The sequence below is a fragment of the Rhinolophus ferrumequinum genome, chromosome 2, assembly GCF_004115265.2.
Source record: "Rhinolophus ferrumequinum isolate MPI-CBG mRhiFer1 chromosome 2, mRhiFer1_v1.p, whole genome shotgun sequence".
NCBI lineage: Eukaryota > Metazoa > Chordata > Mammalia > Chiroptera > Rhinolophidae > Rhinolophus > Rhinolophus ferrumequinum.
The window spans coordinates 69,594,859-70,130,227 of record NC_046285.1 but is presented as its reverse complement, the minus strand read 5'-3'; the positions used below and the strand labels follow the sequence as shown (position 1 = coordinate 70,130,227).

Here is a 535,369-nt window from a genome sequence, read left to right as displayed (position 1 = left end):
GCTTATTGATCAAGGCCTTAAAATGCCTGGTACATATAATTTTGCACCAATATATAATTTTAGATTAATATAGTAATCTAAATTTAATCTGATCCAAAGAAGAGAAGTAATCATAAATTGGGGACGGAAAACAAGATTATTAGGAGAAAGTTGGTTTCCTGTTTAAAGTTAAAGGAAAACATTTATACTGTGTTTCTCTGAAAATAAGACCGGGTTTTTATATTAAGGTTTGCTCCAAAAGATGCATTAGGGCTTATGTTCAGGGGATGTCATCCTGAAAAATCATGCTAGGGTTTATTTTCTGATTAAGTCTTATTTTCAGGGAAACATGGTATGAAGGGTACACTTCAATGGTGTTTCAAGCATCCAGGTTTGAGATCACCGTTATATATATATTTTTGTAGTTACTATTATAGTTAATCATATTACTGTAAAGAAATAGGGATGCATAATTTGTGGGTGAATGCATGTATATAAAGTTTAGAAATAATCCCAGAGATATAAACCAAACTGACTGCTGGATTGGTTAAGATAACTTGCTTTCAAGAATTATCTGTAAAATAATCCAAAGCTTTGCTCTGCTGCTAAGTGATTAGGACTATTAGGACTATGAAGAAAATAGGACAGGGTGGTGTGACTCCCCGTGGCTGGTGGCTGCTTTAAATTGAGTGATGAAGCAGACTTCTTTGAGAAGATGCCATTTGAACTGAGACCCAAATGACTAAGGAGATAGCCATGCAGGAATCTAGAGGTTAAAGGGATAAGTGTAGAGGCCCTGAGGTGCTCAGGAGGTCAAAGAACAGAAAGGGTGCTAGTCAGGTAGGAGTAGAGTGCAGGCAGTCAGACAGGTGGCATGAGTGTGGGTCGGCAGATCCTTTAGGAGAGTGTAGGCCACGATAAGCACTTTGGACATCCTGGTGCAATGGGAAGCAACTGGAGCCTTAACAGCCGGTAGTACATAAGAGGATCTGATCTGTATTTAAAAAGAAGCACTCCAGCTGCTGTATAGAGAACAGGAGGCCAGTCAGGAGGCTTCTGCCCTAATTCAGATGAGAGATGATGGTGGCCTGGAATGGCAGTATAACAGAAATGGAGAGGATACAACAGATTTAGGATCTATTTTAGAGACAGGGAGGATAGGACATACTCATAGTAGTTTGTAAAGGGTGATAAAAGAGAAGAGTCAATAAAATGCTTTGCTTCTAAGGAAATAAGGTATAAGTTGAGTCAAGCAATTAACATTTCTATTTACATAGAGTTAATTTAGTTTTTGTTAAAATCTCCTAATTACATGACATAGCAATATCACTGCTTAACAAAATCTTTATTTTATTACTTGAAAGAATTTGCCCAAAAGGTCATATACTACGTCATATAAATTAGGCTTCTTCATCCAAAGACAAGCAGAAATTTAGTTCAACAAACCCTTACTGAGTCATGCTATCTGCAAGGCACTGTAGAAGCCACTATCATGATGAAAATGGTCCTTTCCTCACAAAAAAGTGTCCACACTAGTCAGAGAGAAAGTCAGATAAACAGATTATTCCACATATGTACAAAATTCAGAGACATAGTGCAGAGGAAGTCATTAGTTCTGTTCTGGAAGAGTGGGGAGTAAGAAGACCCACAGGAAAGGTGATGGCTGAGCAGACTCTTCAGGTTGAAGAAGTGTGTGCGGGTGGACAAGAGGTAAGACCATCCCAATCAGAGAGAAGAATATACACAAAGTCCTGAAATGTGGTGTGAGCACAAAACCACGGCAGTTTGATACTTCGGGAGCATCAAATGCAGGGAGGTGGAGAGTGCTGAGAGTTTAACCTGAAGAGTTAAGCAGAGGTCACGTGATACAGGGCCATGTATGTTGTGCCAAGAAGTTTGAACATTATCCCATAGGCAATGGGGAGGCACTGAAAGGTGTGCATTAAATCTAGTGGTAATGTAGGTGGTATGTTGGTGGGGGGAGAGCAGGGGAAGCTGTTGGGAGACTGTTGGTTCTAAGGTGTCCAAGAAAGAGATGCTATCAGTTTGGGCATGTATCGAGTGCTGATAATGGGGTTGAAGATACTTAAGAGATAGAATTAAAAGGTCTTAGGGAGGGAAAGGGGGTAGTCAAAATGAATTCCTAGGTTTCTTGTTGAAGCAACTGGGATCAAGAATGGTGGAAGAGTAAAAGGTATGAGGGAAAATGACAAATTCAGTCTGGGGTATTTAGATTTGAAGTGTCTCTATTAACATCCAAGTAGAGATACTGAGTAGGCTTCTAGGCATACAAGTCAGGAGTTCACAGGAGAGGTCCAAGCTGGAGATGTGAATGTGGGACTATGCATCCTTAACTGAAGCCATGATGGTGGATGAGAGAGAAGCTGAAAGTGTGGGGAGTTGGGGGAAGAGAAGCAGGCCTGAGTGCTTTGGCATTTACTGGTTAGGAGAAGGAGGGGCACACGTTGACCAGAGGCTGAGAAGAAGTAGCCAGAAAGGGTACTGACTAGTGACGGATAAGAGAAAATGAAAGAAATGATTTAGAGGTTAAAAATTAGTCAAGAATCCTAACTGGATTCTTGAAAGGGGAGAAAGGGCATGGAATCAATAATGACTTCTAAGTTTCTGGTTTGGGTAATGTCATCAACTGACATAGAAATATTGGATGTAAAGCAGGTTTAGGGGTAAAATGGTGAGTATAGTCCTGTGATGTACCCAGAATTATACTCAGCAGCATTCTTAGCGATGTGATCTAAATGCAGTGGCGAACTTTTGGTTAAAGTCTAAATCACTACATGATATGTTGAAGAACATTAGTTTGGGAATTACTGTATCTATAATGTGTGTGCTTAATTTGCATAATGCCCTCTACTGATTATGGTTTGAAGCTCATTCTTGATCTTGCTATTGTACACGCATTATACCCACTTAAGACAGGAAAGCTTGGCTGGTGTTCAATGAAGGAAAGGAATTTTTTCTTTTCCTTTCAACCATCATATTATATCATCATCCAAAAGATCTGCGAATTCATGAAAAAGTCGAGTGTGGACCAGGCTATGGCAGCTCCAGGGAAACGACAGTGATGCTTCCTGACTGGAAGCATCGTGTTGCCTCCTCTTCCCATCGTGAACACACAGCTCAGGGAACACGCCAATGCCTCTTTCATGTGTGTCTTTTCACTTAATTTGTACAGTTCTGTGAGGTTGGTGGAATGAGAATTATTTTCTACACAATTTTGTAGAAGAGAAAACTAAGGCCCAAATTAGTTAAGTGATTTGCTTCACATCACAGAGTAAGCAGCATCAGGACTTGAGCCCACTGTTCTAATGACAAATCCTGTTTTCTTAAGAACATCATCATCCCCTAAATCTCTTCTTGAAGAGATGATGAGGAAGGAGGGAGAAAATTAGTTATCTAAATTATAAAAAAAGTCATTGTAATTTTATTTGTATTTTCCTTATCAAAGAGCATATTTTTTTCTTTAAGTTTACTGTTGTTAGGATAGAATGAGTAACTTCTCTATTCTTTTACAAGTCAAAAATAATATTTTTAAGAGCCCTAGTCCTTTTAGATTTGCAGCCTTTCAAACCAGAAACATAGTTATAACATTTAATGGTGGAATTTTTAGACATCATGCATTGTGTGTAAGAAAGGGATGAGGGTAGAGAAATATTCTGGTTGCACAGAAATCACAGCAACCCCAACTAAAATTAAAGTCAGAATTTTTATTGGAAATGTCTCTCTTGGAAATGCTAAGGTTATATATGATAACAACCTTAGGAGATAATATACGGTAATGTATTTTGTTTTTTAGAGTGCAGTTTCTCTCCCTGTATAAAAAACATGAAACAATTTTCTAGTGAGGTGAATTATTACATGTATATTACCGTCATTCTGAAGTGTGGCTCTTGCTTGATCTCATTCATATACTCTTTCTTTCACTTATTTAAACAATATTTACTGAGCTTATATTACTATGCTAGATTCTGGGGTATAAAGGCAAAACAAAAAAAGAACTTACAGTATGGTGTGGGACATATAATCTAGTGATAAAAAGTACTATTCCTTCAGTAACATTCATAATATATATAAGGTTAATTCTCCCATGTGTATATTTCAATTTTTAGACAGAAGATTGTCTAAAAGAATATTTATTTACTAAAACAAAGTGTGCCAAGTACAGATGCATATTATACATGTGTTCATTTAGATGCTGGCAACAAAAGGGATTTTGTAAACACTTAAAAATATTCCATTGTTATTCACCACAGTTTTTATTAGCATGATGCTTTTTAAAAATTCTTTGAGGATTAGAAATACCTGACTTTGGAAAAATATTAAATTTAGCCCATGCTCTAAATATGTTAAAAAGTCTTAGTTACATATAGAAGGTATGACTGTAAAGCAATAATATTGATTTCACAAGCTACCTTTGGGTATTCAACAATAATAAATAAAATCCTCAAATAGTTCAAAGCCTAGGGCATTAAAAACACTAACTTGTAATTCAGTTAAACCCAACAGAAATGTATTGAATGCATACCATATTGCATGCATTATCCTGGGGGCCACCAGAGGGGGATGGCAAGCAGGGGCTGTGAGTTTCCTGCTTTTAAAGAAAAGACAGACTTGTACAGCTCCGAATAATACACTATGGGAAGCAAAACACAAGAATAATACACGTGAGATGTGCCACTGTGCAGTGTGCTTTGAGTCCAGTACAACAGGAGCACAGAAGTGGGGAGCGATTAGTTCATCCAGTTAGAGGTTAAGTGGAAGAGGGCTCACAGAAGAGCTGATATTTCCTTTGAAGCAGAACGGATTTAACCAGGCACAGCAGTGGGGAAGAACAAAATTTGCCACCACAAAAAGCACAGTGCTATCAGGTTGCTTAAAAAATTCTTTTCTACAATGGTATGCCTCCTGGTAGATTAATACCTAATTACTCAAAATAAGATTATGTTTTTAAACACCTCTAGAGATTTGACAAGTTGCTTTGAGGTTTAATCATTCTAACAGAAAAACTCTTCTCTCTCTTGAGACTCACCAAATTTCTGTTGATACAGTTTAATCTTGTTAGTACAAATGTTCAATTTTGTATGGTCTCAGATACTAAACACATAATGACCATTCTCTTTCTAAACGCAACCCTCCGTACACTTGAGGAAGGTAACCTGGGAGCTGCAAAGCTATCACTGGTCCACAGTGTGCATATGTGTCTTCCTTAGTGCATAATACCCCACCCCAGTTGGACCCTGGAGCTCCAATGACCAACTCAGGGCAAATATAAATAACTATATTTAATAAATGCAAATACTATATAAATATAGATAGATATATTTAGAGAAATCACAGATTCAGGAAAAAAACAAGGGGAAAGGAGGGGAATAGGAAAAAAAATAGGAGATAAAAAGAGAGTTTTGGAGGGAAAGAATAAAAAGGAAAAATTTAAGCTGTTTAACTCCCCAGAAATATTCTGTTTATTTCATATTATTTAACAGGTGAATCATCTGACTCTTCATATGGTTTACAGTGAATATGGTTGTGCGCATGTGAATAGAACATTATTTCAAAGAAAACTTGCATGAGTACCATAGTGCGCATTTGGTATATCTGTGTCCTCCTGAAATATTTTTTAAAAGATTTTATTAAAATATAGCTAACATACAATATCATATTAGTTTCAGGTATACACCATAGTTATTCGACATTTATATGCCTAAAGAAGTGATGACCATGATAAGTCCAGCAGCCATCTGACACCGTACCACGCTATCACAATATTATTGACTGTATTCCCTATGCTGAACATTACATCCGCATAACTCATTTGTTTGACACCTGGAAATTTAGACCTCTTATTCCCCTTCACATTTCCCCACCCTTTTTAATTTTTCAATTGCAGTAGGCATTCAATATTTTATTAGTTTCAGGTGTACAGAATAGCAGTTAGACATTTACATAATTTAAGAAGTGATCTCCCTGACTAGTACGCACCTGGCACCATAAGTAGTTATTACAATATTATTGACTATATTCCCTATGCATTACTTTACACCCCCATGACTAACTGGTAACAACCAATTTGTACTTCTTAATCCCTTACCCTTTTTACCCACATCCCAACACTCTCCCATCTGGGAACCATCAAAATGTTCTCTGTATCTATGAATTTGTTTGTTTATTTTGTTCTTTAGATTCCACATATAAACAAAATCACATTGCATCTGTCTTTCTTTGTCTGACATACTCCACTCAGCACAATACCCTCCAGGTCCATCCATGCTGCTGCAGATGGCAAGAACCCATTCCTTTCCTGGCTGAGCAATATTCCATTGTATACATGTACCACCTCCTCTTTATCCATTCATCCATCGATGGACACCCAGGCTGCCTTCATATCTTGGACATTGTAAACAACGCTGCAATGAACATACAGATGCACACATACCCCCAAAGTAGCGTTTTAGGTTTCTTTGGATAAATACCCAGAAGTGATATTACTGAGTCCTTCTTTGTTTCTTGCTATAGCCTTTGTTTTAAAGTCTATTTTGTCTGGTATAAGTATTGATATCCCAGCTTTTAAAAAAATCATTTCCACTTTTATAAAATGTCTTTTCCATCCCTTTGTTTTCAGTCTGCATGTGTCTTTCAATCTGAAGTGAGTCTCTTGTAGGCAGCATATATAAGGGTCTTGTTTTCTTATCCATTCAGCCACCGTATCTTTTGATTTAATTCATTCACATTGAAAGTAATTGTTGATAGATATGTAGTTATTACCATTTTATTATTCATATTTTTGATTTTTTTTCTTTCATCTTAAAGAAGTCCCTCTAAGATTTCTTATAATTCTGGCTTGGTGTTGGTGAACTCTAGCTTTTTCTTATTTGGGGAGCTCTTTATCTGTCCTTCAATTCTAAACGATAGCTTTGCTGGGTGGAGTACTCTTGGTTGTATAGGTCCTTGCTTTTCATCACTTTGAATATTTCATGCCAATGCCTCTGGCCTGCACGGTTTCTGTTGAGAAATCAGCTTACAGTCTTGTGTCCTCCTCAAATCTTTTGAACACTCTTTCTACGTGTTGGTAATTTCCCACTTTGTGAATCCCAGGTCTGTAAGCTGGAAACTACAAATGTCACCTTCTCAGTCTCTCATGCATCTCAGACACATTGCATATTCCCTAGATTCTGTCATTAGCAGCATTCATGGAAGCCTTTGACTCAAAAAAGCATCATGAGGGAGAAAGCATTGTGCAGTCTGGTTGAGAGTCCTGGAGCACTTCCTGTATCAGAGGTGAAGGTTCGTGTCCCAGAGGCACTGTGGGTGGTCTCTGGTGGCTTTGGGTATTGCTCCAAGCCACATTAACTTTTGAGAATGGCCCTTTTCTGTTAAAAATAGCTAGAGTTGTTTCCATTGTTTGTAACTGAAAGCCCTGATCGAACCATTTAGAGAATTAATTCACAGTTATGATGGTTTTTAATATTTTGCAAACCCATCTCATTAATATTTGTGAATTCCTGAAGACAGAGGCTAGCCAGTGGTGGTGGCACATACATTGGATACACAGGAATTACAATTTAGTTGCATTTGTTCTTCCTCTCTCTTTCTTTCTATCGACAGGTCCATACCACTGCATTTCCAGAATTAAATGAATAAATGCACAAAATAAAAATACATACTGAATCTGATATATATTTTTGCCCACATTTTCCAAGAAGACAGAATAAACACTATGCTGAGACATCTCTAGAACATACAGAATTGCAGAATAGAGTTGTGAAAGGCAGCTAGGGCAACTAGTTCTAGTTCAGTTATGGACCAACCATATGATCTTGGACCTCTTTGACCCAGTTTCCTTCTCTGTAAATAGGCTTGTGCTAATAGTAATAGTTATTGTGTATTGAGCACATGCTTTGCCAGTCACTGCTGAAAGACAGATAAGTAATATTACTACTTCAGCTTAAGAGAGGAGATTTGAGAGGTTAAGTAACTTGCCCAAAGTCACCCAGTTAGGCAATGGCAGAGCTGGACTACAGTTTCAGATGTTACCAAAGCTTTACTCCTCAAACTTCATTAGGTGATCTCTTGTATTTCTTTCAGCTATAACCCTCTAAATAAATGTGTATTCTTTTGTAAATCTAGGTAAGAACTTCAGATGTAAGCTCTCACAAGCTACACTGCATTTAGATTTTTCAGCAGCCTAAGGTAGTGCTAAGTTTCGTGGTTAACTTAATATCCTGTTAATTCTTGTTGAAACTGACCCAGAAAGAGAAAGAGCCATGAGGCTTGGCTGCCAGCGGAAGAATCCACGATTAATGATGACTGTGTGTTTAGAATGGCACAATGAGAAGGTGGAGACCTCTGGGGTGGGTTCTGCACCAGCAGCAAGGGACTAGTAAGCACAGTGGTGTCAGTAGCAGCTTTGGGGTAGAATTGAAATCCTTGATCATTATAGAAGAGCAAGAATAGGCCTGGAAACTGCAGGGGTCCCAGCATCATCCACATCTGTGTCGTCTTCATCATCACTGTCGTCAGGAACACCTATTGAGGGTTTCTATGTATCAGGTAGTGTTCTAAGCATTTTATACACATTATTTCATCTTTCTTTGTTAATAGATTTCCACTTTTAATACAGATAAATATATGTATTTATAAAAGTGGTCTCATGCAATAGACAGTTTTATCACCAGCTTTTATAACTTCATGTATTATGAATACCTTCCCTTGTCTTTGAAAACAGAGTTTCTCAAATGGTGGTGAAGCACCAGGGTGTTTTTCAATCATTTCAGATCAATATTTTTTGAAGCTACTCTGAGTATGCACTTTGAAGTCACAGCAATGTTAAATTGCTATTAAAGTTTCTAAATGCTTACTTGCAATTTCTATATTTATCTCACAGTAAATCAATAACAATTTATAGACTGGTCCTGATCTACAAATCACGCTTTGAGTGCACTGTTTTAAAACACCTAAAATTACTGCATAGTATGAAGAAAAATAAATTTGATAACCAATCCTTTGGGGATATCAGACGACACTGTTCAAGGGCAGTCGCTCCATTTAGTGGCTTTACTAATTTTATTGCCTTGAAAAACAAGGCAAGCTCTGCTGTAAATAAACCATACTTTGCTATAGAATCAACTCCCTCTAGCCTGTTGTGGATTATAGAAACTTGCACTTCTACCTAGCTTTACATTATTCCCCTCCCTCTAATCAATCACTAGCAAGTCTCCGGTTTTGTTTACCCTGTCTCTCATATTTGCCTTCCTTTTTATCGCCACTATCTTTGTTCAGGACTATAGAATCATGATTCGTGGACTATGACAAAGGCCATTTTTAATCTCCTTGTCACCAGTGTCTGCTTCCTTTTCCTGCTTGTTTTCCTCATTTAGAAAATGAAGCAGCAGAGAATGATTTTAAGGTGTTCTCTAGCTCTAATATTCCATGATTTATTCCGCTGATGTTTTTATTGATTCTAACTCTGCTCTGCCCAAAATTCCTTTTTCTAAGTTTCATCTTAGAACCTTTACCACAAAAAATAAGTATGAGAAGGAAGTACAGGCTGGAGATCAGCAGCTAAAATTTGAAAGGTACAACCAGGCCCAATGTGCTGACAATCCAGAATCTGTATCCTTGGCCACTTTGCATTGATAATTTTTTTTTATTTGTTACTATAACCCTCAAGGTAATTAATATTTCTGTACCCTAGGAAGGCAATCCCTAAGAGGAATGAGAAATAATAATGAGAATAGTGTGGGAATAATGAAGCATAAATTTAAATCCATAGCATTAATACTTTTTTAACTTCTTGACGTGTAAAAGTAGTAATAAGTTCTGTAATCAATACTAGTGTTTTCTAGTTTGATAAATGTGTATATAATATTTAATAAAATCTGATATATCAGACTTATGATTTTTAAATGAATAATTATGAAACTTTGACATGTTTAAATGTTTCATTAAGTAAATAATCAATGTTTAAATTTAATTTGTTGCTATTTAGTATCTCATTATAACTCAAGTTTAAACAGTGTTATAAAATAGCATTATGCAAAGTACATATAGGAGTAAGAGTTCCTTTTTCTATAAAAAGCTTCATCACATGGAAGATCCTATCAGCACTCCCTCTTTTGCCCTCAAGGAAGTTAGCCATTTTGTGTTTTAGAAGCACTGGAGGGAAAAAGGAGACAGAGAAGATAGAGATCAGTTCTTTGAGATGAGGATGGACTCTGGTCTGACTTGGAGTGCATTTTTCCTGAAACAGGGTGAAGGCAGATCTGAGAGGGATGGAGATCTCATCCACACCCGCACAGCACTCTGAGAGAAGGGAGAGAGAGGGGCAGCGGCTAAGTAGGGGTATTTTGGGGATGTGTGGGGACTGATCTGGGACACTATCATGACTGGGGAAATAAAAAATATTCTTGTTTGAGTGTGGTGGCATGAAAAGAGTAGAGGTTGCTGGCTGCAAATAATTCATCCAGGCATCTATAATTAATATATCAGAGGTAATCAGAATGGACCAAAGACCAGAATCCTTTCTCCCAAATTTTCTGGAATATTTCAGATGACTCAGGTTGTTTATGATCCTAGAGAGAGGGTGGAGGCTGCCTGCACTATCCTTACTCTCCTATATAATCAGCTAAACAAGATGGGTTAAATTTCCTACCAATCTGTTGAGTAGCAAGCTTAGGTAGATATATCTAATTTAAAACGCTAAAAAAAAAAATAATGGTTTTTGGACCAAGTATTGTGGAGCAGATTCACATCCTTTGCAAATGTAGTGAAGTCAAGTGTACCTCGACTCCACCTGAGCTATTCAGGACCACGGGAAAGGGAGACCAGAGTAGAATCCCTGGTTCCTGGCAGAATATGCCCACAATTGAGAGGCAATACAGAGAGAGGACCATCAGGTAAAGCAGGTGGAAGCGGAGCCCAGTAATGTGGAGTAAGCCAAAGACAATGAACTAGGATCTAGCCCTGCATTTCTGTGGCCTACGAAACAATGCCATGCTTAAATCCCCTTTCCTGGTTCAAGAAGAGGAACTGTGCCACAATAATACAAACATTTGTGTGTCTTGAGGAATTTTAAAGTACACTTAAAAAATAAAGTCAAAACAATCAAGTCAGAGCTTGCTCATCAAGGTAGCACAAAGTCTGTTTTCCTAAAAAATTCTTTTTGTGAAGATCTTGTTACACATATATTTGATTTTTCTCTAGCGACCTAAGATAGTAAATATAGTCATTAAAGTTCTATCAAGATCCTGGAATAGACTAATAGACTGGAGTTATTCTTGTTGTTTTCAGATTTGCACTGTTAGTTGTAAAGTTTGTGCGTAGATGATTTAATTTCTAATTTTAAAATTTTAAATAAAAATATGGTTGTAGTTTCTACCTTAAGGTATTCCAAGACTTTTCAGGAAATGAGTCTTTTAACTTATGTTTGTTATTTTAATAGCATGCAAATATATTTGTTCTTTTTGCTTAGGGGAGAGTTGGTAAAACTTGACCATTCACAGGAAAGTTCTTGGATGTAGGCTATTGGTAATTAACAGGAAGTCAAAGATTTGACAGGGAAAATCACACACTTAGGGATGTTTTGTTTTCCCAAGTTTTAAATTATAAAAGCAATTCTTGTTCACAGTTTAAAAAATCAAACGATATATAAGTACTATCTAGAGGTATCTGCTATATGACAACATATTCTGGCTTTTAATTTCACATTGGTGTTCTCAAGAGCAGTGAATATATATATATATATATATATATATATATATATATATATATATATAATCTATCTCAATTCCTAGATCAGTCACATTCATGCCAAATAGAAAAGAACACAAACAAGAAAAGGATTTTAATTAGGAAAATAAAACAATGTTATTTGAAAATATTGATAAATAAACATCTCAACCCTATGATATTATCCATAATAGCTCCATTTAATCTTCAAAAATGGAAGCATGCAAAACGTTAATGAAAAATCAAAGGAGACTATGCTTAATGAAGGAGAAAATAGCCTAATATTTTAATAGCCTCTATAAAGTAAGTTCAACTATGTGTGAAAGAGAAGGTAAAAATAATGAGAGATAAGGCACTAGATTTTTTTTTCACATCTGTGACTATATCAAGCATCACAACTTTCATGTTAATGCGCATTAGGAAAACATTTTTCTATTTTATACATATTAGCACAAAAACCTCTTTATTATGGGTAGTTAGGATACTACGTGGCTGTACAAAAAGGAAAGCACGGGGAATGGGGAGAGTTTGAGACTGTCTAGCTAGAGCTCATCGAACTCTGAGCAAAGACAACATCAATTTGTTTCATAGTTTTATCCCCCGTGCCCACCATAGTTCTTGGTGTATAATAAGTATTTAATAAGTATTTGCCAAAGAAATAATAATAGTAATGACTGGCGTAATAGTAATGACTGTTTCCTATATGTCACTATCCTAAGCACTAACATTATTTCATACAATCTTCACAAAAACTCACAGAATCCTGCATAGGGTAACCATGACAGTAGTTCATAGGGTAAAGAACCTTCGGAATCATTCAATGGCCTGAATTTTAGCTTTCCTCTGATTCACCTTTGGTGTTCAAAATGGGGAATTTCTTTGCCTGTCTGTGCCTGTCTGGTCCCGATCATCTCACACCCTGTTTACCTCGTCCCCTGTGCTTGCTAGAATTTCAGTACTTCAGTCATCATGTGTTTAAAACTTCTCTTGGGTCCCTGTGCCTTGTGCTCATATCCCATGAATTGTGAATTCCTGCATTAACCGTCCCTCCTGTCCCAGGATTTAATAAAGGTGTTGAATTCATGGTCAAACAGAGAAATACTTGGCAAGGGTCTCGAAAGTCTGGTTTTCATATTTTGGAATGTTTATTTAAAAGATATCTCTTTAAAGATTATCACTACATTACCATTTTCACACACAAATATAAATATAATAATTCTATAATATTATGAAATATCCAGTCTGCATTCACATTTCTTTGATATTCTCATACTTTAAAATAAATTTTTATTGAATCTTTTCCCTGACATTTTATTATGAAAATTTTTCATACAGCAAAGTCAAAATAATTTTGTGATAAACATCTATTTACAGACCACTTAGATTATACCATTAATATTTTATTATTTCTGGTTTTATATATATTCCTTTATCCATCAGTTCATCTAATTTTTACACATTTTAAAGTAAATGACAGATGTCTGTACAATTTCCCTTAAATGCTTCAATGTGCGTCTCATTAACTAGAACACAATATTTGTTTACTTTTTCTTTTGACGTAACTTTCCAAATAATAAATTCACAAATCTTAACTGTATATTCACTGAGTTCTGACAAATGCACATATCTGTGTAACTCAAACCGCTATCAAGATAATTGTCACTGCCGTCATATCTTCCCATTTATTCCTTATTTCTATCCCCCAAGAGACAACCACTGTTCTGATTGTTTTCCCTTATAGATTAGATTTGACTGTTCTAGAAGTTACAGAAATAGCTTTACTCTTTTTGTGTGAGACTTTTCCCCCCATTCAGCATGTTTTTGAGAGTCATCCACATTGTCATGGAAATCAGTGATTCATTTCTTTTACTTACTGAGTAATATTCTGTTATAGGAATATACCACAGTTGTTTATTCTCTGATTGATGGACATCAGGACTGTTTCCAGCTTTTGGGTATTATGCATAAAGCTGCTATGAACATTCTTATATGTATTGATTTTGTCGTCATATGTATTGATTTCTCTTGGGTAACTATTAATGTTATAGGGTAGGTGTATACTTAGTTTTATAAGAAATGGCCAGATCATTGTTTCTAAAGCAGTTATGGTTTTTTATATCCACTAACAATGAGGGTTCTGATTTTATCACATCTTCATCAACATTTAGTATTACCAGTCTTTTTAATCTTAGCCATTCTAGTGAGTGTATGTGGTGTTATCTCATGTTGGTGTCAATTTGCCTATCTCTGATGACTAATGATATTGAGCATTTTTTATAGTGCATATTGGCCATTAGTTTGTATTCCCTTTTGAAGTGTCTGTCCAAATCTTTTATTGGCTTGCTTGGCTTTTTGTTACTGAGTTGTAGAAAAGCGCACACACACACACACACACCCACACACACACACACATCCCGATACCAGTCCTTTGCCCATTATGTTAATATGTTTTGTAAATATTTTTTCATAGTCTGTAAATTGCCTATTCATTTTCTTAATGGTTACTTTGTTTTTTATTATGATGAAGTCTAAATTATCAGTTTTTTTTCTTTTATGGTTATTGCTTCCTGTTATTTGTCTAAGAAACCTTTGTCCATATCAAACTCATGGAGATATTTTCCTATTTTTCTTCTAAAAGCTTTATGGTTTTAGCTTTTATCTTCAGGTAATATGATCCACCTCAAATTACTTTTTATGTATAGTGTGAGACAAGGGTTGAGATTCATGTTTTTCCATGTGGATATATAGTTCTTCCCATACCATTTGCTGAAAAGACTGTCTTTTCTTTCATTGCTTTGCTTTGGTGCCTTTGTAGAAAGTCAGAAAGCTGTGTAAGCGGGGATCTATTTTTGGACTCTATTTTGTTTCATTGATCACTTTGTTGATCCTTATGCTAACACCACACTGTCTTGATTATTATAGTTTTATATTAAGTCTTGAAGTCAGATAGTGGAAGTCCTTTAACTTTATTTGATAACAAAATTACTTTAGATATTTTAGGTCCCTTGCTTTTCAACAAATTTTAGAATCATCTTCTCAATTTCTACAAAAAGTCTGTTGGGATCCTGATTGGGATTGTGTTGATTCTACTTATCAATTTGTGGATAATTGACATATTAACAGTATTGAGTCTTACAGACCCTGAACATGGTCTATCTCACCAATTTTTAAGGTCTCCTTTGATTTCTCTCAGTAATGTTTTCTAATTTTCAGTGTAGAGGTTTAGCATGTCTTTTATTAAATTAATTCCTAAGTATTTTATGTGTTCTGATGCAAATGAAATTGGTTTTCTGATTTCATTTTCTAATTAATGACTGATATACAGAGGGTGCCAAAAAATGTATACACATTTTAAGAAAGGAAAACTGTATTAAAATTGTAATACTCAATATATACTGACAACAGAAGATGAACACAAGTCACATTTGACTTCTGCAATTACAAGAGGTGCTCAAAGTGGTTACCATCAGTGTCCAGACACTTCTGATTACAGTGAACTATAGTTTGAGCAACGTTGACCAAATTATCCACTTGTATACATTTTTTTGGCACCCTCCATATTTAAAAATATAATTGATATATGTATGTTAATTTTATATTCATCAACCTTACTAAATTCAATGTTTAGTTCTAAGTGTAGTTTTGCAGATTCCTTATAATTTCCTATGAAAAAGTTATATCACCTGCAAATCAAGGCAGTCTTTCTTTTTCTTTCTTTCTTTTTTCTTCCTTCCTTCCTTCCTTCCTTCCTTCCTTCCTTCCTTCCTGCTTGCCTGCGTTTCTTTCTTTCTTTCTTTCTTTCTTTCTTTCTTTCTTTCTTTCTTTCTTTCTTTCTTTCTTTCTTTCTTTCTTTCTTTCTAGGACTATTTGTTTTTTATGCTTTATTACAATGAATAGGATCTGAAGTACAGTGTTGAACAGAGTGCTGAGAACAAGCTTTTTGATTTGTTCATTAAATATTTCATTATTCAGTGGGATTATCCAGCATATTTTTAATAGAAGATATTTATCAGCTTGAGAAAGTTAGCTTCTATTCCTAGTTTGCTGAGAATTTTTATCATGAGTGGTATTTACTTTTATTATGTTTTAACGCATCTATTTAAATGATCACATGATCTTTTTTCTTTATTCTGTTAATACAATGTGTTACATTGAATATTATTTTGAAATGTTACTATTATAACATATAAATGTTTATAATACTTTATGATATTTATGTCTTATCAAGGAATTGATATTATAAAATTGTAAACATTTTTTTCTTTATCTCTGGTAATACTCTTTGTCTTGAAGTCAATTTTATATGACTTTAATATGCCATTTCAGCTTCTTATGTTTATTGTTTGCATGTTGCGGTAGGCAGTTTCTGAAATGGCTCCCAATCATTCTCATCCTTCTTGTGTTCATGCCCTTGTGTAATACCCTCCCCTTGGCTGTGGACTGGACCTAGTGAGTTGCTCCTAATGAATTTCACAAGGCAAAGGTGATAAGGGGGTCACTTCTGATACTAGGTCACAAAGACTGTGACTTGTACTTTTCTGGCACTCTCTTGCTTAATTTGATGAAGCTAGTTGCAATGTCATGTACTGTCCTACAGAGAGGATTATGACATAGTACTGAGGACAGTGAGAAATAGAGGACATCAGTCAAGCAATCAGCAGGGCTCTGAATCCTGCCCACAACCACCAAGTGTGCTTGAAAGCAGACCCTATGCATTTGAATTCTGAGATGACTGTTCCCCTGCCCAACACCTTGATTGTACCTTTGAGAAATTCTGGGTCAGTACCTTGATTGAGTGTTTTGAAAGATGCTTAACTGGAGGATCTAGCTAAGCTCTGCCCCAGATTCCTGACTCATAGAAACTATAAGATACTAAATTGTGTTTTACATTATCAAGTTTTGGGGGGTTACTTGTTACTCAGCAGTGAATAACAAATACACATGGTATATTTTTTTCTATCAATTATCTTCCAACCTACCTGAGTGTTCTTAATTCAAAATGTGTTTTATATAGTCTACGGTTGGGTCCTGCTCTTTTTATCCATTCTGACAATCTCATCCTTTTAAGTGGAGTGTTTAGTCCATTTATATTTAATCTAATTATTGATCTGGTTGTATTTAAATCTATCATTTTATTATTTGTTTTTAGGATTGTCTGTCAGTTTTTTCTTATTTCCTTTCCCCTTTCCTTCCTTCTGGTTTAAATATTTCTGGAATTTTAGTTTGCCTCTTTGCATTTTTCATTATATGTCTTTGAATGATTAATTTAGTGTTTTCTCTAGGGATTACAGTAAATACTCAACTTTTCATATTCTACTTCACAAACATGTGCTATGGTCTGAATATTTGACCCCTCCCTCCAAATTCATACATTGAAATCTGAATGCCCAATGTGATAGTATTGGGAAGTGGGGCCTTTGGGAGGTGCTTAGGTCATGAGGGTAAAGCCCTCATGAATGGGATTACTGTTCTTATAAAAGAGACCTCATAGATATCCCTCACCCCTTCTACTATATGAGTGAGAAGTTGGCAGTCTGCAACCTAGAACAGGGCCGGACTTCCCCAGAACACAAATATGCTGTTACCCCAATCTTGAACTTCCAGTCTACAGAACTGTGAGCAATAAATTACTATTACTGCTGTTTGTATGCCACTCAGTCTATGGTATTTTTGTTATAATAGTCCAAACAGATTAAGGTGTATAAACTTTGCAACCATGTGGGTTCTCTTATCATCCCCTGCTGTTTTTATGCTGTAATTGGCATATGTATTACCTCTTTTTACATTATAAACTCCATAGAAAGGCTATAATATTTGTTTTAAGTAACTACATATGTTTTAAAGAAATCAATAGGAAAATTATCTTTTATATTTACCCAGTTATTTACCATTTCTAATGTTCTTCATTCCTTCGTGAGGATTAAAATTTCCATCTTGAATCATTTCACATCATCTTGAAACATTTTCTTTAGCATTTATTATAGTGCAAGTATGCTAGAAATTAATTCTCAGTTTTCTTTTATCTGAAAATGTGTTTATTTTGCCTTCATCCGGAAAGATATTTTCACTGGACACAGAATTTGGGGTTAATTGCTTTTTATTTCAGCGCTTGAAAGTTGTTGTACCACTGTTTTCTGGTCTCCATAGTTTCTAATGTTAAGTCAGTATATTCACAAATTGTTATTCTCCTATTTGTAATGTGTCCTTTTCCATGAAGATTTTCCTTTTATCTTTGTTTTCCAGCAATTTGACTATGACATGCAAGACCTTCATATTTATCCTAATTCAGATTTGTTGAGCTTCTGGAAGTGAAAATGTTTTTTTCCAGCAAAAGCTATATGTTTTGCCAAATTTGAGAAATTTTTGGCTATAGTTAGTTTTAGGTGTACAACATAATGATTAGAATTTCCATTTTGTTCTTTTTTAAAAGTTATGTTTACTGAGGTATAGATACATATAGTAATATTTGTGAGTTTAGATAAAGGTATACATTTGTGTAACTACTACCACAATTAACATATGAGTTCTACCATCATCCCAAAAAGTTCTCTTGTGCCATTTTATAGTAAAGCCCTTCTGCTTGCCCTCAGCCTCTTTCAACCACTGATCTGTTTTTTTTGCCTCTATATTTGTTTTCAAAATGCCACATAAATAGATTCATACAATACATAGCCTTTTGTTTTTCTGTTTCCTTTCACTTAACATAATGCTTCTAGGAGTCATCCATTTTGCTGCATGTAAGTTGCTGAGTATTCCATGTTTTGGATTTACCAATATTTGTTTACCCATTCACTAATGATACACATGTGGGTTCTTTCCAGTTCTAGCAATTATGAATAAAATTTCCTTAAAGCGTCTCATAGATAGCAATGGAATTGATAGATCTTAAGGCAATGGTATGTTTAACTTTGTAAGAAACATCCACACGAGCAATGTAGGAGAGGTCCTGTTGCTCCACATCCTCACCAGAACTTGGAATTATTTTTATTTTAAATTCTAGCCATTCTGATAGTTGTGTTAGTGGTCAGTGGTTTTTAAATTCTGTGTTCTAGAAGAACTTAAATTTTTTCAGTCTCTAAAAAGACAAATCAGGACTTCTCTTCCCTTATTTCAGTTCAGTTTGGTTTCTATCTGTTTTATGTATTGCAGTTCACTGTGATATTTCATTTGAAGAACTATTCAGAAAGCTTGAAAACAATGGATAAAAATATAGACTAAATTTTTATTTTAATATGTAGTGAATATGTAGAGAATTTTAAAAGCTTTCCTTACTTCTTTTCATTTTCATTGCTTCCTTTTTATTTTGTTTGATTATGATTATTATTATTATTTTAAAGATTTTTATTAGGGAAGGGGGAACCGTATTTCCAAGACTTTATTGGGGAACAGTGTGTTTTTCCCAGGACCCATCAGCTCCAAGTCAAGTTGTTGTCCTTTAGTCTTAGTTGTGGAGGGCGCAGTTCAGCTCCAAGTTCAGTTACCATTTTCAATCTAGTTGATGGGGGGCGCAGCCCACCATCCCATGCGGGAGTCGAACCAGCAGCTGTGTTGTTAAGAGCACATGCTCTAACCAACTAAGTCATCCAGCCGCCCTGCTTATTCTCTTTTGAAAAAAATTTGAGTACCTGCTACATGGCAGGTACTGACCTGGTCACTGGAAATATACCAGGGAACAAAACAGACAGAACTCCCTACCTTCATGGAGCTCACATTCTAATGTGGAGAGACAGACAATAAACAGTAACATAACAAACAACTGTATAATATGTTTGCAGGTGATAATGGCTATGAAGTAAAAAGAGCAAGGCAAAAGGGACCAGTAATGTTTGAGGAGAGTCTGCAATTTTGGGTGAGGTAGCACCCAAGCTGATTGGTGCATTTGAGCAAGAATTGAAAAAGCGGGAGCGAGTCGTGAACATATGATGAAAGAACATAAAGCCGACGAAACAGCCTGAGTTAGGAGCGTCGTATGTTGAGAAGCAGCAAAGAGGCCAGTGTGGCTAGAGGTAAGTAAAGGTGTGAAGGGGAGAACAGCAGGTGATGATGTCTGTGAGGACTGTGTGGGGCCAAGAAGGCTTCTATGAGAATAGTGGCTTTAGTATGGAAGAAATGGGAAGCCAATAAAAGGTTTTGAGTAGAGTGACATGACTTACATTTTAACAGGAATATCCCGGTTGCTTTATTGAGAATAGGTGATAAAGTTTTAAGGGTAAAATTGGGGAGGTGAGTCAGGAGGCTATCACAATAATTCAGGTGAGAGATGTGATGGGAGCTAGAAAATGGTAATGGATAAGAACTGATCTGATTCAGGATATATTTTGAAGGTAGAGCCAACAAGATTTGGATTTGTAAAAGCGACACACCTTGGCATTCTTGGTTGCAAACAATAGAAACCAATTCTAACTATCTTTAAGGAAAACTTATTTGTTTTGCAAATTCACAGAATCAGTTTCGGGATCAGCCTTGGGAAATGGGCAGGAACTAGAGAACTCCAGAGGCATTGGCAGTGGAAACACCAGCAAAAATTGTTGGACCCCAAAAAGCCTGGTCTTCACACTGCTGTTGCGTTTGGAAAGCATATGATCCTCAACCCTTTCCATATCTTTAATATGCACTAAAATTCAAAAACCTACTGAGATTCTTTGGTGGATCAACTTCCCCACTTCATCTCCAAACTGACTGACACTCTGGACCATTTTTCCTGACTTCCTTCTAACACGTTCCTCTTCCAGTTTATTCCCTCTTTTTTATTTGTATTTTCTTTCTTTCCTTCCCTCCCATCCCTCTCCATAGCCATCTTTTTTGTTGTTGTTGTTGTTTAAATCTGTACTCCTTCAGGGCAGCAGAAAACAGAGTGTTGGGAAACTTAGTTTTGGGTTATGCAGGTCTAGTAGGTTTGAAGTGTGTTTAAGGAGGTGGTGATATGATGAGTTTCGATTTGTATAATGTCACTCTGAATGCTGGCCTGAGAATGGATTCCAAGTTTATATGGATTCTTGGAGATCAATTACAATTCATGCTATTCATGCAACGACTTTTGAGAACGTACTATGTACCAGGTGGTAGGGATACATTGGTGAACAACACCAACAAGGCTCTTGTGGAACTGAAAGCATCTTACTGTTTTCAGACGTAAAAAATATATAAGCCTTATGAATATATTGGTACTTTTAAAAGTATAATGTAAAACATAAATATTAATATGTTTAATAAAAAGACAGAATAGATTAGGGGAAATAACAGTTTTAATCTTGGTTTTGCCACTAACTAGTTACCTGACCTTGGTAAAGGAATACAACCTCTCTGTTGTTAGCCTTAGTAAAATTCCTCTTTAAATTAAAGAATGAGACTAATCAGCTGAGATGTTTTTTTTCCCACATCTAAATTTTACTAATCAAATTACATAATTTGAAAAAATGGCCTCATCATATTTGGAAACCTCTTGTTCCATCAAGAAAAGCTAATTTTATGTCTAAGTGAAACTTTAAGTGCTAAATCTGCATAGTATTGCAAATGTATAGCAAGTGATTCATATGAATACTGATTCATATGAATAAAGCAACCATTCATATCATAATTACAGGCTATTGAGGTGTATAAAATAGCTTCTTCTAGCTCAGTGATTTAGCTTCTAAAGCTTGTTTTTCAGGCAGAAATGACAGGTTAGAAGATGCTGTATTATATCCAACTTGGAAATATGACATTTTAATTGGAAAATGTTAATAATTCCAACAGGACAGAATTCCATGGCTATTCATTAAAAATTTTGAAATAAACATCTTAAGTTATAAGCTCTTCGAGGGACTGAATCCTTGTAATTGTATACCTAATGTGGCATTATGTAACATATAACTATGTACTTCATAAATACCTTGAGTGTGTAAGGTGGTGAAAGAGGAGAAAACCAATTATGTGAGATCTAGGTAACATTACAGTGTTAATTTTTAGTTACAGCAAAACATTTATTTTTATGATGAAACATTTAAATTATAAATGATATAGGTTGATAACATTTCACATGTAGAAATAAAATGACTATGTAACATATTTTATCAAACTTTAGGTAAAAAAACAAAGTCCATCACAACAAATTTAATAATTTTTCAGATATACTAATTCTTATTAGGTTAGAACAAGCTAGAAAATTGTGAGATATCTTGTTCACTCTGATTTGAAGTGTGCACACTTGTGAATGAGGGTGGGTGTGGGGTGGAGAAATATAGTCCATAACCCAAAACTAAGTTTCCCAACTCTCCATTTTGTGCTGCCCTGAAGGAGTACAGTTAGAAAGAAAAAAAAAGATGGATATGGAAGGGGATGGGAGGGAAGGAAAGAAAGAAAATACAAACAAAAAAGAGGGAATAAACTGGAAGAGGAACAAGTGTTAGAAGAAGTCAGAAAAAATGGTCCAGAGTGTCAGTCAATTTGGAGATGAAGGTGTGCAAGTTGATCCACCAAAGAATCTCAGTAGTTCTGTCTTCTACATTTCATTTTCCCCACCTGAACTTATTTTATTCCTTGAGGAAGATATGTCATACACTTTAATATAGTAAGTACTTAAATTCAGTTCAATTCCTTTAGCACTTTTTTTTTTCATTTTTTATTGGGGAATGTTGGGGAACAGTGTGTTTCTCCAGGGCTCATCAGCTCCAAGTTGTTGTCCTTCAATCTAGTTGTGGAGGGTGCAGCTCAGCTCCAAGTCCAGTCACTGTTTTCAATCACAACCTTGTTGTTGAGACATCTGGCCACCCTTCCTTTAGCAACTGAGACATCTGGCCACCCCTCCTTTAGCACTTTTTAAGTGAAACAGGTTCATTCACCATCTTAGGGGCTGTGGGTGAGACACAGTAATTTTTTCAATGGTATATTCTTTCAAGGAACTTCTCATTTTGATCTAGCTAGCTAGCTCTCTTATACAGTTTTGTCCACTAGACATGTGAATTCAATAACTATTTCCAGTGCAGGGACCATTTAACATAAGGAATCTTGGCTAGGACCTGCCTGGAGAGGGGACAGAAACCTGGCCAATGACAACAGCAAGAGGGCCATATCTTCTAGGCAAGACAAGATGGCTTTAGCACAGCCAGCTTTTCCTTAAAAGAGAGGGAGATCAGAGTTGGTGTAGAAGGACTGTCCTCCTCCTGGTACGAAAAGAATGCAGTGGAGGTCTTCCGTGCATCAAACATTTTGGTATGGGTGGAATATGTGGCTGGAGTAAGTGGGGCAAAGGCACAGAAACATAGGTGCCAGAGCTCCTGTGTGAGAAATGGGGTGAAAAAGCAGTGTAGAGAACCATCAGTCTCATGGGGCAATTACAGGGCCTCAGCTGAGATGATAGTATAGAACATCAGCAGCACCGTACAGTAGTATTAAAAGTACTAGGAATGTTAACAGCTAACATCTATTGAATGTTTATGATAAGCCAGAATATGTTTTTCTTTTTTTTAATTTTTATTGGGGAAGATTGGGGAACAGTGTGTTTTTCCAGGACCCATCAGCTCCAAGTCAAGTTGTTGTTTTCAATCTAGTTGTGGAGGGCGCAGCTCACTGGCCCATGAGGAACGGAACCCGTGACATTGGTGTTACGAGCGCTGTGCTCTAACCACCTGAGCCAACTGGCCGCCCCCAGGATATGTTTTACTAAATACATTAACTCTAAAATCCTGACAACAATCCTATGAGGTAAGTACATACTATCATGTTCTTTTATAAAAGGACAAACTGAGGCATGAGAGGTTCAGTAACTTGCTTGAAGTTACATGGCTAGGAAATGTTACAAGATTGTATTGCCTGTTTATTTGCCAATCAAACTGCAATATATCCCTTTAAAGGAATCAAGTATAGCTTTTGTTAGGCTAGCGTATCATTTGTGCGGTACAATATAGTCAGTCCTTAGATTGGAGTGCAAAGCCTAAAGGGAGCAGCGCACAGAGGAAACAGGCTGTTCTCCTCACTAGCTTCACGTATTTTCAGTGATGAGAATTTTTGGAATGCTGGGCACACCCTAGTTTCAGTATGCAAGCACATTCCACAGTGAAATTTCAATTACTGCTTTTCTTTTCTTTTGCCCTAACAGTTATCACAGCATTACAATGAAGGGCAGGCAGACGGCAAATATTTAATTATAAACAGGGAAATCAATAATTACCAGACTGCTTCACCCATTGTGTGCACTGCATTACAAACTTTTCAGGCGTTGTAAGGTGGCCAGTAAAAATTAGGAAAAAATTGTAAATCCCCAAGACCTGTTTGAGTGTTTGGAAGTGTTCCATTTTAAAGTACAAGTTTTCCTCCTCTTATTGGGATTTAAGGTTCTGGCAAGGATTCCCCTTTCTTCCTTCTTTTAAATCAGTGATTAGGTGGGAAGTATGCAAAACCCACCTGGGAGAGGCGCAGTTTACTTAAGAGATTGTGCTATACAGGGTATTATGTTTAGAGAATGAAGAGAATAAGACTGTTTTCATAATAGCAACAGTTATTACAGGAAAAACGATAAATTCTTGGCTAGACTTTAGAGGAAAGTAAAAAAATCTCGCGGTGAGGGGCGGGGGAGGACCAAGAAGCAATTTACTTTGGCTGCAGGGGATTCTAGAATCTCCTGACTTATTTTTACATTTGTTCACATGCAAGATTTTTTATATATATACATTATATATATAATATATATATATATAATATATATATTTAAAAGTTCGAGAAATACTAAGAATTTGTTTTACTCATTCATGAAGTTCCCTAGACTATAGTGCTTTACATACATTAGCATTTCAATAATTGGGCTGCTGATTTAAAGTCCATCTGGAGAGCCCCCGCGTTATCCTGTCCTTGGCCCTGCTACGCCAACACCTTTAACCCTGTTCCTAAAGCAGAAAGCATACAGGCAGAAAAATCTTACAGTTTACAGCAACCAGTGGGGGGAAATTCACCTAAGGAGGCACAGATTACGTTGAAAGGATTTGGTGGCGCTTAAAAAAAAACAGCTGGGGGGAGGACAAGCCACTCAAACCTTCCCTAGGAAAAGGGATGTTTACGGAGTAAACAAAGCGGTAGCCACTGACACCAACTACTGCTAGAAGTGAAACGGAGGAGCCACCACCGCCACCTGCAGGTTACATCCGGGCGCTTCTCTACAAACTCCTGACGTTCCGACGTCCGAGCCGTTGGGTTTATTTGAAACACACGCACAACCAATCGGTTGGCGCCTGCGGGCGGAGAGCAGCGACCAATCACCGCCCCCTGGAGACTCCAGCCTATGAGAAGGAGGTTGACATCACGCGCCAATCGGCATGGCTTTTAGAGAGACAGGCTCCCTTTTTGAATTGGCTGTGGCTGCCCCCGGCGAGGAATGGTGGTACCAGTGAGAGAAATCGGCGTTTGAAGAAGTGGCAGTTCCAGGGCATTTTTTGAGAGTGGTGAGGACTCCGTGAGTGTGGATTCGGGAGGTGGGAGTGGGCCGGCGTCCCGGGAGCGGTGGGTTCCTTTGCTCATGTCCGACAGCCCCGCCCCGGTGACCGCGAATTCCGGGGCTCCCCGTCCCCGGCTTTCCGGCTCTGGGAACTCCCCCACCGCACTCCCAACGACGGGGCGGTGTCGCCAAGTGGGAGCCCGCAGACCACCAGGTTGCTGCGCATCTTCACTGCTCACCTGCTTTGGTATTTTTTTCCCGAAGAGTCTCTGGGGGAAGGGACGGAGATGGGCAGGGGGCCGCGGCGAGCCGCACTGCCCTCTGCGGCTCTGAGGGCCGGCAGCTGCACCCTTTGTGGGCTTATCTCAGAGTGTTCAGTGGTTTCACTCCAGGATTCATCGTGGCGTCTTCTCAGTTTTTACACAAAACGCCTGGCGATTCCGCCCCTCCGCCCCCGCTTCATCCTCTTCCGTACAGATATGGATGGCTTAGTGGTTCAAAGCGCAGCCTCTGGAACCAGCCGGGATTTGAATCCCGGTTTTACCACTAACCGTGTGACTTGGGGGAAGTTACTTAAGATCTGCGTCCTAGGTTTCTTTCTCGGATGGAGATAATAATAGTACCTACCTCTTAGGATTGTTGCAGACATTAAATACAAGCAAAAGGTTTAGGATGATGCCTGTCGCATATTAAGGGTTAAATAAATGTTAGTTTTAATCACAATATTATATAATGTTAAAAATGTTATTGTCAGTAACACCACCAGCATATCCAGTATTGCATTTAGCTCCTCCACCCTGAAAGATGATTCCCTAAAAATACAAGTAAAAGGAAACCAAAAGTGAAGATTAGTTTAAATGACAAATTTTATCTTTGTGATGAAAAGAGGCATGTGTTATAGTTAGTATATTTAGTCAGACGCTCCTTGCGTATATTATTGGCTGAGAATCCGCTGTATAGGTTTATGAACACTGATCCTATTGTGTTCATTTTAAAAGCTTACGGAATCCATGAATACAAAAGAATGATTAGTGTATTTCAGTTTGTATCCAGACTGTTACTATCATGTCATCAATATATTATGGACCACTTTTTTCCTTTAAATTTAAATTGTTTTGGCAATAAATTGATCATATACAATATCACCAGAGACAATTTTAATTTTTAATCACGTATTTTGATGCTCTTTAAGAAGAGGCATAGGTGAAAAATGTAAACTTACGGTGTTTTTGACCAAAATCTCCCTCCATTCCTTAAGCAGGTTAGTTTATCTCTCGACTTTTTTAAAACATCTTTTAAGGGGACTTGGAATGAAAGCCTATTTTAGAGCCTTTTCTTTTTCACTGGAAGCAATTAAGTGTTAGAGACTTAAGAAACAAAAATATAAGGATTGCATAGAATTTATCATGGATTCTAAATACTCTTATTAACTATTGGAGCTTTCCTTTGGACAACCATAGAATAATTGACATGGATGTTTGGTAAGAACATAAGATAAGTCCATATTGTGAATATTGTATGAGAAATAATAAGTGTCACACATTTAGGACATCATCTCTTTAGTTTTCATCACCACTGGGTTTGAGTTCTATTGTCTTTTTCACTGCTGTGGAAACTGAAGCTTAACCTATTAAGTGCAGACAGAGACAGGAAGCTGAGTTGCCGGACTTTGAAGTATGCACCTAACAATTGTGCTTAGGTCTGTTGTTACTACTAGTGTGCAAATCTTCACACTACTTAGTGTCCCCGTCCAGAAATGATGCTAATGATACTTTACTGTTTCTCCACAGCATACAGTTTACTTAAACTTACTTTGCTAAGAATCTGGTAGAAGATATTTATATATTTTATTAATCTGAAAAAGTAGGAAAGAGTAAATTAGGTCAGACATGTACCTCTAGATAATAGTCTGGAAATTTACAACAAGATAATAAAGACCCCAAATTAAATTGATGAAAATCTGTTCAACTTTTTCTTTTTCCCCTGCTTGCCAAACTTTTCAACTCTTAAACCCTGGAAATCTGCAAAACCCCAACATATTGGCACTAACTCGTGCATAATTGTCTTGTTAGAGGTGAGACATTTGTAAAGTAATATGAAAATAGAGATAAGGGAGCAGTCCAATTATATTAGGTTGGTGCAAAAGTAATTGCGGATTTTGCTGTTTTGAACCTTTTAAACTGCAATTACTTTTGCACCAACCTAATACATGAGCGGTTTGGAGAAATCCACAGAGGGTGAGTCAAGAGTGGTGGTTTGGTGGTTGAAAGACGCGATAGGTGGAGAATTAAATGCAGGTAGTTGTGGAGTAAATTGTGATTGATCTGTGTTTGAAAATGCTAAGAAATATACTGGGGCTGGAGCATACAGCACATGTGGACTGGGGGAATTATAGGACATGAGGTTGAATAACCTGTTCCGCTAGGCTAGGACCAAACTGCATATTGGATGGTGAATTTTGACTCGCTCATGTAGGGAAGAGTGCTTCTGGAAGTTCTTAGCAGGGAAGTGATATGGTCACGTTTGTTTTTAGGAGCATACCCCTGAACACCATAGGGAAAGTGACCTCTGAAGAAACTTTGGTGATCAAGTTGTTGAAGCTGTTCTATTTGACCAGGTGGCCACTGTGGCATTAGAGAAGAGCCAGATCCCACAGATATTTGAGGTGGGATTGATAGGAATTTGGAGGAGGTCGAATAGGATTGATAGGAATTTGGAGGAGGTAGTAGAGGAAAGAGTAAGGATGGAAAGAGTAAGGAATCCAGTTTTTGACTGATTATTTGGGGGATGATAGTGGTACATAAATGAATATAGAAGAGAAATAGATTGGTTGAGGGCAAAGGTATAGAGAAGGAGGGACATGGAATAATATTTATGAGTACCTTTTCAGTGTTCATTATGTCCAGTAATGTTACAAATTTTGATAAATTGTTATTTTTACTGTATTCCTATGAGTCAGGTATTAGTGTCTTTATTTTATAGAAAACAGGCTCAGAGAAGTTGACCGCCGTTCTTTGGTTCAGTATTAAGAAAAATAGGTAATGATGTTTTTTATAAATTATAGTATAAAAGTAGAGCCTCTAATACTTGGTTTTGCCCAATGTTCATGTTAATTTCATGTATTTTTCATTCAAATTTTGTTTTTCAGACAGTTTAGATAAACAATGGCTGACAATAGTGGAATAACATCCACTACTGGAGGACAAGCTTGGCAGACTCTTCTATTTTTGATTCTAAAGTTATGGAAACATCTAAGGAAAACTTATGTGTTGGACCTACTTCATTTGTTGAAGGTAAATCTGCTTAAAACGCGAAATAACTATTTTGATCCTAAACTTACTGACTAGCGACTTTCTTATGATTTGACTGTAATACTGTTAAGCTGGAGTACAGGTATTCAGTAAATATTTATTGACAGAAACTCTTTACACTATGTCGATTTTTGATTATTGCTTGGATTAACGATTTCCATCTTTGAAGGGGAAGGCATTTTATTGGATATTGCTTTTTCTGTATGTGAGGGTAATCTAGCTGCAACATTGTTAGCTAGACTATTCAGTTATGATTGGTTAGAGAAGAGATACTTCTTTTCTCTTACCCCACTACATACTGGTCTTTACTAAAGTTGCATGCACTGTTGAAGAGGATGACGCTGCCGCTGCCGAGTAATGAATGCTTTCTTTAGTTAAGGGAGTGCTGATATTTCTATACTCTGTTACAATGTGTTTTCTCTTCCTCTAAAATATGTGGCTACATTTAAAAAATAAACTAGGATTTAAGTAATTTTACAGAATGTTATGATTTTACAGGTGGAAAACATACCAGATTATAGCCAAAAAAGGGTTTAGGAACTACTGATTTTGATGTTAATTCCTGATAAACATATTTAAACCTTTTTAATTTTAATAGAAGAAATGCCTCAGATTGAAACAAGAGTGATATTGGTACAAGAAGCTGGAAACAAGAAGAACTTATAAAAGCCTTAAAGGTATTAAGTTTTAGTTTTTTTAAAAGGCTATTTTCTTCCATCAGTGTGTAAATAATTTTATAGTTTTCTTAATCTCATACTTAAGTCTCTTTTCTACAGACTATTAAAATAATGGATGTCCCTGTTATAAAGATAAAAGAAAGTTGTCCTGGAAAATCGGATGAAAAGTTAATAAAAAGTGTTGTTAATATGGTAGGTCAAGCATTTCATTGCATGTGGCATGCTGCACTTCTCTTGATTGTGTTCTTATTCCACCTATGGTGACTGGACCGAAATTAGGCACAAGGTGTATTTTGGGTATAGATGAATCGAAGCTAGAGAATTTGAAGCTAGATGAATAGAAACAATTTTGTATTTATTTTAAAATTTGGGTATTTCTGAAACCCCAAATTATAGCATATATTGCAAATAATGAAATCCTTTAAAGTAATTTGGCTATGGTAAATTTAAATGACATATGTATTTCCAAAAATCTGATTTTTTCTTAAAACTCATTTTCTTCTTTTTTCTCATTAACTTTATATTTATTCTAAATTCTTGCTTTATTTCCAAAACTATAAATCATAATAATTGACAATCATCAGGGAATTTGCCTCAGCACATGAAATGTATCTAATTCTCTATACCAGCTGTCATAGTTCGTGAGGGCTGCCATAACAAAATCCCATAGTCAGTGCTAAAACAACAGAACGTTTTTCTCACAGTTCCTGGGGCTAGAAGTCCAAGATCAAGGTATCGGAAGATGGGATTTCCTTTGAGGTCTTTCTCCTTGGCTTGCAGGTGGCTGCTGCTTTCTTGCTGTGCCTTCACATGACCTTTCTTAAGGGCATACATATCCCTGGTATCTCTTTTGTGTGTCTAAATTTTCTCTTATATAAGGATAGGTGTCATTGGATTAGAGCCCAACCATGTGACTTTAACCTTAATTACCTCCTGAAAGGCTCTATCTCCAAATACAGTCACGTTCTAAGCTAGAGGGGATTAGGGCTTCAACATAAATTTGGGGGGTACATAATTCAGCCTATCACATTAACCTAGCAAATAAAACCCAAATAATTTATTGACCCATTCAGAATTTTCTTTTTCTTTTTCCTGTTTATGTGGACCACCCTTTTACTTTATTTTTTTCAATTACAGTTGATAGTATTATTTGATGTTAGTTTCCGGTGTGTTATACATTTATATAACTTACAAAGTGATCACCCCATTAGTCTAGTACCCACCTGGCACTATAAGTAGGTATTACAATATTATTGACTATATTCCCTATGCTGTTCTGCTTTGTACCTGCCAGTTTGTACTTCTTAATTCGTTTACCCTTTTCACCCAGCCCTCCAACTCCCCTCCCCTCTGGCAGCCATCAGTTTGTTCTCTGTATCTGTGAATTGGTTTCTGTTGTGCTTGTTTTTTTCTGTTCTTTAGAGTCCACATAAAAGTGAGATCGTACGGTATTTGTCTTTCTCTGTCTGACTTATTTCACTTAACATAATACCGTCTAGGTCCATCCATGTTGTTTAGAGTTTTCTTTTAAATGGTTCTCTTTTTTTTGCACAGGAGTTATATAGATACTTAAACATCTTCATTCTTTTTCATAGATATACAGCGTAAAGTGGTAAATAATAACTTGCCTTTTTATATCCTATGTGTGCCATGCTGCAACTGCCTACATATTTCACATCTTTCTCTTATTTCCCTTATGTATGCTGAAATAATTAAGTTTATCTACAGCCTTTTTGTAGATATTAAGTACTGCATAGTATTTTTTCTATTTTCATGAAGACAATTTTTGTAAGAACTATGTGGTATCATTTTCTTGGTCAGAATAAAAAGCTCTAATAGTGGGTATCTTTCATATTCATCCTACTATTAAAATGTGTGTACTTATATTCATTTTTATTTTATATATATACTAGATTTATAAGGACTACTGAATCAGAAATGTGTGCCTTTCTAATATTAATCCTCAAAATTTAAGATCCTAATGTAGCTGGAGATATTTATACATAAAAATACAAATAAGCAAGTCAAGAAATATGGCTGTTCACTATATTAAGTATAATGCTCATTATTGTATGATTTAAAACTAAAGTTTTCTATAAATATAAAAATGTTGATGTTGAATTGATTTTTAGGTCTTATTGAGATAGTTACATGAATTAATTTTTTAATATGTAAATTTTATTTCTACTAACTACATGAAAAAAACAAGGAAATTAAAGTGCCCTTTGTGAAGATGGAATCACTGGAAGAATTTGAAAGTTTAGATACTCCAGAATTTGAAAATGTATTCATAGTCATGGACTTCCAGGATCCTATCTTGAATGAGTTATACAAGACTGATTGTAGAGTCATTGGACCACCAGTTGTATTAAGCTGTGCACAAAAAAGAGAGGTAAGAATATACATTTCTTAGGACTTTTCAAGGTTAAATTTTTATTAATGAATGTTGTAAATATTCATACGCAGAAAAATCCCATTAATTGTTGAGAGTATGAAATGTTTAGAATAGGAATAGTAGTGCCCATGCTAATATAGTCCTATATTCTTTCTGCTATTTTTCAGTATTTTATTTTCTGTTAGTTTTCAGTATTGAAAAATCTAAGACTTTTGAAAGTTAAATAATAAAAACTGTGTGTGTGTGTGTGTGTGTGTGTGTGTGTGTGTGTGTGTTGAGAGAGAACGAGAGAGAATGTCTTAATACCTATAGTGTCTTGGGAAGAAATAATTTGCTTAAATTTGGGTTCCATAAATGCATATACCTACAGAAACTTCTATTTTCCTCCACACAGAACAGATTTCACATTTCCATTTTAATCAGTTACTGCATCATTTAAAATTAGGGAAATTCAGCTTTTTGTACTTAAATAGCATTTCAATTTAAGAATTGTAGTAGTTCCTATTCTTTGGTTTTATTGTTATGTTTTGCTATTTAGCTTGCCTTATTAACTTAAACTTGCTTAGGTCATTGTGCTGCTTTTGTTATAGATACTAGTAATAAGCACATGATAATCCTTAATTTTGTTTTGATTTAGAAATGTTGCTTTTAAAAATCAAATAAAAATTTTAAAGACCAAAATTATGAAAGAACCTTCTTGCATAATAGTGGTAATTAAATAGCTGTATTTTTAAAAATCATTCTTTCTTTCTGATATATATGTGTATATATATGGAACCATTGTTTAGATTATTTACTGATTACCTCCATTTTCTTAGCTCAAAAATTGGTTCAAATATGTATTATATGCCTTGTATTATAAAATTTCCAACTTACTCTAAATTTAATTGGAAGCATTTACAATAGTGTATGGAGTCTAAAATGTTTCCTATAGATAGATAATGCTTGATATGTATCAAAGTACATTTGAAACTAAAGGTTTGAATAGAAATATTTATGTTTAACTTGGCAGTCACAAAGCATGTTTAGATTATATGTGTCAAATATAATTTGGGAATCATGGGAAATTTTTTTATTGTGAAACTTGCAATCTGTTTTGATATTTTTTTTGTTGCATATTTAAAAATGCAAGTAAATCTTTGGATTGAGAAAGTTGATTGGCAAGAGGAGAAATATATTTAGTTTGAGAAAGATGTATTCTATTCTCTACTATAAAGAAAGCTCACAGATTTTAATTGTTGTATTCTTCAGCCTTTGCCGTTTTCATGTCGTCCACTCTATTGTACAAGCATGATGAATCTAGTACTGTGCTTTACTGGATTCAGGAAGAAAGAAGAACTAGTAAGTATTTTAAAACTTCTATTCAAATGATATTTTTTCCAGCAAAATAAATTTAAATTGGCATTCTTTTTTGGTAGTTGTTATCATGGTCTTACTTTTAAAATTTTGAAGGAGAAATTACTGTGACTCTACCAGGTTTAAAGTTTGTGAAGAAACATTCTGAAGAGCCTTGTAAGAAATATTTTGTTTAGATTGCTGGCATGTGAATTTATAGAAAAACTTAATTGTCTGATCTGTTAAAACTGTCTTTTCATTAAGTATCATATCAGTTACATATTTGAAGTTTTTGTTTACACATTGCAATTTTTTGTTATACAAATACAGTTTTATTAAGTATTCTCATTGTCCTAGAGAATCTATAGAAACTTATTTCTTTGATTCATAAAATTTCCTATGTTGGAGCTAATGGAGTATTACTCTAATTTTGTGGAAGAATCTTGATGTGATGTAACCTGGTGTTTAAAAATACTAATATGTTTAGGCTGTGTGAAAGCCAGTTTAATTAACTTAATTTTATGTGGTCATCTTTACTAGCTTATCACTGTATAATTTTGCATGTACCAATAAAGTAAATGAATCTTTAATTTTTTGACATAAAATTTATATCTTGATAGGAATTCCCTGTATGTACCTATAAATAGAGAGTATTAAATAAATGCTAAATGAATTTTAAATTTTGTTTAAATTCATCATAAAGTCAGTGTTGCTTAATTTCTCTTTTGAGGTCAGATTGGTGACATTGGTCCATCACATGGGTGGAGTTATTCGAAAAGACTTTAATTCAAAAGTAACACATTTGGTGGCAAATTGTACCAAGGAGAAAAATTCAGGGTATGTAAACTTGGGTATTTTTGTGTATTTCAATATAGTAGCACTTGGGAATGGATTTATAATAACACTCCTCTGTTTCACAATTTATTGAAGATCACAAATTTAATTTTTGTACATGTAGTAAACATTTTAAATCATAGGAGTGTGGTCTCATGTTTTAAGGAGGCAATGGAACGTAAGTTAGGTCTTACATGATGAGGAGGATTGGTAGTAGATAAGGAGGTATTAGGTAATGATGAGGAGGTTGGTAGTAGATAACATTTCAGGCAGATGAATAATATTAGCAAAGGTTACTATGAACATTGGTCAGTGAGGATCCGGAAATGATGATAGCAGATATTTAACTCCCGTCTAAGTAGTAGTTCTTATAAAACTGTTCTAAGATTTAACGGGTGAAATTATAAAAGAGCAGGATACTGTACTTTTATTAAGATTAAAATCTTAGTTTAAGATTGTACTTAAATATATATCTTAGAAAGAGTTTATCATTTTGTTCCCACTCTGCATCAGTGTGTTTATGTAGCAAATGGTAATTTGCATGTAATATTGAATTCCTGGAGGTATACTTTCTAATTCATATTGAAGTTTTTAATTAATCAGATGGTTTCTTCTGTAGTGCTGTCTTGGGGGTCAGTTCTTCCAAGGCAGTAAACATAAAGAAAGGAGAAATAGAAATATGATAAAGATGAACTTAACTTCTGAAATATATTTATTTAAAGTAGAATAAGGAAAGGGTTTGGACATCATGGAATGTGTTTTAAAGTTATTTTAACCTAAGTTCTGTGAATGAAAAGACAGATTTATTTTTTATTTTTTGGTAATTTTTCTTTATATTTTGTTATAAAGCAGATGAACAAAGATGTAAAACTGTGCCAAGAAGTATGTATATAATTGCTTAGAACTTCCACAAATGTAGTTATTAAAATAAAGTTAATCGTTGTTAATATTTATATTTATAGATTGCTGTGAGCCTGGGTACTCCAATTATGAAGCCAGAATGGATTTATAAAGCTTGGGAAAGGCGAAATGAACTGTAAGTGTTTAGAAATTCAGTAGTTCATTATGTGAGTTAAACATATTATGTTATAAAGATAAACTCATGTGCCCCAAACCCTAAATTCATAGATAGTATAGAAAAAATGAGTTCAGTCTTTGGGTAGCTTAGGAAATAAAGTCGAGGAAGAGCAAAGTTATAAAAAAAATGATCAAAGATTGAAAATGGAAAGATATCTGTGGTATCTTTGGATTTTACCTTGTGAAATAATTTTGATGATAATAAACCTTCTGAAATTATTAGGTAATAGCTTAATGCATCTGGATGTTTGGATTGTATTATATTTTGTTTCATTTTATGTTTGGTTGCATTTTAAGTGGTGATTGCAATTCATAATCTTTTTAAGCTTTCCAACTTCATAATTCCTTGCTATCGTGTTTCTTCATTACTTAAGGTGTCATGAAACTATAGAACCCCTGGAATATATATACAATTTCATGTACAGAGCAGGGATTGAATCTGTAAACATTACTAACTGATAAAATTTTGTTAGAAGTTACTTCAGGATGACTGAGGGCACATCAGTTTTATTTTTTAACTGAAGTTTTGGTGAGCATTTCAGGGCCAGATGTAAAATATTTTCAATAAGTGGATTATGCTAAAAACTTGAGAATTCCTTTAGATTTATAAATTATACCTAATTTATTGAATTTTCATTAAACTGGTTTTAGAAAAATGCCTTTTGTTTTTAGGGATTTCTGTGCATCAGTTGATGACTTTAGAAATGAATTTAAAGTTCCTCCTTTTCAAGATTGCATTTTAAGTTTCCTGGGATTTTCAGATGAAGAGAAACCAATATGGAAGAAATGACTGAAATGCAAGGTAGAATTTAGCGTAATTTATAAGTTACATGTATTTAATTCTGCATTTCTGCCCTGTCACTTCCTGGTGAATATGCCTCTTTAAAAATTTTGGTTTGGAGATAAGTAGTTTGCCTTATTCATGCTTGTCTTGTATACATTCCTCTTTAGGAGGTAACTATTTACCTGTTGGAGATGAAAGATGCACTCACCTTATAGTTGAAGAGAACACAGTAAAAGAACTTCCATTTGAACCTTCAAAGAAACTTTATGTTGTCAAGCAAGAGGCAAGTAATTCTAGAATAAGATTGATTTTCTAAAAATACTACTAATAGCTTTTCTGGCAACGTGAATTCTTAATTAGAATGTTCTTTCTCTCACATAGTGGTTCTGGGGAAGCATTCAAATGGATGCCCGAGCTGGAGAAACTATGTATTTGTATGAAAAGGTATGCCTTTTTTTTGTACCTTAGTCATTTGTTCTGTGAATCTGGTTATATAAAGGTGACACTTTTCTATTAAAAAGAAGTATGGTACAGTTAGCATATAGATCATCTTTTTTTACATCATGTTTTGGAGTTTGAGAATAATTAAACAACTGGATACTGAGCAGTCTATTATAGATTTAGGTGAAACAATTCAGCATAATGGATATTATTTTAATCTCATACGTCATTCTGTGCTAATATTTGGTGATATCGTTACGAACAATAACATCCCTGTCTTAGAAGCTTAGAACCTTAAACGAAGGATAAAGATGCAGACAGTTACAGTGCAGCATGATATATGTTGTCATTGAGTAATATGTTCTGACTAACCTCACTCTAAGAGATTTAGGCCGGATTGAAAAGAGCACATGAATGTTGAGCCAGTTTACTAGGCTAATCTGGTAAGGACGTTCAACTTAGACAGCAGGTGGAAGAGGGTTTAAAAGCTTGAAATGACATTAAAATAGCAGGTCGTTTAGTATGGCTTTAGAAAAGTGTGGGAAAGAAAGAAGGCCAACAGATAAAGCTTACTAGGTGGGCAGAATCAAGAAGTTTGGATTTTATACTATAAGAATTGAGAGCCACTGAATATTAAGGGGAGAGATGTCATTACAAAAATGACTATCTATAGAATGTAGGCAAGGAAAATCGAGCCTTTGTGCTGGATCTTGGTGAAGAGTGGTATTATTTACCCAAATGTGGCATAAAGCTATAAATGCAGGCTTTAAGGGAAGATTTACTTCAGTTTGGGATTTAATCATTTGGAATGGAATATTGAAGGTGAGGTACGGATTTATTGTGTTTCTATAAAAATCCAAGCAGGTACTGTATTCTCTTCAGACTCTTCTGGTTCTTAATGTAAAGGTTAAAAAATATGCTTTAGATTTTGAGAGAGAGCTCTTAAAATCAAGTGTTATTTACAAATACTGGAGAACACTACATCTAGCACTGTGTTAAACGGTAGGGATACAGTGAACAAAATGTGAATGGTTCCTACCCTTCTGTAGTTTATGGCCTAATGGGGGAATAGACAGTAAACACGCTTACAGGCGAATATGTAATGGTGATGGTGCCATGAAGAAAAAGAATGAGGTGCTAAGGGTTAGACAATTACAGTGGTCTCTCGACTATTATGTTTTATGAAGCTTCTGAACTACCTGGCAGAATATATAGTTGTAAAATTGTTGTGCAAAATCCAGAGTTTGTCAGACTCATAAACATTTTTCTTTTGTTCCTGTCTCACCATGGAAGGAAAACTGAGCTTTTGTGCTTTTGATTGTAGGCTAATACACCTGAGCTCAAGAAATCAGTGTCACTGCTTTCTCTGAGTACTCCAAACAGCAATCGCAAAAGACGTCGTTTAAAAGAGACACTTGCTCAGCTTTCAAGAGAGACAGACTTGTCACCTTTTCCTCCCCGTAAGCGCCCATCAGCTGAACATTCCCTTTCTATAGGGTCTCTCCTAGATATCTCCAACACACCAGAGTCTAGCGTTAACTATGGAGGTAATTCACATTTTTACAAATTGATCTTTAAAATTTAGTGGAATGGAATGATTATTAGAGTATATAGATAAATCTGTACTGTAGTGAATATGAAAGGCTGTACTTTTACTTTTGTTCTAGCTGAGGAGTAAAGGCACATGCAAATGCTTCCATTTAATAATTGCTTTCTATATGCTAAGTGCTTTTGATATTTTGTATATTTATAAGATAGATTTTATTTCTCTTATTTTACAGATGACTAGACTGAGGTTAAAGAAGTAACTTGTTTAGGGTCACACAGCTAGTTAGAAGGTGATGGAGCTCTTCAAAGAGGAAATTCTTAGCACTAGCTAAACAAAATCACAGATGTCACATGAATTGTGGAGAAAATAGGTACAATGAAGTCAGAGGAGAGTGAGTTCACTTTGTTCTCAACTGATACAGGAAGACTTCTACAATGAACTCTTACTCTGTTGATCATCAATTTTCCCCTCTATTTTTTTGTTTTTTAGTCTGCACTCAAATATGTTGTGTTTTCTAGATTTAAGAAATAATCAAAACCTTCCCTTGACCTCGTAACACTCCGCTTGTTATCCCATTTTTCTCTTCCCTTTCTCATGAGTATTCTTCAAAGAATTACCTTGATTCATCGTCTCGTTTCCTTTTCATTGTCTTTTCAACCCATTCCAATTGAACTTCAGTCCTACTACATGAAATTGTTCTCGCTGGGGAGAGTGACAGTTTTGATGCAGTCAACAGCATTCAACATGTGAACAGCTGTTTCTCTTAGCTTTTGTACACTACTCATTTCTCATTCTCCTTTGCCTCACTTCTCTCTCGAACTCTAAATGCCGAATGTTATTTCTGAATTGTTTCTTCTTTGTTTTCGTCTCCATAAATTATGTCATTTAATTCTGTGGCTTTAACATTTATATGCTGATGACTCCAAAATTTGTCATCTTCGCCATCTAACTGACTACTTGATGCCCCCTTGGCCATATCTTAACATAATCAAATTAGAACTCTTGATTCACTCTACCACTCTCAACACTATTCCTTTGCCATTTTTCCTTTATCAGCTTTTTTTTTTAATTTATTTTTTTGTACAAAGCCTCTCTTAGAAAATTGCAGGGGTCTTCTAAATGGTCTCTCTCTATCCATTTTTGCTTTTCTACACATAGCACTTATAGGTATCTCTAAAACTATATGTTAGATCATGCCACTCCGCTGCTTAAAGTCATTCAGGCTTCGTATTACCATAGCTTTCAAGTTCCTTTGTAATCCTTCCTCACCTACTCTAACCTCGTGTGGTATCATGCTTTCCAATAATACTCTGTGAGCTTCAGTCACACTATCTTTATTATTCTTTGAATATTTCTACTACATCCCAAGCTCAGGAACATTATACTTGCTCTCGGCTCTGTCGGCTTTAAAGAAATCCTCTTGGGTTCTCTGTACAGCTAAGTCCCTGTTCTACCATTCCTTCCCACTAACCGATTACTTAATTATTGTCTTCAGTGATAGTTACCACTGTTAGAAATTATATTTTTTATTTACTTCTTTATTCGTGTCACCAAACATGTAACCTTTAAAAGAACCTTTTTAGTCTTATTCTTTGCTTTATTCCCAGTGCTTAGTACAGAGTAAGCATTCACTGTATATTCATGGAAGGAGTTGAAAGTCATTTTTTTGGTAGGCCCAGAAAACTGAGGTGGATTTGAGAATATAAGAGGAGCAAGAATACAGTATACAAATTGAGTTTTTAGGGAATAGTGAATAGGTCAGGTTTCTTGGAGTATGGAGGAGTCATATTTAATTAGAAAGGTTGATTGGGGCCTAATATTAGAGGACTTTGAAATCAGACTGGCATGTCTGAACTTTATATTGTTATCAACAAAGAACTTTAGAAACTCTTGAGCAGCAGAGTCATTTAGTAAGTAATTTGTAGTGGATTATTCTGAAGAATGATTAGAAGGAAAGTAGTTTATAGATAGCCAGGCCATGAAGTAATCTACAGTGGCTTGGGCCGTGAGATGATCAGGCCCTGAACTAGGGTTAGTGATGATTAGAAAGAAAAGTAAGAAGCACTGGGGAAATATTGATAGAATGGAGTGATAGGTGGGGAATAAGAAGAGATGATCTCAAAGTATTAGCGGGAGAAATGTTACATTGGCAAAAATAGGGAGTTTATATTTTGGAGTAAGATAGTGCAGTTTTAGAGAAAATCCAGGTTAAATTGAGGTAATACTGTCCAGTAGGCATTTGGAAAAGTTGAACCAGGTGCTTGCACAGGAGATTATGATTAGATACATAGATCTGAGAATTTACTGGTTTTGTAATTATGGATGCAATGGGAATTGGATGGGAAGAGCTGATCAGAAAGGACTGAAGCTTGAGTATGTAATTTACAGGACAGAAGGGGAAGATGAACCATGAAAAAAAGCCCAGACATGTCAACTATACTAATATATTAGATACGCTTTATAATAGAATCTGTAGTTTGTGGATTACTGTCTAGACACAATAATTAAATTAGGTCAGTATATGTCAGTTTCCCCCATCCCCAAAGTACTTTTGATGGAGAGGCTCCTCAGTCTGGTGAGAATAGCCTGAAATAACATGGCAAGTGGGAAGTTCTTTGACGTCTTTTATCTTTAAAAAGCTTTCAAAACTCCATAGTACACATGATTGTTTTAAAAAGGCTTAAAATTATTTTTCATTGAGTAAAATTGATATACTGGGACTCTATGTTGTCTCTTTTTATGTGATTCTATTACATGTTATGCATTCCTTTTCCTATTGAAAAATTTGCTATTAGGAGATTCTGTATACAGTGTTGAAATATTCTAACCATATTGATTGTAAAAAATTTCATTTCTTAGAATTTTCCTTGAAATACACATAAAATATCCTAACGCATCCTCCCTGCACTTTGGGTTGGACTAGATTTTTTATATTATGTTAAGATACTTAGAACTAATAAAGAATTTGCAGTTGATACTGGGTTTTTTTGAGGGAAGTTTTCCTCATATATATGAAAAGCTTTCCATTGTTGTAATTGTGTAATCATAACCTTTTCCATCTTTTTAACTGAAATATTTCTATATGTTGCTTTCCATTTTATTATTTAAGCTTTTTATTTTGAAATAATTTCAGATTGCAAAGAAACTGCAAAAATAGTACAAAGATTCCTGTACACTCTACTCAGATTTCCCAAATGGAAATATTCTGCCGTGTTTGCTTTAACATTCATTCATTCATATTCTCTCTTTTTCTACACACATGTATTTTTCATATTTGCAGTGTTTTGAGAGTAAGTTGCAGATACAATGTACCTTTACCTCTAAATACATAAATTTGTGTTTCCCAAAATATAGGGACATCCCTTGTATAGCTACAGTATAAGTATTGTAATTAGGAAATTAACATTAATACTGTAATCTACTCTACAGACCTTCAGATTTGACCAATTGTTCCTCAAATGTCCTAATGTCCTTTTAGCAAAAGAAAAAGTTCTTTTTTCTCTGTTTTAGGATCCAAACCAGGATCACAAGTTAAATTGTTTCACTCTAGTCTCTTCTAATCTGGAACAGTTCCTCAATCTTTGTTTCCAATGACTTTGACATTTTTAAAGAGTACAGGCCATTTATTTAGTCAAATGTCTGTCAATTTGGAGTCATGGATATTATTGACAATTATTTTTTTTTCTGGCCTCATCTTAGAGGAAATTTTACTTTAATAAAAGTCCATATGGTGGTATATTTATAAGAGTAGGTATATTTCCTTTTTTTTTCTGTTAAATCAGTGCAGTATTTGGTACTTATATCTGGCCTCCATTTTAAATCATTCCTCCTTTTTACCTTTTAGAAACACCAAAGTCTTGTACTAAGTCTTCTAAAAATTCCACTCCGGTTCCTTCAAAGCAGTCAGCCAGGTGGCAAGTTGCAAAAGAGCTCTATCAGACTGAAAGTAATTATGTAAATATATTGGCCACAATCATTCAGGTAAGAGTGGTTGCAAAATGATTTCTGTTCCACTATTTCAGAGTAAAAAATCTAAAAGGTGTTATTTCTTACAAGAAAATTACATAAGCATAGAATTTGAGCACAGATATTAAACATGAAAATGTGTGACAAAAACTGTTGTTAGGAAAATGCCATAACTGTAACAGGAACTTTTATTCATGCAGAAATAGTAACATTTTTTAGAGTGACTTTAAAGAGAGAAGGATCCTCAATAGATGATCATAGATGGGACTGAGTTTAATTCAGAGCATTGCAGGTTCCTTGTCAAGATACTGCATTTGTATCTATATTTGGAAGTGATAGATACCTTTTTCTGGAAGTGTGTGTTCTAGAGTCATTGCTTTATCTAGAACTGTACATGTGTGAAAAAAGCAATAGCAATGAAGTATAACAATATGGATGTCAGTAATTTTTTTGGATCTATCTAATTTCTACTGGCTTTTATAAAATAATTTTTAAAAATTTTAAATTACATTAATATACAATATTATTATTAGTTTCAGGTGTACAACATAGTGATTAGACATTCATATAACTTACAAAGTGGTCACCCCAATTAATCTAGTATCCATCTGACACCATACATAACTATTGCAATATTATTGACTGTATTCCTTAACGTTATATTTTACATCTCCATAACTATTCTGTAACTACCAATTTGTACTTCTTAATTTTTTTCCCCTTTTTCACCCACACTCATAACCCACTTCCCATTTGGCAACCATCAAAATGTCCTCTGTATCAATGAGTTTGTTTCTGTTTTGTTTGTTCATTTTTTAGATTCTTTAGATTCCACATATAAATGAGATCATATGGCATTTGTCTGTTTCTGTCTCAACTTATTCCACTCAGCACAATACACTCTGGGTCCATCCATGTTGTTGCAGATGGCAAGATTTCATTTTTTTTTATTTTTTATGGCTGAGTAATATTCCATTATATATATGTGCCATCTCTTCTTTATCCATTCATCCATTGATGGATACCCAGGTTGCCTCCATATTGTAAGTAATGCTGTAATGAACATAGGGATGCGCATGTCCCTGTGAAGTAGTGTTTTGAGTTTCTTAGGATAAATACCTAGAAGTGGGATATCTGGGTCCCTATTTGTCTCTTGTTAAGCCTTTGTTTTAATGTCTATTTTGTCTGGTGTAAGTATTGCTACTCCAGTTTTTTGTTTTGTTTTCATTTTCGTGAAATATCTTTTTACAGCCCTTTACTTTCAGCCTGTGTGTCTTTCACTCTGAAGTGAGTCTCTTATTGCAGCATATGTATGGGTCTTGTTTTCTTATGCGTTCAGCCACCCTATGTCTTGATTGGAACATTTAATTCATTTACATTTAAAGTAATTGTTGATAGATGTGTAGTTATTGCCATTTTATTATTCATATTTTTTATCTTTTTCTTTTGTTGTTCTTAAAGAAGTCCCTTTAACATTTCTTTATACTGGTTTGGTGGTTATGAACTTCTTTAGCTTTTTCTTGTCTGGGAAACTTTTCTGTCCTTAGATTCTAAATGATATCCTTGTTGGGTAGAGTACTCTTGGTTGTAGGTCATGGCTTTTCATCACTTTGAATATTTTGTGCCAATCCCTTCTGGCCTGCAAAATTTCTGTTGAGAAGTCAGCTGACAGTCTTATGGGAGCTCCTTTGTAAGTAACCAACTGCTTTTCTCTTGCTGCTTTTAAGATTCTCTCTTTGTCTTTAACCTGTGGCACTTTAATTATAATGTGTCTTGTTGAGGGCCTCTTTGGTTTCATCTATTTGGAACTCTGCTTCCTGAGATTGTGTGTCTATTTCTTTTGCCAAGTTAGGGAAATTTTCCGTCATCATTTCTTCAAATAGGTTTCAATTCCTTGCCCTGTCTCTTCTCCTTCTGGTACCCCAATGATGGGAATGTTGGTACGCTTGTTGTTATTCCAGAGGCCCTTTAAACTGTTCTCATTTTTTTGGATTCTTTTTTTCTTCTTGCTGTTCTAATTGGGTGTTTTCTGCTACTTTATCTTCCAATTCACGGATTTGATCCTCTGTTTTATCTAATCAGTTGATTCCCTCTATTATTTATTTCAGTTATTGTGTTCTTTTTTTCTGACGGGGTTTTTTTCTTTTTTATGTTTTCTATCTCCATTTTTATGTTTCCTATCTCTTTTGAAGTTGTCACTAAGATTGAGCATTCTAATAACCAGTGTTTTGAATTCTGCATCTGGTAGATTGGTTTTATCCATTTTGTTTAGTTCTTTCTGGAGTTGTGTTCTGTTCATTCATTTGGGACACGTTTTTCTCCCCATTTGGGGTGCCTCCTTGTGTGTGTTTCTGTGTATTAGGTAGAGCTGCTTTGTCTCCTGGTCTTAATAGTTTGGCCTTATGTAGTAGGTGTCCTGTGGGGACCAGTGGCTCCCTGGTCACATGAGCTGGGTGCTCCAGGTATGACCCTTGTGTGGGTTGTGTGTGCCCTCCTGTTGTAGTTGAGCCTTGGTTGCTGTTTTCTAGTCAGTGGGAGGGATTGATCCTCAGCTGATTGGTTGTGAGGACTGGTTATCACTAGAGTGGAGGAACTGTTGTGCAGGGCTCACCCTATGGAGCAAGATTTGCTTTAGCAGGGCTCTGATGCCTCCCTAGTTTGCCCTACGGGTGTGTCTTATGTGGAGGTGGTTGACTGGTGTCCTGGTGTGGTCTGGAGTGGTGCTCAGCTGTGTTGGTTCTGGGGCCTTTTGGGAGGGGCTGTGTTAATAGACCAAGGTCAGCTGCTGCCTGTGCCCTCCTCAGGGCCACTTGGAATGAGCTACAAAGTACCATGTAAATGGTTGCCAGTTGTGCTGATGTTGGAAGTGCCTGGGAGAGGCTAAGCTGTGATCTGAGGCCGGCTGCCACAAGAGCTGTGTGTGGGGCTGCGTAGTAAGAAGTATGGATTATGCTGAGGCTAGATGCTGCTTGTTTGGCCAGATGTTTAGTATTTAAACTCACATAAGGTTTTATTTATGTTTTGGGGGGGGACCTTTGAGAGATTTTAGGGAAGTCTGCAGTACGAGCCAAGACAGGCTGTTTGTATGGAAAAGCTGCTAAAAGCAGCTTGGGTGGGTCCGAAGGTTGGATGGGGCAGGGTCTCAGGGAATCACCAGGGTGGGGCAAACAGTGTTAGCCAGGTTGATGAAGATTAAGATACAGAGCCTGAGTCTGCTTACTGGGAGGGGCAGGGCTCAACCTATATTTCAGTAATGTTTTTAAAAAATTCTTTCGTGTGTCAAGTTTTCTTAAAGTGTGCAGTGGTTAGTTATAAATAAATGTTAACTTATTGCTTACCAATATTAAAATGTACTATGAAGTTATTTCTGAAGAAAAAGAATTCTAATGAATCCTTGTAGGATGAGACTGAAGAAGATATTAAGGAATAAACTGAAATTCAAGGTTCTGAAAGACATAATAGGACATTATTTTGGAATATTTAGAAAGAAGGAATAAATTTGTTTAGGTAATGAAGGAGATAGTTTGTTAGGAAAATAAAGTTAATACCACCAAACTTGTCTTTGAATAGAAAAATGATAGTGAGTTTCTGATTTAGGTTTGATTTTTAACTGACTTGTATTTGAATTCTTCATATAACTCATTAGGTACCAATAAAATAGCTTTCAGTTGCTTGTGTATTTCCTACCCATTGGTAAAATGCATGGGCAAGAAGTGGAATGACTTCTGTGTTGGTAGTCATGGAGAGGTTATTCTTCACAGTTAATTTGTTTAGCAGTAGTCAAGATTTTATGAGACCCTCAGCTGTATTAAACTTTACTTGTTTTAAGTCAGCTTTTCACTTATTCCTCAAGGGAAATCATTCTGGATGAGTTTCTTGTTGAAATTTTTATAGTCAGCTGAATGTAGTTGAGTAGCAAAATATCCCTTTGGCATATACTGTTCATGTACTTTGGTAGTATTTATTACCTAGAAATGTAAATCCTTTCAGGCCATGGTAAATGCACTGGAGTTTCAGAGTCCTAATTTGCATATGAATTAAATTCACCAGAACTCCTTTTGAAAAGCCCTTGGAATTATTAAACTGTTGAGAAAATTTTATACCACTATGTTTAATATATAAACTCACTTAAGGTTTTATTTAAAGGATTGTGGCCTAACTTCATGATAGCGTTTTCTTGACGTTTTATTTTAGGACTGATTTGTTTTTGAAATTTGATTTGGGATAACTTAATTTAACCCCCAAATTAAATGAATATCTAGAATATATTATAACATGGGAGAGTATAAAATATTATTATACTATATATGTACATATAATAATATGTAATATAATGTATAATATTCCAGAATATTATAAATTAATATCGTGGCAGGAGTTCAAAGAGGATTTTTGCTTTAAAGGAGCTTAGACTGGAAGAGGAGATAAAATACACACACCAAATTTTAATAACCTATTGGAAGGTTAGAAGCATTATGAGCGAGGTTTACTTAAGGTATTTGGAGATTTGTGAGGTGAGTTTTACTCCTTTCCTGCTTAGGGAAGGTGCTGGGCTGGAATTTTCAATGGGTTGAACGTTGGAAAAAGCATCATAAAGAAGAAAAAATTGAAGTGAATGTTAAAGTATGAGTCTCATTAGTACATGCAAAGAATATGGGTGTGAAGTGTATTTGAGATTTTGCAAACCACACAGATGATTGTAAATGTATATTATTCATGGTAATCTGAGTAGTCTAGGGGAATTAGAGTTTAGGGTGGCTTCAGGGGACTATGCTAGGGAACGAGGTATGGGTACGGTGAGAGCTCATACTGCCTATTCAAGACCCGAGGAGACTGTGTCATCTGTAAGCTATAAAAGAAATTTTGATGGGAAGGGGAAGATGACATCATCTGCCTTGCATTTTAGAAAGATAACTTGGTTCACTTTGAAGGAAATATTAAAGAGGGGAATTTGTGGAGGCAAGGAGCATGATTTAGAGGTTATTGAAATGACTGCTGAACTGTTTCGGTTAGAGATTATGAGGACCTGAATTTATGATAGTATCAGTGACAATGAAAAGATGATTGATTTAAGAAATATTGGAAAGGTAGAATCAATACTTATTGGCCCTAATTTTGTATTGGGGAATAAAGCAAACACAGATCTATTTTAGGATGGTTTAAAATATCTTAATACTATTGAGAGATTTTTAATGAACCTTGATGTATTTTGGTTGTCTGAATATTTTTGTTTAGGATTTTTAATTAAATGTTGATTAGATAAAGGAATATTTATGAATGATTACAAATATCTTTGAAACTTATACTGTGTTTCTTGCCTTCCCTCAGAGATAATCATTATCTGGGATTTTGTGCTTATCATTCCCCTTATAGATCTATCACATATGTGTAGGAAAACAAACTGTATACATATAGCCATATTTGTATGTTTTTAGTGACTCACTTTTTTCATTTGAGAGAAATGTTCGTAAGACACATCTGTGTTGTTGCTTGTAGCTGTAATTCATTGTCCTGTGAATAAATCAGTTTATTTAACTTGTTTTTAATGGACACTGGAGTTATGTTAAGTTTTAGTGTTTTGTTTTTGTTTGTTTTTTTACTATTATTAATAGTGCTGCTGTGGATACTCTTATTCATGTCTCCTCATGAACAGGTTCTGGGTAAAAACCTGGAATTTCTGTCATAGGTTATATACATTTTTAACTTGAGTGAAAGTTGATAGCAGTTTGGAAACTAGGTTTTGTGTTAGTCTTTTGTACCCACTGAGGCTTTTGAGGTGAAGCTTAATGTTCATCAGTTCAGGCAATTGTCCTTGGGACAAAAGTTGGTTTTAGTACTCAACTCCCTACTTTTACTTAGATTTTGGCCTTTGAAGGTATTTCACTTTCTTGTCAGCTTATAGGTGTATTTAGGAAGAGGTTTTTCTTACTTCAGTGTTTTCAGTTGTTTTTCAGCAGGTAGGGTTCACTATACCTGGAGAAATGGAAGCCCTGAATGTGTGTGTGTGTGTGTGTGTGTGTGTGTGTGTGTATTTGGAGAATAAATGGTTGTAGAACTGTAGTTCTTAAAAATACTATTTGTGATCATAATGTAGTTTCATACTATTTATAATGTACTTTCTTTTTATACATTTTTTTAACTTCCATTTATCCTCTCTTGACCTTTGTTTTATTATTGTCATTTATTTTACTTTTACATATGTTAAGAACCCAACAATACGTTATTATTTTTACTTTGAATAGTAAATTGACATTTAAAAATTTTACTTTTTAAATTATCATACAGTAAAATTGACTTTTTATTTGTTCAGTTCTATGAATTTTAGCATGTGAAAATTTTTATAGCCATCACCCAAATCAGGATACAGAACATTTTCATTCCCCCCAAAAATTCCTGGTGCTATTCCTTTATTATAAGTAACACCGTTTCCTCACTTCATCTCCTGGTTACCATTGATCTATAATTTTCTTTTTTTGAAAATGTCATATAAATGGAATTATGCAGTATATAGCCTACTGAGGCTGGCTTCTTTTAGACTTTGAGTTCTTCTAACTTGTGTGTATCAGTAGTTTGATCCTTTTCATTGCTGAGTGGTGTACCATTGTATGGATGTACCACAGTTTGTTTGTCTGTGATTCATTGAGGGACATTTGGGTTGTTTGCAGTCTTGGGCAATTATGAATAGAGCTATCAACATTTATGTACAAGTTTTATATGAACATAAATTTTCATTTCTCTTGGATAAATATTCAAGAGTGGGATTGTAGGATCATATGGTAAGTAATGTTTTACTTTATAAGAAACTGTCAAGCTTTTCTCAGAGAGGCTATACAGTTTTGCATTTCCACCAGCAATAGGCAAGAGTTCCATTTGCTCACATTCATACTGTTGCTTGATAATTATCAGTTTTTTTTTTTATTTTAGCCATTTGAAGAGGTCTGTAGTGATATCTCACTGTGGCCTTCATTTTCATTTCCATAATGACTAATGATGTATTCTTGTTCTTATTTGACATATATATATCTTTTTTGTTAAAATAACTGTTCAGGATTTTGCCCCTTTTCAATTAGCTTGTTTCCTTCCTGAATTTTTTTGTATATTTTGGGTACTAATCCTTTGTCAGATATGTGATTTGCAAATATTTTTTTCCCTAGTCTATAGCATGTCTTCTCATTCTAAGTCTTTTGCTGATAAAACAGTTTTTAATTTTGATGAAGTCCAATTTATCAGTATTTTTCTTTTATTGGTCATAGTTTTGATTTCATATTTTAAAAATCTTTGCTGAAGCCTAAGTCACAGATTTTCTCTCATGTTTTCTTTTAATCATTTCATAGTTGTAGGTTTATAATTAGGTCTAGGATCCATTTTGAGTTTTCTGTAAGGTTATATTTATTTTCTATAAGGTTATATCTAGGTTCTATAAGATTATAAGGTTATATGTAGGCTGAGGTTTATTTTTTTGCCTATGGTAAATGGTGTTCTCGTACCATTTCTTGAACAACTAGCCTTCCTCAACTGAACTGCTTTTGCACCTTTGTTGAAATTACTTGGCCGTATATGTGTGGGTTTGTTTCTGTACTGTATTTTCTTCTATTGATTTTGTATTTTTCTCCTTTCACCAATACCACACAGTCTTGAATGTTGCAGCTTTATACTGAGAACTTCCTTTGTCTTTCCATATACATATTTATAATCAGGTTTTCTTTATCTACAAAAAGCCCTGAAGTTTTTATCGGTATTGGGTTAAATCTATAGGATGATTTGTGGGAGAATCGACATATCTTACTGTATTGAGTCTTTTAATCCATGACCATGTCTTCATTTATTTAGATCTTTGATTTCCTTCATTGGCATCCTTAGTTTTCAGCATCATGTTCATGTTTTATTACAGTAAGTCGTCACTTAATGTCTTCCATAGATTCTGTGACTTTAAGCGAAACGATGTATAATGAGACCAGTTTTACCATAGGCTATTTGATATAAATAACAGTTAAGTTCGTAGGGTATTTCATCAGGGTTATAAGGAAACAATGTTGAATGAAACAGTGTTATTCAAGGACCCATTATATATTTATACTTAAATATTGTCATTTTATACTGTACATGATACTTTTTAAATTTTGATTTCCATTTGTACCTTACTGGTACATAGAAATATTGATGTGTCTGTGTGTATGTATGTTGTGTGTGCACATGTATGTGCACACGTTGTATCCTGTGACCTTGCTATGCTCACTTATTAGTTCTAGGACCTTTTTATTTTTTATTTTTTCAGATTGATACAGGCAACAACATGGATACAAACAGGTCTTCTAGCTTCAAATCTTGTCTCTTTCCCCTAAATCAAGGTTCTGTGCTACCATTTCAAAACATTTAGTACTTATAGTAAGTTTATATCTGGAAATAACTGATTGCTTATTGCTTTTTTTCCTTAGTAACTAGAATACTTATTGCTTTCTTCCTTAATAACTTGTATAAAAATAAAAGTTATTCTTGTATCGCACTAACATATATTTTAGTAATTTTGTAGAACTGTGAAAATGTTATGAGCAAAAGGTCTCAAATTTAGGGAGAAGTATTTTTAAAAACTTTTTTTTATCAACATCTCATCTTTCCTTTATCATTGTCTATGTTAGCTTTTTTTTTCTTTTCTCAAAATCTACTTATTTTTTTATTTTATTTTATTTTTTTTTGCCTTTTAGTTGTTTCAAGTACCATTGGAAGAGGAAGGACAACGTGGTGGGCCTATCCTTGCACCAGAGGAGATTAAGACTATTTTTGGTAGTATCCCAGATATCTTTGATGTTCACACTAAGATAAAGGTAAATTTGTATATGTTTGGTTCATAGTAATTCTTTCTCTTTCTTTTTTTTTTAAACTTTTATTTATGTTAAGTGGGTTTTTCCAGGACCCATCAGCTCCAAATCAGTTAATTGTTTCAATCTAGTTGTGGAGGTCGCAGCTCACACTGGCCCATGCGGGGATCGAACCGGCAACTTTGGTGTTACTAGCATCCCACTCTAACCAACTGAGTTAACTGGCATACTAATTCTTTTCGATTGTGTATGTTTATTATGATTTTTCAAGGTTAAACTTCTTATTTATTCCTTCAAATGATTTGTTCTTTGTTCCAGTGCCTTATTAATGTTTGTTGTTTGCCTATCTTTTGATTTCAATTCATCCTGAATATAAGGAATTAAGGCCTTACTAAGTCTTTTCTATAGAGACATATGGTTGCTAGTATTATTTTTCTGCTGTTCCTTTTGGGTTGTATGTTTTTGTTTTGTTTCGGTTTGTTTCAAAAACTGAAGCTGGAAGGGACTTAGAAATCATTTTATTCAATTCTTTATTTATAATCAGATAAATGCTAAAATTAAATAAGACAGTGCTAGTCTCTTTTTAATGATTTTTTTTAAATGGTCTATGATTTCCAGGTATCAACCTCACATAGTAAAGTAATTTCTCATAGTAAATTAGTTTAGTAAAGTAATTAAACTACTCCTAAAAGTAGTTTAGTTTTATTTCCTCTTATTTTTCCTACATGGTGCTTGAGCAAAACTGATCAGTTTTCTCCTCAAAACAACCCATGTTAATGTTTATTCCATATTTCAGTACAGAGATTAATCTGAATTATGAAAAGTTTCAAACAAATACATTAAATTACTTTTGACTTTAATGCACATTAGAAACAAAAATATAAAAATCTATAAGTTAATAAAAATGCAGTTTATCAAATGCTTTTATTTTGTATTTTATCAAAATCCTTGATTATATTTCGGTTATTTCTTTATCTGACGTGAATTCTGAAGGAATTTTCCTTTTTAAATTTTGTTTTATTCTTTTAGGAATCTTTATTTTTCTAAACAACTTAGAAAACTAGAGTCTCAGGCTGGTTTATACTTATATATTAGTTAGGGTTCTGAATATTTAAAGTGGAAAGTATTCTTGGAATGTTACTTGTTGCATAAGAAATTCTGAGAGACCTAACAGTAGAATGAGAAGGCAAGTAGGTTCTCTCCCCCTCACCCTTTTTGTGCCTCCCCTTCCCCCGCACTCCGGTTCAAACCAGTGTTTCTTAGTCCAGTTGTGTAGGACACAGCTCCCTGGCCCATGCTGGTATTTTGCACCTTGCACTCAGGAGCTCACGGCAGCTCTCGTCGGCTGCCGGCCACTCCTGGCAGCACATGGTAGCTCATGGCAGCTCATGGCAGCCCAGCTCCAGGGAGAGCCATTGTTCACAGTCTTAGCTGTAGAGAGCACAGCTCACTGGTGCATGTGGGAATCAAACCGGCGACTCTCGACATTAGGAGCATGGCCACTCCAACCACCCGAGCCACTGGGCTGGCCCGGCAAGTAGGTTTTCATCTTGGTGTTCTACCACTAATTTGTAGATCAGTTTGAATTTATGTCAGTCATTTAGCCATTCTAGGAGTGCAAAGTCTCCTTTTAATATAAAAAGTTACACTTTTTATGTGTATAGGATCACAAATTCCGAAAACCATGTTAGCTGATTTATTGGAGCTTTGAAGATGATTATCACTCTTCTGTTTCTGATGTGTAACATAATTCTTTACGCGTCTTCTGAAAAGTTGGATTACCAATATTTAAACTCTTAGTTGTTTTTAGCTGGTTTCAAGTTTAAAAATTATACTAACTCCTCATTTCTAATGGTGAGGCACTGTGGTATATGGATTAAGTGGAATGACATGGGCTCTGAAGTCAGACAAACCTGAGTTTGAATACTGGTTCACAACTGTGATTCGAGGGAGATTACTTAATCTCTCTAAGCCTTATTAGTTCCTTTATTACTTAGTTCCTGAGCTAAGAGTTAAGGCAGAAATCTGTATTTAATTAACAAACATTAAGAATTAAAGGTTAACCAGAAACAGAGTAGACTATTTTTTAGAGTGCCTAGAAATTATTTTGTTTCCTGGTAGCAATGTTCTTATATAAGTATATGCAGCCATCCTGTAGTTTTTTACTTTAAAAACATACCACTAGATTATATTGTCAGAGCTATGAGTTTTTTTTCTCTTTTGCACCACAGGTTTCCAAATATTTCTCCTCTGTCATATTAAATACATAGGAAAATATAGTTAACAACTTATTGAATACTACCATCTGTTAGGGATTCTTCTAAGTGCTATACAAGTAGTGACTAATTTAATCCTTTATGAGACAGGAATCATTACCCTCCTAATTTTTCATAATAGGAAATTGAGGCACTAATAGGTTAAGTAGCTTACCCAAGGGCAGAGAACTAAGAAACCCTAGAGCCAGTATTTAACACTAGCTAGTTAGTGCCAGAATCCACTGTATTATGTTGACCCAAAGTTAGTCTTATTTATAATCTTTTTCTCCTTTTGCTGCTTTCAAGTATAATTTCAAATAGTTAAATCTTAGTTCTTGACTTGTGGGCTATGAAAGTATTCTTGCTTTCAGTTAACTTTTATGCTCTCAGAAGTAATTTTTTTCTCCGTTTGAACTTCTCTGAATCTGCTAGTGTAGGAGAGTGGTTCTTAAATTATTTGGTCTTAGGATCCTTTTCTATCCTTAGAAATTATTGAGGAACTTTCATGTGGGTTTAACTGTATTTGAAATTAAAAGAAAATTTAAAAATATTTTTTAAGATGCATCAGTTTTTAAACAGCTTCATTGAGGTACATTTCACATGTCTTTAAATTCACATGAAACATTTGAAACAAATGTATGATTCAGTGATTTTAATAACTTTGCCAAGTGATGCAACCGTCACCATAAACCCATATTGGAACATTTTTATCTCCTCCCATAAGATCCTTCGTGCCTGTTTATAGCTAATCCCCATTCCTATCCCCAGCTCCAGGCAACCGCTAATCTACTTTGTATCTATGAATTTTCATATAAATGCAAATATATAGTATGTGATGTCTTAAGTCATGCCTCTTTCACTTAACGTGTTTTTTAATTTCATCTATGATGTAACATGCTAGTAGTATGTTCCTTTGTATGGCCAAATAATAGTCCATTATATGGCTATGCCACATTTCTTTATCCTGTCACCAACTGATGGAAATTTAGATTGTTTCCAGCTTTTGACTGTTATGAATAATGTTGCTATGAACATTGTGTGCAAATTTTGTGTGGGCATGCTTTCATTTTTCCTCCGTAGATATTTAGGAGTGGAATTGCTGGGTCATATTTAAAATTTTTCTTCTTGCCAGGCTTTTACATCATGTTACATTCTCACTGGTAATGTGTGATGTTCAAATGTCTCCACATTCTCACCAATACGTATCTTTTTATTTAAATAGCCATTCTAGGATGTGAAGTGTATCTCATTGTGGTTTTTATGTGCTTTTCTCTAATGACTAATGATGTTGAGCTTTTTTTTCATGTGCTTCTTAGTCATTTGTATACTATCATTAGTGTAATGTGTGCTTAGATCTGTTGTCCAGTTTTTGATTGGATTGTTTGTTGTCTTATGTAGGGTTCTCTATAAATTGCAGGTACAAGTCCTTTATCAGCCATGCGTTTTGCAGATATTCTCTCCCAGTCTGTTGTTGCTTGTCTTTTTATTTTTTAATGGTACCTGTAAAGTCCAAACGTTTTTAATTTTGATGAAGTCCAGTTTATTTATTTTTCTTTTATGTACTGTCCTTTTACGATCACATCTAAGAAATTTTTGCCTAATCCAAAGTGTTTCCTTTAGTTGTATTGTTTTAGCTTTTACAATTAGGTCTACAGTCCATGTTGAGTTAATTTTTGGGTGAGGTGAGGGTTTAAGTTTTTATCTTTTTGTATGTGGATATCCAATTTTAAAACTATATGTTAATGCTTTAAAGTAATAATAACTCATTATATCGTAGCATAAATAACATATTCTCTATAAAAAATAACTAATTTCCAAAAAAGAAATAGTGAGAAGCGTTTTACTTTTTTACTGTCCAGCTTAATAGAAGACTATTTCTCATATTTACTTCTTAATTCAGTCTGTTGCAGTATCACAAATTATGTAATCTCTAGAAAACTGGAATACTTGCAAGGGAATTAGAGTGAAAAAGTCAAATAATGCCTTAGTATTGTAATGAAAATAGTTTTAATCTTGTGGATCCCACTAAAAGGTGTGCTGGGTGGTTTGCAGATGACACTTTGAGAACCTCTGGTATAAAAGAGCTAATGTATTAATTTCTACTTTTTAATGTCACTTTTAGAATTTTATTTAATGCATATCATTTCTTGGCATTTCATTTTCTCATCTGATTTGCGTTTTATTATAAAGTTTTTAAATGTCTTCTAAATTTTTACAAATATGTAATATTTTAGTATGACTATTGAGGAGATTTATAGACCAGGGCTTAGCAAACTATGGTCAATAAACTAAATCCAGCCAGGTTTGGATTTTAGTAAAGCTTTGCTTGTTTTGGTGTAGGTTTTATTGAAACACAGCCACACTCAATTGTTTATATGGTGTCTATGACTGCTTCCACTCTACAAGGGCAGAATTGAATATTGTGACAGAAACCATATGGCCTTCAAGCCTTAATATTTACCATCTAGCCCTTTAAGTCAAGTTTGTTGACCCCTATTGTAGACTGCAGTTTCTAATGGCTGATGTTAAATGATATGCTTCAGCAACAGGATTGAAAGTAGTTTCTATAATAAACAATGCCAATCAGCTTTGTAGTTAATAAGATGTTGAACTATCACATCATGTTGGGAAGTTAGGCTTAGTCTTATTGACTTGACACTATATATTTTCTTAATTATTTTTCAAAGGATATTTTTCTCATGTTAAAAATTAGTTAATTCCTTGTTGAGAAAGAATGTGATACTGTTTTGCACATCAAATTAAGACACTTTGTGAAGTACTTTCACAAAATCATCTTGAAAATATTAAATGATGTTTAAGGGGTTGTCAAGTTGAGTCTTAAATGTTGTAATTTGCACTCTTTCAGGATGATCTTGAAGACCTTATTGTTAATTGGGATGACAGCAAAAGCATTGGCGACATCTTTCTTAAATATGTAAGTATTTTATTTCTTTGTAAAGTTTTTAGATTAAAGTATCTCTTCAAGGAACTGACGGAATGAAAGTCACCTGTTTTAAAAACTTTTCAAACTTTGACGGTGTTGTTTGTAAAATATACGATTTAACACTTTCTCAATAGCTCAAGGTCATCATTAGAAACACTAATTGTCATTCTGTGCTATAATTGTTTTACTATATATCAAGTTATTTGACTTTCATAAATGGCCATAGATTAATCATTTTTTAACAAATGTTCTATAAGTTTTTATTTCTCTTTCCTTAGTTGGTATCACTTTTTGCTGTCATTGTGTCTGTTCTGCATAAAAGCTCCTAATGAACTGCTTCTCTTTAGGATAAAAACCACGTAATTTAAGTTTTTCTAATAAAATCTTCTTTTCATTTTGAATGAGGTGCTGTGAATAGGATTTACGAATTTCTGTCTCTTTGAATATGATTTATACGTTTCAGTGCCTTGGGTTCTGGCACATTTATTTTGTATTCTGAGGCCATCTATTAATAATTTCCATCCTTACTATATAGTTTCATAGATGTTTTTTCTGGTTGGTTGAGAATTCCAGATATGCAAATTAATGTCACATATCTTTTTGATACCTGTTAGTCTCCATAATTAGTCAAGACATTTTTCTTTCTCTTGTTTCCATTTTTGGGTAATATAATTGATATTTTAATGATGGTTTGGATCCTTTAATAAATAATAGCATATTCTTAGGTTCTGCATAGATCAACTCTAATTGCTATATTCTGAACTTATTGACTTTTTCAAAAATTATATAAATTTTAGGTGTACATTATAACTAAGCAACTGTAAACAATACAAAGTGATGACCCCCCACAAAAGACTAGTTAATTATCTATCACCATGCAATTGACCCCTTGACCCTTTTCAGCAACCCCCTAAGCCCTTCTACTCTGGCAACCACCAATCTTTTCTCAGTATCTATAAATATTTTTGTGTTTTTTGTTTGTTTGTTTTATTTTTGGATTCCACATATGAGTAAAATCATACAGTTATTTGTCTTTCTCTTTCTGACTTATTTCACTTAGCATTATGCCCTCAAGCTTCATCCATGTTGTTGCAAATGATCATATTTCATTTTTTATGGCAGAATAACATTCCATTACACACACGCACACACACACACACACACACACACACACACACACACACATCTTCCTTATGCATTCATCCATTGATGGACACTTAGGTTGTTTCTGTATCTCAGCTATTGTAAACAATGTTGCAATGAACATAGGGGTACATATATCTTTTTGAGTTAGTGTTTTCATATTCTTCAGCTACATACCCAGGAGTGATGGTAGTTCTATTCTTAATTTTTTGAGGAATCTCCATATTGTTTTCTATAGTTGCCACACCACTTTACAATCCCACCAACAGTGTTCAATGGTTTCCTTTTCTCCACATCCTTGCCAACACTTGTTACTTCTTGTCTTTTTGTTAATAGTCATTCTAACAGGCGTGAGGTAATTTCTCATTGTGGCTTTGGTTTGCACTTCCCTAATAATTAATAATGTTGAACATCTTTTCATATGCCTGTTGGCCATCTGTATGTCCTCTGCCCTTTTTTTTTAAATCCGGTTATTTTTTTGTTGTTGAATTGTATGACTTCTGTATATATTTTGGATATTGACCCCTTATAGGATGTATGATTTGCAAATATCTTTTCCCATTTAGTAGGTTGCCTTTTCATTTTGATGGTGATTTCCTTCACTGTGCAGATGCCTTTTTAGTTTGATGTAGTCCCATTTGTTTATTTTTGTTTTTGTTTTCCCTTGCTTTTGGAGTCAGATCCACAAAAACATCGCTAAGACCTACGTAAAGGAGCTTAACCTCCTATGTTTTCTTCTAGGAATTTTATGGTTGTAGGTCTTACCTTCAAGTCTTTAATCCATTTTGAGTTAATTTTTATGTATTGTGTAAGTTTTGTTCTTTAGCATTTGGCTGTCCAGTTTTCCCAACACCATTTATTGAAGAGACTCTCTCCATTGCATGTCTTGTTTCCTTTGTCGTAAATTAAATTTGTAGAAGTTTTTAATCTTGTCATGTTTATATCAATTCAATAAGCTTTAATATACTTTTGTTTCTTTCAGGGTCTTTATTTGCTTTTCAAGTTTTAGACTGTGTGTACCATTTGAGGCATTTTGTTTAACAATTAACTCACTCATTAGTGAGAAGTTTATAAAATAAATTTCTGTATTTAACTTGAGAAGAAACTTATTTTAAACTTTTGCATTCAATATGTCAGATTGTGACTACTGATTATTCTCCTTTAAGTTTCATTGTCTAAGGGTGACATGCAGTACAAATTAATGTTTTTCATTTTTTTTTTCTTTCTTGTTCCTAGTCAAAAGATTTGGTAAAAACCTACCCTCCCTTTGTAAACTTCTTTGAAATGAGCAAGGAAACAATTATTAAATGTGAAAAACAGAAACCAAGATTTCATGCTTTTCTGAAGGTAATGTACATTCTTTCAGATAAAAATCTGAGAATAATTTCTGAAGGAGTTCATTAAAATTAGACTTTTAGAAAAAAATGTATCCATGTAAGAGCACATTAGTTTTTCCTATAACTTTAGCTGTACGGGAGAGTGGTAGTGATGTTTAACTTCAGAAGCTCTGACATATTAGGTAGCAGGGTCCAGGAGGCAGCTAAGTGAATGAGAAGGTTGTATGTGATTTTTGTTTTTTCCTTAAGTTATATGTGTTTCAGTTCTCAAACACCTGATAATTTTCCAGGGGTATTTTGTTTTGCCTTTAATGATTATTTTCCCTTACAAGTGCCTTACTTTGTTTGTCCAATGTTATCAGCATAATTAATACTTTAAAACCTTTTCTTGTGAATTAGATAGGCTTAAGAGCGACTTAAGATGAATTATATAGTAGTCTGTAAACGAACTCAACTTCTGTTTAAGATGTTAACCCTTGGCTGGCCAGGAGTTCATTTCAGGTCCTGGGAGATTATTCAGCCTCATTAATCTGCCAGAGAACAATTGCCAGCCATCTCACCTCTCCTATTCTTATCAGGGCACTAATGATAAGGTGTAATCTAATAAGGGTATCTAATGTTTGCAGAAAACCTTATTTTTAAATTGTTGAATAAATTAATTCCTTTCAGATAAACCAGGCTAAACCAGAATGTGGACGGCAAAGCCTTGTTGAACTTCTCATCAGACCAGTCCAGAGGTTACCCAGTGTTGCGTTACTTTTGAATGGTACTTCTCTGATCTGTTTTTAGACTAAAACATCCATGGATGTTTTTATGGAATTGTTTTGTTCTAAAAAACTTGAAATTCTTTTTCTTTTCATAGTTTTTTTAGATTTCAGCATTAAAGCTTATATCTTTGGCATAAAAAATATCTTCGTGAATAATCTTATTTATTGGTGCTATGAAAATTCACTCTGGCCTAAAATATTGTATTTGTTCTGATATCAATTATATTCACTAGTATTGTACTTTTTATCTCCCTACTGAAAGTCTTTTTGCATTTGATGGTGTGTCATTAATTCAAAATCGATTTATATCCATGTAAACGTAACATTCACCCACAAAATCAAAAGACAAGATATTCATCTATCTCAAGTTATTTGGTTCTTTTCTGAATCTTAGGTTATGTATACTTGGTCTTATGCTTACTTTTTTTCTTTTTCTTAGTGCAGAAAACTCTTGAATTGTGCATTCATTTATTTTAGAACTTAAACTACAGATGTCAGCGGAAGGGAGTTTTACAGCTGAGAGTTAATTTTTATGAATAAATTTTGCCTTCAGTAAAAGACAAGCATATGAATATGCCTTTACATTTAGCTGCTAAAGTAGTGAATATTTTTAGGATAGTGTCAGTTTTTATATAAAAATTTAGTGTGAAAATTATATTACAAACAGGAAACAATCTGTAATACAGCATTTTGGTCCCCAAACCTTAACTATAGTAGTAGGTATAGCTGACGAGGAGGCTAATTTTGTGACTGTTTAATCTATTTTTTTCTTTAAAATATTTTGGTTAACATGTGAATTACAGTACTAACCAAAAGATTGACAATTTTTGTTCTCTTTAAGTTTATCTAATGTAGTTTAGAATTACTAGTTTATAAAATGATTTCCCCCGGTCTTCAAAAGCTATCTTATTTTATAGATTATAAGGAGAATATATGAACAAGGAAACTTTTAACTTTATAAAGCATTGTATTTTTTTGCTTTCTTCATTATTGTTTCATTAGTACTTGTAGAAATCCATCAAATATTGTCATGACTAAAATGAACTTGATTTCTGAGCCTTTATTCTATCATTTCACTTAAAAGATTAGGTGGGTGTAGTAGTACTACGGAACCATTAGGCGAAAGATGGCTTAGGGAACATTATGAACAACCTGGGTAAGAAGAGTCAAAGTGTAAGCATCCCATGAACCTAAGCAGGATTCTTCTTTTAAGGACACCGAATGCTCTCTGTGATGGAGTCATGGGCGCCGGTATGAAGTATAACATATATAATGATTTCTCAACTAATTGAGGACCATGTGTTTTCATTCGGCACTATGGAGAGAGTTTAAGAAATCTAGAAGTCCCCAAGCTTTACTAGAAGGGAATTGAGATAGAAATGTAAGAAAATTTGTGTTATGTATTCTGAAAGTTTAGGCAATAGTAAGAAGAGAGCTCTTAAGGGAACATTGCATGAATGTTTCTTTTAAAGTAAAGGTTAGATAGTGTCTTTAAAAATTATCAGCGTATATCTATTCAGATAGCATTTTTAAGTCTTAGATGGGAAAACCACTGAATTTTTGTTAATCATGGAAAAAACATTATATTATTACAGATCTTAAGAAGCATACGGCTGAAGAAAATCCTGACAAAAGCACTCTAGAAAAAGCTATTGGGTCACTAAAGGAAGTAATGACGTAAGTGCATTATTTCAATTTCTTATTGTTTCTTAGACTTAGAATGAAATTGATAGAACAATTAGAATCAAATGGAGAGAAAAATATCAACAAATGTAAAATATCTAAATTATTTTCCTAATAGTGGAGTTACACATTAAAATGATGAGAGAGAAGTATTAAGAATACATTGATTAATACATTTATTTCTTAAGGTATTAAACTATTTGCACAGAGAGTAAAAATGGTTTACAAATTTGAAAATGTTATAAATTAAATAGACATTTTCTTTATATATCTCTAGTCATAGCTTGTTTTTGTCTTTATGTTCATTACTTTAATGTAACTTGGGAATTTGACCATGATGAAATAAAAAGAAAAGGTTTATAGTACTTTTTTCACTTTTACTTTTGACTTTTTATGTCTTACTTTTTATTTTAAGGAATTAAATTGTTGAGATTGGTTGGGGATGTATTAAAAGTATAAACTCAATGAAATTGACTTGGGGAGCTTGATTGTTAAACTTGGAGACAAAGTTCTGATCAGAAATGATCAAGGTTGTATGTGATTTTTTTTCTAAGTTATACATGTTTTAGTTCTCAAACACCTGAATTATTTTGAGATTAGTCCTATTGTTGCTTATCAATAATTCATTTCCATTTATTGTTTTCCATTTTATGGTTATACCACAGTTTATCCATTTATGTGTTGGTAGGCATTTTGATTGTTTCCAGTTTCTGGCTATTGCAAATAAAACTGCTATAAACGTTTGTGAATAAATTTTTGTATGGACACATACTTTCATTTTTCTTAATAAATACCTAGGAGTAGGAATGGCTAGGTCATGTAACTTTTTAAAAAATTGCCCAGCTATTTCCAAAGTGGTTATATAATTTTGCATTCCCACCAACAGTGTATGTTGAGTACCAGTGGCTCCAGGTCCTTGCCAACTCAGTATGGTTAGTCATTTTAATTTGTGAAATTCTAATAGATGTGTAGTGATATAACTCATTGTAGTTTTGACTTGCATTTTCCCTAATGACAAATGATGTTTATCATTTTTTCAGGTGCTTATGTGCCATCATCCATCTTTTCTTTGGTGTTGTGTATGTTTGAATCTTTGTCTACCTTTTTTTTTTTTAATTTGGGTTTTCTTGTTTTGAGTTGAGAGTTCTTTATGTATTCTAGTTAAAAGGCTTGTGTCAGATTTGTGAGTATTTTCTCGTAGTTTGTGGCTTTTTTTTTTTAAACAGTTTCTTTCAAAATAGGGATTCTAGATTTTTATGAAATCCAATTTACCAGTTTTTTATGGATGGTACTTTTGTAATTTTATCTAAGAAATCTTGATCTTGATCTAACCCAGGTTCACAAAGATAATCTTTTTTCTTTAAGAAGCTTTGTACTTTTAATCATCAGGTAAAAATCATTTAGGTCTAATACTCATTTTGAGTTAGTTTTTGTATAAGGCAAGGTATGGATCAATGTTCTTATTGTTGAAAAGACCAACTTTTCTCCAGTGAATTGCTTTTGCACCCTTGTTGAAAATCAGCTAAACGCAAATGTGAAGGTTTTTTTCTGGATTCTCACTTCTGTATCATGGATCTGTATGTCAATGACTGCGTTAGTACCACGGTCTAGATTACTGTACTTTGTATATTAACTTTTAAAATTGGGAAGTGTGAGTCTTCCGACTTTGTTCTTCCTTTTCAAGATTGTTTTGACTATTTTGGGTCTCTTGAATTTACATTTTGCTTTTAGAATCAGCTTGTCAATTTCTGGTGGTGGGAAAGAACATTGAGGAATTACTTAGGGATTTTGTTGAATCTGTATTTCAATTTGGGGAATATTGTTATCTTAACAATAATAACTTTTTTGATTCATGAACATTTATTTCCATATATGTAGTACTTCTTTAATTTCTCTCAACTATGTTTTGTAGTTTTCGTAATGTAAATTTTATTCTTCTTTTGTTAAACTGTTTCCGAAAGTGGAAGTTCTTTCTTTATTTCATTTTTTGGATCATTCACTGCTAGTGTATAGAAAGACAATAGAATTTTATATGTTGACGTTGTCTTGTTCCCTGCAACCTAGATGAACCTGTTTTAGTTCATATAATTTTTTTAGAGGATGCCTGCCTCAGCATTTTCTGTAAACAAAATTATGTTATCTGCAAGTAAAGATAGTTTTACTTCTTTTCCAATTTGGATGTCTTTTATTTCATTTTCTTGCCTAATTGCCTTGCTAGAAGCTTTAGTACAATGTTGAAAGTGGTCAGAGCTAACATCTTGTCCTTGTCTTGTATTAATTTTAGGTGAAAAGTATTCAGTCTTTCACTACTAAGTACGATGATAGCTGTGGGATTTTTGTAGATTCCCTTTAAGTTAAGGTAGTCCTCATTTATTCCTAGTTTGTTGAGTGTTTTTATCATGAAAGTGTGTTGGATTTTGTCAGATGCTTTTTCTGTGTTTTGAGGTGGTCATGTGGTTTTTGTCCTTTATTTTATTGGGATGGTGTGTTATGTTAATTGATTTTTTGATGTTGACTTTGTATTTCTGGGATAAAATCTCACTTGGGCATGGTGTATAAATCTTCTTATATGTTGCTAGACTTCTTTTGCTATTATTTTGTTGAGGATTTTGGTGTCCATTCATAAAGGATATTGGTTTATAGTTTTCTTGTAACGTCTTTGTCTGGCTTTGGTATCATGCTAATACTGGTTTTATAGAAGAACTTGGTGTTTCCTCTTTTTGTATATTTTTGCAAGAATTTATGAAGAATTGGAAGTCATTTTGGGCTGGGCTTTTTATTGTAAGAAGTTTTATAATTACTAATTGAAATTATAAATCTATTCAGATTTGTTGTTATAAATCTATTCAGATTTTCTATTCTCGAGTCATTTTTCTGTAGTGTCTTTCTAGAAATTTATTCATTATATCTTCACTATCTAATTTGTTGGCATATAGTTAGTTGTTCATAGTATTTTCTTATAATCCTTTTTATTTCTGTAAGGTCAGTAGTGATGTCCCATATTTTATTCCTGATTTTAGTAATTTGAATCTTTTCCCTTTTTTTCTTGGTCATTCTAGCTAAAGTTTTGTCAATTTTATGGATCTTTCAAAGAACCAACTTTTAGTTCTGTCAATTTTACTCTTTTTATATTCTCTATTTCATTAATTTCCACTTTAACATTTACAATTTCACTTTTTCTGCTTGCTTTAGATTTATTTTGCTCTCTTTCCCCCCATTTTATTAAAGTGGGCAGTTAGGTTATTGATTTGAGACCTTTTTATTATTATTATTATTATACCCACTTATAGCTATAAATTTCCCTTTAAGCATTGCTTTAGTTGTATCCATAAATTTTGGTACTCTGTGTTATTGTTTTTATTTATCTCAAAGTATTTTCTAATTTCCCTTGTGATTTCTTCTTGACCATTGATCATTTAGGAGTGTATTGTTTAATTCCCACATGTTTGTTAATTTCCAAATTTCCTTTTGTTGTTAATTTCTAATTTCATTTCATTGTTGTCAGAGAATATACTTTCAGACATTTCAAACCTTTTGAGGCTTATTTATGGCCTAATCTGGGGACTGTTCCATATACAGTTGAAAAGAATGTCTATTTTGCTATTGTTGGGTGGCGTCCTTCCATCACTTTACTTTCAGCTTATTTATGTCTTTGAAATATGTCTCTTATAGACAGTATAAATTGGGCCAGCTTGCCTTGTTTGTTTCCTGTCTCACAGGTATAGACTTTCAGTGTCTTGAGAAGCCTTGCTTCTTTATATTTTGATAGATTTTTAGTTGTTTCAGGCTGAAGGATAGATTCTTTTCTACTTATTTCATCTTGTCTGGAAGCTGTAGTCTTAGTTTTTGTTTAAATGAAATGAAACTTCATTTCATACTTAAAACTGTTAACCTGAAGATTGTATAGGTTTAATGTATTTTAGAAGAGTATAGTAAAAAAATACATATAGTAAGGAGTATAGTAAAACATACTTTTCTTAAGGGTCTGGAATTTTTTTTAATGTAGTGGAATACTTTTAGGGAATATTTTAACTGACTTGATTCAGTTATCAGAAGATAGAGACTCACTGGAAGGACTTTTTTCTGACATGTAATGTATTAATATTTGTATGTAGTTTTCATATTCTGTTGGTTTACAAGTTTTAAAATAACCTCAATTAATTTTTCAGGCATATTAATGAGGATAAGAGAAAAACTGAAGCGCAAAAGCAAATTTTTGATGTTGTTTATGAAGTAGATGGATGCCCAGTAAGTATTTGTTTTTGATGATTGCTGGTTTATTCTCTTTCTTGTTATTTAGATTCTACGGTTAACAGAATCTTGGTACAACTTTCCTTTAAATTATATATAGTTTTTAAAAAGTGACTTGCTCCCAAGTGATCTCTTCTATTAATATTTTCAATCTATACAGGCTAATCTTTTATCTTCTCACCGAAGCTTAATCCAAAGAGTTGAAACAATTTCTCTAGGTGAGCACCCCTGTGACAGAGGAGAACAAGTAACTCTCTTTCTCTTCAATGACTGCCTAGAGGTAAAGTTGTACTTAATATAATAACATTGATGGTTTGTGTGTTAAATATTTACAACCAAGCTATGACTGAAGTATTACATATAAATTTAAAGTAAAGTGAACTTAAATAATCACACTTTTTTGATGAGACTAATTGTTGGTTTAATACTATTAATAGAATGCTTTTAGAAAAAGGCCTAATATTAAGAAGTATGATACATTTCCATGACTTCAAATTTAAGTCAGAATTAAAATTTAGTTTATTTCTATGCAAATAAATGCTTAGGTCAAGAATTTTAGGAACTTCTTGTTTCTATTTATATTTGTAAAAGATTCACAAAATAATTATGAGTTAATTTTGAAATTTAAGTAGATTTTTCTAGCAAAGAAGAAGTTAGTATTTTGTTGAAGAGAGGGATAACTTGATTATTTAATAGTATTTATTATGAGCCCCTTAAGTCAGCAGATTTTAGAGTGATTCAGTATATTAGGTGGCGTGCAGTGATTCTAGTTTTAAATTTCTCATCTAACTTAAATTTTTGTCCCCCATATTACCCCTACAGGCAAGTTGAACTATGTTTCTGTGCTTTTTCAACTCTTTTTCGTTCATTCTGTTAATAGTATATTTTTAAACAACTAAACAGCCTAATGGGGATATAAATGAATGTATTTTCTTTAATCTCAGAAGATAAAACTGTTCATTTTGATAAAATGGATATTAACCAGAAGACTAATTTGACATTTCTGTTATTGGGTAACTTTCTGTTGCTTTCAGTAAAGTTATTTGATGGATTTTTTTTTTTTTTAAGCCTATACCTCTTTTTCCCTTTCTACTTCACTTCTTTTCTAATACTGCCCTCTTGTATCATGTGTATTATTATAAAATACAAGGGGATTTTAGAGAGTAAGTCATGCATAGTCACCAAAAATTCAGTTGTGTTAAATGCAGAGTTTTGTTGTGAGGTTAGTGAAAAATGCTATTTTCATTTATTCAGTAATGTCACAAACACAAAAATAAAGACTGAAAATACTGTACACAATTGATCATACCCTGAAATGAGAAAATTATAAAAAAAATCATGAGACAGGTAATTCTGAACTTCTTGTCTATCCCATAATTAGAACTGTAGGCTGCTCTGCTTTTGAGAACAGGGGCTGGGTAGAGTCCACTGTCAATCACATTTTACCTCAATTTACATTCTCATTGGGTTTTACTGTTCATAGTTGCTCAGTACTTGTATTTATTAGCTTCTGTTAAAGCATTTTAGGTTTTTCCTGTTGAATTCCTAGGTCACCTGGCCCCATTCAATAGGTTAAGTTTTCTGTACTTCCCTGCTAATCCATTCTGGTTTTTATCCCCTTAATCCTGAGAGAGTTGTGGCTAACTTTAAATTTTTTATGTTACACCTCTTCATATTCTGTGAAGTCTTCTGTAACTGGCTCATTGACTCACCTTCCACTTTAATTCCGGCCATTGGTCATCCATGTAGCTTCCAAGTCCATTGTGTGATAACCTGGCCTCTCATTTCTTTTAACAATGATTTTTCGTTCTACACTCTTAGCCTCCCTGTCTCAGAATCATAGTAACTGAAACAGCTCTATTTCTAACATTAAATTTGGACTTCAATATTTACAATCCCTAACTCTTATTCCTTAGCTTGTTTGTTTTAGAAAGAAAACAAACCTCTTAGCATATTCGGAATGAGGAGTATGGTAAAAGTTAGAAACATTTAAAGTGGATAAAATCTATATTGGTTTCTCTTAAATATGACAGGTGATGTGTTACTGAAGTTAAACTAATATAGTATTTTAAGAATATATTTCCCTTTTTACATTTTGTCTGTTTGGAATTTTTTTACCTTGTTGTATTAATAGTAGCATTTGTATTGTTAATACTTGTCAGTTTTTTCTTTTTAAAAATGAGCCTTAAAATTATTTATTTTGCTTAACCAAATTAATTTAAAAATATATTCAAATATTGCAGTGGAAATAATTATTTAAAGAGTCTATCACTTATTTTCACTACATTAATGCAAATAAACTTTTAATATTTGATATGTAACAGATCTGTGTCATATTTCTGCCTCAGTGTGAATATGGCACTGACTGCCTTTTGATTTTTTTCTAATTAGCCAACACAAGATAATATACTTTTTAGCCATACTTTGTCATATATATGATGGTGACCAATCTCAATTCATTGAATAACTTAATCTAACTCATTTTGTGTGAATGTCTTTCAGTTGATGATTATAACCTCAAAAGATATTCTTTCAAAAAGGCAAAATAACATAGTAGATTTTCATGGAAATGAAAACAATAAATTTAGAAAGCTTATAAAATTTGAAGAACTCAAGTACATCATGAATCACATAATGTACTTGATTTTGCTCCTGGCGATTTGAGTGTTACTTTACCTATCTCTTCCTTTTGCATGAATCCCCAGCTTAGATAAAGTTATGTCTTAACACAGCACCTTGAGTTTAAAATTTGTATCATTTGTTTAATGTGTTGTTTAATTTTCCTCTTTCTCAGTAGTATGAAAATATGAGAGGCAGAACCATTTCTGTGTTATTCACTCTTTTATTCTCAGAATCTGAGATAATTGTGAATTCTGCTCTTAAACTGATATCAATTATCTTTTGAACCCAAGACAGAGATTCCAGAACAACAACTATTCCCTCTTCCTGAACTCAAGAAGATTCCTCGGGTTTTTGATCCTATTACTTCTGACAATGCTTCTAAGTTCTTTCACACCTCTGGGATCTTTTGCAAAGATCTGGTGCCTTGGCTTGTGTTCCTGACTGTTCAGCTCTTCTCACATAAACATGAACATTTCTGCTGCACAATTACATGTATGCATTTGCCATGTAGTAACTGCTGATCACATATTCTGGAATAGGAGACTAATAGATGAGCTGCATACAGATTTATGTGATTAGTGCCATTTTATTTTTAACTGTTCGGTCTTTGTTTTTATTCATGTGACTTATAATGACGTTTTTTCCCCCCCTATAATCAGATAGCAAGAAAACGACATAAAGTTATTGGCACTTTTAGGAGTCCTCCTGGCCATACTCGACCTCCAGCTTCCCTTAAGCATATTCATCTCATGCCTCTCTCTCAAATTAAGAAGGTGCTGGATATAAGAGAGACAGAAGGTATGCTCATTGGGTAAACTTGGTTAAATAAAAACAGTTTATATTCATTGTAGGTTTGAATCACTCCCTTATATTTTACTTTTAACTGGTAAATTATCTTTAAATATAGTTCTTATACTTCTGTCCCACCTATCTCTAGGAACTGGCTTGATTTTTTTTCAAATGGAAGTGCTCTCTCAGTCTGTGGAATATCTTCATCCCTTAAATGGTGACATGTCTAAATCATGCCCTAACCTAGCCTATTCCCACACCAAAACTTTTTATTTCTTCAGAATCCAAAAGAAATCACCAGTCTATTACCTGTGCTCCACATCTTATACCTTCTGTGTTGCCAATGACTGTATTATTAAGGATACATTTAAGATATAGCCAGGAATAGACGTGCATGAATAAATGCACCCAAAGTAACTATAGTAGACTTGACATGGAGTTAAATGTGTATTAAGGAGAACTTTTACTCTCAACTTTGGTAGTTTTAGGGAGGGTTGTCTGAAGGCCTGAAATTGCCAAAAGTTTGTACCTACCCAACACAGTATCATCTATTTAACTGGCACCTAGTGATGTGTCTCCATGGCTGTATTTTGCATGTTGGGCATATATTTTTACAGTGTAGTCTGGTTTCATTACTGATCCCATCCTCTAATGATGGAAGATGGAAGGCTTTGAGTTAATAGAAACAATTAAAGAAAACATGAGCATAAACTTATATTGATATCTTTACTCGGTTGTCAAAGTCTGTATTTATTAAGGGTTATGCAGTGCATTTATTTTAAATCATTTTCATATTTTTGGATTATAATAATGGAAGATTTCATTGTTTAAAATAGGTTCTGTTTTAACATATTGGTCACAAAACACTTTGTAATAATTTTCATGCTTGGACATTTTGTTTCTTTGAACTTGATTTAAGTAGGTTGAGTTCTAATGCCATTTTATTTTAAAACTCAAATTCTAGAATTTTAAGAAATATAAACTAATTTTTTTTAAAAAACTCCATCATAGAAAATAATAAATTTCATGGAAAATGCTGTTTACTTAATGTCAAATTATTGTTGGTTCCTATATGGTGCTTATTATTATAAGTCTTTCTAATGTTTCAGTGTAATAACTGTGATGCTCTTTTGTCCAATTAAAAATAGAAGGGACGGGAATGGTAGAAAAGAGATAATTTCATTGGAATTTTGTTGGTCTGAGGGAATTAAACTTGCATAAATCTATTATTTTCCAAGGAGTAACACTTAATGTTTATGATTCTGGAACTAGATTGCCATAATGCTTTTGCCTTGCTTGTGAGGCCACCAACAGAGCAGGCAAATGTGCTGCTCAGTTTCCAGATGACATCAGAGGAACTTCCAAAAGAAAACTGGCTAAAGATGCTATGTCGACATGTAGCCAACACCATTTGTAAAGCGGATGCTGTAAGTTCTCAATCCACAATTGTAATGAAAAGTTAAACTCCATGGTAATGCATGTAGGCTGAACCTATGCATTTCTAATAACTTGTTAATTATGAATATAGGAGAATTTTCGTTTTTTGTGTATTGAGGAAAGCTGATTGAAAAGTACTTTTGGAAAAGAATTTTTAAAACTATAGACACATGAAACATTTTTTTGAGTTTCTAGTTTATACATAGGCCCCTCAAAGCCTATAGCTCCTATGGCTCTGATTTAGTGGGACTTTTGGGACTTCTTATAATGTACCCTGTGATTTTCATTATGCTGTTTGACGTGGCTGTTTGTAAAATAGAGGGTATTGTGTTCTGTGGTTCTTTCATCTAACTGAAAGCAATAGGTGAGTTATAGCAAGTTGTTTTTCCTATCAGGCAAGCAGCCAATTCAGTTTTCTCGGTCCAACCTCTTAAAATCAAATACTATTATGAATGTATAATTATCTTTATCATATACAGATTAAAATGAAGATATGTGAGAATATCAAATTATCAAAGTTAAATGATTCACCAGAAATTAAGGAGCCTGTAATAACTCTTGAATGAAATATAGGTCCCTTAAAAGCTAATTTGATTTCTTCATCATATATGGGGGAGATGTGTGATAGACCCCTTCATCTTTGCCTAAGTGACGTAGAGGAGAATGTATTTCAATGCAGTACTACTGTAACTGAGATTCCTATGACAGTGGAATGTTTATTTTATACTTAAGTTTTCTCTTGAAAGACATTGAGGTATAATTATTGTGGTTTATAAAGTAGATAATACTTGATTAAAACTCCCTATCTAAGTGTTTAGGACAATTAACAGACTTTTTGATTTGTTTTTTAAAATTTCTGTGAGCCCAAAATATGGTGTTATATAAATAAAGGATTGTTCCACGGAAAGGGTCATAGTCATAAAGGTGATAGTCATAAAATAGAATGCTGGCTAGAAAAATGATGGAGACAGTTTTGTTATAAAGCTTACAAAACTGCTCATTATAAGGAAGAATTTTTTTTCATAGTTCTAGGTATCCATGTATAAAATAGCGATTGCCTATTTTAGAAATTGGTCCTACATTTATCATGACATCAGACTAGTTGGCTTATGCAGTCCTTTCCACACATTTATAACCATAATACTAAAGCATAAACAGTTAATGGAAAAATTTCCTTAAAATACAATGTATTGAATTACTTAGCCACAAAGTGGCTAATAATCCTAGAACTCAAATATAAATAACTAATGAAAAAATTTCATTAGCCACAAGATGGCAGCAAACATTTAACTATGTCCTGATTTACACTTAAACCACAAAATTCTTTCAAGTGTGAAATGTTGTTACTAAGAAATATGTTTGTAAATTCACATATTTAGTGACTCCTGTTGAGTTCTTTCCTGAATTTAAAATATTGCACACAGTAAATTTTTTAAAAAGCCCAGAGTCAGTATCTTATCATTTGAGAACATTTGCCATGTTGAAGAGGTCTTTCTAAATACATATATATACACAAAAGGTAAAAAGATATAAAAATCTCTGATTCTTTGATTCAGTAGTTTTTGTCCTCCTGTTGTATATAATTTTTGGTGCCCTAAATAATTGGAGCTTAAATAATTAAGCATAAATTAAGTATAACTATTTTATTCTACACAGTTTCATTTGTCATGCCCATTTGTGTATGACTTAAGAATTAAAATTTTCAGTCTGAAAGAAAACTTAATCTGATACTATTTTATATGTGAAACTAAGGCCAAGAGCATAAAGCTAACATTTTGAACCCAGGTATCTTTATTCTTGGTTAAACCTTCTTGATAGTTTTTCTCCCCATGGACATTATGTCCCATATTCTCTTATTTCAGAATTTAAAGATTAAAGTTTTAATCAGTTGAAAAATTTTCTCCCAGAATGCTTAAGTATGTACTTTTGGTCTCTTGCCAACATTTAACCTGTAATTGTGTGGTCTATACTCTTAAGGCTCGTAAATCACCTGAGGTCAGATGGTAGCTTTGCTGAAGCTACAGATTTCTGAAGTCTAACATCAAAAGTATAATTTTATTAATAATTGAATTTCAGCAATGTTATCATTCCCCATCCCCCATTTTGAATAGTTTAGAAGTAACTTAATAATTAAATGTTCTATGCTGCACTTCAGTATTTTTACCACCAAGTCTTTATATGTTTTTAAAAATCAAACTAATTCTACATCTTGATGAAATCATCACTGGCTACTTAATTCTTAGTTTTTAAACTTACAACTAGAATTTCTAACTACATGAAGAGTAGACCAAAGATAGAACATATACAAGAAGAATTTGTGTTCCTGAGCCAATAATATTTATAATGGAGTCAATATGATTTCTGTTTAAAATTATAATTATTATGCTGGCTGTTGGCCGTAGGTGATTAAGTTGTTAATATAAATGTCTGTTATTGTTACCACTTTAATTTGGCCATATCAGAAGATCTGTTACAAACATGGTTACAGAGTTTGACAAAATCACTGAGGCACAGGCTCAGGGAGGGGACACAATGATGTTAGATATTTTTTCTTTCATATCTGTGAGTTTGAGGCCTAGTGGGAGAGAACTTAGGGAAAGAGGTCTCAGAATTCACATGTAGTTGAGCTTATTGGCTTAAGATGTCGGGAGTGCTAGAAAATTTCCTGTGAATTAACACCCAGCAATAGGCCTCTAAAACTGTAGCTGAGGTACAGTTTCTCTTGAAATGAATATTATGTATCACAGTGGGAGAAATTGATTACTACTTTATAATCTTAAACTCAGCAGATCTGTCTTTAGAACTAGTCTTAGGTATACATTTGGGGCTGATTGAAGAACTCTTTCCCAAGCTTCTTTAATGCTTGAGATATGTGGACTAAGGCATAAAATGTTTTTAGAATTATGTTAGTATTATTAAAATGAGTTAATTATTTACAAAATTCATTTTTATTTTAGAAATTTAGAGGAATAGATTAGAAAGCAGTAAGATTTTTCAGGGGAGAATGGGAACTATTGAGAAAAAAGAATAATAGAAAAAAGCCTAGGAGTCCTGAAGATAAGTTTCCCCTACTTGGCATTTTTGTCTGTGATTTGCTTGAATTTACCTTCCTCTATGCAGAGAGCTAAAGGAAGTTCATTTCTTTACATCTTAGCAACAGCTATATTTTCCGTTCAGTCATTCTGAACTCAGAGCCTTTTAGAAATGTAAAATATCTTATATCTATTTCCCCCACACCAAATCAGAAGCAATTTATTTGTTCGTAGAGAGAAAACATGAAGCCATCTGCTTCCTTTTTAGTTCATAGGTGGTTAATAGTTAAGACAGCAATAAGAAAGACAGAGAATCTGTTTCCTTTATTAGCAATTGCTTTAAATTTCAGGGGCCTTTATTATAAAAAGAGCATTTTACCAAAATTAAACATACTTGGTATTTTGCTTCTCTAAATATACATTATTATGTCTTGCATCTAAATATTTTATTTAAGGAGTAAATTTACCGATATTTAGTTTTATATTCGTGCCGTGATCTTTATTCTCTAATTTAGATTGAAAAATATTTGCACATAAGAAAAAAATAGATAAAAGTATACTGCAGTAAAATATTTGCACCTGTCCCACTAATCTTTTCAGCAGTGCAACTTTTAGTACTTTTATGGTTATCTTTCCAGAAATACAAGCATAGGCGTGAGCTTTTCTTGTTAGATTTATTCCTCAGTAATTTTCTCTTTATATTATTATTATAAATGACACACTTTAGCTGTTTAAGTTATTTTGTGTGTCCCTGAATTTTTGATGTATATCTATATTAATTTCATAATGGATCGTTTTTATTAAAGTAATTCTCTTACTGTTTTCAATTGTTTCCCACCTAATTCTATTGGATTTTTCAGCTTTCAGTTTTTAAAAAATGTCATAAGATGACCAATTCAGAGTGAGCATTGGGAGTTTAGTTAAATAGCCAAATAAAATATAAATATCTACATATCAATAGTTTTCTTTGTCTGCAGTAACCAAGTAAAAATTGCTATAAATGAAGACTCCCATTTCCAATAAAATTTGGTACAAATTTAATTTTAGTATAAATCTAGGAATAGCCTTATAAGGAACAAATGAAACCTGTTTTAAGAAAACGACAATACTGTCCAGAGAGACCTGTGATGTTCCTGAATGAGAATGCTAACTGGCCATAAAGATGTCAATTCATTGAAGTCCTTATAAAATCCTATAGGGATTTTCTGGAATTCGACCGAATGATTCCAAAGATGATTTTTTTTTTTTTAAATTAACATTTATTGGGGTGACTGGTTAGTAAAACTACATAGGTTTCAAGTGTACAATTCTGTAATACGTCCTCTATGTATCACATTGTGTATTTACCATCCAGAGTCAGTTCTCCTTCAATCGCTATATATTTGACCCCCTTTACAAAGACGATTTTTAAAGAAAAAGCAATAATAAGAAAATTTTATTACAGTAGCTTTGTAGTGAATTTTGAAACCAAGAAGTTTGAGACTGCCAACTTTGTTCTTTTTCAAGATTATTTTTGCTATTTAGGATCTCTTGACAATCCATATGAATTTTGGAATGAATTTTTCTTTTTCTGAGAAAAAAAAAAAACATTGGAAATTTGGTAGGGATTTCATTGAATATGTAGATTGCTTTGGGTCGTATTAACTTCTTAACAATATTAAATCTTCCAGTTCATAAACACAGGATGTATTATTTCCATTCATTTGTGTATCCTTTAATTTTAGCAACATAACATTTTGTAGTTTATAGTGTGTAAGTCTTTCATCCCCTTGGTTAAGTTTATTCCTAAGTATCATTTTATCATTTTTCATGCTATTATAATAGTTTCTTTCCTAACAACAAGAAAGTGGAAACACTTTAAGTGTTCAAAAATAGTAGAATGATAAAATTAATTCCAGTATAATCAGAAGACATTTTTATAAGCTGTTCATTAAGAGTAATTTCTTTGAGTATTTAATGACATGAAAAAATGCCCATAGCATACCACTAATTGAAAAACATAACATACAGAATTGAATAGCATGACTCCAATTTTGTTAAAATAAAATAGTTTTTGCATGTAAGAAAGTATTTGTTAGGAATATACCAAAATGTAAATAGCAAATAGTAGAGTTTGTGGGTGATTTTATCTAAAAATTTTCTCCTAAATTTCTTACAATGGTATGATTTAAAAAAAATTATATTATTTTTAAAAGATACTGATGGCTATAAATATTGTTACCTGATTAGAATTAGATAAACAACTATTGTCATTTAGTAAATGGATCAAGTGGAAAAGAAGGTCTGGAACAAATGCATCAAAAATCTTGAGTAACTTCATTTATATATACTCCCCTGTGTATACAAGTGCATAAAGGCTTGATTTTTAGCAACACTTGTGTTTTTTTTTCTTCAGTGTATTTTAAAAATAATAAAAATGTTTATGTTTTCAACAGGAAAATCTTATTTACATTGCTGATCCAGAATCCTTTGAAGTAAATACAAAAGATATGGACAGTACATTGAGTAGAGCATCTAGAGCAATAAAAAAGACTTCAAAAAAGGTGAGTCTTAGTGAAGTTATTATTTCACATATCTCCAAAAAGTATTTTTCAGGGTATATAAAAATAATACTGCCATAAACACCAGTGTAAAAATAGTTTATAAAACAACTTTGGTGATTCAAATGAACTTCATTCACTTTTTTAATAAAGAAATTGAGGTTCAAATGGCTATGGATTAAAGATGTCATAACTAAATTTTAGTGGAATTAGGCAAAACCCAGGGTTTTATATCAATTAGTCTATGGTAACATTGGTTTCATTATATGTCGTTTCACTTAAAAGTCACAGAACCTATTGACGTTAAGTGAGGACTTATTGTACTACATTTTCTCACTGCTTTATCCAAAGCAATTCCAATTTTGCCATACGCTATTTGTACAAAAACTTTTGATGTGTATTTGGCTTTGTTTATGAATAATTGTTTTTATCAGTTGTGTTAAGTTTATGTAGATTCACTTAATTGTAACTCTTTTTCAATCTAGGTTACAAGAGCATTTTCTTTCTCCAAAACTCCAAAAAGAGCTCTACGAAGGGCTCTTATGACATCCCAAAGTTCAGGGGAGGGAAGAAGTCCTTCCAGCAATGACAAGCATGTAATGAGTCGTCTGTCTAGCACATCATCATTAGCAGTAAGTGACTTTGATTTAATGGGCTAAATGACTTACTCATATCTATGGAGTTGGTATGGAATTTAACTTTTAAAGATGGAAAATCTTAATACCACCATTTAAAAAAACAGATCTCTAAACTTGCAACATTTTTTATTGGGTAAATTACCTTTTTGTAAAGGTACTGAGAAAACCTCACTTCATGAACTAGAGATAGACGTGCTTAATATGTATTTGATATGAAATTTTATTGGGATTGAGTTATATTCTAAAATCTGTAAGAAAAGAAACACGTTTCAATCTGGCCTATTACTTTATTAACATAAATAGTGACGGTTCATTTATATAGATGGTTTTCAGTAATATAACAGAAACTGAGTTTTATTCCTTTTACTATTTCTATGATAAGTAAAATATAATATCTGAGGCTGAACTGTAAAGGATGATGTGGGTTCTACATTTATATGTATATTTTTAAATGTTTTCTGAACAATTCATATTACCAGTGGTGTCAGAATATTAGACATTTAATATTAAGGACATTTCTAACGTTTATTACTGTCACTAAGTATATGAGTGCTGTATCTGTTCTTTGTAAAATTATTCTTAACCTAAGCTAAGGCTAAGAAAAACAAGTGACTGTCATTTAGTTGTTTGTCCGTCATCAAGTTTCTTATTCTCTTATCCCCAGTTGGCACATGAGAGAAAAGAGATGAATAGTACTTGCCCTATACTGTTATTGTAAGGACTAAATACACACAGAAACACACACACACACACACACACTCTATATTGTGATTATATAGTGCGAGGCAGTTTGAGTAGTGGTTAAGAGCATGAACTCTGAAATTCACATGTTCAAATCCTGGCTCTCCTGCTTACTAGCTGTATGAGTTTGGGCAAGTTATTAAAGATGTCTGTTTCACCATCCGTAAAATGAATCCGAGGTAATAGTTGCAAGGGTTAAATATGTTAATTCATACAATGCGCTTTGAACAGTCCCCTAGCATGTAGTGAGTGCTTTAGTGTTTTATAAGTGGTTACCTTTTAGTATATAAAATTTAGGCAAATATGGCACATCATGCTCAATAACTGTTTTTTTTTAAGCTAGTTAAGTCTTTAGTTAATACACCAAAGAGTTACAGCTAAATCTATGAGTGTGTTTATACAGATACTTGATTAAGGTTAACCTTCCAATGACAGAGAAGTTTTATTTAGCTGAAAATAGAAATATATGCAAAGAAATTTGGTCAATGAAAAAATGTATTCAAACTGACAAAATACAGTAAACATTTCTTTAGTAAAATCAGATTATAAGCTTTCTGAAGGCCAAAATACTATCCCTTGTTTATTTTCTGCATCTGTAGTAACTATTATAAACATTATTGGTTTTCAAATGAAGGTACTTGTATTTTATAGAAATAGTTTAGAAAATTAATTTGTTATTTATGGTTTTGTCACTTTTATGTAAACAATATAAATAAGAAGTACCTAAAATATCTTTCAGACATTCATGTCCTCTTCTCCATTGCTTATTTCTGTTCTAACAGATTGTCCATTCTGTTTCCACAAGCAATATAATTGGATTTACTAAGCATGTTTATGTTCAGCGTTCAAACTCTACTGGTGGGCGCTCTCAAAACACCTGGTTTCGATCTATACGTCATTCTAGTTTTTCAGAGATACTAGAAGGAAATACTTATTTTTCAAATTTCAAAAAAAGTTCTATCCAAGTCATCTTTGACATTTGTGAAGAATTAGGAGATAATGCCAACCAGTAATGGAAACCAGCCTCGTGAAGTTTAATGTGAGCTTATTAGCTATTTGAAATTTGTATTTATGAAAAAAGAAAGTATTCTTTCTCCACAGAATTACTTTTTAGGTGGGTGGGGACTTTTGAAGTCACAATTTCATAAATGCTTTGAATTTATAACAATTCAGGATTAATAGAGTTTCTTTGCGTATTGGCACATAAAAATATTTTTGCAACGTAATGTTGAAGTCCAGGAAGAAATCAATACTGTTAGACATTTTCTTATTTATGAAAGTGGTAATTTTAAAGAATATTAATTGTCATGCAAAGTGGATTCATATTTCAAATCTGATTCTTAATTTTAGATTTATGGCATTTTAATAAAATTTATGCTTTTAATATAGCAAATCAAAAATTTCATTTGAGGAAATGTAAGCTTTTTTTAATATCTATTTAAATCATCCTTTGGTTATTGCTTGAGTAATAATAGTTTACCAACACGACTCTTTAAACACTATGTATTGCTACCTTGTAGATGAGAACTTATAGCCAGCTACCTTTTGGCTTTAAGTTTAGTTACACATAGCAATTCATGCATGTTAAAATAAAACAGTAGCTTTTTTTATAATTCATTTTGATTTATACTCATTCTTGGGCTTTTGATATTGTTGTGCATTGCTTCTTTGTTTTTGATAAAAATTCTGATAATATTTAACTTTGATCTCTGAAACGATAAGTTTAGACAGTTTAGTAATTTAGTAATCTCTATTATCAGATGTACTGCTGTTTTGCTCAATTTTGATATGGAGGAAAATTATACACACACACAAATACACACATACATACATACATTAGGTTGTATACCTAGTACAAAATCTTCTTAAGAGTGTATAGCTTTTAATTTTAGAATATTATTCCCGTGAAGTATATTCTCCTCTTAATTCTGCCTTATGATTAAGTTAAGAAGAAACCACTAGGGTTTGTCTTTTTACCTCAAAATTTGTTTACTATTTTATAACTTTTTAATAACCTGAAACACTGAATCATTAATATCTCACAGAAGTACCACTACGAACAGTGAACCCATATGTATTCCAATGAGTTGATATATAGTTAACTAGTCTATTAATTTGTTTTGTTTTCAGAATGATGAAATAGTTTTGTGTTTTCCTACCCTTAATTTTAAGTTATTTATTTAAAGAGTTTAGGATTTTCACATGTCTTTTAATTACTTGTTATGGTAATTTGCAAACCATAAAACTGATATGTATGATGCTAAACTATATGTTACAGTTGTTTAAAAGAAAAATTTTAAATATAAAATATTTGTCTTGTCTTTACAGGGTATTCCATCTCCCTCCCTTGTCAGCCTTCCTTCCTTCTTCGAAAGGAGAAGCCATACCTTAAGTAGATCTACAACTCATTTGATATGAAACTTGAAAAAAAAAAAAGTCTTATTTTATAGAAACTTAAGAACACTTCATAGTCAAATACGAAACTGACTTTTAAATGGTACTTGTCCTTAGCACTTGGTGAAAGCTGGAAAGAAGATAGGTAACACTAAACTATTTGATTTTTTTTCTTGAAAGAGTAAACTTAACCTCTAAAATTTTTCAAGTTAATTCATGTAAAAAATTGTATTGATTTTGATGTAATTTTTCTCTTTGCTTGAATCCTTCATTTGAAGACCATAACTTAAATTATTCATGATATTGGTAGCTTTGCAACATGATACAGTAAATAAATTTTATTGGTGGATGCCAAATACTGCTGTAAATTTTTTTGTATAGTGTCCATGAATGAATTTTGGAAATACATATTTGTGTATCTCAATTTGTGCAGAAATTAAGTGATATCACAATACTTAACTATATAAAAATCTGCATAGATTTCTGATTAAAGAGTGGGGTCTTGTTTCACATGTGCTGTTTGAAGTAGTTACTTAACTGCTGCTTTTGCAGTTTATTTTATTCTCAAGTGTTTTCAAGATCTCGCGTGTGGATTTAAAAAGATTTGCCCTTATTAAAAAGAGTAACAGTTAAGGAGATTGTTTCAGAATTGAGATAAGGACAGACAGATTAAAAAATAATGTATATTTTGCACAAACATGATATTGGTTTATACTTATAGCTGCTTCAGAGACATATACTTATGGTAATTTTTGCCACTAACACATCTTAATTTAGTTTGATAGTGTGTGGAATTTTATTTTGAAGGATAACCATGGGGAAATTATGGTAAAGATTGTCCCTTTATGAAATAACTCTAAAGTTGGCATCAGTTTTGCTAATCTGCTGTAAAATACATAGATATGTGTATGGTCAACTTTTTATTGTGGTACCATAATTAAATGTAAAATTGAAATACATTTATTTGCTGTTGTAAAATATTTTCCAATCCCTGGTGTTATCTTTCACGGTAGTTTTTTAAAATTTTTTTTATAGTCAGTAATGCAAAATAATCAAATTCCTATGGATATATGCATTTTTATTTCCTACCTGTTTAGGGAGTATTGCAAAAGTTTCATTGTGATTTAACAATTTTCCGTTATCTGCTTTAATAGTTTAACTGACTATATAGATTTTTTCTATACCATGTATTATCTCTTTTAAATAGTAAATGACTCTTTACTGCTACATTTTAAAAGCAGTTGTATTAGTAAGAACTTTGTAAATAAATACTTAAAACCTGAGTATATTTTGTTTCATGTTTTAAACAATTCTTTTAGACAAATTTTTATAGGCCAGTATGAATGCCTGCATTAGTCTCTGCTTTGTTGTGTATTTGCTTGCATATTTATTTGCTTATTCCTTCCTTTTGATATTTTTGAGCATTATGTATACTGGGCTTATGTATAGGATAGGATTTTAATCTGGAATCTACTTTGCAGAGTGGGGGTAGTGGATCCTATGGTAGTTATAAAATTTTGTTTATGTGCAGGTATGTGTTTTTTTATTTTTATTTCAGGTGTACAAAGCAATGCAAAGTAGACATTTCATCCCGCACAAAGTGATAACCCTCCGCCCCCAATCTGTTCCCTCTCTGACATCGTATGTAGCTATTACAATTCCATTGACTCTATTCCCTATATTGTACTCCATGTCCTGTGACTATATAAATATTAAATTATAGTTGACACACAATATTATTCAGCTTCAGCTTCAGGTGTACAGTGCAGTGGTCAGGCATCTACACCGTCCATGAAGTGGTTGGTCTCCCTAATAAGACATGTGCCCATCTGACACCCTGCAAAATCTTTACAACATTATTGATCATTTTCCCCAAACTGTCTTTCATATCCCCATGACAATCTTGTGGTTACCCATGTATGCTGTCTAATCCCCCTTCCCATTCGCCCTCATTCCACCCTCCTTTCTAGCAACCCTCAGTTTTTCCGCTATATCTCTGAGACTGTTTCTGTGTACTTTGCTCATCTATTCAGTTCTTTAAATTCCACATATAAGTGAAATCATATGGTATTTGTTTGACTAATTTATTTCATGTAGCATAATGTTCTCTAGGTCCATCCATATCATTGCAAATGGTAAGATTTCATTCTTTGTTTTTTCTGGCAGAAAGTACACCGCTTTTATCATTTTATTGGGAATGGAGCGATGATTCTTTCAAAGTGTGGGGCTTCTAGGGAGAGGAAATAACATGAGATAAGGCATGAAATTGGAAACATATTGGATCTACACAGATAAATTATTAGATTAAATTCTGGTACAAAAATTAATATAGAAATATTAATTTATTTTTTGACTGGCCATAAACAGGTCGAAAATACTTTTCTTAAAAGATACCTGTTTAAAAAAAAAAAGATACTTGTTACAACAGCATAAAAGCCATTGAAGTACTTCAAAATAACTGTAACAAGAGATGTACAAGATCTTACAGAGAGGACTATAGAACTTTATTAACAATAATTATGGACCTTAATGGAGATACTGTATCGTAGTCATGGATTGGGTACTTCAATATTGAAAAATGTCCGTATTGCCCAAATTGAACTATACTAGTAGATTCAAACAAAGCCAATCAAAATACTGACAAGGCGTGTGTGTGTGTGTGTGTGATATATATGACAAAATGTTCCCAAAATTTATATGGAAATACAAAGGGTTAAGAATAACCAATCAGTTGAAGAAGTGAGAAGACTTTCTCTGTCAGAAACAATGTTACTTACAAAGCTGTAGTAATCAAGACAGCCAGGTGTTAGAAGTCTCTTGAGGTGTTAGAAGTCTTGGTATGGCGAACACAAACTAATGGATCACAATTGAAAACCCACAAACAGATAAAAATGCACTTAAAACAGTGGGAAAAAGACAGTGTATTTACTAAGTGACTCTGAGAAAAATGGGTGTCTTTATTAAAAAAAAGAAGAGAAAGAAATGTAATGTCTTCTTCATACTCTACAAAAATGAGTTTCAAGGGGATTATAGACCTAAATCTGAAAGGTAAAACTAGATTTTACTAGATAATAAATGATAATATAATCTTGATCTGTCATATTGGAAGAGATTGCTTAAACATATTACCACGTTTAAGATAATTATAGTGAAAAAGACCGACAAATCTACATTAAAATTAAGAACTTCTAGTCATGAAAAGACATTAGTGAGAGAGTGGAAGTCAGAAGAACACATGTTTGCAATATATGTAACTGACAAAGGTCTCATATCTAGAATACATAAAGTACTAAAAAAGTGAGAAAAATCAAAACAAGTAAAAATCAATTTTATTTCTATACACCAGCAAAAAATTAAAAGCTACAGTGAAAACAATAGAGCAGTTACAATAGCAACAAAAAATAGAACATGTTAGAATTCCAATAGAAGATTTAGAAGACTTTTATGGAGAAAATTAAAACTTTATTAGAAGGCATTAAAGAAAATGTAAAAATCCAGAGTATTCTTACATAGGAAATTCCCTAAATTGCTTGTCAATCCTAAATGAGAAATTTTAATTTATTAAACTAGCTCATTCTAAAATGGGCTTACAGAACAAGTAATTCTGGATAACCTCAGTTCCCTCTGGGTGAATGAGGGGTGAATGAAGGGAGAGAGGTGGTCAGGAAATGTACAGCACAAAAGGTGCATCTGAGGTACTGAGAATTTTTAATTTTTTAAACAAGATGAGGTATACACAGGTATTTTGTTATTTTTATACTATTTACATTTTTAAGATGTATTTTATTTTTTAAAATAAAAATTTTTAAAGAAAAGTATTCTCTATAAAATACTAATAAAAGGAAATCACCTAAACATGATAAAAACTTTATCACAACTGACAGCAAATGTCATGGTACATAGTGAAATACACCATTGCATTAAATTAGGAAAAGGTAGATTTACCTTCCATCACCACAACTATTTGTTGGATTTTTAAAGTCTTAGCTAAGTCAATAATATAATTAAATAATTGATACACATTTTTAGAATAATAAGCAACATTTTAATTTGCAAATAATGTGGGTGCAGAGTACAAAGATCTAAACATCTTGTAAAATTAGTATTTGGCTGGTTACATGATACATATACAAAAATCAAAAGCTTTTCTCCAAATTGGCAATATCCAGTTAGCATTTGAAGCAACAAATTAAAAATTGCCCTTAGAATTTTGACAAAGTTTATAAAATCTCTTGGAATAAATTTAGTAAGAAAGGTACAGGCCCTGTGTAAATTCAAACCCTTATTAAAGGGCATGAATCAATTTTGAATGACTAGAGACTTATTTGTCCTAGATGACAATACCTACTATTTAAAATAATTCTTCCTCAATATCTAAGTTCACTGCATTTCCATTCAGTACCTATTTATTACCATTTTTTGAGATATAATTGACATTTCAGGTGTACAACATAATGATTCGATATTTGAATATATTGACGAATAATCACCACAATAAGATAACATCTATCACCTCATTTTTTGTGAGATGAGAACTTTTAAAATCTATTCTCTTGGCAAGTAACTGTTTTCTTGGTGTTTTTGTAGTTTCTCTCTGTTCTTCTCTTGTTCTTTGTTCTCTTACGTTGATGACTTTAGTGATTTGTTTGGGTTCCTTTTTCTTTTTTCTTTTTTGTGTCTGTTACAGGCTTTTGGTTTATATTTCCGATGAGTTTTCATATATAACAAGGTATGTTATATAACAGTCTATTTTAAGTTGATGGTTGCTTGAGTTTGAAAACATTCTAAAAGCACTGCATTTTTTACTCACAACCCCACGTTTATGTTTTTGACATTTTGCATCTTTTGTGTGTATATGTATCTTTTAGTTACTGTAGTTACACATGCTGTTACTACTTTTGTCTTTTAACCTTCATACTAGCTTTGTAATTGGTTCACCAAGTACATTTATTAAATGTTAGCCTTTATCAGTGAAATTTTTTCATTCTTATATTTTTTTTATTTTTAGTTTTAGCCTTTTCCATTTAAAGAAGTACCTTTAACATTTTTTGTAATGTTGGTTTAATGGTGGTGAATTCCTTTCACTTATGTTTGTCTCAGAAATTCTTTCCTTTAATTCTGAAGGATAACCTTGCTGCGTTGAGTATTCTTGGTTGTAGGGTTCCCCCCGCTTTCATCACTTTAAATATATTGTGCCATTCCCTGCAAAGTTTCTGCTGAAAAATAAGCTGATTGTTCCTTGTACATAACTACCTGCTTTCCTTTTGCTGCTTTTAAGGTTCTCTGTTTAACTTTTGGCATTTTAATTATGATGTGTCTTCATGTGGACCCCTTTTGGTTCATGTTGCTTGGGACTCTGTGCTTTCTGGATTTGGATGTCTTTCCTTCACCAGGTTAGGGAAGTTTTTAGCCACCATTTCGTCAAATAGGTTTTCTGTCCCTTTCTCTTCTCCTGGGTCCTTTATGATGCAAATGTTGGTGCACTTGATGTTGTCCCGAGAGGTCCCTTTAACTATCTTCAGTTTTAAAATTATTTTTTTCTTTTTGCTGTGCCGTAGTGTGTTCCAGCTCACTGACTTGTTCTTCTGCATCATCTAATCTGCTGTTGATTCCCTCTAGAGTATTTTTCATTTCAGTTATTCTTCATTTCTGATTGGTTCCTTTTTATAGTTTCTGTCTCTTTGTTGAAGTTCTGAGTTCATCTGTTCTCCTGAGTTCACTGAGCATCTTTATAACCGTTGTTTTGAATTCTATCTGGTAGATTGCTTGTCTCCATTTCATTTAGTCCTTTTTGAGGGTTTTTGTCCTACTCGTTTATTTGGAACATATTTCTTTGTCTCCTCATTTTGGCTGTTTCTCTGTGTTTGTTTCTGTACATTAAGTGAAAGAGCAGCCTGTCCCGATCTTGGAGTGGCTTTGTGTAGGAGCGTCCCCTTTGTAGACTGTGCTGGGTGTCTTTGGCAGGCCAGCAGGAGCTGGAGCTGGAGCAGGCACGGGCCACAGAGAGACCCAAGAACAAGCCATACTGGGGCCACCGTGGCAGGCTGATTGGGAGCTGGAGCTAGAGTGAGTGCAGGCCATGGGAAGTCCCAGGGGCAGGCCTCACCACGGCTGCCTTGGTGGGCCAGCTGGGGTTGTATTTGGAGCCCGCTCAGGTTGTGAGGAGTTTTAGGGTGAAGCCTAGCTGGAGCCACCTTAGCAGGCTGGCTGGAGGTATAGTTGGTGCAGGTTTTGGCCGTAGTGAGTTCTTGGGGCAAGCCCAGCTGACACCTGAAGGTGTAGCTTGAGTGGACAAGGCCTGCGGGGAGTCCTGGTGGAAAGCTACACCCGGGCTGCCCTGGCAGGCCAGTTGGAGCTGTGGTTGGAGGGGGCTTAGGCTGTAGGGAGTCCCAGGGACAAGCCAAGTCAGGGGAGGAGCTGTAGCTAAATAGGTGCAAGCAGTGGTGAGTGCCGAGTCCCGGGGACAGACTGTTCCCTGGCTTGGAGCTGTACTAGAGAGGGCACAGGCTGTGGTGGTGAGTCCTGGGAGAATGGGCTGCACCAGGACATGGAGTGTGGCTGCAGCGAACGTGGGCGTGGGTTGTCCTGGGGGCAAACGAGCTGGTATGGGCCCGGGGCCTAGGGCGCACTGGGCCAGCCTTGGCCGGCTGGCTAGGCAGCCTGCACTATGCTCTTGCCCTGCAGTCATGGTGGGGGGGGGGGGGCAAAAGTGCTCTCTGGTGCCTCCGACACTGGAGAGTGTCCCTGCATTTCCCCTCCCGTCTGACATGCTCTGGGTTTAGGAAATGGATTTCTTTCCCATTGGGTCTAAGTGCCCTTTAAAGCACTGTTATTTTGCTGTGCCCCAAGGCGGGCAAGTCTGCTCGTGGGCCCTTCGGTGATCCCTCCCTACTGCAGGCTGGTGCACTGAGTGTGTGTGTGTGTGTGTGTGTGTGTGGTTCCCGTGATACTGTGTCTCTGTCTCTCCTACCTATTTCTATGTGTCTCTCTTGTTTCTTACCCAGCAGCTCCTCAGGGTGCCCTCAGTTCTTCAGGGGAAATTGCTCTGTCTGTAGGTGTAGATTCTATGTGTTTGTGGGAGGAGATGAGTTCAGGGTCTTCCTGTACCTTCACGTTGGACTACAAGACCATCTTCTTCGTTTTTTGTATTAATATTGTATAGTCTTCAAAGTACACGTCATTCACCTCCTTGGTTAAATTTATTTCTAGGTACTTTATTCTTTTTGATGCATTATTCTCTTCTTTTAAAGACTCTTTCCTCTGGACTCTGTGTCACTACTTTTTTCCTCTAACCTGTTAAGCTTCTCAGTGTATTTCTTTGAATGTATAAAATGGAGACTCTTTGTCCACCCCTCACATTTAGATCTTTCTCAAATGTCCATCTTTGCTCCTCGCTTACAGGATATTATTTTATGTATGTATGTGTATCTAAATCCATATCCATGTCTATGTTTATAACTATAAAACTGACTCTATCTATAAAGCATCCCTTGAATAATTTAAAACCCTTCACACTTTGTATATTCAAATCTGGTGTCTTCTCTTTTGTTCACCCCTCCAATACTGTTGCTCTTTTCTCTCTACAGCTTTTCATGAATGCACCACCATCCACCCTCCCACCTGAGCCAACACCCGGGAATCATCCTCGCCTAGGCTTGTCTCTCTTCCTCATTCCTCATATCCAGGCTGCTGATCCTACATCCTTAAGATTTTTTTTTTTTAATTTATTGGGGTGACATTTGTTAGTAAAATTACATAGATTTCAGGTGTACAATTCTGTGTTACATCATCTATAAATCCCTTTGTGTGTTCACCACCCAGAGTCAGTTCTCCTTCCATCACCATATATTTGATCCCCCTTACCTTCATCTCCCACCCCCGACCCCCCTTACCCTCTGGTAACCACTAAACTATTGTCTGTGTCTATGAGTTTTTGTTTCTCATTTGTCTTGTTCTTTTGTTCTTTTTGGTTTATATACCACATATCAGGGAAATCATATGGTTCTCTGCTTTTTCTGTCTGACTTATTTCGCTTAGCATTATACTCTCAAGATCCATTCATGTGGTCACAAATGTTCCTATATCATCTTTTCTTACCACCAAATAGTATTCCATTGTGTATATATACCACAACTTCTTTATCCATTCATTTATCGAAGGACATTTTGGTTGTTTCCATGTCTTGGCCACCGTAAACAAAGCTGCAATGAACATTGGAGCACACGTGTCTATGTATAAATGTTTTCAGATTTTTTTGGTAGATACCCAGGAGAGGGATTGCTGGGTCATATGGTAATTCTATTCGTAATTTTTTGAGGAACCTCCACACTGCCTTCCATAAGGGCTGCACCAGTCTGCATTCCCACCAACAGTGTATGAGGGTTCCTTGTTCTCCATAGCCTCTCCAACACTTGTTACTATTTGTCTTGTTGACGATAGCCATTCTGACTGGGGTGAGCTCATATTTCATTGTGGTTTTTATTTGCAAAGATTTTATGAATGAATCCATTTCCTCATCTCCATTCCCGTTGCCACGCTTTATTTCAGGCATGCATGACTTTCTCCTGGATTTATGTGGTAATCTTTAGTCTTAGTCTGGGTTCCACAAAAGCCGAATCTGAAACAAAAGCTTATGTTCAGGTTTATTTGGGTAGTTTATCCTGGGCAGGAGGAATGGCAAAATAGAGAAGGGAAAACCAATATGGTTTATCAAGTTGGCCACCACCATGAAGCACTGCTGCTTGGTCTTGTGGGAAATTTCTATCTCTTGTGTGAAAGGGGAAGCACAGCTTCCATCTCCGGCTGTTCCAGTGCGGTGCTGTGGACACTAAATCCTCAGCAATTCCAGGCTGCACTTGCATGAATGCCCAGCAATTCTGACACCCCAAAGCCTCAGAAAACCCTGGTGCAGGAAGAGCGAGGTAGGTGTACATACTTCCGTGGGGCTGAGAGAAGAGATGGGGCTGAGAGAGTTGGAAGTGGCCCATACGAAGTGTCTGATTTACCTTCTCACTGATATTCCGGGCCTCCCTCTGCAACCCATTCTTTAAAGCAAGAGTAATCTTCATCGAATAAAACGACTATGCTATTTTCCTGCTTAAAATGCTTCGGTGTCTCTTCTAGAGACTTCCAGAAAAATATATGCTCCTTAGTATGTCATAAAGGCCCCTTTTTGATCTGGCCCCTTCCTACCTCCCTAGAGCCATCACTTACCACTTCCCCATATAAGCCCTTTTCAGGACATGCCCCACTCTATTCTAGCTTCTTGCCTGTGCTGTACTCTCTTCCTAGAATGCCCTTCCTCTCCTCTCCTTTTTTTGTTTGACTACTCTTGCCTTCAAGAAACCTTACTTGACGCTCCACTCTTCTTAGGCTGGGTTAGCATCCTTGGTTTACCTTTGTCACAGAATCTATTATATTTCGTTACTTTCGTTGTTTTTCTCTTTTGGTTTAATTTATCTGTTAAACTAGATTGTCAGTCCCTTGCACAGTACTTGACAGGTAATAGCTGCTGAAAAACTGTTGGAATTGTTCCAGTATCTATGAGAGAGCTATAAATCGGGGGAAGTGAAACAACGATATCACTGAAATGAAGTATAACCACATTCCATGTATGTCTAAATACCTTTGGGGTTTTAGTTCGTCTCTGAAGGTGTTACTCTAACATGTCCCTGTTAGATATGCCTTAGAAAGAGTATAGATTTCAGGCATTGCATGAAGGAGTGTTAGGTAAAGAGATGAAAAATGTGGCAGCTCTGACATGCTAGAATGGTCCAAAGAGCAGTCTTGTTGTTACTGATGGAAACAACACTTTGCAGATCATGTGCCTGTATAAGTGTGAAAACTGACAATAATCCGTGTAGCAATCTCTTAAAGTGTTCAGTCCTCCAGCTATGCAGCACCTACATGCTGGAGCTAGAAAAACAGCCACATGAGCCTGGATGAAATTGGGCTCTGGGCCAGGATAATTTTAGTAGCGTTTGAAATTATGACATAAGGCACTAATATTGTATCTCCCTAGGACGTGAGTCTCACTGCCAAGAGGTGTGGCATTGCTACAACCCTGGGAAGGGTGGCAAAGACTTGGGAAAATATTGTTGGCTGAGAGATTACTTTTCACTTCCAAATAAATCTTCCAGGCTGAAATCATTTGCAAAAGAATAGATTCAGTTTGATATGTTTGGCTTTTGTGGTTTCAGCTTTCATAGAATTAATTTGTGCCAAACTTATTATAACTTTATTTTTTAAATGAGTAACGGTAAAATTCTTTACTTGATTCAAAAATAATAAATGCTTATAACTATTTTTGATTTTAGTGTTTCTAATGGTTACCTCCCTACCTTTAAATAATATAAAAAACTGTTTCTTCAACTGTCAACTTTAGGTATTATTATTTGCTGAACTTCGGATAAGGTGAAAAGTAGTCTTAAGCTATACTTTCCTCCTCCAATTTAAAACATTTTTTATTATTTTGTTTTCCCAAGTGAGATAGCATTGCGTACCACTCCCACTGATTTTAAACATTTATTGAGTGCTTACTATTATGCCAGGAACCGTTTTAAACACTTCATATATATTAACTCATTTATCCTAACATCGGACCTAGGAAATAGGGATTATTATCCCCATTTTTCAGGCATAGAAACGGGGGCACAGCACCATTGCATAATTTGCACAAGGTTACCAGTTAATAAGTGGGAGAGCTGGGATGGCACTATTGTCTGTGTTATTAATTATGATGGTCTACTCTTTCCCCATGGAGGAGTCTATCAGAACAGCTCGCTTCTCTCCACTTCACCTTTCCACGTTCACCACGTATCTACTGTCCCCTGTGTACCAACAACTCGTTTCCTTTCACTCCCCACACACATCCCGTTCACTTTTTAGGGCAAGAGTATCATTCATCCTTCTTTTCAGTCTTTGGCTCTTCTCCCTTTGAGGAAGCCCTCTTTTCTGTTTGCCCCTCAGGTCTCAGAAGTGAAAAGGCTGCCCTTCCACGTCCTGGGTTTTTGGGGTGTGAAAGGTGGGGATACTCTTGTGCACACGGTCTGGGACTCCTGAGAGGGCCTCGTGCAGTTCTGAGGGGATGGTGATGTGGGTGATGCCTGAAACGGCACTGGAAAAAAATCTCAGGTTGTCAAAATTGATAACATTTACATTCTGTTATGTAACATTTTTAAGTTTTCCAGCTTTGGTTTACAGGTTAATTCAAAGGTTCAACACTAATACACAGTATTTACATTATTATGATTAAGTGGATCCTGTCCAGTATATAGACAGGTAACATGTTAGGATTATAGATAGGTTCAATGTTTTAATGTTTGGTACCAGTCAGAGCCAAATGATCCTCATAGCCAGTTCAAATAGGTTTCCATTTCTTCTCAGCAAGCCCTCCTTCAGTTGTTCAAAGTCATGCCACATTTTAGTTTACATGGTTTTTGGGACATGACTTTCTTGGAAGTTTCTTTCTCCTTGTGTTCCTTATTACTTTCTTCCCCTCATCTGTCCTCAGGACCACAGCCTCCCTACACCGCCTCCCAGAGTGTGGAGCAGAGGAATTTTAATCTCTCTTCAGCCCCCTGTCTTCCGGGCTTCCTCCTTACTTCTGACCCTGAATTTAGAGTCTCTGCCATCATGGTTAACAGTCGCTTTTTTGCTGCATTTTCCCTTCTATGACTTTTAGGTCTCTTCTCCCTCAGTTGGTTTTATCCTTCAACAGGCTTTCGTCCTCTTTCCGTCTTTTAGAAATGTGGTCACAAACTCTCTTCTGTGGAGTTTTTCCTTCCGTGCGTTTCTGTTACATTATTTCTTCACTCTGTTGGAGTCTTTGTTGGGTAATTATTGGGTAATCATTTGTGCTTAAGTTGCATTTTGAACTAGAAATCCACACACACACACACACACACACACACACACACAAATAGCATTATCAGGTAGAAATAGCATTTGTTTCTTTAATAGTAAATGCCTTAGATATAGATGAATATTTACTTAGAGATACCTAAAAATGAAAGAAAATGATTTCAGAATATTACTCTCCACCTTCCACCTACCCCAGGCTAGTAACACAGAGAACACTCTGTTATCGGCGGATCCATCATTAATTAGACTCCTTCTCGGGTTAAGCACACTTACAGTGGAATAATCATTGATGCTCATGTTGATGTCCTAAGGCAATGCAAAACCCCGCAGTACCGTCATAATTATTGGAACAAAGTTCAATTATGTTCACGATTAATTTTAGTGCAAATTATTTTGAGCTAGGTCTAGAGACATTTGTGATACGTACATTTATTGCCCTGCCATCTTACAGAAAGGATTTGAGGTGATTTGCATAAAAACATACTCCCCAAAAAGATCAAAGAAAACAATGGCAAAAAGAATAGAAATGGAAAGATGAAGTGAGGGCTGAGGTTGGTACTCAGCGCACGTGCCTGCAGTGTCTGGGGCCTTTGTTGGAAGTGCACCGCACGTTTTATCCTGATTGTTCTAACAGCCAAAACCAGCTCCACCGCCAGTAGGACCAGCTCCTTGATTCACAGCACCTGTAAAATGAAAACCGTTTGCTGTGGAGGAGAGCTATTGCTGGCACGAAGGCTGGGGCAAATTGCTTCCTGTGGGCTTTGGTAAAGAAGGTATGTTTAGACTATAATGTCCTACATAACTTCTTTATAGTAACTAGAGCAGCATGATGCATATGGGAGTTATAATAATATGAACAAACAGAACTCTATAAGGCACAATTATAGCAACGTTGTGTTCTTTCTCCCATTCCCAAACAACAGTAAATATCCATTTAATGCCTGTTGATTTTCCCCACTCCTTTTGTAAAATTTAGGACAGGTCCCTTGAGTTTTTTTTGTATCATTCACAGAAAACAAATTGTTTCCATTCACTTTTAGTCACTGGAATAGTCTCCTTTTAGTCTTTATTATGTTCAGTCCATCAAAATAATAAACACTGTGAACATCATTTGACGTTGAATTTTCCTTCTCCCACAGGTTGGGTTGGAAGTCTTTAGTGATAAAGAGGACATGGTCTTGCATCTTGGTTCTTTCTAGATCTTAAAATTGTATTTCTCTCCTTTCTTCCTTCTTTACTTCTTACACCCTCTCTTCCTATTCCCATAACTAAGTTATCCCAGATTCCTCTGATTTGGGGAAAAGAGGAGAAGACCATGTCAGGAAGCTTCTTACTTGACTGGCAGTGCTGCGCCCATGCTGTGGGTGCAAGTGTAGCTAGTGGCCCCTGCAGCCTGGGCTCTTGTACATCGGGATAGATCCTTCAGGGTTTGTCACTGTGCCCTCGGCGTTCCAGGAAACACATATCAAGCTCCGTAAATGTTCTCCTTAAAGCCCCTTTCTCTAAGCTTGACATGAAAGGGAAGCATCCTTTTTCCTCCCGAGGGAGGAGGAAGGGAAAATGTCATAGGACTGCGAGTTTTCTTTCTCTGCCTCTTCTATAAAACCTTTTTACACCTTTGACAGGGTGTTGAGTTAAAGGTTGAAAGACCAGTTTTCCAACAAACACCTCTTCCACAAGTCTCCTTTGACACCTATTGTCTGGCTCTCAGCTTCTTGGTGGCCTCTGCTGAAACGGATTCAAAAAAAGAGTTCCATTTTAATATCTTGTTACATTTTAAATAAAGTTCTGCAGTAGTAAGTGGATGGGAAATATTGTTAAAATGACTTTCTGCTGTGAGGACCAAAAGAATGTGGTTCGGGTGTGAAGTATTCTGCCAGTCCAGATGGCATTTTATTCTATTGGTTTATCTTTTCCTCCCATTTAAACTATAAGGTTGAGACATACTCATTTTGATAGGTTAGAAGCATTGCTGAGCAAAAAGGAAAATTGTTAAAATTGTCCTTTTTCAGGGATAGTTACTATTAACCTTGGTTTATGTCCATTTATATCCATTTATATTATAATGGATAATCCTCGCCATCTGAATCTCACTATCTAAATCTTTGTTTAAATGACTTATAAATTTTTTCCCCAACACTCACTATCTGAAAGGAAAACTTATTATAACAAATCCACATTGTTACAGAGATTTGTGCACAACTCCAGAGGAGGAAATACAGAACATGCTGTAGTACCCTTTCAGCTCTTCTTTTGATGATACTGAATCTTGTGCTTGCACGGCTTAAACATGTTGTGCATTATCTCATCAGATTCCCTATATTATTGTACGAAAATATCTGCGAAGAATGCTGAAAAGCCTGCGAAGATGGTAGATGAGCCCATAAACCGCAAAACACTACCGACAAAGGTGATTGAACTGCAAAGCAAATTTTTAACATTGATGAAATTGGGCTATATTGGAAAAAAATGCTATCCTATATGTTCATTTCAGGAAAGGAGACAAAAATGCCAGAACATCAATCATACAAAATAGGCTAACACTGCTTTAAAGTGAACGTGATGTTACGCTAACACCTCTGCTGGTGTATTACTCCAAAAACCCCAATGCCTTTTAAGGACTACTGAAGAGTGAATTTCCTGTTAATGATATTCAACTCATAAAGACTAGGTGACCAAGGCAGTGTTCAGTGATTTCAGGAGGAGCTAGCTGTCTCTATTCATCAGAATATGCGAGAATGGAAAAATTGCCACCAAGGCTTTTTTGATAATAGACAATTCTCCCAGATGTCCTTCTATTGTTGACAATTATGGCATTAATACCACAGTGGTCCTTTTGGCTCCCAGCAGTATGTCGTTATTGTAGCCTCTGAACCTAAGAGTCACTGCAGTCTTTAAGGCATACTGTTTACGGATGGTGATGGAGGATGTGGCACTTATATGCTGATATATGGTCTGATGATACCAGCAACACTGCTTCCATTAAGGATTTATGGAAGAGTTTTGACATTCAGGAGGTCTTCCAATTCATCACCTGGGTTTGGCATGTATCATAACAAACAATGAATGGAGTATGGGAGAAACTGGTCCCACAATTATTGCTGACTTCCAAGGTTTTGAGGAAGTGATTAACGCAAAGCCAAAATCCTAAATCTTGTGAAGAAGGCTAGATTTAGTGAAGTGGATGGCACAAAGAATTTATGACCAAGAAACTTGTTCAACTTGATGTTCAGGTCAAAGGAAGAGAAAGAAGAGGAGCCATAAATATCTGTCACCGGATCTTTAGAAAATGGAATTGTGCAGATAAAACGATTGTTTTTTGCAATTTTTATTTTATTTTGGGGGTCTAGGGTTGTCTACCATTTCAGATAATGGTTCATAGCTATCCACTTCTAGAGACTCAAGCGCCAAAAAAAGATGGCTCTCCTCAAGTTCCTTAGACTTCAACACAGGTGACTGCAGGTGTTTGCTGTTTCACATGCTCTCGGCTCGGTCCTTCTCACGCACTGCTGAGTGACATCAGTGTCCACCTAACTGCAGCTGCCATCTTTTTCTTCCTAAACTGCTCCTTGTTTGGTAAGTAACCATTTAAAAAAAAAATTTCCATGTTGGCTTTCTTAAATAACTGTTATTTGTATTCATTACATAACTTTATAAAATATATAGTATTTTAAAATTTGTACAATTGTATATGCTTGTTACAGTGCATACGGAAAAATAATTTCTACTGTATTGTTGCATATTATATGAAGATACATCCACTACAAAGCCCATTAAATATTAAATAATTATGTAGTTGGTGTTGTATCTAGTATATTTAGGCAGAAATCCTTGAGCATATTGTGATATACGTAGATGTTTAAGAGTACTTGAATTTTGGAAAATTGGTTGGTGTTTTTGGATGAGCTTGAAGCAGATGATAATTTTTTCTCATTTAGTGTAATGGGATACTGTTGCCCATTCTCCCACTACTTCCAAATTTGATATCCAACATATCAAACCTGGAAAGAATTAGATTCAAATAATCAACAATGCCTGTATGTAAAGTTATTTATGTTTTACAAAAAATGAGGTACTATCTTGTTGATTTGAATGTGCTCTTTCACAATACATTGTGACCATATCTCTATGTAAATAAATAATATTTTTGATACTTATAAGAATATGTTATTTGCCCTATTTGTGTAAGTGGATAAGCCCAGAATATCAGCAACACCCCCAGCTCCCTCCTGGGGGTTTCCTACCCATGATCCTCTGTTAAGGGAGCAGAACCATATCATTTCTTATAAATAGGGAGCTCTTTCTTACCGCCTGATTCCACCATTTTGGTCACAAATGATTGGAGCAGAGGAAGGCACTTACCTCAGAGTTTGCAAATGCAAAAGCCAATAGAGGCCAGCAGGTAAGCGGGCACATGCCTGAGACAACAGGGAGCTCATCGGAGGCTGCAAAGAACTGGACAGAACATGTCCTGTCTTAAAGAGGAGGTAAGTATTCAGGTTTTGCCAACTATTGCCATCCAAAAATAAAGCCTAAGGATTGTCCAGATCTTTGGGTTTTTAAGAAAAGCTAAAAGTTTCTGTTTTTAAATGAAGTTCCCTAATCTCCCCACTATATGGGCCAAAAAAACCCCCCAAAAAACAACAAAAAAACCCCCCAAAAAACTCAGGTCAAACAAATCATGTTTACAGGCTAGATTTAGTCCACATGTGGTTTGTTTGCAAACTCTGACCTTTCTAAGAACAGTCCATGAATGGACATGCCAATGACCTAGAACCTAAGAGATGGCCTGCCACAACAGCTTGCTAAGTCAGAGATGATGGCAATTAGCACAACCAATAGTATTCTTTTGAGAATTGAACATATACAAGGATTTAGTCAGTGACAGTGGAACTGAAGGTACGAGATCCTCTTGGAAAAGGTTGGCAGGCGGAAAATAAAGCAGCGAATGCCAAGAATAAGAGAAAATTATGATTATCAGAAGCTGCGTAATACAGAGTTGAGGCTGAGGTAGCTGGTTAGTAGGAATCGTAGAAGCAGTTAGGCAGTAGCCGAGTCCTGATAGTCAGGATTAGCAATTCAGAGTGATGAGAGAAGGACAAATACTCTGGTTTCATAGGCTGCTGGCTCCTGCATGACTCTTTAGTTCTTTAATCCCCTTCCAGTGTTCGGGAAGTCTTAATGAATTACTCGGGCTTGTGCTTCCTCTGTGAACATTTTTGGGTTCCACTGAAGCAGTACTACAGGGATAACATTCCCAACTTCCTTTGCCATTAGTTGTTCCAATATGTTTTCATTTACTTAAGGCAAATTGAATGAGTCTTTCTTTATAACCAAAAAAATCCTAACAGCACGACTACCATAATTTATTTAATAAATTCCTCATTGTTGAACATAAGATTATTTCCAATTTTCAATTTACAGTAGTCTGTGATTTTACTTTCTGCAGTGTCCGTTATCTGTGGTTAACTGCAGTCCAAAAATGTTAAATGGGGGAATTCCAGAAATAAATAACTCATTAAGTGTTAAGATGCGCACCATTTTGAGTAATGCCCAGCTCTGTCCCACTCAGGCTGTGAACCATCCCTTTGCCCAGTCTATCCATGCTGTGTGTGATACCCGTCCATTAGTCACTACCAGCTGCCTAGGTTATCAGATTGACTGTTGTGTATTGCGATGCTTGTGTTCAAGTAACCCTTATACCTAGCAATGGCTCCATAGCGCAACAGCAGTGATGCTGCCAATTTGGATATGCCAACGAGAAGCCATATAGCACTTCCTTTAAGCAAAAAGGTATGTAGGTATAGGAAAAACATAGTATACATAGGGCTTGGTACGATCCATGGTTTCTTTCAGCATCCATTGGTGGTCTTGGAATGTATCCCCCGCAAATAAGGAGGAACTACTGTACATACAATTTTTCCATGAAAACCTTTGTACATTCGTTATAGTGTGTGTGATATTCCTTAGGATAAATTCCTAGAAGAGAAATTTTTCAAAGACTATGTAGGCATTCTAAGAATTTTGATGTATATTGCCAAATTGCCATCTAAGAAGACTTTACAGATTTACACTCCCCCCAGCAATCTCTGAGAGTGCCAGTTCCTCTTCCTTTTGCAGTACTAAACATTTTTTAAATTTTTACTAATATTTTTTGGAAAACACTGACTTATTAGAGTTTTCTTTAGTTTATTAATAGTAATAGCTAATATTAATTTAGAACTATGTGTCATAAATTGTGCCACGAACTCTAAAAGCTTTATCTCGTTTAATCCTAGTAACAACCTCATGAGGAAGCATATTGGTCTTCACACATTAGAGAAATGGAAACTGAGTTGAGAGACGTTTAATATGATCAAAGAATAAGTAGTGTGATTTGTACCCAGGTTTATCTAATGCAGATTGTGAGGTTAGTTCATGAATTAATTTGTTTTTTTAGGTCACATATGCGGCAAGTATTTTCTTCCCCAGTTTTTAATTTAATTTTATTTATACTTGTTTTGACTGATGCCCAGAACTTAAAATATTTTATATATATTAAATTCTATCCATTTTTATTTATGGATTGCGTTTCTATTGTCATGCTTTAGAAAGCCTTCCACGTCTCAATATTAAAAAAAGAATCTTTTACATTTTCTCTTAGATATAGATTTTACCATATCCAGGAAATGGATACCCTTGGGATTACACTTACTTTTCTATCCTAATTTTTACTCTTGAGAATTTTATCATATTTTTCTGTATTCTTCAAAAGCTTGATTTTTAAATATTTGCATAGTATTTTATTATGGCCATACCATTAATTATCTTCCTTTTACCTCACTGGCAGGTATTTAGTTTATCTTTAAATTTTCAAAACTATTTTGAGAAACATCCTTTATGTAACTTTTTGGTTGCATTTTGAGTGTTTTTTTCAAGACAGATTCTTAGAATTATTGAACCAGAGTGTCTGGACATCCTTGTGTTTTTAAGATTTTTTTTTAAATAATAGATTTCATTTTTTACAGCAGGTTTAGGTTCACAGCAAAATTGAGCAAAAATTCCAGTTGCTGTAAACCACCTGCCACTACACAAGCACAGCCTCTCCTACTATCAACATCCCGCTCCAGACTGGCACGTTTGTTATAAACAGTGAACCTACATTGATGCATCACATCGCCCAACGTCCATACTTTATATTAGAGTTCACTCTTTGTGTTGTACGTTCTGTAAGATTTGACAAATGTGTAATGACATGTATCCACCATTACAGAATAATACAGAATAGTTTCACTGCCCTCAAAATCCTCTGTGTTCCACCTATTCATTCCTTCTTCTCCTCTAATCCTTGGCAACCACTGATATTTCTTAGTGTCCATAGTTTTGCCTTTTCCAGAATGTCATATAGTTGAAATTATACAGTATGTATCCTTCCTCTTTACCTTTTGACTCACATTGCCACAGTGCTTTCCAGGAAGTTTGTACCAACATGTACCCCACCAGCAGCAGTGTGTAAGACTTTTCACATCTTATCTTTGTAAGCATTGGTTTAACTTTCTGAAGTTACAACTTTGAGAAGAGAAAAAATTTAATTTGCATTTCTTTAATTTCTAGTTAGGTGAAATGTTTGTGTGTGTGTGTGTGTGTGTGTGTGTGTGTGTGTGTGTATGTGTGTTTCTTTTTTAGTAAATCACCTAGGCTATTGATAATTATTGAGGGGCAAAGAAATTGAACTTTCAATCTTTTAACAGGTACTTAGCGTCGTTCTGTGCTCCTAGTGAAATGTGGAGACCTGTGCTTTCATATCACTGAGCAGGTCACCACCTCTGGTTGTAGGGGTTATGCCTTAACTGGTCTCGAGAGGAGAGTGGGGACTGAAGTATGCAGCCTGTACTTATCCAGCCACATGCTCTGGCATGAGGCCACATCAGGCTGGAGGAAGGGAACCTCTTTTTAGTTTTTTTAGTTATTTCTAATAATTTGCACAAAGGCATGGGTTGTTTGTTCTAATGAGGGTTGGATTTATTTATGGTGAGAATGCAGCTAACCATGCCTCACCCACCTCCCACAGCGGACTCAACTGAGGAAGGGAGGGGCCTTTTCCAAATTTCTTTGGGGGCCTCACCACCCTATCTTCAGGGATTCACATAGGCTGCCCACTTAGCTGTCAGTTGTGCAGCAGAGAACCACACCACTCTTACTGATATCAGTGTGTTGCATTCCACAGGAGTGCTGGGGCACAATAAAAGTTGAGAACTAATGCCATATTGGATGACAGTAATAATTTTGAACATTGTTCTTTTGTTAGGTATTTAGAAAACACCTGCAATAGTCCTTCCCCAGCTATACCGGCTAATGAAGCAATCATGGAGCATCCTTTAGAGAGGTCTCACAAGCTGCAAACTTCCCAGGATGCCTTTTACAGGTAACAATACTACTTATCCCTTTTCTTCACATGACAGTGGAGTTTGCTCCCATCTGGTCCAGAAGCCCAGTATTTCCAAAACAATGAATACAGATTCATATTCATTTTGTGAATTATATAATTTAAGATAATGGAATAAACCAGATTAAGTTGAAACATGTCATTGCTGGCAAATGTTCCACATATTAGGAAAAAACATGCATTTATGACTACATTAGGATAAAAACCCCATGTATTTAAGACCTGAATTCAATGATCAGCTCTGCTACCTACTGTAGGCTGTGATATTCTAGCTGAGTTTCTTTTGTAATTTTATCTGTATCTGCATTTTATTTGTAAAATGAGGATAATGTTACTTCTTTTGGTGGTCAGGAATAATTAAAATTATGCGTGCAAAGACAGTATCCCAAAATGTTAATTCTACTCCCTCATATGTGTAATAAACATATCAATATCTTCAGATAGTGACCAACATGTAAACCCTCATTGGATGGTATCACTACCATGATCCACTAGAAAAAAATATCAGGCGCCCCAGATCAGCAATATGTACTTGCATGGTGTATTTTCAGTTGTATTACAATTCTCACTCAAGTCATAAAATTCGTACACAAAGTGCTCGTTTCTCTTAAAGTGCTGGGGCTTTCTGCCTGTGATAATTTGCCCTACCAGCCACATGTAATTATGTTTTTCTAAGCGGTAAAGAACTTTGCAAATCTTTCCTCCTCACCAACTGCCTCGAGCAAAAAGGCATGGGCTAGGCCTGGACTCATGTTGTAAATAGGGAAATTCAGTGATTCGGCTCTAACTGAAGTAGATCTCCGAAGTCCTTATAACCTGGGCCTGCTGATAGGACTTTCAGCCAGAAGAGACTCTGAGAGGTTTGTGTAGCATGTGAAAACTTTGGCCAACACGATAGTACAGTGCCTTAAAGTTCTTTGCACGTTAAACCACAAGTGAACGCTTATGATGCTCATTGGGTAGAGTTCACCTCTTATTCTCAGTATCAGTTTTAGGGATTCAAACAACAAAATATACACGATTACTCCACACATTTCCCAGGACAGCATTTTTTTTTTTTTTAATTTCACAGATTACTAAACTATTGATTCACTCTGAGCCTCCATAATCCCTCCCAGGTCTTAAAGCACCCTTACACCCCATGTTTACCCACTTTTCTTTCCCCCAGGGAGTAGTGGATGATTAATGAGGTAAGGAATGTGAGAACTACCTGGAGGAAAGACATTTTGTAAACATGAAGGGAAGCCTAGCTGACTGACTCAGATTCCAACAGCTCAGAGCTATGGAGAAATCTTTTGGTATGAATCCTACTTACTTAGTCTACCTGTCTCCTGTACACCTTAAAGCTGGATTCTGGAGAGTTTCCTAACTGTGAAACTGATCCTACTTAGAACAAAATTCATCCTCCAGTTTGTAATTAGCACACAGTGGTTTTGAAATGAAATGCTTGCTCTCTCAAGGTTTTTGCAGGGTGGGAGGCAAAGTGTCCTCAGGACTAGCGTGGCGTGGGATTGCCTGGCTACTGTAGGCAAGGGCTGCTTTGCTTGGCTTCTCATGGGCTTTCAGAATAAAGGTACTAGCCCAGAACCATGCCCTCTAAAACAAATTGATATTTTCATTATCTGAAGCTTTTCTAGGAGAATTGAAGTGAATTGGTAAAATTTTAAAAAGCCGAAAGCGAAAGATAAAAACGCACAGCTGGAAAATTGAATGACTACTGTACCCAGATGTTTGCCAAGGATCTAAAGTATGTCAGGGATGTCAAGATGTTACTGTAGATGTGGCTGGAAGCTCCTCAATATGCCTCTGGCTCTGTGGGTTGAAATGGAAAACAATTTCAGAAGAAGAAATAAAGAAATGATTTCCCAACTCAACTTCTGTGTTCAGTGAAAGCCACAGCATTTCGTTAGATTTGAAAATCAGTCAAGAGACATACTACAGTTAATATACATTTAACATTGGTATGTATTCTTGATGAGTTGGCTTTTTTTTTATCATTACAAAATGTACCTCCTCTGTATGAATTTTAGGCTTGGCTCCTCCTCCTCCTCTTTCCTCTTTCCTTTTCTTTTCTTCTTTTTAACTATTATAGATTAACATTTTCTTTTTTTACCCTTTTTAAAAAAAATTAGTTTCAGGTGTACAAAGCTATGTAATAGTTAGACATTTACACCCCTCACAAAGTGATAATCCCCCCAATCTACTACCCCTCTGACATCACATATAACTGTTACAATACCATTGACTATATTCCCTATGCTGTACTTTACATTCCGTGACCATATATATGTATAAACACACACACACATATATATGATATATATGTAGTTATAGTTGATATTCAATATTATTCGACTTCAGCTTTAGGTGTATAGTGCAGTGGTGAAGCACCTACACAGTCTATGAAGTGATCCCCCTGGTAAGTCCAGTGCCCATCTGGCACCCTACATAATCTTTACGACATTATTATTATATTCCCCAAACTGTATTTCATATCCTGGTGACTATATTGTTACTACTAATTTGCACTTTCTAATCCCTTCACTTTCTCCCTTATCCCCACCCTCCTCCCATCCAGCAACCTTCAGTTTTTTCTGTTTATCTCTGAGTCTATTTCTGTTTTGTTTGTTTATTCTGTTCTTTAGATTCCACATATAAGTGAGATCATACGGTATTTGTCTTTTGGAGTCTGACTTATTTCACGTAGCATAATGTTCTCTCGGTCTATCCATGTTGTTGCAAATGGTAAGATTTCATTCTTTTTTATGGCTGAGTAATACTCCATTGTATAAATGTACCACAGTTTCTTTATGCAATCGTCTATCGATGGCCATTTTGGTTATTTCCATATCTCGGCTATTGTAATAGAGCTGCAGTAAACATAGGGATGCATATATATTTTTTAATTAGTGTTTTGGATTTCTTTAGATAAATACCTATGAGTGGAATTGCTGGGTCATAAGGTAGTTCCATTTCCAGTTTTTTGAACTATCTCCATACTCATTTCCATAGTGGCTGCACCAATCTGTAATCCCACCAATAGTGCACGAGGGATCTCTTTTCTCTAGATCCTCACCAGCACTTGTCGTTTCTTGATTTATTGATGATAGCCATTCTGACTGGAGTGAGGTGGTGTCTCATTGTGATTTTTATTTGCGTTTCTCTAATGATTAGTGACATTGAGCATCTTTTCATATGTCTGTTGGCCATCCGTATGTCCTCTTTAGAGAAATGTCTCTTCATGTCCTCTGCCCGTTTTTTAATTGGGTTGTTTGTTTTATTGGTATTGAGTTGTATGAGTTTTTTATAAATTTTGGATATTAAACGTTGATCAGGTATATCATTGGCAAATATCTTCTTGCATTTAGTAGAATATCTTTTTGTTTTATTGATGGTTTCCTTTGCTGTGAAAAAGTTTTTTAGTTTGATGTAGTCCTACATGTTTATTTTTTCTTTTGCTCCCCTTGCCCAAGGGGATATATCAGTAAAAATATTACTAAAGGTAATGTCTGCAAATTTACTTCCTCTGTTTTCTTCTATGAGTTTTTTATTCTTGTATGTGGAATAAGAAGATGGTCCAGTTTAATTTTTTTGCATGTCTGTCCAGTTTTCCCATTATCATTTATTAAATAGACTATCTTTACCCCATTTTAAATTCTTGCTTCTGTTGTCATAGATTAAATGACCATATAGGCATGGATTTATTTCTGGGCTCTCTATTCTGTTCCATTGATCTATGTGTCTGTTTTAATAGGTTTAGCTTCTTTAGCTTAGTTTTGTCTGTCAGTGCTCTTCTATTTGCTTTTTGTAATAAATAATTATTTTTGACACTTTCTCATATGTTGATAGCTCTCATGATCTCTTCATTGTTATAACGTTAGAAATTAGTTTATTATCTGACATCTCTGATCATTGGGGCAAAGCTAGAGTTTTTAATAAATGATGCTGGACAACTGGGTAGCCATTTGGAAGAAGATAAAACTAGATCCATATCTCACACTATACACAAGAGTAAACTCCAAAGGGTTAGGGACCTAAATGTAAAAAATGAAAACATACAAGTGTGTGTAGAAAACATGGGTAAATTCTTCTTTAATCATATTAAGGGTGTAGGGAAAGGCTCTCTAGCCATGAATCAAAATCTGAGGTCAATAAAAGTAAAGATTGAGAAATGTAACTACTAAAAAAAAAATCTTACACACACACACATACACCCTAACCATAAGCAAAATCAAAGGACAATTGCCAAACTAGGAGAACATTTCTGTAATATATACCACAGACAAGAACATCTAAATAGACCTGTAGAAAATGAGAGACAAAGGACCAAGAACTATTAGAAAATGGGAGAAAAACCAGGAACAGATATAAAAATATAGAGGGTGCCAAAAAAATGTATTCAGATTTTAAGAAAGGAAAATTATTAAAATTATAATACTCAATATATACCAGTAACAAAAGATGAATACAAGTCATGTTTGACTTCTGCAATTACAAGAGGTGCTCAAAGTGGTTACCATCAGCGACCAGACACTTCTGATTATGGCAAACTACTGCCTGAGCAATGTTGAAAAAGTGCCCAATTGTATACATTGTTTAGACATCCCCCAGTATGAATAGCCCTCAAACATATGAAAAAAGTTCAGATTCACTTATAATTAGAGAAATGCACATTGAAACAATCCTGAGGTATAATTTCTCACTATTACACTAGCAAAAATCAAAAGGTATCTCAACAGGTTTTGTTAATGAGGTTGTTAGGACACAGACACTCCCTCTTAATTGCTGGTGAGAATGTGTACCAATACAACTCTTCTGGAGGGCAAGTTGGTAATACCTAACAAAACTCCACATGCATATGTTTTTTTGACTGTGAAATCTCACCTCTAGGAATCTACCCTGAAGATATACTTCCATTATACAAAAATATACATGTGAAGCTTATTTATTATAGCATTGTTTGTACTTGCAAAATAGTGGAAAACTAAATTCTAATACATAGGGCAATCTATTGGGGTGGTGTGCTAAATTATAGCACACCTACACAGTGGAGTGCTATAATATTGTAAAAAAGAATGAGGAAGATCTCTATGAACTAATATGGAGTGATTTCCAGAACATACTTACTACTAAATGGAAAGGAAATGTACAAAATTGTATCTATAGCATGCTACTCTTTGTGTGAGAAAGAAGGAGATATAAGGATATAAAAAATATGTATGTATTTACACATTTGTGCAAAAGAAATACAGGAAAGATAACTGAAAAACTAGAGATTAGTTACCTACAGAGGTTGGTAGAAAAGGTGTGGGAAGAAATAAATGGGGATAGGTTAATATGGACGAAGAGGGAATACACTCTTCTGAGTATATATATATATATATATTTATTTTTTTACAAAGTATTGACTCTTAGAATTATAGCAGTGTTTCACTGCTATATGTATGTATATATCTTCTCTCTAACAAATAATTAAAATCTACCGGGGAGTGGAGGGAATTAAAAGTGGAATATAATCGGTTACAAATGAACCAAACTATGTTACAAATGAGTGACATAACTGTACTGAAGTGAATCAATTAAAAAAAAACTGAAACAGCTCTGGAAAATCATATTTTGACTACATACTGTGAGGCTAAAGATAAAAAGAACTGTATGCAAATACTGTTATCTAGTTAGTAAACGTGTATCTCATGGAGTATAGATTAACAATTGTATAACCATTTTATATGTATACAAACAAATGAATATATTATAGACCATGGGAGCTGGGTCTTACTGTTGGAGAAAGAAATTACAGATCAATAGAGAAGGCTACAGTGACCCTCATGATGTTGGATTGGAATCATAGGTATCAATATAAATCCATGGTTTGTAATGTATATATATACACAGATAGATAGATGTAGAAGTGTAGATGTGTGTATGTGTGGGGTAATATTCATATGCATTTTTCTGCTTTGTCAATTGAGAGGGCCTAGGTGTAATGATACTCCAGTAGCACACCTTGTGGCAAAATTATCAATGCTATTCTCCAATAAAAGAAACTAAAGCTCATAAGGACACAGGAGTTAACCTAAAGAAGCTCCAAATGGCCAAATATGGAACGATTTGAACAATAGATTATATAATGATAATATTGGATTATAACAATAGAATAAAATAAATATCCTTGAGTCAACACTGATATAAATAATCAAATAAATAAATGAGAAGAGGCAGCTCTCCCCTACAGAAACACTCCAATTAAAATATGTAGGAGGACTTTTTGTTCTGGCAGTGTGGAGTTTCCTCAAAAAGTTAAGAATAGAATTACCATATGACTCAGCAATCCCTCTCTACCCCTAAAATCTGAAAACATTTATCCATAAAGATATATGTGCTCCAATGCTCATTGCAGCTTTATTTATGATCGCCAAGACATGGAAACAACAAAAGTGTCCTTCGATAGATGATTGGATAAAGAAGATGTGGTATATATATATATATATATATATATACAATGGAATATTACTCTGCCATAAGAAAAGATGAAATAGTGCTGTTTGCGACAAAGTGGATGGATCTTGAGATTATTGTGCTAAGTGAAATAAGCCAGACAGAAAAAGTCGAGAACCATATGATTTCACTGATACGTGGGATATAAAACTAAAAGCAACAAAGGAACAAGACAAACAAATGAAGAAAAAAAACTCATAGACAGTGACAATAGTTTAGTGGTTACCAGAGGGTTAGTGGGAAGGGGAGTGGTAGATGAGGGTAAAGGGGGTCAAATATACGGTGATGGAAGGAGAACTGACTCTGGGTGGTGAGCACACAATGTGATATATATAGATGATGTAACACAGAATTGTACGTTTGAAACCTATGTAACTTTACTAACCATTGTCACCCCAAGAAATTTTATTTAAAAAAAATTGTAGAAGGAGTGAAAGGAATTCAAAATTATTACTTGGCAAACTCAGTAGTAAGATCTACTGAGAATGATAGATGCTAAAATCATTGGGCAAAAATTTGAGGAGAAATAGGATATTAACCCAGTCTCAAATCATCTCCATTAATTACAAAGGGAATAGTAGTAACTTTAGCGAGGAAACACTTTGCAGACACCACTTTAGCCAAAGGTCAAAGTTAACAGCACCAGTAATAAGGCATGACCCTATAATACGCCCTGAGAAGGACAAAACTTTACTTCATGTAGTATTCTTGCCCCAAAGGCTTACAGTCAATCTAATCATGGGAAAACTTAAGAAAAAACCAAATGGAGCACTATTTTATAAAATAACTGACCAGCAGTCTGTCAAGAGTATGGAAGACAAAAATATAAGGAGGAAATGCCACAGACTATGTGGAGAAGACAGGACGCAATGTGGGATCACCATTACCATGTTTCCCTGAAAATAAGACCTAGCCGGACAATCAGCTCTAATGCGTCTTTTGGAACAAAAATTAATGTAAGACCTGGTCTTATTTTACTATAATATAAGACCAGGTCTAGTGTAATATAATATAATATAATATAATATAATATAATATAATATAATACCAGGTCTTATATTAATTTTTACTCCAAAAGACGCATTAGAGCTGCTTGTCTGGCTAGGTCTTATTTTTGGGGAAACATGGTAGATCCTGGAACAGAAAAGGACGTTAGGGGGAAAACTTGTGGAGTTTGCATAAGGTCTCTAATTTTGTTATTAATGTTGTTACAGTGTTAATGTCCTGGTTTTGATAATTAAACTATGGGTATGTAAGTTACGAATATTAGAAGAATCTGAGGGAAGGGTGTACATAAACTCTGAACTATTTTTCAGCTTTTTTTTTGCAAATCTAAAATTATTTTAAGATAAAAAGTTAAAACAATTTCTTTATTAACATTTTTACTTAGTCTCAGAGAGTGTATAAAGATATCTATTTAGTTTGCCATTTTGAAGTGAAAGAATGTACACTTTTTTATTAAATTTTTTTTGTCATAAAAATCACTATCATAAAATTCACCATCTCGGCCATTTGTAAGTGTGTAAGTCGGTAGTGTTAAGAGTGTTTGTTTCCATTGTTGTGAAACGGATCTCCCGAACATTTTCATCTGGCAGAACTGATACTCTATACTCATTAAACAACAAGTCCTATTGCCCCTCTCCTGCCAGCCCCTGGAAATCACCATTCTGCTTTCTGTTGCTATAATTTTGACTACTCTGGATACCTCATGTAAGCGTAATCATACAGTGTGACTGGCTTATTTCACTCAGCATAATGTCCTTAAGTTTTATTCATGTTGTAGTATATGACAAGACTTCCTTCCTTTTTAAGGTTGAATAATATTCCATTGTATGTATAGACCACATTTTGCTTATCCGTTGATCTGCGGAGGGACACTTGGGTTGCTTCTACCTCTTAGCTATTGTGAATAGTGCTGTAAAGAAGATTGGTGTGCAAATAGCTCTTTGAGACCCTGCTTCCAATTCTGTTGGATATATACCCAGAAGTAAGATTGCTGAACCATATAGGATGCATTTACTTTTATTTATACTTTTTATTGTGAAATGTATCTGTTATATACACAAAGAGTGCATAATACCTTACACACACACACACACACACACACAAACTCACACAAAGTTTAATGCAGATACAGTTTAAAGGATAATAAGACATTCACTTTTTACCATTAAAGCTTAAATAGCACCAACACCTCAGAAGTCCTTGATCCCTTCCTTAATTTTTTTCCCCATACTCTCCTACCAAATGTAACTGCTGCTCTAAATATTGTGTGAATCATTTTCCTTTTTTCTTTTTGGTTTCACCACATGTGATTTTTTCCCCTTAAATAAACATATATTGTTTAATCTATCAAACAGTGAATTAATAAGCATATGAGTGCTACAACCAGCAATCAAGGTATTTAGAGCGGAGACATCGCAAGGCTCAGTCTGCTAACAAGCTCACTCATGTGACTGTTGGTAGAACTCAGGTACTGTTGTCTGCTGACACCAGTTCTAAAACATATATTTAAAAAAAAAGTGTGGGGGGCTGGCCGGTTCGCTCAGTTGGTGACACCGGTTCTTTGTCATGTGAGCCTCTCTGTAGGGCAGCGAACAACATGGTAGCTGATGTCCCTGAGAGTGAGTGAGGGAGAGAGGAGGAGAGAGAAAGCAAGGAGGAAGTCACTATTTATTTTTGCAACCTGATCTTGGAAGTACTTATTACTACTTGGAAGTAATTATAAGTAGTAATAAATACGTATAAGTACTTATTACTACTGTATTATATTTGGTAGAAGCAAGTCCACGTCCAGCCCACACTTAAGGGCAGGGAACGTGGAAGTCACTGGGGATTGTCACAGAGGCCACAGACAATTAACAGCACCAGGGAGGGCAAGAGGAAGGGCAGAGTCGGAAGCTGGAAGGAGAACCAGTGCTACTTGGGACATCTTGTGTATCAAGTGTTGCTGAAATTATTTAGGTGGAGATGTCTGTCTGGAAGTTAGATGTTGAGCCTGAGGCTCAGGTACCAGCTTAGAACCAGAGGTAGAGATTTAGGTATCGTCAGACTGCGAGTGACAGTTAAAAACCATAGGTTAGAAGTAAATAACACTCAGAGAAAATGTGCAGGTTCCATTGGAAAGCGCCTGTATTTAAGACACATGCTGATAAAGGGAAGCTCACAACAGAGATATAAATGGAATGACCAGAGAAGCAGAAGGAGAATCTAGAGTGAGATATCACAGAATCCAAGGATGAGAGTGTTTGAAGAAGAGAGGAACAGTCTTAGGGGCAGCACCACAGGGCAGTCTGTTAAAACAAATATCGGGAAGTATTCACTGAATTGGACATTGAGGTCCCTGGTGTCTTTGGCAGGGCTAGTTTTGGTGGTCTGGTGCTAAATGAATGCAGAGGCTTTGGCTGGACTGAATATGAGATGAAGACGTGGAGAAACTGAATGAATTTAGACTCCATTCTTGAGAAGCCTAGAAGGAAGTTATATACCACCTCCGTGTAAGTGTTCTGGTACACTCATGTGGCTATCTAAGAGATAGCCAGCCACCATTCAATAAAAAGGCTGAATTTTAAAGCATTTCCTGTTAACTTCCTACAAATAAAAGATAATTCTGTATTTCTTGAACATGTACTAGTTCCTATGTTCTTTAAAAATGGTGAAATATTTCCATAATTGCTGACCATAGGAAATGCATTTCCTATCATTAATCTCATAAATATTCAGCTATTGTACCGTTTCCCAAACAGCCAGGGATTTATTCATTATATTGACTTGCAATCTCACCCTTCCTCTCTGCTCCTTTGTAAAGAGAAAGATAATATTTCGGAGGTTTTTGCAACGCCTCAGCCTTGAGGGAATGTAAATATAAGCATAATTGATTTTCTGAACTTGCTTTTCCCCCCCTACGTTCCAGTGCTTTATGCATTATAGGTGGAATGACTGACAAATCAGTCCTGATTGCTAATTAGAAAGCAGACTATATTAAAAGCATAGCACTTATATCCAGTTTGCTCTCAGTGCAAACCCTGGAAAGGTGACGCTTCTCAATGCTCTAGGGCTGTCTAATTACCTGCTCTTTTGCTTTGACTTAACCATTCGGGAATTACACTAGCTCTGTCTGGCAGGTCAGGGGTGGTTGCTAATTAAATGGTGGGATTCACTTCGCCTCACCTTGACTCATCTTTTCTTCCCCTCTCCCCTCCCAAGTGACACTTTTCCTTAAAAAGCATTTCTTCCGTTCAAGTCTTGGCTGGATAATGAAGGCCGGTGCTCTTAACCCTGTATGAAGCCCAAATTCTCAAGGTAATTTTACTTCAAGGATTGGTGAAATAGGAATTCCGTCCTCTCCTCTTTCTAGCTCTGGTATAAAGAAGTCTTTTTGTGTCCGTGCCCTTAATGGCAGGGCTTAGACCCCTGGGATTCCTATTCTTTCCGTGCATCACCTCAGCAATCAGCGAGTGGCCCTGAGAGGAGAGGCCATCTTTGCCTTTGTGTTTGAAATGAGAGTTCGCTCCTCACACCAGGAAATCTGTGGGCAGCTGCAGGCTGAAAAGTAAGGATTGATTTCCTTTCACCCTCCCACTAATCTGAATGTCACCTCGGAAGTGCCCAGGATTTAATTGATCTGTATCAACTTCACGGCAACCATAGCCCCCTATTGAATGATTAAGAATATTAAGGAGGTTGGAGGCATTAGCAACACGGAGAGGTAGGGCTCTGCTTCTCCTCCTGGGACCTCGTCATTAAGCATTTGCATAGAGCTTGATTCTTACAAGTGCTTTAAACTGGTTTCTCTTTGTTCACTGTTTTTAACTGGAAGCATCATAGGGGACGGAACCATATAAAATTGTCAATATTTGCGTGTTTTCAGTTTTAAAGGTGGCGTTTTCATATAGTTCAGTTTAATATTAGCCATTGTCAGAGATGTGAAAGGTTGAAACCCAGATAGATAGATAGATAGATAGATAGATAGATAGATAGATAGATAGATAAAATAAATTCTGAATTCCCACCCAGAATCTTTGTTCTTATAACTAACTAACGGATTAGTAAAGTCACCCATTTACTCATTAACAAAACGTTTGTTGCACATCCATTCTTGTACTGAGCATTGAGGCAAGGATGCCAAGGGCTGGGTAAGTACTGGCACTGCTTAATTACCCAGTAGGCAAATTAGACATGCATGTAAGCCTCTGCAAAATAGGGCAATATATTGTCTGTAATTTAGTTTAAAATCATTCAGCAGAGAAAGTGTAATACATATGTGTGCGTTTAGCTAGTTTAACTTACCTCCAGGGGCAACTTTCTAATATTTGAAGTACCTTAATCAGAAATACACACTCCAGGGGAGGTTAGTTAGCATTTGAAAGACTTTAATCAGGTAGCTACTGTAAATGTTTAACTCCCAGCCATCTCAATTAGCACTAGAGGGTTTATTAACTAGCCTGAGGGATGCTAGCAATAATTTTAAATTAGTGAAATAAGTAGTATTCAGGATAAGTACACGAAAGAAATAGTATTCAAGATATGTATATTGGCTAGGAATATGGCACAGGCACCACCGTCCTTGCATGAATAAAGTATGAGACTCTCGGGTGCTCTTGACCCAGGGCTCTGATTCCCATTAGAAGGTTGGCTGCATTCCTGTTGCAAGGGTATATGGGTGCATTGCCTTGAGTGAACCTTTTGTGAAAGGTGCCTGTTGCAGTGCTTCTAAGGAGAGAGAAAGGGGAAATTCATGGAACTTATAATACTGAATATATAAATGCACATGATGGGTTTGTTTTCAGAAAAAAACATTCCACCAGCAGTGTAGAGGATGTGTGGCGGTGTTCAGGGACTGTAGGGAAAGTGAAGAGAGTGAAATCAGTCAGGAGGCTCTAAAAGTTGTGTAATGATGAAGGCCTGAACTAAGGTTGTGGCAGTGTGAATGGATGGAGTACAAAGGATAGACTTTAAAGATTTGCAAGAGAAAGATAAATGAATTTAATGAATAATTGGATGTGGATAGAGGGCATATGGGTAAGAGGGAGACATAAAGACTACCTCCAGGGTGTCTGATTTGCGTGGCACCATTTATTAAAATACAGAACCAAAGGTAAGAGAGAGATTGGGGCCAGCTGAGAATAACCTACTTTTGAATAAGGTAAATATGAAATGCCTGTAGGACATTCACGTGGACTAGTCCAATAGGTGGATATGTGCAAGAGCGCACACACACACACACACACACAGACACACACACACACACATTGTTTGGGGCTCAGGAGGGAGACCTGGGCTAGAGATAGATATATATATATATATTTTTTTTAGGGGAACAGGACTTTATTGGGGAACAGTATGTACTTCCAGGACTTTTTTCCAAGTCAAGTTGTTGTTCTTTCATTCTTAGTTGTGGAGGGTGCCGTTCAGCTTCAAGTTGTCCTTTCAGTCTTAGTTGTGGAGGGTGCAGCTCAACTCCAGGGCCAGTTGCCGTTACTAGTTGCAGGGGGCACAGCCCACCATCCCTTGTGGGAGTCGAACCGGCAACCTTGTGGTTGAGAGGATGAGCTCCACCCAACTGAGCCATCCGGGAGGCAGCTCAGCTCAAGGTGCCATGTTCAATCTTAGTTCAAGGGGGCGGAGCCCACCATCCCTTGAGGGACTCGAGGAATTGAACTGGCAACCTTGTGGTTGAGAGTCCACTGGCCCATGTGGGAATCAAACCGGCAGCCTTCGGAGTTAGGAGCATGGAGCTCTAACCGCCTGAGCCACCGGGCCGGCCCTAGAGACAGATATTTAATGCATCCAACAAACATCTATTCATCATTTTCTATGCTCCAGGCCAAGACTGGTGTGATACTTGCCCTCATTATGATGATAAGGTTTGGTAGACACAGCGTAATGGATGCATTTGAAGTCTTAAGCATGCAGTCACCTGGGGAGAGTGTAGTCAATCGTATGGAAGGAGGATCCCCGAATGATTAACATTTAAGACGCAGAAGGAAAGATGTGAAGATATTTTGCGAATGAAAATGGGAAGGAGGATTGGCCAAATAGGAGGAAAATGAGAAGACAATGATACAAACACGTCAAAGGATATACAAGTTTCAAGGAGGAAATGGCAAATGGTATCAAATATTGCAGAGATCCAATAAATAAGAAGTGAAAACATCCATTTCACATGGCTCTTTGGAGGTGCATGAATGAGACCATTTTCCTGTAGTCGAGGGAATAATAGGCTGAAGGTTGCGTCCTGAAGAGAGAATGAGAAGTGATAGAGTGAAAATAAGTCTTTAAAAAGCTTGGTCATATAGGGATAGTAGGAATTATTGAGGAGGGGGTTTTTGAGAGAGAGTTTGCCAGAGCTCTGCCTCTTGTTCTATGTGATATAGGGGCTGAACTCTGTAAAAGCAACTGGCACAGAAATGAAGTAGGGTACAGTGATCCAAACAGTGAGCTGCCAAAAGAGTAAAGGAGACAAAATTACTTATTAATTTCAAATGTGGTTCATTATATAAAGAAAACAAACACCCGGGTAGCTACATATTTTGGGAGGCAACCTGAGAAGTGTTGGCTTCTCGAACACAAACTTGTCACATGGACATCAAGCAGACAGAAAATGTCCCATGAGCACTCTTGCTGAAGTGAGGGGGGAGAGGACCATGATCAGGGGCCTTTCATGTCTGCTGGAAGTCTGACAGGCCACTTTATATGGGACCTGGTTCCAGGAACGATGTTCCATTATAAGTGAGTCAGCATTTCTGGGCCTGTCACAGTTTTACTGGAAATAAGTATCACCTTATCTTTCTGAGCAATTACTTTTAAGAAATATGATGGGAAAAAAATGTCAAAGCTCTGACCTCTCCAATTTACTCTTCATTTTTTCAGATTCTCTGTAGAGTTGTTCATAGTTAAGAATTGTTTTCATGAGGAAGCACATGTGGACTCTATTGGCAATTAAAAGCAGCCAAATCTAGCCCCAGGACCAAAGGTGAGATACTACCTAGAAGTCTGGAACCTAAAACATGGCTTTGAGGTCAGATGGGCTTGGGCTTGAGTCCCAACTCTGTCGTTCATTAGCTGTGACCCAGGGCAGTTACTTAGCCTCTCTGAGACTCAGTTTCCTCAGCTGTATAATCTGGGATAATAAAACAACTTTACAGGAAACCTGTAAAATAATACACATGAAGTGTTTTGGAAGCAGTAGTCTATTCAATAGCATGTACAGAGGGTGCCAAAAAAATGTATACATATTTTTAAGAAAGGAAAACTGTATTAAAATTGTAATACTCAATATATACCAATAATGAAAGATGACTGCAAGTCACGTCTGACTTCTGCAATTACAAGAGGTGCTCACAGTGGTTACCATCAGCGTACAGACACTTCTGGTAACGGCGAACTACTGCTTGAGCAACATGGACCAAAGTATCCACTTATACATTTTTTTTTGGCACCCCGGTGCCAAAGCATATTTATATATATATATATATATATATGCTTGTATATATATTTGTATGTATCTATATATATACACTTGTACATATATATTTTTTGTATATGAATCTACTTGACATGATTGGTTAAATTTGGTCAACATTTGTTCAGTATCTATATATGATAAGCAAAGTACTCTGCCCACATACACTGCAAAAAGGTAAGGAATAGCCACTATAAAAGATGGTTCATGAATCTTTTTTTTCTATTTACACCAATAGGTCAAGAAAGAATGGAGTGAAATTGATGCAGGAGGGATTTAGATTAAAGTGCAATAGAATACTATTTCAAACCCCAGTGAAATGCCATTATGCCATTATAAAAGAGTCAATAAGAAACCTTTGGTGTAGATTTTTAAGAAAAGGGCTAGTAATTGTTACTTTGAGACGATTCAAGTGCTAGAAAATGATGATGTCATTTCCATGATTTTGTGCTATCTTTATCATTTTATACTTTCAGGGAGGTCTGGGCCACGTCTACATTTTGAGATACCCAGTGTATTTATAAATGGAGAAATGCTAAAATAGGGTTAATAGGTTGAATATAAAAATATATATGTATATATGCATATGTATATATGCATGTATCTATCCACCTATCTATGATCAATTAATTTTTGTGAAAAACAAGATACTCACAAGATTTATAAAAACTTATTTCAAAGTTCATGATAGGTGCTAGGAAGAACATCTTTTTTCTGTTTTGGCAGTGTGTCCTTGGGAAGATATCACAGCCTACGTTTGCCTGGACCACATTGGCCTGCACGCATGCATTGAGGTCTGGGCATGTGGCCTCTTGCCATAAATTCTTGGCGATGGACTCTGACCAGTACCTCTGAAAGCTCAGTTCCTGGCATAACATAGATGCTCAAGAAAAGTTGGTGAATTAGTTGGTGAATTGTTTTGCACTGATTATCAGGTAGGAAGCTTGCAGAAGAGCTTTAAAACTGTTGTGCTACTAGATTAGTAATAGCTTGAGATTCCATTCATTTACAAACGGACACAGCACATTACTTTTGCTGGACTTCTGCACTCCTTTTATTGGCGACTTCCCTTTAATAAGAGAGTGCTTGCTCGGTACAGTACAAGACGGGAAGTGGGAGACGGTGAGGGATGCGGGTAAGGGCGCTTCATCAGCCTCAGTTTGCTGGGGTGGTCTGTTCAGAGCACTGAAGGATTTGGGATTTTTGCACAGCACAAATGACAGTCTCAACCTTGTAGTTCGCCAATAGGAGAAGTCAGTTCTGGCAGCAGCAGCATTCTGGGCATTCCTAATTTCACTAGAAATTAAGAGAAACCCATCTATTTGTAAATGCAAGGCTTCTATCTAACCTCCAATTCCTGTTCTTAATAATTCAAAGGTGTGCTAACTGCAGTTGCCGTCTTTAGACTTCATGTGTCTAGGACAGACTGGCCAGCTGAACTTCTGCAAGATGCTTGTCATCGTTGCTAGACTCCCTTCTCATCTCAGTGTGGTTCACTTCTGACAGAGAGGAACCAGGGCAGAGCATTTAAATCCTCCTTAAATTGATGCAGCTTAGCAGGCTCAATTTTGAAGCCCTCTGAGTCCTGGGGACCTGTTTTTTCCTTTCTAGATGGGCTAATACTTCTGTTCATTCCCCCAAGTAGGTAATTAATTCTGGCTGGTGTGCTGGAGAGAAAGAGAAAGCAGGTTGCTTGAGTTTTGAGCCTTTGAAAGACTCCAGTCCCTTTTACCCATGGGATCTTTCAGTATTCCTGGGCACCAGAGGTAGGAATAGCACTAGTAGTGGTAACCATAGCAATACTACCATGACTACTAATAAACCCATTATAATTTCGGATTTAGAAGTTACCCCTCTGTAAAAAAAAATCTGTGGATTTTAAAAAGTATGGTTAACCTACACATCAGCCTCCCTAAAAGTGAAAGAAGAAAGCAGACTCATTTCACTGAGGGAATTCAATGTAGTGAACCTTTGTTGAATGTTCAGTACATGTTTGATCCTATATTAGGCATTTTGGCTGGAAGAATATAAAGATGATTGTAGATTATGGTCTTTCTTCTTAAGCCCCAAATCTAAAAATGGAGGCAAACTTGCACCCAAGTAATGGAGTCTGGCTGGTCTCAGTGCCAAAGCCCCGTGCCTTATTGTCTTGCTGCTCCTTCTGTTCCTTCCTTTTCTCTTTCCCACCATACTTTCCTTCAACCACCATTTACTGGACGCCCATTTTGTCAGGATAAAGGCCAGGTGCTGAGGTGTTGGTTGTAACATGGGGAATGTCCTGGATGAAACTGTGCCCCATACCCAGAGGGCAGGGAGAGACCACTCCAGATTGGGAGGTGGCAGGTTTAACAAGCAAGGGAAATTATGTACCAGGTTTGTCTTGGGTGGCTGAAAAACACACAGACCTCTGGACCCACCTGTCAGAATCTTATTAAGTTACACAGAAGCATTAACTGCCTTCAGTCATGTATTCAGTCCAGAGGGCCTCAGCAACAGGCTTATTTCGCTTAGCAAGACATTCTCCAGGTTTATCCACGTTGTGCAAATGACAGGATTTCCTTCTTTTCTATGGCTGAATAATATTCCATTGTATATATATATGTCACTTTTTCTATATCCATTTATTTATGACTACTTAGGTTGTTTCCACATCTTGCTATGTGAATTATGTTGTATTGAACATGGGAGGGCAGACATCTTTTTAAGATACTGCTTTCACTTTGTTGGATAAATTCCCAGTAGTGGGATTGCTGGATCCTATGGTAGTTCTATTTTTAAGTTTTTGGGAAACTGTTTTACATAGTGACTCTACCAGTTTTTTTAAAAGACTTTTTTTAATTAAAAAATATAGCGAGCATGCAATATTATACCAGTTTTAGGTGTACATCGTAGTTGTTCAATATTTATATACCCATAGAAGTGATCACCATAAGTTCAGCAACCATCTGACACCGTACTATGCTACCAAATATTATTGATTATATTCCCCATGCTGTACGTTACATCCCCATGACTTATTTGTTTTATACCTGGAAATTTGAACCTCTTATTGCCCTTCACTTTTTCCACTCTTTTAATATTTCAATTACGGTAAACATTCAATTACTTTGTGTTAACTTCAGGTGTATAGCATAGTGGTTAGACATTTACATAATTTAACAAGTGATCCCCCTGACTAGTCTAGCACCCACCTGGCACTATACATAGTTATTACCATATTATTGACTATATTTTGTTTGCTTTACTTTACAGCCCCGTGACTATTTTGTAACTTCCAGTTTGTACTTCTTAATCGCTTCATTTTTTTCACCTTGTCCCCCAAACCCCTTCCCATCTATCACCCTGATAAATCTGACATCATATATAGTTATTAACATATTATTGATTATGTTCCTTCTGCTATACCCTATATCCCCATGACTACTTTGTAAAAACTAATTTGTACTTCTTAATCCCTTCCTGGTTTTCATCCACCTCTTCAACTTCCCTCCCATCCGGTAACCATCAAAATGTTCTTTGTATCTATGAGTGTGTTTCTGTTTTGTTGGTTTATTTTGTTATTTAGATTCTACATATAAGTGAAATCACATTGCATCTGTCGTTCTCTCTCTGGCATACTCAACTCAGCACAATACCCTCCAGGTCCATCCATGCCAGCACAGATGGCAAGAACCCATTCCCTTCCATGGCCGAGCAATATTCCATTGTATACATGTACCACCTCCTCTTTATCCATTCTTCCATCGATGGACACCCAGGCTGCCTCCACATCTTGGCCATTGTAAATAATGCTGCAATGAACATATGGATGCACATGTCCCCTCAAAGTAGCCTTTTGAGTTTCTTCAGATAAATACCCAGAAGTGGGATTACTGGGTCCTTCTTTGTCTCTTGTTATAGCCTTTGTTTTAAAGTCTATTTAGTCTGGTATAAGTATTGCTTCCTCTGCTTTTTTTCTTTTTTTCCATTTCCATTTTCATGTAATATCTTACTCCATCTCTTTACTTTCAGTCTGTGTGTGTCTTTTGATATGAAGTAAGTCTCTTCTAGGCAGCATACGTAAGGGTTTTGTTTTCTTATCCATTTAGCCACCCTATGTTTTTGATCGAAACATTTAATCCATTTAAATTGAAAGTAATTGTTGATAGATATGCAATTATTGCCATTTTATTATTCATATTTTGATTTTTTTCTTTCGTCTTAAAGAAGTCCATCTAAGATTTCTTGTAATACTGGTTTGGTGATGATGAACTCCTTTAGCTTTTCCTTGTTCGGGAAGTTCTTTATCTGTCCTTTGATTCTAAATGATAGCCTTGCTGGGTAGTGTAGTCTTGGTTGTAGATCCTTGCTTTTCATCGTTTTGAATATTTTCTGCCAATCCTTTCTGGCTTGCAAAGTTTCTGTTGAGAAATCAGCTGATAATCTTATGGGAGCTCCCTTATAAATTACCAGGTGACTTTCTCTTGCAGCTTTAGGATTCTCTCTTTGACTTTAACCTTTGGCATTTTAATTATAATGTGTCTTTGTATGGGCCTGTTTGAGTTCATCTTGTTTGCAACTCTCTGCACTTCATGGGCTTGTATGTCTATTTCCTTCATCAGGTTAGGAAAGTTTTCAGTCATTATTTCTTCAAATAGGTTCTCAATCCCTTGCTTTCTCTCTTCTCCTTCTGGTACCCATAAGATGCAAATGTTGCTATGCTTGATGTTGTCCCAGAGATCTCTTAAACTATACTAATTTTTTTGGATTCTTTTTTCCTTTTGCTGTTTTGATTGGGTGTTTTTTGCTACCTTGTCTTCCAAATTGTTGGTTTGATCCTCTGCTTCATCTAGTCTGCTGGTGATTCCTTCTAGTGCATTCTTCATTTTAGTTATTGCATTCACTTCTGAGGTGGTTCTTTTTATGGTTTCTATGTCTTTTCTTTATGCTTGCTATCTTTTATTTTTGAAGTTCTCACTAAGTTCCTTGAGCATCCTATAACTATTGCTTTGAACTCAATCTGGTAGGTTGCTTGCCTTCATTTCATTTAGTTCTTTTTTCTGGAGTTTTCTCCTGTTCTTTCATTTGGGACATATTTCTTTGTTTCCTCATTTTGACTGCCTCTCTATTTCTTCCTTTGTGTTAGTTAGATCTGCTACATTTCTTGCTGGGTGGCCTTATGTAATAGATGCCTTATGGGTCCCAGGCAGTCTCCCTGGTCACCTGCTCTGGGTGCTCTAGGAGTGCACCTTGTGTGGTTGTGTGTGCCCTTCTGTTGTATTTGAGCCTTGATTGCTATTGATGTGTCAGTGGTTGGGTCTGACCCTCAGGCTGATTGGATGTAGGATTTGGCCATGTCCACAGGTTGTAGGCTGCTGTGCTGGGGGCTTACCACATGGAGCAGGATTTGCCCCAGCAGGCTCTGGTGCCTGTTGAGACCTCCCTTTGGGTATGCCACTTGAGGGGCTAAATGGGCAGTGCTCTGCAGTGGTCTGAAGCCAACCTCCAAGTATGTTGGTTCTGGGGTCTCTTGGGAGAGGCTCTGGTGCAGGCCCAGGTGACCCACTGCCTATGACCAGCTGGGGACTCCCTGGTAGGAGCTACAAAGTCATCCACTGTTGGTCACTGCCTGATTGGAGCTGGAGGTGTGTGGGTGAGGCCATGTTGCAAACTGAGGATGGCTGCCACCAGTACCAGACCGGAGGTAGCTCTGAAAAAAGCCAGGACACACCAAAGCCTGCTGCTGCCTGCTGCTGGTTGCCAGCTCTGGAAATGTTCAGCCACCAATAAAGCCTCCTGTGGTAGGGAGTTGGGTGTGGCAGGTTCTCAGTGACTCAGCAGGGTGGAGCTCACCAGGCCGATCAAATTCAGATTTGACCATAAATGTAGGGGGCGGGCGCAACACAGAAAAGATGGCACCCATCTGCCTGCTGCATGGGAGCAGAACTGCACACAGGAAAAATGCCAACTGCTGTCCAGGCTGCCCCCCAAGGCCACACACTTCAGTCTGCCCCCTGTATATCTCTGATGCCCTCCTCCCTCCACTGGAGCCCAGGGTGAGTCACCTGTGAGCAAGTGAATCTGTGTGCGGGCCCTTTAAGAGGATGGCTGGGTTTTCCACTGCCTTATGTCCCACCCAGACTGTCAGAATCCCCACTGTTTTTCACTGCCAGATGTTGTGGGGCTCCTCTTCCTGGAACCAATACTGCTGGCTGGGGAGCCTGGTGTGAGGCTGAGGTCTCTTGCTCCTTCTTGGCCTATATATACCCCTCCCAATTTTCATCCACCACATAGAGGTTTGGGGCCAGCTGGTTTCACATCTCCTTCTTCCCTCCTACCAGTCTCCATGTGGCTTCTTCTTTATATCCTTAGTTATAAAACTGTTCAGCTAGACTTCAGATGATTCTCCAGGTTGATTGTTCTATGCTTTAGTTGTAATTTTAATCTGTTCATGGAAGGATGTTTATCTCCTCCACCATCTTGTATTGTTCTACATGACTGTACCAATTTACATTCCCATCAGCAGTTCACAAGGGCTCCCTTTCCTTCATACCCTTCTCAACACTTGGTATTTCTTTTTGTCTTTTATCTGCTATTGTCTTTTTGATCATAGTTATTCTGTAAGTATGAGGTGATAGCTCATTGTGGTTTTGATATACATTTCCTGATGATTAATGATATTGACTTCTACTCATCTAGCCATTGGCCATTTGTATGTCTTCTTTGGACAAATTTCTGTTTGGGTCTTTTGCATATTTAAATGAAATAATATTAAATTGTATATATATTGCCTATCTTCTTTACCCATTCACTCATAAATGGACATTTAGGTTGCTTCTATATCTTGGCTATTGTGAATAATGCTGAAATGAGTATGGGAATGCAGATACCGCTTCAAGATCCTGATTTCATTTCCTAAGAATATATACCCAGAAGGGGTATTGCTGGATCATAAGGTAGTTCTATTTTTAATTTTTTGTGGAACCACCAGACTGTTTTCCACAATGGCTGTACCAATTTGAATAGTGCACAAGAGTTTCCTTTTTTCCACATGCTCAACAGCTCTTTTTGTAATATATCTTTCTAATAAAAGCCATTCTAAAAGGTGTGAGGTTATATCTCATAATGGTTTTGATTTTCATTTCTCTGATGATCAGTGAAGTTGAGCACATTTCCATATATCTATTGGACATTTGTATGTCTTCTTTTGAAAAATGTTTATTCAGGTACTTTGTCAATTTTTTTACTTTGTTTTATTTTATTTTTTTGCTATTGCATTGTATGAGTTCCTTATATGTTTTTTGATATTAACCCCTTATCAGATATATGATTTGCAAATATTTTATTCTATTCTGTAGTCACCTTTTCACTCTGTTGGTTATTCCCTTTGTTGTGCAGAAGACTTTTAGTTTATGTAATCCCATTTATCTATTATTGCTTCTGTTGCTTGTGCTTTTGGTGTCATTCCAAAAAATCATTGCCCAGATCAATGTCAAGAAGATTTTCCCCTATGTTTTTTCTAGGAGTTTTATGCTTTTCTGTCTTACATTTAAGTCTTTAATCCATTGTAAGTTGATTTTTGTATGTAGTGTAAGAAAAGGGTCTAATTTTTTTTTGCATGTGGATGTCCAGTTTTCCCCATACCAATTATTGAAGAGACTATCTTTTCCCCATTTCTTGTTCTTGCCACCCTTATTGACTGTAGATGTGTAGGTTTCTCTCTGAGCTCTCTATTCTTTTCTGTTGGTTGACATGTCTGTTCTTCTGCCAGAACTATACTCTGTTGATTACTGTAGATTTGCAATATATTTTAAAATCAGGAAGTGTGATGCCTCCAGCTTTCTTCTTGCTTAAGATCGCTTTGGCTATTTGGGGTCTTTTGTGGTTCCACAGAAATTTTAATTTTAAAAATAAATTCTTTAAAGATTACCATTGATCTTTTTAATAAGGATTACATTGAATCTGTAGATCACCTTGTGTATTATGACATTTTAACAATATTAATTCTTACAATCCAGGAACATGGGATGTCTTTCCACTTATCTGTGTCGTCTTTAATTCCTTCATCAATGTTTTATCAAGTTTGAATTCTTTAACCTAGATTTTAAGATCCTCTATGGTTTGGTCTTTGACGACCTTTCCAGCTTTATTTTTCTACTGTTCTCTAATTGGCTATCTGTGCTCTGACTGAACTGAACTGCCCAAAATACATTTTTTCAACCCAGTGCCTTTTCTTATGCTATAGGGAAGCCTCTATGACAATACCTTTCTTTACCCTCATCCCCTTTTTATTTATCTAAATCCTTTTATTCTTCATGTTCTACCAACCTGCCTCCGTAAAATCCAATTTATCCCAAGAAATAATTCATCTCCCTTTCTTTTGAAAATTGAGTGCTCCTAATTTTTTCTCAAGCTGATGTGACATTTTTCTTTTCATGTCTTCTCCCGTAATGGGCCATAGACATGTCAAAGACAGGGACCATCTACTGACTATCTTTGTATTCTTGACAATGTCTTGCGCATAGCAAAAACTCAAGAAATATTTGGTCGATAAATACATACCCTCAGAATTTGAAATTGGGGATTTTGGATATGATTGACCATTATCTTAAGTTCTTAATCATTTTGGTTTACCTCCTAAAACTGATTTTTATCTTATTTTTTCCATCAGTTTCTTTCACCCAAGCTCTTTAGAGCTATCTCTGACCATTTCTTCTTATCACCTGGATATCTAGTCATATCTTGTTAATTTTTCATTTAATGAGGTCTGTCTTTGTCTAGATTCTACTTGTCTGAGGTTTCCCAGCAGTTTGCTCAATAACCTTGGTTATAGGCTTCCCATCTCTAGTCACCCTTCCTATCACCTCACAAAGCCAAACTCACTTGTCTAACAAGTAATAGTAATAATAACTAATATTTACTGAGCACTTGTGGAATACGAGGCATTACGTTTCCATACTGTGTTTCGTCTTATCTTCCCAACAAACCTACAGATAGTGTTAAGGACTGAATATTTGTGTCCCCTCAAAATTCGTATGTTGAAGCCCCCTGCCCCTATTTAGAGAGAGGGCCTTCACAGAGGTATGAAGGTTAAATGAAATCTTCAGGGTGGGGCCTTGATTTGTTAGGATTAGTGTCCTTATTAAAAGAGGCGTTAGAGAGCTTGCTTGCTCTGTCTCCATGCATATACACTGAGGAAGGGCCACATGAGGACACAACGAGAAGTTGGCAATTTGCAAGCCAGAAAGAGAGTCCTTCCCAGAAACTGACATGCTGACCACTTGATCTTGGACTTCAAGCCTCCAGAACTATGAGGAAACTGTTGTTTAAGCTGCCCAGTCTAATATGGGTAGGTCACAATATTAGGATGTGAGGGTAATAAGGCTCAGAGCTAAATGACTTGCTCAAAGTCTCACAGCTGATGGATTGTAAAAGTAGGATTTTAATACATGTCTCCCCAATTCCAGACCCCTGTCTTTAACCACTGCATTATATTTCCCATGTTTTCATATTTTGCTCCCAAATGTGTGCTGGAAAACTGGATTTCTGGGGGAGGGAGGGAGTGTAAAGAAGCTTGATTTATAGTCCTTGGCAATTTCTGTAGTGTTAATACTCCCACATTTTAAGCTACCAATGGTTTAGCAACTGTTAATAGTTTTGTATATTTAATAATTGGCTCTTACAAGCCCATGCAAGCTGCCTCCAGCACACCATTGGTTGCTCCCTTCTTTAAGACTCTCTTGAGGGAAGAAAAAAAAGGACACTAACAAGAGTAGAAGCTCATGAAGGCAGGAACAACGTTTATATTTTTAATTAGTGCTGTAGATTTTCCATAAGTATTCATTAAATATTTACTAGTAACTCAAGAGATTTCATGTTTGTTATAGTTCAGTTAACTGGTGGATTGAGGGGTAGATATTACTATTCTCATTTTAAAGATTAGAAAAATAAGGTTTAGTAGTGTAAGTAACTTGACATCATTCCATTCCTATCTTGAAGCAAGGATTTTGCCTTTCCTGTGGTTTCAACAAAAGAAGTTTTAAGTAAGAACTCAATGAATACTTGATGCATGACTGCTTGCATCATCCTGAAAATTCTTACTCTCAAATCTATGAAACGCACGATGCCTATTAAAATGGTTATATCTTGTTTTATATAGGTGTGTGTGTGTGTGTGTGTGTGTGTACATGTGCTCATGTATGTACCTAGAACAATATATTATAACAGTAGTTTTCTTAAATCCACCTGGAAATATTAAATGTAGAAACAGAACATGAGACGTTTTTCTTGGCTTGAGTCTGAGAGTTAAGAATACTCTTCAGTGCCCAAAAGATGAGCCAAATCCAGGGACTGATCTCCTTTTGAGGAGAAAAATAAAAGACAATGTTAATTGGAACAACATTTAGTGCTACTCTGTGGATTTGCCTGGCATCGTTGTCATACTCAACCTGAGACAGACTTCTGTGCCAGATATGGGGGATCTGGAGAGAAGACATTCAAGTCTGATTAATTTATAGACCTGCATTTAAGTGTGTATCTCCTGGATCCAAAACCAGCGCTGAAAGGGGAAGTGCTGGGCCTCAAAAAGTAGCTCCGTGACAAACAGCTCAGATCAAAGGGCTGTATGCTATGTGAGTGGGAAGTCTGATGCAGGAGATAACTACTACATGTGTATTATACTTGAAATACCATTGGGCTTTCTTGAATTCATTTAATAAATGGAAATTTATTAAAGGCCTAAGGATAAAGTGGGGGAAGACATCCTAATGTCTCAAATTGAGCCATACTGTCTTCTTAATATCTTTGTGTGAAGTAGAAAAAGCTATCCCTGCCTTGAGACACTTTACTGACATTCATTTGGAAATTTTCATAACGAATGAACATAACTATGATAAACAATAAGAATATCACCCCCTAGAGTAGTGCAATGCAGTCATACATTGCGGTCCTGCAGGGATTATCCAAAGTGTGTAAACATATGATAGTTTGGAAGACAAAGGAATAATCAGGCAGCATACAAATTTAGTCAAATTAAAAAAGGATTCTTATCCAGAATCCATAATAAGATGTAACATTCATATAATCTCCATCATATTCTGAGTGGCGTGAAGAAGTTAAAATCTAATTAACCTCTAATGCACTAATCTGAAGATTATTATATCAATTTTAAATGAATCAAAGTGAATCAGAGAGGGCAAATGCCTGGCCCAAGGCTGTTGAGTGAGTGGCACAGGTAAAATTTAAATGTAACTTTCTCCAGTTCTCTTTGGAAGGGCTTGTTTTTTTTTTTTTTCTCTTGTTTTTCACTAGCCATCCAGATGAGACTTAAAGCAAAACTTTTAAGATACAAATGAAAATTTGCAAAACTGTATCTGAAAATAGGTTTGAAGGTTTAGATAAATTCATAGTTGACAGACCCATAATGGTAACCAAGGAAGATATGGATGCCTGAGAAGCATCCCTAATTATTGCACATAGTAGAAACACCAAGGATGGCTTTTAAGGGGGCCACTGACAGTTAGAAAACTTAGTTGGGGGTGCGGTGTCTGTTTCCTCTCACCACGGGTCACCCAAAAGTTGTGTTTTTCCCCCCCCAAAAGTTCTCATTAGTGGTCTCCTTCTGTCCTTCCCCCCGCCTCCCTCTTTGTTTCATTCCTTCTTTTTGTTATTGATTTTAAAATCTCATGTAGATACAGTCTATCCCTGCAAAACAAAACAAAACAAAACAAAACAACAACACCAAAAAACAGAACTGGGGCTGTATTTCCAATGCCTCAGACCCACAGAATGATCAGTGGAAAGCTCTCTTCCTGTCTATTTCTTAGAACATCTATGGCGATCCTTGCTTCTACAGTTGGGATATCCTTATTTGGTTGTAGAAGTAGAAAGGCCAGGCCTACTGCAACCCCAGTTTCAATTTCAGCTTCCAAATTTTCTTCATCGATTGACTGCTTTATTAACTGAGTCATTCATTCACCAGAAGTAGCACATAGTTTTGTGTGTATTTGCCTAGGGTCTATAAAGACAAATAAATCACAATTCCCAGTCTAAAAGAGTTATATACTGACAATGATGGTGACAGCCTAATAAAAACAACAACAACAACAGCATATATTGAGGACTTACTACATGTCAGGCACTGAGCTAATTACATTACACACAGATATTAGTCCTACTCAGAATGATTCTGTGAGATAGTTATTATCTCCTTTTTGTAGCTCCAGAAACTGAAGCCTGGAGAGAGGAGGTGACTTTCTCATTACAAAGCTAGTAAGTGAGATAACAATAAACACGGAAGAAAGTAAGCAGGACTGAAAGAGAAGAATATACTCTGAATTGGAAATTCACAGCAAGAGAGATGAGCTCAGGCAACCAAATGATGTCCGAACTAGATCTTGAAGGATGGGTAGGTTGAAGTGAACATTCCAGGTGGAGATAATTTGTTGCAGGTATTTGTTGCCTTTGGCTGCCCAGCCTCCAGTGATTGTTCTTTTGGTACTAACACTCAGATTTACTTTTGGAGAATTCTCTTCTCCCATTAGATAAAGTTCACAAAGTTGTCTGTCTAGGTGCTCTGATTTTCTCTAACCAAAGCTAAGTCAATTGAATACTCTCTGGAATTGGAATCTGAGTAGGCTGTCAAAACAAAGCAAAACAAAACCAAAACCTCAGAAAAATCTCGGGCTCATTTATTTCCTTTGGCTGTGCATGAAAGAGATTGTCCAAAAGTTCCTGCTACTGAGCAACCCCCCTGCTCTGAACAGCTCTGATTTCTGTCCTCTCTGAGCCTTGCTCCTTAGAGTTTCTGAACTTCCAGCATATCCCCTTGTTCCTAAGGTAGCCAAAGTCTGTTTTCTGTGGCTTGCAACAAAGAACTCAAAGTGGCAAGAATAAAGGCACGTGTAGGGGACCCTGCAGAGTTCCAAACCATCTAGACTGTCAGCAGTGCCGAACGCACGAAAGAGGGTAGTGAGCGATACATCTGAAAAGGTAGTTTGGAGCCAGGTTGTGTGAAGTCGAATGCCGGGTTCAGGATGTTCAATTTCACTTGGTAAAAAATGAAGAACTATTGAAGCATTTAAGCTGGGGCAATATTATATCTTTCCTTCAATATTAATTTGGCAGCAGTGTGGTTATACAAATTGGAGAATGTGAAATTTGGAGACAAGGTGTCCAATTAGGAAGCTCTTGGTCAATGGCCCGGGTAGGGGGTCATGAATGTTCGGACTTACGGTGGACAGGTAGCAGTGAAAAGTGAAAAGGTGTGCATGGAAAGAGCTTCTTGTTTTTCTGGACAGAAGCCAAGGCTAGAGAGTGCTGATCGGTAACAGAGCCAGTGGGAGCCCATCCCAGAGGCATGGAGAGCTGATGAATTCTGCTGCATTGCCCCTTGAGCACCCCAGAGAAGGAGGCTGGGCTCGTAAAGGGGAACGCAGAAACTCAGTCTGGAGAGCAAGTCAGTTGAATTCGAACCAAATTAATATCTCGAGTTGTTGATGCTGAAGCTTCTACCACTCCCTTGACAAATAATTTTTGGTTGAAGCAGCAGGCAAGAGAAGTTCCCATTTGCAAGATTTGGTATTTCTGTGGTTTCTTCTCCTGAAAAAATTAAAATACAAGCCCCATTTTTTTTCTTAGTGGTTCATAAAATGTTGCAAAAGGGAAAACATTATTGAGCAATAAAAGGTGTGTTTATGTGTATTCATAAGAAGTGGGCTAGAGGCCAATTCCCATAAATGTGTTCACTTGTACCTTGGATACCGAACAATTATAAGAACGCTTGAGGCTCCTATTTCATTCAGAGGATAGAATAGATGCAGCTTTTGCAGCCCTTCCAGGTTAATCAACTTGATCGACTGAATTGGGGAGCCTGCACCTTTAAGTATTGATAGTAAGCAAAATTGTGATACTAGTAAAGATGGTCTTTGGAGCCCATTCCCTCTATTTTCCTCCCTGGCTTGGCAAATGCTTCTGTCTAAATGCATCCCCTTGTGTATCCAGCCAGTATCATTTGCTCTGACCCTATCCCAATTGGCAACATCCACTGTTTATCAGGTTTGGGGACACCACTTTCAAGTGACATTTTGTTGTCCAGGCACTATAGCAAGTGTTTTCCAGTGTGCAAACTAGATCCTTCATATCCACAGATATAAGATTTCCTTACAGAAAGGAGGGATGGTGCCCTTTTCAACAGGCTGTGATATTACTTTTCCTATTCTCTAGGCCCAGTGGGGAATAAGGAGGGACATTTTTGGGGCAGTAGGTTGGGGAACCTTATCCTTCCCATGAAATCGCACTACAGAGACAACTGCTCATTTCATGTAGGAGCAAGGCTAGCTCTGACTTCCACAGTAGTTCTTGCCTGAAGCATACAAGGGTCTGGCGGGGGCCAAAGACTTGGGCTTATAGTTTCTTGGTTCCCATCTCTTAGAAACTTGCTTGTCACACAGGATTGAAGGCCATCTTGCAGGCAGAAACCATCAGGAAAAGAAAGACTTCAATATTAAACTTCCCTTCATTTGCATGTCTTGGATGTTGAGTCTATTAGTTTCTTATTATGAGTACTTCTGTAACAAACCTCCATAAATTTGGTGGCTTAGGACAACACAAATGTATTTTCTTAGAGTTCTGGAAATCAGAACTGAGCTAAATAAAAGCAAGGAATCACCAGGACCATATCCTGTTCTGGAGGCTCTAGGGAGATTTTTTTTTTCTTTTCCTTTTCCAGGTTCTAGAGGCTGCCCACCTTGCTTGGTCTATGGCCCCCTTCCATCTTCAGAACCGACAATGGCTACTAGTCTTTCTCACATAGCTCACTGATACTAACTCTTTTTCTGCTTCCTGCTCCCACTTTTGAGGACCTTTGTGATTACATTGGGTCGGCTCAGATAATCTAGGAAAATCTCCCACTTTTTAAGGTCTGCTGATTAGCGGCCTTAATTCCATCTGCAACCTTAATTCCCCCTTGCCATGTAACATAATGTGTTCATGGATCCTGGGTATTCGGACTTGGACATCTTTGGGGGTATTATTATTCTGCCTGTCGCAGTGAGGAAGGATTGAAAAATCTGCCTCCTTCTTGTCTGTGTTCCGGTTACTCTTAAAAATTTTAAAACTTTAAAAAATGTATTCCAACTCGTTCACAGGCTTCAGAAGTAGCACACCAAATTTTTCTTCTTTTCAAATGGCTTCAGGGTATAAGGCCCTGTGCTAGGAGCTATTAGAGGTACAAAGCAGAGCATGTGAGAGTATATTACCTATAAGGAATTTTTACACACTCTTTGAGTGGATGAGACAGACACACACCGACAGCGCAGCAGAGCGGGACTTGATAAATGTCACGGCCGGGTTCAACCAATTGGTGCCACGGGAGTTCAGAAGACGGAGCATCACTCTGAATCCCATTGACCAAACGTTTCCCCTCCCGACCTACAGTCACTCCTACCAGTGGAGCATTTCAATAGGCTTCACAGGAGCAAATTTTCTCCATTATTTTTTATTACATCAGGTATCCTCCAGCACAGGGGAGAGGGGCAGAGGAGAGAAAGACCAAATGCCGATTATTGAGTCAGCTGGCCCTAGACAGCTATAACTTACATGATCCTCCCTTTAACCCACACAACGCTGGAGAGATTTCTTCTCTTCCTTCTAAAGCAGCCAGTTCCTTCAGACTGATAATAAGAGTCGGCAGAAATCTGAGAGCAAGAGTGCAGCTCTTTGGCCCAGTAGCCTTGGTAAACAAGGAAAGAGAATCATTTTCTAAAGGGACAGGCGGGAAAGGCAGATTTACTAGAAACCTGTAAGCATTTTCAAATATGACCGCTGGAAAGAAGTAAACAGCAACTATAAATAATTTCTACCACAAATGTTTTGGGGTCTTTTCAGCTGCCTTCATCCTTGAGCCTTCATCTTCTGGGACTTGACATGGTTGGTGAGGAGATATTTGAAGAGGGGATTGAGTGAATATAAGTGTCTTTGCGGATAGCTCGTATAACTACTTTAAAATGCAGCCTTTGGGACTTGCTCCTGTCCCTTCTTTATTTGTATAATAGAACAGTATACCTACTAATACCAGAAACGTGCTGAAATGACTGCTGTGCTTTACTGGTGTGGTGGTGGGAGCAAGTACACACCTTGGTCCCAAACCTGCCGTCCTCAGCCAGTTTGCTACAGCGGCGTCTTCTCCAACAGAACAGGATACAGGAATGCTTCTCTCTTCCTGAGGCAGCAGCTCCTTCCTTAATCCGCCCGAAAGTACATCCTCTGGAAATGAAAGTGTGACGCATGCAGACATTTCAACCTCAGCAAATACACCTGGCCTTAGTTCAACATTAAAAACATTTCACAGTGTGTCATTTTAATATGTGAAAATGAAATGATCTCTGAAGAGGCATTCTTTTTCATCCAGAGTGCTTCAGTTTGAGAATTTTTCATTCCTGGTAAATAAACCTGCCAACGGATGAAAAAGCATTCTTGGAGACCTGACCTCCAGCCCTGCTGAGGGGAGTCAGTAAGAATAAAGCAAGCGGAAGAGGTAATCTCCTAGGTGGCTCCCTACCCACAGTGACCACCAGCCTCCTAAAGAAGAGCCAAGGCTGAAGGGCTGTCCCCTGATTAATGCCTGTGGTCCAGGGGGAAAGCCTGCTTTTAGGTTGGTTGGGAAATGCAGAGTCAGTAGCAGGTCAGGTTATTGTCCCCGTGGCTGCCTTTCAATCTTCTGTGACGTCTTCCTGTGATAGTGCCCTGGTGACACTTGAAGCCAAGAATCTCTTTCCTTGAGTATTCAGAGTGGCAGTAAGCTGTATCAAGGAGGTCAGGTGTGTTACCTAAACCATAACCATACAGGTGATGATTTCCTTTTTACGACTAGCAGAGCTGGCCATGAAAGGGCTGTCAAAGACAAACGATTTTTGTCATCGGAAAGCAGGCCTATAATCATAGACCTTTACAGAGGGATGAACTTTAAAGGCTACCATTCTCCCGGTTAAGGGACATATTCTTTCTGCATCCTGGATAGATCCAGCCTCTATTTGAATATTCCCTATGACGAGAATCTCACAACCGCATTAGGAGCAGACCAGGGGTCAGCGAACTTTTTCTGTAAAGGGCCAGATAGTGAGTATTTTAGGCTTTGCAGGCCTTAGGGTTTTGTTGCAACTACTCAACTCTGCCTTTGTGTGTGAAAGCTGCTACGGATAATCTGTAAACAAATGTGAGTGGATGTATTACAAGAAATCTTTATTTACAAAAATATGTGGTGGGCTGAATTTGGCCCACAGGCATAATTTGCCTACAGCAGATAGACCATTCTTTTAGGGGATGGCCCTAGTTGTTAGAAAGTTCTACCTTGAGCCAAAATCTGCTTACCTTTAAATTGGTCACAGCCCTTTGTGTCCTTTATCATGCAATACTTTGCTTAAAAAATATTTGATTGATTAGCCACCACTCTGCCTTTTGTATCTAAATTATTCATAGCATACATTCTCCAACCTAAAGCACTTTGTTCTGAAGACAATGTAATTAATTGATTGTTTCATTCGTTCATCCATTTATCAATCATTTACTGAACACTTGCGTAGATGCTGGGGATGTACAATTTTTAAAAAATCTTTGCCCACCAGGAGTTGGTCTTGTGGGAGAAGATAATAAGTAAATGGAAGAAAAAAACTATGGTGGCGATATTCACTGGGGCCTATAGGAGCACATCGGAGCGGCATCCACCTAGAGGGGTGGACCGTGGGGAGGATGGAGAGGCTTTCTTACGGAGGTTGCACTTTAGCTGAGTTTTAGGGAGTTGGTCAGATAGCAGCTAATATTGAAATCTGGGAATTACATGTGCAAAGGTATGCAACTGAGAGAGACTGCAGCTTTGTGTTTCAAGAACCACAGGTAGTTTATTATGACAGGAGTGCAGTGTACTTGAGTGTGAGTTTTAGGGTGGAGGTGAAGGTAGAGGTGTGGCTGGAGATGTTGGCAAGGGACCAACTGTTCCTTCTATCTTAAAGTCAAAGAGAGTCAACCAACATAAGTGTAATTCTGCTACGGTGGCTGAAAATATTTTAGCACAGCATTTTCTGAATTGATACACAAAGTTCTGTTTTAAGAGCAAGACATCCTGACCTTAAGCCCGCAGCCTTTGGTTTAAAAATGCTATAAGTTTGAATAACTATGACAGTAACTTGTATTCATATCCAGCATACACATTTGCAGCATACTTTGTTGGAGTCTTAGTTTGGTTCTGGGATGTTGATAATTGATTTTCTATAGTCTGCATCTACAAACAAGGGGCAGGGATTTGCCTGGAACTTATCATAAGACTCTAAGCTAGGTGTTGGATGCTTGCAGGTTCTGTGGTTCCAAGCCATGCCAACTGTGACTGGGTATATGCAACACAGACACTCAAGGTTTCCTAACACATTCTCTGACATCCCTGGAAGCTCCTTGTCACAGATTGTACTTTTGACTTTGCTTTAGGTCTTCACACATATTCCTTTTTTTTTCAGGTATGTTTTCCCTTCCACTTTACAATTGTCCAACTAAGCTTTCACTAGGCCTGCAGTGCTCTGAATAATTCCACAGCGCTTTTCTCTTCCTTGCTCATTTCCTCACTTGTCTCTGAGCTCCCAAGGCTCCCTGTGCACACACTGTCAACATATTCAATCTATTGCCTCATTATTGTTTTATTTGTTTCTCTATGACTAGATTCTGAAAGCAGAGACCAAGTCTAATTTTATTTTGTGTCCCCACATGAAGCACATAACTTGACACACAATAATAGTTGTTGAGTCAATGGTTTCTAAGTGAATAAATGAATGAATGAATGAATGAACGAATGAAGTAAGGGTATTTACTATACATGATAAGCCAGAGTCTTGATTAACTTTGGGTAATCCGTCTGGGGATTACTGTCAATACAGAGTGGTGCAGGGAAGGGAGGCTCACAGTCAGTTCCTTTGGTATGGAGCTATACTGTCCAAACCCATAGCCACTAGACACCCATGGCTATTGGGCACTTGCAATGTGGCTAGTTCAAATTGAGACGTGCTTCAGTGGAAAAGACATACGATGTCAAGGACTTAGTATGGAAAGAGAGTAAGATGTCTGGTTAACACTTTTAAAATATTGTTTACATTTTGCAATTATAATATTTTGGACAGGATTAAGTTAAATGAAATGCATTCTTAAAATGAATTTCACCTGTATTTTTTTTTTAGGTTTTTAATGTGGCTATAAGATAAGTTTGAAATTGTATGTGAGATTCACTTTTGTGACTTGTGTTATGTTTTTATTGGACAGCATTGGTATAGAGAGCAGATCCTCCTCAGAGAAATGGTTGGTGCACCCTTCCATCTCAACAGTTTCCAAGATGGTTTTGCATTGAGATGCCAGGTCCTATTATCCAGATCATGTGTTTTCATTTTGTCTTTAGAAAATATAGTCCCTGTACTGCTTCATTGCTGGGGCAGTAACCAGCTCTTTGAGAAGTCATCTGTTCTACAGTCATCTGGTACAAGCCTATTGGAGACGTCCAATTAGACCTGAGAAGGCAGTATCATGCTCAGCCAGTCCCTGCAATGCAACTGCACAGCAGAGGACATTGTAGCCTGACATTTTGACTGACCTCCTTGAAAGCTTTTCATGCTCTGCATAAACATTTGATCTTAACTGCAGGTAGGCCTTAGTCAGCTGGCATATCTCAACAAGGCTGGTTTAATTATTTTCAAAGACTTGTGAGATCAAGGGAGATAGTAATGTGAAACAGCACAGTACCCAAGTTAGTTGCTGTCTTTTTTTTTTTTTACACTTTATTTATTTATTTTGACATTCAATATTATTTTATATTAATTTCAGGTGTACGGCATACTGGTTAGACATTTGTATAATTTCAGAAATGATCCCCCTGACTAGTCTAGTATCCACCTAGCACTGTACATGGTTATTACCATATCATTCACTATATTTCTTATGCTTAACTTTACATCCCTGTGACTATTTTGTAACTACCAATTTGTACTTCTTAATCCCCTTACCTTTCTCATTCACCCTCAAACCCTCTCCCATCTGGCAACCATTAAATGTTCTCTGTATGTGTGAGTTTGTTTCTGTTTTATTTGTTCATTTTGTTCTTTACTCCACATACTGTATAAGTGAAACCACATTGCATCTGTCTTTCTGTCTCACATACTCCACTCAGCACATTACCCTCCAGGTCCATCCATGCCACTGTAAATGGCAAGAACCCATTCCCTTCCATGGCCGAGCAATATTCCATTGTATACATGTACCACCTCCTCTTTATCCATTCTTCCACCGACAGACACCCAGACTGCCTCCACATCTTGGCCATTGTAAATAATGCTGCAATGAACATATGGATGCACATGTCCCCTCAAAGTAGCACTTTGAGTTTCTTCAGATAAATACCCAGAAGTGGGATTACTGGGTCCTTCTTTGTCTCTTGTTATAGACTTTGTTTTAAAGTCTATTTAGTCTGGTATAAGTATTCCTTCCTCTGCTTTTTTTCTTTTTTTCCATTTCCATTTTCATGTAATATCTTACTTCATCTCTTTACTTTCAGTCTGTGTGTGTCTTTTGATATGAAGTGAGTCTCTTCTAGGCAGCATATTTAAGGGTTTTGTTTTCTTATCCATTTAGCTACCCTATGTTTTTGATCGAAACATTTAATCCATTTACATTGAAAGTAATTGTTGATAGATGTGTAATTATTGCCATTTTTATTATTCATATTTTGATTTTTTTCTTTCGTCTTAAAGAAGTCCATCTAAGATTCCTTGTAATACTGGTTTGGTGGTGATGACCTCCTTTAGCTATTTTTCTTTTTTGTCTTGGAAGCTTTCTACCTGTCCTTCAATTTTAAATGATAGCCTTGCTAGGTAGAGTAATCTTAGTTGTAGATCCTGACTTTTTATCACTTTGAATATTTCCTGCCAATCCTTCTGGCCTGCAAAGTATCTGTTGAGACATCAGCTGACAGTATTATGGGAGCTCCCTTGTAGGTAACTAACTGCTTTTCTCTTGCTGCTTTTAAGAGTCTTGATTTGTCTTTAACCTGTGGCATTTTAATTATGGTATGTCTGGGTGTGGACCTGTTTGGGTTCATCTTGTTTGGGATTCTCTGCACTTCCTGGGCTTGTATATCTGTTTCTCCTGCCAGATAAGGGAAGTTTTCCTTCATTATTTCTTCAAATAGGTTTCAATTCCTTGCTTTCTCTCTTCACCTTCTGGTGCCCATATAATGTGAATATTGGTATGCTTGATGTTGTCCCAGAGGCCCTTTAAACTATCCTCAGTTTTTTGGATTCTTTTTTCTTTTTGCTGTTCTGATTAGGTGTTTTCTGCTATCTTATCTTCTAAATCATTCATTCAATCCTCTGCTTCATCTAATCTACTGTTGATTCCCTCTAATGTATTCTTCATTTCAGTTATTGTAGTTTTCATTTCTGAGTGATTCTTATTCTATTTTATATTTTCTATCTCCACTTTTGTATTTCCTATCTCTTTGTTAAAGTTCTCCCTGAGATCATCGGACATCCTAATAAGTACTGTTTGGAACTCTGTGTCTCGTAGATTGCTTGTCTCCATTTTGTTTTGTTCTTTTCTGGAGCTTTGTTCTGTTCTTTTATTTGGAACATGTTTCTTTGTCTCTCCATTTTGGCTGCTTCCCTGTGTTTTTTTCTATGTATTAGGTAGGGCTGCTGTGCCTCCAGTCTTCTTAGAGTGCCTTATGTAGTAGGTGTCCTGTGGAATCCAGTTGTGCCGTCTCCTTGGTCACCAGAGATGGGTGCTTCAGGTTTGTCCCTTGTATGGGTTGTGTGTGCCTTCCTGTTGTATTTGAATCTGGTTGCTGTTTGCACATCAATGGGAGGAATTGACTCTCAGGCTGATTGGTTGGGTATTGGCTGTGACTACAGTGGAGGGGCTGTGGTGCAGGGGCTTACTCTACAGAGCAGAGTTCACTTCAGTGGGGCCCTGGTGCCTGCCCAGTCTGCCCTTTGGGTGTGTTATAGCCAGGTGATGCTCCTACTTGGTCTGAAGCTGGCCATCAGGTGTGCCAGCCCTGGGGCCTCTTGGGAGGGGACCCACTGCAGGCCAAATTGAGCCATAGCCTGTGTTCTGCCTGGGTCCCCCTGGAATGAGCCACTAAGCAATCTGCAGATGGCAGCTGCCGGCACTGGGCTTAAAGGTGCCTCAAGAGGCCAATCTACGAACTGACGCCAGCTGTCACTAGTGTGGGCTTAGGGCTGCTTAGCCAGAGGTACGGGACACTCCGAAACAGATGCTTCTTGTTTGGGTTTAATGAAACTTTGAGAGATATTTTGAAAGTTCGCAGCATCAGCTAAGATAGGTTATTTGTATGGAAAAGCCACTGGAAGCAGCTTAGGTGTGCCCAAAAGTTGGGTGGGGCGGGGCATCAGGGGAATCACCAGGAAAGGGCAGACAAAAGATGATAGCCAGTTTGATGGAGACTCAGAAATGGCAGCCACCTGTGTCTGCACGTAGGGAGGGGGAGGGCTCAACAAAGAAACAATGGCTTCCACCAGGTCCTGTGTTCAGAAGAAAGTTGCCCCTCCAGGCTTCATCCTGAAACCAGATAATTCAGTTCCTCCTGTATGTTCCTGACACCTTTTGAGCGGCTGCCCCAGTGCTGGAGCTCAGAATGAGTGAGTACAGACATGTCAGTGAGTAAGTCTGTGTATAGTCTCTTTAAGAGGAATGCCTGGGACCCCAGCTGCCTTCTGTCTCATTCAGCCACAATCTCCCCTGGTTTTCACAGTCAGAAGTTATGGAGACTTCTTTCTCCGGCACTGGAACCTTGGACTGGGCAGCCTGATATGGGGCTGGGACCCCTTGCTCCTCCTGGGGGGACCTCTGCAACCAAGATATCCTTGCCGATTTTCAGTGGTCACTCACAAGTGTGGGACCAGCCCGTTCCGTGTCTCTGCCCCTCCTATCAGTCCCGAGGTGGCTTCTTCTATATGTCTGTAGGTGTGAGTCTTCAGTTCTTCTAGACTTCAGGTGATTCTCAATGATGGCTGTTCTGTGGTTTAGTTGTAATTGATGTGGTCCTGAAAGGAGGTTAGCACAGCATTTACCTACTTTGCTCTCTTGACCAGAAATCCTAGTTGCTGTCTTTGTGGTTGTTAGTAGCAAAATCTTATCTTTGTTCATAAAAGTAGAGAGAGAAACAGAAGCAAAGTTTAACATTATTTGTATTGTTTGCATGTGTTATGTGATTTAAGGAAGGGGGAGGGAAGGCAACAGAAAGTGGATTTCCTTTACTTAATTACATTTTGCTTAGGCCAGAACTAAAATTGCATTCCCTCGACGTATCTTCTCCATGTTTTTGCTCTTTCTCCTAGCAATGATGTCCTTTGAGCTGTCTCCATTTGGAAATGTCATACTTATCCCTCAAAATCCAACTCAAATAACATCTCTGTTAAACCTGCCAGTTTGCGTCTCCTGACATGGAATTTTATTTGTACCCAAATTCTACCACTTAACAAACAAATGGTGCAGATAATTTATCTGTTACTGTTTCTCTGCCCACTAGGCCACATGTTTTTAATGTTTTTCCTTATCATTTTTGTATAGTCCATGTCTGTTGCCCTCTTACTCTGCCTAGTGCATAGTAGATGTAGAGTAAATGTTTGTGGAAGAAATGAATGGATGAACAAATGAGTTAATCTGTTGTCTGAGAAGACTAGTGATTGGTAAAAAAAAGTGGGTGACCAGACTTCTTTTTTAAAAATACTGCTTGCCAAATTTACATGCAAATGAAGACAGAGTGTACATATTTACATTTTTATAATGACCACAGTTAGAATAACAAACAACAAGAGGCTGTTTATATATCCAACTGGAATTCCTGAGGCTGCCATATCCATCATAAAACACTGTGTGGAAATGCTTTAATGAGCTCTTAGATTTGCTACACATGGTGGTATAATTTACCTCAAGCTTTGCAGTCTCCAAGGGGAAATTCCCCATAGGTCCCAAATGTCACCTGTGTATAAAGCCACCCAAGGGCAGTTGGAGCGTAGCTGATGGGGACAGGGGTGTAATACTATAAAGTCAGTTCAGCTATGGGCGTGCTACCAGTTTCTTATGCTTGATATTTTCTGTGTTATACAAGGCTAGGCAATCTAGCTGGAACAAGAGGGAAAACAATAATCAATACAGAGAAGAAAAAGTTATTTTTTCCTTTTTAATTTAGAAATTCCTGGATTTTTATGTCATCCTTGCATTTACCCAAATGTAGAATTTGAATAACACGTGAAAAATGTAACTTAATTCATGTCTTTTTTAGTTTTCTAATTTTTCTTGCATTGGTGCAGCTAGAGTTTTCCAGATGGTTATACATAGCACAGTAATACAGGTAGGCACACACTGCTATGATCCTGCTTTAAGCCATAATAGTTACTAGGCAGGTTAGAGCCCAGAGGCACTGGGCCTAAGACTTTTGCATTTGTTTCCTTGAATATGAGCTTTGACATCTTCACACTGTATTTTCTGAATGGTATATTTCTAGAAAAATAGAGAACTTGGGTTGTTATAGAGGTTCTTATCAACTTTATAGAAGTTCTTTTAATACAAAGGAAAACAGATTGAGCTTAAAAAAGTCCCTATGAAGGAATAAAGGATACTCTGTTGTTGTAGATTGTTGTAGGGAAGGGAGGGCAGAAATTTCCCCAAGGTTTATTGACGTATAAACTGCATATGACATGAGAGCATTAGAAGAAGAATGTCACTTTAAAACAATTCAGGAAGAGCCTTGCTTTGTGCCATTTCTCATGATTATAGGTTGGGAACTTGGAACAAGATACCAGAATTTAATACCTGAGCTAGTTTATGAAAAGCACTAAGCAGCAGTAGGCTTTGTGCTTTAACCTTTTTAATATTCTGGAAGCTAATTGTCCAGACCATCTCCCTTTCCCAAGTTAATGAAGTGACTAACAGGCCACAATAGAAAACGACTGCTCAAATTATGACAAACAAGGAAGCAAAACAAAACAAAAAACCAAAACAAAAGAGAGAGAGAGAGAAAGAGAAAATGAAAAGAAAAACCAAATGGAAAGGTCTGAAGTTACATAAGCTTTTATTGTCTTCCATTCTGTTGTCTTCTTGTGATGGATTGCAAAAAGAATCAGAAAAGGCACAACATGAATCTGCTCTCAGGACAATGATTGTAATCAAAATAGGAAATGTTACAAATGTAAGCCATTCTCCTTGCAGTTTAGAGATTATAAATCCCTTATTCATCTGTTATGATCCAGGGCCTACTTGTGATTTTTATAGTTCTTTATACGCTCAGAATTTTAAAACTGTGATGTAAAGGGGCTACAGCTGTTCTCTTTCCGATTTGGGTGTTTAATCCCTGCTCGGAGCGTTGCTCTCTGGCCTCCTCTCCCTCTGCCCATCTGTAGCCTAAGCCCAGTGCCAAAGCCTTGCACATGAGACATTCAGCCCGCCACAGTCTCTTTCCCTCCAAGTGATTGAAACACGGCACCTACTCCTCCAAGATTCTCTGGGAAAATTCAGGAGCACTTGCCAAGGGTTTTGCTCTTTGTCAGAGAATCGAACCATTCTCGTAATCAGTATGCAATTTAAAATGGTAGTGGGAGATGCAGTAGGTTTGGACCCAGAAGACCTGGATTTTCATCTACCATGTGCCTCTTTCTAGGAGTATGACCTTCTTTCTCTAAGTCTTCATTTTCTCCCAGAAAATAATTGCACCACCTACTTACTTCAACACAGGGTTGTTTTGAAGATCAAAGGAGCTAATGCTTTGGGAACTAGGACCAGATTTTCCAATGTAAAGTGCTGTCAGTATTGATAGCTGGCAGTGAGGTGACAAATCCAAAAGGGAGGTAATAATAATAGTGATTTGTGGCCTTGTAGATTTCTTAAGTACATTGAATGCATTGAGCTGGATTTTTCCCGTTTATAAAAGACTCTTAACAGTGAATGGAGTTCCTTGGGAAAGCCAGTTCTTCTAGTAAACCTGAGAGACAGTGGGTATAAGAAAACTTAGCTGTGTCGCAGGGAACAATGAGGTGATGCACTCTCCAAGGTGCTCAGCTTATACCCTGGAAGAACCTTGTTCTCACATGTTTTTCTTTTTCTTTCCTTCAAATTGACATTCCTCAAAGATGATCAAGACAAATATTCACACACCCCAACTATTTACAAATACAATGTATGAAGTTTTATGCTTATTATTGCAGTGCTTCTAAATTTGAAATGCTTTCTGTTTGTCACCATAGTCTTATTTTTAAAGTGACATCACAGCTCGATTATTGATACAAATTTACCAAATGCATTGTGAATGAAAAAGAGGCTATGTAATAAACCTGACAAGCTCAGGGGGTGCCACGTGGCAGCCTTCACAAGTTCAATGACCAAAAGAAACCACACAAGATGTGCTGATCACAGACTCCTAACTGGGCAGGCCATGGTGGGATAGTTATGTCCTAGGCATACAGCTTCCTTAGCAAAGGCCAATCTTTACCTGAAGTGAGCCCTGTCTACCGTTCTTATTCATTTAGGATAACGTTGACATGTCAGAGTAATTGTTTTTCTAGACTCCTCAAAGGCACAACCACAGGCACCAGGAAGCAAGACCACCAGAACATGAGACCACAGAACCCCTCATTGCTATCCTGTTCCCCCATACCTTTTCTATATGCTGTAAATGTTAGTTATTAACTACCCTATACTCACCAATGTAAAAGAGGTATGTGTTTCTCCATATTGCTTTTTATTCAATCCTAGAAATTTCCGTTTTTCTTTCTCCAGCTCCCTTAACCTACCACCAATGGATTTTGTGTAACCTTCTTTAAAATTTCTCCTTTGATTCTAAATTGATAAAGAGAACTGCAAAACTTCCATCTCCAGAGCATTCTCTCAGTCCGTTGAGATCTTGCTTCTGTACATGTCCTCAAAAATTTGGCTCAGATAAACTCTTACCGAACTTTCCTATACGTTTGAACATTCTTTTGTCAACAGCATCCTTTTCCTATTCTTTGAGAAGCCTGCTTTCGTCTGGAGTGCCCATCCTTTGAACTTTACTATATTTTTGCCTACTGTGACACTTTCTCCTGGCCTATACCTTGTTGGCAAGTAGTTCATGTTTTCACCTATGCTGTGATGTCACAACCCTTGTGTTCTAGTCCCACATTGCTCCTCCATTGGCAGCTGTGTCTTCCTGAGTAACCCAGGTGGTCTTTCTACACATGGAGAACTTCTCAATTCCCATGGTCACTGCTGACCAAGAGCCTAACACTCTTACCTACGGGCATCTTTGAGTTGGACGTCCTGATACGTCCACATTTAGGGAGCACATTTTATTCTGTGACTGTTTTGGTTTTGCATTTTCTAATTTCATTCACTTCTGTATTTCTTTCATTTCTAATTTCTATGGAGGCAAACATATTTTAAGCGTTCCTTTTACCAGGTGGTCTTGTGATTTTAAAGAATCTTCACATATTAAAATTATGTTTTTATGTAATATAATTTTCATAGAAGTGCTCATTTTATTGGGGGGGGAATGACGGATAAAAATTCAATTCTTAGGAGCCTCTTATACTCTTTTTATTGCTTTTTGATATGGCTTAATTTGTTAATAAAGGAGGATAAGTTGCAACTGTGGCATGTTTTATCTCCTATCATTATTCAACAAAGGAGAACATTTTTTCCATCAAAATTTTAGAGCAAATTTCTAGTTTTCCTTTTCTGAAAAATACATTTAGAAAACAGGAATGACCTTCGACTCAATTCAAAATTGAAAATTTACAGCTGCTCTTTCCATTCATTTACTCCCATAACAGTCCCAGGGAGGTTAGATCTATTACTATTATTTCTATTTTGCAGATGGGGTGAGTGACACTCAGAGAAACAATGTGGGTTGTTTTTGATCACAGCACAGCCACTTCATCTCTAGGAAGTAGGCTAAAAACCAATTGTGATAAATTCTAAACTCAATTGAGAAACATTCCCTTTCTCTTTTCTTCTCTTACCATACCTGTTTTTCTTTTCTTCTGTGAATATTTTTGGAGAATTTGCTCTATCCTAGACACTTTAAAGGAAGATTGGGGATAAAAAAAGAAAAAGTCCCTTTTCTCTTAAAGTCCGCAATGAATGTAAAGGAGCAAAACGATGTGTATACAATACATTCGTTTTTTTTTTTTTTTAAATAGACGTTGTATTTATTTGTACTTAAACTTATAAACCAACCAGCCAAATTAGTACTATTATCATGATACAGCAAAGTACAAAAACATCTTTTACAAATACTTAAGTAATTAACAAATTAGGGGTTGTAGTAAAACAGCAAAAGGGGCAGAGGAAATCAATGAAGCACATTATAGCTCGTTAGCCTCTCACCTGAGTTGAGGTTTTTAAGCAAGCCTCCCAACCCCAGAATATGTGAATAATCCTTCATCACACATCTTTATACTTTTACTTTCTATTCTTGAGACAAGATTCTAGGTCCTAAAGATATCCAAAATATTATTATATCTAGTTATCTATAGCCAGAGACATTTTTTGTCATCATTTTGTCTATAGCAGTAAGGCTATAGGAACCTCTTTGATTAGACTCCAGTCATACCCCACACTCCCACCCCTCCAAATTGACACAATAGGCATAATGAGAAAGAAGCAGGCTATCAAGGCAGAGATACATAGAAAAATCCTAGAAGTGATACAGGCACTGCCCAAATTGATTGCATAATATACTCATCGTCACACATCGTCAGGCTGTATATTCATGGAGTAATTTGGGAATAAATTCATGATTTGCTGTGTACTACAATACTTAGGGGTTTGCTGTATTACATCATAGCTTTCCCCAGCAGTTTCCAAGGTGGCCTCCAAATCACTGACAGGTCGATTTTGCTGGAACTGGATCTGGGGTGGCAGGGCTTCCTCCCCATAACCGTAGAACTGCTTGTTCCAGGTCTGATTGTTCCAAGACTGGTTATTCCAGGATTGAGGGCACCAACTCTGACTGTTCCAGGAATGGTAGCTCCAAGATTGGCTGTTTCAGGAATGGTTGTTCCAAGTTGGGTTATTGTAGACCTGGTTGCTCCACATTGAAAAGTTTTCAGAAGCATTCCCCAGGCATCCCTGGTAACAGGAAGAGAGGCCCGGGTACTCTGCAGTTGCTGAGCCCTTCCGAGTCATATAGTTGCTGTTCTTTGACGAGTTGTATTTCTGCCACCTCTTACATTTCATTCTTTGGTTCTGGAACCAGGTCTTAATCTGTTTGTAGCTAAGGTTCAGAATGTTGGAAAGTTCTTGCATCTGCTGGAGGTTGAGATATTTCTGTCTCTGAAATCTCTCATTGAGTACACAGAGCTGGGTCTGTGAGAAGACGGTTCTGATCTTCTGTTTCTTGACCTGGACCTTCTCTTCCTCCTTCACTGTGTTTTCTACAGAAGTGGGTAGTATTATGCTGGGACTGGTGGAAGAATCAGGGCTGTTCTGAATAAGCAGATCCATGGAGGAAGGAAGAGGAGAGACTGCATTTTCCGTGTGGAGTGTCTCAGCAGATGACATTTGCAAGGATGCATAATTTTCTTCAGGCCCATAAATCTCAGGCTCTGGTGAAGGTTCCCTAGAATTGGATGCTTCGGGGCAAGGTGGGCTTTGGGGACAAGCCAGATGCACACTCACATTGCGGAGTTGAAGGAAAGAGAAAAAAAGCTAGCTAGGTTGTAAGAAATGCCCAGGCTTAAGTATCTAGGTGGAAAAGCTTAAAGAAATAACGAAGGTCACCAGATGTGGAAGTATCAAAAAGATGGAATGAAGTGAGTCACCTTTGCAATAAGAGGGCCCAGCCAGCCCTACGTAGGCACAATGCATTCTTAGATGATACGATAGGACTGGAGTTATGCTAATGGTATGAGCAAAGTGGTCTACGAATGGTGAGAAAGTGGTAAAATCTGCTTGAGATTGTAGAAGGGAGAAGTGAATGAGTGAAGGTTTTAAAGAATAAGTGACATTTTGAGCTGAGCCTTTGAAGGCCAACGAGAGAAGAAGGGAAAGGGTGTAGGAAGGTAGGCAGTTGTCACGGTGCAGTGTCATGCTCAGTACCACTGAAATACAGGGTGGTCTGGGATAGGACTACTCAAGAGATGGGCAGGAAGTTCGGCAGGATTGGGTATCAGTCTCAAAGCACCCCAAGTGGTCTAACCTACTCTGAGGGAATGGGTGGCTAATGATTTGAAAAGCAACGCTGCTACCAATACGTGTGATTCTGGAAGACTGCACTGGTCACCACGTGACGGAGGCCGTAGGGGTCGGAGAAGCTGGGAGAATGAGGCCCATCAGGAATAATTACAACTCATGGAAGACGATATATGAAGCCTGAGCTGCGGCAGTGACCCTGGGAATCAAGAAAGTGGGCAGGACAAATTTGAGATTTTCAGATAGAACAGAAAAAAAGAAGAAAAAAAGACACCTAGTTGTAAAGGGAGAAGGCAAGTTTCTGTTTTACCAAGATCTAGAATTCTGGCAAAGCACACATATACTTAGTTTAAAATTGTGATTATTTGAAACACAGCTCATTAAATACCTCAAATAATTGGCTTCTCTGTGCTACACATTTATGAGGAATGCCAATGACAAGAAAACAAGCTGAGGGCAATTTTATTTTCAAGGAAGCCATTCCTACTTTTTGTTCTGGGATCACATCCTCTCAGTTCAGTTTCTTACATCTTCAGTGTCACATTCCTGCGCCCTCTTACCTCTGAACATCCGCCTCTGGTTGTCCTGCATTCACACACACGCACACACACAGAGGCAGCAGCAGCCCCTCCTTCCTTCCTGTCACTCTAGGGGTGCACAATTACCCCACTAGCTATAGCACTGCCTTAGGTGTCCATCTCCTCACCAGCTATGGTGTTCACTCTTTCAGTTTTCACTCTTTTATCCCTCAGAGGGAGGGCACTAAGATTGAAAGAGTCTCTGGTATGTGTCACACCCTGTCTAGACAATTAAAATACATGATCAACTTAAGACTCTCAACACCCATAGGAGGACTGTTACCCTCGTTTCACAGATTAGGAGACTGAGACCCAGATGACATAATGAAAAATCCAGTGCTTTTTATATTTCACATTACTGTCCCAGTGTGTTTTTTATCTCCCGGCACATAGTTGGATGTTCCAGTAGACGTTTAATTCACAATATTAAGAGGTGGGTCTTCTCATCAACAGTGGATAGGGAGTCCCTTGTCCCTGGGGTATATGAATAATATTGTGTTTCTGCTTTATTCTGGGTTAAGAGCAGTACTGTGAGTTAGTGCAGGAATTTTGCTTTACTGTCACTTATGTTTTTATAAGATAATGTGACTCAAGGGACTTACAGTGGTTACAAATGTAACCAAGATGTCCTTGACTTCTCCTGGGGTAAGTATACATGTGTCACATTTACAGTAAGATCACAAATTTCAGTGTGCTTTGAGTGTCTCCCTTCCTGTGAGTAGGACGTTTAGTCTTTTCCTTGGACCCTTCTTTCCATGTATTCCCAAGAGACCCTGTTGTGCAAAATGGGTGGGTCCCATTGTAGTCACCATCTGTCATGAGTCAAAGCAAATCCTACAGTTCTATGGGGTAGAAAGGCTTTATTAGGGAAACTTACAGCAAGGTTCAACAAAGTATGGGGTACATGACTTCTACGAAAGGTGGGCTGGGTATAGGACACTGCGCTGGATTCATTGGGGGTGTATATTCCATGAGCAGGACCTACCTCCTTGTTGTTTGCTCATCCTAGAGGCGAGCATGAGAGCAAACTCATCAAGGGGGAACACCAATGAACCAGGGCTCTCACGGTCAGTTGTCTGGGAAAGCAAACTGCTTTGCCTTTGGGGATCTTGGAGGAGCTCATAGTAACTCACAGCTAGGGTAGGAAGGCCAAGTTCCCATCAGTGCTTCCTGCCAGGAGGAGGGGAGAGCTCCCAGTGCCTGCTGACATGTTTCCCAGGCCAGTGCTGGTCAGTAGAAATATAATGTGAACCACATATATAATTTTGAGTGTTTTAGTAGCTACCGTAAAAAAAAAAAAAAAGAAAGAAAGAAAGAAACAGGTTAAGTGAGTTTTTAATAATATGTTTTCTTGGAATCACTATATGAATCACTATATCCAAAATATCATTTCAATGTCTAATCAATATAAAAATCGTTGTTGAAAGATTTCACAATCTTTTTTTAAATAATAACTCTGGAATCAGGTGTATATTTTACATTTACAGAAATCTCTCAATTTGGGCGCAAAATTTTCTTTGGAAATACTTGGTCTGTGCTTAAATTTCGTAAAATTTATAGTTGAAAAGTGGATTTACATGCCCAGGTTGTTCCAAGAATACTTCAAAGTTTTCCAATAACTGAATTGAGTATGAGATTTTAAATTTAACTTTAAAAAGTTAAATTAAAAAAATTGAAGTTTAAATTAGTTCTTGGGTTACCCGAGGCACATTTCAGCAGCTAGATAGTCCTTCGTGACTAGCAGCTACTGAATTGGACAGAGTGAGCTCCTCAGGTCATTTCTGGGCAATCACAGGTATGTGTAAAGCTGATGTTACCTGGGACCCACAAGGTCTTAAAAACAGTAACACAAGGATAAAACAAAGAGAGGCAGAATACCATGCTTCAACTCTGGGTTTGAACTCTGGCTTTGCTACTCTCTAGCTACTTTACCTTCTGGTCCTCAGATTACTCATCTGTAAAAGGAGATATAATATTTTCCTTCTTAGCTTTGTAGTGAGGACTAAATAGGGTAATGTCTGGTTTATAGTGAGTTGTCAATAAAGGTAAGGTGTTATTGTTTCAGAGTTTAAAAATCATTTCATATTTCATTATCTTATTTCCTCCTTACTGAGAGACCTCATTAGGTAGGGAAAAAATTATCCAGTTTTACAAAAGAGGTAGAACTTGAACTCAGCCCTTCAAACTCTAAGTGCATTTTGCTTTCCACGTGACGATTCCATCATCATGAGCTAACTCGAATTCAGTGGTACCTTTGAGAGGGACTGTTCTTAGGGTTTTACATTTAATAGCTGTGCTACACCAATTTTCCCCTCCTGGTTTTAAGGAAGCAGGGCCTGACATAGCAATTCATAACTGTAAACCTGTTGTACAAGACTCAGAGAAAAGGCTGACTTGCGGTCAGTACTAGGGGTTCGGTCTTCCCGTTTCTCACTGAATATTTGCCTTTTCCTAAACATTTATTTAAAAAGAAAGTTAAAGTCTGGATTATTAATGCATATTAGTTCTGCACATTGCCCTGGATCGATAGAAGATGACAACAAAAGAGCATACCCAATATTTAGTTTTCAAGTTTCCATACATTTATTAAAGAATGTACATGGAAAGTGATTTTGAACTCCAATGATCTCATACAGACTGAGTGTTTCAGGCTTCTTCTCATTAAGGCACACACAGAATATGCTTACATTGATAACTTTTGGGATATTCTTTGGGTCTGTTTTCTGATTTTTCCTCCCTTTGATGGCTTGTCAAAAATAGGTGCCAGCCCCCAGGTGTCATTCCATTCCATGCTGATAATCTGCTACTTGTCAAGATTGCACAATAGTCCTTTGTATCCATGTCCTGGGAGCCCTGGGAACTGCTGAGTGGATCAGGCAACTTGTGAAATATCTGATTGAACTTGGACTGCCATCACGCTCTCTCAATGAATCAAGCCACTGTAAATCAAAGCTTTGCTCTGTTGGTGGTCCCTCAACTTTCAATACATTTTGATTTAAAGGACTTTGGTCTGTGATCGTATTTTATAAGATGATATCCTGTGAGTACAGGGAAAGTATGAAACAAAACAATCAGAGGGGAAAGCTATGAGGCACAAAAAAAGCAAGGGCGATAGGAAGAACCCATATGTGGTATCAAGTTGCTATTTGTAAAGGCAAGTAAAACACCATAACTGGTGCTCTGTGTAGCAGTCACTTGCGTAACAAAAGGGATGTTTGGTGGAGGTAGTCATAAAAAGTTTTATGCCACAAATAATTCTGTACATAAAATGCTGATACTAGCCTTTGTCTATGCAACAACAATTATCTGTGATGCGAATATCAGAATATATATGTATACACTCACACACACGTGTTTGTGTGTGTGTGTGTGTGTGTATTCTTGTAAATAGGCAAAGAAAAACTGATGTAAATTGGTCTTTCTCTACAGAGTGATACTAAATAATAAGAATGTTTTAAAGGATGTTTATTCTTATTATCAAGGAACATATACTTATTGCATAATATTAAGGAAAAGATAATAAAATCTCCCATAACTGCCTCCACTAAAGATAACCATTTTTAATATCTTATTGTATTTCCTTCCATTCTTTTATATGCATATATTTTATAACCTAGTTATAATTGTACTGTATATAGTTTTATATCTTACTTTTTTCTTTCAATATCATAAAAATTTTATGTTATTAGGTTAAACATTGGTTAGACTGTCGTAAATCATTTAGTCTATTATGTAAGTTAGGAAAGTTTGGTTGAGTTCATTTTATTTTTCTGTTTGAAATAACCCTGTGATCAATACCTTTTAACTTTTATCTTTTCACACATATTTGGTTATTCCTGCAGCGTAGTTTACTAAAAGTGGCACATTATTGGGGCAAAAGATATAAACATCGTTAGGGCTCATGAAACGTACTGACAAACTGCTTTCTAGACAGGTTTTTGATTTTTAAAGTTTTCTGTTCCATCAGAAGCATATAGAAGCTCCTGGCAAGACAGATTTTTTTTAAAAAAAAAACAAACATACTGGCATGTAGATACCAGTGTACACGTGTTTCTCTTCAGAGGAGTCACCTTGGAAAGCTGTACTTACTTCAATGCAGTTGCCTTTATGTGTGCTGTTACTTCACAGATACACATGGTGTTGGACACAGAATAGCATCATTCAGTTGACCATTGACTTTATTCACCAATTTGAGTTCTGAGTAATTTTTGGCTATTTACGAAAATTGCATCATCTCTTCTTAAAGTATAAAGATGCCACCTTTGGAGATGCACGGAAGTATGAATTACCAGCTCTGAGGTAGTATCTTGCCTTTGCTACTTGCTTTTTCTTCTTCAAGGACCTAGCCCCTGCTGACTGCTGCTGTGACTATCAAAGAAATGCCATAGAAAGGCCAGCAGTGAAAAAAGAGGACAGGGACAGTGTGGTTGGTGTGTGCCAGTCAAAGCCTCTTCCCCAGCAGTTTCTAAGTAACTGTGGTCACTTGGTTAATTTGATGCAGAGGACAAATTGAGACCAGCAATTGGGGGATTAGTATAGTATTCATGATAAGGTAATTTAATTAAATGAAACAATTTGGTTTTTCTCTGAAATGTGTTACATGGATTTTACTTGGGGAGAGAGAAAGAGAAGGAGAGAGAGAAAAAGTGCTACAAGGGGCAGAGAGAAAGCAATGAGGCAAAATGTTAATAACCAGGGGATTCGATGTGAAGGGTATATCCGTTATATTGTAGTATCCTTTCCACTTTTCCATAGATTTGAAAAGTTTGAAACTGAAAAACTGAGAAAAACAAACATCTGTAAGGGAGGAAAAATAATTTTCCTTATTCCCTTATAGGTTGTTGGCTGAGATATCCCTGAAATAAAAAAATCAGATTAATAGGAGAAAACCAAATTTAATTATTGAATTTTGCTATGTATAATGCACACTTTTTTGCCCAAATTTGTGAGGAAAAAAATAAGGATGCTCATTCTACAGGGACAGTACTAATTCCATATCTATATAAGTGTTTTAAATTCTTTTATTTGTACTTATGAATTAAAAGTGTAACTCTAGAAATCAATAATGATATCCGCATGCAAAATAATACCCTGGAAAAATATGATAATCGGTTTTGTTGAACTTTCGATGAACTTGCAACGATGAAGAGTTCTTGGCCTTCTACGATGCATAAATATCATAAATTTGTTGCCAGTATATAAAATTTCTTGTACCTTGTATCTGTTCTTGTGTTTTGTAATTATTTGTTACATAAAATTTCTTGTACCATAATATCTTAAAAATAAATGATAAAATTCCTTTATAATACAAAAAACAAGTACCTAAATGCAAACAAATAAAATTTTGAATTAAAAAATTAAAACAAAAGATTTTTTCCCTGAAAGTTTGGTCCAAAAACATAGGTGTGCATTTTACATGAGAGTGCATTATATATGGCAAAATACAGTATGTATGTGCTTATGAGAGCCCCACAAATATGTGAGACCGAAAAATGTGACCATACTTGGAAGCTTTTTTACCTTTTAGACAAAGAAACAATAAGTCTGCATAGAATTGACAAGGCAGAGGGGTTTGGGCGCGGAGTAGTAGATGGTGAAGAGTTAAGAAGGTTTGTTTATACAGCTTTCTCAGCCCTAAATTCTCTGTCTCTGGTGATAAAAATGTCTTCTATCCTCCTGGTACAGGGAGGGTATCTTTCACATGGGAAATTTATTTCCTGCTCTCAGAGGGATGAAGGAAGATCTGAGTGTCCTTCTTGCACTGGCTGTTTCTCAAGTAACTTTAATTCAAAATAATCAATATGCCAACATGGCATATTTTAGGGTGACATATTCTGAACCCCTACACATACAAACTCACACCACCAAAATGCCCTGAAGAATGATCAAGGAATTGTTGAGAATGATCAAGTGCCTGGCATTAGGTCAGACATTGGTCAGCACGCATATGATTTTCGTGTGGTCGTGGGTGGCCTCCTTTGGGATTCCTCCTTTGGGGGTGGGACTTCCGAACTGGAACTGTTTCTTACGGAAGAATCCCCAGTGGCAGTTCCTCAAGATACATTTTATGGACAGCATTTATCACTTTAATGTAGACAAGTTGGGAAGAATCTGTTTGTATATTTTGAAAGATGCACTAGAGATCAACAGAGCTCTGCTCCCCATCCAGATGCATCAGCAAATGATCAAAGAATGCAGAAGTAGTGGAAGACAAAGGAAGCTGAAGTCATAGAAGCACTTACGGCATGGACTAGCTATATAATTAATAATATTTAAATTGGTCTGATTATAAAATGTGTATCTTTTCAGCCAATATGTCTTTCTTTTGTTTCAATTAATGTCTTCAAAATATTACAGGATAAAATTCCACGTATCTTCAAGAAAATGGCTGAAAAAGAGCACATATCCTATTATCACTGAACTTTAATTTTTTTTTTTTTGGTGCCTAAATCTTTGCAGAAATGATCATATTAGGAGATAATCATTTGGGTCAAAACCTAACAGTGGATACATCATCAGTCTCTGTGTCAGGTTAATTTCGAGGTGACAGAAAAATATTTTCCAATACAGTAAAGAAGCAGTTCTCAAATTTTAATGTGCATAGAACTCATCCAGTGATCTTATTAAAATGCAGATTTTGATTCAGTAGATCTGGGGAGGAGCTTAAAATCTTGCATTTCTCACAGATTTCCAGGTGATGCTTATATTGTTCATCCATGGACCATATTTCAAATAGCAAGCAGAGGAAAGAATGAGTCTTGGAGTCATGTAAGGTCTTACCCCTCTTTCTCCAATTGTAATAATGGAGAAAATGTATACACGATGAAATTGTGAAGCTGAAGCAAGATAATCACTCTGAAATTATTTTTGTAAACTTTGCTTTCTCTAGTATTGATTTATTTTATTTTATTATTATTATTTTTTATTACTAATACCATATTGCTTTACATGTCCTTCTTGGAAGACAACTTAAAAAACAAGGGATGGGAGGCCAGGTGCAGTAAATTGTGTTGCATTATTGCTCTTCCAGGCTCTTGATGGCAGTGTGGAAACCATGAGCAAAATTAATTCCTGTGGCCATTGCTATTGCATCTATTAAGAATTCTAAAGATTTGATACCTTGTTGAAGGGCTATGAATGTCGATTTTTTTTTTCTGAAAAAAGTTTTCAGATTTTGGATCTGAATTAAAAACTTTTGAAAGTTTTGGATTCCTATTTTACATCATCCTTCCTAAAACCAACTAAAACAGTTCTCTTTTCCCTACTGAAGCCCCAGCCAAAATAACCAATGGATACTTCGTATTGGATTTGGGGGAAATGATCAAAGAGTGAAGCCATAATCTAAAAATTGCAATTATATTATTTTCAAACATAACATTTAGGTACGCTGGAATGAGAGAAGCCTAATTTTCAAAGAAAAAACGTAAGGCAATTGAACAGCTATTGAATATCAACAGGGTTTCAGAAAAGAGCTGCGTAAGCAAACAAGCAGTGCTAAGATTCCAATACAATTAAAAAAACCCCAAACTGTTACAGAACGTAGAAATCTGTTTGGAAAATAAAATTTGAACGCTAAAATTAAAATTCAAAGCTGATAAGCTTCATTTCCTAGAGATATTATGAAGCTTTTTTTTTTTTTAATAATGGGAAATTCCTGGACAATGGTCAGAAGTGATAACAGCATCAGTGGTCAGATGGCTAGATTGAAGAGCCCATAGAATGAAATTGTGAGAACAGAACTGAGAGGTGGGGCTGGTGTGAGGTTAGAAGCAAAACGGAGTTTTTTAAACTCTACAGTCTTTAACCGACTCCAATTGTATTAATAACTAACCTGAGGGAAGTTGATGGCAATGATGGTGTTCTCTGGGTGGAGCTGGATAGAAAAGAGGGGACTATTTGATTAAAAGAGGGGAGAAGTAAATTGTCCCCAGGGAAACCAAGATCCTATTTTATTTCAGGATTTAAAAATATTTATATCTTGAATAATTATGACTATACAAACCTAACATACATTTAAAGCTAAATTATTAACTGATTCCTTTACAATCTCGTTGCATAACGAATCATTTAGCACTAGGTATTTTATTTCTCTTTCCCTTTTCATGTTGTTTATTATCAGTGTACTCTGAGAGCCTATTAATTTTTCCACCACTTTTAAAAATTATGTTTTCCTGTCTGTTTTACTGTGTATCTGACTTCCTCCTCCATACCCTGTCTTCAAACCCCCTTGTTGGTGTCAGCTGAGGTCGTGAGTAATGGCTATTGACTCACTATCTTGTCAAATATGTGCATTGTGTTGAATCATTGAAGGGGAGGGAATATAAAAGATCCAGAGGAAAGAATCAAGATTTTAAAGAGATAACTGATAGCATCAGCCATAACAAATATAACCATCTTTATAAGGATTGAGAAAGTCTATTATCAGTTGTATGATTTTTAAAATTTGCATTTATATTGTTTGTCTATATCTGTATGTAGTATGTGGATAATTCTTAATAACTGCACATGGATATGCAACTATACTATAAGCATACTTGGGTAGTCCTGGCATTCCTTAGTCAATATTGAAAGAATAAGGCAGGTGAAAGAAGCAGCAATGGTTATTTTATAAACTATTTAAGTAAGATGAATTTGAACAAGAGTCGAGTCAAATTTGCTGAGAATGTTTATTGCTGCCAGTTGAGATTCATGAATTATAGATCGTCTTTGCTAAAGATGAGCCAAGGGGAGTGCCACCTCATTCCCTTGGTGATAGTCCTTAGTTACGGAGCTGCCACTGTTAGGCTGGCAGGATGTCATTGCCCCTTTCTCAGGAATGTCTTGTGGTAGCGCCTGCTCCCCAGTGACTAGCTTTGCTGCACAGTTTGAAGCCGCTTCCTTTTTGTTTTTTGCCTTCGAGCAGTTCTCAGTTTTTTAGTTTTTAAGAAACCATCCTCTAATTGGTATAGAAAGTCTTCAATTCGTCCAACCTAGAAGAAATAAACATATATAAGATTTGTTGGTTTTTCTTGGGTTTTGTGTCCTTAGGAAAACGGTGAAGTATTTAAAATTAAATGGCATATAGAGGTCCATGTTGGCACAGAACTGGCAGAGATGGAAACAATTGCACATAAAGGCCTCCTTCTGTTTCCATTTTGAGTTTCCCTGTTTTAGAAACGAAGCAGGCATGAGGGAGTTTTCTTTACCACTCAGTCCTACCTGCTTGGTGTGGGAATCACTTGCTGTCTTTAATGGTCAGTAAATCCAGGGATTTCAAAAAGAAATGAATGGTGAAATATTAATCTATTATCAAAAAGAATGAAAACAAACAAATCTACCTCCTTCAAGCCAGAGATTCTAGCACTTGTATGGCCCTGGACAACTTGGAAGAAAAATGAATATTCCACGTTGTCTTAGCAAGAAACATTTCCCTATTAAGTCAAAAGCAAATTTTGAAAAACCACATTTTCTTAAAAAATGCCACACCTCAGGGAATAAGGTAAAATACTGACACACAAATCAATAATTCTTAAAAATAAAGTATTAGTCTTTCTCTGAGAAAACTTCTAATTATTCATGAATGTTGGTTGAATGTATTATACAATTTGTCAGAAAGAATTATAGAATAAAACAGTTTACATATATGCTGAGTTGGGCCCTCATGAAAATCTGTAGATATAACAATTCATACTTAACTCGGATATAGTTAAATTTCTCCAAAAGCACATTGTTGTTTATGATGTCTGATCATTGCAGCAATCATCAAAATACTTTGACAGAATATTTTTAGGTCTTGTCATGAAGTCAATGCATCATTTTATGTATTCCATATATTTATATTATCCAACTCACACCAAAATCATAAGTAAAAAATTAACAGAGCACAATCAAAACAAACATAATAGATGGCACTTTACCATTGCTTCAACTGTTGAAGTGATGGCTCACTCATGTTATCTGCACTGAAAATGTATTATTTAAATCAAAGCTCTTTACAATTAGAATGTTTGCAATTAGCCCAAACACAATTTGAAATTACAATCCTAATGCACCAAAAATGCTTCTTTCAGTGATTCAAAAAAATAATTATTTTGAAATATTCATTAGGTGGCTGCTGTCTTTTTTTAAAATTGTGTTTATTAATAGTAGTGTTGACTAACTGGGTTGCCGTTTATTACAAACACTACGGACAAAGGAGAAACACAAAACGTGTTGTTGGAATCGAGAGGACTGATGAATTAAGCTGGGAGGTCTTGAGTACAAATGACATGCATGTCTCACCTGGCCTGTGTTTACTTCCTACCTGGCCTGCCTGCATGCTGAATTTTCAATTCATTCTGCTAATGGTACTGGATCGATGTTTTAAAAATTGTAATCCTGATCACGTTTTTCCCTTACTTAAAATACTTAAGCAGCTTCCCAAGCCTTTACCATGGCCTATACAGCTCTGGGTGATCTGGTTCACTTGTCTCTAATTCTGTTTTTATCACTCCATCTGCCTCAGCTGTGTGATACATCTTTCAGATATGTAAGCACAGCGTGCAGTGTTCTCTGCACCCTTGATCTTCCTAATGCTATGCCTTCTGATGGAATACTCCCATTGGAACCCTGACACATCCTCTGGATTTCAGGTTTGACATGTGTGCCTCAGGAAAGCCCTTGATAGCCCAGATCAGATTTGGTCTCTCAGTAACATATTCTCAAAGCAGCCCATGCATCTCTTTGCATATTGTAATTTTTACTTAATTGTTTATAATGATTTGTATCATATCTGTCTTCCCTTCTGGGCTTTAAGCTCCTAAGGCAGGAACTAGGTCCGTGTTGTCCACTATTCCCGCACCTAGGATATGGTAGACCCGCATAATTCTCCTCTCTGATAATAGAGCTGAAGACACTCAGAAACCAATGTGTTTTTCTGTACTCAGAGTAATGCCTGGTGTGGAGCATAGCAAAAGCTTCCTTTTCTTTTACAAATTAAATAATTACTTCTTTCATATGCCACCATTCTATTAGCATTGTTTAGCTTTGTCACTCTTGAGGCAAGGTAATAACAAGGTGTGGTCTCCATGCTTGAAACAGCCAAAAGTAGAAAGGGTTCTGGATAAGGAGCCAGAAATGTTGAATTCAGCTCTTGGCCCAGCTTATAACCCTGGTCTGTTACCCCAGAGAAGTAACTTGGACTTTCTGAGCTTCAACTTTCACCACCCTTTGGTGAGGAAAGGGTTGGCCTGGATAGTTTCCAAGGATACACCAAGCCAAAAAATTCCATGACTTGTACTCACATCAGATCAGTTAGCCAGTCTTAAGATGAGCCCTCACATCTTTTCAAATCATCAAATCAGAGGTTATTCTCTTAGAGTATACCATTAAGTGAATGACCCACTATGCAGTAAAGTAAGTCAATTTTAGCTTCTGTACTTACTGAAGCGTAGGAGAGCTGCAACATGTTTTTAGTAAAGCTCATTCTTTATTTTCTTTTTTTTTTTTAAGTCAAGGAAAGAAAAATGCTGGTTGAAGAGAAAATGGATTCATATAACTAAGATGAACAGATTGCAAATGATATAAATTTTTGTAAAGCCCTTAGGGAAATAAACACAAAGAAATATGTAAGCATGTAAGGAAGGAAATGAGTTAGTTTTTTGGAGCAGAGGCCTTATTAGACTTCCTTTTTGGTACAGAATCTAGTTGCTTCACTGTATCAGATAGTCTACTCGGTCATTCTGGGTCTACTTTTCCCATTTGGAAAATGGGCAGATACCATTTTCTTGTGTATGTATATGCCAATGCTAACTTGGCATTAGAGAGATATGGACAGCTGACCAAAAGATCTTGCAGAAAACTTTGGGGTGTCAGATAATCAAGGGGAACTGAAGGTCTGAGAAGGAGGGCAGATTTTCACCTACCATATGGCTATCAGTCATAATCCACATCAAAGAGTAAGGAAATTGTTATCAACTAGTTTCTCAGGACATTTCAATTCTTAATACACAAAAGTCTGTCAGTCATGATTTACTATAGATTCAAAAAGTCCAGAATAAAGATGACTATGAAACCATAAAAGAGAAGATAGCCTGAGGATATAGGAGATCTCCAAACTGAAATTCTAACAGTACAAAAACAAATAATATAAATTAGGAAGAAATGTGGAGGTAACTAAATAGACCAATATATATTACAGGAAAAGTTCTAGTCAGCCCCGATTTCAAAGGAAGTACATTCATCATTTCATGCAAATATTTATTGAACATCTATGTATTTGTTGCTGTACTAAGGTGGCAAGCAAAAATATCAAGATGTTTGTTTATGAAGAAGTCATATTTGTGTAGGAGAGGCAGTTAATGACAAAGTATTATAGTAAAGCATGCTGTTTATATAAGAATTATGTACAAAGAGTTCTGTTAACAAAAATGTCAGACCAGTGAATTCTATCCGAAGGAATATGGAGGTGCACCGGAGGTGATAGGAACTGGGTTTTTACCAGGGCAAGAGACACGTTCCAGACAGAGAAAGTGGCATCCATTAAAGCAAGGTTGTGAGAAATCCTGGGCTCCTTGATAGGGATGAGTTGCTGATAGCATAGACATTACCTCGAGGGCACCGAAACATAGAGACACAGACAGCAGGAAATACAGATTGGGGTCAGCTCATAAAAAGCTGAAAAATATTTAGGTATGTGGCTAGAAAAATCTGACGTCATTATGTGGCGTGGAGTGCAGTAAGGGAGACTAGAAGCAGGTGGATCCATTAGGGGACCAGTGCAATAGGACATGAAAATTACGATGAGGGTCTGAACGAAGGATTTAAGAGACATTAAAGGAAGTAAGAGCTATCGACTTGATGAAACATTCTGTGTTGGGATAGGAAAGCAGGCAGAATTAGGAATGACTGTGAAGTTTCTAACTTGAAATAATGATCATATCATAACAAGTAAGGAGTACAGGTAGTTTTAGGGAAAAAGAATGATTTTAATTAGTGACAAATACAAGAGATGGACAAAAGGCCATAATCAGATATGTATTTAAAAAAATGTACTTGTAATAATAGCCTAGCACTAGGCTAAAAGTCAGAACGATGCAAAACTCCAAATTGAAAAGAAAAAAACAACCCACTGTTTTATAGTCTACCATGTGAGAAGCATTCTAGAAGTTAAAAGTTACTAAGAAAAATAAACAAACAAAAAAAGGATGCTTTTCGTTATTCAGAAGAAAAATGTGGTCATGGCAGAGATATGGCCTGCTGTTGAAGTCACATGTGTCTGGGTTGGAATCACAGCTCCAGCATTTTCTTGGTGAATGACTTTGGGCAAACTTATTTAACTTCTTGAAATCGAAGTTTCCTCATCTATCAATTGCTTCACTGGGTCCTAATAAGATTACATTAAACAATTTATGTGACGTAGTTACATAGGTGTGAATTGCTAATTATTTAGCAATAGTGTTAATACTTGAATCTGGAAGCGTACACCCCATAAATAGGTAAAATATAAATAAATGGAAAAAATACATAGAAAAGTGAAATAAACTAGAAAGCTGAACAATTTCATCTAACGGTCACTGTGTTTTTGGCTTCTCCTGTGTATGGGATGCTGCCTACTAACTGTGCTAAGTAGGTATTTGACACACATTCAAGCCTTGTGATTAGGTCTCAAAATTCCACTATATAAAAGGCAGAATTAGAAGGGAGCAGAGAAGGGAAGGGAGAAAGGTGAGTTTCTGCTAGTATAGACCGTGTTTCCCCGAAAATAAGACGGGGTCTTATATTAAGTTTCGCTCCAAAAGACACATTAGGGCTTATGTTCAGGGGATGTCCTCCTGAAAAATCATGCTAGGGCTTGTTTTCCGGTTAGGTGTTATTTTGGGGAAAACACAGTACTAGCTACAAGTTCAATATAAATCAACAGTATTATTACGCAAAGCTGATCTGAGTACAGTCTACAATGTTTAAAATACGTCTCTCTCAAAAGAAGCAATGGTTTTCTCTCCTCTGCTGAGTTCTAGATATGTTCAGGGTCTCAACTCCAAACAGTATTAAGAAAAGTTGAAGGATCCAGAGGTGTTTAATATGGAGAAGAGAAAACATAGCAGGAATCTGTGGTACCCTTAGATATATCAAGACTCTTATGTGGAAGAGGTGATGGATTTGTTTGTTAGCATACACACTGGAAAGAGAGGGCTATCTAGAATTAGAGGATGAGTTTGAGTCTCAGTTATTCTGCTAGTCATGGCACTTAACTTCTGAATTTCAATTTTCTCATCTCTAGTATAAATAAAAATTAATAATAATAAACATGATCTACTTTACAGGGGTTTTGTGAGGATTTAATGGCTTGATGTTTGTGAAAGGCTCTTCATAAATGACTGATAGCAGTACATTTTGTAGTGCCTGGTGGTTTCATACTAGGTTCTCAATAAAACTTTGTTGAATCAATGCATAAGTGAATGATTAGTCAAATGAGTAAAAAAGAAGGTAATATATTGATATTAGGTATAACTTTTGCACAACTATATAAAAGTGGAAGGGACTTCAGGATGACGTATGGCGACCCCCCCACCAGAGATTGGAAATCACACATTAGATGATGTCTTTGGTGGGAGCGGAATATTTGTGAGTCGTGTGACCTGTGGGCTGGATTAAATAAACTTTAAAAATCCATTCCAACTTTAAAGTAGTAATTTTCTGATGTTTAGTTTGGCCTGCATTCATTCGACAGAAATGTGCTCCATGGAAGGAGGATGCACTGCTCTTTGCCTTGTACCTCATGGAGAAGAAGCACTATGGAAATGAGAGGATCAAACACTTCTGTTGTTGTAATTTTGTATGTAATGAAAGATACTGAACTGGTTAATATAACCACCCATAGATATTAGGATTCTTGGGCCTCTGCTCTATCCCACTTATAAAATGATCATACCTGTAAAACTTACAGATGTATAAGAATTTTATTTTGCATCTAAGGGGCCCTTACAATAGATTAGCTTAACATTCAGAAGGTCGTTCACAGCACACTTTGTTTCTTTCTCTTCCTATAACTGCGTTAGATTGTTTACTGGTACTAAAATACTTTTCAGTTAATGATTTAATTTTTTTTCAGCATATCAAAACTTAGGATTTTCTACTGGATTCCAAGATAAAAATGCAATGATTTTACAGATTAAAATAATATTTTTCCAAACACTTCATAGTCACTTTTGGTATAGACGTGCTAAAGGGTACTAGAATATTTTCTCTGATAATCTTTTACTGTAAAATGGGTTTCTGTCTTATATACCCAACATATTCTTATATGTAGGTGGAAAGTATGGGGTTAGGTGAGAGCTTTTGTGTGAAGGAGGATTTCTATTGACTCTCCACAACTTTGTGGTGCTGACTGTAGCTTCATTTGTACATAGATCGAACCTACTTTCATTTGGTAATTGCAGGCCTGTGAGCCAGGGGTGAAAGCAACATGACCCCCTTTCATTTATTGTGTGAAGACTGGCCAAGGGCACTGCTGAGCAAGAAACTGAATTTCAGGGCAATAGAGAGTTAGGAAGCTATCTATTCGTTAGGACAAACTAACAAAAGAAATAGCAAGAAACTCAACATGAGCAAAGCTGGTGAGAGGTGATAACAGAAAGGGACAACACAGTAGTGGCCTAATAGAGCTTTGGAAGGGGCATCGTTCAGATGTGGCAAGTGGGAAGGAGAACCACTGTGAAGATGTGGTGGCCTTCTTCCTTTTCAAGTTATTTAAAATCAGACATTACTGTGATGAGTTGAATTGGGTCTCTCCCAAATTCAGATGTCGAAATCTTAACTCCCAGTATTTCAAAATGGGGTCTTTACAGAGGTCACCAAGTTAAAGTGAGGTCCTGAGGGTGGGCCCTTATCCAAAATGGCGGTGTCCGTATGAGAAGGGGGGATCTGGACGCACGAGGAGAATGCCATATGGAGATGGAACCAGGGATCAGGGTGATGCGCCTACAAACCAGGTACAATAAAGATGGTCAGCAAACCACCAGAAGCTATGGGAGAGGCAAGCAGCTGATTCTTCCTCACGGCCCTCATAATGACACTTTGATCTCAGATTTCCAGCCTCCAGAACAATAAATTTCTGTTGAAGCCACTCAGTTTGTGGTATGTTGTTACAGCAGCTCAAGCAAACTAATATCACTACTAAGCTATAAAATAAAAGGAAGTTCAATGAAGTTCTAATTTTCCCCTCAAACATGACTTGGCTACTTCCTAGAATTCCCTTTGCCCACTGCCTGATGCTCGCTACTTGGGTGGTGTGTCCTGCACAGGCTAAGCCTATACCTTGGGAACCAGGGTGGTTTCTTTCCAATAATGGCAGCGAGAAGAAGCTGATTTAAAACACAAAAGTATGGGTAGATTACACTGAGAAGAAAGGCGCTGGGCTTGAATTGGGACTTCCTATTAGATTTCATCTGGTTTGGATCAAGGAGAGAGGATTAGGTATGTTTATAAGGCGTTTGCACATGTTCACGCCTTAGGAATTGGGTGCTCAAAGGATTTTTTTTTTTTTAGGAAAGCTTTTAATGGCGTCTTTGAAGAAGAAAAACGGTAGATGAAATAAGAATTGGATTCTCTAGGAATAAATATCAGGTTTATGTGACTGTAGTGGTGGTTACAGAATGAGAAGGTGGTTCCTCTGATTAGCAGTGGGGACCAAAATCCTCTTGGCAAAACAGACATTTCACTCCACCACAGTGGATTTGATACCATTCATTTCTTTGCTCTGTTCCAGTTTAGTTTCCAGACCAAATGCTTTTAAATATTTATCATCCAAAATGGTTTGAATTTTAATTCTAATTAGAATTACAATTGTTTTCAAACAGGCTTGAAATTAATTTCTAAAGTAAGCTTACTTTCTGAAACAAAATTGTTTCTGCTATTCATAATACCGTGTTTCCCCGAAAATAAGACCTCGTCGGACATTCAGCTCTAATGTGTCTTTTGGAGCAAAAACTAACATAAGACCCGGTCTTGTTTTACTGTAAATAAGACCAGGTCTTTATAATATGATATGATATGATATGACATGATATGATATAATATAAAACCGGGTCTTATATTAGTTTTTGCTCCAAAAGACTCATTAGAGTTGATTGTCTGGTAGGTCTTATTTTCGGGGAAACAGTATATAGTAGTTTTCTTTAGATTTTGGCCAGCATTCAAACATAAGAGCTCCATATTTCTCCTTTTACATTTAGTGAATTTGGCATGTTATTCAGTATTTTAGTTATGAAAGAACAATGTAAACTCTGAGGCACCTACCCAGAGATGTTACAAAGTGTGCAAAAAAACTTCCTGCTAAACTGTATTTCTCTTCACTGAAAATGCCCATAATGATACCACTTTTTATTATCTTTAGTATAAAGAACATTACAAAACCTAGCTATCACTCTGTCTAGGAAACCAGGTATCATGGCTGTTTAAAAATTTATTTTTCAAGGCATAAATTATTTGAAGGTTTGAATATATATTTTTTTAACTTTTTGAGATTATTATAGGTTCTCATGCATCAGTAAGTAGTACAGGAAGAATCTGTGTACTCTTTATGCAGTTTGCCCAAGGGTAACAATTTGCAAAACTGTGGTAGAACACCACAGCTAGGATATTGACATAGAGATACTCAAGATACAGAACACTGCCATTACCAGGAAGATCTCTGGTGTTGTCCTTTTATGGCTACACCCATTTTCCTCCAGGCCCCACCCCCTTTGACTCCTGGCAACCAATAATCTGTCGTCCATTTCTGTATTTGTCATTTTCAGGTTATATAAATGAAATCATGTCGTATATAACTCCATGTTTCTCTGGAGATTTGGTCAGGTTGTTGCATGTATCAACAGTTTGTTGCTTAGCAGTATTCCATGGTATGGAGGTACCATAGTTTATTGACCTTTGAATGATATCTAGATTACTTCCAATTTTTGGCTATATGAATTAAGTTGCTATAAACATTTGTGTATAAGACTTCATTTCTCTGGGATAAATGCCCAGGAGTGCAAATGTTATGTCATATGGTAGGTGCATTTTTTTTAGAAACTATCGTATTGTTTTCTACAGTGGCTGTGCCATTTTCCATTCCTACCATCAATGTATGAGTGATCCAATTTCTCTGCATCTTCACCGACATTTAGTGTTGCCACTATTTTGTATGCTAGACATTTTGATACGTGTATAGTGTCTTACCTCATTGTGATTTTAATTTGTATGATTTCTATTTCTTTAAATTCTGAGGTGTGTTTTATGGCCTATTTTTGTGAATGGGCAATAATAATAGCAACAATGCATTTGATTTTATATATATGCTTATCTATAAGTAAAACGAATGACAGCAATGATAGAAGGGGCTAGAAAAAGGAATTAAGATTATTTTATTATATAAGGTAGTCACCCTACCTGTGTAGTGGTATAGTGTTATGTGAAAGTGGACTGGAATCACTTGTAAGTGTATATTGCAAACTTTGGGGCAACCACTACAAAAATTAAAAAAAAAAAAAAAGAAAAAGTGTAATTGATAATACTAAGAAAGGAGAGAAAATGCAATCATATAAAATGCTTAGTTAAAACTACAAAGGGCAGAAAAAGAGTTGAAGACTGTCTTTGTTAACGTGTTAAGTAGAGCACAGGGTGCTTGAAGTTTATTACTCAGCTCCTGGAGGAAGTACACGGCCTGCCTTTAGGGGCCACATAGGAGGTCAAGGCAGGGTATGAGCTGAGAGACAGACAGAACACGGGGCACGTGTCTTTATTAGGGTCCATGGGTATTGTTCAGATTAGGTCATTTCTATTGTCCTATCTTTATTTCACTGATTCTTTCCTTTGAGCCCTTCATTTTGTTGTTGAGCCCCTCCAATGAATTTTTTATTTTAGTTATTGTATTTTTAAGCTTTAAAATTTTGATTTGTTTCTTCTTATAACGTCTATTCTTTACTGAGACTTTCTATTTCTTTGCTGAGACTCTACTTTTTCATTTGTTTTAAAGTGTTTGTAAATTGTAGTTCTTCGTGAAAATATTTGTATGACGGCTGCTTGAAAATCTTTGGCAGACAATTCTAGTATCACTCACATCTCTCTGTTAGCTTGTATTGATTATCTTTCTTCGTTCAGTTTGATATCTTCCTGATTCTCGGTATAATGAGTGATCTTTGATTGAAATCTGGACATGTGGGGTCTGTATGTTATGAGACCCTGGGTCTGCCTCATCACTGCTCCCTGTGGCCTCCACTGCCATGGAACTGAGAAGGGAGGCTTCTGATTGTCCATGAGTGGTGAAAATCCTGTCTACGAGGTCTCCTCTGACGCCACCCAGTAAGGGCAAAGAGCAAAGGGGGCCTTACTACCCAGTGGGGTTGAAAGTCCAGGTTCCTTATTTGGTCTTCTCTGACACCACCCTGGTAGAGTGGGAAGGTTGGGACACCTTGTTATAGCCTTCTGAGGGTAGAAGTATAATTCCTCACTTAACCTTTGCTGACATGGGTGGGGGTTGGACCTCCATTTTTTTTTGTGGTGTATGGCTGGGGTAGAATGATTATTGTCTAAGAGTTTTCTGTCTTGTTAGGCTGCCCCTTTCCTTGTCCTTTTGCTAGAGAGAGCTGGCTTTTGGTGTGTGCGTGTGTGGGGGGGCTTTTATTTTCTGCACATAAAAGTATTTCTCAGTTACCAGCTTATTCAGCAACAAGTATGAGATGTACAAGACCAAGAAAAGTCCAGTGAACTCACCACTATGTCATTCCTATGCAATGTCCCAAGGTTGTCTGTCTTTTTCATTCTCTGAAAGGTAGAATGAAAAAGGCAGACAACCTTGGGACATGTTTGTTTTACAAATAATGTCCAGGGTTTTTAGTTGTACTTAATGGGAGGAACAGAAAAATACCTATGTTTGTTTTACATATAATGTCCAGGGTTTTTAGTTGTACCTAATGGGAGGAATAGGAAAAGCAAATCTACTCTATATTCCTGGAAGTGGAAATACTCTATTAATGGCTTTTAAAAAATGATTTTTGAACCCTGTACCTCAGGAAGATGTACTTTCATTTCTAGAATTACCTTTCCCAACTGCTTCTAAATATCTTCAACAATATAATGAAGTGAATCATTGTGAAACTGAAGGGGTCTTCTCTCCAACTAAGAGGTCTTGGTACCTTAAAAGTCTCTCAAATTCCTTTTAATTCAATAAGAGAGGGGCCTAACTGTATGTCAAGGGTAGGATCTCTCTAACATAGGTCCATATTCATCTTTTCACCAGCCATCTCAGGCTCCTCCCCACCGTCTTTTCTTCAGCAGAAAGCCATTTTTGCAGTATGCGTAAATTTTATACACACAGAATTGATGATAAGAGATGATGATAAGAGATATGGGTGTGTTTGTGCTTGTGACATTTGTATGTGTTTTAGATTACAGTCTTGTCCCCTCTTCTACATGCACCATTTTAAGACAATCATATTCAGAAGGACAAATGACCCATACCTTCCTTTAGGGCTGCATGTAAAGGCACTTTCATTTTTGCCCCTCTCCAAAAGATGAAAGGTACAATGAGTACATTCTAAATGACTGAATGAGCTACAAGTCAGTTGCTCTGAACTCTGTATTAATCCCAATTTCAATATAGAATGGAAGATGTCCTATGGTTCATTTAGCTACCAAGTGGCATAAGCTGTTATTCTGTTATTCTCCAGAATTATAAAGGATTGCAAAACTTAATATAAAATACGTGCAATAAAATTCTGGGCCACCAAGCAAAGAAGACACATTTTGGTAATTTAAAGAGAGTAATTTTTAGAATGAACTGCAAACTTACTCTTCAGTTCAAAACACAATTGAGATATATGCTCTCCTTCCTCGCCCCAGAATATTTTACTGAACTTCTGAAAGATGCATTTTGAAAAGCTTTTACAAAGATAAAAACACTATTAGGTTTTGAGTAACATGAGTATTTCCAATTTCTGTCACCTTTCTCTGTTAGCTTATTAGTGAGACAGGCAGGAAGAGATCACAGGAAGTGAAGGAGGTTAATGTGATGTCCAGTCCCAGCCTCCAGGGCTCTTTGCTGTAAGGGTAAAGTTTGGAGGGATTATGGCAATATGTGCTTCTGAAATTGTGTTTTCATTGAGGTCCTGGTGCATTTCAGAATGCTAACTCAGATAACTCACCAGAGAGTGACACTAGTATGACAGTAAGTGTACTATAAGAATGACTAGACTTCCACGCTATGTTCTTGAAGTTCTGATGTTGCAGGAAGAGGAAAAATGGTGAGCTATCAAAGCCAACCTAACCATGACATGTCTACAGAATGAGGGATGGTGAGAGAGGAGAGAGTAAGAGCAGGATGATCCAGGGGATAGTGTGTGCCAAGGTTTGGGTTTGGTTAGGGAGCTGCTGCAAAGCAGGCTGGGTAAGTCCTCAGCTGGACTGTAAGCTGTGATCTGGAGAAAGACAGAGGATGCCTATGTTATCAGCTTCTGATGCTTCTATCCCACTCACTGCCAAAAAGTAGACTTAAGGATTGTCTCATTGGTAGTTTTACAGAGTCTGAGCTTGGGTCAGGCTATGCTTTCTGTGCCATTGATTTTTAGTAGCTGCATTTGGTTTAAGCTAAGCATTCTACCTAAGGTTAAGAACAGAGCCTTGGACCCAACCAATTTGATTCAAAACCAAACCTTGTTACTACAAACTTGGGCTTGTTTCCTTTGTTCATTCTACAAAGTTCTTTTCCCTCTTCTTTCTTCCCCCTCCCCCTTCTTCCGCCTACCCCCCACCCCCACTCTGGTTCAAGTCGTTGTTTCTCAGTCTAGTTGTGTAGGGCACAGCTCCCTGGCCCATGCTGGTATTATGAGCCTTGCGCTCCTCCTGGCTGAGGCAGTTGGTCGATGGCAGCACAGCAGTCCACGCAGCCCACGGCAGCTCACGCGAACCTCCGGCTGATCACGGGCCAGCCCTCCTCTTCTTTCAAAGGAGAGATAATTGCGTCTGCCTCACAGCTGTGTTGCAGTCATTACAATGGTAACTTGTTGAAGTGCTTAGCATATACTAAAAGAGCAATAGTAATCATTGATAACATTTATCATCATGACATTATTAACTTAACTATTTAACTGAGATAAATTTTTTTAACATTATTTTTAATTTTTATTTATTTATTTATTTATTTATTTATTTATTTATTTATTTATTTATATTTCTTATTAATTTTATTGGGGCAACATTGGTGAATAAAATGATATAGGTTTCAAGTGTCCAATTCTATAATACATCATCTATATATGGCTTTGTGAGTTCACCACCCAAAGTCAAATCTCCTTCGTCACTATGTATTTGACCCCCTTTACCATCCTCTACCTCCTTTACCCTCTGGTAACTACTAACCTGTTGTCTGTGTCTATGAGTTTTTGCTTATTTGTTTGTCTGGTTCATTTATTGTTTACAGTTTTGTATCCCGCATATGAGCGAAGTCATTATTTACCGGAGATAAACTTTTTTATAGCTTGTTTCAATTGTGATAGCTATTCAAAAGCAAGCTTCAAAAAGGCTAACGTAGTTTGGTAATTTGTTGAGTAGCAGAATATTTTATTAGGTACAATGGCAATTACCTTTGTCTGCCCCTTGATAAACTCCTGGTTAAAAATGGCAAAACGTTTGGATACATGCTCCCTAGATGAAGGTCCCGCTAGGATTTGACTCCTGCCCAGAAATGCTTCTGCTACAGAAATTTCTGACCATATCATCAAAGTGTCAGAGGACATACTTCCAGCCAACAAAGTGTATAAAAGAGGTATTTCCAGTTTTGGAGGAAAGGCTTAGTATAGGTGGGAAGTGAGTGATTAGCTAATGTAGTTGTTGAAAATGTTTAACAAATTAGCCACAGAGTTTTTCCTTTAAGTCAGAGGAGAAAGATACTGTTTGGTTTAAGTGATAATTGAAATGTGCCATTTAATTTGGAGTATCTCACAGGGGAGATGGCCAGAACCAAGGCTTTTGTGTTTCTGCACTTTCCAGGCTAGCCTCAGCTTTGCTGTGGGTGATATTTGAGGATGAGATCTTCCCCTCATGTCCGACTGCCCCAGGACTCAGGCTCTGACCACAACAGGAGGTTTGCCAGGGCTTTGGTGGAGACCCCTCTACCACAGTTGCTGGCCTGGACACCTACGGGCACAGACTCATGTATCCCAGGAACTGCAGTGATTTATTCCGTGCACCTGGCCTTTTGGTCCCCTTGAGCCTTGCCTCCCTCCTTATCCTCAGAGCCTCTCCCCCGCACCCCCACCCCCAGCGTGGTCAGCATTAAGAGCACGTAGGTTGCTCCCCGTGATTTGCGTTGTGCCGTGCACAGAACTGCTTAGCAGTGCTTGGAGCACACACTGTAAAGGAATTTGGGGATATATGAATAGGGAAGCCAATAGCTAGAAGCTGAGACTATTCAAAATCAAATTGCAACAATACATCTGCAGTGACTCCTTAAAGAACAAGACACACAGGAAAAGCCTGATTGCTGGAAAAACTGCTTTGCAAATGAGTGGTACGGCTGCTGAATCTTTGGAAAGACAGCAGTACTTTCAGAGAGATGCAACCGCATGCCCTAACCACATATTAGTCAGCCCAAATGACTGGTGGATGAGTGATACCATAGTGCTGCATATGCAGTCTCTCGCAGGCGTTTCTGGAAGGATTCAGGAGTTTCTGGAAAGCTGATATGGAAAGTAAATAAAATGTTTCAATTTGCTCTTCTCTTTCCCTCTTCAACCAACTGCCCCTGACCCATCTCCTGAATTTTTCTCCCTTGCTTGCTTTGCCTACATCAACAGCATTGAAGAGAGCAGAGCTGCTAAGTGACACACAATTCTATACCATTTTCATCCTAAAAGACCAAATTAGTATGTCAATGAATGTCATGCCTGTATGATGACAAGTATGATTTATAAGTTAAGATTTCGAGATAAAAGAAATATAAAAAGGTAAATAATTTTGAATAAGTCCATATGAGTGGTTTAAAGACATCCACCTATACTCTATTAGTCAGATTCATTGAAGATTATGATGTACTGTTATGTTATAATATTTGTTGAAATTTAAAAGTAGCATTACTTCTCATGAAAATTCACAGGACCACGATTATATGCCAGAGTATTTTTCTCATTACTTTTAAAATAACAAAGTGTCATTTCTCTGATTTAGTCTCAAATCAGTGATCCAGGGGCATATCAGAATAAGACATTACTTTATATTGTACCATATAAAATTTTGATCTTCTCAGTGCAAAATTTCAACTTTGTAAATGAAGAACAAGTAACTTTTCTTCTAAGTTGCAGACAGAATGTTGCTTAACTGTTTCTCTCAACTGATTCTCTGATGAGAAGAGACAGGAATGTGCCAACTTAACAGTTGGTGCATTTTTTTAAGAACTTTTTTCTAAAGACTCCTTTTTCTATTTATCTTCAGGTCTAGTTTATAAAGCTTCAATGGGCCTTAGGATTCAATGCTAAGAAACACAAGATCATAGATTCTGAAGGTGGTAAGGATATAAACACATTATGTTTCGTACGAGGGTGTGACTTGCCTAAGGTCCCATGAGTGGGAGCTGAATTAAACATTATTTTTTATTTTTATTAAAAAAATTTGCAGATTTGCAGATTTTGGTGCTGTATTTTTTGCAATTATCAGTGGAAAACTAAAGAGCAACAGAGGAGGATCCTACATAGGTAGATTACATCGGTAGATAAACAAAAAATTCCTTAGTGACTTCTTTGGCTCAGAGTAAAAGAACTTTATTTTGACAAACTGGGCCAGTTTATGGCCAAATTCCATTTTGATAGGAGGTCACTTTAATTCCCCATTTGGCCTCACACCTATATCTCAGCTATCCATACAACAGTGCGGTCAACCAGGCTTTTTCAGGCAGTATAAAGTGTGGGCTTCTATCAAGAAAGAGTTTAGGCTCTGGGTCCAGATCTAGTCCTGGCTCTGGCACTTGCTGGCTGTGTGACTTTAGGCAAAATGCTAAACTTCTCTGTTTAATAAATTATACCTTTTGCCTCATGTGAGAATTAGTGAGTTGATGTATGTAAAGTGAATAGGAGAGTGTTGGCACATATTAAGAGCTCAGTAAACACTGACACTTACTCTTTCAGTTTGGGAGTCTGGTTTTCAAAAGACCCATTCATTGAGAGTTGGGGGGTGGGGTGAACTTTGAATCTTCTAGTTCAATATCTTTATTTTATAGATGAGACAACTGAGGCCCAGAGAAAGGAAGTAGCTTCTGAGTCAATTGTGACAGACCCAGGTCTCTAAATTGCTAGTGTAAGGTGCTTTTTTACTGTACTAGCTTTCCTTTAAATAAGCCTTTATTCTTCTTCTGGATAGAAGACGGTATCTGACCAGCTTCTCATATTGACTGCCATTACCTGGGTGCAGGCTCAAGCCATCCAACCTTGGGTTTAACCCACCTTGGATTTAAACCACCATAATTACTCTCCTATCATGCAATAACCTACTAACTAGTCTCCCTGATTCTACCTTTGCCCCCTTCAATCTATTCTCCATTCAGAAGCTTAGATTGTTTTCTTTTCTTGTTTGACAAAGCATTACGTTCTCTGCTCTCTCACTTCACTTCCTGTTACTTGCGTTCATTCTACTCCAGTCACCCTGCCCCCCTGCAGTTCCTTGTACGTGCCAGATACGCTCCAATCCTCGGGTTTTGCATTTGTTATTTCCTTGGAATAATTTTCACCAGATATTTGCATGGTTTGCATTTCTTTCAGGATTTTCTTCAAATGTCACCTCCATGAATCCTGCCCTGACTATTCTGTTGCAGTTGAAATCATCTGGCACGTTCCATTTTCTTTTCCTGTGTTCTCCACCCATGGCATTTATTACTTACAACATATTCCATATTTCTTTAGGTAGTTTATTTCCTACTTTTCCCTAGTAGAATGTAAACACCACTAGGGTCCTGCTCTTAACAGTGTCTGATGTAGAGGAGGTGCCGAGTAAATGTTTGATGAATGCATGTATGAGTTGCGTGTTAACAGGACCTGTGGGTTATTCAAAAGGGTGTGATTTCCCAGGCATTTTTGTTATAGACTAAAACTAAGCAAAGTGTGATCATCTTAATTAAAGAGTCCTGTGGCATGGGACTTGCTAACATAAGAAAATTTACCTTTTTTTGACTAACCTACTTAATTTTGTATATGTACAGCAAAATCAACATACATATGCCTTTTTTGAGTTAATTACTGGAAAGAAAATAATACTCTGTAATGTCAAACCAAAACAAAAGCTAACTTCCTAAAAGTCTATAAAGAATGTATTTTCTTCTTTTTTTTTTTTAGCATTTAAGAATGTATTTTAGTTCTAGTGAATTAGGAAAAAACAGTTGCCTCATACTTTCTCTTTCTGGATTCTTAGAGGAATCTCAAAGAAAACAAAATATAGACAGGAGGTCAGCACTCATGAATCAGATTTCATCTTGATAGGCTTTTTATAGACCTATAACAAAGTGGAGCCCTGAAAATTGTGTTAGGTAATGGGGATTCTGACAGTCTCTATAACTATGTGGAACTAGGAGGTACTGCTATAATTCTGCTGCTTCCGACGGAAATTTCAAGTGTTTTCATTAGGTACAACAGCTGTTTCTATTACAGATAACAGATCTCAGAGGTGGTGATACTGATATCAACTTCTAGTAGGCTGAGAACACAGTGTAGCTTGTACAATTAGTTTTTTTTTAGATTATTTTTTTCTGCACACGCAAATTAACTCTGTAGCAATAAAAGAAAATTACTTACTTGCTACGGAATTATCTGAAAGTGATAGGATCATTCTTTGTAGAGTCACATTAACCAAATTAAAAGCCCTTGGGAAAAATTTGGCACCCTGTTCCTTCCCATTCACATCTTCCTAAAGACCTCTCAGGAGCTTCTATTTAGAAAGCTAGGATCATTACCAGGGCTTTTAATTTGGAAAGATTGGCTGCTCACCAGTGAGGCTTTCTAGACACCCAATGGTTGGGTAGAGTGGCTTTGCAGTGTTCCAATCTCAGTGGCCTTGAGATGATTATCCTCTTGACTCCTGCTTGCTTGCTAGTAAGTTTTCCAGGCCAGGCAGAGTCACAGCTCTGCTGCTGAAGCTTGTCTCCAAGACGGACACTATCATTTCATTTTGTCCCTGAATGCATGTCTACTCCACGGAGAAGTGAAATCTATTCCTCCCACCCTATGAATCTTGGTTGCCCTGTGACTACTTTGACCAGTAGATCTGGTGGAAGTTGCTCTGCCAATTCTGGGACTAGCCAATAAAAGGACTGATGGTTTCCACTTTCTCTCTCTTGAAATACTTCCTTTTGGAACCCAGCCTAAGTCATATGGAGAGACCACATTAACGCACTCTAGTCAACTGTCTCAGATGACTAGTGTCACCTGTCAGCCATCCTGGAGCCCAATGTCCCTAGCCCCATGCACAGAAGCCTTCTGATTGAAAGGCGTGAGAGACACCGAGCAAGAACCACCTAACTGAGTATGGTCAGTCCACAGAACTGTGAGAGATAGTATTGAATTGTTGTTTTAAATCACTGTATATTTGGGGGTGATTTGTAACACAGCAATAAGTAACTAAAATAGGGGCAAAGTGGGAAGCCACAGGCTAAGTGCTCCTAAGATTGTGAGCATCAACAACGTAGCCTGTAGGGATGTGGTATTGCTGGTTGTTCATAAGATGTAGACAGATTTAGATAAATGACCATCTGTCTTCCACTTTTTTGGCTGGTCATTGGAATTTCACAATTGGACTGTTGTTCTATTATCACTTAGATTTATAAATACAAATATTACTATACAAATGTTATTTGTATACTATAAAAACAAAAATATTATTACATTACTGTACAAATACAAATATTTCTGGGAAGGGTAATGCTCTAAATCAAGGTACAACAAGCTTTTTCTGCATAGAGACAGATAGTAAATATTTTAGGCTTTGTGAGCTATACGGTCTTTGTGGAGACTACTCAACTTGGCCAACGTGACATAGATGATATATATAAATAAATGGCATGGATGTGTGACATAAAGTTTTTTTTTAATTAAAGTTTATTGGGGTGACCATTGTTAGTAAAGTTGCATAGATTTCAGGTGTACAATTCTGTATTACATCATCTATAAATCACATTATGTGTTCATCACCATCACCCAGAGTCAGTTCTCCTTCCATCACCATATATTTGATCCCCTTTACCCTCATCTTCCACCCTCCATCCCCCTTACCCTCTGGTAACCACTAAGCTATTGCCTGTGTCTATGAGTTTTTGTTTCTCATTTGTTTGTCTTGTTCTTTTGTTGTTTTTCGTTTATACACCACATATCAGTGAAATCATATGGTTCTCTGCTTTTTCTGTCTGACTTATTTTGCTTAGCATTACAATCTCAAAATCCATCCATGTTGTCACAAATGTTCCTATTTCATTTTTTCCTACTACCGAATAGTATTCCATTGTGTATATATACCACAACTTCTTTATCCATTCATCTATCGAAGGACATTTTGGTTGTTTTCATGTCTTGGCCACCGTAAACAAAGCTGCAATGAACATTGGAGCACATATGTCTTTATGTATAAATGTTTTCAGATTTTTTGGGTATATACCCAGGAGAGGATTGCTAGGTCATATGGTAATTCTATTTGTAATTTTTTGAGGAACCTCCACACTGCCTTCCATAATGGCTGCACCAGTCTGCATTCCCACCAACAGTGTATGAGGGGTCCTTGTTCTCCACAGCCTCTCCAACACTTGTTACTATTTGTCTTGTTGATGATAGCCATTCTGACTGGGGTCAGGTGATAACTCATTGTGGCTTTTATTTGCATTTCTCTGATGATTAGTGATGTTGAGCATTTTTTCATATGTCTATTTGCCATTTGTATATTCTCTTTGGAGGAATGTCTCTTCAGGTCCTCTGCCCATTTTTCAAGTGGGTTGTTTGTTTTTTTGTTATTGAGTTGTATGAGTTCCTTGTATATTTTTGATATTAGCCCCTTATCGGAGGCACTGTTTGCAAACATCTTCTCCCATTCAGTTGGTTGCTTCTTTATTTTGTTGATGGTTTCTTTTGCTGTGCAGAAGCTTTTAAGTTTGATATAGTCCCATTTATTTATTTTAGCTTTGACTTCCCTTTCCTTTGGAGCCAAATTCATAAAATGCTCTTTGAACCCAAGATCCATAAGTTTAGTAGTTATGTTTTCTTCTATGCAGTTTATTGTGTCAGGTCTTATGCTTAAGTCTTTGACCCATTTTGAATTAATTTTGGTACATGGCGACAGATAGCAGTCCAGTTTCATTCTTTTGCACATGGCTTTCCAATTCTGCCAGCACCATTTATTGAAGAGGCTGTCTTTTCTCCATTGTGTGTTTTTTGCTTCTTTGTCAAAAATTATCTGTCCATATTTATGTGGTTTTATTTCTGGGTTGTCAATTCTATTCCATTGGTCTATGTGTCTGATAAACTTTATTTACCAAAATAGATGGTTTGTCAATTTTGACCAGAGGGCTGGAATTTGCTGACCTTGTTCTAAACAATTATTTCTATATCCAACATAAATATTTGATTATACTGCTCGCATCAGCATTGTGTTTGGTTACCTCTAGCTCCTAACTCTCTTGCCATTCCTCTGCGTCTCCTTTGTAGGGTTCTCTTCCTAAGATGGAAATGTGCTCCTGTAGGCTCTCTTTTTTCCTTATTCTACGCTCTTTGTCAGCCATGTGACCCACTCAAACGATTTTAGTTAATACTAATTTGGCAGTGACTGAGAAGTCTTTATTGTTCAGTATTTTATCCAGAACCCTTGAATATCTTGCCAACACTGTACATTCAATGTACTTTTGTGCCAGTTGTTAGCTTAAAGTCTCTCCACTCCAAACTCACCCTTTATAATTAGTTCTTTGATGCTGGGGCTGGAAATCTGCAAAACCTATTCCTACTTTACCAGCTCTTAGTCTCTGTCAATAGGGCAACAGAGGGACACTTCAATGCCAAAGGACCAAGGAGGGACTTGCTGCTTCCTGTTTACTTGCTGCTGACTTCCTGTCTACTTGGGGTTCCCGGGAGCATGTCTTCAGCAAAGCTTTTTCTCTCCAGAAACATGTTCTTTTCTGTAATAGCAGTTGAATCTAGTTTTTCCAAAAGTTGCAGAATTACCTCTATTACCACTCCCTCCCCTCTTCATCCCCTACTTCAGCACTAGTGGGTTAGTGCCTTCTCCTCAGAAGTCGGGGGTCTCAGACCTTCAGGACCCCTCCTCCAAGTGCAGAGATACTAGCACCACCAGCTAAGCAGAACCTCCTAGTGGGAGGTCTGAGTGTTGGCCCAGCTGGGTCCCTTTTCCAAGTTTCGGTTTTAGTAATTCCAACCTCTTCTCTTTGACTTCCCAGCCCTAATGGATGGTGGATCCTTCCTTTAATTAGTTCCTTTGTGATCAATTATTGTTCTCCTTTGCTTTTTCAGTTACCTACTTAACAATTTCATACCTAGTTAACCATTCTTTATATTAAATTCCCTTTCAAATATCTGGCATGGTTTCTGCCTCACGACTGGATTCTGAGGGAGTTTATACTCTCCACCAAAAGTGGCTCTTCCAGCAGTGTTTCCTTCCTTAGTAAATGGCACTAGCAAACCTCTCCCTATCCCCTGCCCAACGGCTCAAGCCAAATATCTGGGCATCGTTCTTAATTCTTTCTATTCACTACACTCCCATATGCAAACAGTGAACTACAAGGCCTGCTGACTTGGCTTCCCGAATGTTTCTTATATCTATCTGCTTCTCTCCGTCTCTATGTGCGCGACGGTAGATCAAGCCACCACTTCGAACTGACTGTAGCCCCTCATTCTGTTCTCCCAGTACGGCTCTAGAAGTGTCTCAAGCACATTTTTCAGTGAAATATTTTCTGAAACATTTCGAATTCTTAACATAACTTAAAAGTCCTTCTGTGATTTGACTTCTCCTGCCTCTGCGGTTCATTTTGAAATATGTTCCTGCGCCTTTGTCAGTTTTTCAGTGTGCCATGCTTTCTTTGCATTCTTGGTAGAAACTGTTCCCTTTGTTTATAAATCTCCCTTTTCACCTGGATAACGACTACATATCCTTTAAATGTGGTATAAATATTTCTTTCTCAGAGATGGCTTTCCTGACCTCCCAGACCAAATTATACTCCCGTATTTGCTTCCAGAGATCACTGAACATCCACTCTTTCACTATAGTATTTAGTAAATGTATAACTAACTGTTTAATAACTGCTTTATTTCCTACATGGTAAGGCCCTTCTAGGCAGGCGCTGTGTTTGTCTCGCCCAGCACAATATCCTTAACACCTAGTGTTCTTTCTGGCATAGTAAATATTCAACAAATATTTGCTGAGTTCAGCTGATGTCTGTTTTATACATTTATCATAGGGCCTCTGAATTGATTACAGAAGACACACGTTTCCTCAGATGTACCAGAATCCCTCATGGCTGGCTGACTGTTACCTCTTAAACTGAAGGCTTCTTTGATTTGCTTCTCTCAGATCTCCTGACACCAGTTGTCCCTTTGTGGGTTCTTACAATGTTTGGAGGAGACTGAATGGGGAGTGGATCGATCAGAATTTATTACTTTTAGCTGGACTGGAGGCTCAATATTACTCATTTCTATGTTGTCAGAGGGCTGTGTAGTATCACAGAAATCTCCTCACACAAGTCTCCTGCATACCTGGGGCCAGGTACATCTTGGTGCTTGTTTTATTTAAGTTCTGGTAGCCAATGAAGGGACGTTTCTCTACCTCTAACACCAGTATCTTACTCCTCCCCACAAAACATCGATGTGCTAGTTTCTCTGTAGTTCCCTGAGATGTAGCCATTTTTTTCTCAAGTGACAGGAAATGGGAGAAAGGGTTGGGGAATGGACTAAAACACTGATGGAAGGGATTTTTGAAAAAATCTATAATAACCTATAATGAAGAAGCAGATGATGAAAACAGAATATGAAAAAGAGCAAATAGGAAGACCCATGAAAGCATATGACCGCAATCTGTTGGAAAAGAAGCAGACCTGAGGGAATAGGTTAAAAAAATCCATATTTGATTTGGATTCCAGAGAGAGAATTACACTTATTCTACAAAAAGAAAACAAATAATAAAACAACCCAAAGGACTTTCTTTTCTTTTTGTCTTCTAAACAGATTTCACCAAAGATGGACATTTTTTTAAGAATAAGATATCCTTTCCCTTCAGCTGAAAGTTTTACCTTTTGGATTGTATTCCACACACGTTCTTTATCGTTTCTTCTTCCTTCAAGGGTGTCCATAGCATCTGCCATTAGTGACTGCAGCTGTGGCACCAAGATAAAAATTATCAGTGTGGATTTCACACAGAAATAACTTCTCTAAATACACAGATTAAAACCTAATTAAAAAATCATTTGTACGCTGATGATTTTATTACTCATCTTTCCGACAATGAACATTGCTACCTCATCTTTGCTTCAGTCATTACCGAGTATTATTGCAGATATAAAATACTGAAACAATGAAGAGATTCTTCTTGAAAATTTGTAGAAAACATATAGGTTTTAATGCAGTAAATGTTGATGTTTTGTAAAAACAGATTTGGGTTGTAAAGAATGAAGGCGGTAGTTAATTCCCTCAGGAAATGGCAGGCAGTACACGAACACGTTTTTTCTCCTAAGGCTAATGTATCATAATTTTAGGCATCATGCAAAAGCTCACCAGAGGACAATTCTAACATAGTGCTGTTTTATTGGCTCTTAAAGGATCTAGTTCATTTAAGCTCTTTTACTGTTCTTTTCTTCTCTAAAACTTCAAAACAACCAAGTTTTCTTTTTAGGTTCCATTCAAAGGCAAATTTAAAACATTCTACCCTTTGCCATTTTCCAATTTAAAGCAGTCTTATACACAAGCTGCATATGTGGCTGCAAAGTAATGAAGCTGTATCAAGCCATGTGACAGTCGAAACTAAAAAAGAAAGTTCTGTACAAAAGAACAAATGCCAGTTCAGCTCACTGTGGCATCAAATAGTATGAACTCTTAGATAATCTTTCTGTACTTTAGATACTGCAGAGCTTAAGCAGAAGGACAGAGAGTTGTCCCTCATAACTCTTCTATTGACCAGTCACTGTTTATAAAGCACCATAAAAGGTATTACCAGAATTTGTTGTCTAGATTAACCCATGCTTGGAAGTTGAAAAGTGACATCTATTACTTATGGTGATGAAATCTTTCAGGGTGCATGACTTAAAAATATTTGACCTGTACATACATATACATCCATATACATTAAATTTATTTTTTGTAGTGTGCATATAACATGAAAATATCCTATTAAATCCTATTTTCCAAGGTTTGAGATGGTGGAATATTGCACTAACATGTTAGTCAGGATGTCAATAATGCTAGTTTGGCACTCTTTGTGTATATTTTGAAATATAAGTATTTCCAGAAAAAAGAAAGCCGCAGATGTGTGGTTAAGATCTCAGTGCAGATAACGCCCCTGTATTTTTCATTTAAATCTTGCATGTGTTTTTCAGGAAGACAGGATCAACATTGTGCCAGCTTCTTAATGTAACATTTTCTTTTCTTCCTCTTATCTCCAAGGAGCATTAATCATCTAAAATTGGCTGTAACATGCACTTTGAAAGTTCCATACTGACTGCAGTCCCGAACGCCTTATGAATGGTAGGATAAACACTTAGCCTTTTAGAAAAACGTTCTGCTGCACAACCGTAAAGGTTTTGAAAGTATTGCTGCCAATTTTGACTTAGTAATTCCTTGATTCATAGACTTTTTCCTTCCCCATAGTTTTTATCTTTAGTAAGCATAGTTTTATTATTTGGCTAGTCAGACGATTTTACATGCTTACTGTGAATATCAGTATTTATTTAATACCCTGTTACAGTTCAGATGAACATTATAAATGTTGGCAGTCCATTTCTTGATGAATTTGTTATAACTTTGAAAATTCAGAGAGGGAGGGTTCCTTAGTCAACTGAAAATTACAGGCGATCGGTTTGGGCTGTTCTCATCCTTGCTATGTGCACTCAGTTCAGATCGATAATTAGTTTTATCTACTCAAAGTAAAGAGCCCTTCCCAACAACCCGTTAGGATAGCCGTATAGAATACGTGTTGCCTTTCCTCAAATGGCCAGCACACTGTTTAATAATTGTTTTTCAGACAAGGTGCTGTGGTTTCTAGTACTAATTATGGTTATTATATACAAATCTGTTTGAAGATTGTTTGAGACATTCCTTCAACTAGTTTTTGACTGCCTCTGTGTTTCCTCAGTTAACTGGTTAATTCAGTTTAAAAACACAACCGTTTAACTAACTATATTTTCTCCTCAAATAAAATAACTGTTTTATCTAAAAGTACTAATGTGTGTGTGTATTGGCACTGCCAACTTACATGTGACACTAGAAATGGCTTTGTAGGCTTGGTTTTCTATACAGTAATTACTTTTTTGCCTCTCAATTTTCCATAGAAAAGAATCATGTATTAACATATCTTGGAGTTTAAGAAACAATTTATTGAAATTTAACTTTACTCAAAACAAAAAGCCTAACACGCAATATGAATAATCAGCCCTTTCTTTCGTTTTTACACATCACACAGTTCTTGATATAAAAAATGGAAGCTAGTCAGTGTGAGCGAATAAAAAAAGACACTTTTCTACATTTTCCAGTTTCTTCATTAGAACGCTTCATGAGGGTTGGGGAGTTCACCCTCAGACTACATTTATTATGACAAATTTCTTTCAGATCATATCACTTTGCTGTTGGCTCAGGGCCTATGAAAGCCTTAAACAAAGAAAAACAAATGCTCACCAATTCCGCCTCCTGTTGACTGATGTCCTGTAGATAGGGAATGGTTGCTAGCTCTGCCATTACTTGATTGATCACCTGGGACTGCTCCTTTACTCTCTGCAGCTGGCTGAGGAGGCTGGCGTATTGCAACTTCTCCATCACACCCGAGCACGCATGGAAATTCCCCTAGCCTCCCAGTAAAAGTAAATGTTTTAGAACAAAACCACAGAAATAGACCTTTCTCTGGGGATTAAAGCAAGGGTTTGTTATGTTTACATCCTTTGAAGCAATGGTATCTAGTACAAACACGTTTCCTTCTATCATTTTAGAGAATAATCTGTACCTTTCCTTCAAATAGATGAATATATGTAAGAGGGAATACTTTGCAGGACTATTGACAAGGATTTGCAGGTGGCCCTGCATAAAGAAGTTGGACTGAGGGTAAAGAGGGGACTGAAATTGAACCTGTGCCCCACTCTCCCAGTGGGGATCCCACAGAGCTATGTCTATTCAGAGTGGGGAGACTTTATCTATGTCACCAAGGCATCATAAGAGCTAAGAGTTGCCCACTATCTTGTTTATATAAAAGAATATTTGTAAATGCAAGTTGAATCCTGTAAAATGTTATGCACACTGAATTCTGTTTACCCCAATGACTTACATCGAACCTTAGCTCTGCTTTTATCTTTAGTTCTCATTGATGGCCTTGGACACTGGCTCCTCTCCTTGTGGGATTATAGCACTTTATTCTGACTCCTAGGACTATCCCAGCAACGGACATGATCTATCTTGAAATAGACCATTGTCTATATTTTTAAGGGCCTCCAGCCCCCACGAATCCACTAGTATTTTGGGCTTTCTTAAAATGGGGCCTACTTATGATAAGGTGGCTCACTTATGTGTTTGCTACTGCCAGCCATGAAAGATGAAACATTACCTTCCCTAAAAAGTTTAATATAATTTATAATGCTTGATAGGAGAAGCAAAATTTATAATAAAATTCTTACATTTACATTTAGAAAAAAGTATTTCTGACAAAGGGGAATCTCTCAGGGTTAAAAGAAAAGCCTGACTTTCTACTGTTTGGAGGGTGATGAGAAATTGGAAGTCATATGAGAATTTAGTTTGGCAATTTCATGCCACATCCTGGTGCTCAGAAGAGGAAGGCTGGCTGCCCAGTGTCCCTCTATGGCATGGTTCCTCCTGGACCATCTGCACCGGAATCACTAGGCTTTTGTGTTAACTACGCAGAGTCCTGGGCCTTACTCAGTGAATTGCAATCTTTCTTTGTTTCTTTCTTTCTAATTAAATTTATTGTGGTGACATTGGTTAGTAAAATTATATAGGTTTTACGTGTACATTTTATATAAAACATCATCTATATATTGCACTGTATGTTCACCATCCAGAGTCAGGTCTCCTTCCATCACCATATATCTGACCCCCTTTACTGTCTTCTACCACCCCCCACCCTCCTTTACCCTTTGGTAACCACTAAACTGTCCTATGTGGGATAATCTCTTGATATGTGTTTCTAGAAGTATGGATTCTAGCTAGGTACCCTCAAATATTCAAATATCATAAACAAGTTGAAGAACCACCTTAAAGCTTAGTAGCTAAGCAAGGACCATTTTCATTTGTCCATACTTATAAAACAGATTCCCTCCCCCCCAGAAACTGGAGAAAGCAGACATTATTTTTCTTTCTTAAAATAGATTCTCTTCTTAAGAGAAAAATCATTAGAAACTAGCATTACTAAAGAGCATCTGAATTTCAGCTTGAATTTAGAAAGCAGTCCTTTCTGAAATGTCATACTCATAGTTTGATTGACACCAACCTCTAGAAGTTGGCACTTTTCTAGAATCTTGGTAATAGAGGAAGGTCGAGCACCGTGGCATCGTGTTTGGTCCTATACCTATCTATGCCATTCGAGTTATGTCCTTCTAGCCCTGCTGATTTGTTCTCTGAAATTAATAATTTATCTGAAAATCTATAAACTTACAGGAGCGATGATTGCAAACTGGATTTGGAGTCCTTTTTCTAAATTGACGAAATAGCTAGCCTACCCATTTAGTTTAAACATGTAGCTAAACAATGGGATTCTGTCAAATAGAGGAAAGCAAGTTGCAGGAAAAACAGTTTTCTTTCTGAAGAAAAATTGCTTTCTTTGTCTTTTAAAAAAAATAAACAATGGGGCTGCTTGTAGGATAGTGGTGTAGTGACTCAACTCCAAAGAGCAGAAACAACTGAAGCCTGCTCGGGAACATAATGTATCAGTGTAATTTTCCAAAACATTAGGAAAATAAAACGAGTGGAAGGCAATGGTGCTTTGTTAGCTTGATTGTTGGAGGCATAACAAAACAGGGAGTACTCCATACAAATCAAATACTAGAAGAAAAGAATATAGTTGACTGCTCATAGTCACCCATCCTCCCCCAGCCACCAGCCGAATGCAGTACCGGTTATCAGGAAACTACAGATTAATATTTTACATATACAAGACAAGGGGCTTTGAGAGACAAAGTGAAAAAGAAATAAAAATTAATATCTAATGCCAGCAGGAATGTTCTGATGCTGTTGCTTTAAGAAAATAAAGGAAATTAAAAAAAAAACGAAGGAATTACCTTAAACGTCTAATGCTAGCTAGCAAAGGCTAACTCTAACGGGAAGTAGCCCTCCCAATGAGATTTCACGAGTGATCAAAGGACTCCTTAGCTGCTGGAGAGAGTGTAATAAAGTGGCGATGATTGAAGCTAAAACCTCACACAGGTACAATGAAGGTTAGGTAAATAGCAAGTTCAAATGAAGGCGTCAGTTAGAATTGCTAGATTTCATAGCAGGTATGGATAAATGTTTGTCAAGTAAGTGGCACTGCCTGATAGCACTGAAAAGCACAGCCCAGGTGTTTGGAATATATTTCCATTTAATATAACATATAGAAACATTTCACTGCAAAAAAGGGGGTAGGAAACACATATTATTGTTTATTTCAAATGTGCATGTGTAAACATTTTTTTATGCTTTGCTTGGAAGAAATTAAAAGTAAAATTAATGAGGTATTAAAATTATGGTTAGTTGGGTCATTTTTTGGCAAGTCAGCCTGTGAAGGAGGCTTCATGCATGGCAAGAGATTTTATTATTTTAACTCTTTAACATTTAACCTAGGAAGCACGGTGCATACGGTTTGAAACTGACAGCAGCCAATAAAGTTAATGAATGGAAAAGCACAGTGGTATCCGGTGGCATGTGCAATAATTAGGACAAAGATCTAGAGAAGGAAAAGTACCATTAATGCAGAGTTATGGGTTGAATGGGGCTGAGGTTCAGTGGGATTAAAAGCCACCACATAGGGAGGTGGTAGAATATTTTAGATTACAACTCTTAAAAAGCCAGAATCATTCTTGTTTGGCCATGCGTTGTTGTGTGCCTAGCAAAGGAATCTATAAAGATAAGGAGACCTGGGGTCAGAGTATCAGGAGAATCATTGCTTTACATGTAGAAACCTCCTTCGTACCAGAATGCCCAACTGTGTCTACCACACCTCATGGCAAGAAGTGAAAATTCATGTTCCCAGGGAAGACCTACTGTGTGCAGTAGATCTACGCCATGAGACGGTACCTCAAATTCTGCTTCTGTGAGGCAAAGCACAAAGGTGCCTAACTTTTGTGACACTGAACATATCAGTGATCTAAGGAAAAAAATGGGAAATCCACAGGACTCTTGCCCCATCTTCATTTTAGGAGAATATGTAATTTCAAAGCGCACAATTTATATAAAGAAAAAGAAAGGTCTGTAAAATAGTCCTCTTGTCAAAGCAAACTAAAACCAATACAAATAATGAAAGCTTCTACAGTTTGTAATACTTTACAAAGCGCTTCAACATGGATTATGTACTTGTGGTCTCACAACAACTCTGCAAGGTGGGCCTAGCAGATACCAGCCTATTTTGTAAATGAGAAGAAACAGCTCCGAGGTTAAGTGACTTGCCCTCGGAATACACAGCCAGAGCACAAACTCGGACCAAAGGCTTCATGTACAGGTGCCACAAAATAGGGTAGCAGCTAATAAGGGCAAGGCAATGCCTAAGCATTCAAGTGGATGGCATTTGATGTCTGACGAGAAAAAACATACCTCAAGGGATCAAAAAACACCACTGAGGGCTGCTTGGGTTACAGTTAATGGTACCACGTAGGAATAATTTCTACTCAGCAACTCATTACTTGCTTCATTAAGCTAGGTTACCTTTGCAGACAATTTTATTCGGTCCTGCTTTATGAAGCTATGGTTGGACATATCATAAGAATCTTAGAGGCCAATAGTTGGACGTAGTTGTGGTCCCTGGGAACTTTCAGGATCACTCACTTCTATTCCATTAAAACTCTTTGAGAGGATCTTTCAAAAACTGTTATTTTCCACAGAGGCAAACATAGGAAAGTTGAAATTCCTTGCAGTTAGCAAAGTGGTACTGACTCATTCTATAGAAGATTGAGTTATTAATTAGATGCTAAGAATCTTAATTACTGTAGGGTTTTTAAATCTCCTTTATAGACACATAAAGATACATGCATATACAAATTTCAAGTGGTCAGAATGCCTTGTGAAAGGTGAGAAGAAAATGAGGTAAGAACATTCTAAAAGTACATGATACCTAGATAGTCACAACCTGCATTCACTATACACTGTGAGATCTGAGTTGGCAACAGATGATGTGCTCATTTCCCTGACAAGTGACAAGGTCTGGCAGGTATTGACCCCAAAAGCCAGGGCACAGACAGATCACCTCCACAACGTCCAGCACACTGGCTCCACAGGCTAAGCCTGTGTGGACGAGGTGAAATAATGCTACATGGTGATGCTTCTTGTTAGCAAAGATTTCACTGTTTGCAAGGGCCTGATGCTGATGGTGATGTGTGTGTATCTCTAATGATGGTGGGGAGGTGGGTAAGGGTGTGTGTGTGTGTATCTGTGTGTCTGGAGGAGGTTGTGATAGAGGGTGAACTGAAGAACAGTCCCCAAAATTTGTAGTGGAGTCAGAGATAAACTGAATGTTTGTGTCTACCCCAAATTCATATGCTGAAACCCTAACCCCAAGTGTGATGATATTTGGAGACGGGGTTTTTCGAAGGTAATTAGATGAGGTCATGGGGTGGGGCCCTTACGATGGGATTAGTGCCCTTATAAGAAGAGACATCTCTGCTAGGTGAGGACACAGCAAAAAAGGTGGCCAATTGCAAACCAGATAGAGGGCCTTCGTCAGAACCCGACCATGCTGGCTCCCTGATGTTGGACTTCTAGCCTCTAGAACTGTGAGAAAATACATGTCTGTTGTTGAAGCTACCTAGTCTGTGGTATTTTGTTAGGACAGCCCGAGACGATTAAGACAGAGATGGATTTCTTATTAACAGAAATATAGAAGAGATAATTGGGTGTCACACAGTTGTGGGGAGGGGAGAGATACGCAGTAGGAAAATCAGAAAAAATGTACTTTTGTATTTGTAATGCATAGAATTGCAAATCATGCAAACCGATTAAGGGTTTTACAGCTTTTCTAAAATCCTGAATAATGTTATTGAGCAGATAAACTGCTGAACAGATGTTAAGTCGCTATTTGTGATGACCCCCTTGGTTCCACTTGTAAGGTAAGAACATCAAATCACTGATGTAATACAAAATCCACAAAAAGAAAATTCTTTACAATTTCCTGTTTATAGACCTCTTGTAAAATACAGTAGCCCTCGCTTATCCTCAGAAGATATGTCCCAGACCCCCAGTGGATGCCTGAAACGACACATATAGAACCGAACCCTATATATACTTTTTTTTCTTATGATAAAGTTTAATTTATAAATTAGGCACAGTAAGAGATTAACAGTAATAACTAACAATAAAATAGCACAGTTATAACAATATAACAATATACTATAATAAAAATCGTGAATGTGGGCTCTCTCTCTCAAAATATACTGTGAGGACTGTACTCACTCTTCTTGGAATAATGAGATAAGATACAATGCCTACATGATGAGAGGAACTGAGTTACTCAGAGTGGTGTGCAATTTAAAACTTACGAATTGCTTATTTCTGGAATGTCAATTTGGTATTTTTGGATCATGGTTGACCTCAGGAAACTGAAACCATGGAAAGAGAAACTGGAAAAGGGGGCTACTGTATTGAAAAAGAGGAATCTGCAGCCTTTATAGCTTGTGAATGAGAAGATCCCTTTATGTACTTTCAGTACAATGGCTTGAATTTTGTTAAAATAGCAAATTCAGTTCTTATTTTGGGCTTTTTAAGACTGAAAAGCCAAAAGCCATTTTTTCCTGGATCAGAAAAAAGGATTAGATCATTTATATTAAACGTATACAAAGAGTAAATGCCAATGTTTAGAGTAGTATTGAGTTTATCAGTGTGGTGTGGCAGCACTAACTTGAAAAGCTCTGAATTCTCGTGTAGGTAACGGGATGGTTTGAAACAATGGCCCAATACATGAAATAGGGAAAACATTGTATTTGCTAAAAATTTGCTATTGATTTGAAATGAGAAATTCACTGCAACCTTGAAGTAGATATCAGGAAGGCACAGAGAAAAGGCTCTTTTAAGAAATACTAGCCTTATAAATGCAGGAAATTGCAAAGCATACCATTGTAATATGTTTTAAAATAAAATCATTAGCTAAATTTTGGTTGGTTTTTTGCAAAGGAGGTTTACTATGAAAGTTTCTAAAATCCTCCAATACTTGCAATATTTGCACCATAAACATGCCATACTTCTAGAATTGTCTAATATTTATACATTGGACAAATATTAAAAAAAATTCATATACCTACATTCAACTGGGTGCTTCTAATAAAATCCAATATTGGCAAGATTCTCTTCCCCGTTGTCTCCATTTGTCTCACTGCATCTTCTCCGGTCAGCAGACCGAAGGGAGTTTTATGTTCTAAAAATTGTAACAATAAACTTTTGTACTGTATTTTCCAGACTTCCATTTCAAAATGCATTCTTTGGCAAGCTATAAACAGATAGCTCCAATGTTAATAGATATAAAATCTTTAGTACAGAAACCAGTCCCATCCCTGGACCACGTGTATAACAATGAAAGATCTATGAGGAGAAAGGCAGAGGAGACATTGCCCTTTAGAGACTATCATTTATTCATTTTGTTGTGTTTTGTGATTGAGAGATCTAAGAGACAGCCTATAACAATTCACCTCTTTCTGCAGAGTATGTTTTCCCTGAGTTGTGAAAAAAATGTTGTCATAAATGTGTCTGATTCTTGTCTTGTTCCTCCCAGACATTATTCAAGTGTGTAGATCGCATTGACTTTGAATGTAGCTCAAAGTTGAGATAAGCCTCAGAGGATACAGTGCCAAACAAAACACAAATCCTTAATTATGTGGGTAGGGCTGAAGGAATAAATTCAACCTGGTCATGAATTCAGCCCAGAAGTTTCAGACTTCAACTCCCTGTGAATATTTTCTTGCAAGTTTCAACTAGAATAACAGAACACCATTTAATTAAAGTACCCTTTAGGAGCTCTAAACTCTTGGTTAATTATATAAGAAAAGAGTGGAACTGATAGTAATACAATAGCAGATAATCTAAGTGATTTAAGGTTGTCACTGTCTATATTTTCCATTTCATAAAATAGTTTTATGGCACAATTATCTTCTCCATTTGCTAATTAGTGATGATAAAAGCTTGTATTCTTTAAGTGACCTATGAATAGACATTAGTAATAGTATGCTTGGGGTGAGATGGTTGGCATGAGGAAGGTGGATACTCTAGGATTGTGTTTGGTTTTGCAGGAAGCTTTCCTGGAACCAGAATTCCAGGTATTGTTAACTAACCCACAGAAAAGACTGGAAGGAGTTAATTACAACCCAACAAACATTTTGGGGGCCCAGGCCTTACTATATGCTAAGCCTTGTGATGAATAAGACTTAATGAATAACGTACAACTCCTGCCTTATAAAAGTATTGAAAGATAGTAACTCCCGGTGATTCACCTGTAAATGTTGGCAGCTTCCTACTTGATACTTTTTCTAAAAATTTCCCATCTTCTTTGTTTTTGAACCCAAGAGTCAAGAGATATTGTTGGGGAGGAAAAGATGACCAGTCAGCTGTCTGAGGCAACACGTGGAATCCTTGAAGATCTGAAATACAACATAAAAAGACTAAAGACTGTTATATTATTGTTTTCCAAGTATTTTTTTTTTTTTTAGATTTCAGGAATTGTACTTGGAAAAAAATGATAAGTACAAACATCAAAGATACAAAGTAAAAGTATGTGCATCAAAGGTCAGGTAGCTGATATATCAAAATCATATTTCATTATTTATATTTTTCTTAAAATATGAACATACACAAGGCATAGTAATAAAATATGGCTAAATTGCATTTCCCTATATTCAAAATAATAGAAAATTCGGGACCAGCTTGCAGCCTTAATATTTTTATCTGTGACTGTTTTCAAGAAAATCTGATTTTTCTGTTCATAGTTTAAGACTTAAGGAAATAAAGTTACATGAAAGGAAAGAAAAAAATTACCAAGTGAGAATTAAAATATAAGGCTAATGAATTCATTTAGTTTACTATCCTGCCTAGTTGTAAAAGGAAATTTGAAACGATAAATGTACTGACTTGTAATCAGACTAAGAGGTGATTTGAGTGTCATGAAAAGGGTTCTTTAAAAAACTCCGCTTTTAATGACCGTAAGCGGTAATGTTTGCTGAGTATTTATTTCCTATGTTGTTCTAAGTATTTTGTGTGCATTGTCTTTTTAAATCTTAAAACTTTACAAAATTGGTGATGTTGTCCCTCTGTATAAATATGAAGTTGAGGTACACAGATGGGAAATAACTTGCCTGAGAATACAGCCTACAAGTGGACAAAGTAGGAGTCACACCTGGGCAGTCTGACTCCAGAGGCCAGAGGCCTAACCGTGGCATGCGGCTTTCAACGGCTCTTGCCTATGGATTGCGTTTGGGGTAGGGAAGAATGTCAGCCTTAGGATCTTGAAATGCAGATTCATTTATTTCCATTCTGAATAATAAGGCTTTGGTTTATTGTAAAAGACTTCTCAAATGAAGGATGATGAACAGAGAGTTTAACGAGCCCTCCCTACTTGACACTGCCAGAAAGGAGAAAAGATGAAATTTCAAAGATCCTTGAATTATGATTTAGTTAAAGACCCATCTTTTTTTTTTTTTTTAAGACCCATCTTTAAGGTTGAATCAGAACTCAGCTGGTCCAGAGGGTAATGGGGGTGGGGGGTGGGAGATGAGGGTAAGGGGGATCAAATATATGGTGATGGAAGGAGAACTGACTCTGGGTGGTGAACACACAATGGGATTTATAGATGATGTGTTACAGAATTGTACACCTGAAATCTATGTAACTTTACTAACAATTGTCACCCCAATAAATTAAAAAAAAAAAGAATTCAACTGGTATAGCCTTCATGTTTATCTGTAATATTTCTTAAAAACAAAAAAAGTTGACAGAGTAAACCATGAGTGTTTTTATTGACCTTCCCCGTCCACCCTTCTTTAGCTGTAGAACCCTTTGTTCAAACTAAAATTTACTGAGTAGCCCAATTTAAAGCTGATAAAAGTAGAACTGTTCCCTGGTTATGGTCAGCTCTTTAATCTGGTTTTGCTCCTTAGCTTAGAAGGTCCCACGATCTTCTCGCCATGCTGGTGATGGTGTCTGGGGTTGTCCTATGGGGAGGTCCTTGGCTCCCTGGGGAACGCTGCATGACCAGAAGTCCCCTGAATGGGTGTAGGTAGGTTTTACAGCTGTTCTAACTCTCCCCTTTCCCCCCACCGATATATCTAACATATTGACATAGAAGTCTGGATCTCAGATGCCCTGAAGCTTCCTGTCAGCACTAAAGAATATTCCAGCTCAGAGAGGACACCTCCAAGACTTTTAGGCCTACATTGAAGTATTCTTGGAGGCTTGGAGTCCTGAAGCTCAAAATAGATAGGATGTACTATGCATGGACTGGTGTTTGTAGTGGACTGCAGGAAGCATCTTGAGATTTGGCATTTTCTGGTACAGCTCTATTGCCAGAAACAGCCAGATGTTTGAGGGCTCTATTTTATAAATAACAAAGACTTTGAGAGGTTGACATCTTCTTGCTCTTAAGTATTTGATGTATAAAGAGAAGACCAATACTAAGAGTGGTAGTGATTAAATTGATGAGTGAAACTAATATTAGCACAATAGCTACTTTATTATAAAATATGCTTGCAAAAAATAGAAGTATTTTCTGTTCCATTTAATCTTATATGTTTCATCCTATGAATGTGCATTATTAATTCATTATTAATTTCTAGTCAAAGTATCAAAATGTGAGAGGTCCCTACATACATTCTGTTAAATTGAGGGAAAAAAATTTAAAGTATCATTCATATTCCATTTGTATGCAGTGTAAATTGCAGTTGTGTGAACATTTAGCTGAGCAGGTGGTCTATGACCCAAAATGACGAAACACTTACCAGATGTCGAATCTCATGTAACATTAATTTGAGTGCTAATTGTTCTCAATTTTATGCTCATAAACCTCTACCTACGTCCGAAAAGCCCTGTGCCTCTGATGGATAGGAAAGTTAACCAGATTATATTGTCCTTTGGTAGAAAAGTTGAATTGATTAAAAATGTCTTCTTTGCTTCTGTCATATCAGAAGAAAACTAGGGACAAACAAATCTTTGAATGCACTTCTTTACAATTTGTCACATTAGGAGATGAAATTTAGAGGACTATGACCAATTTATTATTTAAAAAAAATTAGTTTGTGGGCCGGCCCTGTGGCTCAGGAGGTTAGAGCTCCATGCTCCTAACTCCAAAGGCTGCCGGTTTGATTCCCACATGGGCCAGTGGGCTCTCAACCACAAGGTTGCCAGTTCTATTCCTCGACTCCCGCAAGGGATGGTGGGCTGCGCCCCCTGCAACTAGAAAACGGCAACTGGACCTGGAGCTGAGCTGCGCCCTCCACAACTAAGACTGAAAGGACAACAACTTGACTTGAAAAAAGGCCTGGAAGTACACACTGTTCCCCAATAAAGTCCTGTTCCCCTTCCCCAATAAAATCTTTTTTTTTTTTTAAATTTATTGGGGTGAAAATTGTTAATAAAATTACATAGATTTCAGGTGTACAATTCTGTATTACATCATCTATAAATCCCATTGTGTGTTCACCACCTGGAGTCAGTTCTCCTTGCATCACCATATATTTGATCCCCCTTACCCTCATCTCCCACCCCCCAACCCCCTTACCCTCTGGTAACCAATAAAATCTTTAAAAAAAAAAAAAAAGTAGCATTCTAAAAAAAAAAACAAAAAAACAATCAGTTTGCACAGATGATGCAATTCCAAATTTTTACCATCAGGGAAGTGGATGCTTTAAAAAAGAATATCAAAGATAGATTGTGAAGATGAAATTTCTTACAGAAACATAACATTTCATTTCCCCTGTCTCAAATGAAAGATGTCTAAGTTTCAGCCAAAGAGGATAAAGTTTGTCCTTTATCAAGAACCTTTTATTGTACCACTGAAGTCTGGGATTGACCAGTTTTCAAGTTCCCAAGTTATTCATGGCCTTTGACCTTCTGTCCTTTTGCCTTCCTTCTCCTTAAAGTCACCTCCTTAAAGTTCGGTGACAGTCATTGTCTTTCTCTTTGTCTGTCTCTCTGTCTCTCTTTCTCTCTCTGCCTCCTGTCTCTGTCTCTCTGACTGACTGTCTCCGTCTTCCCCTCTTTCCTACACACATACGTACATACCAGCTCCTCTTTCTCCCTTCTCCTCCTGCCTTCTCATTCAGTGTTCCTCCAAACTGTCTCTGGCTTACTGGTATGTTCTTCACACATACAAATACACTCTTGGGGAATTTCTCCATTCTGTGGCCTTAGCTATTACTTCTAACCAAAAGATTGGGGATTAAAGCTATAGTCTCATCTGAATATTATCACCAAATTCCATCACTGTATTTACAAATGCCAACTGGGGACATTCTAATTTGCAAAATTTACCTCAGATACAGCCAATATATTCCTCAAAAAAGATTTTCATAGTCATTACAACTCTCCTCTTCCCTGCTTTTCACAATATGTTATAAGGTAGCTATTATTCCCCCTCTTATTGTGGCTTAAAGTTTAGAAGCCACTGTTGATTTTTCTTTCCTCTTATTTCTTGACATTTAGTGAGTCTCAAAAGCTAATTAAACCTGCCCATTGTAATACATCTCACATTAACCCCTTTCTTTGCATAATCAGTGCTACTACCCTGGTCAAATTTGTGATCACATAAAATTTGGATTATAGAAAAAGTTTCCCAACCAGCCTCAATGCCATCTGTATCATTTCATGCCAATATATCTCTGAACCATCACCTAATGAGTATTTCTGTAAGATTGCCTTTGTCATTGTCACATCTGCCCTCAGGAACTTCAGTGACTTCTGTCCTGGTAGTCTAGGCTCTCAACTATGTACATCTTTTGTACAATTGATACTTAATTCCGATGTTTTCTCTCGTATCAACCTTATCCTCAGCTCTGCTGATTCCACTAAGTTGTACCAGCCTTTGCTTATGCTGCTTCTGAACTTTCTTTTGTGCTTTCCACCCAGAAACACCTACATATTCTCCCTATTTTTCCTTTATTCAATTGATCACTATCACCCTAGATGTACCTAATTTAAGTCCCACCTTATCCATGAAGGGTTTCCTGAATATTTCATGACCCCCTTCAAACTCTATACTAGTCACTCCAGAGTGAATTTCCTAATGCTTCATGGGGGTCTATCTCATCTCCCCAATACACTTAACCCTCTTGAAGTTCACATCTTCCAGTTATATTCACTCCCTAAGCTCAACCGTTTTAAAAGGTCCAAATTAAAATAGAACTTCTGTGAATCAAAATTAATGAAATGTTCAAAGTTTTGAGATATAATTTATTTCTGTCACTAAATTTAGAAAAGAGTAGCACACAGTCTTTGCTCTTCATTTTGCCTGAAACTTAAATGATTTCTGTTCAATTTATGAAGGGTGAGTGAGGTAAAATAATCTGTAACAGTTGACTCAGTGGAGCAGATGCGCAAATGAGCAGAGCAGCTTTGCCTGGATAGAAATATTAGTTTCATATTCAGGTTGTACCTTTGCTGCCACGTGTTCTCTGGGAAACATGGACTCTTAGTCACAAAGAAAATTGGATTAATAGAGAGTTTGGCTTAGTGCAACTGTGGCAGCACCAGAAAAGTATTTGCAAAAATATGAAATATTGATTGTGGATCAGCAGACTCATCTGCATATATGAGGGATAGCTTTATTTGTTATGAAGTTGAATATCCTTAAGATAAAATTTGAGCTCCCTAGAAGTAAATTACAAAACATAGATGGCATCATCGTCAGTACCTTCAGTTGGACACCTCATCATAACCATATCCGGCAGATTGTGAATGAACTTTTCAAAGCAATTTTTTTAAAAGAAAAATCATAGAGATTTTAAAACTCTTGTAGAAATATGCAAATTTGATAGTGTTCTATCATCACATTTCTCTAAGTTTCACTTTCTTTTCATTTTTTGGTGTCTATGTCATTTCTCTGCCCTTTGTCCATAACAAAATGTTCTGACATTTTGGGTTAGAGCAAATCTCATTTCTAAAGGTCCCAATTGCTCAGTGTGAGATGGGACCATGTCAGTTTTATATGACTTCTTTTTACTGATCAGTTTCAGAGTTAAGTTTTACAGTGCCTTCATAATGCCAACACTTTGTCATTACTTCTTTCCCCGTTATTTTCTGAGTATTATCTTGTATTCCTTTTAATGCCAATACTTCTATCTTGGAAGTTATCCACCAATTCATGTCAGCAAGAAAAGAGCAAAAGGCAGCAACTTTGCAGCTAAGTTATTATTATTGCTCTCCATAAATAATAAAACAGTTTCTACTTTTAAAAACATAGATAGCATATTTTGATTTTTGCATTTGATGTGTGAGAAAGTTACATGTATAATGAGAATCTTTGTATAGTAAGTTATATTTTCCCTTTGACCTTCATTATAATTTCAGAGTTATAGATACAAGTGGAAAAAATTGGTTTTCATTTATAAGATTCCTAATTTTCACTTTGGGCTGCTGGTTCTCCAAAACCAATCTGTGTATTTCCTGTCATAATACATATACAAACTTTGAAAAACAAATAATTCTCTCAGGACTTTTATGCATAGTGCTTGTTCATTTCACTCTAAATTCTTAGTGATTCCAAAGTTTTATGTATAACCTGCTGTATTATATTAATTATCGGGCATTTCCTTAATTCCATGTCCACCAAAGTAGATTTGCGATCATACAAACATTGAAGATACTTCTATTTCCTTTAATATTTATTAGGCTCACAATCAGTGAAATAATACAATGTTACTATAATTCTCATAAATGACTGTATTTATGCATTGGGTTGGAATGGACATTGGTGGGTTGGCTGTCTACATGCCTTTTCTTCTCCCCGCCGCTTTTTTCTCCTTAGAAAATTCTCTCAATCCATACCTGCTCTAAAAGTGAGACCTAATTGAATTCAGCCAATCAGACAGTGGCATTACCTCAACCTCAGTTTTGGTTCATCGTAAGCATACAGTGCAATTTGGGTGAATGAGGAAGTGTGAGTCCCAGTAATTGCATGGAAGAGGCACTTACTGTTCCTTAGGACAGTGTGATTTAAGATCTGTAATGACATTTGAGCCTTTTGCTTTTACCAAGAGCTAGCACTTGAGGGCATGGTACAGGTAGGTAGTAGAACACCAGGTAAATGAGAATAAAGCTGACTGCAGACAATAGAGCAGTGAGTGAGCTGTTGGATCAAGCTGTATTTAAAGTCAGTCCTGCCTGTGGATCTTTAAGTTATATAAATCAGTGTATTTCATGCCTCCTACTCCCCCTTTAAAACTTAAAATAATAAAGTTAGTTTGACCTGTGATTCCTACTACCTGAAACAAAAGATTTCTGATATAGGGATTTAGCTAGTAGTTCAGTATATCTGCAAATACTATAGAATCCTTAGAATATTGTAGCTGAGATATAAGATAGTTATTAACCTTTCAAGTTGACTATCTGGGAAAAATATTTTCCTCATTTAAGAAACATAACAGTTTAAGGATTAGGAATTACTAATTTTTACAACTAGTACAAAGATTGAATACATCTTGGTGATGCCATTATTATGATATTATTGTATAATTACTGATAACTAGAGTCAAATATGAGATAATAATAAAAATAATAAATGTTTAGAATAATTTTTCTTAATCTTTATCATAATTATTATTTTTCCATTTTTGGTTACATTCTGCATCTCATCGAAAGTGACTCTTGGGTAGTTAACTAAGAATGCATAACAGAAGTCTTATATAATCTGAAAGCCTTTATTATCCTGACTATCTGAACTAGTAATCTACTTATTTGTTTGTTTATATCCCACACTAGAAAAGTGTAATGACTTGCCTTACATAAATACTTATAACATAAGAAAAAGTGTAAAAGAATATTCGGGTAAAACAGACCAAAAGGAGATGTAAGAAACAGGTGATGAAGTTTTAAGTGAGATTAATATGGAAAATGTATTTTATAAGGCTATCTTATTCACAATGTTCCTAAGATTAAAATAATAATAGTAATGCCATCCTAGAGATGCACAGCAATTTCTTTTCCTGAGACCAGAGATTTTCTTTTGTTGCTTTCTGTTGAAATTCGCATCCTACAAATTTTTGTTTACTAAATACAATTATTGAAGACGATTAAAAAAAAAGAATTACCATGATTATCATGTACAAAAACTGTTATTACTCATGACTTATCATGATTCATGAGCAAATGATCTTATGGTAATAACTCAATAATTTCCTGTAGTGGACATATACAATTTGAAAGTCAGCAGGCTTTGATTTAGGATTTGATAACATGGTCTTTACATATGGAAATCTAAAAGAAGAGGTTTTCTTGATTATTAGGTGTTAGATATTACTCTTCAGTATTCACTATTCACTATTCGTAGTCAGTTTGGTTGTGATAAAACTACTTTTAATTTGTTTTATTCCTATTAAACTCAGAAACAAAATGATTGCCTTTGACCACTATTATTTTATGTTAAATTATTTAAGCAGTCTTTTTTTTTTTTTAAATTGGGAACATTGGGGAACAGTGTGTTCTTCCAGGACTCATCAGCTCCAAGTCAAGTCGTTTTTTTTTTTTTTTTTTTTTTTTTTTTTTCCAATCTAGTTGTGGAGGGCACGGCTTAGCTCCACGTCAAGTCGTTGTTTTCAATCTAGTTGGAGAGTCATTGTTTTCAATCTAATTGTGGAGGGCACAGCTCTCTGGTTAATGTGGGAATCAATCTGGTGACCTGGGTACTGTGAGCACTGTGCCCTAACCAACTGAGCCAACTGGCTGCCCTGACTACTATTATTAAGACTATTATTACCCTCTATAACTTTGGAATTTCAGGCCAAAGTAATAAGACCTGAAATAGTAATGAGAGATATAAATATTGGAAGTGAGAGACCAAATTAGCATTACATAAGAATAGATGATTATTTACATAGAAAATCCAAGAGGGTAAACTGAAAATCAATTAGTATAGACAAGTGTTCAGTAAAGTATCAAAAAGGAAATACACAAAACTCAAAGTAAACAGATGTAAGATTTAAAAAGTCAGTTAAAATATGTAGGTATAGTGAAATATACAATATAATGAAAATATTGGTTTAATTCATAATAGCAACAAAAATGATAAAATATTTGAAATAATCTTGATAAGACATATAACTTAAATGAAAAATTAATTATCTAATTTACCTGACAAATATTTGTAGGCCTTTTATACTGGAGTCTGCATAAATGTGTTATGATAAAATAGTAGGATAATGAATGCCATCATGTTGTTTACCATTTGGTGCATGCAGTATACAGTCAATAACAACATAGTATGGTACATTCTTAAATAAAGGTGAGACTGGGGAGCCAGTAAATGATAGAGATACAAAAAAAATCCAACCATTGATAAAGGAAATTAAAATAAATTTGTCTGTCTTATCTGGGCCTAGAGTAGGATTTTTTCCTCTAGGAATTTTAGCTCTAGACATGTGGGATAAGATTTGAATTTACTACCTGGGTAGTCCAGAAAATCTCAACTCTAAAAATAAAGGCTCTCTGATTGATAATAGTACTTTCTGGTATTTGGAGAAAGCAATAGAAAATCTTCTCTGGAAGAATGCAAAGTCAACCCAGACTGTACAGAATTCTCAAAGATAAAAACCACACTGAATAATGGCTTGAACCCAAGAGGAAAAAATACACAGACATGTAATTTACCATAAGTGAGAAATCGTATAGTATCATAGAAAGATGTTTGGCCTTTGTCCCCAGTTCCTGGCACAGAGCTCCTATAACTATGGACTTTTCCTGAGTGATAAAGAATGATAGACGTGTCTTTTGTTTTAATGAGGAGACTATTGACAGGACCTTAGCTTTTTATAGGATGGGGGCTGGTCAAAAGAAAGATCAAGCCTTGATTAGAAGCTTGGAACTTTCAGCCCCATTCCTGGCTCCTGGAAACAAGTGGTTTGGGAAAGGAAAGGATGAAAGGGTTAGGGTTGAAGATCTTTGATCTTGGGTGGCCACTCATGCTATAAAATTGCAGCTGTGCTATGATCAGTTATTAAAAGTGAGAGTTACCAATAGTAGAGATGAATCCAACTTTTGGGAAGTTGGTTCACTGGATGCCTAAAAAAAAAAAAAACCATTAAGAAAAAAGTGATATATGCAATCCCTTGATTATTGTTATCCTTTACAGCTAAAATAATATCATAAGAGAGTGATGGTTGGACCTTGAAGCTGGGTCAAGTTCAGATTTTGGTTGGTCTGAGCTTTGACCACTGGCCCCAAAGACTCCTCCAAAGGGAAAAGTTAGGTGGGAACAACACACAGTTGCTCTAAGATTTCTGATCACCAAATGGAGGTAGGCAAAACTATGAAACTATTAAAACCAGAGGATATAGTGTTGTTTAAAAAAACAGGCAAACAAACAAACAATCAACAAAGAGAGACAACAGGCCCCAAATAAAGTCACCTATGCTAAGCCCACATCACCGAACCAATAATTACTACCTAATCTAATTGCCATTTCAACCTTTCCCAGGAATGTAAACTTTAACCAGTCAATCTGGAATTACCTGGTCAGCACTAGTGAGGTAATCTCCCGATATATCCCTTCCATTCTCCTGCTGCCCCAGGAGGTGACCTTGTCTGGAACAATGCACTCTTTGTTAATAACTTCCTTGTCTCACTTCCTTTCTTCCTACACAAGCCTTTCACTTTATACTATTCTTTGGACCATTTTTCTGTTTGCTAGATGGGATACTGCCTGATTCATGCTTTGCTGAATAAAGCCAATAAGATCTTTAATTTGTTTTACTTTGTAGATCAATATCATTAGCCTCCTGGAGAACCTTTACTAAAATGGATTGTGAGAGTGACCAATTCAGGAACAGTTGTTTTTAAAGGCTGCAGAGTGGAAAAGCATGTTTGGGTTGATGCAGGACCCATAGTTCACTATGAAACAATCACAGATGGTGATGCATGATCTAGACACACAGCCAGTTCTTACTAAGGAAAGAGCTGACTGGTAAGGTCTGTTTACCCTGAGAAGGAGAACTTTTTAACTCCCATGTGAATGAGTGGTATGCTTTGTATGTAAGCAATGTATGACTGGCTTTATGATAATTGAAATATTCACCTACCAAATATGTCCATTACCTAGGTCATGGTCAATGCTGGGGTTAAGGGGCATTCCATGTAACCTTACGCCTGCAAATAGAACAGCAGTTCGAAAAGCCTTACAAATTTATTGTCTCAGCTTCCCATCCTGGGTCATACACATGCTAACAACAACAGTATAATAATAAGAGAATGGGAAGAGAGAAGAGTCAAGGGACTCATCCCAGAAGGGTAAAAGTTTTTTGATGGTTATTAAGAAATGGGATGAGTAAAAAAAACCGTGAGAAGAATGAAACAAAAGGGGAAAAGGGCAGAGGGTCAAGGGACTCTGGTCAAAAGGGTGAAATTTTTAGATGTTTATTAAGAAATGGGAGAAATAAAACAGCACAGAGAGACAAAGAGACAGAAAATGTAATAAATAGTTACAGTAATATGGAGGATAGAATGAGTAGAAGTAACAAATGTTCAGTTACAATTCTTAAATGAAAAAAATAGTAAGCATTAAGGGACTGGAGTATTTAAAAAAATGGATGACAGTCATTCGGAATTTATGAAAGACATGATTCCTTAGATTATGAAGCACAATGATTTCCAAGTAGATTAAGAAATAAAAATACATCTAACATATTTTAATTAAACTGTAGAACATCAAATAAAGACATAATTTTAAAAGCACCAGAAATAAAAGAAGATTATCCACAAAGGAATGAGATCTGACTTCTCAACAGCAATGACACTAGTCAGAAGACAGTAAAATAATACCATTAAAGTGCTAATTTTTCAGTTTAGAATTTTATACCCAGATGAACTGTTATCCAAGAACCAGAGTGAATTAGAAATATTTTAGACAATCAGAAACCAAGAGTTTACTACCAACAGACCCTCACTATGGGAACTTCTAAAGGATGTGCTTTACAAAGAAGGAAATAAAATCCAGAAAAACTGAAATGTAAGAAAAAAATTGGTAGATATGTATAGACGATAACTACAGAAAAAATGTTAACTATGTAAAAACAATTATGACTATAATAACTAATTTGAGAAGTGAAGGAAAAAAACCAAGTTGGAATAAAATATGGGATCTATGTGTTAGGCGTATAAGTTTAGTTAAAGTATTCTAAGGCCTGTATCTTGTTCAGTAAAAATAATTATTAAATTTTAATTCTGTTAAGATATCTACGCATATTCGAGTGTCAAAGATAATCCTTAAAAAGAATGGAAACATAATTTGTAATTTAGAAACCTGTAGAGAGGAAAAATGAAGGAAAAAAGCCTTGAAGAATATATAAGAAGGCAAATTGGGGAGAAGGGAAGCCCATGGAATAAAAACTCGTAACATGGTAGAAATAGACTACATCAATAAAGATCTATTTAGCACTCACTTTGTGCCAGGTACTATTTAAGACAATGGGATATATCAGTGAGCAAAACAGACAAAGATTTCTGTGTTTCAGAAACTTATACTGCAGCTGAAAATCTCAAGCAAATCAAAAATTGTTGAAAGACAGAGATTGACTAAATAAATAAATAAATGTTCAGTTGTGTATCAATTTTAAGAGGATATTTACATATAAAGACATAAAATGCTGAAAATAAAAGGATGTGAAAATAAATACCAGAAAAGTACTAGTCAGAATAAAACTAGTGTTTTTATATTAATATCAGATGAGATATATTTTGATACACAAAACATTAAGTCTAAAGCGTGTGAGTGCATAATAACATACAATTCATAAGGAAGTTTAACAATATTAAAAGTGTATGCATGGGTGCCCAGTAAGTATTTGCTAAAGGACAGCAGGAAGGAAGCAGCCTGGTAGGAAGGGACGGCAGCATGAGAGGGCTCTAAGTGCAATGACGGGGCCAAGCATGGAAAGAGGATGGTTTCCTGGAGGAGTGGGATGAGAATGGGTTCAGATTGTGTGGAGTTGAATAGCCTGGTCCCAGTCCCAGCAGCATCACTTATTAGCTGTGTGACCCTAGGCAAGTGACTCACCTTCTCTGTGCCTCATGTTCCTTCTCTCTAAATGACAGTAATAAAAGAACCTACCTCCTAAGCCTATGGGGATTAACTGGGTTAATTTGTAGATGTAAAGTCCCTAGGAGAGTGCCTAGCACATGGCATTCGCCACAAATGTCAGCAAGTATTACCCTGGATAGATGTTTGTAGCCATTCTCAACACCTGTCTTTAGTTAGTCACCATCTTTGATCAGTTCTACATTTAAGTATTTCTTAAAGATGGCTTTTCCATCTGGAGGGCCACAGCCTTGGTTTAGAGACTCCTAATCTCTCATTAATTCATTCAATTGCTTCTTTTAGTACAGTTTTCCTGAAGTCCATCCTGCTTCATATGAACAGTTAATTTTGTAAAATGCAGATCTTGCCCTGCCACTCTCCTGAAATCCCTTTAGTGGTGCCCTGTTAGCCTTGAGGAACTTGTCATTAATCTCCAGTACTAAGTCATGTGAGGTTCTCCAGAATTTAACCCCTGCTTTTCTTTCCTACCTCATCTCCCAACAGATAGTCGGTGAACACATGATTGAACTCTTGCTCCAGCCTTCCAGAGGGGGCAGGCAGCCCTCACTCTGCAGGGCAGCGCAGGACGCACGGCAACAGTGGGAGCTGACCTCTTAGTGACCATTGGGAAAAAGGACAGTAGTCCCAGGACCTTTAAAAAGTTTTGTTAAAACGTGAAAACCTCTCTTCCTGTCATGATAAGTGTGTAGGAAAATAAAACACTGAAACTAATACTGATTTAGTATGCTGTAATGGAAGACATTAGCAACATTGAGAATTCCAAACTTGTCAAGAGCACTATAAGAAAGTTTCTCCCTTCTTCATCTTGTTGTGTAACATAATATGGAACATTGTTTCTATACCTTTGTGAATTTTCATACTCCTTTCTAAGTTTGGATCGGCTTCCAACATTATATCCTCTGTGCTTTCAATGTTATGAACTATCTCCTGGAATTCCTTTGTTGTGAAGCTTTTGCCGGCATCAGTTCTTCATTCTTTCGCTCCTTTATGTTGATAGATGAGTGGACTTCCTCAAAGTCCCTGTGTCTGCACATCTGAAGCCTTTCAAGCCGCGATAGTGTTGACATCCCCTTGGTCAGCGGTTTCTTCTATAAACCCCATTTATGCTTGATTCAACTTTTACTGCCAGTTTTACCAGTTTTCTTTTTTGCACGCTCATCTTTGTTTTGGCCAATACCCTCTTGGGATTACCCATTTTTGTAAGATGTGAAGTGGGTTTATCACTGGAAGACAAGGCGGTAACACAGCGACACACCTTGCTGTCTGTATGTAAACTAACAGAATGACAGTGGCCAATCACCAACAGGCGGTGAAAGAAGTTATGCGATTGGTCATGGATCTTGATACACATCTATTACTGATGTAGTGATTTGTGGACTGAAGAGGTAGTGGTGAAGTTTATCTTTTATGTAATTATTCCTGGTTATATACCACAATAACTTACATTTGAACCCTATTAGTGGGGGAATGGTGTTATATAACTAAAATGTGGTAACTGAAATGTACAAGGTGTGATCACAAAATATGTTGACTCCTGCTGCCAAGTGCCATCCAACGGAAAGGCAGCGATCTTCAATATGGTAAGCGGTGCATGGAAACTTAGTAACAGTGTGTGACAAGTTTCAACTTGTTCAGTGCAGTCAGGTATGAGCTACGGTTGAGAGAAGGTGTGTTTTAAAGTGTGCCGTAAATCATCCTCCATCATGACAACGCTCCATGTCACACATCAATTTCTGTCAAATAAAAACATTACGATGTGTCCTCAGCCACCTTATTCACCGGATCTGGCATCGGGTGACTTCTGGCTCTTCCCTAAAGTCAAAATGACCATGAAAGGTAAATATTTTGAATTGATTCAGGACATTGAGGCAGCCACCGTAGAGCAAATAAAGACACTCATGAAAGAGGATTTCCAGAACTGCTTCAGAAAGTGGCAAGAATGATGGAATAAGTGTGTTGAAAGTGAGGGGGCGTATTTTGAGGGTGACTAAAGGCAATGTGACTTTTACTGTAATAAATTATTTTTATTTAAAAAAATATAAAAAAGTGCACTTTAAGCCAAAGCATAAATAGTAACAATTGGCAAAATTACAAAGATAAACTGAGAAATCCATCAACATTGTGGATTATTTAAATGTTTTTTTCTATATTTTGATACATTGAACATATAAAAAATTAGTAGCATATCCACAAGATGTGGGTAATTTTCAGGCTTGAACTAATGGACACATAAAAATACTGCATTTGATAATGAAAACAATACGTTCTTCTCAAGAACAAATGGAGTATTAACCATATATTAGGCCATAAACTAAGCTTTAATAATTTCAGGAATTATTATAATTTAGATTATGTTTTTGAATACAATGCAATTAGGTTAAAAATCAATAACAAAGATAGTTAAACATTTCCTTACACCTACCATGTTTCCCCCAAAAGAAGACCTAGCTGGACAATCAGCTCTAATACGTCTTTTGGAAAAAAAATAATATAAGACCAGGTCTTATTTTACTATAAGACCGGGTATAGTATAGTATAGTGTAGTATAATATAATATAGTATAATGTAATATAATATAATATTGGGTCTTATATTAATTTTTGCTCCAAAAGACACATTAGAGCTGATTGTCCGGCTAGGTCTTATTTTCGGGGAAACAGGGTAGGTACTAAGTATGGCATATCTAAGTAAGCCATGGCTCAAAGTTTTCATATTAGAGCTTAGAAAATATTTTAAGATGAAATACAGTAAATTGTTTTTCAAAATTTGTAGGATGCAACCAAAATTATTCTTGGAGAGAAATTTTTCGTCTTTACTAAAAAAGGGGGAAATGCTGAAAATCAATAAGGTCACAGTCTAATAAAAGAAATTAGGTGATAACAGAATAAGTACCCAAAGTATGAACCAAAGGAACGAAGTAAATGTAAGAGCAGAAAGTAATGAAATAAGAAAAAAATAAATATACCATAGAGAGGGTCAGCAATGCTAAACATCTAGCAAAATCTAAATAAATGGGGACTTCCTTAACCTGATAAAGAATATTTTTCAAAAACCTACAGTAAACAGTATATTTAAAGATTAAATTTTAAAATCTTTTGTTTTAAAATAAAGAATAACATGTGAATACCTGCTATCACTTTCTCTGTTCAATATTGTGTTGTGCTCCGAGCCAGAAAGATAGAACAAGAAAAAGAAAGAATGAATATCTTTATGTACTCAAGTATGGATGCATTCTTAAACAAGACAAAGCCAAAAGTTATTGAAATTTTACTAAAATGTAAACTTTAGTTCATCAAAATACACCATAGAAAATACAGGCCTCTTTTTGGGGTAAGATATAAAATTCTCCAATAAATCAATAATGAAATTATTCAGAAAACCAAATGAGCAAAGGATATGAACATACAACTTACATGAATATATAAATAGTAAAACTATCATTTTTATAAATTTGAAAAATTTGAGAACAATTTTGTGTATCCTTTAAGGAAATGTAACCATAGGTCAACAAATGACATGATAAGATATTCGACTTGATTAATAATCTGGGATATATGTATTTAAAAAAATGTGTGGTACTGTTTTCCACTCACTGACTGGCAAAATTTTCAAAAGTCTGACAGTACTAGACTGATGATGATTTATATCTGTAGACACACTTAACAGTGGTATTTAGATGGCTGAAACAACAATATACTTTAATAAGCAAGTTGGCAGTGTCTAACAAGTTAAAGATGCTTATGCTGTATGACACAGAAATTAATTCTACTCCTTAGTATGTACTTCAGAAAATCTCTTTCACACATGTACAAAAGGACCAAAAATGTTCATACCACTTTTGTTTGTAATAACAAAATATTGGAAACAACTTAAATGACAAAAATATTTAAATTGCATACATAAATTTTGATAAATCATACCAACACTGAAGATAAATGAATTAGAGCATATTGTATAAACCTGGATGAATGTTATAACATTGAATAAAAGAAACTTGCAAGAATATGAAAATAGTAAAAATAGCAATTATATGAATTTCAAAACACCTTGAGGACAATTTTATACATCTTTTAAGGATACATATGTATATCCATATATGTATATAGAAAACCACAAAAATATGTATAAGCATGATAAACATTGGAAATTAAAAAACGGTTCCACATACAGTAGCATCAAGAAGAATAAAATACTTAGTAATAAACTTAACCAAGCAGGTGAGAGACTTGTACACTGAAATTTACAAAATGTTGCTAAAAGAAATTAAAGGAAAAATAAATAGATAGAAGACACCCTGTGTTCATGGATTAGAAGACTTAATATTGTTAAGATGTCAATAATACCTAAAGCAATTTGAAAATTCAGTGCAATCCCTATCAAAATCCCAACAGAGTTTTTTGCAGAAAGAGAAAAATCCATCTTAAAATTCATATGGAATATTAATGAACCTTGAAGAGCCAAAACAATCTTGAAAAACAAAAAAGTTGGAAGTCTCACAGTTCTTGATTTCAAAACTTACCACAAAGCTACAATAATCAAAACTGGAATGCAGTAGCGTAAAGACAGACAGACATATAGACTAATGGGATAGAATAAAAAGCCCAGAAATCAACCCTTACATGAGCAAATGAGTTTTGACAAGGGTGTCAAGATCATTTAATGGAGAAAGGACAGTCTTTACAGCACATGATTCTGGGAAAACTGGATATCCACATGTAAATGAATGGAGTTGGATATTTACCCTACACCATGTATAAAAATTAACTCAAAATTAACCAAAGATCTGAGTCTAAGAGCTAAAACTATTAAAAGTTTAGAAGAATACACAGAGACAAAGCTTCATAAGATTGGAATTGGCAATTATTTCTTGAATATGACACCAAAAGCACAGATAACCAAAGAAAAAAGTAGATAAAACAGACATCATCAAAATTTAAAATTTGTACATCAAGAGACACTATCAACAGAGTGAGAAGGCAACCTATAGAATGGGAGAAAATATTTGCAAGTCGCTATCTGATAAAGGTTAATGTCCAGAATACATAAAGAACATTTCCAACCCAACAACAACAAATTAAACAATTAAAAGGATTTGAATAGACATTTCTACCAAGAAGATATGCAAATGGCCAATAAGCACATAAAAAGATGCTCAACATCACTAATCACTGAGGAAATGCAAATCAAAAGCCCAATGAGATATTACTTCTTATCCATTAGAATGGCTATTGAAAACATAAAGTAAAACAGAAAACAACAAATATAGGATATATATATATCCTATATTTGTTTATATATATATATATATATATATATACTGTATAATTCAGTAATTTTGCTCCCAGATATATTGCAATAGGAAATATATGTAAGAATGTTTATAATAGCAGTTTTCTGTAATAGCCACTAACGGGAAAGAACTCAAATGTTCATCGCCAGCAGAATATGTAGTCCAGAATATAAGTTCTGGACTATTTATATAATGGAATATTATATAGCAGTAAAAATGAACCAAGTAATGCATTTTGCAACATGGATAAATTTCATAAACAAAATATTGAGCAAAAAAAAAGCCAGACACAAAAGAATATCTACTCTATGATTTCATATTTATAATGTTTCAAAGCAGGCAAATTAAAGTTTAGAGTTTAGAAATGCATAGTTAGCTGCTAACACTATAAAGAAAAGTAAATAAGTCATTATTCTAAGAATCAGGACAGTAGTTACCTTAGTGGAGAGTAAGAAGTGGTTTGGGGTTGGAAAGGGGCCAACTGAGGATCTGGAGAACTGGCAATGTTTTATTTTTTTGACTTGATGTTTCTTCTGTAATAATTAGTTAAGCTGTGTATTTGTTTTATGAATTTGTATATATGCATAGTGTTTCATGGTTAAAATGTTTTTAAGAATAAATAAAAGAAAAATACAAATAGCTTACATGGGTTCTATTTTAGGTGTGAAATGCAGTGATTATCTGTGGAACATTACTGCCTATAAAGCGTAAGTTAACTGTGAGCCAAGTATTATAACAGAAATAAATAGGATTCAAATGCCGACTATGTAAAACTAAATTTAAAAATGGATAACACTACAAAATAGAAATTTCTAATTCTGTGCAAAATCACCATGTAGAATTTAAAATTGAGAAAGTAGAGATCTTTTTTCATATGATTGGAAGTTCAGTTTTTAGGGATTTTATTCTCAGCTGCATGATTTATTAGATGGCAGTGCCCAGTGATTAGCTTTAATATTGCAGAGTGGCTAGGTTAGAGAACATAATAAGTGTTTTGAAAAAAGCAAAGTCTTAATGTATTTGCCTCACTCCTCCCTTAACCTGCTAAAATGAGCTCTGTTTATTTTGAAATATTTATGGAGCCTTTTTATGCAGATTGCGGTAACTGGTGATGGATAAGAACCTGAGAAACTGGTAAAGCTACCAAGATTGACACTGGAAAGTGACTATTCAATCAATGAAGGATAAATTTGGGGAGTGTATCTGGAAAGCTTAGAGTGGCAAAGGAGACTTAGAGGGAAGCTGCCATGTAAGTGTGTGTGTGTGTGTGTGTGTGTGTGTGTGTGTGTGTGTGTGCGCGTGTTTGCTGAGTGTTATGGATACAATACCTATAATACTTGCTTCCTGTCATGTATTCCATTCCAACTGTTCCTTTTCCCAACCCACTGGTTTTCCTTGAGAGGCTGCAGTAAAAAATTTATATTACTTCAACTTACTTTTGGATTATTGTCTGGTATTTATAAAAATGCAGCCCTGTCTGTCTTCAGTCGGATCTCATAAGAAAACGTACTAGGCAGGATACATGATAGTTCGAGGGAGATCTAGGAGAAATGCCATCATAGAAGGTGAGAGACGCTAGAGGATGGAGACCAGAGGCAAACAGTGCTGTAACCTGCTATCGCAGAGGACAATTACATGCTCGCTGAGAAGCGTTTACTTTCATCAAATAGAACAGTGCCAGAACACCACACTTCCCACTGGGAAGACCAGCATTTTAATATTTTAAGGCTAGAGACTTTAGCTCTGTATATGAGGGATTTCTTTACTTTGGGAATGAGTCTCTGTTTCTAACAAGAATTCTGTGGTGCAAATATGAGATGATTTATTGTCTTTATAACCAATCTGGCTGTAACACTTTCATAATAATGTTGGGGATGTAGTTTCTTTAATTCTATAGCCTCTTCCATTTGAGAAAGCGAGTTACAAGAGGAAAATAGTCTGATCTTGAAAACTCTTGATCATGATAAAACTGTGATATTTTAAAGAAGAAGAATAAAATGAGAAATTTTAATTTCATGTTTTAGAGAGCATAAGAATGTATTATCCTTACAGGTGAATGATGACTAAATAAAAGCAAGGTTATAAATTTCAGTGAAAAGCAATTTTTAAAGGTCTATTTTAAAACAATATATTATTCCTCCGAACACACATATTTACTCTTGGGAGTTAAATTGCATTGGAAAGACAAAATATGACTCTATCCACCTAAGTGTTAAAGTAATTGATATCTGATCCAGAAAACTTTTCTATTAAACATTACTAACCACAAATCCATTACTGAATATTTATTTATTTAGCAAATAAATCTTGATATTTTCATCAAGAGGAGACAGGATATGCTTATTGTATTACTTTATTATTATTAAAATACAACCATGCAAGAATAAGTACTATACAGAATTGCATTATTTCATTGGAATATATGAATAAAAATCTCAAGCCAAATCTTTATAAATGAAAACATAATAATTCTGGGGCTGGTGAATTATTATTTGTTTTATATACCCTGACTACTCTGCATGAATCAAACTAGATTTTTCCTTAAATAAGAAAAATGGATAGTTACATCGCTAAAAAATTCAGTAATTTTTTTTCTCCATGAAACACAATACAATACAGCTCTATTATAATATGGATTTAAGATTTTGGTGGTTCTTACCACATCCTCAAAATAGCAAAGGATGAACACTAAGTTCCTGAGGATGGATAAGCCTGGTTGTCCCGCAAGGCAGATTTGAATTTTAACCCTCTCCCATCAGTCTTACAGAAGTATTAAGGTCAGTATAGTCCTAGTACTACTGAGGGTGAAGTGGGTTTTTCTCATAATAAATCACTAATTTAGTTAATATATTCAATTAAAAAAATGACAAATAATTAGGGCCCTATGCATTTTGAAACAAATGTATTTTTCTCGTTTTTTTCCCTTTGAATCTGCTTTTCCTGTGGAAATCTCTGACAAGGGTGACTCTGAATTGGGGCTGGCTAGAGAGAAAACAGTGCCTGGGTGAATATTCTTCCTGCTCATCACCACCACCTCTGCCAGTTATTGCTGGGCTCATAGCACTGTCACATGACCAAGGAGTAATGAATTTAATACTATGTAGGCTTGATGAAGGTGACCTGGAGTTGGGCAGAGTTTCTGAGCTAGAGGTTTGTCTGCCAGCCCCTGCTGGGAGAATTAAATGTGTTAGTCTCCAAGTTTTAATGATAATAACTATTTATCCAGGAAAACTTTGATAGGTAGACTCTTCATCCAAGATCTTCAAGATACAGATATTATGACTTTCATCTGTTGACTGTTTATTTAGATGATCTCTATAATTTAGAAATTCTTACTACGACTTCAATTTCTCTTGCTGCAATGAAAGCTACCTATTTTCTGTGTGTCATGGGGCATTGGTGACTCTCCTGGAATGTTATCTTTCTGGGTGAGTATAAATGCAAAATGCATGTGGATGACAGCATCACCTGTAGTTGTCTATAGAAGGATGAGTGAATGTGAGGTAGAAGAGAATGGGCACAAACTCTGAGTGTTTCTGAGGATGGAGTTGGTTGCATATGGAGAAGTGTTTGTTCACTCATTGAGTTCACATGAATTCATTGTGTACGTTGTAGATGGAATGTAAGTGCCTACCTGTTATGATGTAAGGCAGGATGTTAGTTAGAGTAAATCTACCTGATTTAACAAAGAACCCCTACACGTCAGTGATCTAAAGCAAGAAAATTTTGTTGTTTGCTCATGTGGGTATTTAATGGGTGACCTTCCACATGGCCATTCAGGGACCCAAGCTTCTTTTGTGTCGTGACTTCTTTAGTTCCATGGCAGTGGCTAAGGAAAGAGAGTTCTGCATGGTAGGGTTTTATGGGCCAGGCCTGGAGGTAGCATGCATTATTTCTGTCCACATTTCATTGGCCATTATTCAGTCACAGGCCTTACCTAACTATAAGAGAAGCTGGAAATATAGTCTAGTTACAAGCATGAAGGGAAAAAAATAGTTTGTAAACAACTAGCCAGTTTTTGCCACTTTTGGTGGCAAGGACTTCTACTTACAAACTGTTCCCTCATTTGCTTTCTCTTCCGTCAGTCTTTTAATTAGAGTCAGACTTCCATTCCACAATTAGAGAGTAGGGTTTTAATTAAAAATATGCTCTAGAAGAGAGGGAAAATATAGTCAAATCTTCACCCTGAAGTATAAATTACAAAGTCAGATTCTTTCTTAGGAGCAGGTATATTCTGTCACCATCTAGAATAGCATCTAGAATATACCCGTATGTGTTCAATAAATGTTTATTGGATATGTGAATAGATGAACAAACCACCCATTGTCATTGTAGAGCCTCTTCTTGTCCTGAGGATCTTGGGATTCTGTTACGTGAAGAAAGGTAGAAGAGAAATGGTAGAACAACACAGCAAGTTGGAGAGAGCGCTAAAACTACTTCCAGTCTCTAATGGAGTAGAGAGGATTTCTCTAAGTAAGACTTGGGTTCACAAGCCAGCGTTCTTGCAAGGAGTGGCTCTAGGCTGGGCAAACTTGTGCGGTAGCTGTGGGTATACATATAAAGAAGCATCTATACTAAGAGGCAGCATGGGCAACTCATATACGTAGGTGCCCTTGAGTCACCTAATAGGTCACATAAATGAGCCCATCGTTGGCTCTGCTGAAGCCAAACCGAGCTGATCTCAAGGTGCACTAGCCATGCAATCAGAAGCTGCATCAGCCTGCACCAGACTTCAAAAGAGGACTCCCTCCTCTTGTACCGGTGACCCCTTAGGACACTGGCTACAGTTGAGCTCTGTGAAAGTTGAAAGCAGACCAGAGGCTGAAGAAAATCTCATGGAAAGAAAGGGGAAGGAAATTTGTGAATTTGATTAGTTACTGAAGAAAGGCTAAATTTTAGATATGATTGGATGGGACTGAGTCCCCTGGGATGAGATAGAATATATTTTGGCTCTGGGAAGACCAAAGATGAATATGTGTAGGTGAAAAAAGAAAAACGTCTCATGTTTCAAACATCTGTCATGGCTGTTGCATGACTATTTGTTAAAATAACTGAGTAAATTTTTGATAGGACAGAAGCTTTTTAATTTCTATTACAAAGTAGATAGAAGGAGAATCTTGGTTTGGGGGCAGTAAGTACCAACAAAACAAAGTAGCTACTCTAACAAGGCCCTATCTCTCTTTGTGTGACTCATTTCCAGCTATTACCTTTGGCTCCTGATGCCTGCCCTAATTGCCATGCAGCACCCCCTGTGAAGGATACCCAGATGCCAAAGATAACAGTTCACCTTCTTCCTCCTTTGCTTCGTGCCCTCACTCACCGTGGAATTACCTGGGGGGAAAAAGCCATACCACTAGGACTGTGCACATACAGTTAGTAACAGTGGTTTCACCATCATTCCAGCAATGGCTTTGGGGAGGACCCTTTCATCATTTGCAAAAGAGACAAGTAATGTCATCAATGCAATAGCTTTGTTAGTCCAAAGTACAGGTTCTACAGATCAAAGAACCTAACTGGTTCCAAAGAAATTTAAAATTCTATGCTGCCTTCTTTACCTCCCCTTCTCCGTCCGGAAGCAGGGTCTTTCCTCTCTAGGTTCTCATATAGTACTGTCATACTCCAGCAATTAGTAATTATAAAATAATAGAAACGATCATTAGTAATTTATAATTATCTTCTCTACCAAAGTATAAGATCCTTTAGCATGAGCCGTCTTGCCAACAGATCATAATTCATCTTGATAACAGGTTTGATAAGAGTTACATGAGACATGAATCTGGCTCATTAATGTTATTATTGTTTTTAAACTATCAGTGGCAACAGTGCTTCCTAAGTATTAATTAATCTTCATGATCTCTCTATAAAGTCGTTTAAATATAACTAAACTCATTCTATCAGTAGAGAGGATTAGCAAACTGGTGATCTCCTCAATGAGTCTCTCTTCATTACCAATAGATCAGAGACTAGACATGGAAATAGCTAAATTTGATTCATTTTTTTATGACACTAGATAGACATGACTTTTGTGTGCTATTGATGCTCCCCTCCAAAACACTTAAGATATCCATAACAAAATAATAAATGATTTATAACAATTAGCAACTATGTGAGTTCTGAATCATTTTTATCTGTTTCCTTACAAAATGTTCAAACTAGGTAAATAACCATCAGTGGTCATTATAGCATGCTTTATACTTTCTTCTCTTCCCTTTCTCTGCCTTCAAATTCTCATTGTTTCTTAGGGATTCATTATTTAATCATCACTAGGTAGATTTATTTACTATCTTTCTTCTGAAGAGCTTGAGGCATTAGAGGAGAAAAAAGACTCCATAGGACCTAAATTTAATGCTTTCATTACATCTCTATTCCTATCAGATGGAGACTGTAACTCAATGGCAAGGATGTGGGTTCAAATCCAAGGCCTGCTGGCACTCATTTGCTATGCATCTTTGAAAAAGCTATTTGTTTCCTCTGATAGCTGTTTTCTTGTTTCTAAATGAGAATCCTCTTACTCACTTCATAAGTTATGGGAGTAGCAAGAGATAACAGACGTAGAATGCTGGGCACATTAACAGCGATCACTAATGGAGTACATTATTTCTGATATAAATCAGTAACTTGGCCTCAAAGCCCTGAAAAAAGGAATGAAGGGGCCTTAAGAGGAAGATGCGATATTAGTTATGTGCCTTTAGAAATTTTACTTAACATGGGAGTCATTGTTAAGTGGCTATTAATTTAGCACAAGAAAATCACTGTGTTAATTCAGAATAACACTTGCCACATACTGGAGAGTAAAAAGTATTTTTGAATGAATGAATAAAAGCAAGCGGCTTCCAAAGACAAAAAGAGGAAAAAAGAATACCAGTGTGAGTCCTCTCTGTACACTTGGCTATCTACATCTCATTTGGATACCAGTGATCCAAGAACATAAAGAAAGAGGGAGGTCTGAGGTGTGCCAAAGATGGAGGAAGGAAAGGAGAAATAGCAGGCACTGAAGGAAAAAAAAACCCATCTTCAGGAAAATACTATAATCATCTAGTTTTCTGATGATGGATATGGGGAAAGGTGGTATTATTATTCCTTCAGTTTTTAAAATCTTACAGTTCCTAGCTTTTACCCCTCCTCTTAAATATAGAAACATGATGGCACAGGAATATTGTGTTAGGCCTATAGGTCTAGGCTTACTTAAAACCTTAAAATAACTTCCCATTTCAACTCCTCAGATGAAAACAATATACCCCTTAAACCGGAACACTAAACAGATAAAGCAGAAATGGCTTTGTATTTGTTTTAATGGAAATAAAGTATCAGCCAATAACTTGAAGACATTGAATCTTACCTGTGTAGATATATTCCACATAAGCAGGATGAGTTTTTGTGAACACCTCTTTTACTTTTTCTACTTTATCAGCTCTGATTTTTGTTGCAAATGGTGTGTACATAACTGAGAAAGATTCCACTCTGGTGATGGCTTCTTCAATCATGGCCTGAGAGGAAACAAACAACACATGTGGCATCAATAACAACATATGATTTTTTTAAGAATATAAAATAATATAATTACCTTTATGGATGATTTAAATATCTATATACTGTACTGCAAAGATAACATTTTGGTCTTGAATATTCATTAGAATGAAATTTTAATTAGTTCTGGAAATATTATTTCCTATTAAGAAAACCAATTAAATGAAGAAAGTCTATAAACAGACACCTCTACACTGAGCTTGCTTTAAGATAAAAATAAAAGTTCTATTTTCTCATGTGTCATTTTTTACTTGATTTTAAAAATCAAATTCTTAAGTCTAACATAATTATCTTACAGACATTGATGAGCAATTTATACTTTAAAAAAACTAATCGAGATAGCTAGATCAAAGCATTTTCTATAAATAACATGACAAACCACACAAACTAGGTTTTTTTCTTCTTCCAATACCTGGGAAAGCCTTTTGGAACAAGAAAAGCCTTTCTCAACTTCCGCCTAGCAAAGCTTCCCAGCTCTAGATCACAAGAGCTGTTTGAGATGGATTTGGCTATTTAAGAATTTCTTTAAATTTTCTTTGCTCATATACTATTCTTGATAAAGCCTGGCATCACCCTGAACTTCCTGTTTTAAGTAGGTCGTTTAGTATTTGAAACAGACCAAAAAGAAAGTTATGTGAAGTTTTAAAAGGAATTTATTCCTTTCCTACAACTTTTCCTTCTAATGAAGCTTGAACATTGAATTAAAAGTAGAAGTATCTATAGTTATCTTATTTTTCTGAACATAGTGTAAACGCATATTATAAAAATCTACATTTATTTATAGGAGTAAATTTTTTCCCTGACAACTAAGAGTGCCAACAACCAATAAGGAAAAATAATAGATCTGAACTTTCCAACAACAACAACAACAAAACATTTTAACAAACAGCAACTTATATCATTATGGCATAGTATTTTGTACACAAGTTTCTGATTAATATTACAAGTAAGAAGTCGATTTTAAACTGAGAAGCCTAATTTAACTTGTTCATTGCCTACTCCATACATTTGTGACTTCAAATGGCCTCTATGATCATCTAGATTGCATGTACAAGAGCAGCTTTCAAAGAATTTTTGGGATGCAAAGGATCCTCCTTTACCTGAGACTCGAGGTAGAAAATTATGTGTATTTTCCAATTTACATTTTAAATTCCTTGTGGGGTAAATGTCTGAAAGGCTGAATGAAAGAACTTACACTGCCCACAACACTGTCCTTTCCAAGTTCGAGGAACTGGAAGGGAAACAAAGAATACGATTGTGATGCCAAACCCAGAGCCAGCACTCAGATGGAGGTAGCGATGGGTTTTGAGTGTGCACCAGCGTTTGGATGCTAAAGCCTGGATGCCAACTTTGGAAGTCTAACAAGGGTAATACAGGCAGCAGGTTTGCAATTCAGAGATGTGGATGACGAACTCAGACAAGGTATTTAGGCACCAAATTCTGGTCCTGCAGCAAAAATAAAGACCATTTATATTGAGTGCGAGAATAATTTCTCCAGCTTGGTGCTTACATATGTTCACTGTTGGAACCAATCTTGGGATGGCCTGTCCAGACCAAAAAAGTACGTAGTTGTACATAGATGCATGTGGAGTGACGTGCTGAAGAGGGAAGCTGTTCTAGGCCCCAGGGGTAGGGTCACGCTCTGACGTTAACAGCCTTTTGTGAACGTATTGTATTTATTTATTTATGTATTATTTTCAAATTAGAGTTCATTGGGGTGACAATTGTTAGTAAAATTACATAGGTTTCAGGTGTACAATTCTGTAACACCTCATCTATATATCACATTGTGTGTTCACCACCCAGAGTCAGTTCTCCTTCCATCACCATCTATTTGATCCCCTTGCCCTCATCTCCATATTAGTTTTTTAGGGCTGCCATAACAAAGTATCGCACACTGGGTCGCTTAAATGACAGAAATTTATATTCTCATAGTTCCAGAGGTTGGAAGTCTGAGATCAAGGTGTTTGCAGGGTTGACTCTCAGGTCTTTCTCCTTTGTACTCATAGATTGGCTGTGTAGCTTCTCCCTGTGTCTTCACATAGTTTATCCTGTCTGTCTGTGATCTCCTCTTGTAAGGACATCAGTCATATTGGATTAAGGTCCACTCAAAGACCTCATTTTAAGTTACTTTTCTCTTTAAAGACCCTATTTGTAAATATAATCACAATCTCAGCACAGGGTTAGGACTTTAACATATGAATTTGGTGGTGACACATTTAGCCCATAAGAGTTCCTAACACCCAAATAGCTTTTCTGATAGTCTCTCTGAGTATCTTGATAAATGACATTTTGCTTTTAATTTTGGATCAAAAAATTTAGCGAAGGTATTTAATTCTCTAGTTGGCTTCCAGAAAGACACTAATAGTATCCCAGTAAGGCCAGGATAGACGAGAACACTCTCTCCATCCATTTCTTTTCCAACTGCTGGCAGATCAAGTAACTTCTGCAGGGTAGCTTTGCTAAGCCATCTCACAGCATGATCAGTAAGATTCGTGCCCAAGAGCCTACACCAGCTTTTCTGCAAGTGTCAGAAGTGAGGTTTTGTGTGGCAGCTTGATTTGCTCATTTAAGGCACTGTACTCTTGGCATGATGCTCGAGGCATTGCACTCAGGCTTTCCTAGGGCTGTCCACTCAAGAGGGTGTGTTCTGGAGCGCAACCTCCCACTCTCCCCACTCAGAGCCAATAGAAATGGGGTTCTCTTGTGGCTTCTGCCCTCCATCATGAAGATGGGTAAGGAAGTTGGTGAGTGAGCAGTGTGTGTATGTAAGAATAAGAACTGAATTCTCCATGGAGATACTTTCTCAAAGGAAATTATTATAGCCCAAGAAGAAATAGAGAGGGTGCCAAAAAAAAGTATACATATTTTAGGAAAACTGTATTAAAATTGTAATACTCATTATATACTGATAACAAAAGATGAATACAAGTCACATTTGACTTCTGCAATTACAAGAGGTCTCAAAGTGGTTACTGTCAGCGTCCAGACACTTCTGATTACTGTGAACTACTGCTTGAGCAACGTGGGCCATACTTGCAAGCGTTCCTCACTCCTCCGGGGAGAACCTCTGCGACTGAGATTCCCTCTCCGTGTTTAATGGTTACATGCAGTGTGGGACCAACCCATTTCACATCTCCTCCCATCCTACCAGTCTTGAAGTGGCTTATTCTATATGTCCTTAGATGTATGGCTTCGGTCCAGCTAGACTTCAGCGCTTCTCAGTGATGCTTGTTCTGTAGTTTAGTTGTAATTTTGATACGGTCATGAGAAGAGGTATGCACAGCATTTACCTACTCTGCCATCTTGACCGGATCCACATTTATCGAGTTTTAAAGCTTATAGTAACATTTACCAAGAGTGTATGGGGGCAGCTCATTTGCTTTATAAACAGTAACTTGTAATAATTTCTCCTTGTACTTTAGCTCAGCAAAAAGCCACTTGCTACCTCAGATATCAAGTTGCTCAGGATAATTGTATTATATAATGAGAGATGATGGGAGAGACAGGGAGAGAGATATTCCATCAAGAGTAAAGGAAAAGCAATCAAAGCAGAGGGAAAGATGACTAGCCAAAGAGAAATAAAATGTATCTCCCTCTTCCAAACCCAAGAAGCTTGGTTCTTCTTGGTAAAATTTTAAGAGTACTCAAGGTGCCCAGAATAAATTCGGCAGAAACTATAAATCTCAAACATTTTCAGCATGATAACATTACAAAGCTTTTTCCTATCATTTTGCTGGAGGATTTGGAGAAATTGTAACCTTTTAACTATGTTTCCAGTGATGGTGGCTCACTAAGTAGAAATCCTGTCACTTCTAATTAGAAAGTGTGATCAAATTATTATAGATTGTTATCAAATTATTCCTTTAATGCTCCCAATATCAGGGTTGACCATAATTGCAGTCAATTGCTTTACATGCAAGATTAGATCTGGAAGGAACCTTGGGAATTTTCCAGCCCGATTCACTGAGTTGGAGATGACTTAAGTGACTTGGAGAGGCTTAAGTGACTTTTCTCAGGATGAATAGCTCTTTAACTTTATAGAATTCAAAATTAGGGTCTCAAATATTATATTTCACTTGGTCTTTAGAAAATTATGGCTTTACCTCCTGGGTTAAAAACAGTCATAACAAAATATTTTATCTCCTAAAGTATTTAATTTACTTTAATTTTGCAGTATATGTGAATGCTGTAGAATTTTAGAACATATGTATGTGTATATAATATAGGCACATGGTTAGGAATTTTTCAGACTCCCTTGCAGTTAAGTGTGGCCATGTGCCTGAGTGTGGGCCAATGGAATGTAGGCAGGAGTGATACTCTTTCCAGGCCTAGCCCATAAACCCTACCTAGTATGATCCTGTATTTTCTTTCTGTATCAGCTGCCTGAAGAGGGAAAACTCAGAGTACACGAAGAAAGCTGGAGCTATGCCGTGGAAAGAGTATGGGTTCCCACGTTCCTGACTGGAGGAGAACCAATCAGGAACACACCCATTGGATTATACTGTGAGTGAGAAATCAACTTCTATTTTTAAGTTACTGAAATTTTGGAGTTGTTTGTCATAGCAGTCAATCTATCCTAATACACAAACAATAATAAAAATTGGAATCTCTTTCATAATTCTTTTTTCTATTAAGCCTTATGCATTATAAAAAAGGTAAAGAAAAAAACATGGTATTTTAAGAGGTAAAATAACTTTTCACTTAGCAGTGTGACGAACGCTTTTATATATCTTACTTCCTTGAATCCTCATAAAGTCCATGTAAGAGGTATTACTAATGAATGAATATTATAATTGTATTGTTTTGTTTTCAGAGTTAACATTATTAGAGTCAAAGGAAGCAGTGGTATACTTGCAAGATATAAATGACTGAGACGAGAAACTTTAGTCTCTAGTGGCTAATATGTCTCTTTGTTATTATATTAATAATGATAGAATTTTGAATGATGAATTGAATTTTCTAGAAAATAAATTTTGTGAGCAACATTTTTCAAATTAATCCCTATAAATATATATAGGTTTAATTTGAATTTTAATTTTCTTTCTCTTTAGGAATTAACCTAAGGAGAAAATTTTCCTAAAGAGCACACTATCCTACCTTGAGACTTCCTTTGGTTTGCTTATTTATTCTGTTCTTTCGAGTCCATATATAAGTGAGATTATATGGTATTTGTCTTTCTGAGTCTGACTTATTTCACTTATCATAATAATATCCTCTAGGTCCACCCATGTTGTTGCAACGTTAAGATTTTCATTCTTTTTTATGGCAGAGTAATACTCCACAATTTCTGTATCCAACTGTTTATTGATGGGTATTTCAGTTGTTTCCATATCTTGGCTATTGTAACGGTGCCATAGTAAACAGAGTGGTGTATATATATATATTTTTTCAAAGTAATGTTTTGGATTTTTTTTGATAAATACCCAGGAGTGGAATTGCTGGGTCATAAGGTAGTTCTATTTTTAATTTTTTGAGGAACCTCCATGTTTTTCCCATAGTGGCTGCACCAATCTGCAATCCTACCAGCAGTGCACAATATATATATCCATATATTATGTATTCATGTATGTACACTGCTATCCATTATCCAATCTGGTTAGCATAGGGTTAAGGTTTTATATACGATGTTTCAATTAGCTGAATAACTTCAGAATTTGATGCCTAAAATTTACCCTGTATTAGTCTGTAATCATTTATATTTTGTAGCAAAATTTTATTTCCATTTCCTTTTGGCATAGAACTACGGAGATGAAAGGCATCTAAGTTATTTTAAAATCACTCAACTTTATAACCAAGGAAGCTGAGGGTGGTGAGTTCCGGTGACTCACCTGAGGTCACAAAATTAGACAGAAGCAAGACAGTAACCTAAGTCTCCTAAACCAGTAGTTTCTCTTAACGACGAGCAACTTCCCATCCTTCTAATTAGATTATAAATTCCTGGGAGCCAAAGGTCACATATTACTTTCCGTTTTATTTTTCCATGACTGTCTTACCCCTGTCTGAACGATGACAAAGATTTGACTCTAATAGTATCAGAGAAACAAACGAATCACATCAAACCTAAACTAGGTCAAGATCCTCTTCACACAATTAATCCTAACACAAAACAGAATATTCATCCTTCAGACCTGCTGGCCACAGTAAGGCCATTTTTGTCCACTGGCCGCTCATCAGATTTAGGATATATTATCAATTAGCATGCCTGTCTCAAAGAGAAGCATTTATAAAAATTAAATGACAATCTTCTTGATAGGGAAACTTAAATAGTGTGCTTGAGGTTGTCTAGCTTATTAAAGGCAAAATACATACAATTTATAAATAGAATTTAAAGTACGTTCTTGTTCTAAAGCCGCTGACTAATTTTCTGCTTGCACATTGGAGAAACACCAGCTGATAGAAACTCAGAGTGATAAATGTGGGTTTCAGCAGCCTCCAGACTCTTTAGGATGCCAAAGAGCTTTTATTCTCGATGACTTAAAACGTGTCACCAAAAGGTATCACAGCAATAAATAGCGACATTACTGTAATTATTTCATAAGCATAATTGCATATAACGAATGACTTTTAGCCTCTGTGTTCAGTGGTAAATGTCAACAGAGTTTGGGACCCTTTTTCTGTCATGGTGCATTTCATCTCTATATTTTGTTTAGTTTTATGAAAGTAGGTATTCCTTTCCCTAACTGTATGTTGTTTTCTGATTGTATTTCTTGACTGGTGATTTTTAGATTGAAGTATGGCTCACTGGTGCACACAACTGGTTAATGGCAGGGTTGGGACAAGAACCTGGTGACCTGGTTCCCAGACTTGTACTGCTTTTTCCATCAAGCATCTGTTTTATCTCTTGAGCTACTATGCAAGGTGATTTTGAGTGGAAAAGTCAAGGATGCACTTGAAAAAGTGTATATTGGAGAAGTAAAAAGATTTCAAGGATATTTAATTTAGAGACAAGACATAGGTTGCGAGGACTAACTTTCTGTCGTCAGAAAGCAACCTGCCCTTATACTCTGCCTATGTAAACTTTGTTTAGTTCATTGATGAGTTTATACAACTCATTTATTAATTAAATGAGTGGTCACGGTGCATTGGACAAGTGCTGTAAATAAATTATTCTGTTTATTTGTTAAGACAACACTGGAAAACAGGCATTGGTATCCCATGTTACAGATGAGGAACACTCAGTCTTTATATTATACATTATGCAGTAGTTTACATGTGATAGAGCTGGGATTCAAATCAGTTTCATGTCAGTCAGAGCCTGCTGTTCTGAGCTATTCATGCGGTGCGGGTGCATAAATGAGGTCTATACCCCTGTCCAGCACTAAGATAGGAGTGCCAATATAGGAAGGGCTCCTTTATAAAGCTTATTAAATACAGGGCAGAAATGAAACCCTTAGCAGGAAGAAAAAAGTTCTAAAGGAGCCTTCCAATGAAGGAAATGTTCATATTGGAAGCTCGTAGATCTGTGGCCCTGGTGGGGTACAGACCAAGGAGGGGTGATGGTCTAACTGGAGTCCAGTAAAAGGGACGACTATGCCATATAGAAAAGTGTCTCTACAGTGCTGGAGTCTAGTACTCAAAGTTTATCTTTAGCATAGTCCTATCTCCCCTTGATTTCTTTTTTTCCTGAAGTGTAAGCTTTGTTTGGCAACCAGACACCTCTTCTTTTTCTGTCTTATTTGCTCATAATTAATCCCTTCCAGTCTGTGGCTCCTCCCAGAGGACTTTGTATTAGACAATAGATTGAAGTAGGACAGTACTATGGGGCAGGTGTCCTCCTATGTGTGACTCCCCGTCACTAAGGTGTCTCAGAATGCGGATACCTGCATCAGTGAGAAATGTGAGGGACTTGCCAAAGTGTGTATATATATACATACTCTGTGATGACAACAATGAGCTACAGCGTCAAGTGATATTAAATGAAATGAAGGGCTATCTTCAAGAGACCTGCCACTATACTTCCAAGTTATCTGTGTCCGGTCTCCAGTCTTATCTCTGATTTGTGTCTTACACGTGAATGTTAAAGCAGGCCAATCCCCACCTGATGGAGAATAAATGAAATGAAGACTTGCCCTGCTTATTATCATGTTTTTCATCTCTTTATTTTTGGCTTGACATAGTGTTCCCACGGTTTCCTTGAGGTTATTATCCCTCAGAGGTTGTTGGCTCCTGGTTGAGGCTGTACTTTATGAAATAGCACCTATGCTATCTTGGATAAAAACAGATTAGCTTAACGTTACCTTGTGATCCTGAGAAAAAGTAAATCATGCACATGTTAAAGGTTGACATTTAAAATGCCAAGTTCTCATTATTTGGAAGAGGGGAGGTTATAACAAAGAAAATGATTTAAGCAGGAACTACAGTACAGGTAGAATAGGTAGTCTTCAATAATTAGTGAGGAAAATACAATCATCTGACTTCAAGAAAAGAGGAAAATTTATTTTTAATTCGTGTACAACACCATCGAAAGAATGGCTGAATACAAATAAAAACATCAAAAGCTTTGAGCATTACCAATTATCTTATACCTGGGTGAACACAGCTTAAAAAATGTCATGATTTCATGGAATAGTTATTCCATATCTCCAACTGCTTAAAAAAAGTGACCTCAATTTCTCTGTAAGCTTGTAAATCAATAACCCATAAAAATCAATGAGAAATATAAAAGATAACCATAAAAACCTCTAAATTTGGTTTTAACAATTTTTGATTTTGATTTGCAAACAAAAACAGAGAAGGAATCAACATGTTTACAAATTTAAACTGGAAGGCAAAGCTTCTACATAAACAAAAAAAACCTTACGGCAACTAGCAGAACAGCCAGAGGACTCCTGGGAATCAAACAGCTATACTTACCTAAATTTGTTCAGGTAAAAGAAGACCCAAATTGCCTTAAATCTCTGAAACCCATATCATTCTCAAATGAGGGAAAATGAAAAGAAATTTTGAGGTTACTTTTATCTTCCTTAACAACGGTCAGAAACCCAAAAAGCTTTTCAGGAGAGGGTGGGAGGAGAAGCTGACTGTTTAAATGTGGGCTTCTTTCATCCCCTACTGATATTACTGCAAAACCAAAGCAGCATCATTAAAAAAAAGAAGTAAATTTTTCTCAGGAGTAGGTGAGGATTAATTTTCTTGCTTGATACGATGCCACCATTTTCTAAGTAACTTGAATTACCAACTTGCTGATAGTGGGCTGATGTACAAGTGAAGTATGCTGCCCCCTGCAGGGCATATTCTGCGGCCATGTCTCCAAATTCGTAGGAGATCTGGATGCCTGCCTTTTTTTTCTTTTTCTTTTTCTTTTTTTTTTGAAGCAGGAGACAAAGCTGTCTATTTCTCAGTGACAATGGGGCTTCAAAGGCAGACAATCTGAGAAAATGTGGCACTCTGACTAAAATTCACATGGAGGTGAAGTAACTGGATGTTGGACTCATTTTTGAAAGAAGGGTTTGGCTCTTTGCAGGTACATGTGGGGTTGAAGAGGAGAGACATTGTGGGGAGAAGGAAGGGATGGGTCAGTTAAAAAGCAACTTCACCTACTTGACAGTCTAGCAAAATCAATGTCACCAAATATATATATGTAATAGTATTGAAATGTACACGAGTTTAATATGTTTATGGTTCAGATGCTTTCCTTCCTCCTTCCCTCCCTCTCTTCCTTCCTCCTTCCTTTTCTCCCTTTCTTTCTGCCTTCCTAATGCCTGGGACACTCACAGAACGTCAATAGAAGAACTACACAAAACTATATAAACAGAAAATAATGTCACGGTCACTATCTCCTTCACGGGAACACTCAACCTTGGATCAAATACATGTCTCAATTACATTTTTCACTTAAAAGTGAACCTCCCCTACTGGCATAGTACCCCAAATAGCATCAAAGCAAAATGAAACACAGGCAGCATTTAACAACGCTGTAACCATGGAAACATATCATTAAAGAATATATAAACAGGAATGAATAATTAGATGAGAAATTCATTTCTACATTTATCTTTACCCAAGACCTAGGAAAGGAAGTTCTCTTTTACCTCTCATCTTAATTTGGACACTTTCTCTCTAGCCTGTCTTTTAACTGAAAAAATATGAGAATTCATAAAATGAGAATTTTAATATTGCCTATCATAATGAGAAAATCTCTTTGTAGGCAAGTGACTAAAAATCTTGCAATGCCCTGAATGCAGGAAATGTAACACTGAATGCAGGGAAGAATCCAGAACCAGCCATGGAATTTGCTTTGGGGATCTTAGGTGGGCAGGAAAACCTAACTTACACATGGTGAGAAGGGGAGAGACATTATTATCCTTTACAAATAGGAAACACAGGTTGCCTCACTTACTGGAGGTGTCTACATAATGAGAAGACTGAAGGGGTAATCTGGGCTGATGCATTATATCAGTGGCATGGTCAGGTATGTAGCATCACCTGTGCAGGTCAGCCGGCACTCTACCTTTGCATCTAGGGAAGCTCTAAAAAACTCTATGGTAGGCTAAGTTAATCATTAACTTAAAAAAAAAAATTGTAAATGGCCTTAGAGACCAACTAGCCCAGGATTGTACATCAGAATCATCTAGTTGGGGGGGGCAGTAGACAAATACAGTGCTCAGTCACCCGTGACTCTGACACAGTTGGTCACTAGACCAGTGTTTCAGAACCACTGACCTAGGCTAACTTCCTCGTTATACCGAAGCAGAAGCCAAAGTCTAGAGCAGTAGTGGCAGATTGAGTTGATGGTCTCAATTTCCCCCTTCCTATAGCAATAGCACACCTTTGTCATGGCTTTGCAGTGAGCAGATGAATTTTATCCCTTGCCCTTGGGCTTGGTCACATGGCTTGTTTTGGTGAATGGAATATTAGCAAGCATGGTATGTGCAAAGGCTTGAAATGTGCTTATATGGTTTTGCATTCCCTCTGAGAATCCTGCATCTTGCCACAAGTAAAACAGACATCAGGTAGCCACTGGTCAAGGGAGGATGAGAGACATGTGGATCATACTTGGGTCTATTGGCAACCTAGTTAAGGCCAGCCAAGACCAGCCTAGATCAGTAAAATCCAAGCCAACATGCTTATTGTTATAAGCCCCTGAGTTTTAGAGTGATTTGGTACACAGCAGTATTTGTCATGTGTTGTTGTAGCAGTAGCTGACTAATATAGAAATGAAGTGTCTTATTCAAAATTGAATTCTAGCACTGGAAAAAGCAGTTACGTCTTGTGAATCTCAGGCCTGATCTCTGTCTATTGCTCATATTGCCTGTTTCCTTTTGCTTCCCGTCCTTCACAGAGTCAAGCACAGATATCCGTTGCCTTCATGAGGTCCTTCTGCTCCACTTACATTCCCTATATTTCAAAACATTCTGTCACCTTTCCTGACTAGAGCTTGTATTGTGTCACCTTTTGTCATCAGAGTTTACCTTTCCTTCCATCTTGTTCTTTCAGGATTATGTTTTCATGTGTCCAAAGAGACTAAGAAGTCTCAAATAAATTAATTCCCACAGTTGTGTTCAGGGGTCACCCATTAATCAATAAAATACTTCCCAATAAAATTCTTTTGCATATGACCTAGGGATGGCTAGAGACTCAATGAAAAATGGTGGGAATGTAAGCATGATACATGGCAATTGACAGGGAAAATATATATATATTTTTAAATTAAAGTTTATTGGGGTGACAATTGTTAGTAAAGTTACATAGATTTCAGGTGTACAATTCTGTAATACATTATCTATATCTCACATTGTGTGTTCACCACCCAGAGTCAGTTCTCCTTCCATGACCATATATTAGACCCTGTTTTCCCTCTTCTTGAGCCTCCCTCCCCCCTTTCTCTCTGGTAAGCCCTAAACTATTGTCTATGAGTTTTTGTTCCTTCATTTGTTTGTCTTGTTCTTTTGCTGTTTTCAGTTTTATATACCATATCAGTGAAATCATATGGTTCTCTACGTTTTCTGTCTGACTTATTTCGCTTAGCATTATAATCTCAAGATCCATCCATGTTGTCACAAATGGTACTATTTCATCTTTTCTTACTGCCGAATACCGTGTTTCCCCCAAAATAATACCTAGCTGGACCATCAGCTCTAATGCGTCTTTTGGAGCAAAAGTTAATATAAGACCCGGTCTTATTTTACTATAATGTAAGACCGAGTCATATCTAACATAACATAATATAAGACTGGGTCTTATGTTAATTTTTGCTCCAAAAGACGCATTAGAGCTGATGGTCCAGCTAAGTCTTATTTTCGGGGAAACACAGTAGTATTCCATTGTGTATATATACCACAGCTTCTTTATCAATTCATCTATGGAAGGATATTTTGCTTGTTTCCAGGTCTTGGCACCATAAATAAAGCTGCAATAAACACTGGAGCGCACATGTCTTTATGGATAAATATTTTCAGATTTTTTGGGTAGATATCCAGGAGAGGGATTGCTGGGTCATATGGTAATTCTATTCTTAATTTTTTGAGGAACCTCCACACTGCCTTCCATAACGGCTTCACCAGTCTGCATTCCCACCAACAGTGGATGAGGGTTCCTTTTTTCTCCACAGCCTCTCCAACACTTGTAACTATTTGTCGTGTTGATGATAGCCATTCTGACTGGGGTGAGGTGATATCTCATTGTGGTTTTTATTTGCATTTCTCTGATGATTAGTGATGTTGAGCATTTTTTCGTATGTCGATATGCCATTTGTATGTCCTCTTTGGAGAAATGTCTCTTCAGGTCCTCTGCCCACTTTTCAATTGGGTTGTTTGTTTTCTTGTTGTTGAATTATATGAGTTCCTTGTATATTTTGGATATTAGCCCTTTATCGGAGGTGCTGTTTGCAAAAATCTTCTTCCATTCATTTGGTTGCCTCTTTATTTTTTTGATAGTTTCTTTTGCTGTGCAGAAGCTTTTAAGTTTGATATAGTCATATTCATTTATTTTAGCTTTTACTTCCCTTGCCTTTGGAGTCAAATTCATAAAATGCTCTTTGAACCCAATGTCCATAAATTTAGTACCTATGCTTTCTTCTATGCAGTTTATTGTTTCAGGTCTTAAGCTTAGGTCTTTGATCCATTTTGAATTAATTTTGGTACTTGGTGACATATAGCAGCAGTCCAGTTTCATTCTTTTGCTTTCCAATTTTCCCAGCACCATTTATTGAAGAGGCTGTCTTTTCTCCATTGCATGTTTTTTGCTTCTTTGTCAAAAATTATCTGTCCATATTTATGTTTGTTTATTTTTGGATTCTCAATTCTATTCCATTGGTCTGTGTGTCTGTTTTTCTGCCAATACCATGCTGTTTTGATTATTGCTGCCCTGTAGTATAAGCTAACGTCAGGGAGTGTGATACCTCCAGCATTGTTCATTTTTCTTAGGATTGCTTTCACTATTCAGAGTCTTTTGTGGTTCCATACAAATGTGATGATTTTTTGTTCTATTTCTTTAAAAAATGCCATTGGGATTTTGATGGGGATTGCATTAAATCTGTATATTGCTTTGGGTAATATGGCCATGTGTTGATTCTTCCAATTATTGAGCATGGAATGTCTTTCAATTTCTGTGTGTTTCTTCAAGGTCTTTTAAAAATATCTTATAGTTTTCAGCATATAGGTCTTTCACATCCTTGGTTAAGTTTATTCCTAGGTATTTTATTCTTTTTGTTGCAATTGCAAAAGGAATTTATTTTTTAATTTCTTTTTCTGTGATTTCATTGTTAGGGTACAGGAATGCAATGGAGTTTTGCATGTTGACTTTGTAGCCAGCACCTTTACTGCATTTGTTTATTGTTTCTAATAGCTTTTTGGTGGAGACTTTAGGGTTTCTATGTATAGCATCATCTCATCTGCAAAGAGCGACAATTTAACTTCTTCATTCTCAATTTGGATACCTTTTATTTCTTTCTCTTGCCTGAAAATATTATGTAATCTAGATACTATAAGGTCTGGGTTGCTCTTAGGTACTCCTTGTCCAAATATTTGATAAATTCTCAGCCTGACAAATAAATAAATAAATAGACTATAAATGTAAGCTGTTAAGAGAAATGCTCATATGATGTTTCTACTTTGTTCCTTTCTGTGAACATTTTTTTCACATGGGAGCAAATCTTTAGAGAGAACACATTTTTCTTCTCCAGAATATGTAGGTGTTTTGTTAAAGATAATCAAAATTTTTTTTCTGTTTCCTTGACCTTCTGTTGCCTATAATTTCACGTTGAAGATTTATTTTTATTCTGAAGTTGACATTATAAAATTTAACCATGTAAATTACTAATAATAGAATGACTTTGCAATATCAAGAAGAAAAACAAAGAACTGGAGTGAAAATGTTAGTCTTCATCATTAGTATGAGGGATCAACTTATGTTCAGTGTTCTGGTTAGTACAGAGAAATCCATTAGCTTGCTGCTGCCTTGACTGCCATGTTTGAAAGAAGAAGCTAATAGCTAAGACTTTAGGATTTGTGTGGAGACACCAAGAAGCACAGAAACCAATGAGACAAAAGATTCTTGCTAATCTACAACCTTCTAATATTCTGATGCATCCCAAACTCAACTAAAGCACAAGAATTGTCCACAGTTGTGAACTTAACACACACACACACACACACACACACACACACAACTACTTGTTGAATTCATGTAAGCACTGAATTTTTAAATCACAAACAAAACAACTATTCCAAAATATTTTCAACATTATTGGCTTGAGCTTCACGTCAAGCCAATATTTAATTTGGTTGATTGAATAATTTACCAAATACATATTAAGCCGCTTTTTCAAATTCACTTGGATGGCACTTAGAAGAAAAACAGATTAAGAATTGGTGTCTAATTTTAGTACCATCTATTTTTCTTGGTAAATAATTTGTGTTAGAATATATACTCCTTGAAGACAGGGTGATGTCTATCTCGTTCGCTGCTGTATTTCCAACACATAGCACAGTGCCTAACACATAGTTACTAATAAGTGCTCAATAAATATTTGCTGAATGAGTATGAATGACAAATACAATTTGAGAGTAAAGAAGAAAGGTATCCACTAATTTAAGAGGTGTCTGGAGATGCTGGATTGGAAAGGTTTCAAGCTTGAATGACTACATTGCATTTTAAGGAGGCACTGCATAACACCAGCATTCCGGGTGCTATTTTTTGCTTTGAGTGCTGGAAGCAAGAAATGGCTCCTGCTAGGCTCAGTACCAAAGAGAAAAAGGGCAGTTGCAAAGACAAAGGATAGCTCAAGTATCTTAACCTGTGGTCTGTGAACCCCTGAAAGCCAAGGAAGGGCTTTAGGGGCCTACAGACTGTGCATCCTCTTCCTTTAACATGTGGCTGGGAAAGTCTTCTCAGTGCAGCCAGCTCCTGATTTTGTCCTTTGCGAATAATTACGCCAAAGAAATATTCCTTTTTGGTGAGCCCTCTTTGGAAACTGTTTATGCCATTGATATCTCTGAAATGGTGAACATTTCAATGCCAAGTACAACTTGAATTGGATGGAAAGTCTTGGTATTTTCTGCACAGATGGACGACCTGTGAAGTTGGCACTGACTCAGCCTTTGCTTCTTCACTAAGGAAAGATGTTCCACATATCAGGCTTTCTACATGGACCTGTATTGGTGTCAGCAGCCCTTCCAACAATCCCAAAAGAGGTCTTTCTACTGCTGTGAAAGTCTTCACCATCCTCAGAGCCAAGAACTCGAATCAGTGCCTCTTCAGTAGATCTTTGTCAAGATACAAGAGCACACACCATGAGGTTCTTTCCTATGAAAAAAGTTTGTTGGCAATCCAGAAAAGAAATTTAGAAATGATTTGGTTTGGTTAACTCTTTAAAAAGTTTTAAGAGAAAAGAAAACCCCTTCTTAGAACAAATCGATAGTGAGAAGTTCATTCGGGGACTAGCTTTATATGGATGATATCTTAGTAGATAAATGAAGCAAATCTTTTGATTGAAATGCTGAATTTACTATTAGAGATACTGCTGAAAACTGGGAACTTTTTTTGGTCAAGCTGCTACTTGAAATGAAGTAGCTGGAGTCAAATAGCAATAGGAATTTTCCAATACTAGAGGTAAGACTGACAAAGTCTGGTGAGTTTCTAGGTACAAAAATCTATAGACATTCAGCAAATGGCTTACCTGTTGTACAGGTCACTTTTTGTTCGGGTGGCTTTAACATTGAAACAAATTGCTGACACAAATAGCCTTGATGATATAGATTTAACAAACATAATCTCATTGACATGAGGACAAAGGAAATGTTGTAATACGAATTGGGGTATTTTTTGATGCATGACTACTTCTGTACTGTGAGCTATAGGAGATCTGACTCCATTAGATATTCAAGACTGTGAGTCAGCGTTTTACCTCTCATGCCATCAAATTGAAAAGTTGACATTGATGAGATGTCAAATATAATATTTCAATTTCTTATTCCAGGAAAATTGCAGAACCTTCTCACAAGAGTGAGAAAGCCATAATTCTCTGTAAATGCTGCTTTGGTATCCCGATAGGTGTGGGAGATCAATTTCCAATGCAACGAGATACGAATAAATAGTAAGCACATTTTTCTCTATGTAGGTATTTATGGGTATTGTTTCTAGGCGGATGCTTGTAAATGGAATCAGATTCTCAGAAAATGTTTGTGACTCAAAACGAAAAAAAATTAAAAAAGAACAGTTAAGGTGGGGGAGGGGATTATCAGGCAGCTTGCTCGTTCAGTGGGGTCCCTTTGCATTTGTTTCATGGGAGTTCTGCAACAAAATTAGCTGTTATCGTCTTTTCTTACTCCACTGTTGAGTGTTGCATATCAGAGTAGTCTCTGTTACTCACATTGCAGGAGATAAAGCCACACACAAGACAACCCATATGGCTGAGAGCATGGCTGAAAGTGAAGGTAGGAAAACAGGAACTGGAAACAGGAGTGGAAGAAGAGGAAATCTTGTATGTTTGTTTCCCGATTCCACTTAAATCTAGTCCTGGATCTAAGGAGCAAAGGGCTTGGGAGGTGAACTAGAGTTTACTATAAATTTCTTCTTGGAACTATATTATTACTTTAGGAGCAATATAAAATTCGTAAGAGTAGAGGATTCCAAATAGCTAATTCTCAGCCTGACTAGGACTTTCCATTTTGCTAATTCAGAATTGTGATGAGGTCTTGAGGTGTGTGAGAAGAGGAGGGTGGCTGATTACAGAACATGGGTTATCAGGTTGCAGAGGCATGCTTGCAAGTATGGTCTGGTGACAAGTCATTTCCAACCCTTTCTAGCTCTGATGAGGTGACACTATAGAATAACGTGCAAACACTTTTATTCAAAGTGATTATTCCAGTTTTAGCTGTCATATAGTATAGAGTTTATGCCCTTTTTTTTTTCTTGCTAGGTTGATGATATGAAAAAATATTCTTAATACCCTTGAAAGGTGTTCTTGAGCTCACCAAAGGAAAGGTCTGTTCTTTTGCATATAAGAGTTTGTAAGTCAGTGATCTATGAGAGTGGGTGTAGACTGGTTCTCAAATTATTACATTCTGAAATTTTCCATTCCTGTTTAAAATATTTAAAAAAGAATACTTGATCAGGGTTGTAGGGATTTTATGCAATTGAAAGGAAGATATATAGTAATTTCTCTACTTGCAAAGATAGTAAAGCCAGGCTTTGTCTATTCAGTCTTAATAGATTTCTACAAATATAATGCAAATATAATTCCTAGTTTGTGATTTTGGGGGCAAAATTCAACAGTGTAGTTGCCGTGGTGATTTGGATAGTGAGGCATCACTTTCTTTAAAGTTGGCATGGACTGGGCACTCTCCGGCAATGTCCAAGCCTCCTTTTTGATTTAGGGCAGAATAAGGTTTGGGGGAAGATGTATATATTTGAATTAAAATCAGGGAGAAGCTAGCTAGCAGAAGGAAGAATACAACTCGCGAGGCAATGGTGTGTGTGCTGATGTTGGGGCTAGTTAGAGGGCTTTAGTTTATAGAGTTTGTCTGCAGGATGCAATTTTTAGTTATGTGTCTTCTTTTCTTAAAATTTGTGACATCATTTTTGGACATCTAAAAATATGAGATTTTAGTGCTAAAATGGGCTTAAGAATAGACCGTCTCAAACACTTTATGCAAATATAATGTCATGTCTTATTTTCTATTTGAAGCTCTTCTACAGACTAACTTGCCTTAGGTGAGATAAGTATTTGGTGTTAGAACTTGGGCTGAATCAGACCTGACTTCCAGACCAGGGCTGTTGTTCAATATACCAAGTTGCTTCAAATTAAAGGAGAAAAAAAGAATACAAAGAGAAATATGTTTTTCTTATAATTTGTAAATGTAGACTAGTAAAATAATAGTATTTATTCTCTTTTAATATAGAAAACATTCATGTATTATTAGAAATTATTTTCTTAGTTTGAGGTGAATAGTGATATTAATACACTTTGGAAGGTAAAGGAAACAAAAATAATATGAACACAAATTTCAAGCTCTTAATCTGTCTTAGGGTGAACCAACATTGGACCTATTTTTTCTTAGTTCCATGTAGAAAACACAGTAGGTACTCATGTTTATTTAATGAATGAACAAACTAAAATAAACATTCATTTGGGACCTAGTATATGCCAGGTCTGCTAAATATTATCTAATCATCAAGATTTAACTCCTTTCCCACCTCTCTCCAGAAACCTCTGAAACGCTTTAATTAAAAAGTCATCTTTCTTTATCTATAGCCCACATTATTTGCTTATTTGTCACATCTAACAATTCTGTACAACTATTTACTTCCATGCCTATCAGCAACTACTACTGTTTTGCATGTTCCAGATTCCCGTAGAAAAGTCTTAAATTTAGCAAATTAATAATTAATTTTGAGATGAAAATTTTAATCTGTTAACTGTCAATTTAAAAAAAATCACAGATCTCAATTAGAGTAACACTAATTTAAATTTTTATTTTTTATAGTATGTAAATTGAGCTCTAAATATTTAGATGGAACTACATAGATTACTGAGCTTTTTCTATGGTAAACCTAATACTTTACTGTCTAATGAAGCTAACGTGATAGACAGAAAACTAGTGCAAAGACATAATAGTGAAAATGTGAAAAAAACCAGGAAGCATCAGAAGACTGTTGATTATTTCTCTTTTATATTAGTGTTTTGGCAGACCTTATTCTAGTTGGTTCAAATGGTTCATATTCAATTAAATTAAACCATCTTGAAATACAAAGAAAAACAGCCCCACATGGCATGGAGAGCAGAAGATATGAAGGAGGGAGTTGGCCTTTGTAGTTGATTTTGAAATATTTGAAAAATTTCATTTGGAAATGGGTTTCCCTTTGGTCCACGTGGCCCCACTGGGGACCAGTTAATGGAAATTTTAAGGGAGAAGAAATCCACTTTAATGAGGAAAACCATTTAATAATAAGCAAATTAGATGTTGTTTCTTGGGGGTAAGTGAGCTCATCATTCTGGATATAGTTCAGTAGAAAGTCATTGATAGTTTATGTTGGGGGGATGAGAATAGGACAAGAACACATTTGTTTGTGGTGAATGAGATTGAACTAGTAAACTCTAAATTCTCCTTATAATTCTAAGAAATTATGACTCTCTTCTTGACATCTAATTGACCTTTGGTATGACTTCTTGCTGCCATTTTGAGTAATAAATAAGAAACAGATCTGCACCGTGTTATTGATTAAGTGTTCCAAATACTAAATGTTACCCAACAAATATAACTGATCTTTCCATTTTCCTTTATTTTGTAATTGTTATTACTCCTAGTATCGGCTTTTACAGGTCACAGATCAAGAAGAATCTATGAAAATACAATGCTGATATTTTAAAGGATCATGTTATTCCAGCAGGCCTGGGAAAATAGTTCCTAGGAAGTCTAAAATTTTTATTGGCTTGTAAAACAGGTATGTGCCAAGGGTTAACAACCTTGAATTTTGCCCTTAAAATTAGTCTCAGAAAATCTACTCCATTATAAATACATTACTACTGAGTAGTGTCCTTCTTATTGATATGCCCAGAGCTACCTTTTTCAGCAGTTTTTTAAGCACCAATCCTTCATTTTGGTTCTAAAAAAGAGATGGGTTCCTCCTTCCTAGTTCAGATATCAATTTTTACCTGCCAATACAGTTTGATGAGCTTGCTTATACCCTGTTCACTTCGTCCACAGAGCCAGAACATGTAGTCAGCAATCATGGCACTCCTAGGAACAAGGACAGATTTTTTTAAAAAACAAATTTATAGGAAGAAGATCTTAACAGGAAGTACATATAAATGTTGAGGAAAAAGATTTTGTAATGTGTAAATTTCACTAGACTAATAGTAAACAAAGCATAAAGCACAATTTAGAATGTAGAAAGTGGTTTGTTTGTTTGTTTTTTTTGTTTTTTTTTTTTGGTAGCTAAACTAAAACTATAAGAGAAGCAACAAGCCATTTGTTTTCTAGATGGGTTTTTTCTGTTTGTACACTGTAAGAATAGTGCTTAAAGACTATGAGAGAATGCTTTGTTTTGGTTGCCTTTTATTAAGCTTCAAAGCATTTATAGAGTAACGTATTTCATGTACTCTAAAATGCCTTCAAACCTGGCATAGCGTATATAGTTAACTATTAGACTGGTATTTAACATACCTTAGACTTTATGTGAATTAAAGATTATTCACCTCTGATTAAATTAACCTCCTTAAAATTGAAAATAAAAAATTTCCAATAAAACAAACACTCCCTCCCCCCCAAACTTTGAGTTTAATTGAATTGGTTTTAGTATCTAATGTATACAACCACTGCATTAGTCTTATAAGCTGAGGGGATATTAAAAACTATTGTGCAATGGATATTAATTCATTGCTTTAGCACCCTTTGGAAAAACAGTTTACTTTTATGACTGTTTCTCTACTAAGCCTCTCTATTTCTTTTCTCTAGAGATTCCAAATCCAATTAAATGTGACTAGAAGTAATTCCAAATTGTCACGTTAGCCAATTAAACATATAATAATCCTGTGTACCTAATCACCAGTACCAAAAGTTTATTTATTTAAGTAGAGCTATCACTGTGTACCCCTGAATGTTTTTCTTATCTTTGCCTGCAGATACGTGTTGTTTCTTGACATCATTGTAAACTGAATTAGAAATTTTCCTTCTTTAAATGTAGGTTGTCTAAGGCACAGCAGCTATAAACTTACTATAGTACCCTGCTGAAAGAATTAAAATGTTTAGATTCTTGCTCAGAACAGAGAAAAATTGGGACTTTAAAAATTAACAATAAAAAAATACCACCATTTTGAAAGACTATTCGCAGCTCAATGTTTTTATACGTGTGGCATTGGAAAGAAGCTGTTCACTGACATTTCAGCATACGTGACAATAATTTAAGGATAACTAATCTTTTAAGAATCCTTTTATATTTTTCAAAGCTCTAGTTTAATAAGATAAAGTGAGGCAGGAGGTTTTGATGTCGTGTGAATATTTATAGGGTAGAAACAAGTTATAAAAATCATAGACTAGAGAGGGGCAAATGTGGATTTCAAACATTTGCAGTTTGGTAGAAACACGGGAAAATTTTCTTCCCATGACTACCTAAAAAGGAAGTCTACTTGACATGTATGTGCCTGTTACCTAATAGAAATCTATTTAATAGATTCTGAATTGAAGAAATCAGTGAAAAGTCTTGATGAAAAAGATCACTCTCAAGGACAGCATATACTGTATTTATAGAAATTGGGTGCTCTTAGGTGACGACTGACTCGGCTTTTTGATTCCTCCTTCCATTAACATTTGGATATGTACATATGGCTTCACAAATATTGTTTAATGATGACACCAGGTATTAATTAAACCAGGGGTGGGCAACTTTTTCTTGTAATGGGTTACATAGAAAATATTTTAGACATTGTGGGTCATGTGGTCTTATAACTACTCAACTTTGTCTTGCGGAAGTAGCTATAGACAATAAGTATACAAATGAAGTGGGTCTGTGTTTCTTTTTTTTTTCCCTTAAACTAAAGTTTATTGGGGTGACAACTGTTAGTAAAGTTACATCGATTTCAGGTGTACAATTCTGTAACACATTATCTATATCTCACATTGTGTGTTCACCACCCAGAGTCAGTTCTCTTTCCATCACCATATGTTAGACCTCATTTACCCTCTTCTACAGCCCCCCTTCCCCTTTACCCTCTGGTAACCACTAAACTATTGTCTATGTCGGTGAGTTTTTGTTCTTTCAGTTGCTGTCTTGTTCTTTTATTTTTTTCGGTTTATACACCACATATCAGTGAAATCTTATGGTTCTCTAATTTTTCTGTCTGACTTATTTCGCTTAGCATTATAATCTCAAGATCCATCCATGTCACAAATGGTACTATTTCATCTTTTCCTACAACCGAATAGTATTCCATTGTGTATATATACCACAACTTCTTTATCCATTCATCTATCGAAGGACATTTTGGTTGTTTCCACGTCTTGGCCACCGTAAATAAAGCTGCAGTGAACATTGGAGCACACTTGTCTTTATGGATAAATATATTCAGATTTTTGGGGTAGATATCCAGGAGAGGGATTGCTGGGTCAAATGGAATTCTATTCTTAATTTTTTGAGGAACCTCCACACTGCCTTCCATAGCAGCTGCACCAATCTGCATTCCCACCAACAGTATATGAGGGTTCCTTTTTCTCCACAACCTCTCCAACACTTGTTACTATTTGTCTTGATGACAGCCATTCTAACTGGGGTGAGATGATATCTCATTGTGGTTTTTATTTGCATTTCTCTAATGATTAGTGATGTTGCGCATTTTTTCATATGTCTATTGGCAATTTGTATGTCCTCTTTGGAGAAATGTCTCTTTAGGTCGTCTGCCCATTATTCAACTGGGTTGTTTGTTTTTTTGTTGTTGTTCAGTTGTATGAGTTCCTTGTATATTTTGGGTATTAGCCTCTTATCGGAGGTACTGTTTGCAAACATCTTCTCCCATTCGATTGGTTGCCTCTTTATTTTGTCGATGGTTTCTTTTGCTGTGCAGAAGCTTTTAAGTTTCATATAGTCCCATTCATTTATTTTAGCTTTTACTTCCCTTGCCCTTGGAGTCAAATTCATAAAATGCTCTTTGAACCCAATGTCCATCAGTTCAGTACCTAAGTTTTCTTCTATGTAGTTTATTGTTTCAGGTCTTATGCTTAGGTCTTTGATCCATTTTGAATTAATTTTGGTACATGTGACATATAGCAGCAGTCCAGTTTCATTCTTTTGCACATGGCTTTCCAATTTTCCCAGCACCATTTATTGAAGAGGCTGTCTTTTCTCCATTGTATGTGTTTTTGCTTCTTTGTCAAAAATTATCTGTCCATATTTATGTGGTTTTATTTCTGGATTCTCAATTCTATTTCATTGCTCTATGTGTCTGTTTTTCTGCCAATACCATGCTGTTTTGATTATTGCTGCCCTGTAGTATAAGCTAACGTCAGGGAGTGTGATACCTCCAGCATTGTTCATTTTTCTTAGGATTGCTTTGGCTATTCGGGGTCTTTTGTGGTTCCATACAAATGTGATGATTTTTTTGTTCTGTTTCTTTAAAAAATGCCATTGGGATTTTGATGGGGATTGCATTAAATCTGTGTATTGCTTTGGGTAATACAGCCATGTTAACTGTGTTGATTCTTCCAATTGAGCACTGAATGTCTTTCCATTTCTTTGTGTCTTCTTCAATTTCTTTTAAAAATGTCTTATAGTTTTCAGCATATAGGTTTTTCACATCCTTGGTTAAGTTTATTCCTAGGTATTTTATTCTTTTTGTTTGCAATTGCAAAAGGGATTTTTTTAAAATTTATTTTTCTGAGATTTCATTGTTAGTATATAGGAATGCGATGGACTTTCGTACGTTGATTTTGTAGCCGACAACTTTACTGTATTTGTTTATGGTTTCTAATAGCTTGTTGGTGGAGTCTTTAGGGTTTTCTCTATATAGCATCATGTCATCTGCAAAGAATTACAATTTAACTTCTTCACTCCCAATTTGGATGCCTTTTATTTCTTTGTCTTGCCTGATTGCTCTAGCGAGGACTTCCAACACTATGTTGAAAAGCAGAGGTGATAGGGGACAGCCCTGTCATGTTCCTGAATGTAGAGCAAAGAGCTTCAGTTTTTCACCATTAATTATGATATTAGCTGAGGGTTTGTCATATATGGCCTTTATTATGTTAAGCTTTTTTCTTTCTATACCTGTTTTATTGAGTGTTTTAATCACAAATGGATGTTGCATCTTGTCAAATGCTTTTTCTGCACCAACTGATATAATCATATGATTTTTGTCCTTGATTTTGTTTATGTGATATATCACATTGATGGATTTGTGTATGTTGAACCATCCTTGTGCCCCTGGGATGAACACCACTTGGTTGTGATAAATAATCTTTTTAATGTATTGTTGCATTTGATTTGCTAGAATTTTGTTTAGGATTTTTGCATCTGTATTCATGAGAGATATTGGTCTGTAGTTTTATTTTTTTGTTATCCTTACCAGGTTTTGGTATCAGGGTAATGTTGGCCTCATAAAATGAGTTAGGGAGTATTGTCTCTTCTTCAGTTTTTTGGAAGACTTTGAGTAGGACAGGTATTAGGTCATCTTTGAAGGTTTGGTAGAATTCACTAGTGAAGCCATCTGGTCCCGGACTTTTGCTTTTGGAAAGGTTACAGATGACTGATTTAATTTCCTTACTGGTGATCGGTCTATTTAGATTTTCCAGTTCTTCGTGATTCAGCCTAGGAAGGCTATATGTTTCTAAGAACTTGTCTATTTCTTGTAGATTATTGAATTTGGTGGCATATAGTCCTTCATAGAATTCTTGGATAATCCTTTGTATTTCTGTGGCATCCATGATAACTTCCCTTCTTTCATTTCAATGTTGTTTATTAGTGTCTTTTCTCATTTTCTCTTAGTGAATATAGTCAAGTGTTTGTCAATTTTATTAATCTTTTCAAAGAACCAGCTCTTTGTCACATTAATTTTTCTGCTGTCTTTTTGTTCTCTATTTCATTTAGTTCTGCTCTGATTTTTATTATTCCCTTTCTTCTGCTGACCTTGGGTTTCATTTGTTCTTCTTTTTCTAGTTCTTTAAGGTGTAACAGGAGGTTATTTATCTGGGATTTTTCTTGTTTCTTGAGATAGGCCTGTAATGATATAATTTTCCCTCTTAAAGCTGCTTTTGCTGCATCCCAAAAATTTTGGTAGGATGTAGTTTCATTCTCACTTGTATCTATGTATCTTTTGATCTCTCCTCTTATTTCTTCTTTGAACTGGTCATTCTTTAAAAGTATGTTGTTTAATCTCCACATATTTGTGTTTTTTTTTCTGCTTTCTCTTTGCAGTTGATATCCAATTTGAAAGCCTGTGATCAGAGAATATGTTTAGTATGATTTCAATCTTCCTAAATTTGCTGAGGCTAGTGCTATGTCTCAGTATATGGTCTATCCTTGAGAATGTTCCATGCACACTAGGAAAAAATTTATAGTCTGATGTTTTAGGATGAAGTGCTCTATAAATGTCAATTATGTCCATTTCATCTAATATGCCATTTAGGGCTGCTATTTCTTTATTTATTTTCTGTTTGGATGATCTATCCATAGCTGTCAATGATGTATTTAGGTCCCCTAGTATAATTGTGTTTTGGTCAATTTCTCCCTTTAGTTCTGTTAGTAGCTGCTTGGTATATTTCAGTGCTCCCTGATTGGGGGCATAAATATTCATGACTGTTACGTCTTCTTATCGTATATTCCCCTTTATCATTATGAAATGTCCATCTTTGTCTCTTGTTACTTTTTTTATCCTGAAGTCTGTTTCATCTTATATCAGTATGGCTACTCCTGATTTTCTCTGGATACCATTTGCTTGGAGTGTCAATTTGCACCCTTTCACTTTGAGTCTATATTTGTCCTTGTATCTAAGATGTGTTTCCTGGAGGCAGCATATGGTTGGATTTAGGTTTTTGATCCAATCTGCTATTCTGTGACTTTTTATTGGTGAATTAAGTCCATTTACATTTAGGGTGATTATTGATATGTGAGGATTTTCTATCATTCTATCTTTAGTTTTCTGGTAAGACTGTGTCTCCATTGTTACTTTGCCTTTTTGTTGTTGTCTATTAGTTCTGTGTGGTGGTATTCTATGATTTTCCCCTCTGTTTCTTCTTTTATTACATCATATATTTCATTTCTGGATTTTTTTTGGAGTAGTTACCATTAAGTTTATGTAAAAGAAAGTTTGATATTTAGAGTATTCCATTTTCTTCAGCATGCTTCTTTTCTCCATTCCCATATTGCTGTTCAGGAATATACTCTACCCCCTTTTATGTTTTGGTTGCCACAATTTATCCCTATTGATGCTGGTTGAATAGTCTCCTTTAGTATTTCTTGTAGTGCAGGTCATGTGTTAGAAAATTCCCTCAGCTTCTGTATGTTTGGAAAGGTCTTTATTCCTCATTTATATCTAAAGGATATCTTTGCTGGATATATTATTCTTGGCTCATAATTTCTGTCTTTCAATAGTTTGAATATTTATTTCCACTCCCTCTTGGTGTAGAGTTTCTGCTGAAATATCTGATGATATTCTAATGGGCTTTCCGCTGTAGGTTACCACCTTCTTTTCCCTGGCTGCCTTAAGGATTCTTTCTTTGTTGTTAATTTTTGACAGCTTCAATACAATGTGCCTTGGAGAAGGCCTGTTGGGTTTGAGGTAATTAGGTGTTCTATTTGGTTCTTGGATTTGAGGATCCAGTTTTTTCCACAAGTTTGGGAAGTTCTTGTTGACTATTTGTTTAATATACTCTCTGTTCCCGTCTCTCTTTCTTCTCCTTCTGGTATGCCCATTATTCTTATATTGTTATTTCTGATGGAGTCAGAAAGTTCTTGTAGAGTTCTTTCATTTTTTTTTTAAGTCTCACCTCTCTTTCTTCTTCCATTTGTGTCATTTCCAGGTGTCTCTCTTTGATGTTAGTGATTCTTTCCTCAACTCTACTACCTAAGCTGACTATTTCATTCTTTTTTCTTTTATTTTCTGGAATTTTTAATCTCCAGAAATTCTATTTGGTTCTTTTTAAAACTTTCAATCTCTTTGGCAAAATGTTCATATTGTTCTTTGATTGTGTTTCTGAGTTCATTAAACTGCCTGTCTGTGTTTTCGTGCATCTCAATGAGTTTTTTAAGAACTGCAATCTTGAATTCTCTGTCATTTAAGTCACATATTTCCATATCTTTAAGTTCATTTTCTGGAGACTTTTCATTTTTCTTTCTGATCTGTCTTGTTGCCTTGGTTATTCATGGCAATTAATGATTTATTATTTCTCTTCCTAGACATCTACAGGAGTGGGTTCTGCAACAGGTTGATAGAAAGAGGTCTTCTCCCCCCCCCCTCCAGTTAGGTATTTTATTTTTCTCTCTGACTGCAGCCTTTTGTTTTCTCTCATACTGTAGTGTTATGTTTTCTCTGCACCATTCCAGCTTCTCACACAATGGGGGGATTCCCTGGAAGGCGGGCTTCTCCTCTGTGAACAGTTTGCCCGGATCATACGGCACCACCTCTGTGGGGTGATATGGAGAGTTTCTGAAGTTCCAAAGCTCTTCCTGCACCAGATTCAGAGCCTGTATGTTTCAGCAGCTCTGTTTACTCCTGCAGGGATACGCCCAGGTAGGTGGGGACAGGGGCGGGGTGAGTTGTGAGAGGTGGCCCAGAGCAATGTTGGCGACCACCATCACAGCCAGTCCTGCTTCCACAGCTCCCTCCACTATGCCAGAACTAGTTGAGGTGCGAGTTCATGTCTGTGGACCACAGTTCTCAGAACTGCAAATATTCTGTTCTTTTGATTTGACACTGCTACTGTTCTGCTTCTAACACTGGGTTGGTGGGGGTGGGGCGAGCTCTGGGAGGGTAGGGAGGGGGCGGCTAGTCTCAGTGCCTAAGGCTTCCGTTCTCTGCTTGGCAGTGAGGGCTTAAACTGCCATTTTCAGTCTTCTTCCCTCAGTCTTTGCTCTGAGGTCTCTGCCATGACCGTTGGGTTTAGCCATGTTATATGCTGTCCCTTTAGCCCTGTGGGGCATAAACGCAGCCCTAGCAGTCTGAGTTCTTCCTTCTCCCATAGCTGCAGTAGTTCCAGGATGCAGCGAGCTCGGAGCACTGAGCTAGGTCTGCGTCCTGCGCCCGCGCGGCCCGTCTCCACACTTCTCCCTTCCCTCCTCCCCCGCTTGTGCAATTTGCCCACCTTTAGGTGATTTCAGTAGTGAGCCTCTTCGTCTTGCCTGTCTGCTGTGCAGGGAGTCCTTTGTGGAGTTATAGTTGTTCAATTTGTTGTAAATTCCAGGGGAGATTTCCAAAGGCTCAACTCATGCTGCCATTTTTATGACCTGTATATGGGGCTGTGTTTCAATAGGACTTTATTCCCAAAAATATGTGCTGGGCTGGATTTGGCATCGTTTGCCTAACTAAGATAAATGAATTACTAGGTTGAGCAACAGGTGGCCTGCATTAGTAAAATCATCAGTCAGTAGTCAGACACCAGCTTCTATGCCTTTTGGCCACAGGCCCCCCTAAAAATTTCCGTCTACTGTTTTCTCTTCAGGGACAACATACACATTATATTAAAAGTACTGTGCAGATTGCAGGAATGAAACTTTACAACTTTGAAACATTCAACAAATGTAAAAGATAATCTTGGCTTATAGACACAGTGTCTTGAGTTAGGTAAAAGCTACATTGATAGTTTCTATTATGTTAGTAATTGTCACACTTGTATTGGAACAATTGTGAGAGAAAGGAGATAGATCACCACAGTGGGTTTCTTGGGCTGTTTTGCGTTTCTAAATCTTTTGGTGATTTGGTTTTGAGTTCACCTATGTAAATTTAGAAGTTTTAGTATTTTTATTAATAGTTTCCAAAACTTTCTTTTTCTCTAATGATGTGTTGTCAAAATTGCTACATTCTTAACTATGATTTTATTATACCTGGGGAGTCAAGTCTTTTCCCAAAGGAGCACATTTCCAAATTTATATTGAAGCAAGTGAGGAATTAAGATTCATTGAAATTTGTTACCTGCCCTCAGTGAAGCACAATTATCATAATAGTAAAAAAGAAACTAGTATTAAATGATAAAATATGATGTCATAAAACTACATGTTTACAGAGATGTTTTTCTTATGTATAATGCATTTCTTTCAATACCCAGCACAGAATTGTGTTAATGTTAGGATCACAATCTAGATTGTAGTTGTTCCAATGCCATTTTTTTCCCCAGTGGAAATGGGAGTTATGCCTTTACCACCCACCTTCCTTTGTCTGGTTCCCTAACATAGCTCTGCCCTACAGCTTAGCCTTTATGAATCAGTATAAAAATCAGTCGAAGAACATGAAAAAAGCATGGAAATAACATACCATGCAATATTTGTGAGGCAAGAGACAGGCGCTTTTCATCATGCTGACTTTATAAAGGGCAAAGACAATTAATCAACTCAGAGTATCTACCAGGAGTTAAGTACCTTGTGGAATCTTGGTTCTGGCTGACGCACCTCATGAATTGAATGTAAACAGTAAGCTATCATTCTTCCTACTTTCCTTCAGGTATCTCTGTTTACCTGTAGACCAATATCCTGGAGGCTTATCAATGTGATTCAATGTTGCTTCTAAATGTCTTTGTTTCATTATCATTATTCTATTCGACTTACTTTCATTAATCTACTGAATGTTATAGCTGCACTGAAACTATATGATCAGATTAGCCAAACCCTTTAATTGACAGCTGGTGTTTTAATAGCTGTCAGTTCTGAGCCTTTAACAAGCACTAAGCACCATGTTATGCTCTTTGCATAGCAGAATGTGAACTCAACCCACCCACACTTCTGCACCAGACCTCATCGTATTGTGCCTACCTGTGGAAACTGCTCCAGCAATATTCCCTCTCTCTCTCTCTCTTTCTCTCACCTCTCTCTCATGTTTACATTCTTTCTTTCAATTTTTCCTTTCCTCTTGGAGCTTTTCTACCAGCACACAAAAGTGCTGTTCTTTCTACCATCTTAAAATAAAACGCACCAAAAGCTTCTCTTGATCCACTTCCCTTCCACTTACCATCTTAATTTTTTCCTTCTCTCCGAACAAAAAACACTCCTTGAAAAAGTTGTGTGCATTCTCTCTCTAGCTATATTTTTTCTCTTCCTGTTCTTGCTTGAACGCACACCAGCAAAGTTCTCTTTCCCACTGCTCCACTGAAACTGCCCTTGTCTATGCTACCAGTGGTCTCAATGCTGCTTAATGCAATGGCTCAATTCTTAGTCTTCATTTTACAATGCTTATTTATTTAGCTTATTTTGTAAGACTAATTTGAGCTGGGTCATCTTTTGCTTACACCTTTGAAAATCATAAGCAAAACTTCAAGTGTTTTTCAAGGTTGATATGTGGTAACCACTAACCAATTCCCTATCATTTAAAAAATTCTAATGTGATAACCAATCAGTATGAAGAATAAACAGTCATACCTTCTTGCTACAAAAGCTGCTTTATAACAATACAGCTCCGAGCCCCATTCCATGTTTAGATTTGCATGTTCCCAGTTTGCAAACTATCTTTTTGGTGTGTGCACAATAAATTTTTACTAATGACTATTTCAATGATTCATTGGTTTTACTTTGGCTATTTTGACAGATAGCTGATAGATATTTCATGCTAAATATTTTCACACCCGAGAGACTGATCCTCTTTACTTCTCATCCCCTAATCTCTAGTCATTTTCTCATCTATCCAATTTCTCAGGCAAAAAATCTTGGTATCATCATCGACTATTCTCTTTCTCTCACATTTCCTATCCAATCCAAGGTAAAATTCTAGTAGGTTATCTTTAACCTATATCAGCATCCTGCCACTTCTTACCACCTCCACCATTACTGTCTGGTCCATCAAGTTTCACCTGGCTTATTGCAACAGCCTTGAAACTGGATTCCCTGCTTCCTCATCCTTCTATTCTCAACACAGCAGCCAGAACGATCTCATTAAAATTAGTATGCTGGAGCAGGTCACTGCTGTGTTTAAAACTGCAAAGGCCACTTATCTCACTCAGAGTACAAGCCAGTCTTTAAAATGGCATTTGAGTCCTGTGCCATCTGGTCACGTGTTACTTCTCTGATCTCATTTCCTACTCACTCTGACTCCAGACAAACTCTCTACCTTCCTGTTCCACAAAAAGAACAGGTACACTATCGCCTCTGGGATTTTGCACTTGACAGTCCCTGTCCTAGAATGTTCTTTTCTTAGACACCCACGACTTACTTGTTCTCCTCCTTCAGGTCTTTACTAGGTGTTATTTTCTCAGTGATGACCACCCCAACACACTCCAACACTAGCCGTACTGTTCCTTTTTACTTTTCCATAGTACTTGTCACCATTCCACACAGTGTTTGTTTGATTATTATTAGTTTTGGCAGTGTTTATTGCTGTCTTCCTCTATGGCTGGGGTCAGCCAACTATGGTCTGTGGGTCAGATCTAGTTTGTTACCTGTGTTTGCAAATAAAGTGTTAATAGAACATAGCAATGCTCATTCATTTGTGCATTTTTTTATGGATTGCTTATGACTGCTTTTATGCTACAATGGCAGAATTGAACAGTTACAAGAGACCTTATGGTTTCCCAAGCCTAAAATATTTCCTATGGACCCTTTACTGGAATGTTAACTTCCTTAGGGCAAGGATTTTTGTTGGTTTTATTCATTGCTCTATCCACAGTGCTCAGAACAGTGCCTGGTGTGGCAGTCACACAATAAATATTTGTTGACTTACTGAGTAAACATTATCTTAGTTATTTAAACTAAAAAAACTTAAATTCTTGTTACAAAGAACCTGAGGCCTACAGAGTTACACAGCTTTTTAGAGTCCCAACATAAAACATCTGACTCTAGGGCCACCTCCCTGTCCATATTTAGCAGATACTTTTGCAGTGGAGCTGGCATGGAAATGGAGTGATAGAGTGGGCTTTTTCAAATTAATTTGTCCAATGTAGAATTCAATGCAACATTTAGCTCATATGAGAGCTTAATAAATGCTAATGGATACTGACATATTTATTACATAAATTAAAGAAGAAAGGTATCGTTGACCTAATGTGTTGCATCTAAAATTATTTTTGACATGATGTCTTCAGTCATGTGTCAGCAATCTCTGTTTCCTTACAAGCAAACCTACTATTCTTTTGATACGATATTTGAATTCATTTTACAAAATTGTTTCTGAAGTCACATTTAATTTACTTAATATATCTGTTAAATGTAAAAGGATCAGAATCTGGCTTTTAAATATATATGCATCTAAAACAAAAGATTTTTAGGTCATGAACTTAGCTTATTATGAATCAAATCCCATTCCTATACAATAGCAAATACACAATAAAAGAATTTGACATGTTATTATTAATAAGTACCAGTTTTGTTTTCCAAATTAGCACCATAAAAGAATCATGATGCATAAGGATATTTATGCAGGTGATTTTACACATTACATATTTTAAACAGACTGCAATTCTAAGGGTATGAGAATATATTATTGACATTTCTCAAGGCCTATGTTCAGATGCAAAATTTATAGCATTTCTACTCAGCGTGGCCACATGGTGGTGTAAAACAATAAGCAATGGGTAAACAAAAGAAAATCACAGCACGCAATCAGCTGTGTAGTCTCATCGGGCTGACTGGCTGGGACCTTGAAAAGTCATTCTGTTGGTCACCTTGCCTTTAGGCAAGATCACACTTACACCTTTCAAATGGGACTGATGAGAATCTATTCTGTTTTAAAGACATCCACAGAAGGACATTGCTTTGCTTTCCTCACTGATTCCAGAGTTCCACAGCCATAAATAGCATCTTCTGCAGTTCTAACCTATGAGCTTCAGTTTTCTCTCCAGTGTTTAGTGCAACCCAAGTAGGCCTTACCCTCTGCTTAGCAGTTCTACATATCCTCACAATAATTTATTAACCTTTGATTTCCTAGGTTAATTAATAAACCCTTCTTGCTTTAGTCTGTTCTAGATATCAATCAGTTTCACAGTTGTCTCTCTTTTTTATTCCATAGATAATTTTTTTAATTAAAATTTATTGGGGTGACAATTGTTAGTAAAGTTACATAGGTTTCAGGTGTAAATGAATGGGACTACATCAAACTTAAAAGCTTCTGCACAGCAAAAGAAACCATCGACAAAATAAAGAGGCAACCAATCGAATGGGAGATTTTTGCAAACAATGCCTCCGATAAGGGGCTAATATTCAAAATATATAAGGAACTCATACAACTCAACAACAAAAAAACAAACAACCCAGTTGAAAAATGGGCAGAGGACCTGAAGAGACATTTTTCCAAAGAGGACATACAAATGGCCAATAGACATATGAAAAGATGCTCAATGTCACTAATCATCAGAGAAATCAGAATAAAATCCACAATGATATATCACTTCACCCCAGTTAGAATGGCTATCATCCACGAGACAAATAATAACAAGTGTTGGAGAGGCTGTGGAGAAAAGGAACCCTCATCCACTGTTGGTGGGAATGCAGACTGGTGCAGCCGCTATGGAAGGCAGTGTGGAGGTTCCTCAAAAAATTAAGAATAGAATTACCATATGACCCAGCAATCCCTCTCCTGGCTATCTACTCCCAAAATTTGAAAGCATTTATCCATAAAGATATATATGCTCCTATGTTCATGGTTGCCTTTTTAACTTGAGTTCCTTCTGGTCTTTTTTCTACAACCAGAAAATGACTTCTCTCAAGAATCTAAGGATAATCTTATGTATTTGTATGCAGCTATTTCATTTATGTAACTGGTCTATGCATAGGTACTTTTAAAAAATGTGTCTATTGGATAGTTCTAACTACAGAACCTTTCTTTATTATCAGCATATTTAGGAGATTGTTTTTGTCCTCTTGTATTTAAAAAAAGCTCAAGAAAATATGTATATCATGTCATTAATTTTAGATGAATTAATATTGATGCAAAGTATATATTCTTTTTGAATACACATACACATTAATATTAAAGAGATTATATTGTGATCAAGAGAGTCAAACTAGCAAATTCACTCAAGCAAAACACACACACACACACACACACGCACACACACACGAAGCATCTTTCCACAGGTTCACACATTATCCACACAGCAATAAGCCAAAATGATTTTTTTAAAAATTTAAAGGTTAATTACCTCAAATAAAATCCAAGCTCTAACTGTGGCCCTCTGCTCTCGTAATAGGTTGCCCTTGTTTTCCTCTCAACACATTTTCCATTACCCCCCAGTTGAGTGGCTTTTTCAGTCGCTCAAAGCAAATAAGAATTTTCCTACCTTTGGGCATTTGTGGATGTGGTTCCTCCTGCCTGGAATCTATTCTTTCAATTTTTCATCTGGCTGCTGCTTCTCAAGATTTGGGCCTCTAGGTTTTGGCTTAAACACTGACAACCTCTTCAGGGCAGCTTTCCCTGACCACTCTATCTAAATAAATCTGCCCTCCCATCCCTCAACCAGAACTTTATCTTTTCCCTGCATATGCCTTATGTTTTAGAATTACTGGTTGGTTTACTTCTTTATCATCTTTTTTCTCTAGACCTCTGTGCTGTCCAATATGGTAATCATTAGCCATAGGTATATGGCTACTTATACTTACATGAATGAAAATTTAAAATTCAGCTTCCCAGGGCCACAAAGCACATTTCAAGTGCTCCACAGCCACATGTGTCTAGCAGCTACTCTAGTGAATGCACACAGCACACTTCCATCAATAGTGTAAATCCCCCTGACAGCAGTGCTGTAAACGGGAAGCCACAGGCACCTACCATTATAGTGCCTTGTACAAAACCTGGTGCTTGTGATGGTTAATTGTATGTATCAACTGGACTAGGCTATAGTTTGCCTACATATTTGATTAAATATTATTCTGCGTGTATCTGTGAGGGTGTTTTTGGGTGAGATTAACATTTGAATTTATAGACTGAGTAAAGCATAGTATAGATTGTCCTCCCCAGTGTGGGTGTAGCTCATCCAATTTGATGACGGGCTAAAGAGAATAAAAACTCTCAGGAAAGAACTCTCTTTCTGACCACTTTTGAGGTGGGACATCAGTCTTTTCCTGCTTTTGGATTCAGACTTGGATTGAAACTTACATCATCGACTCTCCAGCTTCTCAGGCCTTTGGACTCAGACTGGAAGTATACCCCTAGCTCTCCAGCTTGCCAGCTACTGATTTTAGAACTTCTCAGTCCCCACAATTGAGCTAATTATATGTATGCGATCTGCCATTAGTTCTGTTTCTTTGGAGAACCCTGACTAATACAGAGGTCAATAATTGTATTTGCTTTTGTTTGCAATTGGCCTGGGTCATGTCTCTCCCTACTGCACTACCCCCAGTCATTTGATGTCATCAGGAGGCTGAGCCCCTTTATTGCTCTGGATTCATGCATTTCAGTAGTGGACGGGCATTGAAAAATTTATAGTGTGGTCTCTGGACCTTTGTAACAAGTCTGTCTCTCTGTCTAACCATATAATTCTCATTGCTGAAAGTTGTCTCTCAGACCGTCTCTCCCTTTTGCAGACCAATCTAGTTAATGTGTTTCTGCCTTGATTGTATTTCCAGATTTTGATTATTACTGGTATTCTAGCCAAGTTTGCTCCTGCAAGACTGTCCAGGAATGGCAGAGAGTTTTTCTTGAAGTTTTTTGCCTGCCTACTAGTCTGAAATTTCAAATATTGCTTGTCCCTAGTTCTCAATTGATAACAAGAACAATAATAGTACTATTACTATTTGTAACAGCAACCAATATTTATTGTTTACCACGTATATAGTAAGTGCTTTTACATCTCATTTGAGTCTTACAACCAAGCTATGAAATGACGAAATTGATGTTCCTCAAATTGTGGAAGATAATTTTCCAAATTTGGTGGCATGGTCAGGATCCAACCAGATACACTTACCATCAAATTTTGGCCTCTTAACCATGGTGTTGTACTACTTCCATGTGCCATTTTTTTTCCTGTGTATGTTTTATAAGATTATTATCTTTTGTTGGACTTCCCTGATGCTGATTTCCTGCCAAACTTTTGACTACTGGTGCGCTCTCTAAAAACTATATTCCTATGGTTGATTAAGTGTGTGTGTGTGTGTGTGTGTGTGTGTGTGTGTGTGTGTGTGTGTGTTATTATTGTCTGTTGACACCTGGTCCTCTTCCCCTGTCACTATCCCATGCTTGTCTCATTAGCAGACACGTCTTTTTCTTAGTTCTGGCTTATTAATCTGGTAGTCAACTTTTCTTTTCCTGGCCATATCAAAACATGTGTTATTACTTCTATAGAAAATACATGTCCAGTTGAAGAAGCCTAGGAGATTAGGACTCATTTCAGATTATGTATGAAGGATTGATTTTATTTATGATTATTGTTTTTTTCTGTGTGGAGCCCCAAAATGGGATTTTCAACATTATCAACAAATGTTTATTATGTTTATTACAATAGTCAAGGTTTGGAGTCATGTCAACATGCAAAAGTACAAGGACATGATGCTGACCTCTATGAGCTGCCAATCTGACTATCGATATGATAGCCGTATTTGAAAAGAGTAATCAAAATATAAAGCAGTTTGATAGCCATAAGGAACTATGCAAATGCTAAGTAAATAATGTTAACTGAAAAGTACAGAGCATACGTGCTATAGAATTTCAAAGGGGGAAATGATTACTTTGGGCTCTAATGGACTTACTCAATGCTGAGAACTGAAGAATGGCTAGCATTGTTTTTAAGTGGTAATGAAGGAAAGGGATTTTTTTCTTTCTTTCTTTTTTTTCTTTTTTTCTTACCAGAGACATAACACATGAAATGGCATTAAAGGTTGCAAGTGTTAATGCAGGATTTGAGGAGAGCCAAAGGGATTGTGTAAAAGAAGAGAGGGAGCAAAAGCAAGAAAATTATGTTGGGGACAGATTACAGTAGGCCTCAGATTCCAGGCAGATGAGTTTGGACTTTGTCCTGTAGATGTTGGGGAGAAATTGACAGACTTTTGGCAGGGAGAGTAATATGGAGACTTCTAGTTTTAAAATCTCAGTCACTGCTGGTCTGGATTCTACATTGAGGAGGACCTCTTAGGGACCTCTGTCCATACTGGGAGTATTCTGAGAGTATCTCTGCTTTGCGTTTTAGGCCTGAGCTTATAAACAGTGTTCCTTGATATCTGGACTTTGCTTGTTCTCTGGGATGAAGAAGAGGGTCTGGAGAACCGGGGTCCTGACAGGGTCATATGGATATAGAAAGGGGTCTGAGTGCATGTTTTTATTAGGCTCATACTTCATGAATTTTATTAGACTCAAATTTCATGAATTGATTCATTCACAAAGATGGAGATTCTAAGATGATCAAGCCATTTCCTATTATTAAGGTCTAATGGGGGAGGCAAACTTGCACAAAAGTAATTATATCACAGTGAGTAAAGTGGAATGGTTGATATATACACTAACGCAGCTGAGAGGGTTGGTGTGTTCAGGGAGGGGGACAGAGAGAGGTTGAGAATCTGGGTCAGCCTAAAATGATGACCAGGAATAAGCCAAGCAAATGGAGAATAAGACTCGAAAGAGCATTCTAGGCATAAGTGCAGCTTGAACACAGGTGCAGAGGTTACAAATAGGAGGAAGAATGTGAACCCACTATAGGACCATCTTGCTGAGTTTCAAGTAGGCAAGGAAGGCGGGGAGAAGTCATGGAGGAGCTTGGATTTTACCCGATAGATTGTAAGTACAGAGTGACATGGACAGTTTCTGTTGTTTAGAGAGGGAACCTTGGCAACTCTTTAGAGGATGCATTAGAGGATGAGAAGACTGGAGGTGGGAAGTCATAATGGGAGTTCTGAGAGACAATGGGTTAGCCTGAACTAGGCAGTGACTGTAGGCAAATAGGCAGTGAGATATCGGTCCATTCCTAAGAGCAGAGTCAAATGACAAAGGCATTTTGTCATTGTATAAAAAAAGGCATGTGAGAAGTATGAGCCCTTAAACATGGTAATACTCCAGGTCCTGTGGTAACCTGGTGTCAGACATGAGGGGTCGTTTCCACGGAGGCATATCCTATTGATAGTGTGAGAAAAGAAAAACCTAAAACTGAATTGTTTCATTTTTCCACATGAGTTAACTAATATCTGATTCTCAAGGAAATCATAAATAATGAGAAAAAAATAATGATCTTGGCCTGAAGCCAACAGTATAACTCTTGGGGAGAGACTGACTGGTATCATAGATCAGCATCACATTAAGTAATGTGCTGCCCTGACTCTTTGAAGAGCGTTGATGGAGCCTGATAAATCTGAGATGCTTTCTTAGTGCTCATTCTTGAAGGTTTCCTTCTGGAGGATTCCTCTAGGGAATGTTCCTGCTAGTGAGCAGTCTCCTACTCCCCCATACGCCAGGTCACTCTCCCTTGGCCAAGAATTGAGCCCCCGTCCTTGGAACATTCATTTACCAGCAGAGGGTGCCCTCACCTTTTGATTTCTGTAAAAATCCAGTACACATGTTTCTCTAATCTTGAACAGGATCCTAAAGTTTACCCAACTTCTCCTGGGATCAAAGGAAGGGGAAAGATTAAGAAAAAAAACAAAGAATGTCATGTAGGTCATCCTGAAGAGGCAGAAAAGCTAGAGGAGAGTCTGGCTGGATAAAAAGAGGCGATCCTGAATCTAATTTTGCTTTCAGAAGTTCGTATCAGCAGTTTCTGCAGCCAATATAAAATGTAAAGCAGTTGGAAAGAAGAGACAGAGCAGAAAATAAACCCATTCACAGCAGAGGAACAGTTTAACAGCAAATGTAGCCAGAACTAACTGTTTTGTTACTCCCTAGAAATAAGGAAAAAGTACAGTCTTACTGCTTGCCATTCCATCTCCTGATCTCTGCTTGGGTAGGGAAACTCTCAGAACATATAAAGATCATACAGTCTGATAAAACATCTTGATTATTTAGCATATCGAGCAACTGATCTAAATCATAAATTCAGCTGCCTGTTTCTCAAGAGCCTGAGCCCTACCTGTCCTTCAGGTAAAGAAGGGGAGAGTGAGGAGAACAATAATGAGCTTGCACAGGCAGATTCCAGTACGGCAAACTGGTTTTTTGGAACTTATAATCAATTTTCCAGTAGAACCAAAGTATACGTACAGTATGGTGAGGTTTTTATGGCAGCCCGAGAGACACCATTTAAACCACAGTTTACTGAAATGATATACATTTAACAGTCACGCAGTGTTTTACTAAAAAAATAAAATGAAATAAAAGCGTAAATAATAATTGAATAACGTAATAATTCTGAATTTTTGGTGAAATAGAAGCCGGTTTCATTTTCAGTGTTTCTCAGTAGTGTTCACTCTTGGTAATCCTGGCTAGTTACGTTTTGGGTTGTGTGGGATAGTCCTGTGCATTGCGGGAATGCTCAGCATCCCTGGGCATCCCATTGTACATGCCAATCATGCTTGCCAGTTACTCTGCCAACCCAAACACCCTCACTCACTTCCCACGGGATGGAGAGGGGCTGAGTATCACTTGGAGATATTTACGGAAGTTCTGAAAGTGAATCATAGTCACTTTAAAGGTTAATGGAACAGATTAAAATTTTTTGGGGGATTGAGTTTTGTTACAGTTGAGAGTATGTTATCAAGAGCATCCTTCTTATCAGTCCTGAGCGGGGTAATTTTTTTGTCTCCCAAATGGAACAAAAAGGACAAGCCAGAAGAAGACTGCACAATGCTGAAAGACTATGTATACCTTAGAAAAGTTTCCCTGAGGTGCAATAACCTGAGCACCAAATGGGGAAAGAGAAAAGGAAAGGGGGAAGCATTGTTTGCATGGTCCGATGTGAAGCCTGAACCCAGGTCCTCACTCTTTTATGATATGCTTGACCATGGACGAGTCACTTACTTCTAACATTCCATGGTCCACCTCCGGAATGAAGATGATTTTAATAGCACTTAGATTCTGGAGCGGTATGTGTGTGTGTAAGTATTGTTGTATATAAAATAATTTGAAACCTATGACATAATCGACCACTTCTAGGTTGATAGCATTATTCTTAATACTATTTTTGTCAACCTGAGAGTGAATATGTAGATGGCAAGAGTCAGAAATGGAGTCAGATGTTCCCAATGCAGGCAAGCTTTCAGAATAGGAATAATGTGAAAGAAGGCCAGAAAGAGCTGGATGAAGAGCTGGCAGAGAGGTACCATTTACCTGGGGAATGTCTTTTTACTATCAACATGGCCGAAATTGTTACACTTGGCGAATGGATCTTTAAAGAATGTTATATGTAGCATTCTCAGTTTAATCTGAATAGGAGAACCACCACCACAACAATCCACCACCACCACTAACAACAAAACCTTTTTGTGAAAATCCCATGAAGATACACTAGTCTGTTTCTCAAGTGTTACCAGCTCACTGATGGAGGACTGGCTCAATCCTCCAAGATAGCAGAAGGCTATAAAAGCAACATATAAGCATTTGATGATTTTCGTGAGAAATATATATTCAGGGTAGGTATTAGATAAAACGATGTTGTGTTCAAATTTGCTTTCTGCACTTTTCTGGATGCCTTTAAAGGGTTCATGCTTCTGTTCTGGCATCTCCTTTCTTTCCAATGTACTCTGCTTGTATTCTGGCCGCCAAAGGTCCCCACAGTGAAACCCACCTGCACCTGGCCTCAGGTCAGCATTCAGGATTCACCGTCTCCCTTTCTCATTACTTTCCTTCATCCAAGCATAACTATTCTACTTCTAAAATTTTCAACGCAACGGTACATCTAGAAATAAATAGGCAATCTGTAAGGCATCAAAACAATCCCCTGCCCCCAAAATGCTGCCCTCAATGACTTGAAGTGCCATAAAATAACACATTAGTCACTTCTTTAGGTTGCGGTAATAAACAGAATTGCACACTTGTGTTTTCTCTGAAGTAAAGTGTTATCATTCATCAATAATTTGGAGTAAATTATTTTCATCAGATTGACAGAGAGGCCATACAGGATAGGGATTGAGAACTCAGACATGGGAGCGACACAGTGTCTATTTGAATCCTAACTCTGCCATTTTCTATCTGTATGACTTTGGACAAGTTACTTAATCTCCATTCCTCAGTTTCCTTATATTACCATGTAGATAATAATAGTTGCAAACCTCATGGGATTGTCAGAAAAATGATATGTTCTGTTATATGGAATGCACGTCGAGCCGTGCTTGTTACTTGGGAATCACTCAGAAAGTGTTAGCTTGCAACTCTTTCTTCTGGCCAGGCACTACCACTGATATTTGGGAAAATGAAATGCACGTTGCTTCATTGAAAAGCTTATGCCCAAACAGGCTTCTTTAGACTGTTTCAAAAGTGTATTGATTTTTCTCATTGCTATTAAAGTTTTCTCTTGCATTTAGAAACTTACAAAAGCTAGTCACTAATAAAGGTAGTATAGTTTTGTGAGCCTACCACGAGAATGCCACTCTCTTGGTGCAGCCTTCTTTAACCATTATTATACTTAAATGTTCTTGTCTTCCACCCTGTCACAACACTTCACTTGTCAGTCTCCGCTGAGAGCCCTTTAACTATCCCTGGTAGATTAGCTGTTGGTATGCTTTAAAGGCATCGCTGATACAGTGTAATTTTGTGGGAGGCAAGGATCTCATCTCACTCATCATTATGATTTCACCAGAGACTTGCACAGTGCAGGCACTGGCTACATAATTATCAAATGAATAAACAATTGAAAGATCCATAGGGACAGTTATTTTTGAATGGTTGCTCATTGCTGTATCCCCAAACATCTAGTGACCGGCACATAGTAGGTGGTCAATAAATATTTACTGATGATTTTTTTTTTTTAATGCAGGGGGGCACATATGTGCTATTGAAGTTAAAATGGGAGTCCATATATGTAATTTCCATTAAATTATATGAAATATTTTAAGATCTATTCCTCCAGAAAAAAAAATGTGCACTGGGGAAGCCAACTAGGGTACATAGACTAGGACTTTTGCTTGCTTTTTGGAGATATTTCTCTGTAGGGAGGGCAGAGTAGCGATGGTTGTTACGCATTAGCTATACTCTTGTCTCAGGCCATAGCTACTACCTCATTCATTCACTCATTCATTCAACCAAAAGCTATGGACCACTTGGTACACGAAGGACACTGTGGCTGAAGATGGGTGGCACGAGGCAGGAAGGATACACAAAGACACTGACCACAGAGTTTATGTCTAAGTGGCTAAAGGCAAGTGGAGGCCTCTTGCTCACTCTGAATAAACTGTGATGGTCTCAGCCAGTCCACTTCTAAGAGAAGTGCCAGCCCATGCCTCCTGATGAAGGAGCAGGTGTCAGTGATCGTGATCCTCTGTTCTGTCTGGACCAGGATGGGCAGTTAAGTTTCAAAGACTGATGACATCACCCAGGCCAAACATCTTGGCCAAAACAGGCTTGACTAGCAATCACAGATGCGATCAGAACTAGGACATTCAGAAGAGAAACGATGAATAGCAAAGAGGAGAATGGGGAAGAAAAACAAAGTGATCTCCATCTCCTCTATGTCCCCTGTTCTTCATGTTCTTCTCCGCGGTAGGCTGCCTGGATGAATAAGCACCTTGAAAGTATGTCTGCCGGGGCTGTTTTGCTCAGGAGAAAACTTCAGGGGAGAGTGGTCAGCACTGTGAGGCCCGCAGTTAACTCCATGCTTAGGGTGAGTGTAAACCGAGCTTTTCCAAAGACAGTCCTCGTCTCTGCCTGTTGTCCTAGGGTAATTAATAGGGCCACTTTCACTATCGAAATCCTCATGGTCTAGAAAACAAATGATGTGGTTTCCTATTGTTCTCTCAGGGGAGATGTTTTAGAGCATGATGCATGTTGCACAGCCATCCTCCATAGTTAAATATGCCTGTTTAATACTCTGTAAAGAGAATTGTTTATCTTATCTCTAGTAGGATTGTAAACTCTTGAAGGGCAGGAATCTCATTTTCTGCTTCTTTTATTCCTTCTTCCTGGCAAGAGATGATTATATAGCAGGCTGCAATAAATTCTCATTAAATTACATTTAACTTTTTCTCTGACTTAAGATTCTATGGAAAAAATTCATACACATGTGCACATTTTCCTCCTAAAAGATAAATATTTTCTTAGAGATACATGTATTTATCCTCAGTCAACTTACTGGGTGACTTTCTTATAGAATTTATTAGGAGATGTAACCCACAGGAACCCTGATTTTTATGCAAAAACAGTGCTTTTCAAATTTTGTAGCTTTTAATTTATAGATTGGAATAAAAAAGCCTGGCTAACACACATTAAGTAAGGTGTATTTTCACTACTTCACAGATTTTCCAATATACACAACCCTACCAAAGTAAAGTAAATTTTCTATATATTATTTCTTAGATGAAAAGAGAATACAAGGAAGGTTGAAGGAAAATAATGAGGGATTCCAGATATGAACAATGTAAGGAAAGTCAGAGAGTTGGGAATTTAAATGGTATGCATAAAAGCAAACAACTGTTTATTTACTGAGCACTTACTATGTGCAAGTTACAAGTAGTATTTATATTATCAAGCTTTCGGCATAGAATATATGGACGACTTTAGAAGCTAGAATCTAGATTCTAGCAGTACAATGTTGAATTTACAATGTAATCACCCTTTCACTCTGAGGAGAAACTTTTCCATCCTTGAACTGATTCTGGTGTTGATTTTACATTTCTTTTGGGGCACAATACAATATCCATCTGTCTATTTAGATGTTTGTTTGAAGGGGGTTTACGGTAGGCAGAGACAAGATTCTGTTTTTATTCTAAACAACAGTTTGCATGATGTTTGTCTTATTTTTTTATTTGTGTTCTTAATTTTGCAAGCAATAACAGCTGGCAAGTATTTTTTCATATCAGTTGTGTGGTTTTCCTGTTTTTGTTTTTTTTAAGATTTTTATTAAAAATATAGCTGACATATAAAATTATATTAGTTTCAGGAGTACACAATATTTATTCAACATTTGTATACCTAAAGAAGTGATCAACATAAGTCCAGCAACCATCACAAGTGTCCATCGGATACCCTACAAAATCTTTACAACATTATTGATTACATTCCCCAAATTGACTTTCATGTCCCCGTGGCAATCTTGTGGTTACCGATTGTGCTTTCTAATCCCTTCACTTTCCCCTTTATCCCCCACCCCATCTAGCAACCCTCAGTTTTTCCTCTATGTCTCTGAGACTGTTTCTGATTAGTTTGTTCATTTATTCTTTTCTTTAGATTCCACATATAAGTGAGATCATACGGTATTTGTCTTTCTCTGTCTGACTTATTTCACTTAGCATAACGTTCTCTATGTCCATCCATATTTTTGCAAATGGTAAGATTTCCTTCTTCTTTATGGCTGCGTAATACTCCATTGTATAAATGTACCACAGTTTCTTAATCCAGTCGTCTACCAATGGGCATTTTAGTGTTTCTATGTCTTGGCTATTGTGTATAGTGCTGCAATAAACATAGGGGTGCATACATTTTTGAATTAGGATTTCTCCAGATAGATACCTAGGAGTGGAATTGCTGGGTCATGGGGTAGTTCCATTTTCAGTTTTTTGAGGAAACTCCATACTGTTTTTCCACAGTGGCTGCACCAATCTGCAATCCCACCAACAGTGCACAAGGGTTCCCTTTTCTCCACATCCGCACCAGCACTTGTTTGTTGTTTTATTGATGATAGCCATTTTGACTGGGGTGAGGTGGTATCTCACTGTGGTTTTTCTTTGCATTTCTCTAATGATTAGTGAGGTTTGCCATCTGTATGTCCTCTTTAGAAAAATGTCTCTTCATGTCCTCTGCCCATTTTTTAATTGGGTTGTTTGTTTTTTTGGAGTTGAGTTGAGTGAGTTTTTATAAATTTTGGATATTAACCTCTTACCGGATATATCATTGGCAAATATCTTCTCCTATTCAGTAGGATCCCTTTTTTTTATTGATGGTTTGCTGTGAAAAAACTTTAAATTTGGACTTCTTATTCCCCTTCTACTTCCCCCCCCTTTTTAATTTTTCAATTACAGTTGACATTCAATATTATTTTATATTAATTTCAGGTGTGCAGCATAGTGGTTAGACATTTATATAATGTAAGAAGTGTCTTCTCTAACTAGTCTAGCACCCACCTTGCACTATACACAACTATTACCATATTACTATATTCCCTATGCAATACTTTCTATCCGCATGATTATTTTATAACTACCAATTTGTACTTCTTAATCCCTTCACCTTTTTCAACCAAGCCCCCATCCCCTCCCATCTATCACCCTGATAAATCTAGTACCCATCTGACACCATACATAGTTATTACAATATTACTGATTATATTCCTTATGAAATACCCTACATCCCCATTACTACTTTGTAACAACAAGTTTGTACTTCTGAATCCCTTCCACTTTTCTCACCCACACCTCTAATCCCCATCTGGCAACCATCAAAATGTTTTCTGTATCTATGAGTTTGTTTCTGGTTTTTTGCTTGTTTATTTTGTTCTTTAAATTCCATATATAAACGAAATCACATTGTGCCTGTCTTTCTCTGTCTGACATACTCTACTCAGCACAATACCTTCTATGTCCATCCATGCCGCCAAAGGTGGCAAGAACCTATTCCCTTCCATGGCCGAGCAATGTTCCATTGTACACATGTACCATCTCCTCTTTATCCATTCTTGCATCGACTCCAGGCTGCCTCCACATCTTGACCATTGTAAACAATGCTGCAATGAATACATGGATGTACAGGTCCTCTCAAGGTAGCGTTTTGGGTTTCTTCAGATAAATAGCCAAAGTGGGATTACTGGGTCCTTCTTGTCTCTTGTTATAACGATTGTTTTTGAACTCTGTCTCTGGTAAGTTGCTTGCCTCTATTTCATTTAGTTCTTTCTTTGGAATTTTCTCCTGTTCTTTCATTTGGCACATATTTCTTTGTTTTCTCATTTTGGCTGCCTCTCTGTGTTTATTTCTATGTATAAGGTAGATCTTCTATGTCTCCCAGTCTTGGCTGGGTGGCCCTTATGTAAGTAAGTATCCTGTGGGACCCTGGCATAGTCTCTCTGGTCACCTGAGCTGGGTGCTCCAGGAGTGTCCCTGTGTGGATTGTATGTGCCCTCCTCTTATAGTTCAGCCTTGATTGCTATTGGCATGTCAGTGGATGGCAGTGGCCCTAAGGCAGATTGGCTGCGGGGTTTGGCCACATCCACAGCATACAGGCTGCTGTGCAGGGGGCTTACCCCACTGAGTAGAATTTGTCCCAGTGAGCTCTGGTGCCTTTTGAGACTTCCCTTTGTGTGTGCCATTTGTGGGTCTAATTGGGTGGTGCTTTGCTGTGGTCTTAAGCCAACCTCCAAGTATGTTGGTTCTGGGGCCTCTTGGGAGGAGCTCTGGTGCAGGCCCAGGTCAGCCACTGCCTGTGACCAGCTAAGGACTACCTGGTTGGAGTTACAAAGTGATCATGGTTGTTCACTGCCCGTGCTAAAGTTGGAGGCATGTGGGGGAGGCCACACTGCAAGCTGAGGATGGTGCCACCAGTACTGGGCCTGGGATAGCTCTGCAAAAAGCCAGGACACCCCAGGGCCTGCTGCCATCTGCCAGCTCCCTTATGGTTCAGCCACTGATAAAGCCTCACGTGATATGTGAGTTCAGTGAGGCAGGGTCTTAAGGAGTCACTAAAGTGGGAAGAGTTGTACTTACCAGGTTAATGTAGACTCTGGTTTGGTGCCAGTGCTGAGCCTGGAGCTGCTCATCAAAAATCTCAGAGCACACCAAGGGCAGTAGCTGCCTGCTTGGGGCCTGTGGGCTGTGATAGTTTTCCAAGAAAGAGTGCAATGTGAGCAGGGTTAACTGTTCATGAGAAAGTGCCTCCAGTGTTTGGGGAATTAGGTGGGACAGGGTCACAGTGCAGCTCACCAGCCAATCAGATTCAGATTTGGCCTTGTGGAGGTGGGCTCAACACAGGAAAGATGGTGCCCACCTGCCGGCTGCATGGGGAAAGGACCCTGCACAGGGAAAATGGTGACTGTCCTTTAGCCCTAGCTGCAAAGCTACACACTTCAGTCTGTTCCCTGTATGTCTCAGATGCCCCCTGAGTCACTGTCCCTCCGCTGAAGCCCAGGGTGGGTGCCTGGGAGTGAGAGAGTCTGTGTGTGAGCCATTTACAAGGACGTATGGGTTTCCTCAGGCTTCCGTCTCACCTGGGTGGTCAGAATCCCCACTGTTTTTCACAGCCAGGTGTTATGGGGGCTCTTCTTCCCAGCACCAGTACTCTAAGCTGTGGAAGCCGATGTGGGGCTGGAGTCCCTCACTCTTCTGGGGGGAAACTCCATGGCTGAGATATCCCTTCTGATTCTCAAATGCCACACAGAGGTTTGGGGCCAGACTATTTTGCATCTCTGCCCCTCCTATCAGTCTCGACGTGTCTTCTTCTTTATATCCTTAGTTATAAAACTTCTGTTCAGCTAGACTTCAGATGGTTCTCCAGGTTGATTGTTCTATAATTGAGTTGTAATTTTAAGGTGTTCATGGAAAGAAGCATGCATAGTGTTTATCTACTCTGTCATCTTGGATCTCATAGCCATATGAGTTGTTTTTAAGGAAATAAATAAACAGTTCTGTAGGCATGAGGAAACAAACCATACTAGTTCACAGAATAGTCGACTATACAGCAAGAGCCTCTTAATAAAATTATACCTGTTTTGGAAACCTGAGGAGAATAAGTGTACACCTTGAAGGAAGGTGTGAGTCTCTAGGCTGTGTCGAGGGTTGCGGGGGTGGGTTGGGTGGGGGAGTGAGGTCTAGGGAGGCTATATCCCTTATACAAATAAATATTCATGGTGAGTGCAGGGGAGACCCTGCTTCTGATTGAATTAATATAATCCACTTGATTCTGGGTAGAAGAGAGTTAATAACAGCCATGTTAATGTACTTCTGAGATGCTTCTACTGCACTGGGGATGATCAAATGTGAGACGCAGGAAGTCTCAAGGCCTTGTGCAAATGGGGTCCATTTCCATTCTTTCTACTTCAGGAAATGACTCTTCCCATTGAAGGGCTGGGGCGTGCATCCCTAAAGAGACAATGTAGTCATCTGTGCCCTAGGGGAAAACAGAGACTTTGGAATTGACTGCCATGGCCAGGACTTTACAGAACTTATGGGAAGAAAGCAAAATCCTCTATGGAAATCAACTGATAGAGACTCATGACTCAAAGATACTCATTTGAGCAATTACACTAGAACACAACAAACTTAGGAGATCCCTAAGAGACTATCCAGATTAAACTAGCAGACAGAGAATTCCCTTAACCCCCAGGTTTGGGGGTTGTTCCCAGATCCTTGGTGAGAAAGAGAGACTGGAGGCTGAAATAAAAGCCCAGTAACAAAAAGGTCACATAATGTATGCATTTAACCTAGTTGGATTTCAACATATTGATGAAAACACAAAAGGACGATGAAAACTTAAATAGTGCCCAGTGCCAGCTTGCCATTTTGTTCAATAAGCTTAAGCCCAGAGACAATGAGTGAAGTCAGTCAAATCAGCGATAATCATTGCAAGTTTTAAATCTATTTTTAAAACATGAGAAAGATGTTAATGTTTTCCCTGATCAATGGCAAAGACATCAAACATCTGCCAGACAAGTGGATGGTCCTTCAGGCCTTATAGGAACAGCTTCAGCGGTGTCCAAACTGCGGCCTGTGGGCCAACTGCAGCCTGCGATCCATTTTTTTATTGGCCCACAGCAAATTCCAAAAATATATTCAGTTTACTTAAATAAACCAGGTGAGGCAATACGTACTTCACCTCGAGTGAGTGGCCGGCTGTTTGTGTATTTTACCGCATATGGCCCTTGGTGAAAAACGTTAAAAAAAGTTTGGACACCCCTGGCTTAGATAATTAATTGAGGGCTAAAGAAGAGTTAGATGAACTGGTAAAATCATCTATGGAAGATGGAATGATGGCAATAAATGGGAAGGGCCAACAGAACAGAATCTTCATTAATTTGCTGAAGTATTCCAAGCAGAGAAATCCTTGAGTGACAGTTTCTGAAAATATCATCTCTATTGAATTATATACTGAACATGACAATAAACATTATATGTTTTTGTTAGCATATTTGTAAATAGGTTGTATACACAAAACCATGCACATGATTTAGATGCTAACATTAAAAACCAAGCCCTTCATATCATGCTATTCCACTCTATTCTTTTCTGGAGTGTGTGTGAGACAGTTCCCAGGAATCCCAAGTAAGCTGGGGGAGAGGTGACATCTTATATTATGCGGGTGGGAATAGAAACCAGTATATTGATTCGTTGCCATTATTATAATTTTTTTTGGATAGGCTTGGGGAAATTTAAATCATATAAGATATAGAGTAAAAATCATAGTTTTCATTACAGAGTCTGGGTCAACTTATTCCCAAGAAATCCTTCTGTTGACTTTTACAAAGTTATAGAATAAGGAGCTACCCTGTTATTCTTTATTTGTATGTATAGACAACTGGTCTAAGGAGATCTTATCTACCTTACTATTAGATACAAGATTTTGACACCTAGGTTATGTTAATTTAGGTAAAGAACTCCCTTTTGAAGAATTTGTTCTTTACAATGCTGACTGAAAATGTCAGTGTTTTATTGTATGAATTTAAATAGCAATATTCTCTTTCATTGCAGAGTATTCTATCTGTGGTATAGTATGTGCTTTCATACACATTATAATTTCAGTTCCACAAATATTTATACTGTGACTAATATGATTGAATCATGAAAGCAGGTAGTGAATGTAAAAAGGTGAATAGGTCAGTTCTCCCTCTTCAAAAAGTCCATAATAAACTGACACCTGAGGAGATAATTATGACATAGGATGTGCACTATTTCCAATAAAGACAAGCAGAGAAATGGTAAGAAAAAAAGAGTAATTAATACAATTGGGAGAACACAGAGCCCAGGAAACCTTAGAAGAAGCGGGCTCCCAGTAGGGCTTTAGAGGTGAACGAAGAGGGAAAAGCTATTCTGAGCAGACAAGATGGTGTATGCAAATATGTATAAGCATGAAAAAGCATCATGTGTTGGCTTGGGCAGTATTTTAGTATTGAAAGTGTGTGTGTGTGTGCGTGTGTGTGTTGTGTGTAGAGGAGGCCAGAGAGATAAACAGGATCTTAATTATGAGACACATTTTTATTTTTTTGCTGGGATTTATTTTGTAGATTATGGAGAGCCATTTGAAGTAATCAGTCTGGAGAGAGATGTGTTCAAATTTGTTTGGTAAATAAAGCATATCACACATACTGTTTTTTAACCTGCTTTTTAAAATGAACAATATGGTGAGGATATCTTCCATATTAGTAAATATTCATCTGTGTGTGTCACGTGTCATGGAGTTGGCTTCGTACTCCTGGCGACTCTGTGAATGAGCCACGTCCAGAAGTCTTGTCCTCAGCAGCTCTGTACAGCTTCTGTAGACTCCTGCCTATTGCTTCTTTTATGGAGTCAGTCCATTTTATTTTTGGTCTTCCTCCTTTCCTGCTGCCTTATATTTTCCCCAGCATTATTATAGTCTTTTCCAAAGAACCCCATCTTCTCATGATGTGCTCAAAGTAGGCACATATGTAGTATTAATTAAGACAGTTGCATTGCATTCTGTGGGTATTTTCATTGTTTAATCACTTTCTTACATTAGGTAATTAAGATATTGTAGAGTTAAGTTTTTGAAAGCACTAAAGAATTCAGTTTAGAACATGTTTTGATTGAGATGCTTATAATACAGCCATATGTGAATATCCAGAAAGTGTTTGAATGTTTAAATGTGGAGATTGAGAGTAAAACTTGAGAATGTAGACACAAATTTGGGAGTCATTAGTATATTGATTAAAGCCAGGAGAGGGAATTTAATGACCAAGGAAAAGTAAATGTGCAATTAAAAACAAGTAAAGGGAATAGAACTTTTGGAAATACTGATTTTTAAGCAGTGCGTTGAGCAATAAGAGATTGGGAAGGAAAAGTCAGAGAGGTTGGACAAAATCCAGACTGTATGATGTTAGGGATCAAGGGGAAAAGAGAGAATTGATTCTTCTAACAACTTTTAGAGAGATGAGTCTAGGTACTATCATTATCATTATTCTTATTTCACAGACTCCTCTTGCCACGGGCAATACAATTTTAAGTGATAAAACTGGATTGCCAATCTTGACCATCTTGCTCAATTTTAATGGAGTTAGTACCAGATTTTATGATTCAGGTAACTAAAGAAGAGTTTAAAAGAATAGCAGAATAAGCTTCAGAGGCTAAAATTAAGATAAATCTGTAGGAGATATAATATATAGAAAAAGAACACGTTCTTAAATTATAGCAGGCAAAGGATATCCCAAAATAGGCTGGGAGAGAAAGAGGATAAAAATGTCTTTAAGATGTTAAGTCTTGGCTTTCAATTTTGGGAATATGGTGGATAGATAAGAGAAGCCATACCCAGAACAGCTGATAATCTTAAACAAGATGGACTGAAAACAAACACAACAAACAGGTATGTCTGTATTTTTTTAAAAATTTATTTTGAAAGAATTTTAAATTCACAGAAAATTTGCAAAAATAGATCATTAATGTATAAGCTTCTCCTAGTTTTCTCTAATTTTGACAACTTATATATAACCATAGTACAACGAATAAAACCGGGAAATTAATATTAGCACATTACTATTAAGTAAATTACAGATTTTTTTAAGGTTCACCAGTTTTTTCCATAATGTCCTTTTTCTGTTTCAGGAACTCATGATAACATTTAGGTGTGTCTCTTTAGTGTCCTCCAATTTTTGACGTTTCCTCATTCTTTCCTTGTCGTTCATGGCCTTGACACTTTTAATGAATACTGACTAGTTATTATGTAGAATATCTCCCAAGTTGAGCTTTTTTTTTCTCCGACATTTTCTCCCGATTATATTGAAATGATTAATCTTAGGCAAGATACTATAGCAACAATGTGGTATCCTCCTTGCATACTAACATAATGCCAATGTTTTATTACTGGTGATATTAACCTTAATCACCATATTGTTGTGGCATATTAAGGTGGTACTTGCTGTATTTTCATCATAAAGTTACCAGGTTTCCCTTTCCAATTGAAAAATATGTGGGAAGATATTGTGAGATTATGCTGATATATTTCTCCTCAAAGTTTTGCCTACTGATTTTAGCATTTATTAGTGGATCATTTTTTAAAATATATTTTAAAAGTTTTTCAGTTTTTAAAATTAGTAAACTTTATTTTTCAGAACAGTTTTAGGTTTACACCAAAACTGAGTAGAAAGTAGGGAGATTTCCCATAAATTCTTTGTTACACAAATACACATTCCCCCACCGTCAATATCCCACACCACGTGGTATATGCGTATTTGTTATGATCAATCTATATTGGCCAATCGTTACCATTCAATCTACATTAAGGTTAATTCTGGGTGCTGTGCATTGTATGGGTTTTGACAAATGTATAATGACATTTATCCACCATTATAGAACCATAGAAAATAGTTTCACGGCCCTAAAAATCCTTTGTGCTTTCCCTATTCATTTCTTCCTCCCCTCTACCCTCTGGCAATCACTTTTTTTGTTTTGTTTTGTTTTTGTTTTTTTGTTTTTTTGTTTTTTTGGGTTTTTTTTGTTGTTGTTACTTCCATGGTTTTTGCCTTTTCCAGAATGTCATGTATTGGAATCATACATTTTGTAGTCTTTTTAGATTGGCTTCTTTCACTTAGTAATATACATTTAAGTTCTTTTCATGGCTTAATAGCTTATTTCTTTTTGGTGCTGTATAATATTCCTTTGTCTTGATGTACCACTGTTGATTTATCCATTCATCTACTGAAGGACATCTTGGTTGCTTCCGAGTTTTAGCAATTATTAATAAAGCTGCTAAAAACATTGTGTGCAGGTTTTTGTATGAATATGTTTTCAATTCATTTGGGTAAATACCAAGGTGTGTGATTGCTGGATCATATGGCAAGAGTATATTTAGTTTTGTAAGAAATTGCCAAACTCTTTTCCAAAGTGGCTGTACCACTTTGCATTCCAACCAGATGGGAGTTCCTGTTGCTCCTCTCCAATATTTGGTGTTGTTAGTGTTTTGGGTTTTGGCCATTTTAATAGGTACTTAGTGGTATATCATTGCTATTGTAATTTGTGGTTCCCTAATAATGTTGAACATTTTTTCATATGCTTGCTTGCCATGTGTATATCTTCTCTGTGGGGTGTTTGTTCAGGTCTTTTGATCATTTTAAAAATAAGGTTGTTCATATTTTTATTGTTGAGTTTTAAGAGTTTCTTGTGTAATTTGGATAATAGTCCTTTAACAGATGTGTCTTTTGCAATTATTTTCTCCCAGTCTGTGGCTTGTCTTCTCATTCTCTTCACGTCTTTTACCAAGCAGAAGTTTTTAATTTTATTGTAATCCAATTTATGAATTCTTTCTTTCATGGCTCATGCCTTTGGTGTTGTATCTAAAAAGTCATCACCATACCTGACATCACCTACATTTTCTCCTATATTGTAAGAGTTCTATAGCTCTGTGGTTTGTATTTAGGTCTATGATTCACTTTGAGTTAATCTTTTTGAGGACTGTAAGATCTGTGTATTGATTCTTTTTTTTTTTTTAATGTGTTAAGTTTAGTTGTTCCAGTACCATTGTTAAAGACTATCTTTACTCCATTGTATTACCTTCTTGCCCCTTTTTTAATGATCAGTTGACTGTATTATGTGGGTCTATTTCTGGCCCTCTGCTCTGTTCCATTGATCTATTTGTCTATTCTTTGACTGATACCACACTATTTTGATAACTGTAGCTTTATAGTAAGTCTTGAAGTCAGGTAATGTCAGTCTTCCAACTATGTTCTTCTCATTCAATATTGTGTTGGCTGTTATGTGTCATTCACTTCTCTACATAAACTTTAGAATCATTTAGCCTATATCCACAAAATAACTTGCTGGGATTTTGACTGGAAATGAGTTGAATCTATAGATCAAGTAGGAAAGAACTGACATCTTGACAATATTGAGTCTTCCAATCCATGACCGTAGAATCTCTCTTCATTTATTTAGTTCTTCTTTGATTTATTTCATAAGAGTTTTGTAGTTTCCCTTATATATATCTTGTACGTATATTGTTAGATTTATACCTAAGCATTTCTGTTTTGGGGTGCTAATGTATATGGTAATGTGTTTTTAATTTCAAATTTCACTTCTTCATTGCTGGTGTATAGGAAAGCAATTGATTTTTGTATATTCATTGTGTATCTTGCAATCTTGCTACAATTGCACAATAGTTGCAAGACATTTTTGGCCAGTTCTTTCAGATTTTCTACACAGATGATCAAATCATCTGCTAACAAGACAGTTTTATTTCTTTCTTCCCAATCTGTATACCTATTATTTCCTTATCTTATTGCATTAGCTAGGAGTTCCAGTATGATGTTGAAAAGGACTGGCAAGAGGGGACATTCTTGCCTTTTTCCTTATCTTAGTGGGGAATTTGAATTTCTCACTATTAAGTATGATGTCAGTTGTAGGTTTTTTGTACATGTTCTTAATCAATTTGAGGAAGTTCCTCTCTGTTCCTAGTTTGCTGAGAACTTATATCGTGAGTGGATGTTGGATTTTGTCAAATGCTTTTTCTGCATCTATTGATATGATCATGTTAGTTTTCTTCTTTATACTGTTGATGTCATGTGTTACACTAATTGATTTTCAAATACTGAACCAGACTTGAATACTTAGGATAAATACCACTTGGTCATGTTATATACGTTTTTTTTTTTATAAATAATTAGATTCAATTTGTTAATATTTTACTTAGTATTTTGCATCTATGTTCATGAGAAATATTGGTCTGTAGTTTTCTTTTCTTGTAATGTCTTTTGAGTTATTTTGGGGTTAATGTAATGCTGGCTCCATAGAATGAGTTAGGAAATATTCTCTTTGGTGTGATATTTTGAGATTGTAGAGAATTTGGCATAATTTCTTCCTTAAGTGTTTGGCAGAATTCACCAGTAAACCCATCTGGGCCTAGTCCTTTCTGTCTTAGAAGATTGTTAAATATTGATTCAATTTATTTAACAGATATGGGCCTGATTTTCTATTCCTTCTTATTTGAGTTTTGGTAGATTGTGTCTTTCAAGGAATTGGTCCATTTCATCCAGGTTAACAATTTTGTGTGCCTAAAGTTTTTCATAGTATTCCTTTAATATTCTTTTAATATCCATGGGATCTGTAGTTATGTTCTCTCTTCATTTCTGATAATAAAAATTTGCGTCTTTGTTCTTTTCTATTTTCTTTTTCTTAGCCTGGCTAGAAGCTTTTCAATTTTATTGATCTTTTAGTGAACCAGTTTTTGGTTTTGTTGATTTTCTCTATTAATCTCCTCTTTTAAATTTAATTGATTTTGGCTCTACTTTTTATTATATCTTTTCTTCCACTTACCTGGGATTTAATTTACTCTTTTTTTTAAAAAAAATTATTATTATTATTATTTTTATTTTTTTAATTTGGCCCATTGGTGTGATGGAATGGCTAAGGGAGATTGGAGTTCGGTATTTCCCTTCCCCCCATGTGGAAGGCTAGAATGAGCTTGAGTTGGGTATTTCCTTTCCTCCAGGTATGTTAGGCTCTGGTAAAATAGTTTCTCTTGAGGGCAAGCCTCCTTAAGAAGAATAGAATACTGGTATATTTCACCTTGGTTCATTTTCTTCTTCTCTTGCTGGAAGCATGGAGATTTTCTTCCCATATTCACTGTAAGGAACTGATAGAGTCCTGAAGGTAAAACTCACAAAAGTGTAGTGGTCTCCCTATGACAGGTTCCCCTTGGAAGTTGTAGTTCTCAGAGTTGTCCACATTGAACCTCCAGCAATTTGTTAATTACAGTTTAGATTTTTCCACCACAGCACTGGTTCCTGCAGAGTTTTCTGATAAGAGGTTTGTTCTCCAGTAAGTTGCAATTCTCTGTATCTGTTTGTCTGCCTTTCCAATTTGGGGACAGCTGATTTGCCCTGTGACCTCACTTTTCTTATGGATGTAAGAAGAGTTGTTACTTTTTCAGTTTGGTCAGCTACTTACTTGTTAAGTTAGAGTGGTGACTTCTATGCTCCTTACCTGTCAGACTGGAAACTGAAAGCCCACTTGTGTATCTTGCTTGTAGCATTTATTGCTGTGGTGTTTGCTCATATTGATGTTCTCTCATTTATTCTCCACATATTTACTTATTCAATTATGTTTATACCAGTATGGACTCATAGATATGTATATTCATTTAATTTTATGGGTTATAATTTGATACTATCAATATTTGTTTTGTTACTCAGATTGTTTCAGCTTTGGTCATTAAGAGTGCCCTCTTCTTGGCTCTTATGTCAAATAGACATTTTAAAAAATGCATGCATAGTGTCATATAAGTAAAACGGGTTTGGTAAGAAAGCACTGAAGCTGCTTTTTTTTTTTTTCTCTAAGGATATGTTAGTATTTATTAGTCTAGTAACACTCTTTTAACAGGAATATACATACATATATATGTGTGTGTGTGTGTGTGTGTGTGTGTGTGTGTGTGTGTGTGTGTGTGTGTGTATTAGGAAAAGGAGACAAAGCTTGGGGTCTAAGCAGAGTGAAGATTGAATAGAAGCCCAACCACAAAGTTTTCCTTAAGAAATAGCATGTTTAGTGAAAGAACTAGGTGGAATTCTTATAGAGAAATGTAGTGGAATTACATGGCAGCCTTGGCTTTGGATCCCGGTAGAGCACAAGAAAAAATAAGAAAGTCTTCCTTGGGAATTTCCAACTAGAACTTACACTATCCTGATTTCGAATTCAAAGTCACACTTTCTACAATTTATGTGGAAAATCAAAAGGCTAAGAATAAACAAGACATTCCTGAAAAAAAGAATCAATTATACTATATATCAAGACATATTATAAAAGCATCTTATATAGAATAGTGTGGTTTTAGCAATGCGACAGATAGATGTATTTATAGAATTAAGACCAGAAATGAACATATTATATGGAAAATTGATGTAGACAGAGCCAACATTGAAGATCAATAGCGACAGGATTTAATAAGGTGATGTCAAGATAGTTGGCTATCCATTGAAGGAAAAACATGACAATAGATTCCTATCTCACGCCTTCTATAAAAATCAGTTATTACTGGGTCAAAACTTTAAAGTCAAAGGGAAACTTAAAAACTTTTGAAGACAATATAGAAGGCTGTCTTTTTTTTAAAATTAAAGTTTATTGGGGAGACAACTGTTAGGAAAGATACATAAATTTCAGGTGTACAATTCTGTAATACATTATCTATATCTTACATTGTGTGTTTAACACCCAGAGTCAGTTCTCTTTCCATCACCATGTATTAGACCCCATTTACCCTCTTCTAGAGCTCCCCTCTGCCCTTACCCTCTGGTAACCCCTAAACTATTGTCTATGTCTATGAGTTTTTGTTCCTCCATTTGTTTCTCTTGTTCTTTTGTTGTTTTCAGTTTTATATACCACATATCAGTGAAATCATACGGTTCTCAATTTTTTCTGTCTGACTTATTTTGCTCAGCATTATAATCTCAAGATCACCAGTCTGCAGTCCCACCAACAGTGTATGAGGGTTCCTTTTTCTCCTCAGCCTCTCCAACACTTGTTACTATTTGTCTTGTTGATGACAGCCATTCTAACTGGGGTGAGGTGATATCTCATTGTGGTTTTCATTTGCATTTCTCTGATGATTAGTGATGTTGAGCATTTTTTCATATGTCTATATGCCATTTGTATGTCCTCTTTGGAGAAATGTCTCTTCAGGTCCTCTGCCCATTTTTCAATTGGAATGTTTGTTTTTTGTTGTTGTTGAGTTGTATGAGTTCCTTGTATATTTTGGATATTACCGTCTTATCGGAGGTGCTGTTTGCAAAAATCTTCTCCCATTCAGTTGGTTGCCTCTTTATTTTGTCAATGGTTTCTTTTGCTGTGCAGGAGCTTTTAAGTTTGATATAGTCATATTCATTTATTTTAGCTTTTACTTCCCTTGCCTTTGGAATCAAATTCATAAAATGCTCTTTGAACCCAAGGTCCATAAGTTTAGTACCTATGTTTTCTTCTATGCAGTTTATTGTTTCAGGTCTTATGCTTAGGTCTTTGATCCATTTCGAGTTAATCTTGGTACATGGTGACAGATAGCAGTGCAGTTTCATTCTTTTGCACGTGGCTTTCCAATTCTGCCAGCACCATTTATTGAAGAGGCTGTCTTTTCCCCATTGTATGTTTTTTTCTAGAAGGCTATCTTGATGAGCTTGTGATAGGAGATTTCTTAAAATTGAAAGAGTGTAAATCATAAAGGAATTTGACTACATTTAACAAGCTAAAATAAAGAACTTAGGTATATTATTTATCAAAAGATACTATTTAGAGGGAAATTATATAAATCATAAACTAGAAGAAATTACTCTCAGCATGTATTATCAAAAATTATTAGTTTGCAGAATATATAAAGATCCCGTGATTCAATGATAACAAGGGAAACAACCCAATAAAATGAGCAAAATATAGATACACTAATAAACATTTTACAGAAGAGGAAATAAGATTGGCCAACAAGTATATTAAAGATGCACGGGCTCATTAGTAATAAGAAAATGATAATTTTTATTGCAGCACTATACACAATAGCTAAGACATGGAAACAACCAAAATGCCCATCGGTAGATGACTGGATTAAGAAACTGTGGTACATTTATACAATGGAGTATTATGCAGCCATAAGGAAGAAAGAAATCTTACCATTTGCAACAACATGGATGGATCTAGAGAACATTATGTTAAGTGAAATAAGTCAGACAGAGAAAGATAAGTTCCATATGATCTCACTTATTTGCGGATTCTAAAGAAAAGAATAAGTGAATGAACTAATCAGAAACTGTTTGGGAGACAATGAGGAAAAACTGAGGGTTGCTAGATGGGCGGGGGGAGTGGGGGGTGGGGGGGAGGGTGAGGGGATTGGAGGTGCAGTCGGTGACCACAGGATGGCCACGGGGTTTGAAAATTAATCTGGGGAACGTAATTTGGTGGTTACCAGAGCGTAAGGGGGTTGGGGGGTGGGGGATGAGGGTGAGGGGGATCAAAGGTACGGTGATGGAAGGGGAGCTGACTCTGGGTGGTGAACACACAGTGTGATTTATGGATGATGTGATTCAGAATTGCACAACTGAAATCTATGTAATTCTACTAACAATTGTCACCCCAATAAATTAAAAAAAAAAAAAAAAAAAAAAAGAAAATGAAAATGTAAACAATAAGGCAATACAGTTTCAAACTCACCCAAATGGCAAATATGAAGTCTGACTCGTACTTTCATGTATGAGTCAGGGTCATGACAATAAAATTAAGTTTGAATTCTAGATTTGCTATTTATCAGTGTTGTGACTTTTGACAAGTCATTCAAACTCTAGCTTAAGTTTCCTCACCTATAATATGCAGACTATTACTTCTTTGTAGAGTTGTGAGGATCAATGATAATGCACAATAAGCATCTGCTGTAAAGTTTGGCAAAGAGCAGAGGGTCATATCTGATGGCTGATAAAATTAAGATAAGTTTGAGTAGAGTTGAGGAATATGTTTATACCAAAGTTTCACTCAACAGAATTAATTTAATGTGTTAGGGTTTTAAACATAATTCTTCAAAATGTGCAACAGCAATAGTGGCAATAATTAACTGAGGGCTTACTATGTGCCAGGCACTGCGTTTACTGTTTTTTTGTTCATTATTTCTTTTAATCCGTATGTTCACTTTGTAAAGTAGTGTTGTTATCTCCATTTTATGGTTGAGGAAATGGAAACTGAAAGAACTTATTTAATTAACTTGCCCAAGGTCCCACGAAGCTAGTCATTTGTAGTCTTGGGAATAGAATACAGGCCTTTCTGGCTTGACTAAAATTCTCTAGTGTAGGTGATTCCTCTTTAGCAGACAGACACAGGAATAGAACTTTTGACTTACAAGCGATTTTTATAATTAGTGGCGTCAAGATTAATTTATGTTCATAGTAGTGTGATGAACCAATGCCACTATTCTTTTAAAAAAATGTTGAAGAATTTCAGAGTGTCAGGCAATGTGCTGTTAGGATTTCCAGTCTAATCTTTTGTCAGGGTATCGCTACTTTTGACAGAAGTGAGGAAAGGAATAAAAGGGAGAACTAGAGTCAGGACCAGGTTACCTGAACATCTGTCTTTCTCTATGTCGTTTGAAGCTCTACCGCCCATCCCAGGGGATTCCATACTCTAACTCCCTTCAGGAATAATTGGAATATCACCCATAATGAAACCTGATGCTAAAATTCATGATATATTCATACACAAAATTAAAAAAAAAAATCAAAATCTTGCCCCTTTCAACTGCTTAAACCAACGAAAAGCTTGTCCTTAGATCCCTATATTAACACTGGACTTCCTCAAAACAGAGACATGCTGACTTTCAGAGTGAGACAAGATCCAATAATTCTGTGGTACAATCTTGTAGTGCAATACCTCAGGTAAATGATTGCTTGGCATATTTTGGTTTCAATTCTGAGAAACTAATTGTCTCTTAAGGTAGCTTCATCTATCTTCAAAGAGTTGTACTTGTTAACAACAAAAACAATGATAATAGCTTATTTTTTTTTTTTTGAGAGTTCATGATGCGCCAAGTTCTGTGCTAAATGCACTACGTAAATTGTCTCATTTATCCTCATAATAACCTCTCTGACACAGGTGTTATTATTATCTCTAATTTACTGACTAAAAACATAGAGGTGTTAATCCATTCATCACAATTTTAGCATCTGCAGACTAATCTCTAATTCACTTGGCAACATTTAGATATTAGGAAACAGCACTGAACACTCAGAGTTAAACTTCAGCTCCTTTGGATTAGACTTTTTTCATGTTTAATTGGTTTTCTACATTCCATTATTGTAGAAAATATGGAATCACGTAGACATCTGATTGAATGGAAGAAGGGAAGGAAGAAAAGACCTTTATTTCTTCACCCTTAAAACGTGACATCCAAGGACCTTGCTGTGTTCTCTTTTATGCGTCTTAGTGGCTCCACCAACTTTTTAGAAAAGGTTAGATTTACAGCAAAGAAAAAATGTTTTTCTGTACTCTGTCACAAATTTTCTAGACCAATATTTGTGGAAGTGCACACAGTCCAAGAATTGTGCATTTCTAAACTCTTTTAGAAATGTTTACAGGTAATGTAAATGCATAGTGTATCATTCCAAAGAGAATAAGGACAAAAATAATTATCATGATAAACATTAGCAAAGTGGAGGTATTCACAAAGCCAATCAATGTTTCTCTCTCATGAATTTTTAGATGTTCTTTTCAACAGCCTGAGTTAAATTTTTTTTTTCTACATTTATGTAAAATTCTGTATCTTTGCAAGAATTTACTTATAATTTGGATCATGTCCAAAAGGTTCAACTTTCCTAAGGCAACAGAATTACTTTTAAGCCACCTGATGTCATTGCAACTTCAAGATTAGTATATTTGTTATAAGATTAGATATTTATACATCTGCAATTTTAAATCTTTAAGACATAAGAGATGGCTAGAAACTTGAAGCTTTAGTATATTTTATCCTTCACTTTTTTCCTTGAAATCACAAACACTACAACTTACATACATAAAAATCGGGTGAGTGGTAGACTTATAGTCAGATATTTAACCTAAGCCATGTGGAATGACTAAATGTGCCTTTATTGATGTCTGTTTTAGAAATCATACACTAAGAAGCAACCTTTTTACCATATTTAGGGTTCATACAGCTTTGTCATATCTAGAAAAAGGGACGGACACTTAATGACAGAACGATCATGTCCACCTCCCAACACGCAGCCATATGTTACACATGACTGACTAATGCCAGCCCACACTAAAGCTGTTCTGGCAATGGTGAACTGTCTCCAAGAAAGAGAAAGAAAGCCCTTGAGGCAGATGGCAAGTTTAAGAATAAAAATTAGGCTACAGTCTTCATTTATTCTGTTCATAGGCACCAATGAAAACTTAACCAAAAAAATCTGTGATGTATTTTTAGCATCTTGCATGGTGAGTGAATGGATTTTACACTTGCAGTTGAGTCAGAACTGAGTTAAAATAAACTCCCAACACTACTATCATCTCTTCAGAATCACTTGTCTTGACTCTACCTGTCAGTGTATTCTCCTTTCTTGCAAGATACATAATAATCTCATTTAAAATCATAGAGTTCCGTGGCATCAAAAAAGCTGACACAGTTTCTTGCTGCTTGCTGTTGTAGTATTACTCGTGAGTGATTGCTTATCTACAGCAACAACACTGTTTTATGTTACCAGATTTCTGAACGAACGCTACAATTTATTTTTGGATCACTCTTTTCTTTTGGCAGATTGTGATTTATGTATGCATTATTTCAAATTTGCACGGATAACTTTTGCAAGAAAACAACAAAACCAAACCCCCAAGTCTCCTGCTGTGTCTCAAGAAACCCCCATCTATTCCCACCCCTAACTTTTACTATCTGGCTTGTCAGTGATGGTAGCCATGAATTAGTGTATCTTAAAGGATTGTGTTTTGATTTAGCTAAATAGAAAATACTGCTTGGCATGCCCCTCCCCCAACACACACGCAAAAAACAACTCTGGGATATTTTGATGCTCATATACAGCCTAGACCCTAAGTGTTCGCATTCATTCTAATTCAGAAATTGATACTCTAATGTGTTATACTTTAGGCATGGCTGATTATTCATGTCTAAAAGAATCTGTTTTTCAAGGGATTTATCATTTGAGGTTTACATTGTACATTCATCCAGAGATTAGATTTCCAGAAAATTCAAATATCCTAAGTAGCTTCCAACTCAGAGGATCAAAAATAAAATAAAACCAAAGAAAATGTAATCACTGATCTGTTGAATCAATGGCAATCACCAAGGAGGGCCACGAGCTTACAGACTAACTGAGATGCATTGAGAATGGCATATTACTGACCAGAAGGAAGGGATGCTCACAAGGAAGGGAGACATTGTTGAGAAAAAGGTAAGAGCACAGAACAAGAAAAGAGGCAAGTGCAGAAGTGCAGAGAATGAGGATGAGAGTGGCAGGTACCCACATGGTAAAATAGGAATAAAGAAAAGACACTGTCAGAGATCAAGAATGAGAGAGGCAAAGGTGAGAATTAATTGGAGGGAGGAAATTCTCAGTGTAGCAAAAAGCAGACTGATACAACTTGGTGGCATCTTACTGATTTGCTTTTTTTTTTTTTTAATCCTGGAAGGCACAAGTCATATAATACACCTCCGAAATCCAGTGTGTCATTTAGTGTATTACTTTAAGACGGGTGATGATTTAAAAAAAAAAAAAATAGATTGCATATTTTATTATTTAATCTATTTTTCGCCACATTACATACATTACATGACATTAAATAACATAGAAAAATATAAGTTAGAACAGACCAGATTTGCTGCAGATAGTAAATTAACTGAACCCATTGCACTCTGTAAAATACCATCTTTTTTTAATAGTGGACTGCTGGTTTTAGACTACAGTCTTTTCCCAAATGACCAGCACAAAATTCACATGGGAAAGGCTGCTCTTGCTGGTAGGAGGAAGCTCAGCTTCTATCTGTGAAGGATTAAACTCTAGTATTCACTGGAAACTAAAAGACAGAATTTGATCCAAGCTTCAAATCTGATGCTGTGACCCACCCCACAGCCTTCTGTGGGCTCTAGGTCCATTCATAAGATAATGAGTTTGTCAAATGACCAATTCATCAAATTTGTAAATATATTTATTTCATAAAACTTAATTTATGGTAGCTCTTTAGAAAATTTTTAGCAATCCTACAGAGGAATTTGAAGGGAGCAGGGCTCCAGGGTGCTGAGGCCTTTAATTTCTCTCTGATCTTTGGTCTGCCCTTCTGTGGAATCCATAGCCCAGACTGTGCCATGACTAGCTTCAGACACAAAACAAAGAGCTGGTAAAATCATCTCAGATACGAATTGTTGTAAATGCTATCAATAGTTAAAATATATTTTATTAAATAGGTAAATGTGTTCACGCTCCATAAATTGGGGAATCCTAAAAATGATGATGTTAAAAGTAAAAAAAAAAAAAAGAAAAAATCACTTTTTAAAATATTAGCAAGATATCAGTGTAAACTGAATTTGCTGAATATTTCATGAGGGATATGTACATAAGCAAAAGTAGTCATATTTATTATTCAAGAAGATTATTTCTTACAATAAGTTTTTAGTAATCTTTAAATTTGGTGAATTCTGTAAATTGGTCATTTGGCAAATAGATTCTTCAGTGAATTACATCTTCATGAATGGGACTACTTCAGCTTTCTTAAGATGAGACTGTGTTTAAAAACCTCAAAATAATTGCCAACCTTTAAAAGTCCAGAAATTTCATAGAATTATTATACTCTGAATTATTATACTATCTCGTGAAGACTCAAAGATATGCAACACTGAACCTACATTCCTGTACAGCTACATTAGCTGGACTTGAATATGGACACTCCCTTTGGAAGGACCAGGGGTAGGGTGACAATATGGCCAGGGTACTCATGACAGCCCTGGTTTATGGGCTGGTTTCCTGGTATAATTTTTAGTAGTGCCCACTTTCATTATTATAAGTGTCCAGTTTGGCAGATGAGTTATATGGTCACTTTACTTAGTGATCCCCAGTTCTCTCTCGTTCATACGACACCTTTTATCTGATAATTGGTCTCCTTCACTCATCATCTGCCTAGGCTTTGTAAGCATGTGAGTGTGTTATTCTTGCTCTACTATCCCCTGTCTAGTTCATGTATGTAGAAATAGACAGCTAACTCTTCCTCCATGATGGATAAAAAGGCTCTGTTGTGATTTACCCGTTAGTGTTACCTTCTATTTGCTTCCTCTTACACAGCATGGTCTTCACTAAAGATTCTGTGCAATGTCATCTATTTTTTGCCTTCAGAATCTTCGCTACAGGAGGCATGACACTATCGCGTAACTTTACTCTATGCATACTCTCATATTTCTCCTTCAACACATGTTGTACTAACAATTTTATGTAATGTGTTCTTACTGATAAAGTGAAATGGTTATTAGCCACCACCTCCAAAAGTAGTTAATTTAATTTGCAAACCGCAGGCAGGTGCTTGGTACATGCCAAGTCTGCGCTGAACATTGAGCATACAGAGATCAAAGACATTGTGCTATTCAGGTTATCAAGAGTCACTAGTTCTCTTCACAAAATAGTCGTGGCTTTTGTTTCACGTCTCTCTCACATCTTATATTTTTTTCTTGTCTTGACTTTCTTATGAGGGTAGTGCCAAATGTTTGTGTGTGTGTGTGTGTGTGTGTGTGTGTGTGTGTGTGTATGTGTGTGTGTGTAAATGGCAGTGTTGGGGGAGAAGGGACAGATTTGAGCAAAGACATTCTATTTCAACACACATACTGTAATATGCATAGAAACAGAGAGATGTTAAAGAGCTAGGGTGCTTGCTATTTCAGATAAGGCCTCCAAGTTTTCTTGTTTCTTGGGGTTGGGGTTACAGCAATTTCAATTTAAGTTTGTGTTCTGAAAATGTGATTTTTTTTGTTTTTAAATTTTATTTACATTCTATATCAGCAATTGCATGACAAATGAATTATTTCTTCATTATACAGAATTTTGAATTCTAAAAATATTGAAAATACAAATAAGTTTGGGGATTTTGCTAAATATTCTAGCTTGTGGTTTCACTGGTGCTACAGAGAATTCAGTAGAGAATCTTACAAATACGAGTTAGGAAACAGAGTAAGAATATTCTTGAGTTATTTCTCTGTTTGACCGATGGATTATAGGTCTTCTGTTTTAGAAGAAAGAAGCACATTACCTGGCTTTCTACTCCCTGGACTCTCCCAGTGTTACAGGTTTATATTTAGGCAAAGGTGAGAATGGGCTGTCCACCCTGGAAGCTAAGCTTTAACTGGTGATTGCTGTGAAGGAGCAAAGCTTTGTATGACTCTCAGAAGGTGAAGAGGGTACTGCAAGGAACTCCATAGGGGGCTGCATTTAGATATAGTCTATCCTGACCCTTTTTATTGCTTGGTGAGGTCTCATCTGAGAGCTTTAGTGGAATCTAGGCTGAGTCTGTATGTAGCTGAGGCTAGGAACATTGGCTCATTGCCAAGGGCTGAGCATGACAGAAGCTGGAGGTCACCCCAAAGGAAAATTGTTCATAAGGAGTCAGAACCCAGGAGCAAATAGAAAAGCAAGGTGCAGTCTGAAGGAAGATTCCATTAGGTGACTCACAGTAAAAGCCATAGGTGGGTTTCAGAGACAGAGACTGGACATACCATGCACAGATGTTGCTTCTGTGAAAAAATGTGATTTCATCGCTTTAACCAGTGCCAGTTTTTCCTCAATGGTGACTCAGCCTCCTTGCAGAGCCTAACCCCAAATAAGCCTATTGCTCTTCAACTGTGTACTGTCTATATATTCGTGATCTTTCTTCTGGTAGGATGTCACCGAAAGATATTGACACACAAAATAAAAGGACCTGCCCATTGCTGTAAACCCAACTGACACTTTGCGTTCAGCCACAGGGAGAGAACCATTTCCTTTAGCCTCTCTGGTTGAGAATCTGCACTTTTCTGAGGCTGTCCTGGGAATCTTTTCTGGCTTATTCATTAGGAATTCCTTTTTGAGTCGAGCTAGTTAGGCTCAGAAAATCTTAGACAGACCGATTTCCAGGTCCCGGTGATAAGTGCTCTAACTTGGATCAGATAGGACATGATCCATTTTACTAGGAATCATGGTTTAAGACCCCTTAAGTCACAGGAAAATGGCATACTTTTGTGTTTGGTAGGTGTTTTTCAATCTCAGAATCATGACTACTTGGAATCCTAGGGGAAATAAGCTTGATGTGTTGGCTTTTCTAATGAGTTTTAATATAATGTGCTTGTAAGAGGCTTGAACCAAACTACCCAAATCTCCCAAGAAATTAATCGATAAACAAATGCTTTACGTATTGATTTATATTTATTGTTTTACATTATAATTCTAGTAGCTAAGATACACTAAGATATTCATGTTCAAAGTTCATAGCATGCTTTCCCTTGGGGGGATAAAAGGATGACCAGCACTCTAATATTGAGGGCTATAAAATTGTATATTGAAGGTCTACTAAGGAAACCGAGATGAAAAACATTTGTATCTGAATGTAATTGTATCTGCTTCTTTGTTGGAAAGTCCACAACAGCATAAGCAACAATTACCAGGAGATTTCTCAGGGAGAATTGTGAGATCGGTCACCAAATGGTATTAAACAGATACGTATATTTATTTCACCGCAGGGATTGTCAAGGACAATGGCTATTCAGTACCAATTTTGCATGAGAAGTGCTAAAAATTTCTAATTTTCAAGTTCTCGTCGTTGTTTATTTGTTTGTTTTACAAAGAGTTTTTCTCACCACTTTAACTCAAATTGGCTGGGCACAATTAAGTTATAATTAAAGATAGGGCAGTAACTTGGCTCTCCTCCAAACCTAAAAAGGCTGGATTTGTAGCATTTGCCTATTTCCAGCGTGTAAATTCTCCTTAGATTGCTAGTTTCTCCTACAGCGTTCTAGAGTCTGTACAAGCTGACCCCAGCATACCAACAACAGCTTTTACTCGTGGCAATCTAGTTCTGAAGTTGCATTTGCCTTCTCCTATTCGCCTTTTGATTAGATTATGAAGACACCACCCCTTGAGGAAAACTGTTCCATAGAAAACTGTAAAATTGATACACTGATAAGAAGAAATGGATAAAGACCCATTTTAATTTTTGGAAGTGGACATTAGCACACAGGTAAATGATGTGTCATATTGGTTGTTTGCCTGCAAAGTGAGAGTAGTTGGGATTAATTCTGCCTTCCATATCCATCAGTTAATTGACTTCAGGTAACCCCTATGACCATCTTACACAAATGGATTTCATGTCAACCTCATGGTATCAATTTTGTGGAACCATTTTATTTATTATCTACTTAAATTCCTTAAACTTCATTTTCCAAGAAAGTGTTATTTGTAAATGTTCTAGCAACAGTAGCCGCCTGCAACCTAAGCCCCGCTCCTCCCTCACCTTTACTGTGGATTTCTCCTTAAGAGTTGTGCTTGGATTAAATGTAGAAACCACCACACTTTCTTGCTAAATTCCTGGTGCGGTAAAGTGGATGAGTGAAAGACAGCATGTGTCTGGACATGGAAGATGAGGAAAATTCTTTGAGAGAATTCATCAAAGATAAGAGAAGTCAGATATGATGAACTTGACACAAGCAGGAAAAAAGCCTCAGTTGTCACAGGTGGGAACGAAATCTGAACATAGCATTGAAGGTGTTGCACAATTCTTGCAATTCCTTATGGTAAGTTTAGGTTCTGGGGATGAGAATATTAAGAGCTATCTCATTACGTTTTTATGAAACATATTTGGATGCAAGAAGCAATACTTCAGGACACCTCTAACAACCCTGAGAGTTATAACTGATGCCATCTCCTCTGGAAATGGGCTTCTGGGGTCCTTTTTATGGGGTTGGATTTCATTTCCAGAACTCAAGAAAGAGATAGCCACAGAATTGTGTAATTACAACTAGGACCAGGAATGTACTTGAGAGCAGGAGGTCAAGTTCATTTCTAATTTTCCGTGGAAGTTTTCCCATCATTGTCAGTGAGCTCATGGCTGGAAGTTTGAATTTTACTAAGAGCTATGAACACAGAATAGCTTTAATTAAAGAAAAAGATAGTCAATAATTGTTGGTTTGACGTATATAAGACAATAATTCTGGTAGAATCATATTCCATGAGAGAAATGGAAAGTTCTATTATGCTGTTACCAGAAGCTGGGAATAAAATTAATTTAACTTGAAACAAATCTTCACAAAAGTTATAACAAACATACCGGGCAGCTTCTGAATATCTCTCCAGACATCTAAACACTGTTGCCTGACGAAGATGATTTCGAAAATAGGCTGGGTTTAAAACAATGCTCCTGTAAAAAGATAAAAGAAACACAAATGTTATTAGGTTTTTAAAAGACAATTACCAGCAGTGTATCGGAATGAAATAACATGCATCTAATTTTATCTATTATATATTTTAAAAGATACTAATGAATGAAGCCCCTTTCTTCCTGTAATTGTCAGTGAAGACAAATAAACAAAGATTATTGAAAAGATAATTAAGTTTTCATTATAAAAGCAATTTTATTTATAGCACTGAAGATCTTTTATAGATATGACAATGACAAAGAAGTTAATTCCAAGTTATATTACATATAAGACATGATGTTATTTTATTTGCTCAGGTTAATAAATCAGGCAAAAAAAAATCACAGATTATTTATGGTGTGTCTACCTATAAGGAAGGAGAAGGTTGTTAGCTGCTGAAGTTCAGTTAAAAGAAAGGAACTACAATTTGAGTGACATGCTGATTTGCAATCCATAATTAGTTTCTGTGTCTTCCCCCAACTGGACGATGTAGTGGAAAGGAAGGAGTGTTATACTGTTATTTAAGGACTCTGATCTTGACCTTGCCACTTTTGGTAAGGACCTTATTCACTTTGGGTTTCCATTTTCTCTTGAAACAACAAGGCTCGACTCGTGGATAAAATGATCTGTCTATTCTTACTTGCTGATTCCTCCATCATTTTCGTAGTGTTCTGGAGCCTCAATCTAAGCCCAGGTGTGATGATGATCACGCCCCAGCTACCTTCTTCCCTGGAAGATAAACTGGCAGACATTTTTCTTCCTTGCTTCACTGAGAGCAAGGCTCTGTTCAAGGCATTTGATATAATGAGGTGAACTAGACAGATGTAGTCTATGGCCCATCACTGAAAGAGGAGACAGCCATTAGTGAAAGTTTGAAATGTAGCTTATATTAACAGTGTGTGCTGTGGTATCGATGTGGGATACAAAATGTTACAGAACCAATGCAGGATTACGAAGCAAACTTCTTGTGAGCTTGTTTTTACAAGTTGATGATAATCACTTGGAATTAGTTCATTATTGATGTAAGTGGTTCTTAATCTTTTTTGAGAGATTCACAGAGCTTTTTGAGAGTCAGATGAAAGCTACAGACTTCTGTCCAGAATAACGTACGAAAACAATTGCCCAAATTTAGGGAATTCATATGACCTGTAAGCCTTTTCATGAACTCCAGATTTTAAAAAATCATGCAGACTAAAATAGTTCCATTCCCAGAAATAATGCTATGAAAAGAATAAAGTAGAAAAGAAACATCAACCAGACCCATGTAAAATTATAGTTATATGATTATATAAAATTGTATGATGAGATAGTTTGATTAAATAACTTAGCTCATGTTAAGCACAAGTGAACAGAAATCGGAGAGGTTAAGTGACCTTTCCAAAATCTTGCACAATTAATCAGTTGAAGAATTTCAAGGTCGTTGTGTTTGCCATCTCTAGCCATAGCACTTTGTATTATACCTTCCTGCCTCTCCTATGCTGATTTCTGAATTAGATGGGCCTGAGTTAGTAATGTTTTCTTGTAATCCATGACTAACAATTTGTACAAATAAATATATCAATCCTCTAAGAATTGGTGTATTTTTTATTAAAATGTTGGAAATTTAAAAAACTATTGTATGAGTTTATTCCATGTCAATAATGAACTGCTAATTCCATGACTAATACTATATATTAATTCAGAAAAAGAATGTTTACAAAGCATGTTTATATATTTTTATCCCCGCAAAAATAGTCTTGTAAAAGTAGATCTGAGTGAATAAGAACAGAATTGGTGTAGTGGCCTGGGTTTTTCCAAGCCTAACCAGAATATTTTCTTTCACATAAAAGGTAATTCTTCCCTCTTACTTTGGAATCATTCATTCACTTAAGCATCTACAAATGTGATGGGACAAAATTCATACTGAATACATGTTTCTAGCCTTTAACATCACTTGGCCGTGATGTAGTATTCTGGCTTTGCTAAGCTGTTCTCCAAGAATCTCGCTCTGCCAAAGTTCTTTTTCTCAAAATAGATTAGACTGGAGAGAAGGATGGGGAGTGGTAGGCAGGAGTAGTAGTGAGGGAAGGGTTTAGTAAAAGAGAGGGAGGAGGAGAAGGAAAAGTCATTAAAGTGGATTTTGATGTAGATGGAGGAGGAGATTTTTTGTGGGTAGTGAGGGTTGGTGAGGTAAACACTGTTTCAGTGTGATTTTATAAAAAAGAATAGATTTTTAAAAAATTGCTTGTAAACACAAGGCCTTTGTATGGTGTTGAAGAAATATAAATAGAGGACATGAGTTTAGAAATCACTATTGCTGACTGGACTAGGTTCTTTTAACTATAACACCACTCTACACTGAACCATGTGAGTCACAGCTTTGTAAAAGGGACCCAAGGAAGACCTAGACCCAGTCTACCCTGAGAGGTGGAGGCAATTAAAAAAGTATGTTAGAAATTTGGGATGAAATGTGTCTGACAATTTATTATTTTTGACTTTGTTATAATTATCACAGCATTCACTATGTGTTTATAATATGCCTTGTTAGATATTTGGCAAGAAAATGCTAGTGGTGACTGTGAAGCCTAGTTTTTACATTTTTATTAATTTATTTGATGCTTTCTAAAATTTACATATGTACAACTTGTAGAGTAAATGTTCATTTAGCAATTAAAAAATTCTTTGTCGTTTATCGTTTGATGCCATTTGGAGAGCTGTGGGAGGCTACCTACGACCAAAATGGACAATCTGACTGGGACTGTAATGAAAACAAAAACAAAACAAAAAAACCTACAATTGTAATCGGAGAGAGACGATCCCTGTGCTGATTAGTCTGATTTTATCATAGAGGAAATAACTGATTTAGCTATGCTGATAGGGCTTTTGGTAACAAACAAGAATCATTTTAGAGAAAATAACTAAATTATAGAAGTCACTGAAATTTTGCCAGAAGAGTTGAGATAGTGTTAGTTACGGGCTATGATTGCTGCCTCGATTGAGTAACCCTTATTTTAAGAGAATGGGATAATGTAAAATAATAAATATTGTAATAGATAAAAGTTTCTTTTCTTTAAAATATATTTTTTTAATTTTTCAACTACAGTTGACATACAGTTGACAATATATTCGTTTCAGGCATACAGCACAGTGGTTAGACATTTATATAACTTATGAAGTGATCCTTCCTATAACTCTTAGTATTCACCTGACACCATACATACTCGTAGTTATTACAATATTGTTGGCTATATTCGCTATGCTGTACTTTACAACATCATACGTATTTTGTAATAGCCAATTTGCACTTCTTAATCCATTCACCTTTTTCACCCAGACCCCCAATCACCCTCCCACGTGGCAAAAGTTTATTTTCTTTATCAATTTGGTCCCTGTGGTGTACATGTTATGCTTTTTATTATTTCTACTTGTGAATGTTTTAAAATTCATCTTTTATGTTAAAGTTCACATAATTTGATGTCTGTATGTATGCATGGATATGCACTTGTTTTAAGTCCTAAAGTCATAATGTTGTGAAGCCAAAATATGTCTATTTTGGTGGTTATTTGAGGTGTCTCAGTTCAGTTGTTAAATAATGTATTCTTCTCTTAGTGATTTGATTTACAACTTTTATTATATACTAAGTTCATATACATACTTGGATCAATGGCTGGACTTTGTACTCCACGCTTTTGATCTGTCTGTTTCTGTGACAGAAACAAATTGTTTTCATTGTTGTCATTTTAAAATACACTTTAATTTCTGGAAGGAAAAGAACTGCCTAATGTCCTCTTTGTGAAAATATTTATCATCTAATATGGCTTATTTATTCTTGCTGCTGAACTTTATAATCTTCATTTTTTTTAAAGCTGCAAAAAACAGCAAATTTGTGGTTTTCATTTGTGTCAAAATACAGGCATTAGATTCATTTTAGGAAGAAGAGATATTTTTATACTCTTCCTATCCAGGAATGTGACATTCCTCTTCTTAATGCCAGTATTTTTTATGCCTCCTAATAATATTTTTCTTGTTAATTCTTAAATTTTAAAATTATATGTGAGAATGTAGATTTTATATGTATATGTATATATGTATATATATATGTGTATATATATATATATATATATATATATATATATATATATATACCTTACTACTCAAAGCATGATCAGCAGCACCTGGATGCTCATTAGAAATGTAAATATTGGTTCCCCATCCAGAAACCTACTGAATCTGCATTTTAACAAGAACTTCTGGTGATTTGTATGTACATTAAAGTTTGAAAAAACTATCTATATGCATAATAAGAATGAGATTTTCTTCATTCTATTTCCTAACTTATTGTTAACAGATGTGTACTTCAAAAATTCTTATTTTTCATCCTTATGACTTAATATTGTAGTAGTTTAGTTTTATTTATATCATCTGCAAATAATTATGTTGGTACGGCTTTTCAATATTTACATTTTTTTTTCTCTTACTGAGTAGGCTAAAATTTTTAAAAAAGTAATTTAAATAAATTAGGCTGTCTAGGAATGTTTCAATATTTCACTGATAATGTTGACTACAAATTGACTTGAGAAAAATTTATTATTTTCCAAGAATTAATATCAGGAATAAATCTTGAAATTTTCAAATACCCTTTATATCTATCAATATATTCTTATGGACTTTATCTTTCAGGAATAATTTGAATTGATTACTGATTTAAAAAAAACATTAAAATTAATAAAAAGAATATTGAAGTTAAGGATTAAGAAAGTGAATAATAAAACTACATCCAGGACAAAAGTGAACAAACATAAATTTAAATTTTTTTATTATACTGTGATTTTTATAAAATATTATGGAAGAATTGAGTTGCCAGATGCTTTGTATTTTTTTATCTTTTCAACCAAACTAATCTATTCATTCTATTTAGCTACTCATTCTATTGTTCTTTTTGTCTTTCAATTCATTCATTTCTACTTTTGTATTTGTTAATCCATTTTTGTTCTCTCTGGATTTTATTTTATTATTTTTCTTCTTTCTGACTTACTATTCAATCCATTTATGTTTCTTTCTAAGTAAAGAAAGCATTTAAAACTATGAATTTTTAAAACTCAGCTTTGACCGAATCCTTAAGAATAATAGAGTATGTTTTGTTCTCATAACTTTTTCCCTAGTCTCTAATTACAGATTTTCATTCCTCTTTGACTGAAAATTTATTTAGGATAACACTGCTCAAATTCTACAGGATAGTTTTTCTTATTATAACTTTTATTGTAAATTTTTTATTTTACTACAATCTAAATAGAGAATATATCTTGTGTGTTCCTGCTTTTCGGATGAATCAAGAATAATAAATGATGGAGTGTTGGAAATATTTTAATGGCATGTGAAAAAAATAATATATTCCTCATTTGTAAGGTATTGTTAGTTAGAAACTACTGAAAGTGAACTTAATAAGATTTTCAATCTAAATAAAAACTTCTAGATAGATATGTTTTTTTCACTCAAATTCCTTGGGAGATCTTTCTAGACTTAAATTTTAATGATAATTATTACCTTTCGAAATTCAGTTTGTTTTTAAAGGAAATATTGATTTCATGTTCTTTGTTCTCATCTGTATATTTATTCTCTAATTTTTTAGAAAATAAACTTATTTTAATACTTGTATTTAATTCAGTTTTATTGAGGTATTCACCTTTTTAAAGTGTACAGTTTGGTGTGTTTTGACACGTTTATAAGTATCACTACAATAAGAATATACAATATTTTCAACCACACCAAAAAGTGGCGATGGAGGCACAAGAGTTTCCTACGTATTCCCTCAGAGAGAGATGTGTTTTGTTTCTACTTCTCTACCAGGAGCCATGGATTTTAGCTTGGACTCTGTGAATAAGAATGTTTGCTATCATTCCTTCAGAGGCTTAAGGTTTTAGCTTTCTATGAGATTAGAGATCAAGGAACCAATTTCTTATTTGGGCAATAATGCTTAAATTCAGTATCCTTTACCTTGCTTGGTTATTAACAAAGTAAATTAGCATTGTCATCCTCCTGATTGACAGTCCGCTTATTCTCCTAGAAAAGTGCTGACATACTGTTTTAGAAATTGTTGGTAGATCTAGAGAATGCCAGGAATGTTACCAAAGATGGTAACATTTATGGGGGATAATGGCATCATCTAGTAGATTATAAGTAGTTGAAAAATTGATCAATACTGTTGAAGTATAGTCTGGATTATTCTGAAAGAAGAAATTTAATGGCTCATCCTTAGCCCTTTTTGTGGATAATATATCCATTAGTCACTAAGATTAAGAGATTGAAAGGATGCCTATGAAATTTTCAGATGGCATACATTTTACTTAACAAGGAACTAGTATTACTGATGATAGAAGCTAAATTCAAAATGATTTGGACTGGTTAAAAATAAAATCTTTATGTTACAAATTTTAAAAATCAGTTTTACAGATATAATCACAGTTGGAATGTGACCACGTGGAAAAGTCTGAATATTTAAACTAATCACAAGCTAAATATGATATGACAATATGATAGAGCTACAAAAACTGTACATAAAATTTTACATTAAATCTATCAAAGGTATTGTGTACAAATAATATATGATATTTTCACTGCATTGTGCCTTAGCCATACAGTTTCTTAAATCCATCTATAGTTCACAGTATTTGTGAGACTCATCATAATATTGGAATGTGTCTAGCATGTCCAATGGGTCTGAGAACAGTGTGTGAAGAGTATGGAATGAAAATGATATGTTTAGAGAGTTAAAAAAGATTAGTGGAGACTAAGTAAATATTTTTAAATACAAAGACCTACCATGTGGAAAACACAATAATTATTCTACGTAATACCAGATGAGTCCAGGCAAAAACCAGCATTATAAAGTTATAAGTAGTTTCGTTCATCATAAGGAGAAACTTATTAGCCAATGATGCAACAGGTTTTGAAGAGAGTTTCTATTACTGGAATCATTTAAGTGATATTTAGAATGCTATCTGTCAGGATGTACAGAAGAAATTCTTTACTGAGTGGGAGATTAGACTAAATGACTTTCAACTATATTCACGAAAGTCCCTTATAATACATTGTTGAGCACTGTGAAGTGTCTGAGTTTTTCCTTACTTGCAAGTTGACAATTTAGCATGACATAGTTTCATGGATGCTGGTAGAAGACATGAACCTCCAGGGCCAGAGACAAAGTAGGGTTTCTTACTCACGGCTATAACAGTAGCCAGTGTATCAGTCTTTTTTTGTACTGCTACAATTCCCAGATGGCAATGCAAAGAAGGCCAGGTGACATGTTCACATGCAGTAGGTTGCATTACAGGAGAGGAATCCTGAGCTTAGGGAATGTAAATCTTTTACAGTGGACTGTAAGCATGCCTGTCCTTAGCTCTAGAGGGAGACATTGACTCGGTCTGTACGGCTATAAGTAGACTTGCCTTTTCTTCCAAAGTTGTTTACCCCACAATCTTTGAAAAGATACTCTGGATCAAAGGCCAGGCAGTGCCTTTTTCAAAGGACATGCAAAAATGCAGGAGAGCCGTAGAGAATTGTCTCCCTACCTAGATAACTCTTGTTCAGATATGCAAATACTTTGTTCTATCCATGCCATTAAGAAATGAAAACAGGTTCATAACAAGGTACAAAAAATTAAGATATCATAGGAAAATGACAAAATACCTAATATTGAAAAGTGAGCGACTATATCAATATCTATTTATATTCCATTCTAGAAGAGTTTAAGGCAGCCTATAGAATACTTATGAGGCTAGATTAAAATAAAAATAACTCACAGGCAACAAAAGAAAAAATAGATAAATTGGACTATATCAAAATTAAATTTTTTTGTGTGTCAAAGGACACTATCAACAGAATGAAAAGGCAACCCATGGAATGGGAGAAAATACTTGCAAATCATATATCTGATAAGAGATTAATATCCATAAGATACAAGGAGCTCCTACAACTCAACAATAAAAAAACAAAACAAAACAAAAAAAAAACCTCAATTAAGAAACAGGCAAAGAACTAGAATAGACATTTCGCCCATGAAGATACACAAATGACCAATATGCGCATAAGAAGATGCTCAATATCACTGATCATTAAGGAAAAGCAAATGAAAACCACAGTGCGGTACCACTTCACAACCATTAGAATAATTACTATCAGAAAAACTCAGAAAATAACCAATGTTGGCAAAGATGTAGAGAAATTGAAACACTTGTGAGTAGTTTACAGGAATGTAAAATGGTGCTCCTGCTATGGAAAACAGTATGGCAATTCCTCAAAAAATTAAAAATAGAATTACAATATGATTCATCAATTCCACTTTTGTGTATATGCCCAAGAGAACTGAAAGCAGAGTTTTGAAGATGTACCCCCATGTTCAGAGCAACAGTATTCACAATAGCCAAAAGATAGAAGCAAGCAACACAAGTGTCCAGCAACAGTTGAGTGGATAAACACAATGTGACATATACATACAATGGAATATCATCAGTCTTAGAAAAAGAAGAAAATTTTTATACATGCTACGACATGGATGAATTTTCAGGACAGTATGCTAAGTTTAGTAAGCCAGTCACAAAACAAGTACTGAATGTTTCCACCTATATGAAGTACCTAGGGTAGATAAATTCATAGAAGGAGAAAGTAGAGTGCTAGTTGCCAGTGGCTGGGATGAGAGGGGAATGGAAAGTTGTTTAATGGTATAGAGTTTTAGTTCTGCATGATGAAAAGAGTTCTGGAGATTGATTGTACAACAATGTGAATGTACTTAACATTACTGAACTGTACATTTAAAGTATGAGTAAGATGGTAAATTTTATGATATATTGTCTTATCACAATTAAAAAGAAAACAAAAAATAACTGAAGGAGGAAAGCAAGATTAAAAGTAGGAGAGTTGAGATGAAGCCTGGATGAGGTTAGTACACAAAACATATGTCATAAGATCCTGAGAGTTTGGTTGAAAAAGGGACTACACATTTTTTTCTAGGTTCGCTGGTAGTTAATGGAAAGAGGGTCATATAATATGTTTTAAACAAGCCAGTTGCTCAATTCAAATATTTTTTATAGTATAATCAGAAAGCTCACCTTATCCAAAGATGCCCTATAATGTAACAATCTGTGTGTCCTCAGTAACAGATTTACAGAAATATCAGCAAGTGTTCCATATGGTTGCTTCTTAGAGCTTCTTTCAGCATGGGTTGTTGGCATAATACTAAATCTCAATTTGGTAACCTAAATTCCAGGGTAGGTGGAAAGAAAGGGAGTGTAAAGGAAACTTATGCAGTAGTGCCATCACCGCACAAAGATTTAGTGAAATCTTAGTGATTGTGTCTTATTTCATTACATAGTTCACTTCAAAAGATTGATGATTAGAATTAAAAGCTAAAATAAAGTATAACAGTCCTCAACTTATTGAGAAGAAGTGAGAAATCCATTGCTTACTTTAAGTAACTTACATTGACAAGTGATACAGAACAATAAAATGACCAAATTTAATTTACATGGGAGAAATGGAACTATTAGAGCATAAAATTAGAATTAAAGGCATTGGTTTCTGAAATAAGAAAATTACAGTAGATCATTGTCAAATAAAGCATATAGCTCTGCCGAAACAGTAGCAAAGTATGTTTTTGCAAAAGCATGAAAGTAAAACCTAGCTTTTTAGGGAAACAAGAAGAAGAAATAATTTTCACATATATCTTGAAATCCCAACATGTGCATGGCGTAGAAAACAAGGTTAGAGAAGAAGCCAAGCAGGGGAGTAATTCAAATATCATCCCTGATGTTTTGTCCCAAAATTAGAATTGTCACGTGTGGGAAATATTAAATATGGAATTACTCAAGTGAGCAATAAACACCTTATTTCTTGACAGGATCAAGAGTCAATGGGATAAATACTTTAAAAATTGCTATATTGTCACAGTGCTGGAAAATGTATAGTGAGAAGGGAGATGTTATATTGTCTGTCTTCTTTATAGAGTTAGTGTAATGAATACACATTAAAGAATGATTAAGATCTATGTTTAAGTATATTTTACTTCAGATTTTGAGCATGATATTTCTTTGTTTAGAAAACCAGAATGAAGATTAAAGGGTTCAAATAACATATGCAATAGCTCATCAATACCAAGAAATAGGAACCTTGAGAAGGAGGCCTCCTAGACATTTTAGTCTTCCATATTCTTCATCAACATGAATATGGTCAATTAACATGCAGGAAATAATCATAAAAAATAACAATGGCACACTACTGGATCTTTAGAACTATGCAGTGATATGCCTTTTTGAGCAATGAGGACCATGTCTTTTTCTCCAATTCCTTTTACTTTTTCACTTGGTTAATTACTCTGTATCCTTTGGACACCTCTCCATAGCAGGAAGTAATGCTTACCAATAATATTTATTTTTATATACAGTACCTAGCAAGTGCCTGACACATAATGGGCACTCAATGAATGTTTATGGAATACAGCAAAGTTACTGAATGACTGAACACACCCTTCCAAACGAGCCACCAAAGACCCTAATCTTATCTAAGGTTCTCCAGTGAGATCTACATCTATTGTGATCCGAATATAGTAAGGCCCTCTCTCCACTGATTTTTGCACCTATATCTCAATTGAATGTCAGGTTTACACAATCTCATAATCCCAAACTGTATGTAGGTGTGATGAAGAATGGAACTCAGTTTATGTAGGTAAAAGATACAGAAATAGAGATAGATAAATAGGCCCTTTGAAAACAAAAACTCCCAATACAAAATTGTTTTCGTAATTTGAAAACATGAAAAAAAAAAAGCCCACGTTTGGAGCCTGTAATCATGTTTTCCCCTTTGTTTCTCTATCTGTCAAATGCCTGGATAGAGTAAACATGAAAGGAATTCCCATTTATTTTTCATCGACACTGAAATCCAAAGGCTGTCCAGTAAAAGCTGTTAGTAAATCACTTGGTCAGTTCTCCCAACAAAACAGTCTTTAAGTAATACAGTATATCAACCTATCTTTTGACGTTTTCATTTTTCGTTCTTGACATTTTCTCTAAAAAAAAATAATAGTGTCGGTCCTATTATCTTTTCTTTAGGATACATGAACCAAATACCAGTTCTCAATTCTCTTGTAGAAAAACTATCAAGTTTCAGAAACCAAAGACATAGATGTAAAGCCCTATTCATCTGTCTATGTAGTATAGAGGGGGTGGAAGGTGGGGTAGTAAGGGTGGTGATTCAAGAACAGCGTGACAAATATCACATGTTTCTTCTATTCTCTGAGTTACTTGGGTGGGATGCATTTTGGAATGATTACTTTGTAAAGTACAATTAATAAATTCTCCTCTGCTCTAACCTACCAGAAATTACTTATGATTTATTCAGCAACAATTATTGAATATAAAGCATGTTCCAGACACTGTACAGTTTCTAAAGAAAAGACCCAGAAGGATAAATACAAACTTAAATTAATATTTTGAGTAGCTCTATTGTATGGGAGTAAATGTCTTCCTGCATTCTATTATTTTTTTATGCTGCCTTCAACTGGCAATTATGCAAGAATCTTTAAAAAAATGAACTGAATTTAATTATAATGAATTCTACCAGATAGTTTCACTGGACAATGAAATAGTTTATTTATTTCTCTGAGAACTAGAGGGATTTTGTATATTATCAAGTAGTAAAATTCCTCATATTAACACTATTATGTTTTGGTTTGGAGACTAATAAATGACATCTAGATAACAATGTTTTACCTAATATAAAGCCCCATGTAGCCTCTATGGTAAAGGAGAAGTATTAATGTAACTCTGAAGCTTAATGAAGCAATTGGACTTCTGATAATTGTCTGTGATTTTTCCTTGTTGAATTAACAGAATTAACATGATCGTACCACAATGGGGGCTGTATTTATGTTGATCCTGGCTAAACCCCAATGTTATATAATACAGCTTGCAAGTTTAAAGTCAAAGTTTGAATTGCATATAGACTTTGATTATGGAAAAAAGCTCTCAATGTTGGATTCAATGTTGAGTTACAGACCAAATTACCATTACTCAAAGTGACCCCAGTTAGGGAAGTCTACTGATTATTAATACTCTAAATGAAATGTTTGTGGTTTCTCTTTGAAACACAGAGGGATTTTCTAATGTGTTTATTAATCCTCTCTTTACTCACAAAGATGACTAAATCTCCCATTTTACATCTTATTCTCTTTGGCTCAAAATATTGAGTCTTGTACCAAATAGTGTCATAGCATACTACTTTGGAAAGAATACATTTTCCAGATATCTCTAAAAGTGCTGCCATTTCTGTGAATAGAATGATAACAGCATATATCGTGTTTCTTTTGTTTAAAAAGCTATGTTAGACACTAGGCAACTAGCCCCCAAATAGAAATATTAACCCAACTGTGAACAATTATAAAAATACATACATAACCAACAATAAGTGTTCTGAAACTTGAAACAGTTAAATTGTGAGAGGCATACAAAGGAGATGGAAAAAACAAAATGTTTAGGAAAAAGGCCTGCAAAGACAGGAAAATAAAAAACTTGGAAAGAAATCATGAGGAAGTGGATATTGAGCTACACACTGAAATACTCACAATTAGGAGAGAGTGGTAGAAAATACAAATTGGAAGCGTAGCCCCCAAATGACTTGGTGATAGAGGATGGTAAAAACTGCCATATTAAAAACTGCCATGTAAATTTGCTTGACTAAAGTAACAAATTGACTCTATAGTGGAAAGCAGGAGCCTATTAAGGATCTGTTCGTTAGTTAAAGGATTTTTAATGTTACGGAAGAAATTACTAATGTTTCAGGCATTACTAAGCAAGCGTATGATGGAAACATTTTTTTTAAAGAAGATAATCATTGCAACTATTTTGAACAAAGATGAGAGATATAAAAACTGAGAGGAGACTAAGGATACTATGAACTAGTATAGTGGTTCACAAAGAGTGGCCTGCAGATTCCGAAGTGTTCCTAGACTCTGTCAGGGAGATCACATTATTATTATTATTTTCATAATGATATTAACATATTATTTTCCTTTTTCACCGTGTTGACACTTGCACTGATGTTGCAAAAGCTATGGTGGGTAAAACTACTGGCTGTTTTGTAGGCATCAGATCAGTAATATTAAACTGTTCTAGTCACTGAGTATATTCTTCATAGATAGTATGCATTTCCTCCCCGCCCGACCCCCCAATTATAAATCTCAACCTTTGAGTACATGTCTTTTTAATATTCGGCATGACGAGATGGGACGTATGCATAAAACCCTTCTCTCTGGCAGAATATGATGGTTGTCTTGAGGAAAGCATTTGTGCCATTGTTTGCGTTTGTGAGCTGACTTTAGTCACTGTTTGCATGGAACACCGTGTTTTACTTGGAAGAACAACTAACAGAGTTTGATGATCAGACTTGGAATTTGGCAGACATTTCTAGGAAATGAAATAAGTGTGCCTGCCATTTAAAGGAGCATAACTGATAGTATTTATTGCTAGTGATAAAAGTTTGAGCTTTCAAGCAAAAATTAGAATTTTAGAAAACATATCTGTCATTGTGAACTTGACAGCCACCCAATGTTTAAAGACTTTTCTGATGAGATTGATGATATTAACATGTGTGATTTTTAGAATTTACTATTGCATAATTGAATTCCACATAATAGAAATCTGCAAGTGATGCGTTATTTTCCCAATCACCAATGTTTGATGTTACTAACTCGTGCATGGGTAAACATCCAAAGTATAAGGAAGACCAATGGCTTATAATGTAACAGCATACAAGTTGGTTTATATGGTTTTAGAATTTACATTGCCATTAATCTTTAAGAAACTACCACTTGTCGAGTCTTGGTGTAGTATCAGAGAAGAATATTCATGATTATCTGGAAAGTCTATAAACATTCTCTTTCCTTTTATAACTATGATTCTGTGTCAGACTTGATTTTCTTCATATAATTCAACCATATTGCAACAGATTGAAGAATCAGATATGAGAACTCAGTTTTCTTTTATGATGCCATACATTAAAGGATTTGCAAAAATGTAAAACAATGCTACTTTATGCATTTTTTAAAAAATAGTTATTTTTCATAAAATATGTATTTTATGTTAACATGTAATATGTTTATTGTTATTTTTAAATGGATGAGTAGCTAAATATTTTTAAATTTCTACATTTTAATTTGGAACATGGTAAATATTTATAGTTACACATAAAGAAAACTCCCTTTGGGAGCCTCAATAATGTTTAAAAATAGAATGGGGTCATTAGACAGGTTTGAGGGCCACTGCACAGGTAATAGTCAAAATTTATAAAAAGGCTCTAACTGTAAGGATGAAGATCAAGCGGTCCATGGACATATTTGTTTAATAATTTGCATTATATCACACCATCCTCTTCACCTTTCGTCTCTCATTTTTTGGGCTATGTGCACATTATTTTCTTTCCACAAAAATCAAAAACTATTTTCTGTGAACCTACATGTGTTGAACAGGTTCTACAAGGAAAGCTTACAGAAACTAAAAGTCTAAAAAAGCAAAAAGATTGAGACTATAGTAAAGTTATATATTAGACTTCTTTCATCTGCTAAGCTCTTACTGTGAAAGACCAGACAAAAAAAATCAAATACTATGTCCTGTGTGAGTCCTATGTGCTAATAAAAGCATAATAATTGCTAATATTGTAAGGACGTTTATATCCAATTACAAAATTACTTTGCCTCAGATAACCTAGGAAAGGCATATGGTCTGCATTTTTTCCAGTGAGGAAGATTCATAAGAAATGTATGTCACAGGTAAAACCTGTGAGCAAAATTACAGGCAGTGCCATCAAGGAGACATTTCTTTTCAAACTAAAGGTGTTGTAACTTAACATATGGCTGCTCTTCAGACTTCTATGAAAAATGAGGAAAGCTCACAGGACTGAGAGAATGAACATGAGAAATTCTTGCCGTAGCAACAGAAGAGGAAATGAGGGAAGGTTTAGATAAACACAGCAACAACAGTATAACGCCAGGATTTGCAAAATACTAGTTGAGGCTACTACTATGTTGTAAATAATATAAACTACCCATGAAAATATCTATACCCATGAAATAGACATTCATGAATTATGAAAAGTAAAATAGATCATAGAGTGGTACCTATATTGGTAAAGTAGTCAGCTCTTTTAAAGTAATGTGTTAAAGTGAGAGCAAATCGGGCACACCCAACAAGAGAATTCTATCTGGAAAATAAGTAAAGAGAAAATTGAAAATATCAAACATAGGCTGACAAGAGCTACAAAATGAACAGGGGCTGGCATCAAGGTCATGTTTTTTACCTGCTCCAAAAACTCTGGTCTGCACCAAGTTTCTCTCTTGCTACTTGTGGCCCGATATGTAGTAGCCTATATAGTGATTTCTCCATGCCAAATATCCCAGAAAAGATCGTTAGGACTGAAAGAGTGGGAAAACGTTGAGGAAAGTTGCATTGAGTACAAGACACAAACATCAGTTTTACAGTTTAGCCTGGGTGAGGCAGATTCTGTGGGAATAAGCCTTAGTCCTCTAAAACAGTGTTGGTTAAATGCGGAGATGTGGGTAGCCCTCCATTTAAGAAACAATTCCTCAGTTATTTCTTAACATTTTTGGATACCCCGTATTCATCAATTCCTTGTGTTTCCCTAGACTTTTTCAGTTTTCGTACTGGTCTTGACCTATTCCATTTTCTAACTATTTGCCTGGAAATCTGTTTTGCACGTAGAGGCAGCAAATTAGAATGCTGAAAACAAGCATCTCCATGGGAACCACCAAAATAGTTTTCATTTTGTTGGTAGCATCAGATAGACTGACTACTCACCGTGATAACCAGAGCAAATGTGTTCCTGAAAAGAAGTTTGTGAATTCTAGAATTGTGTAAAATTTCAGGTTGGTCACCTGATGTGTTTGAAAATAACACACCGTGGTGACTTTAAGGTTAAGAGTTGCACAAATATTTTCCATTTGCAAAACACTTTCACATCTATAGTATCATTTGACTCTTTTTCAAGTGATAAGGAAGATATCGCCATTATCCTGTGTTCACAGGTGCAGAACTGAGGCAAAGAGAAGTGACTTGTGAAAGTCAGGGCTAGTCAGTGATGTTGCAGGGATTCAAGCCCAGGCCTTTGCTTGCTGAATCTTATTTCAGTATGAGGAAATTTACAGCGCCTCTTCTTTTCTTTATTTGTAATTACAGAATGAATCCTGGAAAATTTAGAACTTTTTAAAATCAATTGACCTCACAGGAAGTAGAAACAAACATACTCTTCTGTTCTCATTATTTGTACTTAACCCAGGCCAAACAACTTACATGTTTTAGAACATTTCAAGTATGTGAACACTTGAAATATTCCAGTGAGAATTTACAGAGGAAGGGATTGTGGAAAGACCAAGTGATTTGTTCAAGCCATCAGAATGGATTTTAGAGTGGGTGCATTAGAAAGTGAGAAACAAATATAACAGAATCATCTTAAAATGACACAGGAATAAACCCACTCAGGAGGAGTGTGTGTGCAGTCTTCTTGTCAGCTTCGAGGACCAAAATGAACATTTCCTGAAAATTGTACTTAGCAAGGGAGCTGTGCATTGACAACCTTTGGTCTGTTTTTCAAGATCCACAGGGGAATCAAAAGCAGGGGAACAAATCAGCAGTAACTGGTGGTTTTCCATGCTAAAGAGGTCCTGACAGACATGCATCGTTGCATGAGACTATCACTAGATTCCATTAGTATACAGCTTCCTCATTTATTAACCATTTTTAGATCAATGAGTTAATGGGAAGGAAAGATAAAAGCCAAGTGGATACTGGCCCCAGAATTAAGACTAGGCTAAATTCTTAGAAGAGAAAGAGTGGAAGCTGAGATGAGACAGAAAACATCAAGCAAGATGATAATAAACTAAAATGCAGTCAATTTGAATATAAAAGTAGAAGATGACATGTCTGGGTGAAGAGCCATGGAAGGAATGGCAAAGTATAATGGAGGCAATACAGGAATGCGGTAGGCAGAGTTATTTTAATTAATCTATAGCAAGCTCTGTATAATGAAAAATACAAATATAAGCATTACATTTTGTAAATATATTTAATATAAATAGAGTATGACCGTTTTATCACATCTTTTGAAATTTGAACAGGCAATTCAAGGAATCTGATCCATTTTCAGAAACTACCTATTATTGAAAACTCATGAGGGGGTCAACCTGTCTTCTTCTGCCTTTGCTGAATTTTCAAATTTTCTTCTCTCATCAGACGTAATTATTATCTTCTCTTGCCCCCTCATCCTCTCCTTGTTCCTCCTCCTCCTCCTTCTTTTTCTTCTTCTTTCTCCTCCTCTTCTTTTCTTCTTCTCATTCTCCTCCTCTTTCTCGCCTCTTACCCCTCCCCTCTTCACTTTCCAGTTTCTCCTTCTCCTTTCCTTCTTCTCCTCCTTCTTCAGAAAGGAGACTTCTACTGAAATGGCTGGGCCACCAGGGTCCAGGTCTTGTGTTCTTACTAAGATAAGCAAATGATTATTCTTAGACACTTAGACATTTATTTATATTCCTTGGATAATATATGACCATACTTAATTATTTACTGGAATTAATTTGCTTTAATCGTGTTTTCGTTTTGTTTTTAACACATGTAAGGGTATGCATTTACCTTGCAAGACCATTTCATTAATTCATGTGATAATCACAAAGAAGAGTCAGGGCTTTAGGTAAAAGGAAGGGAGAAAAGTGGTGATTAGATAGAGTCTTGTGATTTGTATCACAAATCGCAAGCTGTGTTGCATCAATATTGTACAGTAGACTTACTAAATACTATTATCCACAAATCACACATGAAGAAAGGAAGGCTTTTTCAAAACAATCAGTGAAGGGTACCTGAACTCAGATTTTATGATTTCAGGGACAATGCCCACTACATCCCACTGTTGCCTTAACTGGTATGGGAACCCCTCCAGATTTTAAAGATGCTGTAATAATTTTGATCATTTTCTGGATGAAATAAGACAACCAGAATTTTTAGGAGAAAGAATAATTTCTGTAATGTCATAGGTTTGATGGAACATAGTTCCTTTATCTGTAAAATGGTAGTAAGGAAACCTTTTCAGGAAGTTATTAGAAGGATTAACTGAAGTCGCATATGAAGTGCCTAATTCACACCTGCTACACATTAAGTGTTCAATAAATGCTTGTTCCCATTTTTGCCTGAGAACTATTTCTTAATGTGGTCAGTTTTGCACTGAGAAAGTCTTGTGGCTGTTCCCTGCAGAATAGTATAGTGAACGTAATCTTTGCCCTTCAGCAGAAATTGGCATGTTTATATTCTTTTTAGAGTTGAAAAGAAAACTTAGAGTGTTGAATATAATCTTCAGTGGAAGAATGTTTTTCATAGGTAGATATGTCTTCATGGGGATAACATAGTAAGAGACACAGAGGTACTACACAGTACTGTAGCATCCCTAACTTCTCAAGAAGCAAAATGCTTACCTTAATGTCCAACCAGATAGCTTTAAAATGGTAATGCCATGATTTCCCTTTGTTTTCTCCACATTAGCAAGCTCATACAAACGTTCATGCATACACAGGCACACAAACACCTACAGATTGTGCTTATTTCTTTCAGTTAGAAGAAATAACCAGTAATCTAGTGCTCATAGAAGGCTAGAACTAGGAAGAAACAGGGACTTTCTAACTCAAACCTCTCCTTTAAGTGTTGAGAAAAATGAGTATGGATAATGTAATGTTTTTCTGAAATTAATGGCAATGTCATCAAAATAGTCATCCATGTTTTCCCAAAGTAAGATGCTGTGAAATACCCAGGGTTATATATATTCAGGTAAAATCACAGGTTTTTCTTTTGTGTTTTCCATTATTATCCCCCTAGAAGCAGTATCAATACTGACTTAATAGCCTATACATTTGTTTGTATCAGAAACTGGTACTAGCATTGTTCCCTTTTGTTTTACTATTTGTATTGTGGTTTTGTTTAAGTTCATCTAAGATTGTGAGAATTATTTTGTTTTATATAATGTGATTGAACTGTTAAATTTAATGGCCAAATTTTATTTATTTATTTTTTGCTTACTTCTTTTTATTTTAATTTTCCCTTGAGTTTTATTGAGGTACACTTGACAAATAAAAATTGTATATATTTAAAGTGTGAAATGTGATGTACATTGTAAAATAATTACCACAGTCAAGTTAATCAACACATTTATCATGTCACATAGTTACCTTTTTATTTTATTTTTTTGGTGTGGTGAGTACACTTAAGATTTACTCTCTCAGCAAATTTCAAGTATTTAATACAGTATTATTAGCTATAGTCATTTATTCATCTTATAACAAGTTTATACCCTTTGACCAATATCTCCCCATTTTCCCTACTCCTCAGGCTCTGGCAACCACCATTCTGCTCTCTGGTTCTATGAGTTAAACTTTTTTATCCCACTTATAAGTGAGATCATACAGGATTTGTCTTTCTGTGTCTGGTTTATTTGACTTATTTCACTTAATGTCATCCAGGTTCATTTATGTTGTCACAAATGGCAGGATTTCCTACTTTTTTATGGCTAAATAATATCCCGTTGTATATGTGTGTGTCTTTCTGTGTGTGTATATATATCACATTTTCTTTATCCATTTATCCATCAGTGGATACTTAGGATATTTCCACATAATTGACTATTGTGAATAATGTTGCAATGAACACAGGAGTGCAGATATTTTTTCAAGATACTCACTTCATTTCTTTGAATATATATCCAGTAATGGAATTGCTGAATCATATTGTAGTTCTACTTTTAATTTTTTGAGGGAAAACCGTACTGTTTTCCATAATGGATACACCAATGAACATTCCCACTGACAATGTACACATTCCCTTTTCTTTGTACTCTCAGCAACACTTGTTATCGCTTGTCTTTCATATTAGCAATCCTAACTGGTATGAGGTGGTATTTCATTGTTTTGTGATATGCATCTCCCTGATGATTAGTGATTTGAGACTTATTCATATGCCTGTTGGCCATTTGTATGTCTTCTTTGGAAAAATGTCTATTCAGGACTTCAGTCCATTTTTTAAATCAGGTTATTTGTTTTTTTGCTATTAGATATAATATTGTTGTATGTAAAATATCCCAGTCATGAGATCTTCAAGAAATTTAAAACATTTCTTTTACTTTCACTATGAATAAGTTCATTCTAAACTCATGAATGTCTGTAATGCTTTAAGCTCATATCACCTCTAAGCATTTTAATTATCCTCAATGGAAAATGGACTTCAAAAGTTGTATATTTGTAGAAGTTTTCAAATTTTCTACTTTATAGAGTATCTGTTGGGGCTCAAAAAGGATGTTTTAAAAATAATAGTTTCCTCTATGCATATATAGAATTTATTGGTATTATTACTACCGCTGAAAATAATCTGAATTTATTATTGGTGGTGAAATTAAAATCAAATACAAATTTGATATATTTGGAGATTCAGGAATGACTTTAAGCAGTATACTTAAGATGAGAAAACAGGCAAAGAGAAGTTAATTTACTTGTGAAAGTCAAAGCTAGTAAGTGATGAAGCAGAGATACAAACCCATGCTTTTGATTATTTTATTTTCATATGTTTTGATACATGGTTGTTTAGATGTGTATTTACTAATATGGTTTGGTTCAACTCTACTATCTTGCTATTATTTTCCAGTGTCCCATCCATTATTTGGTCCTTTATTACTCCTTTCCCACTTCTTTTCAGTTAATTAAATATTCTTTAGTATATAGCGTTAAGTTCATTATTGGCTTTCTAGCTGTGCCTTTTATATTTTTAATCATTACTCTAAGGATTATAACATGCATCCTTAATTTAACACAGGCTTCTTAAGAGTTGATATTGTATTACTGCCTGTAAAAACTTTAGTAATAAAATTCCATTTGTGTTCCCTCTCACAGCCTTTGTAATATTATAGTAAAATATTTCATATTGAAATATGTAATCTTGTTATTTATTATTTTTACTTTAGATAATATGACAAAATGTTATTATTTTCCTTTAACTAGTCATTCATCTTTAAGTAAATTTTGAGAGGAAAAATAGTGTTTTATATTTACTGACTTATTTACCATTTCTGGTACTAGGCATTCCTTTTTGTAGATCCAAAGTTCACGCTATTGTCATTTTCTTCAGCTTGAAATATCTTCTTTATTATTCCCCAAAGTTTTAAGATTAATTTTAAAACTTTTATTTATATAAAGATATATTTATTTCACTCTCATTTTTGAAGAACATTTTTGCTTAATATATAATCTGCTTTGACATTATTTATTTTTCTTTCACCACTTTAAAGTTGTTGTTCTGTTGTATTTTGGCCTCTATTATTTCTGATTAAAAGTCACCTATTATTTGTATCATTGTTCCCTTGTACGCAATGTGTTGTTTTCCTTTGGCTATTTTAATATTTTCTCTCCATCTTGAGTTTTCAAGGGTTTCATTATGAGGTTCCTAAATGTGGTTCTCCTTGTATTTATCCTAATTGGAGCTAACTAGATTTTCCTTTTTTTTTTAAAAAAAAAAAACAAATTTGGGAAATTTCCAGTAATTACTTTTATGTCCTATTCTCTCTTTTATTTCCCTTTGAGACTTCAATTACGTGTATGCTAGATTGCTTGTTACAGTTCCTGAAAGCAAGTCACTGAAGCATTGGTTAATTTTTCAAAATCTTTTTTCTCTCTGTTCTTCATATTGGATAATTTCTATTGATTTTTTTTTCCAGGTTCACTAACCCTTTCTGTAGGAGTCTCTAATATGATGTTAAGGGTCAATCAGCACATTTTTTAAAATTTCAAATATTTTATTAATCTATGAGAAATCCCCATTTTTTTTTTTTTAATTCCCTGTTAGATTGCCATCATCTCTTCACTTACTATGACTATCTTCACTTCAAGGTACTTGAACCTATTTTTCACAGCTTTTTTATTAAAATCCTCTACTAATTCCAACATCTGGGTATTCCTGGGGTCTGTTTCTATTGACTGTTTATTTTCTTAAGTATGAGTGTCATTTTACTACTTGTTTTCTTTTATAGTAATTTTTGATTTTATGTTGGACATTTTGGATAAAATTTTGTAGGAAATCAGATTGTTCTTGCAAACCTGTTGAATTTTTTTTTTTCCTATCAGGCAATTAAATGATGAATGCTCTTGTTCTTGAAATGCTTGGTTTTAGTCTATATTAGGGCTGGTTTATTTTGGCTTTGAGCTTAACCCTAAGGTGTGGTTCTTTTTGAAGGTATGGTCATTGCTATTAAAGCATGGCCTTTCTGGGGTTTCAACTGAATGTGTAAGGTACTCAGTGAGGTCTTTTGACACTGGTACTCCAACGTCTTCTATTATTACAGGTACTCTAGTATTTCCATTTAGTACTTAGTCCTGTAGCAGGACATCTGTGCTACATGGAGTCCCACTCCTCATATTGGCCATGACCCTGCTGTAAATCCTTACACAGACACCTATCCCAACTTCCTCACACAGATACCTCTTCTTTCTCCTGTTCTGTAAATTACAGCTTTTCTTTTTTTTTTTTTTGGCAGACTAGTATTCCAATCTATGCATTCTTAGTTTAGCAAGACTGAAGTTTAACTTGCTCTCCACCTTCCTGAATTAAGGCAGAAAAATAATCCCAGCCAAAAGCTGAGGAATTTGTGGTGTTCATAATGTACATTTCTCTTCTGTCAAGGATCAAAGTCAATCCTGCTGTGACCGTTGTCCAATGTTAGACAACTGTAGTCTCATTTATTTCATCCAGTTTTATAGTTGTTTACAGAAGGAAGGCAGGTCCAATACCAGTAACTCTTTCATGGCTGGAATAAAAAAATTGATGGGTTTATACTCAATTTTCACAAAACCTTGTGAGATAGTATTTGCAAAGTAGGTACTATTATTATAATCCAATTTTGTAGAGAATTAAACTCAGGCTAACTAATGAGTAGAGGAGTCAGAATATGGCCCTTGGCAATCAGATTCCAGATTCTGTTCTCTGGTTCAGTATGCTATGCTGCCTCTGTAATATGAAATTATGTTTATTTCCTTCATAGCATGTATCACACTCTCTTTTTTCTCTTATATTTATTAATATTTTGTTTTTTAACTTTGTTTGCTACTTCGTCTACTGTATATAAATACCAGATATTTCCTGTTTGCAACTGCCTCCCCACTACTCTTGGTAGGCATTCAATAAATATTTGTTGAATGAATGAGTGAATTGTAAATGTCACCATTATAAATCAATATTGAAAATAGGATCTTTTCTATATACTTGGTATTTTATACTTCATTTTGCCTGCCATCTTGTGGCATCAAAATTTTTCAACAAAAACAAATAAAAATCTAATGGTGGGAAATATGCAAAAATTAGTTTCATGCCTCATTAGAATCTTTACAATTATATACCTCATGATATAATTATATGAGAGGAAAAGAGTCATACAAGAATTTCTACTCTTGATAAGATTGCAGTAATTAGAAATCAGTCTTAGGATGTTCAAAACACATACTGATAAACAATGACACTAGTTTGATGAAGTGAGCACAGCGTTAATGTGTTTGGTGAATCTAGGAACCATTTTTGGTTGAAGTAAAATGAAATGATATACATGTTTGCCATTTTCGACATGTTATTAGTAAAAAGAAAAAACATTTGTGTGACCGTGTTTCTCCACAAAAAAGACCTAGCTAGACAATCAGCCAATCAGCTCTAAAGTGTCTTTTGGAGCCAAAATTAACATAAGGCCCAGTCTTATTTTATTATAATACAAGACCAAGTATAATATAATATAATATAATATAATATAATATAATATAATATAATATAATATAACATAATACTGGGTCTTATATTAATTTTTGCTCCAAAAGATGCATTAGAGCTGATTGTCCAGTTAGGTCTTTCTTGGGGGAAACACTGTAATAACTATTTCTAGAGCCTTTGTATCACTTATTGTCGTATTTTAAATGGCAATACTCAGCTGATTATTTAAAAAATGTATCTTTCTTGAACTTAAAACTATAAAGTTTTAGTTCTTGTGGTCTTCTATAGGACAAAACAATATGCACTTATTTTTTTCAGAAACAAAACTACATGATGGTTTTAAGCTAATTTTTGCATTAATAAATCTCTTAGAGATATACAGTAGGTTTCACATTTACATAAAATTAAAGAAAGGATGCTTCAGTAAATGAATATAAATGCAAAAAGGAATATTTTAATTTTGATCCATGATTAATGTCAACCATCACAATGTAATAATACAAAAGAAAACTTTTGCATTCAGTGCATAATTAATGGTTGTAGGCTATTTATAGAGTGAGTATCCTGATTAATTAATTTAGAAATATATTTATTGATTATATTTCAGGATCTGCTTTTAAATCTGAAATCCTTGAAAACATTTTAGTATTAGAATAATATGCACTGACTTCTGCAATTCTGCAATATGACAAGCCCAGCAAAATGATTTATTTCACTCGGTGCATTATTAATTGCATGAATTGACTGTTTAACCTCTATTGATTTGCATTTCTTACTTAATGTTCAATTTAGAAACAGAAGCAAAAATTACTCTACAATAGAATAAAAGGATACAAAAATTAATTCTAGCATTATAAGGAAGATCATTTGATTATTCATCATTATATATGCTCCCTTTAGTAATTTTCAAGGTCTTGAAAGAGAACTCTGTTTTTAAACAAAAGTTTTTAAGTCTAAATAGTGAACTTACTAAAAGTAATACTTGCATCCTCAGGAACTGTATAATTCAATTGTTTGTTATATCTGGATTTTAGTGGAATTTCTGATCCATGTTCATTCCTTATTTTTAAAGTACTGAATAGAATTTTGACCTGACCATACCAATTGGAACCCTTTTATTATTAGAAGTGATTTGAAAATTCATCAAGCCATTCTGATATACAGGAGGTATTTGTTTTTTTAAGTGTAGGCTATATTGCTGGCCCTTCTTATGTGTAGTGAAAGCCATGAAGGTGATATATATAATTACTTTTTGCATTTCAATTTATTACTGTTTACATATGCATATAGATTTTCTAGGCTAATCCCAAATTCAAATATTTCTCCCAAGGTACTCACAAGTCACCCAAGTAGCCCAGAAATTCCAGTAGGTTGACATACTGAAATACATTTCCGGCATTGATTCTTTCAAATGGAAATGGAATATAATTCTTGGACATGCCACATGTCCTGATATTGGGTTTGGAAACTATGGTTGCGTAAAATGTTTCCAGAAAATATAGAGAGCTGAATTTTCTTTTGGTGTCAAATGGAATCTGCCTCACATTCTGTAGTTTAAGTCGGAAAATTTCTTTCAAGCAGGTTATCTTGTGAATTTCAAAGTGAGTTTGTTTTCTGCTGGTCCTTGATGTCAAACTTAAGCTTACAAGCTTAAGGTCTCCTCAGGGCTGCGAAGAACCTTGGGTAGAACTCTTACATCCTTGTGAGTGTGGAGTTGTAAGTAACTTGAACCATGTTGGCAGATCTCCTGCTTACATAATAGATCTTAATATAACTGATAGTTATGTTCTCAGTGGTTATTAACAGGGCAGGTATTTTGCTTTCATGTTTGTACTAGTTTTGCTGTTTGTGTCCAAAAAAAGTGTAGGATGTGACATCAGAGAATAGGCGAGACAAATGTTCTAGGTAACTTGCTCTAAGTCAGGAAGGGAGGGATGGAGGCATCATAATTGTAAGGAAAGAGTTATTTGAAAGGGATAACACAATCACTTTATCTTTGCTGCAGATTAAACTGATTATTACCCATGAGAAGAGCAAGGCTTTTAAGAAACAGGCCATAAGAGAGGAATATTTTTGTAGAAAAAAAGATATGCCTGGGTAACCCTGGAGATTCTAGGAAGTCACAAGATATGTAACGATACAGAGTTCTGAAGAGGAATAGAAATATGAAAAATCAATATTTAAGGACATAGATAAAGTGTTTCATACCTTTATCTATGCATGACATACTTTGAATCAGCTATGCAACTACCAAATAAGCCACAGACTTGCAAGTCTCTGCTTATGCGTCACAGTTAGAATTCCCTTCCACCATTCTCCATGTTTTGTGCAATTTTGGAAACCCTCTCATCCTTCAGTATCACCTCCTTTACTTACCTGATTTTCTCCCTTCTTTCTTCCTGCAGTAATTTGCTATTACAGTTATCTGCCTTTTTATTTTGCCCTGAATTATGAAATAGTTGTTTATGTCTATTTCTTTCATTAGGTTTTGAGATGACCTTTTTTTGTTTTGTCTTTAAGTTTAGACGGAATGGAAGATGATAATACAAGTTCACATAAAACCCTCTGCTTGCATAGATAGTACTTACTTGTGGCTATTAATATTTCATTTTACCTGTGAGCATGATTCAAGGCAAGGTCAGGTTTCCTCATCCGTAGATAGCATGTAACAAGCTTTGTCTCAATAAAACTTGCCACGCTTGCTATATCTTCAGCAGATGCTTCAAATGGCTTTCCCAGAGCTGCTCCTTTGCTGCAAAGCTTAAAAAAAAAAATGCAACACTTTAAATGTCCTAATAATCTTGGGATATAATTGATCTTTTAAATAAGCGAAACATATATATGTACACATACTTTTTCTAAACTACGAGTTAAATATTAAAATTTTGATTGTAAATTAAATAAATTGTTCTTGCTCACTATTATGTGACTATAATATAAAATAAGTAACACATTTTACTGTAAAATGCTTCCTGTAAAATATTTTAAAAGTATGATATGTCTTAAAGGAGTTCCATTTGCTAAGAATGTGTGTTTTAAAAATAAAGTACATAATAAGCAAAGATATTAACACAAAACCAGGCATAAATCATATTAAATACCAGTGCTTTTATGAAAACCCAGCTGAGCAATGATCTAGCACACTATCAAATTTGATTTAATGTAATAAGGGGTATCGGAAGTAAACTCCTAGGAGCCATTAACATCATCAGTGATTAATTTGAGTCTGAATCATATTCTCTAGGATGTTATTGAAGGAAAAGAAGTAAAAAATTATTAGAATTTATTGGCAGAGGACATAGTATCTGAAAAACATGGCAAGAATGTGGAATTCTTAGTAAAAAATTCCAGGAAGTCAATGGTTTCTGGGTACTATGGATAAAACTGTAGAAGAAGGAAATAATTATTCTGGATAACCCCAAACATTAAGAAGTGTCAACAATATGACAAGAATAGATCAGCACATTTTTTTTCCCCCTCAGTCTTTCCTCCTGTTCCTTGGAATCAAGGCTGATGGGTAAGAAGAAACTCTATCTTTTGTTTAGTGATCTCATTCAGGATATCTGCATTTTTGCTCCTTTCTGTTTTTATTTGTGTACATACTGGTGGAAATTTTCTCACCGGACATGCTAATATTTAGAGTTAATACCTATTTACATATACCTTGACATAAAATTTCTTACAATCTAAATCTTGTTTGTTTAAATGATATAGTCCAATTTTTCTTTTGCAGATTAAGTCAAGATTGGCTTGCCATTTACATTAATATTATTGTCAATTATTGTTTTAGTGCAGTTTAGTCGAGAATGGCTATATCCTATTCCAAAATGTATTTCTATTCTTACTTTTATCTAAAAACTAGTATAAGCTAAAGGAAAATTTAGGATCTAGGTGTTTAACATCCTTAGTTTGAATTGGTAGTTACCTGATTCTATTATCTTTTGCTGATATCCTGTCAATTCTTAGAATTCATATTATTTTTTAAACTCTTTTCCATTTTGATAGGTGAAAAATGTTACTTCACTTATTTGGTCAATAAATATTTATTGATGTTTACTACTTATTGCCAGACAAAAATTACTGACTTTACATTTTAATTTGCATTAGATAGGTTTTCTTAATAAATTTTGGCTATTTTGCTCTGTGTATATTCCTTGTATATTTCCAATAACGTGTTAATCTTTTTTTATTAATTATAAGAGCTCATCAAATATATAAGCTATTTTCCCTCTTCCTATAAAATTATCTATATATGACCAAATGTAAAGGTTTTTCCTCTCCAAATTATCATTTAGAAAAGTTTCAACTTTTATTCCTAGTCTTGTAAGTACTCAGAGTACATATTTTAAAACACTTTTCTCAATTACTTTGAAAAAAAATAAAACCCAAAGACCACTTCTGGAAAACATAACATGAAAGTTCTCAGTCAATGCTAACTTTCGATGCTTCATAAAGATTGCCTGATAAAAGTGCTAATAAAAGAGACAAACATTTAACACTAATTAATAACTATTCCTGAAGTCTGACCTTACAAATGTCAATGTGGTTATAAACACACCTTAAAACATAATTTAAGAAAGTATTGTAGCTTGAACACGGCAGCTTGAGACAGCATCTCTGCTCTTATGCCAATCTGCTCCCATAGGACCCAGAAATAACTAAACAGAAAGTTTTTCAGAAAATAAAAAAAGAATTTTGGATGGCATAGCTCTTTATAAAGTCCAAATCAGTAGGAAACAAAATGAGAAGAAATTGTGCAGTTTAGTTTGTTAGTATATCATTGTATTAAAATTCTGGACTTTCTGATTAATTTTATCTTCCAGATGAAATCAGCATATTTTTTTCAAGTCTTAAATACCCAAACCTCTTGGACTCTTCACATTATATACAAACAGAATTTTATAGAAACAAAAAAGAAACAAGCCACACACTGTGCTCTCTATCCCTTCCTGTCTGTGTTCCTCCCTGATGTGATGGAACAGACAAGCTTCCTTTCTCGGGCAAACGTACTAAGAGATGAATGTGTAGGTTATTCAGGGAGTAGATGGAGAGAAGCCTCCATGAGGACATTCAGATCCCAGGTGACAAGAGGAAGCCGACTTTCAGATTTAATAATATTAAAGGCTTTGTCTATGAACATGAAGACAAAATGAATAATAAATGCCTGCTCTTCTAAAGTCTGCAATATTCCCTACTTCTATGAGATGCAAGACCACAGAAGAAATAAAAATAATCAATCTCAGCACTAAAAAGAATACTTCATCAAACCAAACTATAAGAGAGCAGTGAAAGACAAAGATAATTTTTTAAATTCATATTAAGATGGAAAACAGGCAGCTTATTGGGTAGGTTCTATGTATATTTGTGGTAATCTTGGTGTATCAGTCAAGTATTATAGATAGAGAAATCTTAATTTTATCAAAGATTGCTTTACTTGTTCTTGTACATCTTTGAAATAATCTTTGCAACAAAACTAATATTTATGAAATATATTGAATATAAAGGTAGGATTATAGGTAAATGTAGACAAAATACTGATATCAAGATTATAATAAACATTCCAGATACTTGACTGAATTTTTAAACTTCTACAAAACATTTGTAAAGACAGAACAGTTAATGCTCCAGAAGGTGAAGGACTTTTCAATATGGCATGAATTTGTTTGAATGTAGAAAGAGTGACTTTGTACAAGTTATATTTGTTTAAAACTATACACTAAGTCGTTGATGGAATAAGTCATGGAGATAAGGGAATAGAAACTTTTAAGCTACCTGACAGAGTATATCAGTGAGAAGATTTTGAATTAGGAAAAAATATGTTCGGTGTTAATTTTTTATTTCAAAGTGAAGTCTAAAATACTTGTATTTTTTTAATGAAGCATGGACAGATTAAAAGCATAATACTTAAGGGAAAATACACTGAAAACCCTTATGGGTATAGTTGTTGTTTTGATGAGAAGCTAGGTATTAAACGAGATGGCAATAGTAAATTAAAATCACAAGCTCAAATTTTAATAAGAAAATACTTATTTTACAAATATATTTGATAATTTTCTGAAAACAAGATGATAATACTTTTTAAAATACTTTTTCTAAGGTATCTCAAAGTTTTTAAAGAAATAAATATCAAACCTATTCTTAGAAATTGTGTACATAGGAATTTCAAGTTTGTTTAAAAGCACAAATAAAAACAACATATAACCCATTAAAAGTAGAAATAACCAATATTAATTATTATGTAGTAGGCCTCGTTATTAAAAATGCAACCACACATTTTTCTTTAATTAGGATTATCATTAGCAACAGTGATATTACTAATAGGTTCTCCTTATATAGTTCACCTAGTATATTTCTTGTACATAATTTTTAGTGATCCCTTAAGATCTAAGACAAAATAATAAATCTTGGAAAATGTGGCATTACTTGAGTTATCAAATCTTGACAAATAAAGATATATATCATCCATCCAATCAGAAATTTTTATACTGTTATTGGAAATTACAAAAAAATAATAAAGATGGAGACTAAGTTACCCATAACTCTATTACCATGTATAATTGCCATTAATTTGGGCATATTTTCCTATATTTTTCATGTTTTTATATCATAATAAATTGTATATTGTATGCAATTTTAGCATTCCTTTTTATATGCTCTGCTTCTTTTTATATGTTTTCAATTAAAAATCTAAAATATATTGAATATGCTCATGTTATAATTATAGTTGGGTATTTCAATATCCCCTTCTCACAAAATGATAGAAATACTGGAAAGAAAATCAGCAAATATATAGAAGATATGAATAACACAATCAACAAAAGGATGTAATTGATATATATATCTCCCAACAACAGCAGAATACATATTTTTCTCAAGCACCCATGGAAAGGTTATTGATATAAACCATATTCTGGACCATAAAATAAACCTCAAAAAATTGAAAAAAAACACCATTGAGTCTATCCTTTTACTGTAATGGAATCAAAACTCAACAGTAAAAAACCTCCAAAGCAATCTATTTTGAAAATGAGTAAAAGACATGAATAGACATTTCACTGAAGAGGACATGCAGATGGCAAATAAGCACATAAAACGATGTTTGACTTGATTATTGTTTGACATCATTAGTCATTACAGAAATGCAAATTAAAACTACAATGAGATATCACTATCAGAATGGCTGAAATGAAATATAGTGAAACACCAAAAACCAAGAATGATAAGGAATCGGATCAATCACACATTGCTGCTAGAAATGTGAAATGGTACAGCCACTGGAGAAAACAGTTTCTTAAAAAACGAAATACACAACTACTACAAAACTCAACAGTTGCACTCCTGGGCACTTATTCCAGAGAAGTGAAGACATGGTTACACAGAAATCCACACGTGAATGTTTATAGCAACTAAATTCCTAATAGCCCCAAACTGGAAGCAATCTAAATGTCCTTCAATGGGTGAATATTTAAACTGTAGTAAATCCATATTATGGAATACTACTCAGCAATACGAAGAAACAACTGAGTGATACATGCAACAACTTAAATGAATCTTTAGGGAATTATGTGCAGTGAAAAAAAACCAATCCAAAAAGATTACATACTTTATGATTACATGACAGAATTACAGGCACAGAGAAGCAATCAATGATTGTGAGATGGGTGTTGTGGTTGTAAAAGGACAAGAGGAAGGAATCCTTGTTAGGATAGAACTGTACTGTATCTTGACTTTGGTGGGTGGATACATCAATCTACACATCGTAAAACTGAACAGAACTAAATACACCACAGTGCAAATAAAGCTGGAGAAATGTAAGATTGGTGGATTGTATCAATGCTAATATTCTGGTGTTGTTACTGTACTGTAGTTTTGCCAGATCTTACCGTGGGATGAAATGGCATAAAGAGTATATGAGATATCCCTGTTTATTTCTTACAACTATATATGAATCTACAATTATATCAAAGGAAAGTTTAATTAAAAAATAATCATGCTAAGATTTAGATGTATTTCATTTTATGCCCCTCCCCTTTTTAAAAAAGCACAATTATAGTAATCTTTAACTGAGGTTTTAGATGAGAAGCTAAATCCTATAGGAGGGAAAATTTTTTCTCATAGGTATTTCTTGTCAAATTATAGACTGATTTCTATAGTAAGAGCTAACAACTCATAATGAGGCTTGCTCTGAAGTTATAGTCAGAAGCCATTGTGAAAGGATGCATCGGTCCCCCCATATTCTCATTATGTGGTCTCTTGTCTGAGCACATTTGCTGTAAGATGAGGGTAGTGTTTAATGGTATTCACAGAGAAAAATTGGGAAGTCTTTTTGTAAAATGATTTCTGTATAATTGAGTTTTTTCATCATCTTTCAGTTTGCTAACATCCACTAGTAATTTTTTCAGGAGGGGATCTAGGGATGGTAACTTTTTTCTTGTGCATAGTTGAGAATATACGAGTATTTTTGCTGACCTTACACATGTAAATAATGTGGCTGAGTATACATTTCTTGAAACATAACTATTTCTCTGCAAATACATAGTTCTACATTTACATTATTTTATTTAGCATTCAGAAAAGAAGAAACATAATACTTTTTTTATGAAATCGTACACAATTTAAAAACACTTCCAGAGTTGAAATTTCTTCCTTTTCCCCAACATGTAGTATTTTTTTCCCTATCTTCTTGAAATTCAGATTATTACCATGAATTCTGATGTGTTCTATTGGTTGGTGCAAAAGTAATCGCGATTTAAAAGATTAAAAACAATTGCAAAAACCGCAATTTCTTTTGCACCAACCTAATATATTCATCTATTTTGCATGGAAAGAGGTAAGTTATTTGTTTTTCCTGTGTTTCCACACTCAGACTTTTTTTTTTAAGCTTAGAAAAGTTTTCTCCAGTTACATCTAATTATTGGTCCCATTCCAACTGCCACGTTTTCTTTCTTAAGAAAGTGATTCTTAAGTTGCTATTCCATCTCTATTCTTTAGGTTTTCTGATTTTTTGAGTATCTTAAGATTATCTGCTGCCTCATCAGCTTTATTTTCCCCTATTGGTTACTATATTTTTAATAAAAGCAATACTAGTGATAATAAATGCAAACATTTAAATAGTTAAATATTTTGTTACTAGCAATGTTCTGAGTGTCCTACCATGTTTCTCCGAAAATAAGACCGGGTCTTACATTAATTTTTACTCCAAAAGATGCATTAGGGCTTATGTTCAGGGGATGTCATCCTGAAAAATCATGCTAGGGTTTATTTCCGATTAGGTCTTATTTTGGGGGAAACACGATACATCTGTTACCTCATTTAATAATCACAATGTGAAGCACTATTTTTATGCACATTGTCTTCGTTCAGACTGCTATAACAAACTACCATAGACTGAGTGGCTTATAACACAAACATTTATTTCTCACAGTTCTGGAGGCTGAGAAATCCAAGATCAGGGTGCCAGTTTGGTCAAGTTCTGGTAAGGGCCCTCTTTCTGGTTGCAGACTACTAACCTCTCATTGCAACCTCACATGGCAGAAAGAGAGTGAGAGAGCTCTCTGGAGTTCCTCTTCAAGAACAATAATGCCATTCACGAGGGCTTCACTGCATTGGGGAGTAGGCTTCAACATAAGAATTTTGGGGGGACACAAGCATTCAGTCCATAACACTGATTTTACAGAGGAAACTGAAGTTCAGAGAGTTTAAGCAATCTGCTCAAGTCACAGAATAGGTATTTGGGATTTATACCTACATGTCTGCCCTACAGTCTTTAGTCACTACATCAGTGCTACACAGTGTCATTCCCTGAACTACTGATCCATGATGAGATAAGTACGGAAACAGAGAGTAAACATTTAGAAACTTTTAAGAAATTCTATGAAGAAATATCATGTCTGTTGACTCTCAAGATAAAAAAAATTAGATTTTTTTTTTATATATATATATATATATATATATATATATATATATATATATATATATTTTAAAAGATTTTATTGGGGAAGGGGAACAGGACTTTATTGGGGAACAGTGTGTACTTCTAGGATTTTTTGCCAAGACAACTTGTTGTCCTTTCAGTCTTAGTTGTGGAGGGTGCAGCTCAGCTCCAGGTCCAGTTGCTGTTGCTAGTTGCAGGGGGCGCAGCCTGAGCCATCCAGGAGGCAGCTCAGCTCAAGGTGCAGTGTTCAATCTTAGTTAGGTTTTATATTTTGATGTTTTATTTTTACTTATTTTTTTAGTAATTCTTTTCTTCTTTTTTTTTTTTTTTTAACTGTGTTTAATAAAGTATCAGTCCATAACAAACTGGGACAAAAACAAACAAAACAGGTTCTTCACCACTGGTAATGAAAAGAACTCTACTGCACTGTTAGAAATTTAGATAATTAAGAAATTATAAGTAAGGAAAAATATTCACAACTTGATTATTAAAAATGACCACGTTGATTTTGGTATGAGTCTATCTATCTATCTATCTATCTATCTATCTATCTATCTATCTATCTATCTATCTATCTATTATCTATAGCTACCTATTTGTCTATCTAGTTATCATCTATCTTTATCCTTCCATTTACAAAAATTATATTATTCATTATCCATACTATTATGTAAACTTATTATTTTATTTCTTTGAATATATGATGGACATTTCCATGTTAATAAATATAGATATACATTTAAATAACTGCACAATTTTAATAGATCCCCATTTAATGTTATCCCTAGTGAGACTTTCTCTAGTGACATTGAAAGTTCTCAATGTCATAATGGCCATAGAACAGCCTTGCAAATACATCCTTACCCACATATTTGAACATTTTCAAGTTGTGATGTCTATCTGTTATAATGAATTCTTACATATTGGAATTGCTGAGTTAGGAGAATACAATTCAAAAAAGTATTTTAGAATATACATCATTAAAATGCTCTCCAGAAGAGTTTTACACTTTTACCAGTAAGTTATTTAAGTTCTTATTTGTCTGTACTCTCATCCATAATAGGTCTTAGCAATGTTTTATCTAATTATTCTTTGGTAATCAGATGGGCTCAACCTTGCATGTTTATTGGCCATATATATGTGTATAATGTTTGTTCGTGAATTTATTCATTTTTAAACTGGGCTGTTCTCATTTTTATTGACTTATTTTCATTTAGTAAATATATAATTAGATTTTTTGCCAAATATGCAATTTATTTTGAGTTATGTTTATCACATTTTTGTATCAGGCTTATGCTAGCTTTATTAAACAAATTGGAAAGATTCCCACCTTTTGCAATACTTTGGAACATTTTGAAATAAATAGATGAAAAATATTTGACACTGGCTCCTTTTACCTTTTTTTTTCTTATTAGATTATTGTTCTGTTCTGGTTTTCAAAGTTTTGCATCAATTTTGTTAATTTATATTTTCCTAGAAAATTATCAGTTTAACTCAGATTTTAAAATTTGTCATGACAATCGAGAATATTGTATTTTCACATTTTAAATGCCCGTGTACTAGTGGTGTCATTCCCTTCTTCACTCTCGGTACTATGTAGTTTTTTGTTTTGGTTTTGTTTTCCTGTTTATTTCTTCATTAGAATTACCAGCTTGATTATTTTGTTTTGTCTAAAAACAACAAATTCTTAGATTGATTTATTAATTAGGCCATCATGCTTTCTTAATCACTAATTTCCTGGGTTTAATGCTGCCCTTTTCTTTTTTTTCCCCCTTCTGTAGTTCTTTTACTAATATCTTTAGTTGAATTCTTAGCTCATTTATTTTAGTTTGTCATATATATATATATATATATATATGTATATATATACACATATATATACATATATATATATATATATACGTATATATATATATATATATATATATATATATATATGTATGCTTCTGTATTTTACTCAGGGAAAAAAATAGCTTTTAAGAAAGTATGGGTTAACTATTATTCTTTAAAACTTTACCACATGCTTTTCTTAGCTACTTGTAAGACCAGACTGTTTTTTTTGCATATTTGTTAGTCATTTATATTTCATCATTTAAAGGTTGTGTGCTCAGATCCTTTAGCATTTGTCTTCTATTTTTTTACTATTTTTCCCGGTAATTTCTATAAGCTCAATCATGGAAGATTGATGTTTTGGCATGTTCTGCATTTCTGACCCCATCCTACAGAATTGAACTCCTTAAGAGAACTGCCTTTACCTGATGTGGTAGATGGTTTCAAGGTATGGATATCATGACAGCAGAAACTTAGTGTTGAAGAATCCTTCTTTGCTACAGGAGACAAATTTCTGTCTGAGAATGAAGCCGTATAAAAGGAATGAAGCCAAATATGGAGAAGCTAGAAAGCTCAACACTTAATCCTGAAGTTCTCTTGAATTAAAATATGAAAGATTTTCAAACAATTTTTAAAAAGATTTTAAAATAGTAAATATGAAAAGGGAGTATTCTTTTGGTTATTTTGAAAAAGTGAGATGAGGGAATTGGAGGAAATAAAGAAAATTATAAAGAAATTAAAAATTAAATTGCAGAATAAATTTTAAACTGGAAGCAATAAGTAAAGAATGAATCAGTGATAAAATCAAACCAGAAATGTGGAGGACAATCTCTCAAAAGTGAAAGATATTAAAACTCTATTACTAATGAATTTTTATAATTTCTAAGACTTTTTCATTTACTATTTACATTTAACTTCTTAGTATCTCCATGAAGTAGATAAAACAAATTGTCCAATTTGATAGATATTAAAACCTATGCTAAAAATGGTCTAATAATTTGCTAAAAATGGTCTAATAGTTAGTAGAAGAGGCTAGAACTAATAATTTATTTTTAATAAAAAGTTCTCTTTTTTCTACATCAGACTCATTGTCCTAAATCATTCTATGCATTTAAATTTTATTTTAAATCTTAGTACATAACACCTCTGTTAGACTTTCAGTAGGCCTTCTCATTACAACTTGCAATAATTTTCTTTTGGAAAATATGACTTCTGGACTCCACTTAAGTTTAATGCTTTTTTTGTTTTCCCCACCATGTAGGCTCTTTCAAAAGCCCATCTTTCTGTAAGAGACTGGTATATGCCAAATTTTTGCTAGAGATTGGCTTGGTGGTTTCTTCTTGGTCCTCCTTGCAGCGAACTCAGTGCTGTTAGACTTTTCTTATAGAATGTTCTTTGCCAGGAGAATTGGAAGGGAAAAATACCAACCCCACACAAACTTCAACCTCCAGAGTTCACTGCTCTTTCTTTCACCACCTCTTCAACTTCGTATCTCAAGGTGAAGTAAATCACTGCTTGTCTTGTTCATCTCCCAAATGTTAAAGGGATTAGCATTTATGCATAGATATAAAAAGAGAGGTACTAATAGTAGAATTAGGGAATGAACTAGCACTGAGAGCCCTAGAAATGAGTCTGAACCAAGTTGGGGAGTGCTGCATTCTAGTTACAAAAGGTCAGTGTCTCTGAATTGAGCATGCAATAGATATAGGTAATGATCTACTTTTATCCTCTGTTCTTCCTTGGGGATTTGTTTTTTGGAAATTCCACCTGGTCTTTGGCAGATCTTTGCAGTTATCCCAGTTTTCAGAAATTTCTTCATGTCTGTTAATGCATGTAGTGGATGACAATTAGGCACAACTGATAGTATCATGCTAAATTTTTCAATGGCATCTTTAAAGTTCCTTTTTCGATACCAAACTAAATATTCAGACTGTAAGGGTCTAAAAATTAGTAGTTTTCAATTTCAATAAATATCTTTTCCTATTCCCTTATCAGAATGGAAAGAAGCTCTACACTATAGAATAACACCTATTGGTTTTAAGATTTCTATCATCTTGTTGCACGAAAGAGGAATGAATAGAGAGCTCATCACTTGTAGCTTTCTACAAGTGAGCTACAAGTGGGAGAGACAGAGGATGTGAGGCTAAGAGACACAGAGAATTATGTTCACACATCAGCGGACTTAAAAGTACCATCAGGGTTTCAGAAACAATGCTTTTCAGCCAGGTAGGCCACGATGTGACCTCTATTAAATTTATGGCAATTTGAGATACGAGGTTACTCCCTGGGTGACAAGCAGTTGAATGACAGTAAAAAGTAATTAATCACTCCTACTCCTATTTGTTAAAATAGCTGTGCTTCAGTTTTTTTTCCAGGTAGCCTTCAAATAGAGGTGTGGCCACAGTGAGTTCATTCCACTGTATTTCACCTTGATATGAAGAGCCAGTAATTTGCTTATGCTCTGAAGCATGTAGATGAAACACATTAACCTTCAGTTTTTTTTCCAGGACACCCCTAAACTCCCGCTATCTGATGTGTAAAGAAGATTAGAAACATGGCAGGAGTGAGATGAATACAATAAATCTTCCTTTCTTCTTGCCCTGCATTTCAGCTCATAGAGGTAGTGATTTTAAAAGAAAGACAAGGTTAATTGCATGCTTATTTTAAGGTAGTTATTTGTATTACAAAGTAAATATCACATACAAAGTTAGCTCTTGTACAGTAATTATAATAGCTAGCATTTATTGAGTGCAGGCTGTGTTTGGCATTGTGCTAAGCTCTTTATATGTACTCATCGTGTCCCATTAGATATTGTCCTTTATAGATGGTACCGTATTAAATACTATTACTTCCAATTCTCAGAATTAGTTTAAGAGAGGGTAGTAACTTACAAGACAGGAAGTGCTAGAGCTAAGATTTGAAGCCAGATCTGCTGTCTTACCCTTACCTAGATCCTGTGTTCTTTAGATAGTGTGCTCTTCAGCTGGCCATTGATATTAGTCATAGTCGGATACCGGAAGGACCAATGTGAATCCCAACAGCTATCATTCACACTGCTTTCTTACTTATGACCACTTTATTCATATTCATATACTCAGTGATATATACATGTATATATATATATATAATGTTTATATATATAAAATGTTTATGTATGGAATACACAATATACAGGTATTTATATCTCACTGGGCTATCATTACGGAACTAGTAGGTTAGGTAGAAGAGGCAGATAAAGAGACAGGTCAACATTTATTAGGCAGACAGCGAAGGCATTTTTACATACATTAATCACTTAAGTCTTACAATCATCCATTTTATACACAGAGCTGACTAGAGGCAGAAGAGGCAGAAGAAGCTAGAACATGTAGAAATGGAGAGAAGGACTAGATAGTACATAGGAATGAGGAAAAGAACAGATGGTGGAGGTGCTATAGGGAGAAAGGGAGCATAGTTCTTGTCAAGATCACAGGATTCCTTGTCTGGGGTCCAGTGATGAAGGCCTGGGCTGGCAGCAGTGAGCAGCTTGGTGGGCCAATGATTGTCAAGTACCAGTTCGCTAGGCAGGGGAGTTTCTGATCTACTCCTCCATCCCCTTTGCTGATTGTCATGTACCAGTTCCCTAGTCAGGGGAGTTTCTGATCTATTCCTCCATCCCCTTTGCTGAAGAGCAGTAAAATTAAAATTAATATTTTGAGGGAATTTGTTAATAATTGGGATTTTCTGGGACTCTTGGTCATAATATATAAACTGCAGATTTTTCTTTTCCAATTTATATTCATGTTAATTGAATGTTTTTCACAGCCTCATTTTGTTTACATGGGGAGAGATGGGCTGTCCGAGACAGTATCTTTTCTTTAGAAATAGTGGGATAAACATACTGAGACAAGTGAGATATCAAAAAATTACACACTTTTGACAGGACGTAGTTTTCAAGAACTTAAGAATTAAGGGAATTAAAAAACAACAACATTCCACAAATTCATTGCCCTGTGATACATCACTTGATTTTATTTCCATGTTCTCTTTCAGTTTATAGCAGTATTAATCATTTTGGAGGAAACTCCTATGGAACAATACATAAGTCAGCAATTGCCATGAAAGCACTGCAAACTCACTGGATACACAAATATGCAATTATTTCTTATCCACTCATCTGCAGGTTGGCAAAGTTTGGCCAATCTAGGTTATGTTCAGTTAGGATTCAGTTTAAGATGATAGTTAACTCTAATTAATCTAGAACTTGTAACAACAGCTATCTGAGATATGTTTTTCTCATCAAAAGGGTGAGACAACTGGGCAAACATATTTAAAGCCTTGCTCATTTCAGTCCCACTAACATCCCATTGGTCAAAGCAAGTCACATGGCCAAACCCAAAGTCAAGGGCTGAGACCATGTCTGGGGTGAAAATGTATAATAAATTCTATGACTGGGTGGGGGTGGGGGTAAAGAATTAGGACCAACAACTTAAGTTTCTACAAGCAGAAAGATAGATCTATGTCTCCAAGAATTTCTTTTCTAAATTCCTTGTGATATACTATGTGGGTTACGACACAGGATAAAAGTTTGGATCTCTACTCTTACTGTCCTTCCTTTTCTTTTAGTACCACAGGTTTCTTTAGGACAGAAACAGTTTCAAAATTGTTATGTTCTACAGGATCTTAAGGAGTTATATTAAAAAAAAATTTCTCAGATCAAATGAACTTGTGATATGCTTGACTGTAGGGCTACTAAAACTATTTAACATACTAATGCATATTGCAAATATCTAAGAGGAAGATATGGCATACAATATTTCACAGACTTATTTGACCATAGAATCCCATTCCTGCAACAAATTCTTTTTTTTAAAGAATATCTTGAGGGCCTAGAGTTTTGTGGATTTCATTTTGCAAAATGTTGTCCTAAGGTAACTTCCATCTTTCTTACTTCTTAGTTCAAATGGGGTTGACATCTGGTTAATACCCAATTTTGAGATAAATGTTTCTAAAAAGAATTTGAGAAGAGAAAGAAGCAAGCTTAGCACATCTGATTACAAGGCAATATAATTACATTATTGATATGAGCTGGTGTACTCTATTTCAATTTACATATTACCCATGCTATTTTTGAGTTGGTCAAATCTACACGTTTCACTTTCTTTTAAAATTCCCCCTATAAACATTTCAGAGACGATTAATGTGCTTATTTAAAGTATGTAAGAAATTAATGTTTGCAAATGTCAAGAGATTTCTATTTCTAGTCCCAGAAAGAATGGAGTTCTGGGGTCATTTAATCCATACGGTGACATCAGGTATAAAATTCAGGTTAGTATGAGGCATGACCAAAAACTATGGTGAATATTTAAATTAAAAAAAAATTATTATAGTAAGAGACACATTGCTATTAACCCCCCTCAAAATACTCCCCCTTGTTTTGAACACATTAATCCACTTCCTGAACACATTGCCACTTCCTGAAGCAGTTCTGGAAGTCCTTTTTTCTGTCTTTAGTTGTACTGTCATAGCTGCCTCGATGTCCTGAATCATTTAGACTTTGGGGAAGAGCCAGAAGTCGCAAAGTGCCAGATCTGGTGAATAAGGTGGATGAGGACACACTGTAAATTTTTTTGTTTTTGACAGAAATTGCCGTATATCAGAAACGATGTGCGACATGGAATGTTGTCATGATGGAGGGTGATTTACCGCACACTTTAAAACACAATTTCTCTGAACCGTAGCTCACACCCAACTGACTGCACCAAACAAGTTGAAATTTGTCACACACTGTTACAAAAGTTTGACCCGCCACTTCCTGTATTGAAGATCCCTGCCTTTCCATTGGGTGGCACTCAGTAGCAGCATTCACGGTATTTTGTGATCACACCTCGTATATTTTTTTTTTAATTAGCAATACCAATGGATATTTTTCTTCTCAGAATACATGTTTAAATTAACACCTTGTTGTTATACTATGAAGAATAACACCTTTTTAAAAAGAAACACCCATGAGGCTGGGACAGTTTTAGCTCAGTAGAAAATATTTTTTACACCTAAAATTTTTATAGAATGTTATAAATCTGTAAAAAAAAAATCATTTTACACAGCTGAGATTTTATAGCAGCTCAGGGATAGTAAAAAGTTTGAAGAATATATTATATGATGTAGATGAGAGGAATATATTCGTCAACATTGTGACTTTTTAAGAGTTTGCTCTTAAAAATAGGTAAAGGAAAATTATTCACTAATATTTTAGGTAAAATGTCAGTATGTGTTTGCATAGTTCCTCTTATCAATATATCCTAATGTTCAAACAAAGAATGTGTGGTATAGGATGTTCTGGCAGGAGTGAACACCAAGCCCTTCAACATGGCAGGGCAGCTCAAGGTGCCATTATAAACGATAGCAAACTCTTCAGAACCTTCAAAGAGTTTCTGAAGAGCAGCTGAGTAGTTAATTCTGTACTGCTAACAATATTTGAATGGGGACTTGGAATATATATAACAATTCTGTACATTATCTTATATTTTCTTCACTAAAGCTCAAAGAGGCAAGTCAGGAAGGTGCTGACTCCCATTTTGTGGGTAATAAAACTGAAATTCAGAGAGATCTTGTGACTTGTCCAAGGTCACACAGTTCATAAAATAGTTGAGGAGACAACTAAAAATAATTCTTCTAATTTCAAATTTAGTGCTTTCCCCATATCTTTCTACATTTCTTTCTGAAATATTTTGTTCACAAGGTTTGTTTTCTGACTCCAAGTATACAGTTCATATTATAAATTAGACTTCATCTCTCTCTCATGAGTTTAGTTGAAAAACGGTAGAAGTTATTTTTTTTTTAAGGTATTGTTTTCAAATGTAAATATTTTAGGAGAAAAGAGGCATAAAAGAAATGATAAGAGGATCAGAATTCCCAAAAGGGACTTTAGAACAATATTTATTGACCTATGCAGAGAAAAATAAGTTTTTATAGTACATGCAAGTCATTTCTTCATACAAGGATAAAACTTTATTTAAAGCACAATCATTGAAGTTCCATGTAAAAGCAAGCATGCTATTTCCAAGAGTTGGTGGTGAGACATAACAGAAAGGAATACTTTTGCTAGAGAACTAATCAGGATTTTAAGGGATGTGAGATCACAGGTGATAACTTACTTTGATGGCTCTTAGTCCAAGTGCACAAGAAGAGAACGATTACTTTCTCTCTCACCAACTAATACGCTCATATCAGAGTCTCCTAAAGACTCTGTGAAAATGTTTTCTATTTCTGAAAGAAAGGAAAATATTCACCCAGACAAATAGAAAGTGAGTTTCTATACTGACCTTGCTTAGGAAATACAGATTTAACACGAAGACATCCCTTTCCATCTCCTGTTTGCCTAACACAGCAGCCGCTAGGATAAAGTGTATAAAGGAAAAAAAAATATTTCTACCTCAATATTTTGACTAGTTATATGTGAAGGGAGAAAACTCATGAGGAAATGTGATAATTATAACATTTCTATAGTAAATTATACTATAATAGAACTTAAATTTGTTAATATTTTTCATAGTAATAATAATAGCAATTATGTATTGAATATCTACATATGCCATGAATTGTGCTAAGCCCTTACTTCTATTACCATATGAGATAGGTACTAATATCATTTTCACTTTATAGATGATAGGACTTAGGCTTTGGCAGTTTTAATAACTCCCTCAAGGTCACAAAGCTATAGCAAACAACTGCCCTTTCATTCAGATTCACATTATTTCAGAGCTTAGAGGATATTCTCTTAACCATTGCACTTTTAAATACTCTGCTTTTAAATACTGGCTCCTACAGTATTGTCTCCCAGACAGGAAATGTATACAACTTTCTATAGGACTCTATCCCTTATCAGTCATAGCCGTTGGTTCACATATTGGCCCTGGTACACAAAAGGCAAGGAGAGACACAAGAAAGAGAAAGGCCACTCTAGATTGGGAAGTGGCAGGTTTAATAAGCAAGGGAACTTACATACAAGTTTTTTCTTAGGTGACCGCAAGATGAGTGTATCTCCACACCCACCTACCAGAATCTTAGAAGTTTATATATGTAGGCCTTAATAGGGTTCAGTTACATATTCAGTCCAGATAGTTTCAACAATGCATCAATTTCTGAAGGTTGCATTTTTGAAATGGCTCTAGCTGTAGGAACAGTGGGCACAATGTACATCTACATTCCAAGGACAGGGAAGGGGGTTAGAATTCTCTGATTGTCTGGGTCCGGCTTCCAGTTCAACTTGTATTCATGTCTTCTTGATGATCTCCAACATGGCAAAGTTAAAAGGGCAAATGTATTGAGAAAAAAAGAGTTAAAAGCATTTTTAGGATGGGGAATTCTTTGGATAAAAACATACCAGTTGGTTAAATATAGTTAAAGGCTAAACCAGCTAAGAAACATGCTTAATTCTGCTGTTAGTTGCTGCCGCCTCATATTTACTGTGAACCATACCTGCGTGATTCTGACTATGTAAATCATTTCAATCATACTCAAAATAGCACAAATGCCTGATGACCAGAAAAGAGAGATGATATCAAGTATGGACTTTAACTCATCAACTTCCCTCCCAACTGTCAGATTTGCATATTATCTTAGACTCTTTTTACAGCCAAGAAGTGATATCAGAACAAGCCAAATGAGTAAGAACTGCTTTTCCCTTAATTAGTATTGCAGACCTTCCTTCAGGCTCTTTGTGAGCCCGGATGCCATGTCACTTTCCATAAACACCCAATGAGCAGCTGCAGATTCTTTCCATTGCCCAACTTTTACAATAGTCTTTGGTGATGACGCATAGAAGGAAATGGGTCTGCAAATAAGTAGAAGGAAATCTTCCTGCCATTATTTTCTATTCATATGGTTACACTAATTACAAGAACTTGGAAAAGTTTTCAGTACAAATCCATTTTGTCATTCTTGCCTCCCTTTGATACCTAAAAACGTCTATTGTTAAAGTCACCTTCAAAATGCTTTAGTTTATTAAGGAATTTCTGTAGGTGCCTAAATTTATAAAGTTACCGTCTGAAATATGACACTGTCAAAAGATTGACAGTGAGTTGATATTGATAGTTGACTCAGTTCAGGTGCAATTCTCTGTATTTCTTGTGAGCTTGACAAGGCACAAATGTTTTATATGTAGTTTTCATTGTGACGTGAAATCACTTGTAGGTTCAAGGAGTACATTGTTGAGAATATTATGGTGAACATAAATAAGAAGACCCATGTCCATGATGAGGTCCTCATTTAAAAGAAACCAAAAAGTTTCAAATTAATAAAACAAAACAATCTGCAATCTCTTTCCCCAAAACAAAACCCCATGATCATCTAAAAAATAATATTTTTTTTTCTTTTTAGAGGTTACAAAAATTGCATTTCTCATTTTTTTTATGTATTAGGGAACAAAAAGCAATGATATTATTATGTATTTTCCACATGAGTGTACTCTATCTCCTCTTCATAAGATTTTAGTCCGCCAACTGTACCTTTTATTTAATTTTAAATAAAAATTTTTAATCATTTAGTACACAGAGTCAACTAAAATACTTGGTATACACTGATCAGCTAGTTAGTACATATTGGAGCGATAACTCTCAGTCAATAACACAAACATGTAAATTAAAACCACCCTCATTTTTTTCATTAATGTACTACTAATCAATAAAGGAGATAATTTTTCCACCCAGGGCACGAGTAGCCAAATGTTATCAATTTCCTAAGCAAAATTATTCCTGAAATATTATTTTACTTGTTCTTGATTTTTGAAAATGTGAGATTATTTGTGAAGGTATATGTAAAGAACAACAAGCCTGCTGGGACTAGAGATATTTTAGGGTTGCCAGATTTAGAAAATAAGAATACAGGACACCCAGCTAAAATTGAATTTTATATAAACAATAAATAATTGTTTAGTATGATTATGTCCAATGTATTACTTATACTATACCATACTACACCATACCACATTATACCATGCCATGCCATGCCATTCTATACCCTAAAGTATCAACCATGTTTATCATTGTTGAGTCTTGGGATTATTTGAAATTTTAATTTTCTTCATTTTGATTACCCACTCATTGTGTGGGGTTGTCTGTGACTTGATATGCTAGAACAGAAGTCTGGGAAGAGACAGAACACAAGTCTTGCATTTTGACACTGTCCAAAGTAAACATTCCCTAGGTCCAGACCAGGGCACCTTTTACTAGAATCCACAGAAGTACACTTCAGCAGGGAGGAGTCAAAGAAGAGTGGAGAAATTCCTCAGAGAACCAAGTAGTTAGAGACCAGGAAAGACTGGAGAGAGTCAGAAAGCAGGCAAGCAAATAGCAGAGCAGAATAAAGTGCTGTTCTTCAAGGAGAAACCAAGGATGGTCTTTTCATGTTGAAACTCCAAATACTAGATGAAGCCATCTCAGTGCCCTTCACCTGTCATTTGATTATTCTTTCTGAGACCAGAGCTGTGGGTACAATAGGAATGGAGAAGAAAGGAGAGACTAGGATGCTAAAAAGTGAGGTCCAGCAGAGACAGACGGGAAAACCACTGTAGAGAATTTCGTTATTTTATGAAAGTAGAATCTTAGAGATCACTTTCATTGTCAAAATTATACTTGATAAATAATGGAAGAATCAATTTTAGGCAATTTCTGATCTTGCCAAGGCTTTGAATTTAAGTGAATAGGGCCCCACTAGACAAACTCTGAATGGAATCCCTGATTTATGAACTTATAAAATGGTACTGCAGGGAGGATCAAAAACACACATCTTAAAGTCCTGCCTTCTAGTTAATGTAGGAGAGTTCAGCATAAATATGCTTGATGTCCAAAAAATTACCACTGGTCCTAAATTGTTGGGGAGAAAAGACTTATATCTTATACAAGCTTGGAATGAGATATTTTTTCTGAAAACATACTGTGAAAACAGGCAGCATCCCAGTTCTCAAGTGTTCTATTATAAAATTTGAGAAGGAGCCAGAGAGCAACATCAAAACTACTTTTTCATAAAGATGTCTTGCCTTTCCATTACTCATTGTTTAATAACAGTCCTTTATCAAATGTCAAATATCAAAATCTTATCTGGGAATTTCTAGTTTAGAAACGAGAGAGAGAGAGAGAGAGAGAGAGAGAGAGAGAGAGAGAAAGAGAGAGAGAGAGAGAATCTGCAAACACAGTAGCTAACAGATGCCTGGCAGTGACCAGACAAACAACTTTAAAATAGACTCGCATTCTTACTCAAATTAAAAATGCCATATGACTTGTTTATATTCGATTAACTGCTTGTTCCTCATAGCCAGCCAGGCCAGAACTTCCCCCACCACTCTCTTCCTTTGCCAAGTTCCTGATTATGTGTTAGGGCTGGAAGGTATAGGGATGCTATTTGCCTCCAGCTGATACAGATTAATAATCAAGACACAGGAACCATTTGGGAGAATAATGAGTTGTTTCCTGATCTAAACACCAGCTCCAGGCAATGGTTGACCAAACAAATAAAAGATCATAAAGAGGAAAATGGAGGCTTCCACTGAATCTTGAAAGAGAAAAATTTGAGATAAATAGAAGTGCATTTTAACAAGCAGGTAGTAATTTTATGGAACTCATGCCTTCAAGACAGGGTAGAGACCAGCAACCATGACAACAAACCAGAATGAGGTAAAGGACTATTAAAAAGTGGTGAAGTAAATGAAAACATAGTTTTTCTCACTTAAAACTATACATTAATTAAATCACCAAAAGAGGAAAAAGAAATTAACATCTGCCAAAATGAACTGGCTGGAAATTTAAGGTCTATGTTAAATAATTGAATGATACTTGTATTCTTGTCTTTGGTTCAATTTAAAGGCAACATTGCTAGTACTTATAATTTAAGTATGATATCAGTATAGAGTTTCATATAAATACCACTTATTATGCTAAGTATATAGTTATTCTATAATCTTAAAAGTTAATTGAACACAACTGTTTCTTAAATTCCATCAAATGCATTTTTGGCATCTATTAAGAGGAGCATATGACTTTTTCACCTTTAGTCTACAAATGTAGTAGATTACATAAGTAGCATATCCTATGGCTTGGCCTACTCTGCTGAACTTACCCTGCCAAATCATGATTTACTCTGAGAGGTCTTTCACACACCCTCATATAATCTTAGATCTCTCGGTTAGGTGTCCCTATAACACCTTGCACCAGGCCTGCCTGCCCCAATATTTGTAGGGCCTAGGGGAAGAATACAAATGAAGGCCCACATTCCATATGTCTAAATATTTTAAAGCTATAAATCAAGCTAGCAAACCATTAAATAAAATATGTTCCATCCTCCTACCTTGACAAATATATCCTCAAAACCACCTGGAAAACTAGGTTCAAATTAGAATTTTCAGAATCATTGGAGTTCTGTGCTAGAACATGACTTTGGAAAAAAGTGGCCCCAGCCTCTTTTCCTCAGTCTGTAGCCACTCCTCTTTTCTTTTCCATTCCTGCCTTTGTGCAGAATGGTGAGGAGTTTTTCCTACATGTGTGGTGACAACCCAGATCATACATTCAAACCTTGTTCACAACCTCGCCAATAATTGAATTTGTATATCCACAAATGGAAACATAAATACAACCTCCATCTTCAGGAGGATGGATCAAGAAAAGACTACTCTGGCCATAAAAGTGGGTTTGAACCATTTCTTCAAGGAATCCTGGCATTCCTGCTACGCACAGATGGGTGTCGTGGGGGCTGGAGGCTCCAGATGGGCATGCCCAGGATGCCCCACAGATGCCCACAGTCTTTTCACGTGGTGAGAAGGGGAATAAGTGAAGGAGGGCCACAGTAGGGTTCTCTGAAACCTGGGACCAAGGGCAAGGGCCTCTTTTTGCCTGGGTCCAATCATAACACATCGCAGTTTATTTTCTTTATTCCTTGCTAGAATTTAAATCCTCTAAGGACAGGAATCTGCCTCGTTCATTCTTGCGTCACCAGTTCCTAGCATAGTGCCTGGCATCAACTAGGTATTTATAAATATTTGGGGAATGAGAAAAATGCTAGTCATTTAAAAATGAAACTGCATCTTTTAAAGTATACCAGTGATGTGGCCACCCCACAGATTTCTAGCTCAAACATAGGCAGTGACCAATTGCATATAGCTTTGTAGCTCCTGCCAGGTAGTACTGGGCCAGTCACAGGCAAGGCTGAAATTCAGCTGCACAAGAACCCCTCCCAAGAGGCATCAGGAACAACACACCCAGTAGCCAGCTTCAGAGCACAGCAGAGCACTGCCTGATTAGCCCTGCAAGTGGCACACCCAAAGGGTCGTCTCAACAGGCACAAGAGCCCAGTCAGGCAAATCCCCCTCTGAAGGGTCTGCCCCCACACAGCAGCTTATATGCTGTGGGCATAGCCAGTCCTCACAGCCAGTCAGCCTGGGAGTCAATCCCACCCACTGACATGCCAATAGCAATCAAATCTCAACTACAACAGGAGGATACATATAACACACACAAGAGACTCCTGGAATACACACACAGATGATCAGGGAGACTGCATCACTGGATCACACAGGACACCTACTACATAAGGCCACCTAGTGAGGAGAGACATAGGAGAGCTACCTAATACATAGAAGCAAACACAGGCCGCCAGAATAAGGAAACAAAGAGACATGTCCCAAACAAAATAACAGGAGAAAACTCCAGAAAAAGAACTAAACAAAATGGAAGCAAGCAACCTACCAGAAACAGAGTTTAAAACACTGGTTATAAGAATGCTGAAGGAACTTAGTGAGAACTTCAACAAAGAGATAGTAAGCATAAAGAAATAGAAACCATAAAAATGAACCAGTCAGAAATAAAGAATACAATAACTGAAATGAAGGGTACAGTAGAAAGAATCAACAGCCGATTAGATGAAACAGAGGATCAATTCAGTGATTTAGAAGACAAGATAGCAGAATACACCCAATCAGAACAAAAAACAAGAAAAAGAAAAAGAAAAAAAGACAGTTTAAGGGACTTCTGGGACAACATCAAGCATAGCAACGTATTTATCATAAGAGTACCAGAAGGAGAAGAGAGGGAGCAAGGGATCGAGAACCTATTTGAAGAAATAATGACTTAAAACTTCCTTAATCTGGGAAGAAAATAGACATATAAGCCCAGGAATCATAGCGTCCCAAACAAGATGAACTCAAACAGACCCATGCCAAGACACGTTATAATTATTAATACAATGGCAAAGTTTAAAAACAAAGAATCTTAAAAGCAGCAAGAGAAAGACAACTAGTTAATTACAGGGGAGCTCACATAAGATTGTCAGCTGATTTCTCAACAGAAATTTTGCAGGCCAGAAGGGAGTGGCAGAAAATATTCAAATTGATAAAATGCAAGGGCCTACAACCAAGACTACTCTACCCAGCAAGGCTACCATTTAAAATTAAAGCAGAGATAAAGAGCTTTCAAGAGAAGAAAAGCTAAAGGAATTCATTACCACCAAGCCAGTATTATAATAAATATGGAAGAGACGTCTTTAAGAAGAAGAAGGGGGAAAGCAAACAAACAAAAGATAAAAAATATGAATAATAAAATGGCAATAACTATGTATCTATCAATAATCACTTTAAATGTAAATGGATTAAATGCTGCAATCAAAAGACACAGGGTAGCTGATTGGATAAGAAAACAAGATCTATACATATATTGTCTACCTCAGACTGAGAGACACTTATAGACTAAAAATAAAGGTATGGAAAAAGATATTTCATGCTAATGGAAACAAGAAAAAACTTAGGGTAGCAATATTAATATCAGACAAAAGAGACTTTAAAACAAAGAGTATAATAAACAACAAAGAAAGACATTACATAATAATACAGGGATCAATGCAACAAGAGGACATAATCCCAGTAAACATCTATATACCCAACAAAGGAGCACCTAAATATATAAAACAAATATTGACAGACATACAGGGAGAGATCAACAGTAACACAATCATAGTAGGGGACTTTAACACCCACTGACACCAACAGACAGTCTTCCAGGTAGAAAATCAAGGAAACGGTGCCCTTAAATGATACACCAGACCAGATGGATTTAGTTGATATTTGTAGAGCATTTCACCCCAAAGCAGCAGAATATACTTTCTTTCAAGTGCATAAGGAACATTTCCCAAGAGAGACCACATGTTAGGCCACAGAACAAGTCTCAAAACATTTAAGAAGACTGAAATCACATCAAGCATCTTCTCTGACCACAATTCTATAAAACTAGAAATCAATTACAAAAAACACAAAAAACTGTAAAACACACAAAGACATGGAAACTAAATAAAATGCACCTAAAAAATGATAGGGTTAATGATGAGATCAAGAAAGAAATCAAAAGATACCTTGAAATAAAGAAATGTGGAAACACAATGACCTAAAATCTATGGGAAACCTTGAAAGCAGTCCTTTGAGGAAAATTTATAGCAATGCAGGCCTACCTCAAGAAACAAGAAAAATCACAAATAAAAAAATCTAACTTTACACCTAAGGGAACTGGAAAAAGAACAGCAAACAATACCCAAAGTGAGTAGAAGGAAGGAAATAAAGATCAGAGTGGAAATAAATAAAATAAAGGCTAGCAAAACAATGCAAAATATTAATAAAACCAAGAGCTGTTTCTTTGAACAGATAGACATAATTGATAAACCTTTAACCAGATCATCAAGGAAAAAGGAGAGAGGACCCAAATAAGTTAAATCAGAAATGAAAGAAGAGAAGTGACATGGGACACCACAGAAATACAAAAAAAAAAAAAAATTAATAAAATACTGTGAGCAATTATATGCTAACAAACTGGACAATCTTGAAGAAATGGATAAATTCCTAGAAGCATACAATCTTCCATGGCTGAATCAAAAGGAAACAGAAAATCTGAACCATTTCTCCAAAGAGGACATATAAATGGCCAATAAATATATGAAAAGATTTTCAACATCACTAATCATCAGAGAAAATGCAAATTAAAACCACAAAGAGATATCACCCCACACCTGTCAGAAATGCCATCATCAATAAATCAACAAACAACAAATGTTGGAGAGGATGTGGAGAAAAGGGAACTCTTATGCACTCTTGGTGGGATTGAAAATTGGTGCAGTCACTATGGAAAAGAGTGTGGAGGTTCCTCAAAAAATTAAACATAAAACTACCTTATGGCCCAGCAATTCCTCTTCTTGGTATTTATTCAAAGAAATCCAAAACACTAATTTGAAAAGATATATGCACCCCTATGTTTACTGCAGCACTATCGACAATAGCCAAGGTATGGAAACAAATCAAATGCCCACCAATAGATGATTAAACAAGTTAAAAAAAATGTGGTACATATATACGCGTACATTGAAATAATACCCCGCCATAAAAAAAGAATGAAATCTTACCATTTATGACAACATGGGTGGACCTAGAGGGTATTATGCTTAGTGAAATAAGTCAGGCTGAGAAAAACAAATACCATATAATCTCACTTATGTGTGGAGTCTAAAGAACAAAATAAAGTAACAAATAGAACAGAAACGGACACACAGATGCAGGGAACAAACTGATGTTTGCTAGGTGGGAGGGAAAGATGAAGGGATTAAGAAGTGCAAATTGGTAGTTACAAAAGAGTCATGGGGATGTAAAGTACATGGGGAATATAGTCAATAATATTGTAAGAACTATGCATGGTGTCAAATAGGTACTAGATTTATCAAGGGGATTACTTCATAAATTATATAAATGTCTAACCATTACGTTGTACTCCTAAAACCAATGTAAAATAATATTGAATGTCAAGTATAATTTAAAAAAATAGTCATGGAGATACATAGTACTGCATAGAGAATATAGTAAATAATATCCTAATAATTATGTACAGTGTCAGATGGATAATAGACTTATTGGGGTTATTACTTTGTGAGGTATATAAATGTCTAATCACTATGCTGTTTTGTTTATTTGAAACAAATATAAAAAGACAAATAAATAAAGTATATTTGTGACATTTATAAAAATTATCACGTTTTAGGGCTTAATAAACGATTCTAATTAAAAGTCAAAGTTTTGTAGGCTCCAACCTTTTACTACATTGATATAATACTAGAAATAAATAGCATACATATAAATAAAACTCATACAAATAGAAACTGAAAAATCCTTTTAAATGATAATAGAGAAAAGGGAATATTTTTAAATATGGCAATATATATAGGAAGAAAATATATAGGTATATAATATTCCTAACACCATTTTCTGTAAGAAAAACAATTGAAAAGATTTTAAATAAGTACTAAGTGAGAAATGGTTATGGTATATCAAATTGATGGGGTACTATTAAGCCAATGAAATAATAACAAAGATTAGTTGGTGCGATGGAAAACATGTATGATATAATTTTAAGTAAAAGAAGTACAATGCAAAATCTATGCCATATACTTACAATAACTGGAAGTTATTTTTATATATGAACACATTGGGGAAAACAAAAAATGTTAACAGTTGCAGCAGGTTGGTAGAATTATGGTCCAAAATTTTCCTTTAAAAATAGTTTAATGATATTATAACAAAGCCTCTGTCCAAAAATAAAAATTAATAATGCTAAATAAAACCATTTAGCTGTGAGTAGATTTTGCGTGCCAAAGTATATTTCTTATAAGTTAACGACTGCTTTTAATTAGTTTTTGTTTACTCAGGCTCTATACTTTGTAGCTTTATGTAAGTAGCTTTATTTAGAAAAGTAGATTAACTGAATTATATATGAGTGTATATATATATATATGAGTATATATATATATATAATTATATACATATAATGTAGGTTTAATATCCTTTTTTTAATTTATTGGGGTGAAAATTGTTAGTAAAATTACATAGATTTCACGTATACAATTCTGTATTACATCATCTATAAATCCCATTGTATGTTCACCACCCAGAGTCAGTTCTCCTTCCATCACCATATATTTGATCCCCCTTACCCTCATCTCCCACCCCCCACGCCCCTTACCCTCTGGTAACCACTAAACTATTGTCTGTGTCTATGGGGTTTTGTTTCTCATTTGTTTGTCTTGTTCTTTTGTTGTTTTTGGTTTATATACCACATATCAGTGAAATCATATGGTTCTCTGCTTTTTCTGTCTGACTTATTTCGCTTAGCATTATACTCTCAAGATCCATCGAATGGATCAAAGACTTAAGCATAAGACCTGACACAGTAAACTGCATAGAAGAAAACATAGGTACTAAATTTATGGACCTTGGGTTCAAAGAGCATTTTATGAATTTGACTCCAAAGGCAATGGAAATAAAAGCTAAAATAAACGAATGGGACTATATGAAACTTAAAAGCTTCTGCACAGCAAAAGAAACCATCGACAAAATAAAGAGACAACCAACTGAATGGGAGAAGATTTTTGCAAACAGTGCCTCCGATAAGGGGCTAATATCCAAAATGTAAAAGGAACTCATGAAACTTAACAACAAAAAAACAAACAACCCGATTGAAAAATGGGCAGAGGACCTGAAGAGACATTTCTCCAAAGAGGACATACAAATGGCAAATAGACATATGAAAAAATGCTCAACATCACTAATCATCAGAGAAATGCAAATAAAAACCACAATGAGATATCACCTCACCCCAGTCAGAATGGCTATCATCAACAAGACAAATAGTAACAAGTGTTGGAGAGGCTGTGGAGAAAAAGGAACCCTCATACACTGTTGGTGGGAATGCAGAATGGTGCAGCAGCTTTGGAAGGCAGTGTGGAGGTTCCTTAATATCCTTTTTTGATGTTTATCTAGATGAATTTAGATACATTGTAGTAAGATCAGAGGAAGGGAACTGTATTGAACTTGAAAATTTCCTTATGAGAATTAAGGACTTCTAGCTTGGAGAAGATTCAGATTATATTTCATAAAGGTCTTAGATACAAAGGGCTGTCCTGTAGAAGAGACCACAGACACACAAACAAATATTCTTTCATTCATCGAGTCATTCACCCACTCACAGGTATTTCTTAAGGGCCTACTATGTTTTAGGGGTGATGGAGAAGCAGTGACGAATGGTATCAGACAGTAGAGTGTCTGACCGCAGAAGCTGTTGGGGCATCCTGATGGGAGAGAGAATAACGCGAAGATGGGATATTCAGGAAGGCAGGTTTCAGTGAATTCAGGTGAAACATTTCTCCTGGTCAGAGATGTTCAGGGATGGACAGACCACGTACGATGAAATGCATTCCCTTTCAGGCTGCACAACCCCCTGGAGGTGATGGCATTTTAAAAAGCTGATGTGTAATGGGACCAGACGAAGTTTGAACTTTGAGATTCCCTCTACCTCATGCCCCAATCATTGACAACTTCTCCAGAGGAGATCAAAGAGGAAAACTAAGACTCAAACACCTCAATAGAGAATTGGTTTGGACATAAGGGAAGAACTTCCTTTCAGAGTAATAATTCACTGTAGGTTGTGACTAGAAGTTAGAGGAAATTCTGAAAGAGGAAGTGAGAACACACATCTCGTGTGGCACATTCTCTCTTCCTCCAGAGGCAGGAGGCCACATCAGATGGTCCCCATTTCATTCCACACAATACCCTGTAGGTCCCCCCCATCTAGTTGCAAATGGTAAGATTCCATCCTTTTTTATGGCAGAGCATTATTCCAATGTATCTATGTACCACAATTTCTTGATCCGATTGTCTGTTGATGGGCATTTCAGTTGTTTCCGTATCTTGGCTATTATAAAGTAGGTTAGCTATTGAAATGTTCCTATCTGTGGATAGCTGAGAAAATTAGCACTTAAAAGAAGCTGCAGGAAAGAACTGGGAGGCAGAGGAGGCCCTGCGGTTAACAGCTATGATGGAGAGCAGGATTGTCGGTATCAGTGACAGCCGTCAGTGAAGAAAAGGATAAGGACCCATTCGTTTCTGCAGGAAGTGAGCCAGCAGAGGCTCTGAAGAAGGGAGTCTCTGTGACTTGAGGGGACCTGAGGACATGGTGGTGGCAGTTTGTGTTGGAAATGTGAAAGGTAAGGATGAGGAGCTGTCACGTCAGGAATATATTGTGGTAAGCCTCATTGAAATGGGGAGTGAGAGAGGCACTAAAGGGAAAATGAGCAGGAGGGGAGAGATTGGGACAGCAGGCAGGAGGAAATGGGAAAGTGGCAATAAATTGCAGAAGTGACTTCCTCCTGGAGTCCGCAGTGCAGCCCTTTCTGCAGCGCGGGGCCCAAGGCGTGGCTGGGGTTGTGAGTCTTGCTCAGAGATTTCTGACCCGATCAGGTCATAAATTGTGGACTGTAATCACACTCCTTGTTTTTTAACTTCACCTACTAAAAAGCCTACTGTTAACAGGTGCTGAGGAACTCCCTTAAAGAAAATTCCAAAACAAAAATAAAATTAAAAGGATGAAATCCAGATTAAAAAAACACACAAAAAATTACACTTATGAGTTAAGGTGCTTCCACAAATACCGTATCATGTCACCTTGAGATCAGAGATAGAACAACACGTTTTCATTCTTTCCTGGCAAATGAGAAAACTGAGGCTTAGAGCGCGCCGAGATTGGATGGGGGAGGAGCTCGACTTAAAACGCAGGTTTTCCGACTGCAATTCCTAAATGCCTTTCACTGAATAGCTGCAGCATTTTACCTTTGGAGGAAAGCCACTGCAGTTTGTCATGCTCGTTGGCAATTTGTAAGTGCTTCTTTTGTCCATATATTCAAATTGATAAATTTAACATAAGAGCAATAACTTATTACAGCACAAAGGTATGGTAAAAGTAGGGGTAGTGCTTTACCTCCCGTGCGATAAAACATTATGAGTGGCAAGATTGTAATCACTGTGTATGTAGAGTATAAATACAATCTTGTTGGCTTCTGAGCAGCTTTCTTTTATGAATAAAGTCTGCCACCTTTCCCTTGGTCTGACACCACAATGTTGTCCTCAGGATTATTAGATGGAAAGACATTGACAGTTCACCTTACGTGTTACCACTTCTAGGGGAATAGTTGCTCTAAGAATATCTTATTGGTATGTATCTATTACCATCACTTCTGTATGTGGAGGATAGAACATATTTCTTTTTACTTCTGATCTAGCTCATTTGTATCGTTAGATAGTGTAATATTTTCCTTGTAGTCTTCTTTGCCTTAAAACTGGGAACATAAATAATCAGTAGCTTTAACTTAGGAGAATGTCAGAAAAAACTCATAAATGTTGATACTTCTAATGTCAAATGCAATCACTTATTTATATAATCATTTGTTTCTTTAACTTGTTGCAGCCATTACTTGCTCTCAGAATGGGGTTGGATTTAATATGTAGAAATGAATTTAGCTGCCTTCCACTTTTTAGTGAAGGCCTTCTCTCAGTCACTGTTTTCAGAGACTGACATTTCACATCAAGGGTAGATTAGCACCTGATTTTTCTTCATAATTACCTGTTTGTATCAGGGCCCTAATTAGAAAATTTGCTAATACTTGTTTTCTCATTATGAACTGTGGTCAAGTTGTCTTTTATGTTAGTCATTAGTTTATTAAATTAGCCAAAAAACTCAATATGTTTTCACATAGAATTATCTGATAAGACAGCAACAAGAAATAGATTAGGCACTAGAAAAATATTTAAAAGCAATGTATAAATAAATGGAGGTTCAGTGGAACAAGTAAAGAAGTTGAAAAAAATGATATTCCAAAATGAGAAAACCAAATCTTTTAACTTAAAACTAACTGATTTTAAAATGATTTTCAAAGAACTAGCCCTTATATTCGAGAAACTGTAGACCAGGTTATTAAATGCATATGCAGCATAAAGATATTGGAGGATAATTTTCCAAAGGTCTCTAGTTTTTCTGCATGTCTTGCAAACAAAGTGGTAACCACCCTTTGTTCTGGATTATCTTTTCAAGGAAGTTTGTATAGTGAGCAGACTTGGGGAAGAGAGGTAGTGTCTCCCTCTAGAAAAAAAGGGAAAGCATGCTTATTGGCCATTATAAATGATTCAGGTTCCGTAAGCTTCAGGCTCCTCTCCTGCAACACAGTCCAGGATGTGTGTCGGCATCCATCAGGCCTCACCTGTATCACTCCCGTGGGGATGAGGGGAGCTGTTGTAAATGTGATAATGGTTATGCTGCTTGCTGTGCCATGAATAAAGAAATCCTTTGTTTGACCCAGCCATCTCATGCCTTCTACTGCCATCCATGAACTCTGGCAGGCCATCCTTTTAGCTTGCAAGTAAAGTAATATGTCACAGACTTCCCAGTTCTTAACAAACCAGTAGTTCAGAAGGAAGCAATTTAGCACATACAGTTTTCTCCATTAGTCAGAGAGTGTGGCAGGCAGAATAACTGCTTCCCAAAGATGTCTACATCCTACTTCCTGGGATCTGTGAATATGTTGTGTAACATGGCAAGGAGGAATTAAAGTTGCAGATGGAATGGAAGTTGCTAATCAGCGGCTTTTAGGATACGGGAATTATTCTGGATTATAATATATGGTTGGGCTTAATGTACTCACAAGGTTTCTTTGAATGTGGAAATGGGAGGCAAAAGAGTCAATGTCAGAGTCGGGGAGAGATGTGAAGGTGCTACACTGTGATTTGAAGATGGAGAAAGAGGGCCATAAGCTAAGGAATGCAGGCAACCTCTAAAAGCTAGAAAATGCAAGGAAACAGATTCTCCATTAGAGCCTCCAGAAGGAAGGCAGCCCTGCAAACACCTTGATGTTAGTCCAGTGAATCTCTAGTCAGTGAGACTGAGATAATACATTGTGTTGATTACGCCACTAAGTTTGTGGTAACTTTTTACAGCAACCAGAGCACACTCCTACAGAGGGGAAAATGTTAAACATTTCTGACAGGGAAAGTTTTAGTTTATTTTTTGTTGCATGACTGGTTTATGCTTATCCTTTGGGCCTCATTATAAATGTTCTACCTGTTCTAATTAGAGTTCCCTGTTCCCTTTTTCTGAAGTAGCCCTCTCCTGTTATCTGTCATAACACTATACTTTTTGTAACACTTTCTACAAATTGTAATTAAAATTGCGTTTTGATGTAATTTTTCTGCAGCTAAAACATTACATATATTTCAGGTTAAGATTGACTGCTATCTTTGTCTATTGTCTTTCTTGGTGAAGAAAGACATTCTAAACTATCATACATTTTAAAATTAAAACATCCTTCAAATGAAACGATATTGTTAGAAGGCAGTGGTTGCTCCTTTTTTCTTGTTCAAATGTCGTTCCTCTGCTAATAAAATGTTGGCAATCTATGTAAATGCCCATTTTAAAAAATTATACTGATTCATGAATAAAAAATCTGGGAAACACAGCTCTGAATGCTGTGAATGTTATGTACTGTCATAGCATCTTACTCTTCTTTCACTGAAGCACACACCACATTTTCTTTTCATTTCTGAACTAGGATCCTCCTAAAGGGAGAGAACATGACTACTTTGAATTACATCCCAGAGCTTCACACAGTGCCTGACACAGAAGAGGCAAAAATTTGCTGAATGTCATTGAATTAAGAAATAAAAATTTCCAAGAGAGTAATATGGATATGATGATACTATAAGCATTATGATCATATTCACCATGTAAGCGCAAGATAAAACTTGCAAAAGTTATGCATTTGAGACAAAAACAGAGTTACTGATTTTGCAAATGCCACACTCTTCAAATTATATTTATATTCCCAAACCGGTGATCTCAAAAGATATTGATACTTTTTTTTTAATTTAATTTTTTCAGATTTTTTTCTAAAAATATAGCTAACACATAACATTATATTAGTATCAGTGGTACAACATAGTTATTCAACATTTATATATCTAAAGAAGTGTTCACTATGGTAAGTCCAGCAACCACATGACACTGTACCACTCTATTTCCTATGCATTACATTACATCTTCACGACTTCTTTGTTTTACACATAGAGATGTGCACCTCTTTTTCCCTTTCACCTTCCCCCCACTTTAAAATTTTTCAATCACACTTGTCATTCAATATTATTTTATGTTAAGTTCAAGTGTACATGATAGTGGTTAGACATTAGTATAATTTAAGAAATGACCCCCCTGTTGAGACCCACCTGGCACTATACATAGTTATTAAAATATTGTTGACTATGTTCTCTATGGTTTACTTTACATGCCCATGACTATTTTGTAACTATCAGTTTGTATTTCTTACTCCTTTCCCTTTTACACCCTGCCCCTCAACACCCTCCCATCTATCACCCCAACAAATCTAGGACCCATCTGACACCACACATAGTTATTACAATATTATTGATTATATTCCGTATGCTATACCCTACATCCCCATGATTACTGTGTAACAACCAATTTGTACTTCTTAATCCCTTCACCTTTTTCACTCATCCCCAACCCCTCTCCCATCTGGCAATCATCAAAATTTTCTCTGTGTTTCTGAAATTTGTTTGTGTTTTGTTTGTTTATTTTGTTCTTTAGATTCCACATATAAGTGAAATCTCATCGCATCTGCCTTTCTTTGTCTGACATACTCCATTCAGCACAACACCCTTCAGGTCCATTCGTGCTGACGCAGATGGCTAGAACCCATTCCCTTCCCTGGCTAAGCAATATTCCATTGTATACATGTACCACCTCCTCTTTATCCATTCTTCCATTGACAGACACCCAGGCTGCCTCCACATCTTGGCCATTGTGAAAAATAGTGCAATGAACATATGGATGTACATGTCCACTCAAAGTAGCATTTTGGTTTCTTCAGATAAATACCCTGAAGTGAGATTACTGGGTCCTTGTCTTTTGTTATAGCCTTTGTTTTAAAGTCTATTTTGTCTGGTATAAGTATTGCTAACCCAGCTGTTGTTTTTTTTCTTTTTTCATTCTGTTTTTTCCCATTTTCATGAAATATCTTTTTCCATCCCTTTCCTTTCCACCTGTGTGTGTCTTTCAATCTGAAGTAGGCAGCATATGTAAGGGTCTTTTCTTATCCATTCAGCCCTCCTATGTCTTTTGATTGGAGCATTTAATCCATTTATATTGAAGTAATGTTGATAGATATGTAGCGATTGCCATTTTATTATTCATAATTTTGATCTTTTGTTCCATCTGAAAAAAGTCCCTCTAACATTCTTTGTAATACTGGTTTGGTGATGATGAACTCCTTTAGCTTTTTCTTGTCTGTGAAGTTCTTTATTTGTCTTCTGATTCTAAGTGATAGCTTTGCTGGGTAGAGTAATCCTGGTTATAGGTCCTTGCTTTTCATCACATTATTTTGTGCCAGTCCCTTCTGGCTGCAAAGTTTCTATTGAGAAATCAGCTGACGATTTTATAGAAGCTCCCTTATAAGTTATTAGTTGCCTTTCTCTTGCTTTTAGGATTCTCTCTTTGTCTTTAACCTTTGCCATTCTTATTATGATGTTTTGTGGTGTGGGCCTATATGGGTTCATCCTGTTTGGGACTCTCTGTGCTTCCTGGACTTGTATGTCTCTTTCCTTTGCCGTATTAGGAAAGATTTCAGCCATTATTTCTTCAAATAGGTAGTCAATCCCTTTTTTCCTCTCTTTTCCATCTGTTTTCCATCTTTTAACCCTATGTTGTTTCACTCAATGTTGTCTCAGAAGTCTTTTAAACTATCCTCATTTTTTTGGATCTTTTTTCTTTTTGCTGTTCTCATTGGATGTTTTCTGCTACCTTGTCTTCCAAATCATTAATTCGATCCTCTGCTTCATCTAATCTGCTGGTGATTCCTTCTAGTGCATTCTTCATTTCAGTTACTGTAATCTTCTCTTCTGACTGGTTCTTTTGTATGGTTTCTGTGTCCATTTTTATGGTTGCCATCTCTTTGCTGAAGTTCTCATTAAGTTCCTTGAGCATCCTTATAACCATTGTTTTTAACACTGTATCTGGTAAGTTGCCTGCCTTCATTTTGCTTAGTGTTTTCTCTGGAGTTTTCTCCTGTTCTTTCATTTGGGATGTGTTTCTTTGTTTCCTCATTTGGCTGCCTCTCTGTTTGTTTCTATGTATTAGGTAGATCTGCTCTGTGTCCCAGTCTTGGCCAGGTGACATTATATAGTAGACACCCTGGAGGGCCCACAGGAGTCTCCCTGGTCACCTGAGCTGGGTGCTCCAGGAATGTACCTTGTGTGGGTTGTATGTGTCCTCCTGTTATAGCTAAGCTTGAGCTTTGGTTGCTTTTAGCACGTCAGTAGGTGGGAGTGACCCTCAGGCTGATTGGCTATGGAGTTTGGCCATGTCCACCATTTATAGGCTGCTGTGCGGAGGGCTTACTCCACTGAGTGGGATTTTCCCCAGTGGGCTCTGGTGCCTGTTGAGACTGCCCTTTGTGTGTGCCGTTTGTGGAGCTAATTGGGTGGTGCTTTGCTGTGCTCTGAGCCAACCTTCAAGTATATTCTCTGGGGCCTTTTGCCAGGGGCTCCAGAGCAGGGATAGGTCACCCAATGCCTGTGATGAGCCAAGGGCTACCTGGTAAGAGCTACAACGTAATCTGCTGTTGTTTGCTGCCTGTGTTAACCCTGGAGGTGTGTGGGAGAGGCCGTGCACAAACCAAGGACATCTGCCACGAGTACTGGGCCTGGGAGCCATGCTGTCATCTGCCAGCTCCCTTAAGGTTCAGCGACTGATAAAGCCTCATGTGGTATGCAAGTTGGTTCCATGAGGCAGGATCTCAGGGAATCACTAGAGTTGTGGTTAATCACTAGGTTAATGTAAATTCTGGTTTGGTGCCTGTGCTGAGTCTGAAGCTACTCAGCAAAATGTCTCAGAGCACACTGAGGCCAGTTATCACCCACCTGGGTCTCATGGACTCTGATAGTTTTCCAAGAAATTGTGCAATGTGTGCTGGTCTGGCTGCTGTTGGAGAAAGTGCTTCCGACGTGGGAGTGTTGGGTGGGGCGGGGTCCCAATGAGTGAGCAGAGTGGAGCACTGGAGCTCACCAGACCAATCAGATTCAGATGTGGTCTTAAGTATAGGGGATGAGCTCAATACAGGGAATATGGCTCCCACCTGCTGGCTACACAGGAGAAGGGCCCCTCACAGGAAAACACAGACTGTCCTTGTGGGGGCAGAGTTCCAGAGAGCAATTTCCAGGCTCTCGGCTTCACATGGAAAGGTGCTGGCTCGGTTATTAGATGGTCATCAGCTGTAATCAGATGGCCATCCACTGTGGCTGGTTGGCCATCAGCTGTTACCAGTTAGCCACTAGCCACTAATATAACTGCCATAGCTAACCTAGGGGGTTGGTTGGTTGGTTGGCAGAAAAGCAAGTGGATTGCAGCTAGCCTGTGGGGGTTAGTTGGTTGGCAGAGAAGTGGTCAGGGGATTGCACATTGTGTGGAGCCTGCTTCTTATATCTCCAACCCAGGCGCCAGCGAGAATATAGTGGTATGACTGCCTATATATGGCTCCGTTGGTGTTCCTTTTTGGCCTCACCATATCCTGCATTCTTGTGCGGGGAACGGGGCCAGAGTCCCTGCATGACAGTCCTCCAGTCCTCATCTCAAAGCCACACACCTCAATCTGCCCTCTGTTTGACTCCAACACCCCCTGAGTTACTGTCTCTCCGCTGGAGCTCAAGGTGAGTGCCTGGGAGTGGGAGAGTCTGTGTACAGGCCCTTTAAGACAATGCCTGGGTTTCCTGCTGCCTTCCATCGCCCCCCTCCACCCATGGTTAAAATCCCCACTGTTTTTTACAGCCAGATGTTGTGGGGGCTCCTCTTCCCAGCACCACTACTCTAGAATGGGGAGCATTGTGTGAGGCTGGGATCCCTCACTCCTCTGGGGGGAACCTTTGCAGCTGAGGTATCCCTCCCGGTTCTCAACTGCCACAGGGAGGTTTGAGGTTAGCTAGTTCCGTATCTCTGCCCCTCCTACCAGTCTCGACAAGGCTTCTTCTTTATATTGTTAGTTATAAAACTTTTGTTCAGGCTGACTTCAGATGGTTCTCCAGGTTGATTGCTCTGTAATTTAGTAGTAATTTTAATTTGTTCATGGAAGGAAGCAGGCACAGTGTTTATCTACTCAACCCTCTTGGATCTTCCTCCTTTATATATTCAATATTGATACTCTGCATATAGATTCCTCTGTACCAAATTTCTTTTAGAGCTCAGTAGTAATAAAAAGACTTTATCTTCTCATGGATCAGTATTATTTAAAATTAGTATATGTGAACTAGCTAAATGAATTCCATCTCTCTTTTTACTTTGGCTCCCAGTAAGCACAAAATACCGCTTTGTAGTCATTTGGAGTACCAGGGAGCACAGACTAGGCTTTGTGATTTATTCTTTTTCCTCTTGTCCATCATACTCCCTCTATCCCTACTCTATTTAATTCCCTTTTTATCTGTGTTCCTCTGCTCTTATTTTAGCTATGTTTCTTTGTCTAGTAAGCCACAAGTACTTTCTGAAAAAAAAAAATTCAAATACTAACTGGCTCAATCACTGATGTATTGAGGCCCCAATATATGAGTTTTCACAATTGGTAAGCTTGTCCTATACTCTTTTCTCCAGAACATGTCTGATTTTCTTATGGTAAGAACAACATCCAAGGGTCATCTTCCCACTGTGAAGTTTACCTAGTAACTATTTAAATAAATGAATCATAAATGTTTAAAGTGAATTCCTCTTTTGGACATTATATTCTCTATTTTAAACAGGAAAGTAATTTTGAGCCAATGGGCTATTGTAAGCATATAGCTGTGAACCTATAGTAAATGGCCATAAAGTACAGACAAATATTTCCCAGCAGGGATAGGCCAAAACATACCAGGACAGGTTTCCTCACAAAACAATACTAAAAAGAATTAGAAGTAGTTCTAATCAAAAGATATTTTAAAAGGGTTTGAATGAATCTGTATCTTTATCTCCAATTACTCAGGAAGAGTACAAATATGAGAAATATGAGCTCTTACATTAGATCATGGATTAATACAAACAGTATGAGGCTTTATGAGAATTTTTTCCCCTCTTTTAATATCAAACCTCAGTTTCTGTGAGGTGGGGGGTAGAAAGGGGAAATGAGGATAGAATGAGCTTCCTCCAAAAGCCTGTGATGGGCAGGAGACAGAGTGAGTCACTGCTCCTCCATTGTAGCCTCAGAACTGTTTCATCTTTCTAAATTTACTGAGCTCATTTTCAGCCATTGATTGTAGGCGTCTCTTCAGATTAATGTGTGCCCTTTTTATGATTGTTTAGTGATTTGGCTAGGTTGCTTATAACATATTTTGCATATGACTCATGGTTCTATGTAAGATTTTCTTTGAAAAAGGGCTCCGCTGCTAAGAAGGTAGTAAGTGTAGTGGTTATAGTTACTGTGTGTTTGGAATCACATAGGCCTAAGTTCAAGCTCTAACTCTGCTACTTACTGGTAGGGTGATCTTAAGTAAATGATTTGACTTCCCACAGCCTTAGTGTCCTTATCTGCAAAATGGGGCTAATGATAGTCCTACTTCTTTGGGTGGTTATTAGACTTGAAGGAGGTGTAGTAAGAAAACTGCTGGCACACACTAACCATGTAATAAATGCTGACTTAAGTGCACAAACAACAAAGCAAACTAAAGTTAAGACCATACCTGTAAGTATTTAAATGGCAGCGATTTCAGGACAATAATAGAAAACTATTTTGTTTGTTTGTTTTTGCTGGATATGAAAGAGAAGGAAAAAAAGATGTTTCTTTTCTCCTTTATATTTTAGAGGTTAGGAATGAATAAAAACAATTTTAAAATCTCCCTGTGTATCTGTAAATGTATAAATTTCAGGTTAAAAAGAACAGTATTACTGGAGGCAATTGATACTCAAAGTTCAGCACTGATCTTCTGATGCCATGGAAGAAAAAGAGCTTTTCTATCAAATCACTGCCACCAGTCAGAGAGCATTCCAAGTTGGGTAGCATGGTCGACTTAGCCATTATTGATAGTCTTTATATTTCTCGTTCTAGAGTAAATATGTGATAAGAGGAATTAAATTGTTTTCCTATTTTAAATCAGTGGTTTATACCAGACACTAATTAAAATGTAACACTTTCAACAAAATTTAACAAGGAAAAATTCACCCAGAATGAATATAACTGGGCTGCCATATGCTACCTATAAAACACATTATTAGATAAACAATCCAAGTGAAATCTACCTTTAGCTAGCTATTAACCTTTACCATATTTTTCCTCTCAGAATTTTTCTAGGAGAAATGACAATGCTAGACTTGGTGCATTAGAAGCAACATCAAAATATAAAATGGCACAATCTCAAATAATAAACAATTCCTAAAGTGCCAAAGATTTTATAATCTCCCAATATATGAAAAATAATGCTTTCTTACAAGAACCTTACTACTAATAAAGAGCTTTCTGATTTTTATAGAGTAGGAATCATTTTTTTCTACATGTTAGTGCTTAACTACTATCCCATTTCTTGAAAATATAATCATGCACTTCATTTTAGAGACGTTTACATCACACTGTAAGGAATGGCCACTGAGGTTAGTCCTGGCACTACCAAGGGATGGCAGTTGGGTTCAATGCAAGTTAATCACCCAACACAAATTAAAAGGGGAAGTCATTTTCTTCTACTCTTCAGAGAATTACCACAATTATATGGGAAAAATCTTATTTGCCCAAAAGGAACTTTTCAAACTTGTTTTGAATTTCAAACCACCGCACTCCTAAGAAAAACTCGGGGTGAAATAGATGTGGAAATGGAAACACACAGAAACAAACATCTAAATGACTCTTAAACATAGGAAAAGATGCTCAACTTACTCAAAATAAGAGAAATGTAAATGTGTCTTATACTCTGACTTTTTACCTGTTATTTTAGAAAAGATTTAACAAAATTTGATAATACAGTGGTTTGGTGAGAGCAAAACAGAATGCAACGTGGTAATATTTATGAAAGTTTCAAATGTTCAAACTCTTGGATTCTAATTCAAAGAATATGTCCTCAAGTATGCCTGCATTTGTGCAAAATGACATGTATACAAAGTTATTAATTGCAGCACTATTCCTAAGAGGAAAATACTGGAGACAACTCAAAGGTTCATCAGTGGAGAATATATCTTTAGTATAGTGGAATAGTATGCAATAAGAAAGAGTAGGAAGTATGTTATACGCTGATATAGAATACTCTCTAAGACATACATTAAAGTAAAAAATCAGTTGCAGAAAGAATATTATATGCTACTACATTGCTTATAATTATTAACTTAAAGGATAAACAATGGTCGCCCATTTGGAGGGAAAACTGGGTGGCTGGAAGAGGTGGAAAGGAGACTTTTTACCGCATACTATTTTGTATCTCTTGAATTTTGAACTGTGTGAATATATTACCTCCATATTCAAAAAATAAGTGATAAATTTAAAATATATAAAACAAAAGCAGGGAGTGGCACAGAACAGCTCCCACTGGTGTTAGTCACGCTGTGTGTACGTGAACTGATGAGTGAGCTGAGGGTTTCACTGTACATGTCACTGTCACCAGGAGGCACGTACGTGGAGGTCAAAACCCTATCACGGCCACCCACACTTCTCTCCAGTTTCAGCTAAGGCTTTTGGCATTCGTTTTCATTTTTTCCTATTCCTCCTTTGACAGTCTAAATTAACAAGTGGTGGTGGCAGCAACTGTGTGATGCCTTAAATGGACATCCCCACGTGTAAGATCGTGTTCTCTGGCCGCCCCCTCTGAGAACTCTGCCTAAATCCATCACTTAGCAGTTTGGACCTGCTTTAGAATGCAGGCTCAGCGTTCATGACACCATGGTGGAGGGAAATATACAATAACTCAGCTTTAAAGTATCTGTGAAAAAAAACTCTCTGTGGGAGCCAGAAATGCTGAGCAGGCCCCTGAGTGCCAGCAATGGCTTCCTGTACTCAAAGATGACATATGTTCCCAGTGTTAGAGAGCATAATATTTTACTTACTTCTCTTGCTTAAGTGGCTACTTGACTGCTGCTCCCATAACCCGTACAAATGGTAGGACATTCTGTTCATTACTAATTTGAGATTAGTATCAGGCCTCAGTTACTTTAAACTACTTTGGGCATCTTATTTTGATCCATTGCTGAGTGAAGTTTTAAAGTTATAAAATGATTAAAATAAAAACAAAAGAACCAACTAGTATGAGGTTACCAGCTTTCATCATTCACACCTTATGAGGGCATCAGAAAGTGTGAATATTGGTTGTTTCATTAATTTTCATTTTTTCATCATTTTGCTTGGTATTTAAAAACATTTTTTTTTGTTGTATTTAAAACTTTACATGCCAACAAATAATTATCATCCTATCTATAATAAAACCTGGCTCTAGGAAATATCCCAAATAGAGTGTACTAAAAGCACAGAGCACACAAACAGCATACACATGTGGTATGTTAACAGGGCCATTGAGAATTCTTATTTATTAATATTTTAAATTAATTTCTAAACACCCAAGGTAAATTAGGGTAATTTTTTTTATTAAAAAGGTGTGATTACCACTATACTATGTATTGGTATGTTTCCTTCTAGGTAGTCATAAACAGTTATTCACTAATATTTCAAATAGTAAAAACAAGAAAAATACAATAAATATAAATAAACATGCCAAAATATAAACAACCTTGCTGACTAACTTTAAAGGTGTATTATAAAAGCAATTTATCATTGTGGCAGTTTACATAATTCTAATAACTCTTACTGTTTTTTGATTAGTGCTGTACATACATAAGAAGAAAGGACACGGGGAGGTACAAGTAACAAAAAGAAGAAAATTATCCCATCCTTTGCTGGGTATGAAAGACTCTTTTCTCTTTCCTGCCTTGAGACTAAGTCTTGCTGAGCTTTCTAAGAAGACTAAGCACAAGTAGATTACATACTGACCTTCACCTGGGCTAGACAATTGACCAGTCAGAATGGAGGAGAAGGATGATTAATACTTGCTGCCCCTGGCATGTTTCAACCCATCTTTGAATGAGGCGCTCCCAAATCTCATTCCAATTGTGCTCTGTGGCTTCTTGTCTGAAAATTGTTCTCCCATCGCTGCCACTCTGATGTAAACGATCCCTTCCATTGTAAACCAATTACCACACACAGCTGAGCAAGAGGTTGAAGAGTGTCTCCACATTATTCAATTTAAGCTGACCCTCCTGTAAGCCCACATTTATGATAGCCTCTGTCACATGGATGTTTCTGTCTTTCCTGTTCCTTAGCACAGTATTATAGAACACCATACCATCTAGCTATTCTACCCTAACCCTGTCATCTACCAACTCTTGATTGTTTCCCCACATTTACTGGATTATAGTTCCTCTTTGCTCTTTGTCCCGACATTATCCTGAGTAACTTCAGATATCCAGCTATGGATGACTCAGCAGTCATCCACTTATATCCTAGCCTTCCACATTTTTTTCTTTTAACTCCTCACCTTTTCTACTTTACCATTCCAATCCCATGGGATTTAACCTCCTTATATTTCTGCACTACTCCTTAACCAAACGTAGCCTTTCAGTTCTTTTAATCTCTTATACTCAAACCCCTTTCATTTAACCTTCAGTCCCTGAACAACCACATGCTCTCTCAGTCTTACAGCTCCTTCTGTCCTTTCCTACACAGCCCAGACCCACAGTCTACCACAACCGTTCTTTCCACATTAAAGACAGTGGTTTTGTCCTCTCATCTGTCTCCTCAAAACCTCAAGTCTGAATCAAAACTTTTGGATTCTCAGAGACACATCGTAGAAAATCACATAACTTTGCATGCAGTTTGCTGCCATTACAGATCCTTGGGTCCCTCTCCTTAGAGAGTCCCGGAATCCCCTGCCTTAATCCTGTTTAGCCCTTGTCTAACTTGTCTCTGTTGTCTGTCCAAACTTCAGTTTCAAGTCTCAAATTCCTCAGCTGCTTCCAACTTGATTAAAAATTCTAGGTTAAGAATTCTCCTAACTTACCCTCTATCCATCAAAACTTCTCCTCCTTGTCTCACTGGAACAGGTAGGTTTCCACTGAGTGTTCAACTCTAACCTTTCCGTCTTTCTCCAGACCCAGATTCTTTATACTTCCTTGGGGATCTCACTCCTGCATTCACTGTTTCATTACTTTTTTCCCCCTCTCTTTGTGGGCATTTGCCACTAATCATTGTTCAAATTCTTAAAAAAAAAAAAAAAAAGTGAAAATAAGCCCCTCACCACATTCTTTTAGAACTACTGTCCCATTTTCCTTTTCTTTTCAAAGTAAATATTTTGGACAGTGTGCCCACTTCTTCGCTTTTCAATCTCACCTATGCTTCTGGCAGTTGGCTTTGTTCTCGCAGAAAGGTTATATCCTGCAAGCACAATTTTCCCTTGATAACAAGCAAGGGAATCATGTGTTAGTTGCAGATGATGTTTATTCTTTTAATAGAGGTCACTGATGTTTTATCATAAGCTCAACCACATAATGAGTACAAAGACTAATTGTGCCAGTGTGTGAAATTTCTAGGTACAAATTATGCTTGCCAAATTTTAGTTCACATCCTACACGTGGGATGTGAACATCGTTAGTCTAACTTTTCAGGTCAAAACTATTTCATTCCCGGGCTTGCTAAACCAGAGTGTGTCCTGTCCCACTGAGTTGCAGCAATAACCATTCAAATTGTTCTATCTGTAGACCTTTAACAGCCAAACAGATTATTTTTCACTCTTAATGTTACCTTTAGAAAGTCTGTAACTAGGTATTTTCCCAAAGCCTCCAGTCCATAAGAACTAACTCCTTCTAGGGCCCTCTTGATTAGTTTAATCTCATCATTTCTTAATCTGAGACATAGTCTTTTCTTAATTGTCCACATTCTCCAGGATTCTTTCCTCATACCTTTTTCTTATTATACTTCAGGTGGCATCAGATGATGTCATTGAGGATAATTCCTCAATGTCTAGTTTTGGTCATGAACTCTCCTCTGCTTTCCACATGCCTCTAGCCAACAAATATGCTGCTCCAACTAAGCTAGCCGTCAGCCTTCACACAAAGCACAGCCAAAATTGCATTCATCCACTTTACCTCTAAATGTGCCCATGTTCCTGAGTTGATGGCACTGTGATCCTTAGGAAATGCTTCTTTGTTTCTCATCTGTCACCAAGGAGTGAAAACTTTCCTTCATTCCCTCTCTTCTCCCTCCCTCCCTCCCTCCTTTACTTTGGTTTCTCCTCTTTATACTTACTATTATTCATCTGGTTCTGCCCTCTACTTTTCTCATCTAGATTATCACAGGTATAACCTAATGACCTTAGTCTTTTACCTGTCAAACCTGCTTCTAAACCAGACACTTTTGATGTTTTTGACCATGATCTATAATAAGAAATATATTTTACTTCACAACCAAGACACACACACACACACACACACACACACACACACACACACAGCTAGAGAACACACATAATTAATTTATTTCTCTCTCTTCTCCCATCTGTATTTCTATTTATAGACAAATATAGATGTACTTGAATACATAACAGAAAGTTCCCACAAAGTAAAGCTTACCTTCCAATATTCCATGAACTCTAATATTTTCTATTGTATTATATTTCTATTCTATTCTATTCTATTCTATTCTATTCTATTCTATTCTATTCTATTCTATTCTATTCTATTCTATTCTATTCTATTCTATTCTATTCTATCCTATCCCATCCATCCCATCCTTTCGATTTCAATTAAACACAATGCTGGCCACAACCCATTAAATTCATTTGACAACCCACTAAAAGGTTATAACCCAGAGACTGAGCATTGTTTTTGCTCTTTATATATGCTAGAGTGATATAACAGAAACAAAAATCTGACTTTACCATTTGTCATATTAATCCTTTTGGGAGGCCTCCTGTTGCTTACTGGGTAATGTTCAAAATTGTGAGTCAGGTGTGTGGCCACCTGACAACCTGCCAGCTCCTCCAGTTTCATTTCTCCCCATTTTGCCCTGCACTTTCTACCCTAGCAACACCCACTCCTTCCTATTTTACCTTGGAGTTTTCTCTTGCTGGTTCTCTCATACTCACATCTCCCTGGCTGTTTTCTCTTAAAATAAATACTTGAGCCATGGAAAACAAAATGTCTACTATAAGAAGAGTATAATTATATTTCAGATGTAACTGAAGAAAGGATAAAGAGCTATAATTTTGGGATTGGAATCTTATACTTCCTTGTGGCTCTTCTAATAACCATTATAGTATTGATAAAGTAGTAACTACTCAATATTTCCTTCATTGAGTCCTAATCCCCTTTTTGTTTTTTACATTTTTACTTTCCTATCCAAGAACACTGCTATTGCCTTCACTACAAATCCCAATTTACTCTACCTGGTTTTTAAGACCATTTGGAATCTGGCTTTATTTAATCTACCCTTATTTGATAATAATACTCTCCTCTGGCCTACCATCTCTTTGCTGTCCTTCTTATGTTTCATGCTTCTTCCTCAAATTCTCTATCCTGCTAGTAATGTTCCTTTCATATATCATACTCATTTTCCATCCCCTCTAGCCAGTCTACTTTTCCATTCCATTATTTTTGAGGTCCAGTCAAATCCCTAAATTCACCCAAAATCCTCTCATCATTTTCCTGAGCACATTTTTATCTCTTATTAATAAGGAATAATAATAGTTCCCAGCCCACTGGGTTGTTGTGAGGATTAGAGGAGTTAATATAAAGTGCCTGCCACAGAGTTCATGCTCATAAATGTGTATCACAAACTCCATCAAACTCTCCCATTCTAAACCTTTGTCCTACGCAGCCATTGCCCATCACTGGACACGTGAGAAATATCTAATTACCTTACAGTTATAGGACTTCTGTCTAAAGCTTGAGTCTGTCTAAAGCTAAATTCCTTGAGACCCAAAGCGCCATTATATAATGTGTTCTTACCCCCATGTCACACAAGTTGATAGAAAGTAATGAGAAAGTGGTCACTTAATAATTTGTGGTTGATTTCTTGGGATACCTTACCTCCCAAATCAATGATTAATTATTCCTAGATGAGTAGGAATTTGGTAGGATTAGTAGGATTTGGTCTCAGCATCACAGACCAAAGCCAAGTGCGCCAGAAGTTATTTATTTCTGTGCATAAAATATACTTTGGTAATCGCATTCAAGTATGTATGGATCTAATGTTCTAGGCACTCATCACAAGTCAATAAGGAACCCACAGAGAATGTACGATAGTAATCTGTCTGCTTCCCTTTTCTATCATCCCCTGCCTCACTGCATCCTATTCTCTCATAGGAATAGAAACAGGTCCCAGGTGAAAACAGACTCCTTTATTTTAGTGAATGTCAAATGAGGCAACAAGAGAGTTAAATAACTAGATGTTGAAATAAAAGTTTCCCCTTAACTTTCTTCTAAATCATCTGAATCAGAAAAGTAACCACAGCCGCACTCTGTGCTGCATTTCTGTGAACAAGTTCAAGTAGATCTCATCCATATTACCTGTAGGGGCTGTTTGAATATCACACTGTTATGTGTATGAGGGCTGGAAAGGGGTGGAGGAAAGAGAGAGGATTGCTATTTTTAACTTTATGTAGCTTTGGAAACCATGTAATAAGTTTGGAAAGTTGGGTAGTGGGAGAAATATGGGGCGACATTACCCAATATTTTCCTGAGAATCATCTTTGTGTGTGTGTGTGTGTGAACCTCAACATGTATAAGACTTCAATGACTGAGTTGGTTGGGTTTTGATTCACAACAATGTGTAACTACTACATTTAAAAGCTATTCTAATATTTACTGTCCTTTGAATCAAACCCATCATGACCACCTATAAACTATGAAAATAATCCTGCTCATGAAAAAGATGTTGCTCAGCTTCCTCTGGATTAATAATTCGTTTTTTGGTGAATTATTAATAAAACAAACTATTTCAGAGGAATATACTAACTAACCACTGACTGGAGTTTAGTAACAATCTATTTCTTAGTGTTAATAGGAAAGCAGTCATTAAGTTAATTTGGTTTTTAAGTGAATATGATATTAATTTAAGTGTAAATTTCCAAAGAATATATTTCTATGACAATGACATTTACATTTTTATTCATGCTTTTTAATAGCTTTAGCATGTTTAGGTATTGGTTCTCTTAATTCCCTTTAAAAAGGCGCATGTGGTTTAATTGCAGGTGACTTTAAAGGAGAGGGAAGGTCTGAGCATCTTCTGTGCTAGCGGTTCTCAGCTGTTAACTGCTCAATAAAACGACCTACGAACTTAAAAATACCAGTGCCCCAGGCACGGTCATTGTTTGGACCCTATACAATTGTTTCAGACCCTCTGAGGGTGAATTTGGGTATCCGTATATATATAATTTAATAGCCCCTCTAGGTGACTGTAATTATGCCAAGAATTTATGAATTTCATAATATTTTTTATATAAAATGTCATTCTTTCATTTGTAAAGTGATGCATATTAGAGTATATAGTCTTATTTCTTGAAAATTCTCCTACTCATCCCTCCCCCACACTTGACCAGTATGGGAAAACTCAGTTCTCCTCAGGACAGTAATGCCTGCCTTGTAACCCTCACTCAGTTGACCCCCTTTTCCACTCTTCCCCTCCTTTTGATTCTCCCCACATCCATCTTCACAAGCTCTCCCTTGTTATGGGTGCTGTGTACAAATAAGAATTGTTGTTCTTTTTCTTGCTGTGTGCTGCTCACATGCAGGAAAGGGAGAGGGCTTAACAGGAGTCAGATGAGTCTGAAGGTGGGCGTTTGGGGGGACCCAGGCCACCTGGATAAAAAGCCTCGATACTAACAGGGTCCATCAAATTCAGGAATCACCGCAGACATTCTTCCATCTCTTTTTAAATAATAGCCTGGAAAAATAGTGTTCCTTTAACCAATAATCAGCTCTCCTTTGTGTAGCTTAAATCTTTTAATCTTTTTGATTTCACCGGGGTTGGGATGATAGCCACTGAAGTTAATTAAATGACACTGAAATATGTTGGAAGTCCCTCTAAATGTCCACTTAAAGTATATATTTAAGAAAGAAAAACCTTTTAAGATATAAACAATAATAACATACTAAATTAAAAATAAATGAAAATACATAACCTGAAAATGCAAACAAAGTCTTGGAACACAGGCAGAAGAACCCTATTGTTTGTCTTTAGTCTCTGGCTTTTTGAGGGCAGGAACTAGGTTTTATTTATATTTGTATTCCCTGAATCTAGCACTATGTCAGGCTGAAACAGGCAAAAAATGTTAGTGATTTTAACATACTTTTTTCTTATAATGGCAAATCCTGCTTTTCTAGAAATTTGTCTTATTTAACTAGTGTTTAATTATAGGGGTATATCTAATTTTGTTATTTTAGTTTTGAGGGTAATAGAAGAGTTTATTTTGTATTTTCTTGATACGTAAATTTGCTAGCATTGCAAAAAAATGTTTTATCATTAAATACTTATTAGATATATTGTCTCTGGATAGAACAAAGATGGCAACAATCAAGTTATAAACTGAAATGTTTAGCCCTGAAACATGAAGAGTTCAACAATCAGTTTATATATGGCAAATAAAAAAAATTGAACTATTTCTAGCATAACAATTTGTGCATTAAAGTGAAAGCTTATATTTTTGTCAAAAACAGTTAATAGTTCAAAATAGTGTTTGATTTAGACAACTGCTTCTGAAAGAGGGTGATAGAGTAGAAAGCAATGTATTGTTTTGACTGAATTTCAAATATCATTAAAAGGTGATAAATTTTTAACGCTAATCGAAGGGGAAAAGATATGGATTAAAACAATGATTGACATTGAATTGGGCAAAATCCTTTGGGGTGTTAAAGTTTTAAGTTAAATACATACTGTACAGGGAAATGTGGTACTTGAGAAGTACAGTGGCAACTTGTACATGAATTTAGAGTTCATCATGCTTTTAAACAAACAATCCTATGTAAAAGTGCCTTGAAGTTGGGCAGTAGTTATTATCATTCCTATTTAACAGTGTTCTAAAGGGTTAAGAAAGTTGCTCACATAGCAATTAGGTACCAGAAGCAAGGTCAAACACAGATAATCTGATTCCAAATTTGGTGCATCGTCTGTCACAGCTCTGGGCCTACGTGGCCAACTAGGGCTGTGTGAGCTAGATACCATATGGAAGTGCTACTGCTAACTCACTAGAGGGACAATGGCAGGCAGGCATTGGCCAACCCACCAGTGGTGTGGCACAAGTCATTGTTACTCAGAGGGTCCCTAGAACAGCAATATGAATGGTATTTGGGAGCTTACTTGAAATGAGGCATGTTGTGCCCTATCACAGATCTAATGCATGAGAATCCCCATTTTTAACAATATTATTATACAATTTTTGCACACTTTAAGGTATGCAAAGCAACAGTGTAAGAATTCCAGATGTGAAATCAGGGCATCTGAATTCAGTCTCAGGCCTGCCACAAACTAGCTGTGGCACTTTAAACTTTTTTGTTTAACATTTTGGAACATAAGTTTCCTTATCTGTAAAATGGGGATGATAATATCTGTTTTTGAGGGTTATAGTGATGATTATCTGAATAAAAAGGCCTGGACACCATACTAAGTCCACATTTAAATTCACAGATATGTAAAAAGACTGCTAGGGTACTCAGAATTTGGTGAACTTTTGATTTCTTGATTATGTTGCACTAAGAACTATCTGTGTTAGAATTCATTTAAATTAAGCTTTCTGGGATGTCCACATTTTCGTGCCCTAGAGATTTGCTACAGAATTATTCTCAGCAGAGCAATTATAGGTGAGGCTGCCCTATAATGAGATATCTTTGCTACTTCATTAAATAAACCCCCTTGGATGGGCTCCAAAATGGACCTGCCTCATCCCAAATTCCATTACACTGGAAGTAATCTCATAAGAAGGCCCTGTGCAGGTTCAGTGATCCTGGATACCTAACGTTTTACCATAAAGGGAATGTGTTCTAGAACAGTGATTCCTAAAAGCTGGTTCTCAAACCGATGCTTTACTGATCCAAGGGGAAATTAAAAAAAATAAAGACAATTTAGTCAACTTGTAATCAAGTTAAAATATAATCTATTTAAAAAATATCCTTCGTACTGAGAATATGCTGTTTCTATTTTCTTTGTCTCGTTAGTCTGAAACTGCACCATATTTTTGTGAAATAATAATGGTAGTTTTTATAATGTTCTTGCACAATAAAAGTACAATGTTAATCCTCCTCAACTTTTTTTTTTTTTTAATTTTACGGGTCCTTGAAATCTAAAAATTCTAAACCTTTGTTATAGGAAAAAAAAAAACTGCTTAAAAGGAAATTCTTTCCTATGAAATCAGTGAGGGGCATTTTCAATTAGGGACCAAGCGGCAAAGTTTTAATAGGAGGGCAAATCTGTTCTGTGTTGGCACATAACACAGTGCCTCGCTCCGCACACTGCAGTGTGCACAGGGACCAGTTGGGATCTTGTTAAAATGCAGGTCCTGATTCTGCACCGCTGGCAAGTCCAAAATTGTGCGTTTCCAACAAACTCACACTTAGAGTAGCAAAAGCATATGCGTTAAGCTGGTGAGCTCTGAACAGATCACCTGGCTCTAGCACTTCTAGGGGCTGACCCATGAGCAAGTTACATAACCTGTATATTCCTTTGATTTCTCATTAGTAACACAAGAATAATAATCATCCCATCTCATAAGCTTGTGAGAATGAAATGGAATCATAAATGCAAATATGCCCAGAACGTAAAATATAGTATCTGACCTGTAGGAAGGGATCCATAACTGTGAGTTATTACTCTAACTACACAGATCAGTGACTGGAGCGCCAAGACATTAAAAAAAAAGATTAGCACCTCAAGGGGTTCCTACGTCATGAAATCAGAATTGAAAGTTCCATTTGGTGCAGGGTGAGCTATGTTGTGTCTTCTTTGGCTGGCTCAATGGGATTGTTTGAAGCTGTGTGTTTTGAAGGGTGTGTATAGATCTATTCTAATTCAAAAGGTGGAAACCTCTTAATTACTAAGGTCCTATGAGTAAAGCTGAAATGATAATATTGTTTAGGTTGCATGCCACAAACTTAGGAAAACCTTTTATCATTTCTTTGAGTGTTTTTCCTCTAGGTGACAGGAAAAGTTCAATTAGTACATTCCCAAAGCTTCAAGTTTTCCTATAGGTCTGTTCGTTATTAATAATTTTTTTTCTTCCTCTGAAAGCACAGCTAGAATGTTTATTAATTTCTTCCTACTTTTTATTGACAGCTAAGCAATTTTTAAAAAGTAGTATGGATTGCCTAATATGTAAATACAAATACATGAGGCCAGTGTCTTACATATTTCTTATACCGTAGAGGACCCCTACTGTTTTTACAGTGGGTGAATACTTGCCCTTTAAAAAGTACAGGGAAGAGCATCTAGGCATGAAAATGTGATTTAATATGAATTTATGTGTTTATCTTTAGCTTATACCTTTTGCCTTATACCTTTGTGTCATTTCTGATGTGAATACAAACACAAGAGCAAATGATGACCGATTTTAATAAAACTTAACAAAGATTGATGAGTGGTCACAGAGCTAAGGACTACGCTTACCTACGTAATTGGTTCAACTTTATACAGTAAAGAGAAAGCATAGCAAAATGAGTGTCATCAAGCACATTTAATACATGCCTCCAGTGTTCTGAAATCCTGAAAGATTAAGGTTGACTACTTTTTGGAAGCTAAACTTTGTCTTCTCGATCATTGCATACGACTTTATCTTAATCATTATAAAATGTTATTTTAAGTTTACCTATCTAGTTAGTGACTATTATGAAAACCAAGTAAGTGAATACTTTCTCAACAGCACAGGAAAACTAACATATAAATAGAATATTCATAATGGGATTATTTTATGCATTGGAAATTATCATGCCAGTTAATAAATATTCACAAATCTCTGGGCTCTTTCCCCAGTTTTTTATTTTTTTGTTTCTTTTCTGTGGTTTATCTTTATTCACAACTAGCTTTCTGTATATTCCTACAGCTGATTTTGTACCACCTATTTGGTGAGCATTTTGCATGTCTCACAATGCCTCCCAAATAACAGGCAGTCTATGGGAAAGTTGCTAGTTATCCTTCAATATCTGTTCTCCTCTTCTTCCTCAGTAATAGGACCACTGAATGTTAAAATCATTTCGTATAAAGACCATATTTTTCAGCCTCCCTTGTATGTTTGTGTGGCCACAAGATTAAATTTGGGCAATGGAGAAAAAAATGGAAACTACTGGGAAGTGTGCTTATAGGGACACAATGTGCCTTTGTCCTTCCTTTTCCCCCTTCTGGATGGCTAGAATGTGGATGCGATGACATCAACAGGAGCTACCATTTTGGACCATGAGATCAAAGCCACATCTTGAAGAACAAAACAAAATCTGGCACCCTGAAGATCTTCCCATACCAGCACTTTTCTACCTACATTTATCTGAAAGAAAAATGTACTTCTCTCTTGCTTTAAACATTATTATTTTGGGTTTCCTGTCACTTGCAGCCAAACCTAATCTTAACTTAGACACACTCAAATATTCACTGATGCATCTTTCAGGTATGATTCTTACCATTATGCTTCGGTCTCTGTCATCCATCCTATCTTACTCATAGCCAGGCTACAGCCTAAGAAAAGGGGACACTCAGTGTTGAGAACACTCAGTATTGAGAACAGTCAATATTGAAGGAGTTAAATTTAGAAGACATTAAATTCAGGAGAAGAAAGGGTTAAAGAAGTTAAAAATCTTTTCTATTCCCAGTAGCTTTGGTTTATTAAGAGACATTCTAGGTAAGATTTTAAAGTTAACTCCCAAGATAATGAGACAAAAGCTAGGCCAGATGTCTAAGCTAAGTTTTGGTCTCAAAATAATTACCTTTGTTAATTACCAGTAATTAGTGTCAGCATCCAATACTTTCCTAAAAACTCTGGGAGGGGAGGTTAAGGGGGAAAGAGAGAGAGATGACGAGGGAAAGAGAGAGAGAAAGAGAACACAAGAATTTTCCAGTACAATTACATCATGGGGTCATTAAAACCTGATTCAAATTTTACAGTTTTGAACTCTAGATTTTATGAAACAACTGGATATTTTCTTCCAGTTAATGGAGATAACTCTTCTTTTTGCCTCGGCTTAATTTGAAGTTTATATCCTTTCTTATTTTATGCCTCTCTTTTTTCATTGCCAAAATGATTATTTTTCTTTATCTATAAAATTACACATTTAACCCTGCCCTCTGACCTCCCTAAAAAATTCCAGCGGCAATGGCCTTAGAGAAGTGCCTAGGACTCTTCCTGGAGTCTTTCTTTAGCAGCCTTTTCTCAGCCAGAGGCTTCTGGTCTTTAGCTCAAAGGACAGCAGAGGATTCTCAGGGTTTGTGGATAACTTCATTTCTGGGGGAGCCCTTTTTACGTAGTTCAGAAACTTACACAGTGCATCACTCTCCCCTTTGTGTAGTTGACCTTTATAAGGACAGAAATATTTAGAGATGCATCTATTTGTGCTCTTCCTCACCATTTCATTTTTCTTTGGACCTCGCTTTTTGTGTTTAGATTTCCTTTTAAATATTTAGGGACACCATTGTCTAGTGTTGTCCATTAATAATTCATTGTAGATATAGTCATTTTAATCTGCAAGTAACAGTGGAAATAATACTTTACTCTTTAAATCTCCATCACAAACATCTCACATTTGACTCCTGCCCATGTCCCCTGTGCCACTGTGGACCAATCACTACTCATTTATGGCATCTCTAATGAACTGTGTACTGGTTTGTCTCCCTCACCATACTGCTAGAGGGAAAGAACCATGTCTTACCTCAGTTTTTATATCTCCAGTGGCCACCAGGCATAGATTTTTATAATTATTAAATATGCAGTTGCCCAAACAGCCAGGCCAATGGGACTTCTAGTTACACATTTTGACCCTTTATAGGTTCAATGAGTCACGGGATGAAAATTGTCCCTACTGCCTATTTTGTGTTTTAGTGGTAATTCTCCCATTCATTTTAGTCCATGGGCTAGTGTTTCCTTATAGCAAGATATTGACCAACTTACCTGCTTGCAGAGAGAAAAATAATCATTCATAAAGCTCACTAGACTGGGAAGGAAAGTGAAGTTTGAAGACAAAGTAAATGGTGTTATTTTGTTTTTAATAAATATCATGTATAAACTATGAACCCATGCTAAAAAGTAAAGATGGTTACATTTAGTCAGGAAAACTACACAACGAAAGGGGACAATTCAGATACTCTTTAACTGCCCATTTCTAGAGAATCTGTATTTTGTCCACCATCACTGTACTAAAACTTGATGGCTTTTATAGGTGTACATCTAAATGATAAAACCAACTGCATTTTTATATATGTCTCGTTCACTTCAAAGTTTGTTAACAGAAAAAGCATCAGGTATGCTTTTGCGGTGATTTCTATATGTCAAGTGCACACAGGCATTTTAATTTGCAGGCACATCTTATTTGCTTTATGTGAACTGAGAACCACATTATCCTCACATCATTCAATATTTTGACCCCATGATCACGATTCATTACAGTAGGTCAGAGCTGCTCAATGCATTCACACCTTTTCATTTCTCAGCTTCCTCTTACCAATCTATATTTTCTTTAATCCCCTACCTCAAGTGCTGTTCTGAACTGTCCTGCCGCCACGGCGTATTTCTTTTGTCTGTAGCAAGAGCTGGCATCCTTTAAGGCTACCTGAAGCCATTTGTCAATCTGAGGCAGAATGCTGACATTCGGTACACGCACAGGGTCTACTGTTTCGGCCGCTCCGCATGTTGGCCGAGTCCCAGGGGATGTGAAGGACTCCATGAACTCATAGCTCACGTCCTCTTCATTGACGTAGACCAACTTCACCTCCACATCCATGATGTTCTTTAACGGGATGTGAGGCAAAGGCAGGGTGATCAACGGGCTGTCAAGTTCCATGATCTTTGCCTCTTTCTTTCCAGCTGGCTTTTCTTCACCTTCTGCCTTCCTTTTAAAGGCCAATTTCTCTAAGTCATTGCTTTGTTTTTCTTTGATGCTCTTTGCCATTTTTATTCTTTCAACTGTGCTTTCTACTTGTTTGTCTCCACAGCTTTTCTTAATCTCTTGTGGCATTTCCAGAATGCCGGGTGGGTTTGCCAAAGTGGACATTTTCTTGCTTGTGTTTATCTTTGGAACAAGCTGATCAGGATAGACCCTATTTACTGTATTCTCCAAGTATCTACTGCTTCCTGAATCCATTGATTCCCCCCTGAAACTCCTGTAGGGGTGAGAAGAAGGAAAATAATTAAAACAATATTTTGAAATTCCACTGGTTTAAGACTATGGCCAAATTCATTTAAAATACTGTTTTATTCATCATAGGTATTTATCTCCATAAAGTAAAACTGTATGTACTTCATCTGCTGACTGTTTTCCTAAGGAAGTGTATGTTTCAATCTCAAAACTCACCAAGAATCTGTTGAAAACACATTTAGACAATGTCTTAAAAATAATCATCTATAGCTGAACAACATTGAATGAGCATTTTTATGGGGTGCCCAAACTCATTGAATAGGAAAACCTTATACATAGCCACTGAGGACAAAAAAGACAAAAAAAAATCCATCCCGATATTAATTTCCTGAGAAAGGCAGGTGGTCTAGAACTCATTATAAAATATGCTGCTAACCTGCATAATAGACTTGGGAGTCTAAAGAAACCACAGCTGCTTCCTCTGAAAAGCTTCCAGAAATGTTGTGGTTTCTCCATTTGTTTCTTCTATTAGTAATGAAAATCTCAAGTTTAAACGGCTTTAAAGATAATTATTAATCACAACTGACTTGAAAGCAGAAGCACATGACCTTCAACCTCTCATTAATGTGGATTCACATATTCCTCTTCATATTTTTGTAGCAGTGGTATCAGTACTGTGTATTATATGAAGACAAAGCATTTTCTTGAATGGCTAATGTTCAAAAAATATAACTGTCTTTTGATCCAAAGGTTTCTGCATACTATCTCTGCTTCTAGATAAGTTTCAAAATATGAAATGTCCTAAGACCTAATTATTATGTAGTTGGGTTGGTTCCTATTTTTGAAGACTTTCACCTATCATATTCTGCTCTGGAAGCAACTCCATAGGGGAAACAAGAATAAGAATCACATTTTTCAAAGTAGTAAGGGATAGAGAGGTTAAGCTGCTTATCCAAGTCATGCTGTTGGTCACTAGCAGAGCCGGGATTGTTATGTCCTCTCTGGCACTTCCACTCACTACCTCCTAGCCTGGGGTGCTGCCTCACTCTATAGAATGCTGTGCTTTAGAATACCTAATAGCAGACTTACATCAAGACGGCAAAGAGAAGAGAAAATGCAAGAAAGAAGGGCTGAGTCTAATAACCATGAGAAAAGAGCTTTTCTTCTTGCTTCTTTTCATCTACCTTGAGGACAGTGCCTCACACGAGATAGTCTTGAGTAGCTTCTCAAAACTTATTTTTTTGTTAATGTTGCTGATTATTTTCATTTGTTTATTTGAAAACCAGCAGCAGTTTTCCTGTAGAAAATCTTTAAAACACCCTGAACTTTGACCCAGTAATTCTTTTTTTTCCCTTTCTTTTTATTTTCAATTACATTTGACAATTCAATATTATATAAGTTCCAGGTGTGCAGCATAGTGATGAGACATTTATATACTTTATGAAGTGATCCTCCTGATAAGTATGCACCATACTACTAAACTGGCAACATACATTTTTCCAATATTGTTGACTATATTCTTTATGCTGACTATGCTGTATTTTACATCCCCATAACTATTTTGTAACAGCCAATTTGTACTTCTTAATTCTTTCACCTTTTTCACCTAGTTCCCCAAACTCCCTCCCTCTGGCAACCCTCATTGTGTTCTCTGTATCTATGAGTCTGCTTCTGTTTTGTTTGTTCATTTATTTTGTTTTTTAGATTCCACATATAAGTGAGACCATATGGTATTTGTCTTTCTTGGCAAGGGAAACAAAAGAAAAATAATCAAAAGAGATTATATCAAACTAAAAAGGTTTTGTACAGCAAAGGAAAACATCCACAAAACAAAATAACACCCTACAAAGTGGGCGGAGATATTTGCCCATGATACATCTGATAAGAGGTTAATATCCAAAATTTATAAAGACTTCATATAAAATAAAACCAAAAACTCTCAAATAATCCAATTAAAAAACGGACAGAGGACCTGAATAACATTTCTCCTAAGAGAACATACAGATGACCAATAAACATATGAAAAGGTGGTCAATGTCACTAATCATCAGAGAAAATGCAAATTAAAACCACAAAGAGATATCACCTCACACCTGTCATAATGGCCATCATCAATAAATCAACAAACAAGTGATGGTGAGGATGTGGAGAAAAGGGAACCCTCATGCACTGCTGGTGGGATTGCAAATTGGTGCAGCCACTATCGAAAATGGTATGGAGATTCCTCAAAAAATTAAAAATAGAACTACATTCTGACCCAGCAACTCCACGTCTGGATATTTATCTGAATAAATCCAAAACACTAATTTGAAAAAATATATGCACCCCTATGTTCATTGCAGCGTTATTTACAATAGCTTAGATATGGAAGCAACCTAAGACTTCATCAACAGATGACTGGATAAAGAAATTGTTGTACGTATTAATATATACAATGGAATATTCCTTGGCAATTAAAAAGAATGAAATCTTACCATTTGTGACAGCCTGGATGGACCTAGAAGATATTATGCTAAATGAAATACGTCATACCCAGTAATTCTTAAGGACAGGAAAGGAAGAAACAAAACTGTACATATGGCTCTAACCTTTGAGGCACTTTCTTCCTCCCTACCATTGTACATTTGTACCATCAGAAAAGGTTTAGGTCCAATGTGGACACATCAAAAAATCTACTGTGAGGGTCTGTATTCCAATAAGATCAAGTTCCAATAATTCCAATAATAGCCATCTTGGATGTTAATTTGCAAAGTTTAATACTGGAATAATATTGCCCTAGTGATTTATACAGACATATTAGAGTTGTGTGTCTGCGGGTGGGGGGGACGATACTTAAAAGAGTAAAAGTTGTGGCAGACTGTGTGATGCTCATTAATGAGGGAGCTCACCGCGGCTGGGAATCACGGGTCCCATCCATGCAGTTTTACTTTGAGCAAGGGCCTGTTTTTTTTCCTTTCTTGGAATCATTGCTGGCATCCAATCTATCTCTTGGACCATTGATGTGGCTAGTCAGAGTGGTGAGGGGAAAACTGTTTTGGCCATCACTCTATCTTATGTTTGCTCCTGTGCTACATATGATTTGAGTTGAGTAAAATAAAAGCTTCAGTGTTTGAATTAAGATCTTTAGTGGATGGATATTCATGATATGCATCTATACCAATAAGTTTCTTTCAGTGTCAGAGATGCAGAAATGAAAGTACCCATGCACTGAATGGGTTTTTTTTAAGTGTCTTATGAAATTTTGAGTAAAATTTATAGACTACAGTGTGCTAAGTTCCAAATAAAGCTGGATTCTGATGAATACTATAGAAATTATATATATCTATGTTCCCCTCTTGGTTTAATGCAATCTGTAAAGCAACAGAAATGTGAAGCTTTTGAAACTTGTTTAAAGCTCAAAATATCTGATTTTAAGAATCTCTGATCCATATTTATTCTCATAATAGACTGTAAAAATATAAACAGGAAATGCTGGTGGGTGTACTATTCCAAAATGTTCATGGTGTCTCCCAACTATCTTTTCTACACTCTCTCTGTACTTCAAGCGTCAGTGGCTAAACTGTGTCAGAAATACTGTAGGTTGTAGTAAGTAACATTTTTAGCATCTATGGCAGCATTACCTATCTCTTACGCATTTATTGTACATTTTTTGAACACATAAAAATGTATAAACTTATCTTTATAAACTACTTCTTCTAGAAAGTAATTGTTCTCTCTCCCCTCCGTCCTTCCCTTCTATCTTCCGCCTATTTTTCCTTCAAACTCCCCCACATGTCTTCCTTCCCAGCTGTCTCCCACCCCTCCCCACATCTTTTTTCTTTGCAAGAAGGATGGTTTTATTGTTTTTGTGAAACAGGCTTCTGAGTATTTCCGCATCAGTCCTTAAACCTCTCTATAGAAATCATAATTCTGGTCTTTATTGCAGTTTTGTACAAGAAATAATAATGGGAGGGGGAAGTGTACATGGTAAATAGAGTGCTCAGAGAGAATAAATTTGTAAGCAAATATTTCATTTCAAACATCTGGAAGATCAATTACTCCAAATTTATCCAAGAAAAAGTAATTTAGGCCTGCTCAATAACCCAGAATAAATATTCTAATGTCTAAAAGTGGCTTAAGTGTGCAGGCTGCAAAAACATGGCCAAATCCAACCAGTATTTTTCAGTGTAGGTTACAATACAAGTGACTTCAGCTTCAGATTTAGAGCCTGTTTTTTATAAAAATTGTTGCACGTCTACATAAGACTTATATTTTTTAACTTACAGTTTAAAAAAAAAAATTATAAAACTCCATTTAAATAATCTGTAATTCAGGGCCTTTCATCACCTAGACCAATATGTGTTTCCAGACTTATTCAGCATTCCTTCTGTAAACTACTCTGAAGTCAATATGAAATTCTTGTTACTTCCAAAAGATACTAGTTTCTATTCTGTCTACTAACAATTCTCCGCCTTCCGTTTCCCATCTCATTCTACCTGTCCGAATCTAGCCAGAAGTTATCCATCTCTCCCTCCTCAGGATACCAATGGCATTTATAGCACTTATTTTGTGTATTGCAGTTATGTGCAAATGACATATCCTCCAATAAACTCCCTAAAAGCTGAAATATGCTTTACTGACCTTGACATCCGTCCAGGGGTTTGCATAGAGTAGGCAGTTGATAAGCGTGGATCGATATGGATGCTGTGTATCAAAGGCTAATTTACACATTTTAAGGGAAACAACATTGAATTTTTGTAAAAGTATGGCCTATACATTTGTAAAAGTTGTTTCTGAGGTGTTTTGCTAGATTTTTTTTTAATTGTTTGTTTTAAATTTCATTCTGGATAAAGTATATTTTCTTCTTAGTTCAAATAAATCCTGTACCAACTAGATTTCAACTATCAACCTCTTCATTTCTTTTTTAGCAGTCAAGTTGATTAACATGACATTAGTCAGTGTTCCTGAGGCACTGAGTTACACTTTAGTCATTACTTCAATAAAAATACTTTTAGAGAAGAACTATTAGACAGTATTCACTGATAACATTCTGTAAAAAGACCCATTCTTCGAAGTAGAAGACAGCACTATAAAACTGATTTCCTCATAGAGACAGGCCTTAAAAAAAGAACTCCAGCAAATATTGATATGAAACATTAGAACAATCTCCAAGGCTTTATAATAAATACAGGTACAAGAAACAAAGAGAGGTTAATGTTCAGTCATTTCCAGGGGGTAACATTTAAAATATATTCAGTGGATTTTCAGCACATTAATTTTTTTCCTCAAGCATTTCATCAAGCATTCTGTTCTATGTGGGAGTTTCTATTGCTTCATAGATACAATCAGTGGTCTACGTGGCTATTAGTACCACAAATTATTTATTAGAATTTCAATTGAAACAGGCAGCTCAAACATGGGAAATTCAGAAAAAGAGAATCCTTTAAAAATGTGCTCTCTGAAACATTCAACATCACAGTTGCTATGGTTTTCTTTCTTAAAAAAAAAAAAGAAAAAAAAAAGAAAAGGATCTAATTTTAACTTGCTGTTAAATGTAACCAGAGAGACGTTATAAGGAAAAATATCTCGCTTGTTAGTCCCCTAGTACACCTTGATATTTTTAAAAACACACTGCAAAACATTTCTTCAATCCAACAATTATTTATGGAACGCCTACTATGAGCAATGTATTGTGCTAGGTATTGTGAAGGAAACTAAAGACGACCAACATGGGGTCTTGGCATTCTAGAGCTAATAGTTGGAGGTAGGGGGGGGATGAGAAAGGGAGATGTCTAGATAAACAACTTTATATAGGGAAGGCACTCTCTTACTAGATAGACGGTGACCTGCTGGAGAGACAGAAATGCATCACAATCCTTCTTCCATGCCGATGTCTAGTGCTTTCAGAGCGTGGAATGTAATGGGCCCTCAGTGCACATTTGTTACTGAGTAAGTGTAAGACTGATGTGAGTCCTGTGGTAGCAGTAACGGATGGGCTTCTGTGGGAACACAGGACTGACACAGTTTCAAGAGATTTGCGTTTTAGAAGAGGCCAACTGAGAGGTGTCCTATACAGGCAATTTTTCTTCTCTTTCCTCCAAGTATCCATAAGGTTATCAGAAGGGAGAGTGAATTTGGCTCACAGTGCTCATTAAGAAATACAAAATTAAATATACCATGTAGTATTATATGAATAATAGTATTATATGAATAATAATCAGGTACTCCTAATTTATCTCACTGGATTATCCCATTTGTTTCAGAGAACAACACTTCTGTACAAACACCATTACCCTCATTTTACTAATGAGGAAATCAAGACATTAAACAACTTGAAGGTGATCACCAAGAGAATGTACCAGACCCAAGACTTGAACCTGGGGCATTTGATGTCAAATTCCACACCTTTTACACCATAAAATAATAAATTCCTCTATACTGTACTACCATAGATTGGGATTTATACTTTTCCTACCTTACTTTTTTAAAAATTAATTTATTAACCAGGTATTTAACTTCACTGTTATTTTATTGGGTGGGATTCCTTTTGAAATAGTAACAAAATGAATTGGCATTTTGTGGTTAGCAAGTATAGGAACTAAATTTGTTGAGAAAGGCACTAGGTTTTAGGTGCTTTTGTGAGATCTTTAGTTTTAAGTGTAAGTATGGCCTTGTCTTATTCCAGCAGTAATTAAATCTAGAAAAAAGTGATGTGGACATTAAACTTCCACATGCATGGATTCCAGGGATTTCAAACTTGAAATTGCCAAACGTTTTGCTGATCACTAAGTCACCAAATGGGAATAATGGCCTTAAAGCCACTGTGCTTCTTTGTACCTGATACACTGTGAACATTTCCCATGTTGCATCAGAGAGAGCATTAGAAAGGCAGCTTCAGCACAGTGTTAGGTAGTGCAAAGAACATTCCATTTGGAGTTCCAAGAAAGCTTTGAATTCTAGATATACTATTTATTAACTATATTTTCTAGGAGAAATTATCCAACCTCTCTAAACTTTATTTCCTCCTCTGGAAAGGGGAATGATCGAGTACATGAGAATTATGTGAGAATCAAATGAGACAACTTATGTCATGCCACGTAAATTAAAGGAAGAGGTGAGGTAATTACACAAACAGCCTCCTTGAACATCCCTCCGCTCTTCCAAAAGCTAAATTCTTTTATCTGTGTCCCATGTCTCCCTTCTCTCAATGATTGGGCTCCTGCAATAGTCACTTTTCCATATCACTCACTCCTCTCTTGCTTGATCCTCTTATTGCACATACTGATATAGCAACATTTTTAAGAAAAACAAACAAGCAAACAAACTCCCTTGCCTCCACTTCTCCTTCCTGCTGCTATCCTATATCACGGTTCCCTCCACCGTAAAATGACTGAAAATAATTTTTCATATTCTCTGTCTCCATTTTTTTCATCACATATTCTTTTCCCAGTCCACTCTCTTCAGGCTTTAGTCCCTACCATTCATTCCATTAAGACTGCTTGTATACAGGTCATGGATAACTTTCCCATTGCAGCCCCTCATCTGCTAGACCTCTTGGCAGCAATCTTCACAAGTGACACTCTCTTTAGTGTAACACTTTCTTCTCGCCTTCTGTGGTACCATGGTCTTCCAATTTTTCTATTATTTCATTAGACACTCATTTTCAGTCTTCTACATTGGCTCTCCCTCTTCTGTTACAGCCAAGACCTGGAGCCACTTCTTTTCTCTCCTTAGGTAATTTGTCCAGCCATACTCTTATGGCTTTAAATACCATCGTATGCTCTTAACTCCCAGTGTTACAACTCTAGCCCTTATATATTCTCAGAACTTCAAAATTGTATACCTAACTGTCTATGTGGCATATCTACTTGGAATGCCTGAATGTGCATCTTAAAATTAACAAGCCCAAAACAGATTTATTAATTCCCATTCCCTCAAATTGCCCCTCTCCCAACCTTCTCCATTCCAGTACATGCCCCCATATCAATCCAGTTGGCCAAGACAGAAATTTATGAGTTATCTTCGATTCCTTTCTTTCACTTAACCCTCATCCTCTATCCATCGTTAGACCCTGTTGACTCTTCAAAGGTCCACCTCTTTCATGTCTATGACAGTGCCCCCATGAGGCCACATGATCTCCTGCACAGATAATTGCAATTGCTTACGGACTCACAACAGCCCAAGTCATCCTTTTAAATGAAAATCAGATCCCACCAAGTTCTTGCTTAAAATCTTTCAATGGCTGCCCATAAAACCTAGAATAGAGTGCAAATCCCTTATGCCTCTGTTTCCTCTAAAAATTCATCATGTCTTTCCTCCCTTATCTACTATGTTCCATCCACCTGACTTGCATTGTGTTCTGCTTAACAAGTGCCTTCTGACCTTGGAGACTGCGTAAGTTGGGCTGGAACATTCTCTCTACTGTTTTTCATGGTTATTCAGATCATAGCTTTAATATCTGCTCCCAAAGTAAACTGATGAATTAAAGTAACCTCCCCTCAGTCATATATCTTTTTTTTTTAATTACTATTAGTTTCAGGTGTACAAAGCAATGCATTTTTAAAATCTCTCTAGAACAGCAATATTTACTTATGTATATTTCATTCATATCTATCTTCTTCCACCAGAATTTAAGTTCTGTGGCAGAATGTACTTTGTATGCCTCGTTCACTGCTATACCTTCAGAATGTACTCAACATAGAGTAGGTACACAATAAATATTTGTTGACTGGACAAATAAAATGAGTGTATCTTATTGTACACCTGATGAACAATTCAAAAGTATCTTTTTTTCTTGCTGTACATTACAAAAGCTTATTAAACAGGCTGGTAGGAACTCATCTAAATATAAGCTAGCTTTTTACAAATCGGTTTCATAATGGGAAGTGTCTCCAGGCAATGTGGTCTCCTTCCCTCCCTTCCTCCCTCCCTCCCTCCCTCCCTTCCTTCCTTCTTTCCTTCCTTCCTTCCTTTTGATTATATGCTACTTTAAGTTAATAGTATTCATGATGTACCTAACCTGGTCTCTTTTATTTTAGTTTTTGTTAGGGAGTAAATAATTTTCCTAATTGTTTGTTGACATAATGTATGGCTCATTCAGAACCAAAAATATCAGAAAAATCAGACCTTTTGGGAGAAGTGGTAATGGTACAGCTTGGTATATTTACAAGTATGGTCCATGAGGACACAACTGTACTTCTCTAAAATACTTAATCTAATTTGATTGTACAAACAATAACTCATTTGCTGTGGCAGGAATATGAGGGCCGGGGAAGTAACGTGTCTGTGTACTTCTGAGAACTCTGGCTACATTTCTTCTTGAAACATGAATGCAATCAGCCTGCCAAATGCAAGAGCATCCTGAGAGAAAGTTTTAATCTTGTTCTGTTCCTTTGTAAACATTGCTCTGTCTTTCTATAAAAGTGATCCAAGTTTCTATTTACTTATGAGGCTGACACTATACAGATACGTAAAGAAAAAAAAATCGGTCAGCTTTTTAAATCTGTTGATACCGTTCTTAAGTCTTAGTCATTCTTATTTTATTTATCAGCGCTTATGAACACATCTTACAGCTCTCAGGATTCTTTCTACCTCACTCCGCAGCCTCCAACCACCATACACAATGGTTATCACAATTACCATTTTCAAATGAAGAAACGCATATTGCATGACTCAGCACTTTGTTTGCAGAGTCACAAAATTAATGAACAGTAACCATGAAGATTTCTTATCTTTTGAGCTACCCTTTAAATTACTTAATTAAATGTTCGCAAACATGTTTAAAAGTTAAATTCTACCCAGAGGTGGAAAATGTATCTTTGAAAAAACAGAAAAGTTGTTTAAGAATAGTATCAAGAATTCTCAATTGCCTTTTACCCATATCTACTAATTTTAAACATTTTGGCCACAGTTATACTTCTCTCTCTAATGTGTGTGTGTGTGTGTGTGTGTGTGTGTGTGTGTGTAGTGTACTGTAGTATAGTGTAGACAGGTATAAACAGACACACACATATATATATATGTACTCATACATTTATAATATATAATTTTTTGGTGTCATTTGTTTAGCTACATACATCAAGCCTCATTATCCCTTACTACTCCAGTGCATATTTCTTAAGATCAAGGATATTTCACTTATGCAACACAATACAGTTATCAAATTCAGTGATGTTGGCATTAATACAATACTATAATCTAATCTATAGTCTCTATTCCAATTTTGTCAGTTGTCTTGATAATGTCCTTTTAGTATTTTTTCCTCCAGCATAAGATTCAATCTAGGATAATGTATTGCATATAGTTGTCATGTCTTGTTAGTCCCTTTTACTCTGGAAGTTTCTCAGCCTTCCTTTGTCTTCCATACAGTGGCATTTTTGAAGAGTACAAGCCAGCTCTTTTATAGAATCTACCTTAGTTTGGGTTTGTGTGATGTTTCCACATGATTAGACTCTGGTTAAACGTACCCAGTCAGATTATTACAGAATGATGTTGTGTCTTTCTCAAGTGATCACATTGGGAGGCATACAATGTCCACTTGCCTTTTTTTGGTGATGTCAATTTTAATCATGTTCAAGATGCTATCTAGTTTCTCCAGAGTATAAAGATTTCCCCATTGCTACTTGTAAGCAGTCATTGGGGAGATACTTTGGGACCATGCAATTATTATGCTCCTCAACAAATTTCCCTCTCTCAATTTAGCATCCACTGATGATTCTTGTCTGAAGCAATCTTAACTATGATGATTGCAAATGGTGATTTTCCCTTCCCAACACACAGTATTATGAGAATTCTCAGACAGAGGATTGGCCACTACTAAAGTATCTGATAAAAACATGTTTAGCCTGTCTTTTTCTGCAATACTTTGCTGTTTCTTGACTTTATGCATTCTCATTTTTTAAAAAAAGTGAAACCTGTGCTTTTGAGAAACAGAAGATAAGTAACAGTATACTAAAACATTTAACTAATAGGCACTGCTTTATTTTAAAAGAAACAATTTTAAATATGAAAGATGACCTTTTAGCAATGGAAGGGAACAACAGGGCACATCTACTCCAATTATTTCACTTTACAGATGAGGGACAGAGAGGAAATATCCCTATTTAGTGGCAACAGCAGGACTTGAAGTTGGTCTATAGGTTTTGGTTCTAGGCTTCCCTCCAACCCGCATGACTTTAAGTGTAATCAAAACTTATCTGTTAAAAACATAATGTGCTCATCAGTAAGAAACAAACCTTGTGGCAGAAAGTAGGCAAGATAAGGGTGACTTCTACAGTGGTCACTTTAAAAATCCACCTTTTCTTAAGAATTCATTAATTCACTCAATTATTCACTCATGATTGACCAAGTAACTTCTCTATGTCATGACCTGTGTCAGCACTGGGATGCAATGTTGAACCAAAGATCACCTCTACTCTCAAGGCTTTATATTTAGTGGGAAGTCCTACCTTTGTATGCATCAGAATTTCCCGAGGCCTCTTAGGTCCCAAGCCCCATGGACTTTGATTCACTAGGTCTGGAGTGATGCATACAAATTTGCATGTTTATTAAGCACTGGAGGGCTGTGCTAGAAATACAAGAGGTCCAAAGCATTAAAATGGTTATAGTATATGCACCACCTCCTGACTCTTCCACTCCAAATCCTTACAACTTGAAATTAAAAGTATTAGTAAAGATAATGTCAAAATATACATTTAAAAAAAATGTTTAACAAGGTTTGTTATTATAATTAGATTTTTTGAAATATTAAATGCTAGACCAAAGTTTTCCAGCAAAATTATTTTTTGGTAATGTTACTTCGCTGGTACCTTAAACATGTTCATGATTGGTCTACTCCAAAACAGTCTGATATAGTGGTCTTGTGACCATGCACGGCCATGGGCCAATGCATTTATATGCTTTATTTTGCTGAGGTAAAACTGGTACCTGGATTGACACTGATGAAGCAGTCTGCCAGGAAGACAGAGGCTCATTACCTACTGATGCTAAAAAAGCATTTTAAGATCTTCCTGCTTACCTTCCCAAAAAGAAGGATGCGTTATTGGAAGACGTTCATTTATCCATTTAGTCAACAAATACTTGTTGAGTTCCTACTAGGTGAAAATATCAGGCTCCTTTCTGGGGGATTCCAAAGATGAATAAAATGGATCATGCTTCATAGGAGTTTGGGAGCAAGAGATCAGAGCTGCTATCCATCTTTCCTAGAGTGGTTTTCCAAACTCAGCAATTAAAGTACCATAAAAGACAGGATATGCATTTTGGACTTAGAGAGATATGTGTTCAAATCCTAACTCTATTTCTTCTTTGCTGAAGAAACTTTTGGTAAGTTACTTAACTTTGACAGTCTTGATTTCCTCATCCATAAAATACAAAATCTCACTCCTCATAGGGATGATTGAAGGATTAACAAAATGCCATGTGTAGGAATTAATTCATTATCTGACACAGAGTAAGTTTTCCACAAGGGTAGCTATTATGGTGTTATATATACTATATCTTGAATAAATTATGAACATAATCATATTTATACATAAAGCATACTAATTAATTATTGGTGGTTTACTTTACATTGTGAAACTTTGTTTATATGCATATAGACACGCAACATCCACACATATATGTATCATTTTTCTCTCTAAACTTCAACAAGGTGGCAACTACCATGTTTCCCTGAAAATAAGACCTAGCTGGACTATCAGCTCTAATGTGTCTTTTGGAGCAAAAATTAATATGAGACCTTGTTTTATTTTACTATATGCCTGGGTCTATAATATAATATAATATATAATATAATACTGGGTCTTATGTTAATTTTTGCTCCAAAAAACTCATTAGAGTTGATTGTCTGGCTAGGTCTTATTTTCGGGGAAACGGTAATATTTACATAAAAATTGAATCTTGCATTAAAATTGACGTATGTTCTCTGAGAAGTTTGTATCCTGAAGAGCAGTCAGTAAAATAAGAGAACATCCATCAGAAACAAGAATCGCTGATCTATTTTCCGCAGTTATCATACATACCTACCCAAATAGTGCATAGTTAATAAAATGGGTATACCATGGGTAATGCATGAATAATTAATATTTGCCACTCTTACCTCACAGATAAGATGGAATGTGAGGCATGAAAATGAGACTGCTTCTAAATTATTTTCCCTGAAACTGAATTGGATGTTTATTTTCACATAAGATCATTAGAAATCTCTGTAAACTATCTTTTGGGGTGGGGTGCAGATAGATAGAAATGGACATAAAAATCCCCTAATCTCCAAACATATTATGTAATAAAATAATCATTGTAGTCATTTTAGTATTTTCTAATATGTTTACAATGTATTTTAACTTAACAATCCTAACTCGACTTCCCTTTAAGTCAAAGAGTAAAGGGTCATTTTTAACACCTGAGAAACTGTTGGATAAGATTTTTCTATATGATTTGCCTGAGGATTAATAGCACATTATTGAATACACTTACCAAAGAACTGGAGGGGGAGTGGTGAAGAGACAGGGGGAGAGAGAGAGAAAGAGAGAGAGGAAAGATAAAACAAAACAAACAAACAAACAAAAAATGACCTATTTATCTGCCTACCTATTCATGCCAAGCCACAAGTGGGTTTACCTGTTCTTTGTAAGATTTTCAGTTTGATATTTTACCAAAGGAAATATAATTATGGCATGCTTTCAAACAGAAGTATTGAGATTGTATATATTTCTCTTATATATTTATTTGTTTAAGTTATTTTTGCTCAAATGACTCATATTTAATTTGATTTTACTGCGTTCCTTCTTGAAGAAGCAGGGTCAGTTTACAAACCCATGAGCTACTGTTGGCTCTTGCCCTCCTTCCCAGTGAAAGGTACAAAGCAATAAGCAGCATGTATCCTTCCCTCAGTCCTCCAAAACCCCTCTGCCTCTGGCTCAGGTTGCTCAAAACACAGATCGGCTTTTACCCCATTCCCAGGTTTGAAATATATGGCCTCATTTCAAGGTACGAGTATAGCCAGTGGCCCTCTATTTACCTCTGAGATATAAAAAAGGGGGGGTAAGGAGACAAAAGGAGCCCCAGGTCTCTCCTCCTATCCACATTACGCTGCCCCTTCTCCCTGCATCAAAAATATAATAAGTAAAGAAAAATAATTTAATTTCTTAGCTGTACAGATTTTTTAGCACTATTATTTGAAGATTTCTTCTGAATCATTTTCTAGTACAGATAATGATATTTATTTTGCAGGAATGCATCTGTCTGTGGGAGACATTAATTTTGGAATTAAGATAGAGGAGATATCAATATAGTTTAGAATTTTTTTATTTTTACTTTTCAATCAGGTTTCAATGACATTTAATGAAGATTTACAGGTTTATGGAGTTGAAAAATATTTGAAAACTGATTGTATATTAATCATCCATTAATATTTCCCAACTAATCTCAGAAAAAAAGAACATGAAGTGAAAGAATCATTTGGAAAAAAGTTTTGATGTTTCAAACTTTAAAATAAATCTATACTTTTAAAATTACAATTTTGACAGTTTGAATCTGCCAAAATATACCGTTCCAACTATTTGGTTACTTGTTAGCTTCTGCTTGTGTAGAGTGGAGTTGTCTTTAGCAGATCAGGACTTCTGTTGAGAACAAGTACAAAAGCAGGAGAAAATACCAGATCACCTGTTTGAGGGTGCTAGAGAGCTAGGGAGGCAATCAGAAAGGAAGAGGATATACCTCCTTCATTGAAATAAGCTGACTTTTACAGCCATTTGTATCCTTGGGGTGTCTGCCAGATCACCTGTGCCGGGTGCTCCTTTGTGTGGGTTGTGTATACCCTCCTGTCGTAGTTGCATTTTGATTGTTATTGGCACATCAGTGGGTGGGATTGACTCACTGGCTCACTGGCTGTGGTGTTTGGCCACATCCACAGCTTATGGGCTGCTGTGGAAGGGATTTACCCCACTGAGTGGAATTTGTCCCAGTGGGCGCTGGTGCCTGCTTTGGGTGTGCTGCTTGTGGGGCTAATTGGGAGGTGCTCTGTTGTAGTCTGAAGCCAGACTGGATATTTTGGTTCTGGGGCCTCTTGCAAGAAGCTTCAGTGCAGGGTGCAGGCCTAGTTCAGCTACTGCCTGTGACCAGCCTGGGGTTTCTGGGTAGCAGCTCCAAAGCAATCCGTATTGGGTCACTGCCTGTGCTGGACCTGGAGGCCTGTGTGAGTGGCCACGCTTCCTATTGAGAATGGCTGCCATCAATTCTGGGCCTGGGGTACCTCTGTAAAAAGGCCTGCTTCTGCCTTCCAGCTGCTCTTAAGGCTCAGCCACTGACAGAGCCTTGAGCGGTGTGCATGTTTGGTGGGGCAGGGTTCCAGGGAGTCACCAGGGTGGAGCCAATGGAGTTCACTAGGCCAATGCTGATTCATTTGGCCATGTTGGGGAGGGTTCAAGTTAGGAAAGATGGTGCCTACCTGCTGGCTGCACAGGAAGATGGTTGTACCCCAGCAAAATGGAAAATCCCTCCAATCCCATCTCTGAAGCCACACAGTGCAGTCTCTCCCTGCAGTCTCTAGAGCCTCTGAAGTTGCTGTCACTCCGCTGGAGCCCAGGGTGAGTGCCAGTGAGCAAGTGTTTGTTTGCTGGCCCTTTAAGAGGATGTCTGGGTTTGCAGAAGCCTTCCATCTCACCCAGATGGTCGGAATCTTCACTGTTTGTCACAGTCAGATGTTGTGGGGGCTTTTCTTCCTGGCCTTTACTCAGGTTGGGGAGCCTGGTGTGGGGCTGAGATCCCTTGCTGAGGTCAGGGGGACCTCTGTTGCTGACATATCCCTCCTGATTCTCAATCACCAGACCCAGATGAGAGGGTGGCCTGTATTACATCTATGCTCCTCCTACTAGTCTGGTCATGGCTTTTTCTTTATATTCTTAATTATAAGACTCCTTTTCAGCTAGTCTTATATGACTCTCCGGGTTGATTGTTATGTAATTTAGTTGTAATTTTAATGTGGTCATGGGAGGAAACAAGCACAGCATTTATGTACTCTGACATCTTGCCCCTGTCATAACTGGAAATTTTAATTTTAACTTATTTTTCCCAATAGCTGATAAAATTTCAGAGAATGAAAAAAAGAAAGAAAGAAAGAAAAAAGGAAGGAAGGAAGGAAGGAAGGAAGGAAGGAAGGAAGGAAGGAAGGAAGGAAGGAAGGAAAGAAAGAAAGAAAGAAAGAAAGAAAGAAAGAAAGAAAGAAAGAAAGAAAGAAAGAAAGAAAGACTAAAACCTTTAAGGACAGAGAAACTCTGGGCGATAAACAGGTAATAAATTTGACCTAATTGATACATGTAGAATACTGCACTAAAGAACATCAGAATGTATGTTATTTTTCAAGTACACCTGAAACCTTTATCAAAACTGACCACAGATCAATCATAAGTCAAACCACAACAAATTTTACATTTTATATGGAAATACAGAGAACTTGCCAAGTTAAACTTGAAGAGAACAAAGCTGGAGGACTTAAACAGTCAGATAGTGAGAATAATTATAATGCTATAATAATTCAGTCTGGTTTTGATGCAAGAATAAACAATTAAACCACTTGATGTGAATAAAAAGCCCAGAAATAGACCCGCATATAAATTGTCATTTAAGAGTGGCCCTATCATGCAATGGGGGAAATTATAGCCTTTTTAATAAATGGTGCTTAACTAAGTCAAATAAAAGAAATGAATTTGACTCCTACCTTACATAATGCAACAAAATTAGTTCCAAATGCATTGCAAAACTCAATTTAAAAAATAAAGTATTTAGAAGAAAACATGGAATATTTTCATGAATTTGAGGTAAGCAAAGATTTCTTAGGCAGGACATGAAACATAATAAATTGGATTACAACAAATAACTCCTGTTCATCAAAATATACCATGAAGAAAAATGAAGTGGCAATTCATGGAATGGGAGAAAATATTTATAATGCATATGCTGGATATGGGCTCATATGAAGAATATATAAAGGATCCTATAAATCAATATGAAAATGGTAGATAGCACAGTAGAAATGTTAAAAATATTAGTAGACATGTCACAAAGAGGATCTCCAAAGGGCCAGTAAACTTATGAAAAAGTTATGAATGTCATTAGTCATTAAAGGAACGCAAATTGAAAGGTTGATACAATCAAAAATCCATCAGAATGACTATAATTAAAAAGATATGAGGTATGATCAAACAATACGGTGAATAGTTAAATTAAAAAAATATTATAGTAAAAAACACTAATTGCCATTAATCCCCCTCAAAATAGTCCCCCTCACTTTGAACACACTTATCCCATCATTCTTGCCACTTTTTGAAGCAGTTCTGGAAGTCCTCTTTTGTGAGTGTCTTTAGATGTGCTGTCATGGCTTCCTCCATGCCCTGAAACAATTCAAGACATTTACCTTTCATGGTCCTTTTGACTTTGGGGAAGAGCCAGAAGTTGTATAGTGCCAGATTTAGTGAATAAGGTGGATGAGGACACACTGTGATATTTTTGACAGAAATTGCCATACCAGAAGTGATGTGTGACATGGAGTCTTTCCGTTGTAATCACAAAATATGGTGAATGCTGCTGCCAAGTGCCATCCAATAGAAAGACAGGGATCTTCAATATGGGAGGAAGTGGAATGTCAAAACTTAGTAACAGTGTGTGACAAGTGTCAACTTGTTCGGTGCAGTCCATCAGGTGTGAGCTACAATTGAGAGGTGTGTTTTAAAGTGTGCCATAAAACATGGGTCACGAATAATGCATTAACATGAAATGGGCAAAGAGTTTCATCCTCCATCATGACAATGCTCCATGTCACACATAGCTTCTGGTATGGCAACTTCTGTCAAATAAAAACATTATGGTGTATCATCATCTACCTTATTCACCAGTTCTGGTACTTTATATGTGTGTGTGTGTGTGTATATATACACACACACACACACACACACACATATATATGTATATATATATATGTATACACATACATATACATATATATATACACACACATATATATACACAGAAAGAGAGAGAGCTTTACATTTACAATTTGTGTATTTATTAAACCTATGTTGTACATCAACATATGTTTCATACATTAAGAAAATCACAGGTAAGGACAGCTTGCAATTTCACATATCAAAAACTTTGAGTTTACCTAAGGGAAGACTTTCCTAAATACATGTCCTCTACTCCCCTCCCTACAATCTCTGTATTTTCTGAAAATAGGAGTGATAAGGCAAGGGAAGAATTTGACAGTAAGTCAGGAGTTCAAAACTACACAAAACAAATGAAATATAGTTCATGCAAGTGGCTTGGAAATTATTAGACTTGTGTGTGTGGTGGATAGAGTGGGAGAGATTTTCTGCCTGTGTTTGTTTCTGAAGGCTCCAAAGACCTAAACAACCTGCACTGGACATGCAGAAGTTGCTAGCTACCATTGTAATTTTTTTCTAGTTAGACTGAGGAGGGGAAGGGGGACCTCTGTTCTTGCTCTCTCATGACCCAACTGTTCATTATGTTCATTGGTAAATATGACAACGCGATGACCAAATCAATGATCTCAGGATCAACCCTACTTCAGTCCTGGGGAAAAGGTGGGAAGAAGGATGTCTTAATAGAGACTAGGGAGGCCAGAGAAGTCATTGACATAAGGACCCTTCCCACTTCTGATGCTATGAGTAAGCTTCCCCTGTTCTCTGTCTTGGGAAAGAGGAAGAAAAGGGTAACTACCTGAGTTGAAGAAATAGACGTGAAAGAGACTTTAAGCTTCAATTTTATTAAAAATTAACCAACGAAGCTATTGTAAATCATTACTGAGTTATCTCTGATTGGCAAGTTTAAGTAGTCCCTCTCTCCATCCTCACATTCCAACATTAGCAGAAATGGGGTCTCGAGAGTTCACTCAATGAATTCTGCTATAAAAATAAATCTTGATCTTCCTCTGCTCTCACTTTACACCTGTACTGGCATAGGGAAACTTCTCCTGGTATAAATTTCCCAGACTGAAGCAGTGTTCTTAAGCCTAGAGGAGCAGACAAATCAGGTTCCTGGAGGGACTTTTTCAAATTACATCTCCCTCCCGTTGTACCCCAAATCCATTCCATTATTTTTGAGAGTATATTGTAGAGATGAAAGATCTGGAAAAATGAAAAGCTACTGAGAATTAGGACGATGGAGACATAAGTGGAAAATAGAGGTAGTCACCTGTCGTTAGAAGATAAGACCAAGAGCAGATGACTGGTTTAGTGTGGGTACTACTTGAACACATTCTGAGACAACAGAGTAACAAGAAGGTCCATGGAAGACAGAATCTCTGGGAGAAAAATGGGAAGAAATGGCAACTGCATGAGAAGATAAAGCTTCTATGAACTGCAAATCATCCTTTTTTTACGTACATAGAATTGGCCAACGAATGTATGCGTAATCCCTTTGAAGGGATTCTGTACATAGGTTGAAATGCTTAAATTCATAAATAATGTCATTTTGAATGTATAGCAAGTCTTATGCCTCATTCCCATAATGACCCTAATGTTTCACATGATGTTCCCTTCACTGTTAACTGCATTCGTAAGTATAATAGCTGGGGGAATTAACATAGGTCTGAACTTTTGAGTCTTTAATTAAGCCTTGCCCCCCAGTACCTAAGGAGATTTAGATACGTGTGCCTTCTGTATTTCCGTCCTCCATTATCCTCCTTTTCCAAGTAGTCCCCCAGGGACTCAACACACACACACACACACACACACACACACACACACACACACACACACTTTCCTAAAGCAGAGATTAAATATGTTCAGCTGAGATCTGACAGTGGAGGCCTTCCCCCACAACTTTATTGATACACATACATTGCAAAGTAATTACCACAGTAAGGTTAGTTAACACCTCCATTGCCTCACATAATTACCATTTCCTTTTTGTGGTGAGAATATTTAAGATCTACTCTCTTAGCAGTTTCCAAGTATATAATACAGTACTGTTAACTATAATCACCATGCTGGACATTAGATTCCCAGAACTTATTCATCTTATAACTGGAAGTTTTTACCCTTTGACCAACTTCTCTTCACTTGCCCCACCCACCATTCAAACTCATCGATGCAGACAACAGAATGGTGATGATCCTTTTTTCGTACAATTTAAGCTTAGGTTTCCAAATGTCTGTCCAAGAAGGATGTGAAGCAGTCATGTCATAGTTTTTGCTCTTTATACCTTCAAGTTAGCAAAACTGAGCTGTATTCTAACGTGTTAAATGCACACTGTTTTTTGGAAGAGGGTGACAATACCATCTCTTCTCAAGCTATAACTTAGGTGATCTTTAAAGACAGCATTGAATTCTTCTGCTTGAATTATGCTGGCTAATAGGAATTTAAGTGATAACTGGTGGGAGAGCACTGAAGCATTCATGCATGTGAAATCAGATGAACACCCACAGTGCGGAATTTTCTAAGGAAAGTTATTGTAGCAGAGAAACGGGCCAGGTTGTGTGCCAGTAATTTTTAAATTCACGTGTGGGGCTATCATCCTAATAAGTAAAAATTAAAGGTGCCTGAAGAAAAGCAAGACCAACATTTTCAAGTCTATATTTTCAAACACATTTTAAAAACACCAGCTCAAATAGAGTTCTATATAATTCCCTTCCTCTGCTGAAGGGAATTTAATCTTACTTTCTTAATTTTGAGTCCTTATAGTAATGCTCACTCTTGAAAGGCACACATAAAACTTATTTAAGTAAATCTTCAGTAAATAAATCTTATCATTTTAACTTTAATAAGTATTTATTTATTAAGATTTAACTTATTTATCAATAATTAATTATTAATGTTTTATCATGTATTATGATTTAATATATCTTATTTAAGTAAATAGCCAGCTAGAACAACTAATTCATCTATGAATAGGAATTGAAATCAAGAGCTCTGCTTTCTATTAGTAATTTTTATTTCTATTCAGTGATTATAATACTAGTCTTCCTAAAACATTTCCTCTTAAATGATCTACTTAAAATCACATCAATTTTCCACTTGTCATGTAATTCTAGAGTGCATTGTGACTTCAGCTTCAGCTTCAACTCATTAAGGTTAAAGGGACACATGATAATACTTATTATCCTCTGTCAAATCAGTTCAATTACGTTTCAAAATTGCCTAAAATTCGTGAAATATTAGTGGTTCAAATACAAGAATCCTGAACATTTTTATATTTATAGGTGTACACAGATATATATCACATCAAATAATATGTAAACACATTCACTCCTTAAGCCTTTCTAAAATGTAGAGGTAAAGCCGAATCTTTGCCATCACACTTATTTTACCACGGTTTTCCCATCATAAAGAGAATTTGGAATGTTGATAAGAGTCACGGCAACTGCGTTCTCACTTTCCTCATTTACAAAAAGTGGTTAATGATAATATCTGCCTCTTGTCGTTGTTGAGAAGAGTAATAGAAGAAGGTTGCTTGATAATAGTAAGATAGTAAGTGCTCGATAAACGTTAACTATTCTACTGCTATTATTTTTAGTATTACTGTTATTATTGCTCAGCAATTTTTAAACATTGGACAATTAGAAAAATGTTCTTTCTATTGGACACATGCCTCATGCTCATTCATCATGTATATTTTGAAATTTAGCCAGAACTTTGATAAGTTATAGCTTCTCCTTCAGTGATCTTTAAGCTAGACTGCTATTTTTTATTTTATTAATATCCCTAAAAAAATTTCAACAAGACTCTTCATGGGTACAAAATGTTACAACTTGAATGTTACTTTCCAGGAAGATGACTCAATATATTTTACACTAGTTGAGAGACAATATTCTGGGCTCCCTGTTGTAAAAGGTTTTAAAAACCCTTGAGCATATGGTGTTTGTATGTCTTTTGTTATCATAGCCTACCATTGTTGGGGTACCTAGTCATCTATTTCCAACTAATGTGTCACATAAAAGAAAAAAAGAGAAGCTGCAGTCAAATTCTTTGTAGAAAAATGTGGCTTTAATCATTGTGTGTCTTAATTAGAAAATATTCTCTTGCAGTAAGGAATAAACTGTGGGTTTATGACTAGAGATCATTTTAAGGTTCTGTATCTCATGATTATGACTGATGCTCATTTGTTTTCTTTTAAGTTGTAATCAATTTGCAATGTGCTAGTTTCACTGCTCAGAAGATGAATAACTATGAATTTAGGGCAGTTTCTCTTACAAGTAGTTATTTTCCATTCTGAACAGTGGCACACACACACAAAAAAGGTATTTTTCTTGAATGGCTTTTAAAATGATTTCTCTTTAGAAATATCTTTGAAAATGACCAGATTGGAAGTTTTAGCCATTTGGTTATAATAATACTGATGAGTAACAGACTGAATGGGTACTTCAATGAAAAGTCCATTTTGGAAACAAAAAAATCCCAGTTCTATCTTGATTATGTACTTGTGTTACACACCATGACAACTCACCAGCTTAGGTTGATTGTATGCACTTGAAAAAGAGGCTTAAAATTTATTTTAAACCTCTCTGAAACACTACGCAACACAGTGTTGCCTCCAGTTGAATCCCTTTCTTCCATATCAGAATCAGTGTTTCATTCCTTTCTCAAATTAAGACAATGAAGAAAACTACAGACTGTGTGCAGACAGGCAGTTGGAAGGATTCTGGCCCATCTCTTGCTTCCAGTGCATTCTTTCTGTTCTTCCTTTATTTACCTTTCCCTTTAACAAAATCCTTGAGTTCTTTTCATACATGAAGAACACAAAACCCTACAAAATATTATTGGATCATAAGCGAAGTTAGTTTTTCATTTGGAGGAAAACAGTCCATCCATCCTGCATTCTTTAAAAGAGCACCTGTATGGCATTCAAGGTCTTATTGTTGAAATTTGAAAGATCCAAAGACCTTTGGTGCGTATAACATTATTAACACATTAAATTTAATCATAAGGGGTTAAACAAAAATACTTATCAGTAAAAACATCAATTTTCATGCATGTATTTCAAATTAGTGGCTTACTAAAACTGGCAAACACTTTGCTAGTGTTTCAAAAACTGAGATCCCTACTGATACCTGTAAATACTTTATGGACAAAGAATGTGAAATTTTAAGCAAGCTTAACAGCTATTTTTTATTGCTCATGCTGAACCACCTTTGAATGGTAGGCCCCTTGTGAAAGACATTCATTCATTCATTCATTCACTCACTCACTCAATCACTCAAACATCAAACATCTCAGAGAACACATTTTATGCCAGGCATAGTGTAGAATACACTCACTTGAAGATACGGTGTGTGTCTTAGAGAAAGAGCTCAGATTGTCTCTCTACCTTACTTAGTGACTTTAAATATCTACAGCCCACAGTAATATCACGAGTTAAGGAGACAGCACAAATCGGATAGGATTAAAAAAAAAAAATCTGGACTCTGAAATAGTCATCGTATTTCTCTTGACCAGAGGCAGATGTCTTGAAATTACATTAAGGAATAGGAGTTAGGATAAAACAAAACAAAAACAAACTTCGGTTACTCGGAAACCAACTAGGATCTTGGCCTTTCTTTTCTCATCAAAGTGGGCATGGGATAGGGTGTAGATGTGTAGGGGACAGGGAGCTACCTTGCAACACCTTCTCTTCTAACTGCCTGCAGGAAATGATTTCTTGGCTAATTACTAGGCTTATCTATAAGCAACGTTCCTCATTCCTCAGGTGAGAAGAAAGAAAGGAGCTCCTGGAGCTTTACCCTGGAGCTCCTGGAGCTTTAACTTACTGGAGCTTTACCCTGAAGCTCAGCCGCCTTCCCATCCAGCCTGTGAAGGTGAAAATTTTTAACTGAACAGACCTCAGTCTCTTCCTACCTCCCCAGTTGTGGCTCAGTGGGGACGGAGCGAAGCTCTGGACTCCTAACTGCAGCGTCTGCCTACTCCAGGGTCCAAACGTCCCAACCTGAGGTCACAATGATCTGTGAGCTCGAGGGTGCACCCAGGTTTGAAACGTCACATTCCACGAGACTCAGCCCCGCCCCTTCCCGCGAGGACCACCCACAAACCGTGCCAGACACTGGCCCCTCCAGTGACTTTTCTCTGCGTCGGCCCATGGTTTGTTTTTTTTTTTTTTTTAATCATAAAAGAAGTTTGTGTTTTTCCTTTCAGATTCTAAAAGCAATTATGATCGTTAATAATTTGGAAATTACAAAAAGATGCTCATAAAATACAAATTATACATATTCTAAAGGGAAACACAGAGCATTTTAGTGTATATCTTTGCAGTCTCTTTACTATGCATAGATAAATAAAAAAATAAATATAATAAATCATGGCTTTTCTCAATCCCTTTCACACACACACAAATACACAGATCTGATGTATATAAATACAACTTTATAGAGTTTTACGTATCTTTTCTTTTTAAAAGAAAAGATGTTTTAAACTTCTTTTTTACTCCAAAATAGACATATGTAGCAGTTAAAATCCTGTTTGTATATATTAAGGAGAATAGACATGTACCTTCCACACATTTCAGTTAGTAGATCATTGTCAATACATTTGAAGAAACCTGTGTACCTCTAAGAATTGCGTCATTCTCCTGACCAGTGTCGTGAATTGTATGACAATCAATCATTTACTTTTCTTTATAGTTTAACAAGTCATCCATGTATCACTTATTGAAAGAAATATGGCACACCTACAGAAAAATGAAGTAAGTGTGTTCAATTAGTTACCTCAAAGTGAACCCAGCAGCTTAACTATCACCCAAATAAAAGAATTAAAACATTCCTCACATCCCAGAAGCCCCTCCTTATCAAACCCCTTTTCCGGTCCCCAGAGGTAATGACTGTCCTGGCTTCCAACACCATAGTTTAGTTTTACCTATTTCTGTCCTTCATGAAAATACTCCAGTCATGGTTTTACTGCTCTATACAGCTATTGACTATAGTTACCTTTCACAAAGTGCACTGAATATGATGAATGTTTAAATTGGAAGTCTACTCTGCCTAATTCACTTAACACTATACAGGGTGTATTTTGCATGCCACTTAATGTCCTGCTAAAAATTGTTTCATTTCTGCATATTCTTTTGAATGAATGTACCACAGCTTTAGTGGAGGTATAGGTTCTATTTTTGCCAATTTTTTCCCAAGCATATGTATCCTCATGCATACCTTTTTGTGTACATCTCTGGGTTATTTCTTTAGGATTCTTCCTGTAAATAGAATTTCTAAGTCAAAGAGCACTAACTTTTTCAATGGTCCAGTGTCCTGCTGTCATATCGCTTTACTAAAAAATGACGCCAATTTATAGTCTTGACAGTGGTGTGTGATGGAATCTCATTTCAGCTACCTCAACATCAATTTTTTTTAATCTTTGTTAATTTGATAGGTGTGAAATATTTTCCCATTTCATGTTTACATTTGCATCCCCATGATTCCAAGTGAGGTTTATTACATATGTCTATTATTAATTTATATTTCTCCTATTATGATTTATTTATACATGCTTTTTCCCAGTCTCCTCGGGTTTTTACACTGGTTTTTTAATGAGTTGGCAGCCTGCTCTTCTTGATTCCCTTAGGTTAATATGAATGAATGAATGAATGAATAGTAGTTCTTAAATCAACATAAGAGGGCTGAATCTCAGGGATACCTGAATTTCTTCAGGGTTCTTTACTACCCATTGAAGGCCCTGCCCCCTCCCATAGATGGCAGGATTGTGCTGGATCATTTTAATTTCTTTACCTCACTGCATTAACTGAGATAAGTCAGGTTCTACTACATTCCTATTGCAGCTGAAGAAAATGAGACCGAGTCTATAAATGATTTGTACAGGTTGCTGAATGGGGATTTGAACCTGTATCTTCCCACTCAGATCTCTGCTTTTGGTAATTTTGAGCTGAAAGTTCAGTAGGTGAGGTTTTGTTATTTATGGAGTCTGTATGTTTGAGACTCAGGGAAAGAGTTTGCAAAACAGAGCAAAAGAGTAAGTAGGTGCTGGAAAGTGCAAAACACATGAGATTGCCTCTGATAGTCCACAAATACTGATAGGCAGATCAGCCCTCAAGGAGATGATGGTGCCGCCATGTATGGCCATGCAGGCCCCATGCCCATCCATTAGGATGTGAACGGAATCCTTTGGAATTGTGCGGTCACATCTGCATTACTTCTCGGTATTTATTTAATTTTTGTAATCACAAGTGGTTTTCAGGCATAGGTCTATATAAACTAAAAATGGAATAAGTAATGTTAGATTACAAACCTCTTTCTGAATTTTGCTTTTAGTTGTCATTACAATTGGCAAAAATTTCATGCACCAAGGGTCATAGTTCCAGAAAGCATAAAATAGTGTCAAGGGCAGGAAATTTAAAGCAAGTTTGTCCCTGTAGAAATAGAGTTGAATCATTTTCTATTGGTGTGTATAAAGACCTCTTATGCACCAAAAGACAATAGGATATTTTCTTGTAAGCACCAGACAAATGCAATGCAGATTCTCTAACGCCCATCAGTTGGTGATTCAATGAACAGGAAAGTATTCACCTGGATAAGAAAGTGACTATGCATTTAGCAGTGACTGTTTTATAGTAGAAGCCATTTTAGAGACCATCTTGTCTTGCAATTACCAATTGTGGTTACTTGGGCAAAATAACTCAACCTGAAGTTAGGAGGAAAGAATAGAGATTGCAGATGGCCCTCCTTGAGACTACTAGCTAAGGATGTCTTGCGTTGCTGAAGATAGAAGTCAGAATAATCCAGGCATCATGGTGTTTTGCTTTTGGTTAACCTGCTTTGCTCTCACTCCACCTGAATTGTTAAATATGTATCACATACTTTTCAATATTTTATACACGTCAGTCAATAAGTATTAAGTTATTTCTTTTCAGAGAAGCAGTGTATCATAGTCCTAGAAAGAACACTGATTCAGAGCCAGAAGATTGGACTTGAGCTCTTCTATCAGTAAACCAGCTAAATGTCCTCATCTGTAGGGTTTAGGCTTTGAATTAATTGAGTACCAAGATAATTTGTCTGCTCTAAAACTGTTTACATATACAGAGGGTGCCAAAATATGTATACATAATTTAAGAAAGGAAAACTGTATTAAAATTGTAATACTCAATATATACTGATAACAAAAGATGAATACAAGTCACGTTTGACTTCTGCAATTACAAGAGGTGCTCAAAGGGGTTACCGTCAGCATCCAGACCCTTTTCTATCTTTAATTAAGGTTTATGGGGTTGACAATTATTAGTAAAGTTACAATAGGTTTCAGGTGTACAATTTTGTAATACACTTCTGATATGGTGAACTACTGCTTGAGCAATGTTGACCAAAGTGTCCACCTGTATACCTTTTTTTGGCACCCCAGTAGGTCTACTTTAAAAATGGAGATTTTCTTAAATTATAATTTAAGTATTAACTTTTAAAAAGAAGCATCAAAGAAGGCTTTCACATGAGCTCGAAGTAGAAAAACCAACATACACACACACATACTGCATTTATTTCTGATAGTATCCCTGTCATTCTTTTATATGTCCTTTGTAAAATGACTATAATATTTTCAATAGTAAATAAAATAATTTATCAAAGCCAAAGTGATGAATGCTGTCTATAGCACCTATAGGGCAATTTCATAATCAATTGTCTATAAATTTCTTTATGAGAGTTGGCAAAACTTTTGGTACAGATAATATAAGAAATGTGTTTCTTTCCTTGTTCTTTGGAATAGGCTTAGCAATGACCTCCTGCTAAAGTGCAAAAGCAATTATCTGCTTGCCCATGCAAACCCAGATTGCTTAAGGTTTGTCCTTGTCTTGAAGTTGTAGGAGAAGCAAATTAATGGATAATTTTGATACTGTTGAGTAAATTCAGGGCCTATCCCTGTGGATGCAGGCTGAGGCCTTGTTATTACATTTGGGGCCTTCCCTAGTGTGTGTGGGGGGGTGTTGTGGAGCTTCTGGAGGACGTTTTGCAAATTCCAGGTATAGCTTGGTCAAATAACTATTAGTTTCTGTTTGGAAATGGGCAAAGTTTAACTTTATATCTTTCTTGGCTGGTTTGGCATCTCTTTCCCATTCTCTGCTCCAGCTCTAGCAACCTCATTTGGGAATATCAAGACTAAGGTTTAGAAACAATACTCTTGAGAACAGGAAACAAAGTATTTGAATTTTTCAAAAGAAAATTCAGGAAGCAAACAATAAAAATGCACATGTTCAAAGAGCATTAATTTCTAGATATTAAAGTTCATATGTTCTCTCTTTCCTCTGAGTCAACATAATTTGAGATACACTTCTTAAGAGTCCAATTCTGAGTTAGATTTGGATAGGTAGGGCTTCTAGGTCTGGGGAAATTATGGCAAACTCTTCTTTCCATTTCTACTCCTGGGTTTGAGTCTTCTGCTCCAGTGAACACGTCCTCTGGTCCAGGTCATTTTCTTTGGAGACATCCTGGGCCTGTTGGCCCCTGTCATGTTTCCTCTGCTGGGTTTTAGGGAGTGGGCGGTGCTATGCTTGTAAACTGGCCCTTAGAAAAGCAAACAAACAGTGATTCATAGTGTTTGTCAATTTCCATGTATAAATGTGGCTACCATGGCCACTTTCAAGCTACCACCCTTGTCACTGCACATGGTGCTGGGAAGAGAGGTGCCCCATTGTCTCCAGCACATCGTGTATGCTATCTTTACAAACAGCTTCTGAGTTACAGTCCGAGATGTGTCTATGCCTTTCAACCCATAATCCATTTCTCTCTGTCTTTAATTTTACCAATTATATTACAGGATCTTCTTTTTGCTTGGCTGGTTAGTTCCAAAGCAGGTTCTCCTGCATAGCCTGCAGAGTCGCTGAGTCCCTCTGATTACGCACACTGCCTTTCTCTTGTGCCTTTCTACATCACATCATTCCAGCCACCAGCAACATCTAAACCTACTCTTCCTTCCTCTTCCAAAGCACGTTGCTACCTGCTAAATTCTCACTTCTTGATTACGGAAAGCTGCCCGTTTTCAACCTGCATGTAGGAGAGACAGCAGCCAGGGTCTGAGCTTTATGCATAATGAGGGCTTTCTCGGCTCAGAAGAGTATTTCCATTTATTTCTTTGATGACTGCCTCCTTCAGAAGCCTGGGGGCAAAGGAAGGTGTCTTGAGCATCATATGCTTGAGATTTTATAGTATTAAAATTACATTGCACATTAGAAAAATGTAACGTATGTCACATAAATGGAGGGAGTAGTGTGAGGTGAGAGTTCATGGCAAGAACAGACTTGGACCTTATAAAGGCAGTGTCTTCAGGCATAAATAAGTTGAATGTGTTCAAATGTACATGTATCATTTCATGTTGGTTGTTTTCCGATGTGCCTGCACATTGAGTGGTATCAGCCATGCCACACATAGCCCATGGCTGGGATATAACGTTTCCTGTGCAGTTCTGAAGAAACTGTCAGGAGCTCCAGGGTCTTCTCTGTTTCTAGGGACATGGAGACACCTCCAGCTGCTAACTCCCTATCGATGTCCTCTTGCTGCACCTTTATCCCTGTGTCTTTATTCCTGGGTTACCATCGGTTTGCTTCACATGATATCGTGTGCAATAAATTAGGAGGGTATTTATATGACCTTTAGACTTTCTTAGAGAGGATCAATAACCATCTCCCACTCAACCGAGCTTACCTGCTTTTTATTAGTGGCATCCTGAAGCAAGTGACTTTTTTATTTTTTAAATTCAGAATTTAGAGCACAAGGCTTCTAGCTAACAACAACGACAACAACAACAACAATAACAACAAAAATGACAGTGACAAAACTGGGACTCCTCCCAGCTCCACTATCCTATTACTGTGTGTCATTTTTCCAGCCACTAAACTCTGAACCTTTGTTCTCTCAACCAAAAATAAGGAGGCTGGGCTTGGACTTGGACTTGGATAGCTAAGTCCTTCCTGCTGTATCTCTGAGGAGTAACTTTCGTGGTAGGGTTTTTCTGGTAAAGAGATGAGATGGTGATGAGAGTGGGTGGTTAGAAAATAGAAAGAGATTTTTGAGATAGTCTTTTCCTGGCTAAAGCCTTCACAGCTAGGTTTGCCGGAGTTAGCAAATAAAATTAGAAGATGTGTAGTTAAATTTTAATTTTAAATAACCAATAAATATTTTTTAGTATAAGTATATTCCAAAAACTCTATGGGATATACTTACACTAAAAATTATTCATTGTTTATCTGAAATTCAAATTTAATTTGGTTTCCTGTATTTTATCTGGCAACTCTACATAATGGGAGATAATAACTTACTCTGTCTCAACAAGTTGGGCAGGACAAATAGGGCAATTTAGCAAAAACAGAACATCAGCTTATAAAGACAGAGGCTGGATAGTCATTTGGTATCTCTGCAGCAGGGGGTGGAGAAGGTGTCATTTTATTTTTTTTTCCCCTTTTTTTGCCCAGGTTGTGATATGAGGGGGAAAAAAAACAAATGAAAACTTCTGTGAGGGGGAAAAAAACAAATGAAAAACAAAAACTGTGACACTTTCACACTGATGCAAGTAGTCACCAGGCTAATCCTTGACTAGACCTAAAATCTCTATATAAAGTTGTTGATAGGAAAAGTCAGTTACCAGAAGAAGAGAAAGACGGGTGAAAAAAGGATATTAAGGGCTCTTAGACTTTTTACTTAAAGTAAAAAATACTAACATATCTGGTTTAGAAGTTCAGTTGAATAACTTTGTAGTTTGCATATTAAAATGGAGAAAGAAAACTGATAATAGAAGAATTTAAAAGATTTAGTAAGTGTTAAATGAGTGCAACATTTAATGAGGGTGCTGTCCCAGTATGTTTTTAATCTTCAGCTGCCTGCAAAAGCTGATGGTCATACATTTGTGCAGAAGATTATTGCATTGCCCTTTTATTAATCAAATGTATATTTGGTAGGTAGAGTCTACACGTTAGATAACAGGAGCCACACGTTAGTGCATCGTGATGGCTGACATTTCTACTGTCAACCCACTAGTAGAGGGGCCTTATTACTGATGGCAGCAAGAGATACCCCAGCTCCTGACCCGCCCGAGTACAATAGTCTTAAATCGCATCCAGGTTCCACATACACTCTGTCTGCCCTTCATGCTGAGAGATGATCACGATTCTGTGTTTTAAAACGGTATAGTACTTATTTGTCTAAGAAGGACACAAAACTTGCCTGTTCTTCTGTGTTTTCTTGAAAATTATGTATAAGTATAAACACTTGTAAAACAAATGCCTATCTGTGGGACGACTTCATTATGTATTCATTCAAAACTGTTTACTTAGCACTTACTCTGGCTTTGCCATGACACTAGTGGGAGTAAAAACAAGTTAATGGAAAATGATGCAGTAGCATGTGTGCTAATAAACAGATAAAGGATAAGGTGCTGAGAGACCGCTGTGGAGGGCAAATACCCTATGGTAGAGAGTGGAGCAGAAAGGTTTTCTGCAGGTGGTAACTTCAAATTAAGACTGGGGAAATAAGAGGAGGGACTACATAGAGGAAAAGTGCAGGCTGAGTAGGTAGACACGGGCATTCTAGACAGACTTATCCACATGCGCTACAGCTTGAGAAGGAAAACATGACACTTGCAGGGCATTTCAAGGAATTCAGTTTGATTGGGATAGTGGGTGACAGAGGTAGCAGGGGCAGGGAGGAGACGCGGGGCTGAGCAAGGACCACCCTGTGATGGTCTTGATGTCATGCTCAGGAGGTTAAAAATTCCTGAGACCTGTGGGAAGGGGTTGGAGTAGTTTAAAAGGAGATTTGTGTTTTAAAGCAATCACTCTGGCTGCAGTGTATACAGTATGTAAAGACCATGTAGGAGGCAGGGAGACAAGCTAGAAGCTATAACAGTAATCTGGCAGAGGATTTCCCTAGGCACCCTCTTTCACTGTCTCTAATTGGCAATTTCAAAAATCACCCCTCTCCTCACATCTCCTACTCTGTCTTCTGATTTATCACTGTCAACACAAGACCCTTTCTATTCAGAGAGAGAGGGAGGGAGGAAATGGAAGAACAGGAGAGGGGAAAGTAGAGAAGAGGAGAAGAGAGGGGGAGAGGTGGGGAGGGGAGCTGCCCCTGCTCCCATGCCTAGCTGGCCCTACCTGTATCCTGGACCCCATAGGTCTATCTTCCTCAGAGAAGTTATTCTCACACTCAGGCTCTCTTCCTCCTGCTTCTTCATTTCAATACCCCTCTTCTTCTTACAGCTTCCTTCTCACCAGCTCTTACCCTCCGAAGTCTCACCCATGTTAAAATAAACTTTCTTGACCTTTCCTGTATCAGTTACTTCCACTTACTCTCCTCCCATGCATTTCTCAATTTCTTGCATCCGCCCAGCCACCAAATGATTTCTTCTTTTTGATCTAATAAATGCTTCTTAATCCTACTCTTTCTTGACCTTTTGCATTTGTGTGATACTTTTTATTCCTCCTTCCTTTCCTAAAATTTCTCTTTTGCATATCCTTTGACACCACAATCTTCTGATTTTCCTCTTCCAGTGTCCAGAGCTTCCTTGGTCTCTAATCAGGGATTCCACCCTCAGCCTGCTTCTCTTCTTATGTTTAATATTTTTCCTGTATGACTTAATGGATAAACATTGCCTCATTTACCATCTCTACGGTGGTAAATTCCAGAATTGTAGCCCAGCTTTCTCTGCTGAAACTCAGACCCATATAACCAACTATTCCCTAGATAGTTCCACTGGGGCATGCAATAGAGTCCTCAACTTCACCTGGTCAAAGCATAACTCATCAGGTGCTTATGTGGCCTGTTGTAAAGCCATCTAGAACTCTCCTGGTTCTCTGTGAATTTCCCTGGCTTAATAACTGGCATCCCAAACTTTGCCAGTTTTTGAAGCCAGAACATATATATGTACAAATTAAGAGTGAGATATATATATATATATATATATATATATATATATATACTCTCTATATTAATTATATTAATTAATTATATATATAATTAATATAGAGAATATACATATTCTATATATAATTTATATACATGATTTTTATGACATCATTTCACATTAAGCACAAAATTTGTGTAATTCTTCCTTCTCAGTATACCTTGAATCCGTCACTTTCTATCCATGCCCACTACTATTTGCCTAATTCTTGCCATCAGCATCCCAGGGTAAGTGCTAGCGGGAAGGAAGCTGGTAAGAGGAAGAGAGGTGTTGCAAAAGCAGGAAGGAGCGGGCCTGAGTATGCGAGCACATTCTCTGAGGAGGCCAGATGTCTGGGGTCCAGAGCATAGGACTGGCCAGGTAAAGGAGGAGGGACAGCTCAGCAATAAGGAGGATGTAAAGACTCTCTCTGTCTTTGTCTCTCTGGGAATAGGAGGAGCAGTCTTGTATTAAGAGTAACAGATCAGCAGGTGGGTAAAGAGGGAGGAGCTTGAAATTGCCAACTAAAGACTGGGAGAGAGGGTGCCAAGGGAAACACTGTTTGCCAAGCAGATGTGAGTGCGCAGTAGATGTGGAAGCCATACATTGGAATTGGAATGAATTGAAATCTGAGCAGCTGTGTGATTTTCTCCACCAGAGCTCAGAAGTGCTGATGTAGAGGCTAAAACAGCAGGCAGTGAAATTTATTCAAGGCTGGGGTGTGCCAGACAGTGTGAAGGAATGGCAAAGGACTCCTGGCCAGAGATGCAAAATTGAGGGATATGGAGATAAGGAACTTCACATCTTCAAATGAAGAAGCGGGGACTGAAGGACATAGAGGATTAAGGATTGAGGGTTTGAACGTCACGTCTCTCAATAAAATGTTCACATAGGAATTTTAGGTTGCAAAAACAGGTGCTTGCCAAGACTTTCTTAAGAAATTTGTAAAACTAGAAATAAATTAATTATAATTGTAAACAATTAACTATGTTCGAAACACTACATGAGTAGAAACATGGTGGAATATTACACGAAAATGAAAGTTGCCATATGGGAATTTGGGAATTTATTGTACAGAAACATATTTTAGGAGGTGGGTAGATGTAGCACATTCCTAGTGAAGGGGCATATATTACAAGCAACAGAAAATAGATTTTTTAAAAAATTGCTATAACTATTGAAAGTCAGCAAATAAATTATAGTCACTGACATGTAATTTGTAAAGTCCTTTATCACTTATAAACTTTAGTTAGGAGCATACACATTTGTTAGGACTTGTGGAGTCGGAGAAAAATAGGATTGCATATGGCACATGGAAAAATTTAACATATTGACAATATTAAAATGTATGATATTAATAGCAATCCACCTCTAAGCAGTTTCACTAATGTTAAAATTATGATATTTCAGGTTAGAAGCAAGTGGTTTTGGAAATAACATGTATGAGATAGGAAAAAATTGCCGCATCCTGTAGAGTCTCTATGAATTCTACTATTTAAATTTCTTGGTAGAAGAACAGTATAGAAGGCTCAGCTGTAGTGTGTGACTTTCTTACTACAATGCATTCTGAATGGTAATCAGAAAAATACTGGAGACTCTACAATTGCTGGAACCTCATAGCATCACCAGGGCTAGTCACCCAGATAATGGGCTGTTTTTAACTATTTCACTGAATTTTTTTGCGTATTGTAGAAAAAGTTGTTCTTTATATATTTAGAATGTCTGCAGGACAAAAAAAAAAAGTGAACATATACCTTCGCAATCATTCAACCTATGAATGTAAATCTGGCTGAGCTATATTTTAATTCAAATTGTTGCTTAATACCACTTGGAGTTCCATATTTAAAAATGAATACTGTTCATACTGGGCAACTTTGTTTCATAAACACCTTAGTGGTTCAAGTGTTGAACTCCGTCCATATCAACTAGAGCCTTACAAATATAGCCATGTATTCCAAAATTATCTTTAAGCAGTTCAGAAAAGTAAAATAGAAGTAGATATAAGGCATACACCAGTGGTTGGTGTCTTACTCTGTGAGCAGTGCTATAAAACCTTTTACTTTCCCTCATAGCTCCTGTTCTTCTGTGACATGTCTTCTATTTCACATGGCCCATGACCTGCATCATAGCCGCAAATTTTCTGGGATATAAAAGGGGACACTATCAATTGGAGCCCACTGATAAACTGCAACCAGGAGAAAGGAAGATCTTATCTTCTTCTTCCATAAGCCTTTGTCCCTATATGGCTATATAGGAATACGTATATACAGATACGGAAATCTTCTTCTCATCTTAGTTGAGTGTAGAAAAGGGAGGAGGTGATAGAAGGGGAGAGGGCATTTGAGTTTCCACAGTAACAACAGACAAGGGTGAGAATGAAAAAGGTGAAACATGGAAAATGGTGCAGCAATGAAATCTAATTTGGTTTATTTTATAGTTTTGCCTAGAGCTTGCTCCTATTCTTTCATGTGTTAAGGGAAAAAATGTAAAATCTTGGAGACAAACATGGCTTAACGCTTATATAGAATTTAGAGTTTACAAAGGATTTTTTACATATGATATCTCTATTGGGCTGCATGGTAACCTAAATTAAAGACCTTGAACCTCATTTATGATAGCCAAGACATGGAAACAACCTAAATGTCCATCAATAGATAAATGAATAATGAAAATGTGGTATGTTATACCAAAATATGGGTCATCCATTTTATATATGATATATATATATATATATATAATATATATGATATATTTAAGGTAAGCATTTGCAAAAACGTTATGCTAAATAAGATGGTAGTATTAATCTCAGGATACAGAAGTTTTAAATATAGAGGGCTAAAGGAGAAGATATATATATATATATACATATATATACACACATATATAAGATATATATATATATCTTATATATACACACATATATATACACACATATACATACATATATATACACACATATATAAGATAGATATATATATACAAGATATATATACATATATATACACACACATATACACACACATATATACATATATATGTACACATATATATACATGTGTACATATATATGTATATATGTGTGTGTATATATGTATATATTAGGTTAGTGCAAAAGCAATTGCAGTTTAAAAGGGTAAAAATAATTGTGAAAACTGCAGTTACTTTTGCAACAACCTAATATACATATATATGGTTTATACATATGATTCTTCCATAAAAAAGAATGAAATATTGCCATTTTTGACAACATAGAGGGAGCTTGAGGGCATTACACTAAGTGAAATAAGTCAGAGAGAGAAAGACAAATACCATATGCTCTCACTGATATGTGGAATCTAACAAAACAAAATAAAATAAAACAAAAATGCAAACAAACAACAAAACACAGCTTACGGATGTAGAGAACAGACTGATGGTTGCCTGAGGTTGGGAGTGGGCTGGTGGGTGAAATGGGTGAAGTGGGTCAAAAGGCATAAATTTCCAGTTATGAAATAAATAAGTCAGGGATGTAATGTACAGCGCAGTGACTATAGTTAATAATACTGTATTTCATATTTGAAAGTAGCAGAAGAGTAGATCCTGAAAGTTTTCATCATGAGAAAATAATTTATAACTGTATATGGTTTATAACTGTATTGACGGATGTTAACAGGACTTATTGTGGTGATCATTTTGCGATACATACAAGTATTGAATCATGTTGTACACATGACACTAATATAATGTTAGGTTAACTATACCTAAAAACAAACAAACAACTAACCAACCAACCAAACAAACAAACAAACGAAAAACCCTTGAACTTCAAACAAAGTGATTTAACCAGCTGTCATAGGGCAGTACAGTCATTTGAACTCATATTTTCTGATCTTAGAATTTACTCTCTTTGTACTACCTGATAGTGTCCTCTCAAATAAATGCCTATTAGAGTAAGTAGTCCAACTATATCAGAATTATAAATGTTAAATTCATTTAATTCTCCCTCCCCACTTTCATTTCTTCTCCTTTTAGACTTCTATATTTAAAGCTTCTATATCCTGAAATTAATACCATATTATTTAGCATAACATATTTGAAAATGCTTACCTTAAATTTAAAGAGGGAGAAAAAGAGAGAGAAGAACTTTTCAGTGAAACACTTAGAAATTTATAAGAACGCATTTTAAATTACACATAGGTTTAAAATTTGTATTCTAAATAAAAGTTTTCTAGGGTGCAAAACCCATGTTTTATTCTTAGCCTTGCCATGACTCATTCTCTGTCCTTGGACAACTCAACACATTTTAACCTAGTAAGGATTCTGTTTTTCAAAACTAGGCTGTATTTGAAAAGAGAAAACTTTACTTTTTTCTTATTGTGCTATTCCTCTGTTTTCTTAAAGTATTTGAGGTCCTGAGGTTCTGCTGTGACTTCTTCAGGAATAATTTGCAACAGAAATAATATTGAAAGATTTCTAGACATTGTGAGGGTCTCTTCAAAAAGGAGTCTTTAAAGTTGAAGTATGGCTAACTTATCATTTCCTTTTTATTGCCTTGCTTTGGGTCATCTTAAACAAGGTAACATGGAAACCATCCACTGCCCATGCCCCTGTGAGACGGTAACACTGGCTTACTATGAAACAAAGAGAACTTGACTACCAGCATTTTAACCTGATCTTTGCTTCAGGAGTGGGAATAAGATTAAATTTTGTTTTTCCTTTTAAAGATTATTTAATAATTTAGAATCCTCTATGGCTATTTTCCTACTCATGTTCCACGTCCTTTATGATTAGCTCCTTTATTTCCCTCCCTCATATCTTTAGGGATGTCTATACTTAGAAATTTAGGCACTCACAGTTGTGAAAACTAAGATCACAAAGTTGATCATTAAATTTGATTTCCCTAAAGCTTCTTTTTAATTCCATGTGAACTTTGCAACACAGCCATTGTTGATTTTTATTCATTATTGATTTTAATTGGTCTTTTGGTTTTGATACAATTATTCATATTTTTGAGTGTCCAATAAATGTTTTGTTTTGTTGGAATAAAAAAAGTTTCATTAATATATTGTATAGATTAGACCTCAGATGGCTGTAGGTTAAAGTAGATTTAAAGGTGAAAGTTTTGATTTTATTTATTATAAATCAATGTTTCAGATGTTTTTTTGAGTGACATCTATATGCTAGGTACACTTTGAATGATATAAGTCTTCTAGAAAACCAGTTCCTACTTTTGAGGTACTAATAATCTTGCTGAAGAAATATTATATTTACATGAGATATCAGTGAGAATTGAAAGCAATATTCATGAAAAAGCTGTCACAAAATAGTGTGTGATTAGCTATCAAATGAGTGATATAAAACACCACTCTATGAGATGGGAAGCAGAGAAAGCCTAGGTAGAAGAAATGGGATGAACTAGATCTTGAAACATTATGAGAATATTTGGTAAGAAGCTAGAAATAGGAAAAGCCAAGCAGACATATGAAATAACCTGTATAAAGGCAAGGAAGTGGCAAGGAATAGACCAGTTTAAGGAGAACATGCGTCTTAGGGAGAAAAGGAAATGAGTTAGATCAAGCAGGATAGATCAGGGAAACAGAGGAGAGATTAGAAATCAAGAGCCAAAAAAAAAGCTTTGTGGAAGAGGAATTGCATGATTAAAATACAACTTATAGATGAAAGGTAATATTAAAGGCATACAGAATAAAATAGATAGAAGAGATTCATGGCGAGCAATTCAGTTAAGTAACAGTAATAAAAACTCAAGGAAAGATGTGTCTATAATAGTGGCAAATGATTTATATAAATACCAAATTTACTCCCTTAGAAATTACTTGTTTTTGTCATTGTGGTAGGCAGCCAGTGACTTTTGCCTCCTAATCCTTGGGTAATCCTTTTGTGTGGGCTAGACTTAATGACTGTCTCCTAATGAATAGACTACGGCCAAAGTTGTGGTGCCACTTCCACGATTAGGTTACCAAGAGACCGTGGCTCCCATTTTACCCTCGCTTGCTCTTTCTCTCTGGTTTGCTCTGAGGGAAGCCTGTTGTCATGTGGAAAAGTCCATATGGCAAGGAACTGATGACATTGGCCAACAGCCAACAAAGACCTCAGTCAGTAAGTGAGTGTGGAGAAGTATTCTCCTCCAGTCCAGGCTTGAAAGGACTGATGCTACAGCCAACACCTTGATTGTAGCCTTTTGAGAGACCCTGAGCCAGAGGCACCTGGCAAAGCCATGCTGGGATTCTTGACTCATAGAAACTATAATAAATATTTGTTGTTTTAAGACACCATATTTGGGGATAAGTTGTCAACATAGTAATAGATAACTAATAAATCACTACAGAATTAAATATTCTTCTATCTCTACCCCATTCGGTACAGCTGACCGAATACTATGAAGGAACTTCCCACTATAATACAACAAAATTCAAGCTAAAATATACTTTTTAATGTATTACTTGAACCACTGGAATCACAGAAAATAAGAGATATTTCCAAGGATAAAATAAACTGAAGCCTGTGAGTGGAAATCTTATCCCAGGATATATAATGACTTCTTTCTGAAAATAGGAGACCAAGACTGAGTTTTACTGTAAGACAGGAGATCAGAAAAAATCCTTAAATGGCCTAAAAAAATTCCATGTCAATAGTACCCCTCAAAAGAACACCTAATTCAAATATTTAGGACAATTTCCTCTAAAATGTAGATTGAAAAATATGAACTCACAATTAAAATAGAACCAATAACAACCAAAGGCAAACAAGTAACCACAAATTAGATATAGATCTCTAAGGACTTTAGTGACTGGAATTATCAGATATAGTGCAAAGTTAAATGTTTATGGAGTTTGTAAAGAAAAAAAAAAAGTAGAATATAAAATGAGCAAACAATAAGTGATCATTAAAAAAATCAGTTGTTCTTGAAAAAGGATGAAAAAGAACTTTAAAAATTTGATCACTTAAATTAAAAAGTTTAAAAAAAATTCAAAACCACAGAGGTTATACAATGAAAAATAAAAAGTTCTTTTTCTCTTTTCTCAAATCCCTAGAATGCTTTATGCTGTGTCTGTTGGTTCCCCATCTTTAAAAATGAAGAATTCAGGTCGCTTGGTCTATCCTTTCTCTTCTCCCTTTATTCCATGGCCATATTTCTGCTAGTCATGCTTTTCTTTTTTGGTCTCCTGATTAAATTTAAAGATTCATTTAACACAGTAAGCCTTTATCATCTGTCAATGTTAGATAGCATTTTCACATAGTAAACTGTGGGATTTAGTGACCTTAAATATTCTTTCATTTTTTTTCTTGTCTCATTCAATTCTAAACTGCTGATTACCACGTTTCTATTTTTGCTGTCAAGGGTATTATTTATTTTCTGTTCTATTACTATATATCAGTTTTTCTCTCTATGCTTATAGGTGGCATCTAAAATAGAAACAATGGCCAACAGATATAAAATCAAAATTATGGAAATATTCACTGCAAGACAAAAGTGAATCTGAACCTTTTAAAAGAAGATGGTGTATTTCTCCTTCACAAAACCTGTGCTGCTCAAAAAGAAACATAGCTAACAAAAATGATGGAGGTGGAGAGATGGATAGTGGGAGGGCACATATTGTACCTTATAATTACTGTATTCGTTCATTTGAAGATGAACTGTTTGTTTTTAACATTTGAACACCTGTAAGTTTGGGATGTACCTTATAATCATGGTTGGCCAGAAAGTGGTAGTGATCTAGCAGTTATTGACTGTTCATGTGAAAACTTGACCACAGCTGCTCAGCATATCATCATTTCAATTGAAAGATTCACACTGTTGGTAGTACATATATTGAATTTAACTGGCTTTTACAATATCATCAGGAAGAATGTACTATGAGTCAGCATTAATAGAAAGAGTTATTATATACATAGAGAGACAGGAACTAGAGCAGCAGATGTACTAAAATGTCTATATAAAAAAATCTAGAAGAGTTATTGCAGTGAGTATAATATAAAAATTCTAAACAATAAGAAATCATTTTGCCATAGTTTAATTAGGAACATTTTTTCCCTACTCGTTAGTAGTAGTACATCATCTAATTGATAGTTTTTTGAAAGGCAATGAAATATGAATTTAAAATATGTATATAGTAATATGCCTTTACCTTTTTGGTAAGATCCTTCAGCTTCCTTATTTTAGTATTTGTTATAGGGAATCACTTTCTTCTTTTTTTTAAAAAGAAGCTTCTAATAGCCTGATTGAATGTGCTTTGCAAGTCTCTATGACAGAAGCAGCAGCTGTTCCACACTTCTTGCCCCCCACATCTATTATCCCTTTCTAGAGTAACAGAAATTTTGGCTGGACACATTTCCAATCTTCGTTGCAGCCATGACAACATGACTAGGTTTTGCTCATGTGATGGGAATAAAAGTGGTTTGTGTAATTTCTGTCTTGTACCTCAAGAAAAAAAGGAACTTTCTCCACCTCTCTCCCTTCCCTTCTTCTTGCTTTCACTCTTCCCTGAGGCTGGAGTATGGATATGGGGGGGAGCCATCTTTGACAATTAACCTAGGAATGAAAAACAAGGATTGCAAAATAAGATGAAAAAAAAGCAAGCCCTACCACCACTGACCTATCCTACTAGCATTGGGTCATCTATGCTTACTGACTTACGAGGAAAAAAATATTTTGTTTAAGTCAATGTGTTTTAAGGCACAATAAGATTGCTATTTTAGCATAAGGTAGGTTCACAACAGTTTGGAGGATTAATCTTAGAGAACAGATGAGATATACCAATGTCTAAGTTCATCTTTTTATAATTTTTTCCTAGAGATATTTATTGAAGATTAACCCCCAAATTACATTACCTGATAAATATTACTGAACTCTATATTTAGCTATCGGGAAACATTCATACAAAAATAATTATTGCACACGTGAGTATATAGACCCAAAAATTATAGGGCATGAGAGAAGCAGGAAGGTACCTATATTAGTTAAGGTAAGTGTTAGATATTATAGCAGATGCACCCTGAAAGCTCAGCAAGTTAATAAATGTTTAATTCCTTGCTCATGTCAAAATATAATGTATGCCAGTTGGGTAAGGACTATTCTCTTCAGGTCCTCCCAGCCCTTTCAGCTCAGCAGAAGAAGGGGGAAGGAGTGAGGATCATACATGGGAAGTTTTAATGGAAATGGCACTCATTGCTTCTGCTCATATTACCTTGATCATAAATTGAAAATATGGTATTATCAGTCAGAGTCCAACCAGATAGAAAGAAACTACTCCAAGGATCCCAAATAAAGAACTGGTTATAAGAAACTTAATATAGGAAATTACACAGGTGGTAAAAGAGCTGAGAAGCCAAACAAGGGACAATACGGCACCATGAGGGATTAGCAATAGCATGAAACTGTTACATCCTCCGTTTGGAGTAGGCAATGTTACCAGAACCTAGGTCATGTTGCATATGGGAAGCTGAAATCATGATGGGGCTGTCTGGTGGGGGCTATGGCTTTAAAGGGGATGTAGCCACTGGTGTAAATGCCATCCTGGTCTTTCCCTTCTTCCCACCCTGTAATATTCCTCCAGGGTTTCTCATTTGTCAAATTCAGCTTGAAGCCACTACTGCAAGCCTGTGAAAGACAGGCTGCAGGGATCAGTGCTCTGCAATGTAGAGCTGATCCGGGAAAAGGGGAAGGTCTGGGAGCAAACAGGTCACAGATGGACAGCTCAGCCTAACCTTACTACAAGGAGGCTACAGAGTCTAGCTTTATACGCAGAGCAGAATACTTATGTTGGTGAGCCAGGAAAGCCCAAATTAAAGGGAGACGTTGAGGATTTCTAAAGTCCTGGTGAATTCTTATTATAAGGTAGAAAATCACTATTGATGGTTTCTATAAGCCGGCTTCTTAATATATGATTTAGTCCGCCCAAGTCAGCAGAGTTTAATGTCTCCTGCAATTTAAATAAATTTGACAGGTTTTTAGAGTATTTTTAATAAGGTTACTAATTTTGCAGAAAATGCTAGGCTATCAAAAAAGGTTTCCATTTGAATTGAATTGTTTGTGTTAAGATTCAATTTGTAGCGAATGGGGCAAAATAAGTCTAGAAATATTAATTTCTCTAATCTTAGTACATTTCAATGTCTTAGATTTTGGATTCTGTAGCTAAAATCTTACTGTTTTTTTAGTTTCAGCAAACAAAAACTTCTGTTAATATTTCTCAGAGAACCTAAGAAGGAGAATTCCTTCGTTCTCTTGCTTGGGTGTTACTGCAACAATTTTTTAAAGTATACAAATGGCCAATGTGCTCTTCCTTCCTTTATTGCTTTCTTTGACTCTATTCCATTTTATCTACACAGACAACCATTGCATTTTTATTTAACAATTATTGGTATCAGTAACGGATCAGAAACAAGGAATGTTTCTACTCAAGGAGACCTGAGGGCTGTTATAGTCTACTAAATCAGTCACCTCAGACAAAACACAGTCTGTTTCAAAATGGCAAGAAATTAGACTAGAACTGATTAATTTGTCACACAAGTAATAATTTTTGTTCTAAAAGTTGAGTTTTCTATATTAGCAATACATATTAACATTGTGAATTTGGGGTGGGCATATTAGAAGAATTATCTCTAAGGAAGAGATAGTGATTTGGAAATAATTATTAAAAAACAGAATTCTTTAATATTACAAACAAGATTGTTTGTCTTAATTTGATTCCAGATATTTCAAGAGCCATAGAATTTGTATTATTTTAGGAAACCTGACTGTTTCCCCCCCCCCCCCAATTTGCTAGAGGAGGGGAAATAAATACGTTTTGAAAGTAATAATGCATCACTGTTCACATTTAGTCTAGTTCACCAAATACACTAAAAAAATCCCTAGTAAATAGTCATTTGTTTTAGCTCACAGTGTCATTTGAAGCTAGAAGATGCTATGATGGTTTTAGTACTGCACTCCTGACTCCTTGATTTCAATCATAAATAGTAAGCTCCTCCCTTTATAGCTATGGGATCTTGATCAAACAAAGTCACACTAATGGAAATTCAGAACAAGGATGGTAAATAGTTTCTCACCACAATGGTAGTGGCTATTTCAAGTGCTCTGATGAAACAGATTCTGAGAACATGTCTGGCTCTGCATGGTGGAGTATGGTGATTAATACTGATGTCTTCCACGAGAATGGGATGGGATAAGATTTGCCATTCCTGTTTCAATACCTGAGATATCTGAATCTCTGTTCTAGATGGATAAGAAGACTAAGTTGGAGCAGATTTTCAGTGGGTAGTCTTATATGGATAGTTTTCAAATTAGTCAAGAAGTACTTATTGAATGTAAAGGCAACAGAATTCTTTCTACTTTTCTAGCGTAGTATAATGGCTTTTCTTCTTCCCTCACTGCTCTGCAAATGATTCTCCTAAAAATAAACTCTAAGTGAGAAAGGATAATTTTCCACCTCTGAGGGAGTGCTCTTTAGTCACAAGTGTGCAAGTATCTGTACACCGGTCGATAAGGCCAATGAAGAATGTATTGGATTGCTACTCTGTGCTTGTTCTCTCTTTTTGTTGTCTGAGTTATGAGACAGAGAAATCAACAGAAATTGAAACTCCAATCACAATTTTGTTTCATGTTTTGCAGAGTTATTAAAAATATATGATGAAAAAGGAAATGGACATAATGGAAAATGTGGAAGTTAAAATTTTGACTTCTGGCAAAATGTGATTTTAATACCTTCTGCGAGCTGGAATTATTTCTAACTCCAGCTATTTTAGTGTACAGCTTATACTTCCTTATTTTAATATAAATGTCCTTAATAAGCATTTATTGAATAAATAATTTGTGTCACCCACTAGGTACAATAGAATATTCACAAATTCTGTGTTTCTGCTGAGCTTTTTAATTTTGTTATAGTGCTGGAGATAGGAATATAAAGGCATTTGGGGTTTAAGCAAACATCAGTCAAAGACAAGTTTTACAATATTCTAACTGAAAGCTTTTGATTCCTTGGTCAAGTTACTTTCTCTTCTACAAGAATTATGGTTTCCCACTAATAATAATAATATTCCTAGAGAAATATTTATCTATCTATCATCTATTTATCATCTATCTATCTATCTATCTATCTATCTATCTATCTATCTATCTATCTATCTATCTATGTATCTATCATATATTCTTTTCTATTGTGGTATAGTCATGCAATCAAATGCCCATATCTTAATTGTTTGGCTCAATTACTTTGATAATTGGTTTCATCATTGTAATCACCATTCAAAACAAGGTATAGAACATTTTTATCTCTCATAGTAAGTTTCCAATCTTTTTTCCCAATCAAATCTATCCCCCATCCTCCTTTCCCTGACCTTTTGATTTAATTACCTATTGTAGGTTTTGCTTTCTCATTTTTCCTATAAATGCAAATATTTAACATGTACACTTCTCTATGTCTGTCATCTTTTGCCCAATAGATTTTAAGAGTCATCCATGTTTTTACATATATCAGTACTATATTATTTTTTATTGCTGAGTAGTAGCCTATTATATGAATATACCAGTGTTTGTTTTTTCATTCTCCTGTGGGTTTGTTTCTAGTTTTTGGCTGTTATGAACAAGGTGACTATAATAATTCTTATAGAACTATTTTGGTGGTCACATATTTTTATTTCTCTTAGCAAATATTTAGGAGTGATATCTAGATCATAGGGTATGTATATTATAAAAAGTCAAAAACGATTCTCCAAAGTGGTAGTATCATTTTACATACTCATTATCTCTTGTAGTTGTTTATTTGCCCCCTTCATTCTTTTATCTTTTTTTGATAGCCCAGTTACATATATATTATACTGTTTGATATTATACTTCATATGTCAGATATGTTCTTTTTAATTCCTATTTTTACTTATTTTGTGTGTGTGTCTGTTAGAGTTTTCTATTGCTCTGCTTTCCAGTTCATTGATACTGTCCTCTGCTTTGTCCAGTCTGCTGTGAAGTCCAGCCTTTATCATACTTTTCACATGTAACATTTCTATTTAGATCTTTTCTATAATGATCATGTCTTTGCTGAAACTTGACAATTCTTCATACTTATTATCCACCATTTTCACTATATTCTTTAACTCTTTTTATAATGGTTATTTTAAATTCTCTGTTTAATAATTTCAACGTTTGAGCTATCTCTGGTTTACTTTTATTGACTATTTCCTTTCTTCTCTGTTGTTTATATAGTTTGCTCTTTTTATTTGTCTTATAATCTTTTATTGTTTGCCAGACATTTTGTATAAAAGAACAGAAGAAACTGCAGTATATAATATTTGCTGTTAGAAAGGCGTGCACTTTGTAATCAGGCTACTAGAGCAACAATTGAGTCAATATGGCCGCATATTGGTTGGCTTTATTTCAATATTAGTTTAATTTTGGTTTGGATTTATTTCAACATTAGTTTAATTTTGTTTTCCAGTGTGTACAAAGTTTTGAAAATGGAATGAGGACTTTCTCTTCTGTTGGGTTTGGGGTCAGTGCACTGCTAAGACTTCAGAGATCTGTCTCATCTGCCTCAAAGCTGAGCCACCAGCTTTTGGAACTGTGGAATATCTCTCCCTACTTTACAAACTAGTTGCCAGGTTATTAGATCTTTGGAGAGTTATTGTTCCTCTGCTGTCCTGCCCCGTGATTTCTGCACTTGATCTCAGCCTAAAGGCCAAGAAGCATTTGCTCCATGATTTCCAAACATCTGGAAGATCTTTTAACACCTGTGACCCCACTTCCAGCTTTTGGAGAACTGTGGCCCTGTACTCCATGAAAATGAAGAATAACGTGAAGAAGTTTATTTTTAGCTTTAGTAATTGAAAACTAAATTGTAATTGAGTGTGTGTGTGTGTGTGTGTGTGTGTGTGTGTGTGTGTGTGTGTGTTTCTCTCAGCTCTTAGATGTCTCTCACCCTCCCTAGATGATAATTCTTTCTCTGCTTACTTCTCATAATACCCCTCCTCTGGGGGAGATTTGAACTAGAAAGAGGCTCTGCAAATCTCAATGGGGCCGTCTCTTAGTTCTCATTCTTTGATATTTAGTGATTACTCCCTACACTTGGTGAATACTCATGAGTGAGAATTGGCAGGTGGGTGTAATTTTGATCTGTGGGTGAGGTTCTTCCAAATTCTAATCTGCTATGCCAGCCTACAAGTGACTTTTAATGATTCTTTAAATCGTATCTAATATCTACTTACTTCTCCCCCTCTATCCCATCTCACTCTCATGGTATATTTTCTTCCTCAGCAGCCATGAGTCTTTTCTTTTGTTTGAAGGACTAGGCATTTTGTGGATATTAGTTTAAGTTTTATTGTGTCCTCAACTCTTCAATGAGTTTTAAAAACTATGATTTTTTGTAGTTTATCTAGCTTTGTGTTGTTGTTATTTTTAGGGTAGGAGTAACAGGCTCTCATTACTTTCTTATCTGATTGGAAAAGAAACTTCATTTATATTATTATTACCATTACTGTGATTATTATTATTTATTTTTAAATTTTAAATGCCCTCATTATGAATGGGATCTCTGGTACAGGTGCAAATGAGACATATAACAGAGGACTCAATTGCAACTCCCTATTCTCACTAGAAAATGCTTATAGGAAATTAGATATTTTTGTTCTCATCTGAGTTTAGCAATCTGGATTTTGTAGTGCAGCAGGTCCTTGAATAATGTGTCATTCAATTTTGTTTCATTACAACGTTGATGAGAAAAAAAATCAATTACCATATGGGGCCACTGTCTACATGGAGTTTGCACACCATCCCCATGTCTGTGTGGGTTTCCTATGCGTGTTCCAGTTTCCCCCACATCCGAAAGATGTACATGTGAGGTGAATTGTTGTGTCTAGGTTGTCCCAGGGAGTGAGTGTGTGTATGTGTGTGAGTGCTGCCTGTGATGGAATGGTATCTTGTCCTGTTTGGACTCCTGCTTTAAGCCCTGTACTACTTTGGTCCCCCACCATTCTGAACTGGAATAAGCAGGTTGGAAAATAATTATTTCACTTGTTTTTATTAATCTTTCTTAAATGTATGTACAGTCACATTAATTTCTATGTTTAACATTAGAAGTGTTATGGGTCTTTAATAAGAAGTTTGGTGATGTTTATGTTACCAGAAATATGTCGTAAGAACTTAACTCTTGTTTATACCAATTACCCTTTGGGAAAATTGTTTTTATTATATGTCATTCACAGTTTTCAAGAACCTATCAGGATGTTAAGTGCAGACTTATTGTACTTAAAACATGAGGGAATTCTAAAGCAGGGGATCTCAATGACTCATGCTCTCCCTCTGGTTTCTTGACATTCAAATTTGGAAACATGTAGAGGAAATATTTTGGTGCTTCAAACTGGTGATGGTATATATAAGACCTTAATTGTCGCTAACTCGTTTCACAAAAGACTTTTTCCCTGCTTTCTATTTCCTACTCCTCTAACTTCCAAAAAGTATTACTGATAATTAAGGAAGACCTATAATTTCATATATTGCTCTTATTTTACTTTACAAATTAATCTTGCATATTCATGGCTACAATTTTTTTCAAATATTGCATAATGTAGTTATGCTATTAATCTTTTTATTTCCAAAATTCATATATTTACATATTTAAGTCTTTCCTTATAAATTGGTGCCTTTATCTGTTTAATTACTTTCACTGTTACTTGAATATAATTCAGGTTGTTTATATAAGATTTCTGGAGCACTTAACCAAACATACCCAAACATAGTCCTGTGTGTGTGTGTGTGTGTGTGTGTGTGTGTGTGTGTGTTAATACATTCATGATATTATAGGTGCACACATTTTAACAGAATTTCTGTATCAACATAAAGCTTTTCTTGTTACATTATTATGATGTAGACTCTGAAATAGAATACAGTTTTGTAACTTGTTTCTCCCATTCAATATCCATATACTCATATATATATTGATAGCCCATTTTTCTTTCTGTGGTGAGAATTGTCATATTTATAACTTCAATAGATCATCATGGCAATTCGATCAGGCACCTTGCCCTGATTGAATTCTGCCTGGACAAGGATTAAGTAGCAATTTGACACACATTTGTTTTCCTTTGGTGAACTATAAATCTCTCACTCTTGGAATGGAAATTGGTGTCTTTTTAAATTTATTTTTTATTTTTTAAGCATTTGCTTACAAAATCTTCAGAGTAATTCCCATCCCTAAAATCCATTTTATTGGTTTTGTATTGATTAATTTTCTTGGTATAATGGAAAATAAAATTGCATAGAAGCAGTGATGAACAGCTTTCTTTTCTTTTTATACAAGTATTTTTTAGTCTGATTGTCCAGTGTTGGATAGGACCCAATGGACACTAATCCAGAGTTGATTTACTCTTCTGAGATAGCTAAGTACAGATAGGGTTTGAAATATTATATACCATTGCCAAACATATTGGACAAAAATAAATCATATATGGAAATCTTGATTAGATTAAACTTGAAACCGTATGGAGAGACTTTCTCAAGCTTTTGTAATTGGCTGTTTCTTCAACAGATGTTCCTCTGATACTGAAAATAACCTATGTCCCCTAAATTCTTGACTTGGACAAAAGAGTCTCCTTTCTTAGGCCAGCAAATTACATATTCCTGCATAACACAAACATACACAAAATACAAACCACAAACAACAAAGAAAAAAACAAAATCAGAGATCTGGCTTGAGATCTGAGATCTGGCACTTAGCACTGGTATAATAGGACCTATAGTCCTTAATATCTGTTCTTGTACCAACTCCATTCAGGCCCAGGGAAAAGCTTCTCCGTGTCTTTAGTCTTATATTCCAAAATCATATAATAGAAGACAGTGTTTAAACGTGGTGAAGTTTTGAGGATTATGACTGCATGAACATCAGAAATTGACATGGCTTTGTATTACAGGAAGGATTTGAGAGGCAGAAGTGTTTCATTGGCAGAAAGGACATGTTAATTAACTTGTCAAATGCTTCCTTCCAGATAGCATGACTGCAATAGATTTTGCAATACAATGAAGAATTGTTTCTCAGCAGTGACGAGAGTCCTTTATTTTGCTTATTTTCCTGTTCTAATTCATGGTTCTGGAGGTATTAATGAAATAGTGTGAGGTTTACAACAGTTGCATTTGATGACTGAGAAATTTTTGTAATAAGAAACCATTGGTATTTACTCTGAAACTTGATATATGTAGATCTAGAGGTAATTTCAGTGAAGTATGACACCATTTTTTACACTAATAAGAAGATAGATATTGAACGCAAGAACTGAGAATAGCTGTGGTTTTATCAAAAAGTAATGACTTAATTAAATTTTTAAGAAATTAAGCACAAATATCAGACTTTAAGTAATTAATTTAAATTTTAATGTTCATTAATTTTAAAAGCATTTTATAATTTTAATAGTTAACAGAATATTTTATGAAAAATAACTTTTTTGGAAGACATGAAAATAATTTTGATTTTAAAATTTGATAGTACTTGATAAAGTATATTCCAGTTTTATATATGTTTGAAAAATAATGACATTGCCTTATTTAAATCATTCCCATCAATAGAAAACAAATTATGTTAATTCATAATCAGAATGATAAAAAATCAGTATTTCTGTTGATATAAAATTAAGAAAAATAAACTTTAAGTAACAATTATCTAACTTATAAATTATGTACATCTGCATTTTATTATACATTCACACATTACCAGATAATCAAGGAACACGCAGATATATATATAGATATATATAGTAATAATTATATTTAGTCATCTTTTGATATTTTTTAAACTTTCAGTCATATGAAAACCATAGCTGTACACATATTTTTCAAGTTTTGTTATATAAAGATATATTTGTCAAGCTAGAAGGATAAATGTAATATATTTAATAATTTATTAGGTTGATAAATAGTTTTTAAATTATTACTTATTTAGTGGTAAAATTTTAAATATTTAGTTATGGTACACGTGCCTCATTTGGCCTCTGGTTCTGCTAATGTTAGGGGTAGAATTGCTCCCAGTTTCAAATATGGACCAGTTATATGAGTATATTAAAAGTTATCATTTTCTTAGATTAAATAATAGTATTATGCAATTAAATGTCTATATTTTTAGATACACTTACAGAATTATTCAACAATTGAAATGATGTAGTGTCAGAAGTTTACTTTAAGATATGACCCAAAAAATCATTGTAATTTTCCTTGTTTTTATTATCTCTATGGAGCTATTTCAAAAGAAAAAAAAAGTTTGATTATTTCATTTGATCAATAATTTAATTTTCATCTCTACCTCAAAATATATTTTGAAAGTTAGTTAAAAAAAAAAAGTCCTGAAGGCATTACACTCTAGGGGTTTAAACCATGTGTTTTAAAATGAGTCCGGCCTGACTTTCAATTCTACATTTTTACCAGCTTTTTGACTGTGGATAAATTATTTAGTCATCCTAAGTCTCAATTTCCTCATTTTAGAAATGACAGTGATACTACTAACACCAGTTTCATAGCAGCACAGCATCATGAGGATTAAACAAAATAATGTATTCTGCTTAACACAATGCCTGACACAGAGCAAGCACTCAATGAGATGATGACTACTTAATAGCATCAGTCAGCATTTAATTTTGGATTATAAGAAGATTATTAAGATATAAAAATGGCTGTTTTCCTTAGTTTATAGAAAGAGATTATTGGTAATAATTCATAAAGCATTTTTCTCCGCCGGGCACTCAGTTAATTGTAAGTGTTAGTTAGAAGTGCATCTTTTCCTTTTTTCTAATATAAGTTCCTGAAAAGAAAGTGAGCATTTCTGGTTTGGAGCTGGTGAAGCTCAGAAATGCTGGGGTTTTCTCATTGGATGTTTGTGGTTTAGAAGACGTCATTGTCTTGTTGGACTGGGGTGGTGGGTAGTTGAAGAGGGGTGTGGATGGATGGGAAGAGAAAGAAAAAGGGAAAAGAAAAGACTAAGAGAAAGATCTAATGAAGTAAAGAAAGAAATACTTGTGCCTGCATTTAAAAATGGTAGACAATAGGAGAAAATGTTCTAATTTTTAAAATAATAGAAGTCCTCAAACTACATAATATCATTATTAGTACTAGAGATAGTAATATATACAAGAGAAATATATATTCCTATATCTGCACACATATATTTCATATATGTATATGAAAGTTGAAAGTCAGAATTAGAAAACAGACATAAAAATTAACAGTGATGCTTTTGCTGCCTATCATCTGGAACAAAAATGGCTGAGCAATTTCTTTATGGTACCACTTAGAGCCAGAGATTATAGACATTTATATTCATATTCAACAGGCCAATTAATCAACATACCAACTATAAGTTAGTAGCTCTTGTAATTTTTTCCGTAGTATGACATAATATTAACTGAACAGAAAAAGTACTCCAAATACTGTCAGAAAAATTACACCGGGTTAAGCTGCTCAGTTTAGATGTCCATTGGGCAAGACTCATGCACTTCCTACATATAACACTGTACTCCTCAGCTGGTATTAGCGGTTCCAGAGCTCTGGGATGATTACAATAATATTCAAATAGCTCAAAATAGTCTAACAATTTAATGTTATGTGGGTTGTATCCTCATGGACTTTCTGAATTAAAACCTTGGAATAATTTTCAGCACCATTCTCTCAGCCTCACATCCTAATACATATAAGATCCGTGCATCATACCCATTTCTCCTCTACAATTACCCAAGAAAACAGTAACCTGTTTATTCTCATTATGACAGTCTTTTCTAGTCCCAAATTCCATATATCATAGGAGAATCAGGAAATGCTACAAAGGTAAGAAAGCAAGGCTGTATATGTTGTTATGCAGACCAAACGCCTGTGAGAGAAGATGAATTCTGTTGATAGATTCTGTTTTATGGCTTTTGAGGGTGACAGTACTAGAGACAGGGTTCAAACCTTGTTCAAAGTTAAACTTCTACAGCATATTTGCAAGTTAACAAGTAGGAGAGGATGAGTCTTAAGTATGTAATAAGTAGCTCTTTCCTCTTGGAGCAGGAACTGCAGAGAGGCTATTCCCCCACAAATTATAGGGAGAAATATATCAGGGGAGCTAAAGAATTACTCCTGAGACCTATTACATTTGAGCATGATGGCATCTGCTCCAGTGAGCTATAGCTTATGTACTACACATGTATTTTTGCTTTGGATGATCTTTGGCTGTGTATGCTTCAAATGTAAGTTCATCTCCATGCAACAGGAAAAGGTGAAAGGAAATCATTAGCAAATGTTCTTTTATTAAAAGGGTGAATTGTTCCTAGACAGGTTGGAAGAAGTAAGCCAGATAGGCATGGGAGCAGAGGAAATCAATGATGAGAGGCTGGTGAATCGATGTTTGAAACTCAAAGTAAAAACTGGAAAAGAAAACAGTAATCGCAATAAAATGCATATACTGAAAACCTATCCAGTTAATAGGATAGTGTCATTGAGTCTGTGCAGACTGCTTGAAGAAACTACATCCTGTTCTCACTGATAGACAGGAGAATCAGTGGCTCTACCAAATGCAAAGAATCTTGTTAATACCCTGGAAGGAAAAGATGTAACATGACAACCATCCTGTAATAGGTTTAGAGGCAGCTGTAGGTGATTTTGACGCAGATGTGAAGTAGGCTTTTTATTTCATGTTTTATATGGGGGGAACTAGAATGAGTGGGACACCATTGTCCCCTTCTTTGCATCAGCTCTCTGTCCTCCAGCAGGTACATAAAAATTCTAATCAGATGCTCCCTGAATTCTAGCTCAGAGAATTTGTCCAGTTTCACCTTTCTTTCATAAACTTTAAATTTTCTCCTTCATCAGATCGTGTTTCATTCATTCTTGATTCTTCAGTTCCTGAACTACTTCAGTTAAGATCTCAGTCTCTGCCATTTAACTTTATTCTGTTTGTATTAGGCTGCCCTGCATCAGACAGTAAACTGTTTGTCTATGTAATGGACTGCTTCTGGTAATTGCTCCTTGGTTCTCTAGCTGCCAGCCTGGGTACAAGGCCTGAAATTCTGGACAGAGCCTGGTTCCCTGGGTCACTGCTGACTAGATTCCACTCAGCTTGCTGTTATCCGACTTGAAGGTGATTGAAGTAAGAACAAAAGCTTTTCATAAGTAAGTGCTATTATAGAGGTACAAACTTAAGTGCTGTGGGAACCCAGTGGATAGAGCAGACAACTAGGCTAATTTTTACTAAGGCCTCTGTAAAATATCACACTATATCCAATGGGCAAGGTGGGAAAAAAGTGGATGAAAAGGAGTTAAGTATTTTTTTATCTAGTTGGACAGTTGCCCCCAAATAACTAATAATGTTGACCAATGAAGTGAATGATGGAGTGAAATCCTGAATCAAGTAGACAAATAAACAAAACAAGTGGTCACATTGACAGATTAATATTTAGGGAAACAGCAGCGGTAGCAGCTGCCGTTTATCTGATAGTTGAACTATACTGGAGTTTTGCATATATTATCTCAGTTAATTCTCTCAATAATCTGTGAACAAGGCTGTTATTTTCATTTTGTAGATTCAAGAAGGGGAAGTAACTTGCCCAGGTTTGCACAGCTACCCTGTTTCCCCAAAAATAAGACCTAGCCGGCCCATCAGCTCTAATGCGTCTTTTGGGGCAAAAATTAAGACATTTTTAAAAGAAATTGAAGAAGACATAAAGAAATGGAAAGACATTCTGTGCTCATGGATTGGAAGAATCAACATAGTTAAAATGGCCACATTACCCAAAGCAATATACAGATTTAATGCAATCCCCATCAAAATCCCAATGGCATTTTTTAAAGAAATAGAACAAAAAGTCATCAGATTTGATTGGAACCACAAAAGACCCCAAATAGCCAAAGCAAATCTTAAGAAAAAAGAACAATGCTGGAGTTATCACACTCCCTGACTTTAGCTTGTACTACAGGGCAACAATAATCAAAACAGCATGGTATTGGCAGAAAAACAGACACACAGACCAATGGAATAGAATTGAGAACCCAGGAATAAAACCACATAAATATGGACAGATAATTTTTGACAAAGAAGCCAAAAACATATAACGGAGAAAATAAATGGTGCTGAGAGAATTGGAAAGCCCCGTGCAAAAGAGTGAAACTGGACTGCTATCTATCACTGTGTATCAAAATTAATTCAAAATGGATCAAAGACTTAAGCATAAGACCTGAAACAATAAACTGCATAGAAGAAAACATAGGTACTAAACTTATAGACCTTGGGTTCAAAGAGCATTTTATGAATTTGACTCCAAAGGCAAGGGAAGTAAAAGCTAAAATAAATCAATGGGACTATATCAAACTTAAAAGCTTCTGCACAGCAGAAGAAACCATCGACAAAATAAAGAGGCAACCAACTGAATGGGAGAGATTTTTACAACCAGTGCCTCCTATAAAGCGCTAATATCCAAAATATAAAAGGAACTCATGCAACTCAACAATAAAATAACAAACAACCAATTGAAAAATGGGCAGAGGACCTGAAGAGACATTTCTCCAAAGAGAACACACAAATGGCAAATAGACATATGAAAAAATGCTCAACATCACTAGTCATTGGAGAAATGCAAATAAAAACCACAATGAGATATGAGCTCACCCCAGTCAGAATGGCTATCATCAACAAGACAAATAGTAACAAGTGTTGGAGAGGCTGTGGAGAAAAAGGAACCCTCACACACTGTTGGTGAGAATGCAGACTGGTGCAGCCATTATGGAAGGCAGTGTGGAGGTTCCCCAAAAAGTTATGAATAGAATTACCATATGACCCAGCAATCCCTCTCCTGGGTTTATACCCAAAAAAATCTGAAAACATTTACACATAAAGACATGTGTGCTCCAATGTTCATTGCAGCTTTGTTTACGGTGGCCAAGACGTGGAAACAACCAAAATGTCCTTCGATAGATGAATGGATAAAGAAATTGTGGTATATATACACAATGGAATACTATTTGGCTGTAAGAAAAGATGAAATAGGACCATTTGTGATAACATGGATGAATCTTGAGGGTATAATGCTAAGTGAAATAAGTCAGACAGAAAAAGCAGAGAACCATATAATTTCACTGGTATGTGGTATATAAACCCAAAACAACAAAATAGCAAGACAAACAAATGAGAAACAAAAACTCATAGACACAGACAATAGTTTAGTGGTTACCAGAGGGTAAGGGGTGTGGGGGGTGGGAGATGAGGGTAAGGGGGATCAAATATATGGTGATGGAAGGAGAACTGACTCTGGGTGGTGAACACACAATGGGATTTATAGATGATATAATACAGAACTGTACACCTGAAATCTATGTAATTTTACTAACAATGGTCACCCCAATAAACTTTAATTAAAAAAAATATGACCGGATATTATATTATATTACATTATATTAGATTAGATTAAAGACCCGGTCTTATAGTAAAATAAGACCGGGTCTTGTATTAATTTTTGCTCCAAAAGATGCATTAGAGCTGATTGTCCGGCTAGGTCTTATTTTCGGGGCAACATGGTGGTACAAAACAGCCAAGATTTTAATAGAGGGCTCTTTACTTGTGTTAACTCAGTTAATTCTCACAACAACCCAATGAGTTAGGTTCTGTCATCATCTCCCTTTTACAACAAGAAAATTGAGGCAACTCTAGCTCCAGAATTTGGCTCACCATTAGAGTATACTGTTAGTCGTCATTTTAGTCCAATCTAATAATAAAAGCTGGGTTAGAATAAGAATTAAGCCTTGAAAAAAACACATGATTTATTATTTTGTGGATCAGTAAAGAGAAGACCTGCAATGTAGCTTTATTTTTCATTTATTAGCTACATGCCCTTGGGCAAGTACGTTAAACTCTCTGTACCTCAGTTTCATTATCTATAAAGTGTGGAAAAATAATACCAGCCTCCATACCTCATAAAGTTTTAGAAGGAGATGAGGTATGTGAAATCGTTTTGAAACTATGAGTGCTATGCAAATCTATGCTTTTCTTTTTGTTATTATTTGGAAAAAGCAACTGGTAGAAAAATACTCAATAATTTGAAAGTGGTGCAATAAAAAGTGTTTTTTTAAATACTTATATGAATTAAAATAATTCAGGCAAATCATTTTAGAGATCCAAAGGGACAGACATTTGCTTTTGCTTTCACAATGAAAATGAAAATTAAATACATTTAAAAGCCAAACCTAATAAGATAACGTATGGGTGTGAAGTATAGCTGTCTCCTCAAAGTTCCTAGGGTTTTTCACTCATTCGGTTACAGAAAGGAAAGAAAGCAAAGCATGTAAACAAGACAACCTGCGGGTAGCCAAAGCACAAAAGGACTAATTAAATAATTATGTATATATTTTATAATGTATTCTTTTGACTGCCTGAAGTGAGTATAAATCTATTTATTTATAGAATTACAAACCCACTTGCCAATACTAGTATCCAGGCACAGTATTCCTAAAGGAAAAATAATTATAATCAATTAAGTAAAGTTTTGTCATCTTTGGGATCAAAGAAAATACAATAAAAGGCCAATTAATTGAAGCTAATTTACTTTCAGTAGCATATATATATATATATATATATATATATATATATATATATATATAAAATTTGAAATAAAATTTGAATTCCAATTGTGTGGTTTCTTTTCCTTTTAAAATATGGGGGTTTTCCCATAAGTTTAATTATTGTATTCCCAAGTTACTGAGAAAAAACAAACATTGACTTTTCTTTTTACTTTTGATTTAATCTTTGTACCCATTGTGGAGAATGCCTGTGGCTTAATTCTTAGAATTTATACTTGAGACAAACTTCTGGATGTTTTTGTCTTTAGAGGTTTTTACAATTAGGCCTTTCACTCCTATAAAGAAATGTCCAATATTGGATAACAAAGAGAAAGTCTGTTGTACTCATAGCTAATACTGAGGAATGATAAATCTATGTAAAATTGACTATATGGTCATCTTTTGAAGTTGTGACCATATGGGTCAATCTCAGAGCAATCTCTCAGAGATGTATAGTCTAAACTTTCTTCATTTTTATAGAAGAATTTAAGGAAGGAGCCATGTTTCACAAAAAGCTTATAAAAATTCCAACTTGTCTCCTATTCTCTAAAACCTTACATGTCTAGGGTACTTATCTCATAGGTCTACAATAAAAAAAAAAATAAGTGAGATTTATTGAACTGGCTCATTGTAAGCATCTAATAAACATTAGTTATTTTCAATATTAGCTTAGAGGACATTTTCCCTCATTCGTGATTTTCTATCCCTTCCATTTCTCTCCTTCTCCACTCCTAATTATAGAGTTCCCCTTCCATCTTAATTCTTCTTCAGCCAGTTCATCCCATCTTCCACCTTCACTATCACAGTCCACTGCAGAGCATTACTGTTCTTTTACTCCCACTGTGTTTCTCTCGTCAGTCTACCAGCAAAGTTATAAACTTTCTATGCCTTGATCTTTTCTTCCAATTCTGCAGTGCTGAAATCCAAAAACTAACCTGGGAACTGCAGAAACTTCCTTAAAGGGCTAGGGAAGACCGAGAACTGAGCAAACAAAACCAGGACCCTCTTTGCCAAACATGGGGAGAGAAAAGCCTGAGTAAACACACTTCAAACACACATAGTTAGAATCAGGCAAAGGAAGTTCATGTGTTCCTAGTCAAGGGAGATAGGGTAGGATACTGACATTTGTGGAATGAGCTCTGGGTGGCAGCCACTTAATCTTCCCACAACTCAGTGAGTCTGGTGTTATTGCCAACCTTATGTTATAGACAAGAGAGTAACATGGCAGTAAGTCATGAATTTGGGTAGAAGCTAAAAACCTTGGCTTCTAAACCTCCTACTATAACCAATTAAATGTGTTGATTGCCCAGCTAAGGATGGGGATTATCTGCAGAGCATTGGTAATGGAAATTTGAGTTCAATTTGTGAGCTTTCTTTCTACCAACGAGCATTCAAAATGTTTTCATTGAGTGGAACTGTGTACCAAATGTTGTCCTAGGTACTGGAGTATTTTATAAGACCACAACAAGTTTACATTCTAATAAGGCAAAAAGGACAGAAGGAAGGAAGGGAGGGAGGGAGGGAGGGACTGAGGGAGGGAAGAAAGGATGGAGGGAAGGAGTGAGGAAGGAAAGGAAAGGAAAACAACTATGATAGATTCAGATCTACTAAATATTGGGTGGTTAGAAAACCACTGTGATAAGTAAAAGTGTTCCATAAGTGATGGAATTTTCTTTCTTTTCCAAAGACATTTTAGTTCTCAACTAGGTGACCATACTTCCTTCATTATTGGCAGTGGACTGGAGCTTTATGGTGTGGCTAGGCTGGAAAAGAGGGTCTCTGGGTTTTTGGCTTTAGGTTGGATGAGGATTTGGGTGCTCTAATGAAAATAAACGAATTCAATAAAAATGTACTTAGTAAAAAACGAAACTGCCCAACTGCCATTCCATCAATGGGCATCCATGCTTATATCCTTTTTCCATTCTTTACTTTCCCCACTCCCACAAGAGATTAGATTTTCCTTGGACAAACAAAATAGAAAAGTGAAGATATTATAGACGTTAATTACAGTGATGCCCCAATAAAACGGCTGAGTTCTACACTTCTACTTTAGAGTGAAACTTGCCACTCCCAAGCCTGCCCACAAGTACAGACTATACTCATCTATCACAATAGTCAGTAGACAATACCTAAAGCAAATAAGCAAAAACAAATAATAGTTTAATCAGTTTCCTTAAAAATGAAGTAAACACCAGAAGGAATTGAAAAATTAAATAACGGTTGTGTCTGGAAATAGAAATAAAGGATGAAAGGGTTAGAGGTAGGAGCTGTCACTTATTTAAAACGTTTATAAAATGATTTGACTTGATAATTATGTACGTGTCTCACTTTACTACAAGTTAAATTTATATTTAAAGCATGACCATTATTAAAATGTGCCCAAATTCATACAGGAGAAGAGACTCTTTATAAAACAACATTGAAAATCTAAATAAAAATTCACTGAAAGGATTGATGAGAAGTATAATGAAAAAAACATGAATCACGAGTTTAAATGATGGTGAGTTTATGGGACTCTGATGTGTCAAGTTTACATGCTTTGATATGAGGTGCTCTGTGTAGAGAAAAATGACTGGATATAGAGAGGACTGTTTTAAACTTATATGAAAAATATCTCATAACACTATTTTGTTCTTTCACAAGAGAAGCAGTAGTACATAATGGTTAAGAACGCAGATGAACCAAATAGCCTGGATGTGTCTGAATCCTGTCTATGTCACACAGTAGCTGTGCCTAATTTCCCACCTGTAAAGTGGGTATGATAATTGTACTTTGCCCATGGCATTGCTATGAGGACTAAATGAGTTAATATTTGTAAAGTTAGAAAAGTGTCTGATCTATAGCAAATATCATACATGATTTTTAAATTAAATAAAAATCAATCACAAACATATTTTGTTTGTCATAAAATTTATTAATGTTATAGGCCTATTCCAACTTAAGTTTGAAGCTAATATCCCAAATATTGGAAACACTTTTAAAACATTTCTTATACTAAAATTAACTATAACTCATTAGAAGCAATTAGTTTTCTATTTTTCCCATGGATATAAAATCCATTAAGCATGTATAGAAAATATATACCGTGTTCCCCCAAAGATAAGACCAAGCCGGACAATCAGCTCTAATGCGTCTTTTGGAGCAAAAATTAATATAAGACCCAGTATTATGTTGTGTTATATTATATTATACCTGGTCTTATAGTAAAATAAGACTGGGTCTTATATTAATTTTTGCTCCAAAAGATGCATTAGAGCTGATTGTCCGGATAGTTCTTATTTTTGGGGAGACACGGCATAAATGCATGTACATTTAAATGATAGTTTTAAGTACAATAAAGTTATGATCAATTAGCTAAAGTAGACAAGCAATGGACACATTTAATATGTTTAAGATTGAAAGCTTTGCACTGAAAAGCAACATTAATAACTTTCACTGTCAATTTAATTATGGGTTTGTTTCAACCTGTTCTCTCTAATGGTTAAAGTTAAATAACATATAGAGATAATGTAACAGAGAATGGACTTGGGAAAAGGAAATTGCTATGGGATTAAAATGTAATGAAAAGTAGACTTGAATTGGATCCTCAATGGCAACTTCTAAAAGCATTGTTAGTTTGTGGGTAGTATTCATAGTATTTGCATACACGCTCCCACTGCCCAGGTTTTCTCTATTTTCCATTAAGGAAAAAAAGAAAACAACGACAGCAACAAAAAAACCTCTTCTTCCATTAATCAGATGAGAGAAATCGCCATGGCTTCAATCAACAAATATTATTGAGCACATTCAAAACTTCTACGGCATATAAGAAAGTTAGACTTTGTCCCTGGCTTTGTTAGGGAGGTAAGGCATACGCATAAGTTAAGCAATTCAGGAAAAGATTACTCAATGTCATAAAACCATAGGAGTCTCAACTAAAAATAAAGACTGGTTTAAAAAATAAAAAGTACCTGCAGGTGAAGAAACGAAGGATAACTGGTATGGCTGAATTGGTGTCAAATTCAATAATTTGTGGAGAAAGTGGAATTCAGCAGATTCTTGGAAGGTAGATACAATTTGTATATTCAGTGAAGAAAGGAGAGCATATTCCACTCATGGAGAATAAAATGGGGTAAGTTCTGCTCAAGAAACTAGTTTGGTTAGAGAAATAGACAAACAGAAAGGACTAGAAATAAGGCTTCTAGATCTCTTTTTTAATTAAAAAAAGGGGGCGGGGGTCTGCGTGCACTGACTTGAGCTGAGGTTTCTCCGGGTTGAGTGCTGAAGGGCGTATAGGTATAATCTGTGACTTTGAAGCATGGAATCAAGGGATATCTGAAAACACAACACCAAGGACAAAAACAAATAAAATCCATACTGATCAGTCCAGAACACCATATCTGAAGTAAATGGACTGCTTTTAAGGAGACCAGGATAAAAGGAATAAGTTTATGTGGGCATGCAATAGACGGATACTGGAGTTCTCTAAAATTTTCTTAAATGGAGTCAGGGATGCACTTACAGAGACCTGTGGCCTCGTCTCTGCTTGGTGATGAGCTGTGAAGGACACCAAGCAGGTTCCAACAGAAAGTTGGAATGCTAGTTTGAGACCAAATCATCGGGAATCATGAATTTTAGGGCAGACATGAGTTTTACTCTGGAGGCAGTGATGACTTCCTGGAAATTTGGGTAAAATTACTAACGTAAGGAAATAATAAATTTAGGAAGACCACTTGAGAGTTTATTTGTGTTCCCCAAGGTAAGTGGTGATAAAATACGAACCAGAAAATTAGAAATGGGAATTGAAAAGATGAAAAAGATATAAGAGGCATTGAGAAAGAAGGATTGAGTTTCAGTGATTATTTGGCTACCAGGATTGACATCAAGAAAAAGAAATTAGTTAAACATAATTCTAAGGATAGGAGAATAGGTGACCAGGATAATCTGGGGGAGGAGAGAGAAGGTGAAGATTACATTGTTTTCAGTTGGCAGGTCTTGGAAATAAGGTATAAAGATAAATTTACATAATGATTTAATCAATGAAGAATTCATGGCTAACTAACTTTCTTAGGCTTTGCTATTTTAAAAGTTTAAAAATATATATCCATCAATAACTGCCAATTTATCATTTTGATTAGCATAGGGGTCTCAAGTTATTTTTCATGTAAGCTGATATGAAATGTTTGGTATTTGAGTCAGCATGAATTAGGTAAGCTGGACTCTAATGGTCTTGATCTGGTTTCTTGGGGGGCAGATGTTTCACTTTTTGCAGTATTCTTGGAGCTAGCTACTAGGATGGAAATAATCTCATTGAAGCTGAAGTTCACACTACCATTGAAATTTCTCCAGGTTACAGGCCAGCTGTGGTCCATCACAACATTGAAAATTTTATAGAGTTGGAAGAGGATGAGAAACAGGAAAGGATATAGCAAGGCTGTGGTCAAGAATTTGGAGATAGGAAAAAAACCAATATAATAAGATTTGAGAACAGTGTTTCTGAAATTTAATGTACATATGAATCACTTGAGTAATTTTATTAAAATGCGGACTCTGATGCACTAATTCTGTGGAGAAGACCTAAGCTCTGCATTTTTAACATGCTCCCAGAAAATCACATGAAGCTGCTGATCCCTGTACCACATTTTCAGTAGCAAGGCACTAGAAATCAAAAGAAAGAATTTTTAAACAGAAGGTTTCTGTGCCACACACTTTCAGTTCATTGCAGATTCTCTACCCAGCACTGTGCCCCGGGACGCTGGCCCTTATGGAATACACCAGTGGGCTTCCTTGCTCCGGTTTCCTGTTATTTTGGGTCAGTAAGAGAAGTTGGCTGGAACTAGAAGGACCAATGTGATGAGATCTGGGTATATGCAATCAGTTTTGCTATAACAGGCATTTGAGGTGCTAAAAGTTACTGCACTGTGCAAAATCATGCAGTGAAAACCACAAGGCTGTGGGGAAATGGGATTGGGCAGAACACTCAAAATCTTTGTGTGTGTGTGTGTGTGTGTGTGTGTGTGTGTGTGTGTGTGAGAGAGAGAGAGAGAGAGAGAGAGAGAGAGAGAGAGAGAGAGAGAGAGAGAGAGAGAAAGACCTAATAATTGTAGCATAGTTTTACACATATTAACTGTTAAAAAATACACATGCACGTTAAATTAATATGGCACTTTACCTTGAAAAGGACCTGAAGTTTGCTTGTAGAAGTGGGCATTAGAAAAATTGCAGAATGTGAGTTACCATAAAGCGGTAGAAGGAGGATTATCTGGACTTGGAAGGACAGTGTGACAGCTGATGTGCTCACAGCACGCACAGTGAACTGAGGTAGCTGAGGTGTGCGCGTGTGTGCGTTTTGTGTTCCTGTTCAGCACCGTTCAGCTATGCTGTTTTCTCTGTTCACCTAGTATGTCTCATGGGTGAACTTGTCCAAAAACAAACATCAAATTCATTTTTGTTTAAATCGTTCCCTAATATATCAATCGCATTGGAACAAATTTGCATTTTCCCAGCAAGAGTTTTGCTACAGGTTGCTGCAGATTGTCTACATTTCTGTGCTTAGAGACCTGGCGCAGACAGGTAATCTCTCCTACAACTGCAGAAATTACTTCTGAGTTCTGGTAACCACCATTCAGCCTTCCCCTTCGGAGCTGGGGGTGGTAACATCTCCCTGCTATTACTAACCCTGGGTGATTTCACCATTGACTGTTAGTTTCACTTACCCCTGCCCATACCTTTATAAATAGTCCCTTTAATACATGCCCATCAGTTACCTGTGCTGTTTGAATTGGTCATATGTGTCCTTCCTGTCCTGGACAATGTTCAAATGTAGTTAGTGATGTGAAGAGGTAAAGGAGAATGACGGCTTGGTGGAAGACATTGAATTTAATTTTTACTGGTGTCCACTAAAAGATATTTTGATGAACTGGTTCTATATACAGCAGCCAGAGAGATATTTTAAAAAGTAAGTTATATCAAGCCATTCCCTTTCTCTAAACCTTACAATGGCTTCCCTTTTCTCCTAAAGTAAAAGGAGTGGTCCTTTCAGTGGTTTACAAGATCCTGCATGGCCTGGTTTTCGGTGACATCTCTGAATTCATTACTCTCTAGTAACTGTTCTCCATCCTAGAACATACCAGAAGGGCTTTTCAATAATTAGGCAAGTGTTTGAGGAGGCATCTTAACTGAAGACATTTGAAGTCTGTTTTCCTGGATCAGAAGTATAATTTGTAATTGGGAACACATTTTCTAAGTATAAAGGCACTTGACTTTCCTGACTGGGTCAGACAATTTATTCATCCACTGGAAAGCCTAGTGATATTCAAACTGAAATGTTTTCAAATTATGCAAATCTGACTCTAATGAAAAGGAAGGCTACCAAAATACCACAGGCTCTTGGAAATCATTCAGGAAATTCAATGCCTGACTCAGGTAGTAATCTTATCATCCCTGAAACTGGTCATCTAGTCATGGCCTGGAAATATTTCAGGTTTCTGTTTACATTTTATTAGGGTTCAATTATAAATCACTTTTTTTGAGTGGAAAAATAAATACCTTCTGCCCAATAGTTCCAGCCAGGCACTATGGCAATAAGGAACCACAAATTATTTCATTAAAATCAAGACACCCTTTTGTGTTTAAGGTTCATTTCTAAAAAGGCCTGAAACCCAGCAATTTTTCCTACCAGTATAATAGACCCCTCCAGCTTTTCCTTTAGCCAGAACACAGCCAGAATCTTGTCTACTTTTCAAGGTTCATTTATATTTTGCTGGAAATTATTTTGTTTTACATTCTTATAACCATCACTAACATCATAAGCTCTTAAATTATTTAAGGTAGATAAATGAGGGAAACACTTCTAATGACACAAAAATTACATTTCATAGTTTGAAAGTTTAAAGAATGTGCCTTTTTTTTTTCTTCCAACATTCTTAGCTTTAGCTAGGATAGATCAATTTTCCAGGCTCAAAGTTTCTATATGTTCATAAGAAAACCGAGAATTCTATTTCCTTATATTTCTATCTGAGAATAATTTTTATTGAACTTTCAGAACTAGTTTAAAACTAATTTTACTAAGTTGAAATCACCGAGTTGGCTATAAGATAAGGCTACTATTTGATTATGATTCATCTGATGATATGAAATATCTACATTAGTGATCTATTTCACTATTCTAATTGAATAGTTCAAAACACCAATAAGAGTATAACTTTAATTCATATATTTAAATAGTTTTTGTGAATAGCAGTTTTATATATTCTTACAGAGCATTAGTAGAATAATGATATCTAAATCATAACAATATCCATTCAATCAGTTTTTTATTCATTTGATGTTTTTAGAGAATTGATTATGTGGAAACATTGTAATAAAATGGCAAAGAGTGACATTTTATACTATGTTTCATGTTTTTATATTGAAGGACACTTCGATATAAAAAGTGGTAAATGATAGACTTTTTGGATAGTTAAATTACAGTTTTTGCTTTCTTGTAATGAAAATATTCTGTAACAGATGTTCGTAGATAATTCTTTTCTCCACTTTTTTATGCTGTATTCATTTATGTCTCACTGACTAGAAGCCAGATACGTGAAGAACAGGAATCTTAACAAGTTTTCTACATTCCTCAAGTATCTAACTAACATGTAAGATAAGGAGTGGAAACTGAATAAATATGTGCAGAGTGATATAAAATACCCACGTAATCATGTGGATGTTTATTTACTTGAAGTGATGAAATATCTGCATATTTGAATTTATATTTATGTATGTGTTTAGTTACTCTTTATACATCCTCTTAACTTGAAATAAGCCTTTATTGTAATCTTTTAAATACTAAGGAAAGAGTGAATTATAAATACGATTATCAAGTTTTGTAAAAGTTTGATGTGGAGAAATCTTAATCAGGAATTATCTCTTCAGATATTTTGTTTTCTCTTTCAGAAAAGTCAGATGCCCAGGTAAGACACCAGGGCAAGATACTAGAGAATGCAGAAGACAAACACAAAACAAAAACAACATTTTAAAAAATCCAGTGACCACATTTTTATACAGTTTCACTGAAAAAGAAAAAGAACAGAATAGCCCTTGTACAATTTGCCCAGATAGGGGATGTATATAAAAGTGACATGAAATGAAATAATTTGGTATCTTCATGACAGCTGGCTTACAGAGAGGCCCCAAACAGGAAGGTGCACTGTGAGGAAGGCGTTGATGGTCCTGGCATTAAATGAAGATCAACAGAGACTCACTTTCTCAGCCAAGTTTCTATTCTTGAGTAGAAACAGAAAACATACAGTGATGGGCGCAACATCTGTTAAATTGTTTTTAATGTGCCAAGCTAGAATGGGCTTTGCAGTTTGAGAAACAGGGTTTAAAAAAAAAAGAAGAAAAATGTGGCACAAAATTAGGAAAGAAAATATTTATGTAAAGAAACCTTCACAAGAAATACTGTAAATTCCTGACTGAAAATAGGTTGACAGGCAGTTTGACGGCATAGCTGAGGGAGACAGACAAGAGATTCTGGGTTTTATTTTTTCATACAGTGACAATGAAATGAAACAGCAATTTCATACAGTTGGGCTTTAGAGAAGACATAATTTTTGTCACACACCTTCCTTCTGCTTTCTGATTTATGGGGAGACAATGGCATTGAAGATATAGAGGGTAACAGCTATACGTCTAGGATGAAGACGATCCCATATAATGTGGCAATTGTAAGGAGGTTGCAGGAAGCTGACAGAGGGTGGTGACTTCTCATTCTTAAAAGTCAAGGAGACTGTAACATCAAACTCAAAGTCACACAAGAGAGAAATAGAAGCACAGAACATGGATGATGTGATTATAAGCCTAGTGAGGATGCCAACTGACATAATTTCTGGGCCAAATTGAGTATAACTATATATAGCAGCCTAGGAAATTAATCAAATCTATTTATAATCAACACTGAATATGGAGTATTACCAACAAGTAATTCCTTGCCTTCCTGTCAAATTCTGCTGGTTAAGATTGACATAATTAGTCGCCTATATATTCCATTTAACTACTAATCAACTAAGGTCTTTTTACACAGTTGAACACTATTGTTGACTAAATCTGATCCTGTTTCAGGTATAGGCCAATGAAGAGAATAGGGTAAATGTGAAGGATAAGCTCCTTGTCAAAGGAATAAGCCTGTATTTCCAGAAAGTAATGGTTGAAAAATAATGACTTATTTCTTGGCCTTTGGAATCCCTCTTTCCCTTTGGCATAATTTAATACATTCATGGTAGGCCCTTAAAAAATCAGTTATGAAACAATTTTAAAATAGTAATTTCTCTAGAGTCTGCATCTTGATATTGCATTTATCAGGTATTCCAGAGGTTTCCAATGGAAATTTGTCTTATTTCTATGAATACTACAGTTGCAGCAGTCACATTAGTTCCATATTACAAGCTAAACAGTCTCTTGGAAAAAAAAGAATTTTAAAACATTTTAAGAAGGAAGAACAACGGTTATAAAAATCTGCTAGAAATATAAGAGAAATCGAAACACATTAGTGATAAGAAGATTTATTTTACTGTCCATACCTAAGCTAAGTAATATAATGATAAGATATGTATAAAAATCTTCACCTTGAAAACACTACCTTTTCACACGCATGTGGATTATTTATAAAAATTACAGAAACCCAAGTAAACTTCCATAACCCAAAGACTAGTTGCCATTGTAAAAACAAAGGAAGTTTCAGAGATGAATAATACATATCCACTCACCTCCACCAACCCCAGATCTTAAGACTAGGTAGTGTTAAAAGAATATTCTACCAAATATTTAAAATTAATATATCAAAAGAAAGAAATAATACCTTTCATAGATTCTGGAAGGTATTAGATAACATTAATATCTAAAATAAGAATCAATGCAAATTTCTACAATACAATAAAATATGAATAAACAAATGCACATAATAGATGGCTATTTCCATATGTTAAAATTGGAACAGATAAGACTTTCATAGTTGTGACTAATGTATCATCCCAAAGCTGACATCATGCTTTAGCACTAAAGACTGGAACAAGATAAGGGTATCTGTTATCACCTTAATTATTTAACATTGCTATAGAGTTAGTAGCTAACGCAATTAAGCAAGAAAACAATGAAGGAAGTATAAGAGTAAACTATAAAAAGATGCTTGCTATCAGCCAGTGAGTAGGTACCTAGAAAACCTTAAAAAAAAAAAGTCAATTGAAAAACTATGACAAGTAAAAATTTAGTAGATGACTATGTATAAATTTAATATACAGAAATTAATAAAATGCAATTATAAAACCCAAACTAGTTAGAAACTGATTAGAAAATCTAATAGCAGAAATAGCCCATTTACAAAAGCAACACAATGATTACATATCTAGAATTAAATAAATTGACAAAAGATATATATATATATATATATATCTTCTAATATATATATTAGACAGAAGTAAGAAGGTAAATGAACAGATCTCTAATTTTAATGGTTGATTTTGACACTTCTTTCTGACTATGAATTATCAAGCAGACAAAAACAATTGAAGATATTAAAAACTCAAACAACATAATTAATAAGCTTATTTGAGGAAACTATGTAGAATTTTGCATCCATAGAAAATGTTCACTCATTTCCAGCATATGTGGAACATTTACCAAAACTAAGCAAACAATAAAAACCAAAATAAGTATCTACAAAATCATTATTATACATTCCTTATTTTAAAACCTCAATGCAGTCAATTTAGAATTTGCAGCAAAAAGAAAACTGTAATTCCTACATTATTGGAATGTGAAACAAAACAAAACAAACAAAAAAGAACATCCTTTTAAGAAATACATAGTCCTAAAAGGAAAGTATAATGTGAATTATAAAATAATTATAATTTAATGACAAGGAAAATAAAAACTTGTAAAATAATGAATATACTTCTTTTCATTTAAATGCATATATTTAAAGAAATGTAGTAGTCATCTCATAAGCTTAAAAAGTGAAAAATCGGAAGACCCAAATAGGTAGAAGGAAAGAGGTAAAAGAAAAGAGTTAATAAAATAGAAAACAAAGGGACAATGGAGAGGTTTCAGAACCTCTCCATAAACCAAAAACATTTAAAATAAAATAGGAAAATAATCTGATAACATTGATCAAGGGAAAAAAAAAACCAGAGTAAAATTGAACAATATTAGAAATGGATAAGAGGACACAACCACACATTTTAAAAATCTCTACAGCTGCAAAAGAAATTTATGAAATGGACAATTTTCAAAATAAATTTAAATTAACAAAACTTACTCAAAAAAGAAAGAGAAAAACGAACGAGATCTACCTCCACTGAAGAAATTGAATCAGAGTTTAACACACAGTCAATTCTTATTATTCACATTAGATACGTTCCATAAAGTCACTGTGAACACTGAATTAGGAAATATGCACTACTGCTCCTAGGGAAAGGTACAAGGTTAGATTTCTGAGAGCCTCTGGTCACATTTTCATCAACCAATAAATACATAGTCTTGTTTTATATGTGTTTCTGTTAAAGACACTGTATATAATACCGTGTTTCCCCGAAAATAAGACCTAGCCAGAAAATAAGCCCTAGCATGATTTTCAGGATGACATCCCATGAACATAGCCCTAATGCGTCTTTTGGGGCAAACCTTAATATAAGACCCGGTCTTAATTTCGGGGAAACACGTCATATATTGTTGATTCATTAACATTGACTCATGGCCAACAGCATTATAATGTGCCTGAACAAAGCTGATCTGACATATGTATTTGTTCCATAAGACACATCACAGCCTTCTTGCACTTAGGAACTCTAGACAGCATTTCAGCACTACCCTCGGGGGCCATTGGAGCAGAAAAATCACCAACTAAAAGTACAAAAATGTGAAAACACCTGTCATAACTAGACCATGAAAAGGACACTTGTTTACATTGTGAGATCTGGAACAAAAAGGCAATGTCACCTTGTTTGACCTCAGATAGGAACATTCACGTTGGGTGACTTGAGATTTTTCAAAACTGCGTATCTGTGAATGACTGCAACAGCCCTGTGAATATCTATTTTGGGGTTACAAATACATTTCAATGATTAGACGAAGTCAAAGGTATAGAAACCTTTAACAATGAGAATTGACTTTATACCCCCAAATCCCAAAGCCCTATTTCTCTTTATAGTTTTATAAAGCTGTCAAGAAATTGATAATCTCTATTTTATACAAACTATTCTAGAGAAGAGAAAAAATAGAAAAGCTTCCCACCTTGTTTACAGGCTTGATACCAAAACTAGATAAGGAAGGAAAATTATTGGATAATTCACTTAATAACATAGAGGGCAAGTTCAAATAAAACAATATTAGCAAACCAAACTAGAAAGCGATTTAGATAACCAAGTAGATGTAAAGGGATAAATTCAATAGTAGAAAGCAATAAAGTAATTCACATTGTTAACAGATTAAAAGAGAAGAACCCTATAATCGTCTCAAAATGCAGAAATAAACAAGTAGATTGCATAAAACTTATACCTTTTAATCATTAAAAAAAAAAGCAAAATCCTGCCTTTCATTGCCTTGGGTCTCTGGTTCTCAAACTTCAGTTTACATCCAAATTATGTAGAGAGCTTGCTAAAATACAGTTTACTCTGCCCCACACCTAGTATTTTTCATCAGCCGATCTGGTGTGGGGTCAGAGAACTTGTTTCTAATAAGTTCCCTGGTGATGCTTGTCCAGATAACTCTTTGAGAACCGCTGGCATAGGCGATGCAGGCCCAGTATAACCACTATTCTGATTTTTCAAGAATAATTAGAAATATGGAATTTTATATAAAATATTCAGTTTTTTAAAATGCTGAGCAGCCCAAATCAATCATATTGTTTTAGGGTATATCTGCCGTGTGTATATCCCTTAAAAATGTAAAGATGGATGTTTTGTGGTTTGCAATGTTCCTGCTCACTTATGTCTGCCTCAGTTTATATTGCTATTAGAAAAATCCTCCAGAATTATCCTGACCTTCATACTTAATCCTTAGCTGCTTTATGATCATCAATTTGATATATGTATGATTGGTCCCATATCAATGATTCTAGTAGGTTTCTAACACATAAATTAGACCATGCACTATTTTCAAGCAGCTTCCTTTGTAATAACTATGTGTGGTGTCAGATGGGTACTAGACTTATCAGGGTGATCACTTTGCAAGGTATATAAATGTCCAATCATTATGTTGTACACCTGAAACTAATATAATATTGCATGTCAACTATAATGGAAAAATAAATTTAAAAAACAGAATATGTGATGGTTTTAAAGAGAAAAGAAACAGATTCTTGTGATACAGGTTTTTACTCAACAGAATTAATGCTTCATTTTTTTATTCAGAGAATAGTGCAAATTAGAAGTGGAAAATAACTGTGCACTTAACTAGGATTTTGTGTTATGTATGTGGGAAATCATGAACAAGAATACAAATATGTTAAAACGAGGAAGCTTGATCTATGTGTTAACAGTCTTTTTATTAAAATTTAATATACATAGATTTTACCGTGTATTCATTTTTTTCTATTTTAGATTTGCTGTTCCTGGTATCCAGGAATAGCATGTAGCATCATATATTTAAGAAGGATAACAAGAGAGAAAACATAAAAGCTTTTTATTCTTTTGCAACATGCGAGTGGATTTTTATATAGTAGTTATTTTTTTGTTCTGAAGGTATTTGTCATCGATGATACATTTGAAAACATGTTTTGTAAAGCTTAAGTCATTATTTAAAAGGAAACAGTGGTTCGTATAAATCTGTGTCATCAAAAATTTTCAGATTCAAAATAAGCATTTTCCTTTCAATTTAGTTATTTTATTTTCATTTTAAAAGGAGTGAGTAAATTTTACTGTACAGGTATGTGATTGATGAATGGCAGAATTTCCCTCTCTACACCTCAGCCTGGGAACGAGATCAAGTGCATGGGTACACAAAGGGGTGGGCGAAGCACCGGACGGGCTCCAAAATGAGCCTTATGTTGATGAAAACAGTTTCCCAAATGTAGTAATCTTAAAGAATATGATAAAAATATTATATTTCCTCATGACATGTAATTTTTTTCCTGTCAATGTAAATAAACCATGAATTCTCAAATAAAATTTTGATGGTTTCAAGAAAAGAACTTGCTCCTTGGTCTAAACTGGAGGTAATATTTTTTAATGCTGGGTGCTAAAAAAAACAACCCTATTTTTGAATAAATATGAATTCAGTTTATCCATGACAAGAAAAATTGAAAGCTGGAGTAAGATATAAATTAGATAACACAAGTTATAATGAAAACATTTCATTCATGTTCCTTGGCTTTTTTAAAGGATGGGTTTTCAAAACACAAAGTAAAAAGCAGAGTAATTTCGTATTTTGTGAGTAGAATCATTTGCATCCTCCAAAGATTTATTTTGGTCTGTAATATTTAAAGTAAATCATATTGATTAATGGATTACTGTAAATTCTCAACTGTCATTTAGGGTTCTTGTACTTGGGTGGAGTTCTTTATCCATGGAATGCTTTTTAAGTGACTTACATCCATGACTTTAAATCCTTTTTTCTCAGTTCTCTTTGAAGTTCAATTATTTATTTTATTCCCCTTCCACCACCGTGGAAATCTGTGCTTTAGTTTTATGTTCTCTTTTATTCCCACATTTCTAGGTGAACTTGGAGTTCTTTTTGATATCTTTTAAATTTCTGTATCACATCAGTTTCATTCTGGCAGATGCAGCCTCTAAAATAAGCTGCGTGATGCACTCAAACCTAAAATAAACCATTATTTGAGGGTTAGGTGCGTCATACCTGCAAATAACCTCATTTATCTAGAGAAATGTATTTAATGCTATTGTATAAATACCAGTGTTTCAGTGTGCTCTATAATACCATCTGTCACTTCTTTTCATATAATACATAATTCAATGTATCCTTATTCCATTTTTTTCAGATGCAGAGCTCTTGCATATATCTCTACCTACCATGACAAGAATCCAGGTATTATGAAAATTATATCAAATATTATCCAAGATAAAATTTTAATGCATGTTGAATCAAGTACTTTCTCTGTTGCTAAGATATCCATACATCAAGGAAAGCTTATATCATTGGTATATTTCACCAACTTCTTTTAAAATATATTTTAAACACAGTGTTCAGGAAAGTAGAAAAGGAACTGCTGTTTCTATTAGAGGAATGTCAGTTTGTCTCTGGTTATGCCATAGGGGCCACCTCTGATAGAGAAGCAAAAGAGATGATAATGAAAACATAAAATGGTAACATGGTGTTGTTGTGAAATGGGCATAGTTTTTTCTTATTCTTCTTCATACTTTGCTTGAAACTTTTTTTTTCCCTGATAAGAATAAGATCATAATTAGATGTATATTCACAGGAATTTAGATCCAGAATATATGTCACACAATGGTTAGATTAACAAACATTTATTGAGTAAATACTAAGTGCCAGGCATGAGGCTGGGTTGAGGACCCTAAAAAGGATCAGATCTCAGGTGCGCATGCTCTGATGGGAATACAGTCACACAAGACTGTTACAATGCACCAGTACTGTTGGCACAATGGAAGGAAAGCCTGGGGACAGAAGAGCTGCTGAAAGAGGTGCCTACGTTAATTTGAGATTCATTTTGAAAACTGAGTAGCAGTTAATTGTTTAGGATGTTTTTGATCATATATTTTATCTAAGCACTTTTAGGGAATAGAAATTCTGAAATTTTCTTGTCATTCACAACTGTGTAGGTTGGATGAAAGAAGACAATTCATATAACTTCTCTTTTCTGCCTGCTTACATACACACGTACACAAACACTTTTTTTTTAATGTGTGGCTTTAGCATTGGATATATTGCTTTATAGTTAAAACTGTATGATGTCTATGTCTGTGCAAAAATAGATGACAGGAATTATGTATTAGACGATCACTTTAATGTAGCTACAATTTACCTTCTAAAGCAAAATTTCATATTTCTCTTCACACTGACTTTCTTTAAACACAAAGAATACACGTTCTTAAAACATGACACAGAAATAGGAGATTCTATTGCCTGTGGTCTGCATTTCTTTTGGATACGTTATCTCATTACTGTGGCAGATTCTTCTTTATTTCAAAAGCCCAGGAATTGAAATTAAGGGAATGAATACATGCTTGCTTCATGGGTCCCTTCTAGGAAAGGAATAACTTTATATTTATTCCAGCTTCAACTCTTTTTCATTCCACAATTTTGGAGAGAGGATAATTGATATCCTAACACATATCTTTTTGTCTGGTAATGAGATATTTTGTAATAGGCACATTGCAATAAATCCGGTTTGTAATAGGCACATTGCAATAAATCCGGTTGGTCTTACATGGAACAGGTGTTTCTTTGGCTATGAATTCAGTTTTATTATGGGCAAAAGAAAGTATTTTAAGAGATGATTTTAATCAATATGGTACAGAAACCAAGAGAAAACATCCCTTTGACAAGCTGTTTGATTGTCTTCTTCAGAGTAAGAATTGGCAAAGATTCGTGAAGAGATAACATTTTCCCTTACTTCTTCTTGAAAGACTGTTTATTGGTTCTTCTAACATCTATTTTTCTGAGCTCTAACTAAGCCAACATAATTTAGGCCATAATGTTCAATACATTTTTTCCCATCCTGGCTAATTTCATGGTGTTTTATTTGTTTTGCTTACTCATTTATATTATACTACACATGTATTTTACACATACAAAAAAATATAAAAATAATACGCTATTTTGTCTTGTATCTACTATGCAATTTAACAAAGAAAGCAGTACAAATACAGATGAAACCCTTTTGAGCATGGCTCCATGATTTCATTGAGTGTGATCAGGCCTGGAACTAACCACCATCTTAAATTTTCTGTTTAACCTATATGTTTTCATACTTTTACCAATGAAGTGCATATTGTTAAATAATATATGGTATCATTTTGCATATTTTAGTATCATGTTCTATATTTATCCTGGCAACTTCTTTTACTCAACATTATACTTTTGATTATCTTTTCCATATGTAACTCTCCTTCATTTGTTTTCATTGCTGTATAATATTCCATTGTATGCCTTTACCACAGTTTATTTGCCCATTCACATGTTAGTAAACTTAAATTGTGTTCAACTGTTTGCTATTGCAAACAAAGCTACAATGAACATTTTTGTTCTTGTCTCTGATGTCTTTTGTACTTGTGTAACATTTGTCTAGGTCATATAATACAACAGTGAAATTACTGGTTTAGAAACTCTGTGCCTTTAAAACTAAAATGTTGGTAAATTGACCTCTAAACTGTCTGGTACCAACTTGTTCTTCCACCAACAGTTTGTAAGAATTCGGGAAATAAAGACAAATTCATCTATTCTCTTCCAAAATGCATGCCTTTTCATTCATTGTTGAATAAAGTGGTGAGAGCTGATATCCTATTCTTGTTTCTGAGCTTGAGGAAGCATTTAGTTTTTCAACCTGAAGTAGCTGTTGTTTGTAGAATTTTATAGATGTCCTTTATCAGGTTGGTGAAATTACTTTCTAATCTTAGTTTCTGAGAATTTATATAACTGATTGTTTTTGCTTATTGTTTTTGGTCACAGTTTCTTGCTTTTTGGCCTTTCTAGTTTGGGAATATTTGTTTTGTTTTTGTTTTTTTGTTTTTTGACTTACTGCTAGACATTGTGTTTTCATGTTATTAGAGTGCTTAGATTTTGTAATCTTCCTTTAAAGACTTTTTCTGGAAGATAGTTTAATTATTATGGAACAGTTTCATCCTTTTGAGTCTTGTTTTGAAACTTTGGTGTGGTAGTACTGACGAGTCTTTATTTAGGAATAAATTAGTCTCCACTGACTATCCTGTTGATCATCAGGGGAGGTCCACTCTGATTAGTCAGCGTTTGAATGACACCCTTCCCTGTGTGACCACTGGGAATTCTGTAGTTTACAGCACTCTGGTCATTATTACCTGGGCTTCTGGAGTTTTGTAGCATGCATGTACAATTTAGTGTTTAACAACAGATTCAAAGGGATTTCTATACAGATTCTTGGAGTTCTTATTTTGAATAGTTTCTTTATCCCTGAAACTCTGCCTTGCAACTTCTAGCTACCTTAGGCTCAACTGAACTGAAATATTTTTCTCTCCAACATGTGAGACAACACGCCCTACTTGTGATTTTCTTCATTTCACCATAATCCAGATTGTCCCTATAGGAGGACAGCTAGGCTGATTGTAGGGCTCATGTCTCTTTTTTCCAGAGATCATAGTTTTTACATTGTGTACTCTCCAATATCTGAAAACAGGTTTCTGATGTATTTGTTGAATTTTCTAGTTGTTTCCAATAGGGAGGAAGTCCCAGATTGAGTCCTATTGCTCTACCGTGGCTAAAAGCACAATCCTTATTTTTATGTGTATTTTAAAATAGACCATATTTTTAGAGCAGTTTTAGGTTCACAGCAAAATTTAGTGAAGGGACAGATTTCCCATACAGCCCGTGTCTCCCCACCTGCACACCCTCCCCCGTTATCAACATCCACAACCAGAGGGGTACATTTGTTGACATTGATGAGTCTACATTGACACATCATTTTCACTAAGATTTCATAGTTTACATCAAGGTTCATTCTTGGTATTGTACATTCTGTGGGTTTGGACAAATGTACAGTGGCATGTGTCCACAATTATAATATTAGAGTAGTTTCACTGCCCTAAAAATCCCTCACGCTCTGCCTGTTTATTTCTCCCTCCCCCTTAACCTCTAGCAACCACTGATCCCTTTACTGTTGTCACAGTTTTGCCTTTTTCAGAATGTCATACATTTGGAATCATACAGTATATAGCCTTTCCAGAATGGCTTTACAGTTCATTTATGTTTGGTGTTGAATAATAGTCCATGTTGGGATGCACAAAAGTTTATTTATTCACTTTCCTATTGAAGGATATCTTGGTTGCTTTCAAGTTTTGGCAATTCTGAAGAAAGCTTCTAGCAACATCTGTGTGCAGGTTTTTATGTGAACATACATTTTTAACGCCTTTGGATAAATACCAAGGAGTGTGATTGCTGGATCATATGGTAAGCCTATGTTTAGTTTTGTAAGAAACTGCCAAATTGTCTTCCAAAGTGGCTCTACCCTTTTGCATTCCCACCAGCAATGAGTGTGAATTCTTGTTGCCCCACAAACTCACCAGTATTTGGTGTTGTCAGCGTTCTGGATATAATAGGTGTGTACTATTAATAGTATCTCATTGTTGTTTTAATTTGTATATCCCTGATGACATATGATGAGGAGAATCTTTTCATGTGCTTATTTTTCATCTGTACATCTTCATTGGTGAGGTGTCTCTTCAGATCTTTGGCTCACTTTAAAATCAGCTTGTTTGTTCTATTTTTATTAAGTTTTAGGACTCCTTTGTATGTTTTAAATAACGGTCCTTTATTAGACATGTCTTTTGCAAATTTCTTCTCCCATTCGGTGGCTTGTCTTCTCATTCTGTTGACATCGTCTTTAGCAAAGTAGAAGTTTTTTTTTATTTTAATGAAATCTAGCTTATCAGTTATTTCTTTCATGAATCATGACTTTGATGTTGTATCTATAAACTAATCAACATACCCAACGTCATTTAGTTTTTCTCCTTTGTTATCGTGAAAGAGTTTTATACTTTTGGTTTTACATTTAGGTCTATAATCCATTTTGAGTTGTTATCGTTGTTGTTGTGTGTGAGTGTGTGTGTGTGTGTGTGTCAAAGATATAATATCTGTGTCTATATATATCTCTATATATATGTCTTACATCCCCATGACTTCTTTGTTTTATACCTGGAAATTTGGACCTCTTGTTTCCTTTCACCTTTCTCCCCTTTTAAATTTTTCAATTATTGTTGACATTCAATATTATTTTATATTAATTTCACGTGTACAGCATAGTGGTTAGACATTTATATATCTTAAGAAGTGATCTCCCTGACTAATGGAGTACTATACACAGTTATTATCATATCATTGACTGTATTCCCTATGCTTTACTTTACATTCCCCATGACTATTTTGTAACTACCAATTTGTACTTCTTAATCCTTTCACCTTTTATACCCTGCCCACCGACATCCTCCCATCTATCACTCCAACAAATCTAGTACCCCTGTGATACCACACATAGTTATTACAATATTATTGACTATACTCCTTATGCTATAACTTACATCCCCATAATTACTTTGTATCAATCAGTTTGTACTTCTTAATCTCTGCCCCTTATTTTACCCACACACCGAAGCTCTCCCATCTGGAAAACATCAAAATGTTTTCTGTATCTATGAGTTTGTTTCTGTTTTGTTTGTAAATTTTGTGTTTTAGATTCCACATATAAGCAAAATCACATTGCAACTGACTTCCTGGACTTGTATGTCTATTTCCTTCACCAGGTTAAGAAAGTTTTTAGTCATCATTTCTTCAAATAGATTCTCAAGCCCTTGTTTTTCTCTCTTCTCCTTCTAGTACCCCTATGATGTGAATGTTTTTATGCTTGATGTTGTCCCAGAGGTCTTTTAAACTATCCTAATTTTTTTTTGGATCTTTTTTCTTTTTTCTATTCTGATTGGGTGTTTTCTGCTACCTTGTCTTTCAAATCACTGATTCGATCCTCTGCTCATCTAGTCTGCTGGTGATTCTTTCTAGTGTATTCTTCATTTCAGTTATTGTAATCTTCACTTCTGACTGGTTCTTTTTTATGATTTCTATGTTCTTTTTCATGTTTGCTATCTCTTTGTTGAAGATCATGTTAAGTTCCTTGCGCATCCTTGTAACCATTGTTTTGAACTCTGTATCTGGTAGGTTACTTGCCTCAATTTTATTTAGCTCAATTTCTGGAGTTTTCTCCTGTTCTTTCATTTGGGATGAATTTCTTTGTTTCCTTATTTTGGCTGCCTTTCTGTGTTTGTTTCTATGTATTAGGTAGATCTGCTATGGCTCCCCATCTTAGTTGGGTGGTCTTATGTAGTAGGTGCCCTGTGGGGTCCTGGCACAGTCTCCCTGATGACCTGAGCTGGGTGCTCCAGGAGTGTCCCTTGTGTGAGTTGTGTGTGCCCTCCTGTTACAGTTGAGCCTGGATTGTCAGGGGTGGGATTGACCCTCTGATTGATTGGTTGTGGGGTTTGGCTATGTCCACAGCTTATGGGCTGCTGGGATTGAGGGAAGGCTTATCCCACTGAGTGTGATTTGCCCCAGTGTCTCTGGTCTCTGGTGCCTATTGAGATCACCCTTTGTGTGTGCTGCTTATGGGGCTAATTGGATGCTATGCTGTGGTCTGAAGCCAACCTCCAAGTATGTTATTTCTGAAGCCTCATGGGAGGTGCAGGTCCAGGTCACCTACTGCCTGTGACCAGCTTGGGCTACCTGGTAGGAGCTACAAAGTGATCAAATGTTATTTGCTGCCTGTGCTAAACCTGTAGGTATGTGGGCGATGTCACACAGCGAACCGAGAACAGCTGCCACTAGTACCGGGCCTAGGGTATCTCTGCAAAAAGCCAGAACAACACAAGGCCTGCTGCCACATGCCAGCTCCCTTAAGGTTCAGCCACTGATATAGCCTCATGAGGTATGCAAGTTGTGTGAGGCAGGGTCTCAGGAAATCACTAGAATTGGAAGAGTTGTGTGCACGGGTTAATGTAAATTCTAGTTTGATGCCAGTGCTGAGCCTGGAGCTACTCATCAAAAGTCTCAGAACACACTGAGGCCAGTTGCCTCCTGTCTGGGTTCTGCTGGACTCCAATAGTTTTTCAAAAAACAGTGTAATGAAGGCGGGGATGGCTTCTCATGGAGAAAGTGCCTCAGGAGTTGGGGGAGTTGGGTGAGATGGGGTCCCAGCGGAGCTTACCAGACCATTTAGATTCAGATTTGGTGGAGAGGGGGAGGGCTCAATGCAGTAAAGATGGTACCTGCCTGCTGGCTGCATGGGAAGATAGGACTCCTCACAGGGAAAATGATGACTGTCCTCTAGCCCTTGCCTGAAGACCACATACTTCAATCTAATCCCCATATGTGTCTAACACCCTTAAGTCACTGTCTATTCACTGGATCCCAGGGTGAGTGCCTGAGAGCAAGTGAGTCTGTGAGTGGATTGTTTAAGATGACATCTTGGTTTCCCGCAGCCTTCCGTCTCACCCAGATGGTCGGAATCCCTACTGTTTTTCACAGCCAGATGTTGTGGTGCTACTCTTTTTGGCAGCACTACTCTAGGGTGGGGAACCTCACTCCTTTGGTGGGGGGGAACTTCTGTGCCTGAGATATCCCTCCTGATTCTCAACCACTACATGGAGGTTGGGACACACACCATTATGCGTCTTTGCCCCTACTACCAATCTTGATGTGGCTTCTTCTTTATATTTTTAGCTATAGGACTTTTGTTTGATTAGACTTCAGATGACTCTCCAGGTTGATTGTTCTACAATTTAGATGTAATTTTAATGTGTTCACAAAAAGATTCAGGCACTTTGTTTATCTACTTCACCATCTTGGATCTGTCCTTATTTCCCTTTCTTGTCATACTGTATTAGCTAAATCTTTCCGTAAGATATGCAAAAGTAATGGTGAAAATTTGCAACAACATGGATGGATCTTGAGATTATTATGCTAAGTGAAATAAGTCAGAATAAGTTGAGACCCATGTGACTTCACTCATTTGTGGGACATAAAGCTGAAAACAACAAATGAACAAGACAAACAAACAAAAAATCATAAACACAAACAACAGTTTAGTGGTTACCAGAAAGTAAGGTGAGAGGCAGGTGGTAGAAGAGGGTAAAGGGGGTCAAATATAAGGTGATGGAAGGAGAACTGACTTTGGATGGTGAACATACAATGCAATATATAGATGATGTATTATAGAAAAGTACACTTGAAACATATATAATTTTACTAACCAATGTCACCCTAATAAATTTAGTAAAGATAAAAAAAGTAATGGTGAGAAAACACATTCTTGCCTTGTTTCTGATTTTATGGGAAAGCTTCAAGTTTTGTTCAATTAAGTATGATGTTAGCTGTATGCTTTTTGTTGGTATTCTCTATCAAGTTTAGAAGTTTCCTTCTATTTCTAGATTACTGAGTTATTGTTTCTTTAAAAAAATCACATTATACTGTTACTGGAGTGTGAAAATTCAGTTGAGTTTTTTATATTAATTTTCTATCTAGTATCCTTGCTGACTCTTATTAATTGTAATAATTTGCCTGCAAATACCTTTAGTGCTTTTCTGTGATGATTATAGTTTTAATTTTCCTCTTCCAAATCTCACAGATTTTAGCTCTTGATCTTGTCATCCTGATCTGACAAGAACAGTCAGTATACTGCTACACCTGTAATGGCAGGCATCCTTGTCTTGTTAATTTATAAAGGTAATGCTTCTAGAATGTCAACATTAATCATGGTAGTCATTGTAGATTTTTGTCAGATAATCTGGATCACTTATGAATGTGCTCAGTTGTAAGGTGCCAAAAAATGTGACAATAGTCTATTGTCTCAAACACATAGAAGTTATCTTTCCTCATGTAAAAATAAGCGTGGATATAGAGGATATAGATCTTTTCCTCATGTTTCCAAATGGCTGCTGTAAGTTCGGTCACCCAGGCCAGAACTCTTTTAAGGCAGACTGGGAAAGTGAGCATCAAGCTTTTTGGGTTATATAATGAAAAATAGCATTAGAAAAGCAATTGAAATTGTATGTTTGATTAACCAAACCATAGTACAATTTATTTTATTTGGGTTAAGGAAATTCTCTTCTGTTTCTGGTTTAATAAGTTTTCTTTCTAATCTTAAATTGAAGTTGATTTAATGTAATGTTTTTATATGTACCAAAATTATGTTCTTTGTCCCTTAATCTATTAATATGTTATATTATGAGAGCTTTTAATATTGCATTATTCCTACACTTCTAAGATATAGCCAACCTGATCATGATTTACTTTTTAAATATATTACAGATTTCTATTTGTAGATAGACACATTTAGGAGTTTTGTGTATATATGTAATAGGCTTTGGCTAATCCTATTGTGGGCCTAGTAATACAATAAAAACACAAAATTATGTCATTTTAGTGTAGAAATACACTGCTTTATGCAGTAGGAGAGAGACCCTTGAATGATGATGCGACCTCATTTATTTTGCTAATGCATAAATGGAAGGAAACTAGTGACTTGGGCTCCTTTGATGTGGTGGGTTTTTCATCCTGCCCTCTCTTCACTGAACACAAAACTTAGGAGTACTTCTATGAGAAACTAAGTAAGAACTGGGAAGCTGTATCCACCCTCTCACTTGTGTCTTTATCGCATGTATTTTGTGTTTTGCTTGTTTACTTATTCAAAGGAAACTGAAATGAAAGTCACCATGAATTAGATTTCAGTCGTCATTCTTGGCAGTCTTTAAACTGAACTCAAACCTTCCTGATCTAGCCTCCTTCTACATTAAAAGTAAAATTGGCTTATAATTGTTGTTTCTTATACTGTTCTTTTCTGATTTTGACTCAAAACTGTATTGATTTTATAAAATTACTTGAGTGTTTCTCTTTTCTTTCTTTTTCTTCTTTTAGGGGTTTAGTATAAATTACCAGTAGGATTATTTGGCCTTGGCCTTTTGGTATTGTTCTTTGTGTCTGTGTGTGTTAGAAGGTAGATTTTTATGTACAGATTCAATTTCTTTTATGATTTTAGGTGCTTTTAGGATTTTTGTGTTTTCTTAAGGTAGTTTTGGTAAGTTATGTCTTCCTTGAAGATACATTCTTTGTCTAAGTTTTCAAATTTATTGGCTTAAATTTAGTTATAGTGTTATTTTATTTCTATGCCTCTGTTGTAATTCCACCTACATGTTTCTTATCAATTCTAACTTCTTTATATGAGTCTTCACTATTTTTTTCTTGATCAATCCTGACAGAGTTTTGTCTCTTTGTCTTTTCAAGAGCCAGTATTATATTAGTTTATTGATTCTTTTATTGTATTTTTTCATGTCTTTAAATTTGCCTTCTTTCTTCATTACTTTCTTCCGTCTATGTTTTTTTAGGTTTATTTATCTTTTTTTAGCTTTACAAAATTGATGTTATGATTGACTTATTACCTCTCAGCTCCAAATTTTTGCGTTTTTGAAAACAGCTCAACCCTATAAATATTTCTCCCCTGCCTGCCAGAAAGATCTTAAAAGACGTTTCTGCTTCCAAAGAGGCTTGTGCACCAGACTCCAGGAGAATGTGTTTTGTTTTCCACTGCTTGGTCTGCACAGAATCTCTAGTGGTAGGTGCCATAGGGAATAGGATCCGTTTTCTCCAGAATTTGTCTGTTGTGTGCTTCTGTAGCTCTTAATTTGGGCAGCAACAACATAGCTAGGAGCCCCTGACAGCATGGGGTGGTACCTCACCCAAGATCCCTAATTCCGGTACCCTCCCCTCAGTCCTCCTGGCACCATGCTGGGCGGGTCAATGGGCCTGCTATTTAGTGGAACTGCAACCCAGGCTTTATCCCTATCAGCTGGCTCAGAACCACTCAGGCCCAAGATTCACTTAAGAAGAGGGACACTTCTCCAGCTCCTGGTTCCAGTAGAAACATAAGTAATTCCCCTTCTCCCACACTGACCAAACCCCCTTGCCCTTACCTCCCAGTGCCTTACCGGTCAGCCCAGCTTACTTATGTCTTAGAGGTTTATTTCCTCTATCACTCCTGAGGTGAGCACAGTACTCCATTTCTCAAATCCACAGTGAGGTCCCAACTTCATCTGCCACTTACTTACCATCAGTCTCAATTCATCTGTGCATGGAAAAGTTGTTCCTGCTTATCTGGTAGGTGTGGCCCAGCTCTGGCTCAATAATAATCTGTCAGACTTCTTTGTTACCTAATTGGGTGCAACCACACCTTCTTTCACAAGGTTTGAAACACCGTTTCAAATTTGTCCTTCCTTGGACACTCCCTCAGACCTAGGATCATTACGGTTTAGGGTTTTCTTTCTATATTTATACTAACTTTCCTATCATAATTAATAATTTTTTAAATCACAATAACATCAAATTTCCCCTGTTTCTTTCTCCTGATTGGACCTAACTTATATAGACACTAACCAAATTTCAGCATGTTTTCTAATAAAGACATTTAAGGTTATCAATCTCACTATAATAGTGAATTATTGTAAGTGGTAAGACTCTTCTGCTACAACAAAAGTTTCTGTAATAAGAACCAGCTCGTGTGTGATTGGTAAATAAGAGAATGATGACAGCATAATGCATACATTGCTTTGGTTCATACATTTTTAAAAAGCCAATATGTTAATATTTTGTCTTACCAAAAGTAATAGTAGTAAAACAGACAGTACACTAAAATGGAAAGTGCACTAATACTGCTGAATGCTGCCAGCTGTGGGATACCATGGTACTGTACACGGTACCTATTCATTCCGTGTTCTTTCCCTGGGCTTAGTTGAGTCATGTGTTTCCTCTTGGACCTGCTAATTATGTGATTTTGCCTCATCTCTTGCATTTTCCTCTAGCTATAATGCAGCATCCTTAATACTTCCTTATATTCTCCTTATGTTGCCTATTTAAAAAAATACAGTTTTATATTTATTCCAGTGTTTATGTAAGACTAAACATATTTTTTAAACTATGCTATTTATGACTTCGTTAGGATTGTTATCCTCTTTATCAGTGTTCTAGTTACAATGTATATAAATTTCAGGTGTTTTACTCCTAGACCTATCTTTCTTCTGATACCTTCTACTATTTTTAGTGGGTGATCTTGCAGAAACCAAGGTTTCATAGGTGAGATCTATGATGTCATATTATACTCAGAACACCTATCATTTCATTCTCTTTTAACTTCAAATCTTTCCTAATTTCCTTTGTAGCTTATATTTTGACCCATGAGTAATTTAAAAACCTGTTATTTAATATCAAAAAAGTATACCTTTTCTATGTTTAGATACATACATACTTACCATTGTGTTACAATTGCCAACAGTATTCAGTATAGTACATGCTGTATGTGTTTGTAGCCTAGGAACAATAGATTATACCATGTCACCTAGGCAGGTAGTAGGCTATACTATCTAAGTTTCTGTAAGTACACTCTATGATGTTCACACAGCGATAAAATATCCTAATGATGCATTTCTCAGAATATACTTGTTGTTAAATGATGCATAGCTGTACTTCCATTACTACCTGACCAATTGACTGGTCTATATTTATTATATATATTCATATATCTTAATCTATGCTATCAAAATGTTCATGTTTGTAATAAATGTCTCCATACTATCAAAAAAAGGAGACAACTGAAGTCTTATCTAATGATAAGTTCAAAATCTCTGGGTAGTATGTAAGTCACCCAAGTCAATTCTAATTTTAGATCCTCATGGTTTTCTACATATGGATAATTGGTAAATGTATTTAATCTCCAAATACTTGATATAAAATGATGAAAAGTGAACATAAGCACTGCAATATAATGAGAGTGGGAAACAAAACACAGGGATCATCTTAGATTTATATAATAGATAACATCCCTCTATGAAGGAATATCAAGGAATACTGCCTTGGAAAAGCATTGAATTGCTGGGTCAGCTAATATGATCTATTCTTGAAAGGATCTTTCCTATCGATGGTCTTCTATGGCCACATTTGGGGCAATCATTGAAGAGCATGCTCCAAGTGGAGAGAGATCATAAACTAGAACGTTAAGAAACATCATGGAAAGTTTCTGATACTTCATCATAGTAGTTCACGTGGTTCTCTTCCACTAGTAGGATAAAGTTTTTGAGGGTAAGAACTCGTCTTGTTTGTCTTGTATCTCCCAAGTGAAGTACTGTGATGGGTGTAAAATAAGCACTTAAATGTTTGCTGAATCAATGAATGAGGGCATGGGCTAATAAAGTAATTGAATAACAGAGCTAGATGGGCTCTTAGGCGATGACCTCGTCCTCTCGATTTTCAAGAAATAAATGTCGACATAAAGACAATAGAAAATCAATAATTATTTATTTTATGCGATACAGTTGTTCACCCTTATCTGCAGTCTCACTTTCCGTGGTTTCATTTACTCTCAGTCAACTGTGGTATGAAAATATTAAATGGAATATTCCAGAAATAAGCACTTCGTAAGTTTTAAATTGCATGCCGTTCTGAATAGCATGATGAAATCTCATCCTACCTGGAAGTGAATCATCCCTTTCTCCAGCGTATTCACGCTGTATAACTACCCACCCCTTAGTCACTTAGGACACAGTGACTGTGTTCAGGTAACCCTTATTTTACTTACTAATGGCTCCAAAGTGCAAGAGTAATGATGCTGGCAATTCAGATATGCCAAAGAGAAGCCGTAAAATGATTCCATTAAGTAAAAAGGTGAAAGTTCTTGACTTAGGAAAGAAAAAAATCGTACAGTTGGGTTACTAAGATCTACTGTAAGAATGAATCTTCTATCCGTGAAATTGCGAAGAAGGGAAAAGAAATTAATACAGGTTTTGCTTTAGCAGTGCAAACTGCAAAAGTTATGACCACATCACATGATAAGTGGTTAGTTAGTTAAGATGGAAATTACATTTGTGGGTGGAGGACATGAACAGAAAATGTCCAAAACATGTTGCACCAGAAAGCATTGAGTCTATACAAAGACTTCAGTAAGGGATTCCCTGAAAGGAGGGACACCAAGCTATTTAACTGTCAGTAAGGAATGGTTGCACAGATTGAAAAATAGGTTTGGACTGAAATATATGAAAGTTATTGGAAAGAGAGAGGAAGACCATATTCATATAAATTTTATTGTGGTGTATTGTTATAATTGTTCTATTTTATTATTAATTAATCTCTTACTGTGACTAATTTATAAATTAAACTTTATTGTAGGCATGTATTCATAGGAAATAAAACCCTGTATAAAGGGTTTAAAACTATCCCCAGTTTCAGGCATCCACTGGGGGTCTTGGAATGCATCTCCCACAGGTAGGGGGGAACTACTGTACAAAGTTTGACATACTTTGTTTCTTACAAAATTAAATTTTCCTTGGGGATAACTATGTTTAATAAATAGCAAGATTGTGTAGAAAAGTCCAAATCAAATTTGTCCTATGTAATAATCTCGAAGATTTTGAAATACCTGAGGAAATACCTTTACTTTTTATTTCTAAGTCAATCAAATATCTGATATCATATAAAGATTTAATCATCTATACCTCCATGGGGCTATTAGATTTAGTTGATATTTTTGAAATTGTTTTCTTTCTCCTTGATTGTAAAGAAAGATCTGCAAAACAATCACCCATTTATAAATCCTGTATCTGTGTTGCTTATTTATTCCTTATTCTTTTCACAAAGGTCATAGAAAATTGAGTCAGATTGTTATCTTCTTATTATTTTAATAGCTCCTTGTCTGAGAGAGGAGGCTGAAGGTTGCCTGGAATGGCCTTTGAACAATCGCCACTTTAATCTGATCCTCACTGAGCTTGCTAACAGTTACAAAAGCTGCTGAGGTGTCAGCAGTGTCCTGGAAACTTTTTTTCTAGCCTTTTGTGCAGATGATTTCAAAATTGTTGTTACGGTTTGAGATATTCCTTGTCTTTGAAACAAACTTTATTTTAAGCAGTGTTTCCCCTACTTTAGTCATTTATGAACTACCTTTATGATTTTTGTAAATCTTGGAAACCATTATATTTTTTTCTTAAAATAAATTCACATTTTTTTCTTAAATACTACATACTTAAGGAATCTTTACCCTATTACTAAAATACAAAAGCAATATCCCTTTCCATAGGTAGCTTACTGTAATAACAAATTCAATAGAATCAAACAAAATCAGTAAATTGTAACTAGGTACCCTGTTTCCCCGAAAATAAGACCTAACTGGACAATCAGCTCTAATGCGTCTTTTGGAGCAAAAATTAATATTAGACCGGTATTATATTATATTATAATTATATTATATTATATTATATTATATTATATTATATTACATTACATTATATTATATAAGACCCAGTCTTATATTATAGTAAAATAATTATAGCAAAATAAGACTGGGTCTTATATTAAGTTTTGCTCCAAAAGATGCATTAGGGCTAATTGTCTGGCTAGATCTTGTTTTGGGAGAAACACGGTATCACTGTCTCCTAAAGTATGGGAGCTTGAGATCTGATTTTTATTATGAAAAAATAAAGGTTAACTCATGTTAGAAAGATGTTAAATAAATTTTAGCCTTAAATTGAGACTTCTTCTTTGACATTGTTAGGTTGAAATAAAAGAAAATAATGTCCTTGCTCTGAGAATTAACATTATTTTCACTACGTCCTGTTATCAAATGCCATGTCCAACGTTACCCAAAGCCATGTCTCTACTACCAATATAATTTCTGTTCTCCAATTTTGGGAAATACTATTCTAAAGAAATATGTTCTGATATGTTGTATAATGTTTTAAATTGTGCACTTATATGTGTGTGTGTGTGTGTGTGTGTGTGTGTGAAAGCTGTGTATGTGTGCAATAGAGATGTACGATAGCAAAAGCTTATAGCTTATATATGTGTAAAAATTTCCTTCAGAGCTAGACAAACACCAACTTTAAATAAAGATTTTTTGTATACAATTTTCCCCAACTCTCTGACTTAACTTAATGGCTTTCATTTAAATACCTATATAGTTCCATATCAGGAAAAATTAAGATTTGCTCATTTTCAATAGAGAAGAAAAAAAAGTTAATTCTGACATTTGTTTCATCAGTTTCTGCTTGGGGCCTCTCTTTTTGCCACCCCTCCACCCCCTTCTGCCCAGACACTAATGTGTTCTCTACTTAACAGCCAGAACGATCTCTTATGAAATCAGATAAAAATCTCACCTCTGCCTAAAATGGTTCGTGACTTTCCCATGTAGTTTAAAACAATTCCGAATGTGAGCTTCAACCTGAAGACCTTCCGTGAGCGACCTCCTGCAGTGGCTCATTTCCCCAGCTCACCAAGTGGAGCCAATCTGGCTTCATTTCTGTTGTCATACATGCCAGGCTTTTCCTGCTTTAGATCTCCTTCACTGCTGTTTTGTTTGTTTGTTTTTGGTTTTTGTTGTTGTTGTTTGTTTTCCTTGAAATTCTCTTCCCTTGGGGCTCCAGCTGGCTGCTTCTTTCTCTTCCTTAAGTCGCAGATGAAATGTCTTCTTGACTATCACTGTAAACCCTTTTGAAGTGGATCATCCCTTTATGTAGTATTCTCCACCTGAACGTTTTTCTTATGTTTAGTATTTTGAATACACATTTGTCTCTTCACTTGTTTATTTTCTACTTCTCTACAAGACACTAAGGTCTGTGAGGGCAGGGCTTATGGTTATGAGTTTCAGTTGCCATGGCCAACACTGTCCCAATACCATCTTTGGTGTATACTCGTAGAAGCACTAAATACTGAGTGAATCAATCCTCTTCAAAGAGTTGTTTTATTTATTTGGTAGGCTGCCCTGATGATAATCTCACTTTTAAATTAATTTCTTTGTTAAGAGAGTACTGTGTGGTGTTTTCAGTATTGAGAAAGAGTAAACAGTTGAATAAACAGCTTCCCTTAGTTTGTAACAGAACGTAAAACTAATTGTAGTGATTGAGCGTAAGGGGCAGCATAAGCATCAAAGATACATGATTTTGCAGCATCAAAGGCAAGGCGGCAATGCTGTTTTAAATCTTCTTCTAATGATCTCCTTATAATTATGAATTCTTAGGAAGAAATTTAACTACTTTCTATGTTTGAAAATCTGCTTAACTATGCTAAATTCTTTTGCTTTGGCTCATCTCCAGTTCTGACACTTTCTTTGCTTAACTAGAATTCCATTTGGACTTAGAGAGGAAACAGTTATTGTTATACATTTGTAGGTGTGAGCACCAGCTGCTTATGGAAATGTGAATTCATTATGCATGTGAGTTGATAAAAAAAAAAAAAAAGAAAACCTTGAATTGGTGGCTTTATCCCAAAGACCTGAACCGAAACTTTACTACTGATTTACTATGGAAAATTTATTTTGTTACTGAAGTAACTATTGCAACTACCAGGTAAGCAGGGATGGAGTTGGAAGGAAAACTTCCTATTCCACTACAGCAAACATCGGGGGTATTCTTGACATTTCTTGAAAAAGCAATAACTATAGTTTCCAGAGAATTATTGTTATACGTATTTCCTATAATTTGTTTTATAATTGCACCATATTATGGGTTAAATTTATTTCTCTAATTGACCTGAGAATATATCACCATGGAAATCATTGTGAGTCTGACAAAATACCTTCAAATAGCCAAAGTACAAAATGTACTTTGGAATACCGCTCAATAACAAGTGAGTGATTGCCTGTACATTTGGCTTTCATAATGAAAAGCTTTTGGTTTACAGAGTAGTTAAGACTGAGTGGATCAGTCTTGGATGCCATCGAAGTTGTATTTGTTTAGTGACATAATGACAACTAGGACAACAAAAACCTTTTATAGGAAGTTTTATCTGTAAATACAGCTCTATGGCATAAGTTATGGCATAAGTGAGGAAAACACTTTGTCAGTTTTAACTTGAATAAGAAAATTTAGAACCATACCTATACCAAGACAAAAGCTCAAAATTATGAACTAGTTGATTCTGCGATACCTTTTTTTTCTACATTATTTTCAAAAATTTTTTAGGTCCATAAAGGACAGCTGAAATTATATGCTGTTATGTATGGTACAATTTGACATTAAGTCATTCTTTACTTAAGTTTTTATTTCTATTTTGACAACTAGTTTTAAGTGGTGGCCATTTGATGACTTTTGGAATTAAAGTAAATTACTCACGTTGAGCTTATTTCATTTGATAAACTCATGCATAAAATGTTAATAGCTTTTTCAGATAGTAGAAAGTACATAAAAATATATGTTATCATTAAAAAAATCCATATGTGAATAGTGAGTGACACAAGAGGGTAATTTTAGAGATCTTAGTAAAGTGATATGATGGCAGTAAAATAATATTTTTGTTTTTATTTCTGGCTTCAGCCAAAATGTATCATTTTTATAAGTACTAAATTCATCATTTGAAAAGTCAAACTCTGAGTAATGTCCTTTCCCTTGATATATAATTGCATTTCCTTCAATAATACAATTTGGTAGAATACATAGTAAAAAAGAATTAAAGAACTTTTCAAATTAATACAAAGATTCTCTATTTCTTTCAGATATCCTTGCTTTTACTGTCTGGAAAGTTTCAACTTCCTCTTTCAAAACAGAAAAATATCTTTTCTTTATTGCTCTTCACATTCCCCCCCTTTAATTTTTTCAATTACAATTGACAGTCAATATTATTTTTATATTACTTTCAGGTATACAGCATAATGGTTGGACATTTGTATAATTATGAAGAAATCCTCCTGACTAGTCTAGTACCTATAGTCTAGTACTATGCATACCCCGTTTTCCTGAAAATAAGACCTAGCTAGACCATCAGCTCTAATATGTCTTTTGGAGCAAAAATTAGTATAAGACTGGGTCTTATTTTAATAGAAGACCAGGTATAATACAATATAATATATTATAATATAATATAATATAATACTGACTTTTATATTAATTTTTGCTCCAAAAGACGCATTAGAGCTGATTGTCTGGCTAGGTCTTCTTTTCGGGGAAACTCGGTAGTTATTACTGTTTTATTAATTATGTTCCTTATGCTTTACTTTACAGCCCCATGAATATTTTGTAACTACTAATTTGTACTTCTTAATCCTGCTGACTTTTTCACACTGTCCCCTATCTATCACCTCAATACACCTAGTACCTATCTGACATCGTACATACCGTGTTTCCCTGCAAATAAGACCTAGCTGGACAATCAGCTCTAATGCATCTTTTGGAGCAACAGTTAACATAAGGCCCGGTCTTATTTTACTATATTATAAAGACCTGGTATTATATTATATTATATTACAATGTAATATACAGAGGCGTTAGAGCTGATTGTCCGACTAGCTATTCTTCTCGGGGAAACATGATAGTCATTACAGTATTATTGACTGTATTCCTGATGCTCTACCCCACATCCTCATGACTACTTTGTAACAACCACTTTGTGCTTCTCAATCCCTTCCCCTTTTCCACCCACACCCTAACCCCTCTCTCCCCCCCACCTGGCAACCATCAAAATTTTCTCAGTCTCTTTGAGTTTGTTCCTGTTTTTTTTTTATTTTGTTCTTTAGATTCTGAATTAAGCAAACTTATATTGCATCTTCCTTCCTCTGTCTGACATTCTGCACTCAGCACAATACCCCCCAGGTCCAGACATGCATTCTGACCCATGGGTCCATGCAGAACCCATTCTGATCCATGGCTGAGCAATATTCTGTTGTATATATGTACCACCTCCTCTTTATCCATTCATCCTTTGCTGGACACCAGGCTGCCTCCACATCTCAGTCACTGTAACAACGCTGCAATGGCCATTTGGATGCACACATCCCCTCGAAATAGCGTTTTGTGTTTCTTTGCATAAATACCCAGAAGTGAGATTACTGTGTTTTTTTTGTGTGTGTCTCTTGTTATAGCCTTTGTTTTAAAGTTTATTTTGTCTGGTATAAGTATTGTTATACCAGCTTTTATTTGGTTGTTTGTTTCCATTCTCGTGAAATATCTTTTTCACATCCCTTAACTTTCATTCTGTGTGTGTCTTTCAATCTGAAGTTAGTCTGTTGTAGGCAACATATGTAAGGGTCTTGTTCTCTTCTCCATTCAGCCACCCTATATTTTGATTGGAGCATTTAATTCACTTTCATTGAAAGTAATTGATAGATACGTAGTTATTGCTATTTTATTATTCATATATATATATATATATATATATATATATATATATATATATAATTTTTTTCCCTTTTTTTTAAAGAAGTTCCCCTAACATTCCTTGTAATACTGGTTTGGTGGTGATGAACACCTTTATCTTTTTCTTCATCTAGATTTTAAATGATAGCTTTCCTGGGTAGAGTGCTCTTGGTTATTGGTCCTTTATTTTCATCACTTTGAATATTTCCTGCCAATCCCTGCTGGCCTGCAAAGTTTCTGTTGAGAAATCCACTGTTTTTATTGGATCTCCCTTGTAGGTAACTAACTACTTTTCTCTTGCTGCTTTCAAGATTCTTTCTTGGTCTTTAATCTTTCATATTTTAATTATGATGTGTCTTGGTGTGGGCCTCTTTGGGTTCATCTTATTTGGGACTCTGCACTTCCTGGGCTTATCTGTGTATTCCCTTCTCCAGATTAGGAAGGTTTTCCATCATTATTTCTTCAAATAGGTTTTCAGTTCCTTGTTCTCTCTCTCTTCTCCTTCTGGTATGCCTGTGATGCAAATGTTGATATGCTTGATCTTGTCCCAGAGGCCTCTTAAACTCTCCTCCATTTTTCAGATACTTTTTAATCTTTTTGCTGTTCTGATTGGGTGTTTTCTGCTACTTTATCTTCAAAATAGCTAATTAGATCTTCTGCTTCACGTAATCTACTATTGATTCCCTCTAATGTATTCTTCATTCCAATTCTCGTATTTGTTTCTGACTTTTAAAAAAAAATGTTTTCTATCTCCATTTTTGTTTCCTATCTCTTTGTTTAAGTTTTCTCTGAGATTATTGAGCATCCTTATAACCAGTGTTTTGAACTCTGCATCTGGAGATTGCTCATCTCCATTTTGTTTAGTTCTTTTTCTGGAGCTTTGTTCTGTTCTTTCATTTGGGACATGTTTCTTTGTCTCTCCATTTTGGCTGCCTCCCTGTGTTTGTTTCCATGTATTAAGCAGAGCTGCTATGTCTCCTAGTCTTAGTGGAGTGGCCTTATGTAGTAGGTGTTCTGTGAGGGACAGCAATGCAGTCTCTCTGGCCACTTGAGCCAGGTGCTGTAGGCATGTCCCTTGTGTGGGTTGTGTGTGCCCTCCTGTTGTAGTTGAGCTTTAGTTGCTATTTGCACATCAATGGGAGGGATTGACCATCAGGCTGATTTTTTGTGAGGACTGACTGTGACTACAGTGTAGGAACTGTAGTCCTACACTGACCTTATGGAGCAGGATTCACTTTAGCTGCTCTGGTGCCTGCTCAGTCTGCTCCTTGGTGTGCTATTTGTGGAGGTGGTTGTGTGGTACTCTGGTGTGGCCTGGAGTTGGTCACCAGCTATATTGGTCGTGGGGCCTCTTGGGAGGGGTTCCATTGCAGGCAAGGTCCGCTGCTGCCTGTGCCGACTAGAGCCACTTGTTATGACCTACAAAGTGGCCTCCAGGTGGTTGTTCCTTGTGCTGGGCTTGGAGGTGATTGGGAGAGCCTAAGCTGTGAGCCAAGCCTGGTTGCCACTACTGCTGTGTTTGGGGCTGTTTAGCAAGAGGTACAGGGCATGCTGAGGCCAGATGCTACTTATTTGGGGTTTGTGAACCTTTGAGAGATATTAGAAACATCCTCAGCATGAGCAAAGACAAGCCATTTATATTGAAAAGCCATTGGAAGTGGTTTGGGTAGGCCTGCAAGTTGGGTGAGGTGAGGTCTCATAGAATCAGGGCAGGGTGAACAGTGTCAGCTAAGTTGATGGATACATAGATAAAGAGCACCCACCTGCATTTGGTCTGTATGCTGGGTGGGGAACAGGCTCAACAAAGGAGAAATGACTTTGCCAACATTTCTGTCTCAGAGAAAGCTGCCCCTCCAGCTCTCACTCTGGAGTCAGACAACTCAGCTCCTACCTGTATGTCCTTGGCACCTTTCAATGTGCTGCACCAGCACTGGAGATCAGAACAAGTGAGTCTGTCAATAGTAAGTCTGTGTGTGGGCCCTTTAGGAGGAATGCCTAAGACTCCAGCAGCCCTCATTCTCATTCGGCCATAAACTCTAGTTTTCACAGCCAGAAGTTGTGGAAAGTTCTTTTCCAAGCACTCGACCCTGGGCTGGGGAGCCTGGTGCGGGGCTAGGCCCCTTGCTCTTCAGGGTCCCTCCACAGCAGAGATATCCATTTAGGATTTTATGTGCCATGGCTTGGTGTGGGCCCAGCCTATTCCAGGTCTTCACCCCTACTACTAATCTTGTCATGGCCCCTTCTGTATATCCTTAGTTATAGGACTTCTGTTCAGCTAATCTCCAGGTGATTCTCAATGATGGTAGTTCTGTAGGTTAATTGTAATTTTGATGTAGTCCTGAGAGGGAGAAAACACAACATTTACCTATTCTGCAATCTTGGCCAGAAGGTCCTGGTTTGATTGTTTGTTTGCTTGCTTGGTTACTTGCTTACTGATTGAATGATTGTACCCCTAGGCTGGTATAATCAATACATACAGAATATATTATGCTGAAATATACATTATGAACTTTGGAGAAGAATGGAATTAATAAAAAACAGAGTGAAAATTATGCTTGAAAGGGGGACGAGTCAAATTCTTCCCTTTGTTCTGCTGATGATGTTTGACAAGAGTGAATCATAATAATAGGAAGATTGGCTTATTTTTCCAATTCAGCACCAGGTTGGTACCTCTCTTACTCTTCTTCAAGAAACTCTGCTTTAGAGAGAGTAAGAAGGAAGGTGCTTTTTGTAAGTATTAAGAAACAAAATTCAACTGAGTTGAATTTGAAGATCTAATTGACTTTCTTAAGTGATTCCTGAATGGAGTCACTTCCATCTAGCAACCAGAAGGGTACTCTGAGTGTTTGTAGAAAATGTAAAGTTCTTATGGGAATAAGGGTGAGGCAAAGACGATATTAACAAAAGAAAAGAAAGGATTATTTTTCAGACCAGGATATCTTCCGTTGGGAGGAAAGGGACTGCAAGGGTTTTTAATCATGTCAGTTGCCTCATCTTTGGGTGGTTAGGGGGTATGGGGCATAAGAGAGCCCAAGTGACAGATTACTTCATTAGTGTTGGCCAGAAATTTTCACATTGGTTGATTAAGATTATGTTTCAAGGAGAGGTTGAAACAACAATTAGGTCAGATATTAAATCTAAGTTTGGTATCATGGGCTTTAACAAAAGTGATGTCATTTTGGGACTGTGGTTTTTCCCTTTAACTGTAAGGATATGGGCAACTTTGATAACCTAACCTCAATCTAATTGAGAAGAAGGGGGAAAGGTAGTGCAAATTTAAATTCAAATCCAAAGAGACTCCTTATTTTTCTTGATTCTTCATAGGCTGTTCTACAGGGAGCTGTGCACTCCATGGAAGGGTTTCTTACTTAAATGATCAAGTCCCTGCTCTTGTGGCAGGGTTATGTTGGCAAGAATCATTGTAGATTACATTTGCATCCCACTGTGGAGCTGCCCTCAGCACCCACCCTGGATATAGCTTTGAATTCACCCACACTTTATAATAAATAGAACATTTGCACACAGATTTCACTTTGCTCTAGTGTCTTAATGATCTTCCCCCAGTGCCGCTGATAGACTTAAACATAATAGAAACCAATTTTGACTCTAATTCAATGTTCTCTGTAGGAGAGGATGACTGAAGTTTAATTACAATTCTTTTATATAAAATGCATGTGCATTCTCTGGTATTTGATGTGATTCCTCCAAAATTTCCATCTCAAAATCAGCCCATCAGTAGAATAGTCACATGCAGCCCAGTTAATTATAATGGAATGTGATGGTTTGGGGCTGTATTCCAAACAGAACACCATGGCCTCTACAAAAACAAGCTTCTGAAAAAACTAATAAGCCAAGGGCCTTTGTGCTATTTCAAATGTTTTTGGTTTTTTTTTTTTCTCTCCCTTATGTAAATATATTGAAGAGGGACTAATAAAAAATATTGGTTATATAGTCTTTTTTTTATTTATGCAGGCCATTTCATTGCCCCTAATCTTCTCTCTTCCCTATGTATAGCTATAGATAAAACTCATAGTTCCTCTGAGACCTAGAAGTTCAAAATATATTCCATAACATGGTGGATTTAAAGTGTGATCACCATTATTCTAAAAGATGAATTTTCCCAATATAATTTACTTTTGGAAAAACACATATGATAAACTGCATATTGATGACCATAACCAGGTTTTATGTTTGTGTCTCCTAAATCACAGACCTAAATGAGAGAGGCTAAACAGGAAGTTCGATTTCATAGATTAAATTGATATTTTGTGGATTACTATTGTTAAAAAATAAAATTCAGTTGAGTAAATTTGAAGATCTAATTGACGTTATTAAGCAATTCCTGAATCAGGCAGCATCCCAGCTAGCAAATAGAGGGATGCTCTGAGGGGTGATACAAAATGGAAGGTTTTTATAGGAAGAAGGGAAGGGTAAGGGAGCTGTTAACAAAAGACAAGAAGGGACTATTTTTAGACCAGGACATCTTTGGGGGATGGAGGGGAAGGCAAAGGTTTTTGTCATGTAGATTGCCTCTTCTTTCTATGAGAGCTGAAGAGGGCCCACATGACAGATTATCCCTCTGGTGTTGACCAGAAAATTCCAAACTGGTTTATTAAGATTATGTTTCTGGGAGAGATTGAAACAACAATTAGTTCAGGTATTAAATCTAGGTTTGGTATCATGGGTTTTAGCACAAGTGATGCCATTTTGGGCCTGTGATTTTCTCATTAACATTATGTATGCTTCTTAAACCCGTATGTGGAATGCAATACTTTGGGGCTGTATTCTCCAAACAACACACACAGAGAACTTAACAGAGAAGGCAGAGGAGATACTGATAAGAGTGGACATCATCAAACATGTATCTGGGCGACTTCCAGAGGTATTACTTGTGTGGAAACGTCTCTGATAGAAATCTTATGAAATAGACAAAATTCTGTTTATTGGAACTGGTCTGGTACAGGGTGAATACAAATGAACAAAAATATTTTGTTGAGCCACATAAAGCTAAAGGTAAGATCCCAAGAAGTGTGCTTGAATGACAATAGGTAATCAGCAAACTGCCTCAGAGATGATGGTCTGAGGCATCTGGTTACCCAAAAAGCTTTTATTTTGCTGAATGATGGTATGAGAATTTTTCACCAAAGCTGAATTTTTCAGGAAAATAGAAGTGAGGCTAAACACTAAGAAGGATTTTCTTATTTTCCATCATTTTCTCTTATTGTGCTATCTTATCTCTAAATAATTGTCTAATGAATACTTAAAGAATCCCAGTTTGATGGGTACCATAGTATGCCCATGCCTGAGAGGCCCACAGGAGTCAGTGTGCTTACCCCAGTACGTGACATAGTCTAGCCTGATTAAGGACTTTGGTTCTCATTGCTGATGTGGACATAGGAGCAAATTCTTTTTCCTTTAAATGAGTATACTCGTACAAGGAGATCCAGTAGCAGAAGTGTGGGTAAATTTCAAGCAAGAATTTAATGCCCTCTTCTTTCCACTATCTGATCAAAAGAAAGGGCAAAGTCCCTAGGTTGATAGTAGAAGCAAATATAATTCAATGAAAAAAGTCCTATGGGGATTGGACAAAGGGATGGGAATGAAGCAAAATTAAGCCTAACACAGGAGTGAGGGTTATTAATATTAATGATACAATGATTAAATGTTGGGAAGTTTGGTTCATGTCATTGTAGGTGAATAGGTCAAATTATATTTTGTAAATAAGCTCATGTCTTTGCTTTGATAGAGGGAAACCCAAAATTTGCACTAAGGTTGAATATTTTTCCAAGATTTTACTTTATGAATGTGTATGTTTTTATTAATGCCATAAACTAAAATTATGATAAAAACCTTAATTGTAATAAAGGCACTACAGTATATTTGTATAGTTCTTTTTATTTTATAGAAAATATGTATAAGAATATATATTGTGTACAAAAAGACAGACTCACTTATTACATACACATAATTTAAAGTGGTGCAAACATGTGATTTTCAAAAATGTAACACATTTTAGCATATGTCTATATCTATATCTATATATATAATTTTGGCCCTAATTTAACAAGGTACAGTAACTTTTTCAGTAAAAAGGCCATAATTAAATTTAATTTTCCAATTACTGTATAGGAAAATGATATAATCTATTCACATTAAACAGGATAAGTTGATTACATTAATGTTATTATGATAAATGTAAATAGAAACATGTAGATGCATTCTTTTCTACTTTACTCTTTCAAAATGTTCACATTTAGTTTACAATGCAAACTGTTGCAGGTATAGTTAATGGAGTAATACAAATTATATGCAAATTGTTTCACTTTTTGCCCTGTTTAAAGGGAACTGAATTTGCTTGAATAATAACTTTTGGTAAGAATATCAAGTAACACCTTATGTAACTAGTATTTGACTTTGCATTTTTCCTTATTTGTCTCCTTTATCTTATTCCCACGTGAGATGAGTGGAAGGATGAACATGAAGGGTTTACAGGATAAACTGGGTCCCCAAATGCTGTATCCCTTCACCTATCATTTCCATCATTAGAGATTTATTCCTTTGGTCCTTGAAGATTTAACCTACAAGAGAAACTTACCAAAATGCAAATATTCCTAAGAGAAATAACATCTTTAAATATAGTCTGCTTATATTTTCTTAGCAATTAATTAACTGTAAGATAAGAGAAGAAACAAGACACAGGATACACTTTAAGGTTGGAAGGGGAGAATAATAGTTTGGAGAAAAGGAAGTTGGGGGTGCACCAAGCATAAAATATTCTCCCCAAATTTTATTTAAGGGCAATCATCTTGTTTTAAAAGTTTGAGATTTTCCAAATATGTGGCAACTGCAAACTACAAAGGCTAATATATAATTGTGTATATGTCCACAACTTGATATAAAATTGATAAAACTTGATCAAGACTGCCAAAGGACATGAAAAGAGAAGATACAATTTATCAATATCAGGAATGAAAAAGGGGATATCACTACTTTACCCCCAAATACATTAAAGGATAATGAGGGACTATGACAAATAATTTGATGCATATCAATTTGATCACTTAAATGAAATGGATGAGTAACTTGGAAACCAAACCTATTACTATCACCCAAGATCAAATAGATAACATAAAATGCTCTATAACTATTAAAACAATGGATTAATAGAAAAAAACAAAAACAAAATAAAACTTCCCAAAAAGAAATCTTCAGGCCCAGGTACCTTTGCTGATGAATTCCGTTTGTGTCCCAATTGTGGTGGTAGTTTCACAAATCTATACATGTGTTAAAATGCACAAAGCTATCGATGTACAGTAGTACCTCGGTTTTCGAATGTCTCTGTTGACGGACATTTTGGTTTACGAATGCTGTAAACCCGGAAGTAAATGCTTTGGTTTTCCAACACGCCTTGGAAGTTGAACATGTCATGCAGCTACCACTGAGTGCAAGATCCTGAGGCCTAGCTGTTGGCTGTTTTCAAACGTTTCAGAACTCGATTGCTCTTCCAGAACGGATTACGTTCGAAAACCGAGTTACCACTGTATCACAATTCATAGAAATACAGTGACCTACATGCCATTAAGAAATTTATTTCTCGGAAAGGCTTTAAAATATCTTGTCTCCATGTCATCCAGGAACCCAGATTCTCTCTTTCTTATTCTATGATTCCCAGGATTTAGGAATATATGGTCAATCCCTGCTGATGTGATTTAGGACTTATTCAAGGATCTAAAAATCCACAGGCTTTAGTAGGCCAGTGTAGGCCAGACTGGTTTCTTTGAAAACGCTATCCCTTAAGAACCTTTTTTGCTTCTAATAAGTTCCAGGAGTACTCAAAACCAAATATTTAATCTAAACACTTATTTTTAAGACTTTTAATCCTCATTATTAGTGGTCTTTGTAGTCAGTTCACCTAGTATCCCTTTGATTCATTTTAATGGTAGTACTGAAAACAAATAAACAAAACAACAAAACATGATTAAGTAAAAAGCAATACTCTTAATCTGATTTTTGGAACCAGGCTGCCTCAAACTGTTTGGCTAAAAATGACAGCTGTCTCCTGCTGTTTCAGGTTCAAAAGCTGTTGGTGTTCCCCACACTGTGAGGCCCCAAGCTATTGGACCCCCAGTCAATCAGATAACAGACTCAGGCAGAACTATCTCTTCTATCTCTGTTTGTCAATTGACTAATTAAACCTCCTATAATTTATTGCTAAAAGTAGCAAAGTATGTCAACACATTAATCAGTAGTTTGACCTTTTTCACTGCTTCTTCTATAGATTCAGGCTTGGTTGGTATGTGGTTAGTCTTCTGAGTTACTGAAAAATAAACATTAGGCCAAATATTTTGCCAGGGTATAACAAATATCACCATGTTTCCAGCCTACAATATCTGTTTTCTTGGTGCCTATTCTCCAACTGGTAAGCCAATGCCATGTGTGTTAGGGTTTTATTACGATAGAAACCTGCTTCTGGTGACCACTTTCCATATTAGTTCATGTACAAGCTAAGCTGCTAGAGGAGATCCAGGAATATACCAGCACAAACAAGATAAAAGTTATTGCCCTAACTCCAGAGGAAGACAAATGGTCTAGAGAAGGTGGCTATCTACTCATGAGATGATCTAGGAACTCAGCTTTCTCCTGGCTGACTATTCCTCTGTTCTCTGGTGTGTTGTCTTTGCATTATTAAAGGTGGATCACCATCATCATGTCCAGCCACTGCAAGATGGGGAAAATTAGAATTGAGGGAAATCAACTATTTTAAGTATAATACCTAAAAATTGCAAAAATAAATTCTCACTTCCCACACTGGTCAAAACAACACAGTCATACTCTAACATACACCCATGTTAGCTACATATGGAGAGTTGTAGCATTGAAAGGAAGAGGAGACAATTTATATTAGGAGACAGAAGTCTCAGCCACAGTCCTCTTTTGATTCCTGCATTTTTGTTCCCACATGATTGAAGTAGGAAAGAGGTTGTAAAATCTCGGAAAGGAATGGCTGCACCAATACGGACTGGATGCCAGCCTTGAGGGTTCTCAGGCAGAGGCTCCTGTACCTCCTGTACCTCAAACATGGCAAGGAAGCAGTAGAGCAAGAGATCAATGTACTCTCTGGCTTGGACCATGAGCATTCATGAGCAAATAGTAAGGAGTGAAGTATGGAGAGCTCTGAGTACTAGACCCTATAACCCTTTCATGACTGAGATAGGGGTAAATGCCTTGAAATAACTGATACTGAAACCAGCTGTGGTGATATAATCAAATTTAGGTTGATATAAAGAAAAAAATAATAATTGTAAGTTTTCTTTCAACCCAGACTTTTCCTTGCAACCCAGTTGCAAATGAATACCTATTACAATGGTTCAGGTTTTCTCTGAGAGGTTGATTATATTGAGCACATGCATTGAAACACAATGTTCTTGTTGAACATCTTTTGCAGTGTCCTCTGCAGGTGAATGTGGCTGAAAGTTGACTTTTGGGCTAACTTCTTTTCCTGTTAAAGGAAAAAAAAAAAGTTATGTAAAAAGAAGTGTCTTCCTTTAGACTGCTAAGAGTTCTGCTCTCAATGAACTGCCAGAAATTCCGCTAAAAGTTCCACTCAATCATTAACTATTCACACATTGAATATAAAATATGTGAAGTTATAATCCCATCTCTTATTCTATATCCTGCTTAATTTCTTTTAGATGTTTACCATCAATCTCTACTTTTAAAAAAGAAAAATATCCTCTTGTATTCTCTGGAAAAGATTTTGTAGTCCTAAGGCTTACGAGCTCCCAGTCAGGTTTAGGCTAGACCCTGATTTTCTTGGAACATGACATACTTGTTCTAATCCTCCTTTAGCGCTGATCCTGAACATTGTATTCAGCTTTGATGACTGATAATGTTGCCGGTGTTTAAAATACGGCGAGGCCTGAGGAGGGCCTGGAACTAGGCCTAAGAGGGAGATTCACTTTATAGTAAATGATGCTGATATTTTACTGCCTAGAACATAGTAGACTGTAATAAACATTTGCTGACTACATAATGGTAGCTTTCTAGGTATATATGAAACTGATTGACAGTTATTTTATATTCCTGGCTTTAATAATAATAGCTAACTGAGGACTTACTAGTACAAGGCTTCATTCTATCAATAAGTAATTTATATGATTTAAGTTATTTAACCTTAAGAACAATCAAATGAAGTAGGTGTTATCATTTTTCCCGTTTTCTTGATGAAGCAGAGAGAGATTAAGTTATTAAACTCAGGTCAAAGTGGCAGAGCTGGAATTCAATCCAGGCGGTCTGACTTCAGAGACCTAACACTTAACCATGACATGCACCCAAGGAATTCTAGAAACACAAAATCTATACTGTTTTAAGAAAGAAAAAAAAAATTCTGCTATAATATGATATTGTCCAGAGCATTCTCCCATGTCAATTAAATATTCCAAGTTATATTCTATAGTGTGGCATTTGTTAAATAACTAGTCACACCATCGATTATTAAATGTATGTATTTATATTGAGGGTCATTTGAGTAACTGACCTCTGTAGAGAATCGTTAATCCTTTTGGAAAATTGTTTGTTAAGACGTCTCTATTTAGTGATTGATTTTGTAATTGGTATAACACTGATTTGCAAAACAAATTGGTTTCATTTTCAGGTGTGAAAACTCTTTACGAATTGGTAGCTTTTCCTTGATGTAGAAAATATCTTGACCACAGAGGCTAACATTTCAAATGACATTTCTGCTTTCACAATTAGGAGGCCATATAAATTCAATAAGATGAAATTATATCAGAGGTGTTATTGAAAAAAAACCAACAAAATTAATGTTATGTTGCACAGGGCTATGGAGAATTTCATGCTCATGTATCAGCATATGGAACTTTAGGCAGAAATATGAAACAATTCTAAAAGTTGGATACAACCAAGACCTTACAATAGCTTCATCACATATTTTAAGAAAACAACAAAAGAAAGCATTCTGCCTTTGATTCTATCATGAAGCGTTTGCAGTTTATTTCTAGGTATTACACAGGCCCTTATGGAATGCATTACAAATCCAGCATTGATTTCAATTGCTGCTGTAACAAATTACCATACACTTAGTGACAACAACACAAATTTATTATCTTACAGTTCTGGAGGTTGAAGTCCAAAATCAGCCTCATTAAAATCAAGGTGTCAATGTGGCTGGTTCCTCCTGGAGGTGCTAGTAAGGATTTCATTCTTTGCTTCTTGCAGCTTCTGAAAGTGACTAGCATAGTTTGACTCACTGCTGTATGATCACTCCGACCTTTGCTTTGATCACATTGCCTTCTTTCACACTTTGAGCCTCTTGCCTTCCTCTAAAAGAACCCTTAGGATCACATTGGGCAAGCCAGGATAATCCAGAATAAGTTCTTCATCTCAAGGTCTTTAATTTAATCACACCTGGAAAATTTGTTTTACTATATAAAGTAACATATTCACAGGTTCAGGGGATTAGAATGTTGGCATCTTTGCCAGGCCATTATGTAGCCAACGCAAATCATAACCTGTTTTTTGTATTTTGTCTTACTCCATGCTAATTTTTTCAGTCCTTCATTTATCAAATAGTATTATTGTAAGTGCTATAAAAATATTTTTTGAAATGTAAATTAATTAATTGGTTAAATGAGTTCATCCATTTGTATATATTTATTACGGCCCAATAGGTTTAATAGGCTTTCTCCACTTTACTGCATTGGCCTCCTTGTAGCTATTTTCTACAGCCAAGAATTGGGTGAATAGACCTCTTTTTAATTTAAAAATAGTATAAAATATTTATCTTTAATAGTGTGACATCCATCTTTCCTTTTCTAGAGATCTCGTGTTTATTCATTTAATTTTAAGAAATCTCTTTAGTTAAAAGATTTTGGATGCATATAAGAAAGTAATAACTTTAAAAGCTGCCAGAGAGAAAGTATTAACAGAGTTTTAGAACTAAATAAAAAGTAAATTAAAAAAAAAAATTCAACTAATATATTGTCAAAGTGACAGAATGTTGGGAGGCCATGGGGTGAATGTGAACCTGGCGAGCTAATTCAAGGAAGGACAAATGGTAGAGGCATTGTGAGCTACTGTGTCAGGGATGAGTGTGACTCTTGGTTCACGCCATCTGTGTGTCCATTGATAAAACCTAAGACCAACTTTATTTATTTGTTTGTTTGTTTGTTTGTTTGTTTGTTTTGCCACAGCACTGCAGAGGAAAAGAATAAATAGTTTTGTTTATTCACAGTGGAATGTCCTAAGACAATGTGTAAAGCTTTACAAAAGAACACTGTGGTACAGAGGGAGCAGAATATCTTTTTTTACTTTGTCACAAAAGAAATTTTTACAAAAATAAATGGGTTGGCTGTTTTTATATAATCTACAGGTACTGAAGGTGTTTTGATTTCCAGTGCTAGTGTTGTGAATTCTAACAGATCTTTCTGAAAAGTGTAAAAGGATATGCCTATAATTACAAACAAAGTGGAGGGAAAAGAATGCTTAGTAAATTAGTGATTCTATGGAGTCCTACTTTCTATGCATTTGCCGGGAAAATAAGCAGTTAAGAGAGAGAGTGGGAAGGAGTAAGATTTTACAGACATTCAGCTAATGTTGAGATGGGGTCAACACTAATTGAATTAATGCATACAATTATGCATTGTGTACATGATGTTCAAACACATATTAATAGACACCTTGAATGGAGAGTCCAGGTTTTGATTAAATGAATAACATTTTGGTGCTCCCCTGTATATTTTCTCATTCTGTGTATGTGTGTGTGTGTGTGTGTGTGTGTGTGTGTGTGTGTGTGTGTGTGTGTGTTTAAATCCACTCAAAAAGCATTTATTGAGTTCTTATTATACGTCAGGCACTCTGCCAGACCCTAAGTCCACTAAAGCGAAGACCTGCCTTTCTGAGGATAATAGTCCATTAGAAAAAGACTGACAAATAAATAAGTGTTGTGCTGTGTTAAGATGACAAGTTAAAATTGCATCATAGAATTTCTCCCTTTCTCCAACACCTCACACTATGGGAAACTGCAAACTGCAACAACAAGAAAATAACCAACAGCAACCAAATAAGGAAAAGAGCATAAACTAAAGCAATAACTTAAAAAATTGACACCCATGGAAAGAAATAAGATTCTGGAATAGGATATGGGGACTTACTAAGGCCCTGAGCAATATAGGTTGGCCAGAAATGTACTGAATTATGGATGCTCACAATACCCCCAAAATTGGGGAGAAGCAAATCAGTAAGTGTTCATTTCTTTTCATTCTTTTTGCTAAAGAGTAATAAAAACAGCAACTTGGGGAGAAATACGTAGAATTGAGAGGCTGAGCTAGGCTGAATATTTCTTAAGAAAATAAAGTTTCCACAACTGCACCCTCAGTTGGAGAAATAATCTAAAAATGAGATGCTCTCTGATGCAAGTAGATTGAGTGAGCTGTAGTATAATATATGTAACAGACTCTGTTAGAGAAGATGTATTCCAACAGAGTACAAATCTACCTCAGTCAAGCTCTATTTCCCCCTCCTGTTAGGCTAAAAAATTATTGATGGTACAAGAACTTCCCCGCCCTGAAAGCCACCTAGGTGATACCAATGTGCTGCTGGGATTGAGAACCAGTGGTCCAAGGGAAAGAAAATGTAACCGCAGTAAAACAAACACAGCCAAGGTATTATCTCAAGAAATGTGAGAACTCAGGGAAATTCAGCTACACCTGAATCAAAAGATCTAGGAAGGTGAAGCTTTGGATAATCTTGTGTGTACTCATTATCATACAGAGCTATGATGAGACAGGTTGCAAAATAAATGACCAGTGAACTTCAAAAAGGTTGTTATCATGAATGACAAAGACTGAGGATCTGTTAAAGATTAAAGGAGAGTAAAATGGCGTAACTAAATGCAATGAATTATCTTGGATTGATCCTAGGTCAGAAAAAGGACAGTAGTCACTGAAGAATTTAGAGGTAAACAGAGACTATGTCTGCAATTTTCTCTGAAGTGTTTCAGAAAAAAAACTAGATAGATAAAACGATAAAGCAAGTGTGGTAAAGTGTAATATTAAAGAAGTCTAGGTATAAGGCAAATGGGAATTCCCTGTACTGCTTTTACTACTTTTCTGTAGCTTTGAAATTATATCAAAATAAATGTTTTTTGAAAAGCACAGTAAATATTAAAACCTTAACAATATAAGATTAATAATATAATTAAAGAATAGAAAGGTAGAAGGAAAAGATAGGTAAAAGTATAAAGGTGTTAAAGTCTATTTCATAGCAGGAAATTAATTAATAGAGTCTGAAACAATGTATTTTGGAAAAGAAAATCAGTCTGAGTCCAACATCTTAATGCTTTTTGTAAATTTATTTTACAAACTTGGAAGAGTCTTTTAGATAATAATAATATCTGTTACTATGAGGGACAATTTTGTTGGTTAAGTAGTTCTTTAGATGTTCTTTAGTTTCTTTTTCTCTTGTTAAAATCCCATAAATATTATGTATAATATAGTCTCTGTTAGTAAACTGTCAGCCAACCTGGCTTCCATATCCTATTTGTATATATGCTTTTGACGATGAGTTGACCAGTAATTATATAATGCTAATAAAGTTTATTTCTGGGTGATAAAGTTTTGAGTTTTCTCAAACTTTAATCTTCCTAATTTTCAGCACTATTTTAACTATTTGCCATAAGCAGAATGTATTTTTTTTTTTTTTTGAGTTAAGGCTTTTATTATAATATGGACAACAGAATGAAGTATATTATGTTTCAATTCTAATGCAAAAAATGTTAACTCAGGGGTGTCCAAACTGCGGCCCGCGGGCCAACTGCGGCCCGCAATCCATTTTTAATTGGCCCGCAGCAAATTCCAAAAATATATTTAGTTTACTTAAATAAACCAGGTGAGGCAATACGTACTTCACCTCGAGTGAGTGGCCCGGCTGTTTGTGTATTTTACCGCATATGGCCCTTGGTGAAAAATGTTGAAAAAAGTTTGGACACCCCTGTGTTAACTCTTTTGATGGGTACTTTTCTAAAATGTATTGCTGATGTCCCTCCATTCTTAAGAGTATGCAGAACTTAATGACAAATGCTACTTTTAATAATTATTTGGTACCATTACCAGCATATATTATTGTGCCATTTGGTACAATACTCTTAGGGCCTGATGAAAAATAGGTGTAGGGTTTTATGGATTTACTTATCTATATTGAATAGCAAACAGTTAACTTTTTCAAATTTCATGTACGTTTTTCATATATTTTTATTTCTTTCTCTTCCCTTTCCTAATAATAATTTACTTTTTACTACTTTTTTAAAAATTTATTGGGGTGACAATTGTTAGTAAAATTACATAGATTTCAGGTGCACAATTCTGTATCGCATCATCTATAAATTACATTGTGTGTTCACCACCCAGAGTCAGTTCTTCCATCACCATATATTTGATCCCCCTTTCCCTCATCTCCCACCCCCCAACCCCCTTACCCTCTGGTAACCACTAAATTACATTCCCCAGATTAATTTTCAAAACCCCGTGACCATCTTGTGGTTACTGATTGTTTTCTAATCCCCTCACCTTCCCCCTTACCTCTACCCCCCCCGCCCATCTAGCAACCCTCAGTTTTTCCTCTTTGTCTCCAAAACTGTTTCTGATTAGTTCATTCACTTATTCTTTTCTTTAGATTCCGCATATAAGTGAGATCATATGGTACTTATCTTTCTCTGTCTGACTTATTTCACTTAACATAATGTTCTCTAGGTCCATCCATGTTGTTGCAAATGGTAAGATTTCTTTCTTTATGGCTGTGTAATACTCCACTGTATAAATGTACCACAGTTTCTTAATCCAGTCATCTACCGATGGGCATTTCGGTTGTTTCCATGTCTTAGCTATTGTGTAGAGTGCTGCAATAAACATAGGAGTGCATAAAGATTTTTGAATTGGAGTTTTGAACTCCACCTAGGAGTGGAATTACTGGGTCATAGGGTAGTTCCATTTTCAGATTTTTGAGATACCTCCATACTGTTTTCCATAGTGGCTGCACCAATCTGCAATCCCACCAACAGTACACAAGCGTTTCCTTTTCTCCACATCCACGCCAGCACTTGTTGTTTGTTGATTTATTGATGATAGCCATTTTGACTGGGGTGAGGTGGTATCTCATTGTGGTTTTTATTTGCATTTCTCTGATGGTTAGTGAGGTTGAGCATTTCTTTATATGTCTGTTTGCCATCTGTATGTCCTTTTTAGAAAAATGTCTCTTCAAGTCCTCTGCCCATTTCTTAATTGGGTCGTTTGTTTTTTTTGGAGTTGAGTTGAGTGAGTTTTTCATAGATTTGTGATATTAATCCCTTATCAGATATATCATTGGCAAATATCTTTTCCCATTCAGTAGGATCCCTTCTTGTTTTATTGATGGTTTCCTTTGCTGTGAAAAAACTTTTTAGTTTGATGTAATCCCACATGTTTATTTTTTCTCTTACTTCCCTCGCGCGAGGGGATATATCAGTAAAAATCTTACTCCGGGTAATGTCTGTGAAGTTTCTCCCTATATTTTCTTCCAGGTATTTTATGGTTTCAGATCTTACATTTAAGTCTTTAAGCCATTTTGAATTTATTTTTGTATATGGTGTAAGGAGGTGGTCCAGCTTCATTTTTTTGCTTGTGTCTGTCCAGGTTTCCCAGCACCATTTATTGAATAGACTGTCTTTACCCCATCGTACATTCTTGCTTCCATTGTCGTAGATTAAATGGCCATATAGGCGTGGATTTATTTCTCGACTCTCTGTTCTGTTCCATTGATCTGTGTGTCTGTTTTTATGCCAGTACCATGCTGTTTTGATTACTGTAGCCTTGTAGTATAATTTGAAGTCAGGTATTGTTATACCTCCCATTTTGTTCTTATTTCTCAAGATTGCTGAGGCTATACGGGGTCTTTTTATGGTCCCATATAAATTTTAGGATTATATGTTCTATTTCTGTGAAAAACGTTGTTGGTAGTTTGATAGGAATTGCGTTGAATATGTATATTGCCTTAGGCAGTATGGACATTTTAACTATATTAATTCTTCCTATCCATGAACATGATATGTGTTTCCATCTATTTGTATCTTCCTTCATTCCTTTCTTCAGTGTCTTATAATTTTCTGAGGACAGATCTTTTACTTCTTTGGTCAAATTTATTCCCAGGTATTTTATAGTCTTTAGATCAATTGTAAATGGGATTGTTTTTTTAATTTCTCCTTCTGATGTTTTATTATTGGTATATACAAATGCTACTGATTTCTGAATATTAATTTTGTATCCTGCTACTTTACTAAATTCATCTATCAGCTCTAATAGCTTCTTGGTGGAGTCTTTAGGGTTCTCTCTATATAGTATCATATCATCTGCATATAATGATAATTTTACTTCCTCCTTACCAATTTGGATGCCTTTTATTTCTTTTTCTTGTCTGATTGCTGTGGCTAGAACTTCCAGCACTATGTTGAATAGAAGCGGAGATAGTGGGCAACCTTGCCTTGTTCCTGATCTTAGGGGGAATGGTTTTAGCTTTTCCCCATTGAGTATGATGTTAGCTGTGGGTTTGTCATATATGGCCTTTATTATGTTGAGATATGATCCCTCTATTCCCACTTTCTTAAGGGTTTTTATCATAAATGGCTGTTGGATTTTATCAAATGCTTTTTCTGCGTCTATTGATATGATCATATGATTTTTATTTTTCATTTTGTTAATGTGGTGTATCACATTAATTGATTTGCGGATGTTGAACCACCCTTGCATACCAGGGATGAATCCCACTTGATCATGGTATATGATCTTTTTAATGTATTGCTGAATCCTGTTCGCTAATATTTTGTTGAGGATTTTTGCATCTATGTTCATTAGAGATATCGGCCTGTAGTTTTCTTTTTTTGTGGTATCTTTGTCTGATTTTGGGATCAGGGTGATAGTGGCCTCATAAAAAGTGTTTGGGAGCCTTCCCTCCTTCTGGATTTTTTTGGAAGAGCTTGAGGAGAATAGGTGATAATTCTTTTTTGAACGTTTTGTAAAATTCACCTGTACAGCCATCTGGTCCAGGGCTTTTGTTTGTTGGGAGATTGTTGATTACTGATTCAATTTCTCTGGTGGTAATCAGACTATTCAGGTTTTCTGTTTCTTCTTGAGTTAGCCTTGGAAGGTTGTACGCCTCTAGAAAATTGTCCATTTCTTCCAGATTGTCAAATTTGTTGGCATATAGTTGCTCATAGTAATTTCTTAAAACTTTTTGTATTTCTGCGGTGTCTGTTGTCACTTCTCCTCTTTCATTTCTGATTTTATTAATTTGGGTCCTCTCTCTCTTTTTTGAAATGAGTCTGGCTAAAGGTTTGTCAATTTTCTTTATCTTCTCTAAGAACCAGCTCTTGGATTCATTGATCTTTTGTATTGTTTTTCTGGTTTCTATTTCACTTATTTCTGCTCTGATCTTTATTATCTCCTTCCTTGTGCTCCCTTTGGGCTTATTTTGCTGTTCTTTTTCCAGATCCCTTAAGTGTGAAGATAAACTGTTGATTAGTGATGTTTCTTGTTTCTTTAGGTAGGCCTGCAAAGCTATGAATTTCCCTCTTAGGACTGCTTTCACGGCATCCCATAGATTTTAGGTCATCGTGTTTTCATTTTCATTTGTCTCGAGATATCTTTTGATTTTTTCCTTGATCTCCTGCTTGACCCACTCATTATTTAGTAATAAGTTATTCAGCCTCCATGAATTGGTGTGTCTTCCAGTTTTTTTCCTGTAGTTCATTTCTAATTTCATAGCATTGTGATCAGAGAAGACAATTGGTATGATTTCAATTTTCTTAAATTTATCAAGACTTGTTTTGTGGCCTAACATATGATCTATCTTGGAAAATGTTCCATGTGCGCTTGAGAAAAAGGTGTATTTTGCAGCATTGGGGTGAAATGTTCTGAAAATATCGATTAAATCCAAGTGGTCTAATGTGTCATTTAAGGCTGTTGTTTCCATATTGATTTTCTGTCCGGAAGACCTGTCCTTTGTTGTCAGAGGTGTGTTGAAGTCCCCTACTATGATAGTGTTACTGTTGATCTCTGTCTTTATGTCAGTCAGTACCTGTTTTATATATTTAGGTGCTCCTATGTTGGGTGCATAGATGTTTACTAGGGTTATGTCCTCTTGTCGGATCGATCCCTTTATTATTATATAGTGCCCATCTTTGTCTTTTAATATGTTCTTCATTTTAAAATCTATTTTGTCAGATATAAGTATTGCAACTCCAGCTTTTTTCTCATCTCCCTTTGCATGAACTATCTTACTCCATCCCTTCACTTTCAGCCTGTGTGTGTCTTTTGTTCTGAGGTGAGTCTCTTGTATACAGCATATACAAGGGTCTTGCTTTCTTATCAAGTCAGCCACCCTATGTCTCTTGATTGGAGCATTTAATCCATTTACATTTAAAGTGATTATTGATAGGTACATAGTTATTGCCATTTTTAAATTTGTAGTTAGGTTGTTTTGATCTTTCTTCTATTTACAGAAGTCCTTTTAGTATTTCTTGCAATGCTGGCTTGGTGGTAATACATTCCTTTAGCTTATTTTTTTCTGGAAAGCTCTTTATCTCTCCATCAACTTTAAATGATAGCCTTGCTGGATAAAGCAATCTAGGTTGTAGGCCTTTGTTTTCCATCACTTTGAGTATCTCCTGCCACTCCCTCCTGGCCTTCAATGTTTCTGTAGAAAAGTCATTTGATAGTCGTATGGGAGTTCCCTTGTATGTAACCCTCTGTCTTTCTCTTGCTGCTTTTAGGATTCTCTCTTTGTCTTTAAGCTTTGCCATTTTAACTATAATGTGTCTTGGTGTGAACCTGTTTGGGTTTATCCTGGTTGGAACTCTCTGCACTTCCTGGGCTTGTATGTTGGTTTCCTTCATCAGGTTGGGGAAGTTTTCGGACATTATTACTTCAAATATGTTCTCAATCCCTTGCTTGCTCTCTTCACCTTCTGGTATTCCTATGATGCGCATGTTGTTGCGCTTGATGTTATCCCAGAGGTGTCTTAAGCCATCCTCATTGTTTTTCATTCTTTTTCTTTCTGTGTTCCGTTTGGGTGATCTCTGCTACCTTGTCTTCTAAGTCACTGATTCGATCCTCTGCTTCATCTAACCTGCTGGTAATTCCTTCAAGTGAGTTCTTAATTTCGGTAATTGTGTTCTTTAGTTCTAACTGGTTGTTCGTTATGATTTCTACATCCTTCTTTATGTCTTCTCTAAGCTCCTTAAGCATTCTTATCACCAGTGTTCTGAACTCTGTCTCTGAAAGGTTGGTTACATCTGCTTCATTTGGTTCCAGTTGTGGAGGTTTCTTCTGTTCTTTTATTTGGGACGTGTATCTTTGCTTCCCCATTCTGGCTGACTCTCTGTGTTTGCTTTGATGTATTAGGTAGATTCCCTAGAGTTCTTAGTTCTTGCTAGGTTATCTTATGTAGTATGTGTCCTTTACATTTGACTTGCACTACTTCGTTCTTCTCCTCTGCGTGTGATCCAAAGGTGACTCTTGTGTTGTGTATATTGTCCTGTTCAAGAAGATCTTTAATTGCTTTTTGCTTGTGAGTATGTGGGGTTAACTCCTAGGCTGACTCGTTGTGAGACTTGGCTCTGCCCACCGCATGGCGTTCTGCTGCGTGAGGGTTGACCACTTAAATGTGGTTTGGCCTCTATGGGCTCTAGTGCCTGCAGAGAATTCCCTCTGGGTGTGTGACTTGTAGGTCAAACCCGGTAGTACTCTGGTTTGGTCTGGAGTTGGCCTCTGGATATGTTGAATCTTGTGCCTCTTAAGCTGGGCCCTCCTGGTCTCTGTGCTCTCTGTTCCGCCCTGGGATCCCTTGTGTGCCCGGAACTGCGGGTGCCACCGCGGTTTTCGCCGCCGGCTGGCCGAGACCCCGCCGCGGGCTGGGATTTCCCCGCCGCCGCCGCCCAGAATGTATTTTTAAACAAAAGTGATTTTTTTTTTAAAGACAAAAAACAAAAAGACTTAGGTAAATAAACATTTTAAAGTGATAAATTGTGGATGAAGGAAATATAGATGCTTGTTACTCTCTTTGTACTTCTTTGTATTTTTAAAATTCACCATATTTAAAAGAAACTAATGAATAATAAACACAAACAATGCAATTTTATAGAAACTGCCTTAAAGTATATATAATGTGCTGTGGGATAAGAGGGGAGAGGCTATTCTAAAAATGGGGCTTTGGTAGAATGTGGGAGATGAGAAGATTTGATGTTTTCTGCTTTATATCAATTCTACTTTAGGATTAGATGTTGAAAAGATCATTAATATTTTAACAATTTCCTGACACCTCTTTCCTCCAATCCCAATACATGAAACCATATTTTAGGACCATGAACAGCCAAGGGAGATATTTCAGTGGAGAACTAACAGGATCAGATTTGCAATTTAGAATCATTACTCTGGCAGAAATAAGAAAGTTTCTATGTTTTACAGATATGATATTAGAGGCAAAAAACAGGAGATTATTGCAATAAGAAGATGAGGGCCTGAAATGGAGACCCCACTCTAGTAATATGTACTAAATGAATGAATGAATGGGTGGATGAATGAGAGCCTGAACTGAAGCAATGATGGGAAATGACATAAGGCTGTGAGGTATATCAAAGGGGCAGGGCACAGAGCAGCACAGACTGGATGGTGAGAAAAAGACAAAGGAGAGAGTCTGGGTGATGGCTAGATATCTGGCCGGGCTACAGAGCATCATAATTTTATATATATGTGTATATATATATATATATATATATATATATACACACATATATGTATATGTATATATACATATTTATATGTATTTATATATAAGTATAAATATATATATTTATATATTATTTATATATATATTAAGTTTATAGATAAAGTAAAGAGGGAAAGATGTAGAGACATTCTGGATAAATTGTTTTTGAAATGAGCATGGGATATCTGGATAGAAGTGTTAAGTTGGCTTGATATAGAGAGAATTGAGGAAGTCATCTAGACTGAAAAGAAGTATCTAGGACTCACCAGCTTAGCGGAGTAATTGATGCTGAGATAGGGAAGGAAATTGCTCACGGAAAACTCATAGTGAGAAAAGAAGGAAAAAAATGCCATGAAACACCAATTTTAGGGAGAAATCAGATTATGAGGAGCCAACAAAAGAGACTGAGAAATAATGATCAGCGAGGTAGTATGTTCTATTCCATGCTTGTGTTTGTATATTTGTCATACTTTCAGGACTAAGTCCTTTATGGAGGGGAACAATTTCATATATGCATAAAACCCAGAATAGGGCAAATGGTAGATGATAAATAAATTTTGCCTAAATGAATATATATGCTTTCATTACAATATATATTTTTGATAACTTTATATAAGTTATTTCTCTATGTATTTGGTGGATGTTCATGTTTATAATTTAGTAACTTACAACTTATTACCATTTTTGTTTAGCACTTCATTAATTGTAATTATTAGCCTTACATAATTGTGGCCAGAGAAACATTAGCCTACCATGACTGCATTTTAGAACATAGGCCTGAAACAGTAGGGGCAAATAACTTGAGACAGCGTGCACACAATACCCATAATGTTCACAGATTTTTTTCCTGCTTTTATAAATCTCCAGGAAGCCAAGGTATCTGAGCAACAAATGTGAAATACAGAGCAGAGAATAGGAAAAAAGACACCAGTTATTTAACATTCTGCACCACTCTTAAAAATTAATTTGCAGTTGAATAATAGCATTTCTACATAGGTATTTTGCATTAATGTGAATGTAGGTATAATAGTAAAAAAAAAATCATTTTACATTGTTAATATGATTTCTGGTTATAGACTGTCTGGCTGACATGAGGTGCCTCCAAGGGTGATTTCAGAAACACTTAAAGAGTCCTCCGCTGCCTCATATATAGTCCTCATCTGCTCTTTGACTCTTCTGATTTCTTTATCCTGTAAGAAGGTTATTAGATTTAAGGATTACAATCCAACACCCATAAGAGAAGGCATAATGACTTAATTATTAAATAACAAGTTATGAGCAAATGTGAAATTTGGAAAATAGAACAACCTTAATTTGAGCATTATTTTTGGAAGGAATAGTTAGCTCTCATAGCATAATTAACCCTTGTCAATTGAAGGAAATTATATTCATTTGATCAACTGTTATAGCCTTTTGCTATTGATTTTCTAAATCTCTAAAAAAGCAACCCTGGCCATTAAATTGTATGCTTTTTGAGGGTAGAAACTGCCTCTTAATCACCTTTATATTCTGCGCTTGTCACTAGCAGCTAACAGGGACTTGCATAGAGAGAAGAAAGACAAAGGTAGATAAATACGTCACTACCATGAAGGGTACATTCTGGAGTAGGAAATGGATAAAGACGAAGCAGTCAGGGAACACCAAAAATAAATGACCCATAAAAATATGTGATATGGTAAAAATTTTAAATGGAAGTTTTCTTCCTTTGAGAGATGCTGTCCAGAATTCTTCTTTTGGAAGGAGGCTTTGTCACAGCCAGGATGTTTCTTCCACAGGCATAGGACAGGAGCAGAAAATTAAAAGGAGAAGCCCTAGGGTGACCTAAACCTGATGCATGCTGTTTTTAGGCAAAAATAACATCCTTTCAGACTCCTGGTTTTAGCGGAAATTGATAGAACAAAAGTACATCTGAAATGTTAATTACTCAAGGAAATAAATCCATTATGTCAATTACTATATCTTTTTGCAAACTGAAGTCTGAATACAAACTAAAGGAAGTTATAAAGACAAGTGATTTTAGGGAGCATTGTGAGGTTGTCTTTTCACAAAACTGAGTACGTTGGATCTAATAAAAGTAAATTTTTTTGAGTTTTTTATTTTTTAAAGATTTTTATTAAAAAGCTAGCTCACATACAATATTACATTAGTTTCAGGTGTATACCATAGTTATTCAACATTTATATACCTAAAGAAGTGATTACCATAATAAGTCCAGTAACCATCTGACACCATATCATGCTATCATAATATTGTTGACTATATTCTGTATGATGTACATTACATCTCCGTGACTTACTTGTTTCATACCTGGAACTTTGAGCCTCTTATTTCCCTTCACTTCCCCCACCCCCTTTTAAAATTTTCAATTACACCTGACATTTAATATTATTTTATATTAATTTCAGGTATACAACATAGTGGGTAGAGACACATTTATATAATTTAAGAAGTAATCTCCCTGACTAGTGTAATACTCAGTTGGCGCTATACATAGTTATTACCATATTATTAACTATATTCCTTATGCTTTACTTTATATCCCCATGACTATTTTGTGACTACCAGTTTGTACTTCTTAATCCCTTTCCCTTTCACACACATCCCAAACCCACTGCCATCTGGCAACCATCAAAATGTTCTTGGTATCTATGAGTTTGTTTCTGTTTTGTTTATTTTGTTCTTTAGATTTCACACATAAGCAAAATTACATAGCATCTGTCTTTCTCTGTCTGACATACATCACTCAGCATATTAGCCTCCAGGTCCATACATGCTTCCACAGATGGCAAGAGCCCATTCCATCCATGGCTGAGCAATATTCCATTTATATATGTACCACCTCCTCTTTATCCATTCATCCATCAATGGACACCCAGGCTGCCTCCACATCTTGGCCATTGTAAAAAAATACTGCAATGAACATATGGATGCACTTACCCTCTGAAAGTATCATTTTGAATAAATACCCTGAAATGGGATTACTGGGTCCTTCTTTGTCTCTTGTTATAGCCTTTTTTTAAAAGTCTATTTTGTCTGGTATAAGTATTGCTATTCCTGATTCTTTTTTGTTTGTTTGTTTGTTTTCTATTTTCATTAAGTATATTTTCCCCATCCCTTTACTTTCAGTCTGTGTGTGTCTTTCAATCTGAAGTGAGTCTCTTGTAGGCAGCATAAGTCCACTTAATCCATTTATATTGAAAGTAATTGTTGATAGATATGTAGCTATTGCCATTTTATTCATATTTTTCATTTCTTTCTTTTTCTATCTTAAAGAAGTCCCTCTAACATTCCTTGTAATACTGGTTTGGTGGTGATGAACTCCTTTAGTTTTTTCTTGTCTGGGAAGCACTTTATCTGTTTTTTTTTTATTTTAAATGATAGCCTTGCTGGGTAGGGTAGTCTTGGTTGTAGGTCTTTCATCACATGGAATATTTTGTGCAGTCCTTTCTGGACTGCAAAGTTTCTGTTGTGAAATCATCTGACAATCTTATGGGAGCTCCCTTATAATTTACTAATTGCCTTTCTCTTTTTGCCTTTAGAATTCTCTCTTTGTCCTTATCCTTTGCAGTTTTAATTATAATATGCCTTGGTGTGGACCTCTTTGGGTTCATCTTGTTTGGGACTCTCTGTGCTTCCTGAGCTTGTATGTCTATTTCCTTCACCAGGCGAGGGAAATTTTCTTATTATTTTTTCAAAAGTGTTCTCAATCCCTGGCTTTCTGTCTTCTTTTTCTGGTACCCCTTATTATGCAAATGTGATTACACTTCATGTTGTCCTAGAGGTCTCTTAAACTATCCTTTTTTAAATTATTTTTTCTTTTCACAGTTCCTATTGTGTGTTTTCTGCTAACTTTTCTTTCAAATCACTGATTAGATTCTCTCCTTTACCCAATCTGTTGATATGTTTTTTAGGGCATTCTTCATTTCAGTTATTATAGTCTCCATTTCTCACTGTTTCTTTTTTATGGTTTTTATACCCTTTTTATGCTTACTATCTCTTTGTTGAAGTTCTCACTAAGTTCCTTGAGGATTCTTATAACTTGTTTTGAGCTCTGTATCTGGTAGGTTGCTTGTCTCTATTTCATTTACTTCTTTTTCTGGAGTGTTCTCCTGTTCTTTTATTTGGGGTGTATTTCTTTGTCTCATCATTTTGGCTGCCTCTTTGTGTTTGTTCTATGTATTAGGTAGATCTGCTACATTTCCCAGTATTGGCCAGGTGGCCTTATGTACTAGGTGCCAAGTCTCCCTTTTCACCTGTGCTGGGTGATCCAGGAGTGTCCCTTGTGTGGATTGTGAGTGCCCTTCTGTTTTAGTTAATCCTTGATTGCTATTGAAATGTTAGTGGGTGGGATTGACATTTAGGCTGACTAACTGGGGTTTGGTACGTCCACGCTAATGGACTGCTCTGCAGGGGGCTTACCCCTCTGAGTGGGATTTGTCCCTGTGATCTCTGGTGCCTGTTGAGACCATCCTTTGTCTGCACCATTTGTGGAGCTAATTGGGTGGTGCTCTGCTGTGGTCTGAAGCTAAATTCCAAGTATGTTAGTTCTGGGGCCTCTTCGAAGGAGCTCCAGTGTAGGCCCACGTCAGCCACTGCCTGTGATCGGCTGGGGACTCGCTGTTAGGAACTACAAAGCATTCTGTGGCTTTTCATTTCCTATGCTAGACCTGGAGGCATGTAGGAGAGGCCATGCTGCAAACCGAGGATGGCTGTCACCAGTACCAGGCCTGTGGTGGCTCCACAAAATGCCAGGACACCCTGAAGTTTGCTGTCACCTGCCAGCTCCTGTAAGTTTCAGCCACTGATAAAGCCTCATGCAGTACGCAAGTTGGATGAGGCAGGATTTCAGGAAGTCACTAGAGTGGGAAGAGTTGTGTTCAGCAAGTTAATGCAGATTCTGATTTGGTGCCAGTGCTGGTCCTGGAGTGACTCAGCAAAAGTCTCAGAGCACACCAAGTCCAGTCACCACCTTCCTGGGGACACGGACCCCAAAAGTTTTCCAAGAAAGAGTGCAACACAGTGAGTGGGCTGGCACTCACTGAGAAAATGACTCCAGTATAGGGGAAGATGGGTAGGGCAGAGTCCCAGGGATTCAGCAGAACAGAGCAGCAGAGCTCAACAGACCAATGCAGTTTCAGACTTGACCATGTTGGGGAGGGCTCAACACAGAAATTACGGCACCCACCTGCCTGCTGTAGGGGAAGAGGACCCCACACAAGGGAAATTGTGGATGTTCCTCCAGTTGTCCCTGCAAGCCACACATCAGTCTCTCCCAGTATGTCTCCAATGCCCTCTGAGTCACTTTCCCTCCCCCTCACGCCAAGGTGAGTGTATGTGATGGAGTGAGTCTGTGTGTAAGCCTTTTAAGCGGGTAACTGGCTTTCCCATAGCTTTCCATCCCAGTGGGTCGGTTTGAATGCCCACTGTTATTTATAGCCAGATGTTGTGAGTGCTCCTTTTACCAGTACCAGTATTCTGTGCTGGGGAGCCCGGTGTGGGCCTGGGGTCCCTTGCTCCTTTAGGGTGGGGGGCAGCCTTCCACAGCCGAGATATCCCTCCCAATTTTCAACCACCACATGGAGGTTTGGGGCTGGCCTGTTCCATGTCTCTGTCCCTCCTATGAGTCTCGATGTGGTTTCTTCTTCATATTCTTAGTTATAAAACTTCTGTTCATCAAGACTTCAAATGGTTCTGCAGGTTGATTATTCTGTAATTTAGTTGTAATTTTAATGTGCTCACGGGAGGCGGCAGACATAGTGTTTATCTACTCCACCATCTTGGATCACTTCTAAATATTTTTATTTTTTAAAATTTTATCATAAATAAGAAAAGTACTTTCCAAAAATTAGCAAGAGAATGTTTGAATAAGGTTAGGGTTTGATCTCATTAAAATAATCTCATACACCCAAGTTCTACTAATCTTTTAAAACTGCTATCATTTTTAGTGCTGCAGACACAAATGACAGAAGAGTATACTTCCCAAATGAGGACTAAGTTATCTCAATAACTATTAAACCATATATTTAAAATAATATTTCAAATATGTAAAGTAGAATTAAAATATGTAAAGTAGCATTTCTTTTAAAGAAAAAAATCAAAGGACTAATTTTAAAATCTGAATATAATTTTGTATGTCAAGGTATATGACTTGTAAAATAATGCCTGTTACAATATTTATCTTCCTAAATTTTCATATATCATGTCCTACAGTTGGATTCCCAGTATGTGGCAATTTATTTGTTTATTATGTCCAGAAATGAGTTGAAGGGACAGATGGCAATATTGAATATAAATGTGCAATGGAGGTATAAAAAGACTTTTCTTATACTAATTCAACTTTTTATAAGGAAGTATTAGAATATAGTTCTGTAAGTTTTAAATTTACATATTGGAAACAAATAGCAAATAGAGCATTTTTTTTCCCACCGCATAAGGTAGTGCTTAAAACATTAACATTTAAATTGCATAAATTTTAATAATGTCTCCATAAAATGTGTTTTCGGCATTTATTCAAAAACTGAGTAACACACACTAAAACTTGTTTTTATCAAAAGCTTTCTGGGAACTTTCTCTTGCCTCGTGTGCTTATGCCTTCCAAAGGCTATGGGACAAATAATCAAGGAATATACTGAATATTATTTCACCCTAATTTTCTTACCTTTTTTTTTAATTTAATACATATACAGAACTGTGCATATAAGTACAGTGCTTGATGATTTTTACAAACTTAATAAACCTGTATAACAGTACATAGATCCAATGATAGAAAATTACCAACACCCTTTCTTTTAAAACTGCCCTTTCTTCTAGTGTCTATGCACGCCCACCACCACTTCCCGAGTGTAACCACTATCCTGATTTCTAAGAGCGTAGTTTAGTTCCTTTGTTTTTATTCTTTATGTAGTCATACATGTGTATTACTTTGTGTTTATCTTCTTTTACTTAACATTATATTTGTGAGAGTCCATATTATTACTTCTAATTGCATACCATTTATTCTTACTTTAAATAGTATTCCTTTGTGCGATTATATACTTTTTCTTGTCAACTGTTAAAAATCTTTTTTTTTTTGTAGTTTCCAGTTTAGAGCTGTCATCAATAATGCTGTTATGACTTATCCAGGACATATGTTTGGTGAACATGTGTATGCATTTGTTTGCTATATACCTAGGAGTAGAATTGCTGGGTCATAGGTTATGCCTTTCCAAAGTGGTTGTACCCTGCCTTGATTTTTAATCAACAGCTAAGGTATGCTATCTACGTGGGCTCTTCCCATTTGCTACTTTCCTAATTCAAGCATAAATCATAGGCAGGACCCCAATGATTTCAGACCAAATTCTTTGAGACCTTTTCTTTCAGGCCAAAATAAAATTCTATAGAATAAAGAAATCATCTAATCTACTTATGTACCACTGAATGAATGATGTTTGTCTCCTTATTTTGGTGACGTGTCTTATCCAAACAAATGGAACGGGTATAGTATGTCTAGGGAAATGATGGTTACAGCTACCACTACTCAGTGTATATTATATTTCCTCAGTACTTTTTACAGGATTCACAGTATTATTACCTTCATTTTATATGGGGGGAAATTAAGTCTCAGAGAGATTTAGTGACTACTCAAGGTGGAACAGCTAGCTAGTGAGGGGCAGTGCAAGTATCCAGTCTAGGTCTTTTCTGATTCCAAAGCCCAGACATTCCACTCTGCCAAGCGCTTCTCACAAACTGTGCCACCTGGTGACTCCTTTTCGTGCTTCCTGACTTAATACCAGCTCCTTTCTGCATAGAGAGGATATTAAATGTGAACTTCATTGTGGATAGATTCTGCCATGTTAATTCAGAGTGGTTGCTTTGTGATAGATTGTTTCCCACTGATTTTCATGTAATATGTGATATGGAAAACATGTAATATGAAAAACAATTTGAAATGTTACACATCGTTTTTTTATGGTAATACATATATAAGGATGTGGTAGTCTAGACACAGAAACAAAAGCAATGCTGTTTTGTTCTTTGGGTTTCTAGTAATGGTCATAATTTCATAGTTTCAAATGTTACAAGTAGAAATGCTAATCTTGTGTCTTTGAGATTTCTTATATAAGTAAGGGTGGTCACTATCTATGACCATGACTCAAAAGGCTATCTTTTCTTTCCCGAATTCATTGAAGCTACATATGGGTTCACAACTGGAGTCATTAATCACAGCCACCTTTACAGACTGCCATTCTATTTCTCCCACTGTAGTTTCACCATTTTGCTCAAAATGTTCCATTTCACATGTACTTGCTATATTCCCAGCTGCTTATATGTTTTAAATGTTTCTATTGCATATTGGCTCCACTTCATGTCATTATACAGCTACTGCCTAAATGTCCATCTTTGCACCCACCTCACTTGTGGAGTTTGTTGAAGCAAATAATATTAGTAGATTCCAATATCAATATTCTGGCTTCATGTTGTGACCTCCAATTTGGTGATCATCTCTTGCTATTTAGTGTAGTTATGACTTTAATTGATGTTGGTGAGATGTTCAAATAATTAGATATGATTAATATGATATAAGAGATCCAAATCTCTCATGGACGTAAAGTAGACTGCACAGTATCTTCATTCTATACGCCTTCATTTTGGTCTGAAATTTTCAGACCACATTTACATTTTCATTCTTATCATAATTAAGAAATTATGCTGAATGGCCACATTTGCTCCAAGAATGAATATAATTAAATCACTGTGCTGTTATTCTCCCCAAAGAACAAATTTTTGCCCTTGAAAAGGTATCCAGTGAGTGTCCTAGTGTTTTGTCCTAGGTCCTGTGTAAGTCACTATTTTTTGCAAGGTTGGATGAGGATGGAAGGAATGCTTATTAAAATTTCAGGACACTAGGAAGTATAGTAAATTCAGTAATTCAGGATTAATACTTAAACTTATTCCAGGAGGCTAGAATACATCACCAAAACAAATGAAATAAAATTTAAAATAGAAACAGGGAGAGTTATCTATTTAAACATAAAGGATTAACTGTGTATGAAGATACTGATTCCTGCCTGAAACAAATTCCTATAAAATTTGGAGGATTTCATTCACTTGGAATTAATTATTAGTCAGCAACCTGTATCTGGAATTTTACTAGGCAATTTTACACATTCTCTCCAGAAGATAAATAAAAGAAGTTCAAGTGGTAAATCTTTACATCTTACTTGAAACTAAGAGCATACCACATAGGAGTAATTAACTGAAGGTACTTCTTTAGAGAGTTAAACTAATGGATTCTAGAGACATTCCTCTCTGGGTATCTAATAAATATAAGAACAAAATGTAGAACTATGAGTATTCGTTAATTCTTTCTTTGACTTTGTCCTCTTAAATTCCATTTGTTCCAGTCAGTTTTAGCAGTGTTAGTTTATGTTAGAATTTTCTGACTCATCTGATTTGCCAGTGGTTTATACTGTTGAGGAAACATTCCTAATTCCAACTATATTGCAAAGAAATCTTCCTAACAATCAATATCTGTAGGTTGCTACAAATATGTATATATTTTCCTCATAAAAAAGTTATTTGTTTGTTTGTTTAAGTACACAAGTTCTTTGTCAAGTGTTTGTCGGAAACTCTGAGGTTATGTACTGAAAAGAACAAAAGAGATGGTTTCGACCTGGTTATGCTGTTAATAGCTATTACTCGTCAGCTCCTTCATCTCTAAAAGGAGCTTACTGCTGTCTCTGTCAAACTGTAAAGTATGAATAGATCTGCACCTGGTGAGTGTATCAGCATGCATTTGCTTCAAAATATATCTCCAAGGTAGGTAAATAAATTTATCCATGGTACACTGGAGAAACTCACTCAACGTTAGCTGGGACCACCCTTGGTCATGAATGTTACAGAAGTGACTCTTATCTTGGATCCGCAGATTACACATGGTGAGCTCTTCAGTTTCAGAAAGGACAAGATTCAGTGTTTCCAGGCCACTTCTGAACATGATTAAATGTTAATTATTTAAGCTCCATATCATGATAATAACAATGTTCTGATTTCCATGCACATGTGTTGATCGAGTAAAACATAAACTGAGTCTCTTCATAGATCCAGTGGCATGTTTGAGCACTTGAGTGAAACTGTTTATTAAATGTTATTATTAAATGTGAAAAGGAATGAATTCTTAGCATGAGAAACTTAATATTCAGTAAATGTTCTAAGGCATGTCTTGTATTCTATCCAAGGGAATGGGATTTTTGCATGCATTTTATGAACAGTATGAGTATAGCCCTTAGGGTTGAGTAAATTTCAACCGTTTTTGGACAATTTCTAAGATGGTTTCACAAAGTGACCAAAATTATTCAAAATTGATTTTCTGCAGTGTAACATGGACATCTATGAGAACTAAGACTGGAAATAAATTTTTATTGAATTATATCTCTCTTGAATATGTTTTAAATTGCATGCAGCAACTGTATCCTCCGTTGGGAATGTAAGATAAGAAGGGTCACAATTCTCATCTTTTTGGAATCTAAAATTGGTTGCCATAAAGAAGTAGTAAGTGAAAGTTAGAGATCATGTAGCCTTTGAGGCTGCAGGTCAGAGATTAAATCCACCTTTAGTTCAGGAGATCAGGGCAAACAACAGATAGGAAAGATGTTGCATGTGAAAATACACTGAGGCACGGTCTTTTGAGTTGGAGAACCATTAGAACAGAAGCAGTTTAAGAGCCTGTAAGCACATACAGGCATTGATGTTTTGAAAGACTGAGAACATAACATTTTTCTATGAGCATTCTGCTTTGCCTTACAGAAAAGCCATACATTTCTTTTTCTCCTCCATGAGCTGCCCATTAAAAAAAAAAAAAAAATTCTTTGTATTTCTTAGAAATACTACCCTGTGCCTAATTTATTCTTATTTTTTTTTTATTAAATTTGGGGGTGACCTTGAGTAATAAAATTATGTTTCAATTGCACAATTCTATAATACATCATCTGTATATGGCATTGCATGTTCACCACCCAAAGTCAAATCTCTTTCTGTCCTCATATGTTTGACCTCTTTTACCCTTTTCTACCTCCTCCCCTCTCCATTTTCCCTCTGGTAACCACTATACCATTGTCTGTGTCTGTGAGTTTTTGTTTGTTTGTCTTGTTTTTCTGTTGATTCAATCTTATAGCCCACATATGAGTAAATCATGGTTCTCAACTTTTTCTATCTGACTTATTTCACTTAGCATGATATTCTCAAGATCCATCCATGTTGTCACAAATGGCAATATTTCTTCTTTTCTTATGACTGAGTAATATTCTGTTGCATATATTTACCACATTTTCTTCACCACTGTGAATAATGCTGCAATGAACATAGGGGTACATATATCTTTATACCACATGGGTGTCTACCCTCATGCCCACTTTGAATTTTAAATTTTGTTTGTTTGCTATTATTTTTTCTTATTTCAAATTTAAACCTTTGAGTTGCTTTGTAAATAAATCTCAAATAAGAAAATAATGACATTTTTGATCAGATAAATTTATACCTACCCCTAGACTTCTTTCACTGGAAAAAAATTGCCTATAAAATTTATTATACTGAAATATTTGAAGTTATGTGTTGAATGGATCCTTTTTCATGGGTACTCACACTCATTATAAAAACAAATAGTTTTACTTTCTCTTAGCTAATTGTATGTTTGAGCATCCTGGAAGCAAGAGCCTTTAGTCTTGGAAGGAACATGAAATATTACATATCTCATTTACTCTTACATTAACTAAATCTACAGTATTTCTGCTAACTATTTGTGTGGTCTGAATCAATACTTTAGTGAACGGAAACATATTACTTTTTTGAGGTAGTCTATTTCTTTGGAGAGTCTGACCTATTAGAAAGTTTTTATTATTGAACAAAATCTCTCTCTGACAAAATATGGTCTGTCTTCCTTTCTCTTCAAGTGTTTGCAAGTTGCCAACATGACTTCTACATCTCTCCTGTTGAATCTTCTTCATGTCTTTCTACCATCAATAGGTCTTTTAACTGAAACTTGTTTTGATTTCTTTCACCATCTTTATCACTGTCCTCCGGTCGCTCTTGTTGATGTATATTATGTTAAGTGTATCATCTATACCTGATCACAATTATCCAAGCAAAATAGAAAAGAACTACCACTTCTCTGGTTCTATTAGAATAGCCTAAAATACTATCAGACTTTTTGGTGGCCATATTTACTGTTGCCTTTAATTGTACTGTTTCCTAAAACCCGTCAACTTTTACATGACTTATGGTTCCTAAGGAACAGCTCTTATCCTCTACTTGTTAGGTAGTCAAGCAAAAATTGCTATTCAATATTGTCTGATTGCTGTCAGATAATCTTTCCTACTTCCATAAAGTTACTCTTGCAAGTTAGTGTGTCTAGATTGAAAGTTGGAGGCACAGAAAAAATAATTTTGTTTTCATTTGTTGTTTTTTCAATTTTTATCCGCTAGATTTTGATTCTCTGCTCAGTTAGAAAATTTTAAAGAAAATCTAAAATGAGGTTACTGAAATACAAATAAAAAGTGCTATGCATTTGTAAGAGTACTGTTAGCTTGGTATATATGCCTACTTTGAACTAAAATTACAGATTCTTTGGCAGTTTTATCAAGTACAAATTTTGAAGAACCTTCATTTCTTTTACTTTCGTTATATAAGACTTGTATAAAGACAGGCCTAAAAATAGTGACTATGTAAGAGTAAATATAACTTTTAAAGTTTTAATACTAGTTCTTGTCTCTCATTCTGGGATCCAACTGGATAAAAGTATGTAATACGTTTTGTTTGTTTTTGCTCTTTTTATAATTAAAGAGCTCTTATTCAAATCCTCTACACTTTATATTTTATTTGTGCTATTACTTTTGTAAACCCCAAACTAAGGATAATCCTATCATGTTTATGTATGCTGATTTGGTCTTTATATATACAAACAAATGAAAAATAACATTTTTAAAGTCAATGGAATAATCCAGAGAAAGGAATCTCTTTTGGTGATTGTGAGCCTTTCCAGGATTTGTCAGGTAGTTTTGGCAACTGAAATTATCTAAAAATTTCCCATGTTAGCTTAGAAATACAAGAATATTGAATATAAAGCACAATTCAAGTCATGTCCTCGCTGTGGCACACTGGTATCAGCAGCAGCTGGCAAAAATGTAGCACATGTCAGTCGTTCTTGTGAAGGCCAGATCTGAGGAAAAACTTGGTGAAGAACATATTTGTGGAGACAACGTTAAGAATTCCAAACCACAGTAATTACACACACACACACACAAAACCCACCAAAAAACAGAAGAATTTTCTATTATGTGTAATATACACATATCATTCCTTACAGTCACACATAAGTAATAAAGAGCACCATAAATGATCCTAAAGTACATATCTATATTCCTATGTATAATACACCTAGAAGACATCTTTGAGAAAACCAACTATGTGCTATGTTGACACATTTTTCTCTTAAACTAATGATTTACTCATTTAACCAGTAAGAATTATTCCAGTCCTAAATCAGTACTTTTGGCAACTCAAAAGACATTTAAATTGTTTGGAAAACAAAAGAGTAAATATAATCATATTATATCAGGATTTTAATCTTAACATATACTATTTAATCTTAATATATACTATTCTAATCAACTAACAGCAACTAATGACAGCCTGCATCATTTGAGTAAACAAAATATTGCTTTGTTTTGACAACACAGGTACAAACATTGCATCATACATGCTTTAAATTTACACCAAATCAAATATAGTGACTCAAAAAAGGAAAGGTATTTACAGAGTGTCAGGACCTGATATTTTACTCACTGAGTGTAATCTTCAAGATTTGACTCCACTGTAATTCAAAAGAAGTTCACATTTAAGTAACACAACATAAAAATATAGTTTCCAAGATTCTGTTAAACCATTTTCGGTTTTTGTTGCTATCAGAAAAAGTAAAGCACTTTTACTATTTTCCATATAATATCTCATACTTACATAACACTGTGTGAAATATTATTACGATATATAATATAAAAACATAAATTGTACACATAATTAGTTCTCAAAAATATGACAAATGAAGTGTTATTACTATCATCCGAATTTTAAGGTGAAAAAACCTGAGGTACAGAAAGGCCAATTGTCTTCTTATAGGTCAGTGCGAAAGTTGACCACAAGAAACTTGGCTCCAAAAATCTTTCTTCTTAGCTACTATACTCACACAATTCACAAATAAGTTATCATGTACAAGTTCACTATACAAGTTATTTCGTACATATGGGTTGTTTGACTTTTTAAAATTTATATATTTTATAAGAATTGTGTGGTCATGTTAGGTCAGGCTGCCATAAAAACAGCAACAAAATAGACTGGGCATCTTAAACAACAAGTATTTAGTTTCTCGCAGTTCTGGAGGCTGGGAAGTCAAAGATCAAGATGCTGGCATGATTGGTTTCTTGTGAGGTTTTTCTCCTGTTTTGTAGATAGTCACTTTCTCCTTGTGTCCTTAGATGACAGAGGGAGAGAACAAGCTCTCTGTTTTCTTATAAAAATACCAATCCCATCACGAGGGCCTCATCCTCTTGACCTCATCTAAACCTAATTATTTCCCAAAGACCTCCTTTCTAAATACCATCATTTGTGGGTTAGAGCTTCAACACATGAATTATTGGGGGACACAATTTCATCCATAGCAGTGGTAGATTGTAAACTTCTGAGATCATGGACCATGTTTTCTGACTTATTATCTCCATAACTTCTACAGTAGGGTTTTGCACATTTTGTGCTCAATAAAGATATGGATTGCTTATCAAAAACTTATCATAATAGTCAACAATATTTTTAATCTTATTTTTCTTGACTCCAAACCTAGGAAATATATTTTAAAATCACCATAACATTTATTGATTCAACTGAAACACTTCTGAGAGTGAGTGAGAGTGTTACTAAGAATTATGTTAGGGAAACTGAGACTATCCCTGGCCAATCAGGATGGATGGTCAGCTTATGTATATGAGAGTAGGAAACTTATATATATATGAGAGCGGATCAGGGGTTTGTCCAAATGGAAATACTTGAGCAGGTTCTCTGTAAAGGCTGTGCTTTTGCAATTTTACAACATAGAATCAAAGAATTACAACATTTTAGAACTAAACAAGAATGTAGAAACTGTCATTATCTATTAGTATTACAAACCACTCAAAACTTAGTGATTTCACAATATTTATTTATTTAAATCAGGATTCTCTTGAGAAGTTTTTCTAGTCTGAGCTGAATTTGGCTGATCTCATTTGGGTTCACCCATGTTCCTGCAGTTAGTTAGCAAGCTGGACTGAGAACTGGGCAGTCCCACCTGATGTAACCAAAGCCAGATCTGATAGTGGGCTGCCTCTTGACTAGGACATTGAGTGTGGGAGTAACTGTCTGACATGACTCTTATTATCCAGCAGGTGAGCTTGGGCTTGCTTACATGTCAGGGCTTCAAGTGCAACAAGGGGGAACAAACCAAAATATGCAGGCATTGTTCGCGTCTGCTTGTATTACATCTACTACTGTCCCACTGACAAAAGCAAAGGATATGATTGAAAGCAAAGTTGGTATGGAAAGAACTACCCAAAGGATGAATATAGGGGACTTAAACAAATTGGAGGCCATTTCTGCAACAATCCTCCAGAGAAACCCTTTGGTCTTATCTTATTGTTTTCAAGTTTGAGGAAATTAAGATACTGGGAGGTCAAGTGATTTCAGCAAGGCCACTCAGCTAATTTATACATTGTCCTGAACCAAAAATAGTATGGTGCTTTAGGACTACTTAGGTAATAAGACAATTTAAACAATGTCTTCCATTTACTACATTTTATTTTGGATAATTTTTATTCCACTCTACTAGTTGAAGTAAAATTAATTTAAACTGATCATTAAACCCATAAAATTGTTGTGAATCAAGGTTGTTATCTTTGTCTAATATAATTCTGTGACTAAAATTTAAAAAGACATATAAGAAAGAGTTTTCTATTTAAACTACTGAATCTGATGTTTCTCTTGTGAAATTTTGTTACCCTACAATTTTTCTAAATGATTTTCCCTTTAAATACCCTGGACTATAAAACAAATTCAAGAAAAAATGTAAATTGATTCATTAGAGAATACAACTGTAAGACAATTTCTTCATTTTAGCTGTACTTTTAGTATGTTGTTGATGAGTTTGTCATTTTTGTTGACATTAAATTTTGCTATGAATGTATGGTTTATGTTGATATTTGTGGTATTAATCTTGGTGTTTATGTTTTCTTTAAATATTTTTAATGATTGCTAATAAGTTTCTTGATTTTAGTCAAGGACCTGAGACCTGTTACAAAAAATATTACTACAAAGCTCTTGATTGTCACTAATGAAATGGGAGATTTGGGGAAAGACAAAGAGACATCATACATAGGCAAATCCATTTTTTTTTTTAACCATTGACTATTTTGAGGACCACCTCAAGGCAGAATCTAGCCTAAATGAACCAAGAATTAAGGTCAAGGCACATAGTAGATGCTCATTAATCACATTCATTTTATTGCTTTCTTGTCCATATTGTAAGATTCAATTAGTCAGCTAAGGTTCCCATAACAAAATACTGCAGATTGAGTGCCTTTGACATCAGAAATTTATTTCCTTACAATTCAGAAAGCTAGACATCCAAGATTAAGATGTTGGCAGGTTTAGTTTCTCTGGAGTTCTCTCTCTTTTGATTTCTTCTCTCTCCATCTTCTCACTGTGTCCTTTCATGACATTTTCTCTGTGCACACATACGCTTTGTGTCTCTTTTACTTTTTATAAGGGCCTCATACTCCTGTTTAGGGCTTCACTCTTATGACTTCATTTAACCTTCCTTACCTCCTTAGATGCCCTGTCTTCAAATACAATCACATTGGAAGTTAGAGATTCAACTTATGAATTTGGGAGCATACAATTGGATTTTCCAATGCCAGGATCGTGTAATGCACAGTAGTTAGCAGCATGCTGCAGCCAACCGCTAACTCCACCAAATGAATCTCAGGTGGATATTGTAGTGAAGTGCCTCTGCTGAGATACCTCCCCGTGAACAACTTTCCTTGATAAATTATAGAATGGATCTCTGGCAAATTCCAGAGGGCAGTTTTCTGCAAGTTACACTGGCAGGACACCACAGCAACTGGTCTACCTCCCAGTGGGCAATGCCATGTCCTGTCCTATAAGATCAGGATCTCAGCCCTGTGAGGATGGTGTTCTTCCTTGGATGCTTTGTATCAGGATCAGTGGCTATTCTTTACAGCTGCTATTTTTACATTGTTTAGACCTCTCTGTTCTTCCTGGCCAATTTTCTTTTATTCCAATCCTTTGTTATAGTTAATAATTCTTTTCATTAAACTTTCTCTCTTCAAATAGCTGTGTGGTTTCTCTTTCTTGATTGGACTTACACTAATACAGTGGACCATGAAGAAGATAACCACAGTAAAAGCTCCAATCCTAAGAAAGGAAACGATTGGGGTTATTATTACAGAGGATTTATCAAATCACAATGAGCAGGAAGAGTAAAGACTATCTTCTCTTAGATTGCCTAGAATGTGCTGCTGTCTCAGTGGAACTGTATCGTGCATTGGTTTTCATGTCTCCTGGTAATAGTTTCTGGCCCTGTCCTCTTTATTCATTATTCATCCTGGTCTGATCTAAGTTGAGCAGTGGAGAGTACGCCACATCACTTTCAGGTGCAGTATGACTTTGTAAACCACTTCTTGTTAGTGCACATTTGAAGTCTGAGGGTTGCTCTAGGAATTGAAAAATCACTTTATTTTCAGACCACCAGTAATTAGTCTGGGACTGTATGATGTTGAGGACTCAGAATTAATTTGAATGGCTCTACCATGTGAGGCTTGATCACGTGGTTCAGGATGTCAGAATTTATTCCACACAATTAATAGAAAAAAAGAAGTGAGGAGAAGTAAATTGTGCAATTGCATTTTCTATTAAGGAATATTTACAAAAGTTCTCACAAGATACTTTTACATTCTCATCTTATCATATCTCTTCTCATCACATTAAACAAACATAGTCATAGTGCCACAACTCATTGCAAAGGAGACTGGGAAATGTAGTCTTTATTCATAATAACCATGTGCCCAGCTAAAAATTTCATTAATGTGGATCAAGGAATAAAATGGATATTGGGGAGCAAGTAGGAGACTCTTGTACTTTATACATATGGACCAATATAAGAAAATTACATGTTTATAAATACATTGTAAATTTACAATAAAACATTTTTCCCTTGAACATTGCAAAGCTTCTCACTTTCAAAAATAACAGGATAGTATCACTTTAAAGCAACACTTGAAGAAATAGTAATCATATTTAGAAACAAACTCTTTTATTTGTTTAATTTCAGAAACTGGTTTCCGATTCCTTTTTCAAGAATTCTAGGCAGTGTCTGTGTAGCAGTGATTGAGACCAGTAGTTTTGAGATTTTTAACATCACTTAGTCCCCCAGAGCACCATGCGATTTATGCGTCTCAAGTGAAGACAGAGAAAGAGAGAAATGAGAGAGAGGGAGAGGAAGAGGGAGAGAGAGAGGGAACTACTTTCTTCAAGTTAGGAATAAATAAGAACCAGAGAATTTAATTCACTTATTCATCCAAGGTCATCTTTCTAAAAGAATGACACTCTCTTCTTCTCTAGTTTAAAATCATTTGTATCTGTGGTGTAGGTCATATAAGCAATATAGATAATTTAAGATGAGTCACTTCAGCATTCTAATACATATAGTGTCTGATAAAACTGAGTTTTAAAGAAACTGGTAACACTTTAACAGTGTGTATTTTTAAAAGCATCTTTTAACAAAAGTCTTAAAGCACTTTATATCTGAAACACTGAAAGCTCAAAAGAAAAAAGTTAGAAACCTGAAGCAGTAGGAAGCATGGATCAATTTGGGAATAATTACTTCAATTATTTCTAATAAAATCATTTTATATTAAGTGAAAATAGTCTTAAGTTTTAAACATTTTTTGAGGATTAAGAGTGGCAGCCTCAAGCCTTTATATTTCCATAAAAAAATATGAGTCCTATTATTCTATATTGAGTTAATGGACTTTTGTAGTTTTTTTTCGATAAAGAAAAGTATATAATTGCTTAGACTAATCAAGGGGCCTGCCAAATCTATTTTTTCTTAACTACAGTCACTTGCAATAATCGAGACTAAAACTATGGATGACAGATTCTTTTCAATGGGCATAAATTTTGCATGTGATTCCAACCCAATATTTTTACCCCCTTTGTAACACTGTCTACCTTCACTCACTTGGGAATGGCCCTTAGACTTGTAGTGGTTAAGAATACAGACTCTGGAGCAAGAGTCAAATCACAACTCAAAAATTATTCAGCAATATGATCTTGGGTAATTCACTTAAACTTCCTGTGCCTCAATTTCCACCTCAATATAATGGGAATGATAATAGTACCTATCTTATTCTATTGTCAGGATCAAATAAATTAACATTACAAGCATATAGGACAACGTCTGTCCACTAATTAGTGTTATTTGAGTTTAGCTCTTGTTATTAAGTTCTTTCCAGCTCTAATTTATGTGATTTTGTGATCTTCTCTATATTTTTTATATAAAAATTTAACCTATTGGTAGATGCTTTTTGTTTTAATGCTTTTACAAGCATTGACATCATGCTGCAAATAATGTAAGCTTATGATTTGTAGTATGTGGTATTTACAATAAGAAATTTGTCTTAATAGAGCACCTTCTGGAAATGGTGCTACTTCACTGGAAATCCAATTTTGGGCTTACAGTAGTCAGGTAGGATCCAGATGTTCAAGTGTCTTTCTGTAACAAATGGGTTATTTTTCCCCAACTTTGTATGTATAAACATATATAGATAGATAGACAGATATAGATATATACTGTTCAATGATACGAAGATAGAAATTTCTAATTCCTCCTCAGTGAGAAATGGATGAAAATCTTTGACCAGGAGAGGAAGACAAGAAAAGTGTCTCTCCCATGGAACAGCCCAAGTGTATCTATCTATTGGAGAGTTCTTTTTTGTGTGTACGTGGTTCAAGTTTTAGTGATTCTATTTTATTGCTTCCCGTGCAGGTATAAGCTGAGTATCTGTGTACTTGTAGTAAGACATTTATCTTAAATACAAATACTTTTCAGCTACTCGGTCTGACATTTTGTTCAATGTTAAAAATTTAAGGCAGAAATTTTATTAATTTTGTTCCCATTATTCTGGATATTTCTATATTTAAGAAGGGTCCATTTTTCCTAGTGTATGCTCTAAAGTATTAGTAAATCTTTTCTTCCCCTTAGTTAGAATACCAGATTCCAGAACACAGTGGTAACAGAACATGATAAGTTTTGATTTTGAACTATGCGAACGTATCATTTATTCAAAAACTTTTAATCAATAATTTAAAAATACAAAAAGAAATGTAAAGGTATTTCCTAAATTAAGAACTTTGTTTTGATGTGTAAGGCAGTTTTAATAAAACATAAATATTAAGTGAAGTTTTAATAAAAGCCTGTCCACTCAGAGTTTTAGGTTTAACTATTTTGTTCTCACTCTCCTGTAGTCCACAATACTATTTTATTACTAAATTAAAAAAAAAAATTAGATTTCATTGCGTATGATAAACTTTTCTTCACTTTCACAAAATGTTATTTTATAAATCAACTGGGTGCTTAGGCTACAGGGTAAAAGCATAACTTGATCTTCCATTCAGTGGTAGTAAAATTTGAAGGATGCTAAATTCCCTCACAGTGAAAAATGGATCCCCATGAAGCTGACACAATGTCTGAAAATCTCACCATTAACATTGCCCCTTGAGGGCTTTGTGGAGACAAGCAATTTAATTAGGTTAAGGCATTATATTTCCTGGGTAAATCATTTGCTACCCAAACACAGTAGCATGCATTTTTCCATCTTATTAAAACTCATTAACACACAGCAGAACCCTGAGGAAATGACATGAAATAGAAAACAAGTGTATGTCTCAGAGAAATAAAGAGGTAGAGAAAGGTCAGATTCATGAGGGTTTCCAGGTCCCAGTGGGCATTTCTAGACCAAAGGGAGCATCATGAGGTTTTAAGACTTTCTTGTGGTTTCTCCTAAACTTCACCGTATTATTTGGATAGAACTGTTTGTGGAGGTTGTTCTCCATTTCTATTTTGTTTTGCTTTGTTAGCTTTAATAACCAACAAACCACTTTAAGACAAGCATTGTCCACATTTGATGTGACCTTGTATTGCCTCTGTGCTGTTTAGCCATGATCTTAAATTGCCATTTTATCCTGGTACTGCAGCAAGATATGTATTTGCTACACACATCTGTAAGTTTCTATGGACTATTTATTAAAAATAATGATAAACACAAACAAATAAAGAACATAGTAGGCAAACTGGTAATGGCACAACAATGCAGGGAACTCTGAGCATGGTTCCATTAGTTTATCATAGGATAAACAATTTTTTTTTTATGTGAAAAAACAACTGTGAAAGTGACATAGATCCCATTTTTGGATATATTTAGTCATTAAATATCCTGAAAATTATCAAAGTTAAAACAAAATAAAGTAAAACCATCGAAAAATTCTAAGAACTCAAAAAATTAAAGAACAAAATGAACAAAACACACACACACACAACCAGTAAAAATGAATGAAATCCAGTGGAATAAATTGATTATGGAGCTGCAAAACTCCTGGGGAGATTATGTGACTTCTAAAATAAAAGATTTTCATTTTATTAACTATGCAGAAATAGGAGACAAGTACTTGTTTCCATGTAATATAAGAATTGGAACTGAGTTGTTCACTTAAAGTGAAATTTTTAATGACTTTTACCTTAGTAAAGGAATAGACTAGCAAACACAGTAAGAAGACAAGGAAACTTCTCTATCTTGGCTTGGGGTCTAAGTGAAGAAAAGTTTATCTTTACAAATGGTAATTGAAGGTCAACTCTTCTGCAGGTTTGGGTTTCAATATTATACTATTTATATAATACATGTACATATATTGGCACAAACAGCCATGCTGAGAAATTAACATGAAAAGGTACCACACTACGGCGTTCTGTTTCACTGGGCAGAATAAAAAACAAATTCTCTGTGGAGGAGTTACATCAGTCTCAAAAAGTTTAATATCCTGAATGTATGTTTGGTTCAGTGCTGGAAAATCAATCAAGAGAATTCACTATAGTCAGAAAATTACATGATCATGTCAACTGATGCCGAGAAATCATTTAACAAAATCCAACTTCTCTTCATGATGGACACTTTTGGAAAACTAGGAATGAAAGACACTTTATGAACCTCACAAAAGGCATGTACAAAAAAAGCTAAAGCTAATAAAATTCTCAATGGTGAAATACTGAATGCTTTTCCCTTGAGATCCTTAGTGCTTTTTCCCTTAAGGAACAAGACAAGGATATCCACTCTCACCACTTCTATTCAACATTACACAAAAAGTCACAGCTAGTGAGTGCAAGGAAGGAAAAAGAAAGAAAGAAAGGAAGAAAGGAAGGAAAGAAGGGTATATGAATTGGAAAAGAAGAATAAAAGTCTCCCTATTTACAAACTACATGGTTGTCTATATTTAAGAATCCCAAAGGTGGCCAGTTAGCTCAGTTGGTTAGAGCACAGTGCTCTTGACAAGGTTTCAGGTTCGATCCCCATATGGGTCACTGTGAGCTGCGCCTTCCACAACTAGATTGAAACAACTTCTTGACTTGAAGCTGATGGGTCCTGGAAAAACACACTTAAATAAATAAAAGTTAAAAAAAAAAATCCCAAAGATTCTGAAAAACAAACTACAACTGATAGTACTAATAAATGAGTTTCTGGTATCACAAGATACAAAGTCAACACAAAAAAATCAATTATAAATCTTTTTGTAGCAATGAACAAAAGTAAATCAATTTTAAAAATACTATTTACAATAGATCCCCCAAATGATATACTTGTGTATATATGTAACAGAATATCTACAAGCATCTCTGCTGAAAATTACAAAATTTTGATCAAAGTAATCAAAAACCCAAATAAATAGAGAAACATAGTGTTTATAAACTGGAAAGTAAAACGTGATAAAGATAATTTTATTGGAAGTAATTTGGAGAGGGTTAGACGCCATAAAAGAAGATATCAATGAACTTGGAAACATAACAATAGGATTAATCCAAAATGAAGCAGAAGCAAAAGAAATGATCATAACCTTAGTGAATGGTGGGGGAAACAACAAATGATGTAATACACATTTAAGTAGAACTCCAGAATAAAGAATGGTGTCAGGCAGGAAAAAAAAAAAATTGAGAAAATTAGATCTGAAAAAAAGATGAAAACTGTAAACCATGGTTCCAAGATAATTCAACGAATCCACACACGTGAATTCCATGCCAGAAGAGATGATAATCAAACTGACAACTACTAACAATAAGGAAAATAACTTAGAGCAACCAGGTGTAAACATGCATGTCAAATGCGTAGGACTAAGATAAGAATGACTACAGACTTCTCTTTAGAAACTGTACACACCAGAAGCCAAAGTAATAACATTGTTAAAGTACTGAAGGGAGAAAAACACCTAGAATTTTATATCCAGAGAAAATATATTATAAAACCAAAGGTAAGTTAAAAAAAATTTTTCAGGAAAACACAGTATGAGAGTTTATTGCTGGCATACCCACAGATGAAACATCAAAGGAAATTCTTTGTAATACAAGAAGAAAACTTGGATGTACACAAAGGAATGAAAAATATTTTTTCCCATTTTAAAATTTGTACAAAAGTTAATTAACTATTTAAAGCAAGCACACAAGTAATTTACTATGGTCTTCATGGTATATATAGAAGCAAACTGCATGAAAACATTAGCACAAGCAGCAGGAAAGAGAAATGGTAATATATTGTTGTAAACCTTTTATATGTAAAATGTTATAATACTATTTGAAGGTAAATTCTGCTAAGTTTATAAACCCTCAAGAAAACCCTAAGAGAATAATAGTCTTGGATAGGAAAAATACTCAATCCAAAAGAAGGCAGGACAAAAAGAGAGAGAAACAAAGGACACATAGAACAAATAGAAAACAAACAGCAGGATAATGGATTGAAACCCCAAAATGTCAATGATAACATTAAATGTAAATGGTCTTAACACACCAATCAAAAGACAGATTAGCAGACTGGATCAAACATAAACCCGAATATCTATAGTGTATAAGAAATTCATTTTATATATAAAGAAGTAGATAGATTAAAAGTAAAATGATACAGTGATACATAGTATGAAAAAATTAAGCATTAAGAAATGATGGATTGTCTTTATTAACATCACAAAGCCGACATCAGAAGAAGGTATATTACCAGGCATAAAGTGGGGACATAAAAGGTCATAGCAGAATTATTTAACATAGCTGAAACCTGAACTTATCATAAATGTACATTAACAGGTGAATAGATTTTTAAAAATTGGTATACCTAATCAATGTATAAATACAATGGAAAGTAACAAAATGCTGATATACACAACTACATTGATATATCTGAGCAATATTATGTTAATAAAGAAGTCAGATACAAAAAAGTGTACACTGCATGATGCCTTTATATAAAACTCTAAAGACATCAAATATAATATCTGACAGAAAGCAAATTCATGGTTTTCTGTGTCCAAGGATGAGAGTGGAGAGGGAATTGACTGGGAGAGAGACAAGGAAGCTTTTCCAAGGTGATGGAAATATTTGATTTTGGTGGTAGTTCCATGAGTGTATAAACCTCCCACATGTACACTTAAAATGAGTTCATTTTATTGATTGTAAGCCCTATCTCCATAAGTATATTAAAAATGAATGTATTAATGAACATAAGAATATAAAAAATCCAAAGCAATATAATTCCTGAAGACGTATAATTTAAAACAATTTCCAAAGATAATAATGGACCAGAGCAAACTCATTACATATTCAATGATTCATTAAAAAATTGAATACAAATTTGAGTGGGAGATAGTTTTGGGAGACATAGAGTTGATAATTTGGTACAGAAGATCAAGAATTAGTGACCATTAAAGTCAGAAGCTTGGTTAGATTGTATGGGTGCTACGAGCAGGGCAGGTAGGAAGTTTTGATTGGAAAGAGGCATGTTCACCCTTCTGGCATACTGGCAGGGTTCTATATATCTTGTCCTGGGTGATATTCATCTGATGTTCACTTAATAATTTAAGCTATTGGTTTTACCCATTCTTCACTATATGTATTATTTTTCACAGTACAGATAAGAAAAGCCAACTGTACTAATCTGCTATCTTAGCAAGAAGCAGAATGTTTATCACTTTTTTCATTGGCACTTTAACTTTTAAAAATTACTTGATTAACTGCCAGTCCTCCTGATTAAATATATATATATATATATATATGTATATATACATATATACATATATATATGACATATTTAAATATATATAGAATAAATTTTAAGTACATATTTTATAGTATTTATATATTTTACATTATTGTATGTATTTAAATAAACATGAATAAATTTTTACATATATAGAAAAATGCACTTCTATACATGTAGGTTATATATTTATGGCATATTTATATTTCTGCTAAAACTTGGAAATATGTATGTGTGTATGTGGTCATAGCATCAATTTTAATGTTTTACTTTGTTTTCATTTAATATTACTACAAACATTTTCTCATATTATTAAATATTTAAACATCTATAATTTACGGTGACCATACAATATTTGAGCTGATAGGTATATGCACTGTATTTTCCCATTTATTGTAGGACAATTTGATTATCTCTAAATACACATTGGTCATAATAATTCTACAGTAACATCTTTTCACAAGAAAATATGATCATATTCTTGGAGTGAAATCTTAACTGTGAAATTATTGCATTAAAATTAAATTAAGAGCTACAGGGTTAAAGACAGGATATTTTTAAAAATTTTGATTCATAGTACTGGATTTCCTTTCAGATAAGTGTTAACAATTTAAATTCTTAGAAGTAATAAGTGAGAATATCAATTTCAGCATACATAACTGGTATAATCATTTTAAAAACTTTCCCACTTTGGTAGTTTAAAAATTGTATTTCTCTTTGATTTGCATATTTATTTTGCTATTGAAGTGGACATTTTAAATATTTTTTATCTATTTGTTTCTTTCGTAAGGTTTTTATTGAAATATATTAGACATGCAATAGGGTGCAAAGTTAAGGTCTGCAACATGTTGACTTGATCCATCTATATGTTGTAATATGATTCACGTTGTAGTGATGGCACCTCTATCACGTCACATAATTATCATTTCCTTTTTTTAGTGGACGTAATTAAAATCTAATCTCCTAGCAAGTCTGATAATTATAATTAAAATATTGTTGTCTCTATTTACTATGCTGTGTATTAAATCTCTAGGAGTCATTTATCTACTACATAGTTATAAGTTTATACACTTAAACTACCTCTCTTCTATTCCCCCACCATCTAGCCCCTGCTAACCATCATTTTACTCTCTGTTTTTATGAGTTTGGCTTTTTTAGATTCCACAAATGAGTGATATCATACAGTATTTGTCTTTCTTAGTCTGACTTATCTCACTTAGCATAATGTCCTCAAGATTCATCTATGTTGTCACAAATGGATGATTTCCCTCTTTCTCATGGCTGAATAATATTTCATTGTATATATATATATATATATATATATATATATATATATATATATTTCATTTTTATTCATTCATCTGTTGATAGACACTTAGGTTGTTTCCATATCTTGGTTATTATAAATAATTTTGCAGTAAACATGGAAATGCATATAACTCTTTGAGATCCTTTTCTCATTTCCTTTGGGTATATACCCAGAAGTAGAATTGCTGGCTCATATGGTCGTTCTATTTTTAATTTTTGAGGAACATCCATATGGTTTCCATAGTGGCTGAACCAATTTACATTCCCACCAAACAGTGTTCAAGTGTTTCTTTTTCTCTACATCTTCACCAAAACATTTTATCTCTTGTCTTCTTGATAATGGGCAGAGGATCTAAATAGACCTTTCCCAAAGAAGACATCCAAATGGCCAACTGGTACATGAATAGATGCTCAACTTCACTAATCATCAGGAAAATGCATATCAAAACCACAATGAGATATCTCCTCACACTTGTTAGAATGACTATCATCGTGTAAGTTGATTGTTCACAATCTTTTGTTCCCTTTTCAATTAAGGATTCTCATTTTTGGGGGTTTATAAGAACTCCATTTATTTATTTATGTTTTGAAGTAACTATGTCTATACATGTATTCTTTTTTTTTTTTAAATGAGATGTGATTTTTTTTTTTTTTTTTAAGATTTTATTGGGGAAGGGGAACAGGACTTTATTGGGGAACTGTGTACTTCCAGGACTTTTTTCCAAGTCAAGTTGTTGTCCTGTCAATCTTAGTTGTGGAGGGTGCTGTTCAGCTTCAAGTTGTTCTTTCCATCTTAGTTGTGGAGGGCGCAGCTCAGCTCCAGGTCCAGTTGCTGTTTTCTAATTGCAGGGGGCACAGCCCACTGGCAACCTTGTGGTTGAGAGGACGCGCTCCAACCAACTGAGCCATCCAGGAGCTCAGCAGCAGCTCAGCTCAAGGTGCCGTGTTCAATCTTAGTTGCAGGGGGTGGGGCCCACCATCCCTTGCGGGAGGAATTGAACTGGCAACCTTGTGGTTGAGAGCCCACTGGCCCATGTGGGAATCGAACCGGCAGCCTTCGGAGTTAGGAGCATGGAGCTCTAACCACCTGAGCCACCGGGCCGGCCCTATACATGTATTCTTTATTGTCATTTTCTCTCTCTCTCTCTCTCTCTCTCTCTCTCTCTCTCTCTCTCTCTCTCTCTCTCTATATATATATATATATATATATATATCCCTAAGTGAAAGGAATTTTTACTTTAAAATTTAGGAATTAATGTGAAAAGTTTCTAATGAGCATTTCTCAAAGACGAAAATATATGTGTGTGTGTGTGTGTGTATTTACACACACATACACATACTCACAAGCACACATAAGATTCAGAGTAAGGACGTAACATTTTTGTTTGTTAGTTTTTACATACAGTTTTGAATTATTTTTCATTTATTTGAAATGCTATCTTAATTACATTTTATTTTTTTCCTACAAAATAAGATCTTTTAGTGTTTTATGTTCTTTAGGTATTTTTACACCCATATACTTTAAAAAAAAGACATTTAAGGCATCGTCAATATTAAATACTATATTTAGAAAGATATGTAAATGAAGCATCATTTAAAAGATTTAGAACAAAGACACAAAAGTTATTGTATCAGAAACTTGGGTTAGGTTATAAGTGCAGTTTAGTAAAAATGTTAGATCTGCAGATTAAGGCAGGAGGGAAAAGATGTGAGATTATGTGTTTCTCATAAGCATAAAAGATAATGTTAAATTGAGTGTTCACTATATACAATATATTGTAAAGTGCATTACATGTATTATCTGACTGAATTCTTAAAAAATCATTTTGCAAATGAGAAATGAGAAAACAAATCATTTTGCAAATGAGCAAATGAGAAAACAAAGCTTAAAATAGTTAAATTTCCCCTGTCAGAAAAAATTGGAACTAGGCTTCAAATCCAAGTCAGTCTGACTCCATAGACATCATCTTAACTACTATGTTATACTACTTTTGTCAGATTATAGAAAACATAAAAGTTTATCTAGTGAGACAAATACTTTCCTGTCCCTAAATTCTAGATGAAATTTATTGTGTGGATGTTGAGTAACAGTGATGGATAATGTCTTCAACCCATGTTTTACAGAAAATAGAGTAACATTTTTTAAATGGCCATTTCTTATATCAGCCTTTGATAACAGCTCAGTTCATAACATTCAATCATAACTTACAGCAGGCATTTCTATGGACAACAGGCTGAGACAGCTCAGATATGTTGCTATCTATGATCAACTTGATTCAGGAATGTATTTATCACACGCCCATAATAGTAAGGGCCATAGAGAATCAGAAGGCGAGGCTTAATTTTAAAGAAATATCAGGGAAATGGCTGATTCTTTTAGAGAGGAAAATATGTCATGCAGAAAAGTCAATGTGAGTCAGCAGTTATCTGTCCTCAAAATAACCAAGATAGTTCTCTAAAGCAAGGACAGAGTTGAGATCTGAAGCTGGGTTGATTACTTGTTCTCTGCATGTGAAACTTTAAGAGTCATGTGGAGTTAAACTCAGTGCCAAGTCAAAAAATGCCAGAAGGATTGAAGGGCTTCAGAAGCCTGATTCACCACTGTATCCCAGCACTCAGGAAGTACAGGGCATCGGGCATATGTTAGATAAATATTTATGCAATAAATCATGAACAATTGCATTAAAGAATGAATTATTTCCCAAGGACATTGTTTTTTTTTTAAGAGCTATGTGTGTATCTTCTTGGTTACGTTTTAAATCACACTAAAAAATTTTAACAACATATGAAATTTAATTTTTGTTGATAACTTTGATTGATGGGAGTTTTCCCTTCAATTAATAATGTAACAATTATATAAAAGCACTGTACTAAATTGTTCCTTATACATCACTTCAATAAATATTTATCAAAACCTTAAGTTAGATATTATGTTTTTACTTTTGCAGATGAGGAGAGTAAAGGCTCAGAGAGGTGAAGCCTTTTGTCCAAGGTTGCTCACCTGTGAGTAGCTAGGATTTTTGCCCTGTCTTCCCAAACCCATGCCCTTTATAATTCTGTAAACCAATTATGGAGCCATATTTTCTCCATTTTATTGCTTTGAGAAATGCTCATTATAAAAGTTTCAAATTATCCTAAAGTTTAAAGTAAAAATCCTTTTCACGTTGGGGGATACATATATACATGAATGAGAGAAAAAGAGATACGAAAGTCAAAGAGAGAAAGCAAGAGATTTTCTTTTGTCCTTTTTCATCTTTCCTTGAGTGACAACTGACTAGCACAACTGAGGCTACCTGAACTGGACCACTTAATTCGGGAATAAATCACAGAGCCTAGCAGAAAGTTATTGCTGTATATATGCATGATCTCTGATCTCAAATGAGCACCCAACCTCACTCAACATTATTATATTTCTCTATATGCTCACTACGCTATCCTCAGAAATGTCTATTGTAAATTGTTTACTTTTCTAATATGTTTGATCTCTGTCCAGGTACCAAACCATCACTGCCCACAGATAGGCTCATATTTTATAGAGAATATAAAAGTCATCAGATGGGCAATCTCGCTTATTTCCACCACCAAAATCTACCAAGCAACCTGAATTAAGGGAGGAGGAGCAGGACATTTTGGTTTTCTGATTTTAAAATTAATGAAAACATTTTTTTGTGGGCCACTAAAACCATTCATAGGTTGCTAAAACTGTTCCTACTGTGCTAGTGAGTAAGTAGGCTCTGAGGAAGAGACTTTCTCACTATCAAATACTAATTCTTCTTGGTGCACTGAATTGAATCTCCTCCCACCTGTTCAAAGAATTTTCATTTTGGTCCCTTCTTCTCATTATGTTAACTATTTTTTTAATACTGAATTTTAGCCACTAGTATGAAAACAAGCTTAGGTGTCTTCCAGTTTTAAAACAAACAAAAGAAAAACAAGTAACAGAACATTCATTCATTATCTTTCACCTGTTGCTTACTACTGTCTCCACTCCCATCTAGAGATAAGCTTCTCTCAGTTCTGCGTTTTTTTGATTAATCAAACATTTTTAATGACAATTATTTCTGGGTGGCCGGTTAGCTCAGTTGGTTTAGAGTGTGACGCTAGTAGCACCAAGGTTGCCTGTTTGATCCTTGCATAGGCCACTGTGCGCTGCACCCTCCTTAAAAAAAAAAGAGAGATTAAATATTTCTCTCTCTTAATTTATAGTAATGAGTTATTTTTAAAATTGTTGCCCAAGAGAGTTTTACTACCTATGTCCTCTAGTATAAAGTTGAGTACAAATGACGTGGGCAGACTTCCTTGCCTTTTTTACAGTCTTCGGAAGAAAGCATTCCTTTTTTTTACGGCTACAAATGATGTTAGCTGTTGGATTTTTGATAGACCCCCATTAATGAAATCTAAGAAGCTCTTTTTATTCTTAGTTTGTTGAGGGATTTTTCATATCACAAATTTATGTTGAATTTTGTCTTTTGCTTTTCCTACATTACTGACATGATCATATGGTTTTCTTTTTTAGACTGTTGATATGGTGAATTGCATTGATTGATATTTTTTTCCATTTTAAAAATTGTAGTTAAATGCACATAATGTAAAATTTACTTTTTTCACCATTTTTAAGTGTACAGTTCGGTGGCATTAATTACATTCAGGTAATTGTGAAACCACGACCATCATCCATCCCTAGAATTCTTTTCATCTTGCAAAACTAAAACTCTATCTCCATCAAACAATGACTCCATTTCCCTTTCTTCTCAGCCCCTAGCAACCACCGTTCTACTTTGTGTCTCTATTATTTTGACTGCTCTAAGTACCTCATATAAATGGAATTCTACAATACTTGTCTTTTTGTGACTGGCTTATTTCACTCAGCTTAATGTCCTTAGGGTTCATCCATGTTGTAACACCCATGTTGCAGAATTTCCTTCTTTTTAAGGCTGAATAAAATTCTATTATGTATTTACCCATTTTTGAATTTTTCTTTGCTTTTCTTTTTCACAAATGTTTGGGACATTTTATGTTATTTGTGTTTTATTCAATATAAGGATAAACTTATTGTTTTTTACCAAAAAATCCTAAAGGGATTTGATTGATATTTCTTTGAATCTATGGATCAATTTGGGGAGAATTGTTGTATTAACATTATTGAGACATCTACTTCATGGAATATGCTATATCTCACCATTTATTTAGGTCTTCTTTAATTTCTCTCAGGAATTTCCTGTTAAATACAATCCTAAATATTTCATAGGGTTAAATAATATGATATTAAAAATGCCATGTTTTAAACTTCAAGTTCCAATTATTTGTGTTAGAATATAGGACAATTAGTATTTTTACTTGTATATTGACTTTTAATTTTGCAACTTTGCTAAACTCACTTAAATTTTGATAGTTTTCAGAAAGATTCCTTAGGGTTTACTGCATGCATGATCCTGTCATCTGTAAATAAAGACAAATTCACCTCTTCCTTTCCAAAATGCATGCCTTTCATTCATTGTTGAATAAAGTGGTGAGAGCTGATGCCCTTTTCTTGTTCCTGAGGTTGAGGGAAGTATTTAATTTTTCAACCTGAAGTAGATGTTAGTTGTAGAATTTTATAGATGTCAATTATCAAGTAGGTGAAATTACTTTCTCATCCTAGTTTCTGAGAATTTATGGGACTGATTATTTTGTTTATGTCTCAAAATCTCTTGCTTCCGGGACTTTCTAGTTGTTTTTGATTGGCTGCTGGATATTGTTGTTTTATGTTGTTAAGTGCTTGGATTTTTTACGTTTCCCTTAATGATTGCTGTATTTTTTGTGGAAGACAGTTTAATTATTATAGATTGGTTTTATGCTTTTGAGTCATGTTTGAAAATTTTGGCAGGGTAGATATTGACTAGTCTTTACTCTAGGAATGATTTAGTTCTACTACTTAGGTATGGCTCCCTGGGGTCTTTATTACCTTGGTGATCATCAAGGACTGTCCACTCCATTTGGTCAATATGAATAACTCCCTTACCTGTGTGAGTTCTGAGAATGCTACAGTTTATAGCAGGGCGGTCATTTGTTGCCTGGCCTTTTCTTGTATGCATCTACATTTATTTTTAGCAACAGACTCAGGAGGACTAATGTTGGATTCCTGAAATTCCTTTTTTTTTCAAAAAAAATAATTTCACCTGGAACTTTGTTTTTCAACTTCTAGTTACCTAATAAACACGAAGCTTAAATATATTTTTCTTCAGTTAGTGAGATCATCATGCCATGATGACGACTGTCTTCAGTCTACTATAGTCATGAAGGTGGCTCCAGAAGGAGAGAACCCCAATGCTTGTAGGGCTCATTTTTATCATTTCCTTTTTTTCTGGGATTACGGTTTTACACTGTATATTTCTCAGTATCTAAAAAAAGGTGTTTGATATATTTTGTCCAGTTTTCTAGTTGTTTCCACTAGGAAGTTAAGTACAGACCCTGCTACTTCATCATGGTTGGAAACAGGTCTTGTTACATTTTTTAAAAATAGACTACTTTTTAAAAGTGGTTTTAGGTTCACAGCCAAATTGAGTGGAATTGAAAGAATTTCCATATATTCTTTGCCCCAACACATGCATAACCTTCCCCATTATCAACATCCCACAACAGAATGGTACATTTGTTACAATTGATGAACCTACATTAACAAGTCATTATCACCCAAGTACTTTACATTAGGGTTCACTCTTGGTGCACATTTTATTAGTTTGGACAAATGTATAATGAGATGTTTGATGTGAATGAAACAAATTTAAGCCATTCTAACAAATGTGTAGTGATATTGCACTGTTGTTTTAATTTACATTTATCTGATGACATATGATGTGGAGCATTTTTTCATATACTTATTTGCCATCTGTATATCTTCTTCAGTGAAGTGTCTGTTCTAATCTTTGGCCCATTTTTTAATTGAGCAGTTTGCTTTCTTATTATTGAGTTTTAAGAATTCTTTAAATATTTTGGACAACAGTTTTTTATCAGGTGTGTCCTTTGCAAGCATTTCTCCCGCTCTGTGGTTGCCTTCTCATTCTCTTGATGTTGTCTTTAGCACAGCAGAAATTTTTAAATTCAATGAAGTCCAGCTTATTGATTCTTTCTTTCATGGATCATGACTTAGAGTCTTATCTAAGAAGTCATTGCCATACTGAAGTCCATCTAGATTTTCTTCTATGTCATCTTCTAGTTTTATAATTTTTAATTTTACATTGAGTTCTATGACCCATTTTGAGTTAATTTTTGTGAAGACTGTAAGTTCTGTGTTTATATTCTTTTTTTTTTTTGTATGTGGATATCCAATTACTCCAGAAATATTTTTTGAAAAAGGTATCTTTGTCCCATTGCATTTCCTTTTATTCTTTGTCAAAGATCAATTGACTATGTTTATGTAGATCTATTCTGGACTCTCTTTTCTGTTCCATTAATCTATTTATCTATTCTTTTGCCAAAACCACAGTGTCTTGACTACTGTTGCTTTATAGTAAGTTTTGAAGTTGGGTAGTGTCAGTCGTCCAACTCTGCTCTTCTCCTTCAATATTCATTGGCTATTCTGGCTCTCTTGTCATTCCATATAAACTTTAGGATTACACAGTTTTAGATAAACTTTTAATATCCACAAAACAACTTGCTGAGATTTTTATTGCATAAATCCTAGGATCAAGTTGGGAAGAACTGATGTTTGACAATATTGAGTCTTTCTACCCATTAACATGGACTATATCTCCATTTATTTAGTCTTCTTTGTAATTTTTCATCAGTTTTGTAGTTTTCCTCCCATAGTCCTTGTACATACATTGATAGATTTGTACCTAAGTGTTTCCATTTTGGAGGTTGCTGATGTAAATGGTATTTTGTTTTCAATTTCAAATTCTACTTATTCATTGCTGTAGAAACTGATCAACTTTTATATATTAACCTTGTATTCTGAAACCTTAATATAATCATTTATTAGTTTCAGAAGCTTTTTGTTGTTGATTCTTTTGAATTTTCTACATGGACAATCATGTCATCTGTGAACAAAGATAGTTTTATTTTTTGTTACCAAACTGCATATCTTTATTTCTTTTTCTTATTGCATTACATAGAATTTCTAGCATGGCGTTCAAAAAGTATGCTGAGAGGGAGCATCTTTGCCTTGTAATTTTTCAGTACTTTTAAAACTTATAGAAATATACAAAATATGAGTGGACATGGGCTACAATGTTAGCTTTCCTCTTTTCCTTTCACTTCTTTTTATGACATCATTTATATTTCTAATACTTTAATTTGCTTTATTTTTAGCTAGCATTAAATTTGCCAACATATGGGGCATACTATAAATATTGCTATAATATTTAGAAATTGGAAATCCAGCAGGTTAATAAGTATTCAGCAATCTATAGAGAAAAGGCCTATTGCTAAAAACACTCTTTACATTTATTTTGGCATATTGATCCTCTTTTGAGATTAGGTACTAGTCCATCAGTACACAGATTTACTTTTCAAATTACTAAAATAAAAGAAAAATTATCAAATGTTCATTAAAAGTGCCCTTCAAAATCTCATTGTATAGCACTCTATTTATGTATACCAACTGATAACATGCCATTACATTGTAAATTTTTCTAAGAAGAAAAGAAGCATAAATGCACTTCAAATCCCTCTACTTACTCTAAATAAAATTTCCAAAATAATATTACCCTAGACTTCAATGTATAAAAATGAAACTATATTGTACTCAAAAAGAAGGATCTGTATGTAGTTTGAGATTTTTTTTTATATTGATGAGTAGACTTTTTATAAACCATATATACACTGTTGTCCAGCGCCATTAATTGTTATTTTAACGTGATATACAAGTCAAATAACTAGATTGATTCATCTATTGAATACACAACACATATGAAAATTTTATTTTCCATATTCATGCATATCAAAGCAGCATAATTTGTTGTTTACCACAGAAGTCAACAAAGTACAAAGCATGATGATTATAGTTAACAGTATTGTAATATATAGTTGAAATTTTCCAAGAGAGTAGATCTTAAATGTTCTCACCACAAAATATATATATATATAATTATATGAAGTGATGGAGGTGTTAACTAATGCTATTATGGTAATCATTTTGCAATATATAAATGTGTCACATCAACAGGTTGTTCTCCTTAAACTTACAAGATGTTATATATCAGTTATATCTCAGTAAAGTCAGGAAAAAGTCAACAAAGTATTTAATGTCATTGTTTTCACTCATTCTTTGCTTTATGCTTCTAGATGTCTCAGGGCAAAGGCTGTAATAGGAACATTCATAATGCACATGATAAGTTTTGGGTAACTTCCAATGACAAGTACTTTCAGTGGTTGAAAATTATAAACAGTGAGTTATAGGATTAAAAGTTTCTAAGTGAATTGATAAAGGAATATGTAAAAAAGGATATAAAAACACTTTATAATTTACTCATTAACGGAAAGTAAATTGGCTTTTAAAATCACTCAGACATTGTATTCCATCACAAACATTTTTAAATCACTATGTTCTAAAGTCATAACATTTTTACATTAATAAAATATCAAGAAGCAGTTCCCTATGGTAAATATATGATATTTGGTATAATTAATTCTTGTGTGTAATGCATTTTAATCTCATTTTATTTCTTTCTTAATAGTCATTTGGTTTCCAAACATATATTAATTTGATATTATCAATTTTAAATGTTGAAAAAGAAAACATTTCTAATCTAATCTTATCTGCCTAGGACCAGAAAAAAATTAATTTAAATTCTGTCATAAAGCATATTTACTAAAATTCTTGAAATGAAATTTGATACAGTCATTTGGACTTATTATCTTCTAGTCACATCTTTTTTATTATATATTTTATGTTTTTCAATTCAGTCATTAATTTGATTATTTGCTTTATGGGATCATGCTATTCTTTTATGCTACTCTAATTACTTGAGTATTTATAGCCACATTAAGCTTTTCCAGTGTCTCAATATAAGAATCTTGTTTCTACACCAATCTGGTTAGTCACTCATTTTTCACTTCTATGGAATTGTTATCATGGTATCCTGTATGGAGCACACCCTCCAACTCCCTTGGTCTTCCCCCTTTTGTTTCTTTCATTAAAATTTTACCTTAGCAATGAAGCCTCTTGGTGCTAGTTTAAGTTAATAATAACATTCAATTTTACTGAATCTTCTACCTGACAGACCGATGCTTCTCTTCATTAAGCAAATTTTGTTGGCTTATCAGCAAGCCTTAATCAACCACAGGAATTCAAACATATTGCCTATTGCTAAGAAAATATTCTTTTGTTGTGTAACATTGTATATGGTTATAAAATTTTATTCATTAGTTAATGCTGGGAAGCAATTTAATAAGCTGCTCATATTTTCTCTATTGACAAAAACTAAAGTTTTCATTTTTTAAAATTTATAGAACCCCTTCTTTGAACAAAATCTTACACAGAATTCTAATATTTGAAATAGATACACTTAAAATTGTTCTGGCTGAAACATAAATAGCTGCTCCCCTTTTAATCTGCTCACTTATCTCTAAAAGGAGTCGAGAAAGAGAGAGAGAGAGGGAGAGAGAGAGAGAGAGAGAGAGAGAGAGAGAGAGAGAGAGAGAATAGATATGTGTTTTGATTTCTCTTTGAGTGACTCTAATTTACATGGGGCTTGTCTGTGTACTTATGGAATCACCAGTGACTAGCATATTTGTTAACATGGACACATATTGCTAAGTAAAAAGAGCAATATAGTATGAGGCTATCTATGCACACAGAATATCAGCTGCCAGTCTCTTAGCTCTGTAGCACTGGGCAAATTATTTACCCTCTCTCTTCCTTGGTTTTCTCACTATAAAATAGGAATTAAAAAAAAAAAATAGAAACCTCATAGAATTGTTGGGAGATTTAAATGAACTATGTATTACATGTAAAGACACTTAGAATAGAGCCTGGCAGATCTACAGAGATTTACAAATATTAGTTGTTATTTTTCTCTTTGTCTTTGCTGTACTTTAATTTCTGAACTTTCTACATTAATATGTATAACTTGTGTGGTGCAAATTATAAAAAATAAGATATAAAAAATAACTGAGAGAACATGTAGAACAAGTAAAAATACTTCCTAAAAACATAAAAAAGTGTTCCTGTATTTTTACTAAAGCTTAAATGTTAAAGTTAAGAAATGTTGTGGCTACCATGATAACTTTATAAGACTGAAAATTGGGGTTATGCCCAGGACTCAGTGCTAAGAAACTTGTTGCTTTGAATTAATAATCTGATTTTTCATCAAAGCTTTATAGGATATTGGGGTTCTGTTGAGGTACCTCTGGGGTTGGAACAGAAAATGGGGAGACAATAAATAGGTTGGGTCTAAGACACTCCTCCTTTTCCTAAACTTGGGCAAGTTCATAATGTGTAAGTTTTATATGGTAGATTTCTGGTGGAGGGGAATTTGAAAACAATTTTAATAGATCAAGTAAAATATGTCCTACGAATATTTGAAACCCATCAGACGTATGAAGATGACTCATCTGAACAAAGAGAAATGTGCAATGAGCAGAAGAGACTTGGAATAAACACTGCTTGTCAATTTTATGAGAATGATTAATGAGACCATTTTTTAATAAGATAGGATACCATGATGACGCAAGATTTATTAATTATTGTGGAAAACTTCTGAATTTTATAGTGACTCTCATCGATTTTCTGAGTCTACAGACAAAAATTACTATCAGATCACCTCTCATGTTCTCAGAATTTTGATGTTCAAGGAACTTTGAAGTATGCCAGTGCCAGTTTTCACAAAGCAACTCAATTTTAAAAGAACCTATAGAATTTGATGTCCCAAAAGGAGAGGCTTTTCCAGACACGACTCACTGAAACTCATTTGCCAGCTCAAGTTGGAGTCTCAGATCCTTTTTGTAATGCTGAGATTATAAACCAGATGCCTTCAATCACGATCAGTTCCAGGAAATGCTGGCCCAGCTTACACTAAAAAAAAAAATAAAAAAATAAAAATGCTCAGAACTTTTGGACTACACTCATCCATTCATGGTGAGTTAAAATTAGAAGGAAAAGGACCTTAGAAATGATTTAGAAATCATGTAGCATGTCTCAAAAATCTTGTGACATCACATGTTTATTTACCCAAGAAGTATGAATAGTGGATTTAAAAGTGGATTTATGGAGGTGGTGATTTTACAGGATCTCTGACTTTGGCTGGAGGCCTTATAAGTGGCAGGTGCTTTATCATGAAGGCTAATGGGTGTGTGGCAGAAACAGTGTGTTTTTCCCCTTGCATCAAGTACCTTATGATACAGCCTGGAAGCTTCAAATCAGAATAATGGAATTTTCTAAATGGCAGGTAAATAGCCCTTTCTATCTTTCAAATAATCAATGTGAAAGCAAACCATAGAGAAAAAATCTCAGATGGAAGTTTCAGAGCCTATGTATAGAGACATGGCAACAATATGGATTAGCAATGGCATTAAGGAAGCAACAGTGGCATGAACAGAGAGTTCAAGAGAAGTAGACTGGAGCAGCAGCATCTAACAGCATAGAAACTGAAAAGGAAGAAAAGTGGGAAAAGGAATAAATGTAATAAGAAACAGTATGCACTACGAATTCTTGTCTACCCAAAGGTTAAGGAACTTGCGGGAGAGCACATTTTGCTGCAAACGATACTGTAATAGGAGATGGGCAATTTAGTTAGCAAGATAAATGACCCTGTGAGGCTCAAGGTGAGAGTGTTTGACCAAGAAGTGAAGGGATAGACTGAAACAAAGATCTGGTCTCCAGACCAGAAAACTGCTTCCATCTCTCAGGGTAGAAAGGATGACTGTTAAAATGGACTTAACATTGTACAATTGTCTTATCTGTATTTGTAATGAAATTGAGTACATTTGATTTAACGGCTTCATTTTTATTATAATGTATCCATACTTCAGCAACTGAGGAATTCTCAAATCGTTCCTTTTTATCTACGCCCTTGTTTAAGAATACTAAAATAGGTATCTGTTTTTAAGAATGCTGCCACATGCTGCTAATAACATGTCTCTTTATAGTAGAAACAAATGAATACGGTTGATCCAAGTTCTTTCCAATGCTCTAGACTCTAGAGTCTAGAGTATTGACCATTAATTTTTCTGGAAGTAACTTTCACCCATTCTATCAAAGAAACAAGGATGTTTTGTATAGTCATTTTCTTTATTGGTGCCAGGCATGTACTAGACACTGAACAAATGTTTGTTGATAGAATAAAAGATTGATTCATTTCTCAATGACCTGCAACTTTTTCATGCTACATATTAAAAACTGTTACTTTAATAAGGGATTACCAAAAGATTATTAAATTTAAGTAAATATAGTGCTTGTGTTTTCCTTTTAGATTGGGTTTTCTAGTATAGAATTTGAACTGGTTTACTTTTGTGTGAATTAAATGAACTAAATAAAAGTTCTCTTGCATTTTTTATGATATCAAACTATTTCCAAAATTCACTTTAATTGAATTAACTAGCCCAAATCAAATTGATGCCTGGCCTAAATTAACATGATATGCTTTATTAAAAAATAAATGTAGTCAAAATAGCACAATTGATTTTAACTGTAGGCATAGCTGATAGCTTCAGCATTTAAGGTCTAGACTCAAATTTGCAAATGGCTTAGAAACAGAAGTGGGAAAGCTATTAGTTATGTTTTTAAAGTACTATAATTCATGAAATTTTGCTTCACCTATCAGTTTAGATGATTATGGAGTAGTGAACTCCTCATTGTGTTAGCTGTCCATTGTGTTGTTAACTTCTCCTTGTAAATATAGCTTCCTGTGGTCTCGGGGCAGTAGCAGATTGACACAATCATTTCAGAATGTCAATAAAATTGTATTTCTTATAGATAAACCTAAACAAGGCAGTAGCAAGCCAGACAGTGTCTCCAATCCAGCCCACTCAAAGAGGGCATCTTGCATATCAGGTAGCTGCATCGGCAGGAGACGATTTACAATCAAGTTCCTACCACTTCTTTACCACCGTCACAGTGCTCTTACCTTGGCCCTCACATATTATTGCACTGTGAAATGCATATTTGTCAGCTCTTCTACCCCAGGCAAAATCTTCTCCTACAGCATGCATTATCACATAAGAGCAATTCTCAGTCTACAGCCATATTGTCAAACCTCCCCTCAGTTCCTTGTCATGGCACCATTACGACTCACCCTCCTCAAATATTATTATCATGTCGTTGGAAATGTCTCTACGTTGAACAAAGCCAAGGCCTGGCAGTAGTGCTTTTGTTAAGGCTTTACCCAGCTTTCAGCACTCATGGCTATTTTAATTAGGGGCATAAATTTAGGTGCAAAAAGCTTCATGCAAAATAAACTATCTGGTATTTCCCCTCCTCCGCCTAGTATACTCTCTGCATGGCTCTAAACTGATCCCGAGGTCTCCATATATTAACATATTGACATGTTTTCATTACCTAACATATTGGTATTTTATGATGGTATTAATTCAAAGATAATTGAAATCACATTGTTGTGTTTAATTATGGCCAGAGGCTCATGAACAGACTCATCATTTTGTATTAAATAATGAATTAATTCTAGCAAATAATATCAATGTTCCAGGTTATGCAAGTAACATCGTATCTGCAATATTAAATAAATTGTCAGTACCAATCTGCTGCCATCATAATCAGTCAGTTGTGAATCATTCCACTAATAGGTCTTGGTTTTGAGAATGGGATCAGTATTACACATGGAAATAAAAAAGAGGATTAACATATGGACTCTATCCTCAGGGAACTAAAATCTAATGGGTAGATGTATCAAATTAACAAAATATAAACACTAAACAGAGAGACCAAAAATGGGCAAGAGAAGAAATTGTAACTGCTCCAAGGTTTCAAGTGTCAGTGCCTCAGAGAACTACACAGTAACATAAACTGACATGTCAATAGAAGGAACTCATTTGGTGGGAGAGGAGGAGTGTTGAGTTTGATATTGAACATGTTTAACTTCAAGTGAGAGTGACACTTCAAGATACCCAGTTGAAAAACCATTAATATTTTCATGAATCAAACATGGCAATGTTTGAATTGTGTTTTGAAGCAACGGGTATCAATTTTTTTTTTGCTCTCAGGGCCCCTTTGCATGCTAAAACATTATTGAAATCTCAGAAGAGAAACTTTCTTTATATGCGTTATATCTATTAGTATTTATCATGTTAGAAATTAAAACTGAGAAATTTTCAATCTGAGTGTTAAATAATTAAAAACAATTAGAAATTCCTATATATCAACATAATATGTTTTATGGAAAAATAACCACATATCAAAAATATTAGTGAGTAGAGTGGTATTGTTTTAAATTTTTGAAAATATTTTTAATGTATGGCTTTATAAAAGACAGCTGGATTCTCATAACTGCTTCTGCATTTAATCTGTTGTGATACAATACATCATGTAGACTCTGGAAAACTCCACTGTGAACACGTGAGAAAATGAAAGTTAAAAAAAAAAAAGGCAAATAATGCCTAAGGATTCTTATAAAAATAGTTTGATCTTGGTCAGAGACATTCTTTGTATGACTTGAGTCCAAATACTGTGTTTCCCCAAAAATAAAACCTAATTGGAAAATAAGCCCTAGCATGATTTTTCAGGATGACATCCCCCGAATGTAAGCCCTAATGTGTCTTTTGGAGCAAACATTAATATAAGACCCGGTCTTATTTTCATGAAAACACGGTGTGTTGGTACCTGTTTTATTACTGAGTATGTTATATTTTCACAAAATTTCCATATGCATTTTAAAAGCATGTGTATTCTGTATTTGTGTGAAATTTTCTATAAATGCCAACTAGGTCAAGATGGTTGATAGCATTGCTTAAATCTTTTATATCCTTATTAATTTTCTGTATAATGATTCTATTAATAAATTCTTCCAATTATTTTAATGTTGGCATGGTATATCCTTTTCCATTTTAAAAATTTTAACCTATTTTTTTCTTATTTATAAAGTGTATTTTTTTGTGGGCAATATAGAGTTGGGAGTTGTTTTATATTCAATCTGACAATTTCTCTTTTTTATTTAGAGTATTTAGATCACATACCTTATATGCTGTTAAATTTGCTTGATACTGTTAGGTTTAAATCTATTATTTCCGATTGTTTTCTATTTGTTTCATCTGTTCTTTGTACCCCTTATCTTCATCTTCTGTCTTTTCATAGATTGATTGCATACTCTTATGATTCCATTTCATCTCCTTTGTTGGATTCTTCTTTTTTTTTAATGTTAGACGTTGTTTTAAGGTTTACAGTATGTATATACAGCTTTAACATATCAGCCTAGCTTTAAGTGACATTATACCACTTAATAAATAGTATTAAAACCTTACAATACTTCTATTCTTCTGACCTTTGTGCTGTTATATATCTATGTTTTATTAGGTTGGTGCAAAAGTAATTGCAGTTTTTGCAATTGTTTTTAACCTTTAAACCGCAATTACTTTTGCACTAACCTTATACATATGTGGTAAACCACTCACTGCATTATTACTTATGTTTAAACAATTTTATTTTAAAGCTATTTACACAAAATAAAAAAAATATACTTTATGATTTTTATTTTATTTAGTTATCACTTTCAATGCTTCTCATTTCTTTGTGTAGATCCAGATTTCTACCCAGTATCATTTTCCTTTTATCTGAAGACTGCCCTTAATGTTTTTTGTATGGTGGGTCTGCTGATGATGGAAACCTTCAGTTTTATACTTTTGAAAGGGTTATTATTCTTCCATTTTAGAAAGGTATTTTCATTGGTTTTAGAAATCCAGATTAATAGTTTATTTCTTTCAGTAATTTAAAAATATTTCTCTTGTTTTCTTGCTTGTGTTGGTTCCAATGAGAAATCTGCTACCTTACTTATCTTTCTGCTTTTATGCATGTGTTATTTTTCTCTGACAGCTTTAGATGTTTCCTTTTTATCACTAATTTTTAATTATGATATACTTTGGTGTGATTTTCTTCATATTGTTTGTGTTGGCATTTATTGAGATTCCTGTATCTGTGAGTTTTTAATTTTCATTTAAATTTAGAAAAAGTTTATTCATTATTTCTTCAAATATTTGTTCTGTGCCTCTCCCCCTACTTTCTTCCAGGGACTTCAATTATACATTTAATAAGTGATTTAAAGTTGTTCTATAATCCACTCATGTTCCATGAATTTCTTGAATGCTCTTTTCTTTGTTTTATTTTGTAGTTTCTATTACTTTGTCTTCAAGTTCATTTAAGTTTTTTTTCTGTAATATCAAATCTGCCATTCATTTTATACAGTGTAGTTTTAATTTTAGATATTGTGTTTTTTATCTTTAAAAGTTCAATTTAAATCTCTTTCTGTTTCTTATACATCTCTTCTTTACATGTTTAATGCTTCCAATAGGTTTTGGAACACAGATATAATAACTGTTTAAATATCCTAATATGCTACTTGTTATAACTAAGCCAGATGTGGCTTGGTTTTGATTAATTTGTCTTCTTATTATGGGGTTACATTTTCCTACTATATTGCATGACTGATTTTTTTTTATTGGATTTCACACACAGTGAAGTTTATCATATTGGTTCCTAGATCTTACTATATTAGTCTAAACATTTTTTCCCATTTATGGAGATCTACTTGACATAGCACTGTATAAATTTAAGGTGTGTAATGTGATGATTTGATACACATATGTATTGCAAAATGTTTATCACAATACAGTTTAGTTAACACATTCTTCACCTCAGATAATTACCATTTTGTTGCTATGGTGAGATTATTAAAGCTTTATAGCCACTTTCAAGTATACAATACAGTATTGTTAACTATAATTACTATACATTATATCCCTAGGACATTTATCTCATAACTGGAAGTTTGTACCTTTTGACCACCATTACCCATTTCACCCATCCCCCTCACCCTGCCTCTGCAATCACCAATCTGTTCTCTGTATCTATTAGTTTTTTTTTCAATTCTATATATAAGTGAGATCATACAGTATTTGTCTTTTTCTGATTTATTTCACTTAGCAACTTAGCATACAGTTGCATTCATATTGTTGCAAATGACAAAATTTTCTTCTTTATAATGGCTGAATAATATTCCATTGTGCGTGTATGTGTGTGTGTGTGTATACATAGACAGATAGATACATATGTATATATCTTGCATTTTCTTTATTTATCTGTCAATGCACACTTAGGTTATTTCCATGTCCTGGCCTTTGTGAATAATGCTGCAGTAAATGAAGGAGTGCAGGTAATTTTTCAAGATAGTTATTTCATTTCCTTCAGGTATATGTTGAAGTGGGACTGCTGGATCATATAGTAGTTCTATTATCAATTTTTTTAGGAACCTCCATACTGTTTTCCACAGTAGTTGTACTAATTTACATTCCCACAAACAATACATTAGGGTTTCCTTTTCTCCACATCCACACCAGTATTTGTCATCCATTGTCTTTTTGATAATAGCCATTGTAACAGGTGTGAAGTAATATCTCATTGTGGTTTTGATTTGTGTTTCCCTAATGATTAAGATGTTGAGCACTTTTTCATGTACTTGTCGGCCATTTGTGTATCTTCTTTGAAAAACAAAATGCCTATTTAAATCCTCTGCCCATTATTCAATAGTTGTTTTTTTTTTTGCTATTGATTTGTATGAGTTTCTTATGTATTTCAGATATTAACCCTTTATTAGATAAATGGTTTGCAAATACTTTTTTCTCATTCCGTAGATTGTCTTTTACTTTGTTGATTTTTTTTTGTTGTTGTTGTTCAGAAGCTTTTTAGCTTGACATAGTCCCAAATATTGACTTTTGCTTTTGTTACTGGTGCTTTTGTTGTCATATCCAAAAATTCATTGTCAAGAACAATGTCAACGAAAATTTTTTCCTATATTTTTTCTAGGAGTTCTATAATTTCAGGTTTTTATCAAATCCTTAATCCATTTCAAGTTAATTTATATAAGTGGTGTAAGGTACGGGTCCACCTTTTTTTTCTTTTACATGTAGATATCCAGTTTTCCTAGCACATTTATTGAAGAAACTATCCTTCCCCATTGAGGATTCTTTGGTCCTTTGTCAAATTAATTTACCAGATAGTGTGGATTTATACCTGAGCTCTTGATTCTGTTCCAATCTTCTATGTGTCTATTTTTATGCTACTACCACACTGTTTTGATTAAAATAACTTCTAATAGAATTTTAAATCAGGAAGTGTAATGCCTCTAGCTTTGTTCTTTCTCAAGATTGCTTGGCCTATTTGGGGACTTTGGTAATTCCATACAAATTTTAAGATTGTTTTTTCTATTTCTGTGAAAAAATACCCTTGGAATTTTTATTGGGACTGCTCTGAATTTATAGATGGCTAATGGGCATTCTAACAATATTGATTCTTCTGATCATGAACACAGGCTATCTTTCCATTTATTGGTGTCTTCTTCAATTTCTAAATATCTTGGTTTTGAGGGGATGCAATTAAGTTATTTAGAAATAGTTTGATCTTATTGAATCTTGCTTTTAAAATTTGTTAGGCAGAACTGAGACTGTGCTCAGTCTAGAGCTATTTTTTATTACTAAGGTAAGACTGGTCTAAGTACTCTATTCAATGTCCTATGAATCAGGATGTTTTGCAATCTGGCTATTGGAACAAGAACTATTTCTAGTCCTGTGGGACTGTTAGGCGCTATTACCTTTAAACCTGTTGGTTGTTCCATCCTTAGTCACTTGTAGTTTCCTCATTCATACACTGATTAATATTCAGCTGGATTCTTTTTTTTTAATTAAAGTTTATTGGGATGACAATTGTTAGTAAAGTTACATAGGTTTCAGGTATACAATTCTGTATTACATCATCTATATATCACATGGTGTGTTCACTGTCCAGAGTCAGTTCTTCCATCACCATATATTTGATCCATTTACCCTTATCTACGTCTCCCCATTTGTGACAACATGGATGGATCTTCAGCTGGATTCTTGATGGGATCACCTGAAGATTTCAGGAGTTCTCTATTTATGCAATTCTCTCCTCTCTAGTGATCTTTCCTGGTAATACTAGCTGTTTGTTAGTTCCCCAGACTCTCAACTTTATCTCCTCAACTCAGGAAGTTGAACGGGTTCTGACTCAGTTTCTTTCCCAAGGCAAGAGCCTGGAAATTGCTTCAAAACAATAGACTAGATCAATTTTAGAACCTATCTTCTTTTTTGCTTTCAATGTCACGGATTATTTTCCTCCATTGCCTTGTATCCAGTGTCTTGAAAATTATTGTTTCCTATAGTGTTTCCACTTTTTCTCTTGTCTTAAAACCCCCATTTTAACTTAAATGTGGCTACTTTGAGGTAGGAAATATTTTGGTAGGAAAGCAGCATCCTAATCCCAATTTTGTTAGTAGTTCCACAGAATTTTCTGTGGCAAAACACCCATCTTGTCTCTTGCTACTGATGTCCCTTAGAACACTTTCTGGTGCATACCAAAAAATGCTAGATAAAGGTTAGGGATTGTTTTTTTCACTACTGTTAGCAGCAACATCAAGGAAGTCTAGCTTTGCAGTACTTTCAGTGTAAAAAGGCAGACTGATGGGATATCAGAATGCCTATTTTGTACATAGTATTTTTGCACCCCATAGTTCTAGATATAAGAACAGTTATATTCACTGATGTAAATGTAGATTTGATCTGGATATAGATATTAATCTGTGTCTGTTTAGTTTCTGAAACTAACATTTCTGAAACTAAAACACTAAGGACCAGTGCCTAAACTATAGTGAATTCAGCAAAACGATATCATGTGGGGACCTAAGCTGTAGGTAGCATTTCTCATATCTTATTTTCTCTCTCCTTTTCCATACATGTGTCTAGATTAGGTAGTAGTAATAAAATGGGGTGACTATGAAGAATAGGGAAGAAGGGAAGGACTGTAACCCTGAGTATGAAAAGAAAATTTAGAATGTTTGAGGTTATGGGAACAAAAGGACTATATGTCTATATGGTTTTAAGAATATGCAGTTTTGTAAATTAAATAAATAAGTGAGAGTTAGCACATCATTAATTACAATTTAGTGTTATGATTGCCATTGTAGTATATAAGAGGCAATGGGAACAGAGTAGAAATGTATTTGGTCTTCTTGGGGGAGTCAGGACTGCATACACAAGTGACCCCTAAGCAAGAAAGTCATTAGCTTTGAGGACATTAAGGCTCTGCATGGTCAAGGTATTAGAAGATATACTGTTACTAACACTGAATTGATTGAAGAGAATATCAGATAAAATAAACTTTTTTAAGCAGGAAAATAAATACAGAAATCAAAGAATATTTTAAGGGACAATACAAAAAATGTCATAGGTAGTGTAAAAATTGTTAATGCAAATTGTTGTGGTAGCTCAATGCATATATATGTGTAAATGTTATAAATGGTTTTGATTTATATTGAGTCATTATAGTGATATATTGACTGGCAAAGTAAAATCTAAATAATTAAAAGAAAAAACAAACTAAAACAGTAAATACAGTTTTAGTACAAAAGACTTTTATTTTAGATAGTTTTTTTTTAATACCTGTTGATTGATCCTAATACACACTAAAACGATATCATAAAGCCGTCCTCTTTACCAGCTGCTAAAGGTCAAATGTAAAGATGTTTTTCTCCTCTTGGGAAGAGGATCATAAATGATGTAAATGAGTAAATGAACATATCTATTCTAGCATAAGAAGTATATAGAAACTTATTGTGGTGAGGAAAAAAAGGAAAACATATTTTTTCCTCAAAATAATTATGAACACTAAAAATATATTTGAGGATTCACAACATGAAAAAGATAAGAATAAGGAAAATGAGTCTCTTGGTGTCAGAATTTCATAGCTAGAGTAGTATTAAAATTGGATGTGGAATTGGTCGGGGAAGTGGCTTTTGGGAACTTCATTATGCCTCTGTATACCTTAGACTTTCTCATAATACCCATTTCATATTGCTAAATCTCTGAGTTAGATCCTATTCGTTATCTACATTTACTTTATTTCTCCTAATTTATCCACCACTTACTTTATTTCTTCTAGTTTTTATTTAATGTACATAACAACAAAATTTCATTGTTTCTCAAGTTTCTGTTTTTAATCTGATGGGCACTTCTATTCATTTGCTGATTTATCTGGTGTTCACTGTCATTTCTTTCTCCATGTGAAGTTGCTTCTATCTCCTTGATTTCTAGCATCACCTTGCTTTTCTCTAATTTACCTAAAGCTTCAACAAGTCGTCATTTTTGAGGCATGACTTATGTAAAATATTATGTCCAGATTGATGAGTTTTGATGACTGTACAAACTTGTGAAGCTACAACTCCAGGAAAGATAGAGATAATCTCACTCCAGAAACCTCCCTCATGCCCCCTCCTAGCCAGTTTACCAACTTCAATAGGTAGTCAAGAAGCATTCTTATAATTCCATGCATTTAGTTATGCCTGTTCTTAGCTTTAATATAAATAAAATCAAATACTATATACTCTTTTTTGTCTGTGTTCTTTGACTAAATACAATAATTTTGAGATTTATTCCTGTTGAAATTACCAGTACTTTGTTCATATTTATTCCTGATGAGTGTTCTATTTTTTGAATATATCACAAGTTGTTTATCCATTTACCTCTTGATAGATATTTGAGTGGTTTCTAGTTTTAGCTATTATAATTACAGCTATTATCAATATTCTTATATGAGTCTTTGTATAAATATATATGTTCATGTATCTGGGGCAAATATTTAGTAGTAGAGTTCTGGATCATAGGGTTGATTGATGTTTAACTTCACGAGAAAAGGCAAACAGTTCTCAAAAGCAGTTTATCGTTTTACACTCAGGTCATTAAAGATCCAGTTGCTCCACAAATTTGTCAACATTTACATTATTCTTTTTTTTAAACTTAGCCATCCTACTGGGTATGAAATGATGTTTCATTGTAATTTTAACTTGTGTTTTTCTGAAGATCAATGATAAAAATACCTTTTCATGTGCTTATTGACCATTTTATATATTCTTTTGTAAAATGAATGCTAAAGTCCTTTGACAATTTTTTAAATTAAATTTATTGGGGTGACAATGGTTAGTAAAGTTCCATAGGTTTCAAGAGTACAGTTCTATAATACATCACCTATATATCACATTGTTTGCTCACCTCCCGGAGTTCACCTTCCATCACCATATATTTGACCTCCTTTACCCTTTTCTACCTCCCCCTTCTCTCTTATCCTCTGATAAACACTAAACTGTTGTCTGTGTCTATGGATCTTGAGATTATCATGCTAAGCTAAATAAGTCAGACAGAAATAGTCGAGAACCATGTGACTTCACTCATCTATGGGATATAAAACTGAAAGCAACAAAGAAACAAGACAAACAAACAAAATAACTACTTTTAATAGATTGTCTTTTATTATTGACTCATATATTTTTTATTTTCTGGATATGAGTTCGTTTTCTAATAGGTGTTTTACAAATATATTTTCTTATCTGTAGGCTGACTATTTTATTAATGGCATATTTTCCTCCACCTTTACTGAGGTATAATTAACAAATAAAATTATAAGATATTTAAGTGTACAACATGATACATAAATATTGTGAAATGACTCTCAGTGACACATTTTTTTTTTAGTTGGGGAATATTGGGGAACAGTGTGTTTTTCCAGGACCCATCAGCTCCATGTCAAGTTGTTGTTTCAATCTAGTTGTGGAGGGTGCAGCTCACTGGCCCATGTAGGAATCGAACGGCGACTTTGGTGTTATGAGGACTGTGCTTTAACCACTGAGAAAACCGGCTGTCCTCAGTGACACATTTTGATATTAAAAAGTTTTTATTTTAATGAAATAAAATTTATCAATCTTTTTTCTTTTATAGTTCATCCAGTTTATGTTGTGTTTAAGAAATCTTTCCCTAGAGAGTGATATCAGAAAGATGGCAGACACCCCCACAGCAAAAAGAATTTAGCAACCATTCACAGACATAAGGCCTTAGGGAGTTTTAGAATCAGATAGGAGATTGCAAAACTCTGATGGAGCCCAAGACCAAGGATGGCTGTTTTGAGAAGGCAGGCCCATACCCAGGTGGCAAGCTTGTAGACCATGGTCCCAGCTATAAGTCTGGAAATAGCCCTGTCCTCCTGTAGACTCAGCTACAGCACTGCTTGGTCACCAAAACCATCTGCCAAGTGAGTAGGTGGAGCCATATCTGCCTATGCCTCAGGTAATGGACCTGCTTACCTTGATCCCGGTTGAGGACCTTGAAGTGACCCATGAACTGGCTCCAGCTCTACTCAGCACTACCCTGATACCAAAGCCAGACAAGGGCACTACAAGAAAAGGAAACTACAGGCCAGTATCTCTGATGAATGTAGATGCAAATATTCTCCACATAATAATAGCAAACCAAACTCAACAGCACATTACAAGGATCATACTATGACAAAGCTGATGGATGTGTTAATTAGTTTGATTATGGTAATTATTTACAATGTATATGTATATCAAATCATCACATTGTACACCTGACATATACCATTTTTGTTTGTCAATTATAGCTCAATAAAAATGGAGAGAAAAAGGATATATAAAAATCCTTGTGTTTATCAGCACAAACCTTAAGCAGTACTATAAGCAGCTGGTACTTCAGTGTGACAAGTTGTGTCTTTTATGCATTTTCACAAAAATATTGAATCAAGTCATGCATTTTACATATCTCTAAAAATATGACATGAGTGAAGATAAAATTCTTACTTTATGTGCCCATAATGGAACTTTGACAACAGAATGTTTAACGCATGATATCATTTTAAAGAATACTTAAGATTAGTTGTTGCCCAAGAAAACTTGAAATGTTCTGCAATCTAATAGGTTTTAAATAAAAGAAACTTCATGACTTCCCAAATTTAAAAGCAATCCTAAAAATGTATGTGACATTACCAATAACAAATTGTAAAACTGAAAAAGAAGATTTTGTAAAAGGTCAATAAGTGAAATTTTTTTATCAATCATGTTAGAGGAAAGATTGAATTATCTTTGAAGTTTCTCTATAGAAAATATTGTATAATTGTAAGTTGGGAAGGTAACCAGAGTGTTTGCAACTAGAAAATATATGGCGAAAAGTATTATAGAACTATGCTAAGCAGATAATTAATGATGGGTTAATTTAATGTTATTTTTTTGGATTTTATGATACTTGTGATATTTGTTGGCATTTTAAAATTTATGCTTTATTTTGATTTCTACGTTCATCATAGAGTGCACTTACACAAACCTAGAGGGTATTGCCTACTACACACCCGAGCTATATGCTACAACCTATTGCTCCTAGGCTACATGCCTATACGGCATGTGACTGTACTGAATACTGTAGGCAATTGGAACACAATGATATTTGTGTTTCTAAATATATCTAAAAATAGAAAAGGTACAGTAAAAATATGGTATAAATTATAGAAAAAAAAGAATGGTATATCTGTAGAGGACATTTACCATGAGTGGAGCTTGCAGAACTGGAAGTTGCTCTGGGTGAGTCAGTGAGTGAGTGATGAGTGAATGTGAAAGTCCAGGAAATAACTGTACACTACTGTGCTTTATAAACAAGGTACACATAGGCTACACTAAATTTATAAAAAATGTTTTTCTTTCTTCAATAACAAATTAGTCTTAGCTTATTATAACATTTTTAATTCATAAAATTTAAAAATTTTTTAACTTTCTGGCTCTTTTGTAATAACAGGTAGCTTAAAAACCAAACACTGCATAGCCATAAAAATAGTTTTTCTTTATATCCTTATTCTATAAACATTTTTCTATATTTATTTATTTTTTTACGTTTTAAACTTAGAAAAAAAAAGGTACAAACACACACATTAGCCTAGGCCTACACGAGGTCAGATCCATCAATATCTGTCTTCCACCTCCATATCTTGTCCCACTGGAAGGTCTTCAGGGACAATAACATTCATGGAGCTGTCATCTCCTATGATAACACTGCCTTCTTCTGGAATAACTCCTCAAGGGCCTGCTTGAGGTGTTATTCTTTTCAGAAATATACCCATTGTGGTTTGCTTGGTTTCTTTCTTTAATTTTTCTTTTCTTCATCATAACTTTGCGTGTAAGCAGATAATGCAACACAAACATTCCTCTCTACTAATGAAAACGTTTCAGTGTTGGGGCCCATTTTTTTCAAATGTTTTAAGGAGCTTGTTGAGATCTGCAAAAGCTTCTGCTAAACCCTTCACTGTAACTTCTCTTAGAGGTTCTCCTTTTTCTTCTCCTGTAGTTTCTTTTTCTCTTGCCTCTTCTTCAGCTAAGTGTTCCTGTTCCAGATACAATAACTCCTCATTAATCATTTCCTCGGAACCCCCTCTAGGAGCTCCTCAGTGTCATCCTCATCCACACACAGATTAAAGCTGTTTGCAACCTCAACCACAGCCTTCCGGATTTTTGCAACCTTCTCATACTTGGCAAATCCTTTGAGGTCACCGACGAACCTCTGGAGTGTCTTTTTCCAGATGCTATTCATACACTACTTGGTGGCATTGCCCAAGGCCCAAGACAGGTTCTTGATGCAATCGTAGATTGTAATCTTTCCAGAATTCCATATGTCTTCTCAGTGTCTTCCTTAATTTCAGTGTCTTCCTTAATCGCAGGAATAGCCCAGGCAAAGTTCTGCCTCAGGTAGTAGGACTAAAAAGATGCTGTAATTGCTGGATCCATTAGTTGGATCAAAGAGGTAGTGTTTGGGAGGAGAAACACCATTTTGATATCGGGATGAAGATCACCAATAAAGGGAGGATGTCCAGGAGCATCATGAACAAAATCTTGAAAGGTACATTACTCTCCAAATAACACTTCTCTGTTTTGCTGGGACAGAAATTTAGGAGAGCATCTTGAAACAGGAGGTGGTCATCCATGACTTTTTATTGCTCTGGTAGTACACAGGCAGTCTGTGCTTACTGATAGGCTTGAAGGCCCTGGGTCCTCACTGTGCCAGATCTCAAAGGGTTTTAATTTGTAACCTGTAACATTGTCCCAAAGCAAGGCTGTTATCCTGTCTTTAAAGACCTTGAAGCCTGGCATTGACTTGGCCTCCTTATGGATGAAAGTCCTTTCACACATCTGTTTCCAAAGTAAGGAGGTTTTCTTCGTATTGAATATTTGCTCTTGCAAGTAAGTTTTCTTCACAATCAGCTTACTTAGAATTTCCAAATTTTTTCAGCTTAGAAGAAGAATGCCTTCACATCAGCACTCTCAGACTCACCACTCACTTTCACATTATATAATGAATAATGATTCTTAAGTCATTTAAACCACTCAAAACAAGCAGTAAATTCAACCTTGTTGTTGTGTCCAGCCGTTTCTTTCAGCAACACAAACAAATTTTTCTTTTCGCGGTAATCCACATGGTGTTGAGATGTATATGCTTCTGCGTCTAGTCTTCAGTCCAGGTCATTAGAAGTTTCTCATATCTGATATAGGCCCTTCTCAGCTTTTTGTTGGGCTTGTTCCCTTCAATGAAGCAGAACTTTTAACAGCTTCGGTACATTTTTTTTTGGTCCTCAAATTGAGGCTATGGTGGTATGGGACATGTCTGACTGGCAAGTAATAACCATCACTAATTTTCCACCTTCATAGTCCTTAACAGCTTTTAATTTTGTTTCCAGGTCAATCACATGACATGGCCTCTTATGGGCAACACTAGCAATGGATTTTGTATGTTTAGGAGCCATGAGGAATAAAACAACACAAGATTAAATCAAGCAAAGAGAAAATGATACAAACAAGAGTCCTGGGCAAAAATGAGATGTGTAAGGCTGTTGCTGGCATAACACGGCATACTGTTTTACAGCAAACCTTTTCTTTAAGAGTAGAAAAGATACAATTTAAAATAACAATAATAAGTATGGTATAATAAATACATAAACCAGTAATAAAATCATTTATTATCATCAAGTATTATGTATTGTACATAATCGTATGAGATTTGTTTTATACAACAGGCACTACAGCAGGCTTTACCACAAACACATGAGTAATGCATTGCACTACCATGTTATGATGGCTATGACGTCACCAGACAATAAGGATTTTTCAGCTCCATTATAATCTAATTGGACCATCATTGTATATGCAGTCCAAAAAAAGTCCCTATGTAGCTCATAATTGTACTTTAATGAGATAGCTCTTCTTTTATTGAGGTTTTCTTGAATTACTTTCAACCATGTATGTGTTTTAGTTTTTGGTTATAAGTGTTGCAAAATTTTTACAGATTTATGATTAGGTATATGATGACATTTTTGGATGTGATTTTAAATGGCATTTTAAAAATGTAAATCTCAAGAAGTTAATTTGCAGTTTATAAATATAATATTTATTTTTTTGATATTGAGCTTAAATCTGGGAATATGGCTAATATGGTTTATTAATTCTACTTGTGTTTTATTTTGTGGTGGGGAATTCCACCAGGCTTTTTACATATAGACACATGTTTTCTGTGAATAACAATATTTTTACTTCCAACTTTCTTTTTTAAAGGATTTTCATTAAAAATATAGCTAACATACAATATTATATTAGTTTCAGGAGTACACCATAGTTATTCAATGTTTATATGCCTAAATAAGTAATCAGCATGACAAGTCCAACAACCATGTGACACCATACTATGTTATCATAATATTATTAACTATATTCCCCATGCTGTACATTACATCCCCATGGCTTGTTTTATACATGGAAATTTGGAACTTATTCCCCGTTAGCTTTATTAGTTTTTCAATCACAGTTGACATTCAACATTAATTTCAGGTGTACAGCATAGTGGTTAGACAATTATATAATTTAAGAAGTAATTCCCCTGATTAGTCTAGTACCCCCCAAGCAGTATAAATAGTTATTATCATATCATTGCTATATTCCCTATGGTTTACTTTATATCTCCATGACTGTTTTCTAACTACTAATACATACTTCTCAATCCCTTCAGATTTTTCACTCTGCCTCCCAAACCCCTCCCATATGACACCATACATAGTTATTAAAAAATTGTTGACTATATTCCTTATGCTATACCCTACATCCTCATAACCACTTTGTAATAACCAATTTGTACTTCTTAATTCCTTCCCCCCTTTTCACCAACATCCCCAACACCCCTCCCATCTGACAACCATCAAAATGTTTTCTGTATCTGTGAGTTTGTTTCTGTTCTGTTTGTTAATTTGTTCTTTAGATTCCACATATAAGTGAAATCTCATTGCAGCTATCTTTCTCTGCCTAATATACTCCACTCAGCACAATACATTCCAGGTCCATCCATGCCACTGCAGATGGCAAGCACCCATTCCCTGCTATGACTGAGCAATATTCCATTGTACATAT

General features: G+C 35.7%; 3 protein-coding genes across 3 annotated transcripts; 1 reads left to right on the top strand and 2 right to left on the bottom strand.

Moving 5' to 3' along the window:
• The first annotated feature begins 28,290 nt into the window (after positions 1-28,290).
• On the top strand, positions 28,291-80,164 carry ECT2 (epithelial cell transforming 2). The gene is given in 28 exon segments (XM_033092488.1): positions 28,291-28,324; positions 28,327-28,419; positions 29,036-29,083; positions 29,086-29,114; positions 29,214-29,306; positions 31,324-31,506; positions 32,761-32,850; positions 33,575-33,659; positions 33,662-33,681; positions 34,641-34,714; positions 35,428-35,522; positions 35,525-35,557; positions 35,707-35,822; positions 35,921-35,983; positions 37,305-37,527; positions 41,374-41,510; positions 50,198-50,317; positions 55,433-55,501; positions 57,890-58,000; positions 58,660-58,756; positions 60,353-60,434; positions 64,610-64,688; positions 64,852-64,971; positions 67,973-68,111; positions 69,375-69,529; positions 75,007-75,114; positions 75,597-75,743; positions 78,819-80,164. Coding segments are annotated over 28 exon segments (2,733 nt in total). The 3' UTR covers positions 78,909-80,164.
• A 62,712-nt stretch (positions 80,165-142,876) lies between these two features.
• LOC117032836 (homeobox protein NANOG-like) lies at positions 142,877-151,147 on the bottom strand. The gene is given in 2 exon segments (XM_033124467.1): positions 142,877-143,804; positions 151,143-151,147. Coding segments are annotated over 2 exon segments (933 nt in total).
• Positions 151,148-153,542: 2,395 nt separating this feature from the next.
• Positions 153,543-388,055, bottom strand: SPATA16 (spermatogenesis associated 16). Its single transcript, XM_033135364.1, has 11 exons — positions 388,015-388,055; positions 363,584-364,214; positions 308,853-308,998; positions 282,347-282,436; positions 233,442-233,526; positions 213,156-213,303; positions 187,730-187,876; positions 186,548-186,660; positions 179,742-179,906; positions 177,149-177,232; positions 153,543-153,869 (listed from the first exon to the last, which is right to left on the bottom strand). The coding sequence occupies exons 2-11, from the start codon at positions 364,193-364,195 to the stop codon at positions 153,747-153,749; spliced, it is 1,713 nt and encodes a 570-aa protein (XP_032991255.1). The 5' UTR covers positions 364,196-364,214; positions 388,015-388,055; the 3' UTR covers positions 153,543-153,746.
• Between the last annotated feature and the right edge of the window lie 147,314 nt (positions 388,056-535,369).

Coding starts and splice junctions, on each gene's coding strand:
- SPATA16 (XM_033135364.1), bottom strand. CDS start 364,195: ATGGATTCAGGAAGCAGTAGATACTTGGAGAATACAGTAAATAGGGTC. Junction 233,527..282,346: donor AGATATTCAGAAGCTGCCCG/GTATGTTTGTTA, acceptor CCTTGTTCCTAG/GAGTGCCATGATTGCTGACT. Junction 213,304..233,441: donor TCATCAAACTGTATTGGCAG/GTAAAAATTGAT, acceptor GTTTCCTCTCAG/GCCATGATTGAAGAAGCCAT.